The 576,716-nt window shown below is 35.5% G+C and overlaps 3 protein-coding genes and 1 pseudogene across 11 annotated transcripts; 3 read left to right on the plus strand and 1 right to left on the minus strand.

Moving 5' to 3' along the window:
* Positions 1-184,149: 184,149 nt before the first annotated feature.
* EMB1135 (RING/FYVE/PHD zinc finger superfamily protein) lies at positions 184,150-470,609 on the plus strand. 7 transcript variants are annotated; one of them, XM_089811314.1, is made up of 33 exons: positions 184,157-184,756; positions 186,019-186,084; positions 186,237-186,410; positions 186,508-186,638; positions 186,789-186,865; positions 198,992-199,173; positions 199,421-199,498; positions 199,693-199,825; positions 217,334-217,394; positions 217,462-217,543; positions 244,021-244,161; positions 244,279-244,422; positions 244,641-244,740; positions 244,926-245,063; positions 280,922-280,992; positions 281,119-281,279; positions 281,372-281,465; positions 325,203-325,297; positions 325,384-325,519; positions 325,657-325,763; positions 350,138-350,233; positions 350,471-350,558; positions 350,655-350,775; positions 373,801-373,900; positions 373,992-374,115; positions 374,221-374,298; positions 374,491-374,609; positions 391,418-391,477; positions 391,631-391,733; positions 435,766-435,894; positions 436,891-437,002; positions 459,109-459,261; positions 469,926-470,181. In XM_089811314.1, exons 1-33 carry the CDS (start codon positions 184,316-184,318, stop codon positions 469,937-469,939), a joined length of 3,909 nt encoding a protein of 1,302 aa, XP_089667440.1. In that variant the 5' UTR covers positions 184,157-184,315; the 3' UTR covers positions 469,940-470,181. The 7 variants fall into 7 exon arrangements, with proteins under 7 accessions (XP_089667443.1, XP_089667440.1, XP_089667442.1 ...); XM_089811316.1 differs by having other exon boundaries at positions 244,381-244,422; XM_089811317.1 differs by lacking the exons at positions 459,109-459,261; positions 469,926-470,181 and adding an exon at positions 456,282-456,715 and having other exon boundaries at positions 184,150-184,756.
* Positions 296,776-306,138, plus strand: LOC149530243 (uncharacterized; annotated as a pseudogene).
* Positions 299,789-302,139, plus strand: LOC149530244 (uncharacterized). 2 transcript variants are annotated; one of them, XM_089810991.1, is made up of 3 exons: positions 300,553-301,139; positions 301,283-301,680; positions 301,778-302,139. In XM_089810991.1, exons 1-3 carry the CDS (start codon positions 301,055-301,057, stop codon positions 302,015-302,017), a joined length of 723 nt encoding a protein of 240 aa, XP_089667117.1. In that variant the 5' UTR covers positions 300,553-301,054; the 3' UTR covers positions 302,018-302,139. The 2 variants fall into 2 exon arrangements, 1 of the variants encoding a protein (XP_089667117.1); XR_016359051.1 differs by lacking the exon at positions 301,778-302,139 and having other exon boundaries at positions 299,789-301,139; positions 301,283-301,415.
* Positions 452,841-455,350, minus strand: LOC149530245 (uncharacterized). Of its 2 annotated transcripts, none has more exons than XM_089810379.1 (3): positions 453,693-455,350; positions 453,423-453,575; positions 452,841-453,351 (listed from the first exon to the last, which is right to left on the minus strand). In XM_089810379.1, the coding sequence occupies exons 1-3, from the start codon at positions 453,754-453,756 to the stop codon at positions 453,104-453,106; spliced, it is 465 nt and encodes a 154-aa protein (XP_089666505.1). In that variant the 5' UTR covers positions 453,757-455,350; the 3' UTR covers positions 452,841-453,103. Both variants share the same exon structure in this region; 1 of them encodes a protein (XP_089666505.1).
* Positions 470,610-576,716: the final 106,107 nt, after the last annotated feature.

Here is a 576,716-nt window from a genome sequence, read left to right on the forward strand (position 1 = left end):
CATACTAAAGGTCTAGTTTCTTGCTTCTCATTCTGGGAGAAAAGGCAAAATGCATCTAGTTAGGAGGCAATAGGTCAAATTGTTGGATTACTCAGATAAATAATCTCATATTTATTCTAGGATGATCTCTTAGGTAATGACCATGTTGAAGTGTGTATTAGGATCAAAGGCTCACATTTCATGCATACATTTATGGTGCCCACCATGGGGCCAAGGAATCAAGTTTTTTGGCCTCATTTATTCTATTTTTTTGCATTTTTAATTACTCTGTCGCAGTCCTCCATACAATTTTTCAGATTCTTGCACGAGAAATCTCATTTTTGCATGAAGAATTGAAGATTTCACCCCTTTAATTGCACTTCCTCATGTGAAAAAGTGTATAAGTATGCGATTTCTCATGTGGTACACATCATTCTCTCACGCAGGCCTATGCATGATTTCGTGCAAAATTTTGCAATAGCACATGCAAAAGGCAGTTTTTAGAATTTAATTTTATCATTATGTCTTTGACTAGCAGTGTTCTCTAAAGAATTTTCTTTCTAATTTTTGGTTTTCAAATATCTTGATAGTAGTTTGCAAGATGCTTGTCGAAGACACCTTATCAAAACACTTGAAACATGTACTAACTGTGTGATTGTAGGACATTTGTCAAAGACATGCTTATCAAAGAAATCATTTCAAACCCACTTAAATATCATATCTTCTTTTACTACTTTTCACACATAGTATAAATAGGGCTTATGAACTTTGTAGGGTGCAAGACAGAGGAATATGGGAGTATGCTCTTTGCTACTTGGAAGTGATGCCTAAGAGAAAATCAGAAACCTAGATACCTTTGAAAGATAGCACCCAAGGGAGGCAAGAAAGTTAGTGGTTCTCCAGTATGAGTCTTTTCTATGAAGGGATGATGATTTCCTTTTAGGGGATCAAAATCTTAAGAAAGGACAAGTCTGGATCAATTAAGATAACTTGGTGATTAACATGTCTTTTGTGTTTGGGAAAGGTGATGAGGTAGAGAAGTATGCTCTTTCCCCTTGAGGGAAATCAAAAACTCAGATCATTAGATCCAAACCACCAGTCTGAGTCAACCATTAGAGGGCCTGTTGGAGCAATCCAACCTTTGAGAATGACCCAAGTGAGCACACTCCTTTCACTAGATATTCCAACTAACTATAATAAAGAAGCTTTGTTGAGCGAAAGACTCCAAAGCCATATTAATTTCCTCTTCTTCATTTTGATATCCCATATCAAGAAGAGGCTTTGTATACTACGCCAACCCCAGTCTTGTTAGTCAAGTGTGTGCACTTAAAAATTTTGGTGTGGGCTACTGGCCTCAATTTTGATTGCAAATCCACTGGGGTTAATATGAATAGAAGCCAAGTAAAAACCTATTAGTTAATTCCTACCTAGTTCACCTCCAAAAGGGGGAAAAATCTTTGTGCAAGGAGGGGGAAGAATCTCTCTTGTAGATACTCACCATAGGTATGTACCTAGGCATTGGAAGGTGGTATACATGCTTGACCCCTACCATACAGGTTTTCATTCAGCGTATATCTTATTGAGCCCTTGGAATACACCAAAACCACAAGCACCCTCTAGTGGGGTGACACAGCTGTGTGAGGTGAGTGCATGCACATAAGTTGTTAGACAAAGGTTTTTCCTTCTCTACCCTTTCTGGTTTTAGGGAAAAAAGAATTTTATTTTCTAGTCTTATACTTGTCCAAACCTATCAAACAAACTAAAAGTCGGGACTCCCTATCCCTTCAAGTTGCTTTGTCCTCGATTGGATTATTTGTGACTACTGCTTGCTTTATGTGCCTATTTAAAAATAGACTATATTTTTAAAAACCACAATGCTATCCAAAACTTGAAAACCATCTTGTTATCTATCTAAAATCTGTAAACACAATCAACAAGCTATTTTGAATTGTCTAAAACTTTCAAAATCTAGTCAAAGTTGTCAATCTATCCAAATTATTGTGCCCAATTCTACAAAATTTCATGCGAGAAAATCCCTTTTCAGCACTACCTTGTGTGGCTTTATCCAATTCTTTGCATGACTCCCTACAAATCTTCACATGAGATCTTGCAAAAATACTATTTTTCATGCAAAAACTCTATCCTTTTGTAAATTTGTCAACTCCTCGCACGGCTCTGTGCAAGTGCTCACACAATAAAATTGTCCAAAATTTATTGTTTTCAATCTTCACCTAGTTCTTTGTGCCTTTTTATGTGGTTCCCTAGGAATTTTTGCATAGAATCTTGTCCTCAAAACTGTCAAACTATCTTTCAGAGCCATTTGCTCTCCAAGTCTAATCTACACCTGTAACATTTTATCAATGATTTGTCTACAAATAGTGTCAAACAAAAACTTTTTGCTTAGCTGATAACTTGTGATCTACTTTGTTGAGTGAAAGAATCCAAAGCCATATTAATTTTCTCTTCTTCATTTTGATATCCCAAATCAAGAAGAGGCTCTATATATTGCACTAGTCGACACTAGCCTCAATCTTACTAGTCAAGTATGTGCACCTACAGATGCTGGTGTGGGCTATTAGCCTCAACTTTTCTTGTAAAGCCACCAAAGTTTAATATGAATGGAGGCCAACTAAAAACCTCTTAGTTAGTTGCTACCGAGTTTTCCTTGAAAGGGGGCATATAGTTCACCTCTGAAACGGGGCATAATCTTTGTGCAAGGAGGGGGAAGAATATCTCTTGTAGATACTCACCATAGGCATGTACCTAGGCATTGGAAGGCGGTATATGCACTTGACCCCTACCACAAGGGTGTTCATCTAGCGTATATTTCATTAAGCCCTTGGAATACACCAAAACCATGGGCACCCTCTAGTGGGGTGACACGACTGTGTGAGGTGAGTGCATGCACATAAGTTGTGAGATAAAGGTTTTTCCTTCTCTACCATTTTTGGTTTTAGGGATAGAGTATGTCTTTTTTGAGTCTTAAACTTGTCCAAACCTATCAAACAAATTGAAAGTCAAGAATGCCCCATCCCTTCAAGTTGCTTTGGCCTTGGTTGGATTGTTTGCGACTATTGCTTGCTTTCCATGTCTATCTAAAAAAAAACTATTTTTTTGAAAACCACAATGTTGTCCAAAACATGAAAACCATCTTGCTATCTATCTAAAATCTATAAACACAATCAACAATCTATCCAGAACTATTTGAAACTTGCAAAATTTCTTCAAAATCTAGTCAAAGTTGTGAATTTGTCTAGATTCTTGCACCCAATTCTACAAAGTTTTGTGCCAAAAAATACCTTATCAGCACTTCCTTGCATGGCTCTATCCAAGTTCTCATGTAACTCCCTATGAATCTCCACATGAGATCTTACAGAAACACTATTTTTTATGCAAAAACTTTGTCCTTTTGTAAATTATTCAACTCCTCATGCGGCTCTGTGCAAGTCCTCACACAATAAAACTATCCAAAATTTGCTATTCTAAATCTTTACCTAGTTCTTTGTGCCTTTTTGCATAGTTCCTTGGGAATCTTTGTGTAAAATATTCTCCTCAAAACTATCAAACTATCTGTCAAATCCATTTATGCTCCAAGTTTGATTTGTATATATAACATTTTACCAATTCTCTATCTATAAATAGTGTCAAATAACAACTTCTTGCTTAGCCAACAACTTGTGACCTACACACAAACTAGTCTCATTACTCAGTTATCTTGTCCTTGTCCTTTTGTGTTTGTCATACTTTGTGTCATGATAGTCATAATCTTTGGCTATTGTAGCCTTTACTCAGATGACTCATAACTAAGTATACAACACTCTTATCTTTCTTTTTGAGACTACATTCTAGTGTGGTCCTTGTCTAGATTTTTTCTTTTTGTCCTTGTCTATGACTGTGGAAACAAGAAGCAAAAATGTGTTTTTATCCCCTTAGACAAGGTAGAGCTAGGGGTCATAATCATGGTAGAGGTTTCTTTCTAGTTTATACATAGTTTTTGTCTAGTTCATCTAGTAAGGAGTCTTCATGATCTCCTTCACCTATCAAATCACCTCATGTTTAGAGAACATTTTCCATAAACTTACAACAAACTAGGAACCCCTTGTATCAAGAGGATCTCGAAGCTATCAAAGGTCGCACATCTCCAAACAACATATTTGAACTCTTATTCAGGGGACCTTTCCAACCAACATACACTTAAACTTATCACATTCCTATAATGGCTGATCAAGAACCAGAACATGGAGAACATAGTAGAGACAAGGATAAACATAGGAATGAAAGACATAAGGAACCTTTTACTGATGAGAATGAGGAAGAGGTAGAAATACTTCCTGAACACATTGAAAAATGTCATAAGGAAAAAAACTTCCAGAAATTCATGGAAATCTTGATTAACAAAGAGAAAGAGAAATACTTTCTCAAACTTTCTCAAGAGAGAATCAAGTTGCATCATCACTTTAATGTTGAAACTATCATTACACCTGAAGAGGAAATTAAAACATCTAAGTTGCAAAAACAACTGAAGATCATGCAAGAACAGTTAACCCAAATGATGCATGTTAAAGACAAACCTACAAAAACATACAACTTAGATGCTATTTGTCCATTTCCTTTCGACAAGAGTATAGACATGTCTCCTTTTCCAAAAAGAGTTGAGTTACCTAAGTATGATAAATACATTGGAACTTCTGATCCCCAAGATCATTTATGGGAATTTGGTGCCCTATCTATGGAGTTTATGCATAACTAGACATATCTTATGCATCTATTCCCAAGAAGTCTAGGTGGTTAGGCTATGGAGTGGTTTTCATGCTTGCCTATTGGTATCAAAAAATTTGATGAGATTGCTAATCTATTTGTCCAATAGTACTCCCACAACATACAACACCTAGTTAGCATACGAGACTTGTGTAACCTTAAACATAAAGTTGGGAAACCTTTCCTCACATTCCTTCAGATATGGAGACAAATTTACACCAAATATTCATGAAATATTATTGAAATGGAAAACCTTGATATCTTTACTGATAACCTTTTACTTGACTCTAGGTATAAAGTTCAACTTCAAGGTCCAAGCACCTTCGAAGACATGGTCACACAAGCTATCTAGATAGAGGAATTCATTGTCAAAAAGGGTAAACTAACCCTTCAAAAGGACACCAAACAAAGATCCACCTCTAATAAGGAAAAATCTAAGTATGTGAATAAAAACTGAGAGGTTGTGCATGATAAAGTTGTTGACAACATTACTCCTAAACCTGATAAGGCAGCTTTCAATCTTATGGACAATCTCAAAGCATCTAAGAATATTCAGAAACCTCCTTCTAAAAACAAGACCTTTGGAAACAAACCAAAGAACTCATATTGGGTCACATGCCCAAAATGATAATATACACCTCTTGGTGAATGTTTGGATGTGCTTTACAAGACCTTACTACAAAACAAGCTCATTTCTCCATTGGGTAACTCACGTCCTTACAATACATAACCACAACCACCATGGTAGAATGAAAATGCATTTTACGAATATCACCAAAACAAAGGTCACAAAACCAAAATTTACATCAACTTGCATCACAAAGTCTAAGACCTAATTGACGATGGTGACATTTTTGTGGATGGACATAACAAGAACATAGATCACAAGGCTTTCAAGGAGCCATTCCCGTCTTATGAAAAAGGAGAAAACTCAAAAGAAAAATCTCAAGATTAACTATACATACTCTAATGATAATGATGAGATATTCCACATGGTTGAGTCAGTCAATGTTGAGTATTGTGACATTATCACCATCAAGGGAAAACAAGACAAAACTAAAGCTAAGACACCATTTGTCTTAAGGGGCCCAACTTCTAATACATCAAACAATGAACCATCACAATCTTATGCCAACATTGTTATGCATTCTCATGTTAAGTTGGTACTCAAAGGCCCTCTCCTTTCTACTCCTAAGCTAGAACAACATAAATAAAACCTCTTATTGGTCCATCTGGCAAAGGAATAAAACTTACGACAACTTCTGCAACTACTAGCTACAGTATCCACGATCTTCGAACTGCTCAAAATCTCATCTGCTCACAAGTAGATTCTCAACAAAGCCCTCATTGAGGCAAACATACCTTAAGATCTTGATCTTGAGAGGTTCCAATCTATGGTAGGTCATCTGAATTCACCTTACTATATATCTTTCTTCGAGGAAGATAACAATTCACTAAGTCATCCACATAATCAACCCCTACACATTGAGGTTATGATACACTAGAAACATGTTTTTCATGTGCTCATTGATAATGGATCTAGTTTAAACATTGTCTCTTTTACTCTACTCAGATAATTAGACTATTCTAAAGATTCCATTGATGCTCATTGCAAGATAACTATCAAAAAATATTACAAAGTTGAGCGAAGATCTTTAGGTCTTGTAGTGTTGCCTCTTTGTGTTGATCCTATAGAAAAAATGTCACTTGTTAGGTCCTTGATATTCATAAAATTCTCATTTCATGGCTCTGAAGTCACCATACGTGAAAGTTCTAGCTATACCTATAACATGCTAAAATATGCAAAAAACTTTGTACCTACTAATAGGGAATCTACAGACCATCATGATAACAAGCTAAAGCAAATCGAGCAGTCACTCAAGCTAAAAGAAACTAGAATGGATGAATATCACATAGAGCTAGTTCTATCTTTGACATCTCTTCCTAAGTCCCCCCATCATTATGGGAGACCCTCTGAAGCAAAGAGACCTTTTGTATTTACACCTCAAACTAAGTACAATAGTATCTTTTTCAAAGACACTATCCCTCTTGAGGAGGAAAGTAAAAATAGAGCCATTGTAGCATGGATCTACAAAGAGAAAAATCCAGTTGACCTCACAAAACAGTCTCATGAAATTACTCCTAAAAAGTATGGTCCCAGTCTTAAACTCATGAAACACTTTGGCTAAAAGGGGACTGGTCCTATTGGGCACAAAAAAAATGGTCTGATTGATCCTATCAAAGTAATAGCTAGAACGGATCAAGATACATTCAGTCTAGGCTTCAAGAAGATTCCCTTCCATCTAGGGATTAACAAATTTATACCAGAACCTGAGAGTTCATCTGAACATGAGTCACAAGCTGATTCTAATGACCATGAAGATGATGTTGATGATGAGGATCCTTATCCTTATCCAATTCCTAAGGATCTAGCTAAATTCTTCGCAAAACTAGATGACTTTGTACTAGGTGTCAACATTATGGATGGTGCTAGTGATTCTTCTAATGATGCTGCTAATTCTCCTTGTATCCAACAAGAAAAAGGAGAATTTAGTCATGCTTTATGCATTGACTACCTTTTCAAAATCTAGATGATGAAGGATAATTCATCCCTATCACTATTAGGGAATTCTATAGTCTATCTCCATGGAGTACAAATACTCAAGAGTATGAAGTTGACTCTCTCAAATGCAACTACGGACAAAGACATAGATCAAATTTATGTCTTAAAAAATCATCTCAAAGTAGGTGAATTGTCTAGGGTTGGGTCAGATGAGTCCCATCCAACTAGTGTCCTCAAGTCTTTGATTAATGATGGTTGTGCTTAAAGACATTCGAACACACTTGTGGATGAAGCCACTTTAGGTCTCAAATTCCTTGCCCAAACATTTAATGATTATACCATGAATGCAATTGAACCCACCACATCTCTTTCACTCACCTATCCTAAGCTCATAGACTAGAATTCCAATGCATCTAATGAAGTTCCCACATTATATAATGATTATGCTCTTACCTACTACTTAAACATTGTCAAACATGTAGTGTCTTCCACCAGTGAAAAAAGCATCGACATGATTGAAGCCAACATCAAATATCTCAGTCATACAATCAAAAAAAAAAAAAGAATGTCTGATGGTGAAAACCACATTGTGGTAGTGTCAGAACCTAAAATAGTAAAAATAAAAGATGTATCCAAGGGTGAAAACCTCTCTGAGGCACCTACGAATGAGATATTTCATGCACTTCCTAGTCATTTTTAGGATAGATCATCAGTGTTGATAAAACCAACATAGCTTATAAACTTGGGAATAGAGGAGCATCCTCACATGATACATCTTGCATAGTCATTATCTCCAAAAGAAAAAGAGGAATCCATTGCTTTCTTCCAAGAGAAAAAGATAAAATTTACATGGACATACTCAAACATGCCAGGATTAGATCTCGATCTCATAATGCATCACTTGTCTATTATGTCAGGAGTTAAACTAGTCAAATAGAAACTTAGGAAAATACATCCTCATGTTGCATTACTTGTCAAAGTTGAATTGAAAAATCTTTAGAAAGTTAGTTTCATCCATATTGTTGACTACACTGAATGGATTTCCAACATTGTTCTGGTCTCCAAGCATGACAAATCTATCAGAGTCTATACGAATTTTTGAGATCTAAATTTAGCATGTCCGAAGGATGATTTTCCACTCCCTAAGATTGATATGATAGTAGACATGATAATAGGATATGAGATGTACTCACTCATGGATAGATTATGTTATTATAATCAGATCAAAATTGAACCAGAAGATTAGGAAAAGATTGCTTTTACTTGTGCATGGAGAACTTTCTATTAGAATGTGATGTTCTTTGGTCTTTAAAATGTTGGTGCCACATATTAGAGGGTAATCACTATAATTTTTCATGACATGATGCATAAAATAATGGAATACTATGTGGACGATACTCTAGCCAAGAAATGTGCATTTGGCATACCATCTAGAAAACTACTTGGCTACATTGTGTCTACAAAAAGAATCAAGGTTGATCCAGAGAAATTTCAAGAAATCATGGACATGCCTCCAACCCATAATATCAATCAAAAGAGGGGCTTACAATAAAGACTTCAATCCATTCGTAGATTCATCTCACAGCTGGTGGATAGGTCACACCATTTACCAAGACTCTACACAAAGGTGTGAAATATAACTAGAGCCAAGATTGCAATTAGAGTCTAATACAAATAAAGAAATACCTTGCTAATCCATTGATCTTGATGCCTCTTATCTATAGGAAGCCTTTTATATTGTACATCTCAACAATAGAGACATCTTTGGGTATCTTGCTAGCTCAAGAAGACAATTGTAACAAGGAAAGAGTTATTTACTATCTGAGTTGCACATTAATCTCCTATGAAATGAATTATAGTGTTATTGATAAGGCTTGCTTGGTAGTTTTCTTTTCTTCCCAAAATTTGAGACACTACATGCTCATACATACTATGCGACTGGTTGCTAAAATTGATCCATCGGAGCACTTACTCATTAAGGCAGCTTTAATAGGAAGGTTAGCTAAGTGAGCAAGTTTGACATTTAGTATGTTGAATAGAAGGCCATCAAAGGACAAGTGATTTCTAATCAATTAGTAGATGCAACAATGTAGAGTCTTCTTTCGTTAAACATTGACTTTCCTAATGAATCAATTCTAATATTGACTCACCAAACTTGGGTGATTTTCTTTGACAATTCCTTCACACAATAGGGATTCAATGTTGGGACATTGTTCATAACACCATAGAGGTATTTATTGCCTAAGACGTACAACATTTGGTTTCCTTGTACAAAAAATATTACAGAATATGAAGCTCTCATTAATGGCAAGAAGATTGTAGTTGAATGGAGAATGGATCAATTGAACATCTTTGGTGATTCCCAGCTCATAATCAACCAAGTCAATGATGTATATTAGAAAAAAGATGAGAAATCAAACCCTTATAAATGCATGGTGGATGACCTAAAGAAATACTTTGTTCATATCACTTTCCAACAAATTCCTTGAGTAGATAATAAAGTGGCTAATGCCATGGCTTCTCTTGCTTTCATGTTACAGGTGCCAGAGAATGATCTTCAACATGAGTTCTTGGTGGAAATGTTACTCAAGCCTACCTATGGTTCCCCTAAATCTTGGATGATCTATTCTATTGTAGGACATGATTCATGCTGCTACCACCATATATACTCCTATCTATGTGACCAAATTATTCTGCATGGTCTAACTGGGAATGAAAAATGTCACCTTATCTACAATGCCTCACAATATGTTATTATTGCTAATGACTTGTTTGGGAGAGGTCTTGAAGGATTACTACTTAGGTATCTAGAACTTGATGAGTCCAAACATGCATTAATCAATGTCTAGATAGCATTTGTAGATCTCACTCTAACGGCTTGACACTGGCTCGTAAACTTATTAGAGCTAGTTACTATTGACTAAATATGGAGCAAGAGGCAATCAAATATGCCAAGTCCTACAGACAATGTCAGCTCCATGGAAACCTAATTCACACTCTATCCAAGTAGCTAATTCAATCTATCATACTATGGCCATTCCAACAATGGGTCTTTGATCTTGTGGGTCAGATTCACCCATCCTCTTTAAATGGACACGAGTTCATCATTACAGCTATAGCTTACTTCACTAAGTGGGTAGAGGCAGTCCCTCTCTATATAGAAAATGGAAAAATTATATTTTTTTCATCATGAATTACATCATATGTAGGTATGATGTACCTTCCTCCATCATTACTGACAATGGAGGACACATTAAAAATAAGGATCTTAAGGAGTTATGCAAAAAGTTTAGAATCACACAACATTGGTCTTCTATTTATTACCCCTAGGGTAATGGTCAAGTAGAAGCATCCAACAAGGCAATCCTTAAGATCTTGCATCGCATAGTTAACAAATCTAGAAGGGACTAGCACCTTTAGATTAACCCAACTTTATGGGCTTACAAAACAAGTATTAGAACTCCAACGGGTACAATGACTTTTGCTTTGGTCTATGGAGTGGATGTTGTGCTTCCAATTGAGGTTGAGATTCCTACTTTTAGAATCTCCATGAAAGTCCTAATTACTAATGATGAGTACAGAATATTTCAGCTTCAAGAGCTTCAATTTTTAGATGAACGTTAGTAAATGGCGTGCGATCCTCTTCGAGCTTATTAGCAGTGTATGTCTAAAAGCTACAATAAGAAAGTTAAGCCACGTAACTTCCAACTAGGTGATCTTGTTCTAAGAGAAAACCCTAAAAATCAGCAACAATGAGTACAAAAAGGGAAGTTCAAACCCAATTGGCTTGGTCCATACATAGTCATTGTAGTGTTTGGATCTGGTGCTCAAGGAGCCTATCAACACTCTCCACATGAAGCAGTTCTATAGCTAATCTGATTCCAAAAGCTCTTTGTATATACTTAAATATCCTAAAAAAATCTAAAAATTGCAAAAAGTCATAAAAAAAAAATCATTACCTTGGTGAAAACCTAGCAATAGGCACCTTGGTAATACTAAAAAAAATCAAAAGCAAAAAATACAAAAATACAAAAAATGAAAAACAAAAAAAGTGTCATTGATGAAAACCTGGCAAACAAGCATCATGGTAGCAAAAAAAGAATCTCTACCAAGAAGGTGAAAACTTGGTAAATAGGCACCTCTCATTTCAAATGTTACATCTTGCAGCACATCTTCTGGCTTCCTGTACAATTTCTTTCCTACTTTAGTTTTCTATTTTTTCTCATGTATCCATGGATTGAAACTTGTCATAACCTTGGGGCAACACCCTACAGTGTCATAAGAATCTCTTGCATTAGTCACCAGTTGTTCCAAATACATCTGCCTACTATCACTTGTGTCACTTTAGAGATTCCTTCATGGAACATCTCTCACAATAGTCACTAGTTATTCTAACTGCATCTACCTAATGTCGCTAGCATCACTTTAGAGATTCCTCTCATGGAAGATCTCCCTCTCAATAGTCACCAATTGTTCTAACTATGTCTTCCTATTGTTTCTTATGTCACGTTAGAGATTCCTTCACAGAACATCTCTCATGAAAGTCATCAGTTGTTCTAACTGCATCTACCTACTATTGCTAGTGTTACTTTAGAGATTCCTCTCGTGAAAGATCTCCCTCTCGATAGTCACTATTTCTTCTAACTGCATCTACCTATTGTTTCTTATGTCACTTTGGAGATTCCTTCATGGAATATCTCTCATGATAGTCACCAGTTGTTCCAACTGCATCCACCTATTTTCACTAGTGCCACTTTAGAGATTTTTCTCATGGAAGATCTCCCTCTCCATAGTCACCAATTTTTTTAAATATATTTGCCTACTATCACTCATGTCATTTTAGAGATTCCTTCATGAAACATCTCTCACAATAGTCACCAGTTTTTCTAATTATGTCTGCCTACTATTGCTCATGTCACTTTTGAGATTACTTCATGGAACATCTCTCACATTAATCACCAGTTGTTCTAACTGTGTATGTCTATTGTCACTTAGTTCCTACTAAAGTTCTTCTTACTAAAGATTCCTCTTTAACTTCAATCACCAGTTGTCCTAATTATGTCTGTCTATTGTTGTCACCCTACTAAAGAGATTTCTTTCATACATGTTCTAAATATTCACACTTGACATCAATCCTATAACACAAAAATTGAACTCAAAATGATGAACTTGTTTGGATATGTTGAGCTTTCATTTGTTTATTTTTCTTTTTTCTTTATCATGTCTCTTTGAGTGACTCAATGATGTCACTTTTGACTAGAGAAGTGACGAGTAGGGGCATGATCATTTCTTTGTTTTCTACTTGATGATCTAGTTCCAATGATCTGAAATGTCTATATAAAAGGGGTGTCAACTATAAGAGCCTCTATCTCATATTGGATAGTCGTGTGTACCTTGACTCCTATTATATAGACTCTTCATTAAGGTTGGTTCTTTTTCCTTGCTTGTTTGTGTGAAATCTTTATGTATTGATACTCATCCTGCTAAGTGAATGTATGGGTCACTATGAGTATATCTAGCACAATTCTGTCTCAAGTTACAAATGCAAGGGTCATTGTAGATAGAATACTTACTAATTACTTAGCATATGAAGGATCTCTCATGTGTGGTGTGTCTACATGCAAGAAACATTCTGATCATCCTAGCATTTATGCTATGATGCTTATGTTCACTTGCTTCATTAAAGGGACAAATGTTTTGGTCATTTTAGCTTCTTGTGCCTCGAATGCTTACATTTAATCTTGACAAAACTAGAACATGTGTCATATTTATATTTATATGATTGCAATGTTAGTGGGAATTGTATGACATTTGGGATTTGGCTAAATGTTCAGTGATGATAATTATCAAAGCTTGGTAACCAAACCTAGGGTTGCATCTAGCCTAGGGTTACATCTAGCATAGGGTTGCATTGCATAAGCACATGGTTTGATCACTAATTTACTTGCATCCTTTGTGATGAGGGATTGTTGGCTTCTTCAAAGTATCATGCTTCTTCATGGCTACAAAAGCATTCAGTTCTTTGGTTCCTCCTCTCAATCTTCATGGAGTACCTATCATGATCAACAAAAATGAAACCTTGTATGAGATGTTAGTTCAATCACATTTTGCATTTCATCTAGAATTTCATCATTTATCTCATTTACACTACATTCATACATCATATCAAATTTTCATCCATACATCACATAAATTTCCATTCATAATCATAAGCATAAACATCTCATTTATGACAAACTAAAAAGATAGAAAGATGACACATACAAATGGTACTCGAATCAAAAAATCTTGACTCATTTTCGAGATCGAATTCAAAATTTGACACACTTAAACAACTCAAAATTGCATTTTAAAATATTGGTACCAACATGATCAAATGCTTGTGCAGTCCAATTTTTCTGATACTTTCTAATCTTGGAATCTTTTCAAATCATATTCTCTTCAAAAATTTCAAAATTCCTGGAAAAGGTCAACTCTATTCAAATTTGGTCAACTTTGGTCAAACTTGGTCTTTTGGACATCGAAATCACTTTGACTCAACTCCAAAATTTCTTCTGATCTCTTCTATATTCTTCTAAATCTTTGATTTCTTCAATATCTCTCCACATACTGCTCTATATCAATATTCTCGTGTGTCATCTTTTGATTTGACTCCCAAGGGGGTAAGATGATTACATCATTGAACCTTTCAAAATCTAACTTCAATTCAATTTGAATCTTATGTCATCATCACTCGAGGCATCTTATTCTCTTCTATATGGCATCTATGTCATCTATCTTATCTTTTGATTAACAGTTCAATCTTATAGCACTCCTTATCAAAGTTAGATCGACAGGTATCAGGATAGTTTAAACCTCGACTCCTGAGGATTAAGCCTCATTCTAGGGATGATTCTATGACTCATGATTGGATCTTGTTATCTTCTATGGACTAGTATTTAGGTTTTCTTTCTAGACTCTTGGGGATTGAGCTCCATTTTGGAGACAATTCCAAATTCTTGCTGAGGATTAAGCTTCATTCTAAGATAATCCTAACTTTTGTTGAGAATTAAGTCTCGTTCTAGGAACAATTCTAATTCTATGAATTGTGATTATTCTTGTCATATTTTAATGGATAGGTATCAGGATAGTTTAAACCTTGACTCCTAAGAATTCAGTCTCATTCTAGGAATAATTCTATGAAATTTGACAATCTTGGTGCTATCAATCTCGGTATCTAGGTGTTCTATCTAGATCCCCTAAGGTTAAGCTTCATTCTAGAGATAACTTTTAAAAGCTTATCAATCTCGATATCTAGGTGTTCCATCTAGATCCCCTAAGGTTAAGCTTCATTTTGGAGATAACCTTTAGAAGCTTGTCAATTGGTCTATGTATCATCAATTTCAGAACCAATCTCATTTCTTGATCTACGCATCATACTTTTGATTTCTTTGAATCGAACATGTTGCTCACACATCCATTCAAAGAGGGGCAAATGTAATACCCCAAAATTAGCACATTGCCATGCTAAACCAATTTTAGTCTATTTTAATCAATCCTAAGTCCTATTTTACTAGGTAATTCTGATTCTAATACTTGCTACTTGGCCTAAGTGTCAGATGTAGAAAACCCTAATTTGCATTAATCACACTCTTTATTTAATTCTAAGATTTAACTCAAATTAGCTACATGAAACCTATTTATTAAGTTCAATTTAATTATAAGTGTTCATACTTTAATTAAATTGAAATTACCTCTTTAGCTAATGTGCAAAGGAATTAAACATATTTAATTTAATAAGATAATTTCCTTATTTTAATTATTGGGTTTAATTATTCAATTAATTAAAAATATACATTTATGAGGTCATATCCTATTTTATTATATTAAATATTTTTTTCAAATCTTCTCTTCAGTTTAGGAATGGGAATTTTGAGTAATCTATCTCTCAAAATGAAATTGACCTAGTTAACTTGTTCTCACACTCAGGGGAAACTCAATTAACTCTTAATCACACTCAAGACCTGAGTTAGTTAACCTCACCTGCACAGGGAAGTTTCCATCCTAAATAAATTTCATCTTCAATCTTGACCGTTCATTCCAATTGATCTCGATCATTGATGGATTTCTAGAATGTTATTTAAGAGGCCTTCAATTCCTCATTAAAGAGGTTGAATTGAATTTGCATCAAATTAATGTTGGAATATTTACTCATTTTCATACATCCATAGCTTAATTTCTTGCATTACAATCTCATATTAGCATAAAATGAATTCATATAGTGTAATTTTATTTTCTTTGTTATTAGATTAAAATGCACTTCATATAGATTAATTGCATTCTCATATAGTTATATAAATCCTTCATACTAGAGGTTTGGTTGCTCACTTCTCATTCTGCAAGCAAAGGCAAAATTCATGTAGTTAGGAGGCAATAGGTCAAACTATTGGATTACTTGGATGAATAATCTCATATTTATTCCTAGATGATCTCTCAGTTAATAAATGTGTTGAAGTGTGTGTGAGGATCAGAGGCCCACATTTCATGCATACAATGTCTACTAAGCTTATAGTGTTAATGAAGTGAACAAATTTAGTGTTGATTGAGTCATGCAATGTCAACCAAGCATTGCATTATCTACCAAGTTCTTCAGTATTTTTTGAGTCATCCAATGCTAACTAAGTTTTTTCTGTGCTAAGTGATCAATGTGGACCGAGCACTAGTGTCAAATGAATACCAGAGTTTTCCAAGTTGACAATGTTTTCGAGTATCAGAATATCACCTAAGTGGTCTTCAGAACTCGAGTTCCAACAATGATCCAACTTTGTGAAGATTTTTTGAATTTGGTATTGTAGCCAACCCTAGAAGTTAATTAATTGGATTGTTATATATGTATTACATCTTGTCATATCCAATACATTGAAGAACATCAAGTAAGAAGCAGATGAGTGCTAATTAAGAAGGCTACAATGAAAGTATATAGACTGGAGAAAGCAATTGGAAATGAAAAGTTGGATCTGCAATTGGACATGGATCAATTCAAAAAAATGAAGGACCAACTCTCTCAATCCCTAAAAATAAGGAAAGGCCTTATAGCATAGATGAATGACAATCTCTACATTGAAGAAAGAATTGAAGATATTTGTGAAGAAAGAAGTTCCGATGAAGTTGATGCAGCAATCATAGATCTACTTGAAAAGAATCTTTCTCTTCATGACAAAGTCAAAAATTTGAAAAGAGAACAATAAATTCAATCATTCATAATGTGTGAAGTCATGGAACAAAAGGAAAAAGCCAAAGAAGAAATGGAAGAAAAGAACAATGAAATTAATCAACTATCTCTTTACCAAATAGATCTGATTGATCAAATCAATGATTCAAATCAAGAGCTTATCAACTTAAGGACTGAGAATGAAAGATTGTAGAATGACCTTAGCATAGAAAAATAAACCAATGAGAGGATAATTAAATCTCAAGAAATCATGAATCAATTAAATAATAAAAATAAATTTAGACACAAAGGTAAAGAAGGATTAGGATACATAGAAGAAGGTAAATCATCTTAGCAAGGAGCTCAAAAGAATAAAAGGCCTACATGTGGTCATTGTGGAAAGATACGACATACACCAAACAAGTTTTGGAGGAATGGTAAATCAAAGTTTAGTGGAAAGTGTTACAATTTCAAAAAACCAAGACATAGAGCAAGTGAATGCATAGAGAAACCTAAGTTTGAAGGAAGGTGTTTCAATTGCAATAAACAAGAGCAAAAATCTTCAGAATGCAAGAACAAGAAATGGAATCCAGTAGAAAAAATTGTCAAAGATATATTTGGTTTGGATTACAACACATGGTGCAATGTCACTATTCTAGTGAGTTTGGGCACGGTGGAGAAAATTGCATAGAACATCACACAAGGAAGAGAGACACTACAAAGAGATGTTTTGTATGTACAGAACTTGGACATCTTGCCAAGAATTTTATGAACCAAGGAAGAGTTGAAGATGAAAAGAAACAAAAGGTAGACAATATGAGAAGTCAAATGAGGTAGCAATGGGTAAATAAATCTCTTGAGAATGCAAGCTAGAGTAGTGAAAGTGTTGACACCCAAGTCAATGAGTTGGGTGACTCAACCATCTCAAACTGTTTCCCTATGGAGATTACTAGAACTATGACTCAAAAGGGGATATCTCACATCATTTCTAGTTAGCAAACATAATACCATATTTTCATTCTAGATGCACAAGGATCATCAAGTTAAGATGACAACTGATGTAATGTCTTGGACCTTATCGAGCAAAGTTAGGTCATAAGACCTTTCTGAGCAAGGTCAAGTCACAAGACTTTACCGATCATGGTTGGGTCACAAGACCTAACTATAGGACCAAAAAATGGTCTAATATCTAACATACTATGAGAAAATCACAAACTCAATAAACATACATTGATACCTCTAGTCTACCATGAAAGCCAAATAAACAAAAGGAAGAACACAAAGTTAAAACTCCCTCTTTCACTTGTAGCTCCCATGTCCTTATTTCTTCTCCACGTGATGTAGCTCCAATTTCCTATAGTGCACACAATTAGGAAGAAAAATCCTATGATAATGATAATTCTATGAGAATACTAGAAGATGTGATTTAAGTTTGAGAGAGCCAAAGATCAAAGACTTGAAGGACCTAGGGACCAGAAATGAGAGGAAGAATACTCAATTTATAATCATCACACAAGATGAGAGCATTGGACTTGTCATCTTGGATATGCAACTTGGCAAGAGATTCTTTTGAGAATCTATGATTCATATGGCACAAGATGCCAAATGTAGGATTGTATGATGCTTGCAAGTCAAACATGGCTAAAATTGGAAGAGGATCTATGATGCCTGATGTGACACCTCAAACCCACTTAAAGACAAGAATCTATGACAATGGAAGCCAAATATAGACATGTGTAAGGGAATAAGAATATATGGATTATGACATATCATAGCCAAGTGTAAATGGAGAATCCATGATGTGTCATTCCCATGTGTCATGATGATGTAATATTATGTGAAATATTTGAATTAAAAATCCATTATTCCACACAAATAGAAATTAGTAAAAAATGGAATTAATGGTGGAAAATATGACTTAAGAAATTAAGAATTTCCATGGTTTGTAAGTGATGAATCAATTATTAAATAAAATTAATTAATTGAGAATGTTATTTAAGAAGAATAATTAGTGAAATGATATAGGATTAAATTATGGGTTATTTAATCCTATAGAGAAATTTAGTAGACGATTGGCCAATTTGATTAAATAAGTGTGACAGTATCCTTTGATGAAATGTGATGATAATGCAAATAAACTAGGATGATGATAGGTCAACCAAAGCCATGGTCAGATTGATTGATTGATTAGAATTGATAACATGCAGAGGACAAATGACATGAATTAAGGGCATGTAACATTTAACTAACATTATAAAATGCTACAAGATCAAGATTGGTTGATAAGATTGATCATAATAACATTGACGAACAATGTCAATGTTATTAATTGGTTGATAATGCCATGGATTAACACTGAGAGACTCAAAAATTTCAAATAATGGATGATGTGAATGATAGTTTGACCTATCAGTGAGAGGCATGATAGTACTAAGGTCAGATTGATAGATTTCCAAGGCACTAAAAGCCACAACAATGCCTAGGATTGGATAGATGATGATTGATTTGGGATTTTTGACATGTTTTGGGTTGATTAAGACTGATTTTGGGTGATTTTGTGTAGATTTGGGGTGATTCTAGGTTGATTTGATATTTTGAGTTGATTTGGAATGGTTTCGAAATGATATGCAATTTATGTGAAAGAGGATATGAATGATGAAGAATGTTGTTGAGATATTATCAAGTTGACCAAAAGATTAGAGTTAGTGGAATGAAAAAATGGAATGAGTTAGTATGAAAATTTGATGAAAACATAGATGCAAACCATTTTTGAGCGTCTACATTTATCCCCTCTTTGATACAATGTCATTTAGAGCATTGTGTCAAAGAATGCTGACGAAAAGGTCATAAAAGTATGCCCTAGTAATGGTGATATATATGGGTGCCCCATTGATAAATTGACTAAGATAATCATATGATAGGTCAATTTTTTGACAATGAGAATACAAAGCCATAGAAACTAATAGATTGCAAATTGGAGCTAAAATGTGAAATTTATGAGGTCTAGAGTGTAGAACGGGGGTCGATCAAGGCCCTGAGAATACTTTCATGGGGTTACCACTGAAGATAATGTCAAAATAATTAAAATTATAGCTCAATTTTTTCTAAATAAAGATACAAATCTAACGCATCTGGTGAATTACAAATCAAAGTTGAAACACAAAAGTTATAGGCTCCAGAGTGCAACATAGGGGCTCTGGGAGTAGTTTTGGGCATCTTACTACCCCAAGTGCATCCAAAATGCACCCAAGTGTGCCCTAGGAACACTTAGTGATGCCAAGTGTGCTATGATAGTACCAAGTGTGCCCTAGGGATAATTGAGAAGCCTAACTATGCTCAGAAAGTGTAGACTATGCTCTAGAAGGCTTTGGGGACCAAAGTCAGCCTAAATGGACTCAGAATAACTTGAAATGTTGTGTGCATGCCCAAAATGGTGGAAATAAGTCATTACATGGGTGAAATTAGTCAAACATGGTTAGATTTGGTCAAAATTGGTCAAAAAAATGTTAGACTAAGGCTAGACTGAGTGGAAAGCCGTAGAAGGTTGATAGGTAGTGTAGGATGATGTAGAAATGTAGGAATAAAGATCAAGATGATTTGGCATATTAGAATACATGATCATGGTATTGGATGAAGAGATGAATGATAGAAGATTAAGGAGATGAGTTGAGGACCAATTAAAATGAGGTGAAGACTTTTTCTTTTAGAAAGTGCACTATATGTCAAATGGATCTTTATTTTGATATGGAAAATGGAATGCAATGCACCATGGCATAAAGGGCCAGAGCACAAATGCAAACCTTTTGTATAAAAAAGCATGATGCAGATAGAAAATGACCCTATCCTTCCTGAGGCATATGTACATGCCCCAGACTCTCAAAGGTACATTTTTTAACAAATAAAAAAATAAAAAGATGACCATGAACCATCCAGGCCACTCTCATAGATCTGTTTATATCATCGAGTGACATAGGAACATGATTGAAGGAAAAATAAAGCAAGAATAAGTCACTCACTAAAACGTGCGATCCAAAAACTATTCTTGTCCATTATTATTTTCCTTTTAGTGTTTTAGGTCTTTAGATAGTGTTTGACAAGTTGATCATGTGATAGTTTTGTTTGTGGATTCAGTTGATAGGTTCATAGTGACATGTTGTATTAATTGTTGTATCACATTGCTCAAATAGTGTGATTTTCATTGAAGTATAGTGCTTTGAGTTTTAGTCTATGAAAGTGCACGTGTTTATCCAAAAGGGGTGATTATGTACAAGGTTTATTACAAATTTTTGATGGGTTTTGTGATTTTTAGGGTTTTTGAGGATATTTGATGTTTTTGTGTTACTGGTTTCTTCAGGACATTTTACAATTTTTTAGGATTTACTTCAGGACATTTTACAATTTTTATGAATTTTTTTAGGACATTATATGTTTTTAGTGAATTTTTTTAGGATATTTTATGATTTTTAGTGAATTTATTTAGGAAATTTTACGATTTTTTAGTGAATTTGTTCAGGACATTTTATGATTTTTAGTGAATTTATTTAGGACATTTATGATTTTTATGAATTTTTCAAGATCATATTTGAACATTTAAGATTTTATCAGGATCATAAAAGCATATACAAGTGTTAGCTCCAATCCATTATGCAATAAGTCCAATGGATAAAAAGTGCTTAGGGATAAGGCCCCAATTCAAGTTCAAACTCATGCACCATGTAGGTAATATGTCCCCAGACAAGACACAAACTATGTACAAAGGCCAATTACAAAGTATGTATAGATGGGTGATGCTTAGGTAAGATATTAACTAGTTTTTAGGCCATGATCGAGGACCAAGAATGTCCTACAATATGAAGGATATGATTAGGGAATGACAAAAGGGGGAAAAATTAGATGTAATTCCAATAGTTGGAGGAGCAACAACTAATTAGACATGGTGCCTATTTTCTAGGTTTTTACCATGGTACTTTTCCAAGCGCCTGTTTACCAAGTTTTTAGTTATGGATAGAATTTTTCTCTTGACTCCAATTTTCATGCCAAGATGCCTGTTTGTTAGGTTTTTATCAAGGCATCCATTTTTTTCATGACTTTTCTCACTTTTTTCTTTTCTTTTTTTTTTATGACTTTTTGCTATTTTTTTGGGACTTTTAAACAGAATCAAGTGTAATACTTATGGAGATGCATGTTGTTGATAGACACAGGCAGTGGTTCACCCTCTAGAGTTGCAAGCTGATATACCCCAGACCCAAATGCTATAGTAACTACATAAGGTCCTTCCCAATTTGGTTCAAATTTGCCTGATTTTTCTCTATGTTGTTGAGTCATGTAATTCATCTTCAAGACTAGATCACCAATCTCAAAATGATAACCTCAAAATTTTTTATTATAGATTCATTTAAGTCAGTTTTGATAAGCGTGCATATGTGACAAGGTGGCTCACCTCCACTCATCAAGAATTTCAAGTTCATGGAGTCTAGATATTTTGTAGTTTTCATCATCAACATCTTGTCGGGACACTCTTAATGATAGAATTTCAACTTCAATGGGAAGTATGGCCTCAGTGCCATAGACAAGAGAGTGTGGTGTTGTGCTAGTGGGAGCATGCACACTTGTTTGGTAGGCCCAAAGAGATGGATTTATTTGTAAATGCCAATCTCGACCAAAATCATTGACAGTCTTTTGGAGAATCTTAACAATGGTCTTATTAGATGCTTCTGCTTGGTCATTTCCCTGTGGATGGTAAATACTAGAGTATCCATGGTATATGTTGTACTTTTTGCAAAGCTTATCCACATCTTTATTTTGAAAAGAACTTCCATGATTAGTAATAATAGCCAAGGGGAATCCGTACTGACATATGATGTAGTTTAGAATAAACCTTGAAATATGCTTTCCAGTGGTGAAAGTCAGAGGGATGGCTTCAACCCACTTGGTAAAATATTTTGTTTCTATGATGATGAACTTATGATAGTCAAAGGAAGGAGGAGAAATGGGTCTAATAAAATCAAATACCCATTGTGAAAATGGTCATGGAGATATGTCTAGCTATAATTATTGTGTTGGTGCATGGTGTATGCCTAAAATGTGAGCATACTTCTATGAATCATTATATTCAAGATTACTCAAGAATGAGGTCTCAAATGGCAACTCATAGCTCTCTAGTCATGGAGTGCAAGGGTTTTGCAATGGAGGCCCTCAGTTTGACCTAGTTCATGCCCATGCAAGTACACCATGAAATGAGAGATTCAAAGATCCAAAATGCATGCAAATGGAGATGAAAACTAATCTATATGATAACAATGCAAGAACAATGCAAAATCTAATCTATGAAAGCAAGATCTAATCTTATGAAAGCAAATATGACTCTAAACTAACATGCAAATGCAATGATAAAAGTCCATGATGAAAGCCATGGGTGCAAGAGAGAATGAGACAAGAAGATAAAAGCTCTCCACAAAAAGCTTTAGCATTCAAAAACTCCTTCTTCAAAAATTACTCTCCAAACCTGCAGCATAACAATAACATCATCCGTGTCTAAAATGAGGAGAGGGCTCTCCCTTATAAAGGAAATTATGGAGGTGAGAGGCTTCTCACAACCAATATGGGATAATAGAGTTTGATCCATGTGAGACGAAATTCCACCAATGAGAAAAGAGGAGTGGTTGAGAAGAAAGTGAAAAGATAAGTCCCACTTAGAAATATGTGCATTTAAGTGTAGAAATTAAATAAAAGAATTTATTTTATTTCCCTTTCATCAACAAGAGATATTTAAGTTGGATTTTTATTTAATTAAAAGGGAGCAAGTTCTTTTAATTAAATAGGAGATATTTAATTAAATTAAAAGAGGAGTTTTTCTCTTAATTAATTAAATGTGGATGAATTATTTAATTAAAAGAGAGGTTTCCTTTTAATTAAATGGGGACTTATTTTATTTAATTAAAAGAGGAGATTTTATTTTAATTAAATAAGACTTAGGATAAAATGATCAACTTTAGAAATAAAATAATCGAATTTGATCAAGGAAATTGATTTGAATTGATTTAATAAAATATTGCAAACCATTGATTCAAGAAATTTGATAAATTGATAAATTGAATAATGGGGGCCCATAGTATAGGTGACCATTTTAGGGTGTATACATTTGCCCCTCTTTGACTAATGTGTGATCAATTTGGGAACACATGTAGTCAAAGAAAGAAATTGAATCAAAAATTGAAGTTAATAATTATTGCCCCCTCATGATCGAAATAGAAATGAGATAGAGGAGAGACAACAAATTGATAAATTTGATCAAATCGAACAAAAGATAAGGTTCTTGATGTAAGATGAAAGATATAAGAATCATTGAACCAAGTTAGATCATCAAGAATGAAATATTATGCCCCAAAGGTGATTTTAGAAGAAAAGAAGTGGGGGATAAAGAAAATGGAAGATAGGAGTTTGAAAGATATGGAAAGAAAATAGAAAGAAGAAAAGAAAATCCCCCAAAATCAATCAACTATTTAAGATAGAAATTTTGATTGAGATCATCAAAGAAGATAAGGAAATGAAGATCAAAACATGACCACAGTTGATTAAAAGTCCACAATAAAGATGAAGGGAGAACCCTCTCAAACTCATAATGCAGCCTAAAAATGCAAACTAACATGAAGTCTAATAATGCAAGCTACATGAAAATGCAATGGTGTATTTGCAAAAGAGCAACTATAACATAGGATCTTGTGTTCATCATTCATTAGAGAATGTAAAGAACTTATTTTCATCATTGGGCCATTATTAACAGACATCCAAAAAAAAAAAAAATCACACAATCATCACTAGTCACAAGTGCAACTATGAAGATACCTTTCTCATTTAATTAAATAATTACAGTTAATTAATCAAGATAGGCATATTTATTAAAAGTGATTTAATTTAAGGATTGGTTTCGAAGTTGATGATATGAAGACCAATTGCTAAGCTTTTAAGGACTATCTCTAGAAAAGAGCTTAATCCCAAGGAATCCAGGCAGAGCACCTAGATACCTAAGATTGAAAGCATTTAGAAGATTATCTCCAGAACGAAGCTTAACCTTCAAGGATCCAGATAGAACACCTAGATACCTGAGATTGAAAGCATTTAGAAGATTATCTCCAGAACGGAGTTTAACCTTCAAGGATCCAGATAGAATAGCTAGATACCTGAGATTGAAAGCATTTAGAAGATTATCTCTAGAATGGAGCTTAACCTTCAAGGATCCTGATAGAACACCTAGATACCTGAGATTGAAAGCATTTAGAAGATTATCTCCAGAACAGAGCTTAACCTTCAAGGATCTAGATAGAACACCTAGATACCTGAGATTGAAAGCATTTAGAAGATTATCTCCAGAACGGAGCTTAACCTTCAAGGATCCAGATAGAACACCTAGATACCTAAGATTGAAAGCATTTAGAAGATTATCTCCAGAACGGAGCTTAACCTTCAAGGATCCAGATAGAACACTTAGATACTTGAGATTGAAAGCATTTAGAAGATTATCTCCAGAACGAAGCTTAACCTTCAAGGATCCAAATAGAACACCTAGATACCTGAGATTGAAAGCATTTAGAAGATTATCTCCAGAACGGAGATTAACCTTCAAGGATCCAGATAGAACACCTAGATACCTGAGATTGAAAGCATTTAGAAGATTATCTTCAGAACGGAACTTAACCTTCAAGGATCCAGATAGAACACCTAGATACCTGAGATTGCTAAAAGATAACAAAGTCTAATCATGAGTCGTAGGATCATCCTTAGAATGAGGCTTGATCCTCAGGAGTCAGGGTTTAGACTCTCCCAATACCTATCCATCGAACTCTGAGAGGAGCTATTATAAGGTTGATCAATTGATAAAAAAATAAGATAGATAGCAAAGATGCCAGATAGAAGGGAACAAGATGCCCCGAGTGATGAGATGCCCCAAGTAACGACGACATAAGATGGGAACGAGATGCCCCGAGCAATAAGTATTCAATGATGTAATCATCCTGCCCCCTCGAGAGCAAAATTGAAAGATGACACACCAAAAATATGATGCCAAGTAGTATATCAATTTTGAGATTCAACAGAATGTAGAAGAAATTAGAACAATCTAAAGAAAAGATGAGGAGATCAGAATGATCAGAAGAAATTGAAGAGATCAGAATGATCTGAAGAAATGTGGAAGTTGATCCGAAGTGATTTTGAGGTCCAAAAGTCCAAGTTTTATTTGAAAAGATTCCAAGAATCACAAAAATATCAAAAGCATTTGGATTGCCCAAAATTATAAAATGCATTTTTGAGCCACTTAAGTGTGTCAGATTTTGATTTTGATCTCGAAAAAAAATGGGTTCTAATTAGCCAAAGTAGCCAAAAGAGTGATTAATCGATCATTTGTGCAGTCGTGAAGAACATGATACTTTGAAGAGATCAACAATCCCTCATCAGAGAAGGTGAAAGTAGATTCATAATTGAATCGCATGCTTATACAAGTGAAGTATGCAATGCGAGACTATGTTAAATGCAACCCTAGGTCTGGTTACCAAGCCTCAATATTTAATCATCACCGGATATAGAACAAAGCTCGTAGGTCATACAATTCCCACTGACATTGCAATCATGGAAATATGAATATAACATACCTTATTGGTTTGTCAGGATTAAATGTAAGCATTCGAGGCACAAGAAGCCAAAATGACCAGAACATTTGTCCCTTTTAATGTAGCAAGTTAACATAAGCATCAAAGCATAAATGCTAGGATGACCAGAATGTTGCTTGCATGACAGGCATGCCAAACACACAGGAGATCTCTCTTATGCTAAGCATTCGGTATTCATTCTGTCTGCAACAACCCTTGCGTTCATAACCTAAGATAGAAGTGTGCTAGATATACTTGCAATGACTCGTACGTTCACTTAGCAGGACGAGTATTAGTACTTACTGTAGCATGAAGAGTTCACTCCAACAAACAAGGAGAAACACCAACATTATTGACGTATTCTTATAAAAGGAGTCAAGGTACACACGGCCATCCAATACAAGATGGAGGCTCTTATAGTGGACACCCCTTTTATAGGAGTAGATCAACTTATTGGAACTAAACCGCAAACAGCAAGCAAAGAAAAAGATCATGCCCCTAGTCATTACTTCTCTAGTCAAAGATGACATCATCAAGTTGCTCGAGGAGATATGATAAAGAAAAACAAAGAAAACAAAGAAAATGCTCAGCATATCCAAACAAGTATATCAGTTTTGAGTTCAATGTTTTGGGATTGATGTCAAGTGCTAATGTCCAGAATACATTCGAAAGAAATCTCTTTAGTAGGGTGACAATAGCAAGCAAACATAGCTAAAACAACTGGTGACTGTTGTGAAAGAGATTCTATGAGGAGAATCTCAAAAAGCATGACACTAGCAACAGTAGGCAGACACAGTTGAAACAACTGGTGACTATCACGAAAGAGATTCTATGAGGAGAACCTCAAAAAGAGTGACACTAAGGGGGGATGCCCCCGAGCTGGGACAAGACTCAATCCATGGATACATGAGCAGGAAAACTAGGAAAGCAAAAGCGTGAAAGTGATTGTACAGAATAGCTAGAAGATGTGCTGCAAGATGGAGCATTGGGAACAAGAGGCACCCGTTTACCAAGTTTTCACCTTCTTGGCAAGATTTTCTTTTTTTGGCTACCATGATGCCTATTTCCAGGTTTTCACCAATGGCACCTTTTTTTTTTTTTTTTCAATTTTTTTGTATTTTTCTCTTTTTTTTATTTTTTTGTTTTTTTTTTGAGATCTTTCAATTTTTTTGGTGTTACCAAGGTGCCTATTGCTAGGTTTTCACTAGGGTAACAATTTTTTTCCAAGACTTTTTTCCAATTTTTAGATTTTTTCAAAGATTACTAGCTCTCAAGAAGAATCACCTTGATTTTGTTCCAGTGTCTAGCAAAGTGTAGGACGAGATGTAGTAGCAAGTTGGTGGATAAGCAGAGATGGAAAGACAAGGAGTGTGAAGCGGTGAATGTTACCCTCAAGGAAAGTCTTCACAAGATTACCCAAGCTAGGGAAAAGGATATAAGCTCATAGTGTAATGAAGGGTATCGTGTAAGTAACCAAAGAAAATGACCATGTCAAGAGATTGCTAAGAACTAAGTTTTCTTCTTTCTTTCATTGATCAAGACCAAAGGGTTAACTGAATAGGATAACAAAGTTTGTTATGGAGGTTATGAGTGAATGACTTTGGAAATGAGGTCATCTGAAGGATAAGCAAGATCATGATAGGATGTCATGGATGGAAGAATTACGCATGATTCCTGTTTACCAAGTCATCATGGTACTTGTCCAAGGTGCCACAAGAAGTGGTTTTCACCATAGGACGGATTTATTTTTCTTTACTTTTGCTACCAAGGCACCTGTTTCCAAGTTTTCACCAAGGCACTTTTTCTTTTTTTTTCTCTTTTTCTTTTTTTTTTTTTCTTTTTTTGGATTTTTAGAGTTTTTTGAAAGAATTCAAGCCTTCTTCAATTTGAATAGTGCTCCTATAAGAAAGATAAGTTATGATAAGCCAAGACCATAGCAAGTTACTCTCAAAGATGTTGATAAGGTAATGGAGGGAGATAGGAAAATGAGAGGTAGATGGAGGATAGGGTTGTTGGTTTTGGAAGATTGAAACAAGCAAGGATGACAAGTAGGCATAAGATTTAGAGAATCTCATGAGGGTGGATGAGATATTAGGCAAGATCAACATTGACACACACCTTGAGGGGTAGTGGAATGATGGAGGAAATATGGATGAAATAGATTGAGGCTTAGATATATGAGGTAGAAAAGCCATTTTGGAGAGGGGTGGAGTAGAAGGTTTTGAAACCTTTTTAGGAAGATGTTGGGAAGAAGATGGAGTGGAAGCCTTTGGAAGCTTGAATGTCAACTTTGATTTGTTTTCGATATTCAAGTCCTTCAAAAGAGACTTGGGAATCCATATAGCTTTTGATTTTTCATTAGATGCTTTGGAATGCATTTCTTCAATAGCATATTTAAGAACCCATACTTTCTTTGGTTGAGCTCTTTGAATAGTGGACCTTTGCGGTCTCTTTTGCATATTTTCCTTCTTGACATTCACATGTTGATTAGGGGAGACATAGTGAACTTTTGAGGATGGATTCATGCACTTGTGTTTGAGTTGATCATCCAAATTGCTTCCAAAGGACTTAGGACTTGTGGATGAATGAGGAAAATATAACTAGTTTAGATGGAAAGGTGGATGTGGAGAGTTTGAGTATATGTATCTTTTTTGATCTTGGGGTAGGGTAGGAGGAACGTGGAATGAGCTAAGAGTGGAAGTAGGAGAGAGAGGAACATAAGGTCCCAATATGGATGGAAGACTTGAAGGATTTAGCTTAGATGGATAGGGACCAAGGATAGATTTAGAAGATGTGAATGAACCATGAGTATGGATATCAACATCTTTAGAGTGAGAAATATGACCAAAGTAATCAATAGATTTATGAGTAACTGTTATAGGAGCAGTACCTTTGACAGGAGTATTTAAAGCTTGAGCATAGTTTGGAAGTGAATGTAGCGAGGTAAAATAAGAGAGCAAGGGAACACTTTTCTCTTCAAAAGGAATTTTAGGTAACATAGGAAAAGTATGCTTCTCTTGGTCTTTTATAATCTCCTTAAGGATGGTGGAAGGAATATCTTGATCTTGCTTAGTAGAGGTGCATGACATGGGAGATGGAGAACTATGTGGCTCTTGAGATGGAGGCACAAGATCTTGGAAGACTTGAAAGGGGATGAAGGAATCTTGGTCTTGATCAACACTTGTTTCTTCATCATTTAAGTGGTCCTCTTGACATGAAACCAAATCCAAGGATGAGGGAGTATCTGCATCTGTATTCAAATATATTTCTAGAGTCTCCATAATATGATCTTGAAGGGACAATGGAGGAATAGTTGGATTGGGGATAATAGGAGGAGCAACACATGGAGGTTTTGGATCTTTTCTTTGTGTAGTATGGGAGAGGTTTGCAGCTAAGTCAAGATTAGCTTGAGTTTCCTTTAAAAGTAGTCCTTGAGGGTACACATAGTCAACTGGGGGAGTAGTAAGTTCTTTGTTTGGTGAGTATGTGTTGGAAAGATTGGAAACTTTAGAAGGTGGATGTATGTTGGAGGAATTAGAAGTTGTGTTTGAACCATTACTAGACATGGTTTCATGAGGTTGATCCTTCTTGAGAGTAGAATCTTTAGTAGTTGAGAGCTTAGATTTTTGAATTATACCATTGTCAAAGAGATCTTGGATCTTGTTTTTCAGCTCCTTACAATGGGAGGTTTTATGTAAATTATGTCTATGATAGGCACAATAGTTACTCATAAAGGAAACTCTCGCCAAAGTGAGCTTAGGTAAAGTAATGAGTTTTTCTTCAAGAAGTTCTTCCAAGATTAATTCATAAGATTTTCCCAAAGGTGTGAAATCACGCTTTGGTTTAGGTTCCCGAGGTTTTTTTTCAAAGATATTCCTAGATTTCTTGGGCATATGTGAAGTGTTCTCAGATGTCTTGGATTCAAGATCACAAGAATGTGATTTTTGATTGTCATAGGAGGAAGAGAAAATTTCTCTAAAGGAGAATTTGTTTGATGATGTGTTTTCCTCTTCTTTTAGTATTTGAAGTGGAGCACTCATTGATTGGATTTGTTGCTTCATGTTTGCAATAAGTAGCTTTTCTTCCTCACTCGGAATATTGGATTTAGCACATTTTTTGTTAGCCATTTTGATGTACTATGTTTCAAGTAGTGACAGCCAAATTTTAGAACATAAGTCAAGTTGCCACAGTCATAGATAATGACAAAAGAAAAAGCTTAGACTAGGACCACACTAGAACTTAGTCTCAATGGGACAAGATAAGAGTGTTGTATACTGAGGCATGAATAGTCTGATTTGAAGGCTAGAATAGCCAAAGATTATGACTATCATAACACAGAGTACAAGCAGCACTAAAGGACAAGAGCAAGATAATTGAGAAACAAGACTAGTTAAAGTATGGATCACAAGTCATTCGCTAAGAAGGATGCCACTGTTTGAGACTGTTTTCAGATAGAGAAGCAGTAAACTGAAGCAAGAAACAAACTTGGTATAGAGCACAAATAGCTCTAACAGACTAAGTTGATAGTTCAGACTCAAGATCTCACGTGAAGATCCTCTGAAAGGCACATGAGAAAGTACACAGGGCCATGCAAAGACTCTAGATAGCATAAAGATTTCACATGAGGATGTGATGTAGGCCATGCAAAGTAGTGCAAGGTTAACTTGGATAGCCTAAAGATCTCACATGGAGATGTGCAACTGTTTGCATGAGAACTTGGACAAAGCTGCATGAAGAAGTAGTAGGACAACAAGTATTCGTGCAAAAGTTTGTAAACTGTATGCAAAAATGGAAACCAAACTAACAACTAAACTAGATTTTGAAAAGACTTTGAATATTTTAGATAGTTTTGGATAGATTGTTGATTCGTTTTAGTAACCAGGCAGATAAACAGGCACGTAGAACAACAAGCAGGTGATATCAAGCACGTCTAAAAATAATGAGCAAGGGCAAAAGCAACCTTGCGCATGAACAATCAAGTGACTTAGTTTGTGCTAATCCCTAAGAGAGTTAATTGTGTATGTTTTCAAAGAGTTTTGCAATCATTGCACACATTCCTAGAAAATGAGAAAGTTTGGCCTCTCTAAAGTTTTTAGTAATGGTTTGACTCTACAACTTTTATGACTCACAGGGGTGACCTCCAATCCCGGCGCACCGAGGTTTTGACACAATCCAAGAACTTAATCTTCAAGAGCTGCTGGGGAGATCTAACAACCCACAATGAACCACACCCATGGATATTTCTTCCACAAGGACATTTATATAGTGGTTATCACTACCATGGCAGAAATGGCTATTACCGCTTGAGGTTCCATCAACGCAGTTTGCCCTGTAGAGGGATTGTCTGCTACAGTTAACCCTTTCTAAAGGTGACCAACTCACAATAGTGTACCACAAGGGGACTTAGCTTCCAGATCCAAGGTTTTGACACCTTTTCACTTTTAGCCCATTCAAAGCAGACAGATTAATCTGACATGCTAAACTAAGAGTATCTCTTAAAGATCTATGATATCAACTCCCAGTGATCTATCAACCTCTCCGAAGAAAGGATGCCTCAATCAACAAGTTGAAGATTCATCTATCTACAAGATGCTCAAAGTATCCTCCCCACCTATAAGGAATCTTTCATAGAGAGGAGTTTCACTAGGAACCCACTCTCTCAAGATCCACGAATAGTTTTCATGAGGCCTAATTACTATGTGTGTACAGATGTTAATTCCTGAAAGAAAATCTATCCAAAAGTAATCAAAGAGCACAAGGTGATACACTTAACGCTTTAACTGCTTTAACTAATGTGAGGTGAGTTCAAAGATGTGGAACATTTAACCCCTCATACAAGCCAAAATGAGTCCACAACTCAAAAACTAGTGAGTTGTAAAAAGCACAAAAGGGTTGCCTAGTGAAACATTTAACGCTTATGTCTTATAGACCCCTCCCCATTTAACATGGTGCTAAGCTTGCAACCACAGGGTGGAACAAGGGGTCGATGGATTAGTGAGTCCAATACCCCAAGATAGCTAATTAGATCTATCACAAGTAAATAAGCCTGCTAAATGGAAACTAATGGAGATCACAACTTAGTATCAAATTATGCATGTCTTGTAAAATGAGAACATGAAAGAAAATACACACACAAGCTTGACACAAGAGATGTTCATTTTAGCTCCAAATGAAGTGTTATCAGTCAAATAAAATTACCTAGTAATCCTCACAATGTGTCTTTTCTTTGTTGTACCTTTCATTTACACTTGATCGCTCGCTCGCAATGAACAAAGCAACAAACTCATGAATGCAATATATGTCAACTCATGAAAAATCAAGGTTAGATCTGAAAATATAATTTTTAAGAGTGATGATAATCAGAAAGTAACCCAAATGAAAGCCCACATTATCCATTGATTCATTGTAAAAATGAAATGCAAACTATTCATTCAATGCCTTTTTTTTTTCAATTGATTTTTGACTTAGTCATAAAGATAGGATCTACATGATATGATTTCGGATCCAAAACTCAAAATACAGAAAATTAACCCCTATCAAAAATTAGAGAGCTTTCCAAAAATGCAAAAATTTTGAAAAGATCTTTTAATTTGTGCCCTAGGGTGTTGTTTTGTCAAAATAGACCATTTTTTGAAAATTGAATTATTGACCCATAATATGACCTTTAAAATTGAAACACAAAGAACCAACTCTATTTAAAATTCCAAGAGCTTTCTGAAACTGTAAATTTTTCTGAAAAATGTGCTAGTTGACTCCTGAAAATGATTTTTTATAAAAAATGAAGAAAATATCATAAAATCTTTAAAACGTTTCAAAAAAGTTTGAAAATTGGACCAAAGCTTCTTGGATATAACTTCGCCTTGTACAAAAAATTTCAGATCAAAATATGTAACCATTTGAAAGATATGATCAAATCTTTTAAATCTAGGGTTTCTTTGAGTCTACAAACAAATCTACACAAAAACCAGCAAGCAAAGGTGGGTTGCCCCACGATAGGCGCCAAAAATGTATGCCTAAAATGTGAGCACACTTCTATGAATCATTATATTCAATATTACTCAAGAATGAGGTCTCAAATGGCAACTCATAGCTCTCTAGTCATGGAGTGCAAGGGTTTTGCAATGGAGGCCCTCAGTTTGACCTAGTTCATGCCCATGCAAGTACACCATGAAATGAGAGATTCAAAGATCCAAACTGCATGCAAATGGAGATGAAAACTAATCTATATGATAACAATGCAAGAACAATGCAAAATCTAATCTATGAAAGCAAGATCTAATCTTATGAAAGCAAATATGACTCTAAACTAACATGCAAATGCAATGATAAAAACCCATGATGAAAGCCATGGGTGCAAGAGAGAATGAGACAAGAAGATAGAAGTTCTCCACAAAAAGCTTTAGCATTCAAAAACTCCTTCTTCAAAAATTGCTCTCCAAAGCTGCAGCATAACAATAACATCATCCGTGTCTAAAATGAGGAGAGGGCTCTCCCTTATAAAGGAAATTATGGAGGTGAGAGGCTTCTCACAACCAATATTGGATAATAGAGTTTGATCCATGTGAGACGAAATTCCACTAATGAGAAAAGAGGAGTGGTTGAGAAGAAAGTGAAAAGATAAGTCCCACTTAGAAATATGTGCATTTAAGTGTAGAAATTAAATAAAAGAATTTATTTTATTTCCCTTTCATCAACAAGAGATATTTAAGTGGGATTTTTATTTAATTAAAAGGGATAAAGTTCTTTTAATTAAATAGGAGATATTTAATTAAATTAAAAGAGGGGTTTTTCTCTTAATTAATTAAATGCAGATGAATTATTTAATTAAAAGAGAGGTTTCCTTTTAATTAAATAGGGACTTATTTTATTTAATTAAAAGAGGAGATTTTCTTTTAATTAAATAAGACTTAGGATAAAATGATCAACCTTAGAAATAAAATAATCAAATTTGATCAAAGAAATTGATTTGAATTGATTTAATAAAATATTGCAAACCATTGATTCAAAAAATTTGATAAATTGATAAATTGAATAATGGGGGCCCATAGTCTAGGCGACCATTTTAGGGTGTATACACATGGATTAGATTGTTATGTATCTAGTACTTATGACATGCTTTGGAAAAGTCATGGGCATCTTGTTCTATTGTGGGTCAATAATATCCAACTCTAACAAGTTTCTTAGCTAGACTCAGACCATTGAAATTGGCTCCACATATACCTTCATGAACCTTGTGTAAGGCACTTTTAGCTTCTTGTGAGTCAAGGTATCTGAGAAGAGTTTGGTCAAAGGATCTCTTGTAAAGAGTGTTACTAATGATGACATATCTAGTGGCTTAGTGGATAAAGGCTTGGCATTTGTTTTTTGATAAGTTAGGGGGTAGTATTTGGGCATGTAGGTAATCATAAATGTCTTGATACCAGGGGGAATTGGGACCAACAAGTTCACACACAAACTCAAATTGAGAGAGTTCAAATGCTGGAATCAAATGTTTCTTCACAAGGAACTCACAATGCTCCACATTTTAAGGCATATCAATCATAGAAGTGATGATAGCCTTTGCATCAACTTGCTTGTTGTGTATCCTTGGTAGTTGACAAAAAAAGATAGTAACAAATTTAGATTTAAGAAACTCTATCATCTACTTCTAAGGCATTAACTTATCATCTTTGGTTTCATAGTCATCATTGACTTGGTAGATGACTAACTAGGAATCAACAAAAACCTGTAAATGTTGAATGCTCCATTGGATAGTTATCTTGAGTCCTATGATCATTACCTCATATTCTACTATGTTGTTAGTGTAGTTGGCTGCTATCTGATATGACTTGGGGATTATGTCTCCTTGGGGAGTGATAAACATAATTCTAGCTCCTTAACCATTTCTTGTGTATGATCCATCAAAGTAAAGCTTCCATTCATTAGCTATATCCATGTTAACTATGGCTTCATCCAGAAAGCCTATCAACATGGGATGATCATCCATCTTAGGTGTTTCTACTAACTGATATGCTATCACTTGCCCTTTGATTTCCTTTCTATCTACATATTCTATGTTGAATTCACTAAGGATCATGACCCATTTGGTTAAGCACCATGTGAGAGCAGCTTTGCTTGGGAGATACTTTAGTGGGTCAATCTTAGAGATGAGCGTTGTTTTCTGATGGAGCATGTGATGCCTTAGCTTTTGAGCTACAATTAAAATAGTAAGGCAAGCTCATTCAATGAGTGAATAATTCAATTTATATTCCACAAGTGTTTAGCTAATGTAGTAAATGGCTTGCTCTCTTCCTTGTTCATCATTTTGTGCTAAGAGAACTCCTAATGTTGTATCTCTAGTAGATATGTATAGAATGAATAGTTTTTCCTAGAATAGGAGCCATTAAAACTGGTGGATGTAGAAGATAGTCTTAGAGCTATTGGAAAGATTCTTCACACTAGTTGTTCCATTGAAAGGATACTCCCTTATGTAATAGGTATTGAAAGCAGTGACACTTATCTGCTAGTTGTGCAATGAATCTATGGATAGACTATAATCTCCCTTATAGATTTCTTAATGTTTTTAGATTTTTTGGAGGAGGCATTTCAAGTATTGCTTTTATTTTCTTAGGATCCACTTCAATGCCTCATTGAGAAATGATGTATCCTAGAAGCTTTCCAAAAACAATTCTAAATACACACTTTTTGGGATTTAGATGGAGCTTATAGCTTTCCATTATGTTGAATATTTGAACTAGGATGCCCAAATGATCATTTCTTATGGGGGATTTGCAAAGAAAATCATCGACATAATCTTCCATGAGGATGTGCATGAAATCATGAAAGATCATATTCATTGATCTTTGATATGTTGCCCCAACATTTTTAAGGCCAAAAGGAATGACATTCTAGTAGTATGTTCCCCAAGGGCATATAAAATCTATTTTGTGTTTATTTTTAGGAGCTATTTTTATTTGATTGTAGCCAGAAAAGCCATCCATCAGTGACAAAATCTCATATGCAGTTGTCATGTCTATAATGATGTCTATATTTGATAAAGGGAAATCATCTTTGGGACATGTCTTGTTAAGATCACAGAAGTCAGTGCATATCTGGATGTCCCCAAAGTGTTTTCTTACTAGTACTAGAATAGATATCCAATCTACATAATCAATGGGTCTTATGAAGCCAGCATCCAATAATTTCTTCAATTCAACTTTGATAAGGAGAGCAACTTGAGGATGCATCTTTCTCAACTTTTTCTTTACTAGTTTCACTCCTAGTTTTGATAGCAAGTGATGAAGGACTATCTCAAGATCTAGGCCAGGCATGTCTGCATAAGACCAGGTAAAGTTGATCTAGCTCTCTAGAAAGAATTTGATAAATTCATCTTTTTCATCTAGTGATAATGAGGCTACAAAATGTATGATCTTCGATTTGTTAGGTGTTCCTAGATTTATCTCTTCTATCATTTCCACAAGTAATGTTGATCTTTCCTTCAATGGGGGCATGTCCAATCTTCCATCTTTAGGTGCCTCAGAGAGGTTTTTACCCTTGGATACATCATTTATTTTTTCTTTTTCATGGTTTAATAGCACCTTTTAGTTTTCACCAAGAGACCTACTTTTTTCTTTTTTTGCTATTTTTCCAATTTTGTGACTGGAAGATGGAGTTGAATCCCAAAAATGTGCCATGATGTTTAGGTCAATGGAAAATCCTGACTTGTGATCTCGTTGTGGTAAGTAGTCACGAAGCTCAAAGAATTTTGTGATTGCATCATCATTTTCAAACTAGTCAAATGTTGGTGGTCCTTGTTGGTCCCAATCAATAAGTTTGGGGTAAACTAGGGAAATGCCATCATCAAAGTTGAATAAGCTTTCGTCAAAGGAATATATGGATATCTGGTTTAGTGGCATCATCGGGATCACATTTAGAAGTAGGAGGACTTGGATCCCATAATGTTTTGATCCAAGGTGTAGAGTTGGTTTGAGTGGTAGGTGGAGTATTATTTTTATCCTCCACAAGTAGGCTATTAGGGTTAGAAAAGATATGATCAAGTGCATGAGGACTATTAGGAGTATTAGTTTTAGCTAGGGTATCCTCAGATTCCTTTTCATCATTTGAAGCATTCACATTTTTAGACAAGGAGGACTTAGTATTAGGGAGACCCAAAACAAATGGTTTTAGTCCAAGTCCCAAGCTACGTGGTCATCTTGATGTAGTGATGGGCTGAATAATGCCTTACTTTTGAGGTCCAAGGCTACTACATCTATCATATCCTTTTTTCTTCATGATGGTAAATCTAGGTCCATACTTGTTGAAGGATATAGGTGTAGGTTCTTATTCTTCTTTAGCCTTTTCAATCCACATAGATGTGTTTACATAGACATGTTTCTCATATAGTCCACCCCCACTAGTGAAAGTCATAAAAGGTTTCTTTTGAAATGTAAACTTAGGCTTGTTCTATATGAGTTTTGGTTTACCATATGACTTGGTGGAGAGAGGAAGTTTCCCAATGTGAAAGGCATGTGACATGGAGTACTCACTGCAACCTTGGTCTTCCATTTTGAGCTTTCCTTTTGATGTAGGTGTGAGTGCTAAAGGATCAATATCCTTAGGGACTCAAGTAGATTTTCTACATAGTTTGTCAGGACTTGGTATGTAGTGGTTCCTTTAATATTGGCATAGAATTGGAATGGATCTGGATCACTAGGGATGGTGACCTCTACATTGTTATAGGAAAATTTTAAGCATTGGTGATATTTAGAGGGGGTCGCTTTCATAGCATGGATCCAAGGGTGTCCTAGTATCATGTTGCTATTCATTTCAATATCTAGGACCTAGAACAATGTATTCTTAGTAGCTAGACCAACTCTAATGGGTAATATGATGACACCCTTGGAGAAGTGTTCACCATCATCATAGGCTTTTATTGTGATTCTTTGAGAGGGATCCACATCATCCTTAGAATAACCCAAACCCTTGACAACCTTAAGAGTATAGATGTTCAGCCCTAATCCTCCATCTATTAAGACATGTCTAACCTTGGCATTATGGATAAAGAATTTGAGATGAAGGGGATCATTGTGGTTGGGTTTGTGCTTAGGAATATCCCAAGGGGAAAATATGATATGTTTTGATGCAGATAGGTTCCCAACCATGACCTTGAATTGGACAATATTGATGTTATCTGGGACTACTGACTCTTTAAGGTCTTGATCCAAGATCTTCTAATGTTAGGGGGAATGTACACAGTAGGTCCAAGATATATATGTGTGTAGAGGTCTTTCTGATCATGAAGTAGGAGCATTAGGTCTACTAGGGGTGCATTTCTAGTAGAGGTAGTAGGTCTAGATGGAGCTCCAAGTATAGTGATAGTGCAAGAAGGGTTTTTAGCCTTTAAGGTGAATCTAAATGTGAATATGTGGGAATCATACTCATTGAAATAGTTTATGGTGTATTCATATCCAGTGCATGTATAATTCACATTGTCTTGTGAGTTTTAGTTTGACCTGGAAGCCTTCTCTTTGTCATGATTACCCAACAGATTTTTTAAAAATAGAGTGATCAAATTTGGATGCTAGTAGTGATGGATTCACTGTGATCACACCATCATCAATAAGGTCTTGTATTGCATGTTTTATATAAAAAAAAGATGAGGTCTTATGTCCTTTAGTGTAATGGTAATCACAAAATTTGTTGTCATCCCACCAAGAAGCTTTTGTTAGTGGTTTCTTTTTTATTAGGGGTAACTACAAGAAGTTTTCATTAAGTAATTGTTGAAGTGTAGTCTCAAGAGGTATTCCCAAAGGTGTGAATTTTCTATCTTTGGTTCTAGGATGTCTTCAATGTCCATCCTACAGGGAAGTCTCAGTTTCTATTGTGGAGGTGGTGTTTGATTGGGAGTTTGTGAATTTGTAGGGTTTGCACCTTTCAAAGTTGGTTGAGGTTGTGATGTGCTAATTGTATATGCATCCACAATGCCATCATTAGTCACATTCTTTTTTTGGAGAAAAAAATTTTCTTGTCATTAAATGAGTTGGTGTTTGTGTTTTTGTTGTTCATTTTGAGGATTCCCTTATGGATAAGAGCATCTTCAATACTAGCCCCTTTTTCATTAGTTTGGAAATGGTACTTGGACTTTTTATCTTGAGTTTGTACATTAATTTGGGGACTAGGTTTTCAATTCATAGGTTAAGTTGTTGTTGTTTAGGAATGTTTAGTGACCATTGACTAACTAAGCTTCTCTAGCATAGTAAGAATGTGATAAATGGTTCTCCTGTCTTATGTTTAGTTAAGAAGAAATTAGAAAGTGTCACCTTATTTTTAATGTTTAAGGAAAAGTGGGAGATAAACTTACAAGTTATGACAAGATTTTATGGTACTAGGAAGTTTGGAGTACCATTCAAGTGTAGGCCCACCTAGAGAATGAGGGAATAGTCTCATGAGGTAGATGGGCTCAAAACTGAGTTCAATTTAAGAGGCACATAATTCTCTAATGTGATCAATGAGGTTTTCTTTTCCTTGGTATTTTTTGAATCTTGGAGCCTCAAAGTGTTTTGGGGATGGAGGCATATGAAAACTTTTATCAAATCGATTAGGATGTAAGTCTCTTTCCATATATAGAGCCTATTTCTTCTAAACTCCCAATGCCTCAACTTGTTTGGAAAGTTGTTTGAATTGTTGTAATAACTCTTCATTAAGGTTTTGCATGATAGTCTTCTTGTTAGGTCATTTGTGTCTATCAGTAGATCATTTGCTATGGCAAGCACTATGTCTACTCGGTTCTGACATTTGTATGTTTGAAGAGTTAGGTGATGTGTCACTAGGTGGTGGAGGTATGTTAGTACCCTAAAGAAAAAAGGGTCCTTATTGTGATACATGATGGGGTATTTGTTGTGGTACTTGTTACTGTAATGACTACAATTTTCATACCATGTGTGGTTATTGCATCACTTGTTGTGGTTGTTGTTGTGCCATTTGCTATGGTTGTTTTTGAGATGCCTCTATTGGTTGCATGTGAGACCATGTATGTGATTGTTGTTGTAGAGGTATCTATTGAGGTTGTTGTGGAACATGTTTTTGTTACAACAAGCATTATTGATAGGCAATTTGTTGCCCAAGGCATCTTTGGTATTCCAACTATTTTTTGACTTGCTCTTTTTGTTTAGCAAACATGGCTTGTTTTTGTTGTAATTTTTGTTGGTACATTATGTGTAAGTCAAGTGGGTTTACATTGGATTGTGTATTAGGGATGTTAGATGCTTGCACCACTTTAGGTAGTTGTTGTTGTGGTTGATGTTGTTGTTAATATGTTGAATGTGTGTTGATTGGATTTAAACTTGGTTGTCGATTGGAAGTGTTAAGTCCTTGTACCATTGTAGCTTGATGTTGTCGTGGGAGTTGGTTATGTCCTTGAGAATTAAATATCATGTTTGGGTTGTTTTTTGATACCTTTGTGTGTTAGATGTTTCTCCTTGGGACATCATATTGATTTTACAATGATATGTGTTCCTTTTGGGAATGGGAGAAATGTCAATAAGATTTTTCCTTTGTATGTTAATAGGGGTTTTTCCAATTGATGTTCCACATGGTGTACTCATGGGAGACTCCATAACATTTGACGTCATAACATTTGGTAAAGTTAGGAGCAAGGGTGCACTTTATTTATTTTCCTCCAAAGGAGGTATATTTGGCATCCCTATATTACAAGTCCCTTTAGGCATATTTTGTTGTTGCATTATGTGATTGAGATCAAGCCTTAATGTCCTTTTGGGATAATTAGGAAGATTCTTGTTTCCATTGATAGATGGAGGACTTTTATGGTTGATTCTTGATGAGATCTTAAAGGTGTCATCATTGTGTTTGAGAATTCCAAGGGTTTTTTACCCTTTTCTAAGTCTAAATTAATCATAGGTTGGATGTGTTCAAATGTGGGAACATCTTGATGTTTAGATTTAGGTCCCTCCAAGTTTGGGTTAAATTTGACAATTTCATGGGCTACCAAAAGTTTGATGTTTTTGTGAAAATTCTTGTCTTGGAAAGCCCTAGCCATTTCTTTTTCAATGATGTCATAATCAGTGTTAAAGTCATCACTTAGGTGTACAGTACCTTTTTGTGTGTTTGATTGGTTAGGGTTGAAGGTACTCATGTTGGGCTTGCTAAATTTGAAGGAGTGTGTTTGTTCATCCTCAAGTGTGGTTGGTATACTTCCACCTTTGGGTGGTATTGGTATGAATATAGGTTCAAAGCTAGAGCTCCATTGAATGATTCCATGTGTAGGAGAAGTATTTGATGGAAATCTCATGGTAGGTGTGTTGTTTAGGCTTTGTTGTGTCATCTCTTGATGGTTGTGACATCGCAGATACATGCTTAAGGGGTCGACAAGTAAGGGTTTTTATGCTTCAATTTGGTCTCTATCAAATTTTTGTAGGGTTTTCTTTCTCTTCTTTGGTATTGGATGAGGTTTTGGTTGTGTTTTTACTTCAAAAAACAAGGGTTGATAAAGTTCTTTAGGTCTCTAAGTTGATTGTGTCCTAGTAACTGCTAGCATGATACCTAAGGATACAAATACAATGTAGGAAAACCTAAAGGGACTCCCTACCTCCCAAGTGTGCACCTAAACCACCAACTATGCTTAGATAGTACCAAGTGCACCCTTGATGCACTTTGGGCCTTGAAGGTAAGATGTTGGTAAGTATAAGGTACATAGTTGGTAAACAAAGGTGTTAGGGTGACTAAAATGTAGAATGTGAATGATTTGAGTGATCTTGAGTATTTTTGGAACCTAGAATGAAATCCGTAATTACCAAGTGCACTCTGAAACTACCAATTGTGCACTAAAACTACCAACTCACACCTAAAGTGTGCAGTTGGTAAAATAGGGCATAATTTGATAATTAAGATGTGGGTATGCAAGATATGACCATTTTTTGGATTTTTTGGTGTTTAGGGATGTTATGCAACCTAAGAAAGTGCCAAATGAACTAGGGTTTTGATATGCAAAGAGTGAATTTCCTAGGGAGACTATGAAAATGCAAATGTAAGGTGAGGTTCTGGAATTTGACTAAAGGAGATACAAATGACTCTATGGTATGAAAAATGAAGATTAGGTTAGAATTTGGACTAGGTAATGATGTTGGAAGTTGATGTATGCAAGGTGGAATATGCAAGGGATGGTGCGCTAAGGTTGATAATTATTTTTGGGACATGCAAAATGAGGATAAGCGATCAAGGAGACAAGTTGTTTGATAGATAAGGTGATAGGGTTTGATAGTGGAAATGATGCTAAGGTTTTGAAAAATGCAAGATGAAGGGGATATACCACTAAGGTAAGTCAAAATGATGTTTAGGGAGACTTGTAATATGATAATGTTAATGGCAATGGTGTTTGCAAGGTTTTGAATTTAGGTGAAATCTTTGAAAGGTATTAACCTAAGAGTTTAACATTATGACAATAGATTTTGAATCTTGACCATAAAGAGAGAATAGTGAAAAGATCAAAATGATAAATTCAAATCCATCTTGACATAGATATAGTTTGAACAAAGAAAATGATAAAATAAAATGACAAAATAACCATGGTCAAGATCCATTATCCATTGACACAATAAAATACTCTAGGGTCCATACTTTTGTTTAGATTTTTTACTAAATTCAAAGGTTTCAGATTCAAAATGACATTTAAGAGGCTCAAAATGATGGTTATATTGATTAGATATGCAATATGAAAATTTCTTACGATGCAAAATGAATTTTTGTGTACAAGATGTTGTTTTGGGTGAGATGCAAAATGAGGACCTATAGTGGCATCTAAATGCAGTTTTAGGCTCCCAAAATGCAATTTGGAGGCCCAAAATGATCATGAAGGTACCCAAGTGAACTATAATAGTACCAAGTGAACTCCACTAGCACAAACTACACCTATAGTTCACTTGGGTCCAATTTGGGCACAGTTGGTAGTTTCATGGCATAGTTGGGAAATTGGGTTGAATGTTTGTTGATTCTAAGTTGGATGATGGCTAAGTTGTTATACCAGAGAGCTAGGATGCTAGGGGTGATGTTATGATTGGATAGGATATTTAGAATGAATATTATGACCTAAGGAATGAATCCCTAAGTGAAGACCATGATGGCTAGGACATGTATAATGTAGACTAGGACATGATGAGACAGGGGGGCCTATCCAGGTAACTAAAAACACTGTTGAAGCCTCAAAATGTTATCTGGAAGTCCAAAATGGGCTCTTAGACTACCAAGAACACTTATATATTACCAACTATTCCCATGGTGTAGTTGGGGCTAGTTTGGGTGTAGTTGGTAATTTCATAGCGTAGTTGGTAAACTAGGCTAAAACTAAAGTGATTTTAGGTGATGGGGTTTCTAGATTGATGTGACAGTGAGCTAAATAGAAAAGGATAGTTATAAGGCTAGAATGAAGGTTTAGAATGATTTTTAGGACACCAAAATGATAATTAAATTTTTCAATATGGAGGTTGGGTAATGCAAAAATGCAAATGGGAGATGCAAGATGCAGATTTTGAGGTTGAAATGTAATGACTAAGGAATGCAGACTAAACCCTAATGGATGCAATATGAAAGATGAGGGATGAAAAATGAGGACTAAAAGATGGAAGATAAATCCTATATGATGCAAATATGAGGCTCAAATTATGGTGAATACAAGTGGATGCTATGCAAAGATGAAATCTAAGTTATGCCAAGCAACTCTAGGATCATAAGTTGCCATGTTTTTCGAGTCTTGAATGTTTTGGACCAAAGTTTGCAAAGTTTTGACAAAGGTTGTAATGTTTTGACGATGTTTTAAGTTTTGACAAGTTTTGAATAGTATCCAAGGTGTAAATTTGAAAGTTGGATTTTATCTTGATCAATGTTTTACACACACACAAGACACAATAAGACAAGAACAGTTGTTGTTAAAGTGAAAAGACACACCACAACCTAGGCTTTAAGACTATATTCACTGAATTCCCACTTGAACCAAATTTTATCCATGCTTATCTAGAGTAGAAAACTTTGAATCTTGGCACCACAAGCTCCCCTTTACAATGCACTCACTTCTTGGGACTACCAAGATCCAATTCCCAAGAGGCATGACTTCTTAAGGGATTGTTGTCTCTACTAAGAATTGTGAGAATGTGGGATGTATTCATGGGCATGGGTGACCCCCTAAGCCAATGGATAGAAAGGTTTTTGGCCACTAAAATAAGGTTTTTAGTAAGGGCCTTTCATTCGGCAAGTGAATATTAAACTTCCTCAAAAGGTCTCCCAAGCCCAAGAACCAAGGTTTGATGCACCACAAGGGTACTGGAGGAGAGCTATCACGCAGCAATATTTCCAACATGACATTAACTGTATCAAGTTTTATATAGTGGCTGGAATGTTGACCTAGCTTTGGCTATTACCACTCTGAAGCCATCCCCTGGCATACCCAATATCAAGTATCTTGGTCCAAGGCAGGCTTCTCTATAAAAGTCACATGGATTTCTCTTACACCCAAGACCCATGAATGGTGAGGGAAGAGGATATGTCCATGTAACTCCTAGGGTTTTAAACACTACATACATACCAAGTAGAATAGAAAATTTACATTTTAAATCACCAAAAAAAGTTTTATTTAATATAGGAAATCCACACACATAGTTTAGACAAGCACATAGGGTCTTTCACAACGTCCTGCAAACAAGCATTCGTAGTTTGTAATGATTATGTCTTCATGCAATAATCATTACATGCTGCAAATAGGCCATTAGTAAAACAAAAATATCTAATATAGGCCCTAAAAGTAAACAAAAACCCTAGATGCAAATTTTGAGTGAAGTATGTGCTTTCTGTGAAGCAACTGCGCTTTGACAAAGCAGACTACACCCTAGAAGGCTAGAATGACCTAGGATGCCCCCAAGTGCACTCAAACAATTCTAACTACACCCATGGTGCACTTAGGGACCAAAAGGGTGTAGTTGGTATTTTTTAGGCGTAGTTGGGAGACCAAGTGCAGACTATGTGGAAATGGGCCCCAAACAATACCCAGAAACTAAAATTGAACTCTACCTTACCAAGTGCACCCAAATAGTGCAGATTGCACCCATGGTGTAGTTGGGGCCTAGAAGGGTGTATTTGGTTGTTTCTAAGTGTAGTTTTTCAGGTGTGAATAGTAGATGGGGGTTATGGTGGCTCCTAGGCCCCTAAAACTACTTCCTAGAGTTCCCAAGTGTGCCCTGATAGAGTAGAGTGCACCCTAGGATAGCAAGTTAATAGAATGCATAAAATGATAGCATATAACCATTTTATTAGATCCCCTAATTAATTTATAGGTGATAAGGAAGTGTAGATAGTTATTATACCCTTCCAATTGAGCTCCTTCCTTGCACCTACAAGCACAAAGAACAAGAAACCCAAGTTAGTTAAGCATGTTCATGTCGGGTTCACCAATTGTAGGACCAGAAAATGGGCTAATATCTAACATACTATGAGAAAATCACAAACTCAATAAACATACATTGATACCCTCTAGTCTACCATGAAAGCCAAATAAATAAAAGGAAGAACACAAAGTTAAAACTCTCTCTTTCACTTTTAGCTCCCATGTCCTTCTTTCTTCTCCATGTGATGTAGCTCCAATTGCCTATAGTGCACACAATTAGGAAGAAAAAGCCTATGACAATGGTAATTCTATGAGAATTCTAGAAGATGTGATTTAAGTTTGAGAGAGCCAAAGACCAAAGACTTCAAGGACCTAGGGACTAGAAATGAGAGGAAGAATACTCAATTTATAATCATCACAAAAGATGAGAGCATTGGGCTTGTCACCTTGGATATGTGACTTGGCAAGAGATTCCTTTGAGAATCCATGATGCATATGACACAAGATGCCAAATGTAGGATTGTATGACACTTGGAAGTCAAACATGGCTAAAAATGGAGGAGGATCTATGATGCATCATGTGACACCTCAAACCCACTTAAAGCTAAGAATATATGACAATGGAAGCCAAATATAGACATGCATAAGGGAATAAGAATATATGGATTATGACATATCATAGCCCAAGTGTAAATGGAGAATCCATGATGTGTCATGCCTATGTGTCATGACAATGTTAATATTATGTGAAATATTTAAATTAAAAATCCATTATTCCACACAAATAGAAATTAGTAAAAAATGGAATTAATGGTGGAAAATATGACTTAGGAAATTAAGAATTTCCATGGTTTGTGAGTGATGATCAATTAATTAATAAAATTAATTATTTGAGAAGGTTAGTTAAAAATAATAATTAGTGAAATGATATAGGATTAAATTATGGGTTATTTAATCCTGTAGAGAAAATTAGTAGATGATTGGCCAATTTGATTAAACAAGTGTGACAATATCCTTTGATGAAATGTGATGATAATGCAAATTAACTAGAATGATGATAGGTAAACCAAAGCCATGTTTAAATTAATTGATTTATTATAATTGATAAAATGCCAAGGACACATGACATGAATCAAGGACACATGTCATAACTAACATTGTAAAATGCTACAAGATTGAGATTGGTTGATAAGATTGATCATAATAATAGTGACAGACATTTTCAATGTTATTAAGTGGTTGATAATGCCATGATCCAACACTAAGAGACTCAAAAATTTCAAAGATCAGATGATATGAATGAAAATTTGACCTATCACTAAGAGCCATGATAGTACTAAGGTTAGATTGATAAGATTTGATAGATTGATAGATTTCCAAGGCACTGAAAGCCATAACAATGCCTAGAATTGGACCGATGATGATTGATTTGGGATGTTTGACTCTTTTTGGGTTGATTAATACTAATTCTAGGTAGACATGGGGTGATTCTAGGTTGACTTGATATGATTTCAAGTTGATTTGGAATGGTTTTGAAATGATCTACAATTGATGTGAAAGAGGATACAAATGATGAAGAATATTATTGAGATAAGATCAAGTTGACCAAAAGATCAGAGTTAGTGGAATGAGGAAATAGAATGAGTTAGTATGAAAATGTGATGAAATCGTAGATGCGAACCATTTTTTAGTGTCTACACTAACCAAGTTTGGATGCAGTATCGAGTTGAAGACTCTACCAAGTAGATGAAATTGCTGAGTTGGAAGCTGATTGAGTCGAAGGTATCTTCTAAGAAATGAAGACTTAGCTGAGTTGGATATCCTTTCACCAAGCCAACTATTGTATGATGAATTAATGGTGACTTGAAGACATAATTTCATTAAAAAGGAGAAATTAAAGGATTTGTTTTATACGAATTTCTAGAAAAAATAGTGAAGAAGTATTCCAGAGCCTCCAAGTGATTTAGAGTAATTTCATCAAATTTATTTATATCATTTAAAGTTTTACCAAGTAGTATGGAATATTCTAATAGCAAAGCAAAGAAAGGTTCAGAGATGTTGATTCAAGGAGTTGATTGCAAAGCCCCAGGATTCAAATTGAGTTTGGTGATTGTTGAAGAACTTGACCTAGTTGGAGTGCAATCTGAGATTCCTCCCAAGGTACTTTTGATTCACAAAATTTGATCATATTATCACTACTCTATTCAAGAGCTAGAAACCCTATAAATGAACTAGGCATACAATAATTTGTGTGTGGATAGAGCTTGAAACCTGAGCACAAGTATTTGGAGATGAAAGGTTTAAGGCATATCTTGCATATTCCAAGAGATTTCTAAGGGAAATGGATTACATTAATCCTTAGTCAAGTTCATGAGATGCATTTTTGGTTGGATCAACTTACTCAGATCACCAAGAAGCTAATTCATAGAATCACAAGGTTGCCAATATTGAACAAAGCAAAAACCACCAAAACCCTAGGTCAGGTCAAACTGATGAAGACTACTCTTTTCGAATGGGATGGCAGAGGCATAAAATTGAATAGTCTGATAGACATGGAGATTAAGTTCAACATCCATGGCATTGCCTACAAGATCTACAGTTCAAGTAGATTGAATAGCATTCTATGTGAAGTTGTTGATCTAGTGTACAAAGTTGTGAAGAACAACTTATCTTTCAACCTTGTTGAGCTACAGCTCAGTCATCTTAGCAAAAGCATGGAAATCATTCAGTCATCAAAGAAAAATCCATGTTTGGATGTCTTTTGACTTGTTTATTCTTTTATGGACAAAAAAATTTTCCCTTCCAAAGGCAATGTGGCATGGAAGAAGGATACACCAATTTTGTATCAAATCAATGAATTCATAGCAAAGATGGGTGATAATTTTGAAATAATTATGGAAGCCTACTTTGAGCCATTCAAAGAGAAAATGAAGAGTAGATACAGGATTCTAAAGAAGCTAGTGGAATACTATGAGAAAGATATCTATTTTCTGGTGGATTGTAACAAAGTGCACATCTAGGCAGTAAGGCCTAGAGTGGCACGGGTTAAGCCTCTTGGATATGAGGTTAACATATATGACACAATGGATATAATTTAAGCTCATGTGAATGAGCCAGTAGACCCCAAGGCACCATACTTTGGTACCTATGAGGAAGCCAAGGCTAGGATCTCATTAGAGATCAAGCTTGCTCAAGCTATAAAGAGAGGAAGAAAGCAAGTAGATAAAATCTTGAAGGAAACCAAGAATTCCATCTCTCCTCTTCTACTAATAGAGGGAAAAGGAGATGACATTAAGGAAGAGGAAGAGGTAAAGGAACCTCTAAAGGAAGAAGAATCTGAGGAGGAAGAACCACCCAAGAAGAAAGGGAAGGTTATCATAACCAAACCTACAAAGTCCTCTCCTGTTGTATTCACTTGAAGGTCTACAATGTCTAGGAAGAAGTTCAAATTGGGTAATGATTAAGATGAGGAAGAGGAAGTAGAATTCAAGAGTTCTACCCCTACTTTCCAAGATAAACTAAAAAGACTAAAGAATGGAGGAGGCATGGCAGATTTCAAATCCCTCAAGTATGAAACAAGAACCAAGGAGGAGCATTATCAAATTGAAGAAGCCTTAGTGGCTAAGATGGATAAGTGGAAGTATTCTCTAGAGGGAATAGACAAATAAATTTCTTGATGTCTTACTAAAGGTGATTGCACCACAATGGAACAACACATTAAAAATTGCAAAAGACATCAGAGAACAAACCCTAAGATAGCTTATGTCGAGTCTATCTAATAAGGAAGTGAAGGAATCATAGAAGAAGAATGAAAAAAATCTGACACCTAAGTTCATTTAATTCCTAATCCTATCAAAAGACATTGAATCTATTGTGAAGTCAAACATAACTACATGGAAGAACATATATGGGCTGCACAAGCCTAGTGAAGAAGTTGTGCAAATTGATGACAAGGATGATGAAGAAGAAGTAGAAAAGGATGATGAGGAGATAAATGATGATGAAATTGATGAAATTAACAATGTAGAAGAAGATAATGTAGAGGATGAAGAGGATCAGGAAGAATTATGAGGAGATCTTCCTAAAATTTAGAGTATTTAAGACTCGGATACTAAAAAGATAGCAATAGAGGTAATGGCCTCCCTCTCTCTCTTCAAGAAAAGCACTGGTGCCACCTAGCTTAGAGAAGGCCACTACCGAGTTAGTTGAGGTAAACACTACTTCACCAAGCACCAAACTAACCACTAGAGAAATACTATTGAGTGCAATGATGAGTGAAGTTTTCATCACTTCATCGATCGAGCAACAGACTCAAATCTTCTCAGCATTAGAATCATAGCCAACATCAATAAGTTTTCCTATTCTAATTGTTGTTGATATTTTTTCTACTATTTTTACATGTACTATTATTTCTAATGTGGAAAATGCAATGATAGTTGAGGTTAAGCCTCAACTAAGCATTGAATTTTTGAAGAGAGAAAAGGAAATTATTCCTTCTGTTATTCATAAGGAAAAGGTTAAAGAGGTCAAAGCCTCTACTAAAGAAATTGATCATAATACTAGATTGGGATCTTTCCAATATAACTCATGATCAAATGGATACCCTTGATGAATTGTGGAAGAAAAGAGAAAATAGAAAAAGCTTAGAGAGGAGAAGAAAATAAAGCATCAAGTGCTTGTAGATATCAAGAGCATATTTATTGATGCACTAAACATTGAGGTTGATGATAAACAACCAATTCTAGATCAACTTGTTGACATTGTTCACAAGTATAATGAGGGTAGAAAGGAAGTTTGAAAATAAAGTTTTGGAGAAAGTGGCTCTGAAGATAGCCATTGACCAAGTGGAATTATCTACTGTTCTCTCAAATTTTGTAAATTTTGTAAATAATGTTGTTTCTTTATTTGTGAAATTGAGTGATACATCTAACTTCACTAAGGAAATAAATGGAAAAACTATCTAAGATAGATGTTGATATGAAGGGTAGTGCACATCAATTTTCACTTGATCCTAGCTACAGTTCTACACATTTTGCAAAAATTAGATATCTGATAGATCTTCAGTCAGAATTGTTAAGGGAAGTAGCCAGGATAAGAGCTACACTAATAGAAATATAGGGTATGATACTTCCCAACATGGATGCAATGCAAAAACATATTGCATATGCAAAGACATTGATCCATGACAATAATTTCTCTATCAGATCACATGGTGGAATTATCAATAGAGGTTCGGATAGATTTACATAGTTCAAAAGCTTTGCGAGAGAATTGGGACAAGACAATGTCCATACTTTTGAAGGTACATAGAGATTTACTTTCACATTTTGGCATTACCTTGTACTTGATGGGGACACAACCCAACAACCAGAATAGACACAATAGAAAGGGGAAATTATATTATCTGAGAAAATAAGCTGGTACAAACAGTGCAGAGAAAATAAACTCAAAACATGCCCTGCGGGCTTACAATAGCATAAATCTGGAGAATATTTCTCCTTTTAGCACCTCCTCTCAAGCTCCAGTCCGAACTGCCTTTTACAATGCCAGCAATCTCCTTAAATAGACCCCGGAGGGTTAAGGACTAGGAGTACATTCTAGAAAGTGCTAGTAGGCATCCACCGACAAAATAGAAGGTTCCGGAAGCTGCGTTAGAAGTCGGTGCAATTCTAGAAGAATCCAGAAACGGTAGCCGAACTTCCGGGAGGCATAACTTTTGAACCGTAACTCCGATTGACGAACCATTTACATTTTCGGAAAGCTCTCGAAGCGCTCTATAGCCCTATGGACAAGCTTTGCTCGTCCCCCATTTTTTGGCCCTTTTCGAGGTCATTTAATGCCCCAAAACTGACTCTGAAGCATTCTTAGGGGGTCTCCAAAACCCGAAAAACTGCAATAACTTTCAAACCGTGGGGCCTTTTGACCTGATTCCTTTTCTGGAATGCTCTAAATCTCGATTACATTCATCTGGAAAAGTCACACCTTCTAGGTCACCAAAATGATGGTCAAATTGCATGCTCCTATTTTTTCGGGATTTTTAAATGCACTGATAGTTGAACTATGAGAGTTGGAACCTTTATTTGAGCCAAATGGGTATCCAAAAATGCAAAGACATAAAATAGAAACTAAGTCTAAGTACATTTTTTTGGGTGACACAGGATTGCCCTTATACCTCTGGATGCTCCTGCATCAGACACCCAGGGTAGATTGAAAAGTGACCCTGTCACTTTATGGATGGTAGAGGAAATCCCAAATGGGAAACCTCAGCTGCTGAAATCCAAGTTGAGTCTTCGATTGGTCGTCCTTTCCATTTGACCAAATATTCTTCATACTCTCTGTTTCTGGTACTCCTACCTACACGGTGATCTAGAATGTCTTCTATCTCCTCCTTCTTAGAAGCAGGAATTGGACACGGCTCTAAAACCAGCTCCTCATCTGCACCATCATCATGATACTCTGTCAAATCTGCAATGTTGAAAATGGGAGAAATGTGAATACCATCTGGCAGCTCCACCTCATATGCATTTCCTGAGTTATGTTTCTTCAAAATTTTGCAGGGGCCAAATTTCTTCATTTTCAGCTTGTTGTAGGTACCAACTGGAAATCTTTCTTTTCGTAAGTGCACCATGACAAGATCCCCTACTTGGAATTCCTTATGTCTTCTCTTTGCATCAGCCCTAGCTTTATACTCTTGATTCATCTTGATAATGTGTGCTTGAACCTCCTCATGTAGACGCTTGATGTGTTCAGCAAATTCCTCAGCTTCAGCACTTGTTCTCTCCCCTTGTTCTATCTTCCTCAATTCTGGTGCAGTCCTTGGGCTATTCCCATATACAATTTGAAATGGTGATTTTCCAGTACTCCTATTTACAGAGTTATTATAAGCAAACTCTGCCTGTGGTAGAATCAAATCCCATCCCTTGGGCTTATCTCCAACTAAACATCTCAGCAAATTGCCCAGACTTCTATTTACCACTTCTGTTTGGCCATCAGTCTGTGGGTGATGCATGGAACTAAATTTCAAGTCTGTTCTCAACTTTTTCCACAATGTCCTCCAGAAATACCCCACAAATTTGGTATCTCGGTCAGAAACTATACTCCTTGGAAGACCATGTAGTCTTACCACCTCTTTGAAAAATAAGTCTGCAATATGGACAGCATCATGAGTTTTATGGCATGGAATGAAATGTGCCATTTTGGAGAACCTATCAACCACCACGAATACTGAGTCATTACCCCTTTGTGTCCTTGGCAATCCAAGAACAAAATCCATACTTATGTCCTCCCATGGCCTTGATGGAACAGGCAATGGCTGATATAGGCCAGTATTTTGACTAAACCCCTTGGCAACTTGACAAACCTGGCAACTCTGTACAAACTTCTTCACATCCTGTGTAATTTGAGGCCAAAAATAATGTTCTCTAAGAATGGCAATGGTCTTATCCCGACCAAAATGTCCTGCCATCCCTCCACTGTGTTTCTCCTTAATCAGATTTTCCCTCATGGAACTCCTTGGAATGCACAATTGACTACCTTTGAACAACATGCCATCCTGAATCAAATAGTCTAACCACTTGGTTCTATCTACAGCAACAGGTTCTTTACAAGCTTTCCATGCTTCAGCAAAATCAGGATCCTCAGGGTACAAATTCTTGAGTTCATCAAACCCAACTACTTCAACCTGCATTGTTGTAAGCAACAGTTGTCTCCTACTTAATGCATCTGCAACCCTGTTGGATTTTCCACTTCTATGCTTTAACACAAATGTATAACTCTGCAAGAATTCTACCCACTTCATATGCCTCTGATTCAATTTACCTTGGCTATTTAGGTACTGTAATGCCTGATGATCAGTATACAAAACAAATTCCTTTGGCAATAAATAATGCCTCCATTTCTTTAAGGCCTGAACTATTGCATAGAACTCTTGATCATAAACAGAATACTTCTTCTTTGCATCATTCAATTTTTCACTAAAATATGCAATAGGCTTACCTTCTTGGCTTAATACAGCCCCAATAGCGCTACCACTAGCATCACAGTCCACCTGGAATACTTTTCTGAAATCTGGAAGTGCCAACACAGGTTGTTCAGTCACCTTCTTCTTCAGCAATTCAAAACTTCTCGCAGCTGCTGCAGTCCATTTGAACTCTTTTCTATCCCCTCTTATTGTATCAGTTAGGGGTGCACATATGCCACTGAAATTCTTAATAAACTTCCTGTAAAAACTAACCAGACCATGAAATGATCTTACCTCAGTAGCAGACCTTGGAGTAGGCCATTCCAAGATGGCTTTTACCTTCTCTGGATCCATTTTGAGACCTTCAGGTGATATAACAAATCCCAAATAGACTAACTCCCTTTTTGCAAAGACACACTTCTTTAGATTAATTAACAGTTTCTCTTCCCTTAGCCTTTCAAGGACACTACGAATATGCAGTAAATGTTCTCCCAAAGTCTTGCTGAAAATTAAAATATCATCCAAATAGACAATAACAAATTTTCCCAAGAACTTCTTAAGTACCTCATTCATGAGCCGCATGAAGGTGCTTGGGGCGTTCGTCAATCCAAAGGGCATGACTAACCACTCATAAAGACCCTCCTTGGTCTTGAAGGCTGTTTTCCACTCATCTCCTTCTCGAATCCGTATCTGATGATAGCCACTCTTCAGATCTATCTTTGTGAAATACTGAGCTCCACTCAAGCAGTCCATAAGATCATCCATCCTTGGTAAAGGAAACCGGTACTTGATGGTTATCCTATTTATAGCTCGAGAATCTGTACACATCCTCCACTCTCCATCCTTCTTTGGTGCAAGTACTGCAGGTACTGCACATGGACTCAGGCTCTCTCGAATCAAGCCCTTCCTCAACAGCTCCTGAACCTGTCTGTTTAGCTCCTCTGTTTCAGTAGGAGTCATCCTGTGAGCAGCCTTGTTAGGCAAACTAGCTCCTGGAATCAGATCTATCTGATGACTGATTTGCCTTACTGGTGGCAATCCATCTGGAACATTATCAGAGATAATATCTCCAAATTCTCCTAGTAAATCTGAAACTTCAAATGGTATTTCACTACTACCTTCTTTATCTTTCCTAGGAATCAAAGCATAGCACATACGCTGATGTTTCATGCCATCTAAAAACTTCCTTCCATCAACAAGACAAATCCTAGCACTGCTACATACCTTTTCACCTTCCTTTTTCATGGGCTTCAATTTGTGGCGAACTCCATCCTTTGTCAGAGAGTATGTGTTTGCATGTCCATCATGTATTGCATGTCTATCAAACTGCCATGGTCTACCCAACAATAGATGGCAAACATCCATCGAAATAACATCACAAAGAACTTCATCATGGTAACTCCCAATTTTGAATTTTACTAAACATTGTTCACTTACCAAGACCTTATGATCATCTTTTACCCAAGAAATCCGATAGGGCTGGGGATGTTTCTCCCTCTTAAGCTTCAGCTTAGAGACCATCTCTTCGGATACCAAGTTATCAGTGCTACCACCATCAATGATCACATCACAACATTTATCCTCACACTTGCATCTGGTACGGAACAAACTCCTCCGTTGTCCTGGTTCATTTTCACCACTTAGTAGGACTCTTTCGTTTACCAAGGTCTCTCCTCTTTCTGCATCCTCTGAATGTGATGATTGTGCATCCTCATCCACATGAGCAACCCTAGCTTGGCCCTCAGCTCTCCTATCTATCCTTCCTTGTCGTTGAGGTCATTCAAAGGCACGATGACCTTCTTCATTGCAATGGAAACAGGTACCACGAAAGCCTCCTCTTCCTTGCCCACGTCCTCTACCTCTTCCTCTTTGATTTCCAAAGTCTTGATCACGGGAGCGGTTGAAACCCTCATTCCTCTGGTTCCTGCTAGTACCCTCATCTTCATTTTTCTTTTGAGTTTCATTGCGGCCTCCAGATGATCTACCGCTTCCCCTTCCTCCTTGACCGCGCCCTCTTTGTCTTCCCTCAAACCTTTTACTCAGCTTTTCTTCAACTCGTAGGGCAAACTGGTATGCTTCTTCAACGCTGGTCATTCTTACCAGACTTAGTTCCTCCTGGATGCTAGGTCGTAACCCACTAATATAACGAGCAACCTTCTCCTTATTTGCTTCTGCATGCCCCGCTCTAATCAGGAGTCGGTAAAACTCCTCTGTATATTCTTGGACTGATCTTCCTGCTTGCTTTAACCCATGCATCTTTTTAAACAGATCAAGCTCGTAGTCCACAGGAATGAACTGCTTCTTCAATTTGTCCACCATGCGATCCCATCTTGTGATCTTCTCCTTTCCTCTTCTAAGTCTTTCCAGTTGAACCTCTTGCCACCAGATTTTGGCATGGCCTTTTAGTTTGGCCTTTGCAAACTTAACCCTATCTGGGTCCCTTATATCCTCATACTCAAAGTATTCGTCCAGTTCATTGATCCAATCGATCAACTCATCTGGTTTCAAATTTCCCGAAAATATACCCACTTCAATTGTAGGTCTTTTCCCAAACCTAGAAATGGCCCTAAAAAGCCTTTCCTCTACAGGATTCAGAACTTCCCCGTCAACTTCCATTACTTCCTCTTCATTGTCATCCTCACTATTGTCATCTGCGGCAATATTTGCTCCTCTACGAAGCTCCTCTTGCAATGCTTGTACTTGTCTCTGGAGGGCTCTAACCTCCTCAGGATCAACAGCTCTGGCCCTTCCACCACGCTCTCTTCGTGGAGGCATCTTCTAACTCGAACCCACAACCGCACAGTCCTGGTGCAAACTGCCTCACAGTCGGCGCTCTGTCTACACACTCAGGAAAACCGGCTCTGATACCACTTGATGGGGACACAACCCAACAACCAGAATAGACACAATAGAAAGGGGAAATTATATTATCTGAGAAAATAAGCTGGTACAAACAGTGCAGAGAAAATAAACTCAAAACATGCCCTGCGGGCTTACAATAGCATAAATCTGGAGAATATTTCTCCTTTTAGCACCTCCTCTCAAGCTCCAGTCCGAACTGCCTTTTACAATGCCAGCAATCTCCTTAAATAGACCCCGGAGGGTTAAGGACTAGGAGTACATTCTAGAAAGTGCTAGTAGGCATCCACCGACAAAATAGAAGGTTCCGGAAGCTGCGTTAGAAGTCGGTGCAATTCTAGAAGAATCCAGAAACGGTAGCCGAACTTCCGGGAGGCATAACTTTTGAACCGTAACTCCGATTGACGAACCGTTTACATTTTCGGAAAGCTCTCGAAGCGCTCTATAGCCCTATGGACAAGCTTTGCTCGTCCCCCATTTTTTGGCCCTTTTCGAGGTCATTTAATGCCCCAAAACTGACTCTGAAGCATTCTTAGGGGGTCTCCAAAACCCGAAAAACTGCAATAACTTTCAAACCGTGGGGCCTTTTGACCTGATTCCTTTTCTGGAATGCTCTAAATCTCGATTACATTCATCTGGCAAAGTCACACCTTCTAGGTCACCAAAATGATGGTCAAATTGCATGCTCCTATTTTTTCGGGATTTTTAAATGCACTGATAGTTGAACTATGAGAGTTGGAACCTTTATTTGAGCCAAATGGGTATCCAAAAATGCAAAGACATAAAATAGAAACTAAGTCTAAGTACATTTTTTTGGGTGACACAGGATTGCCCTTATACCTCTGGATGCTCCTGCATCAGTACTTATGCATTTTTGGCACTTGTGTCAAAAAGGGGGAGAATATAGTATTATCATACACAAGGGGGAATGTATATGGGAATGTATATATATAAGAAGGAAATATATGTACAATATGAAAGATGTATATACAAAGCATAAGATATGTTTACAAAAACAATTTAAAAAAATCAAAAAATAGAGTTAGAGGTTACCGAGCAATAGCAGACAAAAAAAAAAATTGAGTTGTAGACCAAGACATGTCGATAGGGGGAGTTTTGACTTGAATTTTGAGTATTTAGTACTTTGGTATGACAAGCGTTTTTGTCACTAATGCCAAAGGGGGAGATTGTTGACATTAAGGTCAAACCATTTGTCTATTATTGACTTAACACTTAGTCAATTGGTTACATTGCTACCAAGTTCTATAGTTTCTTCTGAGCTTATCATACTACTAGTAGTGCAAACCAAGTGTTTCAGTTGCTACCAAGCCAATCAATCTGATTGTAGTTCATGTTGAGCTTCATAATGTCTATTGAACATCTGAGACACAATATAGAGTTTTCCAAGGTTTACAACGTCTACTGAGCATCTAACACAAAGTATAATTGCTACTAAGCTTTTCATATGTCTACCAAGCTGACAGTGTTATCAAAGTAAATGAAGGTAGTGTTAAATACGCCATGTAGTGTCAACCAAACATTTCAGTTTCTATCGAGTTCTTCTTGCTACTCTGAGTGATCAATGTGGACCGAGCACTAGTGTTAAATGAATGCCATAGTTTGTCGAGTTGATAGTTTTTTCAAGTATCAGAACATCACCTAAGTGGTCTTCAAAACCTGAGTTCCAAAAGTGAGATGACTTTGTGAAGATTATTTGAATTTGGTATTATAGCTGACTCTAGAAGGTAATTAATTGGATTGTTATATATGTATTACATCTTGTCATATCCAATACATCAAAGAGCATTAAGAAATAATTAAATGAGTGTGAATTAAGAAGGCTACAAGAAGTATAAGGAAAAGTAGAGTCTTATCTATCACATTCAAGTGATCATTGTATTTCAAAGGAATCTCATTTAGCAAGCCAAGTTGAAGATCAAAGATCAACCACTCATTCATCCTAACAAGTGCATCAGCCAAATCCTTTAACAAGGGAGACTTAATAGTCTTTTCCAAATCTCCTAATAGAGTGCATACTTAATTATATATTGTAAATCCTTTCACAATGTGGACCTAATAGTCCTTATTGCTCCTAATAGGGCAGATCACTAGAAGTGATCTATTTTAAGCTTTAACAGGATAACTTTATACTATAGTAGTAAAGCTTGTGGGTATCATCCCAACCCCAGTTTTACTTTCTATTTGGAATATTTCTAGGTTACCAAATATTGTGTCAAGTGTTATGAATGTTTTATTGCTTTTAGTCTTTCATGCATGCAATTAGATTAGATAATATGGTGATTTTTTAATTAGTGAATTAAAGTATATTTTTTATCGGTTCCTGATTCCCCCCCCTCCTCAATCACCCATTCTATATTGCATTTCCAACATCTTTTGAGAGTACTAGAAGTTTTATTTGGGCATGATGTGAGAATAGAGACTCTAAGGGATTCTAAGGATAAAAAATGAGAGCAAGATGGCTCAATTTATGGCCAAAGTGCAAGAGGAGAGAATTGAATGAGAGGATGAACACTTGTCACTTGGAATGTGCAACTTGTCATGATATTCCTTAAAATATATATGAAAACCATGACACAATATGCCAAATGTAGGATTCTATGATGCATGAAAGTCAACATGGCTAAAAGTGGAGGAGAATCTATGGCGTGCATATGACACTTCAAAGCCACTTCTAGCCAAGAATCTATGATGATGAGGCTTATTATAGGAATGTGCAAGGAATAAAATATATAAAATATGATGTATTTTAGCCAAGTGTATGGACAATATCTATGACACGTCATGTCTATGTGTCAAGAATAGGTGGAATATTTAAATAAAAAAATCATATATCTACACAAATGGAAATTAGAAAAATGAAAATTAGAAGTGGAAGATAGGACTTAGGAAATTTGAGAATTCCCATAGTTTTCAAAGATGAATCAATTAATTAATAAAATATCAATTAATTGAGAATGTTTGGTTAGTAGGAATAATTAGTGATGCATGATGAAAATGATTGAATTGACATAGGATTAGATTATGGGTTATCTAATCCTATAGGATAAATTAGTAAATGATTGGCCTATTTGATTAAATAAATAATGATAATATCCTTTGATGAAATCCAATGATTATGTCGATCGACTACAATGATGATGGGTAGATCAAAGCCATTATAAAATTGAAAGACTAATTAGGATTTATGACATGCTAAGGACACATGACATTAATTAAGAATATGTGACATTTAATGGACCTTGTAAGTGCCATAGGATTGAAATTGATTGAAGGTTGATCGTAATAACATTGACCAACATTGTTAATGTTATTAAATTAGTTTGATAACACCACGATCTGACATTGAGGGACTCGACAATGTCAATGACCGATTGATAAGAATGAAAATTTGACCTAGAACTGAGGGACATGATAGTAATAGGGTCAAATTTTATGGGTTTGATAAGATTTGGTAGCTTTCCAAGGCACTGAGAGATGTGACAATGCCTAGGGTTTGACAGATGATTATTGATTTGAGATATCTGACATGTTTTAGGTTGATTAGGGCTAGTTTCAGATTATTTTGAGTTGATTTGGGATAATTTTGGGTTGCTTTGGGATTATTTTGGGTTGATTGGAAAAGATTTTGATGATGTTAAAATGGTTTTGGGTTGATTCCAAAAAGTTTGGATCAAATAGGAATTGATTTTGGAATAATCTGCAATTGATTTGAAAGGGGATATGAATGATAAAGGATATTGTCAAAATATAATCAAATGATAATCAAGTTGGCCAAAAGATCAAAATTAGTAAAATGAGAAAATGGGATGATTTAGTATGAAAAAGTGATAAAATAATATATGTGAACCATTTTTTAGCATCCACATTTTGCCTCTCTTTAATACAATGTGATTTAGAGCATTGTGTCAAAGAATAGTCGATGAGAAAGCCAAAACATCCTGCCCCAATAAGGATGATATATGCATTCCCCCTAAATAAATTAATGAAATAATGAAAATTATAGGTCAATTGTTTAAAAATGAAGATACTAATCCAATGCAACTGACAGATCAAAAATTGCATCTCAAATGCAAAATTTATGGGGTTTGGAGTACAAAATAGGGGTCAATTGGGGCCTCAGGAGTAGTTCTAGAGATCCAACTATCCAAAGTGTGTCAAAAAAACACCCAAGTGTGCATAAGGCACACTTGGTTATTGCAAGTGCAATATAAGATGACCAAGTGCACCCTATGCATACTTGGGAAGCCTAATTGCACCCCAAGATGCTCCAAGGCTCGAAATTAGTCTGACTAGACTCAAAATAGCCCAAAACCTTGTGTGCATGCCCAAAATTATAGAAAGAGGTAAAATCATGGGTAAAATTAGTCAAAATGGTCAAATGTGGTAAAATTTGGTCAAAATTAGGTCATATTTAGGGCAACCTAGTAGAAAGTTAACAAGGAGTGATGCAAAGGGTCAAAAAGAGTGCAAATGAACTTGGAATGACCCAAAATTTGGTATACATGCTCAAAAACCTAGAAAGAGTTCAAAAAAAAGGTAAAAATAGTCACAAATGGTCAAATTTTGTAAAACTTGGTCAAATATAGGTCAAAATTAGTCAAACCTAAGTCAAATCAAGGCCAGACTTGGTGGAAAGCCATAGAAGGTCGACAAATAGTGAATGATTATGCAGGAATGTAGGAATACAAGATGAAGATGATTTTGTTGTATCAGAGTACAAGATCATGGTGGTGGATAAAATTGATGTTACCAGATAGAGGAGACAAGATGAGGATTTGTTAGAATGAGGCAAGGAATTTTCCTTTCATAAAGTGCACTATATGTCTAAGGAGCTTTATTTGATATGGCCAATGGAGTGTAACATGTCATAGCATAAAGGGCTAGAGTGCAAATGAAAACCTTATGCATAAAAAAGAATGATGTAGATAGAAAATGACCTTATCCTTCCTAAGGTATATATACATTCCTAAGACTCTTAAAGCTACATTTAACAGACAGAAAACAAAAGATGACCATAAACCATCCCAACCACTCTCATAGATTAGTTTACATCATTGAGTGGCATAGGAACATGATCAAAGAAAAGTAAGGAAAAAATAAATCACTCACTAAACAATGTAAGCCAACAACTATTATTTTCCATTATTAATATCATTTAGTATTTTAGGGCTTTAGAGAGTGTTTAGCATATTGACAATGTGATAGATCATATTGTTGGTTTGGTTGATAGTGACAAGTTGGATTGATTGTTAGTTCATATTGCTCAGATAATGTGATTGTCGTTGAAGTTTCATGACTTGGGTTTTAGTTTGCAAAAGTGAAAGTGTTTAAACAAAAGGGGTGATTATCCACAATGATTATTTACAAGGTTTACTACAAGTTTGTGATGGGTTTTGTAATTTTTAGGGTTTGTGAGGATATTTGATGTTTTTGTTTTGCTTATTTCTTCAAGACATTTTATGATTTTTAGGGTATCTTTTAGGAAATTTTATGACATTTAGTAGTTTTTTCAATATAATTTATAATTTTTATGGGTTTGTTCAGGACTTTTTATGATTTTTATGAATTTGTTTAGGATATTTTATGATTTTTATGGAGTTTCATAGGAGATTTTATGATTTTTAGGTCTTTTTTCAAGATCGTATCTAAATTTGTTAGATTTTTTCACGATTGTATTTGAATATTTAGGATTTTTTAGGATCGTAAGGATTCACAAGTGTTATCTCCAATCTGATATTTGATAAGTCCAATAGATAAGATGTTCTTAGGGGCATGCTCCCTGTTCAATCTCAAACTTGTTCACTATGTACGTGATATGCCCCCAGACAAGACACAAACTATGTACTAAGGCCAAAGATAAAGTATGTATAGATCAGTGATGCTTAGATAAGATAACAATGGATATTAACTAGTTTGTGGGCCATGATCAAGGAATAGGCATGTCTTGCAATATGAATGATGTGATCAGGGAATGACGAAAGGGGAGAAAACTAGATGGAATCCTAATAGATGGAGGAGCACCAACTGATTACACATGGTGCTTATTTGCCAGGTTTTCACCATGGTACTTGCCCAAAGCACCTATTTACCAAATTTTCACTTTCAGGATGGAATTTTTCTCTTGACTCAAATTTTTGTGCCAAGATGCCTATTTTCCATGTTTTCAAGGCATCCATTTTTTTCATGACTTTTTCTATTTCTTTTTCCAGGATTTTTTGCCATTTGTTTGATATTTTTTCGGGACATTTAGAAAAAATCATGGATGTTGTTGATGAATGTTAGACATGACTATGTTGTTGATGTTGCTAGTAAATAACCTCTAAACCCATAAGTGACTATAACTACACAGGATTCATTCCCAGTTTGTAGCTAAAATCAAACCACTAGAATGGTCTCAAGACATACCATTATGTACCATATGTAAGACAGTGTCTACTTCTTGGGAATCAAGGAATTTGAGGATATTTGGGTCAATAGATCCTTCGTAGAATCTATCAAAGATGATGATGTACTCAAAGGTTTGTTGGATGGAGGTTTGATTTTAGGTGTTGGATAGTGTAATGGCCTAAAAAGGGTCACCTAGACTATTAGCCCCCTTCTCATCATTTTGGCTATATTAATTCATAATTCGCCTAGACCAAATTGCTAAAATCAATTAATTTGATTATAACCTATAGTTTTTCTATAATATCCTAATTCCACTATTTGATTAAAATAACATGTCCTCTTTTAATTAAATAAAAAACCCCTTTCTTCTAACCCACTCAATGTACACACATAAAGTCTTATTTCTAATTTGCAAATTAAAGGAAAAGACTATGTTGTCTCACATGCAAAGTCAACTCTTGGTTTATATGTTGACTTATGTGTACACATGGATCAATTCTATTTTCAAACTCCACCCTTTAGCATCCATCATTTTGACCTTGATCTCTACCATTCGTACAACTTTAAAAGAAAGATCTCTCTCCTTGTCAAAGGATCCACACTTTTTAGTATTGTTATGGTGCAGCTTTATCATTCAAATTCTTGAAGAGCTATTGCAGAGAACTTCTACTTCTCTCTCATTTTCTCATTCATTACTGTTGTCACTTAGGTTTGCACCCTTGTCCAAAGCCTATGCATGAGGACAACCTAGTGAAACATGGAAACAACCTCCAAGCTGTGGGACTTGAACTGTGAGGTTGAGTCTCCAGAGAAGGCCGGCTCCCTCTTAATTTTAGGATGCACCTAACTACTCTTGGAGAGGAAAAGGGAGAAGGAGAGCATGAAATAAAATCTACCTAATCTAATCTAAAGAGGTGATGCATCAAAATAGAGCATTCAGACCAAACTTTGCCCATATATGCGCCATTGAACCAGAATGAAACTAAGGATATACATATTCAAACTTGCTTTAATCTAATTATCATATACAAATCAAAAGACCAAGATGAATGACACAAGGAAAGAGATATTCACTTATATTACCATTCATAGGCCAAGGAGATACAGTCATGCAGATTACCGATTTCCACAAAACACCAATAAGAAGCAAAGTAGTTCTTGCACTTTCATACCAATGGCTGAAAGAGATAAGGCAGAAATCATATAGTTCAGAGGCACAGGGGAATTTTACACTAAAATTGTAGAGCAACAGTAGAGACCAATAGAGAATAATCTAACCTCAACAAAATCTACAAAATTTTCCTTTATATTTCAGGCATAACTAAGATGTCCTCTAACTGTAATTATTCTACAACCACTGCATTGAAGTTCTGCAGAGAACAATCATGGGGATCTGAAGAAAATTTGATCTTTTGGCGGATCCAGATGCAATGATTCAGAATAGGGCCTCGAGAAGATAGAAATGGCACCATAACTATTCTCTGACCAAGTAGATGGATTGGATTGGAGGTGGAGTGTTCCTCCCTCATTCAGCATTCATTCTGGGTTGGTTGGGATCGATCATAAATATCAAATCGCGCACAAAACCTGACCTCCTATCACTTTTGGTGTATGAATCAGCAGATTCAATGAGTCAACCTGCCTTTGGTACCAAGACTAGCCATGTGGACTAATGAGTTTATTTCCTTTTGCCACCTCGCGGGGTCCTCCTGAGTTGACCATGCCTTTCTCTAACTAACTGCAACATCTTCTTCAAACCCTGACCATGATGGCTACAACATAATCGTCAGCCCTTACCTATTAATGTTGGTCGGGCCTACAAAGACACATGTTATTTAGGTGCTATTTCGCTATGCATAATGTTCTCATAGCTTTCCATAGTGAGATAGCACATGGTGTTGATTTCTTTAGATCTGACAATCGTGAAGACTTGTTGTATACTGCACTATCTCCTTAAAACCTCTACGCCCACAAAACATTGTCAGCACACCTGGCACAACCTGGCATCCTCATTCTAGCGAGATCTGGCCCCACTGATCCATGTGGCACAAGGGGGCTATGGCACTATGCATATCATCCTCGTAGCTTTTCATAGCGTGATAGCACCTACCGTCGATCCAAATTGATCCAAGGGTGAGGAATTTTCGCGCGTTTGAAATGGCATGGGTCTAGGCTACTACTGACATCAGAAGATCTGCACAGCTGGAGATGAATCAAAATCCTCCCTCTAAGTATAGTCACTTTCCACTTTGCTCGAGGTCCCACCATTTCCATTTACCAGTCGGGTGCTATGTCACTAATGGTGAGAAGAAAAAATTTCTCGATAGTGCCATAGCGCTCTGCCTCCAGTGCCATCAGTTTCCACATCCACACGATAACCTCAACCTTGCAAAATGTAGACCCATCTGACAACTACCACTGAGGATGAGTCATACTATTTCTTTGGAGAAGGGTGGGCCCATGACATCATCCGTGCTATGAGTCACCTAGGCGCTATGTCACTATGGTTAAAATTCTTGCAGCTTTCCATAGCGAGATAGCACCCATCATTGATCTAGACTGATCTGATGGTGAGCAAGATGGATCTAATCTACCAGCATACTAACCAATAAGAATCGGCCACATGCCAAACTGTCTAACAAGTCCTCGCAGGGCCCACATTCTACACAGTCATACCTCAGCCAATGAAACAATTGACCACTGCCAACAAGGACCAAGTCACATCATGAGATTTGATGGGGCATACTTGGGACCCACCGTATTTCCAAACCTTGCCACAAGATCACTTTTCATCTGGGTGCTATGTCGCCAATGGTGAGAAGCAGGGATTTTTTGATAGCGCCCACTGTGGATGGAACAAACCTGGCACTAGAGAAACAACAAGGTAAAAGGGAGGACCCACCTACCACATGGCCAAAAGGCGCTATGTTGCCATAGAAAAATAGTGCGCAACTTCCATTGGCGAGATAGCGCCATCTGTAGATTTTTCAAGATCTGACGATGAGTAACTTGCGGGTCTGCAGAAACAAATCATAAGGTTTGATCATTTAATTTTTTGATATTCTTGGGAAGTTTAAATAATAATAAACTCGGGAGTGACCGTTGGGAAAGCAGTATTTAAAATTCAAATTTGGCAAAGTGCAAAAATAAGCAACATTTCTGGTGACTCACAAGGGATGCTAGCCTGCTATGCATAAGACCAGTGGCCTGTAGCATCTATTGGGTTACAGAGTCGTAAAAAAAACATGTAGATTTTGAACACTATGAAACCCTAACCCTACCTTTGAGAGGAAAACCTTGAAACCCTTGTCTCTACAACTGGAACCAGAGATGAAACCTTCGTGCTATCTCACGAAGACAAAACCTGTGCTCGTGCACTTCTTGGAAAGTAGGAAGCCAACAGAAAGAAAACTACTCTAATATGTACATGGAACCTCAAACCCTATCAGAAACATGGCTTAAGATAAATCCCATTGACTGGGATGGGCAGAATTTCACTACCAAGCCTGCTTAACTGGAAAGCATTGGCCTATTTACAGCTTTCAATCAAGTAGGGACCACTCCACAGTGTGTCAAATTTTGAGTGTCTTCCTGGTTTTACCCTATCTGCATCCCATTTCAGAACCAAATCTCCCTCCCTGAAGATCCTGACCCTAGCCTTCCTGTCAAAACTCTTTTTCACCTGTTGCTGGTGTATCTCTAAGGTCTGCATGGCCTGATTCCTTTTCTCTTCCAGCTCCATCAGTTCTACCACTCTCACGGTCATGGCATCATCTTCAATTAGTTCCAATTGATGAGCTAACTCCAAGGCTGGGAACTCTAATGAAATTGGAAGCCTTGCTTCTCGACCATATACTAGCACAAATGGTGAATTCCTTATTGATCTTTTAGGTGTTATCCTATCATCCCACAGTGCAGTCTTTAGCTTTTTATGCCAACACCTTTAGTTATCCTCTATTGTCCTTTTCATGATCCTGATCAGGTTCTTGTTGGAGGACTCAGCCAAACCATTACCTTGAGGATAGTAATTTGAGGATGTGCTCAAATAGATATTATGATCCACTGCCCATGCACAAATCTGAGCTCCAACAAAAGACTTTGCATTATTTGAAATAATGGTTGAAGGGGCACCAAACCTGGTCACAATTCCATCAAGGAATTTCACAACTGTAGATTCTATGGCATCCTTCAATGCAATTGCCTCTGTCCACCTAATGAAGTAATCTTTAGCAGCTAAAATCCACTTGTGACCAAAACTGGAAGAAGGATTGATAGGGCCTATGAAATCCAATCCCCATTGAGAAAAAGGTTGATCCACCTAGATAGGATGAAGGGGAAGAGCTACAAGCCTTTGTTTGCCAGAGAAAAAGGCACATTTTTCACACTTCCTTACATACCTATGACAGTCATGAAATAGAGATGGCCAGTAATAACTAGCCCTCATGATCTTCATTGCAGTTGTTCTAGCTGAGAAGTGGCCACCATCAGGACCATCATGAAGCTTCTTGATCATTCTTTTAGCCTGGTCTTTGTTAATGCATCTTAACAAGGCTCCATTAAAATCTTTTCTGAAAAGGATACCATCAACTATGATATAAGGAATTGACTATAATCTATACTGTCTCCTCTTAGCTTTATCTAATCCTTGAGGGTATCCATTCCCTAATAAGAAACTCTTCATGTCATCCATCCAATTTCTTGGGTCACCATTTCTCACCTCTTGTTGCTCTATCAGTATCATAGCAGCTTCCTCATTAGGTTCTTGAGATGATAACATCTGTTTACACAACCCCCTCCCTCCTACCAACTTGGTAATCTATATGTCAATATCATATTCCATCACTTTAGTAATCCAGCCAGCTCTTTTCTCACTAATATCTTTGCTCAAAAGGAAATCCTTCACACTAGCATGGGGTACTAACAAATGAATCTTATTATGAGACAGGAGGTGTCTAAATTTCTTTAAAGCTCTGATGACTGCAAGGGCTTGCTTCTCTACATAGTTGTATTTATCTTCATATTTCTTAAATCCTTCACTAAAGAAAGCTATAGGCTGCTCCTCATTCTTGTCATTTGCTTGAGTCAGGACAGTAGAAATACTTGACTCACACCTAAGGTATAAAGAATGAAATCCTTCTCAAAATTTGGATTCATGAGAGTAGGGGTTGAGGCTATGGCTATCTTGATCTCTTCAAAACTTTCCTTCTCTTCCTTGATCCATGCAAAGACCATACCTTTCTTGAGCATTGTTGTAAGAGGTTGCACCATAGTGGCAAGTTTAGGGATAAATCTTCTCACAAAATTTATCCTACCTAGGAAACTTTGCAGCCCTTTCTTGTGTTTAGGAAGAGGGAGAGCAAGTATTGCTTTTGTTCTCTCTGGATCAATGGTTAAACCATCTTTAGATACAATGTGCCCTAATAATTTTCCTTGGTTAGTAGAAAAGACACATTTTCTTGGGTTAAGGGAAACCCCAAACTCTCTGCATCTTAGGAATACCTATCTTAGATGATCAAAATGATCTTCTACATTCTCTGAATACACAGTGATATCATCAAGGTAAACTAAGACAAACTTGTCAATCAAATTCTTGAAGGCCATCTCCATTGCCTTCTAAAATGTAGCACCTAAATTTGTTAGCCCAAATGGCATCTTACAATAAGCGTAGGTACCCCATTTAGTGGTAAATGCAGTCTTGTACCTATCAGACTCTTTAACCAGCACATGATTGTAGCTAGAAAATCCATCAAGAAATGAAAATCTCTTTGAACCACTAATTTTGGAAAAAATCTACTCCATAGAAGGAAGAGGATGGTGATATCTAAGGGAAGCTTGATTAAGGTCCCTAAAGTCCACACACAATCTAATTTCTCCATTCTTATTCCTAATAGGGACAAGGTTTGCTACCCATGATGAGTGTTTGATGGGAAAATTTATATTAGCCTCAATCAACTTAGATAGCTCCTTTCTCATTGAGGGTTGAATTTTGGGATTCACTAGCCTTTGTTTTTGTCTTACTAGTTTTACATCATCAATCAAATCTATGGTATGCTAAAACAACCTTGGGTCAAAGCCCTTTAAGTCATCATATGTCCAAGCAAATATATCATTAAATTCTTGACATAGATGAATAAAAATTTCTTGTTCAATTTCATAACATACCTTACCCATGTTTAAGGACTTTCCATCAGCAACCATGACCGAAATGTAGTCACTTTCATTAGAAACTAGGTTCATGGCCCTGCCTCTTGCTTGATCATCAGGATTAAAAAAATTCTCTAGAGTAATGAGACCTTTAGGCAGCCTGTTAGAACTGAGATGAATAATCTGATCACCATATTGATCCTGCAACTTTGACTAATTTCTGCTTGAAAATTTTGCCTCATTCTATAAGAAGCTCACAATTTGTTCATTAGACTTAAACACTTGCCAATGGATGTTGTTATCAGGGATGGTAGGCCTTACTACCACTCTAATTTGTTGCTTCTTCTCCTCCTCAAGATTCTTTGACACATCGTAAGATGCACCTATTGCTGCAAGTCTATCAGCATGCCTATTTTCTTTTCTAGGGATGCTTTGAATATTAAATGCATTGAAACCTTCAAGCAAATCCCATACCCTATTTTTATAAGACTTGAGCAAACCATTCTTGGTGGTATTCTAATTTCTCACTTGATTAACCACCAACTCACTATCTCCATACACCCTTAAGGCTTGAATTCCTCTTTTTTTGGCAAGTAGGAGACCTTGAATCAAGGATTCATACTTGGCCACATTATTAGTGCAACTGAATTGGAGCCTAAAGGAGAAGTAGTACCTCACTTGTGCAGGAGAAATCAACATCACACCAGCCCCTGACCCAATCTTATTCCTTGATCCATCAAATTACATACTCCATATCCCACTCATATCTTCTTTAGCACCCACAAGATTGGGAACTAGAGCATCTTTTTCCAATATACAGTATGTACTGACACCTATTTCAAGGATTTCTGATGTAGAATCAAATTGATATGCATCAGTTCATTCATCTAAGAAAAAATCAGGTATCTTTGCTAGGGAAGTGGTGGGCTCATTCACTATGTCATTCTCATCCATTTCTAGAATATGGCAATTCATGTTGATGAGATTAGGGGTGTAGGGTTTAGTATGGTGGAGGGCTTGAGGCTCTACTCTAATTGAAGCATTGGCTCCATATCTTGTCTTGAAAGACATATATGACCAATCAAAAGATATGAAACCACCTATTTGGGCAATGAAGTCTCTTGACAGACAGATGGCAAAATATGGCTTGACCTCAGCAATAGAGATATCTTGGGTTACAGTACAACCAGAGCATGCATGTAAGGCCATCTCCACATTTCTAAGGATCCCTACAGTCTTGACAGTACTACCATCCAACTGTAATACATCCCTAAAAATGGGCTCATATTTCATTCCTAAAGCATCAGCAACACACCTAGGCATCACCGAACTGCTAGCCCCTAAATCAATCATGCAATTATGGACTAGTTTGCCCCCTATGATTAGAGAAACATAGAATGGAGGAGGTCTAACCTTTTTGCTTGTTTCTACCCCCCTTGATGGTTGTACTAGGCTTGTGGCACTTTCCATTCTAGGTGTCTGATCCTTTGGTTCAATTCTTTCCAATTCTTCCTACAACAACCTCTTTTGCATGGGTATAGTAGCAACAGCATCCCACATGGAGATATTCACATTTTTCTTCTTCATTTTCTCTACCACACTGAATGGCATAGCAAGTGCTTTGATAGAAACCTTGGGAGCTGCAATTGTATGAGGTTGAGATGGAGTAACCTGAGGATCACTTGCATCCTTTCTGCCATGATTTTGCCTTTGCTGCTGAAAGGTACTTGATTGATTATTTGTTGCTTGCTCACGAGATACTACATTTGAATTTGAGGCCTAATTGGGAGGAGGAGGGACAACATCCTCCATAGCTCCTTTTTTGCTTCTAGTGTTATGAGCAATGGAATCTTGGTTTACATTACAATGCTCCTCCATCTGATGATTCATAAAAGAGCAATCACCCTGTCTTTGCATATCTGAGGCATCTTTAACTTGGTCCTCCTTGTATGATTGTTTTCCTGCAGGTTCTTGGACTGTCAAAGCCATAAAAGATTCAGCCTTCTAACACATACAATAGGCATAGGAGTAGTTACAGGAGGGACAAAAATCTTGATCTTGAGCCATATTGTTTTGAGGGACTATGGCCCTACTTTGGTTTACATTTGAGGTTGAAGCATGGCCACCCTACCTACTCTGATCAAAATAATTGTTCCAATGATTAGGATTTGGAGGCCTACCACTGCTTGGAGTTTGATATTGCAATTGATGAGACTTACTACCTTGAGCTTGCTGTCTTTCTAAAGTCACCACCTTGTTGCTTACTTTTTGCATCATAGAGAAACTATCCTCCAGCCTCTTTCGTTGATCTTCTAACTTCTTCCCTTGATCTTGCAATCTTTTATCAAGGTTCTTTTCTCTTCTATCCATGTTTTGTATCAGAGATTGCATCATCTCCTTGATTTCATCTATCCCATTTGAAGATGTGGAAGCTTGAGGAACTGGGACAAGGGATTGTGATGTCAAAGTTGTGGGAAGGGGAGCCATTGCTGGTTGATGATTTGGAACATCAAGGAAGAAAGGCATAGGAGGCCTTGGAGCTAGCTTACCTCCTTGTATCAATATATTTTATGCCCTTATTGCTATGTCATAAGCATTAGGCAAGGTATCTCCTCCCATAGTTTGGATTATAGTTGCAATATCACTATTAAAAGCTCTAAGGTAATGCAAGAAGGCATTACCAGGGGTAGGCTTCACTAAAGTAGGTATTTTATCCCATGTCTTTTGAAATCTATAATTAAAATCAGTCATACATACATGGGGGGCTCTTTTTATAGTGGTCAACTATTCTAAAAGTGACAAATAGTCACTTTTATCCTCAAAATGTTTGCACAATCTTGCTCCTAATCCATCCCAATCTATTATAGAACCATGAGCTAAACCTCTATACCATTGTAGTGCTTTTCCTTTCAAGGATGAGGCTAGGAGTCTAACTGCAACATCATCCTATGTAATACTATGGATATTGCAGGCATTTGCAACCTCTTGAATGTGTTCTGAGGGGGAGATAGAAGTTTCACTAGTAAACTTTGGTATACTTTTGAGTGTAGCTACTAGTATGTCATGTCTTTGGGATAATAAGAGAGGGCTCCCACCATTAAAGGTAGCAAAAGTATGAGCTCTAGGCAATGCCATATAGACAAGTGATCTATTGATATGTATTGATGGCAGTCTAGGCTGAGATCTAATAGCAGGAGGAGTAGAGATAGATCTTGTAGGTATATTTGTTACTATTGCACTCCTAACTAGTGATAAAGATATTCTAGTCCTCCTTCTTCTAGGGTTTGAAAATGAAAGCTCTTGATACTGAAACTTACCTCTAGAAGATGCCTTTGTTTCAACTCTGGGCATGAATCGCTGCAACTTTGGTCTAGAACTAGATATGTATTTGAAGCTCAGAGTCGCCAAGTACTTTGAAGAATGAGCCTCTTGAAGGCTTAAACACTGAAGCCAGTACTATCTCCTTGGTATAGATCTTGAAATATTCTCTTTTGACACTAGTAGGCTTGAATTTTTCTAAGATGTAGTCCCACCAGGCATGCCAAAAACTATTGTAACTTAGGTTTGCACCCTTGTCCAAAGCCTATGCATGAGGACAACCTAGTGAAACATGGAAACAACCTCCAAGCTGTGGGACTTGAACTATGAGGTTTAGTCTCCAGAGAAGGCCGGTTCCCTCTTACTATCAAGATGCACCTAAATACTCTTGGAGAGGAAAAGGGAGAAGGATATCATGAAAGAAAATCTACCTAATCTAATCTAAAGAGGTGATGCACCAAAATAGAGTGTTCAGACCAAACTCTATCCATATATGTGTTATTGAACCAGAATGAAACTAAGGATATACACATTCAGACTTGCTTTAATCTAATTATCACATACAGATCAAAAGACCAAGATGAATGACACAAGGAAAGAGATATTCACTTATATTACCATTCATAGGCCAAGGAGATATAGTCATGCAGATTACCGATTTCCACAAAACACCAGTAAGAGGCAAAGTAGTTCTTGCACTTTCATACCAATGGCTGAAAGAGATAAGGAAAAAATCATACAATTCAAAGGCACAAGGGAATTTTACACTTAAATTGTAGAGCAACAGTAGAGAACAACAGAGAATGATCCGACCTCAACAAAATCTACAAAATTTGCCTTTATAGTTCAGGCGTAACTGAGATCTCCTCTAACTGTAATTATTCTACAACCACTGCATTGAAGTCCTGCAGAGAATAATCATGGGGATCTGAAGAAAATTTGATCTTTTGGTGGATCCAGACGTAATGATTCGAAATAGGGCCTCAAAAAGATAGAAACAGTGCCATAACTGTGCTCTGACCAAGTAGATGGATTGGATTGGAGGTGGAGTGTTCCTCCCTCATTCAGCATTCATTCTGGGTTGGTTGGGATCGATCATAAATATCAAATCGTGCATCAAACCTAACCTCCTATCACTTTTGGTGCATGAATCAGCAGATTCAGTGAGTCAACCTGTCTTTGGCACTAAGACGAGCCACGTGGACTAATGAGTTTATTTCTTTTTTCCACCTCGCAGGGTCCTCCTGAGTTGACCATGCCTTTCTCTAACTAACTGTTCCATCTTATTAAAACCCTATCTACGATGGCTACAACATAACCGATAGCCCTTAACTGTCAATGCTGGTCAGGCCCACAAAGACACATGTTACTTAGGTGCTATGTTGCTATGTGTAATGTTCTCGCATCTTTCCATAGCGAGATAGCACCTAGCATTGATTTATTTAGATCTGATGATCTTGAAGACTCACTGTATACTGCGCTATCTCCTTAAAACCTTTGCGCCCACAAAACACTATCAACACACATGGCACAACCTAGCATCCTCATTCTGGTGAGATCTAGCCCCACTGATCCACATGGCACAAGCGTGCTATGGCACTATACGTATCATCCTCACAACTTTTCATAGTGCGATAGCACCTACCATCGATCTAGATTGATCTAAGGGTGAGGAATCTTTGCGTGTTTGAAAGGGCGTGGGTTCAGGCTACTGCTGACATTAGAAGATCTACATAGCTGGCGACAAATCAAAATCCTCCCTCCAAGCATAGTCACTTTCCATGTTACCCAAGGTCCCGCCATGCCCATTTACCGGTCGAGCGCTATGTCCCTAACGACGAGAAGAACAAATTTCTCGATAGTGCCATAGCACCCTTCGGTGTCGTCACTTTCCATGTCCATGTGATAACCTCGGCCTCGTGAAATGCAAACCCATTTGAAAACTGCCACCGAGGACGAGCCATACTATTGCTTTGGAGAAGGGTGGGCCCATGACATCATCCATACCACATGTCGCCTAGGCACTATGTTGCTATGGTTCAAATTCTCATAGCTATCCATAGCGAGATTGCACCCATCATTGATCTAGATTGATCTGACGATGAGCAAGATGGGTCTGATCTACTAATGTACTAACCAATAAGAACCAGCCACGTGCCAAACTGTCTAACAAGTCCTCGCAGGGCCCACATTCTACACAGTCATACCTCAGCCAATGAAACAATTGACCACTACCAACGAGGACCAAGTCACATCATGATATCTGATGGGCATACTTGGGACCCACCGTATTTCCAAACCTTGCCGCAGGATCACTTTTCGCTTGGGCGCTATGTCGCTAACGGTGAGAAGTAGGGATTTTTTGATAGCTCCATAGCACCCATTGTGGATGGAACAAATTTGACATCAGAGAAACAACAAGGTAAAAGGGAGGACCCACCTGCCACACGACCGAAAGGTGCTATGTCACCATAGAAAAATGACGCGCAACTTCCATTGGTGAGATAGCACCATCCGTAGATTTTTTGAGACCTGATAATGAGGAACTTGCGGGTCCGCAGAAATAAATCATAAGGTTTGATCGTTTAATTTTTTGATATTCCTAGGATGTTTAAATAATAATAAATTAGGGAGTGACTGTTGGGCGGGCAGTATTTAAAATTCAAATTTGGCGAGGCATGAAAATAAGCAACAATTACATTATAGCTTAGAATCATATTGCATACTAGTTTAGTTTCTTTGAGATAGCTTAAATCACATAGTAATTAGTTTGGTTTGTAATACTCTCATTCTTGTTAACATAGCTGCATTTCGCATACTCATAATAGTTTAGTCTACATTTGCATTGCATTCTTGAGGCATTCTTTATGGACTTTTATATTCTTGCATCTTGTCTCTAAGATAACCTCTCATTGCATGGTTTACTAGCAAGAAGAGTATCTCTAAGGCTCATTTGGGATCCTTCTTATGCTTGAAACATACTCTCTTGCACTCTATGGATAGGGAGCTCTAAGTTAGCATCCAAGCATTTTAAACTCATGGAATCACTTGGATAGAAGGGTTTAGAGTGTGACACAAATATAGTGTACATTTTTACCACCCACTGTGGGGCAAAACATCCTAGTTTTGCTCTTTATCTCACTGCATTTCTTGCATTTTTAGCATTCTATTCACATTTCTTTTTTTAAAGTCATAACTTTTAGGTGATACTTTGACAATATTGTACGACATTTGTTTTTACTTTCATGTGATACTTTTCTGGTAAAAGTATCACATGATCTTAGTGAACTCTATTGCCTCAGTATAGTAAGTTTTGTTGACCAACTTAGACAGAAATATTGCACAATGAAATTATGTCACATGAATATGTTGTGAAGTATTGTATGATAGACATCCAGCAAAAATTATTACCTAGCTTGAATTTTCTTGCTGATTGAGTTATTTGGTCAGTTTCTTGGTTGTTACTTATTTTTTGTTAGATTTTACAAGTCTGTGATTGTTTGATAGTAAACTTTTTATAGATTTCATGTTATTTTTAGACTAACTTGTGGGGCTAATGGTTGTTTTTGTAGGTTGTTTCCTTGAGACACTTGCATAATTACCTTGAAAAGAATGCATGTCAAAGCTTCAAATGCACAAGGGATACAAACATTTGTTTGTATGGCTTCCCAAAGCATAAAAACCAAACAGGCTTGTATTTTTCCTTATTTCATGTGTGATAATACTACTACTAGTTTCAATTTGTAGGCACATTAAACTTGTGATTGGGGCTCTTTGATGATAGGAGAGTATGATTTTCATCCTTGTGGTGAATCAAAAATCTTGACTTTCCTTTTGATTTCAAAAGCAAGAGGATAATTGGATTTTCTTAGTGTGTTTGGGGAAAACAATCAAGATAGGAGAGTATGCTCTTCACCCTTGCGGTGAATCAAAAATCTTGAATCTTGAAAGTGGATCCAATCTATTTTAGTTAGCAACCCTTATAAGGCCTGCTCTTGGGCAACTAAGAGGAATGACCCATGTGGGGACAAGTGAACCCAACTATTCCAACCCACTATAAACTCAAGGCTATCAAGGACACAAAACCTTGGTAGATGTATTATTTGTCTTCGCTTAGTGTGATTACTTCTAGGATTGGGACCATGAGGGAAATGCTAAGCAAGAACACTTAAGGTTCTCTTGTGGCCACAAGGTTTGTTATCCACCACAAGGTTGGGTGTCCCATAGTTGGGTCTAAGAGGAATATTATGAACGGAAGCCCTTTCTAAACACTCTAAGTTAGTAACTACCCTATTTTTTTGCTCAACTTCTTGGTGCAAGGATCAATCCTAGTGGATTACTCAGATCACCCCAAGATTTTACACTCACCATCCATGTTCCCTTGGTTGTTCTTATGGCACTTTCATGAAAAAGCCACTATCTCTTGTTGGAAACCCCTTGGTGTGAGGCAAAGGATTACTTAGCATGGGCAAAGTTAATGAGTAATGAATTGTGACTCCTAGGTTGATTACTTGGCAAGTGTTCTCGAATGTGTTGACCTATTTAAATATTCTCACAAATCAAACATCTCAATAAACTTGGTAGGAAGGTTGTTCTAATATCACAAATGTGTATTAGCAAGGTTTTTTTGACCCTTGTTCAATTGTTTGAGACATGCTAAAAAACCCTACTATTTGCCAACCTTGTTGTTATTCGACACAAACTAAAATCTAAAACTGTCTGGTCGAAAAATATCTGACTATTAAACAAAAACACAAAAATTAGGAGTCAAAATTGTCCTTTTTACACAAAACTGGCACTTTATCAGACACTCTTTGGAGAAATATTGCACGACACTTTTTTTCAAAAATTGAGTCGATCTACTATTTTAAATTTTAGCACCCTATTATACTGAATTTTATCACCCCGCCTTAGGTGAACTATCACCCAAGAGAAAAGTGTTGTTTATTGAGATAATGGGTGTTGCACATATTGCATAATATTGTTATTTTATTATTTTATTTTATTATGTAATGTTGTACCTAGATGGTTGTGCAACATGTAAAGATTCCCATAGAATATTCTTGATGAGTTGTATTGTAACATTGTGATAATATTTGATGTAATTATTTAATATTGGGGAAAAGAATTAAATGCCCAATATTAAATGTGGGGTCAGTGGGTTAGGTAGCACATGGTTTTAGCACATGGTTTATGTAATACCACTTGGTGGTTTTGTGGGACTTGCTACTATATAAGCAGCCACAAGGGTAGTTGTTGTAGAGAGAGTGACAAGAAGAAGACAAAAGGCAAGAGTTGAGCGGGACAAGGCTTGACAGGTTAGCCAAGAGAGCATTTGTGAAAGTTGAAAGCATGGCATGGGATGTGTGGATTCATGCTTGTTCACATAGTTTTCTCGGTTGTGGCTATGGCCATGAAGGCTTCCATGGTTGTATGGCAATGGTATTTTTGTTGAATAATACATGGTGATGGATGCTTTTGGAGGCTGGGTTTTGTGGAAATGGTTATATTCTTTATTGCCAAGTTTCCTTACAAGTGGTATCAGAGCTATGGTTTTATTATTGTAACCCTAGATTGAATCCATGGAATGCATGAGAGGATAAAAGAAAGGACAAGATATATGAATGATTTATTGTAGATCTAAGGGTTTTGGGTTTTCTATTATGATGGGATGTTAAAATATTTGGGCATGTGAAATTGTTGGACAAAAAGATTTTTTGGATGTTTCATTTAAATGAGGGTTTTGGGGGGTAGCTTGCAGAAATGACCTCCTGGGTATAAACAGACCTCACCATTGGATTCGGGTCAACATTTTCATAAATTTTGATATATAATATGCCCTAGTCTGGCCATGTTTAGAGGAAATGAAAGAGTTTTTAGTTTCAGCCCATGATGGCCGTCAAATTTAATCCCGTCGAAAATTTTTGTCACTGAAAAAAATTAAAAATGAAAAATCGTACTAAAAATGGTAAAAAGACTATCTTAGTAAAACGGCCATAACTTTCTCTCAGAATATCAAATTTTAGAGTTCTTATAGGCGTTGGAAAGCTAATTTAGAGCACTACAACATGGTGTAGGTTTGGTTCTATGATTTTAAAATTTTGTTAGTTTTTAAGAGCCCTAAAGCTAGATATTCTTTATTTTGAGCACGGATTAGGACATAACTTGGACATACAGAGTCGAATTTTGGACTTCGAGTAGTCAACAGAAAGCTCTGAGAGAGCTCTGCACATTGGTTTAGATTTGGTGCAAGTTTGGCATGATTTATTTGTTGATATATTGATCTAAACAGTTTATAGGTATATTTTGACTATGATAACATTGTGAGTTTATGGCATTGGAGATTTAACATTTGATGTCATTGTATACTTAGTTCATTATTTAGATTGGTCTCATGATGATATGGTTATCAATGTTTGGATTTGGATATGCATGATGACTTGTTGGGTCTACAAGTTGTGCAATTTTGTAAGCGGTCTATACTTACAGGTTGCATTTATAGCTTGGTTATGGGTTGGCTTTGCCCATTGATCTTTCATTATTGATGTATATTCAGATTGCTGGCTTGGATTTGGGTTGTCTATGCCCTAAGTCACATGATTTTATCTTCATGTAGAAGGGATGAGATGTTGTTACCAGGTACAATCATGGCAGAGGATTGTGGTTGACTATACTGACAGGTTGGACATATTGAGAGCCAGATGCTCGGTTCATAGATGTGATCATGGTGTCATGGATTTTGGCATGACATGATTGGTTATACAGGTACATCCTTGATGTTCATTAACTTAGATTTCTGATTCAGTTATGGTGATATATCTTCTTGTTTGAGGATCATGGTTATTTAATTTCTTTTTAGGAGCTCATGATGTGCACTTTGAGTTCTTTGATGGTTTGATGCATTGGTTGATTCTCATGGTTAGAGGATGGATTTGTTCATCATGATGTCATGGATAGCTTTGATACACGATTTAGTGGGAGCTTGTGACAGTGATGGAGTGACAGTGCAGGATTAGTTCCTGGTTTGGTTTATATCTTCTTGGTTTGGAGAGGATGGATTTTATGATGCAATAGGTGACTTGGTACCATGGTTGAGTGGGAGTTGTTGGCATTGATATATTTATTGAGTGTTTGCAGATGTTGGAGGTTTGTCTTAGATCCTGTTGCTGCAGAAGCGTATTTGACATTTGCATGGTGCACTTGTTATCTTCATGGTGTGTGAAGATGGTTAGATCTTGAGGACTCGTGGAGTTCTTAGTTATCTTTATGGTGTATGGAGATGGTTCTTCCTGGTATGTGGAGATAGTTTTCTTCATGGTGTGTGGAGATGGTTGCATCTTGAGGACTCACAGGGTTCTTAGCAAAGGTGTGGTTTATGCTTTTATTTGGCATGTTATCCTTGGTATGAGGATGGTTTCATTATTATGTCATGGTATACTCTTGATACACATTTAGAGTTGTGACATGTTATGATATGTTCATGTGGAGCATGTTATCTCTTTAGTTGAGATGGTAAGATCATGTTGTCATGTTTATGTTCTTGAGGCCATGGTTGGAATTTTGACATTGATCTTGGTTTAGTTTCTTGGTATTGAGTACACTGATCATAAGTTGGATACTTCATGATATTGCTATGTTGCATTTGGAGTTGGCATGGATTGATTGGTTACAGGTGCTCATGGATACTTAGAGACGGTGGTGATGTTGATTTCTCTTGGATTAGAGAAGTATTTGTTGGGATGGTTGATGGTTTCAGCAGGAAGTCCAAGGGGTAGTCACCTGATATGGACCTGAGAGGGGATTGTTCTTAGATGAGTCTTGGTTGGAGACTTGAGTATCTTGATGAGCATTCTCATTCCCCACTCTTGGTCTACTCGGTGGTTTGCTACTTGAGAGGTATAGCCCATTGTTTCTCTCAATTGCATTATATTTATGCTGGTCTTTCATGGATATGGATCTTGAGCTATGGTACATGAGTTAGTTTTGGAGGGTTCATTTGAGAGATGGTTTACCATTGGTTATCTCCATGTGCATATGTTGTAATGCTGGTTGAGTTTGGGAGATGGTTTTATATTGGGCATATTCCTTGGATTAGGAAAATCTTTGGTTTAGGAATGGTTTTATTGAGTTTGATCTTCTTGTGAGAGGCTTACATCCATGATTAGCTATATGGTATGGTTTGGGTGTTGTTGAGGCTTCTTGTTGGGGTTTAATGGAGGATATCATACTTGCACAATTTACATCTAGAAGTGTGTGTAGAAGGACATGATACAGGTTATGATTTGCATGGTTTCTTTGGTCTTGGTTATCTTCTTGGATGTTCAATTTTGCCTAGATTGGATTTGAGAATGGTTAGAGATTTTGATCACTGGTTTGTGCTCATGTATGTCATGTGAGAGATGACGTGGTTATTTCTTTCTCTTTCCTCTGTTGGTTGTGGAGAACTTGGAGACTATTGGAGACTTGTTATGAGAGTTTTTCTTGTAGGATACTGGTTTATGTATTGTGGATGTCCTTGATACTACATGGATTCACTTCTTTGAGATGTGTTGAGTGGATTGGTTATAGATTTGACATTATCTTTTGCAGTGGGAGCTTCTTGGTATATATGTGGCAGGTATTGCTCTTAAGGCTTGTGATTGCAGGTTATAGATTGGATATGTCGGTGATATGAGATTCACTTGTTATACCTTTGAGGTATGGATAGTTGGATGGGTTTGGCACTTGATGTGGGTGTTATTTCAGCTATGGATATTTTGACAACTACGAATACATGAGATTACCTTTGGATCAGGTTATTTGTGCTTGGAATTTCAGTTGGTACAGGATTTTATGATCTTCTAATGTGACAGGTTGGGTGGTTTTCTCTTTGGATGGCTTCTATGTATGTTTAGTGGGAGTGGCATAATAGGAGGTGAGATCATTCATGTTTGAGATGCTAGATACTTTGATTTTTTCATGGGTACCAAGATGGAGCACTTGGTGTATTTTGATCCATGACGGTGGATGTGCTAGGAGGGATTGTTCCCTTGTTCATTTATGTGGCTCCGGATTGACCCTATGCAATGTCTACAACAAGTGGGAGATTGTTGAGATAATGGGTGTTGCACACATTGCATAATATTGTTATTTTATTATTTTATTTTATTATGTAATGTTGTACCTAGATGGACGTGCAACATGTAAAAATTCCCATGGAATATTCTTGATGAGTTGTATTGTAACGTTGTGATAATATTTGATGTAATTATTTAATATTGGGGAAAAGAATTAAATGCCCAATATTAAATGTGGGGTCAGTGGGTTAGGTAGCACATGGTTTATGTAATACCATTTGATGGTTTTATGGGACTTGCTACTATATAAGCAGCCACAAGGGTAGTTGTTGTAGAGAGAGTGACAAGGAGAAGACAAAAGGCAAGAGTCGAGCGGGACAAGGCTTGATAGGTTAGCCAAGGGAGCATTTGTGAAAGTTGAAAGCATGGCATGGGATGTGTGGATTCATGCTTGTTCACATAGTTTTCTGAGTTGTGGCTATGGCCATGAAGGCTTCCATGGTTGTATGGTAATGGTATTTTTGCTGAATAATACATGGTGATGGATGCTTTTGGAGGTTGGGTTTTTTCCCTCAATGAGGGTTTCCCAAGGTATATCTTGTGTCACAATTTTGTGGGTATGTTGTCTATTCTCTTGCATGTGGATTTTAATTCCGTGTTTATTTCAGATCTATTATGGGTTATGTGGAAACGGTTATATTATTTATTGCCAAGTTTCCTTACATTGTCTTGGTATTAAAAACTTTGTTATACAATATAATTTGTTGTCTCATTATCACCTAGATTCTAGAGAAATATTGCATGGTTCTGTGTCCTTCCAAAACTGAGTTTACAATATGTTTTAACTATTCTAGGGTCTTATCGCCTCATTCCTTCCAGTGTCTCGTCTCAAATCTGTATGTTAGTTGTTGTCCCAAGTTGAAAATATGAGTCTATTATGTTAGATGTAAGTCTGAAAACATCATTGATGATCACCTGTTAAAATTTTATTACCATTCTATGCTAGTTATTTGCTATTGAGCTTCTTGCTTGCTCACTTAGCACAAGTCACTAGTGTTGCAAATTCTTCAGGACTTTTGACAAGCCATCTATTCTACTTTGACAAGTTAATTCTTGATTGTAAGAGCTTCAAATCTAAAACATTTTTCTTGTCCTATTAAGAAAAGATGTATCCTTACATGTTGGTTAAAACTAGATTTTAAGTTGGTAATGGTAGTTATCCATCTTTCATTTTTGAACAATTAGAGTCACTGCCTAGGCACCCTCATGAACAACCTTTTATGGAAGATCCTAATTCTACTCAAACACAGACAACCAACATTTGGTACAATCCACTTTACATATTTGAGAACCCATTTCAAACACCCTTTGATACACCCACGGGTGAAAACATTTTGACCAACATGCATCCTAAACAAAACAAATGCCACTTAGAAGAGCATGCATGTGAAAGTTAAAGACTTATGGAAGCCATTTGCACTGGAGAAAGAGCTTATCAACAAGTTGAGCCTCACACTCATACACACATTGAGGAAACTACAAGAGATATTATCATAATCCATTTGCTCACATTCCCATTGGTGGCAATGATGGCAATCACACACCTCTAAGGACTCCTAGAGTCAATGTGGGAGCATTCCCATTATCACCTAGACAATCACAAATTACATCACGAAAGTGATGATGAGATTGCCAGTGAAGATTTCATAAGATTTTAACAAGATGAGATCACTCAAAAACTAATGCTAAAAGCTTTAGAGAAAAACGGGGACCAATACTTCTAGTATATGACAATGATAGGATAGAAACTCCCCCAAGTTTTTGATGTACAATGAATAATCAAAAAATGAGAGCCCACCGAGGCTGAAATCTTGAGAGAATAAATGCAAGAATTAAGGAAACAACTTGCATAATTACAAACTTCCAAAGAGCCACCTAAAACTTCATTTGTTGAATCAATATGTGCTCTTCCATTTGATAGGATTTTATACATGCCTCCATTTCCTAAGGATATAGAGGTTCCTAAGTATGACAAATACGATGGAAATGGTGATCTTCATGATCATATAGGCATTTCTATGCTGGTAGCATGTATTTCATGCATGAAGACTCTTATCTTATGTGTTTGTTTGCTAGGAGTCTAAGAGGGCAAGCTATGGAGTGGTTCAAAAAATTGACTCCCCCTCTCAAAACATTTGATGATCTTGCACAACATTTTATCCAAAAATAATCTTATAAAATTCAACATCCCATTACTATGTTGGACTTGTGCCAGATCAAACAAAAATAGGGAGAATTTTTTGCAACATATCTTCAGAGATGGAGATCTCTATACTCTAGTACCCTCAGCAAGTTCCTGAAGCTAAGAAAATTAACATTTTTGTCAACACACTTGTACCAGAGCTATACTTTGATTTAAGAAAATAGTTGTTCACATCCTTCAATTCAATGGTTGAGAGTGCATATCGCATTGAGGATGTTTCTATCAAGAAGGGTGATATTGTTGTGAACAAAGAGAAAAATGGCAATAAAAAATGGAAAAGACCAAAATAAACCTTGGAACAAGAACAAATATGTTGTCAATGCTCCTAAAACCAAGGAACATATTTTTAATCTTTCCAATGTCATCTATGCTACAAAAAAACAAGAAGGTTCAAAACAAAAAACATATGAAAAGAACACCAAGTTTACTAAAAAATTACATTTTTATACACTGACGGTTGAACCTTATGAAGTGGTCTTAAAGACCTTGATTGCAAACAAACTGGTGACATTGCCAAAAAATTCTCGCCCCTATGACCCACTCATTAGACATCCTTTTGTGGTGAGAGGATCATATTTTCAGTTATGATAGAAGCAAAGGTCATAACACTAAACATTGTTTTAAACTCAAAGATGTTATTCAAGATCTCATGGAGGCTGGTAAAGTTGTCACAAGTGGTCTTATTAAAAAATTTGACCATTAAGCTTTCAAGAAACCCTTCCCCAAATATGAGAAAGGAGAAACCTCCAAGGCTCATAAGAAAAATCATGACACCAAGATCAACTATACCTATGCTAACACAGATAACATTATCAACATGATTGAACATGTTGAGTATCTTTTCATAATGAATTATAAATCTAACAATCAACCCAACTATGATGCTAAGGATGAAAGATCCAAAGTTGTCCTCAAAATGCAAAATGCTTGCCAACACCATAAGGCCTAAGGTGGTACTTTGGGTGGCCAAATCTTCCTCTTTACAGATTGAACCACTTAATCTTGTCACTAGGGGGAAATCTAAAGTCATTCTAAAAGTTTCTCATGATCCTAAGAATGTGTCATCATCTAAACAAGCAACTACCTTATCAATCACCAATTATGACCTTATCAGCCAACTACAACATACCCTCTTTCAAATTTCTATCTTTGAGTTGTTAGAATTATCCCCTTTGCACAAGGACATCCTTGAAAAAGATTTATGTACTACTAATGTTCCCATGGATATTGACACAAAATGATTCCAAGCTATGGTGAACCATATCTCTTCACCTCACTACCTCACCTTTTTTGAAGAAGATGACAGAGCTCTCAATCATCCCTACAACCTTGCCCTCCATGTCAAAGTCCAAATCTTATGTACTCACATTTGTCGAGCCCTAATAGACATTGGTGCAGGGTTGAACATCATCTCATTTAATGCGATCCAACAGTTAGGCATGTCTAAATTTGCCATTGACCCTAGGTGTAAGATCACTACAAAAAGACTATAATGAGGTCAAAAGACCTTCCAAAGGTCTAATTGTACTTCCAATCATAATTTGTCCAGTTGAGAAAGACGTCATATTCAAAGTCTTAGACATACCAGTTGCATATAATTTATTGTTGGGACGACCATGGATTCATGACATGCAAGCGGTACCTTCCATGTATCATCAGTGTATCAAGTTCCCTTTCAATGGTACTAAGATAGTTGTCCCTGGTGACAACTCAATGTCTATCAATATGCTATCTACTACAAAAACACTAGTTCCACATAATCACTCTTCTCATCAGCTGACATAATCCTTTATAGAGTGTGAATAGAAATTGAAAATGATGAGCCTAGGAATGGGTGAGTACACTCTAGACTTTGTTGTTGCTTTACCTATTTCCCCTTGGTCTTATGGTAAACCTTCTACCAACAAGAAACCTTCAACTTCTGCAATGACTCTTTTTGGCACCTTTGTGCAATCCTTAGTTTCCCTAGAAGTGAAAAAAGAAGAACAAGTAATCAAAGATTGGATATATAGGGAAGAGGAAGATGAGGAGGAAATTATAGTCACTACTCCCATATCTCCTAAACACTATGGAAAAGGATACAAACTTCTCACAAACATGGGCTATCAAGGCCATGGGTCCTTAACTAGTAACAAAAAGTCAAACCTTTAAGCCATAGTTAGGGTCATGACACTTGAGATACTACTAGCCTAGGTTTTGGGCTAGAAGATGAAATACCAATATTTAATAGAAGAGAACCCATTTCTAGTGAATCAAAGGATGATGATCCTCCCTTTGTTGCTACCATTTTGCAATATGAGGATTCCATGCCTCTCACCTCTCTCTTTTGGGGAGAAGAAACACTAACTACCCACAATGATGTTGAAGCTTCCACTTCTCGATAGCAGAAACAAGCTAAATCTGACCATGAAGACATAAATAGAGGAAGAATTCAACAAAACATTGCTCACTTAATTTCTAGAGATTAGAGTACAAACTCTCATGAGTATGAATGGGAAAGCCTTTCAGATGCATCTTTTGAATTAGGAGTGGATTTCATTCATACCTATGCAACCCAACCAAATGTAGTTGAAGAGTCTCGTGTAGGGTTAGAAAAGTTTGGTTCACAAACTACTCTAGTAGACCACGTTGGTCCCTCTAGGTCTATTCCTAATCTAGACTCCTTTGCAACGTTCACTATAGGCTCAACTTTGCATGTCACTAGAGATTACTCCTTTCATATCAATAACCTTGAAGCTTCAACATCACTCTCCTTGAGTCACCTTGATCTCATAGATTAGTCAGTTCAACATCAAAAACAAGAAATACCATCTTTTCAAATGACTATGAGATTGCTTGCTACCTAAACATCATTAAACCTGTCACTTCTTCCACCAATGAACCCATGGTTAACATGATAGAATCAAATATTAAGTACCTCAATCATAAAATTAAAAGAAAAAATAAGGGGTCATATGGTGAAAACCACTTTGTGGCGGTATCTTAACCTAAAAAAAGTAAAAACAAAGATGTATACAATGTTAGAAACCTCCTTGAGGCACCTATGGATGAGGTACTTAGTAGTCTACCAAGCTATTTTCAAGATAGATTTTTGGTTCTTATCAAACCTATATAGCCTATCAACTTGGGGACAGAGGAATATCCTAAAGTTATCCATGTGACTCAATCATTGTCAACTAAAGAAAAAGAGAATTTTTCCAAATTCTTTCAAGACAAGAAGATCAATTTTGCATGGATGCACTCAGATATGCTAGGACTTGACACAAATCTTATCATGCATCATTGATCTATATCTCCTATTGTAAAACATGTTAAACAAAGACTAAGAAAGATGCATCCACATGTAGCCCTCTTGGTCAAAGAAAAGTTGGAATATCTCTTGAGTGCAAACTTTATTAGAGCTATTGATTATGCAAAGTGGATTTCCAACATTGTACCTGAGTCTAAACATAATAAATGCATTCGACTCTATATTGATTTCAAAGATCTAAACAAAACATGCCTCAAGGATGATTTTCCACTACCAAATATAGACATGATAGTGGATATGATGGCGGGTTATGAAATGTACTCCCTAATGGATGGCTTTTCTGAGTATAACCAAATTAAGATTGCTCCAGTTGATCAAGAAAAGATAGCCTTTAGATGTGTGTGAAGCACCTTCTGCTGGAATGTCTTGCCCTTTGGGCTCAAAAATGTTGGTGCTACATATCAAAGAGTAATGACCACCATCTTCCATGATATGATGCATACAAATATGGAAGATTATGTTGATGACAGACTAGAAAAATCTAAAAAATGAGACACACATCTTGATGACCTTAGTTTAATCTTGGACCATATGGAACAATTTCAAATTTGGCTAAATCCAAAAAAGGTGTGCCTTTGGTGTCACATTTTGAAAATTGCTAGGCTATATTATATCAACAAAAGGAATTAAAGTTGATCCTAAAAAGGTACAAGCAACATGGAAATTCCTTCTCTAAGAAATGTCAATCAACTCAGAAGTTTACAAAGATGTCTACAATCCATTAGAAGATTCATTTCTCAATTGGTTGATAAAGCTCAATTTTTTAGCAAAAATTTGCATAAAGGCTCTACTCATATCTGGAATGAAGATTTCCAACAAAGTTTAGATCAAATCAAAGGGTACTTAGCCAAATGTCCTATATTAATGACATCCATATTGAGAAAACCTTTGATTGTGTACATCTCAGCTACAACTTCCTCTCTAGGAGCATTATTGGCACAAAGTGATCAGGCTAGAAAAGAATGTGTCATATACCACATCAGTCACACTTTGGTGACTTATGAGATGAAGTATAGCAAAATTTAGAAAGATTTCTTGGTAGTGGTCTTTACTTCTCAAAAACTAAGACATTACATGTTGGCATTTATTGTTCACCTGATTGCTAAAATTGATCCCTTGAAAAACTTATTGAGCAAAGCTACGCTTACTGGTCATCTGGCTAAATGGATGATGATTCTTTCAAAATTTAACATTCAGTATGTCGAATGTAAAGCTATTAGGGGAAGGCCATAGCTGACCAATTGGCTAATTTTCCACTAGAGGATACAACACCTATGCAAATTGAGTTTCTAGATGCCTCAATTATGTACATCACTAAGAGAACTTGGAAAATGTTCTTTGACAGTTCTCATACATAGAATGGGGCTAGAGCATGTGTCTTTTTTATTTCCCCTCATGGTTATACAATCCCAAAATCCTACAAGCTCTTATTCCCTTGTACAAACAACATTCTAAAATATGAGGCATTAACAAATGGGATCAAAATGGCTCTTGAATGGCGAATTACTGAATTGCAAATCTATGGATATTCCATACTTATTATAATTTAGGTGAACAATGAATATCAAACAAAGGATGAAAATTTGATACCCTACAAGAACTTGATTGATGCTCTAAGGAACTATTTTACTTTTGTGACATTCCAACAAATTCCTAGAGAAAAAAACAAGGATGTTGATGCTATGGCCACTCTAGCATCTATCCTCTAGTTGCAAGAACATGAATCATGATTTGAGTTCCTAGTGAAAGAACTACGTCATCTTGCTTATGATTCCTCAGATAACCATGTGATCTGCACTATTTTAGGCCATGATTCCTCCCACTATGCTACTATCTTCTCTTACCTACATAATCAGGTTATTTATGAAACCATCAAACAGAACCAAACATGCCAAATCCTCTACAATGCTTCACATAACACTTTGGTCTCTAGTGACTTGTATAGGAAGAGTCTAGACAAAATGCTACTTGGGTGTTTAGATCTTAAAGAGTCCAAAAAGGCACTATCTGAAGTTCGCGATGGTATTTGTGAGGCACATTTCAATGGCCTTGCACTTGCTCAAAAATTGCTTAGGGCAAGTTATTACTGGCCAACCATGCAAGCTAACATTGTTTGCTATGCTAAGTCCTAGAGGAAATGTCAACTTTGTGGTAATTTTATTCATGTTCCTAGTCATGAGCTAATTCCTTCTATGACATATTAACCATTTCAACAATGGGCCTTTGACTTGGTAGGAAAATTTCATTCAAGTTCATCTAGTGGCCATAAGTTCATCATCAAAGCAACTAAGTATTTCACCAAATGGGTTGAGGATGTGCCACTCTCTACTACTACAGGAAAATATGTTTCCCTATTTATACTAAACCACATCATTTTTTGTTATGGTATTCCTTCCTCCATTGTTACTGATAATGGAGGACAATTCAAGAAAAGGATCTTAAGTAATTATGCAAGAAATTTAGAATCAAACAATCAATCCTCCACCTACTACCCTCAAGGGAATGATCAAGTAGAGGCCTCCAATAAAACATTTCTGAAAATCTTGCACAAACAGTTCACAAATCTGGGAAGGATTAGCACTTATAGATAAATCTGGTAGTTTGGGCCTACAAAACTACCATTTGTACTCCTACTAGGGCCACTCCTTTTTCTTTAGTCTATGGTTCTGAGGTTGTCCTCCCCTTAGAGGTAGAGATCCCCTCATTATGAGTATCCTTACATGGGTTGATAACTGATGAAGACTATAGGGCTATGCGAGTAAAGGAACTAGAAACTCTTGATGAACACTGCAAGGCTACTTTTGATCACATGAGGGCTTATCAGAAGCACATGTCTACTTAGTATAATGAGAAATTTCATCCTTGTGAATTTCAAGTGGGTGAAATTGTGCTTAGAGAAAACCTTAAAAATTAGCAAAACCAGGAATAGAAAGGGAAGTTTGAACCCAATTGGTTGCGCCTATACATTATCACAGTAGCATTTGGGTCTAGTGCTTATTATTTTTCTACTCTAGAAGGGGAACAACTGGTGGAACCTATCAATTTCCTACATCTGAAGAAGTTCTATGCTTAGAGGCTCACTGCTCAATTCTTTTGTATATACTTATTGATCCTAAAAAATCCTAAACAATTAGAAGTCCTGAAAACTTATCATCTTAGTGAAAATCTAGCAATAGGCATTTTGATGTATCACTAAAAAAATACAAAAATACAAAAAATTTGAAAAAAGTCCTAAAAAAATATGCCAAGTGGTGAAAGCCTGGAAACAGGTGCTACTCGAGACACTTGCACATTAAAATTGTTCTTTGCCCTCATTTAAGGGGCACAGCTGCTTAGCCTATTAAGGTCTCCTTATGCATTAGGGTTTCTTTGGAAAATCATAAAATATTGTTTCTCAACACTACCTCCTTTGACATCTACTTATAGTCTCTGATGTCATGATATTTCTCACTATCAGAATCAAGTCTTGAAGAATTGGACAAGTGACTTACACACACACACTTAAAACATTTAAATGGTTGAGCTATGATGAACTTTTTCTTATTTGTGTGTTTTCTATCATGATTTCTTTGCTAAGTCTTCCCTCACTAATAGTCTTTCAAGGATTTCATGGACTAGAAGACTAGGGGCAAGGGGAATGTTTACTTTTCTACTTGTGGGTATACCTTGTTAGTCTAAGGTGTTTAGAGCATTCATGCTTTTCCTACTTGACACTTTGACTTAAAATGTATCATCCTTGTATTTTTTCACAAGATTGCACTTGGGGGTTATCCTGGTGCTTATGCCTTTATACAGCTATACTCTTGTTGTATCAAACCTAGGGAATCTAATCTTAACTTACATGTGTTTGATGCTTAGATTAGATTTGAACATTCCTATTTGATATCGATCATATTTATATCATCATAGTTATATTAGTGATGGTTGTATGATCTCATGATTTCCCTAATAAATGCTCAATGATGAAATAAGAGTCTAAATGTTATGTGTTTCCTACTGGTAAACCACTTTCCATATTAGCTTGCATTATAGGTTCATTCTCTAGCTTAGTCTTTTATTTCTACTTATGGGGAGAGCTCTCTCTTCATCTTTTTTGTGGACATATTAGCTAAATACTTTCATAACTTCTTGATCATGTCTTTTCATCTTCTTGATCTTTCACTTTGCCTCTTTGCTATCCTATCATCACAAGGGATTAATATAAAAATCACATTTGATCTATCCAAGTGTTACATGTTTCAAAAACATAATTTTATATCATACATAATGAGAGCTAAACATCATAAATGAGAGAGATCCATGAACACATTAACATGAGCATATCAACATGAGCATAAAAGCATCACATACATGAGCAAGAAACTAAAACATCACATGAAAACTTCAAATGCTAAAATATCCATCAAAATGAGACAAGTACATAAAATCTATCGATCAAATCCAGTATCTCATATATATCAATGTGTCACAATACATATACAAATGTGAGATACAAAATTTTGATATCCATCTCAAAATATATGGAGTACAATCAAACAACTATCAAAACTATCAGCCTAGACCTAAGACTAACTCCCACCCTCTATAGCTAGTGATGGCCCTAGTGGAGGAGCCTGTCTCCTATCTAATGCCTATACTACACCCTCTGATCTACTAGCCCTCTCTAAGTACATAGGTGCTCATCGATCTGTAAGGACTATAGCAATGTATAACCCATTATAGTAGGCTACCCTAGCTATCTGCCACTTCATTTCTTAGCAGGCCTCTACTAAATCATCTCTAAGAGATTGCTCTTGTCTATTAGCCTCTATGTATACATCCACTAGTTGTTGGTTTTGCATAGCAATAGTCACTCAAGCTTCTTATAACTCTGCCTCTATAGCCCAGATCCTAGCATCATGGTCATCATCCCTCTTGGCTAGTTGATCTACCTATGCCTCCACCTGCTCTGCTCCCCTGTGTCTCAATGGACACTCTTCCTCCTCCTCCTCCTCATCTACCTTATCTACCTCCCCTGTGGCATGCACCTATGTCTATCTCCTCCCTAATTAGGAACCACTCTCAACCTCCATCCATCTCCCCCCTCTGCCTCCAACTCCACCATCATCTCCTCCATGTCCTATTGTTATGGGTAGAACATCTGGTTGTGTGAACTAAGGGAATGGATGCCTCTACATCTTGTACAAGTATTTTGGGTCTACCCCTACATCTACTACATCCAAATGATAATCCCAAGGTGTACATACCAAAGCTACTATCTCCCAAACTATTGTCTAATAATCTAGCATGGGCAGCCAACCTTGTGCCTCATCTATATGGAACCAAGCATAAGTCATCATCTCTACTAAGACCACCTATTTTTCTGCAAACTATTGCCATACTCAGCTAATCATGAATCGCTCAACTATCTTTGAATGTCTTCCCACCAGTGGTCTATTGTATAGCATATAGTCCAACTCCTAGGAGTTGGACTATCTATGGCACCCTTAGTATGGTCACTACACAAATGCTATTAGCTCATCTAGAATTTGTCGATAATACATAATATCTCTGCTATGGGTCTGTGGTACAAACCCTATATATCCAAAGATGTAGGGTCGACTATGCTCTCATAGTTGAACCCATGATCGAATGACAACAATGTGCACCCATGTCCATATTTGTGCTAGCACTGCTCCACATGTCGAAGAGTGACCCCCATGGTATACCACCTCATGCAGCTCATGATATATATCTATGAGTATGGTTGGTCCCCATGCCATCCTATGAAGCCATGCAATCAGATCTACCTCATTCTAGTGGGAAGCCCTTCTAGCTCTTGTCAGTCACCAAAGCCTGAGCAACTAGTGAACATAGAAAACATGGAAGTAGGTAGTCATCACCATACTCATCAATGAGTCACTCTGAAGTCAAATGGTTACCTAAAATGGTGACATCATGAAACATCTCCTACATCACTATTCTCCCCTTTGTTGGGGTTTGGTCATAATATACCTATGATATATAACCAAACCTTGCATCAGTATACCTTGCATCAAATGAGAACTTGAAAACATAAAAGAGAAATCAAACATAGAACTCATCGGATCACCATGGCACGGTACTCAAAGGATGTAGTACATGTCCTCTAAAGTGATGGTTTCCTATCTAGTAGGTAGATTAAAGGTGTTGTGCTCGCTATGCCATCACTCAGCTAGCGCAATCAACAACTCATGGTTCACCCATATGTGGGGCATCTGTGTGACCCACCTCAATCACATGCTCGATATGGCAGTGTTCTCACCATCAATAAGGTGACCTAAAACCCATAACCCCACAAATTTGGGGGATCTGATGTGTAGCGCTAGAAACACCATCTGTAAAACAATGAGATAGAGACATCAGTAACATTTCCAAATAGTGCTAAAAAAATGCAAAATTCAACAAAAAAACACAAAAAATAAGTTGTGCAACATTTATTGCTATATTTAGGTGACACAATATGCTAATCAAACATTGTATGACATTTTTTAATATACCTGGGTGATACATTTTTCTCAGGTGACAGTTTGCACTGGCTCACACAATATTTGGGTATGGCTCATATGATAAACTTTAAACAAGCAGTGTGATACAATTTTGAATGTGAAGTATTGTGCGATATTTTTTAAAGTACCCATGTGATACTTTTTAAAATATTGCATGATATTATATATTTAAACCCTAAAATATACAAAAAAAGGTCATAAATGCTCAAAAGAGTGGCAAAAAGTTGAAAACTTACCGGCACCTCGTAGTGGGCTAGTCGGTTGTGTAACCAACTATGCTCAAAATGGTGTCGATGGATTGGAATTTTCACCAAAGCCATGATTCTCTCTCAACCACTCACAAGCTCTCAAAAATCAAAAAAGACAAATGATTTGAAAATGACACTTGGACCCCCTTTTATAGCCTTCTGACCTTATTTTGGCTCATTTTTTTCAAACTCCTCAGAATTTTGCAAAAATTGCACCCCTAGCTAATTTTGATGTCCTAGATCCATTTTTGGGATTGAAATCAAAATATGAGTTCATTTTGATAGTCAAAATCACATTTTAAAATTCTACCTTCTTCTATGCAGTTAACTGACCTTTTAAGGTCTAATCTTTGAATCTTCATTGGAGCATCTTTTTTTCTCCATGTCTTCATCATTTCTACACTTCATACCTACTTCAATTCACATTTTTTATATCTATATCACCTTTCTACTTGATTTCACATAATTTTCATTTGTTATCCTTTGTGGTCAACTCCAGTCAAACTAGGGCATTCCATCATTCCTTAATGGTCACTCTTTGGTTCTCAATCATATATATGTCATCTTGGGCATTATTATATTTTGATTTTCTCATATCTCACTCATTTCTACATCCCCTTACCTCATTTCAATTTTGATCCTAAGGGGGCCAAAATATTTTATCATCACTTGCCACAACTATCTATTTCTTAGGAGCATGTGTTTGGTCTTTTCATTTGCTCTTGATCTATATGATTTTCTAAGTGTTAGAATTCTTCTTGAATTATAACATCATCTCTTTCCTAGTGGTCAATACTATTGCTATCAGGTTGTACATTCAAGATTTGCTATCTCTTTCTGCATTTTGTTCTTCAAAATCAGATATCTCTATCTATTGCTACCTACTTAGCTTTTATTTTCTTTGACATAATGTGTTCCTAGATAAATCACACATTAGTCAAAGAGGGGAAAATGTAATCACCTAAGAATGGTCACCTAGACTATTAGCCCCCTTCTCATCATTTTGGCTAAATTAATTCATCATTCGCCTAGACCAAATTGTTGAAATCAATTAATTTGATTATAACATATAGTTTGACTATACTATCCTAAGTCCACTATTTGATTAAAATAATATGTCCCCTTTTAATTAAATATCATACCACTTTCTTCTAACCCACTCAATGTGCACACATAAAGTCCTATTTCTAATTTGAAAATTAAAGGAAAAGACTATTTTGTCTCACATGCAAAGACAACTCTTTGTTTATTGGTTGACTTATGTGTAAACATGGATCAATCCTATTTTCAAACTCCACCCTTGAGCATCCATCATTTTGACCTTGATCTCTACCATTCGTATGACTTTAAAAAAAATATCTCTCCCCTTCTCAAAGGATCCACATCTTGAGTATTGTTATGTTGGAGGTTTATCATTCAAATTCTTGAAGAGCTATTGTGGAGAACTTTTACTTCTCATCTCATTCTCTCATTCATCACTTGCTAGCTTAGAATCATATTGCATAACAATTTAGTTTCTTTGCAATAGCTTAAATCACATAATAATTAGTTTGGTTTGTAATACTTTCATTCTTGTCAACATAGTTGCATTTTGCATACTCATAATAGTTTTGTCTACATTTGCATTACATTCTTGAGGCATTCTTTGTGGATATTTGCATTCTTGTATCTTGTCTCTAAAAAAACCTCTCATTGCATGGTTCACTAGCAAGAAGAGTATCTCTAAGGCTCAGTTGAGAGCCTTCTTATGCTTAAAACATACTCTCTTACACTTCATGGATAGGGAGCTCTAAGTCGGCATCCAAGCATTTTGAACTCATGGAATCACTTGGATAGAAGGGTTTAGAGTGTGACACAAATATAGTGTACAAATAGGTTAGGTAGTAGGATTTGGGTATGAGCAACTAGATATAAGGACAAATTGGGAAGATTGATACCAATGACTTCCCATATGAAGGTTGATTGAGAGAGCTCAAAAAGACTTCATGGCATGTTGAACATTGGAAAACCTCTATTCATGGCATTATCTTGTCCATTTTGTATCCTTAGGAGTTTCTTAGCTTTTGCATTTTCATGGTCTAATGGCGCCTTTTGATTTCACCAAGACACCCATGCTTGTCATTTTTTCTTTTTTTTCAACTTTACAACTAGAAGATGGAGTTGACTCCCCAAAACATGCCACTGTGTTTTCTTCAGGAGAAATTACTTCTTGATGATTGTCAATCATAATGCCTTCATAGAATTCAAAGTCTGATACAAGAGTGTCATCATTGTCGAATCGATAAAAAATTCGTAATCCATGTTGATCCCAATCCAATAGTTTAGGATAACTTGAGGGAATGTCATCATTATTTTTGAATGGGCTCTAGTCAAAGGTATATATATGGGTATTAGCGTCAGTGATATTATTGGGGACATGCTTAGAAGCTGGAGGAATTATTTTCCATAATGTATCGATCCAAGGTGTATGATTGGTTTGATCGATGGGTGGAGTTATAGTAAGATATTTATTCTCCATGGGTAGGCTATTAGGGTCAACAAAGATATGGTCAAGTTCATAAGGACTATCAATATTATTGGTTTCATGTTGGGTATCCTCAGATGCCTTTTCATCATTCAAAATATTTATAGTCTTACACGAGGGTACCTTAGTACTAGGAGGACCTATTTGTAATGGTTTGAATCCAAGCCCCAAACTAAGAGGCCATCCTTTTGTAGTGATAGGTTCAATCATTCCTTATTTTTGAGATCCAAGACCACTACATCCATCATAGCCTTGTTTCTAGATGATAGTAAACCTAGGTCCATACTTGTTAGGAGATATCAAAGTGAGTTCTTGATCTTCTTTTTATTTCTCAATATAGACAGATGTATTCTCATAGATATGTTCTTCATGTAGGTCACCTCCACTAATGAAATTGATAGAAGATCTCAAAATGTTGTGCTTGCCATAGTTTTGATTTATCATAAGATTGTAGAGAAAGTGGTGAGTCCTAATGTGGAATACTTGAGACGTAAAGTATTCTCCACACCACTTGTCTTCAATCTTTAGATTTTCCTTGGCCTTACTAAGGAGTGTATCAAGGTACACATATTAAGAGGAATATGTGGGTTGTGCTTCATTGTTTGTTGGGACTTGGTATGTAGTAGCATCTCTCAGATTAGCACAAAACTAGAAAGGATCAGGATCACCAGGGATAGTAACCTCCATATTTTCATAGGTAAACTTTAGACATTAATGGTATGTATAAGGCATCCATTTCATTGCATGAATCCAAGGATTTCCTAGTATCATGTTGCAATTTATTTTGATATTTAGGACCTAAAATAATGTATACTTAGTAGTTGGACCAACTCCTACAAGTAATATGATAACACTCTTGGAGAAGTGTTCACCATATGGGGTAGTATTGTAGAAACATGATTAGATCATTATCATGATGATATATTAAATTCATGACTGTGTTTGTCATTGATGTCAACATAGTAGTTTTATGTGGTATCTGACAGAAGAATAGTGAAAAGATCAAGTTGGTGTATATAAATAGTTGATTATTTTGACTAAGAAAGGTTAAAGGGAGATACTACTAAGTGTCTAGTATATGTAGCTAATCTCATAAGCATAAGATATTAAGTTTACAAGAAGTTATGCAAGTTTTGGTGAAGACTATTCTAAGATAGAGTTTACAGAGGCATGTTCTGGTAAACTCTTTATATCTCTTAATAGAGTTGTTATTCTATGAAGCCAAAGTTAAAGATGTGAAGAAGATATTCTAGAGATAACATAGCTAAGCTCACTCATCATAGTATTTCATGTACAAAAATTTATTCAAGTTTCAAGGTGGAAGACTAATATTATTGCTAAGTGTGATGTGTTCTTAATGAGGTCCTATAATAATTAATTGAGAAGGTGTAATAGCCGACTTAGGGAATTGTTGTATGGATTTGATATAAAGGAAGGAAATTTTTCTTTATTATGTATGGAGGTAAGTGAATGATTGTAAGTAGCACAAAGAGTGAAACGTGAAGATAAGCAAAGCAGAGCGAAGGTGAAGGAAACTTCATTGCCGAGGTTTTATTGTAATATACTCCTAATAGGGTCCATCCTAACATATGTACTAAATGTTTTAATATATTCCTAAGAGGGTCCATCCTCTAACAAGGAATATTTATATTAGTACATCATCTTGTGAGCATCATTCCCACCGAGGTTTTTCCACTAATCAAGGGTTTCCCTAGTTAACATATCTGGTATAATTGTGTATGTGTATCTTTGTATGGTTGTTGTTTACTTTGGTTGAATGATTAATATTATTTAAGGTGAACAAATTTTTTAATTACTAGATAACTAATTCACCCCCCCACCCTCTCAGTTATCTTGGTAGACTATTGTTTCTAATAATTGGTATCAGAGCATCAAGTCCTTGAAGATAAAGTTTAACAACTTTGGGAGATCCATGAGAAACATATTAGAAAAGGATAGCCTGAAGTTTGATGGAAAAAATTATGACAATTGAAAGGAAAAGATGAAGACACATTTGCTATGTATGGGTCTAGGATATTGGATTTTGACAAAATTAGAAAAGACAATCATTGCAAAAAAAGATTTGGAAACTTGTATCAAGGAAGAAAGGGAACTATTTATGTGCAACATGAGAGCTAGAGAAGCACTATTATCTACACTTCCTAAAATTGAGTACAACTAGGTAAAGTCACTTATTATTTCTTGTATGATTTGGAAAGCCTTGGAAAATAGTTTTTAAGGTGATGAACATTCTATGAAATTAAGTTTACAAAGCTAGATTTGTGCATTTCAAGATGCTAAAATGATGGAAGATGAATCTATAAAAACATATGTAGGGAGGATATTAGAAATTGCTATAGGTATTAGATCTCAAGAAGGAACCAAAGAAAATGATGACATGATATGGAAGATATTGAAGAGCTTAACACCGCCATTTAAGCCAGTAGTTCAAATGATATAGTCATTGATCTCTTGTACTAAATATTTCACAAAGGAAACATTACTTGGGAGACTTGAAGTAGTTGAGAATGAGCTAAGATAGTTCAGAGAATTGACCAGAATAGAAACAACTTTCAGTTCCCTAAATATTTGGCCTAGCTTATCAAGGAGCACAAGTGCTAAAGGAGACTTTGCTAGTAGTACAAATTTGATGAGGATAGAAAGATAGAAGAAGAAGTAGCCCTTTTGGTAAGAAGAGACAAGGATGGTAAGAAAATCTGTAAATGTTGGACTTGTAATGAATTTGGTCATCATGCATCTAAGTGTCCTAAAAGAGAGAAAAAGTATAGAGGAAATTTCAAACCTAGAAGAGATAAAGAGTGTTTGTATGCAAATGAAAAGAATGATTCTGATGAATAGGTAGTAAGTGTTAGTGATGATGAAATAGGATTTGTAGCTATTAAAAAAGAAAATCCAAAGAGAATGGCTTTAGTATCACAGGTTGAAAAGAAATCTGATTGGATAATTGACACTGGTTGTTCACATCATATTTGATAGTGGTTGTTCACATCATATGACTGGTGATACGAACAATTTTGTTAACTTCAAAAGTCATGATGGAGGCATTGTCAGAGTTGGAAATAATGTGGTGTGGCAAGTTAAAGGTATTGGATCTATAAATCTTGATGGTAAGACTAACATTGAGGATGTATATTTTGTTGATGGTTTGAAGAATAGTCTTTTGAGTGTTGGAAAACTAGTGGATAAAGGTTATCAGTTATAGTTCACAGAGAAGACATGTATGATCAGAGACAAAGATGGAAAGGTAACTGGAATAGGAACCAGATCTAGAGGTAATGTATTTTAGTTTAATCCTACTGAAATGACATGTTTGGTTGCAAAGGTAGATGATAGTTGGTTATGCATAAGAGATTTTTTCATATAAACTTTGACAGCATTGTGAAGACTAGTAGTATGTTTGCAGTCAGAGATTTGCCTAAAATTGTAAAGCCTACTAACACAATTTACAAGGAGTGTGTATTGTCAAAGCATAACAAAACTTTTTTTCCCAATAAGAAGTTTACTACTATAGCAAAATTGGATATTATACATACAGATCTTTGTGGTCCTACGAAGACTAAAGGATTCTATGGTGAAAGGTATTTTTGGATTTTAGTTGATGACTTTTCTAGAATGATGCAAGTTGTATTTCTTAAAGAAAAATCTGAGGCATTTGATAAGTTCAAGATATTCAAGAATAGAGTTGAGTTCAGTAAAAGAGGTACATAATTCCTAGATGTGGTCAATTGGGTTGCCTTTTCCTCGATACCTTTCAAATCTTGGTGCCTTGAAATGTTTTGGGAATGGGGGCATATACATATTTTTGTCAAAGGGATTAAGACAAAGATCCTTTTCTTTGTATAGGACTTGCTTCTTATATTCTCCCAATGCCTCAACTTGTTTGGCTAATTGTTTGAACTATTGTAGTAAATCCTCATTAGGGTATTGAGTGTTAAGCCTTTCTTCAAGTCATTTATGTCTACAAGTAGATCATTTTCTATAGCAAGAACTATGTCTACTCAGTTCTGATAATTCTATATCTGAACACTTAGGATATGTGTCACTGGGTGGTTGAGGTACATTGTCACCTTATAGACAAAAAGGCCCTTATTGTGGTACTTGTTGTGGTATAGATTATGATTTTTGTACCATGGGTTATTTTTGGCATTACTTGTTGTGTTTGTGGTTGTGCTATTTGTTGTGGTTATTGGTTAAATACCTTTCTTGGTTGAATATGAGGCCATGCATGTGACTGTTTTTGTGGAAGTATCTATTGATTTTGGGGCACATGTTGTAGTTATAATAATTATTGTTGATAGGAAATTTGTCACTCTAAGAATCTTTGGTATCCCAACTATTGTTTTAGTTACTCTTGGTGTCTACTTTTTGTTGTTGGAATTATTGTTGGTACATTGCATGTAAGTCAAGTGGATTTAGACTAGTTTGTGCATTAGGGATGTTAGTCCTTGTGCCACTTTAGGTTTTTGTTATTGTTGTGGATGTTGATGTTGATATGTTGTATACATGTTAGGTAGATTTTGAATTAGTTGTATATTAGCAATGTTTTGTCCTTGCCCCATTTGAGGTTGTTGTTGTCTTGGAATTTGATTATGTCCTTTAGAGGTGAACATCATGTTTGGGTCTTTAATTTGATATTTTTAGGTGTTTGATGTTTCACCTTGGGACATCATATTGATTTAGAAATGGAATACTTTCCTTTGGGAAATGGGTGAAATGTCAATAAGACTCTTCTTTTGTGTGCCAATAGGGGCTTTTGCAATATATTTTTCACATGGTTTACTCATAGGGGGCTCCATAACACTTGATGTCATAATAGTTGGTAGAGTTAAGAGCAAGGGTGCACTTTATTGATTTTCCTCCAAAGGAGGTATGTTTGGCATCCCTAGTGTGCAAGTCTCCTTAGGCACATCTTGTTGTTGCATTATTTGATTAAGGTCAATTCTTAATGTCCACTTGGGGTACTTTGGAAGAGTCTTGTTCCCATTGATTGATGGAGGTTCATGAAACAAGGGGTTGATATTAGTGTGTTTGAAAGTACTTTGGAGAATTTCAATGGTTGATTCTTGGTGAGACCTTATAGGTGGTATCTTTGTATTTGAAAACTCCAAAGGTTGTTTCCCCTTGTCCAAGTATAAATTAATCATGGGTTGTATGTTTTCAAACATTTGATTATCTTGATATTTAGACTTGGATCCTTCCAAATTTGGATTAAATTTGATGATTTCTTGGGCTACCAAGAGTTTAAAGTTCTTTCAGAAAGTCTTGTCTTGGCAAGCACTAGCCATTTCTTTGTTAGTGATGTCATAGTTTGTGTTGGAATCATCACTTAGGTGTAAAGTACTTTGTTGTATGTTTAAAGGATTGAAGGTACTTGTGCTATGTTTGTTGAATTCAAATGAGTGGATTCTTCATCCTCTGGTGTTGTAGGTAAACTTCTAGATTCAGGTGGTATAGGTACAAATATGGGTTCAAAATTAGGGCTCCATTGAACCATTCCATATGTAGGCGAAGTATTTTGAGGAAACTTCATGGTAGATGTGTTGTCGATAGTTGGTTGTGTCATTTCTTGATGGTTACAGTTTGATAGATACATGTTTAATGGGTCCACAAACAAAAGGTTGTGAGGATTTGATTTGATCTATGCCAAGTGTTTGTTGAGCTTTCTTTGTCTTCTTCTACCTTAGATGCACTTTCAGTTGTGTTTGTACTTCAAAAAACAAAGGTTGATATAAATCTTTTGGTTCGTGAACTGCTTGTGTCCTTGTAAGTGCTGGTATGATATCTAAGGATGTAGATGCCATGGGAAAATGTCAAAAGTGACTCTCTATCTCCCAAGTATGCACCTAAACTACCAACTATGCTCTGACAGTACCAATTGTGCTCCTGGTGCACTTGAGGCCCATAAGGTATGCAGTTGGTAAGAAAAGGTGTTTGGGTGATAAATATGCAAAATGTGGATGATCCAAGTGTTTTTAAGTGTTTTCTAGGGTTTAGGGATGTGGTGCAAGGTGTGGAAATATAGTTTAGGGATCTAGAAGCTAAGATGAACTTCCTAATTACCAAGTGCACTCTAAAACTACCAATTGTGCACCCAGAAGTGTGCAGTTGGTAAAATGGGGGTGTAGTTGATAAAATAGGGGGAAACATGACAATCTAGAATTGGGTATGCAAGATATGAGTATTTTGGGATTTTTAGGGGTTTTGGAGTGTTATGCAACCTAATGAAGTGCAAAATGAACTAGAGTTATGATATGCAAGATGGCCTAAGGGAATGATGCATACATGAAAATGTGAATGATGTCTTGGATTTTGACTAAGGGAGGGGTATGAGGATGATTCTAAGGTATGCAAAAATGTGGATTAAGGTTGGACTTTATATTTGGGAATGACGTTAGAGGTTGATGTATGCAAGTTGGATTATGAAAAGGGAGGTATGTTAAGGTTGATAATGAAATTTAGAACATGAAATATGGGGATATGAGATCAAGAATATTGGTGGTGGCTTTGACAAGCGATAATGACAAGTTGATAGATAGACAAGTTGATGGGGTTTGATTTTGGAAGAGAATCTAGGGTTTTGGACTATGCAAGATGAAGTAGTTATGCAACTAGGGTTAATCAAAATAATGTTTAGGGACACTAGGAATATGATAATGCTATGAGAAGGATGTATGTGAGGTTTTGAACATAGGATCAAATATTTAGAAAGTATTAGTCTAAGAGTTTAACCTTGTGAAGATGGACTTTGGATCTTGACCAAAAGGAGACAAAAATAGAAAAGATCAAGTTGATAAAAATGACAAGGTCAAATCCATCAATACATAGATAGAGTTAAACCAAGAAAATAATAAAAAAGATGACAAAAAAACTATGGTCAAGATCCACCATCCATCAACATTAGGAGATACTCTAAGACTCATACTTTGTTTTGATTTTTGACTAAGTTCAAAATGAGGTTTATGGAGGGTCAAAATGAGGATTATGTTGATTGGATATGCAATATGAAAGGATCCTAGAATGCTTAATGACATTTGGGGTGCAAAATGATATAAAAGGTTATGTTCATACTGAGGACCTATACAAGCTTCTAGAGACAATTCTAGAGTCTCATAATGAAATTTGGAGGTCCAAAATGGTCATTTTGCCCACCAAGTGCACTCTAACAGTACCAACTACACTTAGGGTGCAGTTGGGGCCTATTTAAGTGTTGTTGGTAGTTTCATAGTACAATTGGGAAAGTGGGTTGAAGGTTTGTTCAGGACTGCACCAGGTGATTTTCATGTTGCTATATCAAAGAACTAGTTGGTTAGGGATGATGTTATGATCATATTGGAGATGAAAAATGAGGGTTATGACTTAAGGAATGAAGCCTAAGATGTGCACAATGAAGGTTAGGACATGCAGAGTGAAGTTTAGGACATGATCAAGAGGGGGACCTATCCAAACACCTGATGGAAACTTTAGGGTCCCAAAATGATATTTGGAAGTCTAAATTGGTTGTTCTAGCAACCAAGTCTACCCAAACAGAGCCAACTATTCCCATGGTGTAGTTGGGACCAGTTAGAGCACAATTGGTAAAGTGGTCTAAAACTAAGGTGATTTTATTATTGGTAACTTCTAGAGTGTTGTTCCAGAGACCTAGTTGATAAAGGATAGTGCTATGATCAGAATGAGGATGAAAAATGAAGGTTGACACACATGGAATAAGGATTAAGATGTGCAAAATAAAGGTTTGGGTATACAAGAATGCAAGTTGGGAGATGCAAGATGCGGATTTAGGGTTGGAATGTAAAGCCTAGGAGATATATAATGAAGCGTAAGGAATGCAATATGAAAGGTGATTGATACAAAATTAGGACTAATAGAATGAAAAATGAGGCCTAGAGGATGCAAGCATGAAGCTCAAAGAATTACAACTATAATGGTATGTTATGCAATCCCTGAATCCAAGTCATGCCAAGCACTCCTAAGGTTACAAGTTGCCATGTTTTCAAAATCTCAAGTATTTGGAAAAAAATTTACAATGTGTTGAAAAGAGGTGTAATGTTTTGATAATGTTTTATAGTATCCAAGGTTTACATGTGTGTTGGTGTAAACTTGCAAATTTGGTTTTATCTTGATTAATGTTGTCCACACACACAAGATACAGTAACCAAAAATAGTTGTTGTTAAATTGAAAATATGCACCACAACCTAGGCTTTAAAATTGTATCCACTAAATTACCACTTGAAAAAAAATTTAGTCACACTTATCAAAGCAGAAAACCTAGGATCTTAGCACCATAGGCTCTCCCTTATAGTGCACTCACTTCTCGGGGCTAACAAGATCTAAATCCCAAGGGTCATCACTTCCCAAGGCATTATTGCCTCTACTAAGGACCATGAATATGTGGTATGTCTTCATCGGAATGGGTAACCCCTTGAGCTAGTGGATAGAGGGATTTTGGCTACTAAGACAAGGTGTTTAGTTCAGTCATTTCGTTCGGCAAGTGAATGATAAACTTCTGCAGAAGGTCTCCTAGCCCCAAGAACTAGAGTTTGAAGCACCACCAAGGTACTAGAGGGGAAATATCATGTAGAAATACCATTGACATGGAATTAACAATATTGAGTTTGTTACAGTAGTTGGAATGTTGATTTGTCTTTAGCCCATCATTGCTTCAAGGTCAACCCCTGGGACTCACCAAGTGGTGAGTCTTGGTTCCAAGGCAGGCCTCTCTAAAGAAATCACACATATTTCTCTTGCACCCAAGATCCACAAATGGCAAGGGGAGAGGATACATCCATGCAACTCCTAGGGTTCTAAATAATTCATAGACACCAAGTAGAAAAGAAAATTCATTTTAGTGCACCAAATAAAGTGTTATCTAATCTAAGAAAGCCACACACAAAGTTTAAACAAACACATGGATCTTTGATAACATCCTATAAATAAGAATTAGTAGTTTTCAATGAATATTTCTTCTCTCCACAATCACCACACACTACAAATAGATCATCAGTAACATGAAAACATCTACTCTAGGTCCTAGAATGTTATTAAAACCCTAGATGTAGCTTATGACTAAAATATGACCTTTTTGTGAACCAACTACGCTCTGACAGAGTAGACTGCACCCCAAAAGGCTAGAAAGACACATGAGACCCACAAGTGCACTAAGATAGTGCTAACTATGCCTCTGGTGTAGTTGGGGCTAGTTAGAGTTTAGTTGGTATCTTCATAGTGCAATTGGGAGACTAGGTGCAAACTATGGAGGAATGAAGCCAAAATAATATCTAGAACTTGGAAAACTGAAAGCTATCCTACCAAGTGCACTAAGATAGTGTAGAGTGCACCATTGGTGCACTTGGGGCCCATAATGGCACATTGGTGGTTTTTGAGTGTAGTTGGTCAAGTGTGAACAACAGATAGGGGTTATAGTGACTCCTAGGCTCCTAAAATAGCTTCTTAAAGCTCCCAAGTGTGCCCTAACAAAGAAGACTGAACACCTAAGACAACAAGCTACTAAAAGGCATAAATGAAATATTAAAGCATGTTACTAGGCCTCCTAATTAGACTGGGTGTGATAAGAAAGAGTAGACAAAGATTGCACTCCTTTGAATGAGCTCCTTTCTTCCACCTACAAGTGTAAAACAAAGATACCCATGTTATTATTCACATTGGGTTCACCAATTGTAGGACTAGAAAATGGGTTAGAACCTAGCATACTATAAGAAACCACAAAACTTACTAATCATACACTAAAAACCCTCCTAATCCACCATGAAATCCAATTGAAGCATAAAGGAAATAAAACAAATCAAACTCCCTCTTCAATTGTAGCTCACATGTCCTTTCTTCTCCATTTGATGTAACTCTAATTGCCTATAGTGCCTATTTAATTTAAAGCAAATGACTATGATATGAGGATGCTATTGACAATACTAGAAGTGTGTTTTGGGTGTGATCTGAGAATAGAGACTCTAAGGGACTTTAAGGATCGAAAATGATAGAAAGATGTCTCAATTTATAGCCAAAGTGCAAGAGTAGAGAATTGAATGAGAGGATGGACGCTTGGAATATACAACTTACCATGATATTCCTTAGAATATATATGACAACCATGACACAATATGCCAAATGTAGGGTTCTATGATGCATTAAAGTAAACATGGCTAAAAGTGGAGGAGAATCTATGACGTGCATGTGATACCTCAAAGCCACTTGTAACCAAGAATCTATGATGATGGAGGCTTATTATAGACATGTGTAAGGAATAAAATATATCAAATATAGCATATTTTAGCGAAGTGTAGGGATAATATCTATGATGCATCATGTCCATGTGTCAAGAATAGGTCAGATATTTGAATTAAAAATTCATATATCTACACAAATGGAAATTAGTAAATAGAAATTAGAAGTGGAAGATAAGACTTAGGAAATTTGAGAATTCCCAAAGTTTCCAAAGATGAATCAATTAATTATTAAAATATTAATTAATTGAGAATGTTTGGTTAGCAAGAATAATTAATGATGTGTGATGAAAATGATTGAACTAACATAGGATTAGATTATGGGTTATCTAATCCTATAGGATAAATTAGTAAATGATTGACCAATTTGATAAAATAAATAATGATAATATCCTTTGATGAAATGTGATGATTATGCAAATCAACTAGGATGATGATCGGTAGATTAAATCCATGATAAAATTTAATGACTGATTGGGATTTATAACATGCCAAGGACATATGACATGGATTAAAAACATGTGACATTTAAAAAACCTTGTAAGTGCTACAGGATTGAAATTGATTGATAAGGTTGATCATAATAACATCGGCCAACATTGTCAATGTTATTAAATTGGTTTGATAATATCACGATTTGACACCGAGGGACTCGACTATTAGACATATAAGAGGAGTAAGTAAGAGGGAGGGATGAATTAGTTACTACTAAAATAAATCCCAAATCCTTTAGATGTCAATACAAAAATGCAAACAAAAAACTGAATATTGTTGATGCTTAGTTAACACACATAAAATGTTGTAACTCGGTAATAATTGAATAAGCATGGTAAATGCTTAACATATAAACTTTAGATGTTATCTATGATTACCATTACTTTAATTTAGTTTCAAACACATAAAATGAAATAGCATGAATACATTTGACACCAAGATTTAATGTGGAAACCCAATTTGGGAAAAACCACCAATTGCAACTAGTTATTGTTTTCACTCTTCTAAAGTGAGCCCTATTAGAAGCCAACCCTATTAAAGGTTACAAAAAAAACTATTAGGTGTGACCCTATTAGAGGATTTAATCACCTTGTTAGGAGTGGCCTTGTTAGAGGTCTTAAGATAATTCAATAGAACTGCCACCTTGTTAGAGGATTTACAAATAGCTATTAAGCCAACTCAGTTAAGATATTTAGATCACTGCACAATGGTTAGAGAGTAACAATGAGATAACCCGATTTGAATGCAACTTAATTTCTAATTATAGATCTTTATTTTGGCTTGTACTTGATCCTTCCTAATCAAATATAACTTTTCTACTCCACAAGGATATTCTGCTTATCCTTCAAATTTGCTTCCTTTTCTCATCATTAGATCTTCAATAACATCTTCATACTTTCACATCTACTTACACTTTGAAATCACAACTTAACCTTATATCTTCCACTTTGTCAAGTTGACTCAAATACAACTTAGAATAATTAATATTCATCACCTTAGTCAATTGGAATCAATAGATAAATCAATTAAGCTTAATATGCCAAAATAAGAAAATCTTTCATTAGCCGACCCAGCTCAGTAGAAACTAACTCGGAAAATGATTTCCTTTGTTAAACAATAGAAGCTTGGTTAATACTGCAAACTTGCAAAAATCCTTTGGTAACCAAGTGAGCTTGGTTAGTACTAGTTCCATCCAACTTTTCTTTATTAACCGAGTGAACTTGGTTAACACTCACTTTTTGCATATTTTCCTTTGACGCTCGAGTGAACTCAATAGACATTGCCTTCTAAACTAGGAAATCATAGGAATGTTTGGTAGACACAGTAAACTATCTTTACTGCCCGAGTGAGCTCAACATATACTACTTGATAATGATATGACATTTGTGTAACATCAAAGATAATACACAATTAATCAATTGTATCCAACAATCTCCCTCTTTGGCATTGATGGCAACACAACATGTCATAGCACAATGAAATTTTGGATTCATTCTTGAGAACTCCCTCCATCAATATGAGCTCTTCCTTTCACTAGATTCTTCCTTTGTCTACAACAACAACTACCAAGTTCATTCATAGAACTTTCTCCCTCTTTCAACAGACTTTACCTTCTTTGAAAAACTTCTCCCTTTTTAGTTCCTTTCTTTATTCTAGTTCCTAAAATTTTAGAGATGTGACAGTAAACTTCTCCCTCTTTGACAACACATGCCAAAGACAATAATTCTATAAATACTAATTTACCTTAAGTATTGATTCATTCGCAATATTCCCTTGCCAATTCTACACCAACTGGTTGATCTTGAACAAGTTCTAGTTGAAGCATCAGTAAACTACATTTAGTGAGCTTGAGATAGGGGAATGACCCCTAGCTTACTTCTTAGATGCAGAAATGCATCCTTAGGTAATGGCTTGGTAAATATGTTTGCAATCTGTTCCTCTAAATTAACATATTCCAATCTGACTTCTTTATCTTGCACCAATTATCTTAAGAAGTGATATTTTATAGCAATGTGCTTTGTTTTGGTATGCATCACTGGATTCTTTTATATATTGATTGCACTGATGTTTTCATAGTATATGACTATAGGATCCTTCATTTCTATCTTCATTCCTTCCAACAATTGTTTGAACCAAACAATGTCAGAACAATTAATTGTTGCTGCAACATATTCTGCCTCTACTATGGATTGAGATGTACAATTTTGCTTCTTGCTTGTCCAAGATACTAGTCTTTTACCAAGAAAGAATGCTCCACCATAATACTTTTTCTGTCATCAATACTTCCTGCCCAATCAGCATCAGTAAATACTTTCAAGTCCAAATTGCCTCCAAGTTTATCCCATAAGCCATAGTCTTCAGTACCTTTTAGATATCTCATGATTCTCTTGATTTCCATCATGTGATTTTCTCTGGGATTTATTAAGAATCTTTCCACTATTCCAACTGCTAGAGCAATGTCAGGCCTTATATGTACTACATACTGCAATTTTCCAATGACTGATTTGTATGTCATCTGATCTACTTCTTTGGAATCATCATTTTTGGAGAGCTTATGTCCAGTAGACATGGGGGTTCCAATTGGTCCTGAATCTTCCATTCCAAAATTCTTCAGTATCTCTTTGACGTACTTAGATTGAGTGATGTAAATGCCATTTTTGTTCTATTGTATCTACAATCCAAAAAAGAATTTTATCTCACCAAACATGCACATCTCAAATTCTTTACTCATTTCTCCTAAATGTGCTTTGCACAAGTCTCATTTCCTATAAATAGAGTATCATCAACAAATATTTCTGCCAACACAATCTTCTTGTCTAGTCTTCCTTGATATATAGACTATTGTTATCATTTTTCCTTTGAAATCCAATCTGTACCAAGTAATTATGAAGTCTTTCATAACAAGCTCTGGGAGCTTTATTGAGACCATATAATGCTTTTTGTAACTTGCAAACGATTTCTCTTTTGCTAGTCCATCTACAAAACCTTCTAGTCATTCAATGTAGACTTCCTCATCAAGAATTCCATTCAAAAATGCAGATTTGACATCTAATTGATATACTTTAAATCCTCTATGTGTTGCATATGCTAGTAAAGTTCTAACACCTTCTAATCTTGCCACAGGAGAAAAAGTCTCACCATAATCAATACCTTCTTCTTGAGAATGTCCTTTGCACACCAATCTTGCTTTGTTTCTTGAAACTTTTCCATCTTCATTCAGCTTATTTCTAAATACCCATTTTGTACCAATTACATTTTTATCCTTGGGTCTAGGAACAAGAGTCCAAGTTTTGTTCTTTTCTATCTATTCTATCTCTTCATTAATTTCTTCAATCCAACTTTTATTATCTAGAGCATCCTTAACACTTCTAGGTTCAAATTCAGCAAGTAAACATGTACCTTTTAATTTGCTTCTTGTCATTGTTGCATCTGATTTGTCTCCAATGATCTAATTAGGTGCATGATATCAGCCTTTTGACATATCTTGCTAACATAGGCTTTTTGGGCTTTGAATGAGTTCCACCATCTTCATCTTGAATTTTAGTTTCAATCTTGAGTCCTTCAATCTGTGACTTAGGTCCATCAAGCTTAGTTTGAACTAGCTTGGTAGGCTTTGATTATGACTCAGGTCCTTTATATTGTAACTCGGGTTGCATTGTCTACAACTCGATAACTATTGGAGATTTTGGGGACTCGAGAGATGAAGCTTCCTTTCTTTCAGATAGATTTGGCAGGGTATTTGGTTCATAGTAAATAAATCTGTTGTAATCTTCTAGCTCCTTATTGCTTTCTTCTTCACTCTTTTCTACAAAATCATCAATTCTAACATGTGAACTTTCTACAATTTTATGAGTAGACAAATTCAAACATTTGTATGCTTTACTTTTGCAAGAGTATCCTAGAAATATGCCTTCATCACCTTTTACATCAAATTTTCTTTTCTAGATTCTTTCAAGATATAACATTTGTTGCCAAATAATTTCAAGTAACTTACATTAGGTTTGTATCCATACCATAGCTGATAAGGAGTTTTGTTCAAGTCTTTCTTCAACTGTACTCTTTTCAAGGTATGAACTGCAGTACTGATGGCTTCCTTCTAGTATTTGAGAGCAACATTCTTTTCAATCATCAGAGTTCTTACACAATCCATGATAGATTTGTTTCTTGTTTTAGCTATACCACTTTGTTGTGGAGTACCAAGAGCTTATACTTGTCTTCTGATTCCTCTTTCAATGTAAAAAGTATTAAATTCATTGGAGATGAATTCACCACCTCTATCTAATCTTAAGCATTTCAACCTCTTTCCAGTTTCCTTTTCTACTCTTGCCAGATACCGCTTGAATTTTTGAAAGGCTTTTGATTTTTCTTTTAGATACATTACAGTCTTCATTCTAGAATAGTCATCAACAAAAAGAATGAAAAACTTTTCTCCACTATAACTTTCTATTCCAATAGGTAAACATAAGTCTATATGAACAATTTTCAAGACTTCTTCTAACTAATAGTTTTTGTTTTTGAAGCTAGTCTTTCCCATCTTATAATTTGGCAATTCTTGCATAGATCCATGTCAGGTTTCTTCAAACTAGGAATACCTCTTACCCTTCTATATTTTCTTATCTTAACCAAATTATCAAATTTTACATGACATGGCCTTTTGTGCCATAACTAGCTTTCTTCTACTTGAGCAATAAAACATGAACAATCACTAAGATCAAGATAAAATAGATTGCCTTTGTTTGCTTGCCATATCCAACCAAATTTCTCTTTCCATCCAGTAGTTCAGCTTGTCCATTCATGAATTCTACCTTGAATCCAATATTATTCAACTATGCCACACTCAGTAGATTATGCTTTAGTCCTTCAATCCAATAATCATTGTCACATACAAGTTCTTTAGTAAATGAAATACATCCTTTTCCTTTTATGTTACAAGGTTCATTGTTTCCAAATCTCACACTACCTCCATCATGATATTCCATGTGCTCAAAAAAAAATTGTCTCCAGTCATAGGATGTGAACAGCCACTGTCAATAATCCATATTGTTTTTTCTAACATGAGAGATAAGTACCATCTTATCTCCTTTATCATCAGATTCATCTTTCATGACAATGTACACCATTTCATCTTCACTATTATCAAAATCTTTAGCTACAAAACAAGATTTATTACCTTTGTCCTTATAGTTCTTGTAGTTCTTGGAATCCTTCTTGGCTTTGTGCTTATTGCTTTTCTTTTCATCTTTAATTTCCTTATTTGGACACCTAGCAGCAATGTGACCAACTTCTTCATAGGAAAAGCAAATTAGAGGAAATTTACCTTTGTACTTTCCTCTGCCTTTGGAATACTTCCTTGCAAGTAGGGCTTCAACAACTTCAAGATCATTGTCTAAACTTTCTTCTGATGTTCCTTCTTCTTCACTTCCTGATTGACTAGATTTTGATTTCTTACCCTTTTCTTTGAGTGAGATTTTAGCTTTAAAAGCAAATTCAATAACTTTTGAACTAGGAACACAGTTATCAAAGTTATCTAACTCAAAAGTTGTCACTCTTCCAACTAGAGCATCCAAATATATTCTATTATTTGGATCACATCTCATTTCTTGAATAGCATATACTTTAATTGCATAAATAGGAAGAAGAGTTCAAAGTATCTTTCTTACAACTATTTTCTCTTCAATGTCTCCTCCAGATGCTTTGATTGCACTTACACTTGCTTTGATCCTTTCCACATATTTCGCAATGTTCTCATCTTCTCTCATTTTTATCTGATCAAAATGACCTCTAAGACTTTCAGCCTTAGCCCTTCTTACATTGTCATCTCCTTCATATATACCTTTTAGTTTGGTCCACATCTCATGAGTTGTCTTGTAGTCTTTGACTTCATCAAATTCAGCATAACTAAGAGTAGATGCAATATCAATCATCATGATGTTATGATTCTTCTTTTCAGCAATATCTTCAACAGATAATGTTCCAGTGGGAGTCTTGTATTCAGCATCAAGATACTTGCATCCTAACTCACTGATGGTAACCAAGTGTAATCTCATAAGTCCTTGCCATGCTACAAAATTGTCTCTATTTAGCTTGTGGATCTCTCTTCTATAAGACATCCTGATCTTTAGCTTAGGTCCTTGAAACCTTCTCCATAAGCACCAAATGCTCTAATACCAATTGTTGGAAATATAAGAGGAGTAACTAAGAGGGTAGGGGTGAATCAATTACTACTAAAATAAATCTAAGATCCTTTAGATGTCAGTACAAAAATGCAAATAGAAAACTAAATATTGTTGATGCTTGGTAAACACACAAAATGTTGTAACTCGATAATAACTGAATAAGCTTGGTAAATGCTTAACATATAAAATTTAGATGTTATCTGCGATTACCATTACTTTAACTTAGTTTCAAACACATAAAAAAAAATAGCATGAACACATTTGAGACCAAGATTTAACATGGAAACCCAATTTGGAAAAAACTACGAATTGCAACTAGTTATTGTTTTCACTCTTCTGAAGTGAGCCTTGTTAGGATCCAACCCTATTAAAAGTTACAAAACACACTGTTAGGTGTGACTCTATTAGAGGATTTAATCACCATGTTAGGAGTGGCCTTGTTAGAGGTCTTAAGACAATTCAATAGAACTGCCACCTTGTTAGAGGATTTACAAATAGTTGTTAAGCCAACTCTATTAAGAGATTTAGATCACTACTACAATGGTTAGAGAGTAACAATGAGATGATATTATTTGAATGTAGCTTAATTTCTAATTATAAATCTATGTTTTGGCTTGTACTTAATCTTTCTTGATTGAATATAGTTTTTCTGCTCCACAAGGATATTCTTCTTATCCTTCAAATTTGCTTCCTTCTCTCATCATTAAATCTTCAATAACATCTTCATACTTTCACATCCACTTACACTTTAAAATCACAACTTGACCTTATACTTATATCTTCCACTTTGTCAAGTAGGCTCAAATATAACTTAGAATAATTAATATTCATCACTTTAGTTGACTGGAATGAATAGGTAAATCAATTAAGCTTAATATGCCAAAATAAAAAAATCCTTTGTTAGCCAACCTAGCTCGATAGAAACTAACTCAAAAAATGATTTCCTTTGTTAACCAATAGAAGCTCAGTTAACACTACAAACTCACAAAAATCCTTTGGTAATCAAGTGAGTTTAGTTAGCACTAGTTCCATCCAACTTTCCTTTATTAACTGAGTGAGCTCGGTTAACACTCACTTTTTGCATACTTTCCTTTAACGCCCAAGTGAACTCGATAGACACTACCTTTTGAACTAGGAAACCACAAGAATGCTTGGTAAACACAGTAAACTATCTTCACTACCAGAGTGAGCTCAGCATATACTGACTGATAATGATATGACATTTGTATAACATCAAAGACAATACACAATTAATCAATTATATCCAACACTCGACAATGTCAATGATCGGTTGATAAGAATGACAATTTGACCTAGTGCTAAGGGACATGACAGTAATAAGGCTAGATTTGACGTGTTTGATAAGATTTGATAAGTTTCCAAGGCACTGAGAGACATGACAATGCCTAGGGTTTGACAGATGATGATTGATTTGAGATATTTGACACATTTTGGGTTGATTAGGGCTAGTTTTAGATGATTTTGGGTTAATTTCATATGATTCTTGATTGCTTTGGGATGATTCTAGGTTGATTAGAAAATATTATGCTGATGTTGAAATGGTTTTGGGTTGATTCTAAAAAGTTTGGATAAAATAGGAACTTATTCCAAAACGATCTGCAGTTGATTTGAAAGGGGATACGAATGATAAAGGATATTGTCAAAATATAATCAAATGATAATCAAGTTTGCCAAAAGATTAGAATTAGTGAAATGAGAAAATGGGATGAGTTAGTATGGAAAAGTGATTAAACAATAGACTCAAACCATTTTTTAGCATCTAAAGTGCCCTACTTCTTAAAAGAGCATCCAAACATATAAATACTGTGAGGCACCAATACAGAAGGGGTTTAAAGGATAACCCAAAGTAGGATCATCCTCTTATGATTCCACCAATGAAGTGGAATGAAATAATAGAAGATGCAAAAGAGAAAAGTCTACATGGTAAAGGAATTGAACCACAAAAGGGCAAAAGAAGGTATGTCTTGATAGTATTAAGTAGAATGTAATCATGCAATAATTAAAGATCTTTTTAAATATATAATCCAACATGTTTCAAACTTTTCATTGACTACAAGAAACATCAAAAGCTACAGAAGTGAGATTACAAAAGGTTGGCCAACACAAACTTGGCTCTGGTGGCTATGTGAATCTTCTCTCTCGACTTGTAAGTAGCAGCAATGAAATTTCATATAATTTTTTTTATATAATATTGCAAACAATTTATTTTAATCAAACCATACATGCAAAACTGACAATATTAAGAAAAAATATAAGGCACAAAATTCAATGTAGAGCCCACGGATGAACATTAAAAAATTGCCCTTGAAGGAAGGCTATAAATTCATGGTTGCACACCTACACCAAGAATCTAAAAGACATACCCAAGAATCTAGTGCACCAAATGAGACAAAGGTAAGTTGGTCAAATGAACAGTAAATCAAATTGAATAGTTGAAAAAAAAAATTGGTGTTAGTTTCCAACATAAATTGACTATTTTTGTTTTATATATCAAACAATGATAATAATGTGCATAACATTTCATTGCAGCCTCAAATCCTATCACAAAACCTATGTGTGATGAAGGCCATGATGTGCATCATAGTGGTGGAGGCATTAATTTTCTATTGGAAATTATTTATGCAATTATAAATAGACTTTAACATCTTCAATTGCAATTTGACATGTAACCTTTTTTGGAATATTTTAGAGCATGTTGAACATCATCGTAAATGAGTGGAGCATGTCGAGATGGTAGTGGATCAAAATGTCATTATACATGATGTGGAATTTTTAGGTAAGAAAAATGCATGTTATGTTCTACTAGTTAATGAAATACTTGTAACAGTAAAAAAAACAAAAAGAGTATGCCAATTCAACTCATTTACTTTTTATTGCAATAGAGCCCCCTTTAGTGTAGCAGCCTCGTGCTCCTCAAAATAGGAGGAGACATCATAATTTGACATTACATGTGCCACAAGAGGAGGAGAATGAGGAAGATATTGATGCTCTTTGTAGTCTTTTCCTAAAAAAGCTAAGAAAAATAAAAAGAAGAAATGATTTTTTAAAAATGTTCTTTGATAAAACCTTGTTTGATAAACTTTGTTGGATAATGAAATAATGTTGTTTTAAGTAATTATCTATGAATGTTGCATATTAGTATTGATTTTTATATCATGTTAATGAATATTGTTATGTGTTAATGAAGTCTTTATTAGTATTGTGTATTAATGATTTTTATATCATATTAATGAATGTTATGTGATTGTATTGATTGAATGTTATAGTTCATAAATGGATGAATGAATGATGTCTATGTAACTAGATGTTAATGGGGAATTTAGATTGATGTTAGGGGGAGGGGGATGAGGCCAGATGAGCTTCCACCTTCACATGCTTGGCCTTGTTAAGTAGAGAATATTAAAGTACTCTCGAAGCCAAATGAAGTTCAAACTAACATACCTTCATTAATTAATCAATTTCATTCATTGTAGGTCTAGATTGATGGGATGATACTCTATGGTATAGGTATGAACAATGAAGTGTTGAGTAAAATAAAAGAGACAAGAATCTAACTACTATGTGAAAATTCACATTGTAATTGTCACAACAAAATAGATAGGGTGGACTATATTTATTCGAATATGACTATATCCATTATCTTCAAGATGTATGTGCAACTCTTAATAGTTATGAAATATACTCAATCATGTATAACTGAGAACAACTAAATGCAACATTTACATTTAGAAATTTGAAGTGCTAGGTGCTTAGGACTTTCTTAGGCTTATGCTCAACCTGGTAGGGTTCTTTACTTAACCCTAACTTTCTTTTTCCAAATTTGGTTTGAACTCTCCTCTACATTCAAACCCCCAAACTCTTCATATCAACATTATGATTCCCTAGCCAAGTATCTAAAATCCAACCAGTAGATTTATCTTCTTCTAGGCCTTATAGGACCTCCCAAGACATGAATTTAGTTAAGCCAACCATATTTCCTTCCTTCAATGCCATAACTAAAAAGTTGCACAAAAATATTGTGAAGTGACTTTTAAAAGTTGTTGACCACATTGCATTTTTAGCATTTTTGTCTTCTAGACCCTTGAAACCTTTTTGAATGGAACCAAATAGGCTCAATAGAGGTGCTTAGTCATAATTTGGCCCCCTGGTAACCAATATGCCTTTTTTTGTCTCCCTAGAACCATTTGAGCAACTTCTTGACAACTTAGCAACTTTTGACATTTGGGACCCTTATCAACCAACATTACATTTCATGAGTTCCAAAAACTTGAACAAGATACTTCTATTTTTTGGTTGAGATTCTATGTTCTTGAGGTTTTGTATTACTAATGGTTGTGACTCTTCTCCACAGGTTGCACTTCTCTACATAGTTTTGTTTGTTGGCATTCTATATCTTCCACTAAGAATTTCCCAGGTACATCTAATAAAATATATTGGATAGTTTTAAGGTTTGAATTTAAAGTAAACATCATATAATGAGTTTAATTTTTCACTTTTTATGACATAGTTTATTGAAGTCAAGTAGAATGAATTTGGCTTTATTTGTCACAATGAGGTATGATTTATACTAATGATTCTCATTATAACCAAATGTAATGATATATTTTAGTTTTATAATTTTTTCAAGCTCATCAAATGAATTGATTTGAATTACTTAAAAAGGTTCTTTCTTGATCATCATTGGATTTTAGTTACATAAAAACTCATCAATTTGCATTTGCTTTATAAGAGTGGTTAATGTTAATTCTTGCCTACACATTTACAATTTAGGTGTTTATCGGAGATGGTGCAAAACTTGTTTGAGATGCATTTCAGCTTACAAAAGAGAAATCCCCTTGTGTCATCTTTATAGATGAGTTTGATGCAATTGGAACTTGACATTTTGACAGGAAGTGGTATTTTTAATTTCCATTCTTGTTGGTAAGATCACAATGGTAAATAGTATAAATAGTAAAATTTGCAAGCTCAAACTTGGTAAGCCCGTGAACATAAGAAACAAGGCACTACTATCCTTCCCATTGATGAGTTGCAAGCTTTTCTTCTGCCCCTCCGAACTATAATGACTTTGCAAGCTAATTTCCACAAAACAATGATATTCACCCATATGCGTACAAAAACCACAATAATTATCTATAAATCAACTAATCCCTTATAATATATGTGGCACATAATTTTGGCCTCAAAGACACCTAACCCCAATAAAAAAAATATGATGGATTATTCATCTATCTTTATCAATCCTTGTAACCAAGTGCACTCGTAGTATAAATCAGGTGACTTCTCTAGAGCAAGAAAAGCCCTCTTGTCATGATTCACTGAAGCTAAGCTTTGTTGAGATCACCAAGATCAATCTTAGGCTTAATCAACTGGGAAAGAATGTTCTTTTTTTCAGAATCAATCACTCTCTTTGGAATCAAGATATGAAGTTGTGAGAAAACCATCTTCATTTTTCATTGAAATGATATGTGAGTTGAATAAAATGTATAAACATTTTTGTGTGCATATCAAGTCTTTTTATTTCAGAAATTTGTTGTTTACAAGTGTAACATGGCCAAGAAGTCTTCAATTATCACTCATATGGTTGATAATATGACTGATAATCTAAGACCAACTCATGTTGAAGCAACTGATGTGGTAAATATTGTCCTTGATGGTATGTATGGGTGAGTGTTGGCTTTCAAATATTCCAATTCTATCTTTTGACTTTATTTGTTTGGGAATGTAGTGCCTCTCCCATTTGTCTTCTATAAGTCATTTTGATGGATGCAACCTTGTTGATCTGTTTGTGTGATGGATCATGATTGTGACCATGAGTGGTCTACACCGTTGTGGTGTTTGGATTTATGTTTCTGTATCAGTTGCTTTGATTATGCTTTTGACTGATATATGAGATTATGATTTCTAGTTCACTGAGGTTTGTGCCAGTGGCTACCAGGATCGATGTGGTATCATGAGGTTGTTTTGTGATTACCTTGAGAATTGTGCAAAGATTGCACTGTGTATTATTACCATGCTACACTGGACTAGGTTCCTATAGCAGTGGTTTGTCATGTTTATGACTGTGTTTTCTTAATTGTTTTAAGTGCCTTTTCTTATTGTGTTAACAATTATTATTAATTTTTTTAGTAATTAGAAATGGATTGTCCATGTTGGATTATTTGGTTATGTGCTATGGACATTTACCTTGTTATATTTTGATTGGAGAGATATTTGTTACTCATGTTATGATTACATTTGAGATGACCCAAGGATCAGATGTTATAGCTGGATTTTAGTATCATAGATGTTAGACTACTATGATGTTCAGTTAATCATATTGCATGACGATGCCATTTTGAGATGACAGTGTGTTTTATGGTGATATCTGGTTATCCGGTATTTGGACATATCACTGATTATGTTATGTGATGGATTTAATGCTATGGTTATTTACTTCATTCCTGTGTTGTTATGCTTTATGGGAACGTGAGTGATGTAACTACATTATTTTAATATAATTAAATAAATGGTTAAATTAGGTGATTTAATGAATTTATTGCTTCGGCTATGTTATTATATGCAATTGCACTTGATCGTGTTGTTTAGTGTGCAGAATTTATATCCCTGGCAGTGGCACATGGAGTTAATGATTCAGCCATTCATATTTTACCAATGTTGTCCTTGTATGGTCAACATATCCTTATTTTAATTATTTTATTAAACCTTTCGGTGATTATTAAATCCGAACTCATTTGCATTATGTGATTAGACCAGTAAGCGTTTCTGTGCATTTAGAGGTTCGCATTGTTGCAAAATTTGTTAAGGAGATTTCTGTGTTTTTGGGTTTTCAAGCTTTTTATTTGGTTTATTTTAATTTTTGGCAACTTTGTCATAGATGTATTTATATTTATAGGAATAGCCTATTTTCGTTTGGGTCGATTCAGGGTTTAACTAGGTTGGCTAGTTATAGCCATTCATATTTTACCAATGTCGTCCTTGTATGGTCGACGTATCCTTATTTTAATTATTTTATTAAACCTTTGGGTGATTATTAAATCCGAACTCATTTGCATTATGTGATTAGACCAGTAAGCGTGTCTGTGCATTTAGAGGTTCGCATTGTTGCAAAAGTTGTTAAGGAGATTTCTGTGTTTTTGGGTTTTCAAGCTTTTTATTTGGTTTATTTTAATTTTTGGCAACTTTTCCATAGATGTATTTATATTTATAGGAATAGCCTATTTTTGTTTGGGTCGATTCAGGGTTTAACTAGGTTGGCTAGTTATTTTCCCTAATCGATTATTCACTTGAAAAGTGAATAAATATCCAAAAAGGAATTTAATTCCTCACTTCTCACTTTTGAATTAGAAAGTTTGAGAGTAAAACTCAAAATCCTATTCATGAGGATTTACTATTTTTTTCATTGTGGGAGCTACGGGTGTGGGATCGTCGCAAGGTTGAGCTCATTGGATACAACTTCGGGAAACCTTGGATTGCCACGATTTTCAACTACTTCTGCGTGATATTTATTTTATGGTTCAAATTCCCATTTTGCCCTTTTGGCTGTGAGGTAGGGATTTCTTGTTTTATTGTTTTTGCTCCATTTTTTATTCTATTTTTTGTAGTCATTTTTTTGGAGGCTGAGAACTAGTGTTCCCCTCCGTTTCTGTATGCTAGTTCTACCCGATTGGGCAAGTACGAACATTTCCCTATTTTTTGAGACGAGGGTTTAGAGTTTTACATCATTATGCTGGCTATTTTTGCATATGGTGTCCAAACTCATTTATTTTTAGATTTTTGGGGTTTTTGTGCCCAAAGGCCAAATGGGTTTTAATTTTGAAGTTTTCCCAAATTTTGGAATTTTTACCTCGTTTTGCATGTCGCCCTATTTTCTCAAATTTTCTTGGCACAATGTGGGTCGTGGACCTTGATAATCTATTTGGATATCAGTCATACCACTATTGCAATTTTATTTTGCATTGGGGTGTGTGTTACATTTGTACTCCTAACACTGTGGTTAGTTGAGTGATTTTATACCTGGTTTTATGGTTGCTTTTGGATCTTTGTTATTATTTCGTGGACACTAAGATTCGTGTAGAATCTATGCTCCTAGATTGAGGCCGATTGAGTGAGTTTATGATGTTTGGTCTTGTTGCATCATTGGGATTTGTGTAGAATCCATACTCCTGGATCGAGGCCAGTTGAGTGATTTCATGATGTATGGTTTTATTGGCTTTGGGATTCGTGTTGAATCCATCCTTCCTGTGTTGCTTTCAATTGGGTGTTATCTTTTGCATTGTGTTCTCATCATTTCCTTGTGTTATAATCTTCATGATGGTGGTGCACCACACATGAGTATGTTCATGTACATTTGTCAGGTGACTTGCGAGGCCCGATCTTCCGTGGTTTTTCCAGAAGTTATGATCATTGGGGTTGGGTTGGGAGTATGCATGCCCACGGGCACTTGTCATAGGATGATCATGGGTAGGGTAGGGTAGCATATGGAGGGGGCTTCTATCTTGTAGCTCAGCGATCATGACGCCATGGGTATGGCTGAGAGGAGCTTTGATTAAGTGATAACTAAAGAAAACGTGTGAATGGTAATAAAACTTAAGATAATAAAATGCTATGCCAAGCCATTCTCTATTGAGGGGTTCTATAATCGCACGATCCGAGCTTGGGCTTGTCGATACCAAGTGACTCTCCATGATGTCAGCCCCTACTTAGTAGCCTATTGAGTTTCTGACCAGGACCTATACTCCTTGCATTGTCTTAGGTTCTTGGTTACAGCCATCATACTATCTGTCGTGAGTGTTAGCCTTGGATGTTGTTTTGTGTGTTTGTGGTTGGATCATTATCTCCATCAACACGGCGGGTGTGGACCTATGGGTTCTACGTGGTTGGGAGGCATAGCTACCTTCACCACTACTAGGGACCAGTGTACAGAGACAGTCTTGTCCTAGTGCAACCGTTGCTAGATGTTTTCACTTGGTACTCTAGGTTTCGAAGTATGCTTTCTTGTGCTTTATGCTTTCATTGGAATGCTTGGATATCATGTTTAGATGATGTTAGTTTATTTGGTGCATTCCCATATTATGATGTTTAGCATATGATTAGATGATGTGAATTGTTGTAGTAGCATATCTTTTTCTTATTGATGTTTAGAATGTGATAGGTGATGTTATCTACTGTAGGATTATCTTATGCTTTTCTACTAGCATGTTAGATTTCCTTATGCTTATATTGTTGCATGCTTTAGTAGTGATGTCCCTATTATGACAATACTGACAATTTGGTCGGTGGCTTGGGATGTTATGTGCGGGGGATGGCTAGGATCCATGATGGTCTTATGATGCTAATTGATGGTTGGGAGGAACCGCGTACTTAGTTTGGTTGTTTTGTCTAGTTGTTCTGGTATTTCTATACACTACGATGTTTATTTTAGTATGTTCATTAATGCTATGGTTTAGATGGATAAATGTTCCTCTTTCCTTCTTGCTAATGCACTCGAGTGTTCATTCCTTAATTTACATGGATTTGGTACTCCCCGGTGTGGAGGTTTCCATGTTTTTATGCTTTATGTTTGTGTTTTGTCGTCATGTTGCTTTGTTTTCTCGCATGGAAATGCATGTCCTCACTTGAGACCATGCAAGTCCTCACGTGAAGCGGTGCACTTTCTCGTGCGTAGTGGTGCAAGATCTTGTGCGAAACTTGAGACTAGTGTACTTTCTCGTGCGAGAAACAGGGGCTATCTAGGCTTGTCGGATGAAAGTTTGAAAGTTGGTTTTGGACACCCTTTTGGGTTTTACACCTTCCTAGTTCAAAATACATTTCCTAAGGGGTTTAAAATATATCATTTAAGTATAAGTTGACGTATATAAGAGATATTTTAATATATGTGAGAAATCTTTTGAGATAGGTTTCAGACCTCTCAAAGATAAGATAAAGATTCTAGGAAATTTCAGGGCTTCAGAAATCCAGACTTAGCCAATTTTCAAGGCTTCAAGATTTCAGACTTAGCCAAATTTCAAGATTCTACTTTTATCTTACTGCTTTGTGTTTTGTTGATGAGTGGTCATTCCTTCGAGTCATCATCATGTGCGTTGTTGTTGTTGGCTTTGTTTGTGTGTGTTAGTTTGGTAGTGACATTCGGAGATCCATTGGTTATTGGGATTGTGGTGAAGTCTTTCATTGTGATCTTCATAATCCCTGTATGATGTTGTCATGTGCATTCATACTTGTAAAAAAAAAATATCTTGGCTTGTATTGAATCCTTGTTCCAAGGATCTCCGGGCGGGGCATTACAGGGAATGTAGTTACATTGTTCACTTTTTTTGCAAGAAGTTTTTGACATTATTTTTTTAAGGTAATCAAATTCTTTTTATTTTTATTTTTGGTTAACTAGGAGGAGACCCTGATTGTCATAGGCACAAATGGAATCTCATTAGGAGCAGAAACCCTTTGAGGTTTGTACCTTGTTGAGACCATAACAATAGTGGGTAGTAGAATTTGCGCATTATTAAGTTATCATACTTATTAATTATTAGCTATTATGGATTCCTTTGGATGGAAATAACTTTATTGATTTTGTTGACAATGACTCAAAAACCAAGATGTTATCTAAGAGAGTGTGAAAGTGAAAAGTAACCCACAGCAGAAATTAGAATGAAAGAGAATAGCTTTATGGTTTATCATAATGAAAATTTGAATCTATGTTATTTTATGTTACAAATAAAATTCATTAAATGTCTACTAATGAACTGTAGACTTATTTAACTTTTTAAATGAATACAAGCATAGGAAGTTTACAACCAAGCTATTTATTTTCTAAAAATTTGTCAAATATATTGGTGAACCAATGACTCATTTAGAATCTATAGCATCATCAGAGTATGAATTTGTTCCATTATTATTGAATTTTGCATCATCAAGTTGTCCGTTAGAGTGCAATGAGTTTTGATTTTATGCAAATTATGGTGTGGTAGGCTATTTGTTCTCAATATTTTGTTTCTTATTATCTTCGAGAGCTTAATCACTAATCCAAGGATATGAATGCTAGAATATATGATTTGGAGGTATGTGCAGCAATCAAAGTGAAGGCATATGTTATTGTAGTTTTCACATCATCAAGATGGGCTGTAAGGTACCCATAGTTTTCTGCTTTTTGAACGATTGCTATAATTTTTTCTCAGAAATTGGACACAATTTCAATATTATATCTCCTTTGCTTTGTATTTCAAATAGAATTTTGACTTTCAATATTTTTTTTTTAAAGCTGATAGTGAAATATAGACCATCTATGCCTATTTTGGTTATTGTCATTCCACAGCTTATGACTAATTTGCTAAGGTGGTCTTTCACTAGGGCATTTTAGGTTAGTTCACCAGTGTCTTAACTTTTTCTTGCTTGTAGATGTTCTTGTACACTATAAATGTGCCACACTCTAAACCCTTCTATCCAAGTGATTCCATGAGATTGGAATGCTTGGATGTCAGCTTAGAGCTCCCTATCCATGGAATGCAAGAAGTGTGTTTTAAGCATGTAATGGGCTCTCAGCTAAGCCTTGGAAACACATTCCTTGCTATTAAACAATGCAATGGGAGGTTCTTTGAGACAAGAGAAAGAATGCAAGTGTCCACAATGAGTTCCTCAAATATGCAATGCAAATATGAGTTAAACTAACATGTATATGTAAAATGCAGCTATATTAAACAAGGATGAGTGTTACAAGATCCAAACTAGTTACTATGTGAGCTAGAATATTGTAAAATGAAATCTAAACTACATGAATATAAACTAGAATGTCATGGATGATAGTATGAGACAAGGAATTATAATTTCTCCAAAAAGCTCTCAAGAATTTGAATGATAAACCTGTAGCATAACAATACTCAAGAGTGTGGATCCTTTGAGAAGGGGAGAGCTCTTTCTTTTAAAGATATACAAATAGTAAATATCAAGATCAATGGATGAAGGATCAAGGGTGAAATTTGACTTTGGCATGATCCATGTACAAGAGGAAGTCAACCAATAAAAAAAGAGTTGACTTTGCATGTGAGACAAAAAGCCTTTTCTTTTAATTTTGACATAGGAATAATGCTTTATGTGTGCACATTGATTGGGTTAGAAGAATGGGGTATTTTATTTAATTAAAAGGGGGCATGTTCTTTTAATAAAATAATAAACTTAGGATACTATAGTCAAACTATAGGTTATAATCAAATTAATTAATTTTTAGCAATTTGGTCTAGGCAAATGATTAATTAATTTTGCCAAAATTTTGAGAAGAGGGCTAATAGTCTAGATGACCATTTTTAGTTGATTACATTTTCCCCTCTTTGACTTATGTGTGATCGATCTGGGAATACATGACATCAAAGAATACAAAATCCAAGTAGGCAGCAATAGATAGAGATATCTAATTCCGAAGAATGAAATGCAAAAAGAGATAGAAAATCTTGAATGTACAGCCTGATAGCGATAGTACTGAACACTAGGAAAGAGATGATGTCAAAACTCAAGAAGAATGCTAACACCAAACAAAAAAAATAGATTGGGAGAAAATGAAAAGATCAAGCATATGCTCTTGAGAAATAGATAGTTGTAGCAAGTGATGGTAGAGTATTGTTGCCCCCTTGGGATCAAAATTGAAATGAGATAAAGGGAATGTAGAAATGAGATATATATGAGAAAATTGAGATATAGAAAAGTTCAGGATGGAAAATAATCTTATTAGAACCAAAGATTGACCATAAGGAAATGGTATAATGTCCCAATTTGACCAGACTTGACCATGAAGGATAAAGTATGAAAATCAGGTCAAACCAAGTAGAAAGATAATGTATAGATGAAAATGTGAAGTGAAGTAGATATGAAGTGTAGAAATGATGAAGACATGGAGAAATGAAGATGCCCTGACAAAGATTCAAAGATTAGACCTCAAAAGGTCAACTAACTAGATAGAAGAAGGTAGAATTTTGAAATGCAATTTTGACTTATCAAGATGAACTTGGATTTTGATTTTGATCCCAAAAATTGATCCAAGATGTTGAAATTACCTAAGGGTGCAATTTTCGCAAAATTTTGAGGAGTTTGAAAAATGGGTCAAAATGAGGTTGAAAGGATATAAGGGGTCCAAGTCTCATTTTCAATTCATTTGTCTTTTGTGAATTTGAGAGATTTTAGAGTACTTTTGAGAGAGAAACATGGTGTTAACAGGCATTCCAACCCACCGACACCGTTTCAAGTGCAATCGACCACTCGACTTCAAGGCATTAGTTAGTCATCAACTTTTTCTAATTTTTTGATGCATTTATGACCTTTTTCGCATGTTTTAGGGGTTTGTACAAGAAATATTATGCTATATTTCAAAAAGTATCGCACGAGCACTTTAAGATATATCGTACAACATTTTGCATGGAAAAAAGTATCACCCCGTTTGTAAAAGTATGTCAAATTGGCCATACCCAAATGTCATCCGAGATGGTGCAAAATATCGGCCAAGCAAAATGTGTCACCCGAGTATTGTAAAAAGTGTTGTATGATACTTAGACAGAAAAAGTATCAGTTGTCTATGGAAAAAAGTATCGCACAACCTATTTTTTGAGATTTTAGTTTGGATTTTTGCATGTTTGGTCATTGATGTTTGCTTTGTTTTGCAAATGGTGTTTCTTATACTTCACATCAGGGCCCCAAAGTGGTGGGGTTGTATGGTTTAGGGAATCTTAATAATGACAAGAGAGCTTCCATAGTGAGTATGGGACTAAAGTGGGTTACACAGATGCCCCATATATGGGTGAACCATGGGTTGTCGACTGCGGTACCCAAGCAATAGCATAGCGAGTACAACACCTTTCACCTGCCTACTAGAGAGGTGACCATCTCACTTGAGGATGTATATCACATCCTTCGAGTACCATGTTATGATGATCTAGTGAGTTTATGTTGGATTTCTCTTTTGCATTTTAAGTTTCTAATATCCATGTGAGGCATACCAATGTGAGGTTGTTTACATGTCACAGGTTTATTATGATCAGACCCCAATGGAGGAGAGAGCAACTATGTAGGAGATGTTTCAAGATGTCACCATCCTAGACCAATATTTGAGCTGGGAGCGGCTCATAAATGAGTATGGGGATGAGTACCCATTACAGTGTTTGTTGTATTCATTCGTTGCTCAGGCTTTGGTTACCGACAGGACCCAGAAGGCCTTCTCACTAGGATGGGTTAGATTAGTAGAAAATTTGATTGCATGGCCCCAAAAGATGACATGGGGACCAGCTATCCTAGCCAATATGTATCATGAGCTATATGAGATTTTCTACCATGAGAGGAAGACATGGAAATGTGGATCAATGTTGGCTTAGATATGGGCTTGAGAGCACACTACTATGATTTGATTGCGAGTTTAGCCGCAAGGGTGCAGCTAGCCATTCATTTTTCATATATATAGGACTTGTACCCCAAAGTAATAGTGAGGATGTGACTTATTATTGGTGGCTTCTGGATGATCTTATGTCTTTTGTATCATGATCATATTGATAGTGCCATAAATGGTCCGACTCTTAGGAATTAGAGCACATGCACTATAGTTGACCACTAGTTGGGAGGTACATAGATATAGTTGAGCACTCTGTGATTAGCTAAGTGTGGTTCCAATTTGCTAAGCGATAGGTGGTCTTAGTGAAGACTACCACTTATGCTCAATTCCATGGGGATGAGGCATGAGGTTGGTTTTCTATGTTAGTTTATCATGTAGGTTTATGAGAGATAGAAACTCTAATGCATGAGCCCTTGGATTATCAATTAGAGGTAGAAGATGTGGGGGAAGACCCAACATATATATATATATATATGAGATACAAAGGCATCCATTTTTTAGGTTCACATGACCAAATGCCCCACTCATAGCAACAAGATAGGTGGGATACAGAGGAGACGATGATGGCAATAGAAGCAAAGGTGACAGATGGGTGGAGGTCGAGGGAAATTCCTAAGCAGGGAGGAGGTAGACGCAAGCCCAGGCTACAAGGGAGGAGGAGAATGAGGAGGAGGGTGAGGAGGAGGAGCATCCATTAAGACACAAGAGAGCTAAGTGAGTGGAGGTACAGAAAGAGCATCCCACTATAGGAGATGATGATTATGATGCCAGGATCTAGGCTAGTGGATACGCAAGATAAGGTAGATAGGTAAAAGTGAGCTCTTAGAGATGATTTAGTAGAGGCCCGATGAGAGGTGGAGTGATAGAAGGCCAGGGTAGCCTACTATCATAGGGTGTACATTTTTGTAGTTTCAATGGACCGACAGGTTCCTATGTAATTTGAGAGGGCTAATAGATCAAATCAGCCAACATTGAGGGTACTAGCAGCTCGTCCCCAGGCACAGCCTGCTCATGAGGGGGGAAGCTAGTCTTAGGTATAGGTTGATGCTTCATGACATTTTTTTATTGTATGACATGTATTCTCAAATATATATCCAAATTTTGGATCTCACATTGTATATGTATTTATGACACATTTTGATATATATGAGATACTAGATTTCAGCGATAGTCTTGTGTACTTGTCTCATTTTGTGGATGTTTTAGCATTTTATGTTTCCATGTGATGGTTTAGTTTCTTTCTCCTATATGTGTTATTTTATGCTCATGTTGATATGCTCATGAATCTCTCTCTTGCATAGTTTTTAGCTTATGTTTGTATAATATAGACTCATGTTTTAAAAATGTAACACTTGGATAGATCAGATGTGATTTTAAGATTAACCCCTTGTGATGATAGGATAGCAAAGAGGCAAAGTGATAGATCAAGAAACTAAAAAGACATGATCAAGAAGAAAGAAAAGGAGATATGAAAGCAGTTAGCCAACATGTCCAAGAAAAGATGAAGAGAGAGCTCTCCCCATATGCAGAAAATGCTCTTGACTAAGCTAGAAAATGAGCCTATGATGCAAATTAATATGCAAATTGGTTTACTAGAAAGGAACACAAAACATTTAGACTCTAATTTCATCATTGAACATTTATTAGGGACATCATAAAGACCATACAACCATCACTAGCATAATCATGAGGTTATGAATATGATAATAGGAACGTGGAAATCCAATCTAAGCATCAAAGACATGTAAGTCAAGATGGCTACACAATTAGATTCCCTTAGTTTAATATAGGAAGATTACACCTGTTATCAAGGCATAAGTACCAAGATAACCCCTAAGTGTGGGCTTGCAAAAATAGTCAAGGATGATACATTGTAGGTCCAAAGTCTCAAGTAGGACAAGCATGAATGTTCTAAACACTATATAGTCTTAACAAAGTATACCCACAAGCAGAAAGAAAGTAAAATACGCCCCATGCCCCTAGTCTGTTAGTCCATGACATCCTCAAAAGACTATTAGGGAGGGAACACATAGTAAAGAAATCATCATGAAAAACACACAAAGAAACATAAATTTTATCATAGCTCAGTAGGTTAAATGTTTAAGTGTGTGTGTGTGTAAGTCGCTTGGCTATTTCTTCAATACTTGATTTTTATAGTGAGAGATATCACAACATCTGAGACTGTAGGTAGACTATCTAAAAAGTGTTGAGAAACACTTGATGTCAAGTTGGGGGTAGTGTTGAGAAACACTATTTTTGTGAGTTACCAAAGAAACCATAATGCACAAGGAGTCCCCAATAGACTAAGCAACAATGCCCCCAAGACAAGGACAAGGGACAATTCCAAGCTAGGAAATGTGTTGTAGAGTGAGTGATTAAGACTGATAGAAATAGGTGTGAGGGTCTCAAGTAGCACCTATTTCCATATTTTCACCACTTGGTAGATTTTTCAGGATTTTTTTCAAAAAAAAATTGTATTTTTTTGTATTTTTTATTTTTTTGGTGATACATCAAAGCGCCTATTGCTAGGTTTTATTAAGATGATCATTTTTTTACGACATTTTCTACTTTTTAGGATTTTTCCAGAATCAATAGATATGTACAAATAGTTTAGTTGTGAGCCTTTAAGCATAGAACTTTTTCAGATGTAAAACATTGATAGGCTCCACAAGTTGCTCCTCTTCCTGAGCAGAAAGTTCATAAGCACCAAAACCAAATGTTGTTGTGATAATGTAAGGGCCCAACTAGTTAGGCTCAAATTTCTCTTTCTGCTCTTTGTTCTACTAATTTTTGGGATTTTCTCTAAGCACAAGCTCACCACTTGGAACTCACGGGGATGAACTTTCTTGTTGTATGTAGTAGTAGACATGCACTTTTCATAAGCCCTCATATGGTCGAAAGTAGCCTTGCGGTATTCATCAAGGGTTTCTAGCTCTTGTACTTCCATAACCCTATGATCTTCATTAGTTATCAACCCATGTAAGGAGACTTGCAATGAGGGAATCTCAACTTCTAAGGGGAGGACAACCTCAGAGCCATAGATTAAAGAAAAGGTTGTAGCCCCTGTAGGAATATGTATGGTGGTTCTGTAGGCCCATAGTGCTAGATTGATTTGTAAGATCCAGTCTTTCCCTAATTTGTGGGTTGTTCTATACAAGATCTTGAGAAATGTCTTGTTAGAAGCCTCAACTTGTCCATTCCCTTAGGTTTAGTAGATTGAGGACCAATGTTATTTGATTTTGAATATCTTACACAGTTGTTTTAGGTCCTTATTTTTGAATTATCCTCCATTATCAGTAACAATGGAGGAAGGGATGTTGTAGCGACAAATGATGTGGTTGAGTATAAACCTGGCAACATGTTTTCCTATAGTAGCAGATAATGGTACAATCTCAACCCATTTGTGAAATATTCAATCGCTGTGATAATGAACTTGTGGCCACTAGATGAACTTGGATGAATTTTCCCTACCAAGTCAAAGGCCCATTGTTGAAATGATCAGTATGTAACAGAAGGTATAAGTTCACATCCAAGAGCATGAATTAAATTACCATGGAGCTGACATTTTTTACAAGATTTAGCATAGGCAACAACGTCATCTTGCATATTTGGCCAATAATATCCCACCCTAAGCAATTTCCAAGAAAGTGCAAGGCCATTGGAGTGTGCCCCTCAAATCTTGTCATAGACTTTGGCTAGTGCCTTTTTAGGCTCTTCTATCTCTAAATACCTAACAACATTCTATCTAGACCCTTCCTATACAAGTCACCAAAGACCAAAGTGTAATGTGAAGCATTGCGAACGAGTTGGAATTTTTGGTTGGGCGAGAGATTATCAGGAATAATTTGATCACGTAGGTAGGAGAAAATGGTAGCATAGTGAGATGATTTATGACCCACAATGGTGTAGATCACATGGTTATTAGAGGAATAATAGGTAGGATGACATAATTCTTCCACTAGGAACTCAAATCATGATTCATGTTCTTGTAATTGGGGGATAGATGCTAGGGTGGTCATAGCATCTGTAGCCTTGTTTTATGCTCTAGGAATTTGTTGGAATGACATGAATGTGAAATAGTTACTTAGAGCATCAATCATCTTCTCCCATGGTAGGCACCAAAAATGTGCACTATAAATGTGTCACACTATAATGCCCCACTTGAAGATCCTTGGAAACAAGGATGAAAAAGAAGCAAGATTTTTTTTTATAGTGTAAGTGCACATGATAACAACCTACACTGATCATAAAGATCACAATGGAAGACTAACAACCAACCATCACCAACGGATCTTCGAACACCACTACTAACTAAAACATAAATAAGAAGACAAGCAAGATCAACCAAGCTGACAGGCCAAAGCTAACTCCTAAAAATTAGCTAAGTCTGAAATCTGAAGCTCTGAAATTTCCTAGAATCTTTATCTTAGCCCATAGAGGTTTGAAACCCATCTCAAATGAATTGTCACATATATTAAAATATATCTTAAGTATTCAGCTTATACTTAAACAATATATTTTAAACCCCAAAGGACAACAACTGAAAGATGCAAAACTAGATAAGAATAGAAACAACTTCGATCCAAAATGCGACACCATAGGGTTGAAGAACACCAAAGAGGGTATCCAAATCAACTCTCAAAAAGTTTGGACTAGACCGAAAAGTGCCTGCTACTCACCTGTGCAGGTTTTTACAAAAACTACGCGATACTTTAATACAACACAGAAAAGTATCGCGTAACATTTCTAAAGGAGGGTGACATTTATAGGGACTAGACGATACTTCTCTCGAAGGTGTGTGACACTTTAAGGGTGTCGTACAAAATTTCTCAAAAGGAGGTGCAATACTTTCTAGTATCGTGAGACATTTCTCCAAGAGGCATGCGATAAAATCAGAGGACACACGATATAATTTCAATGGGCGTGCGACACATTTTTGTGTCACACCATGCTGATAAAAGGTCGCCCAAGAAACTAAATAAAAACACATACGGACAAACAAAAGATCAAAACAAAGTTCAGAACCTCCACACCAGGGAGTACTGAATCCACATTTTGAGGCAAGAACCCTCGAATTAAATAAGGAAATACAGAAAGAAAAACATTTAACCATCTAATAGATAAGAGTAAAGGTGCAGAAGGAACATCGCAATGAACTAAAGCAACATCACAATGTACAGAATAACCAAGTAAGTACGTGGTTCCTCCCAACTGTCAATGGCATCATAAGACCATCATGGGCCCTAGCCATCCCCCATGCATAACATCCCAAGCCACCGATCCAATCGTCAGTATTGTCATAATTAGGGACGTCACTACTAAACATGATAATAACCAAAAGCATAAGGAAATCTAACATGCTAGTAGTACAACAGAAGATAAACCTGCAAGTAGATAACATCACCTATCACATGCTAATCATCATAATAAGGAATGCATCAAAACTAAGATCATCTGGACATGATAAAAACATCCCAATGAAAGCATAAATCACAAGAAGCATACTTTGTAAACCGAAGTACCAAGTGAACACATCTAGCAACGGTCACACTAGGATATAAGGTCATCTCTGTACACTAGTCCCTAGCAGTGGTGAAGGTAGCTATGCCTCCCGACCATGTGGTACCCATAGGTCCACCACACCCACTGTGCTAATGGAGATAATGATCCAACCATAAACACATGCAACACAACATCCATGGCTAACACACACGCCAAGCAGTATGATGACTGAATCGAAGACAAAGACAATGCATAAACTATAGGTCCTAGTTAGACATCTCAATAGGCTACTATATAGGGACTGACATCATGGAGAGTCGCTTGGCATCAAAAAGCCCAAGCTTGGATCTGTGCAGACTCAACTCCCTCAACAGAAGGCTCATACACTGTGTAGACTCAACTTTCTCAACAGAAGGCTCATACACTAAAGTATTATTTTTGTTATCTTTAAAGTTATTATCACCCAATGTTTTATTTAGTTATCAATTATATAAAGCTTCCCTTGCCAACCTCTGGTGCCATGATTGTCGAGCTACGAGATAGAAGCCCCCTCATATGCTACCCTACCCTACCCATGCTCATCCAACAATGAGTGCTCGTAGGCATGCAAATTCCCAACCCATCCCAAATGATCACAACTTCAAGAAGTACCACGAAAGATTGGGCCCCGCAGGTCACCCGACAGATGTACTCATGTGTGGCGCACCACCATCACGAAGATCATACCAAAAGGACTGGATGAGAACACAAACAAAAAAGTCAATCAACCGAAACCAAAATTGGGATGATGGATGCTACACACATCCCAATGCAACAAAAAGTGCAAAAGTGGTCTGACAAATATCCAAATAGATCATCCAAGTCCACAATCCACATTGTGTCGAGAAAACTCAACAAAACAGGGCAGCATGCAAAATAAGGCAAAACCTCCAAATTTTGGAAAAATTCTAAAATTAAAACCCATTTGGCCTTTGGGTGCAAAAACCTCAAAAATCCAAAAATAATTGAAATCAGACACTGTATGCAAAAATGGCCAGCATAACGACTCAAAAAACCCAAACCCCCCATTTCAAATATATGGAAAACATTCATACCCGACCAACCAAGCAGAACCAACAAACAAAAATAGAGGGGAACACTAGTTCTCAACCTCCTAACATACTACTACAAGAAATGGAAGCTAAAATAGAGGAAAAACAATAAAACAAGAAAGACCTACCTAATAGAAAAAGGGACCAAAACAGTAACTCACCCAATAAAATAAACCACCTGCTAAATCTATTGAAAACGACAACAAAGTATAAACTCCCTGAGCCGAATTCAACGAGACCAACCTCGCGCAGATCCCATGCTCACAGCTTCCAAAATGAACTAAACAAGAATCCTTCAAAAGAGGATTTACAAATTTGCTCTCAAAAGTCTATTTCTTAAAAAAATGAGAAGTACATAATGAATTCACTTTTTCAATACTTATTCACTTTTCGAGTGAATAGTCGATTCTGGAAATTAGCCAGCTGGAGTAGCTAAACTCTGAATCAATCCAAATGAAAAAAGGTTATTATCCGTAATGAAAATTCACCTAAGGCGAAGATGCCAAAAATTAAATATGAAAAGATTTAAAACCTGAAAACCCAAGATCACTGAAAATCACTAAACACTTTCATGACAAATGCGAACTTCTAAATGCACACACATGCTCACTGGTCTAATCACATAATGCAAATGAGTTCAGATTTACTAATCACCAAAAGGTTTAGATTTAAACAACTAAATAAGGATACATCGACCATACAGGGACGACATTGGCAAAATATGAACAGCTGAGTCACTAACTCCATGTGCCACTGCCAGGGATATAATTCCTACACACTAAAATACACGATCAAGTGCAATTGCATATAATACCATAGTCGAAGCAACATGTATTAAAATACCTATTTAATCTATTTACATCACTCACATTCATAGAAAGCGTAAAGATACAAGAATGAAGTAAATAACTGTAGCATAAAATTCATCTCATAACATAATCAACAAATATGTTCAAATAAACCATATAACCAGATATTGTCATAGATCTACTATCATCTCAAAATAGCATCAACATGCAAATATGATAAATTGAATAGCATAGCAATAATGCATCTATGGTATTGAATCAAAGTATAACATTCGACCCTTGGGTCACCATAAGGTACAAAATAAGAGTATCAAGTATCTCTCGAATCAAAATAAACAACAAGGTATAGAATGCAAACATGAGAGGCACTACACACACTCTAAACCCTTCTATCCAAGTGATTCCATGAGGTTGGAATGCTTGGATGTCAGCTTAGAGCTCCCTATCCATGAAGTTCAAGAAGTGTGTTTTAAGAATGTAATGGGCTTTTAGTTGAGCCTTAGAGACACATTCCTTGCTATTAAACCATGCAATTGGAGGTTCTTTGAGACAAGAGAAAGAATTAAAGTGTCTACAATGAGTTCCTCAAATATGCAATGCAAATATGGATTAAACTAACATGAATATGCAAAATGCAGCTATATTAAACAAGGATGAGAGTGTTACAAGATCCAAACTAGTTACTATGTGGGCTAGATTTTTGAAAAATGAAAGATAAACTACATGAATCTAAAATAAAATTCCATGGATGATAGAATGAGACAAGGAATTAGGAGTTCTCCACAAAGGTCTCAAGAATTCAAACAATAAACCTGCAGAATAACAATACTTAAGAGTGTGGATCCTTTGAGAAGGGGAGAGCTCTTTCTTTCAAAGATGTATGGATGGTGGAGATCAAGATCAATGGATGAAGGATCAAGGGTGCAAGTTGACTTTGGCATGCTCCATGTGCAAGAGGAAGTCAACCAATAAGAAAAGAGTTGACTTTGCATGTGAGACAAAAAGCATTTTCTTTTAGTTTTGAAATAGGAATAATGCTTTATGTGTGCACATTGAGTGGGTTAGAAGAATGGGATCTTTTATTTAATTAAAAGGGGACATGTTCTTTTAATCAAATAATGAACTTAGGATAGTATAGTCAAACTATAGGTTATAGTCAAATTAATTGATTTTTAGCAATTTGGTTTAGGCAAATGATTAATTAATTTTGCCAAAATGATGAGAAGGGGGATAATAGTCTAGATGACCATTTTTAGGTGATTACAATTCTTATCACTACAATAAAATTAAATCAACATTGAGCGTTAATGATATGATTATGTTTGGTTTTACTGTCTTTGTCTTTGTGAGACTTCAAGAGGTACTAGGAGAGTACTTTCTAATCTTAAGAGATTTCGTAGATGTTTTAAGCTTTTCTAGTAGTTTCCCATATGCTAAAGTGTTTCTCTACATGGAAAATTCTTTGAATTTTTTTGTGGGATAGGGAAATGCACATCTAAGTGATAAACAAGAAGAAAATACTTTTTTTTAAAGACAACAGTATTAATTAAAGTGAAAGGATGTAGGCTCTACAAATATGACACACTAGACAAAAGAAGACTTCATGGGAAAATGTAAAGTTGCTTTTAGCCTAAGAAAATGTTAACATGCTAAGACAAAATTGTGGTATACTATCCATTTATATCTACTTCCTTAAATTAATTTGCTTATGATAAATTAAAATGCATATTCATTGTATACATAGAAAATGGCAAGTTATACATCATCTAAAATTTTCCCTTCTTACTTTGATTGAGATCCATTAAGAGTTCACTTGACCACTATTATTTCAAGAGGGTTTAGACTATTATTCTTCAATGTTCAATCCATCACATGGAGTTGATTCCTTTATGCATTCCAAGAAGATTTTTCTGGCTAGCTCTCTTGAATTTTTTTGGATCACTTATACATATTCTCAGTCTTAGAAACCTAGGATTCATTTTTTAGTCATGAAATATGTCCATATTTGGGACCTTTTTTTAAGGGAATTATCTCTTTTTGTCTCACTCAATCATTGGGCATCAACAGTGTTGGTATTAGGAGGCCATATTTGATCCTCAAATTGTCAATATCCACATTGATTTTCTTCCACCATTCACATTCTTCTTTGATGCCCCCTTTTTCCTTACTTTCAAACATTTGATCATTTAAGCTTATGAGAGGACATGCACTACCCACACATTCCAGTGACACAAATCTCTTCTGTGGAGCCTCTCATCCTCATGTTAATTTTATATGTTGCACATTTCATGCAGACTATGGATGATCCCATCTCTTATGAGCATCTTCTTTGGGTTATCAATTGTTCTACTATTTCAAGTTGAGATGGATCACTATATTCTATTTACTAAGTGGATTTGTCATCTTGTTTCCTTCCAGTAGATTGATACAAAATAACATTATAATATTTTATCTAATGTTTCCTAGACTTTTATGAGTTTTATGGGAGGAATTGTTTTGTTCAAACACTATGGTATTTCACTTTGCACTTTCCATCCCTGTTCAAAGGTGTCTGGTATGTTTTTTCCAAGAAGTCATCACTTTTAAGTGATATTACACAGGACATCTAAAACTACCTAGCTAATCACTCCCATCTTGAAGGTTGTAACTAATATTGAATTTTGAAGGCATTAAGCACCCTTGACATGGCATTGATTGACACAAATGGGGAGAGGTCAGTAAGAATACTTGCGCAACTAATAGGGCATCCTAACTTGCTCATTGTAATACTAGGCTTTGTGGATTTATGTCCTTGACATTGAGTGTCTTCTAACCTACCTTGCCTAGTAGTTCAAGACTTTTAACATTTTTTTGTGACTTCAAAGGCTAATTGGTTTTTGGTGATGTGAGACATTCTAAGTGAAGTATTTTGCATCTCCCCTTCCTCCTAAAATTGTTTAGCCTATCTCCCTTAGTTGTAGATATTCCCCATAATAAGGTAGTATATGTTTTCCCATTCAACATAGTAGATGTCATTGTTGTTTATTCTCGTTATCACCTTTCCTTGATGTTTGAGTGTGGCATTTCTTGTCTTGAGATTTTGCTTTCATTTTTATCAAATTGATGTTTCATTGTGGGATCCATTCTCTTCTAGATAATAAGATTTTATTGAATTGATTTTTAAATTGCAATTAGCGATCATTGTTTAGTAATTCTCCTCTTGATTTTTCAAACTACTTTAGTGATTAGTGTTTAGTTACTTTTTAAGTTTTCAAAATAAGAGGTCCTCTTAACCCTGTATCTTTTGTATTGTCCTACTTAGATCATTTCTAGATATAGATGTGGTTTTATTTCATTCTTCTCAAGTTTTTAGGAATATAATACACTTTTTTAGGGTATAACACACAAATATTTCTTTTAACGTTTTAGGTAAATTTCATGAAGATAATTTTTGTAGCATGATATGATAAAATTTGAATTTCAAATATAAAATATTGTAGAGAGGCAAATTTTTGTTCACATTTATATTTTGACATTTTGTATGATTTGATTTCATTTGTTTGAATATTTTTAACTTATAGCTATGATTATTGAAACTCACTAATTGTTTTTCTCTTATTTTTAGTTATCAGTATACATACATGAAAATATGGTAGTCTTTGTTATATTATAATTGTGTTTTCTGGAGTGGTATTTATGAAACTTTTATCTATTTTGGAAACTCTCCCCATTTCCTTAGTATAATGAGACTTAATTTGGAGGTTAATTAGTAGGTGTTTCATGTAGACTAGTTGAATGGGCATTTGAGGTTTAATGTGGTTGACACAATTTATCGATAGTGTCAATGACATGATGGGTGGCTATTATTGTGTACTTTGTTTATATTCTTGTACCACTGAGCCTATCACTGTGTACTTTTTTTATGTTGGAGAAGTTGAATCTAAGGCTTTATCAAATGGGACAAAGTCAGAAAAATAATCAAAAAATAAAACTAATTGAAAAAGCAAGACAACATGCTCTTTTGAAAGTTATAAACATTAGTTATTACACATAAACCAAAGAGAACTTTGTACAATGATGTGTGACCATGTTCAATTAGAGAGAACATTAAGATCTAAAATTATTTTTGAATTATGGCAATTACATCCACTTAGAACCACACCTTGACTTTCTCCACATGCTTGATGGTTCCAAAAGCATCATTTTTCAATACTATACCTTGAACCACAGTGCAATCATGCAATCCTCCCCCCAGTAATTTAACAACTCACACATTATCCACATTGAAGTTCACTAGATTCTTGGGGCAAACTTGAATACAAGACTGAAAAAAAGATCTCATTAGAATGATGTCATTATCACCATAAACAACAATTAGAAATGCTAAAATAGATCTCATACATCTACAACAAGGGAACACAGAATGCTTTCTAGTCCAAATTGTTTACTGGAAATAGGAGCTTTCATCTTGAGGGTCACTTGCTCTTTATTCTTAACATCCATCTTCTTTGAATCTGGTTCTACCAATTCATCTAAAAGCTCAATTTCCTAAAAGAACAAGGAAAATTATTACCAACAAACAATACTAGAAACAAACTAAATAGGTATTATTAATTTTTGACAAAAAGAAAATCCAAAGAAGAAATATATCTTGGGATTTTATCTGTTATCTAATTGCATGCAAGAAAAATATCTACCTTTCTTATGGCTTTTGTGTAGCCACTTATTATCTCATTGGGATGCAATTTCATTCTAATGAGATCTTCAGCTCCTTGAAGAATCTCTCTTGCAAATGATACTGTCAAATTGGCACCATCTCCAATCTCTTCCTATTGAGTTGTAGTTGCCAACACTAGTAGCTTTGTTCTAGGATGTTGTACCTCAAATTCTTTAACTATGGTAGCTACATCATTTGTCACAAAAATCTTTTCTAGGTGATTAATAACCATTTTATTCATACCTGAAAATATTTTTAAAAAATTTTTGTAACCAAAACTAGCTATATAATCAATTCCTTATGTGCACCCTCCTAATAATTTCAACTTTAGAAGTGTAGTTTGTCACCTTTACCATATTCAGTAGTACAAGCATCTAGGACCAAAAATAATAGTTCTAGCCTCCCAGGCTTTACTTTGAATCTTCCACAAATATCACCTTTCATGGTATCTCACAATTTTGGCCTTAAAAGATAATTTACATCATCCTATATGATCATTACTAGAATTTGATCTAAGTTCAAATTGTCTATCTTGCAGGCTACTCTTGCATATTCATTTTTTATTGACCTTGATGACTTGTCTGGCATTGATATGTCACTTAGTATAAGTCTAGTTCAACTTTTATAAGTTTTTTTTAAGATAAACTAGTAAATACAAAATGCCTACTTATTTTTTGGGCATCGACACGAGGTAATGATTGATTTTCATTTTTTCCATGTAAGCTTTAAATAATAGTAGTGCTTGATATAAATTTTCATATGTTCTTAATTAAGTTGTGTATTGGCAGGACCATGAGAATGATGATGTGGGGAGGAGGCAGAAGATGTCGATGATAAGATGGAAGACATTGAAACATACTCTATGTACACTTCCCCATGGAAAAATATTGGGCATAATGGCCATTCCATTAGAGGTTATGGTCCAAGCGTAGGCATTGTTGGAGGTTTAGTCCAAGTATTGCACATTCTGGCCCAATTGGAGGTTATGGTTCAAGTGTTGGTCATTCTGGCACTATTGGAGGTTATGGTCCAAGTGTTGGTCACTCAACCCCAACTGGAAGATATGGTCTGGACATTCTACTGTCGGTTATGGTTCTCACTATAGTAGCTATCGATATTAGATGGAGAAGCAAGTATGTTGACTATTTATGCTTCTATTTATAGGGAATCCAACATTGACAAGGTTTTGGATGTTGAATGCATTTGAAATGGCTTAGGTGCTTATTTAGACTAATTTTCATATTACCCAAGCTAATGTCAATGCAACAAGACTACTGAAATTCTTGAAATTTTGCAATATCTTTAGGAATCATATAATATATCCACAAGTAGGATGTACTCTTATATGGTATGATTCCTCTGCTTTCTTAGGTTTCATTACAAAGTAAAATATTATTTGGATGTTTACAATAATGAAGATTTTTTAATGTTTACATGTTTTTAACATTTAACTCCATTATTGGTTCAAATTTTGTACCATGTCATCTTTGTTTTGTATTTAATTTTTATATTTTCCTATTTCTCCAATTCATGTTCTTGTAAGTAAATTGATTACCCCCTTTCAAAGTGGTGATAAAGTGGGTAGTTGCTTTTTAAATTTGCATTCTTGGTAGTCTTGGTGTCTTCATTATTCCAAATTTGTAGTATGTCATATTTGAGATTGAGGAAAGTACAATAGCTTGTACAAATTTAATAGTAGATGTCCAATGTCTAACCTGTGGTGTCTATGTTGTCTTCCTAAACTAGTTTAAATTTGTCTAATTATGAACATTTCAAATCATTTTCACTAAACTTGTTTTTTTTAATAGAAATTGTAAACTCAGTAGAAGCATTAACTTCAGAGTTTCAGCTTATGGATTGCATTTTGTCTACAAGTGAATATAAATAATAGATTGAATTCTTATAGTAGTGAGGAATATTTTTAATGAAATTCTATTTGAATTCTTTACACTGTGAAAGTTATATTGGGTTTTATTCAGTGTGAGCTTGGTGGTAAGTTGTCTAGAATACAATGGTGATGTGTGATCTAAAACTTATAATGTTGAAAATGAATCGATTGGAAATTATACTACACTCAAAATAACTTTTCCTAGAAGCCATCCATAATTAGATGAATACATGGGCTAGCTTAATCCTAGAGCCTTAATCATTAATCATTTAGTGGAGGCCTTGTGTTGCTAGGAGCTTCAATCATTTTATGAATATGATATTAAGTGTGTTGGGTACTCTCTGTTTTGTGTTTGGATTCAATCATTTTTGTCATCGGAGGTGTTAGTTTCTTAAAGTAGCAAGGAATATTGTTTAATAAAATTCTATTTTTGGTTTTTGCACTGTGAAAGCCTTATTGGGTTTTAATTAGTGTGAGCTTGTTGGAAAGTTATTTAGAAAAAAAATGTTGACTTGTCGTCTAAAACATATGATGTAAAAATGAATCAATTAGAACTTTTGCTAACACTGAAAACTATGTTTCTTGGAAGTTATCTGTAGTTATATGAATGTATTGGCCTGGCTTGATCTTGGTGCTTTAATCATTTAGTGGAGGCCTTGTGTCATAGGAGCTTCAATCATTTTATGAATATGATATCAAGCATGGTGGGTACCCTTTATTTTGTGTGTGGATTCAATCATATTTGTTTTGGTTTACCTTTCACATATTCTACTCTTTCAATGTCCAATATTAATTCTAAATATGTATCAACAATATTCATAGAAAGTGTAGATAAAATTGTATATATTTTTTTGTATTAATGTTTCGGTTCAAACTATGTTATCTTCTTGATGATGAATCACAGGGTGATGTGAAATGTTAATATACACATGGCACAAACTACTAAGTTCTTGGAACAAGGACCTAAAGGAAAACTAGTTCCCTATTCATCCACTAACCTACCATAAGCTTAAAGATGCATGACTCATAGATGTCAGCTATCAAGGGTTTATCTATCATAACTTGTTCTCCATGTATGAGAATATATAGGATCTAATATATGTTTACTAATTTAATGGCCAACTCCCAACATCTCCCAATTAGGAGATGGAACGACATCATACTAGAATCTCATCTCTTTATAAGTGCCATAAAAATAGGTCTATGGAATCTCATCTCAAGGTGGTGGTAGTCCCACCAAAGATCTGAAGATAAATATCCAAACTAATCATTGACCAAGCTAATGTCGGTGATTACTTTGGATATTTATCTTCGGATAATTTTTTTTAAAACAAAGCATGTTGGTTGAAAGTTCAACCAATGCATCGATTAGGATGTTGTCATGGGTTTGGCCTCCTGGTCGATTGAGGGTTATCATTGGTCAAAATTTTGACCAAACTTGGTCAAATTTTTGACCAACACATTGACCAAGATCTCGTCACTGGTTTGGCATCCTAGTCGATGCTTTGGTTGAAAGTTCGACCAAGTTTGCTTGAAATTTTGACCAATGTTCTCATTAACAAAAGAGACCATTTTTTACCAAATTGTGCATCAGAATTCAATGCTCACAAGACTTGGTCAAATTTTTTACAAGGAAAATAGTGAAAAAAATAGTTTATTAAAAATTTGACCAACATGAGTGAAAAATTTGATCAATTTTCATTAAAAATGAGTCAAGATTTACTAGTGAGATGTATCCAAAGACACAAGAAGATAAAGAAAATATGTCCAAGGTATCTTATTCTTCAATAGTAGGTATTTAGTGTATGCCATGTTATGCACTAGACCACATATTGTACATGTTGTGGGAGTCATTATTAGCTATATGAGTCATCTTGGAATTGAGCATTGGAATTCAGTCAAATGGACGCTCATAAACTTGAGAGGTATGTCTAATAAATATTTACATTTAGGGGGATCTACTACTTATTTACAAAGCTGTGTTGACTCAAATTTGGCTGAGGATTTAGATACCAAGTGGAGTAGTAAAGGATGTGTATTTACTATTTGTGGGACAACGATGAGTTGGATTTCTTGAATACATAAGTCAAATTATTTATCCATTACAGAGGAAGAGTATGTTAGTGCTATAGAGGCAACCAAGGAGATGATATAACTACAATATTTTATGGAAGGGTTGGAACACTCATGAACAATAAATTATCTATATATAAATAGCCAGAGTGTCATTCATCCTGCAAGGAAATTTTCTTTACGCTAAAAAACAAAGCGCATACAGTTTCGGCACTATTTCATTCGATCATTCTTTGGATGATAAACATTTAAAGATGGAAAATATACATATAGATTATGATATAATAGATATATTTGCAAAGATGGTGTTGACGGAGAAGTCGAATTCTTCTTCATCTCTTATTGGTATTTTAAACTGAACATAATAAAAGAATAGTATAGTCCACAGTGTGTCAATCTAGTGAGAGGTTTAGGGGTAGTGGTGTGGCTACAATATAAATCTGCAAGTGGGAGGTGGTTTGGTGTAGATCTTGATCAGCTCCAAAGTGGGAAATTTTTTATTGTGGTGATTAATCAGGAAAGTATTGTACACTTTTCATAAGGCATGGAGTTAACTCTTCAAGCATTTTTTAAGTTGATTCATCAACTATTTCCCAAGTTTGACTCATCAAGTATGTCTAGGGTTAACTTTTTAAGCTAACATAATTCATGTAATATTGGCTTAAAGGGTTAGGGTTTATAAAGAGGACAAATATCTTCTTGCAGTGGTATTAAGTTGTAAGGGAGATTGCAGAGTGTAACAAGTTAAAGTTATAGGATAATAGTACCAGACTTTGTTTGATGGATGTAGCCTAAAATCGGGTGAACCACATTAAATCTCTGTGTCTTTTATTTCATTTATGTGCTCTTTATTCATTTGTATTATTGGTTATATTTGTATGTAACTATTTTTCTATTTGGATAATCCTAACATAGTGGTGAAAAATGATTAAGAACCATAACAAGAAGAAATGATATGCCATGTTTTAGAGAATTAGAGATATTAAGATGATGATAAAGATGAATCTATAAAATACGTAGTGTACTCCATGCACATGTGTTGTTGTCTAGGTTCTAAAAAATAACAAGACTTTGGGAGAGTTTATCATAGTAATGTATTTTAACCCTATGAAAACAAGATGAAAGGAGTGGTGTATGATAAAATTGTTAAAACTATGGAAATATCCAAAGTATATTGGTGCATTCTTATTTATTAGATTTAATATCTTTAAGTTATTGATGAATAGTCATGATAATTATGACTAATTAAGTAGAGTCGATTGGAGATCTTAGTCTTCTTTTTGTCCACATACTACTTTCATTTTTATTTAAAATCTATGATTCATAGTGGAAGTTTATAATTTTCAAACTTAAATTAAATTATGTTTGTCTCTATTACTGTTATATTCTAATATAAATGTGTAAGTTGGAAATAATTGATGAAGAGAAAGCTTATAGTTTGTAATGTACAATCAATTTATCTTGTGCAATGTTTTCTTCTTTAGTTGCTTGACTCATAAGAACCTAGGTGCACTTAATAAAATGGTTATGACAAATACCTCTTGATAGATTTTTATCACAAAGTGGAATTGGTTTAATTTTAGAAGTAAGTATTCATTATTGTTTCAATTTTCCACTCATATGCTTAGCTTTGAAGTTTTTCATGATTCAATTTGAATAACAAATTTTAAGGTGCATGTCAAGTACTGAGATAATAGAAATTTAAAACATATAAAATATTGAAAGTGAATAGAAAGAATAATCAAAATAGAGGCATGAAATGTGGGGGTACTAGTTAATGGGTTAAACAAGATATTCTTGTCAATCCTAGACAAGAAAAGAACAAGTGTTGCCAATGTCTCATTGGGAAATATTGAGATAGTATTGAGATAATTTTTAATGTAGAAAAAGGTGAACAATATTTTGATTGGTTTGAAGTAAATGTGAGGTTGAAAATGTTCATCTTATATATATCATGGAAAAGAGCTAACAATAGTATGAACCGAGATCATATTTTCCAACCACAAAATTATTGATCATATGTATGTTTATCTAGTCTCTAATGATTAATGTGCATGAACTAGAAGATGTTGAAGATACATAAACAAGTTCACTACTTTCTCAATGTGCACCACTTGGTTAAATTTATAGCTAACCAGTATATCTTGTAGAAAAGTTATTAAAAAGGCATGATATGATCACTCAAGGAGTAGAAGATGATCTTTACAATATAGTTGAAGATGTGAATTGGAAGGAAGCTAGTTATGTTTGAAGTTGATAATATTTTTGTGAAGGCATTTGCATAATAGTGTTCAACTAATTAGATATGCATCTTTAAGAGTATTTTCCACAATGATGATGAAGATTCATGACAAAAAGTGGAAGTTATGGTGTAGATATATAGAGAAATGAGGTTATTCAAGATATGGCAATCTACACTATCAAGGACAATGAATACAATGACTATAATATGTATATATTATAACAAGTAAATTGCATTGAGTTGTGATATTGTAAAAACCACATTCAAAGTATGAAACAAACAATCAAGGAGGATAAGTTCAAAAGAAGTGATTTTTAAAAAGGAAACTTCATCTTAAGAATTAGATTTACATATATATATATATATGAATATCTAGTCAAAAATGATCAAGGTTCTTTAATGAAAAGAAAACAAACAAAGAGAATTCATGTAAAATCAAGGAATGCTCTTATTAAAGAAGTAACAAAAAATAGAGAATATATCATTAATTCATTTCTTGATGTATGATAATAATGAGTCAAGATATATTTCTAAAAGTTAGCAATTAATCACAAGAGAATACTAATCATTTAATTCTTGGAGAATCTAAATACACATCTTATTGTTCATGGATATGATTAGAGCATAAATTGATAATTATAAATTTAGAATAAGAAGTGGTATGAAGGAAACATGTGCATAAGGGAATAATAGGTTATATTAGTTACAAATGTCTACAGATAGTACTTTTGAAGTTGTTTTATTGAATATTTGTTGAGCATGTGCAATGTGTAGACATATAGTATATTATATGGAAGAGATTTGATAGGAAACATGTTATAGTGGGATAAGTAGTTGGTTTCTTTATCTCTTTGCAATGCATTATCAAAAGGTGAGAAAAAAGAGACTTTGGACTTTAATGCCAAAGGTGGGGCTTGTTAGATTTGGCATGTTTTTCATTGATTTCAAAAAGGTGTTTAACTTTATGGATGTTGAAGTCTATTATGAATGTTGTAGGAATACTATGATATTCGTGGTTATCAAGCTAAGTTGATATGTTTCTTGGTGTCAACTAGATCAAACATTACCAAAGGTGGAGTTTACCATTATGGTCATGAGATTTTGTGATAAAGGTGATATATTGAAAAAGAATAATTAAAATGAACTAACATGATTATATTTCTAGTGATGTTAATAGAGAGCTTGTGGTGGAGATAAGAAAACACAGTTTGTGATAGGAATAAAAAATTCTAGGGAGCTTGTAGAGGTCTGTAGTGAAGTTCAATTCTTGTTAGTTGGGTGAAAAGAAGTAGACAATAGGTGACAACACTAATAATGTCAAGAGTATAATAGTCAGCATAATATCACTATTTCACATATTCTTTATATCTTTATATAAGTCATCTAGGAAAACAACATATTAATGATGGATCTTGCAAGTTATTTCATTAAAGTTTTAAAATTCATTACCATCTCGTAAAACTACTAAGTTATTATAAAACTAAGTTAGTAGAGCTATGACCTGGGATGGGTCCTACAAATATTTTAGTCATTTCACAAGCAAGAATAATCCTTGAAAAAGTCAATGAGAAAATTGGCGATGGTGGTGGGACCAAGTTGAAGGGTGGAAGTATTAAAGGTTAAGATAATGCTCACTGGTTAGAATATTTCCACATGGAATGAACAAGATGGTTCAAAATAAAAGGTAAAGTTGTATCACAAAGTACTTTTGTCATATCACAAAGTTGAAAGAATCCTCAAAAAGGAGAAGGTGTGAATTTACGATGGCATCATTGATTCATTAGAAAGAATTGTCAGAAAAGTTAAAATGTGATTCAACAATGGTAGGCTCAAGTTTGAGAATAAAAAGCTAAGTTAATAATAATTGGTCTGAATGTTTTTCATGGGTTAATATGAAGATTTTCTAATAAAATAAAGTACTATTTTACATTTTTCAAGAAAGTTGAGCCTTGGTTGTGCTTTGACTACAAAATAGAGAATTAAGAGTAAACTAAGTTTGAGGGCAACAAGAAAGTAAATAAAGTGGCTATGGGACAAATAATAGTAGATTACAAAGAAAAATTAGTTTGGTTTTAATCATAATAGATAGATAAAACCATCTACCACATGGGATGAATAAGAATAAGAAGAAGACATAATGTATAGAAAAGACAATTGGGTAATTATCATTTCATTTTTGAATAATAAAACTTCTCTAATTGCTTGATAAATAAGCTAAACCATTATCATGGAAGTTAAAAAGATGATTGATTGATCAAAAGAAAGGGTGTATCAATGTGGACATGGATGCTACAAAAAAAATATGATGAGGATTATTGTCGTAATTTTTTCTGAGGATGCAAATCATTGTCACTGAGATTGCAAACTTATAAATAGTAAATTAACATAATAAATGTGATGCAAGAGCATCCTAGGTGTAAGGGTAATCTTGTGTCACCTAAAATATTTTTGTTTTGTTTTTTCAATAGGGGTTATTTCAGTGCATAGTTACTATTTTTGGAAACTTGTTATTTTAAGTTGGTCATTCGAGCTCAGAATGTTATGATTTCTTACATGGAGGTTCATTTTAGATATATTAGCCTACCAGTAGAATTTCATTGCAATATCAAGTGTATTGGTGGAGTTATTGAGAATTTTTGGTACAAAAATTTTTAACTCATTTTTGAAGGCCTTAGAGGCTCTAAAAAGGGGTCCAAACCTACATGTCGAGAGTTTGGGCAAGACAAGTACTACAGATCAAGAGGTTTCATTTCCCAAAAGAGGTAATCATAGTCAATCATAGCAATAATTGATGAGTTATGGTCTCTGAAAATTGTGCTACTTGAATTTGTAAACAAAAAGTTTGTTTGGGGCAACTCTAATGCAATAAAATATGAATAATAATAATAATTTAGGGTTAGTCAACCTCAAGTTCTTGGATCAAAATTCTAGAACCTTCTTGGGTCATGGAAAAATTATTTATATAAAGATGTCCCATAGGGTTGTCTAGGGCAGTTCTGGGTCGGTGGTTGTGGCTCTAGCATATAGAATATTGTAAAGAAAAATGCCCATGTGGCTTTGCATGATGTATTTCTAAAATTTGTAACTTCATATTTTTGGAGATAATAAGAAGCCAACTATATGTTCTCACAACTTCTTATTATTTCTCTATTTCTATTGTGTGTTTGTGTTGTTAAGAGGAGTACCCATCACCAAGTAGTATCAGAGAAGGAGTTCCTAAGTGTGTAGATAGATCATCGACTATGAGGCAAGCTCTGAGTGATTAACATGAAAATGCCTCAACAAAGAGAACATGCCAGAAGAGTTGGAGGTGTGACAATTGAGGGTTTTAGAGCACTCTAGAGATAAGTGTAAGCATTGCAAGAGGAGATCTGTAGAGGAATGAATATTGTGGTAAGAGATAAAAAGAGAGGATGAATTTGAAGAAGAAGGACATGTTGAAAAAAAGGGAGTAGAAAAAGCTAAGGATCTTGATGAAGATAGGCTTTTCAGGGTCATTCACAAGATTGGAAAAAGATCCAAGATTGAAGTCCCCACATTTTTTGGAAAATCTTAACATAGAGAATTGATTGAATGGATTATGAAGATATTGAAAATCTTGATAAGGTCAAGCTTGTGATGGCTAGACTCAAGGGTGATGATTTTTTTGGTGGCGAGAGATTCAATTGGAGTGAAATAGGAGAAGAAATGAGAAAATTACAAGATAGGATCAGATGGTGGATAAATTAAAGCGGCAATTCAATCTCATCGATTATGATCTTGATCTACTGAAGAAAGTGCAAGGGTTGAAAAAAGTAGGAAGATCTATTTAGGATTATAGAGAAGAGTTATATTGAGCCCTCATTAGAATATGTCATGCAGAAGCAAAAAAGGAGAAAGTTGTTTGTTACCTTAATGGGTTGAGACCGAGTATCTAAGAGGAGTTAAGTTTAGTTAGAATGACTAATATTGAAGAGGCATACTATTTTTCCTTAAGAGTAAAAGAAAAGTTGAACAAGAAGTTTGAGAGTAGGCAAAGTGGATGAGGGCGTAGTGGAAGATCAAGTGGATGGTCTTATGGGGGTCATAATGAAGAATAGAAAAAGAAGCATGAGGCCAACGGTAGTCAAAATTATAGGGGAAATAATTTCAATTGTTTTCATGATCATAATAATAGGGATCAAAGAGGAAGAGGAAGATGACAAGGAAGAAGAGGCTTTTGAGGAACATGTTTTCACTGTAGAGAAGAAGGTTCTAGAGTTTATTAATATCCTCAATACCAAGGAAGGACGAATAGGAGGGATGAAGGTTAGGAAAAAGTTGCACATGTAGATGAAGATGTCAAGTCATCACATTCTGAAGATTATGGATGAGAAGTCCTAGTTAGTAGAAGAGTCTTGATGAGTGATGAGAATGAACCTAAATAAAAAAGGAGCATGTTTTGTACTAGACACAAGTGTGAGGATAATAATTGTTGTGATGTGACTATTGATACTAGGAACATTGACAATTTTGTGTCAAAGGATATAGTAACAAAGTTAACACCTAGGAGAGAGATGTACCCACATCCATACTAGATTTCCTAGGTGCAAGATGATCACAAGGTCTTAGTCAATGAACATTCCCTAGTAAATTTTAATATTATGAGCTACTATGTAACATTATGTCCATGTATGTATGTCATATGTTACTAGGAAATTCATGGCCATTTGACTGGAATTTTTTATATGAAGGTCATGTGAATACCTACTCCCTAATAAAGGATAGAGTGAGACATAATCTAAACTCATTAAAGGACATGGAAGAAAAGGTATGTAGTAATCCCAAAATATGTTTAGTTGATGGAAAAAAATTCATGGAAGGTATGAGGCATGAGCATATGTGTTTTACTTTAATTCCAAAAACTTGTAAAGAAGAAGTAGAATCTTTGTTGAAAATAATTGATCAATTATATAGTCTTTGATGTTACACAAAATGCCATATCTTTACCAATCTATGTCTATTGAGATCACTTGGGTGATGAAGAAAATTTCCTGTGTCTGCCAAGTATTCTAGTGTTTACAAGTTCAGAAGACTATGTCTACTGAGTTCACTCAGGCACCTAAGAGAAGTTCACAGAAGTTTAGTGTTAACCAAACTCACTCAGTTAATAAAGGAAAGTTGGCATGGAACTAATGTTAATCGAGCTCACTTAGTTACCAAAGGAATTTTACATTATTGTAGTGTTAACTGAGTTCACTTGGTTAACATAAGAAAATCATTTCAAAAGTTAGTGTCTACCGAGTTAGGTTAGCTAATAAAGGATTTTCTTGTTTTGGCATATTGAGTTTAATGGATTAGTTTGTTGATTCTAGCCGACTGAAGAGATGAAGAATTATTGTTATAAGTTGTATTCAAGTTGAATTGATAATGTATATGATATAAGTATAAGGTCAAGTTGAGGATTGAATGTGTGAGAATGTGTGGAAGATAAGAAGATGCTTAGAGGAAGTGAATTGGAATGATAAGAAGAATATCCTTGTTGGGCTAAAAAGATTAATTTGATTAGGAAGGATTAAGTATTTGAGCTAGGATTGAGATTTGAAATCAACAATATAGTCACATCAACAATCAGGTCATTTCATCATTACTCTCTAACCATTGTAGCAATGAATCAAATCTCTTAATAGAGTTAGCCTAACAACTATTTGTAAATCCTTGAACAAGGTGGCATTTCTAGATTGAAGTGTCTAAATACCTATAACAAGGCCACTCCTAATAGGGTGATTAAATCTTATAACAACTTTTTTTGCAACCTTTGATAGGGTTGGCTCCTACTAGGGCTCATTTCAAAAGAGTGAAAAACGGTAACTAGTTGCAATTGGTGGTCTTTTCCAAATTGAGTTTCCACATTAAATCTTGTTGTCACTTGTGTTTATGTTATTTCTTTTATGTGTATGCAACTAAGTTAATTAAGGTTATTCACACTTAACATATTAAGATCTACATGTTTAGTATTTACCAAGTTACAGTTGATATTTTAGTACTTTCTGAGTGACAGTAAATTGATAGTGTTAACCTAGTGCCTCTATGCTAACCGAGTTTCAGCAATAATTTGAAGATGAAGTTTCAGCAGTATTTGTGTTTGATTTGTATTAACATCCAAGGGATCTAGGATTTATTTTTGTAGTAACTGATTCACCTCTCCTCTCTCAATTACTCCTCTTATAGTTCATAGAATTGGTATCAGAGCTTGTGGTGCTTGCAAAGAAGGTTTCAAGGACCTAAGCTAAAGATCAAGATGTCTTACAGAAGAGAGATTCCCAAGTTGAATAAAGATAACTTCGAGGCATGATAGGAACTTATGAAGCTACATCTAGCAACAATATTTGGATACCCATTATAAAGCTCCTATTGGAACTTTGACTATGGAGGAGATTGTTGAAAAGAAGAATATAACATTATGATGATTGGCATTGCATCTACTCTTAACTATGTTGAATTTGATGAAATCAAAGTTGTGCTACTGCTCATGAGATGTGGACCAAGCTAAAAGATATCTATGGAGGTGATGATAATGTAAGAAGAGCCAAGGCATAAAGTTTAAGAGGTCAGTTTGATCAGATGAAGATGAGAGAAGATGAAAACATTGCAAATATGTTGAGAGAATCAAAGCTAGTGTAAGTGCAATCAAAGCCTCTAGAGAAAACATTTATGATGTCATAGTGGTTAGCAAGGTACTCAAAACCCTTCTTCCTATCTATGTAATTAGAGTATCAACAATTTAAGAGATGAGATGTGATCCCAATAATAAGATAAATTTGGATGCTCTAGTGGGAAGGTTGACAACATTTGAGCTAGGTAACTATGATAATTATGTTCTTATTCTAGCAATATTGATTCTACATTTGAAGTTAATCTTTCACTCAAAAAGCAAGGTGAAAAATCAAAAGGAAAACAATTTGAAAATAAAGAAGAAGATAGTTATGGCAGTGATCTTGAGGCCATTGAATCCCTACTTGCAAGAAGATATCCCAAAGGCAAAGGAAAGTACAAAGGTAAAATTCCTCTAATCTATTTTTCTTGTGAAGAAGTTGGTCACATTGCTGCAAGGTTTCCGAACAAAGAAGGCAAAGAAGAAAAGAAAAGAAACAAGTACAAAGGCAAGAAGGACTTCAAAAACTACAAAAGACTACAAGGATAAAGGTAAGAAGTCTTGTTTCATAGCTAAAGATTTTGATAGTTGTGATGATGATGAAATGGTTTATATTGTTGTAAAAGATGGATCTAATGATGAAGATGATAAGGTGGCACTTATTTCTCATGTTAACAAAAATGATACATGGGTTATTGATAGTGTTTGTTGTCATCACATGACTAGTAATAAAACAAAGTTTGAACATATGAAACACGATGATGGTGGAAGTGTAAGATTTGGAAAAAATGAACCATGTTGGTAGGTATGAAGGTAGAAATCAAGGATCCAATGGTTATCTTCTATGATAAAATAAGTGTAATTAATATATCAAAGAATCCTGTAATGCATACCAAGACCAATCACATTGTAATAAAATATCATTTTATGAGAGAATTAGCGTAAGACAAAGAGGTGAGATTGGAATATGTGAATACTAAAAAAAAAATTGTAGACATATTCACCAAGCCATTACCCAAGGATGCATTTTTTTATCTAAGAGGAAAGCTAGGGGTTATTCCCCTATTTGAAGCTCATTAAACAACATTTAGTGATGCATCAACTAAGTATTCTTGAAGATTAGTCAAATTGATGCAATAATGAAAGGGAAAATTACATATGAATATGTACATCAGGTACATTAAAATTCATTGAATATTGGCTTTGGCATAAGATGTCAAAGAGGGAGAATTTTATTGTCATATCACCGAAATTTTGTAAAGGGAGAGTTTTCCATATCAAAGAAAAATTTTATAAATGTTTGAAGATGTCAAAGAGGAAGAGCTTGATGAAGACTAAACTTGGGGAGTTCGTCGACAAAGGGAGAAACTAAAATCAGAGGGAGAGATTGATGTAAGAGGGAGTTCACATTGATAGAGCAAGTTATCATGGATGAGAATCATAATGAAACTTAGGATATTATCCTTACTTTTATTCTTCTCTAAAATTTCATTATATTATGACATGTTGTGTTGTCATCAATGCCAAAGAGGGAGATTGTTGAAAATAATTGATCAATTGTTTATTGTCTTTGATGTTACACTAAATGTCATATCTTTACCAGTTAGTGTTTGTCGAGCTCACTTAGTTGATGAAGATAGTTTCTTGTGTCTGCCAAACATTCTAGTGTTTACCAAGTTTAAAAGGTTGTGTCTACCGAGTTCACTCGGGCACCTAAGAGAAGTTTGTAGAAGTTTAGTGTTAACCGAGCTTACTTGGTTAACAAAGGAAAGTTAGCATGGAACCAGTATTAACCAAGCTCACTCGGTTACCAAAGGAAGTTTATGATGTTGTAGTGTTAACTGAGTTCACTTGGTTAACAGAGGAAAATCATTTCAAAAATTAGTGTCTACCGAGTTGGGTTGGCTAACAAAGGATTTTATTGTTTTGGCATATTGAGTTTAATAGATTTCTTTGTTGCTTCTATTTGACTACAAAGATGAAGAATTATTGTTATAAGTTGTATTCAAGCCAACTTGACAATGTATATGAAATAAGTATAAGGTCAAGTTGAGGATTGAATGTGTGAGAATGTGTGGACGATAAGAAGATGCTTACAGGAAGCAAATTGGAAGGATAAGCAAAATATCCTTGTTGGGCTACAAAGATTAATTTGATCAAGAAGGATCAACTATTTGAGCCAAAATTGAGATCTAAAATCAGCAATATAGTTGCATCAACAATCAAGTCATTTCATTGTTACTCTCTAACCATTGTAGCAATGAATCAAATCTCTTAGCAGAGTTAGCCTAACAACTATTTGTAAATCCTATAACAAGGTGGCATTTCTAGATTGAAGTGTCTAAAGACCTCTAACAAGGCCACTCCTAATAGGGTGATTAAATCCTCTAATAGGATCACACCTAACAGTGTGTTTTGTAACCTTTAACAAGGTTGGCTCCTAATAGGGCTCACTTCACAAGAGTGAAAAACAGTAACTAGTTGTAATTGGTGGTTTTTTCCAAATTGGTTTCCACGTTAAATCTTAGCGTCACTTGTGTTCATGCTATTTATTTTATGTGTATGCAACTAAGTTAATTAAGGTTAATCACACTTAACATCTTAAGATCTGTATGTTCAATATTTACCAAGTTACAATTGATATTTCAGTACTTGTCAAGTGACAGTAAATTGCTAGTGTTAACTGAGTGCCTCTGTGCTAATCGAGCTTTAGCAGTAATTTAGTTTCAATAGTATTTGTGTTTGATTTGTATTGACATCCAAGGGATCTAGGATTTATTTTTCTAGCAACTGATTCACCCCTCCCCTCTCAGTTACTCCTCTTATATTTCCAACAATACCTACTAAAGTTACAGATTTTTTAAGTAAATTTTAGGATATTATATCTGATAATGTGCCTAATGTATTTTCACTAGTAAGGAAGATTAGTCATTAGATGGACTTGATTCTAGGAGCTAGTTTGTCAAATAAGGCAGTACAAATAATGAAACCAACAAAAAGTGAAGAGTTGAACAAGCGAGTACATAAATTGTTGTAAAAGGGATTTATTTGAGAAAGTTTGAGTGTGTGTCTTGTAACAAAAATATTAGCATTAAACAAGAATGGAGAATGGAGGTTGTGAATAGGTTCTTGACCCATTAACAAAATTATTATCAAGTATAGATTTTCCTTGCCAAAGATAGATATTATTATAGATTGTTTGAGTAGATCTGTGCATTTCACAAAGATAGATATGAAGAGTGGATATTAGTAGATTTGGATTAGAGAAGAAGTGAATAAAAGACTACCTTTACAATAAAGGGGGGGTTGTATGAGTGGTTAGTCATGCCTTTTGCGCTAACCAATGCACCAATAATATTCTCCTAGCTCATAGATGAGGTACTGAAAGAATTTATAGATAAGTTTGACATTGTTTACCTAAATGATATTTTGATCTTTAGTAAGACATCGAAGGAGAATATAATACATATTTGTAGGGTGTTTGAGAATTTAAGGGAAGAGAAATTCTCGATTAATTTGAAGAAGTGTAGTTTTGTGAAGGAGTTAGTATATCTAGGATTTATAGTTTCAACACAAGGTCTTAAAATAGGCCTAAAGAAGGTGAAGGCTATCATCAAATGGCATACTCCAAGAAGTGTAAGTGAGGTAAGATATTTTCAATTTTTGGCTAGCTTTTACAAAAAAAAAATATCAAAAATTTTAGCGGTATTTTGCAACCCTTGACTAAAACAATGGGAGCATATAGGAAAGAGTTTAAGTGGACTACAAGAGCAAAATAAAGTTTTGAATTATTGACAAAAAAAAAGTTATAGAGTAACCTATCTTGGCACTTATAGGCTTCAATAAGGTGTTTCAAGTACACTTTGATGCGAGTGGGAATTCAATAGGAGTTTTTTTGAGCCAAGAAGGTAGACATGTTGCTTACTTCAATGAGAAGTTAAATGATGTCAAAAAATATAATATGTTTATGATCAAAAATCTTATGCTATAGTTCAAGAACTAAACAAGTGGATAAATTGTCTTCTTCCTAAGGATATTTTTTATATACTATCATCAAGGCTTGTAATATTTGAATAGTCAAGGAAAGTTAAATCAAAGACATCTAAAATGGGTTTTTTTTTTTTAGAGATACGCATTGGAATGGGAAGTTTAACAAGGTTGCAGATGCTCTTAGCGAGAGATATATTTTTTCGACAGAGATGCAGATTGAGTTAATCAAGCTCAAGGAACTCAAGGGTTTGTATCCAAAGGATCTTGATTTTGGTGAAGCTTGGAAAGCTAGTGTAGAACTTGTTACTCTAGAAAGAACCAAGTGGTTAGATTTCATCATTCAGGATGACATGTTATTTAGAGGAAATCAATTGTGGATTCCAAGGAGTTCTATGAGGGAGAACTATATCAAGGAGAAGAGTAGTGCAGGGTATAATTTAGTGGCAAATTTTTTTATTTTGATGAATTTTAGGAGTTCATGGTGTTGATTTTGGCGATTTGTGAGTCACTACATGGTGGCCCAATTGCCTAGCTTTATGGGGGTTAATAGGTCCTTACTCCATCCAATTGCCAAGCATAAATTTCACTTTGACTTTTTCTCTAGCAATATTCACCTTTCACCCAACCGACTTGGTTATGGTAACTGTTGCCATGTTTTCCATCTCTTAATGTGTTAGATTTGCATGCATATGGGGAAATTCGCCAAAAGTTTTTCATTTTACATTGGAGGAGTTGACTCATTTCACCCTATGGAAATTGGAATTGATTGGTATAAGTTCCAACTGGCAATTAAAATTTGCCAATGAAAGATTGAATAAACATAGCTATTTCATATTTATTCATCTTTGTGTATCTCTGATTGGCATCGATTCTAGATTTCAGGCACGACACATCATAGAGAGAGACTTAGAGATAACTTTCAACTTCCTTTCATAAAAGCTATTCCAAATCCTTGCTATCAAGGGTAAGACTGCAAATTGGATGATATTTCTACTTCTAGCTATTCAAAAAAATTGAATTCACCTCCTAAATGTTGCAAATTTTTTGAAATAGAATTGTTGCATATTTAAGGATATAACGGATGCCCTAGTGTGATTGGTGTAACACTATAATGGTTTTAATTTCCTAGATCTGTAGATATTGTTATTTTGATCAATTTTGATTATATTTGAGTTGTTCATTTCAGATTAAGATTCTGCAAGTATTCTAATTCAAATTTTATATTGTATGATAATTGAGTATTCTGTAATATGCATTTCTACATTATCATTTATCTCTGCCTATTTTTTTACATTCTAAAATATTGCATATGCCTTGCCCGTCGATCTAGAACCATTTTTTGAGGGATCTTTTTCTCTTTGTGTGGAAGTATAACTATCAAAAGATTGTTTGATTTTCCCAAAATGATCAATTAAAAATCTTGGAGACCCCTCACAAAACTTATGTATGAACCCAAAAACTTAGAATAAATGTCTAACTTTAATTTGTAACTACAGAGAATGTTCTTGTAAAGTCAAATCATAAATAATATGGAGAATATCATTATATGTGTTATTTCATCCAAGAACACTTCTCTTTTATGGTGTGTAAATTAGAGAGCAAGATGTGATGTGCCTTCGTAGTCTTAGGCCAATCTCCTTAACCAACTACTTAGCCAAGAGCAATTTTGTCAAACAATTGTAGACATGCACTTGGAAATATTTATCTTCTGCTTATAATGGTTATCTAAGATAATGTTTGCATGGTTCTAATATTCATGCCCTCATTCAAGTCCCAAGCATGTAATTAAACTTTGTTTGTGTACATGGTCAGCTGATGTTGTGATAAACTGAGTACTCTTGTTGTTCTGGGGATCCTATTTTGATGTTGTTATTGAACGGAGTAGTTCTAGAAAAGCTCTGCTAAATTTTTAATTCCATGCCTCGTATTTATGAATTCCATGTGCCATGTGTGATCATTGCTATCTCTGTGGATATTTATCACTTCCTTATACCCATAGCTGCCATGTATTTATCTTTCTTTCTTATCCATGTCCTTGTATAATAAAAACAAAAGGAAGGGTCTTGTATATGCAGTGCAATAGAAGTGGCTTACATATAGCCACATTAGTGTCCAACATCAGTAACAAGAGCTAGGCCAATTAGTAGTTGTAACACCCCGCTCAAAAACCCAAAAGAAATCAACCTAATATGTTACAAAGTTTACTGAACTATTTTTTTAAAAGTTTAAACAACATTAAAGTAACAATAATGCAGAAGCAATATGTACGTACACATCAAGAACATATAATCAATTACAAGTACAGTTTCAATTCCTTAAGGGTTCCTTCACATTGAGTCACATTTAATAAAGTTTTATTAATAAGTTTAAGTCTCAATTACAATGTCCATAATCATAAAATGAATAAACACATACATAATCATATAACCAAATGCATAAGTAAAACTAACAATATGAAAGTGCATCTAATGAATAACATCCACTACACATGTCATAAGATATGTGAAAATAGATACAAGTACATCAATATATAATACAATATCCCGTAGGATCTCAAAACATATGATACATAGATACATCAAATGAATAGAAGTCTTCAAGTTAAGAGGAAGAATGATAATGATACCACTGTATCAAAGAGCAACCAACATCTGTCAATCTAAGGGGCACCTAAGAATACACTGCCTCCTAACCACGTGGTCACCTAATCAGACTCTCACTCCCACCGTGTAGGAGAGATAATGTATGATCCACACATAAATAATCAAATCATAAAATAGTTCTAGGCAAGGAATCCTAATAGCCAAAACTACCTCAAGGGTAACACAAACTACTCAAGAAGAAGAGATAATCAAAATCAAAAGGACACTCATTCCAATACTAACATCTCGTACCAAGTCAACATACAAATACCAATACCAAAAATATACAACCACCTCAAAATCAATGTCAAGTGTCACAAGCATAATGACCAACAGATAACAACTGTCATCAATAAAAGTAAACCACCAATCACTAACTCCAACAATAAAAACACCACTAATGAATAACTGTTCATTCATTAATAAAAGTCAACTTTCAACAATAAATGACATCCAATCAATAAGTAACAACTCACAATAAATGCACCATCAAAAGTAATATCCAACAAGTACACCACTAGAGGCAAAAAAAAATTTTTTTTAATCATGAAGGAAACTCAGGCTACATACTACGGAGTGTCATCACATGAGCCAACTCTAAAGTTATCCTGATAGTCTCTCAAGACCTCCGCTCCCTAGTGACTCTATGCAGAACCAGAATATCCTCTCATGAAGACGAGGAAATTAGTCATACCCCTCAAGGTGTTATCTCCATCTCATCCTTAGTCTATACAAGCACTCAAGGCATCAACGAGAAAAAATCTCTAACTTATCTTTTTTATGTATCTCAAGGAAAAGGGCTAGGTAAGATATTTTAATTACTATGTTATCACTTTTTACACAACTTACAATGAGTTATTCTAGCAGCCACTTTAGGCCCCAACCCCCATTGCAAGCCACACCCATAGACATGCATCTAGACTACCTTCCTAAAAATCAAAAAAACCACAATAGTATCCCATACCACAAAAGTAATATTGATCAAATTCGGTTCCTTAACAGGCAACCCAAAAATAATATTGGTTCTCAAAACCCAAGTTCTCATAAATTCTCAATAACATAAAGCTCACAAAACATAACTCTCAATTCAAATCATAAAGTTCATCATGACATCTAGTCAAATAAACATAAAAGAAATCTAAAAGACGCCTCTAGTTCACATCCTTGCTTGGCCAACTAAACAACCCACAAAGAAAAACTATCAAGAAAATAAATATCACAAAACTATAAATAAAATATTAGAAAACACATAGTTTTCAGCCACATAATTTAATTCCACCAATTTTTCTTATTTAGTATGGGTCATAAGGATGTGTTTAGAAATAAAGTAAGAATATACACGATAATATAAATTGTTATGCTAATATATTTATTTAAAATAATAAGTATTTAAATATCCAATCTTTTGTGCATATAAAATATCATGCAATATAATCATGTTATTAATTTAAATAACCTTAAATCATAAATGATTTAATTAGTAACATAAATGTATATTATTAGATTAAATACTAATATCAATTTTATTTCTAAAATATTAGTATGACTTTTATTTAAGTCTAATATTAATATTTACTTTTCCTTTAATTCATACTGCAATTAGAGATAAAATTATAAATTTAATTTAATTATTTATAATTTCTCTCATTAAGTCAAATAGTTATTAATTAAATGAGTAGAAAGTGATCTCTACCACAATTTCTCTTAAAATATAATAAAATTCTAAATATTTATTTATTAACTTCCCTTTTACATTAATAATTATAAAATCATTTATATGCAACTAAGAGTTTAATTAGACTTAAATAATCACTAATACTAACATTCACTTCATAACTAAATAAATAATATCTATTTAATTTTAAAAATTAATAAATAAATCTAAAAATTAAATTATATAAAATAAAAATACACATTCAATTAGTATTTTCACATGTTTTTGATCTCTCAAATCATGCAACCATACTATACTTAATTTTTTTTATTTTTAACATATTTTTTTTCACATGCATGTAACCATACTATACTTAGCTTCTATTTTTAACATATTTGTTTTCACATGCATGTAACCATACCATACTTATCTTTCTATTTTTAGCATATTTGTTTTCACATGCATGTAACCTTATTATACTTAGCTTTCTATTTTTAGCATATTTGTTTCACATGCACGTAACCATATTATACTTAGCTTTCTATTTTTAGCATATTTGTTTTCACATGTATGTATACGTTTAGTTACAATGTGCTTTCTTCTCAATTAATCTTTTACTTTCCAAATAAATATTGTAATTAAATTAATTTAGATCTAAGAAAAATACTCATCTATATTTAAAAAATTTATAATAATCACATAGTTCTAATTTTAAATTTAAAGTTGAAACCTTAATTGTTCAATTTATTGTTTTCTTTCAATTTTCAATAATCAAAATTTTTGTTATATTTAAAAAGGGGTTTATAAGAATACAATCACAATAATTTTCTATAGTTTTTCTATAATTTTCCTTAGTCAAATTTTCTTGATTAATAAGTTTTCCTTTTTCAAAATCTACAACATAATTCTTTATTCAATAATCAATACAATAAATTAATAAGCAATATGCAAACACCTAGGAAGACACGAAGTAGACAAATCTTTCAATAAAATTTTGCAATGGGTTCTTAAACCTTACTTCAAAACCACAACTAAAATTCGAGACAATCTGTGAATGCATACAAATCCAAACCCTCTGAAACTTTCAACAATTATTTTCATCGAATTTTGAATTTTGCTCCCTAAAACCTATGTAATTGCAAAATGAGCTCTAGATCTTTGATAAATAGTCTACCCTTAATTGGGTCTCTAATTGTGCAATCACGAGAGGAAACTCACTGATCAATTACTGGTTATTACTTTATTACCTTTTACCTTTTCATGCACAACTCTTTTAGATATTTAATTACAAAATATCTTAATTTAAATAATTAGCTTTCTCTCTTTAATTAATTTTTGAAACATTTTTAATAATATATTTATTAATTTAATTAATAACATTATTTAGAATTTATTATTAAAATAAAACTCCTAAATAATTATCATTAAATTAAATAAATATAACTATGCCACAATTAGAACTATAACTTTATCTTTAAATTTCATTCTTTTATATTTTATTTTCTTCTACTTTATTAATTAGTACAAGCACTAATTAAAGCATAATTTATTATTTAAATTAATAATAATAATCAAAGCTTGTTGTTTAAATGCAACTCTAATTTAATTATTATTAAATAAACAGTTATAAAGTAAAAAAGTTTTGATAGGTAATCGGCCTAAGCCTAGATTATTTATCATTTATTATTATTATTGTTAGATTAATTACTATTATGTGTTAATCTGGATTATATTTGAACCCAAGACCTCCTTGATGAGAGGCTCACAATTTACCAATATGTTGTAAGCTTTTGCCTTATAATAAAGCAATATTAAATCTTTATTATTTTAATTTTTTAATTTTTTAATTTTCTTTTTGTCTAACTTCTTAAATTAAATCTTTTAAACTAAATTACATGTTTAAATTATTTACAATTAATTAGGTATCATCATATTCTAATTTCTCTTTAACCGAATTTCTAAATTAAGATTTCTAAATTTAGATTAAGACTTTTAAATTAAAGCACACATTTAATTAGTTTTTTAATTAATTAAATATTCTCGTACATTAATATTTTCTTTTTAACCAAACAATATTTAATTACATGACTAACTCAAATATTATAATTAAATCATTTACCAAATAAATCACATAGCAAAATCCACATAAAAGCAACATTACCAAAACTAACCAAATCTCAAAATCAAACAACATAGACAAAGATAAACTCATGGGTTTAAAAAGGGTGAAAAGTCAGTTACGAGTCCTCCTTGCAAGACAAGTGTTTAGGCTATGGCTGGGATTGGACATAAACATTATCTCCCTATTCTTATGATTGAGTTATTGTGATAGGGCATGCTCATCTTGGCAATTCAGGGAAGTCGATGCCCAGTACCTACATTCTGCATAAAAGATGAGCATGTACATGTATATAAATATATCTAAACTAAACAAGCAATGGCAAGGAGTGATACATCATGTAGATCCCAAAGAGCAAGTGACTACGACTCCCTCCCTTAACCACATCAAACATGACAAACAAAAAGATAAAATAGACACACACACCATACACATGCAAGTATGGGGTAAGTACCATAACAATTATAAGTCGGACATGAAATGCTCAGATAAAATAATGCATCATTAAAAATCTGAAGTAATCATCATTAAAGCATCATCTGACATTGCTATGAAAGAAATCACATTTATTAACTATGAATCATTAAAGCATCATTGATGAGGATTAACAAAAAAAAGGCGAAAAAAGTGAAAAAAGTGAACTACAGAGTGAGAAGCAGACAATCAAAACATATGAATAATTCTTCAAAGGAAAAATCTTCTTTCTATCAAAGAATGGTTAAATCCAGACATTTTGGGCTTGCAAACTCATGCCCAGAGTCTTGTCTAGCCAACAACGGCAGAGAGACTAGATCCAAATGTAAGCAAGTACTGGCAGCCTCGGTAGTTAATGGTCAAGAATGTTCATCCGTAGCGATAAAGACTTGGAACCCCTTTACCTATTTAGACTATACGAAGGAAGCAAAGGAAATTTCGGATCAAGATTTTGATACTAAATGGGAAACCACTGTTAATAACAAATTTTATCTCCTGAATAGTGGCCCTACTTTGATTCATTCTACCAGTAGTTTAGATAGACAAATTTATCTTTTTTCAACCTAACCAAATACGCTAAATTCAACCTTAACCCTTTCTTCATAAACTAGTCAAAAAATTTCGTTAACTCCCCCATAGATTCATCAAACCCTACTTAGGGACCCCCATCCTTTAAACTAATGGAGTTATATGGTCCTCCCCACCAAAGATTGCAAAGTCATCTGCCAACGAATTCCATCCTTCTGCTGCCTCGGTGCCTTCCTTTAGATCATGGTGAGAAGGTCATCATTGTTAGCAACCAAGATAGCGAGGATTTCTGGCAGGAGTGCCAAGAAGTCAGATTATTTGCCTTTTGGAATGGTCCCAAAGCTGAGTTGCATAACTTAATTAGTTGGCTAGAGGATTTCTATGGGTATCAGGTAGGTATATCTCACTATTCTGATTGACTTATTTTTATTCGTTGTTGTGAAGAGGCTGTGAAAAAAAAAATTCTAGATAATTCTATATTTTTTTTAAGGGTTATGTGGTAAAATTCTTTAATTGGATGCCTAACTGTAATGAAGACTATTTAGAATTTTTTATCTCAACTTGGTTCTCGATAAACCCTATCCCCCAAGAGCTAAATCAAATAGGTATCATCAAAAAGATTGGAAGATCAGTAGGAGAATTGATGGGTTTAGATGCATCTTTTGAGTGTTGCAACAACACAAAATTCTTAATCAACTGCAGAGTAAACAATAGGACTCTCAAACCTATGAAACTTATTGCCAATAAATCTCTGTATAATCTAGAATTTTAGAGATATGAAGGTAAAGTTATAGAAATTATTAGGCTTGATGATGAATGGCACAATTTTTTTAGAATTCAACAAGCTACCTCGGATCTCAATGACTCACTCCCTATGATTAGAATAAGGCATAAGAGATTAATGTAGGAAGAATGGGCAGATGGGGAAGACATACCATCTAATATTAGAGAATCGATAGGAAAGGAAAATGAGGTTTTAAGAGAGAATAGTAATTGTCAGATGTTCCAGACCAATGGAAATCAAAAGGAAGGAGGTATGAGGATCCAAGAAAACAAGGAAAATTTCCAAGTTAACACAAATAAGAGCAAAGTCAAGATACATTCTTCAAGTAGAATGGAGGAAATAGAGTCCACCAAGTGTTTGGACAATCCCTCCAAATCAGACTAGCAGCCTATCATACGGAGTGAAGTTGTCATTAGTAAAAAACACAGAAAGGAAGAAAAGAAATTAAAAAAGAAAAGAAAATGATCTCTAAAATCCATAAATGGACAAGAGTATTTTGAATCAGAAGATATATTGGTGGGTGGTAAGAACTCAAAACACTCGCTCAAAGATAGTGATGTAAAGGAACTTCCACCCATGCTTGGAGAAGATATAGTATAAAATAAAAGTGAGCATACTAATGACATTCTAAAGGTTCAAAAGCAGTAGACCAAGAAACTGACTCTGGAGGTCCCCCACCCTAAAAAGAAGTCTCTGAAGCATCTGACCAAGTTTTGGCAGACTCCAACCTTGAAGAGGGAGTCAACTATAGACTAGCATAAGACAAATATTTTAGGAAAATATAAGCCAACAGACATCCCGATGCTAGAGTTCCAGAATTGTTTGAATAAAGATTTGGAGGAGAAGGAAAATATTGAAGTAGCTCCCCTAAAAGAGGAAGACAAGGAGGATCTGGAAAAGCTTTCAAAGGAATTGATCAGGGTATTCGATATGGAAAATTTGGACAAGTGCATTAACTCAGAAAAAGAAGATCTACTATAGTAGGTTTTAGCATTGGGAGGAGACAATTATACTTTTGAAGATTTGAGAAGGGACCTTCTGACTTTTGAAGTTGAAAATCAAATACTTAAGAACTCTAATGATGGGGAAGTTAAAAGGAGGTGTGAGGATGAGGGTAGATTGCCTTTGGATAACTAGAGTTCAACATAACAAATTCTACATGAATTGGTCAATGAAGAAGAGGAGATTCTAGAAAATACTCAATCAAAGATAGTCAAGGGTGCACATGAGAATCTGGATCAGTTGGGCATAATGATGGACCAAGAAGGGGTCATCTCCCCAATTGTGGTAAAACAAAGCCCAAAAGAGGAAGAAAATCTCATAGAGAACTTAGAGAAGCGGATGCTCAGGCACAAGAATAGAAAAAGATCGGTGAGCTTTTTAACATAGAGAAGGGGAAGATCCTTCCCAAAGAGACATGAAGATAACCACATGGAACACTAGGGGCTTAAACACCCCTAGGAAAAAAAGACTATTAAAACAAAACCTTAACTTATTTGAATCTGAAATAATTTTATTATAGGAAACAAAATTAAACAAGAAAGAAGGTATTAAACTAGATAAGCAGCTGGGTAATTGGAAAACTACCATGCAAGAATCTGTAGGTGCCTCTGGGGGCTTAGGGTTTATTTGGAACCAAAGGAAAGTTACCTTAGAGGTATTAAGTATGAATAAAAACTGGATTTGTGGTTCAAATATGAGTCAGAAATCCAACATCAAATTTATTCTAGTTAACATTTATGGTCCTACTAACAATAATGAGAAAAGAATAGTATGAGAAGAAATCAGTTTTTTCCTGAATAGTCATTAGAATAATCTAATTTTGTTAGGAGGATATTTTAACGCCATCCTAAAACAAAATGAAAAAATAGGGGGCTCACAACAAATTCCCCAATCCTCAAAAGATTTCAAAAAATGGTGCGACCTCCACAATTTGATTGACATCCCATTTAAGAATGGGAATTATACTTGGAACAATAGGCGAAAGGACTTCACATACATTGCAGAAAAATTAGATAGATTTTTTATTAGAGGAGACCTAGATGTTAATAACCTAAATATTCAATCTATGATTCTTCCTATTGCTCGCTCCGATCATTTCCCAGTTAGAATTGAATTTTCTAAACCTCATAAATTGGCTAGGAGTTCTTTTAAATGTGAAAAATGTGGTTTTTAGATCCTAGCTTCTTAAATAATGTTAAGACATGGTGGTCACAAGGTAATTTTGAAGGTTCTAAGATGTTTATCTTCATTTCTAAGATGAAGATGCTCAAAGAGAAGATTCTCAAATGGAACAAAGAACACTTTAACAACATCTTCAAAGAAAAACTGGATATTGAAGATAAGTTAGAGAAATTAAACACAGAAATCATTAAGAAAGGTATGAATAATGAAAATTATCTTTTAGAAAGAGAATTTCTTGCAAAACAAGAGGATATTTTGTCCAAAGAAGAAATATTCTAGAGACAAAAGTCACAAGAAATGTGGCTAGATGAGGGAGACTGGAACACCAAATTCTTCCATAATTCTACCCTCTATAATATAGCCAATAGTAAAATCACAAGTATAAAAAACAATAGGGATATAGCCACAAATAATCCAAATGAAATCTCAAAAAAATTTATGGACCATTTTCAGAATATATTAAACAATTTTGAAGGGTCAAACAGAGTAGCTCAATCTGATCTATTGAAAGTAATCCCTAAACTAGTTTCAACAGAGGAAAACAAAATATTAAACAATCCTATAATGTTAGAAGAAGTTAGAATGGTCATTTTCAATATGAATCCTGATAAATCACCAGGCCCAAATGGATTTTAGGCCTTTTTTATCAAAAATGTTGGGATATCATTGGGACAGACCTTTGGAAGTCAATCAAAGCCTCTAGAAAGGATGGGTCTCTGCTATCTGAAATTAACTATACCTTCCTTACTCTGATTCCAAAAAAGTTAGAACTCGAGTGTCCAAGAGATTTTAGACCCATTGCGCTATGCAATACAATTTATAAAATTTCTTAACAATTTTAGCCAACAAGTTAAAATTAATCCTTCCAAAGATTATCTCTAAGGAACAAATAGGTTTTGTCCCAAGTAGATCAATTCTAGATGGTATCCTTATCATCCAAGAAACAATTCACTCGACCCAAAAAAACAAAGAGGCTTGTATGTTCATGAAGCTTGACATCCAAAAAGCTAATGATATGGTGGAGTGGCAGTTCCTTTGCAAAACATTAGAAGCTTTTGGCTTCTCCCACTAGTGGATTAATCTTATCTTCAAATGCATATGAACTACCAAAATTTTGGTACTCATTAATGGGTCCCCGGAAGGTTTCTTTGAAACTTCGAGGGGCATAAGGCAAGGAGATCTTTTATCTTTGTTTCTTTATATAATTATGGCAAAAGCCTTTGGGAGAGCACTTACTGAGGCTCATAATAAAAAGGTAATCAAAGGGATCACTGTCACTAGTAATATTCCCAACATAACTCACCAACAATATGCTAACAATGCAATTCTACCAGGTGAAAGCTCTATGAGAGAGACAAACAAAGAAAAGTTCTTTCCCTTGCAAGTATCTTGATATTGAACTTGAGAAGGAAGCAAGATTAGGAAAATTTTGGAATAATATAATGGAGAAGTTAGATGCCAGGATCAGATGCTAAAAAAACAAATGGCTTATGAAAGTCGGGAAAAGTATAAAGATTAGCTCAGTAAAGTGGTGGCCAATATCCCTAGGAGACCAACTCTTGTAATTAGGGATAGAGTTGTGTTCAATATGGCTTGGCCCAAAATGGACGCATGTTTCCATTTCCTCCTTTGTTGGAGAAAGATCATAGCGAATGTTGACCAAGGTTGGCTCGTGAATTATCTTGACCTATTTAAGGCTTTCATCCATCCAAGAGTGGAATTTGGCAACTTGGATAGGTTGGATTTTTGCACTCCCAACTTAGAAAAGACCAGCAGAGATAGGTCCTCTTTTGAATTTCCTCCATACTTTCAAGTAGAAAACTTGAATGATGTAGTGGAAGTAATCACGGTATACTGGAAAAAATGAGGTGTATCAAGGAGTTTTTGACTCATGCATTATGTTTTGTTCAAGTTCGATGGTTCAGTCAGGAAGCTTCGTCATCTTCTGGTTTTTGGATCTGGGTATAAGGCATACGTTGGTCACATTACTCTTTGTATTTAAATTCTTATTTTGTTGGTTACTTAGTTAGATGAGCCCCTATTTATTCTAGAATTTTGGTTAGTAGTAAAATGTTAGTAGATTGTTTAAAGTTGGGTATCCAATAATGGGAAGGTAATGCCCTCAGCTATATTTATGACAATGTTTTTGGTATTTATTTGTACTTAGTATATCTATAGATTAATAAAAGTATATGTTTTAATCTCAGAGGGTTTATCTCTTTTTGTGATGCTTATTGGGTTTCCATTCAATTATGCAAATAGTATAGCATTACTCATTAAGAATTGGTATGTAATTTGAATGGATATCAGATGTTTAGTCTCCTAAACTCAATCTCATATTAACATTAGCCACTCTTCTCCCCATGTTGGATTTAATCAACAAAATTGTTAAGAAAACCCAAGACAAAACTATGTATATTCATGAGTATAGCAATTTAAGTAAAATGACATACATGGCTCTGGATTCTTTGTATTCAGATCTCACAGGTCATAGCCCAATTTTTCAAGGCAAGAGATAATTACATATTTGAATCATGCTGAGAATTTTTTATGATTCAATGTTAAAAATGAGCTATGTGTGTTTGTGAAAGGATTTCAAATACCAATGCACCAATCTAAGACAAGCAAGAGAGGCAGAGTGTTGGATACAATTGTTCAATTGTGTGTTGTCTTTGATGTCACACAAATGTCATATTACTCTTTAGACAGAGTCTACCGAGCTCAGATGGTCAACAAGGCAAAAGACAGAGTCTACTGAGTTTAGTTGGTCAGCAAGGTAAAGGACAAAGTCTACCGAGCTTAGAAGGTTAGTAAAGAAGGTTTACAGTGTCTACCGAGTAGATAGTTGTTACCAAGCTTTCAAGGTTAAAGAAACTTAGTTGTTACCGAGTTCACTCGGTCATAGTTGTTACCGAGCTTTCAAGGTTAAACAAAGAAACTTAGTTATTACCGAGTTCACTCGGTCATCAAAGGGAAATATGGTAGAAACAGCTCTTACCAAGCTCACTCAGTCATCAAAGGAAATGTGGCAGAAATAGTTCTTATCGAGCTCTCACGGACAGTGAAGGAATTTAGTTCTTACTAAGTAAACTCGGTAGCCAAAGGATTTTGCAGATGTTGCAATGTTAACTGAGTCAAGATGGTTAACTCAAGAAATTTCTAGAAGCAGTATTTACCGAGCAAGGTCGGCCAGTGAAGGATTTCATTATTTTGTGAAATAACATTTATTTGTTTAAAGTAATATTTGTAGCCAACTGATGTATGGATTATTGGTGAATGTAACATGAGAATGAGCCAACTTGATAATTTGAATGGTATAAATAAGAGGTCAAGTTGTGAATTCTAAGTGTGGAAGTAGAATTGATGTGATATGAGGACTGATTATTGTGGAAGCGAATTTGAAGGATGATCAGAGATCATTGAGGAGAAACAAAGCCATATTTGATCAAAGATGATCTAATGATGCAGAACAGAGATCTGTAATTAGCAAATTCAGTTGCATCTTGTTCAGGTCAATTCATTGTTGCTTTCTAACCATTGTAGCAATGATTTCAAATCTCTTAACAAAGTTGGTTTAACAACCATTTTGTAAATCCTCTAACAAGGTGATAGTTTAGTTGAACTGTTCTAAAGACCTCTAGCAAGGCCACTCCTAACAGGGTGATCAAAATCCTCTAACAAGGTCACACCTAACAGTGTGTATTGTAACCTTTAATAGGGTTGGCTCCTAACAGGGCTCACTTCAGAAGAGTGAAAAATTGGTAGCTAGTTACTTGGTGGTTTTTCCCATATTGGGTTTCCATGTTAAATCTGGTATCTCTTGCATTCATTTTATTTTCAATTGCATGCATGAATGCTTGATGATAAGTAACAGTTTAATTTACCAAGTTATAACATTTTTGTTATGTTTATCGAGTATCAGCAATAACTGGATCTTTAAGACATCTAAGGGATCTGAGGATTAATTTTTATGAGTACTTGATTCACACCCCCCCCCCCCCTCTCAGTTACTCTCTCTTTAATCCCAATACAGAGTACTGCCAATTAGAAAGGATGATTTCGACAAGATTGTTAAATCTGTTAGTGAAAATGCGAAGTCTATTTCCTACCAACTTTCAAGTGAGATTCATGAAAGGTTCCCTTGAGAAGAAATTATTGAAACCATGAGTTGCGTGTTTCCTCAATTTTGGAAACACTCCAGAGATAATCCAAGTGATGCAAAGTTGTTTCATAATAAACTTGATGAATCAATATAACACAATTTTCAAAGCATACATATTGCAATGGGCAACCAATACAAGGAATTTTAGATTCAAATAATCTTAAAAAATAATGTAAACATTTTGCATTGTGTATGAAACACCAGATAGAAAACTTTGAGAATCCAAGGATTTGGAAAAGGATAAGTCAGAGTAAAATATTGTGTACTTCAATATTAGAATATTTCAAACTTGTTGATATATGTCAAACAATGACATTAGGGCCGATGGAAGATGAGGGAGTTTTCAGTGCGTTGGGGTTTTTGAAATCAAAGGTCAGAAATAAACTAGACAAAAATTTGGAAACTTGCTTGAAGTTGTTTGTAACTGAATACAATGGTAGAGATTTTCCTTATGATAGGTCATTGGCCTTTTGGAATTCCATGCATGAAAGACAAGGCCTTTGCAACACTTCAAAAGATGGTGGTGCTATTGTTGATTCTTATATCAATGATGGATTTAGGTCTCAGAGTCAAAATGAAGACGAATATTTTTTGCATTTTGAATACCCAACTCAGAATGAAGAGCAACCTATTAGCACTAGTTAGTTTTAGGATCTAGCGTCCATATGGGATATATAAGCATCGCATTTGAGACTGAGTCAATGAAGTGATTTAGCATTCAGTTCTAAGGTATTTATAGCTATACTCTACTTCTTCCATATTCAATCATATTATAATTACAATTTACAAAAATAAAGTTCAAATTTTTTGTTGCTCGATTGTTGACATAATGTTGTTTTTGTTGGGACTGTAACTTAATAGCTTTTTTTTTATTGGCTAAATTAGTCTCTTTGATAAATTGTTATCATCATCATTTGAAGCAGATCATGAGGTACATAGCCTTTTAAGAGGAATTGCAAGTTTATGGATGCTTGTCATCACTACTATTGTTGATGAACATAAGGTATTAGCAACTTTTGTTGTTGTTGAGGAACATGAAATTATTAAACATGGTCTTAACTGCAAATGCACATCTGTGATATGTTTATGGAAATAGAAAAAAATATTATTAATTGTATTGTCCTTATTATGAAAAACTTAATTGGTTTTACCTTATATCTTTGGAAACTAAATAACAATTGGTACATCTTATTACTTTCTATGATCCACTATGCACACTGAGTTCATATGCTACTAAAGACAAATATTCTTTGCACACTATTTAGATTTTTTCTCTATTCAATTTTGTTTCTTTCTTTGTCACCATTTCTGTTGTGACCATATGTAAAATCCAAAATTATTAATATATATTTTTTATTAATATTTTGTCTATCCCAGTTAAATTTGGACATAGCGAGCCCACTTGGTATGATTAGTAGTGTTTTATTTGGTATTGTGTGTATTCAATAATTATTCTATGCTTGTATTTATTTTGTGGGTATCTGAACATGCAAACAAACTTATTCAATCAGAATATTTATAATATTATGTGAAGTTTATAATATTTTTAATTAAGCTTTTTCTCTACTATGGGCACAGCACTCCATGCCTTTGATAGCCTCTACAAATTTTTATGAAGGTTGTGGGGGTGATGAAAACTCTAGGATTCTCTACTCCTTGCATTGAAACAATGACATATATTAATAATAGAAGGAGGTTGTTGATATTCTTCAACCTGGTGACAGGGTTTGCAAGAAATCCTTTCATATTCTTGTGACACATCATCTCCCCCAACATCTCAATCATGGCCTACCTTGTTACAATGGGGATTATCTTTAGTGAAGTGAGGAATTGCGATCTCACTTAATGGCTTCTTTATAGAACGCATAAAAGGTTAAGAATTTGGTGGATGTTGTATGATGTGGGCATAGGGTTTGTAGAGATTCTGTGCCATCACCTTGTCAATGGCTTCCCAAGCAAGGCATATGCCAAAGGGGATTTGTATCTAACCAATATTTTTTTGTCAATTTCCACCATAGGACTGCCACCCCCATGCACAATAGATGGTACAGAGTAGCCATTCACAAAGGTAATGTTGAAAATTTGAGTGATTTACATCCTTGGAATTTTTTTTTTGGAATGAGTCTTTGGATGAAGAAATTTTCCTTTTTCCCAATGCAAGAGGGCTTTTTATTATTGAGTTTGAATCTCTTGTTGACAAAGAATGGGAGTTGGAAACTAGTCCTTGGGTGTTCAAGGCGACTTTGTCTGTATGAAACCTTGGTATTCTTTATTTGATCCACAAACATATATTTTCCTCTACCTTTTCCTTGGTGTGTCTTCATAATGGCATCACAAAAATTGTACCTTTCTCAGCTGTTGAATTTGTATTGCCCACCAAATGGCTTCTCAGATACGAAGAGGAGAAAATGCAAGACCTTGAAGAAAAGATAAATTGTGTCCTAAAGGAACCCCAAGAAGGCATGAGCATTGAGGTAGCAATGGACCTCCCCAATGCCTACACTAGTTCTGCTTGAAACAAATAATGCATTTAACTTATAAATTCAGAGAGTCCAGTATATACAGCCTACAAGGATAAAAGATCAATCATAAATCATCTAAATAGTATCTAACCATCAATGAATCAAAACAAATTCAATCGTGACGATGACAATGGTGTTCAACATCATTCATGTGACAAGTTATATAGAACCTTAATAGAAAAAAACAACTTGAAAAGGTACTCAAACTTGAGTACATTAGGAGTAAATAACTTCTTCATTCCCCCCAATTTTTCAAAGAGCTTCAGATTCTAAAAGTATTGCAAGAATTTGCAAACCATTTTCCATGCCCACATTGATCATTTTTAAGGTGTGAGTTTCATCTGACCTTACAAAAAAAATTATGTTCCAACTTTGAAGAAACATTTCTCAACCTAGTGAGTATGTTGGGAATAATTTAATAAAAATATCGAGTTTGCACAATGCATTAGATTCAGATGTATTTCTATCAACATTCCAAAATTTTGTAAATCATTTCCCCAATTTAATGTAATCAAAATGTAGGGTAGAAATGATAAAATATTCACAGTTTTGATAGGAAAGATAACCTCCATGCCTCCTTGAAGGAAGGATTCTAAGATCAATAATGCATCTCCCATGCATAAGAAAGCAAAATATTTCTCTGTACATCTGATGTTTGAAAGAGCAAGATAGACTAGGACAAAATTATTTCATCCTCCATAAAAAGTAGTTACACATTGCAACTATCAATATTCTAGTATAGTTTATGTTAGCATTGAACCTATTTAATCTAAAGCCTTATATTTACAAAGGCATCGTTATGCTGAAATACATTTCCTTCTACTCAATAGTTGTATTATTTCTCAAATGAAGATTTAAATTTTTGAACACATTGTTTCTTGTACTCCCTTGAATACAAGTTGTCAGCAGACATACCACAGAAAGTTCCAGATTATTTGCACCAAAGTGAGGCAAAATTTCTTCTATCAATTCAAATTTCTAAAATTATGCAGACAATTTATTCAAACTCGTTTCCAAAAAATATACCCAAATATTTAACCTTATATGCACAAAGTAACCCTTTGCACTGAATCATAACTTATATTTGTTTTGTTTTAGCATTATCAATATCTTCTTTAATTCATCCATTTCTGATGATTTTTCCAAACAAGATTAAAGACCTATTTCTATTGAAAATCATAAATATGACCAGGATGAAAGAAAAAACATTACAATCTCTTTTATTAAACATGATGCTGAGTATCACAATACATTTTTAGAAAAGGAAAGAAGGGCTTACTATGGTGATGAATCTTATCGAGGGAGTGCATAGAAATGTGGATCTAGGATGAGATTAATAACTATCCAACCAAAATCAAGCAAAGATCACTTATAGATGATTGAATGACATTTGGAATGACTAGCAACAATCTTACTATATTGCTTCTTTGAATGTTTTGAGAATGAAACATGTCGAGTTTGGATGACATGTTATGTACCTAAGAAAGTGATATAATAAAGTATACAATGGATGGATATGTTGAAATGTGGCTCAAATCTCTTAAGCCAATCACACTGAGTAAACAACTTTATTAGAAAATTAGGACTAAATTTTTTCCATCCATTATTTAGTAGGATTCTTGCATGGTTTAGTTGTTTACCACTCCATCATGTTATTAGGTCTATAAAAAGAACATGAATATCATTGTTCATTGTAAGGATATGTGAAATATATAATATGAAAAACCAAGGTAAGATCCATAGTGCATATTGAGTACTATGCTACTGAAGACAAATATTCTTATTTATGAACATGTTTTGATAGAATAATCACAATTTTTTTGTTCCAATAGTGTAATGTGCAAATTTGGTGTTGTAGGTAGAAGACAAAGGAATGTATCCTATTGATGCATATGCATATGTGAGGTCAAAAAGACTGAGGGTTTTGTTAGCACATTGTCAGTGACAGGTATGCTGATATCTAGGAATGACTATTTTGAACAATTCAAAATTAACTGATTGACCAGAGCATATGGCATATGTATCTACAAGCAGTTTAGGAGTATTACCTCCAATTTCCTACGTCATTTGATGATAATTATGAAGATTGAACTATGTTTGTTACTAATTCTGATTTGGATGGATACAAAAGTAGTGAGGAAATTTATATTGTGCAAAAGAGTTTATAAAAATTACAAAAGCTTAAAACATAATGACTTGCAGAGATTGCAAAAAGATTTTGTGCAATGGCAGGTGCTTACAGTACCTTCAATGCATTATGGTTTATAAAAGAGTTTTAAGCAAAGAAGGGTAATACAAATATGATAATATCTAGTTCGCAGGGTACTTTCAAAATTGTTGTAGTTTGTTTTTTACTAATTGCAGAACAAGTGATAGTGTGCATGTAGATGAACCTGCATGCCACAGTTGAGTGGTCAACATTGTAAGGATTTACATGTAATCAAAGGTGGGTAATATTTTTTTAAAGATCTTCCTTTATTCAAATCAAGTGTTTAAATTGGTTGTACATCTTTTCTAACACAATACAAGTTGGATATTGTAATATTTTATGTTCTTGTATGGTACGTGGATGCACATATTAAGGTCTGTTCCAAAGATGGGTGTGTTGGTAAGAAAAATCCAGGTCTTCTATGTGTCGGGCACCTTGATGTATCTTTGTATGGTCCTTACAAGAAAATCTTGGAACCTTTTGAGGAAAATGGTCATATAAGTGTTCTAGCTTTTTTGTGGTCAGTGCTAGTACAAAAAATCTAATAACCTCTTGCAAAGAACAATAATGAATTTGTTTTGAACGAAACAATTAAATTCATTGACTCTATAAATAATGCCACCTCTCAATGAAGAAATTGACATGGCAAACCCTTGTTTCCATGTAGCTGCTTAAATCATCTTTCTTAGTGGCCACTTATAATGACATTTTTTTTGGTTTCATAACAACATTTAATATTAGTTTTCCCCTTCACAAACTTGTAGACTTATTAGTTTCTTTATTGCCCCTTGGTCTTAACATGCAATCTTAAATAGTTAATTACGACAAAACCAATGTAGTGCCAAAAACAATTTGTTGATCTATATAAACAAGAAATAATAATTATAAATGGATATTTCATTTACAATGTGAATCTCTTAATATAATTTAAATTCAAATAAGACTTGCAACAATTCTATTACTTTTTTACACATCCAAAATTTGTCAATCAAAATCTCAAATATTTTGGTGAACAAAGCCTCGATGTACCAAGCGTCATGAAATGAGTTATACCTTTTGATAGGACAAAGTGAAGTCTAATGTGGACTCTATGCCATTTGGTGTTCTTGAATCTTGATGCTAAAATAAATGCTATGTTCCTAAAGTACCAAATCCTCTTATTAAAGATTAACTTATGCCTTATGAGAGCAATGCTAAGGTGAGAAATATAATTACCAATAGTTTGGGTGATAAATAATATCTAAAAGTTATGGGTTGAAAATATATGTTTGATTAATTTAAAAATCTTGGTAATATTTCAGAATGAATTGTATAATATGAAGCATAATTTTGAAACTCTAATAAATCAATGATGTCAAAATATGAGAACAATGAAGGTAAAACTATATATGAATTTCATTAAAATGAAGTGGTAAAATTTGTCAATTAACTAAACAATTTATTAAGCAAGTATACAGCAAGTCAGTCTTTGAATGTCTAGGACACTATGTTGCTAAATGTCCCTTTTGGGAAGATTGGGGTAAATTCCATATCATAACATCACACCTTTCTTTTCAATAGTTCACTAGTTATCTTACTTGTGTATTCATTTTGTATTACGTACATCTAAATATTTTAATAAAAAAGTTATTGCATCAATCTTATTTCTAGCCATGTTAGTTTCTAGCCCTTTTAGAGATGGGAGATACATTTTCTAATTTACTTATTTTGTAATAATTTATTTTATTGTAATACTATTATAAAATTTAACCATATAATTGTAATGTATATATTTTATATCTAGCAGTAGCACAATGAATTAATTCACCCACAAAATTTATGTTTAATTTTGAAAATATTATTATTTACTAATGTATATATCTTTTGTCTAATACAATGAAATGATTTGCCCAAAAAATCAATATTTTACTATAATAATAATTATTTTTTAAATTTTATCGATAAACGGTCAAAGCCTAGATTAATTATTGTTATTTATTGTAATTAATTATTTTTATATCTTGAGCGATTTAAAACCCAAGATCTCCCACATGAGAGGCTTACAAGTTACAGTTGTGTTGTAGGCTCTTGCCTATATTTTACTATGATAATTATTTTTTGTTTGCCAATGTATATATTTTTGTGGTTTTATAATAACACAATTTAGCTAGATTTTACACATTGTTCGAGAGACCATGAATGATTCACCAATGGAAATTATTGTTTTTTCTTTGTAAATTGAAAATTTTCACCAATTTTTTTTTGTTAGGTGTTTTACACCTTTCACCAAGTTTTTACACCTTTTCTGATGTCGGGGGGGTTCTTAAAGTATACCTTGGAGTAGTGGAGGATTGGCTCGACATTTTGGTCATGATGAAACAATTGCTCAAGCTAGTGATAATTATTATTGGCTCCAATAGCAACAAGATGTCAAGAAGCTTGTAAAAAGTTGTAGAGTATATTAGATGGAAAAAGGAGCAAAGCATAATACAAGGATATATCATCTATTACCTATCCTAGAGAAGTCATGGGAGGATATCAATATGGGCTTTGTTCTTGGCTTACTAAGGATTTAGTGAGGAGATAATTCAATTTTTGAGGTAGTTGATAGGTTTTCTAAGATGACATATTTCATTCCATGTTGTACAAAGTGAAATGTGAAGCACTCAAAATAAGGCTCAATTACTTCACATTTTGTTGGATTGATTCACCTTAGACCTCAAAGGGAAGTTAAGGAGATTGATCCTTTCAATTCCAAATCTCAATTAATTAGATCTAAGAAGATTAGTTCCAACCAAGTGATAAAGGAGTACTAATACAAACAAATACCTAATAATTATAGAATTAAAGAAAGAATGCAAGATCGTTAAAACCCTAATGTGGCAAGAGATATGAAGTGCAATTAAGACTATAGATAAAGAAAGAACATGTCGAAATAAAGAAAGTAATTAAGTGACTTACCTTGAGAATTCATTATTAATAAAAAATGGGTAGATTTATTGAATCCTACCTAACCCTAAAATGGATGATTGTGGTGAAACAACAAAAGATCTTAAATCTCTATTTATAGAGAGAACTGGTCAGAAGAAAAGGTTGTCATCTGCGAGAACCTAAGGAAGATAAGGAGTCTAGGGTATTGCTTCATTTAGTGGTCGAACAAAAGAGACTGCTTTTAGCAGGCAAAGCAAGAAGGCTTAAGATTATGAATGCTTGACGGGTGAACAAGCTATTAGAGCTGAAGTGTGTGAAAGCCAAGCAGAATGGAGGACTGAAACAAACATCTATGATTTGCAAGTGAGTTGTATTTTGTTATCAGATCAAGCCTTATTGTTACTATCTAATCATTGTATTAGTCTAAAGTAAATCCTTTAGATTAAGGTTGACCTAATAGTCATTTATAAGTCCTTTAATCAGGTGACATTCCAAGTGAATGATCTAAAGTCCTCTAACAAGGCTCACTCCTAACAGGGTGATTGAAAGCCTTTAACTAGGTCACATTTAACAGTGTGTATTGTAACCTTTAATAGGATTGGCCTTTCATAGGGCATCACTTCAGAAGAGTGAAAATTAGTAGCATGTTACTAGTAGTTTTTCTCAAATTGGGTTTCCAAGTAAAATCCATGTGTCAAATGTGTTATTGAATATGTTATGTTTCATGTTTACATTTTTGCAAAGTTATTTTGACCTAGGACAATAACCTACAAAGTTTATGCATTGAATGATCTAATGGATGCATGCATGAAAATGTTTTATGGATATGGGTTCACTAAACTATGAAAAGTTTTATTTGTACATCTGGACCTTCGATAACTTATTCAACCCCCCCGCGCCCCCCCCGCCTAGTTATTCTAAAGAATTCCAACAAGTTCTTCATTCTGCAAATGAATCTAGGAATGCTTCCTGACACTTTTCACAATAGTAAATACATTCTTGACACAATCATGCACAACCCTGCAATCATACTGCCAAGGTCTACCAAGCAAAAAATGACAATTGTTGATGTCCACAATATCACACAACGCTTGATCCTTATACTGCCCAATCTAGAAATCAACAAGGCACTGCTCCCTTACTTCCAAAGCATGCTCACCTTGCAACCACTAATCCTATAAGGACAAGGATATCTCATTCTTCTCAAGATAAAATTTTGAACTGTCTCCTTAGCAACAAGGTTGTCAATACTACCACCATCCACAATCACATTGCAGACTTTACCACCAGACTTACAACAAGTCCTAAACAAACTAGTCCTTTGACAAGATTCCATTGTCCTCTGACCAATCAATACTCATCGAGCTAGTAAATTCTCTCCTTGCTCAGGTTCATTGGTAGGGTTTTCATCCTCATTCACAACAATAGCTCTTCTATCACCAGCCTTAGGACATTCACAAGATCCATGTCCTACTTCATCACATTCGTAGCAAGTGCCCTTAAACTCAACTCTACATGTCCTTCTCTTTTGATCAATAGGTTTTGGTTTATCTTCAACACTCAGTTTAGATTTTGCCGAGATATCCTACTTCTCCTTCACTCTTCAATTACCTTGACTTTTACTCCTCAACTTATCTTTTGCCTTCAAGGCATACTAATAAGCATCCTCAACTGAATCAATCTTCAACGAGCTAGCCTCATCTTGGATATTGAACCTCAAATCATTAATGTACCGAGCTACCTTCTCCTTTGGCAATTCTCCATGCCTAGACTGAATAGTCAACTTGTAGAACTCCTCGATATAATCTTTCATAGACATATCTTTCTGCTTCAGATTCAGCAACCTCTTGAACAATTCAAGTTCATAATCAACAAGAATGAACTTAGCCTTCAACTTGGTTACCATCAACCTCCATCTAGTGAGCTTCATTTCACCTTCCTCCTCTCTATCTCTTTGTAGTTCTTTCCACCAAAAAGCAACACGTCCTTTCAACTTAGTTTGTGCCAACCTTACTTTGAGTGGATCCTTAATATCCTCAAGCTCAAAGTAGTCTTCCAATCTACCAATTTAACCAATCAGGTCTTTCAGATTCAAAGTACCTGAGGAATTAGAAACCTCCATCTTATGCTTCAACTTCAATTGAGATCCAAGCCTAGCAAATTTACCAGCCCTATTTCCCATAGGTCTCTTCACACGATCATTTCTATCCTCACCACTTGATCTAGTAGCTTCAAAGTCTTCAACAACTTCCTCGTAACCATCTTCAATACCCACATGCCCAAGTACACCACCCATAACACTTATGATCTTAGCTATCATATCACTCTTCATTAGTGCCATCTCAAATCTAATTTTTTCTATAATCTTCTCTAAGATCCTTTCTTCCACATCATCACTAAGATCATCAGTCACCCTAGGGTCCAATCTTCTTGGAGGCATCTTCCAAGATCCTTTGCAAACCCAAAGCAATAAATCCACAAATCTAGAAGATTAATCTGTTCCACAAGATCAACCTTCTCTTCCTACCTTCACCCAAGTCTTGGTGCAAAATACTCCAACTTCAGCGCTCGATCTATACACTTAGGAACATCTGTGCTCTGATACCACCTGATGTAGCGAGAATATGAGGGTACCCCTACTAGAGGTAATTTGGATCCCTGCAAATAACCACACAATGGAAACACAACAACAATGCAAGATCTGATACCAATTCTCAACACTTTATTTATAAAATAATAGTTTACATGCAATATGCCCAACTATAAGGCCTTTTGGGTTAGGGCCAAATACAATAGCAATTACAAAATAGTTTTGCAAGATCCAATCCTAACACGAGCTAGTCTAGATCCACACTTTGGTAGAAACCTCCAAGGAAGATCTCAACTTGTGCTCACAAGCTCACCAAGCAATCTCCTTATTTCCCAAGCCTCAGCTACTAGCCCTTCTCAAAATTTTCTCTTCTGCCAAATCCTCTTCTCTAAGTTGGATGATCTAATCACTAAAGACTCCACAAGATCCCTTACTTATACCCAACTAAGCCACAAGTTGGCCTAGCCCACTATAAATTAAAATAAACCCTTATATTAAATGTCCATGCAAGCCACAAGTCAACAACAACACAAATTGAATACCTATACACAAATTAAATGCACAAGGTCGACCCACAGACAACTTGGTTAACACAAAACCAAGACTAGACTAAGCATTAGAGAAACTACGTCGAGTATCAACACCTCCACAAGCATAACTAAGCCCTTCATCGACCGAGCAGAGTATGTATCAAGTCCTCTAGAAGCAACCGAGCCCCAACATTGATCAAGCCAACTTGGGCACCACTACTATCAAGTTCCTAGTGTAAATCGAGCCATAGTATATGTCAAGTGTGCCAAGCATCGCCAAATGCCTTCATTAACTGAGCTACTTGGTTAATACAACAACCTTGAACAACTTAGTATCAACTGAGCCATACCTCTTCCTTTGACCGAGTCTTCCAACTCCAAGGTCAAACCACACCAACATGCAAGATTGCTAGCCAACCAAGGATGCTCTTGCATTAGCTAGACCCTATTTTGACGTCCAATACTTCCATGCATCATAGACCCTTTTGTTACACATTTAACTATTAAATATTTTAATATTTATCCTTTATTAACTTAATTCACATATGGGCCCTTAATTTGCCCCTTTTAATTATTTTTCCCATTTATCATTTCTTGCATATATAGGGCCTATCTTATTATGAGTGGCCTTTAGTATTTATCCCAAAGTCAAATCTTCATCTTATGGGCATTTTGAGTATCCTTATACCCTCATTAACCCTTGATTTAATTTTAAGTTGTAAATGGTTGGAACAAGTTGTCTAACAAGGCACACATTGAGAAAGGATCCCTTATGCCTTAGGAGGTGCTTTGTTCCACTAAAAGTGACCCAAATTTAAATTGGAGAAAGATCTTTTTTTTTTCAAAACCTTGCCAACTTCCTTCGAGTTTTGAGCCTCAAGATGACATGGAGAGGTATAAAAGAAAATCCTACCTTCCTCATTTAAAAAGAATCAAGAAGATCCAAGAACACTTGGAGCAAGGGACTCAATATCAAAGTACTCAAGCAAGACCAATTCAAGGAGCATTCAAGACAATATTCATATTGATATTAATTCAAACATCAAGAGAGTAAATCCTAGATCCAAGAATAAGATAAGACATCCATGACCTCCCTATTCAAGATCCAAGATCAAGACACCATTTACAACTCTTGGAAGCATCCACAAAAATTATTCAACACTTGTGTGAAGATATAATATTGCATGAAACCTCTTCTATCAACAAAACACTTTCCTTTCTATGCAATTTCAATTTGTAGGTTAATTTCTAGAAACATGTTTTTGATTAAGGAATGCCCTTTGATATGTGTAGGTGTCATGTGGTGCAATCGTGGAAAGAGATACAAATGAATCTAACATAAAGTCATAGGTGGGAGAAGCCTCATTAAAATTTGTCAAGTCTCAAGTTTTTCCTAGGGCCTCAAGCAAGTCTGATAATCTCGTACCCTCCAGGCTACCCTGTTCCTACTATTCCACACTGCAATATCATATGTAGTTGCTATTTTGGATTTCCATATTTGGTATGAGAAAAGGGTTTACAATCTCTGATATGTCTGCACACACATTATTTCCATTCTTTCCCTACATTCTTGCATTTCTATTTTTCAGAGTCAATTTGAACCTTCTTGGCAAAGGAATTCTTGCATCCTCATAGAGCTTTAACCTCCTCAAACATAGTGGATTAACTTTCCTTCCAATGTTGAGAGTGTTTTGATGTGAGCTTCCTTTGTTTGAGCTTCTATCATAGCAAAAGGCTCTCACATCCCATTTTCTTCCATCACATATTCAAAATCTTGAATTCATTAAAGTTTTTTTAAAAGTTTACAAATCAAATTGACATATTTATTTGAATTCCATGCGAGGGCTTCACCTTTGATCAAAGCATTAATGATGATTAAAAAATCAACTTTTAAGTGCAACCTTGCAATTGACCTTTTTTTTGCCATAAAAATATTTTGCAACGTTGCCTCCACCTCGACTTCATTGTTCATCACCTCCCGAAGTCTTTACCTGAACAATTTCTTGCCACAAAATCATCACTAAACGAATCTAGATTACCCTTCGAGTCCTCTTCAACATTTATGCATTTATTTTAACCCATCCCTCTTCTAGTTTAACCCATTCTTCCAAATTGTGCTATGATAAGACTAGATTAGTCTAATAAGGCCAATTAACATGTCTAGATGAATATTTGTAAATAACATTTCTTATGAATGTGCACATAATTAAAATATAATAATATTAAAATGAATAAGAATATGCAATGTTCAATTTTTTTTTAAATTTAAAAGTTTGTTTTGTAAGACAATAAATAAATTTCAGCCACAAAATCCTCTCAAAGACAATAGAATAAATAAATAATTGCATAAAAACAAAGCATATATAAATATTATAATTTATATAAAATATATACGATAAAAATAATAATTAAGTAGGCAGATTACACTATTTACTTAATAATAAAAATAATAATAAGCTCATTAAGATAGGTCTGCTACCCAAACGAGTAATTAATAGAATGGAGTCCTGAATTAAATGCTACCATTGTCCGCGGGCATTTTAATATTTGCAATGCAATGTAGGACAACGGCTTTTTGAAGTTTCCACTCCTCGCGGAAGCTAATTTCCACGATCGAGCGCAAGGCAAGAGTTGGGCGGAAGCGTTTTTACAGTTGAATTGGATTTTGAGAGGTAGTTGCAGTTTCTATGGTGCAGCCAGGGGATTGCCTGGTGAGGTGTGCGCGTTGCAAGACGACGCTGACGGTGGGGGGAGGAGTGGAGACGTTTCAGTGCCCGAGTTGTGAGCTGCAGCAGATGCTTCCATTGCCTCCTCATCAACAATTGGAGCAACAACAACAGCAGGGGCAACAACAACAACAAGGGTTACACCCCCTTCCTCTTCCTTTTCCACTTCCACTCCCTCTTCCTCTCCCCCTCTCCCTCCCCTTGCCCCCTCCCCCTCCCCCTCCTCTTCCTCAGGGGATCGATCCCTCCAAGCGTCAGCTTCGCTGTGCGAGTTGCAAGTCAGTTCTCAATGTACCGCACGCTCTCAGTAGATTCGTATGCCCTCAGTGCGGAACAGCTCTCGAAGTTCCCCCACTTGCTGCATCATTCCACTTGTCTTCTCATCTACAGGAAATTAACGAGGTCACTCGATCTTTCTTTCACTCTCTTATCACTTTCAAAATTAATTTTACAATGTGGATACTTGAACTTCCGGTGCATGATAAAAAGTCCACCCTGGTTAGATGGTTAGCACGATACATTTTATCTCCAACTTCTTGACTTCGTCTATAGTAAGTTATGCAATAAATATACAAGGGGAATTTACCATTTCTTATAGGGCTGTTGAATAAAGGCAACACACTAAGCTGAACTACTATGCCATCTTTGGAGCTTTAAAACACACACGCACACACCTTCGGTGACGACATGGAGCGCTCCAACTCTGCACGGGGTAAGCTTGGATAGCATTTTCACGAGCTCTATTATGGAGCTACACTCCCAAGATTTTTAACACAGGCCATGCTCAGAAACACCCGATGTAGGCTGTTAGTTCTCCAGTTTTCAGTTCCATTATTTATAACTGTGTTTGAACAGTAATCCACGGGTACGTGGGGTTTGGTTGATGTTCTCGTTCTTCTGGGTGCTTTTTACAGGGGATATTCCTTTTACAGTGCTGGATGACCTACATCATCATAGATGTGAAATTAGCAGATGGTCTACTCTGAAGAAATTTGAGAGGAAAGCGGGAGGAAAATATTTGTATCTTTGTAGTAAAGACATGAATTCATCATAGAGATAAACAGTTTAAAAATATTTTGCAGGTGGACAGACCGAACCAGCTCTTTAAGAGGACAAGGCTTCACAAAATAAACGAATATCTTGATCGAGGTTCATAATAAAAGAATACCAAAAAGAGAATATAAAAATATGATATGACTTTTAGTCCCTTAGACTGCTCTGTGGATGCAATTAAAATTTCTACATTCCTTCCAGTACATAGAAACAGAAATAAAATTTCGTACGAGGATTGAAAGGAAAAAATCAACACGTATATCAGCTGTTTTAGTTTGGTTAAGTTATTTTAATAACTGCCTTCCCGCCTTGCCCAAACTGAAGGGAATTTATTGCTGACCCCTGTCCCAAAAACTCGGAAAAAGATTGGTTTGTAGTTTTTTTTTTGAAGTAGACTGGTCACCGTTGCTTCTCTTTCTTACATGATTATTACACGCTAAGAAATTCAGTAAAACCTTATAATAACCCACCACTTGTTTAATCGGATTTCAAGATTATATAAATTTATATGGATTATGCTGTCTTGCCTTTTGCATTTTACATGCGTATTATGATGTAGCCAAGTACTAATCATCTGATCATTAACATTGAAAGTGTTCTTATTATATTAGGTGGCTGTAGATGTAGAGGCAGAAGAAGATGAAGGTGGGATTATTGGAGAAACCTTTACAGACTACGTAAGCACTTAAACTTATTTTTGTTTCTTTTTGTTTATTTGCGATTCAAATTAAAGTGGAATACAAAAAACTAGCTACCTAAATTACATACGGTTTCTGTTGATTACTTTACATGTTCGACGTTGCTTTGTTTACTATACGTTTGTTCTCAGCGCCCTTCAAAACTTTCAATCGGACCACCTCATCCTGATCCAGTTGTAGAGACGTCATCCCTATCTGCTGTGCAACCTCCAGAGCCCATTTATGATTTAAAAATGGCAGAGGAAATGGAGAAATCAGGAGCATTATCGTCCCTTCAATTAGAGACAGTCATCTATGCATGCCAGGTTATAGATATTCGAAGTTGCATCTTGTGTAACCTTTATTAAAACTAAATAGTTTATGAATTTTTGTTCTTTTCTTTTGACATTGAAAGCATGGCAGAGGCATCTTCAACACCTTGAAGATAGGTCAAGGGCAGGATTTTTTATTGGCGATGGAGCTGGTGTAGGAAAGGGGCGTACAGTTGCAGGATTGATATGGGAGAATTGGAAGCATGGAAGACGTAAATCATTGTGAGTAAGCTGGATGAATGTTTTGATAGTTAAGTCTTGGAATGATTATAATGCATTTGTGACATGACATCAAAATGATTTACTGTGTCTTGGACTTTGACTAGAATTTTAGAGGTACTTCTATATCAACTAATTATCTTTCCATTGCAGATGGATCTCTGTTTCATCTGATTTGAAGTTTGACGCACAAAGAGATTTAGAAGATGTGGGTGCCACATGCGTTGAAGGTATAAAAGCATTGCTGTAGATTGTTATTTTTCTTTTAAAAATCTTTATTTTTTCTTCTTGTTAAGAAAAACAAAATTTTTTTGTGGGCTTTCTAGAGGGAGCTATAACAGGCTAGCCATTAGGGAACATAAAACCAACAAGTTAATTACCCAGCTCAAAGGACAGTTATCACATCTAGGCCAAAATCAGTTGAAAAAACAAACAAAATAGGCATGATTATCAGTGTCCATGTAAATAAACGAGGAGGCATAAGAAAATTCTATATCATGATTGTGACCTGGAATTCAATAACATTATCATTGAATTCTTTCATTAATGTCTTTAAGTTCAATTTATTTTCTAGCATTTTATGTTAGAAGCTCTATGATTAGACCCTTGCCAATTTGTGGACAATATAGCTTGAGCAGATCATACCAGAACTCAGCATGATGCTGTCCACATTGCCATGGTCACTATCCACTGTTGAATTATATGTTCTTGCAATCAATGTCATTTAGGTGTGAAGAGAATGTCTTACCTATTTAAAGAGCAAATCAGTGTCCTTAAGTTCTGCACCAGTTAATTATAATATATGTAACTGTTGTGCTTGATTATAAGCTAGTTGACCATCAGGAGGTAATTAGACAGGCATTAATAGTTGATGAACAACATACATGTAGCACAAATTGAAGCTTAGTTTGAAAAAATATTATCACTGGGGCTCTCTTTTTATTGTCTAGTGTTATTTTGTATTCTTCATTGTGGAAGAGGTCAAGGTTGAAGTTAGAGAGTCCAACTGATAGTTGAGAATGCAATATCCATAGACAATGGTTATAGGCATTTGTGGAGATGATAGACATATTTGATATCCATAAATTGGATCTTGTTAACATGACCAAGGGGTCATAATTGCCATGTCCAGCTGGAATGTTGTTTGCATACTTGAAAGGCCTGGACTTCATATGGTTTGACAGTTTCAGAAGCTAGTAAGTCAGATCTCAGGTTGGACGCATCCTTGGGATGACCTAGATCATCACAATGAGGTCACAAAACAAGGGAATAGATTATGATAACAAGCACAGTCTGATTGTTGAGGAAAATACTGGAATGTAATGGTTGTTTCGTTTCTGCCCCTATGGCATTAAAATTGCCAAATCAACAGGTAGTGGTTTTGTTACAACCATGCGAATGCATAACTGATGTGGGTGACTTATGGTTTTATTCTATTAGGCTGAAAAAGAAGTTGAAAGGCTTTTGGCTTTTCATTTCACATTCTTGAATGAAATGATCTGATCCTGATGAAATGGTAATAGGAACAACTAAATATAATATAAGGGAATGCTGGTAAAGAATAACTCTGCTAATTATAACATTTTCACAAAATGCAAGTACTTGAATTATCTACTATTGGGTTTATTGGAACAATTACTTAGTGAGTTCACACATTCATACTACAGGTCTATACGTTAAGCATTGACTATATGACAAGTTACAAACATAAACAAAATGGAACTTGGATGATAATGTGCAGCTGCCAGTATGTCTCTGGCTGGGTCTGCCCTTTTAATGAGTATGACTTTTGAAACACTCACACAATGCCACTGTTATCAATGCGTTACTGTTGGAACTGACCTTGATAGTGACTGTGCTTGGCGGTGACCCCTTAACCTCTTCGATAATCAATTCTGTGCACCTGATAATGGTAACTTACGGCCTGCAATCGGTCACCATGACCCCGTACTAGCTCATGCTACCTTCACGTTTGGTCCTGTAACCTGGGCGTGGCTGTTGAATGGATTGCGAGAGCCTCCACTAGGAATAACGTCACCTATGTTGCAGATTTGCTAACACATCTCCATTGCTTCCTGCCGCAACTCTCCCAGTTTCTTGCCGCAACTCCCACTGTCTTCCTTCAAGAACTGACCCGGCTAATTTTGTAAGCACATAGCCTAACTCTTTTGCTGCCACACGGATTCTAAGCTCTTTGAATACAGTGGAGTCCCTATCACCTGTTTCACCAGCTAATATATCAAAAGGAATTCGTACATACCTTACAAATGCATATTGGCTTCCTGCTCAACATGGATCTGTTGGAACCATATACTAATCTGCATTCTCCATTCTTGTAATGCCCCCACTTTAGCAATTGACCAAGTGTGTGTGCGTTAGCCTAGTTCTACATGGTCCCGAGGGCTAACGAAGGGTTTAAAGGGAACTTAGAGTGTTTTGGCCTAGTCATCTCTAGTTTGGGCAAAAACGGAGTTGATTTACTTAGTCTGAGGCATACTATTTTTAGTAAGCCAGCAGGACACAGGGGAGACTAGTTTTGGTGATTGAATTTGATACTACTCGGCGAGAGCTTTCCGACAAGCTATCACTCATGCTATTTGGAGTCCGATAGCTAGTATATTTTAATGCTTGAAGTATTATTAAAGTAACATTTAACTTAGTTATAAAATATTAAAGTGTTACTTTAATATTAAATTTTATGGGAATGTGTGCAAATAAAAAAGGGGCGCCTAAGGGAGACATGAATGATTATTTTAATATGTTTTATATTGCACATCTTTTATCCCACATTGCTCATGTGAGTTGAATCGACTCTTGGAGAAAGAATAAAAGGGAGCGTTAGTGGCTTCATTCGGCAGGTTGAAAATGAGAAGAAAATTGATGTGTGAGTTGCAGATATGATCTTGGCATTAGAGGACGTCTATCCCCTCTTGTGAAATTCTAGACGTCATTCCCTTAGGGTTTGGCCTTTGGAATTCATTGCTATCAGCTTCATTAACAGACAGATTGGGCGCATTTCCAGCTACAGGCAGATTGGGTGTTTGCTCATATCATTCTTGCTTCTTGTCCGATGCTTATGCCATTATGAAGGGATGATTTTATGAGGGTCATGGACTAATTGAAGGGAGATTTTACTGTAGCAGTTGCAGCAACAAGATGGGAAGTCATTACTGGAATATTATGTTATAATGCTGGAGTAATTAGTGAGTTGAAACATCTGCTATGTATTTGGTTTTGTTAGTTTGAAAATTAATATAATTTCAGCAGTAGTTCAATCGTCACTTTGCATATTATTATAAATTCCTTCTTGTTCATATTATGCAGTTTCAAATCTATGCAAAGACATAAAAACAAACAAACATTTTATTTCCGAAGCCATAAAGGGGTTTAAACATTTAACGGAGAAATTAAGAGTTGGATGCAAATTATTTGACTAAATTCCTATCAGCAGTTGGTTCAATCTTTGGGCATTTCTAGGGTGTCCATTACAATTCTTGAACTTGATACAATCTCCAACGAGAGACTAGGGCTACGTCTAATTTCTCAAATTCTCTTAAGGGATTTCATCCTTAAGAAAGCACAGTCACATTTAAACAACTTGTTTGTATTTTGATCAATATCATATTTTCATGGTTACAATTGCAAAGAGCTCATTGCTTTTATAACCTCGATATGAGGGGAAGTACAAACAACTAGGCAATGTGGGATAAAAGCCATTTTCGTCTTCTAGTCACTTAATTTACTTTTGTTATAAAATGACGTTAAGTCAGAAAGTAAAATCCACTTTATAAAATAAAGTGACTTAACTATAGAAAAGTTCCTCCACTTAAATATTTCCCCAACAAAACCAAATAAACTCCTGTGACTGGCTAGCATCCTCATGGTCAATGTCTTTAGCGTATGTGGATGGGGAGATAGAGCAACAAGGCGCCAGTAAGGACTAGTGCGGAGAAGGGGACATTACAGTTCTCCCTTCTCGGGATTGCTTGCCCTCAAGCAATCTCAGTGTCGGATGCTGCAAAATTGTTTCACCCTCCCAAGTGGCGTCTTCGTATGGCAAATCTTTCCAGTGAGCTAAATACTCTCAGATGGATCTGTTACACAACTTCCTCTCCCTGATCTCAATCACCTCGGCTGGAACCAAAACCATTTTCCCTTCTTAATCAAGTGGGGGTAATCCAACGGAAGGCACTACATGCTGACCAATCGCTTTCTTGAGGCAAGGCACATGAAAAACATTATTGATTCTACTATCATCCGGCAAGTGCACCTCATAAGCAACCTCTCCAACCCTCGTAGTAATGTAATAGGGACCATAAAATCTAGGCTGAAAGTTCTCAGTTCCACTCTTCTTCAAGGAACTCTACTTGTAAGCTTGGAGACAAAGGTAAACCATGTCGCCCAACACAAAACTTTGCTCTATCTGGTGGCGATCAACATATATCTTCTACTGATTCTGAGCCTGTACGATATTCTCCCTAATTGAACAGATCCAATATATGCAGATCGAACAAATCCAATATATGCATGAAATCCCTAATTGAACAGGCCTATATAATTGCCTATTGCCTTCATTGTGATCGACATCTCCTTGGGGCACTTTTGTTAAAGACTAATTGCATAAACTTGGTTAGTTTAATTACTAACTAATGATCATCCACAAGAGACTTAAAGGATACTGCCTTCAAGAAGAACTTGCAGACTTCAATAGACTTAAAGGAGATTGCCTTCAAGAAGAATATAGGCAACTCAAGAAAGGAGGGAAATTAAAAACTGAAGATGACGAACTGCATGACCTCAACACAAATTCCTATAAAGGTAAGAAGAAGCAATTCAAGAAGAATAAGGGTAATCAAAGAAATGACAAATCTAAGAGAGATTTATCCAAAATAAAATGCTTCAAATGTGAAAAATTTGAGCACTTTAAATCTAATTGCCTAAAGAATACAAAGCAACAAGTAAATTGTACAAACGTTATGAAGAAAGGGGAAAACTATGATCCTGAGAAACGTGTATTGTATTCAGCGCTATCAAATGAAGTATCAAGCAAAGCATGGGTAATTGATAGTGGATCATCTCGACACATTACAAGATATAAAGAAGTACTAGACTCAATTTCAGAAGAAGTTAATGATGGAGTTACTATAGGTGATAAGTCCACTCATTCTGTCAAAGGAATTGGGAACTGCACCTTGAAACTGAAGTTGGGTATTTCTCTTTATCTCAAAAGAGTACTCTATTTACCAGGAATCAAGAGGAGTCTAATCTTTTTTACAACACTTGAAGATGATGGACATAAGGTTGCATTCATCAACGGTAAGTAATGACCTGGTCTAAGAACTCTTCATTTAAGAAATCAAAACTGATTGGTCAAAGAAAGGGATACTTGTATGAATTCAGTATAGAACCTACTCAAGCCTTAATTCATGAAGCTGTTGATATAAATGAAATGTGGCATAGAAGGTTAGGACATCTAAACTTCAAAGCCTTATCGACTATGGAAAAGATTGCTACAAGTTTACCTAAGTTGAATAAAGATCATTCGAGCATATACAAAAGATGTGCTCTAGGTAAGAATGCCAAAAATCCATTTCAAGATAGCACTAGAAAAACTAACAATGTTTTAGAATTAGTCAACTCAGATTTATGTGGACATATGTTTGTTCCTTCTCTTGGAGGAGTTTGGTACTATATACTTTTTATAGATGATTTCTCTAGGAAAACATGGATTTACTTCTTAAAATGTAAAGAATTAGAAGAAATCCTTAAGAGATTTAAAGAACTCAAATCCTTAACTAAAAACCTATCAGGACACAAAATTAAAATTCTTGGGTTTGATAATGGAGGGGAATATACTTCAGATTTGTAGGAATTAAGAGGTAGTATACTGTTCCTTATAACCCTTAGCAAATTGGGGTGGCAGAAAGGAAGAATAGAACAATTATAAAAGCAGCAAGAGCTATGATATTTGATCAAAATTTAGAATATTATCTTTGGGTAGAAGCCTCATGTATAGCTGTCTATATTCAAAACAAAAGTCCTCGCTCCCACCTTAGAGATAAGACTCATGAAGAAGTCTTTTCTAAGGTTAAACCAAATATAAGTCATCTTAGGATATTTGGGTGCCTAGTATACATACATGTTCCAAAAGAAAAGAGAACTAAGTTAGAATCCTCCGGGAGGAAAGGTATTTTTGTCAGGTATAGTGAAACATCTAAAGCATATAGAGTTTACATACCTGGTCAGAAAAACATTGAACTTAGTAGAGATGTAATATTAGAAGAAGATTTAGCTTTCAAAAGAGTCCTAAGTTTTGAAGATCCTACACATATACCTAGTTCTGAAGAAAATCATGAACTTGAGTTTCAGTGGGAGAACATTGAAGAAATTGAAGATGAAATTTAAAATCTTAATCTTGAGGAAACTCTAAATCCTAAGAAAAGACCACTTTGGGCCTCTAAAACTATAGAAGGAGCACATGACTTTTTTGCACCAGAAGGAACTTTCAGAGAAAGCAAAAGACCCAAAAGATTCTCTAGCTATGCTGAAAACATGAGTGATTTATCTAAATCAGAACCAACCAATGTTTTAGATGCTATTAAACATACAACTTGGAAGGATGCTATGACAGAAGAATACCAATCCATTATTAAAAATGATGTTTGGGAAATTGTTCCAAGGCTTGAAGGAAAATCTGTTGTTTCTTCAAAATAGATATTTAAAATCAAGCATGCTGCTACTGGTAGCATTGAAAAATATAAAAACCAGATTCGTAGCTAGAGGATTCTCTCAAAAGGAGGGAATTGATTATGAAGAAACCTTTGCTTCAATTGCCATGCACACTTGTGTAAGAGCAGTCCTAGCTATTACAGTATCGAAGGGATGGAAAGTGCATCGGATGAATGTGAGAACATTTCTGAATGGAAAGATTACAAAAGAGGTATATTTGGAACAACCTGAAGGATTTGAAACTCATAATCCAAAAATCTTTGTTTGTAGACTCAAGAAAGAAAGGGAAAGGGCAGGCCCCAAATTAATGATCCATAGCTCCCCCCTACGGGGAATCCCCACCCTGCAGGCCTTTAGAATAGTAGGGCCCCGACGGGAGGAGTCAAGTCTACAGCGAAACACATCACCTGCCGAAGGAGCAGCAGCTTAACTTGCTAGCCCTCCATGGGCTTAAACAGGCTCCTAGGGCATGGTATGAAAGAATCGATACATATCTCACCAGTTTAGGATTCTCAAAGAATGAAGCTGATCCAAATCTCTATTATAAAAGGAATAAAGATGATATGATAATTTTGATACTATACGTTGTTGATTTACTAATAACAGGTGACGATCATCTTATAGATCAATGCAAGAAAGATCTAATCAAAGAATTTGATATGAAAGATTTAGTACTTCTTCATTACTTCCTAGGACTGGAAGTATGACAAAACTCTGACAGCACATACTTAATTCAAGGAAAGTATACATTAGAGATCTTGAAGAGATTTGGAATGTGGAACTGCAGACCTATGTCTTCTTTAATGGAGACTAATCTACACTAACTTAAGGAAGCAACAATAGAATCACCCTCCATAAATTCTACTCTTTATAGACAGATGATTGGGTCTCTTATGTACTTGGTAAACACAAAACCTAATATTTGCTATGCTGTTAATGTTTTAAGTCAGTTTATGTGTGACCCAAAGGAGATTCACCTGGTTGCAGTCAAACACATTATGAGATACTTACAAGGCACTCTTGACCTTGGGCTCAAGTGTGAGAAAGTTGACTTGGACTTACATGGATTCGCAGACTCAGATTGGGCTGGAAGTGTTACTGATAGGAAAAATCACTTGAGGATGTTGTTTCATTTTAGGCTCATTAATGATATCATGGATATGCAAAAAGCAAGCATCAATAGCATAGTTCCATAGAAGCTGAATTCATTGCAATTGCAATGGCTTCTCGGGAAGTAGTTTGGCTTAGAAAGTTACTTGTGAGATTATTTGGTCAACCCATGAATCCCACTATTATTCACTGTGATAATTAGAGTTCCATCAAGCTTTTTGTGAATTCAATTTTTCATGACAGATCCAACTTCCAAGCATATTGAAATTCTTTACCATTATGTAAGAGATATGGTAGACAGGAAAATTGTCAAGTTAGAATACATTTGCATTGCATATCAGACAACACATATTCTTACCAAATCTCTCTCTTGAGTGAGAAGATAGATCAGTTTAGAAAAAGACTTGGTAAGGTTGAATTATAATACATTTGTATTCTTTAATTATTAATGAAATAATTTTGTGTTAAAATTATTATTGTCAGGCTATTGACTATCATGGGCTTCACCATTTGTATTCATTATCTAAGAGGTGACGATCTCTGAGATAATGAACACTTGTATAAAAGACATTATGAGAGATGACGATCTTTGAGATAATGTACTGAACAATAGAGAACTACTGTTAGATTTGGATGAGTTCAAAATCACATTGTGATGTAGACATTTCTATGCCTATGAGTCACAACTTAGATAAAGGAAGAATTTAATCTTCTCCGGATTTTATCTTGTGTACTGGTAGATCTTAACTCAGAATCATATTGTGATATAGGCTTGCCAGTACCTATGAGTCACAACTAGGATAAAGGAAGAATTTAATCACTCTCCCAATTTTATTCTGTATATTGCATTCCATGTAATACTGTTATCACAAGTATAAGTGATAAGTCATATCATAGGTATAGTAATATGACATAGCATCATGTGTTCAATGGTATATAGCATTCCATGTAATACTGTTATCACAAGTATAAGTGATAAGTCATATCACAGGTATAGTAGTATGACATAGCATCATGTGTTCAATGATATCACATGCTTAAAAGATACAGATAGATATAGAGTATCAATCTATGCTTATTCATCTTAATTGATGGTGCTAGATATGTTATCTCTTAGTATGATTATCAAGTTAAGAGGGAGTGTTAATTTTATATGAGGTAACTCTGATATCATACTGATCTGAATTTGCAGATCGAATAGATTCAATATCTGCATGAAATCCTTGATTGAACAAGCCTATATAATTGTCTATTGTCTTCATTGTGATCGGCATCTCCTTCGGGCACTTCTGTTAAAGTCTAATTGCATAAACTTGGTTAGGTTAATTACTAACTAATGATCATCCACAAGAGACGCCGAATTCATGAAAACAATTGATTTAGGGCTGACCTAGAGAGGGACATGTCCTTTCTAAAGACATGCCCCTTGGTTGTTATACATATATGGGGTATTAATGTGGATAAAGGACACACATCAAATACAAGTCTTCTCCTTCAGCATTTACTGCCTTATATGATATATAACAAAGATAAATATTTTATTTGCAGAACTATACGTCATAGCAGGAACACTTAATATACAGTCTGGTATATTTAAAGACCATCTTCAGCAAGAGTAAAGGCATTATATCAGTATTGGTGATCAGAATTTGCAGAAAACTTACAGTAGGACATTAGGTAAAATACTTTTATTGGGATGTGAATCTCCAACCAGCACCCCATCTGCAACACGATGAAGAACATAGAAATTGGCAATGGCTATTGGTGAAGTGTAATTGCTCCCATCAACCCTGCCGGACGTGTGGCTGTGCTTATATACATATTGATCTTGCCATCCTCACAAAAATGGCTTGTCGATTGTCATCCCCAAAATATGTCCCTTGCTCTACCGCCATCTTGAGAACATGTCCCTTGCCGTCTCCTCATTGTTGAAACGTGCCCACATCTAGCCATTATAAGTCAATTGTTCTCTCAGATAAGATTACAATTGTGGACTTGAGAGAAGAGCCTTATATCTTGTCAAAATGCTGACATTGTTCTCTTTCTTAAATGTAATGCATCCTTTCTAAAATTTGGGCTTCCTTACCTAAAATGTTTATAAAATCTGATATGTACATCTCTAACAAAAAAATTGAGGTTCATTTTGCTCATAATAATATTATAAGCTTCATATTTGATATTATTATAAACTTCATATTTGACAATATTATAAACATCATATTTCACAAAATTTTCCTCCCTGATGCTGAATTTTGTAAGGTGCTTAAAAATGATCTCAATTTTATACAAGCCAAGATATTGCGATAAAAAAATATAAAATCTAATTTCTAATGCATGACTGAAATTATGTTATGTGATTGAGATGCAATATGGTATACTTTGGACATAGCCATATAAATTTCATTTTTGAAAGTGTATATGTTGCCTATGGATCACATAATAAGAAAACAATGTATGTGGGGCAAGGCATTATACTGTATGTTTTGATCTGTTGCTGTGGGTGATATAGATTTGTAGAATATCTTACTTTCTTAATTTATTGAACTTTAAAGCTAAGTTGCCGATTCGGGTTCGGGGACGGGTTCGGGTTCGGGGTTCGGTTCGTGGATTCGGGCAATTTTTTATTTCCCCATTTGGGTTCGTGGGTGGGTTCGTGAGTATATATATATATATATATATATATATATATATATATATATATATAAACACATTCACACAAGAGAAACATGCATAGTTGCAAAACAAGGTCATTTCACAGTATGAACAATTGTTGCTTGATTATTGATCAATGCCAAATGCCAAAGGGTATCGGGTCCCTTCAAAACCTGTTTTTACCTGAATCTAAAAGCATTAAATACTCGCTGATTAATCTATCTTCATGATTGTAAAGAAAATTATACATTGAATTACTAAATTGCAAAACATAGACTAGTTCATCAAATAATACATTGAATTACTAAATTGCAAAAGAAAGACTAGTTTATCAAGTAATAAAGATTGAAACATGATGATAGATGACAAGTTTTTAGTAATTTATCACTAATCATAGTATCAAATGCCCTTCAAGGGTCAAATGGATCATCACAAAACGAGGGATCAATGGCTTCATCCCCAACTGCAACTATATCTAGATCTTCATCATTGGAACCCAAACTGGTTCCACTAGTCCCATATGCTGCTATATCATCGTCCTCCTCCTTGACATAAGGGATTAGATGAGTGAAATGTTTTTTATTAAGTTCCTTTAAGAGTTGCATAAGAAAACAATTAAAAAAAATACACTCTTTAATGTTGTTTTAGCCTTGGGTTCACTGTGGGTTCATCCGGGTTCGCTTCAGCAAGGACCCAGACGAATCCACAGTCAAAACTAAGGACCCTGCCCGGACCCGAACCGAACCCAGGGACGAATCCGGACCCGTACGGACCCGAACCCGAATCCGGGCAGCAAGGGACGAATCCGGCAACTATGCTTTAAAGATAGTAGATCTCCACAATCTATGATTTGTTGCTGTTATATTTTTTAATTACTGATTCAGATGCAGATCTGGATGCGGATGCGGGAAGTGGGTGCGTGGATGCACAAATTGTTTTTGGCTGGGATGTGGAAGCGTACACACATACACACAGTATATGCATATAAATGAACAAAATATTCAAAATTAAAACATATCATAGTATGATACTTGAAACTTCACCAATACATATTCAAATATTCAGGAAGATTATAAATATAATGTTATATTAATTAAACAATAATTCGATAAAAATAATAAATATTATTGTTTAATTAACTAAGTTGAATGGGTACTATTAATATTTTTAAATAAAATATGTGCACTGCTAATTTTAATGTTATTTTCCTTAAATGTGAAGCAATCTCTATAAATAATTTAAATAAACGTGGAACAAAAAACATAAGACACATTGAACGGACAGGAACATGTGAGATAAAATAGCCGGTTATAGACGTGTTCCACTTTTTAAACAGAACAATATTAGTAAGAAATCCAAAACCCTGGACGGTGAAACAGATTTGCCAGCTAGAATGCAATGAATAACTTTTCACTTAATGGTCGATACAGCTGAATGTGGGATATGAACCATTTTTAATCCTCAAAATATTCTTAAAAATTCCACGGAAGTGCTTGGGAAGCCTTGTGTTGCATCTGGAAGGCATCCATAGGGCTTCTGGACTAGCATCCAGCTCTGCCCACATCCGCTTCCTTTTCTGGGCCAATACTGGGCGCGCCTCGGTAACTCAAGAAATATAACAGCAACTTATTGAACTTTATCATCATCAGATATATTTTATTATATTTTAATCTTTTGGTATGTGGAGCTTTCCAAATTGCTTTGTTGGAATTAGCAGGAAACTACTTCCATAGCCAGGATTGTGCATTTTGAATGTTTTTGTGTTGTAAGTGGCTATTTGTTCAATTTTATATTTTGAATCTTGTTTTAATTTCCTTGCTATACATGAAAAATATCAATTACTAACACTGTTTTCTTTCAAACAGTCCATGCTTTGAACAAATTGACATATGCAAAGCTTGATTCAAAGACTGTTGGCATCAAGGAAGGAGTCATATTTTTAACATATAGTAGCCTCATTGCATCTTCAGAGAGAGGGCGTTCTCGGTTACAGCAACTGGTGCAGTGGTGTGGGTCAGAATTTGATGGGCTTCTGGTGTTTGATGAGGTTATATGCTCTACAATTAAGATCAAATTTATTATTTTGTCATTGCTAATGGCAATTCTTGTAGGGGTTTGGCATGGTTTCCATATTCTTAAACTTTCTTGGAAGTATGTTATTCTGCAACACGGTTTTTTACTTCACTTTCCTTGAAAAATCTGTTTTTGCAAAGACTGTTGTCAATAGAGTCATGGCTATAAGATTGATTTTATTGTGTAAAATACTTATATGTTGTAGCATACCTCATCTGCAGTGTCACAAGGCTAAGAATTTGGTTCCTGAGACAGGAGGTCAAGCTACTCGGACTGGTGAGGCTGTTCTTGAAATACAGGTACTGTACTTAAGCCAATATGCTGCATTATGCCTTGTATTTTAGTTTTGAATGGAAGTATATTAAGCCACCTTTTGGAAAATGAATGGCAAGGAACTACTAATATTGAAGACTGTTTGGATACACATGGATATACATTTCTGTGTATTGTCTAGGCTATTAAAAACTTTTTTGTTTATGAACTATTCTGGCAGTTACGTTTGCCAGAAGCACGGGTGGTTTATTGCTCAGCTACAGGAGCTTCGGAGCCACGTAATATGGGGTACATGGTGCGTCTTGGACTTTGGGGAGAAGGAACAAGTTTTCCTGAATTCCAGCATTTCTTAGGTTTGTGTATACTTTTTAGTCATATTCATGTGTTATTATATTTTCAATTGCAGTTTTCCTTTCTTGGAGCTATTACCTGTTTAAATATTTTTTTTCTATATTTACATTTAAATTGTTCTTACAGTAGGATAAGGAAATGGCTATGGTTTGTTATTACTATAAATGCCAAGGACCACAAAAAAAATGCTGGAAATAAGAGAATCAGGTAAATGAATCTCAGAAGGTAGAAAAACTGTACTGAAAGCCAGAAAGACATATGTATGATCTGGAAACCGTAAATAACAACCTGAATAAAATAAGATTCCTGAGCAGAGAACAAGGTAGAAATGAAACATATTAAAATTTTATGATCTGGAAACCATTAACAGTAATCAAAATAAGACAAGATCCCCGAGTAGAGAACAAGCTGCAACATATTAAGATATTACTATTTGTATTGTAGGCAATCTGAATAGTCAGATTTGTTATGGATTGCTTCCAGCATCACACAGTATATTTGTCTACACTATACGGACTACTAAGGTAATCATTAAAAGGTAAGATATCTCTTATTTGTTGGAGAAGACATGTTATATATCTTGATTAATAATATTTTAATACCGTTGTTATTTAGATTTAGTGCATTAAAAGATGTGTACACCATTTTAGGAATAGACAAGGGTTGTTGCATTGGGAAATACATTTAATATTGGGGGTCATAATTGAACAAGAAAGACCACCTTGGATGCTTTGACATGGAATGTGGAATGATTGACATGAATTGGGGCTCCATAATTGAACAAGGAAGACCACTAGGGAAGATGAAGGGTAACACATTAAGCACATCATTTGTTTAGCATATTGTTTGGTGGATTGCTGGTTTTATGTAATACCAATTGGTGGTTTTGTATAAGTTTGCTTTATATAAAAGTTTACATAGTAGTGGTTTGAATATGTAATGATCCCAATTTCGTGAAAGCCAATTTCAGAGGATTAGCCTATTCCTTGACCCTCGTAGGCTAATGGAGTTGTTTAGAGGACCCAATTGGCAGAGCCGAAGGCCTGATTCCAACTCCAGTGTTCAAGGATGTTTAGAATCGGCCTTCGTTCGTGTCAGATTGACACACTCACTATTTATAGTAGGTTACTATTAGTAGTAAGTTACTATTTCAGGAATCAAGGTTACTATTGTGTGCAGGGCACCTAAATAATAGGTAGTGGCAATGGAGTTGTGGGGACATGGATAGAGCTTCTAGTTTGAGACTTACTATTTATAGTAAGTCAATTTATGGTCAGTGTTATAACTAGAAGGGGCTGTAATGTCCCTTTTTATAGGCCATTAATTTATGATGCATCATTAGCCTTGCCTTTTCCTTTGTAGGGATCAAAGTGAGAATTGACCTAGGTAATTCCGGTTTCATGCCAATCATAGTTGTTTTTGCAGGGTTTCCAAATAATTACTATTTATAGTAAGTCAGTAGAGCTCAATATTCTTGGCATTTCAGTTTTGGATTGGGAGCGTCTCGTCAAGACCTTCCCAACAAGCTATTACACTATATAACCCGAGTCCATTTAACAAGTAGTTTTAATGCTTGAAGATTCAATGATTTATTAATAAAGTGACTATTAAACTTAAGTTCATATTATTATGTCACTTTATTATTACAAGAGCACTTTATTTATTTAAGTGGGAAAAGGGATATTTTAAAAGTGACTAAAGAAACAAAGGAGGGACTGTGAAGAGTCACTAGGTGCTGCTTAAAGAAGAAAGAGAACTCATTTGCATTATGCTTGGTTGATGTTTTGATTTTTTCTTGGAGGATTTGGAAGGTTGCCTTTCAGCCGGTTTGAGGATAGAAACCCTTGAGCTTGGAGACAGTGTATGGAAACCCATTGTCGGTTGTAGACATTGTGCAGGTATTTCACATTGTGTTTCAGGTTTATATTTCTCATATCCAATCTCGCTGTAATTTCTGTAACTACTTTTGGATTTTCTCATTGTTTTGAAGATTTAGGAGCTATATACATTTTTGAGGCTATATTTTCATTTGGGTATTTTCAGGTATTTTGCTGGTTGATTTGAACTATATTACGTGAAATTATTTGTTTAAATCTGAGTTACCATATTCGCTAGTCAACCGTGGAATTTGAAGGTCAATTCGGTTGACATTCAAATTCAGTGCAAATTCTGTCTCAAATCTTTTTTTGTCTGAGTAATTCATTGCCAAGTTGCAATACGGGACCTTGTTTGAATGTCAATCAAATTTGACCAACCTTTCAACTTTCCAAGCGAGTTGGAATCAAATTTTGCTTTATTGGGCCATTTTGTGACGCTGCTTTTCTCTTCATTACAGTTTTTTTAATATTGGTTTTTGTCTTTCATGAAACACAAAACTTGCATTCTAATTTCTCAAAGATAAATGACAATTGCGTTTTCAATGACACATGACATTTGCATTCAAGTCATGATCCACGGCATTCTGAACGATAAAAAGTGTAGGCATCGAAGGAAAAATGTGAGTATCAGTTTAATACACATTGTTTAATATAAAACTTTGTTCTTGCTAACCTGACAATTTCATTTCCAATCAATTTTGATGTTCTCTTTGTTGTAAATAATTGTTCAATCGTATATTGTCTTTGATGTTACACAAAATGTCAAGTCATTGCTAGTCAGTGTCTACCAAGCTCACTTGGGCAATAAAGATAGTTTCCAGTGTCTGTCGAGCATTCCAGAGTAAACCAAGTTCAGAGACACTATGTGCTGAGCTTCACTCGGGCAGCAAAGGAAGTTTGTAGGAAGACAGTGTCTACCGAGTTCACTCGGGCACCAAAGGAAAGTTGGCACGGAACCAGTGTTAACCAAGCTCTCTCGGTTATGGAAGGAAGTTTGAAGAAAGTCTTTTCTGAGTTAGTGGTGACCGAGCTGAGTTGACTAACGGAGAATTTTCTTGAATCAGCATATTCAGTTTGATGAATTTATTTGTTAAGTCTAGCTGACTTAAGGAATGAATATTGAATATTTGAAGGTGTATTCAAGCCGACTTGACAAGGCAAAAGATATAAGTATAAGGTCAAGTTGTGGATTTGAAAGCATAAAGCATGGGATTGAAAAGATAAATCAAGGAAGCGAATTGGAAGAATAGCAGAGTATACTGAGTTTACCAAGCTGCATTGAACATTCTGATCAGGAGAATCGAGTATTCAAGCCAGAACAGAGATCTGAAATCAGCAATACAATTACATCAACAATTAGGTCGTATCATTGTTACTCTCTAACAATTGTAGCAGTGTATCAAATCTCTTAACAGAGTTAGCTTAATAGCTATTTGCCAAATCCTCTAACAAGGTGGCATTTCTAATTGAAGTGTCTAAAGACCTCTAACAAGGCCACTCCTAACAGGGTGATTAAATCCTTTAACAGGGTCACACCTAACAGTGTGTTTCGTAACTTTTAATAGGGTTGGTTCCTAATAGGGCTCACTTCAGAAGAGTGAAAAACAATAACTAGTTGCAATTGGTGGTTTTTCCTAAATTGGGTTTCCACATTAAATCCTGGTGTCATGTGTTCATGCTATTTGCTTTATGTTTCTGCAACTAAGTAAATTAAGGTTAATCACATTAAGAACTAATATTTCAGAACTTACTAAGTTACAACAATTCTTAGCGCTTACCGAGTGATCAGCGCTAACCGAGTTACAACTGTATTTTTAGTTTCAGCAGAGTTTTGTTTTGTTTTGTATCGACATCTAAGGGATCTGAGAATTTTTTTTTGTGGTAACTGATTCACCCCTCCCCTCTCAATTACTCCTCTTATATTTCCAACAATTGGTATCAAAGTGTTGGTGCTCGCAGAGAAGGTTTCAAGGACCTAAGCTAAAGATCAGGATGTCTTACAGAAGGGACATTCCTAAGCTGAATAAAGATAACTTCAATGCATGACAGGAACTTATGAAGTTGCATTTGGCAACAATTGGAGATTCAGGTCTAAAGCATCTGAACACTAAGTATGTGGCACCTATTGGAACTATGAATGTTGAAGAAATTACAGAGAAGAGTCTTAACATCATGATGATTTATATTTCTTCAACTCTCAACTATGCTGTCTTTGATGAGGCCAAAGATTGTGGTACAACTTATGAGATGTGGATCAAGCTGAAAGCCATCTATGGAGGTGATGATAATGTAAGGAGAGCAAAAGCAGAAAGTCTAAGAGGACAATTTGATCAAATTAGGATGAGAGAAGATGAGAAATTGCAAAATACAATGATAGAATCAAAGCCAGCGTGTGTTCATGTAATGTTCCCGTTATAAAATAAATAATAAATTAAACTTTTGTAACGGGCCGAATGATTTAATATATCTTGGACCCATTTTTACTTTTGTTTCTGTAGTTTGTGTCGCCGTTGGCTATCTTTGTACACCCTCAGAAAATTTCCCGATAGGTATTTAAGCACGGCTTGTAGGTTGTAGTTGGTATGCTTTTGGATTAATTTCTTTGTATTGCGAATTCCTATTGGAGTTCGGGATTGTTCACCATTTCGGAAGTGAAAGATCTTCCCTATTTGGCTTGTGCAGTTTCAGTGGGATTTAGCCCTCACCCTATTCTGTCGTTGCATGTAATACTTTGCTTGAATTTGGCAAATCAAAGCATTATCTTTTGGCTGGCAATTATTATTCGCATTCAAATCTCTATTATTGTGTGTTTTTCATCAGGATCTATTGTCTTTGTGTATGAACAAGGGTGTATTCTGTTTTGGTCCCTGATACCTATCCGTGTGGCTTCTTGTCATTTTCCGTACTGCTCATACCTTGACCGTACGACCCTCATCCCTCCGCCATCCATATCATTTAACTCTGCATTGTATAGCTTATGCCCTTTTTGCCACTGTATGACCTTTTTCCTCACCCCTTACCTTCTTTACTCCCTCCCCTTTCACCCACCGTACGGTCACCTTGGTCTATCCCACCGTACGACCATCCCTTCCACCGTATGACCCTCTCTTGACACTGTACGACCAAGTATTCCTCCCGTACGGTCACTTCTCCATCAAGTGGCATAGACTAGACTGCTGTACGACATTCTTGGCATCTGTACGACCTCTTTTGCATCACGTACGACCTCCTATGGCCGTTTGTACGGACTTTCCTAAGCAGATTTGTATCCATATCGTTCATCAACTGTACTCTTCCGCACAAGTAAATCATTTCATCCATTCATCTGATCATAAAAAAGGACTGGAACATTACAGTGGTATTAGAGCGCTTCGATTCTGCCAGCTTGTGGACAGTGAATGAGAGTTTATAGTTCGGAAGAGAAGGACACATTCTGTTGATTGAATGGCTGCCAAGTCGGAACCGACTGCTACTGAATTTGTGGCACTACTGAGGGAACTTGCCAGGAATCAAGCACAAATCACTGATACGCAGCGACTCATGGAAGAAACTCTCAAGAAGTTGGTGGACAATAAAATATCCAGAGACCAGGGCAGACTCGGTGTCGGGTAAATCAAACCCTCAGCCAACACACTCTTGACCTTCCATGCCAACTTTTCCACCACGAACGAAGGCACAACATGGAGGGAGACAACCAACCTTCGAAGAGATGCAGGAACAACTGAGAGAAGACTGGAAGAATGCAAATCTTGAAGAAGATATATCCTACAAAGATTACGCAGATCTGAGAATGAGATATTCAGGAGGCGGAAACAGAGGATACTTTAACAATGATCTTAGAAGAAAGTTGAGTACGGTAAATCTATCTCCATTTGATGGATCCGGTTCCATATCTGCACAAGCGTGGGTAATGAAAGCCGACACCTACTTCCAGCTGAATCCTATGCCAGAAGGAGCAATCAAATTTGCCGCGCTACACTTGGAGGGAGTTGCGCATGAATGGTGGCACCATGACACCATCACATTAGAGCATGATCAAATAAATACTTATGCGGAATTCGATTGATAGAATGATTTGATGGTAAAGATTCGGAGCTCAATTTCAAAAATTTGGCATAACTGAGACAAACTGAATCGGTCGATCAGTTCATTCTAGAATTTTAGAAACTCTCTGTTTTGATCACAGGCATTTCCAAAAGAAGATGGGTAGTGCTCTTCATGGACAGACTGACAGAATCTTTGAAAGGTTGGGTAAAAGGGTTCAATCTTGCCACCTTGTCGGAAGTAATCAATAAAGCACGGAGTATGGCATCATCATCGGCATCATCCTCTCGAAGATACTCACATTCTAAATCGTTGACATTTTCGAGGGACAAACCTCCGCCCAAGAAGCCGACGTTGGATGAAGCTACCAGACAGGGACTTCGAAGGAAGAAATTGTGTTTCAATTGCAAGGGACCTTGAGAGCCTGGCCACTGATGCCTCAGAAAGGGGAAGATCCATTACATTGAGGTCGTGTCCAATGATGAGGACAAACAAGAAGAAATGCCGGCCAAAGATAACCAACCCCACAATGACACCAACATCAGTTTAAACCGTATGGAGAGATTGCTGCTTAGGTACAACGTGAAGGAACCATTGCCTTGGCTAGTAGCCCGAGGTGCACAGTTTTTTGTGTATAGGGTACCTTTCAAGGACAAAGGGTTAGGGTGATGTTGGATAGTGGAGCTATTCTAAATTTCATAAACTCATCTTTGGTAAAATGAAGAAGTCTACCTATGGAAGCACACATAGGCTTTCAGGTCAAGGTTGCCGGAGGGACTTTCCTGCCCTGCACACACCTTGTTCCTTAGTTGAGTATCACAATGGCGAATCACACGGTGACTGAGGACTTCTTCATAGTAGACCTGGCTGACATGGAAGTTATTCTTGGCATATAGGGGATGGATACCCTTGATGAATACACTCAGAGTTTCAAATGGATGGACTTGACTTTTGTTGTTGACGGAAAGAAGGTTGTCCTTTGAGGAATGGCAAATGAAGGTCTGAAGGAATTGTCTGCACATCGGATGGAGGCAATTTTTCTGCATGATGACATTGCGTGGGCTGTGCATTGTTTTATCTCGGTGAAACCTATAAAGGGGTGTCGAACACCTCCACAGGATGATGAACTTCAGGATGTTTTAAGTAGACATGATAAAGTTTTCATGGATATTCCTCTTGGCATACCACCTCATCGGGGGTTTGAACACACTATCGAGTTGGAATCAGGAGCAAAGCCAGTCATAACCACACTGTACCGCCACCCCAAGAAATTCAATGATGAGATCGAAAGGATGATTCAGGAATTGCAAGAGAAAGGATGGATCCGTCCCAGTTCTAACCCTTTCGCATCATTTGTGGTATTAGTCAAAAAGGAGGATGGGATGATGCACATGTGTGTGGACTATTGCGCGTTGAACAAAAAAATAATAAAGAATAGATATCCCATTCCAAGGATAGATGAGCTGTTGGATGAATTGCATGGTGTGGTCTATTTTTCAAAAATAAATCTCCGTTCCGGATACCATCAGATCCGCATGAGAGAAGATGTGGAGAAGACAGCTTTCCGTTGTCACTACGGACATTATGAGTTTTTGGTCATGCCGTTCGGATTGACCAATGCACCTGCTACATTTCAATCATGCATGAACCACATCTTCAACAAGCAATTGCGTAAGTATTTATTGGTATTCTTTGATGATCTTCTTATTTATAGTAGGACATGGGAGGAGCACCTGAAGCATCTAAATGAAGTTCTAAGTATCATGGAGGAACAATCCTTGTTTGCCAAGTAGTCCAAATATGAATTTGGTATGACAAAAATATTGTACTTGAGGCGTGTTGTCAGTAAATACAGAGTTCAAGTGCATCAGGAGAAGATTCAGGCTATCCTTGACTAGCCTCTCCCAAAATCACTCACAGATTTGCGAGGATTTTTCGGACTGTGCAGTTACTACAGGAGGTTCGTTAAAGGATTCTCTTACCTCAGTGCACCCTTAACGGATCTAACAAAGAAGGGGTCTTTCCAGTGGAATGAGAAGGTACAACTCACCTTTGATAAGTTGAAGGAGGCCATGAGCACTTGTCCCGTACTTGCACTACCTGATTTCACTCGACCGTTAATTTTGGAGTGCGACGTGTCCGGGGAAGGCATTTGAGTGGTACTGATGCAGGATAAACACCCCATCGCTTATGAGAGCAGGAAGCTTACGCCAATAGAATGCCTATATTCTATCTACGACAAAGAAATGTTGGCCATCGTTCATGCATTAACCAAGTTTCGACATTCTCTGGTGGGTGCCAAGTTTGTCGTCTGTACGGATCACAACAGTCTGAGATATTTTCTAGAGCAACGAGACTTGAATGAATGGCAACAAAAATGGGTAAGCAAGGTTCAAGCTTTTGATTTTGACATTGAAATGTGAAAGGGAAAAACAATGTAGTTGCTGATGCCTTGTCCCAGAGCCCCACCATCTGCTCACTAGACCAGATTTCCGTTGACTGGAAGGCACATCTGTTAGTGGAATATTCCAAAAATGCATTTGCCTGTGAAATAATGGATGGCCACACCCACGATGATCGGTACAGAGTGGTGGATGACATCATCTACTATAAAATCGGATATATTTGGTGCCATAATCCAAACTAAAGCAGAAAATCTTGAAGGAAGTACACGACTCACCCCTAGCTGGACACCCGGGTTTTCTCAAAATTTACAGAAGTCTTTGGGAGAGGTTTTCATGGAAAGGACTTAAAGGGGACGTGTTGTAGTATGTAAGAGAGTGTATGGTCTGTCAGCATAACAAGTTCGAACATTCTTTACTTGCCGGGCTGCTACAACCTTTGCCAATTCCCGAACATAAGTGGGAAAGTATATCGATGGATTTCATAACAAGGCTTCCCAAGGTGAACGGAAAGGATTTTATTTTCGTGGTGGTTGATAGATTGACAAAGTATGCACATTTCTTTGCCATCCCCTCTGACCTTCAAGCTGCACAAGTTGCCGATCTGTTCTTTAGAGAAGTCTTTCATCTGCACGGGTTACCCCGAAAGATTGTCAGTGATCAGGATGGACGATTCATCACTATCTTCTAGACATAACTGTTTCAGATGGCAGGGACAGAACTATCACCAAGCACAAGTTGCCACTCGCAGACAGACGGACAAACAGAGATTGTGAACAAATGGCTCGAAGGCTACCTTCGGAACTACGTTTCGGCACAACAGTGAGTGTGGGTAAAATGGATCCATCTGGGAGAATATTGCTACAATGCCACGTACCACATGTCCATTGGAATGACACCCTTCAAAGCTCTGTACAGGTACGAACCCCTTTCCTTCATCGACACAGTGCTAGGTGACAGTCGCGCACCAAGGGCGAGGGACTGGCTTCAAGAGGGACAAGACATTCTGAGATGCTTGAAGGAAAATCTACAGAGGGCACAAAATCAATAGAAGATGTATGCTGACAGACACAAAATAGAGAGAAGTTTCGAAGTGGGGGATTTGGTCTATCTCCGGCTAGAGCCATATCGACAATCCTTACTGAAGGAAAAGGGAAAGGAGAAACTGAAACCTTGATTCTATGGCCCCTATAGTGTAACTTGCTGCATTGGTGAAGTTGCCTATGAGTTGGAACTTCCAGAGGGTAGCTGTATTCATAATGTCTTCCATGTCTCTTATTTGAAGAAAGTCATAGGGCAAAATGTCACAGATGCTACTGACCTTCCTCCACTCAATGAAGAAGGAAAGCTCATTTTGGAACATACTGAGATCCTCGAAATACGTGAGAGGGCCCTACGAAATTGCACTATGAAGGAATACTCGGTACGCTGGCGACACCTATCGTTGGATGACGCGACGTGGGAGGGCGAGCACATTCTCCAACACCCGATGTTGCATTTGCTTGAGAACAAGCAAAATTTGGGACGGGAGGACTGTAATGTTCCCGTTATAAAATAAATAATAAATCAAACTTTTGTAATGGGCCGATTAATTTAATATCTTTTGGACCCATTTTTACTTTTGTTTCCGTAGTTTGTGTCACCATCGGCTATCTTTGTACACCCTCGAAAAGTTTCCTGACAGGTATTTGAGCACGGCTTGTAGGTTGTAGTTAGTATGCTTTTGGATTAATTTCTCTGTACTGCGAATTCGTGTTGGAGTTTGGGATTGTTTGTCATTTCGAAAGTGAAAGATCTTCCCTATTTGGCTCGTGCGGTTTCGGTGGGATTCAGCCCTCACCCTATTCCATTGTTACATGTAATACTTCGCTCAAATCTGGCAAATCATAGTATTATCTTCTGGCAATTATTATTCGCATTCAAATCTCTATTATTGTGTGTTTTTCATCAGGATCTATTGTGTTTGTGTATGAACAAGGGTGTATTCCGTTTTGGTCCCCGATACCTATCTGTGTGGCTTCCTGTCATTTTTCGTACTGCTCATACCTTGACCGTATGACCCTCATCCCTCCGCCATCCATATCATTTAACTTTGCATTGTACGGCTTATGCCCTTTTTGCCATTGTATGGCCTTTCTCCTCACCCCTTACCTTCTTTACTCCCTCCCCTATCACCCACCGTACGGTTTGCTGTACAACCACCTTGGTCTGTCCCACCGTACGACCATCCCTTCCACCGTACGACTCTCTCTTGACACTGTACTACCAAGTATTCCTCCCATACTATCACTTCTCCATCGGGTGGCATAGCCTAGACTACTGTACGGCCTTCCTGGCATCTGTACGACCTCTTTCGCATCCGGTACAGCCTCCTGTGGCCGTCCGTACGGACTTTCCTAAGTAGATTTGTATCCATAGCATTCATCATCCGTACTCTTCCATACAAGTAAACCATTTCATCCATTCAACCTCTTTTGCATCCGGTACAGCCTCCTGTGGCCGTCCGTACGGACTTTCCTAAGTAGATTTGTATCCATATCATTCATCATCCGTACTCTTCCATACAAGTAAACCATTTCATCCATTCATTTGATCATAAAAGAGAACTAGAACATTACAGTTCAATCAAAGCCTCAAGAGGAAAGATAGAAGATGAGACAGTGGCAAGCAAGTTTCTCAGAACACTTCTTCCTTTATATGCAATTAGAGTTTCAGCAATTCAAGAGATGAGATGCAATCCCAAGAATGATATAACATTGGATGCAGTAGTGGGAAGGTTGGCAACATTTGAGTTAGATAACTATGACAATTATGTTCCTAATACTAGCAACCTTGAATCTGCATTTCAAGCCAAGCTATCACTTAAAAAGAAAGCTGCAAAATCTAAAAGGCAATTTGATAGTGAGAATGAAGATGGTTCTGATGAAGATCTTGAAGTGATTGAAGCATTACTTGCAAGAAGATTTCCCAAGGGCAAAGGAAAGTACAAGGGTAAAATTCCTTTGATTTGTTTTTCTTTGGTCACATTGCTGCAAGTTGTCCAAACAGAGAAAGCAAAGAAGAAAAGAAACATGACAAACACAAAGGCAAGAAGGATTTCAAAAGCTACAAGGACTACAAGGATAAAGGTAAGAAATCTTGTTACATTGCTAAAGATTTTGATAGTAGTGAAGAAGATGAAATGGTGTATATTGCTATCAAGGATGAATGGGATGATGAGAATGATAAAATGACACTTATCTCACATGTTTGTAAGAATGATACATGGATCATTGATTGTGCAAACTTGATACAAGGGACTGATCCTCCAATTGCTTAAGGTGGAAAGTTCATTTCGCGGCTTCTCCAAGTTAAGTGATAAAACAAAGAAGAAAAGCCTTATGCAGAAAACGAAGCGGTAAAGTATTCAAGGCATACAAGAAGTAGTCCTCACGATGCGCTCCCGAATCAAAGGAAATAAAAGGTAAGGGCAAGCTTATGGAAAAACAAGATAATGCCTCCTTCCTTGCACTTAAAGAATTATAGTGCAAGCCCTTGTGCTGGATTTCAAAGTTAAAAGAGTGTCTTTTAGTAAGCTTAAGCTAAAAGGATTTGGAAAGGAAATGATCTCACTACTACAGGAGATTAAAGTAAGCTTTATGTTAGTCAGATTTATGGGCTATCATATGGGTAGAAGTAAAATAATTTAAAGAGCCGTTAATCTGCCTGATTTGTTGCAAATCTGACCGTTATAACTATTGGTTAGGAGTTACTTCGTTTGTGTGGTGCCAACATTCGAATTTCCGAATCTGTATGACCGAATTTCTGCCAAACGGAGTTCCTCATTTTGTAACGGCCATTTTATTTAAGTGATTGCCTTCTTTGTGTGAAATTATAAGAGAATGGTAGTCAAAACTACTGGGTATGATTGTTTGGTTGGATTAGAGAGCGAGTTAAAGAACCTTTTTGATACTTCTTCCAAGTTTTTTGACCTAGGTGATCTGCATAGAAGACTAAACACCCAACCCATCCATCTAATCACACAGAAATTGAAAGAAAGTGGATTGGTTGAAGTTGGCGGTTTCCCCATGGCTGCAAGCACTAGAGTTGGTGAAGGAATGCATTAATAGATATAATCCAGAGATAAAGCAAATTTTGTTGCCCGACCAATCTATTATGCTTTTTGTGAACAAGGAGTTGATGCAGTCTGCCTTCGGAATTCCAGTAAAGGAGGAGTATTGTGACACTGATTTTTCATTATCTGCATCAAAGTTTAATGAGAAGAAGACTCTGAGGAGAAAAGATATGCAGAAAACATGGTTTTAGACTCCTCGAGGGAAATAGAGCAAAATGCTGAGGACTCCCTTTGGAACCAATCTAAAGAAGGAAATCGTGGATATCTTGGCTCTATTGCTGAGATTAAAAGGTAAGAAAGAGATCCTGGATTTCATTGAGCACCACTCTTACTTGGTTCAGGCCATCTGTGCTGCAGGACTACAGATTGACTGGGCTCAAATCATATGTGAAGAGCTTGCCTCTTGGTTAAATTCGGCGAAGGTGTTTAAGTAGTTCTTTATGTCATCATATTTAATATATGCCTTAGCCACACATCATCTATGGCTTGGTCTTCCCTATATTGAAGACTCTGATGAGAACACCAAGGTATGTGAATTCTATCCTCACCTACAATTGCAGAAGAGCTTTGAAGAATACATAAGGGTTAATGATGCCTTCACAATGAGGCTATGTCGGGAATTGCAAGGGTGCCCTAAATGGAGGTTCACTAGAAGCTATATCAGCAGTTAGCCAATTCGGATGCTGCTTCATTCAATTTCCATCTTTCTCCTACCCGAGGATTGGTGCATTGGATGGCTTCTCAAAGAGACTCCCCAGATATCTCAAAGATAAGGTAGTTCTTGTTGAGTTATGTAGACAAATATTGGAAGTGAACACCTTATGTTCTAATGTGAAAAAAGATAGTCGGGATTCCATATCCAATTGTGGTAGGACCTTATTCTTGTGCCTCAAGGTTTGATGCTTGGAATTTGGTCAAAGCCTTTGAGAATAGAATTAAGTTGATCGATTAAGAAGTTATAAGACCCTAGTATGATCCTGTTAGGTTTGTCAAAGATCATTTGAAGCTTGGTTATGTTTATAGGCATGTTTTGAATATTGAAGATTATTGGGCCGGATGTCATAATGAGTACCAAACCAGAGAGAGGTACTGTTCTAGCTTGTCTCTTGATGAGATAAAGTTATATAATGACATTGTTGATGTTAGTGATCTCACAGATGATGGCTCTTATATGAGGCCCTCAACTTACGAGCAAATCAAGGACACTCCTATAGTGTCAATCCCACTTGATGGTCTTGTTATTGATACAATGGAGGTACTCATGGGTGGTATCATCAAGAGGACAAAAAAATGGGTAGAGTGGACTAGAATGAGAAGAAAGAGAACTGGAGCCGCAAATTCTGCTAGTGGAGTAGCACCCGGAACAACCCAATCATTAGTTGCTACTTCCACTACTGTTGCTACATCAACATTAGTTGGACCAGCACAATCTGTTGGTGGAGGGGGAGACCAACCTCTTAAGAAGAATGTACAAGTCCCTCCAACTTGTAGAGGAGGATCTATGCCAGATACTGGAAAAATTGGAGATAAAGAGCCAGAGAAAGACAAAGAAAAGGAGAAGGAGAAATCTGTAGTCAAGGACACCTCCCCTATGCTAGTCATCAACCTTGATGGTGACAATAACCCTTTGGATTGTCAAGAGCAGGAAGCATCTCAGCAAGATGATACTCTAGCCCTCTTTGTTACTAAAGCAATTGCCTTTCCATTTGCTAGCCAAAGCAAGGTGGCACTTGCAGTTGCAACGAAGCTCTTTGATCCTACAACCCTGCAATCAACACTCAATGTCGTCTCAACCGAGTCTTGGTTGGAAGAGACTATCGATAGAAAGAAGAGGAGGTGTGAGGAAAGTGCTGCATTTAAAGACCTCATTGTATAGGCAACTCAATCTCAGCCAGTATCAAAGAAGGTGAACAAGCAGAAGACCCAAGCAGCATTGGCAACAAATTCTTCTACTGGTCACATGCTAGTGGAGAATGTAGAACCTTAGAAGGAAGGAAAATCTCTTGAGTTAACTCCTAATGATTTTTAGATCTGAACGGTTGACATGGTCATTCTAGTGCATGATTCTATGGTCAACATTTGGAAATCAACAAATGTAAAGATTGAAGACAAATTGGAGGAGTTAAGGTTAGAGAAATAGGTACTAAAAGCCTCAAATAGAGAATTAATGGATTACATTAGAGCTGCACTTGGAAACACCTCTACATGCGCATTTGACCCAAGTGCAGAGGAGAACAAGAATTTATTGCTCAAGCTACAGCAAGAGAAGCAGTTTGGTCAAGTTGGCCGTGCCTGGACAGATGGATTAAAGGCTCAAGGTCCCCCTCTCATTGAGAACCTTGGAAATTTGTTGCTAGACACAAATAGATTGAGAGAAGCAGTGTCAAATCACCAGACCTCAATGAAGAATGAATCCGAAAGCCTAACAGAGCAATTAGCCCTGTTAAAAGAGCTGATTGACATGAAGACAAATGTTGCTGTGACCCATGGAATACTTAAGTCAGGCTAAGAACTATTGCTTCATTGGAAGCAGTCGTTGGAATTCAAAATTGAGAGTTCAGTGAAGTTTGAGCATGAACTAAAATGTGTCTATGATTTAGTGAAGAAAGCAATGGATAAGATATTTGAATACTTAAAGGTTTTGCACACTGAATCATATGTCACCAACAATGGCCAGTTGGTAGATATTGAAGGAATGAAGACAAGTTGCTGGCATTCATTGAAGATGCTACTGACCTGACAAACTTCCAAGTGGCAAAGATTTCGAAACTCACAGCAGTGGATTCTGTTTTGAAGCGTGCAACAGAGATGCTCCAATCGAGGATCTCCAGTGTTGAAGAACTGACAGAATTGCATGACTATTGGGTGATTGAAGTTGACAATATCCTCATTTGAAGTGTCTTGGAGCTGAAGAATTTAACTGATGCAATGAAGGCCTACAGAGCTAAATCCGTAACTCCAAAGAAAAATTGATGCTTTGTCAAAAGTATTACATTCTCCCTACAAGATGTGACAAGTGTCACCCTCTCTCTCTCTCTCTTTTTGATATTGTAGCCATATATGGCATTCTCCTCATAGGCTGAGGCTTTGTAACGGATGATTGACCAATCAATCCTATTTTAAAATACATCTGTTCAAAGATGCTCTGTGTGGTAATCATGAAATGTAACTGGCCAGTTGTAAAGGGACTATAAATATGACTTTTTGAGAAGTGAATAAGATCAGCAAATTATTATGTGGGCGAACCCTTGTAGCTGGGACTACTGTGTGAGACTCTGCGTCTACATTTTGATTTTGTCGTTCATGTTAGTTTTGTCTTAGCTCCAGCATAGTCTTTGGAATGAAATGTGTTGTTAATGAAAGCTGTGGGATTGAAATAAACTGGGTTTTGTTGCTTTCCTTTCAGTGGTTATATGACATATCATCATTCACAGTATTTTCTCATTTCCCCTATTCTATGCAAGCTAATTTCATGTGCATTTTCATTGCTGTATGAGAAGTTTGGGATTTGGTTAATGTAAAGTGCTGAGTGGGAAGCAAATGGTTATTGTGAAATCTCAATACCTTGGGCAATTTGGGTATTGTTTAATTAATCACATTTTCTCTTCTTATGCAGTATGCATCAGTTGGTAGTCTTGCATTTTTGATAGATAGAATAGACTGCATCTTAGGTGTTAGAAGAGCTTAAAAATGTCTCATGCATTCATAGCTGTGGAGGTTGTGAGTCATCATCTTAAATCTGCCTGGATTGCTTGAAGTGTTGCACAATCTGGTTATACCTCTTCTGCTCTTTGGTTAAGAGCACACCTCTAAACTTGCTGATCTACTAAAAACAATATTCATTGCAAATCTTTTCACGTAAGGGAGCTGTACTTTCAATTCAGGGGTCCTTGATAGAACACCTGCTGAGTCATTTGATTACTAATTAGATGGAAAATATTTCTATATAGAGATTTATAAAAGTTGTAGGGGTTGGGTTATGCCTAAAAATTGAAAGATGCAAACAAAATTTTTGATTCTTAAATTGAGATAGGTACGTGGATTCTTTCATAATTGGAATATTATTTACTTTATTTTTGCAGTTAACATGAAAATTTGCCATATACTTGGTTAATTTCTTACAAACAACTACGGTGAATGCAAAGGCAACCCTTTATGCACTTGGTATTAGTTGAGAGTAGCAGTTGAATCTAATTGAGTTTTGCATACAGATGGAGTTGAAGAGGGAGGACAATCCTGTAAATGTATTGGAGGTTTCCTACTGTCTAGGTTATCTTGTATATATGCATCTTCAAATTGTTGACATTGAAGCCAAGTTAGGTGGTGAATATCAAATGCCTGTTCTGAACCCAAACATGTAGCGAATAGCTTCATTATTCTTAGAGAAAGGACAAATACAGTCTTGTTCTCATAGCGAATTAGCCACTCATGCTGTGATAGATTTCTGTAGAACTTCCAAGGAGATTTGTTTCCCCTTTAAATAGTATATCAAGGAATTTTGAAAGTATAACTGAAAATCAACAGAACATTAGTTTTCAGGATTAGCATATTTGGCCTCAATGAAAGCACTTGTCTTTAGAACGCAATCATTTTCCACTCATATGTAATTCCATTTATTCTAGTTTAAATCTTGGAATTCCAATTATATTTGTTATATGCTTGGATAAATGCATCAGAAGAATATTTTAGGGATGACATATATATGCACTGGGGCCTGAATACCATCCAAAAGAGAAGTTTTAGCTCTTTAAGTTCGAATTACATACATGTTTATAACCTAAAACAGGAGTTGAACATAGGTGAGAGTCTTGCACAAGAATTTGCACGTTGGGGTGTGCTTTTAAGGAGAGAGAAATCAAACTAAATCTTTTAGTTTTCAAGTTCTAGTGCATTTTTTAAAGGTGGTTAGTATGACTGAAATGATGAACATTGAGAACCTTGGCTTAGGTATAGGTATTTGTATTACCATCATGTTTTTTTAGTTTATATTAGAATATATTCACACTAGGTATTGAACTGATATGAGAAAATTATCATATCCGTCATTTTTGATCATGTGCATTGGATATGTAGGGGCACTTGAGAAAAGAGGAGTTGGAGCTCTTGAGCTTGTTGCAATGGATATGAAGGCTAGGTAAGAAATGTTAACAGATTTACAGTTCTGACTTCCATGATCAAATGTAACATTGGTACTCTTATAGGGGCATGTATGTTTGTCGGACATTAAGCTTTCGAGGGGCAGAGTTTGAGGTGGTGGAAATACCTTTGAATGCTAGCATGATGGTAAGTCACAATTGACACAATTACATGATGTTGGCTTTGAAAAAATGTTGTGTGAAATTTTAGTGCTATAAGTAGGATTTTGAAATCATTGATTTTCTAGATATTGGAATGTAATGCTTGTGCATTTAAGAATTGTTTTGAGATTTTTTTTGTATATTATTTTATTAGTAATGTCTGGACAATAACTAATAGACTGACCGAGTGTATAGTTGTGAACACATTTTGCTTAACACATTGCCTTGCACGAGTAGCATTTGTGTCAAAGTATGTGCCTTCTTACATTTTTCTTGGTATGTATGCCATTCCTATAAAACTTCAAAGTATGCCTATTTACCAAATGACATAATTGAAAAAAGTATTATGTACCAATCATTTTCTGATATTTGTACGTGCTGGCACATCAAGCATACCTAAATAATCATTATGCCAAGAGGTGTAATCTACTGCCATAACTAAGTGAGGAAGTAATGGAGTGTATTCTTTATGATTTTAGGTCCTAAAATGTAGGTAAAGGCAATGCCCCTGTTTTAGACTTTTTGAAATTCCCAAGGATCTCCAACACTCTTGCAGGGTGACATATTAACTCCCAAGGAACTCCAATGATTTTGCAGAATGACATATTAAATTTCTAGATATTGGAATGTTATGCTTGTGCATTTAAGAATTTTTTTTTGTATATTAACTTAATAGTAAGAATATGTGGACAATAACTATTAGACTGACAGAGTGTATGGTTGTGAGTAAAATTCGCTTAACACATTGCCTTACATGAGTAGTATTTGTGTCAAAGTGTGTTGCTTCTTATCTTTGGTTGGTACATATGCCATTTGCAAAACTTCAAAGCATGCCTATATACCAAATGATATAATTGAAAAAAGGATTATGTACCAATCAACGTGTGGTATTTGTATGTGTTGGTACATCAAACATACCTAAATAATCATTATGTGAAGAGGTGTAATCTACTGCCATAACTAAGTGAGGAAGTAATGGATTGTATTTTTTATGATGTTAGGTCCTAAAATGTGGGCAAATGTAATGTCCCTCTTTTGGCCTTTTTGAAATTCCCAAGGAACTCCAATGCTCTTGTATAGTGATATCCTTGTTGGTTTGGAGTTTTGACTATGGCATTGTATTCATGGGTTTGTTGTTGCCTTCCAAGAGTAGTTTTTGCTTGTTGAGTGTTTTCCCATAACTGGAAGTAATTAAGATATTAAATAATTAATAGTTTAATTCTCAAAAAGTGAAACTAGGACAAGTTGTATTAGTTATTTATAAAAGTGATATTTAAAGTGGACTATAAAGTTCAACAGGTAATATTACACTAATTGGTAAAATATTAGTTATATTAACAAATGACCGAAGAGATCATTATAAAGAATTTTACGAATGTACAAAATAAAGAAGTTTCGAATAAGAAACTAAAGAAGATCGTAGAAATGATCTTATCTATCTAAATTATGTTATATACAAAAGATGACCGTTTAAGTAATGAAATAATAATATTCTAATACCCTCCCTCAGTGGTTAATCTGTGGACGAGACCAAGCCACCCCCAAAATTGAAAAAGTTATCTGGACCAAGAGGCTTGGTGAGAACGTTTGCAATCTTATCTACTATTGGAACATATTGTAAGTGGATTGTCCCGTCTTTAAACAATAGCCAAATGTAATGACAATGAAAGTCCACTTGTTTGGTTCTTTCATGGAAGACTGTGTTGGCATAATAGATGTTGTGATGATTGGTGATGTTAGTAGTGTCATGGTACAAATTTGATTGCATGATGATCAGTTATTGTGTTGTCATTGATGTCAACTATTGACCTAGTGTTCCTAGTATGTTTCTTAGCATAAGCATGATGAGCAAAGTGTTGCAATGAGTTTTAGTGGTTGTGATTATTAAGAGAGCATTGGGAATGTCTATGAATGTCCATGTTATGACCACTACTATTGAAGTGAAGAAAAGGATGGCCGAGTGAATTGACAATGCAACTGCTAGAACAATTAGTGACATAGAGGTGGGTGATTTGATTTGTTTGTTAAATCTATAAGAAGTGAAGTAGAGCGATCTCAAGGCGATAATACAGTTACGACCACAACTCGTTAGTATGATCGGTGAAGCTGTGACATAATGGAAAGGTGATCGGTAAAGCAATTACATGGTTGGCGAACAAGTTAAAGAGAAATGAGTTCTTGAGTAATAGTCAGTAAATTGATGATTAGTGACCAGTATTAAGGTTGCGATGAATCTAGACAAGTCAGTCACAATTGGGTGATGTGGATGCAAAATTGGAGGTGATGATCTGGCATCACATTGTTCGATGACAAGGTATGGAGAAGATTCTAGAGGAAACAAGTGTTGGTGCGATCATGCAATTGTGGTTTGTGGTTTAAGATTTGTCTTATGATGGTTAGATTTGAGTGGGATATTTGAAATACGCATTGATTTCAGATTCTAGGGCTTGAATAAGGTGGTGGACTTGAAAGTCCAATATATGGTGGTAAAAGTTGAACAATCTGCCGTTGTTGTTGATCATGGTCGAGCAAGTGCGGTGAAGAAGTGCAAGTGCGATCCAGCCAGGAAGAAGTTAATTGTGTTGTGCAGTGTGTTTGAGCTTTAGTGGATTTGATCAAGCAAAGAAAGCGCTATTACAAAGATCAGGAAATGCTGTTACAAAGATCATTCTTTCCAGTTGTTCCCTAATAGTTACAACAGTGAAAATCCCTTAACTAGGTGGATCCTAACATGTCCTTTGTTGTAAATACTTTAAAAGGGTGGCAGTTTAATTAGTGTTTAAACTTAAAGTCCTTTAACTAGGCTACTCCTAACAAGGCTGGGGTAAAGCTCGTAATAGGGCTATAGGTAAATACCCTAACAGGGTGGCACCTAACAGTGTCTTTGTAACTCCTATTAGGGTTAAGCTCCTCATATGATGTACTTCAGAAGAGTTCAAAATTTGTGGGTACTAATCCCCACCACTTTTTTTACCCAAGTTGAGGTTTCGCGATATCAAAATCTTAGTATCAATCTTGTGGATGGCTTCATGTGTTGAATGCTTTTATGTGATGTTATTAAGTTGCTCTTGAGATTTTCACTGTTCTTGGCAAGTTTGAGAATTCCTTGATTACCAAAGAGCAAGGGAATTGGGCTTACAAGAGATAAATGCATATTCACAAGCATCCAACGAGGTTAAAACTGCCTTACAAGATGCCCTAACAACTCCTCGATACTCTGCATCTGTAGAGGAGAGTGAAATTGCATGCGACTTCTTACTCATCCAAGTGATTGCCCAATTTGAATTTGTGAACCGACTTAGTTTGGAATCATGACTCCTAGTGTAAAGAAATTCATAATCAAAGGTACCCTTTACATAACGTAGCACAGGCTACACTGCTACTCAATGATCAACCTTGGGGGCTATCATGAAGTGTGAAATGTAGCTCACCACAAAACTGAGATTAGGTCTAGTGGCAGTGAGATAGATGAGACTGCTAATATGAGAAGAAGCAGGTTTGTTTGACAACTTCAGTCCTTTCTCCATAGGTGTGGAAGTAGGCTTATAATCTTGCATATGAGACCTATCAAGCAAGTTCTTGGCATACCTAGATTGAGAAATAAAGATGCTATCATCAGTTTGCTAAACCTGAACACCTAAACAAGAATGGAGAAGCCCTAAATTTGTCATACCAAAATCGTTGCACAGGTTCTTTTTGATTTTTGCAATCGAATGTGTTGAACTGCCAATAATGATCAAGTCATCCACATAGACAACAAGAAAGAGAATATCATCACCAGACCTTTTGCTATACAAATTATTGTCAGAAGGGCAACACTGGAAACCATGAGCAATTGAGTACTATCAGTCTTTTTGTACCACATTCGAGGGGCTTGTATGAGTCCATAAAGTGCTTTCTTGAGTTGACATACTTGGTGATCATAAAGTGCTCTCTTGAGTTGACATACTTGGTGATCTTTGCCACTAACCTGGAAACCAAGAGTTTGCATCATGTAGACTTCTTCGTGCAACTCACCATTGAGGAAGACATTCTTAACATCCATCTGATCTAAACTGAGGTGCAATGGCGAGAACAATACAGATTATACTCATCTTGGTAGTAGGAGAAAAGTCTCCTCATAATCAAAACCCTCCTACTCTGTGAACCCTCAAGCAACTAATTTAGCCCTGTATTTATCTAAGACACCATTTGCATGATACTTGACCTGGTACACCCATTCGCAGCGAACAAACTTCTTCCTTGGAGGAAGATCAAAGAGAACCTAGGTGCTATTCTTCATGAGACTTTGGTGTTTTGCATCCTTAGTCTATTGCCACTTTAGAATCCCTTTCGCCTCTTTGGATGTTTGAGGCTCATAAGCACAATGAAGGTTTGTCATGAGAGAAAAGTTAACTATATTTGGTTGCTTGCCCTTATTTCTAGAAGATCTACCCTCAATGAGGTTATTAGGACAAAGATCACTGATGGTCTTAATGCCACCATTTATGCCGGTGTAGATGTGCCAATATTAGATGGAGTAATAAATGAAGTTGGAGGAGGAAGAGGATTAGGAACAAGTGAAAGATTAACATCATCAAATTGAGATTCTGCATCATCCCTCCCATTTGGTGGCCCTAGCAAAAGATGGACACCCAAGTCAGAGCCCTTGAAAGGTTGATCCTTAAAATTCTGCTCAAAAGAGGAAGGCTGAAATGGTTCTCGTTCTTCATCAAAGACAACATTGTGACTAATGACAAGAGGATCAATGTCTACATCAATCAGCTGGTAGGCTTTATGGTTGTAACTATATCCTGTAAACAAGAGCTTTTGACTCATGGAATCCAACTTGGAGTGCTGAGCATCTAGAATTGATAGATAGGATAAAGAGCTAAAAATTTCAACTGGTTGATTCTAGGTTTGCAATCAATCCAAGCTTCCGGAGGAGTCTTCTCCTTAACTGCATTTGTGGTTTCAACACTCTACAATACCATTTTGTTGAGGGTTGTATGGTGTGGCTAATTAACATTATATGCCATGTGTACCATAGAAAGTGGAGAAAGTAGTAGAACATAACTACCCCCCATTACTAGAGCTAAAAGATAAAATAGAACAACTTGACTCTTTCTACCAAGGCCTTAAATTTCTGAAATATAGTAAACACATTTGCTTTCTTTCTATGAAACTTCAGAGATTGTTCTAGTGAAATCATCAAGAAAAGGTATGAAATACCTACACCCAGTAACAATGAGTTTTCATTGGATCACATACATCAACATGGACCAATTGTAGTACCTACCTTAGAGGCTCGCCATGAGTCACCATCTTTGAATGGCATCTTGTGCTACTCTCCAACTTGACAAGCTCCACAAACTTGCTGATTCTAAGTTTGATTTTCAGGTAGGCCAAGTACTAAATCATCCTGAACAAGTTGAGCAAGACAATGAATGTTCAGGTGACCATATTATTGATACTAGAGACTATTGATAGAGGATGATTTCTTTGTAAAGGCATGCTCCACAAGTTTGTATAGACCATGATCCTCAATGCTAACATCTTTAGTAGTGTGTGTTTCAGAATCAACAATTGAGCACTTATGTGTACTGGATATCACATCAAGTTTAGGAGGATTCCACATGATCTGACTTACTGAGAGTAGGTTTACTTCCTTGCCAGGAACATCGTATACATTGAGGATAATAGGATTCCTTCTACCAGATTGTATCTAAACATTGCCCTTGTTGACAATAGTATACTTTTCACCTCCAAATATAATTGAATCAATAAAGGAAGAAAAATTTGTAAACCTATCATGTTTGTGAGTGAAATGTCGAGAAGCACCAAATTTATATACCAGGCAGAAGATTTTACATGGTTTACAACTCTTTTAGCTATGAGGGCGTAAAAGGTAGACTCTTTTTGCTCTATGTGCTCAGCAATATAGGCTTTAGGCTAAGACCCTCCTTGCTTTTGCTATTTAGAAGCCAACCTATTGCAGCAATCCTTGTGTAACTGGCCATATATGTGACAATACTTACACTTCACCTTCTTCTTTCAACCATCCTATGATTGATTAAAGCCCTTATGTTAAGATGATTGAGATTGCTAAGATTTGCCTTTATCCTTGTGAAAGTATGTGGCCAAAACAACTTTCTTTGAGGAGGTTGCAGTGGTAATAAATTGTTGTTTCGAGTGATCTTGTTGCAGATGTTTCGTGAGAAACTTTGAAAATTTCAGATCAATATTAGTGGAATTAATGTTGAGTCGCTTTTAAGTGTTCATAAGATTTAGGTTGACTCTTTAAGGTGATTGTTGGGTGGATATTTTGTCACCAACAGTTCATGCAAATTCAGTCGCAAAATAGGTAGACTAGCCACAACATGTAAGACAGAGTCTCTCCTACCTTTAAGGGAAGACTCCCCCTTCTCATCGTCCCTTGGATTAACTTAAGGTAAGCAAGAAGTAAAGAGATGCGTTATATGGTGTTACTAATATTCTTTCCTCCTTTAAGGAAAAAATCCACTTACTCGTGGAGCAAGTAATGGGCAAGTTGGATCTCTTATACTACACTTCTATCTAAAAGTGGAAATAGTGGTACCGATATCAAACACCAATTCATAGGTTGATTGAGAGTGTACCGGCTTAGATCTACATCTAGTTTTATCTATTCTATATGAAAAATCTCTACCATTGAGGCACACAAACTTCTAGAAGTAGAGAATTTCTATAACTATCTTTGTGAATTTGAGACACTAATATAAGCTACAGTCACAAGTTCTAGTCTATATATTACCACAATTGCTCCTAGTCACAACTTCGGCTCCAATTGTTTCTTATATTCACTATGCTATATTTAAACATACAATAATAACACGAATGAAAACAATAGAGACAAATCACAGTCATAGCTTAGAATCCAAATGCTTCTTTCTATTCACTTTTCTTTCAAATTTGTACTACACAATCACAGCTGTCCTTGCTCAAGTTTCGCAGAGCTCTCTTGCATATAATAAAAGATGATTTTTACAATGAGGGTGGTGGGGGGTGCACTCATTTGTATAGGAAAAATGTGTGAAATAAAGAAGGAGAAAAAGTTGGGAGAAACTAAACCACCTTGACTCAGTCAAACTAGGAAAGAAGATTTATTTGATTACATGCGTTGAAGGTTTGTGTAATTGGATTACATTCAGTTGGATTATACGTAATATATCTTTTGCAACTACAAAATTGAAAATGCTTTTGAAGAAAAAGTTGAAACTGCTGAATCAATCTTGTAGATTATCAGCAAAGGCTTTGTACTTGATGATGCAATCGTGGATGGTAGCCAAATCGAGAGTTCCTGTATTACACATCATTGCATTCTCTTTGATGAATTACCTGTTGTCATTTGAAAACTTGATGTAATCAAGCTTTTCCCCATTTTACATTTGTGAATTCTTGTTTCTTAGATTCACACTTTCTGGAGTTTCTGACACTTGAAAATCTTCTTAATGATGTCCCGATGTAAACTCGGAACAACATTCTCATCAACATCTTCAATTGATTTCTCTCTCTCTACTTTTTTAAAAAGTGCTTTGGCACATTTCCACAAGAACTCAAATTTTATGGCCGCCATTGGGAAAGTGGAGACCAAATGAATTATTGCTTTCTGTTGATTCGAAGCATATCTTCTTGACGGAATGTCTGTGTTCTTTGAAGAAATTCTGGCATATCTTGACTTGAAGAGTTCACCGCAACATGCGAATTCCAAAGAGGGAAAACATATTCAGTGAGATTGGATCCATGAAAGCTTTAGGGTTCAAGTCTGAATCACGGATCTATGAAGGATAGGCATTCGAAGTATGGATTAGATACTTATTGAATACTTTTGAAATCTGGAAATGAATGGGACAACTTGTATTTTGGGCAAAAATGACCAAAATCGGGTTTAGGATGATGGATTACATGTAGGTAAACTGAGGCCTTTATTTTGGATGGCCAAGAATGCAAGTTGGAAAGCATATGAATGCATGTAAAATGAGAATTTTGGTATTTAAAAATGTGAGTTTTTACCAAAATCGGGTTTATGAGATGCAATTACATGTGGTATAAATTCATCACTTTTACTTGAAGTAAATATGTAATCAGGTTTGTAGAATGCGATCGCATATATAGGAATATGGAGTTTGGATTTATTTGGAAATGGATTGAACAAGGAAGATGAAAGCATGGAAATGCACTTGCATTCTTGGGGGAAAATTGTACTCCCAAAACAAACCAAAAAAAGCAACAAAATATATACAAAAACTAAAAAAAAAAAAAAAAAAAACCTCTTGCTTTGACTCAAACTTTGACAAACTTCAAAGCTTCACTTTGCATGCAATTTCGTACTTTGCATGCAATTTCATTTTTGAAGTGGAAGAGCTTTTGCATTTGCAACAAAACGAAGGTTTCAAACTTATTTAATAACTTGATGCAACAAATTAGGGCTGCTTTTGAACAAATGGATAATAAAGAGCCAAAGAATGGAACAAATTAGAAAAACAAGCAAGAAATGCAAGCAAAGTCGAATCCTCACACTTGGAGAGCAATGAGGAAAATTTGGAAGAAGAAGTTTGAAAGAACTTGTTCTCTCCAAAATTGGGTTCTCCAAGTGTGATTGCATGCAATGACAAAGAGCCTTTGAAAGATTGTACCCTTAGCTTCAAATCAGGCTTAGAAGATGTAAATGCATATGCAAGCTCTTGCAAATGTAGTTGCAAATGCAATCCTAAGCGTAGATTGCACTTCTTGGAAGGATTTCAATGTTTGAAAAAGTCTCCCTTTGGCAAATCGTGGTGTCTAGCTTGCATTGCATATAAATGTATTTGATGCAAATGTTTTAAGAATAGCTTTCCTTCCAACGTTTTATGCAAAATTGGGTTTAGAATGTGTAATGTCCCTTTTCCCTTCGTATTTAATAAGATAGATTTTGTGTACAAAATCATATAATCTTTCCATTTTATTTTCCATATTATGATCCCCTTACCAAAATTTGCATTCAATATATATATATATATATATATTAATTCTAAGAGTCACACCTTTTCACAATATAATAATTATATTATATTAATAATAATATAATTATATTAATAAGCTTAGTTTATACTAATATAAAATATATTATATTAATATTTACATTATACATATATTAATTTAATAATATATCAATTATATTATTAGATTATAATACTTTATTAATAAAGCATGCTGCTACATTAAAATATATCTTAATCATAATTATATTAGACTATTATTATTATAATATGATATATATGATATTATTATATGATTATATTATAATATTACTTTATAAAATATTATTATTTTAATATCATTATTAATATTACTTTGTATATAATATTCATTTATTATGTGCTAAAATGGGGATATCACAGTCCTCCCCCCTCGAATTTGCTTGTCCTCAAGCAATTGATTTGATCCTTATTAATTCATTGTCTGGATTCATTCTCTTTCCTGCATATGTGTTAGGCACTTGCAAAGTAGACATGTTAGTATATAACAACATGTACAAGAACATATGAATGAAGACACAAAGTAGACACATTAATGCATGAAGACGCGATGCAAACACAAGGTAGACACGAATGCATGAAGACACGAAGAAGACATGAAGCAAACACATTGATGCATGGAGACACAATGTAGACACATAGTATACATGTTAGAATCTAGCTTACAAATTGAAATAAGGAAAAGGGTAAGGAAATGTTTCACCACTTTAATCGTGAATGCCGTGCTCCTTTCCCCTGTCTTGAAATAAAAGTTAGATTGAAAATGCATATTTTCTATAGCTAGTACTACAATAGGGTGTATAATTCCATAGTGGATGGTAGATTTACTGCGGCTTTGAGTTTGGACACACTCAGCTTGGGGCTCCCTCAAACCTTAGTCCATATTGGGATTCATTTTGCCCCAACGCGATTGATTTACTCCTCCCCCTGTGCACACTCCCTACCCACTAGGGACATGTTTAGTTTAATTATGGATGGAAGGTTTACTGCTGCTCGAGTCTGGACACGCTCAACTTGGGACTCCCTCGGATCTTAAAATCCATATTGGGATTCTTTTGCCCCAAAGTGACCGATTTACTCCTCCCCCTGTGCACACTCCCTATCCAGTTGACCAATAGCATCATCCTTAAATTTACAAAATAACTTTAAATGTGCTACCAAATAGTATTATATACTCGTATATATAAGATTCAAATATCTTATTTAGATCGTTGGAAATCATATTCATCTCATTATTAGACTATGATTTTACTCTTTATTCTGTACATTCATACATTACAATTTACAAGACCTTACCTTATTATAAATATGAAACTTAGTAATGAGTAAGAAAAACATTCCTTCTTTCGTAATGCTATAATCAATATGGAATCTATTTTAATTATTAACTAATAATATGACTTTCATTCTAAATATTTAAATAATAAATCATACCTCATATAAATCATACCATCTTTATGCGTGGTTTTGCTAGACATTATCTTCTCTACTTTTACATTTGCATCCAGGCACCCTAGTTTATGACTCCGAGCTTTGCTGATATCTTGTGAGCAACTGCTAACCTTTCGTATGCCAATGATCATGCAAATATTGTTCCTTCCCTTTAAAAACCGCTACAAATTTATTCTCCATCTCCATCAATTATTAGCCCATACATCACCCATATGAGATTAGAAGAAGTGTCAAGTATTTACTCCTTTTCTCTGGTTAGAAACCTAAGGGCGAACAGGCGGTAAACTTCTCATGTTACTAATCAGACACGAGTAAAGGGGCGAGGAAATAATTGGAACATTGAGACCTCGTAAGGCCATGAGTGACCAAGGATTCTCTTCTTCCACATAAATTCTGTTGCATGATGATTCGAAAAGTTAATGTGGGAACATTCCCGTTTATTTTTTTTCCTCCAACTATAATCTACAGGAACAATACTCAACTTCAGAATTGCTGTTTGATTTCTGGTTTGTCTCTACCAAACATAGACCTGTCAAGCACTGCTCTTCATTTGCCGATTCTTGAAATAGTTCCACAACTGATGCTAAACAACAAGGATAATCTCAGGCCTTATCTTGGGCTTTGTTAGGGGATGCATTATTATATGTTTGAGTTTGCCTTGCCATTTTAATTCCAAAATGTTAGTGTAAGGAATTCTATCCTCCACCACGGACAACCCGGACAACCTAGAAGTCCATGCCTTGCGCTCCTCCGGCGGCATCACATCCACCTCTTTCTTCTTTGTCACTTTTCTTTTTTACCTCTGCAGTTGCAGATGTAGTTGCCGCCATTGTCAATGTCCAGAGCATGAGGAAGTCAAATCCGGATATAAAAAGGAATATCCTATATAACCCCATGTGCACGCTTCCTATATAACCCCACGACCCTTTTAGCTTCAAATAACCGGCGCCGAATATCTGGTGAAGGGAATACCAGCAGCGAGGAAGTAAGATCCCGGGCTGTTGGGTTTTCTGGTGAGGCGTCTAGCTGGCCCTCCATAAAGCCGAAGGTGGCCACTCCTATTGTGAGGAAGAATATGGTGTAGACAGGTTTTGCCAGTGTTTCTTTAGCATAATTTGAATTTGCTGAGCATGGTGCAGCAATCATGGTCCACCCAACGCTTGCTTTCTTTTCATTCATTCTCAACAATTTCCTTTTGCTTCCCTACTGTGCTTCCCTCTCACATGACAGGTTAATTTTGAAAAAATAAAGGAAGGCAGATTGGAGACCCAGTAGTAAGGCTTTGAGCGTAAGAAGCAATGTGTTTTTCACAATTCCACAAGATGGTAGGATCACTGCTCTGATACCATTTGTAATGTCCCTTTTCCCTTCGTATTTAATAAGATAGATTTTGTGTATAGAATCATATAATCTTTTCATTTTATTTTCCATGTTATGATCCACTTACCAAAATTTGCATTCAATATATATAGATATATTTTAATTCTAAGAGTCACACCTTTTCACAATATAATAATTATATTTTATTAATAATAATATAATTATATTAATTATATATTTATATTAATAAGCTTAGTTTATATTAATATAAAATATATTATATTAATATTTACATTATACATATATTAATTTAATAATATATCAATTATATTATTAGATTATAATACTTTATTAATATAGCATGTTGCTACATTAAAATATATCTTAATCATAATTATATTAGATTAATTATTATTATAATACGATATATATGATATTATTATATGATTATAATATAATATTACTTTATAAAATATTATTATTTTAATATCATTATTAATATTACTTTATATATAATATTTATTTATTATGTGCTAAAATGGGGATACCACAGAATGCCCTATTGCATGTGCATTTTGCCTTAGGATGCCCAAAATTGGGTTTATAATTCCCAAATATGTTTTGAACAGGCAAGAAAAATGCATGTAACCAAAATTGGGTTCTCAAATGGCAAATGTATGTAACATTTTGATGCAAACACATCACTTCAAGGTAAATCGGGTTTGTGAAAGGCTTTTGCATGTTTAGAATGATGCATAAGTCAAAGCGTTTTTCCTCAAGGAGCACAATTGGGTTCTTGAGAGGCTTTTACATGTCATGTGTTTGGACTTTAAAGTAAATAAAACATTAAATTAAATCTCAACTTTAAATTAGACTATAAAGTGCATAAAGTCACTTAGTGAATAGTCAAAACGCAACTCAACATTATATTATAACATATATTACACAATAATGACTTAAGTGATAAATCTAAAGCGATAAAGTAATTTGAAAACATAACATAAAGTCATTTTAAGTTATATTTTTCAAAAAGTGTAACTCAACATTTGAATACAAGGCCAATATTTTAAATATGCAATTGAACTTGGATAACCCACTTTTTAGGCAGTTAAAACTTTGATATCTTTTGACTGATAACTCCGATTAATCGCCAAGAGATATCGAATCGTAGGGAAAATCGAAAGCAAGAGATTGAAGGAAACAAAAAGACTCAAACAATTTAAACAAACACTAAAAAATGCAAAATGGACTCTAAATGGATGTTTGACTTGTGAATGGCTTTCGGTTATTTTGGAAAATTGGTTCTTCTAACCTTTAACCAATATGTACTTACATATTTACGATAATCCGCCCTCTTTTCATTTCACAACTCTAAAGACATATCTTTGGACACTACATTTTGAGGAACTTTAAAGATTTGTTCAATAACCTTTGGATCAAGACTAATGATGACTTTTCCATCTGCATTCTTTATTGTCTTGTTCCTTGGACTGAAATTTTGTGCACAACTCAAAAAGACTTTTGGTTCCAAGGCAGCCATAGGGAAAGTAGATACCAAATGAATATTACTCTTCTTGATGCGCTTCATTTCATGAGTTGAAGGAGATTCAACCCTTTGTAAGAAATCTGCCATGTCAACGTGCTCGATCTTTGTATCAGAAACATTATCAAGAGGCGACAAAACTTGAGATGTAGTCATATGAGCTAATTCTTTGTCGAATTGGTACTTCATCTTTCTTTTGGATTTTGTGGATGAGGGTATTTCTTGTGCTACAACATGAAAATCCCAAAATGTGAACACATCATCAGAGGGTATCGATTCCATAAAAACGTTGATTTTTGATCAACAACAAAGGTTTGTAGTATGGATTAAATATGTCAAAGATCTAGTGTAATGATCTTGAAAGGAGATGACATGCACATGCAAGGTTGAAATGCAACTTGGGAAGATGGAAATATGCATAGTTACATCGCCCTGCGAGTCGAGGGGATGGCGAGATGGGGGGACAAGTTTTCAAGACAGGGGGACAGAGGGGCCTTGATTTGGGGATGGCGGGGGGATGACGATGGGGGACGGGGGGGTGGCGAGGGGAGCAAGGGTGTATATACTATACATATTGTACTTAAAATGCTAGTTATGAAAAGATGTACTACAATTATACAATATAAGATACAAAGATGTAAATAAAAAAGCTTAAATTGTAAACATTGAACATTGCATTGAAGTTTTCAACTGGAACATCATGATTCATGATCAAATGACAAACAAACAATGAACATTGAACATTGAACATCAGCAATTAATAAATATTAGTCTATATATCAGTATTTAAATCAATAATATGAGTATCTAGATTCTACCATCTAATAGTAATCAATGATCATATGGGTCATGACTCATGAGTCATGACATAAAGATGATTACAATAAGTATCATGTGCCATGAATCATGATATTAAAATAAGTGTGTAATGCAAACAAAAACTACAAGTCTCCAAGAGTCCAAATCAAAATGCCAAATCAATGATCAGTGATCATCCCTTGGAGGCTAGAAGTTGAAACTCATCGTCACTGGAACTATCAGTCTCTCCAAGATCAAGCACCGAAAAGGGAACACCAACTAACCCTGTGGTTGCATCTAAAGCATCCTCCTCATCAGTTTGCGATGGCTCCTCAAGCTCTACATCCCATCGTGATGCTGGGCTCTCCTTGTACACACTGTGTACACCACTAGCTTCTTTGGTCTTTGAGAGGTAAGTCTAATCCTCTTAAGAGAGTGGATGAAGCTATATGTAGACCAATTCCTCTTAGAAGCTGAGGAACTAGAAACCTGAGATGAAAAATAATTGGCCAATGTGAGACTTGGGAATTAGAAGTTGAACAATGATCATTGAACAATGAACAATGAAAACTTAAATAAGTTCAAGTTGAGGAACTAAGTACCTGGGACAACAAACAAATAGCTAGTGTGGTGGTTGTAGATTTCACTCCATAAGCTGACCACCACAAAATGGGATCCTCTTATGTCATAGTCTTGATATCCGCCTTTGCCGCTTGATTGTAACTATTAAGAGTAGCAAATTTGGTCTACTCAATGTGAACCTTAATGGCTGTCTCAAGGTCATACATCCTATCTATGCACTTGAAGAACCAACCCTTCACCTGAAAAAATTAAAAAGTAAAAATAATTAGCAAATAGAAGAATCAAGATGCTAGTAATGTAAATGATTTTAATTTATAAAATGATAAGAATCTAAGTCTTAAGACAAAGTCTTAAAGTGTTATATAATATAAATCACCTCATCATCGTGAAGTGGTGTAACTCTACTAGGCCTAATCATGTACCACCTCGGATTCAATCATATGCAACCATGGGTAAAGGTGTGTTAAGTTTGTTCCATATACATTAATTAATAGGCTGAATGTGATCATTGTAGAAGGCTAATGTGGGGTCCTTCTCTCGCACAATTGCCCTCATCTACCCAAGCATAGAATCAATGCACTCGTACGCCTCTTCAAGTGTAGGTGCATCCCCATCTCCATACCCGATCACCTCGAAGATTGGCCTAATGATAGAGACAATGTATTTTGCATCGCTCCAAAATACATCGCTCTTAACTGTTTCCTTCACCCTCATCCCCTGCTCTGACTTGGAACCATCCCACCTGTTCCATTCATTCATCATAACCATTAGTTGTAGTGGCTCTTGCAACTCAAGCATTCTCTCCAAGAGAATGAAATAGGATGCATACTGTGTCTCAACTGTCTTCAGGAACTCCTTCCTAGCAAAGCTCCTAAATAGTGCATGTGAGGTGTGGTGGTTGCAGATATACATCTGCACATCTCTAGCATCAATTACCACTCCCTTTATCCATCTAATCTTCCCCATGTCCTTTAGAGCATTGTTCATAGCATGCACACAACAAGGAGTCCACCAAATATGGCGATATGTGGCCTCAATAAGCCTCCCTGCAGCTCTGCACACATGATCTGCATCTGTCACTACTTGGACCACATTTTGTGGCCCAATCTCCTCAATGGCTTCCTGAAGAATCTGAAACTGCAAATCAACATATTTTCAATGCCTTGAATAATCAATCGCCCTAAGAAAGAATGGGCCCTCTGTACATGTGACTATGACATTGATGAGTGGACGGTGTCTAATGTCCGTCTACCCATCCACGATAATGCTGCACCCTGATTACTCCCAAACAGCCCTCATTGCTTCCATGGACTCACTAATCGTGGAATACTCTGATGGAGCCCAAATTCTAGTTTCCATTTTTGATCTTGAAGATTAATGTCTACTTAGCATACCTGGGCTTAATCATGGAGCAATATATATATCCATCAATGATGAACTGGAAGCACTATATAGGATCATTTTTCAGTGATACAGAAGGAATTTTTTGGAGTCACGGAGTTTGCAAGGATGGTAAAATATGAAGCCTATTCATTTATCCGGTGTACTTGGTAGCTGTGTTCCAGATTCAGCAGATGGTGTTAGTATACAAATGAGTATAATATGGATGGAAATATGTAGGACCGGATTATTATATCGCCAATATTGTTTTTGCAATGATAAACTATCCAAATGATGTGCATTGAATGCATAGAAGAAATCTGGGATTTAAAGGCATTGCATACTACTGAGTTTCCATCTTAACCGAACACAATATTAACTAGTGTGAGCAAGGAAAATAATTGACGCTGAGAGAAATCCTATTGGAACCAAACCAAAATGCCAAATGAAAGAAGATGCCACCAGTCACTGTGTGTTTTATAATGAATATATGGAGAGAAAGTCTACTTGGAGAAGGTTCAAACTACAAAAGCCAGGTCACCAGGTCAGAATACAATAATCCTCACCAGACTGTAGAAGGAGTTATGTGTCAGGATCAGGGTATATTTAATAAGCAGCGATTGGACATTACCCATGAAAGGAGAATGTTTGATTGAAAATATGATTGCATCAAGCTCCGCACCCACTTCCTATATTCCATAAGAGAGTTTTGGTGCATCATTCACAATTACTCTGATAACTATTGGAGCCATGTCACCCATATACTCGCATTCAGAAGTTCACCGAACTATTCTTCATTCGATGGAAGCTACAACGATTCAGAGCATTTGCACCATCACAAGTTACACAACAGCTAGTTGTTTGAAAGAAGTAATGGTCACGAGTCTTCAGAAGTTCGATTTATGTGAAGAAGAATTATTGGGAGTTTGGCATAGGCGGAAGAATAGAGACTATACCAATTATGACATGCCTGTGATGGAGTCTAAAATTGATAGCATTGTTTACAAAGCACATATTGGAGAAACATTGTGTATGTTTTAAACCGATAACTGTCAAAAAAATTGTCGGCAAATGAACATGAGGACAATATATTTGAAACCTTGAGAGATGTTTGAGCATAAAATTTGTATTGTTGTTGTCATTCATCTCATATCTAACAATAATGTGTTCCTCTGTAGGTCTAAAGATGCTTGTAGAAGAAAAATCTATGTAGAAGCAGAATTTGGAATTCATTGCAAAAACCAGGTATGAAGTGAAGTATCGATGTTTGTAGATGGAAAATGCCAAAGCCCCGATAACAAAGGTTAAAGACTCTTGCGTGAAAACAAGGAATTGCAACAATATCAAAGAAATCGATTTGCCCATTTAGAGGAGCGCTATGTTATCAATCGCAGATGGAAGGACTCCATGCGATCTTGGAGTATGCGAACATGATATGATTATGTTTTGAGTAACGTTTGTGCATTCGCAAAACTAAAAGGGAAGCTTGCGTGAATTTAGAATGTGGAAGTCTGAGGCCTATTTATATGTCAGAATGAATTCTTAAAATAAAACTGATCCTAATCATCGTTGAAGATAAGGAGGCATCCAAATATCGATCATTTTAGTGAAATTATGTAAATATTTTTATATTAGTTATGAGTTATGAAGAGGTGCGTTGTTTGAAAAAATAACCAATACCCCTTGTGGTTCTATAAATATGAGAGGATTAAACAAAGACATATACATATTCATATATACTTTCCAAAAATTGCATACTATATGTGCCCATTTGATGTATTATATTCTTTCATTGGCAAATGAATGAATTTTTAAACTAAGCCCGTGAATTCCAAATTATTGAATAAATATATTTATATGCGATTCTGGAGTCAAATTGCATTGGATGGATCATTTGTAAGGAGTGTCTCTAGTGCAATTTTATTTCCGGCATGATCAGTAAGAAATATTTATTTTATTTGCATGAAGCTTTAGAATTAAAATATTATATAGTTTCGTCCTTTATAATTATTATCTTAATTTTATAAATAATTTATATGATAGATAAGTGGATAGGATCAATTATAGCATTTTAAAATTGAACATCATAGATATTGAGAAATATTTAATTGTTTTCGAATCCATGTTTAGTTTGTCTCCGAACCACAAGAGTTAAAGCACATTCTAGACTATTTTTAAATTGTGTTCATATATTTGATTTGTCGCATCTTGATTACTAAATTGTTTATAATTGATGTGCGTAGAATTTTGTAAAGTTGTATGTTTTAAACTTATAATATTGACTCTATTGGCCTTCGGCATTGGTCTTTGTATTCTTCATAATTTGCAATCCTTCTGCTGACAATTGTTTCATTTCTTTCTTTTGAGGTATTAATATATTCTTTTGTTGCACTAATCCATGCTTATTTTTATTTTGAAAACATTCATGTATTCATTTATTATTCTTAATTCACAATCTGTAAGTTTGAATTTTTCTATAATCCTTGCCGTTTGGGAAACTTTTAGTATATTCACATTCTAATCAATTTGCTATAAGTGTTTTGGACCTAAGTGTTTAGTTTAGGATCAGGTGCGCCCACCCTCGCCTGGCAGAGCTAGAAGCGCAGGGAATTTGGATTGCATCGATCAATCCCGTCAAGTTGGTAATAACCGGTTGGATATCCTAGTATCGAGTTGGCAAGACTCGTAGGATTCCAATCTATGGTTTTGGGAACCAACATACTCATCATCCAAGATTTTAGTCCTCAATTTGTGCTCACTTGGTGACACATATGATGGTAATCCTGCCTTTGCTACATTTTGAAATGCCTCCTTAAAATAAAGAGACTAAGCAATATGAAGTGTAATGCTATTGGCAAATAACATTCTCCCAATGAATGCATCTAACTTCTCTCTCATCTGGGCTGCAAACAAATTTGCTATAGGGTTGTTGTCCCTAGACTGTGCCTTGTGTTTCCCCTTGCTCGTCTGGGTTGCTGCTACACACATAGAGCTATAAGTAGAGGAAGGTGTGGAGGCTGCCCCTAGCAATATAGTAGATGAAGCTCTATGTTGTGGTCTAGAAGAAGACATGCATCGGTGTTGTTGCCCCTCTATTTGTTGCTTATGCACCTCCTGTATAGTATGAATCTGCTTCCTACCAGCCAAGGTACTAGGCATTGAAAGACCCAAGTCCTCTAAAACTCCCCAAAGCTTGTTGTATTCAATTCTAAACTTAAAGTTTTTGGATTCAATCAAAAACTTACACGGTAAGACACATTTACTTGTCCAAAAGAGGAAGTGTACATTCACTCTAGTGATGCTACCATACCATTCATCACCACAAATATTGCATCTCCACTTTCTTGTGCACCTGTTCTTGATCCACTTGTTATTCTAGTGGCAAATTGTTTTAAAGGAGATTTTGGATCAAACTTACCCCTAGCCCACTCTGCCAAAGATGGGGAGGGGCAATCAATAGATGGAGTACCATATAGTATAAAATCAGTACCCATGGAAGTGGAACTAGTTTAGGTCCCTTGCCAGCCCGAATGTCACTCTCATGCTCACCCCTCTCAATTGTGTCATCATCATCCTCATTCCCAACCTCAGGCTCAGGTTCATATTCTAATTCACTGCCACTATCTGAGTGAAATTCCATCTCATCATCACTATGAGTATCAATGTGGGAGCTCATTTTGACACTGCATTTCACAAATAATTTTTTTTTTAATAAAGTTAAATAAACAAACTTTCAGCCTATGCCCTACTTTAAATTTTCTAAAATTGAAAACTAAATAACAAGGATTTGCAAAATGAAACAGGGAAACATAAAGAATCTTAATCTATTAATTAATATTTATAAATGATTCAATGAATGAATGATAATCATAACTATAACAAAATGAAACAACACACACTTAGAGCTAAAAACATTGAGCAATAATTTATAAACATGCATTTGAAAATCAGAAAAACAAGTTAAAAACCCTACCTTTTGCTTGAAAAACTTATTTAACAAAATGGTAAACTCTATTCTTCTTCTTCTTGCTCCTAGGCTCTCCTTTTTCACTTGCAAACACTTTCTTCACTCTTGCACAAACCCTTATCTCTGTTACCAATTTAGCCTACCTCCTAAATTGCTATGTTATGCTTATCTATATACTGTGATAGGTGTTTTAAGTTGCTGAGCATACATATTAGAGAATGGTTTAGATGCAAAAAGTAAAGTACAGAAATCAATAATCAAGAAAAATTGATCATTTTTTTAATTCAAGATACATACGAGTACCAAAATAGTAACACTGTTTTATTCAGAACTGTTTTGATAAGGTACAAAGTGTTCAACTTTTAAATAGTACTTGATACAATGCATTTAGATACCACATAAGCAGTCATGGCTCCTAATTCAATATCTGAATAAACACATTGCATAAACAAAAAAGTACTGAAACGATAAGGGGAAAAGCCTCCATTGCCTGAATGGAAGGATCATTGATCTGAATGTTGAAGAAGGTTTGAGCCTACATCTCCATTTGGGTATAGACTTGCAAAAATGTAAAAGAGGAGGGTCAGTTCATACAAACTGAGCAATGGAAACCACTCCAATTATCTCTACACTACTTAGTGTTCCTACAATGTAATTATTCAAATAACTGCATTAAAAGATGTAAAGGCAAGAGAAATATCTGAAAGCAAAACAGGTTTTATGCTAATAAGTTGGTTTCATGTGCAGATATAGGTATGAAGTTTGAGGTTGTTGAAGGATCTTGCATAAGTTACATGCATGACGCCTTTTAATTGAGATTTGTAGAGGCCAAGACTGAAGGACTAAGGAGATTGTCGAAAGGACACACATAAACTACAAGCGTGAAACCTTTTGGTCAAATCATATAGAGGCGAAGGCTAAAGACATGGGGAGATTGTTGAGGTGGCATATGTAAATTACAAGTATGAGACCTTCTAGTTGAACCATAGTAGAAGATTGAAGACACGAGGAGATTGTCAAGGGGACATACATATGTTACAGGTATGAAACCTTTCAGTTGAATCATGGAGGAATTGGAAGTCTATAAGTGCACAATCAGGGATAAAGTTTTCAAGCATGTACAGCAGGAAGTTAAAGATGTATCAAATCTTAGAATCTATGGCAAAGATCGAGATATATAATGAAACTAAGTAAAGCTACAGCAAGCAACAATAAGACTTTTTGTTCTTTAATTAGTTGGAAAGAAATCATTTTTTACAGTTTGAACTCTCATATGCTGGATAATAAACTAGGACAGTGATTAATGCAGTAAGGCATGAATGTTTTCTCATTACTGCCACAAATATTTCAGATATACAGATTAATTGCCATTCATTTATTAATGATTAAATTTGAAACAGCGTTGAAGACTGCAATAAGTGTATGTATAGAAAATAAGTATTATGTTACATAGTTTGGGACAGATTTCATGGATAAGGTAATTGTTATCTATGGAAAAATTCCTACTTTCATAGTCAAGGTATACGACTCATTTAAACAATGTTGGGAATGAGCCTTCAATCAATTGGAATATGGAGAAACAAGAAAAATGGAAAAAATCATCTTCAAAACAAAATATTTGAAGTAATGATGGCACTGTTTATTTTCTTAAACAAAGAAGGAAGAACTATGTTTTCTCATGTTTTCACTTATCATAATGCATGGAACAGCCCAGCAAAACTTCCAAGCACTCACAACAACGAAGGGAAAGAAGGAAATTGTTTTGTATCATGAAAAGAATAACAGTTCAATCACTTATAGAAAAGGATAACAAATACGGATCCAAAGGATAATATCCAGAAACATGGCGTTCAAAAAGATAACCCAACAAGTGAAATGAGGCACAAAAAGAACAACCTTCACAGCATGAAGAACAATATTCATGGCTTCATAAATCATGAAGCTTATAGTAGACTATGCCATGAACATATGACAGTAAAGGAACGACATATGTAACAGCAGCTTACAACATAGAACAAGCAATAGTCCAAGTGCAACTTACAGCATAAAGAATGAAGAACTCACGGCTGTAACTAGGCATCCAAGACACATCAACCTAGAACTCTCCAAGAAGCTCACGCATCAATGACAACTAGCAGATAAAGAAAACCCACGAGGAAACCTAGCACTCATGGCTAGCAGTGAAGATCAGCCACAACAAAAAATGTCTACCATTCACGGCATTAGCCACGGCATGGAAAAATAAGCGCACGACTTAAATAACTCAAATACACCAGCAGATATGGCGTTCACAGAATGAAGAAACCCAATGAAGCTCACAACAAGCAGCATGAAAGCCACGCCATAAAGAACAAGGCAATAGACCCAACAAATACGGCTCCAAAGGAGAATAGCCAACAACTCACGGCTTTTGGAGCACTCTCAAATACCAGTAACCCTTTAAATAGCAGAGAGAACTCACGAAATGGAGAATGAGAGCCACAAGAAAATGAAACATGGCGTCCAATATAGTAGAGCAAGAAGAAATTGCAAACACCAGAATTTCCTCATAGTGGCTAGGGTTTCAACTCTATTCTTTTCTCTCATCTTTCCAATTCGAAAATGATGGAAATGATTATATTTTCCCTTTTTGATAGTCCCTTACAACAATTTGAATTCTCCTTTTGGGTCCATATGTAAAAGGAGTGTATTAATACTATAAAACATTTTATAAATTTTTATACATATTAAATGAAGAGTTCTATTTTAATTATTTAATATATATAAAAATTTATACAATGCTTTATTATACTTGTCTTTTACCATATTTATAAACATTAATATGTTTAATATGTAGTAAATAATAATATTTACTATTTGATATTTATTAAACACATTAATATTGATAAATATAATAAAAGAGTAATACTTGCATAAAACTTAAAAACTTAATATATCAAATGGCTACAATTATAAAGCCTTTAATTATTATAAAAAGGGTGAAAGAAGAAATTGAAGCAATACAAATGATAAGATAACTATGAAGCTGGGAGTCTATTTTAAGATTTGAAGTGATTTTTAGTTAAGTTTTTCAGTAAAGGAAAAGAGTTCTATTTTTAGCAGAGATAGACTCTTTGAGTTAACTAGACATTACATAAAATTCATTCTCGATTAAGGGCAGTTTGAGTTTTCCATGCAGTGATGGAGCACTTTAGTGCTATTTTTGGCAAAATATGGGGCAATTAAGGCCAGTTTTGTATGTAGTTCATTATGGGAGCTTGTCTTATGCATATTTTGCATATTTTTGATAAGTTTCACATGCTATATTTTTGGGTTGATTTTAAAATCCGAGTTAGGGTTTTATGCATGATTTTGAGGAGTTAGAGGCAGTTTTCCTATTAGCTATCAATTGGATAGGTGGTTGAGCGCAATTCTCAGGGGTTTCTTCACAGTTTGGATCAGTTTTGACTCATTTTTTCTATGCATATTTCTGATATCCAAATTAGGGTTTTGAGCTCTATTTATTGTACATTCACCTCATTATGAGGTATCTTCTTTCAGGCTGACTTTTTGCACATTGCAAATTTTGAGTTGATTGTAAGAGCATTTTGTAGCAGAGATTTTTCAGCATTGGTTATACAGATTCAACGGTTCCTTCTCATTGATTCTTGTGCAATATTGTGGATTCTTTACTTTTATGTTGTGTTCGTCCTTCATTAAAGTTATATTCCTTATTGCATGTTAGAATCTCGATATGTATGAATGCATGTCTTTGTTTGTGTCCTTATTCTTTTTGCAGAAAATTGGTAAAGCCTAGGTTTTACTTTCAAAGCAGAAGATTCCAAGTCCTTGCATAGAATCACTTTTGTAGTTGCATGTTTGTCTGAGTATTGTGATTCATTCGTATTATGGGTAACTTGTGCTGATTTGATTAAAGTTGCATAGGAATCATTGGTGTATAACCTCGTTCAGGTTTAGTATCTATTATTGTCATTCACTTCTCATCCCTTTTCTCGCGTACAATTTAGGTTTTAGGTGATCATTATTTAGGAACTGGTCTAGCTTCTCGAGATTCATCTCTCGTTTTAGGACAACTTACCACCTAAGAGAGGTTCAATGTTACAATAGGATAGCTAGATTCTGCATCTTGCTATAGGCACAATCCTGGTTGACAACAATCTCAGCGCTTCACTCTTCTTCTTGTTATTGCAAACAATGAGAAATGGAAATGTGAATAAAAATGAAGAATATAAGGCTTTTGAACAAAGGAGGAGAAACGAATGGGCCCCACAACTCAATATAATAAAACTAGAAACATTAAACCATTAAAAAAATGCCTTAAACTTTTTAATTTTTCATGTGCTTCTTTTGCTTGTTGTGAGACGTCTAGGCGAGTAGTTATTGGGGTCCGAAGCTAGTCCAAACTTATGAATAGGAAAAATCATGTGCCACGATCAGGTCTCAGGAAACCCAGTGCAAACCACTTTATTGAAGAATGTAGGAAGATATAAACTAAGAACAAAAGCACCAAGTTTGAAAAGTTATGTCTGAAAACCATCCTCATCCGTAGCTCTACTACATTTCATAGATCTAATGGCCTCAAGGATACTGGAGGAAGTGAACAGATGACAATAAGGAGATGGAATGGAGTGAAGGGAAGGCTGACCCGGGAACAAAAATTAAATTTAGAAAACCACGTGTTATGCATATGTAAAACAAACTTAGAACTGCCATAAATATTAAACTTTGATATCAGTCTAGTTTCATAGCAATTTGTCAAAACATGAATGTTATGATAGATATATTGAATTCATTGTTCATTAATTCAACTAGTAAAGTAATACATTAGTAAGCAGCATCATATGCGTCATCAGGAAGATCGAGATCAAGATCAACATCATCTTTGACATTAGATGATGTAGGTAGATTAGATGATTTGAGGCTTTGAGGTACTATGTGAATCTTTTGCCTTGTAAATATAGTATTGGTCATCCATCTTAACAAGTCGATGCCTATAAAAAAAGGGGCAAATGGTTTAGGACTACCAATATTAAGGATTGTGGGATTTTTACGCCAGTTGCAGCTATAAGAAAGGGATGTTGGCTTGTATAAATTGTAAATTGATACTTGGAGGCATTTGTAATGTCCCCTTTTTCTGCGACATTATAACTTTGTGTTGTCGGCTCACTTCGCCTAGGTTTCGGGGGCGAAAAGGTTCTTTACGGGGTTCAGTTTGAGGTTTGGCTCAGAGATTTCCAGTTTCAAACCCATTAGAGCAGTTTTGGCAAGTTGTTCGGATACTTACTATTTTTAGTAAGTAAACAGAGCTCAGTATTCTTGATATCCCAGTGTCGGTTTGGAAGCGTCTTGCTGAGAGCTTTCCAACGAGCTATTTCACATGCTTATTAGAGTTCGTTTGATCAGTTATTTTAATACTTGATGATTATATGGTTTACTGACTAAGTGACTATTAAAGTTTTTAACTTGTCACTTTATTTTTAAAATAGGTACTATGTTCACTTAAGTGACTAAAGGACAACAAATGTGCTTTATCCCACATTGCTTAAAAGAGCATGCATCACATTGAGAAAAGTGATAAAGGTACAACAAGCTCCACATGGGAAGTTATGAAGATTATAATATTTAAAATTTATATTGATCTGGGAGCTGGAAACAGTTACTAGTTATCTCTTCGAGGACACAAACCCTTGAAGAAGCTTTTGAAGGTTGGACGCAAACCTAGCCTTCTTACAGGTTTTATTTATATTTGCCAATCTGCCTGTTTTTGCTGTTTGTTAGATTGGATCGTTTGGATAGTTGTATGTTATTGTATTGCTGTTATATAATACAATAATGTATTTGACGGTTATTTTTGATTGTGCTTCTGAATATTGGAGGAAATTCAAACAAGCGTTTCTGAGTGTTCTTGTATGCATATCGGCTGGTTATAAAGTCGATTTAAATTCTGGAATTTATTTCAAATACTGGTTTACTGTTCAGTTTTAAATTTGTAAGTTTTATATCAAGGGCTTTTGGTAAAAATCTGGGAAAGGGTTGTTACAGCATTATGTGGGAAGGAAATTTCTGGGATAGAAAATTTTAATATATATTTCTATTTTGTATCATAGATCTGCACAACAGATATTAAATTATCTCTTTTAGGTGCTTTTGTGACATGGTGGTCATAAATATTTATGTTAGACACTGAATTCCTGTTTCTGTTTCTTCATTATCTCTTTCCATTTCTTATGTGTTTAATACTTATATTTGTTAACCATTTCAGGTTCTTATAGATGCTCTAAATTTCTGCAGTTACAGAAAAATATTTCAAAGAAGACTGTATGTACTATATATCACTTTTTGTGTTAGTTTTTGCTTTATAAACTGAACATTTAGTGAAAATGCAGAAAATGTATACCGAGGCTACTCAATTTTGGATAGAGCTACGTCTTGATTTAATGACAGCAATAGCCAGCTTAACTGAAGATCGACATAATCCAAGGCCTAATGCAAATCAATTGTGGAGGCTGTACTGGGCAAGCCATCAGGTACTGAATATTCATCATGATCTAGTTTAGCTGGTTGATTGCACATGTCATATAGATATTGCATTCATCTACTCAGATAATTCAAATTAACAAGTGCTGTTTACATGAATTTGCTAGCGGTTCTTTCGGCATATGTGCATGTCTGCAAAAGTACCTGCTGTTGTTTCATTAGCAAAACAAGCGTTAATGGATGACAAATGCATTGTGATCGGCTTACAGAGTACGGGAGAAGCTAGGACAGAGGAGGCTGTGATGAAATATGTATGTTGAAGCACGAGATCTGTATTTTAAATCTATGCAGGGTAGTTTGTTTATTATGTAACAAATTTATTGTACTACACTTTTAACTGCAAGTTTTAAAAAATTACAAAGAACCAGTGATAGTTACCTGAGGTTTCTATCAATTTGTTTCAGCTAGGATGTTAATCAATTGGTTAAAAAGTAAATTACGTAATTATTGGTGAACTTATTTCGGTTAGGGAGCTGAGCTTGATGATTTTGTTTCCGGACCTCGAGAATTGCTACTAAAATTAGTTGAAGACAGCTATCCTCTCCCTGAAAAGCCAATTCACATACCAGGTGAACCAATGCATTGTCATAGAAGGATATTTTCTGTCATTGGTTAACTGAAATTTTCATTTTACATCTTTGCAGCTGTAAGACACACAGCGAGTGTTTGTCTTAGTGCCTATTCCAATTTTCATTCATTTGGTAAAACTCTATTTATCCTACTATGCCAATCTACTACTTCTTTTTGTCAGCAGAAAATGATGGTACTAGTGAATATGGTAGAAAGCGATATTTGGCACATACAGATGATTTCTATTCCAAAGGAAGAACAAGCAAAATCGCAAGGTGTAACAAGGCTGCAAATGATACTGAAACTGATGCAGAGTCTGAAAGTGAGTTAATCATCTTTTGATATTGATACTGATAATACAAAAATGAAAGATCTGTAAATAAATGGATGAACTTCACAATACAGTACTATTTTACGTTGATATGCTTTTGTATAAGGCAGGATTTTTCATATGTGAGTGGCCATTCAACTATGCATGATTATTAAACTAAGATAATAGTTATTTATCAAGTTCTTATCCCCAGCGACCTTAGAAGTTCTGACACTCATCCCGTGATGATTTATAATTGTGGATATCAATCGATTTATCTACACATGATCAGCAACCTTGATATTGAAAATTTGAAAATGCTTCCTTCACATATATTTCTTGTCTGTGATCAGGGTTGAGCTTCAAATCTGATCTGGAACTGTAAAACTCCAATTCTGATTTCAGTGAATGTACTGGGCATATTACCTATTGAACAATGATACTATAACCATATGAATGAAATTTCCATTTCCCCTTATAAATAACCATGTCTCATAGTAACAGGCATATTCTTGTTTGCATTCTACAACTGTGGCAACAATTGCTGCAATGTAAAATTAATTAGTGACAGTTAACTAAGCATGAATGATCAATTGTTTTTTGGTCTTATAAATGTATTGTTAAATTACTATGTATTTTTGACTAATAAGAAAGTATCCATCAATTGTGCATGAAGCAAGAGGAAGTCCAGTTATATTATGTATAAGTCTGCCATTACAGAATCCCCTTTCTGTAGGTTTATTATGGAATTTATTTTACAACATTGCAATATCAATCTATTGAATTTATGGACAACAGCCAACTTATATCTCAAATATTAACTTTTTTAATTATCTAATGATATACTGTATTGTAAATGGGCAGGGAGTGGTCGCTTAGTGGTTTCTTTGAAGCTGGCAACTGCTCGGAGGATTTTTTATTTTCTCTTGATATATATTATGAAAGCCTGAACGTGGATAATTCCATAATAACACTATCTCTTGAATAATGCAAGGTTTTGTCTGATTCAAGGATCAACTGAAGCTTAAAATTGGGCCAACTTTTTGGGATAATCATATGCTAAGTCACAGGATATGCTGAATTTCATCCGAATTTTATGATCTTTAATATAATATGATTTTATTTAAAAATAATAGAGTTATTTAGTTTAATTATTTACCAATGTCAAACTATTGACAGTTTTGTGGATATATTACTTACATATAAAAATTAATAATTTTATGTAAGGCACATTTAATGTCAATTTTTTTCAAATTTGCACCCTTGTCGAATTTCATACGAATTTTATGATTGATGAACTTGAATTCGAATTCGAACATTGTGACTAAGATCATATGTACGTAGCCTTACCTCAAAAGTTTGTTTATTAATGTCTATTGCCAGAGTGGTTTTCTAGCTAATTATCTAATTAAAACAACACTAATATTCCCTTCTTGTTGTCTCATTCCTACTGTAACAGTTACGCATATGCTAGTTTCAAAGTGTTCATGTGTTCTTTCTGTGTTCATGTAATATAACTATTCCTTAGGCTGGTATCTTTTGCAGAGTTTAGCTTACTATCAGTGTTGCTGCAGGCTGATACAGTGGATAGAGAGACTATATAGGGATCCTACAGGCCTTTAGGAGGTTTGAGTGGTGTTTCAGGAGCTCAGAGTCATTCTCCAATTTTTTAGGAGACTTGCTGTTTGCCTGCTATGTAGAGCTTGTGGAGCCTTGCAGGGGGCTTGGTGAATTTTCAGATGATTAGAGACAGTATTCTATTTTTCAGGAAACTGGGAGATGGCCTGCTATGCTGTATAAGCCATTTCAGAAGATCAGAGATAGTTTTCAATTTTTTTTTGATTTTTAAGGAGACTGACAATTGGCCTTCTATATTTAGACATCACCCGGGGCTAAGTGCAACATCAGCTTTCAGTTGGAGAGGTTAGGTGATGGTTTAAGAATTAAAAATCAAAATGTTAAAATTATTTAATAGTTGAATTTAATATTTTAATTTAATAAATTAAAGTTACTTTGTTAAGCAATTCCAGAATAATTTAAGTTACTCTTTAATGATTTGTAAAGTAATTTTATTATTATTTTAATAAAGTGAATTATGTCATGAAATAGTGCAATAAAGTGGAAATCCGTTTATGAAGACAAAGTTATTTAAAAAAAAATAAAAATAAAAAAAAATTGGGCCATGAGAAGGTTCGATAGCCTGGGGAAGAACCAAAAGTAACATTTTATTAAATCATGAGAACCCTAAAAGTGATATCAGGTGGGTGGAAGAATAAAATAACTTTTTGGGCTTTCATTTTGGTATCTTTTTGAGATCATTATTATGGAGAATTCATCTCAGGGCTAGGTATGGTGGGAAATAATTGTGAAGATAATATCCTTCATAGATCTAAATGTCTGCAGTTGTGGAAGATCACCAAAGGACATAGTATATAGCTGGCTCCAATTAGAAGCTGCATATGAGCTTTGAATTACGAATATCTGTGAATTTAATTTAAGAATTCACATTGTGCTTTAATAATCAGTTTGATAGAGTTGAGTGCAGATTGAAAGTAATTGTGGTTTGCATATTCAAGGTGATTGGGAGCAAATCTGGACACTTTTGACACCATACAGAAGTTTCATGCATCTACAGCCAGCCGCAGCACTCCAAGAGGTCGTGTGGGTATTAGGGCTACTTCATCAAGGGCAGAAATCAGTCTTTTACCACCTGCTTACTGTTCCCTATATTATGAATTTGTTGATTAGATACATCATAACCTGATAGTCCGTATAGAAAGTAAATGGTGTCAAAAATTACAAAAAAAAAGCAAAATTGCAAAGTTGCAAATGAAACAAAAAAATGCATATAAATTAAAAGTAAATTACTAAATTCTAAATACTAAATGTTAATTTGTACTAAATTTAACCGCACATTTTCTTCACAAGGGGTCCAAAAACTTGGCTCATAAAAATGCAATTTACTACATTTATCGCTGCAGTGGTTGTAGCATAGGATGAGGAAGTTTAGTCCTCGTCAACAAACACACGCCTCTTTATCATGTATGGGTGAACCAAACTGCTCTTTATCATAAATGGGTGGACCAATATTAAACATTGGCCATTTATCAATATCACAATCACTGGAGCTAGCAACTTGTTTTCACTTAGAGCTATTGATTGTTCAAGGGGATGGAAGCAGGCATGAAATATCCTTAAGATTTTGGTCAATAGCAAGTAAAAATCAGATTAAATCCAAAAGGTACAATTTATTCATGAGGTTTCCATAGACTAATCAAAACTTTATTTCATACATTGTAGAGCACTAAAATAATCAAACTAGTAAATGATTATCAGTCGGAGACTCCAACTAATGTTTTAATTTCAAATGATGGATACAAACTGTACCCATTTTATTGCATGATGCCCAGACCTACAAATTTGAAAACTTTTGATATAAATCAGACCCAAAACAACTTCTGCGGTATGATCTGCTCTTGTAGCTGACGTTTGATCTGATGTGTTGTAATGGCAGCCTTAATACTTGCTGCAGGAGATTTCCGCTCTAGTCCTAAATTGTGAATCCCAGATGATAAGCTATGCTGCATTTTGAATAGAACCAAAATATTACTGCAGACCCATACATCCAGACAGCTACTTACAGGGTTTCTGTCCTGTAATTCTCTGGTAATCACAAAGAGTACCATAAGCAATGAAGAGATAAAAATCACAAATAAAACATAAGAGTACAATCAATCTCTTCCAAAAGAAGCGAACTACATAAATCCCGACTTTTAGATGACTTGACATTAGTATTAAGTTTACCATTTATTAGAAATCCCTCCAAGATTAAGTCACCAAGAAAATTCATTTATATATTAAAGTGGCTCCATGTCTATGATTAAAAAATAGGAACTTAAGGAGTAGCCCCATAATGAATAACGGAAATAATATTTGTTGGGACTAGCTTTTTAGTTTCTTATTTAATTAATAATTTTATACCCTTATTAATCCCTTGGCTTAGTGGGGACATCACAACTCTAACCAGCCGAGACCGCTTGCTCCAAACAATCATTCAAATCAGATTTGATTAGGATCAAAATCACCATTTAATTCCTGGGTCCCAAGAGAATCTTGGTGCATCTTCTTCAAATCTCCATTGCTCTATACTGATGGAAACATGATAAGAGTCCAGGCTATGTAGCACACTGCCTTAATCCCAATGTAGAAGTGCCTCAAACCAAACCACACACCACAAAAAACTGTAAGTACTCTTGTGGGCAAAGAATTGAGTCAACAAAAGTGCAAAACAACTATTATAAGTCAGAACAATTTTTATATATGACCCCACAATAGTCTTCCTATACACAAATGAATCTAGATCAGCAGTGTGATCAAGCATATTGACTATTCTGAGGTCTGGTTTAAGGGACGGATCCACTAAAATTGTAAAATGATGATGTAATTCTTTGGCTATTGAGGAATTCTCTGAGTGTGTACATTTATCAAGTCCCATTGCCAAGCATGATGTACCATCAAGTGAGTATATTTTATCACTGCCAATGCCATGTCTCAAGACTGCCATGTCAAGAGTTTAAGAAGATATGTTGCTGCTGTCATTAATTGAATATTCTGATTCATCCCCTTCCACCTTGTTGATGTTTTCAGAATCAAGGTAAGTGTACACACACTTGGCTGCAATAACTTGTGGGTTAACACTTTTGGTAGCTCTCAACACAATTCATTTACCTTCATGAGTAAACTAAAGCTCCATGTTGTTGAAGTCTTGGATGTATCTTCCAAGCGACTTCAACCATGGTATTCCCACAACTATTTTGGTACCCCCAATATCAACAAATAGAACTTGTCATTAAATTTATTGTCATCTAATTGTATGCCCAACCTTGGCATTCTTCTTGTGCAACTGATTTTGGATCCATTTGCCAACATGATGCTAAATCCAGAGAAGTTCCTTACTTGTAGTACTTGACGACCAAGTCCTTAACAATAAAGTTGTGTAGTACCGCTGTCCACCATGCACATAACTCCTTGTCTTTGGCAACCCCTTTTATTACAAAAAGATGATTTCTAGAACCATTGGATAGGGACACAGGGATACCTTGCACCTTGTGATCATTCCCACTGTCCTCATTGCTGTCCGCATCAGAAATCACCTCAATAAGACATGCCTCACCCTTACGAAGATACCTATGACCTGATTCCGAAGGTCCTTTGCAATGAAAACAAAGATTTCTTATCCTTCTCATTTCTTGACTCTTTTCCTAACTTAGGAGATGTGACCTTGGGTTGACTAGGAGCCTTCACATATGAGTCATTGTCTGATTTCTGTTTTTTGAAGTTGTTCTTGTGTGGTTGCAAAAAAGGTGCGACTTCTAAGTCCCTACGTAACTCAATAGCATCATTTAAAGAAGCAGGCCTGTGAGCCTTAACCAAACCTTTTAATTTGTCATTTAAACCTTCAACAAAGAGCATTGGAACTGTTTTCTAAGGCATGTCAGGGATCATTACACAAGTTTTCTGGAATTCATTAATGTAAGACTCTAGATGTCCTACTTGCATAAGCTTAAGCTTTGCCAGTTCCCTGTGATAGACCTCTATTTCTTTCCTATCAAAGTGAGTAACCAGCCTTTTGACAAACTCTTCCTAAGAATGAACCATGGCATGAGCTTGGGAGATAAGTGCGTGGTGCGACTAATTGTACGCTGCTCCCTCCAAGTGCATGGTGGCAAACTGAATTGGTTTTTCTTCTTCCATTGGCTTGAGTCCTAAGAATTTCCCTAACTTATGAACCCACAACCTTGCTGTTATCTTTTCGGTTCCATTAAAGGATGGTATATAAATTGTATTCAAAGCATCTTGGTACTCCGTTGGCTGGAAGCCCTATCCAGCTTGTTGTATAGGCATCCGGTCTTGCCATTCCAGATAAATTCTTGCTTTGTTGCTACGCTGGTTCATGAATTGATTTTAATTCATCAATAACCCTACATTAGCTGGGGGTTGCACGTATTCATCTCAAGCCACCATAATATCTTCTATGATGTGCACCTCTTCTACCTTAACCTTAGGAATGGGTTCTCTTTCAACGAAATGAGGTAAAATTGTGGGATGCAAGGGTCCATAAGACCTTGTATTTGTTGTTCTCAAAATATTATTGGCTTCCTTGTCTTGGTTCTTATGCCCAAGTTCACTTCTGCTGTGTCGAGTATTGAACCTTCTTGATGTCAAATGTCCAACACTCACATTTGTGTCATTGTTGTGGTCTTGCGTGTTGGTCAAGTTTTTGCATAGGTGTGTTCCTTTGTCTTTATTTGCGATTTGGTTTTTTGCACTAGGGTTTTATGTGCTTTATGTTTGAAAATTCAATGAAATGTCGTGCCCCAATCTTGTTTCAATCCTTCGTTACCTTTTTCTTCATTGAAGGGTCAAGTCGTCGTCAAAATGGGCCATTATTTTATTTTTCCTGGGAAAACATCTTATTCATTGATAGGTCCTTTTATTTTCCTAGGTTTGTCTTATATCCCTAGGTCATTAACCTTTTGTGTTGATTAAGCTTGAGGTTTATTGTCTCTTTTGTTAATCGGCTTTGTGTCGATTTTTTGCTAAGTTACCATGGTTAGTCCCTAGACCCCCAGACCTATAGAAGTTTGAATTGGTTCGAAGTTTGGGTCCAGTTCGCAGTCCGGTTTGGGCAGGGTTCCAATTTTTGCCTGTTGGTTCGATCTGGTTCGAACCAAGTTCAAACTCGGGTGAACCAAGCCAAAAAAAATTAAACCAAGTTCGAAGCCAGTTCGAACCACGTGCTTTCCTGGCCCTGGGGACAGCAATAAAGTGCTTTTTTCGCAAAATTTATTAAGTTTTTGGCATACACAACCCTGAAAGGTTGTTATGACATGCTTTTGGTGGCATCTCCTTGTCATTTTTTGAAGAGTTTTGATGCCAATAGCATTGTTGCTGCTGCTGATCCCATTGGCCTTAGCTCTATTGCTGAGTGAATTAATGCTAGAGAAGAAGAAAATGAAGTAGAAGAAGATGAATATAAAGAAGAAGATAAAGATTGAAGAACTTAGAATCTTAATAGATTTTTATTCCACTAGTTGAACAATGAACATGAAACAATGATACTTGAACTTGATGCTGCGATTTATTTTAATGTTTGAATCTTTGATGTTGAACTATATGATGGTATGAACACTATGACTATATGATGGTAAGATCACTATGATTACAAGTCTATGATGTTTTTGTTATTTAAATGTGTTTATGCTTATATGCTACATTCTAATTTTAACTCTTGCTTCATAAATATGTATATACACACATTTTTTATAATTTTAATATGTTTTTGTACTAACGAACCCAAAACCCTTCCAAAATTTTGATGAACTTTCTAACTAGTTCTCGAACTCGGAACTTGGAACCGAACCCGAACCAGTAATTTAGACTTTTTGTGTTCTCGCAATGAAGTTAGCATGCATCCTTAGTCGACTGTGGGAACACAAACATTCACCATCTGTCTTCATTGGTGAGTCCAAAGTCTAAGTTATTTTATCTTATTTAACTATATTGGTTATATGTCATTCTACTAAGTGCCCCATCTTTAAGCACATGTTACAAGTGGACGACGATTATGCAATTTTTTAGAGAAGCTGCATATTCCTTATTGTCTTTCGACGTTGTTGATGAGTTAAAGACAAATAAAGCTCGACAGTACCTGTGATCTTGCACTTAAAGATGATCGAAAGTTATTCATGGTGGGATGACGTGATGCAACCTTGTGTCTAGAGCCAGAAGACAATGAGAGGTGTGGCCATCTTTGTGTGTAGCTCGGTGAAAAGTGTATGCACCCTGATTGGCCATTCAGATTAACCAAGTGTTGATGTGTCTGATGCCAGTTGTTGTGCATGGTATGTTTTATGTTGTGTGTAGTTAGATTGTGCTGCGTGTTTTAGATGAATGAAAATTCGTTAAGGTGTTAGAAAAGGTGCATGTCTCTTGTTTACCTTGAGCGTTTATGATGGATTAAGGGTAGATCATGATCTTCGGTTCCTGTGATCCCATGCTCAAAGATGCACGATAGATATTCATCGTGGGGTTACACATCTTGCTACATGTCTAGGACCGTGGGATGTATATTGAGCAAGACCGACCTAGTGTATGCCTATCAAAATTTTTGATTGGTTGAAGAGAATGACTTGGTGTCAGTGTGTCTCAAGCTAGATGTTATAGAAGGTAAACAGTGAGAAACTAATGATTCATTTTTAAGCACTATGGTATATCAATGAAGATGTTTTAAATGAAGAATAAAGTTGCACGAACATTTGTCTTCCTTCAATCATGCTCTCTGACAATATTCCTAATAAGATTGACGACTCCCGTGATCCCGTGAACAGAAGTGCTCGATGGATATTCATCATGGGATCACGGGATGTTGACATGTGTCCCTGGCCACGGGAAAACAATGTGTTGTTTGCTAGAATGCTTTAGTGGAGTTTCTAGCTGAGGTGGTGCTTTCTCATTGGATGTAATGTGAACCTTGGTTACATGTAATTAGTCAAATAAAGGAGGGCTTTTTGTTGTCGTCCAATGAAGCATTGGTTGATTGAGATTGATGGTCAGATTTTAAAGTTGTAAAATTCTTTATTTCGAGTGTTTCTCGCTCGTAGGAAATAAATCGTGGAAATGATTGTAGTTAAGAGTGTTAAAAGGGCATTGAATAAATGTTTTCTTTTATTCTGGTAATCCTAAGAATTTGTCAAGGTGCTCTGTCGCTAGTGTGTGAATTGAAGAAACTTTTTGCAAACAAAATTGACTTGGGGAGTGCATGATAAAGTTGTAAGTTATCTGCATCTTCTTATGCTCATTATGGTGTTTTCTATCGTGTTGCTGCTAATTCTTGTGCAAAACTTTCTTTCTGGTTAGGGTGAAGTAATTTTGAGCAATTGGGAGGGTTTTGTAGTTAATTTGAAAACTTGTAGTGGGAGAACCTTGGTTCCTTAACTTCTAATCGAAGCCCTATTTTTCTTAAAAAAAAGACTACCAACTAGAAAGCATTTAGGGAAAATTAGCTATTTGGAGAGGAACATTTTTGATGATTTTTTGGATTTATTAAAACCCTCTACTAATGATAAAACCATAGGTTCTAAATTAATTGAGGGTAAACAAATTATTGAAGGGTTATGGGACAAGTTGGGGAATGTGGAATATGCTAGACTCCCAAGTATCAGGACTGGAGTTAAGGCAATGGTATGGCCAGTCAAATTTGAGTAACTCTGAGTCCAATGCATGACAATTAGATTTTGGAAAGCTTGTGGTCCCTAATTTAGATGTGGACTTGTTATTTGCCCTTGTTCACAAATGTGACACAGTGTCTAGCGTTATTATAAATACCATTGGTGAGGTTTTGCTTACTATAAGTGCATAGGAAATTAGAAAGTTGTTTGACACTATTGTATTGTCCCTTGCTTTAGATGAAATAGATCTGAATGGTTTTCTGGCACAATCTAAGATTAGAAATATAGTGAGGGATAGTCTGCTCATTACATGGTGTCTAGGGTTATTAAAGATACCATTGGGGAGGTTTTGCTTACTATAAGTGCATAGGAAATTAGAAAGGTGTTTGACACTATTGAATTGTCCCCTGCTTTAGATGAAATAGATTTGAATGGTTTTCTGGCACAATATACTAAGATAAAAAATATAGTGAGGGATAGTCTGCTCATTTGTCCAAGGTAGTATCAGTAGAATTTTTTGTAGGGGGTCTTACTTGGTAACCTTTCCCTTTGGATGCTTTTGCCAAACATTTATAGGATACATACAACTCTTTGGGCCAGGTGTTTGGAAGACATATAGGGCATTATGCCACCTTAATGCATTGACAGAGTCATACAAATTCAACACCCTAGTTTTGCGACTATCATGATTACCCCAGTTATACAACATAAAAGATTCATGTAGGCCTTCTGAGTCTAAAGAAGGATAATGCAATGTTCTATTGTTATTCTTTTTTGATGCATATGTTATTGCTTAGAAATGCTAATTACTTTGGTAATTATATGGGATTGACTAGAGAATCTAAAGGGAGCGCATGCCTACGCAAACTTGGTCCATAGTGCCATCCAAGGATAGGAGTGGGTCTAGTTATATCCTTTTTGATGATCACTTTGCTTCTAGGCTTAGGGCTAAATTGTTTTTGAACCCATAGAGGATTCCTATTGAGTTGTTAGACTTTTTAAGCCTAAAGGAAAGAAGAACTGATCTAAATATTGAGCACTATTAGGGGGATATTATCTGATATCCAATCAGTATAGTTATCAATGTTTATGGCTTCTTTGGTTTTCCTTTTGTCCTGCCTTATCATGTTACATTGAGAGTTGGTTTTGTAGAAATAATGAGGCAAATTGGTAAGATTCAGGAGAGTGAGATGACATGTAGGAATAGGGGCACTTACAAAGGGAGGCTGGTCAAATTTTATCAAGATCCTAGAGACCTATAGTATGGGGGTTAGTGAGTCTAGGTACAGTGATCCCGAGGGCTTATGCAATGTATTCAAAAAGAAGATAAGACTTCAATAGGATTTTCGCAATAATGTCCATTACCCGGAGGATTCCATAAGGAATGTTTACAATGAAGATTAACAAAAAGAAAATAAGTGGAAATGGCTTGCATTTAAAGTGGAGTGCGATGAAATAGAGAAATCTGACCCAACTTATGACCCTCTAGTTCTTGACCCCATTTGCAGTCAAGATTTCCAATCTATTCATAATTTTAATGATACTTATGCTCCTTTGAGACAGAAGATGGGAAAAATAAAATCATTTAGTTTAGCATCTTCCAAGGCCTTGGAGCAATTTGTGGAGGGACTAGAAGAAGAAAGACCTCCATCTCCCAAGGTTATGGTAGCAGATTCAGATGAGGAGGAAAGGAGAAGAAAGAAGGGAAAACAAATTATGGCTATCAGAAGGTCAGTCTTTCCTCTTCTTAGGCCATACAAAGGAATTAGTGTTCTGGAGCCACAAGACCCTCCAAGGAGGGAGCCATCTCAACCATCAGCCCGGCCACTGATATTCCTTCCAATTGAATTATAGGAGTAAGAGCTCGAGGTTTAGTCAAGATAGGATAAGGAAAAAGTGAAATTGATTAATCAGTCCCAATTATGCAAGTGTCAAGTGACATTGACACTAATGAGGAAGACATCATAGTGATCTCTAAGGAAGCTTTACAAGTTGGTGTTCCTTCTCTTCCCATTGCACTCCTTCCCAATTTCACATCTTTGGAAATATAGGGCAAGGTCCCTAGGGACCTTATGTAATGTTCCCAATTTTAAAAGTAATAATTAAATTAAATTCGTTAACTGGTCCCAGAATTTAAATAATACAATAAAAGGACCTTTAATTAGTTTCTTTAATTAATTAATATGGGGTCCAAGTTAATATTTGTATGTGTGGTTCCAATTGATTTAGTATATCTTGGACCCATTTTTTTTATAGTTTCCAGTGATAAGTGTTGCCATTGGCTATCTTTGTACACCCATGGAAAGGTTTCTCCGACGGGTATTTCAGCATGGCATGTAGGTAGTTGTTAGGTATGTGATTTGGATTATATTTCTTTGTATTGCGAATTCCTGTTGGGATTTTTTGTTGTTCGCCATTTCGGAAGTGAAAGATCTTCTTTACTTGGCTTTCCGGTTTCGGTGGGATTCAACCCTCACCCTATTTCGTCGCCTGTAATACTTTTCTCAGATCTGGCAAATTGAAGCACCATCTTGTGGAAAATATTATTTGAAGATTATATATGTTCTATCTCCATTCGTGTTTTGGCTTTATTTGATGAATTTGGGTCTTTAAGTTCTAGTTGTATTACTAGTCATTTTCCTACAATTCGTACACCATCCACTTCACAACTTGATCTTCACTTCATACCCTCCACTCTACACCGTACGACCATACATCGTATCATAGTTCAACTTCTCGTTCTCTGCCACTTCTCGGCAAGGCCAAAATTTTTTTTCTTGGCAAATATCGAAGAGAAGTCGGCAACTTCTCGAGAAAATATCAAGAATTTAAAAAATGACTTTTATTTAATTTAAAATGCATTTGTTCACAAAATTCACTAATTAGATGCATGTATTGATTTAGTAAATGAGTAAACAAACCAAACAAGATGATCTAGATATATATAAATGCAATAAGTAACAAAATCGCATCCTCATTTGGAATGCCGATGTAGTCACAGACTCTGAACTATGAAACAAGCTACAAATAGTAAATACCAAATTGTCTTTGTCAAAATATAAGCAAATACAAATGTCAAGTTGAATATGAAACTATTCTGACTCTACATCTTCCTCTTCCCCATCCCAGTAGTTCAAGTAAAAACTATGGGAGAGGGAGGGGGTCATTTGCTTGGAAAGAGCTTCGAATCCGTTTCGAATCTGCTCCTAATCGGTTGGAAATCGCTACAAATCAATGCCAAACACTTGGTGCTGCTCCAAAACCCTTCTCCTCCACCCAGGATGCCAAACGCAACAAATGAAACAATGAAATGTTGTTTTTTGTAACCGCAGGTTTATACTAGACGCCGCCCGCGAGAAACATCCAAGTTATCGTGAGAAATTGGTGATATATTGCCGACTTCTCGCCAACTTCTCGCGGCGATAAGTTGAAAATCTCTTTGCCTGAAACTTCTCATGAGAAGTTTACTTATTGGCGATAAAACGATGATATTTTAATCTATGCATTGTATGACCATACACTCTACCGTACGACCATCAAGGTAATATTGTACGGACCTAAGGCACTGGCCACCCGAAGCACAGGAGAACTTCCTGAAGAATTGGCCACCCGAAGCACTAAGGGAGAACTACCTGAAGCACTGGCCACCCTAAGCATTGAGGGAGAACTACATGAAGCACTGGCCACCCGAAGCACCGAGGGAGAACTACCTGAAGCATTGGCCACCCAAAGCACTAAGGGAGAACTACCTAAAGCATTGGCCACCCGAAGCACTGAGGGAGAACTACCTAAAGCACTGACCTGTGGCATTGGCCACCGAAAGCACTGAGTGAGAACTACTTGAAGCACTGGCCACTCGAAACACTAAGGGAGAACTACCTGAGCATTGACTTAAAGCATTGGTCACCCGAAGCACTGAGGGAGAACTACTTGAAGCACTGACTTGAAGCACTGGCCACCTGAAGCACTAAGGGAGAACTACTTGAAGCACAAACTTGAAGGACTGGCCACTTGAAGCATTGAGAGAGAACTACTTGAAGCACTGGCCCCCCGAAGCACTGAGGGAGAACTACTTGAAGCACTGGCAACTCGAAGCACTGAGGGAGAACTTTTTGAAGCACTGACCACCTGAAGCACTCAAGGATACTATCTGGAGCACACAATCAGAGTACCTGAAGCACACAACAAGATTACCTGAAGCATACTACGGGACTTCATAAGGCAACTCTAGAACGAAACATTACACCTTAGAACGGAGGCATGTACGTAATTTTAAATGATGAGTGCTTCATCAAGTCTCTTTCCTTTGAGAATTTATGTGGCACAAGAACATTGAGGATTATGAAAGGAGATTGGGGGAGAGGAAGGCTCAAAAAGCCTAATTTATCAGGATAAGAATTTTTTTATGAGGTGCAAGTGGGAATGCATAATGAGTTCCAAGCCATCACACCATATTGAGGAAGAAAGATTGTTCAAGAGGTCAGTGTTTTAATTTTGCCAGAATGGGACATTGCAGATGTAGTAGCATTTGGTTCTGTAAGAAAAAATATGAGGCTGCATGGCACAAAGGATGAAGAGATGGATATAGCACTAAAAGGCGCATACTATAGTGGGTTTTATGCCAACTTAGTGATCTAGTCCCTCACACTAGCAAATAGAAGAATGGACATATCTGATGTTAATCCTGGATTGAGAGGGAGTGTAATTTTACAAAGGGTTGTAGATGCTGGAGGTGTATAGATAGCTGCACATAATGTTGAATCTATTAAGTTTGCCCTTGAAGTAGCAAAGAAAGAGGTGAAGAAAATGGAAGAACTTGCATTGAGAAATCAACATGTTTTTAGGGAGTACAACAATAAATCCAAATTATGTACTTGATTGGAAACACAAGTTGCTTTGTTGCAACAAAGGATAAATGATTTGGAAGGAGCTTTGCCACTTGGTACTACAGTGTCATCTACATCGGTAGGGCGTCAAAACAATTAACAACTAGGCTAGTATTGACTGACAAGGTGAAGAGACAAAATATTCTATTGATGCTTCTAGAGCTCAACTATATCATAAAATTGATGAATTGGAAAGGTTTGTTATCAGAGACAGAAAATTTTGAGAAGAGGAACAAGGGGATGGTATAGTCTATTTTGTACCATTTGAATGAGAAGGTGAATAAAAAGTTAGTAGGTATTTGTGTAACATCCAGTTTTGCCGGGTCTTAATTAACAACTAACATACTTGAAGAAATACAGTTATTACTTCATTTTCATAGGAAGCCAGCTAAATCAGTTTCGTTCATATGAAAGAGATTGACGGTTAAAATTAGTTAAACAAAATTTCTTAACTATGAACTTAAAACACCATCAAAGAAATTCACTGTAGAAATTGAAAACCACATACCATGGAATTTGAGGTTGAAATCAAAACTAGGGATGCTTTTGCAATGACCCAAATTAATCCACAAATACCACTTAACTATATCATATAACGACTTCCATCCAATATTGCTAAATCAAAATCAAATGACGTTTATCATTAAATGCCACCATATAAAAATTAGGGTATCACATACCACTGTAACCATTAGGGCATCGATTACCATTGGATCTTTTAGGGCTTCAATTACCACTGAATCATTTAAGGCGTCAAATACCACTGTATCGATTAGGGCTTTAGATACCACTATTTCAATTAGCGCTTCAGATACCACTGTATCATTTATTTCCTTCCAATTGCTTAACTGTGGCAATAGCTCAAGATTAGAAGATATGCTCATATTTATTATTCATATAAATGAAAGATTGACATAACAATTCATCAGATAAATCTATCTCTCACAACTAAATATAAAATAACTGTAACGATGATATAACTCAATTAATCTTACCTTCATCTTGCATATACATCATAAAAGTAAAATACTTGTTTCCAACAAACAATTGAATGTAGAGCTTATCTTTGTTTGTTGAACGCCCGACAACTTGGGGAGAGGTGAAACATTGTTAGGGGCTTAACCATGCAACCTCGGACCTTAACTTATTCCCCACACAATCTCTAACGAGAAAGACCCTCCCTACTCGGAATATACAGGGACCATCTTGTCATCAACTGAGTAACCTGGTATCTAACCGCACCCCTCGACTTGATAGCAGGAGATTACAATAAACAGAATCATGCATGAGCTATTAAATAATTCATATTAAAATGATAAACATTGTATGTCATATCTGATTCTGTTTTCTTGTTATTGCAGATTCCTTTCTCTCACCTCTCCACCCTTTTCCTTGGCTATACAGCCAGGTGAGTCTCAGGTGTTTGGAATCCTAGAGCTGACAACTTTGTCAATTATTCAGGAAGATTGCATACCTCCAGCATTTCACAATCTGTGATTACATGATTATGTTCTTTAAAGATTCCAGAATTGATTGTTTAATTCTAATATCCATTGGCATAATGATTATGGATCCATACTACGTTTTGCCTGGCTTTCACTTGCCATGCACAAGGCTAAATTAAAGGAGTTCAATTTGTAAATTCAAACAAGATATCAAACTAGATATCATTATGATGAATGCTGAACCTTGCTGCAAACTACGCTATGCATAAATTCACTGATTAGTATGCTTATCACAACTGTGACCTGAAGATTATGTTCTTGAGACTATATGGAAAATATCATTGGATAGTATACTTCATTTCAAATTTTATTGTACTTGGAGAAACACCTTCATAAGGGTTATATCTACATTTTTTTGAAAGCTAAAGGAAGAGGACTAATTCCAAGGAACAAGAAGTATGCAGCAAACTCATATTGTTGCTCTGAGATAAATCTGGAAAAGAAAGAATCTTGTGAATCTATTTGGCTATTATAAAATGATATAGATATGGCATCACATGACCTGATGAAGTGCGGAGTTGTCTGAGACTTATAATTTGATCTGAAATCATTTTCCCTTCAGCTGATTGTAGGTGTCACCTTCAGCACATATACTTCTGATTAAAATTGGCAATGAGAATAGAGTTTGGTGTTATAGAGGCAAGGAGGTTTTAAAGCAACAACAACACAAACGAATCCGGAAAAAGTAAAAAGGAGGTCTCTGACTCCTCTCACTGCTTTCATTTAAGAAGTCTAGCCGTGACTAATAAAAAGAAGTTGGGTGGTTAAAAATGATTACCCTTTACTCCTATTACAATTCCATATAATATAATAAGGTGGCAAAGATAGTAAGAATCATGGCCGAGCGGGAAAAGAATGAGTCCGATGAGCCGTGACTTCTCAGCTTCCATCGGTTTCAAAGAAAGAATCCATTCGAATTCCAATAATTAATTCGATTTATCATGCCAAATGTTAATCAGTTAAAGGAAAAGAATATTAAAAGAAAATAATAGAGTTGGAAGATATTAATTCGAATATTATAATAATTCAAATGTTATTATATCTTGAATATTATTATTTATACAAGCACATGTAAATATATTAATGAGGTGACAACACTTGATTAAATTATTATAATATAATGGTTGGTTTTTTTATTTATATGCACGTATATAAATATATCTATTATAATAATAAGGTAAAAGATCATATTAAATCCTTAGAGGTATGTTTTATAAATCAATTATTTTAATTAAATTATTTACTTAAATAGCTCACGCGGGTCCCACAGATGTATCTTGTTTCAAGTCGCTAGGTCCTCAACCCCTCTGCCTAGTGATGGTGATGCTCCTGTGCCTAATTCTTTTCTGACAATGCTTCCACCCCTCTGACGTGTTTCTTGCAAGGAAATTCTCCACAATTAAACAAGTTATAAATAATCATAACGGCTATAAGCCCAATGAATTCTTGATACATAATTATAACGACTAACCATCTTATCATTTCATAGGATTATAACCAATTTAATTGTCAATTGACTTCATGTGAACTTCAACGGCTATATTTTAAATCAGGTAAAAAATTGGGATGTAACAATTTGCACCTACTACACATTACTTTCAGAGGTTATCCACAATTTTGACAAGGACAAGGATGTAACAAGGCCTTTTTATGACAGGTGGATCCAAAGGGTTAAGAAAATGAAATTGATTAATTTGGGATCAAAGCATCATGAGAAGAGGCCTCTGAAAATCCAACCCACCTTCCAATTTGTGAAAACCTTATCGAATTTTCAGATGTTGCCTGGTCATATTGAAGGCAGGATTAAAGATTTGCAAAGAAGTTTTAATGATATGAAAGACATCCTTCTGCCTACAGTTTTGGATAGTAATGATAAGGTTAACTCATTGGAGGTATGGAAAGGTGAAGCAAAAGCAAGTTTGAATGCTGCAGTTGAATAGATTTGTGGTGACATGGATAAAGGGTTGTTGGAAGAAAGCATTGATAAAATAATTGCCACCGGATTATTCTTTGACAGTTTTGTAAAGAAAGTGAATCAGTGTGCCATAAAGTAGACCCCATAGAGAACACAATCCAATGAAGTAATGAATTTTGATTGGCCAACAGAGGAATAATATAATGACTTGGTACAAATGCATGATGAGTAATAAAATACTTCAAAATAACAGTTTTGCCAGTATTGCATCATTTTGGAAAGTGTATCACTATCCCTTGCAACTCATGCAGCCACATCACCAAGTCTACATCAAATGGAACATGATCATGCAAGTACAAGGAATCTTCTACCGAGTAGGTGTAACTTCCACCTATGTCATTGTTTTGTTTTTGAGAACTCTTGTAGGATTGTGACATGTATCCATCTTGTGGTTCGTAGATTGTTGCTAACCTTGTTCCTATAAAACGGTAATCAAGACCAAAGATGAGGGTCCAAATTTCGATAAATCAAGTTCTTTTTCTTGAAGTTTGTCAGTCTTGTGTAATGGTTAATGTATATTGATGAAATATTAAATGCACCAGAATAGAGAAGTTCTGAAGATGCCAGTGTCTGTCTTGTAGCATTTGTGACTCCTTTGCCAGACATATTTTGTACCACCGATAGCTTTATATTAATGGAAAATTGCAGAAAGACTTTTTGATTCTATTTCTCTCCTGTCGCATATTTTATGTGTTTTGAAGTGAGCGGAACAACTTTTCAACTATTGTCAGTGCATTGTTGTGATGTATTTACCTATTTCAATGCTTTAATTCAAAGAATTAATCAACATGCATGAACTCAGCATACAAATGCATAAAATACTGTTGTAGGATCTGATAAGTAGGACAGAATATGAAGTTAAATGGTTTACTTTGTTGCAGAGCAAGAAAGTATTAAGTCTCAAAAAAAGCTAATTGTTGAAACTGAGGTAGAATATGGGGAATTTGAATGGCTCTGTCACCCTATGGATAAGGTACTGGTCTAGTTAGGTATTTATGCTATCAGTCTTGTCAACTTTTGCATAAAATCTTCTAAAATAACCAGAATATCCATTATTTTAAGTTTTATTGTTGAGGGAATTGATGAACAGGTCTCATAATCCACTTCTGGTTCGTGTTGAATAGATGGTTAGCTACAATCTAACATTTCTCAGTATGTGTAGAGAGTTTAGTGAGACATCTGCTATGATGACCTTTGAGATACTAATAAATTGCAGAAAATTGAAGTGAGGTGGTAGATACACCCACCTTGGTGTCGCAGAACCAAAAGTGAAGAATAATTTAAAATGAGTGCCTTGTATAAAGTTAGTAGGTGGGTAACTTGGTAGTATTTTACATGTGTAAACCTTGTTAAATCGGGAACCAACAATGCAATCCTGGAATTGTTACAATATTTGTTCCATCTGTAGCTGCAGCTGCCACTGAGCAAAAACTGTCAGAAAGTCAGTCAGTCAATTATTCAGTTCTCTCTGTGAGTTTACATCTTTTCTTTCACCCATCTCAGCTTCAGCTGGGTTAATTACAGCTCACTGCAGGGCCGACCTACTTCTCGTATTATATCTATGTGGTTCAAACCCTCTAGAATGCGTAGAACCTAAGTTACCAGATTTCCTCCTGCACCTAGGAAGTCCTAGTTCAATTCTCTCAAAAGTCTGGTCCTTGTCAGATTCTGTCAAAAGTCTGCCACAGAGACTGAGTTTTGTTGGAAATTCTCTCAAAGGAACCCTGGCAGAATTCAGACGACTTTTGAGTGACTTTGGATTCCAACAAAGGACCCCAGACAGAATTTCAAAGAATTTGGTCAAGAAATTTAATGCCAAATTAGACTCAAGCACATGGTTAGATTCAAATTACTAATTGTATTTGATTTGAATTAAATGTTACTTGAGAAGAGTCGGGATGTATAAAAGTGTCACACATCTATTATGGAATGTATGTAATACACCATAATTTGTGCATATAGGCTAACATGTATAGAAAACTATGGATTGAACAAAATCTAAAGAGATCTTTACTGTGGTTAAATCTGGATCCAAAGCCTGCTTTCTTGGCTTCATACAGTCTGATTCAAAGCTTGTCTCTTTGAATCATCAAAAATGACAATTAATGTGTGAAGCTTACAATATGGCACAATCACAACATTGGCCTTAAACGGGCCTATAGCATTACTTTTCGTGCTTCTAATTTGCCACAGCAGAATGATGATGATCTGCTTGATGGTTTTTGATGATATTTGACCATGATGGCTGATTATTGATGTTGACATTATTGTTTTTGAACAGAAACATTGATATGGTGGTGTATTTTGCTATGTTGATTTAAATTAGCATGGTGGTGTACAAACTTATTTGCTGCTGCATGTTTGCACTCTCTCTTTCTCTCTCTCGTACAGACAAACCCAAAATGAATCCGATCCCAACCCCAAAATAATTGGAACAAATTTCGAACCCAAATCTCAAACCTAAATCTGAACCGGCAACTTAGCGTATAAGCACTGTATATGAAGCACATTGGATTAGGAGCGAAAAGAAATCATAATCTATGACATGCAATGGATATAACTGACCTGCAAGTGAAAAGTCTGACATCCAATTGAGTCAAGCTGACATACAGCTGAAATTTTTGTACATGCAATTGAATAGCTTGACATGCACTTGAAACTCTCACAGGTTAGAGGGTCGCTGTGCTCTGATACCACTTAAATATCCTTAGCTAAGATTTTTGTCTATAGCAGGTAGAAGTCACAATAAAACCCAAAGAAACAATTTATTCATGAGGTTTACATAGATTTATCAAAACAATTTATTCATGAGGTTTACATAGATTTATCTCAAATTCATTTCATACAAGAAGAGCACAAAAATAATCAAACTAGTAAATGATTCTCAATCGGAGACTCCAACTAATGTTTTAATTTCAAATGATGGATTCAAAGTGTACCCATTTTATTGCATGATGCTTCGACTTATAATTTTCAAAACTTCTAATATAAATCAGACCGAAAACAACTTCTTTGGTATGATGATGATCTGCTCCTGTAGCTGATGTTTGATCTAAATGTGTAGTGATGACACCCTTAATACTTGCCGCAGGAGATTTTCTTACAAGTTGCAAATCATGAATCCCAGATGATAACTATGCTACCTTCTAAAAATTACCAACAGATTAATTCAGACTACGAGCGATGTCCAGAACACTGCTTACAGGGATTCCGTCATGTAACTCTCTAGTAAGCATAGAGAATACCATAAGCGCTGAAGAAATAAAAAATACAAATAAAACATAATAGCGTAATGAATCTCTTCTAAGTGCCCTCAGTCCCCATTATAAAGAATCTCCTTACAAAAGCAACAAACTCCTCCATAAATCTTGACTTTTAGGTGATTGAGTTAAAGCATTTAGTTTACTTTTTGTTAGATATCCCTCCAAGAACAGGTCACCAGAAAAATTCTTTTATAGGTTAAAGTGGCCCCATGTCTATGACTGAAAAATAGGAACTTAGGGAGTGGCCCCTAAATAAATAATTAAAATAATATTGCTGAGACTTAAGCTTTTGGGCCTATTGTTTAATTAATCATTTTATACCCTTATTAATTCCTTGGCTCCATATTGGGGACATTGCATGCCTTTCCACCTCACAATTGCTTTCCCCAACCAATCACCAAAATCAAATTAGGATCAAGTGGACCATTTAATTTCTGGATCCCAAGGAAATCTTTGTGCATCTTCTTCAAATCTCCATTGCACTGGACTGATGTAAAGCTTGATAAGACCCAAGACTATAGGATTTGGTCTTAAGGTATTTTAAGCATTTCTAGATTTGGGCTATCCAATTTTTTGCCAGGAGAAACAGACCTTATTAATGCCGATTTTTACCCCATGCTCAAAAGATTTGGACAGTTTGAGGAGATACTCTTGAACTGGTCAGCGTGGTTGTTCATTTCTATTAAGAGTAGAAATGCTCAATAAATGGAAATATTGAACCAAAAATATATCACAGGACAAAATTCTGTCCATACAAGTGCAGAAAATTCGATCCACTGAGATAAGAAGGGGAGGTTATTGACAATATGGAACTTAAGATGGTACCTGTTGAAGATTGTAGCTGTGATAGAGATCTTGATATCTTGATCTCTGATTTTGTTATTGAGAAAATTCCTATATATTGTGTCAACAGCTGAAGAAGATATTTATGATAATATTTGAGATAATATTATATGTAGAGATGTGTCATGCGAAGAGGCATGCATATGGAAATGTAAAAAAAAATATTTTTGGAAATTGAAGAGACATTCATTTGTGTAATGAAGAGTCGCTCTATTCTTTATATATGTAATCAAGTGAAAAGCATTGTATTTAATTTTTTTCTTTTTGATTGGTAAAAAACCAAAGCCCTATATATTATATTTATTAAAATTAAAAACAATACAAAAGTTCAGGTTCTCCGTTTAAACAAGCATTGGTAGGAAAGAACGGAGAAGAAAACCTCCAGTCTTGCCTAGGACTAAGTCTTATATTATTACATATGATAAAGGGGCATACCCTAGTTTACAAAATTATAAGATGGGTATACCCTTTTCCATTTTCAATTTTATTTTAGCAAGAAACTCCTTTATCAAATTGTAAGCTCTCTTCCATTTCCTTCCAATCTTTTTCTTTCAAATTTTTTGAAATTTCCTTTGCGATGATTTGAGGCGTATATTAAATGGCGAATCCTTCCCGTTCTCTGCAGCTTTAAATAGTTCCCTTCTCACCAGTATTGTTAGTACATTAGTGCAACATAAACAATAAACTATCGACCTTGTTTTGGAATAAATTACTTTGAGCTCAATTTGAATTAAATCATTCTTCCTATTGTCTGCCTGTGCATATAGTCAATTACATATAGCGTTTCGCCATACTCAAAATATCTATAGGACAAAACAACAAAATCAGAAGTAAAAAGGATCTAGTTCAAAATTCCTTTACAAGCATTTAGTATTTTTTTCTATCTGTAACTCTATACATGCTAAAAAGTATCAGATTTGTACTATATGCCAAATACTAAAGTCTTAAGAGAATGCACAAAGAACTATCTATAGAAGAAATTAAGATTACATTACAGAAACAAGGAAAAAGTGTTTCATACAGCTTCACGGAAATCCTAGGAAGATCTAATGCAAACGCTGGAAGACCATCACTAAGCCTTCTGCCTCATCCTCTATCATATCTATCTCACCCCGTGGCAAAATAGTGGAATTCTGTTTCTTGCTCAACTTGTTTAAAGTTTGGAAGAACAAATTCCAGATTTGGCAGGTCGAAAAGATCAATTTCAAACATTTTTATTATCAATAAAAGATAGATTTTTTTGGTGTTGGGTTTTTCCCTTCAAGTGGAAGGGTTTTCCCAGGATAAATGTTTTGAGTCTCTTGTACTTATTCTCCTTTATTTATGTTGTTTGTCATTTTTCTAGGCAAAACAGTAACATAGTTTCAGAGCCAAGTTTTGATAACAATAAAGAAGTGTCTCGAAGTCCATCTAAGAATGTCGCTTGTAACTTTGTAAATGGAGATTTTTTAAATTTTTTTGTGGCTACTAATAAGATAAAACCATGTATTCAAAAGATTACCACTTGCTGGTTGTGGCAGTCCCATGTGAAACTTTCTTTGTATATTTCTACAACTCTCTGTATACTTTCATTGCTATGGGTGATTGTGTCCTAGTTTGTATATGGGATTTCAAGGTTTTGTTACCGTGTCATGTCCCTTAATTATGATATTATGGGTCAAAAAGTGAATGCAATAAAATACTTATAATAATTATTTTAATAAATATATAATAGATTGTATATAATAATTATTATTACATACTAAGTTGTTGTAGTAAATAATAATATATAAATTGTATAAGTTCATTATAAATTATAAATATAATATAATATTGAAGAATAAATAATAACATATTATTGAGATGATAAATAATCTAATAAGTATTAAATAAGGATATAATACCAATAATATATACTTATATAAATTGATATATAACACAATATTTAATATTTATAAAGGGATAATATATTAATAAATATATATATTAATGAGACTAACTAATAATCAATATAATTATTATTAAATTATGAAGAGTCATGACTGATGAGAAATATTCTATATAAGTATTAGGAGGAAAGTCATTTAGGAAGATAGAGAAATATATATATATATAGTAAGGAGTTTGAGGAAGAAATTTTAACGTTTCACATAGGAACATTACAAGAGGTATCAAAGAATTGAACCTGCCATCCTCTTGGATCTGTTGGGTATAGTTGAGGTTTGATTAGAACGGAGTTGTAGATGCAGATGGAGTGCTAGATATTTACAGCTTCCCCTTGAGTTGTCATTAGTCACTCCAAGGCTCATCCAATATAAGCATTGAAGATATGGCTACATTAATACTTATTTTTGAGAAACAAATGTTCGTTTGATATTAACTCAGGATATTTGTAGAACCATGATGTATTGCTGAAGCTTAAACACCACTGCATTATGTTGCAGATTTCGTCTTCAAATAGATCCCTGATAATCCATTCTATGAATAGGTTGGGGAAGCAATTGTCAACAGTAGAGTAATATTTATATCATGGGCAATAGTATAATAAAGGCAAGACCCAGTTGTTTGCAAGTGAATGCGATGATTATTACACTTAGATTGTCAACCTAAATGTTTCCACTTAACTTGGTGTAATAATTATGAACTTTAGCGAAAACCATAGTTGCATGACGATATTAAATCAAGATGTGCATTGTGAATCGAATATGATTGCTAGGTCACATCCGACAGGAATTATCAGAGAGGGAACATTACAAAGTGACCCATAATCCAAAGGTGGTCCATACCTAATCGTAGGAGAATCGAAGCACAGATACATGCCCATAACGACAGACGGCGAAGTCTATACTGGAAGAGTAGGGCACATTTAAAGAAGTCAATATAGGTTTCTTCAAAATTTAGAGGAAAAAAGACATGGATTTTGCGTTTGAGGAGGCAACGATGATAAAGACATTTGTGAGTCATTCCTTCCTTCACTGTCATAACAAGACAATGATCACAAAATCAATACATTATTATTTTTGTAGATAAGCATCCTGCCATTCTTTGAGGTTTTCTACAGAGCACCAAACTGGGAGCGTGAATACCAGTAGCAAGGAAAAACTCAGTTGTTGGTTGATAATCCCATCACACAAGATAATAGAACTATTGAAGTTGGTGATATGTGGTGACCTATTGGATGAAAGCTGAGACAATATTTTGGTGGCAATGTTGTAATTAAGATCTGATTATCAAAGCTTTCACTTTTATCATGTTCAATACAATGAAGAAGATTTTTAAATTACTTATGTTGACATGGAATATTGCATGGATTGTCATGACCCAATGGAAGAAGATGTAATCTTACACTAGGGATATATCCATTGCATTTAAACAATGATAAAGAATAAAAGTTCACTACCGGCGTATAACGTGAAGGAAAGGAGGTATTACATCCATCCCAACCAAATGCATATTGTTGAGCAATTTTATTAAGCGGAGGTACCATTTCTTTGAAGGACCGCTCAGTTACAAATTACACAGGGAGATATGAGAGTGGCAAATACTATATTAAATATTTCCTATTAAACTTGGACGCCAATTGTTGAGGAGATATATGTAGAAGAGGAAGCATTTTTACATGCTAATCAGCGAAACCAAGGAATATAGTTAGCACAGTTCAGCAAATAAAATTGGGGGTCATTGCATAAATTTGCGGCAAGATGTATATTTTTAATAGAACCATCGAAACACTAGCACGTTCCACATCAAAATGGAAAAGACTTATTATCATTCCATCCTCGATAGTGAAGGTCAAAAGCAATATAAACTAATAAAAAAAAAAAAAATTATAGATGGGATAGTCAGTGATAAGTCGCTTATGTACATGAGTTTGAAATAAATAGATATGACGTGGAGTATAGCCACTGGTTGTTAGAGATATGAGGAAGAAATATATTGAGGTTCATGTCACCATTGACTAAAGAAAAAGATAAAGTAAGGTTTAACATGAAAGCCATAATAAGAACGGAATAAAATATCCATCAACATTGAGACTTTATTAAAAGTCAATGTGGAAGAAGATACATTGCTTATATTATAATTAAGATGTCTAGATCATTTTGATTTCGGAAGAATAGAAATATACAATCACATTAATGTTTGATGAAATGCAAATATTGGTATAGTCAACCTTCAAAAATAGATTGGATTAATGTCACAAGATATCTTCCAGCAATTAGGATTAACCAAACTTGGAAATGAATCTGTCATCACATATAGTGGTTTATAAACATTGCTAGAACTAATATAAGCATTGAAGATGACAATAATACTGGCACCATATGTATTCCCTTGCATATTTCTCATTGACGTTGACATGGCAGAGTTAACATTTATGAAACATGGAGATCACGTTGAAAGAAAAACGAGTTATAAACTTGTTAAAACTGATGCACCCACGTGGGAAGGGCATTGAAAGACAAAAGACTTGGAACTATGATAAAATGGAAATCGGTATGAATGGTTATAAAGAAAGAGTAATTACAACACATGGAGAATAAAGTTATCGTATTAAATTTGGAACACAATTCCAAAATAGGTACAACATTACATGGCACATAGTTTAATTTACCAAGGAAACCATACATGGACATTGACGTGGAGTCGTGATTGATCTTCTAGAGGTATGTTTGTATTGTTTCTTATTCATTAGTGAAATTTTAATATAATTATAATATGTTAAAAAAATTAAAGTAAGATAAAGTTAATAAATATTTTATTCATGATGATAAATGTATGCATGGAATATATCTAATGATTAATACAATTTTTTCAAAAAAGAGATTACCATATCAATGATTATATGAGTAATAATGTTTTGTGTAACATATTTAAACTAATGTTGTGTCTAAATTGAAAGATAAAAGGATAAGTAAATTGGGTAAAAATCCCTTTTGGGTCTCAAAAGGAGACATTATTCAAAATATTTGTGCTTAAATTTCTGATGGATAGGGAGTGTGCACAAGGGGAGGAGTAAATCGGTCGCGTTGGGGCAATATAATCCCAATATGGATAAAGATCTGAGGGAGTCCCAAGTTGAGCATGTCCAAACTTGAGAAGTAGTAAATTTACCATCCACTTCAAAATTAAGCATGTACCTAGTGGTTAGGGAGTTTGTACGGGGGGGGGGGGGGGGGGGTAAATTGGTCGCTTTGGGATGAGAGAATCCCAACATGGATAAAGATTTGAGGGAGTCCCAAGCTGAGCGTGTCCAACCTTGAGAAGAAGTAAATCTACCATCCACATAAAAATTAAACATATTCCTATTGGGTAGGGAGTGTGCATAGAGGGAGGAGTAAATCGGCCGTGTTGCGGCAAGAGAATCCCAATATGGATTAAAATCTAAGGGAGCCCCAAGCTGAGCGTGTCCAAACTCGAGTAACAGAAAATCTACCATCCACTATGGAATTATACACCCTATTATAGTTCTAGCTATAGAAAAGTTGTTAAAAATATGCATATGCAAGAACTTTTGATATCAAGATGGGGGAAAGGAGCACGACATTCACAATCAAAGTGGTAAAACATTTCCTTAACTTTTCTTATTTCAAATTCTAAGTAGGATTCTAACATGTATACTGTGTCTACATCGTGTCTTCATGCATTAATATGTTTGCTTTGTGTCTTCTTGCATCCATGTGTCTACCTCGTGTTTGCGTTGTGTCTGCATGCATTAATGTGTTTACTTTGTGTCTTCATTCATAGACTATCATATACTAACATGTTTAATTTGTAAGTATTTTAACTGATATGCGGGGAAAAGAATGAATTTGAGCTATGAACCAGGTTAGATGCTTGAGGACAAGCAAATTTGAGAGGGGTGGACTTGTCATGTCCCCTAATTATGACAATATGGGTCAAAAAGTAAATGCAATAAAATACTTGTAATAATTATTTTAATAAATATACAATAGATTGTATATAATAATTATTATTACATACTAAGTTGTTGAAGTAAATAATAATATATAAATTGTATAAGTTCATTATAAATTATAAATATAATATAATATTGAAGAATAAATAATAACATATTATTGAGATGATAAATAATCTAATAAGTAATAAATAAGGATATAATACCAATAATATATACTTATATAAATTGATATATAACACAATATTTAATATTTATAAAGGGATAAAATATTAATAAGTATATATATATATATATTAATGAGACTAATTTATAATCAATATAAATTATTAAATTATGAAGAGTTGTGATTGATGAGAAATAATCTATATAAGTATTAGGAGGAAAGTGATATATATATATATATATATAGAGAGAGAGAGAGAGAGAGAGAGAGAGAGAGAGAGAGAGAGAGAGAGAGAGAGAGAGGAGTTTGAGGAAGAAATTTTAATGTTTCACATAGGAACATTACATACCACCATTTGTCTATGATAGTCACCACAAATATGCTGAGAATGGATGGAAATTGGAGGCGTCTCTATGGAGATTTTGTATACATATTCGACTCCATAGTCATTCAGTCACCATTCTTGGGAAATGTGTTGTGCCATGACTGCAGTTCGTTCTTAGACTCTTTGTGATCATCACTTTAGCTGTTGATCTGTGTAACCAGAGCACCCACAACTTTCTGTGAGAAGTTGTGCAAGAGTTGTAGATGGGCAAGAGAGAATATTTTCAAGGGTTCTATTTTGATCCTTTCATAATGTGGATTGACCAAAAGCGCATATGGTCAAAGTTGTTTTATCACCTTTAGAGTTGTAGTGCTTCCTATTATCTTATGTGTTGAACACTCATTTGTAATGTCAAACTTTTTCTCGTTTGCATGCACCAAGGTTTGTAATGCCCCTCCTTGGGAATCTTGCGTGTATATTTAGAAAGCAATGTTGCTAGGAAAACATTAGGAAAAAATAATTTTGAAAACAACTTTCCCTTGGTTACTCTGTGTCTACTTAGTCTGTAACTTATCAATTGTATCGTCTTTATACAGTTGAGCATTGGTAGTTCTTGCTTCCATTTTGTCACAAGGATTCAATAAAAGAGGTCGCAAAACGAGCATATAAGTTTGTATTGGCCTGTAGTACGAGTAAAACTGTATGCTAGTTGTCTGATGAGGACAAATATCACTTTATTGCTTTGGTTAAGTATTGCTTGATACTCAAGGAGGGAATCGATTCTCTCAGGCCTCACTTCAAGCCCACAGGAGATAGAATAAGTTGTTGCTAGTCATTATATTCATGAAGCAACTATATAGTGCAAGATTTTTATCTCCTTGAATCGATGTATAGTCTATCCCAAGTGCCATTTATTTCTTGGATAACTTAATAGATAACTAGGTGCTTTGGACACCTTGTTCGAAGATGCTAAGAGAGATTCGTAAGTAATGGTGATGCCAGGGTAAAACCCAATAAATAACTGAATTAAGTACAACTGGGTTCTCCTTTATCTGCACCTAAGAAGTCTTGCCCCCTTGAAGGTGTTGTATCAGCAGAATTGAGGCATCTTTTTCCAGCCAATATGGTTTGGATAACAAGTACTATTGACTCGTATGCTAGAGGGGGGAGGGAAATCATCTCTTAGGCAAAAAACATTCCTCTAAGTTGGAGTAATTTATCCCATAGTTTAAAAACTCGGTATCGGCAATATCTCGGCTGACCCAAAAATTTTGAAAAACTCGAAATCGGCAAAAACTCGGCAATAAATCAGCACTTTTATCGAACATTTGAAAATATAAAATTTCTTAAAATATTCTTAAAAATGCATGTATAATAATTTGAGATATCCACCATATATCATTCAAAGTTTCAAGTTTAACAATAATTCATATACCAAAAAACAAGTACAACATTTGAATATAAATAAGTTCGATACATAGAAGTCAAACTCTATGAAACTACTACTTCTGAATACATATTAAGTTGAAGTTTCAGTATCAATGAAAATTGAAAGTAGCAATTGTATATTGTGTCTACGAGTAGAACTCAAAAGAGATCGTTGTTGCTGGGTGGGTGGTGTTGAAGTAGTTGCTGTGGCAACATCCTCAACAGGTGCCCTAATAGGTGCCTCACGCTTGATAGAAGCCTTTGATGGACGACCAAGCTGATGTTCCTCCTGACATGCTGCCACATCTGCATCCCACTCATCTGGTTCTCTCTCAAACTTAGCTAGCTGCTGATCTGTCAAAAAAGGTTCACCAACATCCGCATCCTCACCATCAGGAGGAGCAATCCAATTGGCTGAATATGGATCAATGTCATCCAAGTCTAGTGCTTCATATGAAGCTTGACCTTTCACCTTCTTCTCGTGCAAGAGAAGGTTGTACTTCACAAAAACCAAGTCATTCAGATACTTTTGAGTCAACCTATTATGTTTCTTTGTGTGTATGTTTTGAAAAGTATTCCAATTTCTCTCACAGCTAGAAGCACTACAAGGCTGCAATAAAAATTGGATGGCAAGCTGTTGAAGATTAGGCCTTGTGGCACCATAATCTTCCCACTACAGATCTGCAAGGATAAAAAATTAAAAAAACAATTTATGATGTGGTAAACCGTAAAACTTCCAATAAACTTCACAAGCGAAGTAAATGGTATGATAAAACTAAACACATGTTCTTTTTTACCTGACTGCAAGGTGTATCTCCTACATTTGCAATCAGGAGAAGAAAAGAATGGGCCCGCTTCCCTCTTGTAGCTCTGCAGCTCATCAAGTATGAGGTCTCAGAGGTCTGTATCAGCAACCAATCTTCGAATACATGTGTCCAAGCCAATTTGAACCTCTGCATCTGCTTTACAAGTGTTGGAGAAATAGTACTTGGGGTTCAAGAAGTAGGCAACTACATGAATGTGTTGGAGTTGTTGGTTCCACCTACGATCAATGATGTTCAATATGGGTCTATATTTGGTCTCATTTGACCTATACAAGTGCTGAATGGCCTCTTTTGCAAACCCCCATGGGATTTTTATCCTCGTCCACAATTCGTAGAACCTTCACCAACGGTTTTGACACCTGGACATAATAAAACATACAAACATAAGCCAAGGAAAATATTTCAAAATTAAATACTAAATCATCAATGAATACTTGAAAACTTAAGCTAACATCAAACACAATCCTCACAATCATCTCTGCTTTAGGTTTCCTGGCATAAGGACTCTCTAACCATTTCTTATAAGAAACATGCGCCTAAGGTCTAACAATGTCTCAGATATGCTTTGCAAGTTTAGAAAATTAGTAGCAAATCGTGTGACCCTTGCTCGTACAAGATCCTTGCCATTAGTGTGCTCTCTCATAAGACTCAAGACCCATGTATGATTGTAGATGTACTTAGCAATATTCCTTCCATCTTCAATCACCTTCTCCACCCAGCTCAATTTCCCTAGATCCTCAAGAAGCAAGTCAAGACAATGGTCAACGCAAGGGCTCCAAAATAATGTGGGATGTCTCTCCATTAGAAGTCTATCGGCAGCCACATACGTAGCCGCATTATCAGTCACAATCTGGATGACATTAGCTACTCCCACATCTATTACCATCTCATCCAACATGTTACACAAATTTTCTTAATTTTTTACTTGATCAGAGCCATCAATTGATTTTAGAAATATCAACTACCCCTTCGAAGCAACTATAAAGTTGATGAGCATCTTGTTCTTGCCATATTTCCACCCATTAGATATAATAGTGCAACCTTTATGTTTCCAAACTTTTCTTTGCTTTTCCACAAGCTGATGAATATTTCTTACCACGTCATTTAACAATGACTCACTCACCTCAAAGGGAGTTGGGACCTTGAACCCCTTACCAGAAAAAGAAATGGAAGTTACCCTTGATCCCAATATAGACTACATAAAACATTGAAGGGAATATCATTGCGGATCCAAAATCTTGTAATTGCCACCTTTGTCTTCTCATGTATCTCTTTGTTTCATGCAGTGCCTAGCAAGTCGGGTTGAGCACCAGGAGTGTTACGTGGAACCCAAAAGTCTGTTAAAGACCCACTTGTACTTCCCGATCCTCGTATTCGAGGCCCAGCAGAAGAACCTTCTCCACCTGTTTCTGATCCTGTAGAAGTAAAAGTCCCCATTGGGGCTGCCATGGCATCGAATATCCTTTTTTTTTTTTTGCCTTACTTTGTGCATATTTTAGTAAGCTTGTCAAAGCCTCTCTTGTAACTTCTTTTGAACATACTTCACATGGTGTAATATCATTGCATGGAATCTTCGCAAGATGGTATTTCAATTGGCTTATCCCTGAAGTCATATGCTTATGTTAATGGACACATTTGATGTGTCCATTGATTACCCCTGGGATCCCATGTTTCCATAAATGCTCCTTAACTCTACCACCACTAGTCATCCTGTTTCTATAGGTATATCACTGACACAAGTCTGCACTTGTAAGTATAATAATGAACAAATTAAATAAGTTTGATATCAAACATAATTTGTAACAATTTTAAAACAATATGAATATATAGAATTTAATGATTAAATAAAGTTTTGAAATAGTATATTGATATTCATTAATTTAATGACATTTGTTGTATTAAATAAATACAATATAGAAAGTTTTCATTTCATGAACTTCATAAAATATTGTACACTATTATTATTTTTAGTATTTAGTATTTATTGTTATTATTGTAAATTTAAATAAAATAATAATAAATACAATATTGCAATTAATTATCAGAAAATAATATACTATTTACTATTTACTATTTACTCATGATATCAAATAAATGATCATCTAATTAATAAAATTATAAATCAATAAACATGTATTTTGAAAAGAATAATTGCTAACCTAGATTGTTCAAACTTCAAATGCAAACGATGTCCAATTTGGAATCTAGATTGTTCACACTTGAATGCACAATAGTGAGTAGTGAGCACAACTGAAGTTATCAGGAACAAATAACAGTTTATGAGACTATGCCTATGGAATCGTTTAGAACTTTAGATAAGATTATTAATGTCCAACAAAAGGCCACAAAAGGTCTATGGGATTGAGAGTTTACAACTAGGAAGCTGACAATAGCAAGAGCACCAAACGGTGTTAGAGAAAAGCAAAACAACAAGAAACAAGGAAGAAGAAAAGAGAGGCCAAGGCAAAGACTAGGAGTCCGTCCTTAGCAAAAAGAAATCAGTCACAAAAGGATAAGACTGTGAGTAGATAGGAGCCCTGGATTGTCGTTGTGAACTCGTGGAAGAGTGTTGTTGACTAGATATGGAATGGCCAGTAGAACTGGTAAAACTAGATGGCCTTTTCACACCCCGTAAAGGAGATAAGGGTGTGAAAAAGGCAGTGATAAGCTGATAAAGGTATATGCCGGTGAGGAAGTAGTGATTGTAAAGTACTAGCACGGAGCAAAGTGGCCTCCTAAAGACAAAGCAAGACATCGCTGGTCACAATAACAGAAGAAGGCTGAGAGAGAGAAACAATTCCAGAACAAACAACAAAATCTCCCTCTGATCTCATAAAAGATAGGGCATCGGAAGATAAAGTGAGTCTTCGTCTCGATCTCATCAAGAGTACACAACTCACAAATACGTTCACCTCTATTAATATGATGATCGGTCTGAGCACAAAGGTGAGATCCAACTCTGAATGACCCCAGAGAGATACATAGGGCATGACACCACTGTCGAGAAAGATAACTAGGACGAACAATAATCCCATCACTGATCTCCAGAAATTGCTCCGCATAGAAAATCATCCTTGGACGTAAACCACCATGAGGGTTAGTCCAGGTAGTGGTAATATACGGTTTGTAAATATCAAGTCTGACATGCTCATTCAACTCCTGCCGAGAGGGGAGGAGATGAGTAGGGGCATTCAATGAGAACTAATAAGGAGGAAGACGATCAATATCAATCCCAATCGAGCTCAATAGAGAATATGCCTGAGCATATTAGCAACGAGCTCGAGAGCTAGTATCAAAACTCACAGTAGCAAGAATATATCAATATGCTAGATTGGAGTATCTATCACATTCACCAACCAAATTTGCAAAACCACGTAGGTGATGAAGGAACCAAATCAGATCAAATATGGCCACAAGACTGAAAGGATGAGCACCAAACTCAACAAAAATATTACTATGAGGAGTGAACCTGTGATGTCTAATGATGTGCCATAGAAGCAAAGTTTGAACCCACTTGATCGAGGCCCACTCAGAACCAAGGAGAGAAGGCCCCCAAACCACGAAACCATCAAGGACGGTTGGCCAAACAAGGGAGTCCAAGAGGGATAACTTGGACGAGGTGTCTTGGAAATGGCGTCTGAAACACAGTTTCTCAAGCATAGCAAGAGAACCCATACCCTTACTAACTCTGGACTGTATTGTTGGTCTCATACTGAAGCGGGGCCCATAAAACTTCACTCCTAGATACATATAAGAAGAAGCATTCTTAATCTCCTGTCCCTGAAAAAAGAAGTGAAGATGAGAAGCCTTTAAGCAATTAAAGACCATAACTCGAGTCTTACCCAGGTTAACTACAAGTTGTTTCTGAATAGAAAAAGAAGCCAAACCATCCAAAAGCCTCTATAAACTCTCTGGAGAAGAGGCAAGAACAATCACATCATTTGCAAAAAGAAGAATGTAAGCAACAGATGTGAAGTAATCAGTGTTACACCAGTGTGGAGGTGTGAGGGGACGTCAGGACGAATTTTGGGTGCGGGATAAAAAAGGGCCTCAATTTGGGGACAGTGGGGGTATGGTGGGGGTATGCCGACAGGGTGTTGGGGGGGGGGGGGGGGGGCATAGTATACATATATGACTAAAAATGCTAATTATGAAATGATACTTCAATATAACATACCAAATATAGTTGAATATAGAAAATTGAAATGCTATAAACGAACCATTAGTTCAAACTTGAAACTTAAACTTTATAACCATTACCAATGAGCATTGAACTTAGTAAAATTACTATACATAATAATAAACTTTTAAACATAATAATGATGATAAATGAAAAATACCATACATAGTATGGTGTACCATGTAAGTCAACCATTGACTATCAAATTATCAAATAAAAAAGATGAAAGATTCAAAATTCATTGTTCAAATATGAATAAAAAAAGTTATCATGCTTAAAAAAACAATAAAAAATAAAAGCTAAAAAGTTTTGTTTTTTACTTTTCATGCAACATGCTGGCCACACCCCTTGCGCACCCTAGGCACACCCTGCATGTACTCGAGCGCGCACCCCCGCTCCCGGGACACACCTGCTTCCTCGCGTCCCACTCGGGTGCTCCGATCAGTGACCCAGTGCGTGGGGTATTTGACCCGGTTGCACGCACCTGGGTAACATTGGAAATAATCTATGTTTTGCTCCAATACCATTGTCATCAATCATCACCGTCGCAAACAGGATACTGGTCATACCAGTCCATGACCAATATCTGAACGTGGAAATCACCAAGTATGCGGCAAGAAGATGGAGCTATGAAATCCCTCAGTCCGGTAATGTTAAAATCGCAAGACAAGATGAAAATGTTAAAAACAAACCTAAATACTTACGCAATGATGTGACTTTGTCATCCATTCATACCTAAATTTCTTTTTGTCATTTTGCGTTGACTTTGGCATCCGCGATTTTAACCACCAATTTTATTGGTAACTCGCGATTTTTATTTCAGTTTAATGCCACAATTTTTTGCTAATATCGTTCACGATTTAATTGGCGTTTATATCTTTTTTCTGGGCATCTTGTGATATCTTGCGGTTTTTTCAATATACTGCAGATATTTTGAACTATGATTTATCCAATTTATAATTTTCCTGTTTGCTGATTAACAACTTCTGCAAAATGCATGTGGCACAGATTATGTAATTGGAATTTTTTTTATGTAGTCACAGATTTAGTATGGTTTCTAACTTCCTATAGCATTTCCACTGCCCAGTGATGAATCTGCCCTCGATGCATTTGTTTGGATATGTAGCTTTTCCTCTGTTTCTTTTGCATGTGATGTATGTATTTTGAAGTACTGTGTATGGCTGAACTATGATTCTGCATTTTGGCACATCTTAGTTAAATATTAGATAATATATTTTTGCTTATAGAAAATGGGATCAGTGCCTTTCTCTGCACTTCTTCTAATTGAATCTTATCTTCTGCATTTATTTTAATTATGACACAGACTATATCTCTCTTCTTTTGTGCAGCTGAGTCTGTATATGATTCTGAAGATTCTGATGAGGAGTACAAGTTTTGTTATATCTGCGACGGTGAAGATGTGGGATAAAGCATTTATATATTATTCCGTGTTTGTCTTGTTTTGATATGCACAGTCAAAATGTGATTTTAGTAGTTCCGATACTAGGTTTACTGATGAGTTAAATTATTTTCTCTTGAGAAACAGAGTCCACAAAAGCTTCTTTGTTGTTCCTTTTGTGGCAACTTAGTGCATCCTGCTTGTGTAAGTACTTCAGAAATAGAGTCACAAGAAGGAAATTGGTCATGTCCTGAATGCAAGAAACGGGTTGAGCAGACTTGCGCATACAATGCAGGATTATGGAAGAGGTGAAATATATTTAATAATGGTGTAAGTCACATTTATTTGTGATTTTATTTATTATGGAGAAACTAAGCATGCTGTGTTGCCATTCCTGCAGGTACGAGACCGCAAAACAGAGACAAAATGAAATTTTTGAAGCAATTCGTAAACTAGACCTTCCTATAAATCCATTGGATGACATTATTAACCAGGTGAAACTTTCTTTTTTTTATAACTGAATCACAGATTTTGTGATGTGAGGTAATTTGTCAATTTTACGATATAGAATAAAGCAAAAGTAGTCATGTACATGTTCTCATTTAATTTCAGACAATGGATCATTTGCAGATATTTGCTTTGATATTCCTTAGTTTACTCATAAACTTGTTAAAAAAAGCCATGCTTTTAACTTACTATCAATTGCAATTTACAAATTTTTTAGTATTATACGTCATTAAATAAGCAAGTCCAGTTTTTAAGGTCTTGAAGCTTATATGTAAGTTCCAGAAATTCAGATTTAGTATGATAGTGAATATTGCCATTTGAACTCATAGCAGTGAATGTTAAACGAAAAGATAAATGTTTTTTTGTATTGATTTGGATTAAATCTGGAACTGAAAATGGATAAGAATTCGAAAAAGAAAAAAAAAAAAAACAATTAATAATTTTTTATATTTAAACCCAAATTAATTTTGTGGAGAGGACACCATGAATTTTTGAAATGCAGATTTTTTCCCAGCAATTTTGAGGTTGCTTATTACAATGCACACTTCATAGCGCATCACTGCATAGTTTGGCTTTGTTGTTTGATGTAAAAATCAATTACAAATCATAAAATAGCTTCAAACTATAATAAATCATACTCGTGAAATATTCACTTTTTGTAGTTATGTGTGTTGTGATTCTTTTTACGTAGAAGGCATGGAAAAATACATCAGAGACAGTAATTTTATTTCATTACTGAAGTGTTTGTTTATACCCTGAATAAATAGGACGAATTTAAATAAACACAAAGTCTAACATTGATGTACGTAACTGGGTTTGATTTGATCTGAAACAATGTGCATTTTAAACCCAGATCTTAAAATGGTACTTTTATGGTTTCATTGGAAATATTTTCACATTAATTAATGTGACAAGTTTTATCTCCACAACTGGTTGGTAATTTTATTTCTCCAATCTGCTTTCAACAATTCTTAAGAGGTTGTAAATCTCTGTATTTGTTAAAACCATAAAATCAATTCTCATTAAGATCTGAATGTGCAGATCACACAGACCTTATCTTGGTATATTACCTTATGATGGCCTTTATATACATTGCTCCTTGAATAGGCATGATCGGTGATTTCATAGATGGGTACCATCCTTATAACCCGCAACAAAATAGGGTAGCAAAAAAGAAGAATAGGACAATTATAGAAGCTGTAAGAGCTATGTATTTGATCAAAATCTAGAATATTATCTTTGGGCAAAAGCCTCTTGTACTGCTGTCTATATTCAATATAGAAGTCCTCACTCCCACCTTAGAGATAAAACTATCGAAGAAGTCTTTACTAAGGTTAAACCCAATATAAGTCATCTTAGGATTTTTGGGTGCCCAGTATATATACATGTTCCAAAAGAAAAGAGAACTAAGTTATAACCCTCTGGGAGAAAAGGTCATTTTGTAGGGTATAGGGAAACATCTAAAGCGTATAGGATTTTCATACTTGGTTAGAAAAATATTGTACTTAGTACTGATGTAATTTTGAAGAAGACTTAGCATTCAAAAGAGCCCTAAGTTTTGAAGAACCCTCTCCATTACCTAGTTCTGAAAGAAATACTGAATCTGAGTCTTAGAGGGAGAACATTGAAGAAATTGAAGATGAAATTTACAATCTCAATCTTGAAGAAACTCTAAATTCTAAGAAAAAACCACTTTGGGCTATTAATACAGTAGAGGAAGCAGAAGACTTCGCGGCACCATCTAGAACAGTGAGAGAACTCAAAGGACCCAAAATATTTTCTAGTTATACAACAAACATAAATGATTTGTCTGAATTAGAACCAACCAATGTTTTAGATGCTATTAAACGTACAGCTTGGAAGGGTGCTATGACGAAAGAATACCAATCCATTATGAAGAATGATGTTTGGGAAATTGTTCCTAGACCTGAAGGAAAATCTGTTGTCTCTTCCAAGTGGATATTTAAAATAAAGCATGTTGCTGATAGTAGCATTGAAAAATATAAAACCAGATTTGTAGTCAGGGGATTCTCTTAGAAAGAAGGGATTGATTATGAAGAAACCTTTGCTCCTGTTGCCAAATACATCTTTGTATGAGTAGTCCTAGCTATTGCAACATTGAAGGGATGGAAATTACATTTGATGGATGTAAAAACAATATTCTTGAATGGAAAGATTACAAAAGATGTATATTTGGAGCAACTTGAAGGATTTGAAAGTCATCATCCTAATTGTTTGCAGGCTCATCATCCTAATTGTTTGCAGGCTCAAGAAAGCACTCTATGGGCTTAAACAGGCTCGAAGGGCTTGGTATGAAAGAATTGATAAACATCTCACCGTTTTAGGATTCTCTGAAAAAGAAGCCGATCCAAATCTATATTATAAAAGGGATAAAGATGATATGGTAATTTTGATACTGTATGTTGATCATTTACTAATAACAGGTGATGATCATCTCATAGATCAATGCAAGAAAGATTTAATCAGAGAATTCGAGATGAAAGATTTGGGACTCCTTCATTACTTCCTAGGACTAGAAGTACAACAAAATTCTGACAGTATTATACTTAATCAAGGGAAGTATACATTAGATATCTTGAAGAGATTTGGAATGTGGAATTGCAAGTCTATGTCTTCTCCAATGGAGACTAATCTACATAAACTTAAAGAAGCAGCAACAAAATCACCTTCCACAGATTTTACTCTCTAGAGACAGATGATTGGGTCCCTTATGTACTTGGTAAATGCAAGACTTCATATTTGCTATGCTGTTAACGCCTTAAGTCAATTTATGTGTGAGCCAAAGGAGATTGACCGAGTTTTAGTCAAACACATTATGAGATAGTTAGAAGGCACTCTTAACCTTGGGTTCAAATATGAGAAAGTTGACTTGGATTTACATGGATTCATAGACGCAGATTGGGATGAAAGTGTTTAAGATAGAAAAAGTACTTCAGGATATTGTATCAGTTTAGGATCAGCAATGATATCATGGATATGTAGAAAACAGTCTTCAATAGCACAAACTTCTATAGAAGCCGAATACATTGCAGCAGGGATGGCCTCTCAGGAACCAGTTTGGCTTAGAAAGTTACTTGTGGGATTATTTTGTCAAGCGATGAATCTTACGATTATTAATTGTGATAATCAGAGTTCCATCAAGCTTTCTATGAATCCAGTTTTCCATGATAGGTCCAAGCATATCGAAATTTCTTAGCATTACGTAGGAGATATGGTAGACAAGAATACTGTAAAATTAGAATACATTTGCACTGCAGATCAGACAACAGATATTCTCACCAAACCTCTTTCTCTCTCGAGTGAAGATAGATCACTTCAAGAAAAGACTTGGTATGGTTGAATTGTAGTTCATTTGTATTCTTTAAATTATTAATAAAATAATTTTATTGTCAGGCTATTGACTGTTATGGGCTACACCATTTGTATTTATTATTTAAGAGGTGACGATCTTTGAGATACTGAACATTTGTATGAATGATATTATGAGAGATGACGATCTCTTAGATAATGTACTAAATAGTAGAGAACTACTGTTAGATCTAGATGAGTTCAAGATCATTTGCGACATAGACATTTCTATGCCTATGAGTCACAACTTGGATAAAGGAAGAATTTATTCTTCAGACTTTATCTTGTGCTCTGGTAGATCTTAACTCAGAATCATGTTGTGATATAGGATTGCTAGTACCTATGATTCACAACTTGGATAAAAGAAGAATTTAATCATTGTTTGGTTTTTAATTATATGTATTGCATTCCGTGTAATACGGTTATCACTAGTATCAGTGATAAGTCATATCACAAGTATAGTAATATGACATAGTATCATGTGTTCAATGATACCACAAGATAAATAAGATTTGGATACATATAGATTATCATTCTATGCTTATTCATCGAAATTGATGATGCTAGATATGTTATCTCTTAGTATGATTATCATGTTAAGAGGGAGTGTTAAAACCATAACTTCGATTCTTGTACAGATCTGAATATGTAGATCGCATAGACCTTATCTTGGTATATTACCTTATGATGGCCTTTAAATACATTGCTCCTTGAATAAGCATGATCAGCTATTTCATAGATGGGTGTGTGTTAGCATTTACCTTAACTATTTTAAGTTATTCTTTTTTGCTAAACATTATCTCCCTTGATGTCAATCCTGAGAATGCATTGTTTGGGCTGACCTAGATAGGGTCATGTCCCTTCAAGGGACATGCCCTTTGGTTAAGGTATGTATACAAGGTGTGATTGTAGTTAAAGGACACACAAGAAATATGTCTCATCCTTTAAGCAATTCTGCCTATACGAATTTATTGCAGAGATAAAACAAATTTCATAACAACATTTATGTAATGTCCCCACTTTAGCAGTTGTCCGGTTGTGTGATAGTTAGCCTTTTATTTTATTTTTATATATCCCACATTGCTTGTGAAAAGTGGTTGACCCTATGAAGTAGGAATAAAAAGAGAGCTTGTGGAAATTTATTGCAGAGATAAAACAAATTTCAGAACATCATTTATGTAATGTCGCCACTTTAGCAGTTGTTTGGTTGTGTGACCGTTAGCTTTTTATTTTATTTTATTTATTCCAGATTGCTTGTGAAAAGTGGTCAACCCTACGAAGTAGGGATAAAAGGAGAGCTTGTGGCTATTGTTAGGCAGGTTGAATATGAAAAGAAATTGGATGCCTGAGTCACGGATTTGTTCTTGGCATTAGAGGACGTCTATCCTCTCTTGTGACATTCTAGACATCATTCCCTTGGGTTTTGGCCTTTGGAATTCAGTGCTATTAGCTTCATTAACAGGCTGCTTGGGCGCATTTTCAGCCATAGGCAGATTGGGTGTTTGCTCATACCATTCTCATTCCTTGTCTGATACTTATGCCATTGTGGAGGAATGCTTTTATGAGGGTCTTGGACTGATTGAAAGCAGTTTTTACTGTACCAGCACTGTAGTGCGGCACTATTCATATGACTGTAGCAGCAACTTGGGAAATCATGACTTGAATAACATGTTGTAATGCTGGAGTAATTAGTGAGTTGGAAAGTTTGCTATGTATTTGATTTTATTAGCTTGAAAACGAATATTATTTCAATAGTAGTTCAATCTTCAATTTTGCATAAGTTCCTTTTTGTTCATGTTATGTGGTTTCAAATCTATGCAAAGGCATTAAAATCACTATCAACAGTTGGTTTAGTTTTTTGGGTATTTTTAGGGTGTCTATTACAGTGGTATCAGAGTGGTTTTTTGCCATCCTATGGGTTAGGAAATTTATATTATTGTCAGATTTGCTATTACATTTGGAGTGATCAGCACTCTAGTAATTTCTAGCCATGGACATACATAGGAGGACTAACAGTTCTAGAAGTCAGTGGAGTAATGACGCAGTTAGCGTTAAGATGAATGCTTTGCGGGAGAGTACGGAGAAACAATAGAGATTGACAAAGAGCTTGTCAGATCCAGAGACAATTGAAAGGGCAACAAGGTATATGGTTTCTGCCTTTAGAAGGTCGACATCGAAGTTGCGGGGAAGGAAGCCTGAATTTTCCCTGACAGGAGTCCCTGATGCAAATGTACCTATATTTAGTACGACACTTGCTAGTTCTATCTGCAGTGTTGATGATGGACTTATTTCACAGGGACATGCGGTTGTGTCAGTGGCAGCAGAGGATAACGACACCGAGCTTTAGCAGGTTGAGGCTCCTAGAGCTCTTGCTACAGTTAGTGCAGAGATAGTTAATGTAGTTGTTACCACTAATACTTTCGGCTCTCTCGAGGATAAGATTATTATTGGAGACTTGTATGTGAGATCTGATGATGTTGCTATAGTGCAGGAGGTAGTTGCTTGCTTAGGTGGGATCGAGACATGTATAGAACCACCTAGCTATGATGTTGGTGATGTGGGTGTTTCAACGGAGTCAAAAGATGTGGGTTTATGCTCTAGTATTATTGATTCGCAATTTGGCATTGAGTGATGTGTGCGGAGTTAGGAGTCCACATATGAGGCTTTGTCAGTGGATGGCAATGCAGCAATAGTGGGATTAGGAGAATGCGAGGATACTGTCATAGCAGTAGCCACTTCTATGTCAGTTGAACCATCCAACAAGGAGTTTAGCAGTATGCATGCAGTTGTTGATGTGTGTTCTAATGATGGCGCACATGTTGATGATTATGAGTTTTCATCAACTACAAATTTGGTTCAGTTTTTTGTTGTGGCAGTTAGTGTTGTTCCTATGTCCATATATTTTGATGTGGCTACACCTATTGTTGATACAATTGGCATGAGTGCATATGGTTCGCTTGTAGCTACATCTTTCTCAATGCATGTTGGTGATGATCAGGATTCCAATCCAATATATATTATGTGGGTGGATACTTGGTAGAAGAGGTTTCATAGATCTTCTATGGAGTTGCCTTCTGGTGACATTATGACTTGAACATCATCAACACAAGTTTTGGGTGTTAGGTTGCAGGTCATGCTGGTTTGCAGTTGGTTTAATGTCCACAAGGATGTCACATACTACTTCATTTGGGATCTGAGTGGAGGTTGGAGTTCATTGTGTTGCTAGATTGTTTGAGAACAAGCAATTTCAAGGGGGGCAGACTGTAATGTCCCCATTTTAGCAGTTGTCCAATTGTGTGACTGTTAGCCTTTTCTTTTACTTATCCCACATTGCTTGTAAAAAGTGGTCGACCCTATGAAGTAGGAATAAAATGAGAGCTTGTGGCTATTGTTAGGCAGGTTGAATATGAGAAGAAATTGGATGCGTGAGTTACAGATCTATTTTTGGCATTAGAGGACGTCTATCCTCTCTTGTGACATTCTAGACATCATTTCCTTGGGGTTTGGCCTTTGGAATTCATTGCTATTAGCTTCATTAACGGGCAGCTTGGACGCATTTCCAGCTATAGGCGGATTGGGTGCTTGGTCATACCATTCTCATTCCTTGTCTGATACTTATGCCTTTGTGGAGGAATGTTTTTATGAGGGTCTTGGATTGATTGAAGGCAGGTTTTACTGTACCAGCACTGTAGCGCGACACTATTCATATTACTGTAGTAGCAAGTTGGGAAATCATGATTGGAATAACATGTTATAATGCTGGAGTAATTAGTGAATTGGAAAGTTTGCTATGTATTTGATTTTGTTAGCTTAAACTAATATTATCTCAATAGCAGTTCAATCTTTAGTTTTGCATAAATTCCTTCTTGTTCATGTTATGTGGTTCCAAATCTATGCAAAGACATTAAAATCACTATCAGCAGTTGGTTCAGTTTTTTGGGCATTTCTAGGGTGCCTATTAGAATTTAATAATCTGATAACACCTCCTACATTCAGAAGATAAAGAAGATCATCTACAGCAGGGATAGACAGTATTATCTAAGTCTGATTTAATAACAGAATTTGCAGAAACTTTACAGTATTTAGAACTGTTGAGAGGGTGGCCAGCGAATGAGAGAAAGATAGTTGTCTCCTGCATTTTAGGCTCTGCAAGATCTAGGGGGATAGACTTATGAACACATTAGATTCTTGCAAACTACACCCTGACTGGTTTTCTTTTTAATAAATTAGTGGGCTGGGAGAAATTCGTTTGACTGATTGGTACCAGGATCTATTTGTGCTAAAAGTGCTCCAATAAGAAGCTGTTCACCGGGTATGAGACTCAAAGCGTAGTTTGCAACTGTTTCATATGATGGCAAAATTTAGTGAATGAAAAGTCCGGTCTAACTTTCTTGGACAATCCACTATAATTGATGAGCATGGATTTGTTACTAGTGTGCTCCAAAATGAACACGCACTACAAAACCATGAGAAGGAAATCCCAATGGCGGGTTCCAATTTACAGAAAAGTGCACATAGCGAAAGATTTAGCCTGATTATCTTCTAGATTTGAAAAGGGGCCTGCAAATCTGAAGCTTTAATGCCATGTTGTCCAAGATCAGCTACAAAACGAAAATATTCCTTCGAGAAGAGAGAAAGAAGAGGAAAATTATACCTAATTATGGACGCAAGGGATTAGATTGAATCAGATAGTACATCACAAAATATATATATGATGCGTTGGCTATAAAGACAAGTTGAAAGGTTGTACTATGACAAAATTGTAAAATATATCTGAATCCTATATAATTAGGCAATCAACATGATGAATATTAAACAACCTAGGACTTGGGATATAAATGACAAAAGATAACAGAAGATCTAATTGACAACTAAGATTTCTTAAAAGGTTTTTAGAACCTAAGTAAACTAAACATGTGAATAGGACACACCATTGAACTTATAAATAATAAGGGAAAATCAGTGTTACAATACTCAGACTTGCCTCAAACTTGGCAAGCTGGTTTTTGATTTAAACTCACAAGTTGAATTTTTGATTCAAACACAGACTTAGCACAACTTTGACAAATTGACAAACTCAAAAACTCAAAGATACTTAATGATTCAAAACTCGTTTCACGTATCCTTTAATAAATGAACTTATAAGACACAATAGTGCCATCAGATAGAAGCTAGTTTGCTCAAATACATAAGTAAACATGATCATGCAGCAATTATATTTGAGTGTGTCTGAAGTTGTTAGATCCACTATAAACTGGATTACATCTGTTTCAAAGCTCTGATTTTTATTCGTTTAGGTCTGCTCCACAAAGCTATTAAATAATTGCTTGCCTTTGCACACTCTCCACAGTGTCTTCTAATATCTTGTCAAAGGGGGTGACTTGATTGAAATGATATATCACTTTGCAAGCAGGAAACGCTAAATTTATATGCAGCTTTTCATAAGAATCTTGGGTGCCCAACTACAACGGGTTGACCCCTTATTTAAACTATTAATATAAGTCAACCTTTGGCTTTGCCAAATGTAGCTAGGCTTCCGTTCACTATACTCAATCCAATGTCTTCATGGAAGAGGTTCCATTGACATGCAAAACATCATATCCACCTGTTCACTGCCTTAACAATCTGAAACCAAGAGATGAGTCACCTAGGGTATCAATCTTTGCTAGCCAAAACTTGATGAAACGTTCTGCATCTTGTGAATGTGATAAAACACATCAAATTACACCTTTCTACCAATTCGTAGAATTTCTATTGGTGTAGACAAAACATGTGGAATTGTAAAGTTCTCGATTGTGCTCATTATTTGACAGTTTTCCTCAAAATCACTATAGCTTTCACAAAGCTTCATAGAAATGCATGAGAGATGATGCAAGGAAAAGCTTATTCATTAAACTATCTTCCTAAAACTGTTACATGTTTAAAATACATCACTTGCGAACCTTCATGACTCTGTGACAGTCACAGATCAGTGAAAACTGTGTGACAGTTTGAGGCTTTGATGAATATTCTTTGTCAATTCTCCTCCAAACCTGTCCACCACCCCTAACTTCGACTAACATTGACTTTATAAACCATTTGGAACTCCCTCAACAGCTAGGACTACCCCCAAGACTGAACTCTTTCCTTTTTGCATCATTTTTGCAATGTTGCAATGTTGCAGCTTTTTGCAATTTTTACATTTTATGGCAAAACATTACGAAACTTGATCATATCATTCTTGGACACCCTAAACATGCCAAAATGATCTAAGTGAGACCAATTATGTTCATTGCAACCCCTTTTAGATATTTTTCACCCTTTGAGCCGTTTTGACTCTATCAAGACTTTATATGTCTATTTGGACAAAATGTTCTCTTAAAGCCTTAGAAAATGATTTGTTTTGATTCAAATGGTCCTTGGGACCTTGCAAAACATTGATGAAACATTACGAATAAGAAAAAATGCAATTTGACCAACTGAGACACTTAAGAGGCTAGGTGCTCCTGCAGCATTAAGATACTTTAAAAGAGGTGACATTACAATGCAGATAATCCAGTAATGAGTGGTCACAAATGGTTTTCCGTATGCCATGTACAGATATAGAGATATTCATACTAGAGATTGCAGACTATAATAATTGTTTTCCATATGCCATGTACACGTATAGAGATTCATACCAGAGATTGCAGATTATAAAAATGAACTGTTATAGGTCCGACCTTACTATTTTCATTTTCTTTTTCCCTCTATTTCGATGATGATAGAATGATTTCCTTTAATTTGATGATTTGATATGTTATTGGATGATGATTGATTGAATGTGGAATTTATAGATTTAGGAGTGCTGGTCTCATTTATTAATGAGTGATGATAGATAAATGGTCGTTGAATACTTAGAATGATTTCTCCTTTATACATTATTGGTGGAAGGCTCACCAGCTTTGAATGTGAGGAAGATGTCTCTTGACCATGTCTGCTACTTGCAACTGTCACTCGCTTCCACAATTACACCCTTCGAAAGGGTCACAACCTTTCATCATTGCTGCTCCTTTGGAAGTTACTTCCTTCTTCTCTTGCCCTTCTCCCTCCATTAATCCGTCCTTAGTTCTTACGCTTCCCTTTATGCAGATTAGAACTGCCCAATCTCTCATAGCAAAACTTGCTATGATTACCTTCGTTATGATTGACTGCTTATTCTACACCTTCAACAAATCTCTCTCTCTCTCTCTCTCTCTCTCTCTCTCTCTCGTATTGATATCTTCATGATGGGAGAGACAGCCTTTTATTATTACAACCTTTCATTCCTACAGCCTTTCAAGAGAGTCATTTATGCCATCTGAAAGAATCACAACCTTCACAACCCTTTGAAAGTGTCACAACCCTTCATCAGTACACCCTTTCACCTTTTGAACGAGTCACTTTCTCATTCTTCCTTCTCCATCATTTCTTTCTTGGTTCACACTTGCAAATTATGTCTTCCTTTTATACTTTCTTTTAATTCTGCATAGATTTCCCTTCTCAATTCGCATCAACATATTTTTCTATATCTGCATGTATTCTCCATAGAAATCTGCTATAAATTCTTCTTTCAGTTTTGCCTCTAGCCTTTGTTTGATGATATTCCCTTTCTATCTTCAACGTTGCAGATTTACAAATGTAAGTCTGATATAAACTTCTGCTACCCCTCAAATGTACTCTACAAGTTCTTAACGCATCTTCTCAAGAGTGGTGTCTCTTCCATTTTTTAATCTTAATGTCTGCTTTTATTTTATAATTCAGTTATATGTCTGGATTAACCATTTCCAACCTGATTATTTCATATTTCATTTTCCAAGTTTCCTTGTGCCATCCATGTCTCTTTTCAAATGAAATCTTCTCCCTTTTAGAACTTATGTTAAGGGAGTCTCAGCTCTTCACTAGATACCTCATGGCTTATTAAACTTAACTAACTTGTAATAATAATTTTTTGTATTTTAATTTTTCTTAATTATTATCTTTTTAAAAAAATGGGGGTAAAAATTTATTTAATCGAATAAAAGAATACAAAGAAGCGAAGAACAACAATACACCCAACCCAAAGGCTAGATAGCAAACTAGAATACTCACAAGACAGTTGACTCCAATCCTTGACATCCCACATTTCCATGTGTTCAAAAACCTATTTAGCCAAACACTTCGCTACCTTGTGGCATAAAGTATGAAGGGGGTTGACTCTCTTGAAAGGCTGTAGGAATGAAAGAAACGTTGTAATAATGAAAAAGGTTGTAATAACGAAAGGTTGTCTGTCTCATCATGAAGATATCAATAAGTGAGAGAGACATTTGTTGAAGGCATGGAATAAGCAGTCAATTATAAGGAAGGTAATCATAGTAAGTTTTGCTATGAGAGCTGGGACAGTTCTAATCTGCATATAGGGAAGCATAAGAACTAAGGAAGGATTAATGGTGGAATAAGAAGGGCAAGAGAAGAAGGAATTAACTTCCAAAGGAGCAGCAATGATGAATGGTTGTGACCCTTTCGAAAGGTGTAATTGTGGAAGCGAGTGACAGTTGCAAGGAGCAGACATGGTCAAGAGACGTCTTCTTCACATTGAAAGGTGGTGAGCCTTCCACCAATAATATAAAAAGGAGAAATCATTCTAAGTATTCAAGGATCATTTATCTATCATCACCCATCAATACATGAGACCAACACTCCTGAATCTATAAATTCCACATTCAGTCAATCATCATTCACTAACATATCAAATCATCAAATTAAAGGAAATCATTCTATCATCATTGAAATGGAGGAAAAAAGGAACAAACAATAGTAAGGACAGACCTATAACAGTTTATTATTATAATCTGCAATCTCTCATTTGAATATCTTTGTATGTGTACATGGCATAGAGAAAACAATTGTTATAATCTGCAATCTCTGGTATGAATATCTCTATATTTGTACATGGAAGAAGGTGACACAGTCTAGAGATCCTTCCAACGTTGAAATCTGTCTGACAACACCCACTAATTCACAATTCTAATCGTCTGCTTCCTGTCTGTTGAGCATGCCACCAACTACTTGTCAATTAGATTCATAGATGATCATCTGCCAACCCAAACTACAACACATCCAAAGCATAAAGGATAGCCAAGGATTTCATAAAATTATAAGTGTGATAGCCTTTATAAGTAGAAAAGAAAAATTAAACCACTTTGAAGGAGTCTCTGTACCAACTCCTCCAATCCCAACATGCCCAGGATTACCTCTAGAAGAACCATTAATGTTAATCTTTAAAACCTCAATAGGGGAGGTTCCTAACTACCATCTTGAAGAATCTAATTCCTTTCATGATGAAACACACGAGATGAGGAGCATGGGACCCACAATACTTCAATCCTATCCTCTGAATAATATGCAAGTCCCTAGGATCTAGACTGCTAGATATATCACCACTTGGCTAAGATGGTTTCTTGCAACTTGCTGATCATTGAAATCCATTATTGGTGGCTCATCATTCTCTTATCCTGAAAAATAATTTTGTTCTTTTCGAGCCATATTTGCCATAAAATAAATGTTGGGCCAATGTTCCATGCAGTATGCAAGAAAGAGGATTGAGCAGGGGGCTAGCCCAATCTATCCCATAACTACAATAAGGTAGAAATATGAAAGTAAAGCTTATTCCAAATAGTTTTCTACCTTATTCCTTGCCCAACGAATATGACTGAAGGTATCATAGTCTAGAGATCTTTTCAACTTGGTAATTTACTTGACCACACCCACCAATTACCAATTCTTATCCTCTATTTCCCTTCTAGTCAGCATGTCAACAACTACTTGTTAATCAGATTCATAGATGACCATCCACAAACCCAAAGTATAACACATCCAGAGCATAAAGGATGGCCAAGGCTTCCATAAAATTATAGTGTGATAGTGTTTATGTAATATTCCCTTTTGGAACATTAGAAATATTGAAGTCTTATTTTATGCAATATTAAATTGACTCTGAGACATAGGCTCAAAATATTAAAAAGGTCGATTTAATGTTATCTAAAGGACAAAAGGGCAAAGGAGGAACAAGACGAAATGCCTTAGGGAAGTTGATGAGCAACAAGGGAATAAGACGAAAATCAAAGAGGAGCCGAAAAGACTTGGTTTGCATAGTAAAAGCGGAAAGAGACTCATTGTAGGGTATGCGTAATTTTATTGTTCAGTTTAGTTTCCTCTCTGGTGAGAGCCTCAGAAAGCTTCAGCTTTCAGCTAGTTGGAGGACGTAGTCCCTTGTGCTAGTAGACAGTGGATGCAAATCCATTGTCCCGGGAAACATCATTTCAGGTGTTTCAGTAGCGCTTACAAGTTCTTATTCTAGTTTCCAATCTGACTATTAATTCTGTATTTAGGATTGGATTTGTAGTGTTGGTTATTATATTGCTGATGTATAATACAATAACGTGTTTAGTGAGTTATAAGAGTTGCTGGTTTTACCTTATTGGTTTGTAATTTCAAGTTATATGGTCGACATCTTGGATGTTATTGTGAAATAACGGGTTATATTCATGTGGGAAATCTTCTGGTCTTATTATGGCATTGTATTCCATTTTTGCTTATACTTGAATTTGAATGCTGTATCTGAGATAAGTTGATAAAATTTCTATTGGAATTTCTACTAGTTAACAGTTGTGCTGGAAACTATCTGCCAAGTTCAATTTCTGATTATATTGTTGTAAGGGAATACAATTAATAGCCAGTTTAGGATATTGTAGTGGTATCAAAGCCAATTTTCCTACCAGCCTCTGAAGTTATATCAGAACTGTGTTTTCTGCTTGCTTGTATGGTTATGGAAATTGATACTAAATCCTTATCAAAATTTATCAGCAGACAAGTTTGTAAGAAGAGCAATTAAGTACCTACTAAACAGTTAGTCTTTGCTTGGGAAATTATATTCAAAAATTGTTCTTAGGACATTAAAGGTGGCACCTAGTTGTAGGAAACAAAACGTAAAGTATTTACAGGAACAAGGAGTTGAGAGATAGAAGTTGGATGCTAAGTTTGAGTTTCTTGATGTGATAAGAGAAGAACGCCTATGACGAGTTTTAGGTCCTCCTGGAAACACTTCCAGTTATCCTAGGAAAGAGCATTGATGGGGATTACTACAAAAATATTTTGAGGCCTATATCCTGCCCTTTGATGCTTGTTTACAAGAGCACACTCCATTGTTAGACAACTGTGAAGCCAAAAAAGCATATTTGTGTAGATAGGAAGGTTGATGCTTCTTGGACGAAGATAGAAAATAGCGTTGCAAAAGATGTCGGTGGGTCAGCATTCTCATTGACAGAAGTTGTTTCAAACTAGGTCTGAACAGTCCAGAACAACAGGAACAAGTATATTGGTAGTGGGAGGCAAAGCGTTCGTTACTAGTTGCATCGGTTTCCTTTTGTGTTTGTAGAGGTGGCGGGTCCATTTTGAAAAGTAACGACACTATTGCCAAGAGGACAAGTATTTTCATTGGGAAAATACCAGGTGAAGTTATTGGAGCTATTTCCAAAATCGTTAAATTTGAAATACGATTGTATGACAAGGCATGAATTGCGGGTTTGAACAAAAGGAGAAACGATTCTTTGCATGAATACAAGTAGCGGTAGTTACATTACAGTTTGCATCAACGTGGAGTTGGGTTACCCAAGTCGAGATTGAGAGTTTTTGATAGACGACAGTGAACTACGTCAACAACAAATGCGTAGGCAGATGATACGGTTGTAGCAGTCTATACGTGTAAGGGCAAATAGCTGGTGGCAGTAAAAAACGTGGCATACTCTTAGGACTATGGTTATTCCTTATAACGATTGGATGACTGTAAACATGGCAAGAGCATAATATGTGGAATGGTGCAACCTGTCATACATGCATGGAAGGGATTCAAAGATTTCAACATAGGTGTAGACGTTATCAAAGTTTTTACAAATGTCCTTATTTGTGGGAAATATTTTGTTCCATGTTCATCATAGTGTGCTTGAGCGGGTGTTTCAGAGGTTTGGCCAAAGCAAGTTACAACTCAAGGATGGGTATGGCTTTGTTGTTTATGATGCTGTTAGAGACGCTAAGAAAGCTCTTAGGGCATTGGAAGAAAAGATCATACGTGGGGAACATCTTTCTATCACATGGTCAAGAAAACAAAGACCTTTACGAGGGGTTTCTGGGAAAGAATTTCCAAGAAGCGGCCATATTAGTAGGATCTACAGGAAAGATAAAATATGAAGGGCAAATGCTTTGAAGAATGGGAAGAAAATACAAAGGACTCACAGAATTATACAGGTGAGGAAGCTATAAATAACAATAGTTTTGTATGTAAAGAAGGAAGAGATGACGGAGTGGAAAATGATATTTTTCGGGGAAAAAGGAATCACTAGAATTTGGCAGAAACAGTGTTGGATGAAAGATGTGTGGTGGAGCCCATTCCTTTGGAAAATGACCATTGGGGAGAGCCACTTAGTGGTGCATCAAATGAACATGACGCAGTTGAAGAGGCAATTGACTTGAAGGATTATGATCCTCATTCTAATAATAGAAATAAAGGAGACGTACGTGAAAGCAGAGTAACGAGAATCGCGCTGAAATCGCGTGAATCGCCGATTCAGTGATCAGATTCATGCACGCTGATTTTTTTGGTGTCGGAAATCGTGATATTTCATTGGGTGAATCGCCTGAATCGCATGTATCGGCGATTCACTCAAAAAATCGCCTGAATCGCCATTAGAAATCACCAAAAATCGGCTGGTAGCAGCAAGCATGTTTAGTTGGAAATAATAAAAAAATCACTTATGTTTTTTGCTTTCTTTTTTACCTTTCCTCTTTGTTATAACCCTAAAGGGCCTTCTAATTGTTAAGCATGACTAGAAGAGAGGAGAAGAGAAAAGAAGAACCATAGGTTATTTAAAATAAAAATAAAAAAAAATGACGACAAATAAAAAATGTTTAGAATGCATAACGGATGATGCCCAAGGGAAGGGAAAGACATAATCAGGTAGTAAAACATCAGCGGTTCCCAGAAAGAGTGTGGGATTAGAAGAAAATCACAAAAACACTGTGTTCCATGTAGTTTTGTGTGGGTTTCAGAGCCGCTGGGGGCGTTGTCCCCTAGGCCCCCAGTCGCTGCGGTTATCAATCGTGGGAAGTCTGACTAGTTGATGAGACCTGAAGCTGTTGCAGGCATGGAGTGTCTGTGGTGGAGAGAACAACAGAGCAAGCCTTTTGAGAGGGGTGATATGCTTTGAAGCACTTGGAGTAGGTGTTGGATGTGAAGCTGTCTTATAAAAGATCTTTACCCCATGTGGTAAACACAAACTTCCATGTTTATATATGTTAAGTTTCAACTTCTATTTGATGATGTTATAGTGTGTTTAAGTTATATTCAATAAAGGGTGCATGAAATAAGTCTTAAATTGTTAAAATCTCTACATTTAAAGGGTTTTTTCAAATTTGCCGATTCATCGCCGATTCACCGGCGATTCACCCCCGATTCACAATTCGATTCGGCCGTGCCGATTCCGATACGATTCCGATTCTTGTTACTTTGCGTGAAAGTGAGAAACGTCAGAAACTTAAATCTACTGATTCTTCTAGTGCAAACAGTTCTCCATAAAGAGAAACTAACTGGTCAAGACGGGATTTTTCTAGAGACAATATGTTGTAGAGGAAGAACCTTGGTAGCAATTGGATTATGGGCCATGTGGGGAGAAGGTTTCATCACAAATTTGAGAGATTTTCAGGAATCGGGCAGAAACATTCAAGGCATTTGTCTGATTATAAAAAAGATGATTGGACGATCAAAAAGATTGGGAAGTGGGATAATAAACTTAAGACAGATTCTATTTCACAGCCAACGAGAGTAAGAGACAAGTCTCAATCCTCGTCAAGTATTTCCAAATCATACACTTCAAAGTTGGACTCTCATTTGGCTAGTTCACCTCATTCTTGTTCTCATTCGTCTCGCTCAGATTCGAGGTCCTTGAGATCACGTTCAATGTCTTCTAATACATGGTCTCAATCAATCTCTGATTGCTCTATGTTTGGAAAGCCCATAGTTAAATTCAATTCACCTTCTAAATCTCTGAGATCTTTGTTAGTATCGCTATCTCCAAGGGTATTTGAGAATCATCCGTTCCAACTCAGGCGGGTCATGTTTTGTTTGGATCAAATGATGCTACCGATGCTATACATTCCTTGAAAAATGCTTTGCCTTCTGATTTTCGTAGTGCTTTGTCTGAGAAAACATGAGAAGAATACTACCGATGCAAATTTGGAAGGAGATCATCTGGAAATAGCAGTGAAAATAGACAATGATTTGCGTGTTAGAATAGTTCAGGATGAAGAAAACGAACAGCAAGGTAGGAATACTAAAGAGATGGGGATTTTAACTCCTTCCAAGAGTGGGGGAAAAGGAGAGACGACATCTCTTTACAAAGATAAATCTCATTCAAAAGAGACAAATGATAAACATAATTATCATATCTTAGAAGGCGACATAATGAAAAATGAGAAGTCACAGAGTTCTGTACCAGAGATCATAGATGGAAGACTCGCCGGTTACTCGGCGAGTTTTTAAAACTCGCCGAGTATTTTGGGACGGCGAGTAAATCGCCCAAAAACTCGCCTGCCAAAAAACTCGGCGTGAGTCCAAAAACTCGCCGAGTAATCGGCGAGTTTTAGTCAAAAACTCGGCGAGTTATGTAAAAAAACTCGCGGTTCAGGGAACCCGCGGCCAGACGCCTAAATAGGTCAAAATGCATTGTTTTTTGCATTGTTTCTTTCATTTGTGTGGAGCAAAGAAGGTTTTAGCTGATTGCAAGTGATTAAAGGTAGATTGGAGTGGATTTTGGAGGATTCTAACCAAATTTAGAAGAGAAATTTCTTTCCAGGTATGTTCATCTTATCATTGTTTGAATTTTTTTTATAGTTTTAAGCAAAGCTTTTATTGTTTTTGTTGTTGTTTGTAAATCATTTCAAATCATTTGAAAGTTGAAACCCTAGTGGCTAGTTGTTCTAAACTTCTAGCTTCTAAGTTCTAAGTTCTAACTTTGTTTATTCGTTTTTCTATAAATTTAATTATTTATGTGTAGGGCAGCGGACAAACATTAAGAAAACATGACAAACCCGCAAGAAGAGTGGCCACAAACACCATGCCCATCTGGATATATAGGCACTCGGCCTAAAAATGCAAGAGATAAGGCATGGCGGTATGCCTATGAAGCTCCAAGTCCAAATGATATTGGGAAGGTGATATGCATTCCCTGTGAGAGAATTATTTCTGGAGGCATAAACCGCCTCAAATACCACCTTGCAGGCATAAAGAAACATGACTCAAATCCTTGTCTCAAGGTAACTGATGAAGAAAAAAGATTCATCCATGCCCTATTTGCAGCTACTGAAGAGAAAAAATTGAATAGGGAGAGGGCAAAATTATCTATGAGGGCAGCCATAGCTGAATCTGAAGGAGCTCCTTTTGATATGCAAGAGGAAGAAGAAGCACTTGAGAACATACCAGGATCTCTTCGTGGCCCACGGATCCGCAAACAAAATTTCTCTTTTACCGGTTCCACTTCTTCTACATCTCCTACTTCTTCATCATCACCATCCGGATCCCCATCAGGGATAGGTGGTTATTTTGTGCCCAGGAACACACCTGGAGCACAACCATCATTAGAGGGCACTGCATGGTTTAAGGAGGTGCATGAACAAACTGATATTGCAGCAGCTGATTTTTGGTTTTTCAACAATATCTCAATGAATGCCGCTGATAGTCCCTATTGGGTCAATATGGTGAATGCAATGACAATATCAGGCAAAGGGTACAAGCCGCCTAATCGGAAGGATATGAGTGGAAGGGTAGTATTTTACTATTTAGTAATTGTAAATAATTGAGATTCACTTTAGTTCATTGTTATATTTTAAATCTTAATTGTTATAACTTATTTCCTAATTTTTTACTAACACTTACACTTTATTTAATATTACACTTAAATTTTGTAGGTTGCTTGACAAAGCGGTTGGTAGGGCAAGATTGTTGATAGAAGACCAAAAGAAAGAGTGGAAGAAGTATGGCTGCACCATTTTATCTGATGGGTGGATAGATGGAAGAAGTAGAACCATTATTAACTTCTTGATTGCTTGCAAAGATGATGTGGTGTTTTGGAAATCTGTCGATGCCTCCAACAAAGTGAAAAATGCAGCCACATTGGCTTTAATGTTGGAGAATGTTGTCATGGAGGTGGGAATAGAGAATGTGGTGCAAATAATCACAGATAATGCAGCAGCATATGTGGCAGCAGGTAGATTTAATTTTTTATATTTGAATCAATATGAATCATGAATGTAATGCTATGGTATTATTCAATTTTAGATTTGATGTAATTTGTAAATACTAAATATGGAAAGTTTGTTACTGATTATTGATTTTTTGCTAATCTTTTAGGTAGAATCCTCCAAGAGAGGCATCCCACACTTTTTTGGTCACCTTGTGCAGCACATGTCCTTGACCTTCTTTTGGAGGACATAGGAAAACTTGATTGGGTGAGTCCAGTTGTGGAAGATGCTAGGCGAGTCACGAAATATATCTATAATCACCCATGGGTTCTCAGTTTGATGAGAAAAGCCACTAAAGGCAAAGATTTGATGAGACCTGCTATGACAAGGTTTGCAACGGTCTTCTTGACGTTGCAAAGTATTCTTGACCACATATTGGCTTTGAAGCAAATGTTTGCGTGTGCTGATTGGGTTGCTTCACCTTACTCAAAGAACCCCGAAGGAGAAGCTGTGGCACGAATAGTCGTTGATGATAGCTTTTTTGCAAAGGCTAAGGAGATTGTGGAGGTAACTTCATTATATTTTTAGTTTATTCAAGTTTCATTTTCAATTCATAACTTACTATGTTATTAACTAATTTGTATTTTTCAAATTTCAAATGTAGATGTCTCTGCCCCTGGTTCTAGTCTTGCGCACATGTGATGGGCAGCAATCCCCAATGGGAGGTCTTTATGAGGCCATGGATAGGGCGAAAGAGGCTGTTAGAAGTTACTATCACGGGGACAGTCTCAGATTTGACCCCATTTGGGAAATAATTGATAGGAGGTGGAACAATATGCTCCACCAACCTATTCATGTAGCAGGCTACTTCCTCAATCCCAAATTCAGGTACTATGATAATTGATTGTCCTTGAAGTTGGGATTTTAATAAGTCTTTATTTTACTTTACTTTTTAAGGTTGTGTAGTAAGACTTGATATCATTTTCTATTTGTTTTAGGGCTGATGATTCCTACTCAGATCCTAATGGAGAGGTCATGGAAGGTGTCTCTAAATGCATTGAGAGAATGATATCAAGTGAAGAGGAGAGAGACCTTATTGTGATCGAACAACAAATCTATGTGGAATCAAGGGGTCCTTTGTTCTCTTCTATGGTAGCAAAGAGAGCAAGATCTACTCAAGCACCAGGTAAAGCGTCAAACTTTAAAACTTTTGCTAATTGATAAGTTGTGCTTTTGATTTTGTTTTTTATTGCTTTATAACTTTTTAAATTTTGTTTTGCAGATGCTTGGTGGGCAAGTTGGGGTGGCAATACCCCCAATTTAAGGAAATTTGCTCTCAGAGTCCTATCCCAACCTTGTAGCTCATCCCATTGTGAGCGCAATTGGAGCTTATTTGAGTCCATCCATACAAAGAAAAACAGAATGACTAAAAAACGGCTTAATGACCTTGTTTATGTGCACTATAATCTTAAGTTGCGCATAAAAAAGTCACAGCTCTTAGAACTACCTGGTCCGCTTGATCTAGATGAGATAGATCCTTATTCTGATTGGACAGCACAGGAGCCAAGTCCATTTTTTACACCAGATGAGATCGCTGATTTGGAGAGGCAGGCCATGGAGGGGGAGGTTGACACTGATTTTCAGTTCACTATGGATGACATTGAGGATGAGGACGAGGATGATGATGATTCAGGCGAGGATCAGACATTACCATTAGGTGGAGATGCATCCTCTTCTAGGACGCCGAGCCAGTCAGTAGGGACGTCGAGCGAGGGGGCACAGCCACAAAGTTCACAGTCACGCAGCTCACGCCCTATCCCAGTGCGGGGCACTTCTTCTAGGACTAGACCCCCTCACTTTCCTGCTAGTGCAAGTGGAAAGAGGAAGATGTGATTGGCATTGTCACATTTGTATTGATGTATTTAGACTTTTAGTATTTACTTCTAGTTTGACAGATTGAAGCTATTTAGTAATTTACTATTTTGCTTCCTACCATGAGCATTCTGCATGAGAATGCAATTTTGTACGCATTATGCATTTATATATATCTAAACTTTGTTTCTTTCTTTTGTATTGTCTTTAATTAACTTATTAGATGCATCTTCTCATTAAATTTTGCAAAATAAATGTATTTTTAATTAAATTTCAGCGGTTTTTTAGGTTCCCGAGTTTTTTTTTTTAAATCGCCGAGTTTTTCCCGATTAAACTTTTGGGGGGCTTGGCGAGTTTTTGCATTTGGCGAGTTTTCCAACTATGCTAGAGATTGTAGAGCTTACTGCAGACACAACTACACAGCTAGTTTTGGACCACTCAAGGACAGTTAATGAAAAGGGGACCAAGGACCTGATGCATAGTCAAGTGAATGTCAAAGATGTTGCAAATATCTCATTAGAAGAAGCAAAATTGATTATTAATTATTCCAAAAAACTACCCATTGAAGAAACTGAACATGGATCAACAGTAGATAATCATATTCTGGATGCACCACTACAAAGATGCATACAAAGTATGATTGCAAAGATACTCGATATGTATGCTGAATACAAAAAACTCCTTCCGAAGATTTAAAAAGAATTAGCCCTCAGTGATTTCATGGATTTCCATCCAAAGTTCCAAAATAAGACCAATTTGGCAAAAAAGAAGTATTTTGAATTCGCTCAGGATCTCGTTGCAAAAGTCCAGGACAAAAATGTGTATGAGGAATTTCCAACAGTTCAAAATCTTGAAATTGACGGTCTTGAAAAAGAAGAACTATCAACCACCATTGATTGATAGCCTCCTCATGATTCCGTAAGTGATGTTATGCAGGGTGTAAGTTTCTATGTTGGTGAATGGGAGATTAGCCTTGACGAGTAGGTCGATATAGAAGGTTGCACATGAGGTAATAGCAAATTGAAAATTCTAGGTGATGAACCATATATTTTCTACATCCATGACAGAAATTTAGAGGAACGACCTAAGATGACATTGCAAGACAATGAATAGTTTCAGTAGGTAGGTAATGAAATACATGCCGTACAGAATCAACTGAAGTAAAGACAAGGTTGTGGCATCCTTGGTGCAATATGATAGTACCCACGAGTTGGTGAGGAGCTCTATAGGAAGGTCCCAAGAAAAGGGGAAGGTGACTGGCATGTGGCCAATTTACAGAAGGTCAAAACAACCCTCGAGACTATGAAATCAGATTACTTACTTTTGTTGTCCAATAGGGATTATATTCTTAAGGTTGCTGAGATTTATGCAACACATTCAAATAGGGAAAAGGATGAGATTGAGGATCTCAACAAGATGCTTAAGTATGTTTAGGAGGCATTGAGTGAAACTCAATTATCTCTACAAGGAGTAGAAAATCAAATCAAGCTCATGGAACACTCTCGAGAACCTGAGAAAAGAATGAGGTAGGAATTCTTCTAGGAAGTCATTGACGAACTTGAGAGCATTCAGCAGGTGTATGACTTGGATAGCTGCCCCAAACGGTTAAGTAGCAAAACTTCAGAACACTTTTAGTTTGTTGACAACCCCTTGTTTGAAGTTGCTGCTGATTGGACGTCCAACAATCCTCTTTGTGTTAAATGAGGGATCATCTCTTCTTTGCCATGAAGAGGAAGAGCTTGATTTCAGACTTTGGGATCCTGGCTCAGATCTTAGCACCGAATCCGGGTCTCAGCATGGGAATGATAAATCAACTTCTGTTGCTTATCATTTGATCAGCCCCAACATATTTTCCAATTTCACCCCATTCAGGAGTTGGGTGAATTTCCTGCATCAACCTCTGAACAGTCCTCGGTGGAGTATTTACGTAAGGTTTATGGTAAGATTCTCAGCATCTTTCATATTCATAGCACCTAGGCACTTGGGAATTTCCCAATTTTATGCCAACGGTATGAATTTTGATGTCCATGGGATGGTGGTTTCAGCTTTTGAGCAGCTCATTTCTTACATCACCCATTTAGTTCATGTCTTCATATTCTACTAGATTATACATGGACCTTGGATATATTTCTATCTCATCATAGCAGCAAGGCGGCATAACAGAGTTTGGAATCCAGGTGTTGGCAGATTGTATCTATGGTTGGATGAGGATTTTATTGTGGTCCTATTCAGTTTGAGGTTGAATATGGTGATGATCAGTGTTGAATAGTTTACCGCAAAGAGTTATATGGGATCCAGGGATCCAGTTGAGATATAGATGGCAGAGAGACATCTGGCTTCGCAGTGTGGCTGAAATTGTTTTTAGTTTGGATTATAGGGCTGCCTATAGACTCGGACGGGATCTTGATACTAATTGCTTGAGGGTAAACAATTTGAAGGAGGGGAGATTTGTAATGTTCCCTTTTAGAACATTAGAAATATTGAAGTCTTATTTTATGCAATATTAAATTGACTCTGAGACATAGGCTCAAAATATTAAAAAGGTCGATTTAATGTTATCTAAAGGACAAAGGGGCAAGAAGGAACAAGACGAAATGCCTTAGGGATGTTGATGAGTTACAAGGGAATAAGACAAAAACCAGAGAGGAGTCGAAAAGTCCTGGTTTGCGTATTAAAAGGGGAAAGAGGCTCATTGTAGGGTATGCTTAATTTTATTATTCAGTTTAGTTTCCTCTCTTGTGAGAGACTCAGAAAGCTTCAGCTTTCAGCTAGTTGGAGGACATAGCCCCTCGTGCTAGCAGACAGTGGACGCAAACCCATTGTCCCGAGAAACATCATTTCAGGTGTTTCAGCAGCGTTTACAGGTTCTTATTCTAGTATTCCTATCTGATTGTTAATTCTGTATTTAGGATTGGATTTGTAGTGTTGGTTATTGTATTGCTGATGTATAATACAATAACGTATTTTGTGAGTTATAAGAGTTGCTGGTTTTACCTTATTGGTTTGTAATTTCAAGTTATATGTTCGACATCTTGTATGTTATTGTGAAATAACAGGTTATATTCATGTGGGAAATCTTCTGGTCTTATTATGGCATTGTATTCCATTTTTTGCTTATACCTGAATTTGAATGCTATATCTGAGATAAGTTGATAAAATTTCTATTGGAATTTCTATTGGTTAACGGTTGTGCTGGAAACTATCTGCCAAGTTTAATTTTTGATTATATTGCTAAAAGGGAAATCAGTTAATATCCAGTTTAGGATATTACCGTTTATAAATAGAAAAGAAAAAATAAACTACTTTGAAGGAGTCTCTGCCAACTCCTCTAATCCCAACATGCCCAGGATTACCTCTAGAAGAACCATCAGTGTTAATCTTCAAAACCTCAATAGGGGAGGTTCCTAACTACCATGTTGAAGAATCTAATTCCTTCCATGACGATAGACAGGAGATGAGGAGCATGGGGTCCATAATCCTTCAAACCTATCCTTTGAATAATATGCAAGTCCCTAGGATCCAGACCACTAGATATATCACTACTTGGCTAAGATGGTTTCCTGCAACTTGCTGATGATTGAAATCCATTATTGGTGGCTTGTCATTCTCTTATCCTAAAAAATTCTTTTGTTTCTTTCGAGCCATATTTGTGGTAAAATAAATGTTGGGCGAATGTTCCATGTAGTTTGTAGGAAAGAGGATTGAGTAGGGGAGTAGCCCAATCTATCCCAAAACTACAATAAGGTAGAAATATGAAAGTAAAGCTTATTCCAAATAGTTTTCTACCTTTTTCCTTGCCCAAGGAATATGATAGAAGGTATCATAGTCTAGAGATCTTTTCAACTTGGTAATTTGCTTGACCACACCCACCAATTGCCAATTCTTATCCTATATTTCCCTTCTATTCAGCATGTCAAGAACTACTTGTTAATTAGATTCATAGATGACCATGCACAAACCCGAAGTATAACACATCTAGAGCATAAAGGATGGCCAAGGCTTGCATAAAATTATTAGTGTGATAGTGTTTATAAATAGAAAAGAAAAATTAAACCGCTTTGAAGGAGTCTCTACCAACTCCTCCAATCCCAACATGCCCAGGATTACCTCTAGAAGAAACATTAGTGTTAATTTTGAAAACCTAAATAAGGGAGGTTCCCAATTGCTATCTCAAAGAATCTTATTACTTCCATGAGGAACCATACAAGATGAGGAGAATGCAACCTACAATCCTATAGGGAAGTCCCTAGGATCCACACTGCTAAATATATCACACTTGGTTAACATGATTTCTTGCCACCTACTAGTGATTCAAAGCCATAATTGGTGGCTCATCATTGTCTTACCTTGAAAAATAATTTGTTCTTTTTCGGCCATATTTGCCATAAAATAAATGTGGGGCCTGTTGGTTCTCAAAATCGCCAGTTAGAAACCTACGAGCCTTGCTTGCTTGATGCTGGGTATCTAACTGATTTTGGCCAATGTAACAGGATTAAATCCAATCCTCTGCGCTTTTGGTTCCGTTGGACCAAGGCCTGTTTACCTAAATCCTGGATAGCAAAACTTAATTCCAAGACAATTTATAGCGGATTATAACACTCAAATAAACTCCTCAATTGGCAAGCATCAAGGAAACGTTCTGAATTATTTATCTTCAATCTTCAATTACTTTATTTAAGATATTATGTGTTGCTGAAACGAAAAAAATAAACAAATTACTAAATGAAATCAGATTGCCAAAGGAAAGAAATAGAGAAATGCCAGCATTGGGTTCAAAATTTATGAGCAATTTTTATGATCAGTGCTGAATTCTAATTGGGCGATAGAGTCAAGCATACATTTCTTACATACAACGTTACAGTATTGTTGGTATAATATTTGTTAATAACTTAGTTAATTTGATGCCACAAACTGTCACACTTTAGCATATTTAGATCAGTCTATTATGATTTAACCATCACACGGGCATAATAGATACAAATAATGAGAAAAAGATGATATTCTACTCTGTATGTATTGATCAAATGTGAATAGCAGTAAACAATCCAATGCACTTATCAAATTAATAAAATAGAAACAGATAAATAACTCAACTATAAAGGACGAGCTATGTATGATTCAACTCTTAGACAAATAAAATTTCTTCCTGATTTATTGTTGGACAAATCGTGATGAAGACACTCAATCTCTTGATGCTCTATCCAACACAATCATATCCATACAATTCCTAGAAATAATAATTAAAAAATTTAAATCTCCTTTGCTTTGTTCAGATCTCCAACTTTTCTTTCAGACAAAAAGATTTCAACAGTATTGATAGAAAGCTTTACAAATTTTAAAAATGAAGTAGTCTCCATTGTCCTTGTTTGAACTTTACATCTTATATATATAGACAGTGAAAGGTCATATTTTGAAAGGTTATGTCTTTTTATGAAGAGTTGTGTTTTAATGTCACACCCTTTCAAAATGAATGACCAACTGCTAGTCTTTATAAAATATTTAAAATATAAACGTTTCTTATCTAGCGGTTTAATTAGTGAATTATATCTTTTATTAATCAGGCCGCTGTAACCGCCGTGCCAAATAATCTTTTGCCTTTTTCCTTATGTGCGTACTAGACTTTAGTATTTGCCGGTGACATTTTATCCCTCGCGGGTAGCCTTCCGTTCTTTCTTCTATGCGTTAGTTCATGCCACAGAGTCACCGTGCTCTAGTTTTCATTTCACAAAGATGGCGGCTGTCGTTGAGTTCTCATAAACAGGATGTTCTCCACTTGGTTTCAAAGAAGCCTTATGCGCACGTGATGACTTCCCACATCTGAGCGCAACCTGCCAAACATACACAAAGCACTGCAAGTCAATATAGACAATCCACGGAAGACACCTACCAAAAGATCCTGCTGACGTTTCTTATTTCCTCCTCCCGCTCTCGTAACACACAGACCTTTTTCATTTGAATAGATTCGAATACGATGCATCTTACTAACAAGCTCTTGGTCAATATCAGTAGGCACAATACTGATGGGACTTGAAGCGAAGTTTCTTTCTTAAGGGTCTTGTATGTGGTCTTCGTATCCATTAATAACGTTAGAATTATTTTAAGGATCCTTCACGGCTTCCATGTAAAGGTGTGAACACACATCACCATTACAGCGACCCAAGGCTAAGCCCAAGTAATGATCTGTAATGGTTGAAAGAATCGACCAATGCAATAGCATTTGGACGCACTTAAGAGAAAATACGTCTGAGTAGACTACTTGCAAGGCTTGCCTGCTTTCGGGTCCAGTATCCAGTGGCTAGAAAGTCTCTTGCTTGTTCACAAATCAATGACAGTCCACATATATTACAAAGCATATGTAACTGTTGCTTAACATTTAAACCAGGAATGGTAGTCTTCAGTTTGTCCACAAATTTAGAAAGGACCGTAAGTTGACAACGTGTTTCTGTAACATGAACTAAGTTAATAGAAAGTTCTTCAAACCATCATCTTGATTGGGAAACATCTGAATGTTCCTTGAGAGAGTAACTGGAAATCGTGTCGCTCGTGCTTCTTGAGGGAATCTAATGAAGCATCTGCTTTTCTCACACATTCATGAACATCTTAGCTAAAACTTTCTGTCTGATGAAGTAGTTCTCAGGTTCCAGCTCTTGATTGATTTTGAATATGCTTTGTAATTCACAAAACCTGTTATGCAGATCTTGAAGCTCCTCCCTTCTATCATTCGCTTTTTCTCTTTGCTTTGAACTTTAAATTCTGAAGATTGAAGCTCTAAGATCAAATTTTCCAGTTCAGGTCTTGCCTCTTCTTGAGAATCAAGTACTATTTTCTTTCCATTGAGAGACTCCTGCAAGACAAGCTCTGCCTTTTAAAGCAGCAGATTCTGTACTTATTTTTGACTGTCCCTTCCAAATTCAGGAATCTACCAAAATCCAATTCTCCTTCCAGTTTCTGAATATTTTCCCTCTGTCCCTTTACTGCCTCCATAAATTCTTTTAGACCATTAACAAGTTTTATTCTTTCTTCTTCATCTTTCAACAAGGATGCAGCCTTAACAAAACGAATAGGAGTATGTTCTGTAGATGATCTTAAATCCGAGCATAAAACATCTTGTTTGTCTAACTGGACCACCATTTTCTCAGCATCAACTCTCTGTTGTTCAGTAGTATATTCATTATCTCCTTTCTGAATTAATGGAAAGATAGATAAAACCAATTTCTCAAATGACAACAAATCTGATATGCCTTTCATATATGCAGACCTTTTAACATGGCGAGAATGAATTATTATTTTGACTAGTATTTTTTCGTGTTTAAATAGACTGCCATCATCATATTTGCATGCAAACTTCACATCTGCAAAGTATTTGAATAGGAATCTGTAAACAAGCCCTTGGTTGCAGCGAATAATCCTTGTTATGATCTGAAGATAGACAATTGATCTCCAACATGCTTCACGAATGGAAGTTCTAACTCCTGTGAAATTCTAGGCTCCAGATTTCATATTACTCACTTCTTTAAGATTAAAAATGGAAGCTAGAATTTTGGTTCCATTAGGGCCAATGTTCTACGCAACATGCAGAAAAGAGGTTTGAGTAGGGGGGTAGCCAACCGAATCCCAAAATTCTAACATGGTAGAAACATGAAAATAAGGCTCATTTGAAAGCACCCATAGACGTTGCCAGAGTTCTCTTAAATATGGGCATAAGAAGAAGATATCAGAGGATGTCTCCTCACCACTCATACAAAGAACACACATAAAAGGACCCTTAAATTCATGCATGCATGAATTGTTACAAGGGAGACATTGGTTATAGGGCGACCAACCACATAAAAATTAATTCATTTAGGCAAAGACAAGTTACTCTAGACCTGTTTCCACCAAGGCACCCCAAAGTCCCCAAAGATTTGCCTAACTCGTGATATCTAAAGCCAAAAAGAATTTACCTTTTGGATTGGAGCCACAAACAATCTTATCCCTTTCTTTTGAAGAACCACAAGCCTTGCCTGTAAGGACTCACAAGTTCCCAATGTTCCTTCTTATAGCCCCTAGAAGGTCAATCATATGGTCCTTTCCAACTAAAAACACCCGCTTGCCCCAAATGTTGCAAGGCTTTATATTCTTCCATGTTAAGCTAACTAGCCTCAAGAAAATTCTAATTCAGAGGTTGGAGATGTGGATGCTCAGAAAGAAGAGGTGGGAATCCATCCCATGAATCCATCCATAATAAGGCATCAGAAGCTATATTGAAAATCCAAAATAATCTTTGTTAGATTAATTTGGCCCCTCTTTTGAGAGTGCTTGAAATCATAGATCCTTCATCTTCCAGATTGTAATGGGGGACATCGCTATGCTTAACCTCACCTAAATATGTTTCAGTGATAATCCAAGGCTAATCTTGATCTTGATGACAACACCACATCCAATATAGCTTAGCAAGCAAGACTTGACAAATTAGTCGAGTCTTTCTAAGGCCAAGGTCTCCTTCTCGCTTTGTTCTGCAATCTGAATCCCACTTAACAAGGCTCTATTTCTTTGAAAGCAAATTGCATGCCCATAACAATGGTCTAGGCATGGAGTGAAATTTTACAATGAAGCTAGAAGTTTCCTGGACAAAGCACTAGTATGTAGGGAGACCCTGAATTATAGACTCTAAGAGGACCACTCTTCCAACTGAAGATAGCCACTTATAAGTCCAATTAGATTTATTTTTTGCAAAATCTATCTAGAACATGTTGCCAAAACCTGCTAGGTAATGAGCCAACTATAATGGAAATACCAAGCTATATAAAAGATGGGGCTCAAATCTAGAAGTGCAAAATCCTAGCAATTCTAATTTGAATAGGCTGAGCGTTAAAATTAAAGATGGAGGACTTATCTTTATTAATTCTTTTCCCAAAAGCTTCAATATAAAAGTCCAAGGACCTTGTGAATTTATCTGCCTCGCTAACTTTAGCAAGGTCCATCAAAGCAAGGTCATAAAAAAATTGTAAGTGAGATTGGGAGGGCATTGTATCTCCCGAACTTCAGCCTTGAACCAGTGCTTGCATCCTAGCCTTGATAAATCTGCCCAAGCCTTGAACCATTAGAATAAAGAGATAAGTGAGGGAGGATCTTCCTGCTGATGATGCCAAGAAGCCCCAAAAAGTTCAAAAGGATCACTGTTAATGAGAAGATTAAATGAAACGGTAGCACAACTCATAACCCATTCTATCAATTCACTTCCGAACCCAAATGCTTTCAAAATCTTCGACAATATAGATCATTTGGACCAATCATAAGCCTTAGCCATATCAAGCTTGATAAACATTGTTTTTTCTTGGAAAGAGCCATAGAATGAATGCTTCTGTAGTAACCACAAGTCCATCCAAAATCTACCTACCAGCCACAAAGCCCTCTTGTTCCTCGTAAATTAAAGATCTAAGCAAAGGCTTGAGTCTTTCAACAATCATTTTGGTAATGATTTTTAAAACAACAATGTAGAGAACTATCGGTCTAAAGAGGTTTAAAGAATCAATCCTTCACATTTTGGGATAAGTGCTCTTTTTTCCTTAATTGAGCTGTGGAAAAAAGAAGTATTCTTATCTCCTTCCTGTAGCCAGTTGATATGGGATCTTTGCTTCCAAATAATTTCTTCCCGAAGCTCCTATTCTTCAAAAGTCTCAACCACTTCAGCCTCCAGCTGAAAGCACTCCTTAGTGAGCCTCAGTTCTTTGATCCTATGAAATTTTTTTCGCCATAAAGACATTACGAAAACTATGCCAGTTCCACTTCATTAGTTTGTATTTCATAAATTGAAGCCTCTTGGTGAAAGAGAACATTGCCATCCCAAAAGTTGGTTTGCCCCTATCAACCAATCAGCCATATGCTTTTGAAGAGAAGAATTACAAAGCCACATAAGCTAGATTTTGAAAGAGGGGTTTAGAAAGAGAAAGCTGAATGTTTAATTGGCCAATGGTCTGATCCTTTCCAATGAAGAATTTTAAAGCTGGTGCTCAAATTATCTTCCAACCAAAGGAGACACAAGATATCTATCAGGCCTTTCAAAGATGGCATGCTCCCTTGACCAATTATTCCAAGATACCATTGGAATGTCTAATGTCTATCGGATTCAAAAAATGTATATTATCTCGCAGGATACCAAAAGAATGATCCAACCTACAAACACCACCTTGTTTCTCACATAAACTAGCAATAGCATTGAAATCTCTCCCCAAAATCCAGGGAAGGTAGGGGGCTATGAGCCTAACCAATTTTATATGCTGCTAGAGATTGGCCTTTCCTATAAAATCTGTTGGGGCATAAGCACAAAAGTAAAGGATGACTTCTCCATATTCCAAATTGGTAGTAACCATAGACATGGAATGACTTGTAGACACCTACCACGGAGGAACAACTTTGCAAGGATCCCAAAAACATGCCAGTCTACGAGCACTACCTCGAGCTCCGATTCATTGATACTGACCTCTGCCCCAATTCCGAAAAGCCAAATTCAGCGTACCTACAATAGACAACTTAGTCTTATGGATGAAAACAACATCAAGAGAGTGAAAGCGAATCAAATCTTGAATAGTGAATGGAATCTTGCATAGTGAATCAAATCTTGAACAACCTTTGGTTTAGTGATGCTATTCAACCCCCTTACATTCCATGAGAGTACAATCATTTCTCAGATGATGAGAAGTGAGAATCAATAGCCTTAACTGCCCTAGAGTCAGTCAGATTCTCACTTGTCATTTTCACTTTTTCTTGATCTTTCTTTCTACCTAGTTTAAGAGGCCTGTCAGGAATACTTTTCTTGAGTATTTTTTGTTTCACCCATTTTGCTAATCGAGAACCGTTACTTTTCCCAGCATCTTGACATGCTTTTTAGCACCAAGCAAAGAGCTATCTAAACCCAAGCCATCCTTACTCATATTACTATCCTCTTGTTTCGAATCACCTGACAATAACACATTGACATTAGTATCCATATGTGAATAGGTACCTGCAACCTAAGAATCAAAAGGTGGAATAGATTCTTGCTCCCCAACAATTTGTTCTATAGTCATGGGATTTGACTTGTAGTAAGTCTAGTAGGAGCATCATCAAATTGATGCAATTATTTTAGAGCCTCAAAACTTTTAAAAATCTCTTCAACCAGCCCATTCTTCAGTGTTCTTTTCTGCCCTCTCCGCTTACCATGAGCCATAATTGGAACAGACCCCTCATCTTCCACTACAAGATCTTTCCCTTTATTTTACTTAGGAGGGAGACAGACTGGTCTGCTGTTAGATGGACTTGAAGAACTCATCTTGGTGCACACTCTTTGCAAATGACCATATTCATGGAAGATCCGATGGCGAAATGATAAAGTTTCATAGTCTGTGTATCTTAGTAGAGTACCCCAGACGTATCTCCATAGGAATCTGGTAATGGTATATTTAAATTTATTTCAATACAAAGATGAGCATAAGTGATTACCTTTTTATCCATTGTGTGCAATGAAGAGCCAACAAGTTTTCCAAGCAAGAGCAACTGAGTGGAAGATGTAATGCCTCCAAAATTTGAAAGAAGAGCATTAGAGCCTTACCCAGATTGGATCTTAGGAGTAAGCTTCTCTCTAGGGTTAAAACCCACATGTATAATATCTCAATCGAATATTCTCCCCAATTTTTACCACAATAATTCTCAGAATATAAACAACTGAATTATGCAATGTAGACCAACAACATCAACCAATAAATAACCAGCAACACAATAACACGAACAATGCCTAATCCAATCTTAAACACGGTGCAAACAGTCAGATAGGAGGGAAACCATAAAATGCAGCTGTGATCTCAGACGTGAATCCACCGCAGAAGATGAATCGGGGCTTACATCCACTCCACCCAAGAAGAATCTAAGGGTTTGCGTCCTCGGATCCTGAATAGAAGCTGAAGCTTCCTTAATTTCTCCAAGAGAAATTTCAAATCAAATCAATATCCGTGCATGCCCAAATGAGCTCCACATCCTTCTTTTAAAGACCCAACATGTGACTCTTGAGCTTAATTCTCTCCTTTCATCTTTTTTCTTCTTTGACACATTTTAACTCCCTCGATAATATTAAATTGAATCCTTTTATAAATTTCCTTTAACTCTCATAAGCCAAATTTAATATTTTATGAATTTAATTTGAATCCTCAATGCCCTAAAAAGGGGACATTACAAGTCCTCCCTCCTCGAGATGGCTTGGCCTTAATCAATTATTTGTCAAAAGTCTAATACAACGGTCTCATAGCAATCTCAAAAAAGTTGCTCGACCAAGCTGCTGCACCATTCTAATACAAATAACATGTCTCAAATTGTGACGTTGCTTATCAAATTTCCACCACAATGCACCAATCATACTAATATCACAATCTTGGATAACTCCAATGTGCATAATCTATCAAATCAATATGCGCGGTGTTGCTATTGTATGTGAGAAAATCCTCAATTCAACTGAGACAACAACCCGTTGATGAACTGAAACGTCCGACTCCTCAGCACCAGTTTCCTCCTCTCATTCGGCGACATTTCCCTAGGAAATATTCTTGTTGAAAGATATTCCTTGATACTCTCATACTAGGATGGTAGTACAACAATCTGGAATAGTTGTGCGTTAGGAAAATCGTCGTTGACTCCTTACGCTAGTTCTCTTGGTTTGATCCTTGATAAATGGTCTGCACTCACATGGCTTTTTCCAGGCCGTACCACAATTTTGAATGTAATCTCCTGTAACAGTAATAGCCATCTGCTTATCCTTCCCTGGATGATGGGCTTGTTCATGAGATATAACAATGCTTGATGGTCAACATAAAATACGAACGTCGCTAGTAGATAATGTCTAAATTTTTGTACGACGTATACCATTCCAAGTGCCTCTCTCTGTTGTACTGTAATTCTTCTCCGCTTTAGATAGTAGTCTACTTGCAAAGTACACCGAATGATCCAATCCATGGTCACTTGTTTGTGCCAACGTTGCTCCAATTGCATAGTTTGACGCGTCAACATGGACATGAAACTCCTTATCCGAGTTGGGATAAGCCAGGATAGGCGCTGTAGCTACTCTTGTTTTCAGTCCTTTGTAGGCTTCATTCTACTTTGTATCCCATTTGTAAGGTTCTCCCTTGCAGGTTAGTTTGTCAAGCAGGTAGGATATTTTCGCAAAGCCCTTGATGAACCTTCGGTAATGTCCAATATACTTGAGGAGCGATTTTACCTCTATTACATCTGTTGACGGTGACATTTCCAAGATTACACGAACATTGTTAGGATCCATCTTTAATCCTGCTTTGCATACTATGTGCCCTAATAGCTTCCCTTGCGGTACCATGAATATGCACTTTTTTCGGATTCAGTGCTAGTCTCGCTCATCTACATCTTTCGATGCATTTTCTAAGTGCAGTTATATGGTTGTCCTCCACACTAAAAATTGACCAATCATCCAAAAATGCAATGAAATTCCTGGCTGACATCTTATCAAATATGTGCAAGATATTGTTTCCAGCATTACTTGCTCTCTGCTAGCAACAAACTATTGTGAATCCTAATGTGAATCCACCATAGAAGATGAATCGGGGCTTATGTCCAATCCACCCAAGAAGAATCTGAGGGTTTGCAGCATTACAAGAGCCCAACCGTAACCTTAACTGCCCCCTGTCAATATTGTTTCCAACATTACCTATTCTCTGCTAGCAACAAACTATTGTGCCGTTATTCATATCCACTGGGAATATTAATAGTCAATCTTAATACTCTGATTTAGGACATGGTATAACTCCAAGCAATTCTACTGATGAAGATGGTTACTTAATCATTCTCTATGCTAGTTCACGATTTTCGCTCAATAAAACAAAGTGGCAGTCTTCCTTTACCAACATTACAAGAGCCCAAGCATAACCTTAAGTGCCAGTTGTTGAGATTGTTTCCAGCATGCCCATGTGTAATGTTTTCTTTTAACATTACAAGAGCCCAAGCATAACCTTAACTACCATCTGTCGAGATTGTTTCCAGCATTACATGTTCTCTGCTAGCAACAAACTATTGTGCCATTATTCATATCTGCTGGGAATATTAATAAACAATCTTAATTCTCTGTTTTAGGATATGGTATAACTCCTAGCAATTCTACTAATGAAGATGGTTGGTTAATCATTCTCTATGCTACAAAAGCTACGAGTTGGTCGACTCCCTTTGTCTCAGCTAAAATATTACAACTTGTATTGTTCATGATAAATATATTATTCTTAGTGTTTACTGCATAGGGTAAGAAGTTTAACACATGTATAACACGATTCAATTCAGAATAGATACTTTATTCATGTATGCACTCGTAGATTACAATCCGATTACAATGACTACAATGATCTATCGATGATTCCAAAGTCCATCTTGGACGTGTACATATACCTTTTTGAAGGGGTGACTAAAGCGTTATGTGCCCATTCGGATACTACTCTACCCATCGGCTACACTATACATTTACCGACAACATCATCCCCCCCCCAAAAGAAAGGTCGTCTCCAGACGACAATATAACAAAATTCATTGCAAAATTCCATTAACAAATTACACCAATGCATAAATAATAGATAAAGGGATGCGTCCCAGGTGCAGTGGCCGTCCGCGTTCGCAACTCGTTCACCTCTGCCCTTAGCATGTTAGAAACCCATCATTTCTTCAAAAACAAAACTCCAAATTGTTCACGTAACAGTTTAGCTGCTAGAAGAAGTAACGACACCACCCCCCAAAGAACCTTTACGGTACTAGTTGCTATAAACTTCACTCAGGGACGACAATCTGCAACTCTTGATATGGTAACATCTTGCACATAGCTATTGATAATTATTGGGACGAACCAATGTAACATTTGGAAAGCATGCCCAAAATAATCAATTCAATGGTTCCCATATTTCTTCTTTACTTCCCTTTGAATCGCCCGACTGTCTCAAATAGTATGCATGACAATTCAGACTTCACCTCAAGTCCGAACATGACAGGAAAAATATAAGCTAGGTGGACGGCTGGTCCAATGATAGTAGCTACAAATTAAACTCACTTTATCCTTTTCACACCCAGTCACATTCAAATTGCTGCTAATGACCAAAATATTGTTTGGGCTTCTTGTAGAAAAATGAGACAACAATTTTTGAAGATGAGTAGTTAAACGAAAAAACGGAATGCAAGGCCTAATAGAATAGCATGAGACGACTTCCATGACAAAACTATATAGTTTCAAATGTTTGGAAGCAAATATTTAATCACATACACGACAAATGATTTCACCGTGATACTAATATGCTCGTGACCAATGGAAGGATTTGATTAAAATGAATTCCTTCACTCTGTGGTGTAAACGGCAATATATTCCCAAAAACTTCTTACAGTGAAGGATTTTAATTTACCACTGTAGCTATTAGTGCCGGAATATAGAAATTTTCATAGTTAATACCAATAAGTTCCGTAAGGAAAATATGATACCACCAATACGTTTTCCCAACATTCCATAGAGAATAAATATTTGCTGGGCTTACATGAAATATTTTCCCATTTTGATGTTGCCTAATAATAGTGTCCCAAGTTTTATGAAGTGGGCTTCGCTGAGATTTACTTGGCCAAAAACCTTAGAAGAATGATTCACTCTTTAAAACGAAATATCCTTAGCACCTATTTAAGCCTACCAAAATAAAAATATGTTGAATTATTCCCAACAAAGCAGTACCAATAGTAATGCTCTTCTTGAAAGATTTTGCCAGGATATAACCTTTTCAAACAAGATAAAATGTTTCAGTATTGTAAAATAGTTTGATTTCTGATCTTCAAATAACCTTACATGTTGGCAGGATAGACTACTCTGATACCACTATAATTTCCCAGTCGGATATTCTCCCCAATGTTTACTGCAATAATTTTTAGATTATAGACATATATTATGCGATGAAGACCAGCAACATTAACCAGTAAATAACTACCAAATACTCATTAAAATACTCCAGAAATTGTAATTGCAATATAAACCAGCAATAGAATAACATGAATAATGCCTAATCCAATGTTAAACACAGTGCAAACAGTCATATTGGAGGGAAACCATAAAATACACCTGTGGTCTCAGATGTGAATCCACTACAGAAGATGAATCGGGGCTTATGTCCAATCCACCCAAGAAGAATCTGAGGTTTTGCGTCCTCGGATCTTGAATAGAAGCTGAAGCTTCCTTAATTTCTCCAAGAGAAATTTCAAATCAAATCAATATCCATGCATGTCCAAATGAGCTCCACATCCTTCTTTTAAAGATCCAACATGTGACCCTTGAGCTTCCTTCCTCTCCTTTTGTCTTTTTCCTTCTTTGACACCTTTTAACTACGTCTATAATATTAAATTGAATCCTTTATAAATTTGCTTTAACTTTCATAAGCCAATTTTAATATTTTATGAATTTAACTTTGGATCCTTTAATGCACCAAAAAGGGTACATTACAACATGCCGCGGTTTGATGAACAAACCAACTTGGTTGTAGAAGTGCGCGCCACATTCAAAAGGCTTATTTCTGTCTGAAATGGAAGAAAATATAACTGTTTGTAGTCAGCATCACCCCCATTTCACCTGGGTTCCATTTATGTCAAGCCCATGATTCCAGTTTGGGCAGTGAAACGCAGATGCCTATGAATTTGCATATCAAAGCATGGCTAGATAAGTAACTGACATCTTCTTCTATAGTCCCTAGCTGAATTACCTTTACCAACCTTTTGCACTTCGAGCCAAACAACCATTAATCTTGGGAGGCCAAACTGCTTCATTATTGGAAGAATTTTCACCAGCATCTCTGTTATTCCTTTTAGCCTCAAAGTTAGCATGCAGATTGAAAGAGGAGGAGCCTCCTAACAAGGAATCTTTGAAAGACAAATCCATCTCCAAAGATTCAGCCAAGGCCCACAAGAGAAAAACATGCAATCCGAACCCCAACCACAAGATACCCATCACGCAGGAAAATGATGCCCCACAAAAACCAGGATCAATCTTCGCAAAAGGCAGCACCCAGAAGGTCTATGGAGGTGCAGCCCCACACCAAAGTAAAAAATGCTCCTCACAACACCAAAAGACGACACATCACACTCCTAAACACAAAACCCAACCAAAAATCATGGTAACACCCCCACAGAAGACACCCCATGCCTAGAAAACAAAATAAGATGCAGCTAGGGCCAAACCCAAGACTGCATACGTGCAGGGAACAATGACACCATGTTGCAGAGCCATTGTCATCGTCTTTTAATTTTATTAATTATTAATTATCATTAGATCCTATTTTTGAATGGGGACATTACAGCTTTTGTCCTGGGGCTGTAACTGAGGAAATCTGTAAGCTTGCTACAGAGTTTCCAGAAAATAAAATGTTATGACTGAACTTTATTTCTTGTAAAGCCATTTTTATAAGCACTTTTTGGGATAATAGTTTATCATTATTTGTATCCTCTTACTTTTCCCACCAAAAAATGAGCTTTTGCTCCTTTTAATTAATTAGTATAAGCTTTCTTTTAATTTTTCACTTTTTTGAGAATTTAACATTTCAGTATCTAATGGTTTTACACATGTCCAAGCAAAATTACGAAAACTATCAAAGTGAAGTATAGATGATTTCCACCCATGCCAAAACATTCTCAAGGTCTCAGGTATATTGATTTTTATGAAAATTAGTGCTTTCCAGAAATAGAGATATTCTTAAAAATTGTTGAGTCAACAATTTCTAAGCACATGAATTAGAGCTCCTAGAGTGTTAAAACTATATCCGTGACGTACCATTGGACTCATCTTGATTATTTGAGGGCACTGCCATTGCCAGAACTTCTTATCGACAAAGCTGGTGTTCTCCAAGAATTTTGGAAAGGACATTTCATAGTGGCACCATTGATGGTTGAAGGGTTTTAATTCTGTTTCTAAACGCTCATCCAGAATCACGCATGTTCCTTTTGCATCTAGTTGAGAGTTGTTGACTGTTAGGGCTTCTATGAATATTCTAGGAGGAGATTGAATTTTTGTTGTCTGGTGAACTAGATAGTTAGATGGTTATGGATACGGACATGACGGTGTCGCTTCATTAGCACCATGTTGGACGTTATAAATATGCCAATTACAAGCAAAGTATTATTCATTCATCAAATGCTTCCGCACAACGTAATAATATTCAATACTAACATGATGCCAATTACATAAGTGTATGCCATATTTATAACATTCGACATGGTGCCAATGAAGCGACACCGCTATGCTTGTACCTGTAACCTTTTAATTACCTAGTTTGCCGAACAACATCACCCCCCCCCCCCCAAAAAAAAGAAAAGAAAAGTCATCTCCTGATGACTCAAAACTGACAAAATTAGGAGACAACATACAAATATAGGAACAAACATAGACTAGCGTGGAGATTGCATCCTAGAAGTGTTTAGCAGTTGACGCTACTCGTAAACTTGATCGGTGCCTATACATAAGTCCTTCTATGTCCGTGTATTGACCTCTAGAGCCTCCTTCTGTAGAAGTGCTGCCTCCATAGCCTAAGTCTGAACCGCTTGCCATCCGTTTGCAACCTTTTCCTTGCCTTGCAAGAGCGCTGCTCGCTCTGCCGCCCATGCTACCTGCCAACTAGCCAATTCAGCAGCTAGCTTCTCTCGAGCCTTTAGCTCAATTGCCTTGGACCTCGCATCTGCAACCCTCTCTGCTTCTCTATTTGCCTTTGCACGCCGATGAGCATAGTAGACATCTTTATACACCCCTACTATCTTATGTGCCAGCTTTTTCATAATAGTGTTGCACGGTCCCAACTCGGGTTCTGTAGTCCAATCAGCCAGCATCTCTTACGTTTCTATCATCTCTTACGTTTCTATGGCTGGCCATCCTCTAGCCTCAAAGCAAGAGCGAAAATGCTCCGGACAACCCCTTTGGATATAGGCTCGGATTAATTGCAACTCCCTTCTATGGGTCAAAGCACGCTGTCCAGTAATTCAACCTCTCTCCAACACAACCTCCATGGCTCTAATGTAAGCCATGGTCCTCTCCTCATCTGACCCATAGTCTAGTCCCTCTTCAGCCTCAACCTCGGCATCTTGGTCGTCCTGTGGGTCAGTATCCATCTCCATTCCCTCTATGGCAGCAATTGCCACCTTCGGTGCCGCCTTCTCCGTATTGGGCACATCCTTGGACTGTGGAATCCTCCCCCCCTGGGGGTCCTGGAATGGTCAATATTCCAGTCAAACCTTGCCCTTGCTTCGGGGACTGGATAGAGGGGCCAACATCTACACGGGTGAGTCGGAATCGCTGTCTTAAGAAGACAGTGGCTCGGTCCATCACTTCAACGTCCTCGTCCTCTGGCTGTGCTAGCTGGGCCACACTCACGGGTTCGGCTAATAGGGATGAAGCTATAGTGATGACCGCCTCTCTGCTAATCATGTCTGCTCGAACTTTAGCCTCAAGCTTTGATGCCTGATGCATCTCCACGAACCCTGTCGTTGAAACTGTGACTACTAGATCTGAGGCGACTAAATCCACTTGGACGTCCATGACCGGAGTTTCCTTAGGGTTGGCTAGCTGGGATGGCTCCTTGACAACCTCCATCTGAGCCGATAAATCTGTGCTCTCTACTATGGCCGCGGGTGGAGTTATAAAAACGAGCGTATGCCTCTGGCCGAATGGAGGAATAAACGGCATGGGGGTGGTGGTTATCAAGTGTGCCAAAGTCGGCAACTCTGGAGGAGTGAAAAGTGTCTTAGTTGGGGATCCTGCAACTACCTCATCGTTCCCAACCTTTTCTGACATACTCTCTTCGTTTGAATCGGTCCCACTACCTTCCAAGGTATCCTCCCATCTGCTATTAGTATCACCGTAGGCATCTAAGCCCTACATTACCCTCTTTTGGCCGACCATTGTGCCACCCGTGTCCAAATGCCTCTAGTAGAGTACCGGGGGTTCTCCTGGCACCAATCTTCCTCTTGGTGGGACTTCAAACTCATCTGCTAGAATTTGATGGAGTGCTGCTTCAAGAAATAACCCGATAGTATGGTGCGACATATAGAATGTGCGATGTTGCAGTGTCATGAATTCCTCCATTTAATCAGCAAGGACAGTTGTCCAGTCAAATACCATACCATTAATAATGTCATTCATGAAGGTAATTTTTGGCAAGGCGATATTTGAAGCCCTACTCGCCTCGGTTAACCTACTCTTTATCACGTCCATGATACACCGCCAATGGCTTTCCCGAATGAAGTCCTGCTGCAGTCCTCGACTCTTAGTACCCTTTATGACAGACTCATTCCTCTGGCGTGAGGTTGTGTCCCGCCAACTTCACCCAGTACGCCTCGTGTTCTTGTGGAAGTTTGTGGTTCGTAGTTACAACTTTGCGGCCTCGTTGCTAGGAATGCCAAGAACCCTTCTGAAGTTGCGGGCTTTGAACGCGACCATGAGACGATGCTTCTTGTATGCGAATGTACTTGTTTTGCTGTGTCTGATGTATGTTTCAATCATAGCTTTTAATATCTTCTCAAATAGCCGTATGGAAAATACCAGAAGCTGAATCACCCAATGTACTTGCGCACGAATCAGAGTTTGTTTGATGAGGTCTGTGTCAACCATTTCCTGCCACCATCTGCTGCATTCACTTCCATTCAACCCTTCAAACTGTACTGTGAGATGAGAAATGTCGGCCTTCTGTGTGGAAGCCTGCACTTTAGGATGCACCTTTTGCTTCTTGCTGCTCGATGCTCCTAGTCTTGCAACCCGGATTCCTAAAGCCAATACTCTCGCATTTTTGGGTAAACATCCATCTTGGCACTGTTCTCCTTCAACTGACCCTTCCACTGTCTCCTTTTTCTTGTAGATTGCATACTCCAATTGATTAATGGTCTCATGTTTTGTCTTTAGTGCAACAAAAAATGGTTAGGTCTTTAGCCACATCTTGCTTCAGCCTCTTTGATACATCTGTCTTTTCCAGCTTCCACGACACCTTTTTACCTCCAGCTCCTGCGGCACTTGCGTTGTAATCAATACCTGAGGAGTGCTTCCTTCTTCCCCTTACCCTTGACAATGTCCTCTTTCCGCCAGATGGCAATGCTTTTTAAAATTTCTTACTCCTTTCCCGTGGCTAGTCTTTATCAATGGAGTTTTGTTTCTTCTCCTCTCCGCAGGATGTGCCTGTTCTTCCCTTCTTCCCCATGGGATGTGCCCATTCTCCTTCTTTCCCACATAGAATGCTCCCCTTCTTTTCTCCACGGATGCTTCCTTTTTGTTTTGTTCTTATTTCAAACTTGTGCGAGACGCGCCTTTTATTTTTTCCCTCTATGCGGGACGCCTATGTCCGTGGCCCCAACGTGTCCGCGGCCACAATGTGTCCATGGGACCCTTGTGTCCGTGGTTGTGATGTGCCACAGGGCACTTTCCACATTTTTTCCTTTTTTTTTTATAATTTATTTTCTTAACTTAACAAGTAAAGTATTATTCATTCATCAAATGCTTCTGTAGAATGTAATAATATTCAATACCAACATGATGCCAATGACATAAGTGTATGCCATATTTATAACATCCGACACGGTGCCAGTGAAGCCACACCATCATGCCCGTACCCATAACCGTCTAACCACTCAGTTCGCCGGACAACAATCTTCAAATGTGAATGTATAGAAGCATGAGAAAATGAGATTTTGTGGGGGATTGAAGCACTATTGCTGGAGGAGAGTGAAGGTTGAGATGGATGAGATATGTATGAAAGTGGAAGGGGCACGGAATTATGCACTGCTAAAAACAGTGCCTTCATCTGCAGAAGAGGTTTGACGTTTTTTTTCTCTACTAGTTTTAATGGAAATCATCATAATTTTTCATTGCAAAAAGTAGGAAGGCTGGGAAGCAATGATAAATTGAGAGTTTTTATTGATTTCTACTCTTATAATTTAAACATTAAAGTTACAACAGTTTGTTCCAAATTGCATGCTGCATATGCTATTTTGGATTTGAAATGAGAGATGCTAAATTTGTTGTCGGTGAGATTAATTTTTGGTGCTGAAGACCATTAGTCAGTAATCATTTATGTAATAATAATGTTTCAATTTCTATGATGTGGTAACCATAGGTACACAAAGCTATTAATTACAAATCTTTATTGACATGGAAGCTTCTAAGTGTTGCAATCCTGATGATAAGTTGTTATACATTTTTCTATGTGTAGCTTGGTGGTCGTGATGCTGTTGCAGAGATTACTGGCAGACGGGGAAGTGTAGTTCGAACTCCGAATGGAAAAGTTTCTTATCAATCCCGAAACACGTAAGATTAATTCCCATTTTATCTCTCTCGTTATAATTTAAATGAAAGTAATTATTTAAGATATGGCAGCAACTTTAACATTTCAGGAAGGATGTCGCTATGGAAATGGTGAACATGAATGAAAAGCAACTTTTCATGGATGGAAAAAAGCTGGTTGCAGTTATTTCTGAGGCAGGATCTGCTGGAGTATCTTTGCAAGCAGACAGACGGGCAAATAATCAGGTGTTTGGTTCTCACATTTAAACCATCACTACTGATACTGTATTTTTGTAGAAAGACAAGCACTATAACTTGGAGATAAAAAATTTGTTGAGGTGATGGAAAAACTAAATGTCACTTTGAATTCATGACCGTGTCAGAAGCGGAGAGTGCACATAACATTTGAATTGCCATGGAGTGCCGATCGTGCAATTCAACAACTTGGGCGTACACATAGATCCAACCAGGCTTCTGCTCCAGAATATAGGTAGTACTTAGTTGCTTCATCTCCTGTCATTAATTTAGGCCAGATAAATCCCCCTGGCCCTTTTAAGACATTGGACATGGGATATGAGGGAAAAAATATTGTTCTCTCAAGCTTGATGATGTAGGTCAGGTGAAATATGAAATATAAACTACTAGCTGATAATTAGTAATTGAAGTGGAAATTGTGTCAAATTTTCAATCAAATGATGATAAGATACAATGCTTTGATCCTTGGTTACCATTTTTGGCTTGGCCATTTCAAGCTAGTAGATAACCTCATCATCCTGTGTTTGTATACTACACGCAATTGAAAAGTGTAATATGCAGTGGTGGTTGCAATTCCTTTATTCTTTTTGTTGTACTTGTATCTGGTCTTTTCTTAGTTTGTTTGGTAAGTAATGAGAGATATTACTTGCTATCAGAACCTAATGATCTGTCCTCTTTAGCATGTGACATTCTGACTTGCTTTCTCATATCTGTTTTTTTTTTATCAGTTCATTGCCAACCTAGAATTTTTTGCTCCTCTGATTGCAACAGATTAATGTATCCTCTCACAGAAGTGTCTAGCTGTTGATACTTTATCTATTGTCAGATATAGCGAGGGTTTGGTCTCTGTCCAGTGGAGGGTTAATGCTTAATGTGTTAAAAAGTGTAATATGCATTGGTGGTTGCAATTCCTTTATTCTTTTTGTTGTACTTGTATCTGGTCTTTTCTTAGTTTGTTTGGTAAGTAATGAGAGATATTACTTGCTATCAGAACCTAATGATCTGTCCTCTTTAGCACGTGACATTCTGACTTGCTTTCTCATATCTGTTTTTTTTTATCAGTTCATTGCCAACCTAAAATTTTTTGCTCCTCTGATTGCAACAGATTAATGTATCCTCTCACAGAAGTGTCTAGCTGTTGATACTTTATCTATTGTCAGATATAGCGAGTGTTTGGTCTCTGTCCAGTGGAGGGTTAATGCTTAATGTGTTAAAAATAATTATCCAGTTTTAGCTGTTGGAACCTTGTCTATCACTGGATGTAGTAAGGGTTTGGACTCCATCCAGCTGAGGGTTCTTAATGCTAAATGTGTAAAAAATAATTTTCCAATTTTGAAAAGACTTGATGCTCACAGTATTTTCTGTGTTCCAATACATATTATATTATGTTAAATTTTCTTCTCATAGTGTTCAGGCCATTACTTCAACGTCTAAATATATTTTCATTTAGATTTCTGTATGTTCTATTCTTCTGCTCTTGCTGCTAATGGTCACTGAGCAAACTTGCAATGTTTTCTTCGCTTTTTCTGCTGTGCATTTTTTCTCATATGATTATGGACAGCAATCCTTTCTCTACATATGATTTGATCTGTCGTGAGATGGAGGATATAATTAATACAGATAACTTTGGAAAAAAAGAACCAGCTAGTTCAAGATTGTTTGCCTAATTTTTAGGATGAGTTTATAGACTCAAGATACACACAAATAAGAATGTTGAAATGGTTTTGGAGACAGTTTTTGGAGGGATTGTGAAATGTGACATCTGATTTCATGGTAACATGAGTGAATGTAATAAATTGTGAATTCATCCCCAGGCTTGGCAACACCAAACATTCATGATAATGTGGCTCCCTTCTGAAGCTCCGAGTACATGCGTCAACATCCTAACCTCCTCCTTCAAGGTTGCCTTTGATGGATTTGTCAGATTCTCTCTAAATTTGATATTAACCTTCAATTAGAAGGAATGCGTTTAGCAAACAACTTAGTCTCATGACTACAAGCATCAAGTTCTTTCTTCCTTGAATACAATTTGTCTTTAAAGCATTTCAAAGAGAGATTACAAATAGTTCATAAAACTATTCCGAAGGAAAAAAATACCGATACTAGAAGCATATGTGATTCTCTAATTCAACATAATTTGATGACTAAATAACTAAATATAGAATTTATGAACATGTTTCAATCAAGAATTGCTTATCTCTTTATTTGATAGATCTTAGGTCTGAATTGTCTGTAGTGACTCTAATGATGGGCAAGTCAGCCTACTCTGTTGCTGCTTACCATTTAGGATTTTCCTTCTACCAGATCTGTGAGACCCCGTAGAGATCACACTTGACAACGCCTCCCTACTTCTACCAGGCCTTAGAGGTGGCATTCGAGAGCGCCTTCTCATTTTAGAGGACACCTTTCCATTCTACACTACTTCTCGCCTATGAGGAGTACTGAGCTCTTTCTTTCTCTCTTTCTTGTTCTTTCCGTGGACACCGTTTGGTGCTCATCTCTTGCTAGCGTTTGCCTTTTGTACTATTCCCAGCCCCATAGACACTCGTTGGTCTCTTGTTGGACATTAATAAATTTATCTTACCTTATCTTATCTACAACAACTCTTCAGTTTGGACAAGAAATTCTAAGATCGGATGTCTTAGAGCTGGATTTGTTGCAATGGGTCTTCTCACCTTTAGACACATGATTTTTCATATAATAATAACAATATTATTTGTAGAAGTAGTTCCTTGTACCCAAATATACTTGTTTGATTCCATAGTAATATAAGTGTAATGCAATAAATTGTGGATTTATCCCTAGGATTGGTTACATCAGAGTCTTCTTAGCTGAGCAAAGTACCCATACGACTAGTAATTCTCAAATAAAACAAAAAGCTCACACAACTCTTGGTTCGTCTTGCACGCATGATAATGGTAGTCGAGAGATCAATTATGAACTCGACACTCATACCAGTTTCAACTGTCACATATGCTAATTGTATAGGTGATCAACTAGTAACTTTGGTTATAGCTACACTCCATTTTGCTGACTTGGAATTATGAATACCTGAGTTCTATTACGAATTACGTTGAAGATTACCTCTGCTGGAAGAGTCGATTCATCGGTAACGCTTCAAAAAATCTGAAGTTCAGTTTGTCTATTTCTTAGAAGATCTCCACAAAGATCACAAACATATATGGTCTAATTCTTTTCAAATCTCATCTATTAAGGGAAATCACGATAATATTGATTCATTAGAATATTTCGGCAACACTCAACTAGTTGTCATTAGGCAACACTCCATCCAATCACTAGGAAGAATCTCTTTCTCTCCAGATGCCTAAACATCTCTCTTTTACCCTTTTCCTTTGTCGAAGTCCATGTGTATTTGCCCAACAATGGTCCTTTATAACTAAGATATTTGATAATTGGAGGCTATTATCAAGGTTAGGGCATCATTCTCAAATGATTTCTGAACTAGTTCCACATGGACGCCATCAATAAGGATTTTCTTGCACCAGCCATGTCGTGGTAGCTTGACATATTGTGTTCTTCGTCCTTAAGTAGCAATGTTTGGATCTTACTAACCTTTATCATCAAGCCAAATTGAATGTACAAATATCGACTGTGATCTTCTTCAAATTTCTTATCATACTTGCCAGCCTTAGGATTGTTTGTCGGAATTCTCAAGTGGTCGAATCAAAGCAGATTGAGATAGAAGTAGATAGGTCTCCATTTTGAACTTCTACCAATGATCAGCCACAACTCTACCTTTCTTCATGCCCACATTGTTTTGAATGCTTTTGATCCGATTTGAATTTTTGTCAGTTTTAGTGCTTCATGATAAGTAGTCCTTTATTATGAAGCTTCTTCCATTCTTCCACTATCTTTAGTGATGCTAAAATAGTTACTCCAGAACCAATGTGTATTCAACTATACTGCAAAGTTTGAATATACTTTTCTGATGTTTTTTTCACACTCCAGAGTCACTGAATTGACATACTTAACTACCATTTGAAGTGGGGTTAGATATAAAGGCGTTGAAGAAATGATACAATTGCAACTATCTCTTCGTTTCTTAACTAGGCTGACCTCATAATAATATAATGAAAATCCACTAATTTTCTTTAATGAACATAAGATTGAATTCACCACTACAAGTCAAAAGTGTATTTTAATGTTGGTTTAGCTATATTGTGTAACTTTTCTTTATTGTGTTGTATTGTACAAACCATTGTAATTTCATTTCATCAAACTATTAGCGGCTCCTAAGAATGCCCATTGATCAAGATCTAGACGAAACTTCCAATCGACATGTAAATTTAATAGAATAGCAACCATTTGGCTGGTATGAAAAGATCTAAATCAGATAGGTTATCATAATTGTCCAACGACTTCATGTCCTTAACATGATAGAGTTACAAATATAGACTATAATGTTGTGATCATTGTCTTGTGTAGGTGATAATACAATCATCATTTTAATATGCTTGATGAATATAGTGCAAGTATTGTTTCTCAGTTTGAAGGCAACCTTAGACTTTCATCATCCATACTTTTGATGGTAAATATAGATCAACACACAAGGAAGGTACTACAAATGGGAACTTTGTATACCAACTGCCAAGCTTGTGGGGTTGGATTCAATGATTCTTCTTAGAGATTACAAATATCACAAATGCTTCAATGTTTATATTCTAGTCATTATGGAATCCCAAATCAAATACTCTCCAATTTGGACTCGATAACATAAGGTGGTAGATATTAAAATCCGTAATTCTTGTAAATAGTTAATTCAATTATTTTGAACTATAGCCCTAATAATGATACATTATTTGCATCAAAGTCTTTTCGCTGAATATTTGACATAAATCATGATTCCTATCTTGTTGTATCATACTGCCTGCATTATATATCCTTCCTAATAGTCTCCTCATTTTTTGATTGGTGCCACTCAACATCAAAAGATCCTTAAGATCAAACCTGGCTCTGATACCATGTTAAAGTTTGATTAGATTTAGAAGTTATAGTAAGGCTGATATTTTTTATTTTTGACTTCTAAGATTGACCGCTAAAGGTACTACCCTGTTTGCCACTAAGATTTCCTTCCCCGTGAAGAAAATTAAACAGTCTTCCTTACCTCTAAGGTTGTGAATGTTTAACTGTTAAAAAAAAGTTGGATCTACAATATGTGTAAGCACTCCAAATGTAAATTTCTAACCTCTAATTGGTAGCTCCAGTGGAATAAAAGATCTCCCCACAAAAAGGTCTCATAACTTTATGGTAGTATCATGGGAGCCAGTCACCACTTGTGGATCCGTTCCTTGTGTGAAAATTGAACACATGGTATGTTTTTATGACCACTAAGTGCATATATCTAAGCCATAGTGCATATGTCACATACTCTGTAGACGAATCACAATCTCCCCATACAGAGAATATTCAATGTTGGATGAGGTGCGAGACAATAAACACCACTTAGGTGCCCTTGATAAGAACGGATAACCTTGTTATGCTCAAGGTCCCAACATTTGACTTGCTTATCATCTCCAACAGAAAACATGTAAGGATGTCGAGTACTTATGGTCAAACCTCTTATCTGTTCAATATGTCTAGTTAATGTGATCTTGAGCTTTGTTGTGGCTATTTCCCCAAATCTTTATTGTTCGATCAGCCGAACCTATACTGAAATTTAACACACTTGTCTAGTGGAACATTTACATTATACAAAGTGTCACAATGCATACCCGATCAATATAAATAGCACTCTGTCACCGCAACCAACAGACCACCAAGTAGTATTTCCAGCCTTGATTTTTCATGGGAAATATCAAACTCCAGTTCACATAAGGTGTCACTACGACTCAAGATGCATTAGTCCTGTACGACTCTCGTTATTCATTTTGCTATCAATAACCTCAACGGGCATTTCTAATGACTATTTTATTCTTTTTCAAATACCAAGGAATTGCTGCATCTTGCTCAAGCAATGTCATTAGTTATATCTTTGCAAGTTTTAACACTTCCCTGTAGAATGCTCCATAAATTCCACCCGTAGCATGCCAAAGTCAATGAGACTACGCATCATGTTTGTATCTCCTGCTACGTGCAATGTTACCTCTCCTAAAATAGACAAGTGTCCAAACTTCTTGACAGACAATACTTTTGGTCTTCCAATGCTTGGAAAGCTTAGAAGAATTTTTTTTTAGTTGGTATTGGCTCCATGTAAAGCTTCCTCTAGGCTAGTGCGTGAATGGGAAATGGAATTCCAGTGTTTGACTAATTAATGGGCTCCAAACTTTGATATTCCTTCATAGTAATGGTTCTAGAGTGCTAAACCTTCTCAAAAATCCAATGTTATTTGGCGGAAACATTAAGCACAATTGAAATCATTCCATGTGGCACAAAATAAAGGCGTTGCAATATATGGATTTTGCCTACAATGTTCCTCTGTCACCGATTCTTCCTATTGTGGAACTCCAGAGGCTTTACCAACTCCTGCAGCTCATCATGTGTGTTCTAAACAGTAACGGCTCACCCGAAACAAATCTTCTAGAATGTAACGACACTCCCAATTATGCATGGAAAAATGGCCTCGAAGAGTCACTCCTAGTATGTAATGACTTGGCAATTCATATGGAATTCTCCAGTAATCTTCGTAACTCTAAAAATTATAATTTAGTCTTAAAAATTGTATATTGTCTCCTTCAGTCATGTGACAATCTAGCACTCTGGAGTTACAATTATCAAACAAATTTGTATTTCTTTCTTAGAAGTTGAAACGACCTTTCCGAGGCCCATTTTAGCATTTGTCGGACTTCATGATAATGACCCTTCCTATTCTGGCAAAAATCCTTTGATGATGATTCTTGCGGTCTTTGAAAATTCCTCCTAACATCTAGACTTCCTTCACTGTATAAAAAATTCCTTGCACTAAACACACTTGTAAAAGATTCAACTACTAGCCATGATGTTTGTAGTGATAATTCTCAGAACTTATTCCAGAACTGTCATTATGTTGCAAATTCTAACGTCTGATTTACTCATGTCACCAACTTTTATCCCAATTCCTCCTGCTAGGTAAATACCATTTCTATGTTCTCGTATCGACACCAGAGTTGTAGAACATCAACTCTAGTTCTAGAGTCTTCTCGATTGGTACTCAAAATTCTGTCAAGACTCCATCACCGTTCGAAGGCGAATACTTGAATTATTCAGCACCCTAGATGTCTTTTAAATTGCGTCACGACCAAAATTGATCATGTATATTTCACATTGATTTAGGTTCGATGGATGACTCTCATCTAGAGCCTCTTGAAAAAGAAACAATATTCTTCATCGAATGCAAACTATTGCCATTATATAGCATGTACTTTCTTGTTCATGAATTTGGACCTTCAAGAAAAATATATGTGGAATGAAGGCAAAGTTCATGGCAAAAACAAAATATTTATATTACCAATCTTCAATATTTTTTCTTTATTTATCAACTGAAATGGCTCGTAGATATGTACTCTCGATTACACGACAATTAAACTCAACCACTAGTAATTGAATCCTTTGCCAAATGTTTGTCTACCAACCTTATTCTGCGGCTATATCTGCTTTCACACGATGATATCCTCTTTTATGATTGATTATTGCCAATGCAAAGGGGAGATGCTGTCTCAATGTCGAAAGTGTTCCTATGACAACAACGAACTTGAACAAGGGTGAGAATTGGTCTCACCACAAAATCTTAGATAATCTCAATTCGAATACACTGTCGTCGCATGGCTCATAACGTATTATAATATTGAAGCCTTTGCCAGTAATAGCAATCGCTGAATAAACTCAATCTGCCTTGTTATTGGAGTAAAATATCATTTAAGTAAATTGTTATTGGTCTCCAAAACATTAAAATCTCCAACACACTCTGTCTTGCAAAATGATTCCTTTACTTAGAGAGATAAGATACTATCCTGAAACGTCCGAGTATATATGTAGAGATATATAAATTCCACAAAATCTTTAATTTTCGTAGATAATTATAATCTTACTATAATAATCTTCTTCGTGAATTCAAAAATAATTGTTTCAATGTTAACCCTTCAGGTTGGCAGGGTATAACTGCTCTGATACCACTATAGTATGCCCAACATATATTTACCCATTTCTTTTTCAAAATAATATTCAGAAAATAAGCGTATGAAGTTGCATTATAAACCAATAATATAAGACCATAGATTCTCATAAAATTCCTTGAAATATGCTACTGCATTATACATCAGCAATACAATAACCAACATTCAAGATCCAATCTTGAACACAAATTTATAGTCAAATTGGAATACTAAGAAAAGCACATGTAAGCACATGCGAGACACAGTGACGTCTCCACAGATAATGGGTTTGTGTTCATTGTCTCTTGGCACGAGGGTTTTTGTCCTCCTGCTAGATGAAAGCTGAAGCTTTCCGAATAACTCTGACTAGAGAGAAACTGAAATTTGAATCATAAACCAAGGATACCCCAAATCAGTGAGTCTCTCTCCTTTTAATTGACAAAGCTATGGCTCTTCGACTCCCTTCGTGTCTTTTAATCTTATTTTTCCTTGTCATTTTAAGCCCACTTTATAATACTAAATTGACCTTTTATAATTTTAATCCACGCTTTCATAGTCAATTTTAATAGTATATGAATATTGTCTTTAAATTTTCTAATGTTCCAAAAATTGGACATTACAATGTAGAAGATGCAACAAAGGATATTTGATGGATTGAAGGAGATCTTGAAAATAACTCCTGCAATTGCTTGAATACTTGAATCCTTGATCTTTAATAAAGGGATGCTTGAAGAGTGCTTGAATACTTGAAAGCTTAAAAACTTGAATGCTCAAGTGCTTGAGTGCTTCTGCATATATGATCTTGGATGCCAAATGGAGGAAATGGAAGGCCTTATATAGAGCTCAGAATTAACTAATTCCTGTAGGCCAACCTGCCTAGGAATTAACACCCCAACGGTATTGAGACATGGAACCCAAACATAGGATCCAAAATAGGGCCCACTCAAGGCTGCAGTACGACCCTGATTAGCCTATCAGGGGCTTACTAGGGCCCAAAACATCCAGGCCCCTTCGGGATCCTAAAATAGGTCCCGAATCCTAGAAATAAGGCACAGAGTCCAAGATATAGCCATTTCGTTGTGGAGAGAAGATTCCAAGTGGTTAAATGAAGGGAAGGAGACCTAGGAGGATAGATCCTACCTCAAGCTTAATGCTATGAAAATTAGAGCTTTTAAAGAGGATTTATTAGGTTTTACCCCAATTCCACCTAGGAGGAAGAGCATAAAAGGGAAGAAAGAAGGAAAGGTGCAAGGAGATTGATGATCAAACATTAAATAGGTCCTAAGTCTTCGTTGAATTGGAGTGCTTCCAATTTAAGACGATACATTTAGTCCCACTTTAGGTAGACTATGGACTCTATTCAAACTCTTGGTAAGGTAGAGCAGAAAGGATGAGATACTCTCATTATGATCAAGGAGACAAAGGATTCGTTGAGCCCACAAAGTATTGAGGCTTTGCTAACTCCTAAATCATAGTATGAGATAGATCACTGATTGAAAGAAGTAGAGAGAAGAGGAAAGTGATTTTCTTGCCCAATAGAGCACCCACCCTATTGTGAATCACTGGAAGAGCTCCTGCAAAAGATGGCATTGAATAGTCTTACGGGGTGGTAACCTACTTTTCAATCCATCAGAGGGCTTATCCATGGATCCATGTTCTTCGTATCACTATGGAAAGGTCCAACAAGATTGTGTTAACCATAGACGAGATTTATGCATTACCCATAGACGAGATTTAGCATATGTGTATGTAAACGAACGAGAGACCTGATGTCAAGGATGCTTACTTCCTATATTGAAGGTATGCATGAAGAATCCGTTCTTTAGGATTGTGTATAATCCATAAAGGGTTCCACAAGATGTGTGCAAAGAGAAGTGATGAAGTATCAATGCATAGATTTGAGGATAACTTATTAAGTATACTAAGTATCTAGGGCTAAAGTACCCCAAGCTATACTTAGAATCCATGCTCACTACACCACGTTTCAATTGCAAAACTGAGAAAAGCATATGCTCCCACGTTAAAGTCATTGCTAACACTTTAAGAAGAGCATTGAGTTTAACTGAGTACACGTACATCCATTGAGAGACATTTCCATATGGGATGGCTCCAGGAGAAGATAAATCAAGTGAAATGAACATACAAAAAGCATAAAGGGATCTACTAACTTTGGGGACAACATGATCATATGATAACATGTAAATATAATATCAAGTATGAAATATCATCATCCTCGAAAGGAAGTAGAACTACAACATAATGGAAGAAAGATATGTAAGAGTTATGAAGATGAGTCTTTTTGGACTACCACCATGAAGACCGAAAAGAATTGGTGCTACAATGTTGTAATTCCAAGAAGACAACATGTGGATAGAAGTACGAATAATAACACATGTACAGCTTTACATATAACAACAGATAGAAGAGGTAAGATAGAAATAGAAGAATGATACAATGTTTTTATTCCTTTTTAGCATTTTGACGACAAACCAACAAGGGTTGTTTAAAGAAATTTAAACAAACATTAAGCAAATTCAATACAGGGGAAGTACATCAGAAGACAAACACACCAAAAGCTACTATGCTAGAGCACTCACTTCAAGCATGTTGCCCTCCTCCCCTATCTCAGTCAGTAGTAATAAGAGAAGGTGGATAACTTGCAAGAGTAGTTATATCCAACACAATAGAAACAATAGCTAAATTCAAAGACCTTTTAGAGAGTCACTATTCTTAGAGCTAGATGTGAGCTTAAGTTACATAGAAAGCATGTTAGGTAAATCAACATCAAGACCAATAATATTATGCTCATCATCATCTAAAGTATCTTCTTCATCAAGATTAATAGAAATAGAATCCAAATTAGGAATATCATATCTATATATCTCATTAGTATAATTAACATTCTCTACAGATAGGGGCTGATGAGAAGGATTTATACAAGCTTGAGCACGAGCCGGGCAGTTCTTTTGACGTTTACGAGCATGCCAATTACGTTTAGTTTTATTAGAAATTTGTTGAGAAGATGATGAAGGATCAACAACCATAGGTTCCTCACCTTTTGATGGCACAAGAGGATGAACAACGAGAGGTTGAGAACTAGAAGGAGGAACTGCACTAGGAGGAGCTGCACAAGAATGGGGAACCACACTAGAAGAAGGAACCACGGTAGAAGGATTGATAGATGCAAGAGGTGGTTGACATTAGAAATAGAAGAATCCAAAGAAATATCTGAAGGTGTACGTAAAAGACCATGAGAGATGTCCCTTGGCATACTCAACTCAGCAACCTCTGACAACTATGAGCTTGGTAAGATTGAAAAATATAATCTGGACGAGTAGGAGGTATAGTAGGAATAGAAGGCAAAAAGTAATCAAGAGTACCACAAAGTTGAGGTCTAGAAGGATGTAATGTTCCCCATCTTTCATACCCTCAACGGAGTTCTTAGCTTTTCATTCTCCGAAGGTTAAGTGGAGAAATAAGGAGAAATAAATTAAATTAAAGTCAATAAATAAATAAATCTAAATATTTAATTAATTTAATTTTCTAGAAGCACAACTAATTATTGTATTGGAAAGGGGGAAGCTTCTAGAGAGTGCATTTTCTAGAAGCACAACTAGTTATTGTTTTGGAAAAGGGGAAGCTTCTAGAGAGTGGAATTAAATAATATTTTATTTCCTTCTAGAAGGGTGAAGGAAAAGAATAAATAGAGGCGAAAGTTTCATTGTTAGGCATTCAATTATTGTCAATTGCATTTGATATAAACTTGGAAGAAGAAACTAAGGGTTTCTGATTTTAGTTAGCCATTGGAGAGCATCAATTCTTTAGTGTTGCAACCATTTGAGGTGGTGAAATATCCATTGAATTTGGCATTCATGAGAGCTTCATTTTGGAGTTCTATTTGTGCTTAAATTGGAGAATACATTTATTGCTGGCTGCTACAGTACGCGTGAACAATGCTGCACTACAGTACTTATACATAATTCCGATTGCAACTTTCATCTCCATTTGTGGGTATCACTATTATCAGGTTCCTCTTGCAACTATTAGTAGTTAGCACTGTAATCTTAGGCATATAATTTTGTTGTTGTAAGTAATAACTCAGAATCAGATTTGGCATTGCTGTAGTAATTATTGTAAGCCCATTTGTCTTGGCAAATTTATAGCAACATTGTACATAAGAATGAATTCAATAAATGGGATATATGTTGCATACCATTTGTTTGACGAAATGTCCATCTAATAGCATATATGATCAGCATAATAGTTGTATGCCAATTGTTTGTGAAAATGTCAGTTGGCTGTAGGTATGCATTCCATATCTAGTTTCCATGTATATGCATTGAAAATACTAAAGAGAACTGCACTTGCATGTTAGTTCATCGTAAGAGTAATTGTAATATCATTTGCAAACATACTGAATTTCTTAGCATCATTCAAACTATATCAAACAATCTGAAACACAACAAAATTAGAAAAGAGAAAAGTAGCATACAAGTGTTTGACAATATTCCTTGAGCTAAATAAAATCAGTCAGTTTGGGTAAGGGATATTACATTGGTATTAGAGCTTGCTTGCAAAGTGTTTGACAAATTGTCAAACAATTGGATTTGAGAAGGATTTAGTGTTTCGCGAAGTTATAACCGGTTGGGGTTATTACAGTGGTATCAAAGCTTGCTTGCAAAATGTTTGATGAAATGTTAAACAACTGAACTAGAGAAGAATTTGGTGTTTGACAAAGTTATAACCGGTTGGGGTTACTACAGTGATAAAGACTATGATTGATCATCTTAATCTCACCATCATAAGGAAATTTAATACACTGATGAATAGGGGAAGCAATGACTTGGATGGAAGTCAACCAAGGTAAACCAAGCTTCACTTGGAATTGATTGAAAGTAGGAATGATGACAAAGGTACTATTCACCACTTTACCATAGAGCTCAATAGGGAAAGAAATGGATCTTTGAGGAGGATACAAGAAACCATTACAAGTCTGAATCCAAGTATCAGTTGAATCATATAAATCATGATGTCTTTGCTTAGCATGTAAAACTTCCTCAGCAATAACATTAACCATAGAAGTAGGATAAAAAAAGACATCCGTAAGAAGGATATTTTGCAATCCAAGTAGCAATATAAAGAGGACCATCCCAGCCTTGAAAATATCACCATCAATAAACAAAATATCAAGTGCTCTAGTATGCTTACCATTAGGTTTAGGTTTAGGTTGATCATTTGATGTAGAGGGAATATAATTCTTAGGTGGAGGTTGGGGTTGAACTACATGTTCCACAACATTTACTGGATTGTCATTCTCTCGTTGTAAGGTATCATAAGCAACGGTCACCTCAAGAGGAGAAGAAGGATGTTGAATAATAGTATTAGTTGTGTGTTGAGATAAATGATTGCTATAGATTTGAAAATTTTGATTAGAACCTGTCACAGATTTATTTCTAGTATCACGAGTATCAACAAATAAGGCATTAGAATCAATCAAATCCTTAATCTTATGCTTCAAAGAATAACACACCTCAGTATCATGGCCAGGTTGATGATGATATTGACAAAAGGCTTTAGTATTAAAGTGCAGACATCATGTAGAAGTAGTTTAACATGAAGAAGTATAATCATATTAGCACTAACCAACCTACCCATAATAGAATGTAAAGACTCATAAAGAGGATTAAACTTACAATTAATCTGAAAAATAGAGGAAGAAGTATCAATGCCTCGAGATGCGGCAACTACTTGTTTATCCATTGTATTCATGCATTAGTTAATATTGACATAATTTTTAGGTTTATGGAATTTTTTATGATTAGGTGCAGCATCACTCTTATCAATAGGTACAAGAGCCATTGGAGTGATGCTTTGAAACTAACTTAGTTGTAATTGATAATGATGAAGCGGTGCAAAAGGTTGTGAAAAGGAAGTAAACTTAGTAAGCAAAATCTTATTTCTGTTTTCTTTTTATATATTTGCAAGAAACATATGCTGAATATCAATATTAGGCGTAGGATAAAAATTTGAGCATGTGAATGCTTAAATTGACCAATAAAATCAGTGACATTCTCCTTAGGACCTTGTTTACAATGCATCAAATAAGTCAAAGAGACAGAAGGACCAATATTATTCTGAAATTGTTGTAGAAAGGCATTAGCAAGTTTATGGAAGGAATCAATAGAATAAGGTGGCAAAGAGCAATACCATTGCAAAGCTTTGCGAGGGAAGGTACAAGAAATCAACTTAGCTAAAGTCCTATGATGATGAGCATAGTCACTACATGGAACTTGGAAATTCTTAAGATGTGTCATAGAATCACCGGTACCATTATAAGTGTCAAGGCAAGTCACATCAACTTGTTGGGGAGTAGTGGTACAGATAATGTCAAAACACAAAGGACTACTCATAGCACATGTAGCAACATTAAACTTAGATTGAGTAAAGGAAGCAAGTTGTTGTTACAAAGAAGACACAACCTGAGCAAGACTAAGGATAGTGGAATCATTAGAGGAAATAGGTAGCATAGACACATTCGATACACTAGGAAGGGTGTATGAATTAGTTGGAATAGAAGGAACTATTAAGATAATATCTTTAATATCTTTATTAAGATATTATCTCCTTAGTTAAATACTTTCTATAATGGTCAACTACTTCTCTATAGTCCGTCTTTCAATCTAGATAAGAATGTTTCATATCTTGTCTCTTTTGTCTTTAGTCCAGATAGGAATGTTTCCTATCCTGTCTTCAGTTTTGTTTCTAATTTCGTCTTTAGTCTATGTTGTTTCTAAAAAGAAACGACGTCCTTGTAATTCTTTATAAGGAACACATTTGTTCCTTTGTTAATATAAATCAATCATCTAGAAATCCGTTAATCTGCCAATTCTTGAATCTTGTAACATGGTATCAGAGCCATTATAAGGAATTTTTTGAAAAATTTATTATTTCTTTCGAAATTATCTGCTAAATTTTTTGAAATTATTTCTAAGGATTTCTCTATAGCCCGTCTAGGGTTTCTACTTCTTTGAGAAATTTATTTGTGCACATCTGAGTTTCGGCTACGGTTTATGGATCTGCAAATCACGTCCATACAAAATGAAAGTCGTTTATATCCTTGGTCGTTTTTATCTGCTCACGAATGGTAAAAATCGTGCCTTCTCTCTAAAAAAAATTGTGACCCTAATCTTGCATTTTGATGCCTTAATCTGCAAATCACGTCTGATATTATTTTGCTTGCGTCTGATATTTGGCCTGGAGTTTTTGTTTGGTCTGTAAGTCGTGTCCACAATAGCTAGGGGCATAGTTTGCAAACTCTCCGAGTACTCTCAATTTTTTTGCTGGCCGAGTACTCTCAAGTTTAACTCTCATGTATTTATAGATGTAAAAATATGTGGGTAAAAGGTCTCGATGCAGAGAAAACATTAGATTAGATGCATTTTTCACATGATGATAATGCTATAAAACTACGCATTTTCTCTGTTGAGATGTCAATTTCTAATTTAATACATTTTGTAATTGAATTCTGCAAAAAAATATGTTTCTTTAAGATATTTTAACTATCGATACTTCTTGATTTGTCGATTTTTTTTCGAGTTTTTGTCGAGTATATGGCTAGTTTCTGCCAAGTTGAAAATTTTGGGCTGGCTGAGTACTCTTCGAGTCCGAGTCTGCAAACTATGGCTAGGGGCTCCTTTTTTCTTGCAAATCACGACATTCAATCTAGTATTCGACTCACATTTTTGCTTTGCAACTTGCGATTTGGTGTTCGTTTTTCATGGCATTTCGAAAGCCTTGAATGTCGCGTTTTTCCTACCAAAAACGTACCCTTCACCTAGTCTTGACATCTCTGTAGTTGCAAGACCTCTGGTTCGACTTTGAAACCAAAATCGACCATTTTCTCTGCTTATTCTACCTCTTTGGCCGTCGACTGTTATTTTGCTCGAAACACTAGTTTTTGACCTCAAATTTTTTTTTTAAAGATTCTTGGTGGGTTTTTCAAGATCTCATCTAGGTCTTCGTCAGATTTTCTGGGTACCTTGTTTTTCGTGCCTCGATTTTTGGGCCGACGGATTTACATTGTGATTGTAGATTCCTTTTGGGTTTTCCGTCTACTCTTCTGGGCACTTGTCATTTTTTTTGAGTCAGCCTCAACATTGCCTCGAACTTCATGTAAATGGCATCTTTGACTAATCTGATGTTGGAGGGCAGTCTACGATTCAATGGCCACAATTATAATCACTAGAAGCAGCGCATGTTAACCATCTTTGAATATCGTCGTTTGGATGAGCTTGTTCTAGGCACAAAGACTCGTTCGACCTCCGACCAAGCAGAATAGGACAAGTTTGATGATCGCAATCGAGAGGCTGTTATGCTTCTTAAGCTCTATTATTGATGATCAGCTATCGCAGATTCGTTCTGGCAAGTCAGCTGCAGAAATTTGGAAATATCTGAAGGAGCTGCATGAAACATCTGACAAAAGTTGGGCATTCTTTCTGAAGAATCAACTGTTCTCCATTATGATGGATGAATGTATGTCTTTGCAAGAGCATCTGACAAAGATTAAGGACTTCCGCGATCAGCTCAAAGCTATTGGTCGGAAAATGGAGGAAGAGGATATGGTAGTCATCACTTTGAAAAGTCTACCATCGTCTTACGAGCACTTCAGAGAAACACTCAACATTACGTCAACTAATGTTGATCTAAAGTTTCCAGAATTATGCACCAAACTTCTGTAGCAGGATCATTGGAAACAACAGTTTGGTAGTAGTGCTTCTACAACCTCTTGAGAGCAGGCATTTGCTGCAAAATCTTTTCAACAGAACATCGGCAACCATCAATCTTCTCAGCCTTTCCAGCATCAACCCTCTGCTCAATCCCTAGATGGCTCTACGAAGCAAAATGTATAGTGTAATTACTGTCACAAGTTTGGCCATATGAAGTTCGAGTGCCGGAAACGTTTGGCTGCCCAAGCAAGACAAAATGCTTCCCAGCCAACAACACAAGTTGTTGAGCTTCCTGATCAAGGCGAAGTTGCATTTTTCGCCTTCTGAATTTGTTTATGTTTTCTTCAGTGGGTTTGTTGATTTCCTCCTTAAAAATCATTTCATGTTGTCTACAATATGTAAGTTTGCATGAGATTTTGGGTTTTACCGTTTTTTCCACAAAAAACGAAGTTTTGTAATTGCAATCTCATTTTGAGTCATAGCACTCTTCTGGCAAAGCTTCTTGGTTTCAGCATTTTGTAGATCCAGGGAGGGTCTCAGTTATCCCAGAATGTTCCGACATCCGTACATTGACCATTAAGGGAGGGTATTAAGATAATATCTTTAATATCTTTATTAAGATATTATCTCCTTTGTTAAATACTTTCTATAATGGTCAACTACTTGTCTATAGTCCGTCTTTCGGTCTAGATAAGAATGTTTCATATCTTGTCTCTTTTGCCTTTAGTCTAAATAGGAATGTTTCCTATCCTGTCTTCAATTTTCTTTCTAATTTCGTCTTTAGTCTACGTTGTTTCTTTTAGAAACACCGTCCTTGTAATTCTTTATAGGGAACACATTTGTTCCTTTGTTAATATAAATCAATCATTCGGAAATCCGTTAATCTGCCAATTCTTGAATCTTGTAATATGAACTACAGGTAGAACACTAGGAACCACAGTAGGAGGATAAGGATAAGTGAAAGGAACACTATTATATGAAGGTTGTGAAGTGGGCCATGAAATAGGCAGAACACTCACAGGAAAAGAAGGATTAGGAAGACTACTAAGAGGAGTAGACGATTGAACAAAAGTAGTCCCAATAGGAGCAACATAAGTAGATATGCTAGAGATAAGTGTAGAAATAGGCAAAGCATGTTGAAGAGTAGAAAGTGGTGGAGCCATTCCTAGTGTAGATGCAGCTTGAGTCAAAGGCTTAACATGAGTATGGACAAGGTAGGACCACTCAAAAGATTAACACCATGTTCATCGTTACAAATCACTTTCTTAAGAGCATCAAAAGAAGCAATAGTATTAATATTGTGATTTTCTCGAAGAAGCCAATCATGCATTTTATCAATCTCATTAGCAATATTATCAACTTGTTTAGGAGGAACCCTTAAAGCATCATCCTCATCATGAGATGAATGGGAAGAGTCATGCTCCATAAGAGGATTAGGATCATGAGAAACCATAGGGTCACTAGGGTTCCTGAGGTGAGGAGAAGAGAAATCTTGATCAAAAAGAGCAACGAGTCTACGAATTCCCCTAACAAGAATACTATAAGTAGGACTAAAAGTAGTAAAGCTCATACACTAAACAAGGGAAGAAGACAGAAAATAAATCTAACCTTTTGATATGAACTAAAACACAATGTAACGAAAGAAGATATAAAGCATACAAAGATACAATGAAATGCAAAGATCTAACTTTTAGTATGGGGATGCAAAGGAGAATTTAATACCACAAAAGAAAGTGTTGACATAGACGGGTTCACCAATTAGTGTAGTGTTCGAAATGTGAATAAAAGATATGAAACCTAAGTTCATCACATAACCACACACATTACATAATAGGGAGAGGGAAGTCAAGGAGATAGGTCCTTTCAACGCCAATTCTAAAGAACCAGATCTAGAAAGATTAGTGCTAACCAACCAAGAAAGGAGCACTAATCCAAATTATGTCTCGAGAACAATAGAGGAAACGATACCTAAATCCTTCAAAACCCTAGATGATATTATAAGCTAGGGCTAGATACAAGACAATATGCTAAAAGGACAAAGAACGTAGACAACACACCTTTTAAAATTGATTTTATGCTTGTACTGATTAAAATAGGTGAAATTCAATAGGTCAAAGTTTGAAACTACACAATGGACAAAACCCAGAAATTGTTCAACACTCTGTCAGGCCTAAACTGAATTATGAGGGGGGACCTGGTCATCGTTGATGCATTAGGTGTGACCCAGTCAATCGTGATAGAATGAGTGCGATGTTGATTCTAATTTCGCAATACTGAAGAAAGCCGATGGGGGGTTTTCCTTAATCAAACCCCTGGTTAAGAATTAACCTTGAATTGAAATAATTGAAATAACATGAATATAAAGTAAATTTACAAATTCATCTTACAATAGTAGGATCTATTGAATTGAATGCACAATTGATTTGGATCAAGAAAATGAAGATGAGTGGATGTAGATGATGTAACAATAGATCTTGTATGGATTAAAGGAGATCTTTAAGATAGCTCTTGTAATTTTACTTGAATGCTTGAATCCTTGATCTTCAATAGAGGGATGCTTGAAGAGTGTTTGAAGACCTGAAGGACTGAAAACTTGAATTCTTCAGTGCTTGAGTGTTAAAGTGCTTGTGCATGTACGAACTTGGATGCCAAATGGAGGAAATGGAAGTGCTTATATAGAGCTCGGATTTGACTAACTATTGTAGGCCGTCTTGCCTTGGAATAATCCCTCGAATGTATCCAGACACAAGACTCGAACACAGGGGATCCCTTTTGGATCCCAAAATAGGTCCTGGATCCCTGAAATTAGGCACAAAGTCCGAGATATAGATGTTTCGGTGCAAAGAGCAGATTCCAAGCGGTTAAATGAAGGGAAGGGAGGACTTAAAGAGGGTAGATAATACCTAAAGCTTAACGCCATGAAAGTAGGAGCTTTTAAAGAGGATATATTAGGTGTTACCCCAATTCCACCTAGAAGGAAGGACAAAAAAGGGAAGAAAGAAGGAAAGGCAGAAGGAGATTGATGATCTCACATGGTATGAAAGATCCCTGATAGATGCCCTTGCTGATCTGCTGTAGTTTTTAAATTAATAAACTATATTTTCCTGTGATTTCTTTGATAGTCTTTGAGAATAGACAGAAGTTGCAGAAGGTTTTGTTCTTGTTTTGGGTTTTTTGATAGTTTTCACAATAGTAATGAATAATGAACAATAAACATGAGAGGAGACTGAAAATAAATAAGAATATAGAGCCAAATCAGAATTGCTATAAATCGTACCATGCGGATTTCTGATTTATAAAGCCAAATAATAAATCCAATGCAGTTCCAAGGAGCTTACATCCAACAATGATGCCAAACTGCTGCAAATGGCAGTCGTAAGACTGCAAGGAATCACGTCCCAGCTGAAAGACTCAATCTGTAACGCTGAAACCATAAATCTGCAACCTGAATCTACAATAAAGAATGGTGTACTCTATCCCTGATAGCAACGCACACTGTCTAAAGAATCCAATGCCAATAACTGCCGAGGGCTACGTCCCAGCCAATCCAGAACCTGGGATTTGCGTCCCGGATGAAGAATTGCTCTCTCAGAGCCAATTCACAAAAACAAGTTTTTCAATATGCAAAAGATGATCTTAGAATGAAGCTTCCATCTCCTTATAACCCCCTCTCAATTGCAAATTGAACCCTAAGTGTCTCCAAGTGGCATTGTGTAGTGAAAATGTTATAATTTCTTATTTTAAAGTGGTCATGTTACTAGAAAATGACCTTTTTCCTCATAGATAGAATTCCATTCACTGAAATGCCCTGAGACCAAAGAGAAAGATTTAGAGAATTTTGAGACCTTTCCAACTAGCTATCACACCATAGGATGCGCATCCAGATGAGGCCAAAAAACCCCTTATTACTCCAAAATGGCTAAAACTTAACCTTATTTAATTTATTTAATCACCAACTTAGAAAATATTTAAATATATTAAAATATTTCCCAAATGGTCCCAAAAGGCCCAAAATGACCAATCAAACATGAATCTGATCTTGTCACCTGTCTGTGACTGATGCCGAACAAGATGGGTCAACTGGCAGTCCATCCCTAAAAATAGGAATGCCTCCTAAAAAATAGGAGATGCACTCTAAGTCTCCAAAACGTTCGCCAAGGTCTCCAAATGCCTCTTAGACCACTCCTAGTCAATCCCTACAAATTAGGAATCCCTCCTAAATTGTAGGAAACTGTTGTCTACTACTCCAAAGTACTTGGGAATCTCATGCATGACTCTCAAAGTCCTTGGGTTGGTTCCCTCTATGCTCTGCTCGCCTATGGGAACCAGATAATAGACCAACCTTGCTAGAAATGTTGTCACTAAGGAGGGGCAAAAATTGGGGACATGACATGGTATTAGAAATAGGTTTATGACAACTCATGAGGGAATATTGATCCGCTTTAGACTTATTTGCATTGATTGTCTGGTTATATATTTTTTTGATTTTGTTTGCAATTGATAGAAAGATGTTTCTCCTTTCTATTTCTACCGTTTCTCATATACTTTGTCTTGTTTTTGTATCTTATTTTTGTTTTCTTTTTTTGTGGGCTGGATTGGAAATGTGTTCGTATCTTTATTCTTCATATCATACCTTTGTTGCTGGCTCTTTGTCATTTTACCTTTCCTATGTTGCTTCTTGTTTTTGACGATGATTACATAAAATCGTCCTCATTTACCTTGGCGATGTATTTTTGGTCTTGTCGATGTATTTTAGCATTATGCCATTTTTAGGTCTTTGTATTTGGTTTCACTTCTTCGTGTTTCCATTGTCAGGGTCATCTCACTACGATATCTTATTAAGACTTTGACGTTTCTTTCATATGTCGTTTTTAATCTTTTCTTTATGTGTCATCTGTTTCATTCTAGATTTTAGCCATTTTGTTTTCTATTTGTTTTACATCAGGGGTTTGTCTCTTTGTATGAACGGCTAGTGTTATCATAAACTTTAGATGTATATTTGCTTGTTCAGCCATTAAAGTGGCACTTTGGCCTAAGTATGTTGTGTCCTCCTTTGTTGTTGTTTTTCTTGCCGTGTCGTCCCTCTTATCTCTCATTAGTGACACCACTTATATTGTGTCAAGTTTTTTCTGGTGAAGCGATTGTGATTCGAGCTTCAGTTTATGCAAACTCAAGGGATCTTCTTGTCATTGCATGATGTATTGTATGGATATCTTCACATCTTTCATATGGACCAATGTCCTAAACATCTATGGTAGCGTGTCTCATGATTTTGTTTCTATATTCGCATATTATTTCATGCGTGTGTTTCTAGGGAGAGAAGATTCTAAAATGGGAGCAGGTAGTGAAGGAGAAAGTTAGATAGGCGGTCATGGTGAATTTTTAGGAACTATCTCAGTTGCTCGATATTTTTCTACAATCTGGGAAGCTTTTTGTGTGGAATATGCAAAATGGGCTGCTGGTTGAATGCAAGAGGAGAGTGTTGTGAACTATTTCAGAGTTGTTATTTGTGAGAACATCAATCTCTACATGGAAAAGATTAAAGTAGGGGAGTTTCCTATAAATCTGTAATATAGGATTGAAGTGTACATGGAGTCATTTCTTTTGAATATTATAGAGTTGACAATATCTCTATAAATCCGTTATCAAGGATTGAGGCGCTAGTCATACTCGATGCCTCATTCATTGCTTCACCTAGTTCAGTTCATTAATGCCGTCTATACCTATATGGTGATGATAGTTCATGCTTTATGTGGTCATTGAGTGTTGATCTTCATAAGAAGTTCAAGAGTAATATTTGGCTACATGGAAATTTGATGGGTTTTTGTAATGGTGGATCCTTGATCTCTTGCGAGAGGTGAAAAGTATCGAGGTGGAAAATATCGAGAATGTCTAAGCTTGATCTACCAGATACAACTATTAGCATCAAGGCGTCACCTGCACTAGTCAAGAAGGCCAATGTTGTGCAACTATCTCTACATCTCTTTAGACATTGAGTATATGAGCATAGTTCTATTGATTATTAAGAGTTAACAACTGATTAAGCTTAAGAACATTTTTGAGATTTGATGCATTTAAAGAGATAAGTGTCTATGATTACATCTCAGAATATGGATCATGAATCTTGAGAATGGTGTATGATTTTAACATTGATTATAGTTGATTTTATGATTTGTTAAAATCTCTTTTGGTTGCAAGGTAGAACAAGATGCAATGAGATGAGGATGTTGCTTATTGAGAGGGAGATCTTCAACTTTAGAGGGAGGTTACATTAACTATCTTATTGTGGTGATGTTCTTGTTGATTACGAGTTCTTATTCATGTGAAATTAATAAGGTTGTAATGACAACTATATTAGCTCTTTCACTTATGAGGTAAATCATGGTGAACATCATGTAGAGAGAGATTATAATGTCATCACATTGAGAGATTCTGGGATGGGTGTTAGATCTCATATTGAGGGATTCCATGACAACATCATGTTGAGAGATTTTGTGATGTAAGCTAGTTGTGATCCTTGCAAGCCTGTCATGTGATTCCATGATAACATCATGTTGAGAGAGTTCACGACTCAAGTCGACTGTGATCATTGCAAGCCTATCAGGTCGAGCGATTCAGTGATTTTTGAGAGAGTCCATTGATGATAAATTTAGCAAATTTCATTTTTGCTAAGAGGGAAAGCCCTTGGACCACCCTCTGTGAGTAGGTATGGTGGAAGTCATAAATTATGTACTTATGGTGAATTATGTTATGCTGAGATAACATGTTTTATTATATGAGAATCTGTGTGATGAGAATTTTTCATTAACATCTTTGGTTGCAGCTATATCTAATTGCTATGCTAAAGATCTCTCCCCTGTTAAGATGGAGTGTTGGAGATGGTAATTGTGATAGAGATCTTTATCTTTGATTCTATGAAATAGAATTATGACTGTTATGAGCATCTTTTGTTGGAAAAAACATTTGTAATAATATTTGAAATAATATTATACAAAGTAGCATGTGTCATGGGTATGGAAATATGAAGAGTTATATGTTTGGAAATTAAAGAGACCTCCAGTTGTGTGATGAAGATTCTCTCTATTCATTATATATATTGTATGAAGCGAAAAGTATTGTAAACTGGAACATTTCTTTATCAATAGAGTGATATTTGTGTTGTGTGGCTGGGTTTTTGGCTTTAAGTGGAAGGATTTTCCTAGGAGAGCTTCTTGTGTCTTTTGTATTTGTTATGCTCACCGTTATTGCTGTTTATTTAATATTTTCTAAGCTTCCATTAACATCCCCGTGGTACACAGGTAATTTCTAATGATCATCTAGCTTGTCGAGTTGTGAAGATTATATCATTAGCATACTATGATTTCCATACACCAAATGTTATCAGCACATTGTTATGGTTGTTAACTTATTGAATGTATGCCTATAGATGGGTATTTAAACATAGTGTACGTTTTTCTTGACAAAGAGGCCTATGTGAATCCTTTTTCTTTCTTTGGGTTCTCTTTTGATTTTTTTCGTAGACTTGGATAGACACTATTTGCTTGGAACAATCTAGCTGGTTTGAACTAATTGATTTCATCTTTGGTTTTTGATTCGTTTGTATGTAAATTTGGTTAGATTTCTCATCTTCTTCTTAAAATCAAGAGATCTAGGATTGTAGTCTAAAAATGAATTTTCAAGGTAGAATATATATTCGTCTTGATAATCTTAGAGCATTGTGTTCTTATATTGTCCTTCAAAATTTTTGGACCTGAAAATTTATAGAATGCCAGTTAATTTTCCAAAAACATTCACAGATTAGTTTTTACAAATTTGGGAGGAGAGCGTCGGTTTGCTTTCATTGTTGCTAAAAGGTTGGAAACTCTTGGGGCATTGACACAAGGTGATCGTAGGTATGTTTTAGGCTGATTTTTTGAACTTATTTTGATTGTTGTCAATTTTATATAGCTACTGTATTTATGACACACTTAGTTATGGAGAGTAATTTATCATTACTTTATTATTTGAGCATTAAATATTGTCTATTGAAGCAGTCATTCTTTGATTGATACTTTTTATTGGTTGGGCCTGTTATGCCTTGATGTGTTAAACATATTATTGATTTGACCCTTACAAGATTTTATTTGCAGGGCAGGACCATCTTTGAGTGCTTATAATTATGACAGTGCTTATGGAAAGAAAGCTCTCGGTATGGTATACAGGGCTATCATGGAACAGGTAAAACAGCTGAATTTTATCTCCTATGCAATCATGATTTTATATATGCTCCGATAAGATAAAATAGTTTCCTTCTTTTTATAAAATAATTTGCAGGGTGGTGCGCCAGTTTTACCTCCACAGTGTTTATCTGAAGATCCGGAAAGAGTCAATGAATTTCATAGGAAGGCAAGAGCAGCATTGATCTCAGTGGGAATCATCAGGGATGCATTACCAGGTAAGATGAACATGTGGTCACTTACAGCTAACATAACACACTGCATTATTTGCATTTGTAGCAGAATTTTATTTATTTGTATCTTTTAGAAACCAGGCATTTAGTAGGCTCTGGAAAACATAGACACACCTTAAGGATAGGGTATGTTTAATTGTGACAAGTCATTCTAGAGATGAAGCCAAGATGCAGGGAACATCACCTTATGTATCTCAACATCTTGTACGGTGTTTTGTGCATGGAACAAAAACTAAACAGATATTGCTGTTTTTAATAAGTAAAGTAGTAAGATGAAAATTTGATTGTAGGTTTTGGTATAGAAGATTTCCTAAAATATTGTTTCTCAATAGAGTACAAAAGAGGAGATATTTATGTCCCACCATGTTTTCAATTAGGACAAAAGGAATATGTTTGTGGTGAATATTTTTTCAGGGCCATTCTAGAGGACAATAGGGGATGACAAAAGGTATGATAATTAAGAAAAGGGAAATTTCATTTTTCATTCAATGATATTGAGAAGGCATTTGTGTAAGTTTTCTGCAAATTCTGGACAACCAAAACAATTATGATATAATACCTATAACCTTGCTGAAGATGGTCTTTAAATATCCCAGACTGTACATCAAGTGTTCTTTTAAATTTTTTTTAAAGAGTGGTAAACGCTTTGACCTGGAGCTATGAACTAGTGAGGCCAGAAACGGGGGACCTCATCCCCATTAGATTTGAACCTTGATGGCAAAGATAACAACTCAACAACTTAACCATCACAATATGCCACTATTGGCCTATCAAGTGTTATTGCCACTATATAATGTATAGTTCTGCAATAAATATATATTTGTTCTATAATTCGTATGAGGCAGTAAATGCTAAAGGAGCATACTTATGTTTGAATGTGTGTCCTTTATGCACATTTACACCCTACATAAATACAACAACCAAGGGGCCTGTCCTTAGACATGACATGCCCCTCTCTAGGTCAGCGTTAATTGCATTCATGAAATCGGCGTCTAATGAGGATGACATTTAGTTAGTAATTAAACTAACCAAGTTTATCATATTTGTCTTTAACAAGATTGCCCCAAGGAGACGTTGATCACAACAAAGGAAATCACAACTATAAATGCCTGTTCACTTAAGGGATTTCATGCATAGACGATCTGCAGATTCAGATCAGTATGATGTCAGAGTTACAAAATCAACACTCCCTCTTAACTTGATAATCATATTGAGAGATTACATATCTAGCACCATCAATTAAGATGAATAAGCATAGATTGATACTCTATATCTATCTGAATCTTCTAAGCATGTGGTATCATTGAACACATGGTATTATGTCATATTACTATACCTGTGATATAACTTATCACCTATACTTGTGATAACAGTATTGCATGGAATGCAATATACATGATAAAATATAGAGAGTGATTAAATTCTTCCTTTATCCAAGTTGTGACTCATAGTTACTGACAGACCTATATCACAATATGATCTTGAGTTAAGATCTACCAATACATAGGATAAAATTCGGAGAATGATTAAATTCTTCCCTTATCCAATTTGTGATTCATAGGCATAGAAATGTCTACATCACAATGTGATCTTGAATTCATCCAGATCTACAGTAGTTCTCTACTGTTCAGTACATTATTTTAGAGATCGTCATCTCTTATAATGTCTTTTATACAAGTGTTCATTATCTTAAAGATCGTCACTTCTTAGATAATGAATACAAACAGTGAAGCCCATAACAGTCAATAGCCTGACAATAATAATTTTAACACAAAATTATTTCATTAATAATTAAAGAATACAAATGTATTATAATTCAACTATACCAAGTCCTTTTCTGAAGTGATCTATCTTCACTTGAGAGAGAGGTTTGGTAAGAATATTTGCTGTCTGATCTGCAGTGCAAATGTATTCTAACTTGACAGTTTTCTTGTCTAGAATATCTCTTACATAATGGTAAGAAATTTGAATATGCTTGGATGTGTCATGAAAAACTGGATTCACAGAAAGCTTGGTGTAACTCTATTTATCACAATGAATAATAGTGGGATTTATGGGTTCACCAAATAATCCCACAAGTAGCTTTCTAGTCAAACTGCTTCCCGAGAGGCCATTGCTGCTGCAATGTATTCAACTTCTGTGGAACTTTTTGCTACTGATGCTTGCTTTCTGCATATCCATGGTATCATTGCTGAGCCTAAACTGAAACAACATCTTGAAGAGCTTTTCCTATCAATAACACTTCCAACCCAATTTGAGTCTGTGAACCTATGTAAGTCCAAGTCAACTTTCTTATACTTGACCCTATTGGGTGGATAATTTGCAAACGACAGTTTTGGGAAAAAATCCAGTCGCAAAATAGGATGACCAGCCACAACGTGTGAGAGTCTCTCCTACCTTAAATGGAAGGCTTTGCCTTCTCACTGTTCCTTGGATCAACTCAAGGTTAGCAAGAAGTCGAGAGATTTTATAAAATGGGCATTACCAGTATCCTTTCTTCTTATCTTTCAAGAAAGAATCCACTTACTTGTCGAGTGAGTAATGGGCAGGGTGAATCTCTAACTACACTTCTATCCAGAGCTAGAAACAGTGATACCAATAAATCTTCACTTACTCAAAGGCTAGATGAAAATGTACCGGTTTGGCTCTAAGTCCGGTTGTTCTTCTATATGGAGAAGCCTTACAATCAGGGCACAAAGGCTTCTAAAAGTAAGAGTAACTTAACTATTTTGTGAATTAAGAACGAAAATATAAGCTACAGACAAAGCTTCTAGCTATACACTTCCACAATTGCTCCTGGTCAAAGCTTTGGCTCCAATTGCTTCTTAAATCTTTTCTATTCAATTCATGAGATAGAATTACCAAGAACACAAGATCATATGAATCAAAGATAACTTAGATGAATTTTAGACGATGCTTGTAACTCATGCTAGTATCAATCGCACTTAATCAAAGCTAAGCCTCAAACGCTCCTTTGTATTCACTTTCTCTCAAAATAGTGCTTACACAAACAAAGTTCTGCTGGCACAATTTCTCTAGAGCTCTCTTGCATAAAGATAATGATGATTTTACAATGAGGGGGCTTTCCTTTATATATGTATAGGAGTTGAGAAAAAGATGGAGGAAAAATTGGGAGCAACTCAACCAAGTTTGACCTAGTCTATCTACAGAAGAAAATAAAGGGTTACATGCAACTACACGTGCAACTCGCTGCATTACATATAATTATACTTTTTCATGTAATGCATCCTTTACAACTACTAACATGAAATAAAAACAAAAACAACAATCTTAAAGATTTTTTCTCAGCGCCTTGGATTTGACAATGATGTCACGTACTGTGTGAAGATCAACAATTTCCATGGTCTTTGATATGACTTCTACTCTCATTGCATTTGCATATGTTGTTTGTACAACTTCGGAATTTGCTGCCATAGCATCTAACTAGTGTTTTGTCAAGGATTTATACTAAACAAACTTGTTCATTGTGTGCGAACCAAAGTCTTCGGAGTCTACATTAGCATTGATCTTGATTGTATATTCCATGTTTACTCTTTCGACTGCAATGAGATTACTAGATTCATCAATAACATGGCATCCCATCTTTTCCAAATCACGAGTAACACTTGCTTCAACTGCCTGACAATCTCGAAATGCCGCCTGGAACTTTGTGATGAGCTTCCTCAATGTTTCCTCTGTGTAACCAATGAGTCCTTGATATCTAAAGAACATTTCACATGACGGAAGAACGTCACATGAGACCAAGGCATCCAAATCAAATCTTACCGTTTCATTCCAATCATCGAGGTTTTCCTTCAAGTTATCCGCTTCTTGAGTCAAAGAAGACATTAAATTTCGCTCCATTTCATTCATCTCTTTGACATGCCTAAGGACTGCAAATGTCCCCGTAATGGCTCGAACTCCTTCAGAAATGATTCGATGATGGATCACGTAGTGTGATACGAAACGTTGATGAATCTCCACACAATCTAATCCATAAACTGATTTACATAACTATGATGGATTGTGGAAATCTGATCGCATTAATGATTTTCTATATCCAAGACTTCACGGCTTCAATCAACTTTCTCTCCTTAGATGTTGGAGACATAACAACAACACTGAGAAGATTGTTTCTGAATGACCTCATTCGGACGAGAGACTTTCTGTTTCAGTTACTTTTTCTTTTCCCATAGCTCATGATTGCTTTTTGATACATTAGCCAATGCATGTTTAGCATCTTGCAAAGAACTTAAATGTGATTGCTTTCCGATTTCAACTTCAGTAAACTTGTAATTAGAACAAGTAAGTTCCTCAACAGGTTTGTCCACTAGGGGCTCAACAACTTAAACAAATTTGGTTTTATCTAAATCAACCAAAATCCTTGAAACAATCTTGTCTTTCAAAGATTTGGATTTGGTCTTCTTAACGGGGACATTGTCCGGAGGAACAACCACTTTTCTCCTCTTCATTGTTATTTTCCTCAACCATGTAGGCAGGGTGAAACCTTCATTAGTAGAAGCAGATACAATGGAGACCATTGGCATTGATCATGATTTTATTTCCGTTGTAATAGAAAAAAATCAATTTGCACAGCTGAAGGCATAAGAAGATGCTGAGAAGACTCTGTGATGAAAAGCTCAAACCTTGTCAAAGATGTATCAAGTTGGGAAACTTGAACACTTGTAAGACTTGGAAAATTGTCAAACACATTTACTAAATGCTCATATTGTTCATTTGTAGGGATGTGAAGAGCAACAGAGGAAATAGGAAGAGCCATGGTATTAACTTCTGAGACTGAAATGGAAGGAGTAAAAATAGTGGAGAATGAATCCACATCGTCATCTACTTCATGCAGAAAAGGCTTATGTATAGATGGTGTACAAGGTTGTATAGGCTTTGGAGGAGATATGATCATGATTTCCCCTTCTTCATTTGAATCTTCTTTATCAGATTCTGTTTCCAATTATTCTTCTATTTCTTCCTTTGATTCTTGAATTGGTTCAGTGATTTGAGATGATTTAGTTCCTTTTCCGCCCTTCAGGTTGAATTTGAGGGAACCCTTAGCATCAGAAGATGAAGCACCATCTTTCCCCGTGATTTGTAGTTGTGACTTCCTGCTAGGAGGACCAATACTTCCACAATCCAAGCCCATCTTAGTGTTTACTCTTTTAAGGCCTTTATTTTTCAACCATTTATTAGTGTTTACCAAGATGGATTGAAATCTATCCATGATAGACGTACCTTCCTTTTGTTGCCATTGGATAGGAAAAGGGGACTTCTTATCAAAGTTGGCTTGATGAAACTCTAGATCAAGGATGTTGCCATCATCTTCAACTTGGAAATTTGAACGCGTCTCCAACATGTGAAGATCAATTATCTGCTACAGGTTTAATTTGCAGTAGTCCATCTTCATGATGTGAAGCTTTGTCGTCATATCAATCCAGATGTCCTCGATGCAATGAACATGAGTGTAAGCTCTATTCATTTGAGAATTCATCTCTTAGTAATCAAAGTCGAATCTTGCCTTGAACTTCTTCAAGGTGATCAACTATAACTTTGCTTCCATGTTCTTTGCTTTAGTTAGAGAAATGATCGAATAGTTACCAATAGCTTAAGGTTTAGTTGAGGTAATGCCGAAACTAGGCCTATGCATTGCGTGCTAATCACTCTGCACGTACATGAGCTATCTAGCTAGCTCGATCAAAATGATCTGATTTGTAGCATACCTAGGTAAAGTATATGGCTCGCTTTTGAAATATCCAACTCTCAAGTATGTGAAAGTGGGAAAGTGAATGAAAATACAGCTGTATTTGTTCACCTTCTCCCATGCTGCATCAAATACTCTTTGGACAGATTACTGTTTATTGAACAAACATTGGAAACGCCCAAAGAAAGCATTTTGGACTCTTCTATAACGAAATTTACTATTTGCCAAAGTGATTTGGTCATAGTAATCCCAAATAGGAACTTGAAGAAGATCTCCCTTGGTAGATGGACTAGAGAAAGATCCCATGGCAGCAACAATGTAAACAAGATAAGAATTCATGTAGAAGGGCACTAATGTTCCCACGTTGCCTATTTGCTGGCAAAGTGCAGTGTTGATGAGTTCTCCCCAAAAGATGTGTCCTTTATTCTCCATGATTTGAAATATGAACTTATACATCCATGCTTCGAAATAAGTAGAATCTTTAAGGCCACAAATTTTATTGAGAAAGATGATGAGATTCTTATATTCTTGTTTAAAGTTAGACTTATGAACAATCTTTGGCCATCTAGAGAAGTTGCTTCTTTTATTGTCTAACCAATAAAGATTGACATACTTTTGATAATCACCCTTTTGCCCATTCCAACATGCGAAAGATGATTCTTTGGTCAAATCTGCACATTCTGCTTTATGTGGAACCTTGAAGATTTGTTCAATGACATCAGGATCAAGGCTAATGATAACCTTGCCGTCAACTTCTTTGATAGTCTTCGTCTTTGGAGTAAACCGTTGTGCACATCCGAGAATGAAATTAGGTTGGCCGCCATAGGAAATGTAGACGCCAGGTGAATGTTACTTCTCTTGATACACTTCATTTCATGACTAGCTGGAGCTTCAACTCTTTGTAAAAAATCAGCCACATCCACATGACCAATCCTTGTGTCCATTGTGTTATCCAGAATAGATATGACTGATGAAGGTCCTACATGAGCCAACTCTTTATCATATTGATATTTCATTTTGCCTTTGGATATTGATGGTGAGGACATTTCTTTTGCTTGTATTGCAACAGAAAAATCCCTAAACATAAATACATCATCAGATGGAATCGCGATACAAGTTGATTTGTGATCAACAAAGATTTGGAAACAAAATGGAGACTTGGTAGATCCAACGAAATGATCTCAAAGGAATCATATGCATATGCAATGGATGAAATTGAAAGGAACGGAAAGTGGAATGAAGTGTTATAAAAGTGAAAATATGGAAGATGGAATGAAACAGATTGAAATGAGAATGTATCAAGGTGGAACGCATGGGAATGTGTGCAACTGAAGATTACTGATTTCAAAAGTGACTTAGGGTTTTCAAGGCATTATTGCATGAAAAATGAGTACATGTAAGTGCAACATGTAACGGGAGATGAAAAAAGAGATGAGATGCAAATGTGGGTGGAGGATGCACTTCACATGTAAGTGTGAATGGAAATAAGCGAAAATATGTATTTGCTCATGGAGGTGCAAATGCATATGGAGGGATAGAAATGAAAAATGGAAGAGGGATAATGAGTTTTATAGTTACTTTTGGTGAAAAGAGGAAGTCAAAGTACATCGGAGATGAAAATGACATCTTTTTGACTTTTCAAAAAGTGACTTTAATAAAAATTGGACCTTTTGGATGTGATTACACGTAAGGCATTTTGTGTAATCATGTTGTGCGAATGGATGCGAAAAGTGAGATGAGTGAAAATGGAAACGGAAAATGAGATTATATGCATGTGCGCATGGTGAATGAGATGGAAAACATGTAATCGCATTTGTCGGATGATAGGTGAGGTGTTGCGACACAGAAACAAAATGTGGAACATGATGTGCATGAAGTGAAGCAACAAGAAGTTCTTGGGAAAGAACTTGTGACTTCTCCATAGTTGAGAAAACCGACAAGCAAACACAAACCAAAAAAACACAAAGAAAAACTTTTCTTTGGAAAGTGACTCAAACATGCCAAGATGCATAACACTTTAGCACTCAAATTTAAAATTGGAACTTGGGAAAGAACAAAAAAATTTAAAATGAACAAATTCTTCATTTTTAAAGGAAAAATGCACTTTCCATGGCATAGATTTCAACGAATGGAAATCATCAAGCAATTATGTGCATAAAATCAGCAAGATAAGTACAAATTAAATAGCAAGAAAGAAGAAGTCTAGTTATGTGAAGATTAAGTGCCAAAAATGAAGGAGAAAGATGCTCCAATGTTGAAAAATTCTCCAAAAATGTTTGAATCTTTCAAACTTTTACAAATTTGAATAGGAAAGGGCAGCAAACAAGGAATAGTTGTTAAAAGATGCCAAAACGTGCCCTAAAATTGCTCCAATATCCAACGTATTGAAATACATGTGCTTGGGACGTTTTTAGCAAAAAACATTTTTCACCATGGTGCATGAGCAAATTGATTTGGTGTTTAAATGTCAAATCATGCACCAACATGCAATGCAAACACCAAATAAAGCCAAATTGATTTGGATTGGAGCAAAAACATGGATAAAAAATGGAGTTATTTGCTGATTTCTTAAAAAAGTGCCCTAGATTAGAGCTTCCAAAAACGTTTTTGAGCTTGTTAGATCCATATTGAATGCAAAAAAACTCATTGCCCATAAAAAATGCCTCAAATGGAAAAGATTTTATGTAAATCCATCAAGAAAATCTGTATTTATGATCAAAATCGGGTTCTTGGAGGGCAAAGACATGCGTTTCTTCAAAATCAGACTTTTTGGGGGCCAATACGCATTAAAACATGTCTCAAGCTAAAATTGGACCTTTTGAGGTCAATAGCATATTTTAAAATGTGTAAACAAGGCAAAACAGACCTTTTTGGGTCAATAACATATTTTAAAATATGCAAGCAATCAAAAACAAACTTTTTGAGGTGAATTGCACATTTTAAGTTACATGTTACATTTTGGATGCATAGACAAAAAATTCGCTTTTGATACAACACCATAAAAAAAGTCCACTTTTGATAACCTTTTGATATAATGACATCAAAAAGGTCCACCAAGTTGAACTTTATATGCAGTGACATAAAATGTCTACTTTTCATGGATTTTACATGTAATTGCATATAAAATGTCCACTTTTGATGGATTTTACATGTAATTGCATATAAATTGTCCACTTTTGATAACTTAAAGTCATTTAATTCACTTGAATTTATAAAAATGTTACTAAATGGGTCATAAACAATATTTATATATCATATTAAAAAATATAACATGTAAACATCATTTAAAAAGTAACATTTAAATAAGCATTTGATTTAAAAATAAAAAATTTAAACTAGAACTCTCTAGTTATATAGTTACTTTAAGTGAAAAATTAAAAAGTAACTTAACTTAAAATTATAACATAAAGTGCACTATAGTCACTTTAAGTTAAAAATATAAAGTTAAAAGTAACTTAAAAACATAACAAAAGGTGAATTTAAGTTATATTTATCAAAAAGTGAAAGTCATATTAAAAATATAACATCATATTTTTAAATTTGTGCTATTGCACCAAAAAGGTCCACTTTGAGGCACTTAAACGGTCATATCTCTTGACTAACAACTTTGATTAAACTCTAGGTTAGACTGAATTGAAGGGAAAAGCGAAAGACATGACACAAGCAAAACCATAGTACTAAAAACCAACAAAAGCAAACTCAAAAGCAAAAAAGGGATGATCAAGGCTTCAAAGTTCAAGCAAAAGCTCGGTAGAAAAAAAAAACGAAAAAGACTTGACGAATGCCTTTAGTAAAAAGATTTGATATACGAATTGAAATGGATTGATCGGTCAATATTAAGCAATTGAGTACCAAATTGAAGCTTAGAGAAACACAAAACTACCTTGAAATTTTTTTCGAGCTGTTATTAACATTTTCTGGTGATAAAATGCAGGGCAACAAAGCCCAAGGTTAGGAGTGCCTTGTAAGTATCTCATAATGCGTACGACTATAACCTTTGTAAGTATTTCATACAAATTGGAGTTATTCCATCACCCTTAAACACTTCTTGGTTAATTCATGTTTACAAATACTGAATACAAACTGTACAGGTTCTGTGCAGCTATTGCTTATCTGTTTCAAGCACCTTTCATAAAACACCAAGTCCATATTTTTTCTCTATAGTGGATGCAAATAAGTGTGTTACCAATTTCATATTTTCTCTTCAATTCTGAGTATATATTGCTGATGCTCTTTATTGATTTATATTCCAGTCTGTAAAACATCAACTAATTCATTAAGCCATTCAAGAGATTCACGATGGCTGTATCCATTATTTGGTGGGAAAGTGTAGTCCATATATGCCTTGCTGTACATTTCCCTTCTACAACTTTATTCATCTGAAATATTTATTATTGACTTGAAGGTGAGAGATTGGCTTTGGTGTTCAGATGTATCTCAGACCCTTTGATGGCTTTTACGATTCATTTAAAATACATTTATCACTGTCTATACTTACAAATTTTCCCTAGTCTCAATATCCATAAGATGTCTTAATCTCATGGCATTAATTCTTGCAGATTTACATATCACTAGTGGCATAGATTTACTTCACAATCAGACATATGTTTGACTTCATATTGTCTAAAAAGAATGACCTTACTCTTTGATTTTCCTTTCCTCTTTGCTATCAATTAAGCTGATGCATCTTATAATGCTATACTTTTTAGTAATGTGACCAGCTGATCAGTTAAGCATATGCACCATGATTGGGATTCTCTGCATTGACAATATCGTGGCACATGAATCTCATTGCTCAGCATAACTGAACTATTTCTTAATCTGTTGCTTTTCTATATGGTCTCATCCTACTGAGGTGTGTACTCTGCTATATATACTTTCATAACCTCTCAATAAAAATATACCAATCAAGTACAGCTAAGTATATATTTTCAGATTCTTCATATGAGAATACTTCATCACCTTTTCCATCATGAATGCTCAACATTGTTTAACAAATGGAGATAAAAATTTGGTCTCCATCAGAACCTGCCTCTGATCCCATAATAAGTGGGGCACCGGAAGATGAAACAGATCTAAGGTACACAAAGTACACAGACAACAAACCCAATCGTCCCTGTTCAAATGATGATTTGTCAGGCACTAGAGTATTCAGAGGAAAACCTCAAATATTTCAATATTTCATATAATATTAATATAGATGGGGCCCCAATAAATATTATGACTTTGATATTAAAGTTCACCTAGCCACAAGTATTTGCAGATTTCTAAATGCCTGTTGAATATAGTATAAGCCAACAATATTGACCTTCTGAAAATAATGCAATCCATTTATAATATTCTTTCATGTTCAAATTGAAAATCTCTATTTTATCGTGAAAAGAATATTCTTTATTTTCAGATAGACACAAAATACCCTAGGCTTGCAAATATCCTTAGAACATTAGGCCGACTTCACCGACTTAATTATATTTGGAGAAATTTATTTGATAAACTTTAAAGTGACATTTTATAATATTTTACTATTTCAGCAAATTATTTAGTTGAATTAATTAATATTAAGTTATCATTGAAATATTTTATTTACTTTTGATAACTTAATAAGAATCAATTATATCTAATGTCACCTTCAAAAAATGGAGAAATTACAGCAGGTGCAGAGTGTATAGATGTAGGACCTAGGATCTGGTCTCCAAATCAGCATGTGACGACAATTTGGTAGTGACTGTGATGAGTACCCCTGGATGTATATTTTTGCAAGGTTCTGATTTTCTGTGTTTTTTTTTCTAGTATAATATTGGTGCTGTGGTATGTTGAGATGCCCGAACATCATGACAATTTTATGGGATGGGGGGACAAAGTGCCTCAATTTCGCGCCGGCGGTCATGGAGGTAATGTATACTATACATATAGAAATTGAAAATCTAGTTATTGTAGCGAGTAATTTTGCAATAAAAGTAAGTAGTTGTTAAAAGAAGTCGTCCCAAGGGTCACGTCGGTTGGTATTAGTAACCAATTTGTGTGCTATAGGTAGTACACACATGGAATAGTATGGTATGATAATTCTGGACATTCATTGGTATGGGTATGTAACTCTTTGGTGCAATCAATAAAAGATATATTTTATCAACTTAATTTTTCTCAAGTACTTAGATAGATACGATAGTAGTATTGTGGATTATATAGATATCATATGTTCTGGTAATATATCTACCATATTGGCATAAACATTTTTGGCATTGTTGCCTAAGTAGAATCTAAGGTACGACAGGCGAAAGGAAGATGGGTGTATAATGGGCCGTCTCTTTGACCAGCAAACAGGAATAATGGATAGTGACATTGAGGAAGAGGAATTGACCAGAGAGGATCAATTGACATGGGACCTTGTGCAGGCGTGGGATGTATCGGTCGAGGAGTACGTTTGACGGAAGGCAGACTAGAGGGCTCTCCCCAACAGTATGGTACGTGCCGAACTCATGGTGAACGAGGTTGTGTATGATCTTTTGGGAAGTCTTGCAAAATTGCTCGCGTGGAGATTGGTAGCAGTGGAGCAGCAAAGAGAGGCAAACCCAAGAGAGTAGAGGAGACATGAGACTTTACAAAGGTTCTACCAAAGGACTCACAGAGAGGAGGAGCCCTGAGATACTAGTAATCGCAGAAGTACCCCTCGGTGGAGGAACCAGAGGACACAAGGAACCACAAAGGAAACCACAACCTCCACATTTAATGCCCCTCCTCCCCAACAAGGATAGATGACACAGGAAGGATGCCCCATTAAATATCACTAAGGAAGACGTAAGGAAGGCATTGCTGGTACACCAACAAAAAATGAGGAGGCGTATACTACACGACCTTACCCAACAAGTGTGAGGACCAGATTGTGCCTTCATTGCTGCTACCTTGGCAGTTGACTCCTCCTGAGTCCTCTCTGCTGCTCCTGGTCTACCTGGCTCCTCCAAAGGGCATAATAAGCATCCCTGTGTATCCTGACTATCTCCTGCATCAGAGTCTCTATGTGGCTTTCTCCAACCGGCTCTCTAGTAGTGGCCCAATCCTAGCGCATCTCCGTAGTCTACACTCTCTTATCCGCGCTCCTCAAAACAGACTGAAAAGGTCGCTGGACATGCTACCCTCATGAAGGATATGATGCACTCCAGCTCCTTTACTACTGAGTCCAAGGCAAGTGTTTGTGTAGAGGCCACCACTTGGCGAGCTTGAGTCGCTACATCAGCAAGTAATGTCTCCATAACCTCTTCCATCACTGTCTTTGGCCCCACAATAGGCTGCTGCACCATGGCCGTCTCCATTGCTTCTGCCATCCGCTCAACAGTGCTATGTGGTATCCCAGCAGTCTGTGTTAGGTGACCCTCCTCTAGCTGAGTTTGCATGCCTACAATATCTCCTTCTAGGGCTAGTAGCGTAGGTGTGAGAATGCCTGTTGCTCGTGGTGCTGGGATACGATTAAACCTCATACGCAAGTACGTGTTCAACCTCTGAGCTCTACTCTCTTTGTCCAACTCGTCAAGCATGTTGTATCTACCATGACCATTGCGTCTGAGCCCACTACATCCAAATGAACACTGGGCGTCCTCATACCCTCGCCTACCGGTATCTCCATTACTCCCTCTTGAGTGTCCATCTCCTCATCCTATATAAGTATCTCAACCCCTGCCTCTAGTACAGTTGGCAAAACTTCTCGAATAGGCTCCATCGTTACCTCCGGAACAACTCTCGCCGTCAATGACAGATGTGACTCTGTCCCACCTACGGCTACAGCTTTGGGAATGTGCAGTGTCTATAGCTGGCTGAATCATAACGGTAGCCAGAGTCATCACCACTTGCTATCTGAATTGACCAAACCTTGGAATGTTGTGTGTACCCACTGGAACCAAGTGTACCATCATCGAGAGTGTAGGCCGTAGAAATCTTAATGGTGTCGCTGTAATCACTTCCACCTCCTCGTGCTCTTCTTCGTCCTCTCCTTTCGTCTCACTCTCGTCAGAAGAAGTCTCCTAGCGACCACTATTAGTATCTCCTCCATTTGGTCTCGGTTGTTTCTGTTCGACTGTGGTCTTGATGCCAAGTGTGTCGAGGTGCCTCCACTGCATAATAGGGGGTTCCCCTGGCGTGAGTGGTCCAGGCTTGGCCTCTAGCCTATCGTGCGGAATCCTCCGTGTTGTCACCTCCAAGAATAGCCTAATATGTAGAGCGTCTTATGCTGCAGTGTCATAAATTCATACATTTCTGCCAACAGTACAACCCAATCATACACTCTTGCATGTAGGATCTCGTTCATCATCGCCACCTACAGGGATGAAATGTTTGAAGCGCGGTTGGATCTTGTGAGGCTACTTTTTACTAAGTTCATAAGGCAACACCAGTGCCCTTCCTAAACATTGGACTTCTTTAGTCCTCTACCCTTCGACGTGTCCTTGAGGGCTTCTTTCTCCGTTTGTGTCTAATCCCCGCATACGAAGTGTACTAGTTGTGCCTTCACCTCTCAACTCAATTTTTTCGGTTTGTTATTGATTTTCTTTCCACATTGTGCATGACCAGGTATTCCAAATACTCATGTGAAATCTGCTGGTCTAAATGATATTACAAGGTCGTGTCAAAGATGGGCGAACGAACTAGTTTGATAGACCCTATCGTATGTCTCTATCATTGTGTGCAAGAACCCTTTGTAGTCTCGAATACAAAATATAGGCATCTATATTGCCCATTCAAAATGTGCCTTCCAAATGCTGGTTTTCATTGAATGATTATCAGGTGTCTCTTTCTACCATTTCCTGCATTCTACTCCTTTCAAACCCTCAAACGAGACATTTTTAGCTGTGAGATTATCAGTTACAGTTGGCTGTGTTGTTTGCTTGCCTTTCATTTTACTTGCTCCTGTGGTTGTGCTCCTACAACACACACTCTTTACTGCAAGTTTTTCATGTTTGTGTTCATGGTTACAGTCGTTGGTGTATTTTCCTCCAACTTCTTTTTCCAAGCCTTCTTTCTGCTTGACTACATAATTGTCACTTCCGTTTTCTTTTTGTGCAATGAAACAAAAATGGTTGAAACGATCGTAACTGAAATCCCTTGCGTGAGTCCAGTTGTACAACACCTCACAATCCTGCTATTCCTCGAATCGGTATGATTTTTCAATCAAAATACTTTGATCATGGATGCCGAGCCGTATGGTTTAAACCTATTTATAACTTGGTTCCATCTGTCTGTCTGTATGGTATTGCCTACTGTCTTTCTCAAACTGTACAACAATCTCCTCTTTATGAACTTCTCTATCCCTACCATACGATGCACAACAATTTCCCTTGCGTATTATGCTAGCCGTACGGTTTTAGGTGGTGGTTTAAAATTCTGTCCGTGTCGTACAGTGCATGACAATCTCCCCGTGCTGTCCATTCACTATTTTGACCTTACGGTTGCTTTATCTCTTGGGATTGAACTCGCTATTACCGTACGATATTGGGCTCTTCTTCTTTTCATTCGTGCATACATATGCTGTATAGATAGCTATAATATAACCGTACTTCCTTTAAACCAATGGTCGTACTGTATCCTGGTTGCCTATATTGTGGCCGTATGGTGGGTAGTGTAACAAGAATTCTGTATGGTGTACGGTGATAGCCTCTCCTGTTTATGTTCTCCTAATACCACTATATGGTATCCTCCTAAAAACACTAGTCCTACTTAAGAAGGTCATATGGTACCCTCTCATGTGTTGTTGGTCCTTCCTTCTATTCGTACAGCCGTATGATTCTCTCTCTTTCCCATAGAAGATTGTACATTATAACTTTTGCGCACATATATCTTGCCTTAGCCGGCCATATGGTAGTCTATTCTGTTGTGTTTCCTTCTTTACCTTACAGTCGTATTCTTATAGTCGTACAGTGTGCTAGCCTTCTCAATTTGATGGCTGTACGATGTTATCTGATCTGGTCACTACTACATCCGTCAATGGTGGCATTTCCAAGATTACCCAGGACTTTGTTAGGATATGTCTTTAATCCTGCTTTGCATACTATGTGCCCTTATAGTTTCCCTTGCAGTACCATGAATCTGCACTTCTTCAGATTCAGTGCCAGTCTCGCCCATCTGCATCTTTCCATGCACTCTCTGAGTATGGTTATATGCTTGTCGTCCACACTAAAAATTGACCAATCATCCAAAAATGCCTTGAAATTCCTGATTGACATCTTATCAAATATGTGCAAGATAATTCTCTAAAATGTTGCCAGAGCATTACACAGTTCGAATGACATCCTATTCTAGGCATATACACCATCCTCAACTATGAATGTTGTTTTAAGCCTATCTTCTTCCACAATGGATGTTTGGTTGTATCTAGAGAATACAGCCATAAATGAATAGATTTTGTGTGGTCGTAACTTCTTCCTAAATACTATCGGTGAATGGTATCGGGAACGGATCTTGATCGTTATTGCATTCAAGCATCGAAAGTCCACAGCATATTCTTATCTAAGTGGTGTCCTTCTTCAGAGATATCACAGTCGGTGATACCCACTCACTTGTCTGCACTCTGAAAATAATGCCTACTTCAAGCGTTCAGTTGATCTCATCGGTAGGCTGTGCAACATAGTTTTTGTTCATTCGGTATTGCCGCTTCTGTATGGGTATTGCTCCTTGTATCAGTGGTATACGTCCACGCGAATACGCCCTTATATTCCATGAATATATTTAACGCTGCCACTTTCATGACTGGATTCCAGTCATAAACCACAAATATATTTTTCGGATTGGCCTCATCCCCTAAGCTTATCGTTTTTACTATAGGCTCTTTGTACTTGATAAGTTTGTCTTCATTAAACGTATGTGCAGGCGTTTCATCTATCTATGCTTCTTCTTCCTCTACTTTGCTATAGTCCTTCGAAACTTCATTCTCTTCTTTCCCATCCTCGATCCCTGACATGCTACAGCTCGGATAGAGCTCGTAGTCCTCCATCTGCCAATGGAGTAGGCCGTTCACCGAGTCTAGGTCGTCATTGTTAGACCCTCCTTCCAATCTCAATATTCCCTCTTTGTTAGGTTCCATTCTTTTCTTCCCCTTGTCGTCAACTCCGCCTTTGCCTTTGGAATTCGACAACGTTGCCTCCTCTCCTACCATCTGTGTGTAGGTCAATAAAAAATCTCCGACCTCTGCCTTCCATGGATAGAGTATTTTGTTTCCAATCATGTTTCACCTTCGCCTATACCATCGATCCCCGTTCGACGATATCATCGTACCCTTTTCTTTTTAATGGAATGTCCATGAAATCTAATAAGAATGGCTGTCCTGATGATTATAGATTGCGCCATCAGGGTCCCTAAAGGCTTTGATCTCGTGTTGATCGACAGTGAGTAGTTGAAATGTAGGTGGCCAGAATGTAGCTTGCCCCAACTTCTTCCATACATCTTCTGGTAGTACATTTACTCCTGACCCTCCATCTACGATTGTGTCCGTGAGTATGGTTCCAAGGATACCCATCTCTACTACTGCAGGATGTCGTCTCGTAGGGAGTGCCAATAGCGTTGGTTCTGTCTCAGTTGTTTTGCTGCCATCTTTTCCTGTCTCTTCTGTTGCTTTCACGAGTGGTGTCATGTTCAGTATCATAGTTCGTAGCTGAGGCATTGAAGAAGGTCATTCAGTTTCATAGGAACTTCCATTTGCATTACTTGCCATATAATATTTTGTTCTGCCAGGTTCCTCTTTGAGGTGTCTATAGTGTCTTTCGTTTGTGATTTCCTTGCTTCCATTTGTTTTTCTAATTCCACTCGTGCTTTTTGTAGCCTTTTCTTTTCCTCTTCTGCATCTTGATATGTTGCCTTCTTTGCTTGCTCACGAGTGATGGCTAATGTCTCCTCCTCACATGTTTCAATACTTAACAAGTTCACCCCTTGCTTAGGGCATTTTGAATCCTCGTGGTCTCCCAAACCACACCATTTGCACAACAATTGTGGTGTTTCCTTCATGGTACAGTCTCTAGTGAAGTGTCCCCAAAGGTTACACGCACGACATTGTATCATCGGTCATCCACTCGAGTTGTACTATACCAGACTTCGGCCTCCATTATTGTTACCGCCTTGTCCACGTCGATTATTGTTATGGTACCCTCTTGAGGTTGTGTCATTTTTCGTGTTCATTCCTACTCCTGCGGTGGACACTTCGTGCGTCAGTAACACTTGCTGACATCACTTCATTTTCATATTGAACGGACATTCCTTGGTGGAATGTCTTGCAATTTGGTAGATGTCGCAAAATTGTTTCTTCGGGCAGGAGCCCTTTGTGTGGCCCTCCTCCTTATGGTCCATACACCATAGTTTCGCCTTCACTGCTGTCCAAGAACCCGATTTTGCTCTTTGTGAGAGATTTACTCAATGATTTTGTATGAGATTTTCTCCAATAGGGTCATTTTTTCTTGGCAATGGATTTTCTAACATAAAAAATGGATTCATCCTTCTAAAAGACGTTTTTCTAAGCTCTATTTTAGGGCACGTTTTTGGAAAAAATTTCAAAAACCATATTTTTGGCCCAAAGAGGAATCAATTTGGATTTTCAAGTGTTTTACATTACATTGTGACTCATGTTTTGGTGTTTTAAAGTCGAAACATTTTTATTTCATGCCTTTTATGAATCACGTTTTTGCTTAAAATGCTTAGAAAATTGGGGTTTTAATCCACTTTTATACATTTTGAAGCCATTTTTTGCATTTTGATCCATGAAAATGTATTTGGGGAAGTCATTTTTGCATTCACAAGTAAAAAATGACTCAAAAACATGCATTTTTTTTCCACGTTTTTGCAGATGGTCTAACTTAGGCATAGACCAACTCTGCACCCGATGCAAATCCTAAACAAGTGAATAAAAAACCAAGCTGTAAACACTCATCACAGTGTAAACTCTATCATCAATATGATTATCTCTATTGTTGTCCTCATGCTATTGTGATGACTCCTGCTCAATCACATCAGTGTAGACCCACATGCCACGTTCGTTGCCCCCTTTGGCCTCAATGTGCAAGTATGACCTTTAGAGAAAGGCCCCTTGCACCAATAGAAGAGCTGTTGCCTCCTCAAATCCTCTCTAGAAGTATCATCAGATTTTCCCACTGACTTGCCCTTGTCCTCTACAATTGGTGGGTACTCTTCATCATCCAGCAGAGGAGTAGAGGATTTCCAAGCAACCTTGTTTCGAGAAGATGACTTCAAGTCTTGAGCCTTCCTTATCGCCACCTGTAAAGAAGATGGGTCCAATGACTTCACCCATCCATAAAGTGGCTCAAAGAATCCTTCCATAAATAACATAACACATTTGTGCTCCGAAATATCATAAACCATGAGTTCCCTTTGGAATTCATTGATGTAACTCTCTAACCCACCAGACTGCTTCAGCTGAACCAACTCACAAAAGTACACGTCTAGATCCTTCCTATCAAATCTCTCGATCAGATGATCCACGAACTCTTGATTGGAAGTGAACTAACCCATGATACTACCAATCATGGGTAGCTCCATCTAGATGCAGCGCTCCAAATCTGATAGCATCCACCTATAACATATGACAGAGAGGCAGATATGTGTCAAGCTTATGGATGCAAGCTCGAGTTGTAACTCTGCTGGTGCTGTAACTTAGTCTGTCAACGCCTTTGTCTCTTAGGTGTCAGCTTCGCTCTAGAATGCCCCCATTTCTGAGTCAAGAACCGTACAAAATTCAAATAATCTTTAATAACCTGAGGCGAAGCATCCCACTCTGCGAAGTGTGCTACCACATTGTTTGCAAAAAGAGCGGCCTTAGACTCAACACTAGCCACGTCCACCTCGGGTCTCAAAAATGTGGGCATATGCGGCCTATCATGAGTGCTAGTGTGTATGTCAACTCTGTTAGCTAACCCACCATGATCCTCAACTTGAACCCAATTTGCATCTCTATATCGAATACCATATCGTGTTCTATCCTCGACTGGAGATCTATAAGAACCAACAAAAACATCTTGAGCTCTCTCCCTACTCCATCCTTGAGGAAGTGCTATCTGGTGCAGAGTGTTAGATAGTTGCTGCAGTACTCCTGTCATCTTCTCTTGTCCAATAGCCAGGTTCCTGGATTTTTGCATAGCCTTTCTGTCAATATTGGCATTTCTAACTCCTGACTTGCATTTCTAACTCCTGACTTGCATAGCCTTTCTGTCAATACTTGCATTTCTAACCCAAATTACCAACAAAACCAAACTGTGTATTTTTCTAAGTGAAGTGGTATGACCTCTTCAAGTATAGTGCATGTCCGACACAAAGCTTCTATCATTACCCATGTCACTGATAGAAGATAATAAGTCAAATACTTCCTACAACTCTAACAAAGCACTGATTGAATAATTCTGAGCCCAATTCCTGTAGGCTGGCAGGAAACTGCTCTAATACTACTATAATAACCTAGCAAGTTATAGCTCAAGACTACTCCACTTTCTCACTCAACAGTCATTAATATTTAGTCAAACATTTTTCCGACATACTTCTAATCTCGGAAAATGCCAACTTCCCAAATACAAATTGAACTTTGGATTTTTAAAATGACAGCTTATTAAATGAAATTCATTTTAGAGATGAATAGATACATTGAATGAAATGTCCTCACACTATATTTTGGTTGGTAAACTAAAGAGGATAATAAGGTTGCTCAATTTTCCCAATTTACCTTAATCAAGTGTGAACTATAATCAAACCAACTCAATTTTATTGAATTCATACATAGGAGAAACAATATCAAATTATTATGAACCTAGAAAGATTAACGTTGCTAGAGCCAGATATTGTCTCAAGGAGTTGTCGTGCCAACTAGAGAATGATGAACACCCAAACAATGTGAATCATCGATGCCCCACAATGGTCGCTACAGTCCCCAAATGCAATCACCGAAAATGTAAGTAATGAGAATTGGAATTGGATCAGAATTGGCAAGGCCAGATTGATTTGTGAATCGGTCATGAATTGGAATCGAATTGGCTATGAATTGACAAATTTATAGAACCCTTGAAATTTAGAGATTTTAACAATTTAGAACTTGTTTCATGCACCCTTTATTGAATATAACTTAAACACACTATTGTCGTCGGTAGATATTGCATAGCCGATGGGTTTATGTCTTCGGTAAATATTGTGTAGATGACGGGTAGATTAGCACTGTCATGTAGCCAACGGATCTCTTCGGGAAGGTTCGGCGGGAAGTATATATACACCCTCTGGGATCATTGTAATCATCATCATAAGCATAATGTAATGTCTTGGCATCTGCGAATAATAAAAGTACTGCTGTTCTTGTCTATGATCTGCGTACTGTTACCTGTTGTCTGTTGTTGTTTATTGTCTATATGCATTGATCTATTTACCCATATGGTAAACAACTATAACATTATCAAATAGAATCTAACATAAATAAACAAAGAACATAAATGGTAAATCGACCACATATGTAAAATATAATTTTAGCTTAATTAAATAGAAATCATAGGATCATAATGAGTCACGACATAGATATATAGAATTATAGATGTTACCAAATCATAAATGTATGTAAAATGAAGATCCATGAAATACATGTTTATCTGTAAACAAAATGAAAGAACAAGTCTATCTCTCACTTTTCCTCTCTTTTTGTCATACTCAACAAATAGAAGGCCTTTTAAAGTTATAAGAAAGAGAAATGTGAAAAAAAATCATTCAAAAAGTTGTATTTATTTTATGTTTTTAAGTTGCCCTATTGGGCTGCCCAAATTTTCCAGCCAATTTATGGCGATTCATGCTGATTGATGGCAATTCATGCCAAGAAATCGTCAATTCGATTCACCGATTGACAAAAAATTGCCTAGCTTGAATCAAACTACCAAAATATCCTGAACTTTAAATGCAGGCCTCTCTTCCTTGAATGTAGGCCCCAAAAACTCCAACGGTGACCCCCAAACTCAACCGCAGGTGCTTATACAGAAAACACAGCCTGTCTGGGTGTGATTGCAGGTCACAAAGGGAATCACAGGTGTCAAATAACATTAACAGATAGCTGCCCAGCCAAGGGAAATTCTCTCCAACCAAATGCAGGTCTGTAGACTTCAATTGCTAGTTGATTCTGTTTTTTTTCAATCCAAATCTGTAATGCCAGATTCTATATGCGAAATGGAGGTAGCATATGAATTAGAAAATTCACTGCAAATACTTCAGCAGTGGTTGGACTCTCTTGAAGAATTCAATTTCTTAGCCACGGTCAGAACAATAGAGGAAGAACAAAATACTATACTTCAGCAGTAATTTGCAATGATTCTTTCAGCCAATACCAGAAAAGCCAAACCAATAAAAGTACATAAAATATTCAATAGGATGATTTTTCCGATGAAATGAGCTCCTATTTATAGTCCTTTGTTGGCCAAAGTTTCCCAGAGAACTCCACTTTAGAAATTGTGGAAGAATACCAAAAGAACTTAACAATTGAAACATTCCAAGACACTCCTTTAGAATTATCTTTTAATGTCATTATTATAATAACATAAATATTATTATAATAATGTTACTTTAATAATTAATTAATAAATAAGAGCTCATGCAATTATTAAACCTCATCCACTACAGGTGACAACGAACACAGCCGGAACCACCCATTGCTCCGCCAAAAATAGCAACCGCTAAGAATAGATTTACTAAAAATAGTAAGTCCACAACTTGTACCTCCAAATCGCCCTGTCAACTTACAAGGGTTGCTATGATGAGCTAACTCCATCATCTGCACAGACTCGCCAAAAATGGGGACATTACATTCTCGAAAATTTCAATGCTAGGTCTTGCAAACTATGATCAACAAAATTGGGAGAAAGCTTCAAACTTCAAACTAGATCTTTGATTCATCTTCCATAGTCTGTGACTTTGTTCACATCTTAATCACACACTTGGGACCACGCCGAAAATTTCTTCTCATACCATACCATAATAAAAAGGAGGAGTGGAGCAGGAACTAATGCCATCTTGTAAAGAAGAATGGGGATGGAAAAATAAGAGGAGTTTCTTGGACAGGTTTCTTTGAAACTGATGCAAATTTTGATCAATAAGAAGACCCTAATTATGACACTATTATAGATAAGTTCTTATCACCCTGACTTAGTCATTACAAGAGTATTTGCGATTTTTTTATAGGAAGTGATGTCAACAGATTAAAAAGAGTTAATGGTTTAAAAAAAGGTTAGATTGCCCTTCATCCAAGTTGCTGTTTGTGTTTGGAATTAATTCTTATTTTTAATGTTTCCCATGTTTCAAAACAGATACAGAGAAACCGTCGGGTCGAATACTTGAAACAGATATGCATGATATTGGGCGTTTTTTAAACCGTATTTTGGGTATACTCCCTGATATGCAAAATAGGTATACTGGGAACTTTGCTTTGTAGATGCTAAAGACTTCAGAATCTTATATTGCTTGCAATTCTAAGAATTGTATATTTTACTGTCTGCAGGCTTTTTGAGTATTTTAGTAGTATTTTAGATATTCTGGTGCATGATGCTCGTAAAGAAGGTGATTTTGATTCTGGAATTGTTGACATCAAAGCTAACCTCATAAAGCTACAGGGCTCCGCAAAGGTCAGTATTATCTATTTTGAAGTTTGCAAATTTTGTCATAATATTGTGGAAGGTGTGATGCTATCAGTTTGTTCTATTATTCTAATTCATTATGTATGTGATCAGACAGTACATGTGGACAAAATGTCTGGTGCATCAACTATGCTGTTTACGTTACAAATTGATCGTGGAATTACATGGGAGGTATACATCTGGAGTTGACATCATGAATTTCTCAGAATGGATCAGCCATAGAAGAGTTTGTTTTCAAATTTATCATTCTACTACCTTGTAAAGTGTGCATGAGCATTTGTCTATAATTTTATTTGTTTATTTCCTTGTAACATATGAGATTTGATTCCTTGATGATTAAACAATTAAATTTCTTCCTTGCAGTCTGTAAAAGAGTTGTTGGATCAGAACTTGAAGAATTCTGTAAACCAGGCCGATGTTGGATTTTATGAATCGAGACGGGAATGGCTTGGTCGAAGGCATTGTTTGCTAGCCACCGAATGGTATGATTCTGTATGATGTGATATGCTACTTATTTGTTAAGATGACACTGTATTGAAGCAAGATGGGTAGGAAGTGTGTCAGAAAAAGCAAGGAAAAAAAATCACAGCACCGTCAACATTGTCATTCTCCCTGTGTAGTTGTTTTTGACATGTTGGTGCTTTGCATCGTAGTTCTCCACTTTATTTGTTTATACAAAACTCTCTTATATAGTGGAGTGTAGATCCATCTCATGTGATAATTGAACTTGGTTCACAAAAAATTGTGTTTTACTCTTCTAACTCCAATGAAAGTGACTCTTCTGTCTGACCTCTATGATCACCTTGAAATTTGGCAATAGGGCGAGTATAATGGACACCTAATTACTCTAGCATTATAACATGATATTCTAGTAATGACTTCCCATCTTGCTGCTATAGTAATATGAATAGTGCTGTGCTACAGTAAAAAAACTGCCTTCAATCAGTCCAAGACCCTCATAAAATCATCCCTCCACAATGGCATAAGTATTGGACAAGAAGTGGGAATGATATGAGCAAACACCCAATCCGCCTGTAGCTGGAAATGCGCCCAATCTGCCTGTTAATGAAGCTGATAGCAATGAATTCCAAAGACCAAATCCCAAGGGAATGACTTCTAGAATGTTACAAGACAAGAGAGATGTCCTCTAATGCCAAGAATGTTTACCGCATAGATTAATTAAGTAATGCACACAGATAATGAACATGAACAGCAGCAACAGTACTCCTTTATTTGCATATGCCAACCGATTACATATAGAGCAAAAGATAGATGAGATGAGATGATTTACAATGATCCTAGACGGGGTATTAATATTTCCCCCCGAACCTTTCTGAAAGGGTCCGTCGGCTACATAATAATCCTAATCTACCCGTTGGCTACAAAATTCTTACCGACGACAACACCCTGTCAGCTACACAATATTTACACACGACATCATCCCCTACAAAAGAAAAAGTCATCACTGGACGACAATTACAAAATATTTGAGACAAATTAACAAACAAAATACATTAACTGGCTAACTACAATAAGATAGATCTGTTTTTGTCACATCACTTTCACATTCGTCCTGTGCCTACACCAAACTGGTCCCAAACCACATTGCATCTGTAGCCTCTGCTAACACAATACTAGTTACTTCGCTGACCTTGATAGCCACCTGTGCTGCTTTCTCTACTTCCAACTCGTGGGTACCTTGAGCCAAGTGTCGCTGAACTGCCTTCAACTGGATGAGCAACTCCTCCCGAGCTCTCCATGCATCCATCAAGATAGCCTCACGTCCAACACCTACTCCAAGTGCCTCTGGTACACAAATGCTCCATGTCTGTACCAGCTCCAGGTCTCATCAACTGGTCACACTTCCCACGATTGATAACCGCAACAACTGGGGGTCTAAGGGGCATCGCCCCTAGCGGATTGGAGGGGCAGTGCCCCCGCTGGGTCCTGGGGCAGCACCCCTCGCCGCCAAGACCAAATTAGCACTTTCAAAGCCACATAAAACACCATTTTTGTGATTTTCTTATGATCCAATACTCTCTCTGGCAACGGTTGATGTTTTCCCTTCCTTTTGGCATCAAGCATTACTCATTTCGAACTGTTTCAATCTGTCGTCGTTTTTTATTTTTATTTTTATTATTTTGCTTGTCCGCTGCATAGAACCATCCGTTGGAGAAACAAGGGTATCCGCGGGAGAACACAATGCGGGGAATGAGCTAGGCCGCAAAGGAACCATTAATTTCAGGTTGTGTTGTGGAACGAGTGGTTGGTGTAGACTTGAGAGACTTTTCTGGTGGAGCTGCAATGGCTTCAACAAGTGTTGCTATACTATAACAATTCAAGCATCCGCTAGTTTAAAAGGCAACCTGCGATGAAGAAGTTAACTCCATGGAAGGAATTCCGCCTCGGGTCTCATCCGTGAGAAGGCATAAAGTATCTACGGAAGGATGAAGAAATCGTCCGCGGGAGAGGATACACATCTGCGGGAGGAGGAAAGAGACACGTCCGCAAGACATCCTGCTCGCAGAACAGTCATCCGCGTGGTCCCTTCTCAAACTTCTTGTTTTCTTTTTTTTTTCCCTCAAAATACAACATTCTTTCTTTTTTTTTTCTTTTTTTCTTTTATTTTTTTTTTAAACAAAAAAACAAAAAATACAACTCAACTTTGAACAAAAATATACAACTCAACCTTTCCTCCAAACTTCGCCATCCTGCGACGATGAGGGAGTTCGGACTTTGTCATTCTGTGACGACGACAGAGTCTTCCTGGCATGGTACATCTTCAGCTTCGCCCCGTTCACTGCCTGCGGCACTCCGCGTCCGTCCAAAGTCCACAATTTTATTGCTCCATTGTTGCCTACCTCTTGGATCTAGTATGGCCCAACCCACCTGAGCTTAAATTTTCCTAGTTTATTTTGTCTGCCATACTTCAACACCAACTGCCCTGGCTGAAACCTGTTCAGTTCTAGGTGCTTATCATGCCACACTTTGCATTTGTTCTGTGTCACCTCCGTGGCCCATTATTCCTGCAGTCGTTGCTCATCCAAATTATTTCCTTGCTGTCGACACCCTTCAACTAATTTTATGGTGCAGTGTATTCTTTTTTTTCTGTGTGGTCCGTTCATCATGTATCGGATGGTGGGATCTTTCCTGTGTACTGTATGCTCTTCCCCTCATCTTTAGCCGTAACCGCCTTTCCTTCTTCTGCTTCTCTGTATTCCTTCAGACATTCATTTTCCATTTTTTCCTCACCTTTGTCGACCCTTAACATATTACAACTCGGAAAGAGTTCGTAGTCTTCTATCTGCCAGTGGTAAAAACCGTTGACAGAATCCAAATCGTCGTCCGTTGATCCTCCTTCCAATCGCAGGATTCCCTCCTGATTTGGTTCCATACGCTGCCTCCCTTCATCTTCTTCTTCAGAATTTGAGGACAAAGCTTCTTGCCTCACCATCTGGGTGTGCAAATTAATGACAAATTTCCGCCCTTTGCTTTCAAGTGATAAAGTGTTTTTCTTCCAGTCATGTTTAACTCTTGCTTGAATAAGCCATCCGTGGCCCAGAATGGTGTCCTATCCTTTTCTCTTTAGTGGAATCACAACAAAGTCAAGCAAGAACGGTTGTGTGCCAATTGTCACTGGTTGTGCCATCAGGACGCTGAGAGGTTTAATGTCGTGTTGGTCCGCTGTTAGCAACTGGAATGTAGGTGGCCACAACGTTTGCTGTCCCAACCTCTTCCAGTTATCCTCGAGTAAGACATTCACGTCGGACCCTCTGTCGACAATTGTGTCCGTCAGCACACTTCCGAGAATCCCCATCTCAACGGCCACCGGATGCTGTCCAGATGTAAGGGCTAACAACATTGGGTCTTCTCCACTGGCAGCAATTTCCTTCCCTCTTCCTAGTTCTCCTGGTAACTTGGCAGTTGGCGCGATATTTGTGAGTGTTGACCAGAGCTGAGGCATTGTGAGCAATAGTTCGCCTATTTTGACGGGTACCTCAGTTTGTAATATTTGGCATACGATGTTCTGTTCCGTGCAGTTCCTTGGTGACGTGCCCGCGATGTCCTTCAACTGAGCTGTCTCCGCCTATGTTGCTTTCTCATTTTCCTTTCGTACTTCCTCCAGCCTCTTCTTTTCTTCCGTTGGGTCGGTGTATAGTTTTGCTTGTTTTCGTGTGATCGCCAACACCTCCTCTTTGTCCATTCCGACGGTGATTAGATTCACTCTAGACTTCTGGCACTTGGCATTTTCATGATCGTCAGGTCCGTACCATCTCCATAGTAATTTTGGTGTGTTTGCCGTTGTACAATCCCAGGCAAAGTGGCCTCACAAATTACATGCTCGGCATTGCACGATTGGTCGTCCGTTCGCATCGTACTGAATTTGACTTCGACTGCCATTGTTATTGTTATTGTTTTGCCCTATGTTATTATTTCTGTACCCACACGAAGTGGCACCATCAATGTTTGTGTTTCCGTTCCCTCCTGACGTAGAAGTTCTTGTGTAAGAAGCACCTGTTGAGGTTCTCTAGTTTTTAGATTGAAAGGGCATTCTTTTATGGAATGTCCCATGATTTGGCATATCTCGCAAAACTAGTTCTTTGGATAGGATCCCTTTGTGTGACCTTCCGCCTTACATTCCGTGCACCATAGTTCGCTTCCCTTTGTTTCCTTTTGCATGTTTTTAAATTCTTTCATCATATGGATCATGTCCTTCTGTAGGGCGCGAACCTTCTTTCTACTGTTTTCATCATCACTGCTATCCTCTCCTGAGGACACGTCGTCATTTAAGTCGGAAGAACTATTCTTCTTTTTTTTTTCCGTCCTCTGCTCGCTTTCCAAGTTCATTGCTCTGTTGTATGCTTCTTTGTATGACGACGGCGGCATAATTTTCATTTTCTTCCGCAACTTCGGGCATAGGCCTTCCACGAACCATCTTTTCTAAAGTCCGTCTGTTGGCTTATTTTCCATTTTACTTATCAAGTCTTTTAATTTCTTGGCGTAGACGCGGACAGTTTCGTTCTTCCCCTGCTTAGTATTGAATATCTTTGCTGCAATTTCGTTATCATCGCGTAACAGTTGAAATTCTGCGATAAACTCCTTTTTAATGTTGTCCCAACTGTTTAGCTTTTGTGGATTTGTATTAGTAAACCAATCAATTGCAACACCTCGTAGGATTGCCGGAAATTGCCTCACCCATTCGTTTGCATCCGTTATGCCATTTGCCCTCTAGATCGTTTCACATGTTTTACAGTGTCAGATGGGATCAGCCGTACCATCACCATCAAACTTCGACAGCTTTTCTTTTGGTCCCGCCATCACTACTGGATTTTGTGCATGGGCGTTGTTCGGTCCTGCAACACTGACAGTGTTCACCCCCCACCGTGGCTTTGCACTCCCACTAGATGACATATTTAAATGATGAGTATTTTGAGAGTTATTATATTTTTAGTGGCCAAATTATTATTAAATAATTAAATGGCTTATTATAAAGTTATAATTTAACTTTATAATTTCACTTAAGTTGAAGGTTGAGTTATCAATGGAAAGCGCCATTTATCAATTAGTTAAGCCAAATCAAGTGAGAGAATCTAATGGAAGCTTCTAATTAATGTTGTGTGGTGAAACTTCCCGAGTGAAGTTACATTTTGGTAAGAAAAGGGAATTTGGAGGTTATAAATACAACCCCATTTGTTGAGGAAAACATGCTTGAATATTTATTTGCTTTTGTTGCCTTTGTGGCTTTTCTGAATTCTGATTGTATGTGCCCTTGCTGAAGTATAACAGTTATTCTAAGAATTACTCTTGCAAATTGTTCTGAAGTATACAATTTGTCATTCTCCTACTGTTCAACTATGTCTAAGGAGAATTTGCTGTTGTGATTTATCTTTTGATTATCTCGTGAGGGTATTTGAGTTGTGGGTTTCCATCCATTGCTGATGTATAATGGATTGGATTTGAGATTGTGACATCTCCTTACTGTGTTCATCTATGGCTGGGAGAAGCATTTGTTACCTAGAATTTTGGGATCAATTCTGAAAAATTTAGGAGCAATGTTTATATATTACTGACCTATGTATGCTGGTTAGAGCTTGCTATGTATTCTTCAAGGCTGCCATATTCTTCTATAACAGCAACTGGTATTATTTTTCATGCCTGCGATCACTTTTGATGGGTCAGCAAAAACCAATTAGGCCCCGCATTTATCTTCAAACATGCTGCAATTGTATTGGGAGAACTTGCATTGACTTTGTGACTTGCGTTGCAAGTTGGGAGCCCGTGTTGTGCTGAAGTGGGGCTGCGTTTAACACCTAGAGGTTTGCAATTTGATTTTGGAACTCCACTATCCTATGTGAGGCTCATGTAGCAGACACTAGAGGCCGCAATTTGGTTCAGAATTCAATTGGATGCTCTATAATAGGTTCAATGTTTTCAATTGATATAAATAATTGAATCAACAGTTTATTACTGTGCAAAGACACTGAATGAGGAAATTGTTCTTTGTTCATTACTAAATTAGTATCATAATTCAGCCAGTAGAACTTTTGCAAATGAGTTGGAACTAAACTAACAAGATTATTACTTGGGAATTTGTAGTTTGTGGATTAGTTAAGCCCATAGCAATTTAAATCATATGCTAGTATTGGAGAATGCTTGCCAAGTGTTTGACAAAATACTAGATTGTTGATTAATGAAAGAAATTGATGTTTTGTTTAAGCTATAACCAGACGGGGTTATTACAGAAAGCACTTGAACCAATTATAAATTCTTGGAAAACATTGGGTGTAACAATTGTGTTTGAAGGTTGGAAAGATACAAGAAACATGCCGTTAATTAATGTGATTGTTGTGTCCCCCAAAGGGACAATGTTTCTTAAGGTAATTGATTGTCAAGGGGAGGTGAAGGATTCACAATTCATCTCTAATATTCTCATTGAGGCCATAGATATAGTGGGTAGTGAGAATGTGGTCCAGGTTGTTACAGACAATGCAAAAATTGCAGGGAGTTGGTGCTTTGGTTGAGGGTCTGTATGACCATATTTTTGGACACTATGCACTATACACTCCCTCAACTTGATTATGCAACAAATTGCACTAAAATAGATTAGGTGAAGCAAATATACGAGGTAGAGTTTATTTACTGTGAATTCAGGGGCTTATGAAATCTTCTTTTATAATCAATTGCAGATATATATATATATATATATATATATATATATATACACACACACACACACACATATATAAATAACGTTTTTCTGATCTCAATGTTGGCTTTGTATTCGAGTTTTCAATCAAATAGTGTTGATCTGAAGCATAAATTAAATAATACTGATCTTTATTATATGTAACAGGTGAATGCAGATATATCAGACCGAAGGTAATAACATGTGTTGCATTGATGTTTTTCCATTCATCTTCTCTTTCAATATTATAATTGGGAGGAGTCATGTCTAATTGTATAAACATGACTCTTAACCAATCATGTCTTTAACCAATACAATATTAACATATTCAGTTGCTCTAATCAGCAATATCAAGAGATGCAATACTGATCATAATCGGTGATCCCAATTTACATCTGATTGCCGATGGTGATGGTAGTCTGCACATCAACATGATCAGAGGTTATGGATATTTAGACATCATGTAATCTGAGATATGAATGGATTATCAGTAGAACATTATTATTGATCGAAACTTGATCGAATCAATATGATAGTCGATTAGAGTAATGTATGTTTGCATATATATAATGTTGATCTACATGTATATATATGCATTCATATATTAGTCCATTAAACACATCTTGTGTCATAGTCTAATAATATATATTTGATTGATGCTACAATTTCAACAATCCCTGTTATCGAGGTAGGATGCGATTGTTTCACAACATGATCTAGGTTTTATCAATCTTAAAAAATGTTCATCAACCCATATCTCCGACACATTCCGGGACAATAGCTGGGTATAATCTATTAGATGTCCATCTTGATCTTAATGTAACCTAGCATGATCTCCAGCTCGATCTGGGACTAAGGTAATCAATTATAATTCATTTCATAGTCATGAATACTAGCAAAGAGCAAGATAATAGGTCTTATCATGACAATGGATCAAGAACTCAAAACAAAACAAACAGTATCACGACTTCCGGCTCATTCTGGGACCATAACAGTGGTCAATCATAATACTTTTTGTTATCATACCATCTGGCATATCCCAGGACAGCAATTTAATGAAGTCTATGATAACATGTCAACCTATTGTTGAGACAATCACCTCACAATAGAGACCTAACATCTTATAAAATGAAAGATCGTCACCTTTCATAAACACGTGTACTTAGATTTACTAAGCAAATCTCAATTCCTTTCACAGGGTAAGTGGAGTTGTCACCTATTGTCACTTCTTCAATTAAATATTCGTCAAGAGACTCAAATTTATCACTAAATCTAGTTATATGTTTGGAAGCTCCATTGTCAACTATCCAAGTATTTTTATTTGAGTTTATCTTACTAGATAGGGCAAGGTTGAATAATGAGTATTTTTCATTCTTCTCTTCTACTTCCTTGACTTTGGCCATGGTGACATGATTTTTCTTCCTTTCTGGACAATACATGTGAGTATGTCCAAATTTGTCACATTTATAACATTGAACTTTTGACAGGTCTATGAGATTGATATGAGTAATGGCTATATAGATATATTCATTGATATATTGATCTAGGTGGCTTTAGTATGCAAGACTAGATAAGTTTATCCTGATGACATTAATGTCTTTATCAAGTAGATATCTGGATTGCTATATCTGAATGGCTTATTATGAATGCAATAATCTGATTTTTAGTATAGTTGTATTCTAAGTTTTGTTATGTTGTGTCTCTTGTTATTGGTATATTCACCACCTTGATGTACAAAGTATGCTCTTTGACATTCTAATAATAGGATCCCCTAAGGAAATGGTTGATAGTTCCTTATCCAAATTGAGATGAGATAAGATAAGATAAGATAAGATAATAATATTAATGTCCAACAAAAAACCACAAGGGTTTATGAGATTGAGCATACAAGCAAAAGAGCTGGCCAAGGTATGAGCACCAAATGGTGACCGAGAAGAAACGAAATAAAACACAAGACTAGAAAACCTAAGGTAAGGACTAAGGATCCTTCCTTGGTACAAAGAAATCAGTCACAGAAGGATATCTGGAGGGAGTGATGCTAGATGGCCTTTTCGCACCCCGTGGTGGGGACAAAGGGGAGAAAAAGGCGGTGATGAGCTGGTCTGAGGTGTGACTGATTGCAGGGTATGCTCACGAAGCTGGGTGGCCTCCTGAAGATAAAGTGCAATACACCGCTGGTCTACATAGCTGAAGAATGCTGAAAGAGAGAAACAATCTCTGAATAAACTATAAAATTTCCCTCTGATCTCATAGTAGACAGGGCAATGAAATATGAAGTGGGTCTTAGTCTCAACCTCAGCTAGAGTACAGTCTACAAATCTGATCTTCTCTATCCATATGGTTATCAGTGCGGACCCGAAGATGATGAGAGCCAACTCTGAAGAAGCCCAAAGAGAATCGTAGGGCGTGACACTAGTGCCGATAAAGATATGCAGGACGCACATTAATACCATTCTGAATCTCAAGAAAATGCTCTGCATAAAAGGCCATCTTAGGATGTAATCCACCATGAGGATTAATCCAAGTAGTCATAATGTAGTGTCTATAGATATCTTGTCTGACATACTCATTCAACTCCTGACGTGGGGGGAGGAGGTGAGCTCCGCATCCAGCGAGAACTAGTATGGTGGAAGACTATCAATGTCAATCCCTATCAAACCTAACAGAGAGGTGGCCTTAGCATACCAACAATGAGATCTAGTGCAAGTGTCATATCTCTTATTCTGAACAGAAGAACAATATGCCAAATGAGGATATCTATGTCGGTCAACATCAGAATCCATAAATCCACGAAGTCGATGGAGAAACCGGGTCAAGTAAAAAATGGCCGCAAGTTTGAATGGATGAGTTCTAAACTTGGCTAAGACAATGCTGTGGGGGGTGGGTCTGTGACACTTAATGATGCGCTGTAAAAGCAATGTATGAACATGCTCAATAGAGGCCCAATCAAAAGCAAGAAGAGAAGGTACCCAAACCACCGAGCCATAAAGAATGGTCGATCTAACCAAGGAGTCGAGACGGACAACTTGGACGAGATGTTTTGAAAATGATGTTTGAAACACTGTCTTTCGAGCATGGGTAGAGAACCCATGCCCTTACTAATTATGGACTGGATAGCTGGTCTCAAACTGAAGTGGGTTCCCAAAAACTTTACCCCAAGATACATGTAAGAAGAAGTGATTTCAATCTCTTGCCTCTAAAAAAGGAAATGAAGATGAGAGGTCTTTAAGTAGTTAAAGATCATAACACGAGTCTTAGCAAGATTGACAACGAGTTGACGCTGATCACAAATAGAAGCTAGACCATCAAGATGTCTCTATAAACTGTCAGGAGAAGAGGCCACAAGAACATCATTTGCAAAAAGGAGAATGGAGATCAAAACTTGATGCAAATAGCACCCGTCACCAGGATGCGAGGAGTTCACAAGGAAATCCTCGAGCTCGTCAATATACAATAAAAAAAGAGTAGGGCAACCCTACTTCACCCCAATGGTGCTCTGAATTGGAACAAAAAAGCCCTCAAGAGTCCCGAGCCTACCAGTCACCTTCTTGTACAGTCTCATAATAACAGTCAACAACATATCTAAGATCCCAATCTCTCCAAGTCTCTAAAATAAGGCCATCTGAGGAACAAAATCAAAAGCCTTACGAAAATCCACAAAACAGTAGTAGACTTTCTCAAAGTGATGCCTAGCCTCCTCAATAATAGCCCTAATTGTGAAGATGTGATCCATAGTTTGATAGTCAACACGAAAACCAGCCTGCCCTTTAGCCCTACAACCTCTCCTATCAAGCTTTCTAGATAACATGGTGTTCAGAGCAATGGTATAAAGTTTGGCAAAAGTATTCTAGATCATGGTAGTCCTGTAGTTACCTGGGTCCAAAGCAGGTCCAAACTTATGAATAGGATAAATCACATGTTGCAACCAAGTCTCCGGAAACCTAGTCCAGACACTATTAAAGAGTGTAGGAAGGTAGGATCCAAGGACTAGAGCACCAAGTTTGAAAAGTTCTACTTGGAAACCGTCCTCATCCGTAGCTCTAGTGCATCTCATGGATCTAATGGCCTCAAAGATATTGGAGGGGGTGAACAGATGGCAGTAGGAGGTGGAATGGAATGAAGGGGTGGCTGACTCGGTATGTCATAAAGTGTAATGGTGTGGGAGGTTGAAGCGTGGAGGGGGGACACCGAGGGAAAGGGTACGGCAGAAGATCTGCGGATTTTGGATAAGTGTGGAGCAAAGGGATTTGCATTGAGAAGAAGCAAAAAAACCCTTCTTGTGGCAAAGAAAACAGAGACAAGATAAACGCAGGTGGGCGAAGACAAGGTAGTGAATCTCAAAAGCAGAGTGTATAGAGCGATGGAAACCTTTACAATCGACATCAAACCATTTATTCATAGGGCAAGTATTTTGACGCTTAGACTTGAGAGGGATGGGAGCGGTGAGGAATAGAAAGGAGAGCGAAATCCCACATGGCAGAAGCAAGTAAATCAAACATGGTAGAGGCTGCATGCGAATCACTAAAACTAGTTGGTGTTAGGAGTCTCTTAAGATGGTAGGAAAAAAGTCACCATCAACCTTGGAATAACAGAAGCAAGTAGGGGTATAGGCAGTGTCTGGCTGGATGGGGCAGGGTTGAAAAGAAGACGATAGACAAGATGAAAATCGGATGACAATGCTAAGAAGAGCATGGTCAGCAAAGGGGACACGAGAAATGGTGAAACAGTGAATAGAGGGAATGAAGGAAGAAGAGGTGATGACATAGTCCACAACACTCTCACCACCACAGTGTGGCCGGATCTATCTCAGAAGTGCAGATCAAATCAGAGCCACAGTCATGTATTGGAGGCTGGAAATTCTTGGTTCATGCATTGAAGTCCCCAAGAATAATGATATCACCCAAGGCAGCAAACTGTGAGATGCTTTCCTGAAGGTCACCAAAAGGATCCCCATCCTCATTATCATTCATGGCATATGGAGAAGAGGTTAGTGGAAAATAGTATACAGCAAGAAAGATGTCCCTCTGTAGGTGATTTTGACGCCAATATAGACCCACATGAATTTGGCAAAGGCATCAGAGTGAACTATTGATGTAAACTTGAAAATATCATCTCTAATCAAACAAGCAACACCTCCGGATCCACAGACCCCACCAGAAGTACGAACCTCTTCTCTGCAAACTGACAACCAGTGGTACCCAGGGTATCTTGGAAGAGGGCACATGGGACTCTTGTGAGTCTTAGTGATGGCCAAAATATCGGCAGACCCCACCGCATCGTGAAAGAGACCAGGCAATGACCATAAAGAGCCATTGCCATTCCAATAGTTGACAAGAAGAGAATTCCTCTTGTCAGACTATTGCCGAAATTGTCATGCGGTTTTGGAGGTCGTCCTTGCTACCCACCTAGTAGGAGAATCACAAACAACTGCTCTAAGAGTTGTAATAACAACCTACTTTCTATCTTACCTAGCCTTTGCCACAATTCCCTTTGTATGTTTCAGCTTTGTAACTTGTGCTTTCGTGAGAACTTAATCAAGATAAATTTTAGAGGGGGGAGAGAACATTTTTCTCTTTGCTCTAAGGACATGAAGCTTGTCAGAAAAAGGGAAAAACGTGATGAAAAGAGTATCTGTCGTACCAAACCAACACTTATCTAAAGTGATATTGGATATACTGAGCTGGTTAGAGAGGAGAGAATGTCTAGCAACAATTGGGTCAGCAGTGGGTGAGAGACCTCGAGCACACAAGTTGAGCTCACGTGTGCGACGTATGTGCTCATCATCAATCTTTCCCTGTACAATCTTATTTAAGCTCAATCAGGGTGTAGTAGTATCTATGTTGGTACAGAGAGAGGCCCATGATTTCACCTTCTATTTGGTTTCAACAATCAGAGAAGAGTGTATTGTAGCCATTTTAGTTTGTTGTTCCATGATTTTTCTAGCCCATCTAGTTGTTCAATAACAAATTCTACATTGGATTTTAAGCTTGATGTTTCAGAGATATAGGTATTTGAAAATCAGTTGATATTCAAGGTGTTCAGTTCTGTAGACATTTTGATCTCTGCAATTTCAATTGTGAGTGCAACAACCTGTTCTCTAAGCAAATTATTATCATTCTCCAGCTTCAATACACGATCACATAACCTCTAGTAGGTCAGATGTTGATGCTGTGGATGACAACTATCCCCTGTGGTCATTGCAGCAATCAATTGATCCAGAAAACGTAAAAGACCAATCACCACCAGATACCTGTATGCCCTAGACACATCCATACATACTAGTAATATAGAGATAGCCAATGTGAGGCAATAATGTCAATATGATGAAAAATTGAGGAACCCACAAGCAATAGGAGATGTAAAAACTCGACAAAGCACAACAAGGTGAACGAACGTTGGAAGGTGATGAAAATTTGAGAAAACCCATGAAAATCATAGGTAGAGACCGTTGGCAATAAGAGAAACCAGATCCTAGCAGAGAGAGAAAGCACAATAGGAATGCTATCAACGTCTAGCTAAAATCGAAAGCAGATGCTAGTAACTTGACGCACACAGAAACACTAGGAACCCGAGATAGGAAGAGCAGTCTCAACACTTTGCCTATGAAGCCCGAGCTCTAGTCGCGAGGGAGAAGACAAGAACGACATAGAACAAAACAAAAGAAAGATAGAAAAGGTTGAATGAAGGGGCATAGAGGGCACACAAACGCAAAAGGTAAAGAGTAGAGAAGGAGCCATGCATATAGGGCAACACAGGACAGTCGATGGCAGGAAGTAAGTTTAGTGTCTTGGGAGTCAACCTTTGTCGCGGGAGCCTTCATCGCGGGAGAAGAGAACATAAGAAGCAAAGTATTAATAATTCTTTGCTGGCGTTATAGCTTCGGTACCTTGATTGCAGATGCTACTCCCTTATCCTGTATGGTGTATTTGTTAATTGTATCCTATATCAAGGCTAATTGTATATTAGAATCTAATCTGTTGTTAACTACCGAGTCTTATTAATGTCTAATTCAAAGATGGTTGTGTGTGAATGACAAATTGGATGCTATTCTCTATTGGATGTTGAGTATATTTTTGATTTTCCTTTCCCTTGTATTTATTCTCTCTGTTCCATATCCGCTCAGAAGTTGGATTTTATTTGTACTTTATATCTTTCAATATGGAAGGAGTTGCCTTCACTTGACGTCTGAAGAGACATCCTTGTGCCTGTTTGCAAATTGGTTAATCACTGATTTATTGTTATGTCTGAGTAAAGAAGCTTAGATGATTTTCTATACTTGATAAGTTGATATCATCACATATCCAAGTAGAATTTTTTCTTTTGGTGGCGATTAATGTGTATATTTTTTGGGAATCTGATCTTCTACATTAGCTGCTTGGAACACTTAGGCAGTTGATTCTATACTTCAACATCAATAGTCAATATTATTGGTGGAATCCTTAGTAAGGTAGTCAAGACCTGTGAGGAGCTTGATTTGCTAGAAGCTCAACTATTGATAATTGCAGCGATAATCTGTTACTAGAAGTCGTAAAATTGATATGAGAAATCTCCATCATTCACATTACTCTACTTATCAAAGCAATAACCTTGCAATTTCCCTTGTGTGGTGGCACCAAGTTTGCATATAGGTTGATTTGCATTTATTAGCTTTATATTCATATTCATTATTATACTAAGTTAGTGATTCTCTCTAGAAATGCTTGGATGTTGGTGGTGATGCATTCTGATGCGCAGTGCTCCATGGATGCTCTGTGGAGGTGCCCAAGAAGCACTTCCTGTGGATGCAAAGGGTTTTGTTTTTGGTTTTATAAAATTGGGGTTAGTTTGGATTGAGCTTTGAGGCAAGGATTGGAGCAATTGTTGCTGTTGCTTTGAATTTCAATATTGAGATATTGATTTTGCATAATTCTTTTCGTCTAATTCTATGGTTTCCCTTTCGATTTCATTTTGTTTACAGATAGTGTAGGTTTTGATTCTCAGATAAAATTTGGAAGAATAGTTGAATCTGATACTTTTAATTTGTATTTTGCATTAATATTATGTTTTCAGCAACATGTCTAGGGTTTTATAGTTGCCTTTGTAAGAATTATTTTTGACTGCTGTAAGCTTGGACTTAATTTTGAAATTAAGTTCTGAAAAGAAAACATAAATTGTTGCTTTTACTTTAATTTTTTTAATTTTGCTTTGTATTTTTCAGTCATATGCGTTTTGCATTGGTTTCATTTTTGGTTCTATATGAAACTTATTGGGAATGGTGTAAGTCTGTACTTGATTTTGCAATAAAGGTTTGACAAACAGGTGAATTTGTGGTACTACTTCACATCTTGGATATGATTTTCTATTTAACGTTGGTTTGTCTGACTCATGTTTTTTTGAGTAGGGTTAAAGTACTGTTATTGCATTTCTTACCATATATATATACAGTTAGAATATATAGTCCACCAATATAATTGAGAGGGGGGGGTGAATCAGTTATCCAACTATTGTCACAATTATCAACCTTCGTAAAACGTAACCATGTGAACAATATAATCAGAAACCATAACAAGATACTCATACACAATAACACCAAATATGTTAACTAGGGAAACCCTTGATGAAAGGGAAAACCCCGGTGAGGATGATACTCACAAGATGATGTACTAATATAAATATTCCTTGGTAGAGGATGGACCTTGTTAGGAGTCTATAACAACATTCAGTACATATTAGTCCCTGCTAGGTGACTTTGAATCTTTGTTACGAGATTCCGACACTATTAGGAATTGTGGAAGGCAGATGAACCCACTGTCCAAACAACTTCAGGGGCAAGACTAATGAACCCACTGTCGAAATGATCTCTGTAATATTCCTTGCAAAATAATAGAATTGTACTGTGCTGCTCCTTCCTCTTTCTCTATCCTTTCAACCAGACCTCTGCTCCTTCTGATCTTGTTACCAGATCACAAACCTCGCATCCAATAATCCTTTGGATTGCTTACTCGCATTCACCAAACTCTCTTCTTCTTTTCGCACTTCCTTGAACACTTCACACTTAATCACTTCGCAATAATAATTTACAACAAAGGAAAATACTTTCCTTTATACCCTATCTTCAAATAATTACATGAGTCGGGCTTGAGGCTTTCCCAATTATATATATATATATATATATAGAGAGAGAGAGAGAGAGAGAGAGAGAGAGAGAGAGAGAGAGGGGTTTCCAAAATCCAAAAAAAAAAACCACGCATCTGCATTGGCACCAACAACTTTGATTTTATCTCTTGGTCTCTATTATCTGAGATCTATAACATGATTGACTTCACAAAATTATGACAGTTGTCATATAGCTATATTATTATTATTTATACTGAATTATTATATTATTTATTTATTTTATAAATCATCACTATTATTTATTTATTTATTTAATTCTATATTTAAATTTATCATCTGTTAATTTTTTATTTATTTCTTCATTATATTATTATATTCCATCATTAATAATGTTATGTTATATTATGTTTTATTATTATTATTATATTAACATATAGATTGTTTTATAGCTTATTATTTTTTATTTGTTCATTAAATCAAATCCTATTCTGGAAAGGGGACATCACAGTGTGCTATACGTTATTCACTTGGCTTAAATGAGATATGGTACAGGTTTGCATGTTGTTTTCTCAAAAGTAAGTTCTTGACACTTTCTGTTTGACTAAGAGGAGAAAGAATTACATGGGTAGCGATGCATATTTTAGATCTAGTGTTTAAAATACATTTTTGCCATCATTATCAAAGGTACATATCGAAAAGATAAAACCTGTGTCTCTGCTACTCTGGCTTAAAGTTGGGGCACTCTTTCTATCTTTCCTAGTTTTATGGACATGATAAAAAACTCTTTCAATTCTAGATGAGATACTAATTGTCTTGTTTATTCAAATAATCTTTTGGAAAAAGCACTGATGAAAATCTTTGAAGTGCTATTTTAAAGTATGCTATACTCTTCTGTGATAGTTAAACAATAATAAAAAGTCAAGATTGGCATGTGAAGAAATCTTTTGAAGGACACGTTTGACATTTTTTTGTTTGTTTGATCTGACCTGGTAAATATTGTTTTGGCAGTCTGGGTTCATCTCCGAAAACATATAAGATTTTTCGACCTGCAAGTGGGGAGGCTTTAAGGTTTGCTGACGTATTAAAAGAGTTTTAGCTCATCAACATATTCAACAATCACATTCCTGAAATTATTTTTACAGTAACACCATTTTTCGGTATAAGCTTACTATATCCATCGATTGTGTTTTGCACACTTATAATAATTTATGTTGCTTCCAGAGAAATGACTCTTCTTGAACTTCGGGCCAAGTATAAAAAGCTAAATTCAATGGAAAAGGCGAGCACACGCTGGAAGGAGGAGTTTGAAATATCTGCTGAACAGGTCTTCCTGCCCCTTTTGAATCCCATACAAATAATAATTGATTAATGCTGCAAATGTATTCTTTCTGATTCATTAAGTAATATTTGTTTATTCAGGTAACTCTTCTATTTCGCACATGTTTGTCTGTACTGTTTTTGGAGATTAGTTGGGGTTTTTTACCCTTGGACATTCATCAAAAGTAGTTGTTTCTGGACAATGTAACATAAATTAACTACTTCAGCTTTGCAGACCTTGAAAACAGCTTGTCTCTATGGCTGCCAACCATTTTTTTCATCAAATTGGAAGCTAACCAAATAGCAGCAACAATACAAAAAACAGAATTGCAAAATCTTGTTATGCCTACTAAAACAAGGCAAAACATTAACAAATAGCTCATAGAGAATATAGTGGTGGGCTTGAGTGGTTAACATGGTTGATGATGAAATGATGATATGAGCCTAGGTCCATGCATTTGCCAAAAGTTACTCCTCTAAGTCAAGTTGTTGTCATGTCTTCTATAAGTTGCTCAATAGCCGAGATGTATGGACTTGTCTTTTCATAAATGTTGTAATCCATGTTTCCAATTGGACCAAAGCTTATGAAAAGGTGGCTTTGTAAGTCTGCAAGCAAGAGAGATTAAAGAAGAGTATCATATCGTATTTATCCTATTATATGATTTCCATGAATCAAGATGGTCATAGTTTGAAGACTCACCAAGTACTCTGCGAACTCCCAAATCCTCAAGTTGGCTGAGGTGATTCAACTGAGATTCTTGAGCCAATTCTAGCTGAGTGTGGTGAAGTACAGCTGAGTCCTGCTCCAAGAATGCTGAGTCTCGGGCTCTGACTGTCGATTCCTTAACTAAGATTCTTCTAGTGCCAGAACATAACGGACGTAGCGATTAATATTTCAAATTTTGAGAGTATTAGTGTCAAATGACAGGTATTATGTGTGAATGATGACAAATTGATAGTCAAATTATATTTTTATGGTCTTTAAATGAATTGATGTATTTTCATTTTTGTATATTTATGAGGTTTTTCTTTTTGTCAAGTCTGTGCTCGGCTATGAGTGTTGGTTCCTGTTACTTAATTTTAACACATGTTAAAATTCAGTCCTGAAAATTTTATTTTCTGAAAGCACTTTTCATTTGATATTTGAAAGAATATAAATGTCCTTGTATCATTCAATTCTCGAATATACAATTGATATTTTATAAAAGAATGAAATGCCGAAAGTAAAATATCTCACACAAGCCGTGAGTTTAACTACTGTTTTTATAAATATTGACAATAAAAGAAAGATATGACATATGAGAGAAGAGTCAGGGGTAACTAGTCATTGCCTTTTGAGCCTTTGACTAGTTAAGTGTTCTTTGTTGCTGCTCCTGGTCCGGTCCTCGATCTGGTAGCTCCCGGTTCTTGTTTTCCTGCATAAGAAAGAGCGGAGTTAGATCTTAAAGATCTAAGCAATAACTGATTATCTACAACCACGCACCCGCACATGTCATATTTCTCTTATTCTAAATACATACAAAAACAGTAAGTGTATTCTAAGAGCTTTAATGAAAAAAGCAGAAAACCGAAAGTATAATGTTAAAGGGACATATTATATCTGATATGAAACCTTTAGTTATAATCAATAGCAAGCATATTGATATTGTAAGGAATAAGTGCAAATCATAGAAGGATAGTTTATGAGTGTCACGAGCCTGTGCTCGAACATCATGGAATACAGTTTCAAACTTCATAAAAAAACCAGAGTACCAATAGTCAGGAAGTAGTTATTTCAGCATGCAAAGACAGTGAATGATTCAGATGAACTTCCGCATCTAAAGTTAGATAAGTAGATTATAAAAGAATCTAGAATGACAGTTCTTGTCTTTAGTTGCTGCAATAGTATACAAAGAGGGTAGCAATGGCAATGAAATCTTGTTTTAAGTAGTTACATGCTGAACAAGCTCAGAATTTGCTTGAAGATATTATTCGAGATCCTCTAATATCAATGATTATTGCTGCAAAGATCAAAGTAATGGTAAAAAACCATTGACTGTCAAACAATGACTCAACAGTAAAAGATAAAAAATGTGGACAAAACAGCAGCATGAATCAAAAGACAAAAACAATGTTATAATGCAAGGATAGTTGTTTTATAGACAAAAAATAGGCACTAAGAGCAGATGCAAAGTCATTGTCTTAAAACAAAGCAAGAAATGCATGTATCAAAGCAAGAGTGTTTAACATACAGAGCTGAAACACACTATAAGTGATAGCTATATCATTCAGTTCGGTTTCCTGATATAAACAAATATGTTAACAAGTTCCAAATATGCATCCTTTATCAAAATTTTCTGAGCTCATATAAATTAGCAAAAGAGTATTTGATACATAACACTCTGATAGTAGAAGCAGAAGTCATTGTACTACAACAACCGCAAAGAAAAAAAAAAGCTTAGGCTACTGGAGTTATGATGAAGACTTTTAGGATGTTGGACAGGGACATTCAGTGACTTGCAGCTCTTTACCATCCAAGCAAGAGCTGAAAATATGAAATTCTTTCCATGGTGCAGTCTTTTGAACAAAAGACAAATGCTGGGTTATCATTAGAGAAGCTACATTCATTTTCTTTTGGGAGAATTCATTGTGTGTCCTTGATAACAGCTCTTGCTGGACAAGCTTCAGCTGAACCGGAATGATGTAGCTGTTGCTTATCATTTTGATGAGTTATCCAAGGATGGAAAAGCTAGATAATCTTATTTTCCAATGTGACACATAAGAGGATCAAAGCCGACCTTAAAATCTGAATATTGTGAAAGGCAAGAGCTAGCATAGTATACTTGCTTAAGAGCACATAATTCAATCAACAAACCTTTTTTTTTTGAAAAGTGGTAATCAACATTTTTGAAACCTCTGCCAGGTAGAAAATAACATAATGAGCAGCTACAGGATTGTAAAGAGAAACACAGAACAAAAAACACTGAATTTCTTTCATGGACTGGCGGCAAAAAAAAGAAGTGAAAACCTGCCCAGAAAAAATCGTACTTCCAGCTTAGCACAAAATGGCAACCCAAGCAGCAGAAGAAGAAAATACAATGCCCCGAAATTCTTATTACTTCCACAACAATGGTGTGTACATTCAAAAAATTGTGCTTCAAGCAGAATAGAAACCCATAATGGCAACTCAAAACAAGTTGTTTCTTCATTCAAGAAAAATGTGCCTTTCAAATCAGAGCAAAATGTTACCTTCCATGGCGGCTTCCAATCACGTTTCCAGTAAAAGCAACAATCCAAAAAACGTGCTTCCATTCATGGCCGAGTTAAGCAAAACAAGTCACAGTGGCGGCATATAAACAAAACCCTCAACAATGGCGACTACAGAAGGTGGCTTCCAACTACAATGTGATGAAAGCAGTAGAAAAATAACATGCTTCCAGTCATGGTGGAGCAATAGGAAAATGTAGACAAATGGCGGCCACAAATGAAGCAGAAAAAATGCCTTCAAACCCTATTCGACTGTCTTCCCAAGCTTTCCAAAGCTGATGCAACTGCAAAAGTGAGTTTAGGGTTGCAATGTGAAGTCATATTGCCCCAAATTCGAACTCATAAAACTTTGAAGTCCGGGATATTAAGGATGGGATGATTTTAATTTGCCAAGTTCAAATTGAAAATGAGCGATCGGGTTTTTAAAGTAAACATTTGTCAAGTTCAAGTTAAAATGAGCCATCGGGTTTTTAAGTAAACATTCATGGTATTGTTATTAAACCATGTTAATAATTTTTATTTTTTATTTTTGAATAAGTCTTTTTGTAGAAAACAAATATTAATGGTATTTTATAAACTATTTAATATTTGGTTATCTTATGCCAAGTGGAGGTGTTAGACTTATTCACTAATATAATTAACATGTGTTTAAAATACTAAGTCTTAGAGGTTTTTATTTTTCAAAGACTTAGTACTATCATTTAATGTCATGAAGAAAATATCTAAGGCTTTTGAGTCATTTCAGGATTGTGGGTCGAATTTTGACCTTGTCTTGGCAGTTTGAGGCCATTTATTGACATTTTGAGTCTTTTGAGGACAATTAAGGGTGAGTCATAGGTTCTGTTTTGACTTAGTAAAGTTATGAGGCAGTGAGTCATCTTTTTTGATAAGATTTGACTCCTTTTTGGTAGCCTTGTTTCCTGATTTTGACCCCAAGGGGTTTGTATTTAGTATTCTGAAACTGTCAAACCAAGGGATGGATGGATGCAGTTCTAAAAGCAGAGAAGACTATTGTGACATTCCATTGTCCTTTGTATGCTCATTTTTTCTGAGTCGTATCCCTGAAGTTGATGTTCTTTGACCTTTGAAGGCATAATACAGTTAGCTGGATCTACTTTGGGACTCATTTTTTGTGTGCAAGGCTGGTGATTGATGTTTATTTTCTGTGTTTTCTCAAGAACCTTTAAATTTATGTCTCATTTTCGCACCTATCTGTGTTGATAAAATTGTTATGCATAGGTCATAAGTTGTGCAGTTTAATGAAATAATATTGATTATGGTTTATATCTTTTGATATTATTCATTAAAGCCTTCTTCTGAAACACTTTTTATGTAGAGATTTTCATCAAAGTTGTATCTCATAGTTGATTGAATTTCACATCATTGTGTTATTAAAACGTCAAATCCTTCATCATTGTTTTGGTGCATCACCTTTTCAATTTAAATAATCCTCTTTTTCATACTTCGTACCCCTTTTCCTCAAAAGTTCATAGTATAGGTGGAGCATCACATAGCATCAAACAGGAACCGGCCTAGAATCCGGAGGTTCAGTCACCTGCATAGTTTACCCACAAACTCGTGATTGTTCCCATGTTCACCAAAATTTCTAAGTATTTAGGTGCTTAGTTTTAGGGCGCAAATTCCGGTGCTAACAGTTTCCAAAACTGTAGATTGGAAATCCAAGAGCCCGCCACTTCTCCAATAGGATTCTACAATCAGTTCTGGCCAACGAACGAGAATCACCTTGATCCCCTTGCATTTCAGGCTCCACTACACCTAGGCGGGTAGACCTTCTCTTCGAGCCTGATTACTTTTTTCAGAGCTTTTCTAAAGCGAATTTAAGCTTTGTAGTTCTTCGACTGGCAAGGTCCTTGAACTCGATTTAAAATGAAATTGGATACTGAGTGTTTGAATTGAATGAATTGTATAAGGTTTTAATAATGGATCTAATGCTTGTAGAAGGAATATATAGGTTTTCTGACTTCAATAATAGAAAGACCAGTGCCTCTGCTCATCCGGGCAATAGAGTTAACTTCAGTGAATTTTCGTGTACAACTTTATAAAGTTCTTATGCACTTATACTGCGAACAATTAAATAATCAAGATGTGATAGATCAAATATTTATGCAATCTTAAAGCAGTCTAAATTGAACTTTAACTCCTCTGGTAGGGAGACAAAGTAGACACAAATACGAAAACAATTTGATATTTCACAATATTTGTGATGATCAAATTTAAAATGCTAAATGACCATGTCCACTTATCCGACATTTAAATTGTATATAGAATTCCAAAAAATAATTACAAAGGACGATTCATCCCTAGTTTAAATTTTTATGCCATTTAAAAATAAACAAAAGACTTTATTTTATTATTAAAATAAAATAAATGAGTTTATATTACAAAGTCATATTATAGCCCTTATTCCTCTGTACAAGTAGATATAAAATACTCCTCCTTCAGAATATGTTTTTCTGAATATTGAATTTACGAATAGCATACCCCTTATTTATATTTTAGATATAAGGGAGATGTGACCTTTCAAATGAAACGTTATTTCTAAGTCATTTCCTGTTACTAATAAATTATGTATCTTATTACAATTTTATTTTAATGACCTCATTATCACACCTTTTAATCTTTTACTATCATGAGCACCTTAATATAGCTATCAGGCCTTTAATATTCAATGTTTCATGAGTTCACCGCAAATAGGAACCTATTCCATTTGATATTTTCTCATTGCTGAATCCGTCAAATATAACTGAGGCGTCTGTAACATACTGGTTTTTCATTTTCAATGTCCATGTTTGTGTGAGCAATGGCACCTAGGGACCTATATGACACCCATGTCGATCATTACTGGTGTTGCCTGTTGAAGAACGAATGAATCGATATTCTCCATGGTCTTGTTGCTGATGCAGTAGAATTAAATTGCATATATTCCACGCAATGGCTTTATCATTCTCTTCCAAGTTTTGTGATATTGCTAACAATTCTAAATCTTCTACGATGTACTGCTTTTATTCCACGCAATGGCTTTATCATTCTCTTCCAAGTTTTGTGATATTGCTAACAATTCTAAATCTTCTACGATGTACTCTTAATCATTTCAAACCCATAAGTTGAATGTTCAATTCATAGACAGTTTGCTTTTGGAAACATATGTTTGACAAACAGTATTCATCTTCTCCCCGCATGAACATTCATATATTTTGATGGCATATGGTCTTCTCTGAACATTATTGTTCTCCCTGGACGATTTCTCTTATTTTTCTCTCCATATTGTTCAAGCAAATCAAAGAAATTGTCTTCAAAATTGTGCACATGATTTCTAACTGCCACTCTTGCTGCTTCATATCTACTCCTTTCATACTGAAGAGACAACTGGTGCCAGAAGTAATTCGGATCTGCACTTGCAAAATTTTAAATAAAATAGAAATCTGGAAGTGATAGGCACTGTAATATGTTTTAACTTAACTCTTTACCACCTTGAATCTGGAAAGGCTATGGATCCTTAATATTATTCAAATCGCAGCCTTTGATTCCAGTCACCTATAAATGCTGATTTGGATGCCTTGCTGTATATTGGCTTATTGTGTTAGCCTTTGTCCCAATTTTTCATTCTGTGATATCCCAGTGAGATCCTTAATTGATTCATAGTCAGAAAATATCATTGCTTAATTTTGTTTTCATTGATTCAGCTTCCCCTTTTCAATTAGAAACTGTCAACTTTGAGGTTGTGTATATATATATATGTCTTAGTCTGTTTGTAGATACTATCTAAAAGTATAATGGAATTGTGTTCAGTTTGTTCAAGTATGGCTTGGGTTGGAATTGTATAAAACTTCATATGAAGAAGATGGCCTTTTTTAGAGTTGGTTTTACATTAGACAAATGGTGTATGAAAGTAGAACCCATGGATATAAGAGGAAAGCATATTATAACTAATCAGATATAAAAATTCAAAAAGTGAAGTGATAGTGATCCGGGTGAAAGAGGGTAACAAATGGAGGCTCTGATGTTGCCGAAATTTAGAGTTCCATCAATGAGTCTGAGTCAAAATCGTGTGCTGGCAAGTCAAGTCTGACTCCAAGTTTGGAAACTCTGGATGTGACTGCCTCATTAGCATTTGCCAAATCTGTTTATATCATCTATTCCTTTCAGAACAAAGAAATATTACTTTAGATATGATTGCCTCGTTGGAATTTGTTTAATGTCATCTATTCCTTTTGGATACAAAGAGATATTTTATTAAAATATCTTATTGTGGATAATTTGAGAACCAAACGAGCTATCAGATATCTATTTCATAATGGCTTTTGTGTAAAATTAAAATTAGTATGATGATTGTTGGGGGTACTAGTGGAGATGGATAATGTGTGCTATTCTTTAGGAATTTATTATGTTTGAGTCTTGCTGACACTACGTACAAAAAAGGCTTTTGCCTGATATAGGCTAATAGATTAATGATTAATTGAGATAAGGTCTAAATAAAAATACTATGTACTTATATTATGGTAATTTTTTTGGCTTTAGATCTGAGACCTATGACAGAATGTGGTGGATCGACATGCTTAGCAAACCAAATGTGTTATAATGGGAGTGTAAAATGTAAATAATATGGTTTAAGACAACAATATGTATATTAGAGCACAAATGGTTACGAAAAAAAGAATGATATAACAAGTTAGACACTTCAGTACAAAGTGTTATCATGCATGAGATCTGTGCATGATTGGAGAGGTTAGCTATGTTGAATCAATAAGCTATTATGCTCTTGTATGCTTCTTAGCTAGCTACCTGTATAATTAATTTTTTAACTCCTTAGCTTGTGCTACAAAAGAGTCATAGTATACAAAATTATACATGAAAATAGTGGAGATATTGGGTAGTTACAAAACAGCTATCAACTTCGATGAATGTTTTCTTCATTGATGAGATTTTTTATGTTACTACCATAGGACAATGGCACCGAAATTGTTTGCAGAAAGAGCATATTAGACAAGATCTATACAATGTGTGTAACAATATTAGAGAGGAGCTAGACTATTGCTTAATCACCAAAAGTTCAAGGTTGATAACAAAGATATTGACAATGGACTTATGTAATCATGATGTGTGTCCCAAATCCTCATGGATTGGTTGCCCTTCCTTCTGATACAATCAACTTTATTTAATGCATGGAATTGCTAAATAAAACTTGGAGATTGTTGTTACTGTTTCTAGATTCGATTGCATGTGTACACAGACAATTGAATCCAAAGTCAGTTACAATAACTCTATGGGTTGTGGAAAACTGATAATCTTAAAACATGAACAGTTTTGAGAAACTAGAATGTTGCGGAGTTTCCCTCGGGAAGCATTATGATTCACTTTATTGATTTGGAAAGGTTTTTTTTTGACATTTTCATTTGATTCTAGCATCACCAATTTGATTAGTCTCTATTGGTGGCACAATGAGAGGATTAAATTTGATAGGGTGGAGAGTTTTAGAATAGGGAGGGTCCAATAGAGGTGAGTAATAAAGGTCCAAAATTTTGCTTCAAAAATATTTTGTCTACACAAGTAGGCAAGAAAACTGCACTTGAATTTTGTTATCTCCTACTTCCTTCCATATGGGGAAGGAACAATATTTATGTGGATGAAGCTTGTAGTAATGTTTAGTAAGTTAAATTGTCTACAAATTTTTAGTTTTTTGACGAATGCTTTATAGTGTGTGGTTTTTGTCTTGGCATTTGCATTTGGGAGATGGTTTGTAGTTGCTATATATGTTGAGTGTACACAATGAATAAGGAAACATTGACAACTTCCTCTAGAGCTAAAGGAGTAGCTGCTAAGTATGCTGATATGGTTGTGATATTGTTTCTAGAATTTAACTTTATATTTTTTGAGTGAAACTCATTGGCCCGTGTTTCATGCGTAGTTGTTCACAAGAACCTATATCGCATTAGAAGGAATGGAACACTTAACACTCATTGCATTTAGGTATAGTAACGTGACTCGCCGTGAGTCACTTGGGTCGGTGAGTCAGGCCACCTCTGTCGGTTCAAAATTACTTGCGACCTCAACCCTCCAAGCAATCAAATATCTTATATTTCTATAAGGTATTTCTATTAGTATACCCTGGCTCTCCGAGTCACGATTGAGCCTGAGCCGAGTCACGAGTTGATTTGCCCTTGCCGAGTCAAAGTCGGGTCCGAGTCTTGTTAGTTTGCATTTAGGTGATGCTCATGAGGTGAAGTGTTGGGCCTTCTCGGGAGGTCATGCATCCCATTTTGCTCCAATGCAAAAGTGCTTAACCATGGAGCTTCCTCCCATTTTGCTCCTATTCATTCTAATGAGTTCAAGGTTTTTGTGAACCAGTACTCATGAAACATGGGTCATTGAGTTTGACTTTAAAACTACACAATTGAGAATTCTAAAAGCAATAACACAATTTGACTTGCTGTGGTAAATATCTCTTACTTATTGATCGTAGTATGGGTTAAGCTAATTGATTGACGACAATGGTGGGAAACTCAAGTAGACTTGTATCAAGGGAGAGTAAGATTTTCAAATTATTTGTAAGCACAAATGAGTTTTTCGAGAGTTGAAATGATCTTCTTACAAGGCTTGCAAGTTGTTCTCATATAGAATCTTTCAATTAGTAATGTACCAAAAGGGAAATAGATGAATGCTGCAAGCTTATTGACAAATGTACTAGGGCTGGAAGTTTCTTATAGCAACTTACTAAAGCTTTGCGAGCTACATTTCCCCAATAGTAGTTGCCACACCAAGTGTTCAAATTATTGTAGAAATCACTTGTAGAAGGATTGATAGACTTTACTCAAGAGTTGTGTTTACATTTGGTTATCAATAATATTACATGTAGTAGCTAAATTGGTCAACCATAGGAATTAATTGATTTGCTAAATTTTCCTCTTTAAAAAGTGCTTTGCCTTTTTGAAAACAAATGTAGACATGCAATGAATGCAACATGTAAACTTGTTCAATTTGTAAAGGTCATGTAATATAAATGGGGGGAAACCCCAATTCGACGTCTATAGGTAGTTTCATGTATGAGATGGTGTAGGCAAGGGGGCATTGAGATTCATGCAACCTTTTGTCCGATATGCATTATTGTGACTTGTTTGGCTACAACCTAATGGTCAGCTTATCCATTGATTTTAATTTGTTGAGTATCAATCATTTGTCTTGTGATTATAGACCGCATATTTTGATGGAAGAAGTTAGTCAAGATAGGGCAGGATTGGGTGGGTGCATAAATGCACTATTCTAGATATTTTAAAAATTTTTAAACAATTTTTCTTCTTTTATAAAATTTAATATTTACTTTTTATAATTTTAATAATAGGTTTTAAATATTATTTTATTTAAATTAAACTTTTATTAAAAATAATATTTTTATATTTAAACTTTATTTTAATTTTTTTAAAACTTCTTTGAACTCTTTTCTCTTGATGATTAATCATTTAGAGTGATTTAGAACGTTCATGAGTGAAAAAATTCATACACTATCTAATCATGAAGATAGTCAAAACACATTAATAAATAAGTTTACTGCTAATAAGAAACAATACAAACCGAGATCCTTGCCTTTGGAAAGGCAAATCACATTACATAGTGGTCTCTTTGAACATGGTCGATGCTGTAAAAGACAGTACTTCGGTAATTGGGCATGAGGAACATGGTACTCTTACTTTCTATCAAGAGTTATCAAGTATCACCCTTTTTGAGTGTGAAGAGTACATGTCAAACAACAAGTTACATGTTTGGTTGGTAATAAAGCAATGCATAATTTCATTGATGAGGGTCTAGTGGTGAACATGTTAAGAACTTCCTAAGATTCAAGGTTGTGGTGGTTGATGGATTCAAAATGAGTTGCACTAACAAGGTTTCATAGTCGAGCTGGTATGATGAGTACACAATTATTGATGACTTCTATGTGATTAGGAATGGAGAGACAAATATTGTTCTCTGAGTATAGTGGTTGTGTTTAAATTCTAGAATATGAAGTTTAAGTTCACTCTAGATCAGGGCAAGATAGTATTGATGGCATTACAATATGGTTCCTCCAAGATGGTAACAATAGAGAGGATGGAGATGCTCATCATAAGTGATTAGGTTGACATTAAGGTATGTAATTCCGCTAAGGCATACTTTTATGATGGAGATTGTTTTAAATTTCATCATCCTTGTGTGATATTTGCACTTTATAGATTTTTTAGAATGGAGATTATTGGAAGAATAAAATATAAGATATTGTTGGGCAGTAAAGCTATAAATTTTTATTATTTTGGTGAATAATTATATTGAATCAAAAGGTTTTTACGATTGTAAGCATTAGAAGTGCATTATAATATAGAGAGCAATTAAAAAATCAAAATAATATTGCCAAGCTCTCAATATTTTATATTAATGCTATCTAATATTATGGTAATGATTTAATTAAGGAAACTATGGAAAGGCAACATTGGTACTTCTCAGTATTTCATATCCTTTTAGAGTGTCCAACTCTATACGACTTTTCTATGTGGGAAATTATAATATGATGTAGGAGCATCTTGGGTTCAAAGTAATCTTGCATCAACCAAAAAGAAATATGGTTTCAATTTCTTTTTTGTTTGCTAGTTTGTACAGCCTTAGAGATCTTTTGAGAAATTCAATATATTTTTGAGTTAGCATCTACAATGATTGGATTATATTTAGGATGTAGTTGTAATCATGTTCTTATGATCACAACTCATTTGGTTATATGGTTGTCGAATTATGTTGGATTCTTCTCAGGTAGCATGTTCTTGCTAGTTCTTAGACTTGTTTGTGAAATTTGGATATGTGATGGAAATCTACGACCAGCGATTATCAGTGACACATATCTCTATGTTGTTGGATCATATGAGGACCCAATTCGCAGACCACAAGTTCTCAAATAGTTCATGTAATGAATTCTCTATGATTTTGGACCGGACCTGTTTGTTGTAATATGTTTCCCATTCTTCGAAAATGTAATTGATATTAAGGCCAACCTGTGTGTCACAAAGTGTATGTATGCAAGGAAATGTCCATTTCTTGAGATTTTGATTGGCCTCTGGGTTGATGTACCTTTTTCCTTCACATTTTGGTGAACCGAACTTAAATCATACGTTTGATAAGCTACTAATTATCTGGATGAGGTGAACTTCTATGAGCTTCATTGATCGGAGCACTTCGTGAAGTATTGTACTAAGGTATGTGAGATATTGCATTCTTCCTGACCAATACAATCTTGTTAGGCTAGGTCCTATGTTTGCCAAGAATATGGATTGTAATGATAAGGGTAGATCTATTAAAACCCCTTTTAGGTTCTAACTTTGATATATGCCGAATTGCTTTAAGTTTTAGATATTTGAGTTTATTTTCAGATTGTTTTTGCTTGCTTGGAATGGTCTCAAATGAATTTTAAATGCTTGCAAAATATTACCAAGAAGTCTAGGCAAAGAACTGAGTTACAATGTAATCCTTTTTGACCTTTTAAAATTTTATTTTTTATTTTTTATATATATATATATTTGACATGAGTATTAATATGTTGATTATTAGTAGTTAAGATATGAACATTACAACAAATATTTGGTGTACTTATTTCTTCATATCTAATTCAATAATTTACAGTGATAAATATGATGCATATGATAAGTAGGAGATAATTTCCACAACAAGTCAAATTGTGATATTGCTATCAGGATTCAATTGTGTGATTTTTGAGTCAAACTCATTGACCCACATTTCATGAGTAGTGATTCAACATGAATCCATGGATCTAGGTGATGCTCACAGGGGTGAAGCACCGAGACTTCCCAGGAGGTCACCCATCCTAGTACTACTCCAGCCTGAGCGCGCTTAACTACGGAGTTTCCTCCATGGTTAATGGGGTTGCAAGCTTTGGGTTTAACCATGGAGGAAACTCCGTAGTTAAGCACGCTTAGGTTGGAGTAGTACTGGGATGGGTGACCTCCCAGGAAGTCTCGGTGCTTCACCCCTGTGAGCATCACTTAGATCCAATGAGTGCTAAGTGTTCCATTTATCCTCATGAGAGATGGATTCATGTTGAATCACTACTCATGAAATGTGGGTCAAGGAGTTTGACTCAAAAATCACACAGTTGAATCCTGATAGCAATATCGCAATGATGCATATGAATTTAGTTGAAATCTGATAAAGGAAACCTATAGCTGCTCGCAGGAATTAATAGAGAATCAAAGATGAATCATTTCCTTCTAGAAAAACTTACAAACCCACACCAAGGCTGCCAAATGCCAAATGGGGGTACTCAACACTCAAACCATGCCCTATTCTTCAATGCTGACCCAGAAATATAAAAATTACAGGCCCAAAATGGTTATCACTGCCTGTAGGTGAGTGGCAGCTCCCAAACATCAAATGCAGACCTCAATGAAGGCTGCGATCTGTGCAAAAATTGCCCTCTATACTTTGCTAATTATCTCTGTGATAAAACGCTGATCATTCCCTTCAATTTGAACACCATACGAAGCTCAATTATGGTCTCTGAATAAGACTATAACAAACACAATTCGCTGGATACTTTCACTGGTTCAAAGTGCTTGAAAATCTGTATGAATTCTCAATTCTTTAGACCGTTGAAATCCAAATACCCTTGGCTCTCAAACAACAACACAATTTTCCAAAGTCAAATGCACAAGAATCCCTTAGATTTCTCTCCCAGGCTCTTATAATATTTCATCATGAATCTTCATTAGCAAGGCTTTTTTATGATTTTGATATTTGCTTTTATAATAATGAGCTGACTTCATAATATATTATTAATAAAACACACTTTGAATCAATTAGTATTAATTACTCATTACCCTTAACATGGCCCCCACTTTATTATAAAGTCAATTTATGCTTTTACAATATAACTTAAATAATTAAATATCATTAAAGGCCATTAAAATATCAATATCTCATTAAATAATCATTATTTTGACAAGCCGTCTGAACTATGGAGTCAATCACTGCAACCTCTTTTTGTATGACTGTCTTACTAAAAATATAAAGGGACCATTTTTATCAACACCAAACTTGCTATTAATAGAAAAGTAAATGAAATTGATCCCAAACAAATTCCAATCTGAGCCTAACAAAGACCAAACTGGAACATACTAAATTCAAGAGAAGACATGAACATCCATTACCCAAGCCTATGTGTCAAAAGGCCATTTATCAATTGTAATTAGTTTACGAGGGTCACAATAATAGGCTAATCCCTCAAACTTTGAAGCTCATGAATATGGGGAGATAACAAGATTCCATTTTTTCACAGGTTTAATTTTGGGACTTAATATGTCTTCAAAGGTAGGGTCCCAACATGTCACACAAGCTAGTTCTCCACTTGACTCCCCTCTTGCACTAAATCATGAATCAACTCTTACTATTGAATTTGATAAAATTTAATCCTCCAAGGGAAATCTGAGGAATTTTGGGACATTCCATAAGAAAAAGGGTGTCCTTGCATTTGGAGACATTGTTGGTAACATGAGAGAATTATTGATCTTAGATAAGGAGGGTCTTGAAGTCCTCTTGATGTTAGGACAGATAGTGGATCACAATATACCCATCCCTCCTCTCGACTTATAGTGGGACCAGGCCAACCTTATTGGAGAACAAGTCGGTGTTGTAATATCTAGGGTATTAGTGTGTATGGTGGAATCCACATCTTGGATTGCCCCCTGAATAGTGGTGTTGTCCCCAGTATCACCATAAACAAGAGTCCCTTGGGATATAATTCGAATCCCTGGAGTGACGACAGAAGAGTCAATAGTGGATCATAAGCTCCCCCTGGGGGTGGAGGCAACTCAACCCCCGTCTTAATAACCTGGTCTTAAACACCATATTGTAGAATATGGGGCAGTTACAACATCTTGATAACTTGTTGACCATGAATAATCATAGTTTTTCAACTCTGTATTATCATCGCACCCCATTGACCATTCAAATGTTGATTGCACCACTGCTACGGAGAGTTGAATCTTTGAAATGTGAAAGGTATAGTGGTGATTCGAACCCACATCTCTACAACCATTTCTTCTCGACTTAATGGAGTGACTATCATAATCTAGACTATGTCTTGCTTAAACTTCTCTCCCATTCCCTTAAAGGAACTACTATGGATTGGTAAAACTCTCTACCAGATTATTCTATCAGCACTTTTGATGATGTGATGGATGCCTTCCTCACTTGGTTCTATTGGTTCCCAAAACCGCAGATTGGAATCCTACGAGCCTTGCCTGCTCAATGCTGGGATATCGAACCGGTTAAGGCCAACTTGACAGGATTGATCCATGCGATCCAAATCCCCTACGCTTCTGGCTTTGCAAAACCAAGGCGGGTGTACCTGATCTTGGATGAAACATTTAGATCTAATACGCTTATAACAGATTGATTAGAACACAAATGTATTGAAAGCTTCCAAAATGGCAAGAATTATCGAAAATTTCAAACTTGCGATTTATGAATTCAAAATAAAAGTAAATGATTGTATGAATGTGATAATGTTTTAAATAACAAATGAATGCAACAAACGAATATATTAATTCCTTAATGGAAAGAAATGAAACAGTTGCCAGCATATGGATTATGAATCAAGAGTAAAAGCCCTTTGCTCAATTCAATGGGCAATCAGAATCAATATTATAAGTTGAAACATACAACTTTATAAAGTTCAATGTATTTAAACTATAAATAATTTTAACAATTTAGACGCGACGGATCAATTATATGAATGCAATTCTAAACTAGTCTAGGATGCACTTTAACTCCTGTGGAGACAAACTAGACATAAATAGGGAAACAATAAAATATTTCACAATATTTATGTTTATCAAATTTAGAATGCAATAATGACCCAGTCCACTTATCTGAATTTTAAAATATTTTTAGAAAATAAATAAAAATATTTATAAAGGACAACTTAATAATAATTTAAAACTCTAAAATTTAAAATAATTAATTATGCCAGAAATAACATCACAATAAATACATTCTTTATAGATGATCCATCTATTGCGAATGTATCCGGATCGCACAAAATCCACCCAATAATTCAAACCCACGGGCTTTGTTCAAGAATTCATTCCTCACCAATGGAAGAATAAAATATATCATAGAGCATGTATATGTAAAATTTTTAAATATGAATTGTGTATTGTATCCTTTGTTATTTTACATCTCCTATTTACAAACGTGTAAATAGTTACACGGTTGCCACTCAACCATCATACCTCTTCATGACTAAAACTAATTACTTTGTTTCATATAATATCATTGTGTAGTTGGTGGTGATTTGATTCCTTTTATACATATGATTCAACACTAATCGAAAGCTGTTTTGGAAACCCATTTAAAATCAAAGATTTCATCTCTGCATACTTATGCCCGATATCCATTCACATCACAAGATAAATCATTTCCTCCATCGCTGAGTTTCTTCAAATTTTGAGTTCAGGATCTTCAATTTTTCTGGAGCTTAACTCCATATTTTTACCTCCCGTGAGCGTTCCTGCAACAAGCAAAAAGATCGATGAGTATTATCCAATTGCATCAAATAAATTATTTGAATTCCTGCGCACATATATTATCATTCTTTCATGCTTCCATGGTGATTTCCATATACTTTGTTATTTTGATGATTTTTATGTTCCAAGGCACCTGATTGAAAGGATCATTACTTGACTGATAAGCAATTTCATCTAAAACCTGTCTGGACTGATAATTATGCGGATGTATTGTATTTGATATTGGATTATGACGCCTTCAATAATGATATCCTTCAGCATGGTTTGAGAAAGATGTCTTCTTATATGCCTGTGTGTGAATCCACTCAAACTCCTCATTTGGTGTCACATACGAATATTACACTTATCGCATCACATACTCGGGTGTGACCTCTTCATAGCCTCCAAACATCTGCAATCTTTATAACAATTGAACACTACCTGATTCTATTGTGAATATCCATGCAAGTTACTAATGATTATAATCCAAATATATTCATGTCCCTTCTGATCTGGAGCCTCACGGAAATGATAAGGATAGATAGATAATTTCTGAATGCACCCTCTTATCAGGGCTCAGCTATATAATGATTTTCCACAAATATTATACTGTTGCTTTAATAAATCTTTTCCCATGGATGAAAATATTGTGGTCCTGTTGAATACATGCATTTATCAATGGAGATGCTGAATGTTAAGATAATAATCTTTCTATTTGACTCTGCTGTATACATTCATGCAGATTTGGAATCGTGGGTGAGTCTCATACTGGCTTTTCTCCTTCTTGTTGAGGCCTAGCTTCTATCACCGTCACCATACAAGTGTGAACTGTTGGTTTATGTAGATTACATATTCATCAGCGTCCTTATCCCTCACCAAGTCATGCAGTGCTTTATTCATTCATGACTGCATATATACTATTGCTGGGAGTATAGTAGCACTATACTGTAGATGACTTGGCAATGTGAATCCCTAGAGGTTATATAGATCATCTCGGTTTATCATGAATCATTGTGTATGCCATGAGAGAACGGACTGTCATTTTGACTTGAATACTTTGTTCAGCATAGGTTTTCAAACCTGCTTATCTGCCTTAATCTACTCTCCAGCCTTTTAGTTTCCTCATGAAGCTATGCTTGTCTTAAATACAATTAGGAATTGGCATCATCAATGACAGGTGGCAGCATCTGAACAGACTAAAATTTCCTTTATTCCGAAACTGTTCATCATCCATTCTGGTGTAACCCACATGTCAGGTTTCTCAGAAATAGCTTCAGCACATATTTACTTCCAGAGATTGCTGATGAAATCCCAATAGGTGGATGACAGATCTGAACTGCTTTTCTATCTTCCGTGCCACTACATTCTGCTCTTTAATACGAGATGATTATAAAACACACAGTGACTGATGGCATCTTCTCTCATTTGGCATTTTGGCTTGGTTCCAATAGGATTTTTCTCAGTATCAACTATTTGCCATGGTCATACTTGTTAATATTGTGTTCGGTTAAGATGGAAACTCAGCAGTATACAATGGTTTTAAATCACAGATTTCTTCTATATTTTCTGATGTATATGATTTGGATAGTTTATCAATGCGAAAATGATAATGGCCAATGGTCATATAATAATCGGGTTTTACACATTCCATCCATAATATACTCATCTGTATACTAGCACCATATGCTGTATCTGGGACACAATTACCGAGTAAATCTGATAAACGAACAGACTTCATATTTTACCATCCTTGCAGACTTCGTGACTTCAGAATATATTACAGAAACAGTGTTCCCAATTCATCATTGATGGACACGTATATTGCTCCATGGTTAAGCCCAAGCATGTTAATTAGACATTCACTGCAAGGATATATGAAATCAGTAATATTTTGCCATTAAACTATCTCTGTCAAGTGAGCCCTGCATATAAAATATCTGAATCCCCTCTTTGTCCAGATTCATATTTGTTCATTCTTCAAGATAAAAATGGAGACTATAATTTTGGGCTCCATCAGGTTCCAGGCCAACTTAGGATGCAAGGTCACATTGCTGATGTTGTTGATTGCAAGCAAAAGCCAAATGAGAAGATAACTGATTTTATATCGAGGTATCATTCCATTTCAACAAAAGTACCTGGAGCCATATTTTATGCCGATCTCTAAAGAATGTTCATTTGTAATTTGCTACTGACAATAAGGTAAAAATTGTTATTAAACAAGTACCAAAATTAAGCCTGGTTTTGTAATGTATTGACGGTATTATAAGCATACAATGGCTCAACTTGGGAAATCTTAATCAAATGCCAATGGAAGTGAACTACTTTGCAATGGTTCCACAAAGAGGTTAGGTAGTTACTAAAACATTTGACTCATACACAAGTGTTCTCCAAAGGTTGTTAAATGACAACCTCATTATCCTTCAAGGGATATAACCCCTTTTTGATTGTTGCCACTATCCTCAATGGTATGATGGGTCAAATTTCATTTTAGTATTTGTAGTATTCCAGTCTAGGTATTTGCCCCAAATTCTCAAAGAAATCTTAGAAATTGTAAACAATTAATCTCATGCAATGTATTTCGGACTTAACTAGAAAAACCCCATAAAATATTGAGATAAAATAAAGCCTTAGAAAGGAATATTGCATTTAATCTCCAGCAAAACAATAACGAACTCCAATCTTAATACAAAAATAACAGTCAGATTGGAAAACTAGTAAAGAAAGTTGAGCACAAGTGAGATGTGTGATATCTACAACAAACAATGGGATTCCATCCACTGCTTTCGAGCACAAGGGTTTCAGCCCTCAAATTGGTGAAAGCTAAAGCTTTCTAGAACTCTCCAAGAGAGAAAATAAATGGAATAACATCTGCAAATGAGCTCTCTTTCTTCTTTTAAGTCAACCCATTAAGTTTTCGCCTTCCCTTCTCTCTTTTTTTATTTCGTTTAAAAAATATCCTCTTCCCCTTTAAGAAAATAAAGTGCTCATATAATAATAAAGTGGCATTTAACTAAATGAACGTATGTTTAAAAGTCACTTTATTAATAAACCATTTAAATCTTTATGCATTAAAATTATATTGTTAGATGGACTTGGATAATCATGAGTAACAGCTTGTTGGTAAGGTCTTAGAGAGACAATCCCAATTCAACATTGAAATGCCACGAATATTGAGTCGGGCGACTTACTATAAATAGCATTTGGAAACCTCACTAAAACAACCTTGATAGGCTGAAAAGTGGAACTGCCTAGTCGAAAACTTAAATTAGTCCTTGAGAAATCTTGGTTAGCCCACAGGAACAAGGGAAAATGAGCTAATGAAACATCAAAATTTATTGGCCTACAAATGGGGACATTGCAATCCTCACTTCCCAAAGATTGCTTGCTCTCAAGCAATCTGCATCTGTCTGCTGAAACCAAACTCATGGACCCCATATTGTCTACAAGACTAATGTTTTGCCCATTTGTGTGCTATACTAGTATAAACATCTCCAACCTTAGAGTTGTGAAGCAAGTCAACATGAACCAGACCACCAATTAATTGAATGCCAGGATTTGAAATTATCTGACGTGCATACTTAGTCAAGACAACCCGCCTTGTTCTACTATCATAAGACAAAATTATCTCTATCCCACTCAATATCTGTGTGATATCTCGGATATCAACAACTCCTACAATACCCATGCCAAAATGAAGATGATAATACTTGCCAAATTGACACAATTACCATGGCATCATGCTAGAAATGGTGGAGTAAGGCACAATAGGTGTCATAGGAGTGAACATCTTAGAAGAGAGCAACTCAAGAAGCCAACTTGTCTTACCTCTCGCAACTGCTGAAGGACATACATCATACCAACTATCTAATTCCCATGCACAAGAGTAATCCGTCAAAATCAAAACAAGTTCGAGAACATCATCAAACCTTTGCCACCAAACTTTGACCTCATCTTCATCATGCCAAGAGTGGTGAAGCCGATCAGTGGAACCCATCCAAACTACAATACGAACTCTATCAATACTCAGGTCTGAAAGCAAATTGCTCTCACATCTATCTGCTATTGAGGAGATAACAATCACTGAAGGTATCTGCAACGCCACAACTATATCCAACCTTTGCTAGACTTCCATGGACGTGCTGACTCTACAAGTAATTCTGCCTGCAGCAACTGACACCATAATTACCCTGTAACCCTGTATTTACAAGATTCCTTTGTGATATAAAAGTAGTGATGCAAGTAAGGTTGCACTAGGACTAGGTAAAGTCCAAAGTAGTTTAGGTAAGTTCCCAAAGACAAACTACTTCCCAACATGGGTCAGGCCACAAGGCAAGGTGATAGTCACTTTCCAATCCACCTAATCACTTTCTAACCCCTTATTCCTACTCCACATCCACAAACCACCTAACTCCAATTTGACTTCTTACCTACCTTCAACCTTTATAATTACCTTCCAAGGATCTTTTCACAACTACCACGACAAGGCATCCAAGGAGCATTATAAAGACTTTAGACAACTTTTCCAACATGTTTACAACTATTCCCAAAGTTACGAGTCTATATTCCAATACCCTCAACCAAAAGTTGCTCATAGACCTAAAACAAACCTGCTAGAATTAGGCCTCCATTCTCAATTTTTTGGAAATCACTTCAATTTTCTCCAAACCACCTTCCCAAGTAATCTAATATCTGGATTTCCATTTGGAAGCTCTATAAGATTCCAAGGTTTCAAGTTCTCAACTAGAGTCTAAGGTACATAGCCCCAAATTGCTCGATAAATGAGGGTTTTAAGTCTATCCAACTAGGGTCTCCACAATTTCAATGATTTAAGGGCAACCCAGTCAAACTAATAGTGCCAACACTTCAAGGACAACCTAGATTCATGTCTTTCACCCTTCAACATCATTCTATACCTCATTAACTCTCTGCTGCTATGAGTTGTTACATTCTCCTAGCTAGCATGCACGTGCCTAGCCTCAAACTATTTGCATTTTGCTAAGGTTTGGTGAGTAGCAAGAAAATTGGCAATGGTATCCACATACATGCCCATCCCTCTGTTTGCAAAGAATCAATAGGAACAACCCATTAGTCTTCAAACCCTAGGTACAGGCTAGAACAGGGCCAATGAATAAATAAATTGTTTAAGCAAATGCAATCAATGTACACCAATAAATGTAATTACATGTATCTTGTCCTCAGTGCATTTGCGGAAATGGTTATTCAAAGCAAATTATAAATAGAAAAGGAATTGTAACTTATTGATTAACGTAGTCAAGGAAATTAACATCTAAATTCTGGCCAATCTTCATTAACCTTGCAAAGTGTCTTTCAACATCCTTAAATCCTTGTGGAAGATGACTTCCCAACTTCTCAGATGCATCTACACAACCAGAAGCCAAAAAATGCGAAAGTTGCGAAGTTGCATTTTTGCAACATTGTAACTTTATAGACAACTTTCATGCAAACTAACAAATGACCCTTATTATGTAATATCCCTTTCCGGATATTTTACCAAAATCCCATGATATAAAAGTGCAGATTTAAACCCGAACAAAAAACCAATATTTAATATAAATTCCAAAACATTAATCCATTTATAACCAGCAGATATGCATACGACAAAACCCAAAAAAGTGTTTTTATTTCCTCCAATATTCAAAAGTGCATATTTAAACCAGCAATTAACACAAATAGTTGCCAAATAACGTTACTGCAATATACAACAGCAATACAATAACATGCGACAATCTAGAAAATCTGTTTGTATCCAATCTTACAAACAGAAATAACAGTCAGATTGGCAATATAGATAAAACTTGTAAGAAGGCTTGCATCCAACCTCCAAAAGCTTCTTCAAGGGTTTGCATCCTCGAAGAGATAACTAGTAACTGTTTTCAGCTCCCAGATTAATATTTGTTTTAAATATTATAATCTTTTCCCATGTGGAGCTTGTTTTATTTTTATCACTTTTCCCAATGTGATGCACGTTCTTTTAAGCAATGTGGAATAAAGCATCTTTTTTGTCCTTTAGTCACTTAAGTGAACATAGTACCTTTTTAAAAATAAAGTGACAAGTTAAATGAACTTAATAGTCACTTAGTCAATAAACCATATAATCATTAGGCTTTAAAATAATTGTTTAAACGAACTCGGATAAGCATGTGCAATAGCTCATTGGAAAGCTCTCAACGAGACGCTTCCAAACCAACACTGGGATATCAAGAATACTGAGCTCTGTTTACTTACTAAAAATAGTAAGTATCCAAACAACCTGCCAAAGCTACTCTGATGGGTCTGAAACTAGAATTGTCTAGGTCAAACCTCGAACTGAACCCTGTAAAGAACCTTTTCGCCCCCGAAACCTAGGCGAAGTGAGCCCGAACACAGAATTATAATGTCCCAGAAAAAGAGGACATTACAAAGCCTCCCTTCTCAAAGATTGCTTGCCCTCAAGCAATCCGCTCATACCTACAGAAACCAAATACCAAGATCCCATACTCGCCTTGAGAATGAGATTCTACTCCGCAGCCGATGTAACTCGGCATGCATCTTCCCAATTCTAGAATGGTGAAACAGTATAATAGGAAGCGATATGCCAAATAACTGAATGCAAGGATCCCAAGGCTCACCATTAAGGGACACCAACTGCCATGTGCTGCTGCCTTGTGTACCAATATCCCTAGTCAGAATGAATGTCTCACTCCATGAGTGACCTTGTGAGTCTCTACTATCAAGTGATAATGGGAGCTCAACAATATACCAATATCCACCCCAAGATGATAACGACCAAACTCTCCTCCTAGCTCCTCGATAAAAGACAATGCATAGGGATGCTCCCCTTGGATCCCAAGTGAGAAATCGTGTGCTGTTTGAGATACCACTGACCAGCTCCTATAATATCTGTACCATTGTACCACTCTTTTAATAACTGTACCGATGACAATGCCAAATCCGGCCAATTTGACTCCACCACTATATCACCCTAGTAAAAACGAAGTAATCCTAATCTCTGGAACTCTGATGTGTCCGAAGGCTAAAACACATAGATCATAATCCTATGACTATGTAACAACAAAACATAATCCACCAGATGTAAAATACTATTAACACCTAGATTCCCGATCACCCAATCAACATGATCCTGGATAAAGGAAGGAGTGGTTGGTGAATCACCAACATCATGAATGCTCACACTGTCTTCAATATGCTGCTGGATAAGAGCTTAAGACATCTCATGTGGAATGTAGGGTAATGTATGCTCTCCCCACTCATTTGTAAATAACTCATTGATCCTTGAAGGCCAAATAGAATCAGCGAAAATACCACTAACATACACAGGTAAATCATTGATAGTTGGAATATACTAACAAGTAAAATCACCAATCAACAAATAGGCTGTGGCCATCTCATAAGAGATGGGTGATAAATGTCTGGGTAAGCTGAAAAATCCCTTAGAGTATTGCTAAGGATAAATCTTAACTTCCCACTCCACCATAAGTATCCTCGCTTATGTCAAAGTCTTCATAAAAGGAGAGCTCACCATTAATTGAAATCTCTGAATTAACCTCACTTGTTGTATCACTAACTGTGTGCTCATGTGAAAATGTACAACTGCTGTCATAAAAACTAGAATTTCCAAGCTCATCAACTTGCTGATCCATAGAATTTTTCTCATCATAGAAAGTCTTGGACCTGGAACACGTGATTGAATTACATTGTTTGCCTTCACATCTACCCACTTTATGAATTTCTTCAATGATTTGCGTGATTTGTTGTGCCCTTGAACCCCGGTTACCTTTTTCATGAGTGGCTGCCCCACTCGTTTGATTTTCAGCTTTGTGGATGGAGTAATGCGTTAAGCTCAATTGAAGACATAGCTAATCTACCTCACTCTCCTTGTCCTTTCTAAATTTTATGGCTAGATCTCTATCCATTAATAATTGGAAGTAATCATATTTTATCATTTTCGAAGTTTCAAAAATAGTATGTAAGAGAGGACTTGTGACACCACATACACTACTATGTCTCTCTTCTATCACAATCTTCCACATGAGATTCTCAACCAATTTGGAAGAATCATCCATCCTTGTCAACGCCTGGACAAACTTGTACTCTTTGACCAAAAGCATATCCAATAAGTCAAGGAGCGATAATGGTTTTTGACCATCTCTTTCGAACACAAGTGGGCTGCTCTCCATAGAATTTTCTGATTTTTCATCACCTAGGGGAACAACCTTTTCAAATATGTCCTCTAACTCAACACGTGCAAGATCATCTATCTTGCCAACGTTGCGGTCCATTTGCTCCTCAAAATGTGACATAATTTCTAGCCTAGTGTCACCATAAAATTTATCCAAGTTAATTTCCATGTCACCAAATAAGATGCTGGTGTTTTCCATGTCTAAACAAGATGGGGAGTTGCCAATGTTGGTGGTTTGGTCAACTCTTCTACTTGGGCCACCAATATGCTTATCAGGAGGGCTAGTGTAAACAACTCTATAAGTTACTTCTGTCTCCCAATTACCCATTAGTATACTGGTGCCATCATTAGTATTTTGCATATTATCATGCAAAGGTTGCTCTTCTTTTTTAGTACTATTATCAAGTTGATTGATATCTTCCTTATGTAGATTTCTGTAACAATCCTCTGCAAGGAGATCTCGAGCCAAATCATAGCATTTGTTTCTTATCGTATCCGTCTTGTTTTGCAGCTCTAGCTGAAGGTCTACATAATCAATGAAAGGAAGTTCTTTTTGAAGCTTTGATGGGAATTTGTTATAATCATTATACAGTCGACTTCCTTACTTCAGTTTTAACATCGAGTTGGAAGTCTTAGGCTAGTTGGTGCTGCCATTTGACAATATTCTTCCTGACTTTTTCCATAGCTGATAATGGAATAATAAAATAAAATTATTTTCTCTTGCAGTATCCTCCAAAATGGTTTTCAAATATTCTTGTTGTGTTACATGCTACCATTGTGTCGTTTGGCTTCCTACTTTCGTGCCTGCCTCAAAATAATTCACCTGTTTATTGCCACTTAGACTCCCCTCAGCCTTCCTGTGTCTAATGGTTGCCACTAACTTCTCAGACCCACCTCTATTACTGGTATTTCCTATTCTGATTTTTGTCACCGAACTTGCTCCTTATCCTACCCGTGCTTCTGTTAAAATATAGTTTGAATTCGCATTATCCTGACCATCATTCAGCACTCCTGTGGAAGGTTTTGTAAGGTAGCGCTTGGGGTTGAAATTTTCAGAGTATGTTAATGCAGTATTACAAGCATGATATGTATGTATTTTATCCTTTGTCAGTCACACCATCAGCTGTAATAAACTTGACTTGAAACTTTAGGATTGATTAGTAGTTTGACACCGCTGTGTGAGATGATTTCCTCATGCAAACAACAAAGATAATTTGACAAACAATTTGTAGGCCTTCTAAACACTGATACTGAATTTTATTTCAGATTAAAATTGGTTTCTCTCCACATACAAAACCTTATTCTTGGTGAGTTTCGTATGCTACATTTGTTGGAGAATAGATTGACCTATTACTAGGATGCTATTTGGAGGTTGACACTGGTAAAGTGTGGCCCTTAACTAGATAGGCGTCTGTTGGAAGCTCACGTGGACACCCAACTATATATTGCAGCTACTGCAGTGCGAACTCAGTCACACCCTACCGCCTACTGCCGAACACCCTCCTTGCACATTGAGCCCTGTGACCTCTTCCTTATTGCCGTGTTCACTTGTGATTCAAATCCTTCTATTGCGTGTAATCGACCTGCTGTGCTTCATGTGGTTTCTTCTTCTCGATGACCCTTGCACTGTTTTTGCTCGCCTTGCCTGTGTCGTGACTAAGCAGATAGCCCACGATGGATATTGTTTAGTAATGAATTGGGCCTAGTCGCGTCTTTCCTCCTAAACACCCTCTGTGTATTGTAGATCCCACGATCTCCTGAAATAGGCCCGATGTCGTGTGTTTCTTCCTGCTCTTGCCATGGGTGTTTCCAGCCTATATAGTGCTCGTGCTTGGAGAATGGGCTCCCAATGTGTGTCTTGCCGAGTGTTAGGGGAGGACAGTCACCTTGGCTATCTCCTATTCGTCCTCATTACACCCATGCTCCCTATTTTCAATCACCATCTCGACTCCATGTGTGTATTATTGGGATTCTGTCGTAAGCTTGCTATCTTGTCTATCACCCACGTTTGGAGTATGGGGTCTCGTTGTTCTCTCCTTGTCACGAGTTCTAGGTTGTCGACAACTCACATCTACTGCCAAGCAAAACGACCCTTCATTGCCAGTAACAACTCCAACCAACGACAAGTTTCCCTATGCACAAGACTGAACTCGATATCCTCCTCCCTATATGGCAATGTGTATTATTTCCCGATATATCTCAGGGCGATGCCATATCATTCCCAGACAATAAAAACACTGGTTCCCTCCTTTTAAAATTACTAGTGAAATTTTTCAAAAAAATTATCTGTGAATAGCCAGTAGACAGAGGTCTAGATCATCATAGACATTAATCAAAATTTTTGAACAAAGCATGAGCCTGAAACAGTACAGTTAACCAATGCCAATGCTCGCTATTATACAATCTAGGGCCTAATTGTTCGTAGCCTTCTCTAAAGTGCAAGGAAACATATACAAACCTCACTGCCACTCTAATAAAACCGTGTGCTAGAATATTAATCGAGCAAAGACCGTATAGCTGCAATAGCATCGCCCTTATGCTCTCTGGGTTTCATGTCTACTACCTTCTTGGCCAAGTCGAGTTCATTTGCAATTATGTCCACATCAGCTGCATTAATCTTAACTCTTGCCAATTTTTTCTCTTTGAGTAAATTTCCACAGGTGGCATGGTTTTTGGCTCTGATACCACTGTATCTCTTTCCGGATATTTTACCGACAACCCGTGATATAAAAGTGCAAATTTAAACCCGAACAGAAAACCAATATTTAATATAAATTCTAGAACATTAATCGATTTATAACCAACAGATATGCATACGACAAAACCCAAAAAAGTGTGTTTATTTCCTCCAATATTGAGAAGTACATACTTAAACCAACAATTAACACAAATAGTTGCCAAATAACATTACTGTATTATATAACATCAATACAATAACACGCGATAATCCAGAAAATCTAATCTTACAAATAGAAATAACAGTTAGATTGGCAATATAGATAAAACCTATAAGAAGGCTAGGTTTGCGTCCAACCTCCAAAAGCTTCTTCAAGGGTTTGTGTCCTTGAAGAGATAACCAGTAACTGTTTCTAGCTCTCGGATTAATATTTTTTTAAAATATTATAATCTTCATAACTTCCCATGTGGAGCTTGTTGTACCTTTATCACTTTTCCTAATGTGATGCACGCTCTTTTAAGCAATGTAGGATAAAGCACCTTTTTTGTCGTTTAGTCACTTAAGTGAACATAGTACCTTTTTAAGAATAAAGTGACAAGTTAAATGAACTTAATAGTCAATTAGTCAGTAAACCATATAATCTCAAGCATTAAAATAATTGATCAAATGAACTCAGATAAGCACGTGCAATAGCTTGTTGGAAAGCTCTTGGCGAGACGCTTCCAAACCAACACTGGGATATCAAGAATACTGAGCTTTGTTTACTTACTAAAAATAGTAAGTATCTGAACAACTTGCCAAAACTACTCTAATGGGTTTAAAATTGGAAATGTCTAGGCCAAACTTCGAACTGAACCCCAGAAAGAACCTTTTCGCCCTCGAAACCTAGGCAAAGTGAGTTGGAACTCAGAATTATAATGTCTCAAAAAAAGGGGACATTACATATTAACACATCCAATTGCCTTGCAAACATATCGATATCAACTTTATTGACTCACAAGCCCAAAGTTCAGCTTTGATTGCTCATTGACCAATGTTGACTCCAATTGACCAATGAGCACACAATGCACAATTGATGCAAAAACATGCCAAATGATTACAACTTATCACGAAATGACCTACATATTCATAAAACACCTAAATACAACCACCTAGTGGCCAAAATGCCAAAATTAGAGAGAGAAATGGTAGGATCATATATGATGCACTTGCATCAAGTAGCCAACCCTCTTAGAACCATATCAGAATGATGGAAAATTGATTGTTATCTTCGCAAGCAATCTCCCATAATCACTTGAGTAAGATACTTGTAGCCTCTAGTTCCATCTTTTGAAGATAGCAAACTTCCATCCCACAATGGTTGATACAATCTTTGAGCCAGTCATACTTGTGCCTAATCAAATTCCTCCACATGTGGATCAAAAGGAAAATTATGAGCACTTCTCAATGTATATTCACGATTAAGAATTCCAACCTTAGCGAATGGCTCATCGCAAAGAACAATTTATGCACGGAATGTAGATGAATCATGCTCATCCTAATCAAATATTCAACTCCAAATCATATATCTCTAGATCGAAGTTTTACGTATAACTCTTGAACTCTTAATTTATTAAAATAACCACCCATTTCTATCTTGTTATTCAAGGAATATTACCAACGATTTGCTATGCCCCGCAATACCCAATATAAGAGAAAACAAACACTCCACTTATAGTTGTAATTAGTCTCCTCACCAATCAATCCCAAATTAAAATGCTACTAACCTCTATTTGTTACGTCCGCATTCCCAAACTATTACATTGGGGTCTTATCACAATGTTCTCCTTGTCATCTTCAACACTATTTAGGATCTTCTTTAGTATTGCTCTTGTCACAATTACAATTATTGTAGTAGGTTGTGCCAAAGTATAGGCAAACATGCTTTAGCCCTTAATACTTTTCAAAAACTAAAAAAAAAATTCAATCCCTAAACTCTACAATGAACAAGGGCCATTTATCAGGACCCACCGGAGTATATTATTCTTTTTTATATCCCTTGAGTAATATCACTCTACACTAACCATTTTTTTCCTCGCATTTTATATTCATGAATGACAAGTACTCGCGGCCATCCATTAATTTCCTGCAAGTTTGGCTATGATGTGATATAGACAATATTCAAGGTGGCCCAATAAATTACTTGCCTCACACACAATAACTATAGGAATGCTAATAACAAATGTCCCCATATCAATCTTTGTCATTTGTAGATTTCAACAGACGCTCTTCTTCCAGAGACATCCGACCCCATCTTTCGACTCATTAAATGGTCGACAATTTGGTTTTTATATTTTCCTTTTTTTGCATTCGTAACAGTAGTGAAATGATTAATTTCCTTACATGGAAAATGCCAGGGGCATTTGAAATGAAATGAAATGATAGATTTTGATGACGTCCACGAGACTAAACTAGCCTATGGGACCCACACTATCACCCCCTAAGGTAGGAGAGAAACTAATCTAGCTGTAGACTTTTGTTTAACTTGTCTCTACGTCACTGAAGTTTGATAATCAGAACCACTGTTCTCTTCCCTTGATTCTCCTCAAATAAGTAGTTCAAGTCCCTGTTCTGTAATATCTCTGTATAACTAGATCTAATGTCATTGTATGCCAGGCAATCTTTGACAAAGTGATGCTCCGTCTCTACCGTCCCCATATTATAGAATAAACAAGTGTAATGTCCCCTTTCGATCTTATATTAGAATCAAGGGAACAACAACTTGAATGCTTTACATTTTCCATATTTGATACCCCTATAATAAGAACTTTAAGAATAAGACATATGGACTGTATCAATGTATAGATTATTTGTTCATAACAATACCACTACTATCTTTGACTAGATATGTGTAGTAAGGCTCCTGCATATACTGATACAATATAGCCTTTAATTGATAATCACTTACTATAATTGCACTATAAATTCTGGTATAGGCCCTCAATATATCCAGTGGAGAAATGTGACACAATGGCTTATAGCCACATGTATATTTATGACCATTCCTCTGAAATGTTTATTATGGTATTAGTATGACATACATATCTGCAAAATCCACCTATGCCAATAATGGCCCACCTTTGATATGGTTTGATAAGTAAACACACAAAAGTTATTCCCTAATCTAAATCCTCTTTCCCAAAGTTTACCATCCACCAATAGTGTGAGTTCTACCAGTTATTATCACTTTGAGTACGATATATGTCTATCGTGATTTTCCTTGTCTTCTTTTATGTGCTCCTGATCCCTTTTTTTCCCATATATATTTAGCAATCCACGAGAATATTAGGTTCTTTGTCGCTGACTTCTATTCATGCCCCTTGCCGATATGAGTATGAATGATTTGTAATGTTTACTAATATATATATAGATATATATATATATATATGTTGCCTAATTTACTTCTATTTTTTGTTTTATATTGTATAGTGGCTTCTTTATGCAACTATTTCTCAACATTCATAATTCTCTTGTTTTGTTATATGCCGAGTCTAAACTGATTTTTATTACTGAATAGATTGCTCTTGGGTCAAAAATATCGATCCTCTAATCTTTATTCCTTTACTGTTTAGAATGTCATATCTAATTGAGGTCAAGTCACACATATGGTTTTGGACTCTCGTCAATAGAAGAACTGTTTTACTTAAGTTTGAAATAGTATGGTCTCATTCTCATATGTTGATTGGCTACCTAGTAATAGATGTATCCATTTCTTGTAGGAACAGATATTATTTATAATCACCATTAGTTGTAAATGTTATTCTTTGTGTAATATATTTAGTCCCATTTAGATGCCTATTGTTAGTTGTATCTTCCCTTTTTCATTGCTCATTGCTTGGAAGAAATTATTCATTTGTGATTTCCATTCGTTAAGTCTTCTTTCCAAGTTACGTCCACCGCAACTTAAAGTTAGTTGTCATTTCTATTATGCAATAATAATTCCTTTCTTCAACGATGGGTGATGATGACTTTTCTATTCATTGTTTTCGGAATGGGCCTACTCAATTGATTGAGTGTTAGTGAACAGATTGTCCTTTCAACTAATCTAACGAATTTGCTCTATACCCAAGATGAGAAAAACACAAAATACTCGCAACAGTTGAGAAAATCTCATGTTATTTGACTTTCTCTTTGAATTTTAAAAGTACAGCTCCCTTATTAGATTTGCAATGAATTCAAATTATCTTTTGCACTTTTACCCGAAAGCGCATAAGGATCTCTCAACTACTCCTAGGTAGTGAGGTAAAAGAATTGACTCAAAATCTCAAAGTAACATCCACTGAATTTATATATACATAGAAATTCTACTTATTAAGAATGAATAACATCACAAATTGATATCAATCATCCGAACACCATAACTAAATGAACCTATAGAAAGAACAACAACCAATATCACGAATTGTTAAACCAAAGTCCACAAAGTAACAAAGGTTTGAACACTTTGAACACCAAGTTTCAAAGTAGAATCCGAGATGATTTATATATGCATATTAAACTTTTCCATGCACACAGTCATTTTAAAGAAAAACATCCATATACTATCCTTTGATTGCCGCTTAAAAAGTACTTATTTTATCAGAGTTTTTCTACTATTTTACCTTCTAACTATCTATTGCTAACCTTAAACCAATTCAATGCGCCAACATTTATAGTTTTTCCATACAAATCCGAAAAGCCTCCATCAAAACCCAGCCATTTCCGTTAAAACAAGAAATAGTTACAAAACAAGAAAGTAGTTACTTAAAAAAAAGGGCGCCAAAAAGTGATTGAAGGCAATGGTTTAGTTCAAGCGTCATCGCCAGTTTTCCCCTCCTCGCCAACGGTCTGTCGTACCAACTTCCAGCTTCGAAAAGTATTCATAAACTCCTGCATTGTGTAGGAGTGTGGATTCTTCAGGCTCAGCAATCGGGCTCTACACACATCTTTTTGCCATTTGAATTCCTTTATCTTTAAACTTTGATGCAGCATCAGGTTCTTGTTGAGAAACAACATCGATTCAATACTTGCCAACGTAGTGAAATTGTTGGCACTTGGCGATTCACCATCCCTGATTTGTTCCATGGCTTCATTGAAACTCTTTGTTAGTGTCTCGACATCCATGTTCTTGTTGTCAAAATGTAGGTTCCCTGTAGGATTAACTACCTTCATATCCTTAAGGAATTCCTCGTGCATTTCAGTAATTTTATTTTCTATGCCCTACACCTCTTTAATTGTCTCCTTGTAAACTGACTCCTTCCAGCTCATGTTGTTCTTCATAATGAACAATATGCAAGGATCCACGTTTTTCATTGGGTTCCCATTCAGGAACTTGAGGACTCCGAACCTCCCAACTTCAACCACTTGAAAAATAACTGCTTGACATCAGCCTAGTTTTGTTTCCCAAACTGGAACTAAAGTTTGGATCTCTCCCAGCAATGACTCTCCCTCAGCATAAACATTAACAAATTCTGAAATAAATTTATTACCTTCTTTCATGATAGTGTCCACCCAGTCCTTCATGACACTAGCTAACAGCCTACCCTTTTGCATCTGCTTCATTAATTGTTGACTTCCTACAAAATTAGGATCAAAGGGTTGTGGGACTTGAACAATTGGCAATGCACCAAGGTTCATCAGAGAATCGATATATGTAGCCATTGTTGTTACCATGCATTTTAGCTCCTTTTTCTCTTTTCTTTCTCAGATTGTGTCAACATATGATCAACAGAGAATTTAAAGAAGCGATTACTAGTGCTCCTATTAATGGTCCCCAGTTCAACAGAAGTAACTTTGAAACCTTCATCATCAATATCCCTAGACTCCTTCTTCTGCTTGTAGGTAGCTATTTCAGCAGTGATTTTTCCTGTTACAGGGTCCTTGGTGAGGTGAGCATTTGTCTTCAACTTCTTTACCTTCGAACCCCTAGCCACATATTTAGTGAGGATGTCTTTCACCGGTGTGGACACTGGTTGCAAATTCCTTTTCTTGCTGATTGTGATTACTAGTGCTCCTATTAATGGTCCCCAGTTCAACAGAAGTAACTTTGAAACCTTCATCATCAATATCCCTGGACTCCTTCTGCTTGTAGGTAGCTATTTCAGCAGTGATTTTTCCTGTTACAGGGTCCTTGGTGAGGTGAGCATTTGTCTTCAACTTCTTTACCTTCGAACCCCTAGCCGCATATTTAGTGAGGATTTCTTTCACCGGTGCGGACACTGGTTGCAAATTCCTTTTCTTGCTGATTGTGTTAGATAGCCAGGAAGGAATAGCAGGGCTCATGGACATCGCCTGGGCATCTCTAGTAGGAGTTAGGAATCTGGGCTGATCTACCTTAGGAGCCTCAATGAACTGAATGTCGCCATCTACACCATCTAAAGAATTGAGGCCGTCAATCGAATCTTACCCTTGAGTCGACATTCTCTCCTTCTGAAGTTTATGTTGCTTCTGAATTTTAGACTTAGACTGAGATCTAGTCCTTGGAGTCGTAGTTTGCAAATGAAGGGGCATCTTCTTCTGTTTATCCTGAGCCAATATACCACCTACAACAGGAGAAAGTTGGACGTTAGATGGGGATGGTTCAGAAAAAGAAACCACCCTTGAAGAGGGTTCATTGATAATTCCTTTGCTCTTTTTCTTTAACCAGTCATCTGTGAATGTAAGAATAAATCTAGCCCTTAGATTGATATCCTCCTCCTCATCTTTCTTCCAGTGAACTGTCAGAGACTTCAATTCACTCGGTTCTTCCCAGCCAGGTTCAATTATATCCGAGCCATCCTCAACCACTCCCTCTGTTTTGAACTTTAACCTGAAGGAATCAATTTGCTGCAAAGTCAGCCTTGAATGATCTTTCCTCAAAACTTCTCCTTCATCCCTACAATCTTTCCATAGATCTTCCAACAGTGGAGTTGTCGGCTGGTGAACTTCAAGACCGAGAATTTGGACTGCATACCCTTTACTATCGAAACCCCTTCTGCTATGGTAAGAGCCAAAATTGAACCCAAGCAAATTACTCCCAATGATAGAAGCATTGGTCATGCTACTACAAACCAACGGACCCAGCTTGATAGGAAAAGCTATTTCCCAATCCTCTTGCAGTAAATTATCCTTTATAACAAAGAAAAGTTGCCTACATATTTCGGCCAAAACAAAACAGTCCAAAGCATATTGTGGAAACTTTGTAGGTTCTTCTTCAAATCCACCTATCCTCAAGTATGTGAACCTGGGAAACTATATGAAGTGGCTTCCATATTGTTGAACTAACCTTTGGGCTTCAAGAGATAACCTAGGCATTGGTATATTCTTCAAAGACACAAAAACATTCTCCATTAACAGATCATGAACTTTGCTAAAATCTTCCAAGACTCTATCCTTCTATAGTAGAGGGCAATATTGAAAAACTGTCATTTCTTCACTCCATGATCCATGAGGGAGAGGGGTAAAATCACAAGTACAGACAATGCAATAAGTTAAATAGGAAGCCATATAAAAATCCTCTTGGAATTCAATAGCATGTTTGAGTTGAGACCTCAGTGAACTGGCGATAATCTCTGCCCAATCCATCCATTGTTCACCTTTCAAGATGATTTCTATGTACTTATACACCCATTCTTCAAAAAGAAGCACATCGGTTGAACCTTTTACCCTATGCAACAACACCACCAAGTCATGAATATGGGGCTTTAGGTGGTCTTTAGTGATGACCTTGGGTAGCCTGGAACCTCCGCCATACATGGTCTCAATCCATTTCCTAGCCATGGTATTGTGAAATTGGTTTGGGGTTTCTTGATATTCGGGCTGGGCTTGAACAAGGGAAAATACAGCAAAGGTATTCGCTGGCAAACGCAGTACGGAGGCAATAGTGTCTCTTGAAATTGAGAGTATCGTGTTGCCATTTTTACTTACAATACTCTTGCTTTTAACATCATAGTGATCAATACAAACTTGAACAAGTTCAGGGCTCACAAAGGCTGGGGGAAAAGCAGCAGCCTCAACTAACCCACTGGTGAGGACTTCCATACACCAATTCACCTCATTAGCATATTCAAGAAAATTTGCTTGTAAATTCTCCAACTTCACCCTTTGCAAATTCATATCACAAATGACTGGCTTTCTACATTCTAAACTTGAGACATTACCGAAGAAATGCAATACAAACCTCATTCTTAATCAAACAACAAGGCTTTGAACAAATAATGCTGGAAAATACAGAGATTTGCAGAACAAAACAAGAATTGCTAAGTTGTCACCTGTATTTTGCTGAAAAATCAACGATTTTCTTTGTCTCCCTTAACAACTTCTTCACACTTTTAGTTCTTCGCATGACAAATAGAAAAAGACAGCCGAGCAAGTTTTAAAGGGAAAGTACTTACGTGCGGAAGTACAGGCTCATTATAAGGCATTAATGACACATCACTCTGTTAACGTTCGCATGTTCGAAAGCCTTGTTGTACAAACTTTCCATTTAATGATTTCCTTTTCGGATGTATTGTTAATGATTAGTTTTAATGCGACATCTAATCCCTTTTCCGGCTGAAGATTTCCCACTTTCCCCATAATGATGACTTTTCGCATTGGAAATAGAAATGTCCTCTTATTCATTGTTCTTTGACATGACCATCAATTGCCTTGCGGGATGGCGGCGCGTCGTACACCAGGATTTAATATTGCCAAAACACCTCAGTCGTTGAACAACTTTGAACTACTTCGAATTGAGGTTCGAAGTGGTTCAAAGTGATTCAAAAGAAAACTCTGACAAGTTGATGCATATCACCTGTTAGAAAAACCGTTAGTACAAAACCTTTGGTTGAACTGCTTTGAACTACTTTGAACCGAGGTTCAAACTGGTTCGAGGGAAGGGATATCGACCGGGGGCAAAAGGAACTTCAAATAATCACTTCGGGAGATGATGAATACGCGAAGCGACAAGGGAAAGACTTCAACAAATGGATGGGTAAAAATTAAAGGAAAGACCTTTGAAAAATGGTGACTCAAAACATGACTAACATTGAGTTATTCCTCCTTGTCGGTCTGAAGATGGAGTTCAAATGGTATGGCGCTGAGTCTTTTCCTAAGTTTGCATGTTGAGATGTATTGCTGATATCGAGTTTGAATCTCCCAGTCAGATGTCCACTTTTTCTTAGAGTTTTATATTCATTACTATGATTTTATTATTTATTATTTATTGACCTAATCATTTTTATCAATGATATATATTATATAATATTATATCATATTGTATTATATTATTTATATCTTTATATTTATTTGCATTGATGTTTTAGAATATTATTATTCAGTTATAATATAATGATAGTATATTATTTATCTATTTAATATTTTAGTATTTTTATTTTATTTTTTAATATTTTTATTTATTCATTTAATAGAATTATATCATTTATTTATTTTCAAATCCAATTTTTAGAGGAACATTACAACAAGTTCTGTCTGCCCACTCTTCTTTTGGAACTTGCCATCTACCAGTTTCACATCGCAGCTGGTGTGAACTAGTTCTGAGTTGTGCTATCAGCATTTTCTCTCCAATTAATAGCTGTTCTTATATAGGCCTTTTCATCATGACTAGAAGTGGGGTTAAATTCTTTAGTACAGTAAGGATTTTTCCACCCCATGTGTCTTGTCCATATGATATTGAGAAATTTTTCTAGGAAAAACTTCTTTATTTCTTTAATACTATATGGGCAAGTATGGATGTTGATATCCCATTTTCGCATCCACTTGTCATTTTGCTTCATCCATGTGGCTTTTCGCCTGACAAGTTTTTCATCTACGACTAGCTTGGGCTAGCAATGTATTTCTAGACCTTGAGTTTTCTTTAAATAGCTTGGCATCTAGACCAATGCAACGGCTTCTGACGGAAAGGAACCCACCTCAGCCAATAAGATCTCATTGGGCGTGGTGGTCTTCACTTTGAGATTGCATGTAATGAAGTGTTTTTGAATTCTTTCTACCTGTCGCCATTTCTATTCAGACATACTGCTGCTCCAAACTTCACACCCGTATAGAATAACCAGAGTGACCAGCAGACCAATTTTTTTTTCATGGTTGTCCAATCCCATAATTCTATGTTCCTACACCTGTTTTGTAGAGAATATAACGTCTTCTAGCTCTCTTGAATCCTTTTTAATCTGCATGTATCCCAATTGAGTTTGTTATGAAAATCTATAGCCAAGCATTTGTACACCTTCACAATCTCAAGAGGGTTACCCTCGAATAGGAACTCGTTTTGTATACTCCTATTCTTTTTCAGCGAGAAGATCATAACTTTGGTTTTGCTAGTGTTCACTTGCATTCCCAACTCATGGCAAAAACTTTCTAGTGCTTTCAAGTGTTCTTTCAAACCTTTAGCCGTTCCAGCAAGTATGATGAGATTGTCTGCATATAAAAACAATCTTATCACAAAGAGAGCCAGCTGTACCCCCTCGCCATTCGTCTTGTTTATCCATTCTTCTAACTTGTCAATATAGAGGCCGAATAAGGTTGGAGATAGCGGACACCCTTGTTTAACCCCGATGTTGTTGCCAAAATCTTCTGATAGCCCATCCGTCGTTTTGATTTTAGCTTTGACCAGCTCATACAATCTGTGAACAGCAGACCTAAGTTCTTTGGCAACTTCCAACTCTTCCATTCTATCCCAAAGTTTGTTACGTGACACTGTGTCAAATGCCGTGTAGAAGGATATGAACAATTTATTTTTCCTTTCCAACACAAGGTACACGTGTAACACTAAAGATTGACAATAGGTAATAGAGAATATTTTCTCTACACTGAGAAATGATTCATACTGAATCCAACCACCAAACTCAATAAGTTTCGGTTCCACTTTTCACGATAGACCATAATGTTGTTTGAAAGGTCGATGTTTACCTTTTAATCTTCATGATAACAATAATCTTTTTGTGTGGTCTTAGTAACCATGGGATAGTCACAGATCAATAAGTAATCACTGTCAATATCTAAGTCACAAGGTTCGAATTCGAATTCGAGTTCAACAACTATACAATTCGAATGAAGTTCGGGAAAGAGTAAAAACTCGGGGAAAAATTCGAATTAAATTCACCGTATACAATTTTAATTGTTTTCTAGATGTATATAATATATCTTATCAATTATCAAAATAGTAAAAATTGCTAAATAGATCTCACAACTTCATAAGCTTGATGAGACATTTGTTAAGTACAAAACATAAGAAACATGTTAAATCACAATAGCAAAGATATTATTTTGTTGCGAAGGTACAATCAAAAGTCAAGACTTCATAGCTTCAAGAAAGCTTGAAGTCATCAAGAGCACTTTGCTCAGATGGTGTAGCATCATCATCAGTGTCACTACCCTATTCTTCCTCAAAAAAGTCAAACTCATTTGCATCTAGTACTGCTGTGTTTTCTAAAGTCTGTTGTTGTGAAGATGACTCATTTGTTGATTTGTTCATAAGCAATTTTAAATTGCTGCGAACATAGACAAGATCTCCCAACTTTCCAAACAACAACTTGTTCCTCTTTTTGGAATGGATGTGGTCAAAGCAACTCCAATTTCTCTCACAAGCTGATGAACTTGCTCCTTGACTCAAAATTCGAATGGCAAATCACTAAAGTTCAGGGGTTTCTGCCCCATAGCTCATCCACCATCTATAACCAGGTACCTCATCTTGTGTCATATCATATTTGGCTGCTCCTATTCCAAACATCCCTTCCGCTTTTCTGTATTTCCAACATTGTTTTCTAATTAGAGATGCAATTGCTGGATCTGGTTCAAATCTACTAATTTCTTCATAAAACCCTACCATAATTTCAGCATCACCTTGTCTATCAATGTGAAATAGTTTAGGCTCCAAATAGCAAGCTGCTGCATGTAAAGGAGTGTGCATCATTTTCCATCTTGAATCAAGAGTCTCCCATATCTCTATGTATTCTGCTTCCACATTATTTAGTGCTCTTTGAATTGCTTCCTTGCAAAGGTCCATGCTTTCATAAAGCATTCCAAGGCAAGGAGTGTCACCATCAACCATGCGGAGAACATCGACAATTGGACCACATATATTTAAAACCTTTGCTCCACTTTCCCAAAAGCTACTATTTAAAACAATTTGCTCTATGATCTTCCCCTTAACCACTTTTTGAGAGAGTTGAATTTTCCCACTCATTGGAACAATTTACAGATCTTAAAGCTGCTTTCTCTTCAACCACTCTTCTCAAAGTGATATAAAATGAAGCAAATCTTGTATCGCAAGGCCTCAACAACTCTCTAGATGCATGTTGCTTGTAAAGGCTCAATGTGAGATGATGATTTCGTATGAAATTCACAACTTCTCTTCCTCTATGAATTACTTCATGCATCCAAGGGAATTTTGCCAAATCATGCAGCAACAAATCCAAACAATGAGCTGCACATGGACTCCAATAAATTTCTGAGTACTTCTCTACAATCAGCTTGCCAGCTCCCACACAATTTGCTGCACTATCAGTAACCACTTGAACCACATTTGCAACCCCTACTTCAAGAATTGCTTCTTCTAATATCTGAAAAATATATTCAGAAGCGTTTTTATGATTCATAGTATCAATAACCTTTAAGAATACAACACCTTCAGGACAAGCCACTAAAACATTAGTCAATGGTCTTTGACAGATATCTAACCATCCATCACTCAATATAGTGCACCCTGTTGCCTTCCAAGAGGCTTTGACCACAGCTAATTTATCAGTCACTCTATCTTTTGACCTCTCTAAGAGAATTGTTCTCAAAGCCTCAGAAGAAGGAGGTATGTACCCTTTGCCAAACTCTCCAGCCTTTTGAAATACAACACGATAAAGTGGATTTCTAGCGACATTGAATGGAATCGCACTAGTATAGAATAAATCAGCTAGTAAATCATTAACTACTTGTTTCTCACATGGTTTCGAAAAGCTATTTAGAGTTCCGCTCTCTTTTGTTGGCTTTACAACCTGAGGTAGACATGAAGATGAAGGTATAGTGGATGTGAATCTAGGGACATCTTCAATTCTTTGTTTCTTTTGTGCATTCTTTATCTTTTGAGCAATAGAAGATGAATGCTCTTTCTCTAAAATTGCTCTAAGCTCTTAGATCACTCTTGGACATGCAGTAACACCTCTACCTTTACCTGCCGTAATACCAAGCAAGTGATCCATGACCCTTGTTAAACTTCCAGTAATAACTTTTGGACACAAGTTACATTGAGCTTTATTAGGACCATTTTTAGTCACATGTTTCCACGCCTCCGAAGTTGATTTTTTGGGAGCCATATTACAATCTGTAGAATTAAAAACAAAATAATATATTACTATTTCAAACTTTAAAACAAAATAATTCAGTAAATAATTTAAAAATGTTAATTTAAAATTAAACATGTTAAAGGTCAACTTTTTACACTAATAATTCTATTATTTAAAAATTGAAATATAAATTTATAATTTATCAAACATAATATAATATATCTGTTTATTTATTAAATTATTATAAAAATTGTAACGTACAAAGCAAAATAAAGTAAACATATTAATATATATCTAATGAACTCTAAACTCTAATATTTTAAAAGTTTTCCGAACTATGTTTATTAAAATTAATAAATAACTATTTTAAATCAATTTTAAAAAATAAATCAAATATTAAATTAACTATTACAAATTAGATTACAAAGAATTATTAAAAAAATAAATTGATTACATAAACTATATAAATTGAAATAATTTTTTTATACAAATTATATCATATAAAAAACTATATACAGATTATATATAAAAACTATATTAAAAAACAAAACAAAATATAAAATTAATACATATTGTAAAGTTAAAACTCACATATTAGAAAATACAAACTAGGAAAAGTTTTTACATATTACAAAAATGAATGGCAAAAAATAAATCACGTCAAAAGTTTATTATATTGCAAAATGAATCGCAAACTTTATAATATGTAATTAGTAATATAAAGTTGAATATTAAAGTTTAAACTATACAGATGGAAAAAATAATCACATGCAGACACAGGTGTCGCATGTAGACACAGGCGTTGCCGAGCAGAGAATTCAGTTCACCCTGAATTCAGCCCACCCTTCTTAGCTGTAGCTGCCAATGCAGGACGATTCCGATGCCTTATTCTACATTTATAAGGCATTCACAGCCCCCGCGCGGGCAGAACCCCACTCGCATGAAGTCACACATCGACCGACCTCTGCACATGACAAAGAACACAGGCGTTGCACTCAACAAAGGGCCGAGAGAGGGTGTTTTGGTTTCTTTGCCGCTCAGGAAAATTCATTCAGAGGGTGTTTTGTTTGAGGGTTCGAACTGCGTTTTATAGTTTTTTTTGCATGCCAAAGCCCTACAAACTCTACAAACGGCAATTTCTAAATGCATTCGACTCTGATTAGAAAGTCCATTTGGGGCAGCCGAATCAATAGCGGATTTTAACGATTTTTTTGGGCAAGTTTCATGTTCGGCAATATCCGAATATCAAGCTTGATATTCGCCGAACCTTGTGACTTTGGTCAATATTATCCTGCTAGTGACTCTAAAGTCATCACTCAGCTAGTTATGGCTGACAACTGACATTGTTGATACTGGGGATGGTGATAGTTCCACTTCTCACAAATAGGTAACTTCGCCATGAAGTCTCATGATTTCTTAAAGATGATGCACAATACCATGCTCTGCAAATACGATTAGATGAACATCCAAATTGTGTGTGCTCACCCAAAAAATGATTTCCAGAATATGAAATGACTTCCACCTGTTCAATGCTTTTGCACTCATTCACAACATACGTGACATTTTAAAAAGACTAATGGAAAAGCTCTGATCAACAAAAGGATACATTCATATGGATTCTTCTATCAGACAATGTTTGGCTATGGTATAAATTGCAATATATTCCCAACTTTGTACAAGAAGGGATTTTAATTTTACAACTTTTGCTATCACCACTAGGAATATAAAATACTTTCACACTTAATATGAAGTAGTGGTGACATTATTTCTTCCTTAAAAGTTAAAGACTGGCAGACTCCAATGCAGAGAAAACATAATAAATCAGGTGTGCACTAATTTTCTCAGCTTAAATATTCCTTAATTTATGCCCAGACTATATTTCATTTTTCCCTTACCAAAATATTAAAATGTATCAATTTGATAATCAGATAATAATCTTTTGTGGCAAAACGAAATATTGAGAATTAAAAAAAATTGTGTGACACTGAAGATAAATCAAATACCAGATTAAAAGGTGCGTGCATGAAGCTAAATTGCTCAAATTTGTACTATAAATATGGCTTTTTGGAGAATGGAGGGCATCTTGAATTATATATTTTCTTGCTCATATCATTTGGCTGAGGGTTTGAGGAATTTCTGAGATTTTCTTTGACAATTGTGCTGAGGTAAACATTTTTCAAAATCTCCTGCTGTACTTACTGTGGTTAAGGAGACTGTTGTTTTGGAGGAAATTGGCTGCAATAGTATCTCAAAATTTAGCAATTAAGGTGAGATCGATTGGGAATATTGTTGGCTGCAGTTTGTGATATTGGATGCAACATGTGGCATTGGGATCAGCTGGACACCGAACGGCATCCACAATTGGACTGGACATTGGCTGCGGCTAGTAAGGCACTGCAAATACCATCCTGTGATTAACATGTGCAACCTATAGACTTAGATTGACATCAGACATGAATCCTTCCTGCCTGCCGTTAACAGCTGGAGCTGAATTAGCTGTCTTCAGCATTGGACGTTGAGCTTAGGGATTGTGTTGAAGTTGGATGATAGCAAACGCTGTATGTAGAAGCCGCATCTACTATATGCTAGACGTCCCTCTCCACTGGCAACACCCATGGCTATGTTACAGCTATCAGGTTTCATTATTTAAACACTGGACATTCTGATTATAATATTTGTCAAAAAATATTGTCTACCCTTTATCAATAATTTTCAAAGAAATTCTGGAGTTGTTGCATAGTTATAGTGTTTTCCTTTGCATCTTTTATATTTTCGAAAAAATCCAAAAAACAAAAAGAATATTTTTTTAAAAAATACCAAAAAACATTGTTCATTGGCAAACTTAGTTCTTCCGAGGCATACATAGGGTTTTTACATGTTCCATATATATCACCTACTATTTGATTTGTTAGATAGTAGCATTGAATCAAGGGGTTTAGCTATTTGTGTTGGGTTGTAGATTCAATCAAACCAGTTTGTATGATATGTTATGGAATAGAAGTTGCATAGGCATGATAAATATTTTATTCTTCTAATGATGGATTAAGTTTGTTACAATTTAGATTATTGACTAGTATTTTTATATGCAGTGTATGCATGGACCTAAGTGTAAAGTTGGTGCTAGCTGCACTGTTGGCAAGAGAGTCCAAGAGTTCAATATATTAGGTGGACTTATTCTTCCAGTTTGGGGCATGGTGGAAAAGTTCCTTTCAAAACAGGTAGCATATGAATATTAGCATATTTTTATTAACTATCTTGGTCATTGTGGAATTGTGCCTTTTCTAGACAAAGCATCCTTGTCATAATTAAAATTGCCTTTTCTGCACGATTTTTCAGTTGATCCAAATGAATTTCAACACACAAACTCCTATCAATTTTGTCCTGTTAAAATATTAAGTGCATCTTGCATTTTTATGTAGTTGAATGATCATTTGGACTTGAAATGTATGATATTATTATGTAACTGAATTTGAAAACCCATCCTCTGACATATATGGTGGTAAATATCTGATCTTGGGCTTTTAAATTTGTTGTACATGGAGGTGACAAACCTACACCTGTGGTGGCTAGCAACTTTAAACATCGAATAGGTGTTTGAATTTTGCTCATCACTTCAATCATTAGGGTGTTGTTGTCTTACTAATTGTGCTTGAGTAATAAATTTGGTAGAAATTTAAATCGCTCAAGTTGTTATTTAGCTGTTTTGTGGAGATTTTTTTGACTGAATGATGGATATCTTAAATTTACACTGTTTAACTTCTGCAATTGATGCTAACACTTGATATGCAGGATTCTCTTTGACAATCTATATAACATTTTACCAATCCAACAAACCGGAATGCACTTGAGATTTTGAGGACAAACTAATAAAGTATACAGAATATGACTCAGACTTTTAAAAAAATTAATAAAGCTTTCAGATTATGAGAAATAGTAACCTCGTTAACTGTAAGCTGAAATACCACATAACTAGTTTTATTTTGAAGATTCATTACAAGGAAAATGATTTAATTATTTGGAACTGAGAAGTTTAATCTTTTGAGTCAACTTGTAGATTGTTGACTTATTTTCATGCATTAAAAATATGTGATTGATATCATTTCTGCCACATGAATGAATTTAGTTTTTTGTTGAAATCTCTCTTTTTTCCATTTATATTTTATACTTATAGAAAGAGAGACAAATATAGGACTTAATTTTCTTATTTGATTAAGGTGCGGACAAGTCATAGGCGAATGCGTGTCGTGCGATTAGAGACGACATCTGAGAACATGAGAATAGTTGGCCTTCATATTCCAAATCCTGCTGTGAATTCCATCTTACAAGGTAAGTTATTTGACAATGGTTTTGTTATCTCTCTCTCCTTTGGTTTCTAACATGCACACCCTTGCCCCACACATGCACACTTACACTTCCACACTTACTACTTAATTTTTGTGTGGCACTTCTATAGTGACTCATGTAAATTCTCTGCTAATATGTGCCCATTCCACAAGTAAAAAGGGACATTGGTTTATTCCTATGTATTGTACACATGCACACTCACACCCCCACATGTAATACTTTCTTTTTGTGTGGCACTTCTATAGTGACTTGTGTAAATTCTCTGCTAATATGTGCCCATTCCAAGAGTACAAAGTGACATTGGTTTATTCCTATGTATTGTAGCTTGTAGATTTCTCTTGTGATCGTGATAAAGATGAATGTTTATTTTGTTGTGTTAAAATGTGTCAATTAGTCAACTCGCTCTTGAGTACTTGCAAGTTATTTGTTGAATAGATTAAATACACATTACCCCCCCCTTCTCAAGTTTTAGGCAAGTTTCACTAAATCTTGACAAAGACTCCCATGATTTGTTTTTGTATTATTTGAGTCACGAAGGTAAACTCAAAATTGGGTTTGCTTAGTTTTGTCAGAAGATGAGACTTGAAATTATAGATGATCCGTGTCACATGTCAAACCCTTACCAAATTAAAATTAATAATTTTCATCTTGCTCTTTATGTAAATCATGAATTCTGTCATTTGATTTATTTTAACCTTGAGTAGTTAAAATGTGTCCCACTAGTTGCATCATGTGTGTGAACCTCCTCAGCTTTTAACAAAGTTTGTGCAAGCCTTGCAACAAAAGAATCTAGATTATCACATTCGAGGATCACACTCTGATTTCTTATCACCCTTTTTGTATTCAAAACTTGCTTAAATACTAGAAGTACAAGTTGTAAGGCAGCTAGGTGAACTTGTGAGAGGCTTATCACAGCTTAAAAGAAAATCCACAAGTTGTATCAGTGCACCCTACTTTTTGAAATAAAATTGCAGTATAGAAATGCAAATGTTAATTCATCACAGTTATTGATCACAAAACTCTAGGAGTGGGTGGGGTGAGCATACATTTGAACCACATGCTGTCTATGATGTATGCAAGAAGTAAGGTGGTAAGCCGACCTAATTATTAAGGTGGCTGAGTTGGCCTATTCAACACCACTTCAATGCATTGCCTGAATGCACAGCAAGCTATTGACAGAATGTCTAAGCTTGACTGAGGCCAAAATGGTTGATAATGCTAGGTTGTTCAATTCCCAAGTAGACTATATAATAATGCTATATATTATTGATGGTAAATCGACCAATCCTACATCTAAAATGCATGCAAACGATAATGCTTTGGCAAAGTAGTTAGGCAATACATTACAATATAACATAATAGGAGATATTGCTGATGTAAATCTGATTTAAATGTTCCGATCACAAAAAAGTGCTTGCTACAATATCGAAAATGGGGCCTGTTGGGTGGATATTTTGCAATCCACACTTTTGGGTAAAAATCCAGTCGCAAAATAGGATGACCAGCCACAGCGTGTGACATAGAGTTTCTCCTACCTTAAAGGGAAGGCTCCCCTTTCTCACTATTCCTTAGATCAACTCAAGGTAAGCAAGAAGTCAAGAGATTTTATAAAATGGGTGTTACCAATATCCTTTCTTCTTATCTTTGAAGAAAGAATCCACTTACTCGTGGAATGAGTAATGGGTAGGGTGAATCTCTAACTACACTTTTATCAAGAGCTGGAAACAGTGATACCGATAAACCTTCACTAACTCAAAGGTTAGCTGAAAATATACCGGTTTGGCCCTGAGTCTGATCGTACTTCTATATGGAAAAACTTTATAATTAGGGCACAAAGACTCCTAAAAGTAAAAATAACTTAACTATTTTACGAGTTAAGAAAGAAGTATAAGCTACACACAAAGCTTCTAGCTATATATTTCCACAACCGCTCTCAGTCAAAGCTTTGGCTCCGATTGCTTCTTAAATCACTATGCTCTATTATTGAACACACAATAATAACATGAATCAAAGACAATAGGCACAAATTACAGTCAAAGCTTCTAATTTTCTCTATCACAATTGTTTTAATCAAAGCTTTGAATCCAATTGCTTCTTTTATTCACTTTTCTCCCAAATTCGTACTACAGAATCAAAGTTATGCTTGCACAAATGTGGTAGAACTTTCTTGCATACAACAAAAGATGATTTTTACAATGAGGGGGCAGTCCTTTATATAGGCACATGAGTTGAGAAAAAGGTGGAGGAAAAAGTGGGAGCCACTCAACCAACTTTGACCTAGTCTAACCAAAAGAGAAAATATAGGGTTACATGCAACTGCACGTGCAACTCGCATTACATGTTTTCATGTACATGCAACTCGCATTACATGTAATTACACATCTTCATGTAATACATCCTTCTCAATTACAAACATGAAAGAAGAAGAAAGAAGATGGACGAGAATTGAAACAATTCTAGGGATTGTTCTGAAAGGCCTTGTACTTGACGATGCAATCCTAGATGATCACAGGATTGGAAGTTCTTGTATTTTGTACCATTGCATTCACCTTGACAACTATGGTGTTGCATCTTTTGATAACCTCTGACTTTGATGAATTGTCCATTGTCATGTGGAAACTTGATGTGATCAAGTTTTTCTCGCTCAAGTTGTCATGAATTCTCCTTTGTAGATTGACACATTTTGGATTCTTTGACAGTTTGAAAACCTTCTTGATGATGTCCAGATGTAAATTCGGAACAACTTTCCATCAGCACCTTTAACTCTTTTTCTTTTCTTTGTAGTGAAGTGCTTGGTGAATGGGAATGTGTGCAAATGGAGATTGTTGATTTTCAAACATGACTTAGGATCTTCAAAACATTATTGCATGAAAAATGATTACATGTAAAGTGCAACATGTAACAGGAGATGAAAGGTGAGATGAGTGAAAATGGAAGCAGAAAATGGGATTACATGCATGTGCGGATGGTGAATGAGATGGAAAACATGTAATCGCATTTTTCGGATGAGATGCGAAGTGTTGTGGAATGGAAATATGGAAATAGAATGTGACGATGCTCTCACATGAAATGGAAAGTGGAGTGAAGTGAAAACATGCTCAAGTTCTTGGAAAAAAACTTGCAGTTTCTTCCAAAATGGAGAAAAAAGCGAAATGCAAACAAGCAAGACACAAAAACAAGCACAAAACAAACACATGCCTTTGGCAAAAGACTCAAACATGTCAACAAGCAAGCTACTTCAACATACAAATTTGAATTTTGGAATTTGGGGAAATTCCAAAAGTGTGAAAATGAGAGTTTTCATCATTTTAAAAGGCAAAATGCACTTTTCATGGCAATTATATGGACAAGTGTGTAATAACAAGCCATAATATGCACGGAAATAGCAAGATAAGCACGAATTGATGAACAAGTTTGAAAATGTCCACTTACTCCCCCTCAAATCTGAATTTTTATACAACTTTTTGACTTTCTCCGTACTTGCATTTAACAAAAGTTAATGAGCAATGAAGGTTCAAATTTGACATGAAAGTGCCAAATACATGGTCTCCAAAGACAATATCATGCATTTAAAACTCAAAAACAATCCCTCTTGATCAAAGTTATGGGCTGGAAATGCATTTTTTTGAGTTTTTTGAACAAAAACATGACTTTTTAATGCAAAATTCTGGGCCGTTTTTGCAAAAACGTGGCCAAAAAATGCATGTTTTTGAGTCATTTTTGACTTGTGAATGCAAAAACGATTTCCCCAAATGCATATACATGGATCAAAATGCAAAAACATGACTCCAAAATGCAAAAAAGTGGATAAAAATCCCAAATTTTTGAGCATTTTGAGCAAAAACGTGATTCATAAAAGGCATGAAATGAATTCGTTTTTGGCTTATAAGTGCAAAAACGTGAGTCAAGATGTATTGCAAATGATTGAAGAAGTCAAAATGCCTCTTTTCTTTGCAAAAATGTGATTTAAATCACTCTAAATGGATTTATATGAAAATTTTTCCAAAAAAGTGCCCTTGGAAGGAGTTTGAAAATACGTTTTTTAGCAAGATAAATCCATTTTTTATGTTAGAAAATCCACTGCCAAGCAAAAACGACCCTATTGGAGAAGATCTCATGCAAATCCATCAAGAAAATCTCCCTTAATGATCAAAATCAGGTTCTTGGGAGGCAAAGACATGTATTTCTTCAAAATCAGACTTTTTGAAGGGCAGTGCATATATTTAAACATGTTTCAAGTTAAAATCAGACCTTTTTGTGTCAATAGCATGTTTTAAAATGTGCAAACAAGACAAATCAGGCCTTTTTGGGTCAATGACATATTTTAAAATGTGCAAGCAATCAAAATCAGACCTTTTGGAAGGGAATGCACATTTTAAGTTACATCTCACATTTTGGATGCAAAGACATAAAAACTTGCCTTTTGATGCAATGACATCAAAAAGGTCCACTTGTGATAACCTTTTGATGTAATGACATCAAAAAGGTCCACCAAGTTGAACTTTATATGCAGTGACATGTAAAATGTCCACTTTTGATAACTTAAAGTCATTTAATACACTTAAATACATAAAACTGTTGCTAAATGGGTCATAAACAATATTTATATATCATATTTAAATATATAACATATAAACATCATATAAAAAGTAACATTTAAATGAGCATTTGATTTAAAAAAAAAAAATAAAACTAAAACTATATAGTTATATAGTCACTTTAAGTTAAAGTAACTTAAAAACATAACAAAAAGTGAATTTAAGTTATATATATATCAAAAAGTGAAAGTCAAATTAAAAATATAACATCATATTTTTAATTCGTGTTGTTGCACCAAAAAGGTCCACTTTTGAGGCACTAAAATGGGCATATTTATTGACTAACAACTCCAATTGTGCTCTAGGTTAGACCGAATTGAAGGGAAAAGCGAAAAGCATGACATGAGCAAGACCAAAGGACTAACGACTAATAGACAGAAACTCAAAAGCCAAGAAAAGAATGATGAAGGCTCCAAAATTCAAGCAAAGGCTCAAAAGAAAGCAAAATGAAAAAGACTTGATGAAGGCCTTCAGTAAAATGATTTGATATACGAGATGAAATGGATCGATCGATCAACATTAAGCAATTGAATATCAAATTCAAGTTTAGAGAAACATGAAACTAGCTTGGAAAAGTTTCATGCTGTTACCAACATTTTGTGGTGACAAAATGCAAGACAACAGGGCCTAATTATTCATATAATCTTTTACTCAACCAAAAATTCCTCACATCATGTTGAATGTATCTGAGAATGATTTGTAATCCTGTTTAAACTGCTGTTATGACTACAAAACACAACTAAAGCACACTAAAATCTTATTCAAATCATATAGGAATTTGAAACCAAACTACCTAGGAGTACCAAATTCAAGCAAATCAAACTACTATTATAAACACACTCGAAACATGAAATATCCAAAAACTGTCACAAATCTGATTTGGGTATTAGAATCTTGACATGTTTTGCTCCATTTCATTGCAAACTAAAACATGCAAGGAAGGTGGTACTTAAAACAAGATATGTGTCCACGAATTTTCTTTTCACATTTTATGCATATCACACTACTATACTCGTTTCCTTCAAAGCAATATTTCCATGCCTCATCTCTACACCCTCTAGGGCGCGTGCCTACAAATCCAGATGGACATGCAACTATGGAGCCATTTCCAGATGGTGCAGCTAAGCCAGTTGTACAAGAAGCCATATTTGCCAATTAATGTAAAATCAACCTACACATACAAAACAAAAATTGAAGACACAAATTCAAACGTTTAATAAACATATTTAGCAACAAACTAAATTAGATTATAAGTTTTAACACAAGCTGAAACTTCAAAGAAAAATAACCAAAAATGTGTTAGGTTACAAAATTATTGAGAAAACTATGAATTGTTTTTGGATAAATTGCAAAATATGGTGTTAGATCTTACACATTACACTCTAAAACATGTTAGAGAAAGTTGCAAATGGTATTCAAGAGATTCAATCAACTTACATGCAACTAAGGCAACACAAACCGATTTTTAACTCAAAAGAAAAAGAATTTAGAATAGTAGTGAATCCGGATTTGCTTGAAAAGAGCTTCAAATCCACTTGAAATTGTTGTACAAGGCTTTCAATCACTATTTCTCTCCTCCACAACCCTTCTCTCTTCCAAGTACTGTAGAATGCAAAAAAAATGAACTGACTGTCGCTATTGGGCGTACCTATTTTGACCTCCCGCACACACAAGAAGAAATCAAGTTATTGCAAGTTGTTTTCTTGCTGATATCATGCCAACTTCTCTGTGAGTAATTTCAGACTTCTCGGCTAAGATTTTTGGTGCGAACAGCCTGTATTTTCTCGCCACTTGCAAGTTCTCGCGAGAAACTAGTTTAGATCACTTAACAATGTGATTTTGAACTATGATTTAATTTATTTGGACAACTTAAAATAATTAATCTAATTAGTTTATTTTGCCACATTTGGGGACATTACAAAACATCCTCTAAAAACACCTAAATTTATTGTAATAGAACAATAAAACTACTAAAGAAAATTAGACTTGTACACTTCTGAAATGAAATTAGGAATATAGGAACATTCCCAAAATTCCACATATTCAACTTGAGTCCCAAAACCCCAAATTCATATGTCGTGGCATGGTTAACCCAGCCTAGGCACCACTCAAGAAAGCAACAACTTCTAAGTGGAGTACTTTGTCTCCTTTTTTATGCCTGTTTATGTGGGTTTTATTTCACTGCAACATTTAGAGCTAAATACTTAGTATTCGAGGATGAAACACCAAATCTCCAACTCTCTCTTGAATAAGGATGCTCATATGCTAAACAATGTAAAGGAATTGTGTGATCAAATTAGACAACCTCAAGGTTCCTTCTTATTGTGGACTTTCACTTAGTAGTAATAATGGGATATAGTTGGTGTTCAAAGGGACTTACATTGTTCAATCAATAGATATCAACCCCTTCAACCACTTCGAACAACAAACTACAAAGGGATAGGATTTAGGAAGCTATTCTACATCTACAATGCAAGAAATTGTGAATGTTTTTGTGGGACTCTGCTAGACTTAGTCTAGCCATCGACATCAAGCAAGTTAGTACGATAGCCTAAGGTAGATGTAAGATGTTCATATTATCACCATTCCGTTAAGACCATCCATCGATGCATATCAATGTGCCAATAATCGAAGTTAAGCTTATGAATTTATGTCCTTTGAGCATGCAAGGCCTACTTACAGTTACAATCAACAAGCAATTAGTTGTTTGGTCTAAGCAGGTTCACCAAAGATGCTTCAAAAATCATTTTTATGCAACTAAACGCTACTTCTAAACAACATGAAATGAAATCTACTTAAAGTGAGGAAATGTAGAAATTGTGCACGACTATAAAGTAGCATAAGTAATGCACCATGAAGACCAACGGTGAATTAGCAATTCCTTTGATAGCATTATGACAACAATTCCTCGAAGTCTCTCCCTTAGCCAATATAAACTAATTCTAATCGCATCTCTAATGAGTTACAAATGAGAAAGCCTTCGCCTTTTATAGTTGTTCAATTACAATGAAGGGCCAATATTGATTTGAAATCAAGGACCAAGATTAATCCAACACAACCCTAATCAAGGTTTCATAACCTCCACAGACATTTATTAAATGCCCAACCAATTATAAAAGAGCACCACCTTGTGGGCCCATAAGAAAATTACAATGCTTTATGGGGCAATGAGAAGAGAGTTTACGTATAAACTTGTAGAAGAAGGCACCAATCAGTAGGTCAATGATAAAATGCTACATAGGCTTACAACAAATCTTCTTTTAGAAGATAATTGTATGACTTTTCCCTTTTTGACAAATTAAATGAATCTAAACATGGTATGATGAAGCCCCTCCATTAGGACATTGACACATTCTTATTGGTTAAAGAAATGGGTGTCACCTCAGCATGCCTATCTTGTAGGCTTGATAAATATTGCTTGATGATGAGGAAATAACTCTAGATACTCAACATTATCAAGCCTTGGATCGATTTGGATTCCTAACTTGTGTTCTCTCCATAAACTTCTACTCTTGGAAATCTTATCATTGCTTTGGCTTGTTCCTGAATTCTGACTTCTTGATGTATAGACTGTGATCTTGCACTTGATTTGCATTTTCTTGGTCTTGCAAGCCTCTATATTTGGGCTGCATCATGATGTTTCACTTGCAAGTAGGAGTTGTAATGATCTCTAATGGGATTTACCCTTGACTCGCCTCAGGTTCCCAACTTTGGATTTTAAATATATCTTTTGAAATATCATGGGTAACTTGTGAAAATGTTTAAGACTTAAATTTTACGATTGCAAGTATACAAGACCCCTTTCGTAACACAGGTTCTCTAAATGACTAGCATAAAAAAATCATTTTTCCTTAATCACTTGCTAGTTTGAACTCTCAATGTTTTATCTGTGATGAAAATTTTCCTCCTTATTTCTATTTTCTCCATTTGATGAATCCACTTCTATTTTGATATTAAACCCCCCTTTCTCCTCCATGCTATACAATTTTTATAATCTGTTGGGGCATGAACATTGATGAATTTATTTATCACAACATATAAAGGGTAGAGTGCGTCTCTTCACCATAAACCCTGTTTCTTTACCATCACACCATTTCAAACTACTGCTATAAAAATACATCAATACTATTTATATAATGTTTATACTTGCCCTTACAATAGATATATACTAGCCATTTCCATGGATCATATCTGCTCAGTGTATGCATAAATCACTAATACTGCTACACTTTAGTCTTACATGTCCAGATATTACCCATCATTGTCTCTCTTAGAAATATTGATTATTTAAGTCCCATGCAGCCTTCTGAATACTCTCAGTGCTGACTCGGTGATTCCTACACGAGTGACTTTTTCTTCTTCCATGTATTGACTTGATATTCATCTTTCTTGTTTCATTGTGGCTACGTTATGAACATATTCTCAATCATTGTATTATTACCTGAATCCCCTTAAGAGTGCTCTAGCGTGTTTGCAGATATATCATTCATATGAAGCATTTTTGAAGTGTATGATAGTGTTCCTACTGATTCAAACCCTTCTTTTTATTGATTCATTACTAGTGATTGTTGTCTATTTGTTTGATGCCCCATATAGCCTTGGCACCAAATCTAAAGCAATAACATGAACTTCATACTTGCTTAAGTCAACTTTGACGAGTTCATACCTTTTTACAGATAATAATGATTTTGTCTATTTTGTAATCCACACACACAGATTGCACCTATGTTCCTTCCTGGACAATTTCCTCTCCAACTATGTTTGCTATTTGTAATGTTTCCTTTGTCTGACTCTGTCTAAGTAGGATATTGAGGTATCTATAAATATTTCTAACATTCTTGATTCCATGGATAGTATTTTGTCTAGCTCTACTATTCCATCAATGTTTATCCATGGATTGCAAAAGATTAACTTTCTTTGTTATATCCCCTCCGATTCGGTGTAAATTTATTTTTTTGTCTGCATATGGTATATTAAACCTCATTGTTCTATCCTCCCAAATTTTTGGGTTTTGCATCGTTGTTCGAGTCTCCTATGAATTCTTAATCATGAATATATTCCCCAATTTTTTTACCATATCAAATGTTGTGCGTATTCTATATTCCTGATGCCCAATCTATCTATCTTATTTCACTTTCATATATTCCTCAATATGTGTTCAATTGATGAGACACGACTCTATGCTTAACCATTGGAAATATTAATTGTTAATCTCTTGAGTATAATTTCATACTTAAATTTTGCTATATTTAACATATGAATTATATATTGTTAAATCATATTATTATAATATTAATAATAATAATTTATTGATTACTATTAATATATTTATATTGAATTATTTTAGTAGTATCATTTGTCTATTTTTATATTATGTAATAGTAATATAATATTCAAGACTTACATTATATTATTGTTTTCCTTATATAATATTATCTTGTTATTATCTCAATAACAAGGAATCATTTAAGCTTTATTATATTATTTATTAAATCTCGTTGTAGGAAAGTAGGGGACATGATAGTCCACCCTTCCTCGGATTACTTGTTGTCAAGCGATTCAAACCTTACAATGCTAATGTTGGCGTAAAATGTTTGCTGAAGTTGATGAAAAATCAACCCCACAACTCTCAAGAATCCCTTGTCACAAAAAGAGGAGCAAAAATTACAGAGGTTGGAATTCCCAGATCCACAAATGAGACATTCTTGAAGAGCAAAAAGAGAAATTCCTATTAATCAAAAGTGAATAAATTAAATTATAAAGAGAGATCACCCTTATAAAGGAGATCAGAACCTTAAAAGGTAAAACTTAGGTTGCATGATAATAAGTAATAAAATAATTACTTATTATATGCCTAATGTTTAGCTTGAGTAAAAAGAAGATAATAAGATGTATCTTATTACTCTAACATCCCTTCTAAGATAAACTTAGGGAGTAGCTAAAAACTTAGAAACTACTATTGAAAGTAGAATTGGGTCCTGGCAACAAGGCCTTATGAGGTACTCAAGTGCTACCATATCTCTAAAAAGAGGAGAAATAGAGAAAACCACATGGGGAATTCCCTATTCCAAAAAGAGATGGAAAAAATGCTGAAAGAACTATTGAAGGATTGAATAAGCCTCCAAACTAGAGAATGTCCTAGAAGATAGGAACAAAAGAGATGATTATGTAGAACACCGCTTAAGCATAAGAAGCTGCAAAGCTCTAAGCTCTATCGAAAAGTAATTGCTGGTCTGAAGAACCTCCATTGAAATAGATTCCTGGCCAGGGAGAGAAGACTATAATCTGCATGAGTGCTCTCAGAAGACACTACTCAAATCAGGAGGCAAACAAGGCAAACAATTGAACTCAAAGATACATATGACATAAAACATCGAAGCCTGAAGAGCTGATCAATCGAACATGGAAGGCTAGAACCAAAGTAGGAATGAATAGAAGTGTATATATGGTAAATGCTCTATCTCATTGAAATGCATAGGTACTACATCTGTCTAGTACATAGGAACAAATACTAAATACATAGCTCACTCTATCGAACCAAGGAAGCATAAAAAACAATAGAAAAAACCCCTAATGCGGACAAGGGTGAGGTGACAGGCAATTGGAAAAGTGGGCTAATAGAACTCCATGTTAAGGAATCATGATTAAGATGCACAAAAGAATACATGTGTGTATTGAGGTGATCAATTTCAGACACGTCATAAGGCTAATGTCATAAAATGGAACTCACTAGACAAAGGAAGATGACAAACAAAGACAAAACATCAACCCCCAATGACACTTTAATCAGAGTAGCACATGTACAATAAGGCACAAGATATAGCGAATCCCAAGAATACAGTAATCTGTATGAGTGTCCTCAGATGCCACTACTCAAATCATAAGACAAAACAATTGAAATGAAAATACAAATGCAATATGGCACTTTATCTCAATGCGTTTGCAAGAATGCATACAAATGATGTCTATACCAAAAAAGACATAAGGCTGATGCAATAGATAGTACAACCTATGACGAATCATTTAAAGCAACTAAATTGATCCCCGGACCTAAAACAACTAAGATATCAATCAAAATGTGAAAATGCAAAAAGTCGAATAGAATGTGCCTAGAGCAGAATCTGGAAAAACAATTAGTGTCACTAGAAAGAGCACTGAAATACCTTCCAAACGATATAAAGAATTCCCAAATCGGAGATTGGATGCTCAAGATATGTCTCCTAAAGTGAAAAATAGAATCCCTGACTTTGAATGCATAAACATGCAACTAAAAAGAGTCCAAATGACCTGCACCACCATGACGGGCTTGGAAAGAGCTTTCTAAAGATATAAGATTTGTCAAAAAATACCTCTGTATGCAAAAGATATGGCCAAAAAACCACTAACAAATTTAAAAGAACTTTTTCACTTTATATTTGCATGATTTTTCAAACTTTTGCATGGGCCTTTTTAAATTTGTGAGTTAAAAGACTTTTCAAGGCTTCAAAAGTTTTTTTTTGTGATTTATTTTTTAAATAAAAAATTAAATTGTCGCCTCGGGATGTGTGTCCGATCTGGGGGCAAGATTTTTGCCTTACTAGTCAAAAATGTTCAAATTCGACAAAGTTTATATGGAAATACGGGTTTTTGAGCGCTACAAATCCAACGGTGAGGTCTGTTTGGGCTCAAGGTGCACTAAAAAGAATGACCCCCAGATCCAATACAAAGAACCTTTGAAAAACAAGATCTGAAAACTATAGTCAAATCTCCCATGAAGAGAACAAGGGCATGAAAGTCTAAAGTTCTGATACCATTTTGAAGTTGATGAAAGATCAACCCCACAGATCCCAAGAATCACCCACATTCAAACACTTGTCACAGAAAGAGAGCAAAAGCTATGGAAGTTGGAATCCCCAGATCTACAAATGAGACATTCTTGATGAGCAAAAAGAAAAATTGTTATTAATCAAAAGTGAATGAGTTAAATTTCAAAGAGTGATCATCCTTATAAAGGAGATTAGAACCCTATTTTAATATGTTATCAATATGATGATAATATATTATGTGATAAATTATGTTTATGATATTTATTTATTATTATTTTTATTGAATATTATTTATAAAATTTAAACTTAAATAGAAGACATTACAGAAATTCAATATGGATGCCTCAAACTTGATTTTTGACTTAAAACTTAATGCACCATCTTGTTTGTTTCGTGCCTTCTCTTGATGCTGCTTTGCACCTTCAGTTGGGCTCAAACCCGATATAGGCATTTCATTGAAATTTTGCAGGCTTTTTGGTGAAGAGTGGAAATCAGATGAAGACTGGGTAAAGTACTCTGATCCTATTTGAAATCGCAATGGGGCTAGGCTAAAGATATAGGTGTTTTCGGAAATTTCAGTGGCACTGGACAAACTATATCACACTTTTCAAAATTCCGTGCCACCTTCAACTCCAGCCATGCCTAATCTGCCATATAACATCTTCTTTAGTGCATTGCATTTTATCTTAAATCACATGGGTTGGTATTTTGGGGAAATCAAAGTCTTTAACAGTGATATTTAACAAATTCAAAACAAGACATCTTGTAGTTTCTGAAATTTGATTTTTCATAGATAAGGAGGTTTCGAATCTAGAATACATAATCACAATTATCACCTTACCTTCAATCTGAGGTCTGAAAAATGCATACATATTGTTTTCATCCTCTTATATATACTATGAAAAAAGCCACTTAACCTTGCTGTTAATCATCAGGTTCAGAGTCTAAATAATACAGGTCTAACTTTGGTTGGATCGGATATATATGTTCTTTAAGTCACCCCAGTTTGTGTGCGTTTCAGATTTGTTTCCAAGCAAACGCCCTCAAGGCTCAGTCCTTAATGAAAATCGGTGCTGCTGTAGGAGAAATTTGCTCTTCTCTGAATGCCTGATCTGCTATTGGATAATTGGTTTGAGCTGGAGTAGGTGTTGAAATGGTGTCACCCCCCAATTGTAAGTGGCTGAACCCCAAAGGTAGCATCTCTTAGGCCAAACTGGGCTTTTCCATTAAACTTATGCCTCCTTATTGGTTTGAACTCCTTTTAAGACTTTAATGCGTTGGTTGGAACCGTTCATTACATTTTGGGCCACCCCACTGTTAAAACTCAAGGCTATTGGGTCAGATTTGAGGCTTCTCATTTAAATTTATGAAACATTACATTGAATTCATGAAGCCCTGTATTATTTCACGCAGCCTTAAATTGAATTCAGGCCCATGCTTGTTTTAAAATGAGGCCATACGCTGAGCATTAGGCATCAGCATTAAGATAAGCTTCTGGGAGTCCATTTATGAACTGAAGTGTGACTCCCAGGCATCATTACCCCTTCCTGACATAACCACCTCAACCAAGACTCGGAGATTTGTGTGCTAGAAGCAGCTATAGATGGTCCAAAATTTACTGGATACGTGTTATTTACTAACACCTGGGTTTTTCTTGTTAGAAAAAGGTGGTTTCTTTGTTGAGTAGCCCAGTGTGTCTATGGGTAAAGGGTTTGATAGGTTTTAGCTTTTCTTGATGCATTGTCAGAACAATTAGGGAACAGTTAAAAGATATGCATATAAGAAAAAAATTAAATATGTTCAAAGCCAAAGAGGTCCCTGCTTATATTTGTGTCTGGTTAAAGGGTTTGATAGGTTTTAGCTTTTCTTGATGCATTGTCAGAACCAAAGTAACAAGAATCGGAATCGGATCGGAATTGCCAAGGCCGAATCGAATCGTGAATCAGCAATGAATCGGCGATGAATCGGCAAAATTGAAAAAACCTTTTAAATTTAAAGATTTTAACAATTTAAAACTTATTTCATGCACCCTTTATTGAATATAACTTAAACACACTATAACATCATCAAATAGAAGTTAAAACTTAACATACATAAACATGGAACATAAAATCCGTCACATATGTAACTATGTTATCTAAAATGTAAATTGTAGGCTAGCTGAATTAAATAGAAATTAAATGATCATAATGATTTAAATAATAGAATGTATGTAAGATGATCCATAAGACATCAAATCATAAATGTATGTAAGAATCTAAGATGAAGATCCATGAAAGTTTGAAACATATGTCTATCAATGATTCAGTATCAATATCTGTAAACAAAATATAAAAACAAGGCTCCAGCTCAAGCCTCAGACTCATAGTCATCATCATCATCCTCAACATCATCCTGAGGCTCGGCTGTAGCCTCAACCTCAGCCTCTGAGTATCCAGTTTGCCTAGTAGCAAGGTGTCTAATGTAGGTCCTAGAGGACTGCCGAGCCATATCTCTCGCATGTAAGATGGGCTCATGAACGTCGCTAGGGCCTGTGCCTGTGTGTGCACGTGTGCGTCTACCAATACCTGAAGAACGTGCTTTAGCTGCCTCAGCCTCTATATCCACCTGGTCAACCCACACACGGTCTTCCTCAGTGAAGACTGAATCCACAACCTCTGTGAGCCACTCTGATTCTGGATCAATCTCCTCCAGAATGATCGAAGAGGAGTCAGTGTCCAAAATCTATCTGATCCTAAGACGGAGGTTGTAATGAACAAAGACAATATCATTCAACTTCTGCATTGTCAACCTATTTCTCCTCTTCGAATTAATGTGCTCGAACATGGACCAATTGCGCTCACATCCAGAAGCGCTGCTTGGTTGACTAAGAATACGAATGGCAATTTTTTGAAGTTTTCGGGTTGTGGCCCCAAACATTTGCCACCATCTATCTGCAGTAAGGGAAAAATTGAAAATAGAAACAATTAGTCTCATTTACAAATTACAAGTTAACTCTAAAATTACATAATCAACTTTAAGTTTAGAATCTAGATTCATGAACATTGAATATATTATTTAATTTTTACCTGGCTGTAGTGTTGTCTAAGCATTTATGGCCATCTTGCCAGAGAAAAGTGGCCCCTCTTTATTGTTGAACTGGTCTAGCTCAACAATCGCAGCAGTGCTATCTTCATCGCTACTCAACCTTTGAATCACTGTGTATAAGCCAGTGAGAATCTCCGCTGCTGCATGGATGGGTCGATGTAGCTGATTTTGCCATCTCTTATTGATGATGTCCCAAATAGGGCCATACCTTTCTTGCACTCCTGCATATTGGGCTCTGATGGCCTCCTTGGACCTATCCATGCCCTCATAAATGTAGCCCATAGAGGGCTTCTCCCCATCAACAGTTCTTAGCAAAGCTACAAGGGGCTCAGTGACCTACATATAAAGTAAAACAAAAAACTTGAGTCAAAACTTAAATATAAAATAATATAACTTAAAGTAAAAGTAAAATACTAAATGTTAAATTGCAATAAATTTACCTGCAAGATTTCTCTAGCGGGTTTCCAAAAACCATCCTCATCAAATATGCAATCCGCCACATCTATCCCTGCAGTGGTCATAGCATAGGAAGAGGAAATCCACTCCCGCCCAACAAACATGCTCCTCAATTCATCCCTTGATGTCAACAAGGACTACAAGGTGATGAAATTCGAGGCAAACCTAGTGATACCTGGGCGAGCTAACTCCTTGCCTTCTGTGTACTTTCTGATTGTGCTAAGGACAAATGAATGATTATAAATGAATTTGCATATGTTTTTTGCCCTTTCCACACATGACTTGACAAACTCAAGTTTGCTAATTTCCTCCAACATGAGGTCAATGCAATGTGCCGCACAAGGGGACCAAAATATGGTGGGGTGCCTCTCCATCAAAAGTTTACCTACAACAATTTTAAGTCAATTAGAAATTCAAATAAATTTATTTTCAAAACTTGAAAAGTTAAAAGTTTACCTGCAGCAACATAACTTGCTGCATTATCCGTCACCACCTGGATCACATTTTGTTCTCCCACCTCTGCTATGACTTCCTCAATAGCCTCACATAAGTATGTGGCATTTTTTACATGTGCGGAAGCATCGATGGATTTGATGAACATGGTATATCCTACAAGTAACAAAATAACGAATTAGAATATTAAAATTAAATGGATCATCAACAAATTAGCATTCAACAAATCAAAATTTACAATTATGTATGTAAGAAAGTAGAATGATCAATTACCTCCACAGGATACAAGAAAATTGAGGAGTGTTCTATTCCTCCTATCTGTCCAACCATCAGTCATGATGGTGCAACCCTTTGCAATCCACTCCTTTCAGTTCTCCTCGAGCTCAGCCCTCATGTCCTCTACCATCTCATCCAAGAGGTATCCCCGCTCAACTCAGCCTCAGTTGGGGCTTTAAACCCCGGACCACAAATAGCAACCGCATCTATCATGTTCTGCCAATAAGGAGCCCTGTCACAAATAAAAATTTAGATGTCAAAGACTCAAATTATAAAACAAGTAGATATAATTAAAGTTTTACTTTTACTTTTAATTTTAACTTTAAAGAAAACAACGAAAAAAGAATCAATTACCTGGCTGCAATAAATGAAATGTTGCAAAAGTACCAAAATTTGCATATCTCCTTTCTAGCAGCATCATGAATCTCCTTGTTCAAACCCATGCTGTCAAGCGTGGGTTGGGAACCAGGAGTAGTGCGGGGCACAAAGTAACTATCCATTCTGTTTTTCCACACTCTAGGCTGCAATAGGTTGGTGTGGGACTCTGTCTCAGTATGTGACCGACTAGCACTAGCACGAGCAGAAGAACTAGGATAAAAAGGAGGCCTAGAAGAACCCTCTCCAACACAACCTACAGATGCAGAAGCAAATGCAGATGTGGATGCAGCTGTGGATGCGGATGCGGGAACATGGGAGCCAATACCCCTTAACCCTTCACGTTGCATTTTCCTATTGGCTTTATCTTTTTCAAGTTTTTCTAATGCCATTAAGCAAGTGCATTTTACCTTAGGAGTTTGGTGAGTGCAAATTGTAACATCGTGTCCAGGTATAGCAGCAATGTGGTATTTCAATCTATAAATATCCCCAGAAGTTATTTTTTCTTTACAAAAAATACATTTTGTTTGATATTTGGTTCTTCCAGGAAACTCTTTGTTATATTTCCAACATTCACCTTTTCTACCCATTGCGAATTTGCGAAAAATGAAAGCATAGGCTGCTGCAATAAAAATTTATATGTAAAATATCAAAGTTTGAAGCTAATAAAAGCTACAAAACAACAAACCCTCGTTTGCAAATTAGTAAAAATAAAGAACATTCAAGATCTAAACTAAAAATCTTGAAAACTACAAAAATTTAACAAAAAATGCATAATACACTAACATGCAAAAAAAAAAAAGAGCACTTACCTCTTGCAAATGAGTTGAAAAGTGTTGAGATTGGCTCCTTAATGCTCCCAATGCAATTGATGGCCTCCCCAAATGGATTGTTGATCTCTTTTGTGCTCTTTCTTCTTGCCGATTAGAAACCTATGGCTTTTATTTTCTCTTCTCTCTCACTTTTCCTCTCTTCTACTCATGTTAAACAAATAGAAAGCTCTTTAGGGTTATAACAAAGAGAATAGGTCAAAAAGAAAGTTAAAAAAAAAAGCAATTTTTTTAAATTTTGCAAGTCTATACTTTACTGGCCGTGAGCGATTCATGCCGATTTTATCAGGCGATTCATGCGATTTTTTGGATGAATCGCCCAAATTGGCGATTCAGGCGATTCCCCTGGTGAAATCAACGATGGCGATTTCCCACTCCAAAAAATTGCCATCGCTGAATCGCCGATTCAGGCGATTTTTGAGCGATTCTGGTTACTTTGGTCAGAACAATTAGGGAACAGTTAAAAGATATGCATATAAGAAAAAAATTAAATATGTTCAAAGCCAAAGAGGTCCCTGCTTATATTTGTTAGGTCCCACAAAGTCCTTCACAAAGCTATCTTGATATGCTGGTGCTGGACCCCCGCATTGCTCCAATCTCATTTCTAACTTTCTCCTTCTCTTGTATTTAAACCTGCTTCCCGTGCAATGCATTATTGCTGAAGCCTTGGCCTTGAAAATCTTAGAAATCCATGTTTTTGCTGTCGAAAACCCTAAAAAAAAGTTGTGTCAAACTCTCTTTTTGTGCGTTGAAAAATTGCCTCCCTTTTGAAACAAATCTCCTTGGGCTTAACTAGTAGCATTTTCGTCATGGGTAGAACCATAGTACAGTTTTTTTTTGAAAACTCAACGACTCACAATTTTTTACATTTAATTTTTAAAAATGTTTGGATATTATGCTTATAATCACGAGTTTTTAACGCATAGTTGGGACTTTGTGTAAGTCTGCTTGTAATGCCGGTGAGCTGTACCGTTAGAGCGTTGAATTCTTCCCAGCAAAGCGCCTTTATTGATAAGAAAGTTAGTGATGCACATTTATCGAAAATTGTTTGTCCTTATGAATGTCCTCCCGTAAAAATATTGTTGTAGATGCCAAGATTCAAATGTTGTCTTTATTTATGATGGTCTGCATTCCAATGAAAATATTGTGAAAGGTATGACTGATTATAAAGTAGAATAGTTTAATATGATAATGCTATATATGTTCTAGAAATGATTTTCTATAACTCTATACCTTTATGCCTTTCGGGGGGAAAAAAACATAATGGGAGTTTGAAATTAGTTATAATAGAAGGTGTGGATAAAAATAGAACTAGTACTTTTCTCAAGCACTTATATAAGAACAACTTTCACATCCTGAAATATATGTTTCAATTGTGTAGGTATTGACTGGAGTCAGGATCCAGATGTTTGAATTGAGGTATCGAGTCAGGGTAGATTTTGAAATATATTATTTTATTCCCGGATTGGAGTAAAAGATCACACAAATGAAAATCCTCGAAGTTTGATCCTTGGGATCACATTGAAGTCGAAAGGAGTCTCAACTATTGGACGGTAACGGAACCTGTCGTTTGCTCTGTTTCACAGCTTATTTTTGTTGTGAAATTCGAATTAATCTTGTAATCAGGTTCCCTTAAAATTGGCTACATAAAATGAAGCTCCTATTGGTAACTTGACATGTTGATTTGGCGTTTGATCCCGACGTGAAATGCATTACCATGTATCAGGTAGCAGTAATATCTTACGCTACAATTTTTGATGGATTGTTATCTAAACAGCTCTTTTAACTGTTTTATTTCATTATTATCTTCGAATCTTTAGCTGTGACTACTGAATCTGTTTTTAATTTTTTCTTTGCCCTCCCACTTTTATTGATCTAATTTTTCAATAAGAATCCACGCATTGTAAGGTTAAGTTGACATGACGTATTGATAATGGACACATTCTCTCATTTGGAAAAAAAATTGTTTAGAGAGTTTTCTATTTTCTTCTGCTAATAATTTTATTCTGTATGATTCTTGAGTAACTAGAATACAGTAAATGTGATCACGTTTTGGACAATCTTGGAATTATCTTCCATACTTTCCAAATGATAAATTGGATTTGGGTTCGAAGTTTATCAATTTTTGCCAAGTTTTGGAGAATCTTATGTTGGAATTACCTTCTGTACTTTCCAAATGATAAATTGGATTTGGGTTTGAAGGCCGTCAATTTTGCCTTTTTAGTTATAATTTGTTTTGAACTGATTTAAGACTTTACAAACAATTCAAGCTTTGGAAAGTTAAGTTTAAATATAGAATTATTTATAATGGACAAATGTGTCTTCTTTTGAAAATTTGTGAAACTTAATTCATATGATCTTTTATGTTAGTTAGGCTTATATTCATCTAGGCTTCTCTCTTTTACTAGAAGTTTCCTATGTTCCATGAAGTTTTAGGGATGGCTTAGGGGTGAAGAATGTGTCTTCGGACCAATATTTAGGAGATAGTAGGGGATCCCCATTGTGTGTGTGTGAGTGTGAGTGTGTGTGTGTGTGTGTGTGTGTGTGTGTGTGTGTGTGTGTGTGAGAGAGAGAGAGAGAGAGAGAGAGAGAGAGAGAGAGAGAGAGAGAGAGATTTCACATGTGAATTGATAACAAAATTCAAATGCGTTCATTGTCAATATATGGCATACATATAGCAAAAATGTCCAGAGGCTCCAAGTTTCAACCATAAAATGCATAGAATATTAAAATGTAAATACTATAACTAAATTGTTAAATAATAAACATAGAAGTTTGCAATAATATATAATTATTTCTTATCAATGAATAGTATATCTAAAAGTCCAAATCTAGTAGATTTGATGCACTGACCTCTTCTCTCAGTTGTTCACTCTTCAACCAAATGCTCCTCTTGTTGCTCTTCTTCTTTGTCAATATGAAAATGACTTGATTTTCTTCTTTTCAGTTATTTTACTCTTTAGACTAGATCTTGGTATTGTTAAATGTGGTTTAGTTGTCCTCGTGAGCCAACCAACAACCTTATCAAAATTTTAAATGCCTTGTTTGTTAAAGAATGATAATCCATAAATGGCTTGGACAATAAGGGATGATTAGAAGTATGTAGGACGGGTAGGAGACTTCTAGTTGTACCTCTATATCATGTCCCTCGAAGATGCATTTTGTGGTTAGTACTCATTTTGCCCATTTTGAGATGCCATTGGGGAAAAAATTTCCCCATATTCTAGCACCATACTCAAAATAATGCTATTTTCATCGAGATTGTTCTCTATTCCATTGTTGTAAGACTTGGTTAACATCATAAATTCATGATAATGTCAATTTGTTTACACTTAGAGATTGTGACAATGTGAGCTATTTATGCTTTTAATTTGAAAAATTCAAACTGTACTATCTGAATCTTTAATCATCATGATAAGAGTTTTTTGTATACCTAAAAATATCAAAAATGTTTAATCAATTATTTCTTTAGGTATTATCATTTTCAAGAACTTCAACAAAGGTTCTATTCTCTTATTTTAGGGCTACGAGTTCATGTTTATTGTTTGTTGATATGTTTATGATCCTTTATTACTGTAATTGCCTATTAATGTACAAATGTTTCAATATAATACATAAATACTTCTAAACTTTATTAGGAAAACGAAAGAGTTATCAAATCTATAAAAATAATAGAACCATTTATCTTTAGCTTTCTTAACTCTATGATTGTCTTGTGGATTTTTCATCACTATTTTATTATATTCTTACTGTAGCATTTGATATGATATATTTGATTTTTGAATTCTTCTTTCCAATTAATGAATTCATCAAAGTATTATAATGACATCTTCTGAATTTTTTATTATTTGCCTTCAAGCACTAATAGAATTTCATCTAACACTAATGAAGGGTTTTCTTGGCAAAGAACATAGTAAACACTATAGAAAATATTTGCTTCTTATTACTCCAGTGAAATAGACTTTAACAATATTTGAAAACTTCAAGAGTATTGGCCAAATTGGCTTTTCAAATATGCAAGGTTGGAGCTATAAGACTTCTTTTATAGCACTAGTGCTCTTTAAAACTAACTTATGACAATGAAGGTACATAGTCTCATGTCCCTCACGTTGATTCCTCGATTGTGTGGCAATGGGCCTTTTGATGACTACTTGTGATAGTGCTAAATTATCTATTTTGGTAGTATCAGTTGTGATGTTTGTCTGCAGGGAGGAAATGTGATGATGCCTCTGAGATGGGGAACCTTCTCGTTGGAGGCAATCATTCTCAGGATGATTGTGGGCCAATGATGGGTTTGCTGGTTTCACGTGATAAGACAACATATGTGGAAGAGGGTTGGATAACTATTAAGGGAAAGAAAGGTTCGACATCTATTCCCTCTTTTTACATGATTCTTTAGTCCCACGAGGGAAGTGCTAAAGGTAAATCTTGATTGTGGGTGCTTGGGTTGGAGTTTTCTCTAGTTTTTGGCTATGTGGTTGTCATTACTAGCAGTTTTTGTTTCAAGTTGTGGGAGCTTGTTTGTAAAACCAATGTTTTGGTTTTGGGAGCTTATTTCTCCCATGGTTGCTTGTTGATTTCTAGATCCCGTTTCTAGATTTGTTATGATTGCAAAGTATTTTAGGTTCCTTCAAAACTTGCTTTTGCCTTAATCAAAAGCACATGGCAATCAAGAAATGCAATTGACCACCCATGGAATTCCCTAAAGCTTTTGTAATAAGGAGGGCATGTAAGGTGGCTTTTAAAATTTGCTAATGAACATCTAGAAAGGTGTATGTTCCACTATAGTTTATTACAATCCTTCACGTTCTAAAAATGGATGCCAAGATGGGTATTTTGTGATTGTAAATGATAAAATTATGGGTGCACTCATGAAAATAATACTTGCATTTGGACACTTGAAAATATCTCTATATGCCCCCTTGAGCACTTAAGGTTTTTTATTCACATTACCTTTAATGGGTAATTAAAATAATAATATTTTTGGTTTATACAAGATTGTTCCCCACTCGTGGATGCTCTTACGTCAGATACCCTAACTAAGAAGACATGTATCACGAGGGAGGCTCGTGAACATTTCAAAGCAGTATGGTAATTTTGAATCAACCATTATTTTCTTGATGGCATGAACATTCTTCTTTACCTTAACATGCAAATGTATTTTTCAGCCCTTTATCACCCAAATGTGCCCACATATGTTAACAATATCCACTTTCTCTTAGCCAACATGAATGTCACACATTACCTTTTTTGGTGTGGCAACTTTTTCATTACAAATACTAGTGTCACATCTTCTCCACCCCTGGAAAGAAAATGCAAATTGTTCTCCACCTTTAAAATATCCTAAGATTCATTTTTTTTTAGTTTGTGTAACATTTTCTTTTTCATCTCATCTACCAATAAGTCATCTTCTTTGTCGATCTCTTTACTATGTTGGATCATCAAGGAATATGACTTCCAAACATCCATTTGCTTCATCACTTCTATGTGCGATTTGGTTTTCCAAGGGATTCATTGCTTCAATGTCCATCCTTGTTCTATCATTCTCCATCAAAATAGTTTTTGGGAACCAAGTTTTCCCTCACCTTTTTAAGGTTGGAAATTTTGTTGTTGTTGCTCTTAGTGTAATCCATACTGTGATGACTTGCATTAGTAGTTTCATGCCATCAAGACAAATTGTTGCATTACAACATATGTTTTCTTCTTCAAGTTTCAAGGGTTTTAACTTCTCTAAAATATTGATTTTTTTCATGAACTTGTGACAAATCTTCATAGTATTGAAGCAACAACATGTGTTGCTTGAACCTACAACATGAATTTTTTTATTCCAAAACATATCAAAGAAAAATATCTTAATCTTCATTGTAATTTATTGTGGAGACCTTGTAACTAGTAATTGCTTCATCAAATTATAGTTATTTTTTGTTATTGTGTCAATAGATGTAGCCTATAATGGTAGCGCGAGGGAAAATCATATGATATTATGAACATGAAAGAAAAACTATTTCGCATTATCATCTTTAAAACACATATTGGCAATCAAAATATTAAAATGATAAAAAAAAAAAGTAACATGTCAATAAAGAAGAGTTACAATATTGATCAAATTAAAAATACAAAACAAGAGAATTTACCAAAATTTATATAATAAAAATATTAGACATAATTGTTAAAATGGTTTTGAAGTAATATAAAATAAAATAAGATAGAACAACATAGATAAACTTGAGTAGTTATAGCTGGCAAGGAGGTGGAGAAAATCATCAAGGAACTATTGTAGGTGTTGGTCATGGTCGTTAGTGTGTTGATAGCTAGTCCAGGTGGTTTTGTTGGTTCTATTTTTTATTTTTTAGCTTTCTGTTCAAAACTATAGGTTCGAGGTTCTTGTAAAACTTGGGTGTGTTTGGTTTAAACTTGTTGTTTCAGGTCCTTGTAAAACCTAGTTTTTTGTGTTTTTTGCTTTACTCTAGGTTTCAGGTTCTTGTAAAACCTAGATTGTTCTTAATGTTGATCTTTTGCTTGTGTTAAAGGGTTTTGAGTCCCCTCAAAACTTGTTTTTACCTTAATCTAAAACTCGAGTAGTTGTAGATTGGTTAAAACTATAGTAGTTATAACCTATTTGTAAACCAAGAACAAACACAACCTAAATTATCTCAATCACTACTTTAACGTAACACACTACTTTATTGTGTGATTGGGTAGATATTTAAGAAAACCCTCTTTCAACTTAGAAAAATTATCCAAGAAATGTCATCATCAAAATCTTTGGACCTGATATAAGTGATATGCGAGGGTTTATCTATAAAATTAGCAGAAATAGAGAAATATTGGCTAGCTATACTAATTGCAAATAGAACACCTTAAGATGAAAAAGTGTCAAATTATGTGGATGGAATTGTATTGTTGGAAATATGAGGCTAAACAATAGAATCCTAAGTTGGGTGTAACTCAACACTAGCAGTGTGAGTAGTACGTGTGTGACTTGCTAGATTTTTGCCAAATGTAGGATAGAACACATCTTTAGAAGTGTTAGAAATCAAATGACCATTGACGACATTTTTCCACCATGAACTTACTCAAATTATTGAGTGAACAAACAATTTGAAGATAGGTGGTTGATGACATAACATCATCTATAACTAAAGGGGAGATCCTTATAGTCAAATAGTTAAGTTAAATTTTTATCATCTTGCATCAAACTAATGTTTATTAAGAAGAGCACTTGAAATGATTCTATCCACCATGAGAAAAGAAAATGCAAAGTTTCCCATGTAAAGATAATTGAATTGACATTTATGAAGCAACTAATTCCTCTTCCAATGGCCTTATGATAGGAGTCTTCTTAGAATTAGATAAGAAGATTTGATTTCTTGATCCAACTATTTTGACATTGAAGAGTTTGGGAAGGTGCTCTTTTAACATCCAAATCTTATTATCAAGAACCAAATCCTTGTTCTTAGTAGGGAAAAGATTATGCAATGAATAAACCCTTGTCAAAAATATGTAGTTCACTCTTGTCATCAATCAGTTTAATTGAAGATTGTAAACCTTAGTTTTATAAGCTAGGAAGAAAGAGTTGAAAAACATTAAACATGTAAATGAAAACCAATAAAGGTAAGAGTCTTATTTTTTATAATGTACACAAGAGTCTTATTTTTTTTTATAATGGACACTATAATGTACATATAGTGTCATTGTAAGGAGAATTAACATGATTGTGACAATTACACAACCTATAACATGTGAAATTTGTTGTCTACAACTATGATTTCTTTTACAATTTAATATTGATTTGTAACTCAATCAATCAAGCATCTATCTAATTTAAAAGTAATTATTTTGGAAATATTTTGTTAGTATTTAGCCTAGAGATATAGATAAACAACAATATGAATTGTAGAAAAAATGGCACAAAAGGACACGACAACTTATCCTAGAAAAACCCTTCCACTTGAAGGGAAAGACTCAACTACACTAGAAAAATGTATTTTTATTGATAAAATGATCTACTACAATGCTTTCCACCAAATATAATATATATTGAGAAGAGAGAGACCCTTCATCTCACAACTAAAGGTCTCTTCAATTTCTCAAACAAGTATTTTCATATTTCCAAATGCATGCCTCTTCACATGATGCATGACACATGTCTCTTCGTATAATATGATTCCAAGTATTATCATAAATATAATCTCTAGGAAAACTAACGATGTTTTCTCTATTTTTACATATAACAAAATCAAAGATAAAGATCTCTATCGCAACTACAATCTACAACACTCCCTCTTAGCAATAGAGAGATCTTTAATAAAGAAGACACCCAGTTGCAATCAATGATGTTAAAAATTCTCATTGCATAAAACATGTTAGCTCTACATAACATAATTTACCATATTTACTTCATAAGTGCATAAAATTAAAGTCATGGAGTCACACACATGACTTCCACCATGCTTACTCATAGAGGGTGGAATGAGAGCTTTCACCTCAAACTTCTCCCAAAGAAGAATGTATTTCCACCATACCTACTCATAGAGGATGGAACAAGGACTTTCACCTTAGTCTTCTCCAAGAGAAGAATGCATTTCCACTATGCTGACACACAGAAGGTGGTCCACCATACCTACTCCCAAAGGGTGGAATGAGGGATTTCACCTCAGAGTTCTATTAGAGAAGTATGGTAACATGTATAAGAATGATTCCTTCTTAGCAAGGATAACTTTGATCAACACAATAAGACAGTTGATTCTAATTTGACCAAATAAGTTTATGAAGAATTCAGACATCTCCCTATATCACATACCCTCTTGAAGTTTAATATGCTTTTTTTCAACATAATTTAGTCTCATGAGTGCAAGCAAATGTTCCTATTCTGATCATCTCATTAATTCTTGATGCATCCTACAACCAAGAGAGATCAATTATAAAGTTAACCTATAATGAAAAGAACCAATACTGCAAACGTAAACTATTCCCAAATATTTTTAAAAAAATACTTGTCTATTTGAAGTCTAATCTCAGGTGCCCATAACAATTGATCTCATTAATAAATGTAGACCAACATTCATAAAGAGAACAATTTCTTTCAATTTGAATTTCTATTTTTCCACCACTATAGTTTAAGATGCACACATACTCCACAATTTAGATCATTTGGGCATAGTCATTATAGAATCATTTGTCATATTCTCATTTCCCTTAGGCCTCGTTTGGTTGCTAGAAGATGAGGGGTGGAATAGGGATATGAGGGCCAAAATTAGGTTTTGGAGCTAAAAATGAGGGTTTGGTTCATTAAACCAATAACCTGATTTTTACTTTCATCTTCCATTTTTTGACCAAAATTGGAAGAATGCATCTTCCAACAAAATAGGTGGAATTTCAAATTATAACTTGAATTTGGGTTTTTATGAACACATTTTAATAAAACCATCAGGTCCGCCAAAAATGTGGTTAAATTTTTAGAAGATGAGAAAGGCATTTGGGAATAGGGTTTTTCGAGCAACATTGTTCTTTGCATTGCTCTCTGGTGATGGTTGAATAGGGTTTCTCAGCATCAACGATGACTGTGCATTTGGAATAGGGTTTCTCTACATCGACAACGGTTGTGCATTTGGTAATAGGGTTCTTTTGCATCTATGTTTCTCTTTTCTTTGGAGGGCAGCCACTTTGGACAATGGCGACGACTTTAAACAACGACTTTGGACTTGTGTTCGTGCGCTCAACTCTCTTTTCCCACCAATCTTTGCATTTTGGGTTTTTTGTTGTGTGTTTTGGCAAAATATTATGACATTCTGCTCTGCTTGGACAAAATATTCTCTTTCGACTTCCCATTATTATCTAAAAGTTTGAAAAAAGATAGCATTATAGAATTTAAATATACCTTCACATGCTTGATAACAGTCATAAATTAATAGACAAGTGCTAAAAAGGGGAGAGTTTGGGATTTTGAAAGAAATACAATGAATTGGCGGATTTCATACACCTACTTGGGTGTTATTAATTAACTATTCGTACCTTAAGTTCCCTGTTTTACTTGATATAATCCAAAAACCTCTTTTATTCAATCTAAGGCTAACAATGCATCTAATTTCACAGAAATATAGATTCAATTGAAATTTTCTTTACATTCAAGACATAGATCAATTCAAAATGATATTCCCTATAGGGCTTCAAACTTGATCATAATATAAAATTACAAACCCTATACTAGTATGCCATATATATGTATTTAAATATGCGCTCACCTAATAATGGAAACTTGGTGGCCCAACTGTGCATAGTTTGTGAAAAATGGTAACTACCAAATCTAAATCTTTACAAAACATACCCACAAACAGTAGGCCTGCTATCAAATTAAAATCTTAAAGTTGATGGATCCCCATAAATCATATTCACAAAATTTCTTAAAAACTAAGATCCATTTTACATTTTAAAATAGTCATTTATAAGTTATAACCATTTGAATGTCATCTGAGATCAATCCCTGAAGCCTAGGTACACTAAAACTTGTTGATACAAATACATCAATGCAAACAACTTGCAAAAGAATGAGTTGATCTTGTAATTGATAGTGTATAATTTTTCCACATTTTTGGCCATTGATGGATCCTATGGATAGTATAGAGGTTCAAGGGCGAATAGTTAGGAAGACCTCATACACTCGTATTCTCACAATTCTTTTCTCTTTCATTGTCATAGACAACGTATTGGTAGCTCGAGAAGGCAGTGAAATGGGTAAACGAATAAGAAAAGGAAATTCTTTTGTAGAGACATTATTCATTCCAATGAGGTGGATTGTCATGATCAGATTTGGTTGAGTAGGGTAGCCTTCTTTCGTTTAGCTCATATTCTCAGGCTAAAAGAAAGCTTGAGAGATACGATCCACTTGAAGTTAGAGGAACAACTAGTGATGCTCCTCAACACCCTTGGGCACAATCTGAGGAATTGCGAGATTGCCCATAACTTTGGGCACTTAGGAGAGACAGTTAGTCGGTAATTCCACAAAGTGTTGATGGTTGTCTTAGCCTTCATAGGGATTACTTCATACTACTTGGTCCAGGCACTCCTCCCGAAATTAGTGGGAAGGACCATTTTGACCCATTCTTCAAGGTAAATAGTGTAGTGTTACAAGTTTATCGTCTAGATTGTTATCCTTATATTATTATTGCTTGAGCATACATTTGATCAGTGCATCATATCCCGTAGGATTGCATTGGAGCTATTGATGGAACCCATATTCCAGTCATTGTCGATGTCAACATACAAGGTAAATATCGTGATAGAAAAGGGAACCTGTTGCAAAATGTTATGGGTGTCTACAACTTTGATTGTAAGTTTCAGTACTGCCTTGCTAGTTGGGAAGGCTCCACTGCGGATAGTCATGTTCTAGCTTCAACTCTGTCTAGAGTAGATCCACTTGTAGTTTCCCCTGGTAAGCCAAATCACATTTTAATATACTCAAGGGTATGCTAAATGTTTCAAGTATTGACAATATACTTTCTTTATGTAGAAAAATATTTTGTAGTCAATGTTGGATATCCAAATGCACTTGGATTTCTTGCTTCTTACCATTGTACATACTACCGGTTGAAAGAGTGGTCAAGAGAAAATCCAATGAACTCTACACATGAGTTGTTCAACCATCGACACTCCTTTCTTAGAAATGTAGTAGAACTTATGTTTGGTATTCTAAACTAGCATTTTTCCAATCTTGAGATTGTAACGTCTTATGGTAGCATGACACAATCCTATATTGTTTCAGCATGTTGTATACTTCACAATTTCATTACAATAGAGGATGGCCTTCCATCGGAAGTGGCTATCGAAGAGGAAGATGACTGTGATGGGATAGAGGTACTAGTGCTTGAGACACATGGGTTGTCTCATGAGGATAGAAATGAGTGGGCACAATTTCGAGAAGACATAGCAAGCAGGATGTGAGAAGATTACAAGTCCCAAGAATAATTGAACTTTTATGAGATAGTGTGTTCTATTTGATTAAAGTGATGTATGAATATACATTGATGGATGATTTCCTTTTTCTAATGTTAGTCCTTGTTACATTCCAAATAAATTTAAAGAGCATTAACTTTCAATTTCAATAATATTATTAGTTTAAATTGTAATATGTTTATGCCTATTGAATATGTTAGCCTCATTGCATTGGGATGTATTAAAAATTGAAATTTAAAGTTTATCATCTTCAATCTTAAATGAAATACAACAAGGAGTGCCAAATGATGAAGATTATAAGCCCACTATTAACAAGAGAACAATGAATTTGCTAAAAATCCAATTTTTCTGATGTTAGTCCTTGTTGCATTCCATTTAAATTTAAAGAGCATTAATTTTCAATTTCAGTAATATGATTAGTTTAAATTGTAATATGTTTAAAGCAATGACAACAATATATACTTTGTGAACAAAAATTGCTAGTGTGAGCCAGATGGATTCTCTCATTAGTTTGAGCGAGATGGATGGACCCCTCAATGCGAGCCAAGTGTCTTCTTCTTCTTCAAGGAAGATAATATGGACAAAATAGATGGAACACAAGTTTATAGACTTGCTCCTTGAACAAGTTCATCTCGGATGAAAAGGTGAAGGTGGTTTCAAAAAAGAAGTTTGGACCGCCATAGATAGGGCATTCAATGCAATGGTGAACTTGAATCTGTAATAGGATAATTTTAAGAATAAGCTAAAAACATAGAAATTAGGATATGGAGTAATAAAGGACTTGAGAAATACAACTGGGTTTGCTTGGAATGAAGCGACTCAAACTGTGGATGTTGAGGATTCTGTGTGGGATGACCTTTTGAAGGTTGGATGATCTTTGTACTCTTTTGATTGAAGAAATATTGCCAAGTTTTATTTTAATAATGAAAGACTAACAACCTAATCCATTTAGTTATGCTTACATGTAGAGGAGAGAATTCAAAAATGCAAAAAATGTATAAGAGGCCACCCTTCCAATATTTCAATGAGTTGGCTATAATTGTCGGCAATGACATTGCTGAAGGGTACACAACCACAATGCCCCTTTATGTTGAAGAAGGGCACTCTACGAATCATGCATTCCACCCTGTCGATGAAGACAATACCAGTTGTAGTACACCTCTTGACAATCAACTGAATTTTAATGAAGAGTTATCTCATTCTGATCACTTGAGTGCAAGTGGTAGAGGGACTCCTCTACCATCATCATCAAGGAGGGGAAAGAGGAAGAAGACAACTTTAGCTGCATCATTGGATGTGATATGTGAAACTATGAAGGAACTCAAAGATGACTGCAATAAGCCTCGGATTGTAAAAATGGATAAGTCTGAAGAGGATAATGTTTTGAGTGCCATGTATACCACTCTCAAACCCATCCCTGAACTAAGTCAAGGTGTTTTCCTGAAAGAACATGACACCTTCATGCTTCAATGTGAAAGAGCCAAAGGGTTCTTGATGATGGATGAGGTGGAGAGAGTGGAGTGGATTGCAATGACATTTGGTGCAATTTATTTATTTCAGCTAGTGACTACTACTTTCAGAGTTTCTTGATTTACGTTGACAGTTACTTTGATCTTATCCATTGACTGTTACTTCATTTACTTTTTATTTCTATACATAGTTTATCTCATATATTGATTGTTACATAGTTTAGTTGTTCATTTCATTAACATGATTGGCATTAATCAATGCATAGTTTAATTGTTCATTTCATTGGCATTGACGTGATTGGCATATGAAGTAATTCCAGTTTATGAGTTGGCTATGTTTAATGGTATTGCATTGATCTCTCACAACAATAAATTGGAACTAATTACTGAACACATATTGAATATTTTGCTAAGAAGACTGGCAACAAATTGTTACATAGTTTAGTTTTTCATTTCATTGACATTGGCATGACTAGCATTTGAAGTAATTCCAGTTTTTGAGTTGGCTCTGTTTAATGGTATTGCATGGATCTCTACATACTTGATCTATCCATAGTTTAGTTGTTCATTTCATTGGCATGATTGGCATTGATCAATGCATAGTTTAGTTGTTCATTTCATTGGCATTGGCATAATTGACATCTAAAGTAATTCTAGTTTATGAGTTTTCTTTTTTTAATGGTATTGCATTGATCTCTCACAGCACTAAACTAGAACTCATTCCTGAGCACATGTTGACTATTTTTCTAAGAAGACTAGCAACAAAAATGTTACATAGTTTAGTTGTTCATTTCATTGGCATTGGCATGATTGGAATTTGAAGTAATTCTAGTTTATGAGCTTCCTCTATTTAATGGTATTGCATAGATTTGTACATTCTTGATCTATACATAGTTTATGACCTCATAAACTATTGATATAGTTGTACATTTCATTGCTATTGGTACAGATAATTAGAGCTTTAACTATGATATATATAGGTAAGTAGAGGTAATGGCATGAAAGCATTGATCTAAACATAGTTTATGACATCATAAACTATTATGTGTAGATGAACTATGTATAGATTAGAACCAAGATTGCCATGGATCTATACATAGTTTATGACCTCATAAATGTTTGGTATAGTTGTTCATTTTATTGTTATTTATAGCTATAGTTGAACTATATTGACGTGGAATACACCAAGGAGTAGAAAATGATGAATGCTCAATTGTAGAACTTGGGAGCATATGCTGATAGAAATGTGTTTTGGTAGATGATTGTACAATTAATGATTTTGTCTCATGTTATATGTATATTCTTAATTTACTTGGATATTTTTTATTTCTTGTCTTTTCTTCCCTATTTGGTTTCCTATGTACGTGCTTCCTGACAGGATTGTCAACGGTATTGACAAAGTGTCTTTCTTTTGTGTTTTTTTGATTGATCATGATTTGCTAATATTGTGGGACTACAAATGCTGATAAAAAAGAGAGTTATCTGATGATTTTTTACTGTTCATATTTGTAAACAGTCAATATTTATGATGCTACTCCTTAGTGTATTCCATTAAAAAATAATCAAGTTTTACTTTTTAAAGCATGTTTAGTTTGTATATGCAGGATTGACCATCTAACGATACAGATGATAATGGGAAGATTGAACAGTATATGAGAGGGTTTCTTGCCAAATGTGGGGCATAAGGGTGTAGAGTGTGGATTTCCCTGTGTTTTTATTTTTAATGGTGTGTCTTCACACCACCATTCAGATCGCGGATATTCTTCTTTCCCATCAGTTCATGGATATTGTTTGTGTAGAGTGTGGATTTCCCTGTGTTTTCATATTTAATAGTGTGTTTTCACACCATCATTCAGATCATGGATATTGTTCTTTCCCATCAGTTCATGGATATTATTTTTCCATCTTCTATCTAGTCCATAAATAATTCTATTTTCATTGGATCAGAAGGCTCCCACTCATCTCATTAGTAGTAGCTAGCTTGATTTGCAATCCAAGCAATAGAGGCAAGTGGGGACCCCCCCTAGAATTTTATGGGCGAATATAGGGCACCAATCTATAGTATTGAATCTTGGAATAAAGCTAAGAGAGTGAAATAAACATTTGCTAAAGTACCTACACCCATAAAATTATAGGGTGAAAAATGCCCTAGTAAGCAATAGAATAGAGGGCTTCCACCCCGAATTCTCATGCTACATATGTTACTTTGAATTATTTGTACCAATAGCAATGAAATGTACAACTATATCAATTATGTTAGATAAATGAATAGTTTACGAGGTCATAAACTAGAGAGTTTATAGGAAAAATGGTTATTGATGATTGAAAACTAAAGAGTTTTTATCTCTTTTTCTCATCTATGTTTTATTAACATAATATTATGATAGCTTTTTAAAAATAAATAAATCTCGCCATTCTTATCTTTCATTGAATTTATAAAGATTTATTTATTTTTATTGTAGGTTACAAAGAAGTGAAGGCAATTTTTTTTTTTTTTTCTCTTAGCTTATAAGGAATGCACAAAATTCTAAGAAAGCCAAAAACAAAAGCATAAGATCTTGTAACAAAATTATCGAGTGCAGATTTAAATCAACTTATGCAAATGATAACAAAAATAATTTGTATGAAAAATCTCTCTGCTAACAATTTGCTTATTAAATGAATATGTTATATGGATTCAACCAATTTATGTCATTTTAATCAAGTTCAAAATGATTAAGGTTCAATTTTAATGAATAGAGTCATTTGATGTTTTTTATGATAAAGATTCTAAATTAAAATGGATGTTTAAAAAATTAAGTCAACTCTTTTGGTTGGAGGGAAATCATGTTTCTACTGTAGATTATTTTAACACGGCTTTTATCTATCTTATTTTATTAACAAATTGGAACTATGTTTTACAAGGTTCTTTGCATTCTTTAATATATTTGTAAGAAGTTATGTGATGTCAATAACAAATTCAGTATAATGTTAGATGAATATTCTTCTTTTAAATGGGAACTATGAACTTGTCTATCTCTTATTCTTTACAAATAATTTCAAATTTTTGTGTTATATATCTTAAAAAATAAATAAGATTCTTTCAAATTTGTGTATGATTGAAGATGTTAAATGTTTATTTTTTTAAAATAATAATAATTATTAAATAAATGTATATCAAGGTTTTCTCTATATACAACATGTGAAAACATATTAGCATAACAAATACCTCAAATCACAATACTTATATGAAGACAAATTGACATATTTTTGGCCATATACAATTGTGTAGTTTTGGGAATTCTTGGGTGCATGAAAATATTGTGCAATTTTGTGCATCGAAGGAGCTACATTGAATGAGTCAAATAATGAATGAATATCTTTCTACTCATTCGACAATCACAGGTCAAAAATTGTGGTGCGTTTTTGTGCCTGCGAAGAATCACAAGACTGTTTGAAGCGAAAGGACTCCTTGTTGTGATGTTGCGATGTTGTGGAGTTTGTGTGTTGAAGGAGATACATCAAATGATCCTATTGAATGAATATTTTTCTACTCATTCGGCATTCGTAGGTCAAAAACTGTGGTGCATTTTCATGTGTGCACAGAATCACAAGACTATTTGAAGTGAAAGGACTCCTTGCGATCTCGCGATGTTGTGCAGTTTTGTGCATCGAATGAGATAAATTGAATGAGTCAAATATTGAACACATCTTTCTACTCATTTGACATTCATTCTAACACCTAGCAATTATCGGCAAGTGAAAATAAAATATAGTCATATTGGCGATGAGCAATAAAGATATTATATCACTATATGTCTCAGCGATAAGTATTTTTAGTGATTGAAAAGGGGAGGATTTTGTTGTGGCAATCAGTGATAGAAAATACATGATCACCATAACTTATGGTGATGAGAGTATGATCTCTCAAAAAGTCTCTATGTAATATAGCGATGGGTCAAAAGGATAGTGTGTATCATTTGGAGTAAACATGACATAGTGATAAGCAATGAAGACGTTTATCGCTGTGTGTTATGACGGTAAAGTAGTATAGGTCACTATATATTATAGCGATGGGTTAAAAGGATCGCACATCACATTTGGAGTAAACATAGCATAGCAATAAGTGACGAAGACATCTATATCACTATGTGTTATGACAATAAAGCAGTATAGGTTGCTATATATTATAGCGATAGGTCAAAAGGACTGCACATCATGTTTGGTGTCAAGATGAGCGATAAGCAATGAAGAGATGTATATTGCTATGTGTTTTGACAACAAAGCAATATAGCTATAACAAGGATCACTATAGATTATAGCGATAAGACAATTTTGATCGCGGATCTCTTTAACAAGAAAATGGATATGGTGATGAGCATTAGGGTTATCATTGTTTCTATAGTGATAAAAGTGAAAAATGTAATAGATCGCTATTACAAATAATGAGATAAAGCGATCACTGGTGTGTACATGTTTTTCGCCAGGAATTACATTGATCATTTATTTGAATATATTTTTCGTGGAGCAAGTGAGTAATGAAGAAAAATGACTACTGATAGTGATCTTGCGATGTTGTGCAGTTTTGTGTGTCGAAGGAGCTACATCAAATGAGTCAAATATCAAATGAATATCTTTCTGCTCATTTGATATTCACAGGTCAAAAACTGTAGTGCATTTTAATTATAAAATAATTTTTAAAATAAGAAAATAATAATAAGATAAAATAATAGTAATTGAATTTTTTTAATAATAATATAATTATAAAGAAAGGATTGCCTCTTAAAACTAAATTATGCAATCCATGTGTGATGAATTTCTATCAATCAAATCGTATAGGATGAAGTTGGTATTTGTTCATAATACTTGTGTTTCATAATAAAATAAAATTAAACAAATCTACATCAAATTCCAATTCCAATTAACAAATGAACAATCAAATGCAAGAAAAGGATATTTCCAGGCATATTCCGTTCTAATTCCAATTTCTAAATTGGCAACCAAACGTAAAATATGAATTTGTATATTAATCTTCTGTGTCAACCAAACGATCCAACTATCTTCCCAAAATGAAAAACCAGATTTTCGAAAATCTGATTGTGAGATAATAAGATTTTGAGCCAAATTCATCTTCCAACCAAACAGAACCTTATGTCAAAGGCTCATTGCATAGAGCCTTACGTCAAAGGCTCATCGCCTGTAGCAGTTTATTGTTAATAGCACCCTCTCAATAGCCTTCTCGATCTCAGACCTATATTTGTATGCGTTGATGACCCCCTCATCAAATTCCTTCCCTACCTTCTTCCCCTTTCCCTTCTTCAAATAATCCTCCACCATCTTTTCCAAATGTCATTCTTTCGCCTCAACCTTCCATTCCTCCTACTTCTTTTAAGCATTCACATGTCTCAACTACATCCCACTCATGTCTCTGTAGGTATAGAAATGCATGGTCCTCTTCTGCTCGACTGACCCCTCATTTCTCTCTCTGCGTAAGCCTCAAAAGCACATTAATCGGCTGATATAATTCATCATTGGCCACAACCCAAAGGACATCTTCAACAATTTGTTGGGTGCCTGAAATGAGCAATTGCAAATGATACAGGACTTCTACCTACTTGAAGACCTTCCTCTTTAGATTAAAACTCTCAAATTTGGCGTTTTGTCTTTCTGTCCAAACCCTTGACAGAGATCTGATACATGACTGTAACAGTGACAATAACACCTTTGTTTGTTGCTTGTTGCAGTCCTAGAATTTCTATAAAAAAATTGCTTCGCCAAATATTTGCTTGCACAGTACTTTTGAAGAACAATCTCTCGTTAACCAGACTAACCCAGTGAGATGTCATGGGACAGTGAATAACATCAAATACTTTTGTTAGCCTTTTCTGTACAAAAAAGTTTAAAGAAGAAAAGTGAAGCCTTCCTATCACTCAATGTCATAAAATATATAGGGTAAATGTTCAGAGACAACAATCACAGTAACTCTCGATAGCAAGAATTAAATATAATTACACATAAATTCATCGTAGAGAAACCCAGACATTTTCTATGGCATAAGCAAATGAATTGACACCATAAAACAGTAGAGATGTATTAAGGAGAAAATTAGGTGAAGATAGAAAATAAAAAATGACCTTATTTGGTTGCTACTTCTACAAACTAAAGCTCATATTTGCTGCTACAAACTTCAACACCGGGAGATTGAGCTTCGACGAACGTTAATTGTTGCATTCAATTTGGCTCTAATACTATGTCAACGTTGGTTCAGAAATATAGGTAAACAACAATATGAAAAGTAGAATGTATGGTGCAAAAAGACATTGAATTCTAAGAGAACCTTTTCACTTGAAAAGACAAATCCAGTTACACCAGAAAAATAGTCATTTATTGATAAAATATTCGAGTTTAATTCTTTCCACTAAATATAATACATATCAAGAACTAAGAGACCCTTCATCTCACAACTGAAGGTCTCTTCAATTTCTCAAACAAGTCTTGTCATATTTCCAAATGCATGCATCTTTGCATGACACATGTCTCTTCATATAATATAATTTCAAATATTATCATAAATATACTCTTCAATTATTGACACCATATTTTCTCTATTTCAACATAAAGAAAAAGTAGAGACAAAGATGTCTATCACAGCTACAAGCTTCAACATCCTCTAGCTACCATGGTGGTGGTAACTCAATGTCATTATATACATACACTTGAAAGTGTTAACCTTCCATAATTAACATTGTCCCTAGACCCAGATCTAAGCTTTGAGGGTTCATTTGTAATTACTTTGGCTACGTTACCTTTTATTTCTCCTTATAACCATGCCCATTAATTGATTTTTCTAACTTAGCTGCCATGGATGTTAGTTTCAAAGAAAACATACTAATCATTAGTGTACAAACATACACATACATATACACATGCACACACACATATGCAAGGATCATATCATAGATCACATACACATTAATTTTCTTAAGCTTATATCACATATACATGAGAAAAGAACACTAACATCACAAGCACATAAGATGACTAGCTTAATTATAAATCACATGCATAGTGAGAAGCTTCAACATCAATCACAAAGACAATGGTGATTGACTCATACAATCATCACCACAAAAATGATAATCAGTTCTTTGAAGCATCACAAAGACAATAGTGATTAGCTTATATAAGCATCACAGAGTCAATCTCGTCTAGCTCATTCATGCATTAAAAATACATGCTGATTGGACCATACATGCATAATAAATACAATGGTATTGGTTGATGCAAGCATCACAAAGACTGATAGTGTCTAGCTCATTCAAGCATCATAAGGACAATAGTGATTATGACTCATACAGATGTCATGATAGTGATTGACTCATTCAAGGATCACGAGGAGGCTACTACTAGCTCAAGAATAATTTCTATCTCTTATTCAGAGGGAATACTAGGTTGAAAAGAAATGTTTATGCATTGTACAACACCATGGGTCCCATTTTTTCCCCTAATCTTCCCTAATAAAATTCACAAGGAGGATTCAGTGCTCCCTAACTACATCAAAGGTCTATTATCAACATAATTTGATCAAGTATACCATATGTGACTATCAGAAAGAGAATATAATGCATCTCATACTATACTATGCACCTATTCTCAACCTCGCATATTTTTGCAAGTAGTGATCCATTCTAGCTTGGTGGATTCTCGCTTCAATCTCCTATAGGTCATTATCAACAAGTTTTATCCACTTAGGAAGACATATATCACTAGTACATTTCCCCTTGTTTTCAACCACATTTTTCGACTAAAGGCCATATTGGCCTATGATTTATTTTATTTTATTCTTATGCCTGATTTGGTTGAAATGTCAACCAAATTAGGATTTCTCAACTTGGTCAAAATTTTGACCAAATTAGGTTCATAATAAAAAAGAAGAAGAAAATCATGATTTCATCATTTGCATTTGGCGTTGTTGGGCGATGATCTGTATGGGAGCCATTTCAGGTTAGTGTCGATGGCTTAGCTAACTGTTTTGACTCAATTAATCTTGTATTGTGTAGATTTGACACTAGACATGTCTACCATTCAATATAGTTCTCAGTAGGTTATTTTGAATTTCTAGTGAAACCATTATATTTGCAGCATTGACTGATGTCTACCATTTTTTAGTGATATCCCTTGTTAGGATGTTAGATTTGTGAGAAGTTTTATACTAGTATTCGAGATCGGGACATGACATGTGAGAAATTTGTTGGTATTATCAGAGTGGCTAAGTAACTAGTTGTAGGAGTAGGTGACCAAGGGTACCAATTCCTATTCAAATAGGGATTGAGAAAATCCATTGTCAGATTCGCCTATAGAAACAATGGGCCATATCCAGTAGTTTTATTACAAGTGGTTGAAGCTATTGATTTAGTTGATTAAGAACAAGATCCAACACTAGTTTCATAAAGGTTGTTAGGAATTTCATAAAAGTGGATTTCATCTCGTACAATTGTTTTTATACCTTCTATGCTCAAATTTGATCAAATTTGATCTATCTAAAAGTTGACCTTAGGAGATATTTTTGAAGGAAATAGTGTTCTTTAGATATGATCGGTCTACAATGAGGGCTATGTTTTTTTTAGGATTTTATTTTTTCTACATAGAAGTTAGCTCTAGCTTTCCCTTGTGCATCTTTGAATGCATTTTTCTCAACTTATTTCAAATATGTTCATGAAACTATCATTATTTACTTTACTGATAAATGAAAATTATACTGATTCAAATGCTTCTCCTCCATCGTCTTTGCTTCCTAAACCAAAAATTAAATTTCTTCTCTTCTCCCTTTAGACTTTGGTGATCCTATTCCTAATAATCCCCACAAGCTTAGTTGGTTGTTCATATTTCTCATCCATCATCTTAATCACCACTACACCTCCTTTCTCTTTGACTCATGGATCATTGGTATTCTCTAAGTTCTTCCACTCTACCTATCAATATACTTGATTATTTTTATGCCTATCCATAAACAATTGTAGTACATATAAAGAAGAGTTTTTCAAAAAATTATTCTTGAAGATATTGATGCTAGGTAAATAAATCCCCAGGATCACATTCTAAATTGAATGTTTTATAAATTACTTTAGCTCTATTCAATTCTCTTGTTGAATGCCTTGTTTTATTGTTTTAGATTTAGTTATATATTATTTGTAGAGTAATTTGAAGAATTATATGACTAGATTTATGATTTAAATATGTTACTCATATATGTTAGGATTCCATTCTAAATGGGTCATTGAGCCAAAAAGAAATGATTTTATAAAAGATTTCATATAATCCTCAATGTGTCCAATAATCATATGTAGGCATGACGTGTATGGTAAGGGTAGATGACAAACATGCATGAAAAGTCTAAAAAGAAGAAATCTCAACTAAATTCAGTAATTCATCCCTCATTATATATGTATATTTTCTAATAATATAAATGGATGATAAAATAAACAAAGTTAATCAAAAATTTGCAAAACTTTTCTAACATGATCTATATACTTACTATTTCACTTGTGGACCTCTCATGTCAAGCATTTTTTGCAATATTTCAACACCAACATTCTTTCTTCTAAGCTAACAATTCTTGAGGTGCATTTTCTTGTAAAACATTAATTTTCTTGAACAATTCACTAAGAGGCATAAATGTTGTCACAAATATAGTGACTCTGAATTCAATGTAGATACATGTTACTCTACCAACTGAAGCTTTTTATGTAAAAGTGTAAAAACTTGAGGTTGACCAAACCTAGAGCAAACATAATCAGACTTTGAGAAGATGCCTTTGAAACATAAAAACTTGCACCAACAAAAATGAACAAAGATATACGATCACCATAAGCACAATTCCAAATCCTTAGCACCAAAAATCAATAAGAAAGAAATGTGGAGCATGTATTTCTCATAGGAAACTCTATCAAAAACTATCACACACTAGTGAATACTCTTCTAAATTGAGATCCAAAGCACCAAATCCTAATATCTCTAAATGCTACTTAACAACACACACAAACTATATCAATAGATTTGCAATATAGGAGAAATGTGGAAAATATCTCACAGCACCATCACATGGAAAACTTAAGACTATTCACAACAACTAGTCACCAATGATAATAAATACGTGTTGACATCAATCATAACATCAAAAACTCATCCAACTTCTTCTGCTCAAACTCATGACACAATACCTCTCCTAAATTAAGCCTATTTCTTGGCATCTGATGATTTTGGGAGATTGACCACATACCCCTTCTAAATTACACTTAGATATGGCATGCCACAGAAGCCTACATAGTTGAATCTAGAAACACACCTTCTGATATGGCATGCTTTCAAGGTGAGCATCCTATTTAGCTTTCAGAAAGTTAGAATTCTACTCTACTTTCTAGATGCATTATTGACAATATTGTTTCCACGTACTCTAAATTTATGATATATTCTAGTTGTCAATGTAGATACAAGTGCAAGCTAATAAAGTTACACTTCAAGTGACTCACCTATAGGAGCTTCTTGGCTATTGGAGTAATGCACCTTGTGCAATTACTAGAGTTTCTTCAATATCTTCCAACAAGGATTAATCCCCATTACACAGACATCAACATGAAAGAAGTCAAGATACTCATGGACTTGATGATTCTCATACTTCTTGTATCAAGATTATGGTCATAATGTTCATGGTTGGTCCCAATCATCCATTAGCATTAATCTTCTCAATTCATCTTCTTAATGACCAGAGAATAGCAAAATCATTCATCTCACCATAGCTAGTTCTCTTACAAAGGTTGCTAGTGAACCTCCTAAAAATTGTAAATTACTGAAGATAACTAAAGTTGATCTTGCTAGGTGGGATCCTATTGCCAATGATTAGAATAACCAAAATGTGTGGAAACAAGATGATAGTGACTTTCCTTCTACTATTGGTGCTTTAACTCTTGCTACTTATCAGATGTATTTCTCTTTGGATATGATCATTAAGGTTCTCTCTTGCTATATTAAAGTCTATCTTTACTCACCCTTTTAGGTGATATATTTGTTTGAAAAGTATTTTTAATATTAATGGTTGTTTCATCAGAAAAAATAAGTGCATATACAAGAAAAGGTCAACTAGAAACAACTACAGAATGAAAGTATGTAGAAGATCTGAAAAACAATATAGCAGACAATGTTAGACCATGTTTGAATTTAATGGGAATTAGTATGCTATTTCCAATATTATGTTAGAAGTAGAGAGATGCTATTTCCAATACTTGGAATTATATCGTATTCATAGTGATGCTAGAAGTAGAGAGATGAATGAGAAATATGGGAGAGCATTATCTTCTAAGAATTTATGGATACACACAAGAAATTATGTAAATATTATAATTTGTATAGTTATCTTATTGCTTATTTATCATTTCAACAATGAAAGGACTATGGCATACTATGCTTATTTTGTAGGCTTGTGCTTATGTTTGAGGCTTCAAATATTGTTTCTCTTTTCCATTATTATTACATTCTTTAAATAACTTAGCTAAGGTTTCAATTCAAGTTCTTTTCTTAATCAAAAGAAGCACCTGTTACTTGGAGCATGAGATACTCTATTCAGTCTTACTTATTCTTCTTTCCAATAAGGTTGGCTTAGAGTGTCATGTCTTGTTTTTTTTCTCACCATGTCTTATCATTTTATACCAATTCTTGTTTAGGATCCACATTTTAGAGTGAGAAGTATCCTTTGTGCTATGAAACAAGCCCTTGCACTCTCCAATCAAAGTAGTGTTGATTGATAGCTTGGATTCTTTTTTGATACATAGCATACATGGACATCATACCTCCTGCTTCACTGCCTTGAATGTTCACTTTGAGGTTGTTGAACAATTATGGAAAAAGAGAGATTGGGATCAAATACAACTACTTTAAGAGCAAGCCAAAAATCCAATCTCACTAATAGACAATAATCTCTAAGGCTCATATTCTTGATAGAAATTTACAAAGAACCATTGAGTGCTCTCTCTCTCTCTCTCTCTCTCACACACACACACACACACACACACACACACACACACACACACACACACACACACACATTTTGTTCAACATATTTATAGGATTTTATGGATCATGTTGTATAGGGAATAACTCTCCAAATATGAGTTGTTTTGACAACTCTTACTACACCCCAAACTATAATTACTTCCAATTATAGGATTTTCTAGATTTTATTTTACGGGGAACAACTCTCCAAATATGAGTTCTTTTAACAACTCTTATTATAATCCAAACTATAATTACTTCCAAACTTCGCTTAATTATTTTCTATTCTATAAAAAAAATAAAAATCTATTCTATATAATTTTCTTACATCAATTCATAAGTTAATATTGATATTGATGTAATATTAATCAAATTTGAAACAAAAATCACTACACTACATAGTCTCTTCCTTTATTGATTAGAAATTAGGCTAGGGATTTCTAGAATTGGCTCCATTTCTTGCATAAAAATGATCTATAGGTTTTCTGACCTCCTACAGACCAAGAATGAACTATTCCATCTAGAAAATCTGACCCACAATCTTCCCTTGCCGATTACTTGCTCAAACAACACATTCTAAGGCTAAATACATAGTCATATTTAGCCTATGATATCAAGTTTGAAGTGGCTAATGGGATTTTCCTATCCTAAGCCTTTGAAGTCTCAAAATGCATCCTACCTACTTGCATTTCACCAAAGGGAATCAATTTCCAACAGTGAAATTGCAAGTTATGGCCATTTCTTGGCTTCAAACCCTTGAAATGAGGGTTTCAAACCCGTAGTCGAAACTTTTTTTATAACTACCTTGAAACTCAATAAAATTCAACCAAGTCAATTGCAAATGAATGGTAACATAGGAATCCAACCTCACATCTACATCTATACCAATCCACACAAAAAAAAAATTGCTCTAGAAAATAGGTATTTTGCTTCATAAAATGTTGATTCTTTCATACAACTTGATGATCAGTTATGAAATGGACACAATGAGTCTTAAATACCTTTATCAAATTAGTTCAAACCAACTTTTTATGGTTATGAACATTGGGAGGCTAAAAAGACATTTTTGACAACTTTTCCAAACTTGCATTTTTGCATATTTGCAATTTCTTGTCAAATATAACAACTTTTTGTATTTTTATCCTAACATCAAAACACTCAAAAATTAAAAATTAGGTGTTTTAGTGATGAAGTTCAGAAACTAGGGAAAAATATATATTTAAGAATTTACATCTTCAAGAAGAATTAAGAATGAAGTGACACAAAGGAGAATATTAACAAAGAGCATTATAAGAAGACAACTTTTCATTGATTATAATATGGGTGAATTTGAGCGAGGTGACTAAAATTTTCTTTCAAAACCATGTGTGTAGATATAAACATTAAGTACATGTCCAATATTTTTGTAGATATACACATTAATTATACCAAATTTTTCTTTCAAAACAATATGTGTAGATATAAACATTAAGTACAACATGTCCAATATTTTTGCAGATATATTTTCTTGTGAAGAAAGACTACGCCTAGCAATATGAACCCAAAACAAAATAACAAGACAATTGCTAGATTGTGGTCTCAATTCTAAAGAAAATTTGATAAATGTAATTGTCTTTGTAAAAAGTGTAAAGGCTTAAAGAATTGAAGAATTCTATTCACAACAACCCAAAGTAATTGTAGGCAACATGGTCACATTGAAGCGGGCCATAATTTTAATTGATTGGTGAATGTGGATTTCCAACTAGAGGAACATGAACATGTGCATATTCAAGCTAAGGATAACACTCCCATGGAAGAAGATGATAATGTGCTAGGGGACATGATTGAAGAAGATGGTATTGGTGCAATTAATGAAGATGATCATGATGATAGTACTAGCACATATGATAATGATAATGAAGACGGTCTTGATATAGCTATACTTGAGAAGACATACGAGCCCCTATACTAAGGCTCCCAAACAACTCTTCTCTCTACTATAGTGGTTTTGGTGAACTTGAAGGTTATGAATGGCTTAACCAATGTAGCAATGTCACTTATGCTAAGGTATGCCATTTTTGTCATCTTCAATGTTAGCATACCATTGCTATTCATTATATTAACAATTCATATTTGTTTTTGTAGGTTGATAGTTGAATCTTTATTACAACCATCAAACATTCTACCTTATTCTTATTGAGAATTATATACTATTATGAATCAAATTTGAATGAAGTGTCAAACAATACATGCATGTCTTAATGATCAAATTCTATATCATAAACAACATAAATTTGCAATAGAATATCTTGATTATCATATTAGTAGATATTGGTTAAATCAAATGACAAAAAAATGCCTCACAAAGTTTTTCGGTACATTCCCATAGTTCCACGTCTTGAATAATTATTTAGGTGCACTAGCTTGGCACAATTTATAGATTACCATGCACACAATAGAAGTCAAATTGACATTATGTGAATACTTGTAGATAGTTCTATATTTAAAGACATAAAAAACATGGCCACACTTTAAAGAACAAGCTCGTAACCTCAAGCTTTCATTAGCAACAAATGGCGTCAATCCATTTGGAGATATGAGATTTGTTTACTCAGGGTGGCCTATTTTTTTATTAACAATAACATTCCTCCTTGGATGTCCATAAAGAGGGAGCACATAATGTTGTCAATGATTGTACCAAATATTTTTTATTTAATAGTTATCTAAATTAATTTGTAAACAGTGCATCAAAATGGTCATAATAATTATGTAATATTTATTTTCATTCAATTACTAGGTAAGTACCAATTTAAAGATATGAACATATATATTGAGCCCCATATTTAAGAGTTGTTGAAATTATGGAATGGGGTCACTATGTATGACATCTCTAGACTAATATTACAAAGAGAATTTCAATTCCATGCAATGCTCGTATGGACAATAAATGATGCCCATGGGCTAACTCATTTTTGTGGTATGTTATATTGTCAAGGTCACATAATTTTGATTTGTTATAGTGCTTACACATTATTGTTGTATGTTTAAATTGTGAATGGTAATTGTACACGATCTTTTAGGTCTTCAGAAAAAGAAAAAAAATTCATATCCAGTTTGTGGTCCGAAAATGAAATCTCATCATTCAAGAAGTTTAAGAAAGTAGGTGTTCAATTAGTTTAGACACTTTCTCCACAATAATCATAATTATCGATTATTAAAAAATATCTTTTTAATGAAGAAGAAGAGACAACATCTTACCATGAAGAATGACACCTCATCTATGGAAGTTGGAATACGATCGATTAAATCATCGAAAAAATGCCCAGTTTGTGGTTTTAAGTTTAAAATTTATATTTTGATATTGTCTTTTATTTAGTAATGATATAATTGATGCTCATGAAGGTCATTAAGCCGTCAATGAACAACTTCCTAGAGGAATAAAAAGTTATCCTACTCAATTTAATTGGTCACGGTACTACAAGGATCTCCCAATTGTGCATTTGTTTTACGCTATGCATATTGGAAAGAATGTAATAGAGGCACTATGAAAAATATTAGATGGATGATGTTATAGAGAAAAAATTACCAAAATTTATAAGGACATTTATGAATCCAATCATGCATTGAAAAATTTCATTGAATCAAACAACAATGGAGACCGTATAAATACGAGTGCCCTTTTTTGGTTATTAACGAAGCAACAAAGTGATGTATTAAAAGAAGTCATAAAAATAATATAATTCCATAGGATTTGCTATAAATATAAGTAGTCTTATATCAAAGAAAGGTGATTTTGGATCAGGGTTGAAAACATATGATTGACATACCTCCATCAAGGTAAGTCATATTTTCTATTTACAATATATTTGTAAAATTGCATATACTACCTATTGTATTATTTAATAATATAATAGAAGATCATTTTTAATTGATTGCAGTACTTCCTACCTCTATCCCTCCCACACCAATTTGACAACAATATTAAATAAGTTATATATGATTTTGAAAAATACATGAGGTTAGAAGTGTTATTTCTTAGAATTGTTGTACATATATTATATTCATGACTTACTTTACTTTTTATGTAATTTATTGTATATTTTTATCTAAAATCTCATTTATATGTTCTTGTGTGTTGAATTTTTTAAAAGTGGTTATCATCTAAAGAAATATATAAAATAGATATAAACTATTGGAAGAGAAAAATTTCACAACTTACTTGTGAAATGCAAAAGTGTCTACCTTCAATATTTTTTAATGCTTAAGAACACTACCTCATACATCAAGTTGAGGAGATTGAATTGTGTAGACTTATATATAAACTAGCTCAATGTGGATGGTTGAGAGGCACTTGAAAATTATGAAGGGCTTGGTTCGACAATGAGCACATTTTGAGGGTTCTATGGTAGAGGGATATATGGTATACTAGACCATGGTGTACATTAATGAATATCTTTCTAAGTTTTCATCAAAGATTCATGTAGATTGCATTTTGGGATCTAAACTCTATTAACATATTCGAAGATGAGTACTTGATGGGGAAAGGTAGATTAAGAAAAGTGAGAGGTAATGATAAGATGTTATTGTAGTTAATTAATTCTTATCCATCATCAATATAAGTTGTTTCTAATTGGTCTAGTTGTTTTCCTTATAGTTGGTTGTCCGTGAGATGGACTACATTTGTATATTGCACATAATCTTGATTAGATCATGGTATAGATTCAACAGTCTCAAGAAAATGGTCGCTCATTAACATGGGATGGTGTTGCATCGTTGGTTATAGAACCTCATTGTAATGGAGATCCTGATATTAAGCCAATGGTACTTAATCTAGCATATGGCTTAATAGATAGAAATGTATGTATAAGATTACTAATCATGATCTATAAATTTAATATTAACTTTTAGATCAATGCAAATAATCTTGACATGTTTGAATAAATGTAGATCAAACACCACAAAGCTATGTACTACCATGACCATAAATTTTGCATAAAAAAGTTAGATGAAATGAAGAAAACTTGTGATTCTAGGATAAGTGCAATCTTCAAGGTCACCAATATTTCACCTAGAAATGACAAACATCCTCAACAATCTTAAAATTGATACTATGACATTTTGGATGATGTACTTGAGTGTGATTTTAATTCATTCAGATTAGTTCTATTTTTCGTCAAATGGTACAAGCTACAACTAAATCAAAATGGTCCTAATAGGACTGTTATTGAACATGATAGTGGATTTACAATGATTAATATAAGGTCATTTGAGTCAATTGGATATGAGCCCTATGTTCATCCAAGACAATGTGTGCAAGTGGTTTACTTTAACATTTCATTAAAATCGGGTTGGTCATTTGTTGTTAGATATGATCCAAGAGGAAGGTCAATAAGTATAATTTGATGGAAGAAGAAGATACTAAAGAATTAGAAGATGAAATAAATGATGATCACAAATGAATATTACACCATGACGATGATGAAGAAGAAGATGATGATTCTGGTGATGTTGACAATGATGGTGATGATGATGATGATCATGATAATGGTGATGAAGATGGTGATGATCAAAGTGATGATGGTCATGATAATTGTGATGAAAAAGATGATGACAAAAATAAAGATGGTGGTGGTGATGATGATGATCAAAGTGACAAGTACGTTGATGGTGACATAGATAAATATGATGATCAATGACAAGATCAATGAAATTTATGTCAACATATGATCAATTTCAAGTATGATGGGGTGATTTATTTATAGAAGTTTGTTTGACTTGTATGTTTTTATAATTAAGTTATTATGTGTTGAACTCTATTGACACATGGAGTATATACAATGATATTGCATAACTACCACACATAAACTAGAGGTAAGGAATTAAAAAATATACAATCATTTCAATGAAAGTCATACGCAAGAATCTAGTACACCAAATGAGACATAGGTAAATTGGTCAAATAAAAAGTAAATAAAATTGAATAGTTGAGATTTTTTTTTTGGTGTTAGTTTCCAACATAAATTGACTGCATAATAATGTGCATAATATTTCATTATAGCCTTCAAATCCTATCACAGAACCTATGCGTGATGAAGGCCATAAGGTGCATCATAGTGGTGGAGGTATTAATTTGCTATTGGAAATTAATTACACAATTATGAATAGAATTTAACATCTTCAATTGTAATTTGACATGTAACCTTTTTAAAAATATTTTAGAGCATGTTGAACATAATGTTGAATGAGTGGAGCATGATCAAAGTATTCAGCATGTTGAGGTGGCAATGGATCAAAATTTTGTTGTACATGATGTGGCATTGTTAGGTAAGAAAATGCATTTTATTTTCTACTAGTTAATGAAATACTTGTAATGATAAAAAAGAAAAAAGAGTATGCCAATTTAACCCATTTACTTGTTATTGCAACAGAGGCCCCTATAGTGCAGTAGCCTCATGCTCCTCAAAACAGGAGGAGGCATCATAATTTGACATTACATGTGCCACAAGAGGAGGAGAATGAGAAATATATTGATGCTCCTATCAACCTTTACATTTAGAAAGCAAAGAAAAAAATGATTTTAAAAAAATGCTCTTTGATAAACCTTGTTTGATAAACTTTGTTGGCTAATGAATGTAGTGCCTGCCCCTAGCTCGCATTTTGTTATCATTGCTGAACTCTTTTAGAGCTAGTTTTATGTTGATGGTTAACAGCATTGTTTGAGACGTTCAGATATTATGTTATGGATTCAGTTAATATGAGATGAGATTTCTTAAACTTTACATTTCATGTATATATTACGATTTCAGTTATGGATGAGATTAGATTAGATAGTTTATTATCATATATGTTTTCTTATACTTACCCTATACTCGCATGTGTATGGTGTGCGTGTTTGTTCTTATGTATGGCATGTCTAATGTGGTTAAGGAAGGGAGTCGTAGTCACCTGCTAGTTGGGATCTACATGATGCACCACTTCCTGCCATTGCCTATTTAGTTTAGTATATATTGTGCTTGTACATGCATGGTTTTTATGCAGGATGCAGGTACCGGGTATCGACTTCCCTGAATTGCCAGAATGAGCATACCCTATCACATTATCTCAATGATAAGAGAGGGGAGATAATTCTCAAGTCCAAATCTCAACTTTTTAAGCCATTTGTTCTAATTGGAAATTAGGACAAGTATCTAAGTTGAGTACCCTTCGAATATGTCGGATGACATAATTTGTGATATTAACCCTTGGTTTGATTTTGTATGTATTTTTGCTATGATGGATTTCCATATTTTATCCTTGTGAGTTTTTGATGTATTTTCTATTAATTAAGCCTAATTAAAAGATTTAATTAATGGTTTAATTAAATGGAAATTAATATGGTATTTTAATAATTATTTTATTTAATTAATTGGAAAATTAATTAAATAAAATAATTAAATTTGAAGATAAAAGTTATAATATTAAATTTGGAATGTGACAATATTTATTTTAATAATAATATATTTAGTGTTCATTTTCAAATAAATGACTAAATAATATTATTATTAAGCTAATAAATATTTTAGCAAATTAAGTTTTAGAAAATGAAATTTAAAAGTGAGAAATATATTAAAATTATTAAAAGATTTTAAATCTCATGTGATTAAAATATAAATATATTAAGATTGAAAAGTGGAATTATTAGAGTTAGTGTATGAGATTTAATAAATAAATAAATTAATTAAATTAGAAAAAGTAAATTAAATATTATATTAATATTTGCTCACATAGGAGTTGGCAAATTCTTGAGAGTTGTCATGTAGACAACACAGGGGTTTGCACTCTAAGAATGCATAAGTTGTCTACACTTAGGAGTTAGCATTTTATTTGAGCACATGGTGTCTACAACCTTAAGACTCATCTAGAAAGTTGGAGAAGACCCATGCTTGGTTGTCATGCTTATCTTCTAGTTGTTTCTAGAGACACTCTAGATGCATCTTAGAGGCCTTTAAATAGAGGCTCTCCTAGTGTGTTTGGACAAGCTTAATGGAAGCTACAAGATACAAGCTATAAGCTTCAAGCTAAAAATGGAAGCTTCAAGCTTACATGCTCTTATTCTTCTTCATGCTCATATGCTCCTTCATGCTCATATGTTTCTACATGTTTATATGTTTTCTACATGCTTCTATGCTTCTTCTAGCACTTCTAGTCACTTGAAAGATTCGGTTGGCTTGGACCTTGGAGGAATTGCGAATGATGAAGGAAGGAATTTTCTATGGACTTCTGAGGCAAGGCAAATTAGCATCAGTGTCCAGGTGCACTCGTGATATTTGCATATTTCTTTTGCACTCTTTCTCTTCCTGTCTTCATCGTGTTTGTTATATGTGTCTGAACACTTTCTGTGATTGAATCTGCAATTTGAATTAGAATCTAGATATTTTATTTGGTTGAAAAGAAAACATTAGAAAACCCTAGATCCAATTGAGGAGGAAATTAGATCTAAATCGGGTTTGGGCACGAATTAGAATTTGAGAAATGATAATTTATAATTAAACTTGTTGGATGAATTAATGGATATGTTTAGAAAACAATTATTTTAAGAGGAATTCTTAATTTATAGATTTAGAAAATCTTGAATTAACTATGTAAATGTTCTTTTATCAAGTTATGCAAATCTGCATACATATATGTATATAATATATATATGTATACACACACACACACACACACACACACACACACACACACACACACAGAGTTATAATAATCCACATATTTTTATACACATACATATATATATATATATATATATATATATATATAAATATATATATATATATATATAAATATATATATATATATATATATATATATATGTATATATATATATATTTATATATGTGTGTGTGTGTATATATATATATATACACACACACACACACACACACATATATAAATATATATATATATATATATATATTTATATCGCAGTGGAAATTATATTAAACATCCGAGCCGCACATTGATAAATGTTTATTGAAAAAATGTTTTAAATAAAATTAACTTTTAATCAACGTTGGGGAGGGCGAAGCCTGTACCCCCCCTCTGTTTTCATGGTGCCAGTAGGTATGGTGGTCGCAGGGTAACCACAACGGACGCGCGACCACACAGCGGTATACATATATTGGTTTAGCGACTTTTTAAATCGCATAAACTTCAATGTGCCCCCTCCTTATTTTAATATATGATATGTATTGAATTTGATTTAATATGCTATGGTTATTATTAATATTGGCATATGCATTGGTTGAAATCAAATTTTGTAATTCGATTTTTATTAATAATTTTTTATATAACTTGATTATTATATATATTCAGGTTAACTAAATTATAATGTTTAGTATTCAGATTTAATAAATTTATGTAATTAGAATGAGTTCAAATAAAGATTATTGGGATTATTTTAAGGTTCTTGAAATTGAAAATTGACTCATTGGAGATGATAGATGATTTAATAATATTAATACTAATTTGGCAATTATTGTTAAAAGAAGAGATATTAGAATCTTAATTAACTTAATTAAATTTAGTTTAATTAAGGTTAATTATTAGAATATATTATTATTCAAAGTTTTGAATTATGCAATTATTATTTTAATAATATAGGGTTCATTAGAATTGCACATTGGCTTAATGAGAATCAATGAATTAGTGGAGATCGAATTTAGTGGAAAGAACTCATAATGTGTTGAGAAAATTATTAAGTTATAAATATGAAGATTTAGGTTATTCAAATGCTTACCTTAGTTGATTTTAGAAAAGAGTCTCCTCGTTTGACAATACTCATTGAGCTAATAATATAGCTAACTTTTAATATGAAATAATTTAGAGATGGTAATTTTGTATTACGAAGATGATTTTAAATTAAGTGACTCAAATTATAATGATATTGGACAATGGGTCATTACTATATTATAGCATCGTTATAACATTGTTATGTTAATGTTAATACGTTCGAATTATTAGGTATCTTATTGTTATACCTTAATCGTACTAAGAGTTAGTTAAATATTAACTAATGAAGTTTATGTAAAGATTCTCTAGATCGATTAATAATAGTTTTGATGAGTTTACTATTTATTAATGTTTGTTGGGACTAACAAACTATTAATAAATAATGGTTTAAATAATATCAATAAAATCAATTAGAGTTAATCTAGAAGAGATTATTTAACGATTAAATTTTTGTAAAAGATAATAATTTTTGGATTTGGAGTATAATTGATTTTTAATCAATTGATATTCATTGAATAATATTACGCGATAGCATTTTAACTTGAAATGATTATCATTAATATGAATTGTTAAGAAAATATTAGTATGACAAATGTGGTCATTATGGATAAGATTTCCAAAATAACTTATTATTATTAGTTTTATTGAAATATTAATATTTGTGTATTGGATTGAAGTTGACTTTGACGTACAAACTATTGTTAGTCAACTAATACTCATTGGGTTGATGGTTTGGTTGTGAAATTATTAATTAAATCAATTAACTAGAGCTAATTGGATTTAATTAATAATTAAGTTATGTAATAAAGATTTAATTGATATAATTTCTTTAATGAGATTGTAGAAATATTGATATCAAGTTGATAGGTCTTATTCTTATGAGTTGAATAACGACTTTAGATATTTTAATGGTGAAGACTTAGTAATATATAATTGAGAACTATTAGAATGATAAAAAGGTCATGGATTGTGCACCTATGAGAATTGATTGATTAAATTGATCATTTTAATTAAGTTATGATCTCTTAATCGAAGATTTTTAATTGGTCCTCTTATAATATAACGAATAATGATCCTAGAAAAGTTGAAAGGATAATCAATTAGAATATGGACCATGGTTAAATATAAAGAACAATTTAATTAAAGGTCAATGATGATCAGTGTAGTGAATATTTATCCTTAAGTTATTCTTAGAATTTAATTCTTAATAATGGAAGGATAATGCTATCGGGGAACAAATGGGTTGACTTGTAGGTCAATGATGAAACTTAGACATTTGAAGTATACTTGAAAATGGAAACTAAAACCCCTACACTTGAAAATGGGAAATGAAACTCTACACATTATTCAACTATGAGATTATAGCAAAACCAAAACATGTGTTTGCATCGTGTATTCTATATGCTTCTTATTTTGAGTTTTGGGTTGACTAGTGTGGACCAGTCCTAGGTTGTTACCAGAGGCTCGGGGATTTATGAGATATGATGACATGTTGATCTTATTTGGTCTCGATCTTTCTAAACCCAACCATGGTTATGTGATGGAATGCTCTATGAGATGTTTGTATTTACTGATTGTTATTATCATCAGTCTCCGTGTGTGAAGCTGAGATGTATGTGTATGATACACTTGACTTAACCATTTTTGAGCCATCGATCAGTTATCCTCGGATTGCTTTCTAGTTGCCATGATGGGACTGCAATGTTGATTTATTTCTTGACGATGTCATGTTGTGACATGTTTGATTCAACCATTTTGGAGTATTTGATCAGTATTATTTTGAGATATTCTTGATTGCTTGATAAGAACCAATGGATATTGTGATTCATATTAGAGATTATATTTATGAGGTTTTATTTGTGGAGCTTTTATGTGTTCTTGGATGGGAGAACCATCTTATTATCAGGTTGCCTATTAAGGAACCAAGTTTGATCTTTATGAGTGTTGTGGTATGGGACACAACTGTGGATTTATGTGCCTAGGAGAGGTTTTCTAGGTACATGACTATGGGAGTGGCTTGCATAGGGGTCCGGGGCCCAAAGTGGTCAGTACCAAGGTAACCTAATGCAAGTTATGTAATAAGTGATAATCTAGTAATTAAAATTTATGGGGGGAAAACACACTAAAATGATAAGTAAGAGATATTTAAACCACCCATGCCTTGAGTGCTTGTATAGACTAAGGATGGGAGAAGTGCCTTGTCTTCTTGAGAGGGCTTCTTGGTTTCCACATGTGCCATGTTGAGCGTCCGAGGTTCAGAGTAACCAGTCTAGGGTAACTCAACGCTTGAGGGTCCGGGGTCTAATGAGAGACCAGTCCAGGGTAACTCAAGCAGCCATGTGATGACACTCCCTAGTATGTAGCCTGAGTCTCCTCTATAGATTTTGTGTACCTTTGGTGGTGTACTTGTTGTTGTGCCTCTGGGATTAGATGTCGGTTTTGTGATTGGAACCTTTGAGTTAGTATACTTTTAGGATTCCTGGACTTATGGAGATTTGTGCTATGTGATTTTGATAGCCTGTTTGGGACTTGAGATTATCCCTCAACATGGTGGGAGTGGACCACTTAGGTTCCACGCGGTCGGGTGGTAGTGTATTTTTCACTCTTATCATTTCAGATCCGCCCGAGACACCGTGGCTAGAGCATTCTTGATTGGTATTTATCTTCATTATGTTCTTAGATCATTATGATAGATGATATACCTTATGATGGATGTATTTACTGGTATGTTTCTTATATTGATGATTTTCATATGTTAGATGATGTTATCTTATGCTTGACCTTGCATGTTAGATTACTTTTTGCATATGATGTAGGATGTTTTAGGAGTGACATTCCTACTATGTTAATAGCCGATGATCTCTTCGGTGCTTTGGAATGTTACGCACGGAGGGATGGCTAGGATCCACGATGGTCTAATGATGCTATTAACGGTTGGGAGGAACCGTGCACTTAGTTATTTATGTTTGTGGTATATGGTTATCTTTTATGATGAATGATTATATCTTTTGAGATGATGTATCATGTATAACATGTGGTTTCATTTACTTTAATTGCATCATGGATTAATATTGGATGTTGATGTACTTTATTTACATAGATGTTTATTCTTTTAAGCTTTTCATACCTTGTGTCATATACAGTGGATGATTGAGCTAAACTAAAATGTAGTTACAAAAAGGACACTTGAATATGGTTTAAGAATGTTGGATGTATCATTGTTATTTCATAAGGATGTGGTGTTAGATGAATAGTTAATTTAGATGTGATTCAACGTTAAGGGATTTTTAAAGAATGTAATCTGTTATGTTATGTTTACTTTCAGTTAGATGTTACTATTGCTTCCGCAAATGTTATGAATGGTTTTACTTTCATGTTTAAAAAAAAAAATGTTTGGCAAACTTTAAGTTAATTCTTTTGGGTCCCTTGGCGGGGCATTACAATGAAAGAATGTTGTTTTAAGTAATTATCTATGAATGTTGCGTATTAATATTAATTTTTATGTCATGTTAATGAATATTGTTATATGTTAATGAAGTCTTGATTAGTATTGTGTATTAATGAATTTTATATCATAGTAATGAATGTTATGTGATTGTATTGATTGAATGTTATAGTTCATAAATGGATAATAGAATGAATGAAGTATGTAATTAGATGTTAATGGGGAATTTAGATTGATGTTAGGGGGAGGGGGGTGAGACCAGATGAGCTTCCATCTTCACATGGTTGGCCTTGTTAAGCAGAGAATATTAAAGTATTCAAGAAACCAAGTGAAGCTCAAACTAACATACCTTCATTAATTAATTGATTTTATTCATTGTAGGTCTAGAATGATGGGATGCTACTCAATGGTATAGGTACGAATCTCTATAGAAGGATTAGGTACTTGATCTTCCAACTTCAACAACTTTACCACTTGCCTCATTTTGGGTCTTGCAATTGGATCTGGATGGGAGCACCACAAATCTATCCCTCCCAATTGTTCCATTTCAGCCTTCTCAAACTCCACATTTAATTTTATATTTGCAACATCCAAAAATTTCTCTTGACCATAGGTCTACTGCTCTCTTTCCAAATGCTTAAGTGGATTAGAATTCTATCTATAACTTCCTAGATTTCCTTCTTTAAGATAATCTAAGTAGTTTCCAAAAGAAAACTAGAACTCAAAATGAAACCTATTCTAGTGATCCCATATTTACTTCTTGCAAATTTTGAAATGGAACTTTGCTAAATCTGCAAATCAACCAATGAATTCTACAATATAACATACCCAAATTTAATCATTTTATTCCTGCTATAGCAAGATTGACTTATTTTAATAGTAAATTGCAGGCATGTTTTTATCTTTTGATCTCTCAAAGCATCTCCCTTTTCTTCCTTGGTCCTCTTCTTCATGGGGTAAAATTTGAGCATGACAGAGGATTGATTCATCATGCCATCCATTAAGGAATTATCTTGATTCATCTCTAAACTTCAATTCCATTCTTCAATTTTATTATTATCTTCCTTGTTGTTCTATGTCAATTATGAGATCATTGATTATCTCCTTCCCTTTCCTCATGACTTTGAGAGCCAAAACATTTTATACATTTTCTTAGAATTTTTGGATGTTAGCTTTTGCATGTGAGCTTTGGTTTTCTTTCATGTGGATGCTCTATCACAACATCACATGGAAGTTTGTTGGTTATAATACATACCCAAACAAGCTTGCAGAGAGGTAGAAATAAATGTTGTTAATTTACACATTTTTATTATTATCATAAAAAGTAGAGGTCTTATATGTTTATTTCTCTATGCGTGAAGGTCTTATATGTTTATTCCTCTTTGAAACACTACAAAAACTTGGGTGTTGTTTCATGGTTTTATCTTGTAGATTTAGTGGAGAATGTCCAAAGGGTTTAGCTTAGTTGGTTGAAGCAATGAGTTCTCATTATGGGAACCCTAGTTCAAATCCCAAGAGGGACATCTTTTTAGAATTCTAAGTTGTGGCTCTTGGTCTTCTATTGGTTGTATTCGTCTCATTTTTAAGAAGTGGATATTAAGTTGTGACTCTTGGTCTTCCAATTGTTGTTTCTAGTGTGATTGCTCGAAAGAAGCTTGAATAATTTGTAATTTTTGCTCTAAAGGAGCACCCGATATGTAAATGATCTCAATGTATAGATAGAGCGGAGAATCTATTTCTAAGCTTCCTGTTGTGGGTGTTATCATCACTACAACAAATCCATTCAAGGAGCACACATTGATAACTGCGAATACAGTTCTTTCTATTCTTGCACTTAATTATCTAATAGAATTTTTTTTTGATATATCTTAGATGATGGTGAATCTCCCATCACTTTATATTCTCTTGTAAAAACTTTGAGCTTTTCCAAAAAATGAGTACCATTTTGTAGAAAGTTCAAAATAAAGAGTAGGGCACCCTTTATGTATTTCTCCAAAGAAAATGAGTCATATGATCTTGATTTTGTCTGAGAATGGAAAGATATGAAGGTGATGATGATGTGATTAAAATACATAAATTAATGGTGCCTATGTTATTAAATCATCATGCCTACTTAACATTGTTAAATGATATTTTGTAGGATGAGTATGAAGGTTTCAAGAAAAGGATAAGTAGAACATTGGAAGAAAAACAAGTTCCACTTGATGTTACTTCTCATAACAGTGTTGATGGTTTTGTGTATAGAATCTTGGATGTTAGAAACCATACAAGTATAGTATAGGTAATAGGGAGGGTATAAAGTTAAAATGATTGTTTATTTTTTTTGCAGTATAAACTTTAATCAAGATAGTAAGAGCTTCTCTAGAGGATGAATATGTCACACTATTAATTCTTTATATGTATAGGTTATTCATGAAAACAAAATGGTTCATGACAAGAAAGTTGATGCTCTACCCCGCCTGATATATATTGGTAGAGAGAAACTCCCCAAGGCTAGCCTTCATTATAAGGTTGGCACCATGAATGTCATGGTTAGTAGATTTTTATTATTTATCTTTCTAGAACTTATTAGTTTCTGGTATAAATTGTGACTGAATTTTTTTTGAATAATTGTATGCAAATTTTAATAGTAATGTCAACTATGAAGAATAACATGAAATATATAATATTTTACTGTCAACTATGATAGGTTTTGATGGTATTGGAAATATATATTGTTTCTTAACATGATTTTCACTAATCTAATGTGGTGTTGGGTTTTTAGGCAAGAGTCTCATCGTTGATGACAAATGCTGCTTTCACACTAAATCTGGACAATGATATGCATGTCAATGATTATAGAGCTATACAACATGCTATGTGTTTTTTCCTTGAATGTAAATCAGAGAAAGAATGCGGTTTTGTTCAATTGCCTCAAGTGTTCCATGGAAGTCTCAAGGATGATCCCTTTGGAAACTAGTTGAAAATACTCATAGAAGTAAAAAATAATTTACTATCTTTTCTAAACTGATTATTCAAGAGCTCTGTAACATTTTTGGTTGAGTTATTACATGATTATAGGTGTAACAATGGAGATGTTGGGTGTATGCAGACTATTGGGAAGGGATCAAATGCACTCCAAGGCCCTCTTTATGGAGGAACTAGTTGATATTATAGAAAAAAAGGCTTGTATGGGTTGCCACCTAAGATTGATCAATACCATAGGAAAGGAAGTGAAACGAAAAGATAGGGTAATAGCAAATATTTGACATTAAATTGGCTTAAAGATTGAAGTTCAATATATGGCATGTTGTTTTACCAAATTCAAATATTTCACATGAAATAATGATATATATTACTAAATGTCTTTTATTATCTTAATGTTCATAATAGTATTATATATTAATAGTAAATGTTTAATTTTTTTATAATTAGATATAATCTTGATAACTTTGCTATTTTTTTTGTTATTGCTTGTTTGTTGTGTACTGACAACATTGTAAAATTGTGGGAGTCCTTTGGAAAACTCCTCAGACCTAATTAAAAAATTTTAAATTATAATTTCAATCCTATTTAAAGAAAGCTTTCTAGAAGTTACTTTTATTTTTACACACCACTTTGTTTTCAAGTTCATGACAAATATAGTGTCTAGTAGATGTTTGAGGCAATTATGATAAGGACTCCTAGTCTGACTCTTTGCAAAATAGTATCCTAGTCTAGTTTCATCAACTATGCAATCATCATCAGGAATTGCATCTCTAATAACCTAGATAACCTAGAATACAATTTTGGGTTGTCTTCCTTGTAGTTTCAATAGTTTTTGTCCCTATGAGTCACACAGACAATACCACATTCTGTATCATCCCGCTTTGATTCCCCTACAATAAATGCATCAAGTCTGTATAGTGGAATAACTGCATGCAACTTTGTTACCACATCTTTGTCAGACTAAAATAGAGTCCATTGAATTTTTTCCATTTAAAAAGGCTTCATTCCATCACCTCCATCTTGCACTTCAAGTTTGATGAGCAGGTGCCACTTACAATCTCTCCCCATCACAAGAGACTATAATTACGGGAAGTATAAAGTATGGAAAGCCACATAAAAACACACTTAGACATATATAACTTCATGATCATTGCCTTCCTACCAAGATTGGCTACAACCAAGTCTATTGATTTTTGTTGCAACATTTGTTTAGCTGTTTTCATGGTAACAATCATTTTATAAGAGTTCTTTGAAACTCATATGTTAATCTATTATATGCATCTTGTGTCAACCCTCAAAAGGTTTTGTCATCATAGGAATTGCCTTATACTTTTCTCATATATCACTATAGCTATAGAAAGAAAGCTTCATGAATAGATATACACTATAGAGATGATGTCATGGTCATAAGAAAACTTGGGTGTTATATCACTATGATATGTAGTGATCTCTTCTATCACTATGTGGAGAAATCGTAAAATTGACATAGCGATGAGCGATAAGGAAGATATTTTTCTATAACACCTAGAGATTATCGATAAGCAAAAATGAAATATAGTCATCTTGGTGATGAGAGATAAAAAATTATATCTCTATATGTCTCAGTGCTAAGTGTTTTCAATGATCAAGAAGGGGAGGATTGTGTTGTGACGATCAATGATAGAAAATACTTAATTGTGCATCATGTTTGGAGTAAACATGACATAGAAATAAGTGATGAAGATACATGTATCACTGTGTTATGATGAAAAAGTAGTATAGGGTGCTATATATGACAGCAATAGGTCAAAAGGATCACAAGTTGCATTTGGTGTAACCATGGCATAGCGATAAGCGATGAAGAGACGTATATTGCTATATGTTATGATGATAATGTAGTATGGCTATAAGAAGGATCACTATAGATTATAGCGATGAGGTAATTTTATCAATGAGGAAAGTATATCTCTATGACATATAGTGATCCCTTTTTATCGCTATGCAAAGAAACTACAAAAACAATATAGCAATGAGTGATAAAGGAGGCTTATTGCTATAACATATAGTGATCATCGACAAACAGCATACAACTATAATCATTACAGTGATGAGAAATAGAGATGTTGTATCACTATAAATCATGGAGATGAGTTTTTTGGTGATCAAAAAGGAGAAGATATTGGTATAAGTCATGGCAATGAGTATTTTTCATTGATAAAAAAGGAGGAGATATCTCTATAACATATAGTGATCATCGACAATTTGGTCAAAATTTTGACCAAAGAAAAAATTGGTCGAAGTTTTGATGACAAAATAGTTTGTCAAAAATTTGACCAACATGAGTTAAAATGTAATAGTGTATTTATGTATTATTGTCCACTTGTTTTTTAGGAAAATGGTCTCTTGACCTTGCATTGATCTGAAACTTGTTCCAATGCTACAAGCTTCCTAAATACGCATGTTATTTAATTTTTTTTGTAAAATCATGTAGACATTTTCTAGAAATTATTTTTAAAAAAATATTTTAAATTTCCTAAGGAATATTTTAATGGAAAATATTTTCCAATTGGAAAATGTTTCATGCTAGACACCTCAATTTTTGTAAAAGAAACTATACACTAGGGTGGCCATGTCGCTCACATTTTATAAATATTGGGTCCAATGAACAAGGCAATCGCGTAATGTTTTATGTAAATAATTCTTTCTGTCACAATTTCACCAACAGGGTCCAATTTTTTGATGTGATAAATTAAAAAATGACCCTACAATTTCCAAGGCTAGTCTTAATCAATGCCCATAACTTTCGAGTAGTCTTCTAAAAACCTATTTGGAGGAGAACCCAAATTTTCCTAGCAATTTATGGATGCATGTCTCAAATCGATGCGATTTTTTTATCAAGCCTACTATCATAACCAATTATTGGACAATTCATAATCACCTCAAAAAATTACACAATACATGTCATTATTAAGTAGGAATTGCCAAATAGTTTTAGACCATATAAAATACTCATCGAATTTTCCAAATATAGATTGGTTAAATACAATCAAATGTTAGTTTTATTTTACATAGTTTGGTTAGTTTTTATGTCTCAATTCGAGTCAATAGAGAAGTTCCAGAGCACTAACAACCATTGTTGTTGAGTGCTTTGGTGACTTCTGGTGATGTAAAGGCAAGTGGTCATTTTTTTGAAGTTCTCATATTATTCAAAACTAGTCTCTATTAGTCCCTAATTTTAAGTTCATTATTATTGAGTGGGGATCCTTTAGTGGTCACCTAGGAGACATGATTCATGATATCTAAATTCTAGATCATAGGCCATAGGGCCAATGAATCATATATTCTACTATTACTTCTTTAACAAGTTGATATTTTTTGTAGTATCTATTTCATTGTAGATGTCAAACAAAAAGAAGGGTAGAGCCCCTCTATGGGGAAGGCCAATAGAGGCCAACAAAATGCATAAATTTATCATCAGACTTTGGTGGTAGAAATTAAGAAGGTACATCTTCATAAGTACATTTCCAAATACAAGACTCACAACCTACTTGATAAATTGACGAAGGCAATCAACTTGATATCTTAAATCACAATGAACTTGAAGAAAATTTTTTGGTAGATACCCAGGGGAGTTAGAATGATATAATCGACTTGGGTGAGAACATAGTTGGAAAACAAAGGGGGAATGTCAACATGTTAGAAAGGCCCAAGAATTTTATTTTCAAATATCTTCTTGGAAAAGCAATGCAAGTAGAACAACTAGGCAAAGGTGTTATAGTTAAGTGTTATATTTTATATATGAGAAGATGACATTCTATCATAGACTACCCATCAATGATTTCTTTATTACATTTTTTGAAAGTTCCTAACTATCCTTAAAAAACACTAGTCAGTAAATAATGGATGGGAATGGGAAAGTTGTCTTGTTGATCTTGAAAGATAAGATGTAATGGAAAAGTAAAAGAGTCAAACTTTGTTACCTTGTCATTAGACAAAGTAACTAGATAATACTTTTTGGGTATGTATGCATGTTTCTACTATACACAAACATGTTTGATGACTTAATTTACTATCTATTTCTAAAATGATGGACAATGCAGAAATAAAAAAATTAGTTCAACTACTAAAGATTTCTTTAATAAAATATAGAGGTATAGATGACATGACAATTGCTGACAAGTTGGTTTGTGTTGGAGCAAATGGAGCTTTAGTAATACAATGTCACATGAATGGTCTTTGCACAAAAATGCAAAGTTGTTTGTACCCAATGTAGCTAGAATTCATTGCATTGACCCACATAATGAATCTATCTTTTTTCTATTATGAGAAATCATGCTCTAGTAAAATATTGAAGCTTTAATCAAATTGGTCTACCAACACTTTTGTCAAAGTACCAATTAATTAATAAATTTTTTACACTTTGTCGAAGTTATAACTGATGTGAACAAGCTTCTTAAGGATAATGATACTAGATGGATCTCTTTGGATGGGCCACCACATCAAGTGTTTTAGAATATTCATCATTTTTTGGACTAATGAAAACAAGTCATGATGAAATAGAACATCCATAATTTCTTGACCTTCTTGAAAGGTTAGTAGCTCTTCTATCTGTGCTAGAGGAAACAAGTGATATTATAAAAAAGGCTTAGGAAAGATCTCTATATATTACATAATATGTTTTTTTAATTAAAAAATTCGAATAAGGTCACTCAATTTTAGGATATTTTCTTGGTTAATTATTTATTCATTTTCAGAAAGATTCTAAATGAGATCAAATCTTCTACAAGGATAGACTTGGAGTAAAAATAAAAAAGTTTATCATTTTGGCATATTTTCTTAGATTTATTTTTTAATATAAGAGTTGTGCATAAAGGATGTTTAGAAAATAATTTGTAAATACATTGAATTCAGATGCTTTATAATATGTTTCCTTTTACACAAAAACTCTATAAATAAAATGTGTTGCTAAAGACAATTGAGAGAGAGAGAGAGAGAGAGAGAGAGAGAGAGAGAGAGAGAGAGAGAGAGAGAGAGAGGTATTTCAAGTATGTTGCTTTGTTATAGGAATTATTCTGGCTATCATACCTTATTACTCTTAGAGAGCATTGTCTCTTGAAGTTATATTGTAACTATTTTTTTCCTTTGGTAACATAGTTGGTTTTGGCTTTGGAGTGGTGGGTTTTTTCTTGAAAGAGTTTCCCACGTATATTTGGTGTTGTGACTTTATTTGTTTAAATCTAATTTTTGTAAGTGTTTATGTAGTTTTTAATAGCTTAAGGGTTTGTAAAAAAAATTAGCATCATCTCTCCTGTTAGATTTAGCATTTGGAAGTGTTATTCTGCACTTTGGCTTCCTTATAATTGGTATCAGAGCCTGAACAAAATTTTTATTGTTATTGGATAGAAGGGATTTTGTGCTAATCTAGTTTCAATGAGAATTTCATAGAAGAATTTTCTATAATATTATTATAAGTTAGATATGGAAAGCACATTCAATGGAGTTGAGATTGATAAATCTATTGGTAGAAATTTTGAGTTGTGGAAAATCAAAATAGAGGATATTCTTGTAGATAGAGATCTATGGGCTATGGCATCTTCAATAAAACTACAAGTGACATTGCAAGATTATTGGGATAATATGGATTGATAAGACAAGAGTTTGAAGAGTCTATTTGGTTGATTCAATGCATCTAACTGTCCATGAAGAGAATACCACAACTATTTTTTGGAAGAATCTTGATGATATAAGTTATTCCTAAGAAAGAAATTGTATTCTTTGAGGATGGAGGAAGGTGGTTTTTTTATCACTTGAATGCATTCAATATGCTTGTTACTTATTTGAATTATGTTCGTAATAAGATTTATGATCAAGATAAATGCATGCTTATGTTATGCTATTTTCTAGATTCATGGGATCACCCTTTTATGGTCATTGGAAGCACAATCACCACTTTCAAATTGGAGGATGTGGTTAGTTTGATGTTATATGAAGAGATACAAAGAAAATATTTTGAGATGGATAAGGAGGCCTTAGTTGGTTGTGGTAGACAAATGGAGAAAAGAAAGAAGAGAAAACCGAAGGGTAAATCCAACTCTCCTAGGAGATCTAAATATCCTAGTAAAAAGTCCAAGGAAAATTTTTGAAACTATGAAAAACTTGGTCAACTTCAAAAAGAGTGCAAGGAGGAGAAGGAAAAAAGGTAAAAAAGGTTTCCCTAATTTTGACTTTGAAAAATCCTCTCAAGCTAATGTAGATGCTTTTATCACAACCTTAGAGCCACATGGATCAAAAGATGTGTGGTTGATAGATTCAGGTTCTTCCCACATGATGTCTCACAAAGATTGGTTTCGAAAGTATGAAGATTTTGATAGTGGGAAGGGGTATCTCAACAATAATTATCATCTAAATATTGTTGGATATGGTAGAGTCAATATAATATTCCTTGATAGTAGAGTGAAGGGGATTGATGGTGTTCTATATATCCCTAGTTTGGCACAAAACCTACTTTCAGCTAGCAAGCTTAGTGATTTGGGTGTGCAAGTTGTTTTTTCAATGACACATGCAAGATGATAAGTTTCTATATGGTTCCTACTAAGTATAATAGTATTGGCACCTTGTATAAGTTGGATCCATACACAGTTTAGTGTATTAGTGTTTTTGTGAAGTCCAAGAAAAGGGCTTTGGATTCTTAATCTTTGTCATTAGATCAAGAAAAGAAGAATATTTTGATGAAGGGTGATCCCCTTAATTACCATAAACCATAATAGAAACAAGAAACAATAGCAATTGTGAGAACAAAATATGGACTTCTTATTTGTGCTACAAATGCAGAAGTACAAAATTCACAAGTACAATATGCTAACCCACATGGGTGCCTTCATTACAGTAATATGCAAGACAAGTTGCGAACTATCACCTAGAGTTGTCCTAAACAATGTTTGGGCCTTTCTTAAATAGGCAATTTTATATTGCTTGGGAAGGTTCTAGATGCTCAAACTTAATACCTAGGGCTAACAGACCCTAACAATACATATAGAGTCAGCTAAATACACTTTTGACAAATTATTTTAGAAATTTTGGCAACCCAACTTTGGAAGGCCATAACTCTCGAACTATTGCTCCGATTGGCTATTATAACCACTTTTCAAAAACGTTAGCTCTTGATATACAGGCTCAAAACAATGCAAGCACCCTTCGATCAAGTTTTCAGACCTCATCTAGGCACTCCAAGGCCTCCAACAGTGAGCTTGAATATTTTTTTGCAATTTTTTCCACTGAAAATCTGCAATAACTTTTCTGATACTTAAGTTGGAGCAATGAGATTTTTATGGTAAGTTTATAACTCTAAAATGAATCTTCCTATATTAAACAAGAACATTCTGAGCTCATATGACAAACTTACTAAAATAGCAAGTTCCCATAAATAGTAACCACTCTGTCTACTAGTCCTTATTAAAATAGAAAATATTGAAAAGAAAATATTTTTGGGTGAAGCAAGATTTCTCTTACACCTAAGATGCTCTTGCATCATGTCAACCTCCTCCTTTTCTAGCCATAATGAATCCTCAACTGGCCTCCCTTTCCATTTGACTAGATATTCCTCATGAGTTTTATTCTTGGTACTTTTTCCAACATAACTATCTAGCATCTCCTCAATCTCCTTTGTAGCCGAACTAGCTGCTGGAATACTCCATTGTGCTTCTACAAATTCATCTCCATCACCTCCTTCATAATACTCTATCAATATAAAATGTTAAATACAGGTGAAATATTAAATTCAACAAACAACTCAACTTCATAAGCATTTCTAGAATCATGCCATTTCACTATCTTGCACGATCCAAACTTCTTCATCTTCAACTTATTATAGGTACCTATTGGAAAACACTCCTTTCTCAAATGAACCATGACTTCACCTCCAATCTAAAATTCCTTATACCTCCTTTTCACATCTTCCTTAGCCTTATACTGTGTCTTCATCTTTATGATGTGCTTCCTCACCTCCTCATGGATGTTCTTCAAATGTTCAACAAAATCTTTTGCTTCAGCACTACTTATCTCTACTTTATCCAACTACGTCAATTCATAAGCATTTTTGGGACTACTCCCATATACAATCTAGAATGGTGATTTACCAGTACTCCTATTTATAGAATTATTATATGCAAATTTTACTTGTGGTAAAATCATATCCCATCATTTTGGCTTGTCTCCAACCAAACATCTCAGCAAGTTTCCCAAACTATGATTCATAGCTTCTGTCTGTCCATCAATCTATAGATGATGTGATGAACTGATCTTCAAATCTATCTTCAACTTCTTCCATAATGTATGCTAGAAATACCCAAAAAAATTGGTATATCGATCTAAAACTATACTCTTTGGCAAACCATGTAGTCTCACCACTTCTCTAAAAAACAACTCTGTCACATGAACAACAACACTAGTCTTCTTACAAGGAATAAAATGTGCCATCTTTGAAAACTTATCAACCACCACAAAAATAGAATCATGCTTGTGTTATGTCCTTGGTAATCCAAGAACAAAATCCATGTTGACATCCTACCACAACTTCTCTGGTATAGATAATGGTTGATACAACCCTATATTTTGCTTTACTCCTTTTTCCATGTGAGATACTTTGCAACTTTGTAAAAACTTCTTCACTTCTTGCTACAATTGTGGCCAGTATTAATTCTTAGGAACTAAAGCAATGGTTTTATCTCTACCAAACTGTTCAACCAATCCTTCACTATGCTTCTCCTTAATGAGATTCTCTCTAATTGAACTTCTAAGAATGCACAACATATTATCCTGGATCATAAAATCCAACCATTTTGTCCTATCAAGTGTAACAAGTTCTGTACAAGCCTTCTACACTTCACCAAAATTAGGATTATCTAGATACAAAGTACTGAGTTCCTTAAACCCAACCACCTCTATCTACATTTCTGTCAGCAAAATTTTTCTTCTACTAAGAGCATCTGAAACTTGTTAGACTTCCCACTCTTGTTTTTAAAAAAAAATGTATAACTTTGCAAAACCTCAACCCACATCAAATGCCTTTTGTTCAATTTTTCTTGACTATTCAAATATTGCAAAGCTTGATGATCAGACAAAACAAACTCCTTAGGAAGAAGATAGTGTCTCCACTTCTTCAATGCTTGAACTATAGCATAAGATTCCTAATCATAAAAAAAATATTTTCTTTTTGCATCATTCAATTTTTCTCTAAAATAAGCAACAGGTCTACCTTCTTGGCTCAAAACACCTCATATTGCAGTACCACTAGCATCACAGTCTGCTTGAAACACCTTGTTAAAATCAACAAGTGCTAAAATAGACTGCTCGATAACTTTCTATTTCAATAGATTAAAACTCTTATTGTCTCCTACAGTTTACTTAAATTATTTCCTATTCCCCCTCGTTGTTTCAGTCAAGGGTCCACAAATACTACTAGAACCTCTTATGAACTTTCTATAAAAACTAGCTAGCCCATTAAAAGATCTTACCTCTATCATACTCCTTGGAGTAGGCCATTAAAGGATAGCCTTCACTTTCTCTAGGTCCATTTTCAAACCTTTTGCTAAGACTACAAATCCTAGGTAAACCAACTCCTTTACAAAATCACATTTCTTCAGGTTTATTAGCAATTTTTCTTCTCTCAACTTATCAAACACCTTGTGAATATGAATCAAATGCTTCTCCAATGTCTTATAAAAGATCAATATATCATCTGGTAAACAATGACAAACTTACCCAAAAACTCCTTTAGTACCTTGTTCATGAAGCTCATGAAAGTGCTCGGTGCATTGGTTAGCCCAAAATACATGACTAACCACTCATACAGCCCTTGTTTGGTCTTGAAAGAAGTCTTCCACTCATCACCTTCTCTGATACGAATCTGATGGTACCCACTCTTCAAATCTATCTTTGTGAAATACTTAGCTCCACTCAAATAGTTCATAATATCATCCATTCTTGGCAATTGAAATTTGTACTTGATCATGATCTTGTTGATAACATGAAAATCTATGTACATCCTCCATTCTCCATTCTCATTTGGTGCTAATATGGTTAGTACAACACATGGACTCAGACTCTCTCAAATCAACCCCTTCTGCAACAACTCATGAACTTGTCTATTCAACTCTTTACTTTCTGCTATTGTCATTCTATGTGTGGCCTTGTTTGGCAAACTAGCTCCTAGAACCAAATCCATCTCATGACTAATCTTCCTCATTGGGACAATCCATTAGGTACATTATCTGATACAATATCAGAAAGCTCTCCCAACATATCTACAACTTTTGCAAGTACCTCCTCTACTTCTTTACTATCTTTTGGAATTTATAGCAAAACACATATGCTCACACTTTATACCTTTCAAAAACTCTTTCCCATCAAAAAAATATATTCTGACAGCACTACATATATTTTCTTCTTTCTCCTTCAATGACTTCAACTTATGTTTCACTCCATCCTTGGTCAGAGTATAGGTATTTACTCGCCCATCATATACAACATTCTTGTCAAACTACCACAACCTACCTAACAACATATGACATATGTCTATAGGTATGATATCACATAGTACCTCATCTTGGTAGCTTCTAATCTTGAACTTCACTGAGCACTGCTCATATGATGACCTTGTGGTCATCTTGCACCCAAGAGATATGTTATGGATGTGGATGTTTCTACCTCTTTAGCTTCAACTTGGTGACCATCATTTTTGACACTAGATTGTTAGTACTTCCACCATCAATGACCATATCACAACACTTATCTTCACATTTGCACCTTGTGTGAAACAAGCTCCTTCTTTGATTAGGTTCATTTTCACCACTTAGTAGGACTCTTATGTTAACTAGGACTTCTCCTCTTTTAGCATCTTTAGAATGTGATGATCTTGCATCTTCATCAACATGTGCAACTTTAGCCTAGCCTTTTGTTTTTTGATCTGTCCTTCCTTGGTGCTAGGTACATTCAAATGCTCTATGCCCTTCTTCTCTATTGTGAAAACATTTCTCACAAAAGCCTCCTCTTCTAGATCCTTTTCCTCTACCTCTTCCTCTTTGATCTCTATTTTTCTAATCATGGAAATGATTGGAATTTTTTCCCTTCTAGTTCTGACTACTACTTCCAACCTCATCTTTGTTCTTTTGATCATCATTACATCCTCCATAAGATCATCTGCCAGATCTTCCACCGCAACTTTTTATGCTATTCTTGTTGTCAAATTTCTTACTCAATTTCACCTCAACTTTTAGGGAAAACTAGTATGCCTCTTCAATATTATTCATTCAAACTAGACTCATCTCATCTTGAATTCTTGGCCTTAACCCATTAAGATAATGAGCAACTTTTTCCTTGGTAGCTTTTGCATGGTTGGTTCTGATGAGAACTTGGTAGAACTCTTTGATATACTCTTAAATAGATTTTCTTACTTGCTTCAACCCTTGCATCTTCTTCAATAGATCAAGCTCATTATCCATAAGAATGAATTGTCACTTCAGTTTAGTTATCATTCAATCCCATCTGGTGATTTTTCCTTTTCCTTTCTATTTCACTCCAACTGAACCTCCTACCACCAGATCTTCACATGTCACTTTAGTTTTGCCTTCACAAACTTGACCTTATTAAGATCCTCAATATCTTCATACTCAAAGTACTCCTCTAGTTCATTGATCCAATTGATCAGCTCATCTAGGTTAAGATTTTCCAAAAATGTGGGAACCTCAAACTTAGGTCTTTTTCCAATTTTGGAGATGGCCCTAAAAAGCCCCTCTTCTTCTGGGTTTAGAACTACCTCTGCTTTGACATTTTCTTCTACTTTGTCCTCATCCTTGCTTTCATCTCTTACGGGAAGATTCATTCCTCTATGCATTTTTTCTTCCAATGCTTGCATTTGCTTTGGAGGGCTTGAAACCCTTAGGTGTAACACCTACAAATCTTCCACCATGCTCTCTTCATGGAGGCATTTTCATGCTTTTTCTGAAACCTTAGTGCAATTATCTCACAATTGGTGCTCTGTATAGCCACTTAGCCCAAACCATGGTCATGGTGTGAACTACATCACAGTTGGTGATCTTTCTACACACTCAAGAGCTCTATCTCTAATAGTACTTGATGAAGGGTGATCCCCTTAATACCATAAACCATAATGGAAACAAGAAACAACAACAATTATGAGAACAAAATATGGACTTTTTATTTGTGCCACAAATGCGTAATTAACAAAATTCACAAGTACAATATGCTAACCCACATGGGGGCCTTCATTATAGTAATATGCAAGACAAGCTATGAACTATTACCCAGAGCTATTCTTGACAATGTTTGGGCCTTTCTTAAATAGGCAATTTCATATCGCTTGAGAAGGTTTTAGATGCTCAAACTTAATACTTAGGGCCGACAAACCCTAACAATACATATTGTAATCACCTAAAAATGGTCATCTAGACTATTAGCCCCCTTTTCAACATTTTGGCTAAATTAATTTAATCATTTACCTAGACCAAATTGCTAATAATCAATTTATTTAATTATAACCTATAGTTTGACTATGCTATCCTAAGTTCATTATTTGATTAAAAGAACATGTCCCCTTTTAATTAAATAAAACACCCCATTCTTCTAACCCACTTAAAGTGCACACATAAAGTCCTTTTTCTATTTTACAATTAAAAGAAAAGGCTTTGTGACTTTTGTCTTATATGACAAGTCAACTTATATTCTATTGGTTGACTTGTGTGTGCACATGGATCACTCCTCTTTTTGAATTTCACCGTTGATCATCCACCATCTTCATCTTGATCTCTACCGTCCATACATCTTTAAAAGGGAGAGAGCTTTCACCCTCAATCCATCCCTCATTTGAATATTGTTATGCTGCAGGTTTTCTAACAGATTTCTTTGGAGCTTTGTGGAGAACTTCTATTTCTTGTCTACATTCTCTCATCCATGGCATCATGGCATTCTAGCTTAGCTTAGCTTTCATTTTTACATGTAGCTTAATCTCACATAGCTTAATAATGGTATTGTAACACTCTCATACATGCTTTAACATAGCTACACTTTGCATCTCATTCTAGCTTAATCTTCATTTGCATTGCATTCTTGAGGAACTCCTTGGGACATTTGCATTCTTGCATCTTGTCTTTGGAACCTCCCATTGCATGGTTTATTAGCAAGAAGAGTATCTCTAAGGCTCATCTGAGAGCCCTTGAACTTGAAATACACTCTCTTGCACTCCGTGGATAGGGAGCTCTAAGCCGACATCCAAGCATTCCAAACTCATGGAATCATTTGGATAGAAGGGTTTAGAGTAGGACACTTTCTAGTGTACACATATAGAGTCAGGTAAGTACATTTTTGACAAATTATTTTAGAAAATTTGGCAGCCCAACTTCAAAAGGCCACAACTCTCAAACTGTAGCTCAAATTGGCTATTATAACCACTTTTCAAAAATGTCAGCTCCTGATCTACAGGCTTGGAATGGTGCAAGCACCCTTTCATCAAGTTTTCAAACCTTATCCAGGCACTCTAAGGCCTCCAACGGTGAGCTTGAAATTTGTTTGCAAAAGTTTTCACCTAAAATCTATAATAACTTCTCTATGTAATACCCCACCAAGGGATCCAAAATAATTAACCTAAAATTTCTCTAAATTTGATAGCATTTTTTTTTTGAAACATGAAATTTAACCATTCACAACATACACATAGTAATAGAAGCAATAACAACATTCCACTGAAAGTATACATAAACATACATAACATGTTATATTCCTTAAGGATCCCTTAACTTTTAAATTAACTAATATTAATTCCATCTAATATCACATCCACATGAAATAATAATGAAAAGTCTAACGTTCTTAAAACAATATACTTTTGTTCCAAATGTCCCTTAGTAAATTACATTTCAAAATGCTCAATCATCCACTGTACATGTCACTGGGTATGAAAGACACAAAATAATATATATATGTGAAATAAAATACATCATCCTATCCTAAATCCATGATGCAAGTGCAGTAAGTAAATGAAACCACATTTCATACATGATCCATCATCATAGAAGATATAAACATACATCATAACAGATAACCAAAATCACGACATATAATTATCTAAGTGCACGGTTCCTCCCAACCGTAAATAGCATCATTAGACCATCATGGGTCCTAGCCATCCCTTCGTGCATAACATCCCAAGTCACCAAAGAGATCATCAGTATTAACATAGTAGGAATGTCACTCCTAAAACATACTACATCATATGTAGAAAGAAATCTAACATGCTACAACATATGCATCAGAAATCTAGTCATGCAAATAAAGCATAGAATAAGTAAATAACATCATCTATCATATGCTAATCATCAATATAAGGAAACATGTCCACTATCATAATCCAAGAATAGAATGAAGATAGATGTCAACAAGAATGCATCAGCCACAGTGTCTCAAAAAAATCTCAAATGGTAAGAGTAAAAAAAAGCACTACCACCTGACCGCGTGGAACCTAAATGGTCCACTCCCACTACGCTGAGGAGATAATTCTCAAGTCCCAAATAGGCTATCAAATCACATAGCACAAATACTCTCTAAGTCCAAGAATCTTAAAAGTAAACTAACTCAAAGGTTCCAACACAAATCGACATCTAATCCCAGAGGCACAACAAAGACATGTAGGAAACCTACTATGTAAGTGGAAAAGTGTCATCGCACAGATCACGCTAGAGTTACCCTGGTAGTCTCTCAAGAGACCTTGGCCCCCTAGTGATCCCTATGCAGCCACTAATATCCTCTCATACTGACGAGGTATACTACGGAATGTAAGGTTGCAACCAAGCATTCTCTCTACTCCCATCCTAGTCTATACTAGCACTTGAGGCATGGGTGAGAACAAACAATTATCTTGTTAGGTTCATTTAAGTCAGTATTAAGTGTAATGTTTTCACTTATTAAATAACTTACAATGAGTTACCCTGGCAGCCACTTAGGGCCCCAATCCCCATTGCAAGCCACTTTCTGACACTACAAGTAGTTAACCTACCCTAAGCTCATGGAATCATAAATCAAAAAATCACCACAATCCTATACAAGCGATTGGAAAACTACCAAAAGATAATCTACAATAAGAGCATCACATCTCCATGAGCAACTGAAAAACATCCATTGATAATCATAACCACAACAGTTCTCTATTGGCAACTGAAAGTATCAATGATAATCACAATATCCATTGGTTCTCAACAAGCAACCAAAAAGGCATATCAAGAAAATAATACTAATCGAAGACTCCAAAATGGCCGAGTCATACATATTACATCATGATATCATCAAGATCAGATGAACACTTTAGTCCCAACAAGGTGACTGGAAAGTAGTCCAAATATAATTGATCGATAACTCATAAATGGTTACATATATCACAGCTTACACAAGGAGACTGGAAGCAACATCAATCAGTAAACCACATACACCATAGAGCATGCCATATCATAACCATGGTTGGGTTTAAAAGAATCAAAATCAAAAGACATCATCATGAAATCACAAATCATAACCCTCGAGCTTCTGGTAGATGTCCTTTAACTGGTCAACAAACTAGTCAACCCAAAAACCCCAAAACAAATAGCATAGAGAAAACACAAAATGCAAGCACATGTTTGAGTTTGCTAAAATCACATAGTTAAATTAAGTGTGGGGTTTTAGTTTTGAATATTAAGTGAAGGAACATTGTTCATCTTCCTTATAACTAACCCCTGTATTAGTTTTAATAAGTTAAAGATTTCCCCCACCCCTAACTCATTTAAATCAATTTTCCTAGAGTACCCAAAGGATAAATATGTATTTGGACAATAACCCCCATTGAGTTCCATTTTAACATGAGCGACTACAATTTATCCTCATAATAATATATCCTTCACAATTGGACTCAAATATTTTTAAATGATTAATTATTAAAAGAAGAAATCTATTAATAAAATTTTAATTATAATAAATATAATAATTAATATTTAAAAATTATTAATATTTAATAATGTTAAAACTTAATAATTACAAATTCGAAATATCACTAAACACATATACATTAATATATAAATAAATAAAAAACAAAATACAAATCGAATACTATCGTGCAGTACCCTGCTGCCGCAGGGCTACGGCGATAGCGGATACATAGTACCCTTATCGTTGTAGTACCTGCTACGACAGGTACCTATGAACGCAGGTACGTGGGGCATGGGTTTGTCCCTCCCACTTTGTTTAAATTTTTTTTTTTTGTTATGACATTTTCAATAAACGTTTTCAAATCAATTAATTTTTATAAATAATTTCATTTACAACAAACTTAAATCATTTTTCCATTATATCGGTTTTAAACGCAACATTTTCTAGTAAACACACGCACACACACATACACACATATATATGCAAATTTTTAATAAACACTATAGTGTTCTTAAATACAGATTTGTAAACATATATATATATATATATATATATATAATTTTTAACCAAAAAGGGCTTTTCCAATTTTTTGTAAAATAAGAATTCTCCTGTAGTGATCATTCTTTAGATTTGCCTATTTAATCCTTCTAATAGGTTTGTCCATAAGCACTTAAACCCTGGTCTCATAAATTCCTTAGATCTACACATGTGGGGGTTTTCTCATTCAGAAATTTAAATACCCATGACAATAATGCATATAATTGAAATATGGAATCCTTAGAAAGCATTCAGAAAACACAAAGAAGATAGGAAGTGGAAAAAGTGAAACAACATATGCAAAATCACAAGTGTCTACCTGGACACTGATGCTAATTCACTTCTCCTTAGAATCAGAACAAGCTCCTTCCTTCTCCAACACTCGCGGATCCGCCCAAAAATGCTCCCTGAGCTTCTAGGAGTGCCTGAATATAAAGAACTCTCAAGAAGCACTTAGAATGTCTCTAGAAACAACTAGAAGATGAGATAAGCGTTGACAACTATGCACGAGTCTTTTCCAACCTTCTAGATGAGTCACAAGGTTGTAGACACCATGTGCTTAATTTGTGTGCTAACTCCTATGTTGTAGACATACATGCATTCAAGAGGTGCACTTACTCCTAGGTAGACTTATAAATTCTATTTTAATTCTTTTATTATTATTATTATTAATTTATTACTTTATTATTTATTATTATTATTAATTTTAATTTCTTTTATTTAATTCTTTTACTCAATTAATTTCTAATTAATTAAAATCAAAATATCAAAATATCATAATATTATATTAATTTTCACCAAAATAATTAAATCTTTTAATTTAAGACTTTAATTAATAGAAAATTCACCATAGAGTTCCAAAATAAAATATGAAAACCCATCATAGAACAATCCATAAAAAAATTAGTCTACGAGGTTAAAATCACGAATTATGTCATCCGATGCATTCAGTAGGTAAAAAATTTTAGATACTTGTCCTACCTTTCTAAGACAAATGGTTTAAGGGTTTAAGATTTGGACTTGAGAGTTTATCTCCCCTCTCTTACCATTGAGATAGTGCGATAGGGTACGCTCATCCTAGCAATTCAGGGAAGTCGATACCCGATACCTGCATAAAATCTATGCATGTACATATATATATATATATATATATATATATATATATATATATATATATATATATGCTAAGCTAAACAGGCAATGGCAAGAAGTGGTGCATCGTGTAGATCCCGACTAGCAAGTGACTACGACTCCCTTCCTTAACCACATTAGAAATGCCATACATAAAGAGAACAAACATGCACACCATACACATGTAGTATGGGGTAAGTATCCATAAGATAACACATATAATAATCCATTTAGCTAAACATCATCAATAACTAAGAATAATGTAATAACCACCATGCATGCATGAAATGCAGAGTCTAAGTAATCCCATCACATATCAACTGAATCTGTAACACAATATCTGATAGTCTCAAAAAAATTCTACTAACCATCAACATAAAACTAGCCTAACAGAGTTCGACAATGATAGAAACAATGTATTTAGAAAAATGTAAATGAGGGTAGGCACTACACTCTGATACTTAAGCTAGAGCAATGAGATTTTTATGGTAATCTTATAACTCTAAAATGAACCTTCCTATAGAAAGTGAGAACATTCTGAGCTCATACAAAAAACTTACTAAAAATGGCAAGTTCCCATAAATAGTAACTACCCTATCTACTAGTCCTTAGTAAAATAGAAAAAACTAAAAATAAAATATTTTTGGGTGATGCAAGATTGCTCTTACACTCAGGATGCTCCTGCATCATATTGTTGTTTCTACTTCTAATGGTTTTTCTTTATGGGTACCCAAGGGTGAAAATGCTTTAGAGATGAAGCTCCCAATTGCAAAGACAATCCTATGGCACTAATGACTTGGTCATGTTGGTGATAAGGGTTTTAGAGCCCTAAAAAATAAGAGCCTTGTTGAAGGCCTTGATGTTTGTAATATGGAGTTCAACTTCTATGAGTATTTTGTTTATGGTAAATAACATCGTGTTTCCTTTTCATCTAGGTCTCATAAGTCTTATAGGGTTTTGGACTATTTTCATGCAGATGTGTTTTTTCTAGTTAGTGTTCCTTTGATACCTATATTTATGTACTTTTCCTCATTTATACATGATTATAGTACAAAATTTGTGTATTTCCTTAGAAGTAAATCTGAAGTTTTTTATTCATTTTGAGAAATTCAAATTCTTGGTTGAAAATAAGATTTGTAGACAAATTAAGTGTTGTGTTTGAGGATTAACAAGGACATTGAGTTTTGTTCAATGGAATTTGACAATTTTTGTAAAGATCGTGGATTTGAGAGACACAAGAAAACTCCATATACCCCACATCAAAATGGAGTTGTAGAGAGGTTAAGCAAAACATTGATGGAGAGGGCTAGGAGTATGTTGGGTGGTGTTGGACTTGAACAATAGTTGCGGGATAAAGTTGTAGCCACTTTATGTTATTTAATTAATAGATATTCTACTTTAGCACTTTTTGAGAAGACACCCATTGAGGCATGGTCTAGCAAGAAGACCTCATTAAGACATCCTAGAGTCTTTGGCTGTGAGACATATGCTCATGTGTCAAGGGAGAAAAGTTCAAAATTGGAGATCAAAGAAGTTAAGTGGATCTTTATTGGCTATGGTCTCAATATGAAAGGTTAGAATATTTGGGATCTAGTTTCAAAGAAGGTACTCTAGAGTAGAAGTGTGATATGTTTTAGCTGAAATCTTCCATAGTTGATTTGAATCCAGAGAAGGAAGAGAAATAGAAAATGAAAGTGGTACACATTCCTTGTATCCCTAAGGAAGAAGAACTGCAAGATCCTAATGGACTTGATAATGAGAAGAGATTAGGTAGCTCTGAGAGTTTTGAAGAAGAGAAAGAACATCACCTCAAACTTTGAGGAGGTCTAATCACATTAAGAAACAACCTAATAGATATTTTTATTCACTTGACAAGTTTGAATATTCCTTGTTTGATTCTAGTTGTATATTGTCTTTGATTGATAACATTGATGAGCCTATGAATCTTAGAGAGGCTATTGGCATGCATATTCCTGGATGAAAGTTGTAAATGAAGAGATCAAAACATTGAAGATGAATGCTACATAGAATCTAATACCTTTCCCTAAGTGGCATATACCTATTGGATGTAAATAGGTGTTCAAGAAGAAATTGGGTCCAGATATAAGTTTTGAGAAGCATAACGGATGGTTTTTTGTGAAGGGGTATTCATAGGTGGAGAAAATTTATTATGGTGAGATATTCTCTCTTGTACAAAAGCTAACATCCATTTAATTCTTGTTATGACTCGTAGAAACTTATGATTTTGAAGTTGAGCAAATAGATGTAAAGACAACGTTCCTACATGATGATTTGGAGGAGAAATTTTATATCATAGCTAGAGCATCATTGAGAAAGGTAAAGAAAACCTTATTTGTAAGTTGAAGAAATCTCTATATGGTTTGAAGTGGTCTCCTAGAATGTGGTATCAAAATTTTGACAGCTATGTGTTGTCCTTGGGATGTGTGAGATTTAAATCTAACCATTTCATATATTATAAATATGAAAATGGCCACATTTGTATCAGCCATCTATGTGGATGATAAGTAATTTATTAGGAATGGTTAAAGAATGATTTCTGGTTTAAATTTTTAATTAGAAACACAATTTGAAAGGAAAGATCTAGTGCAACTAGATATATTCTTTGGATTGAGACCATTAGAGATAGATCTATTAGAAAGCTTTAGATGACAAGAAGAAGCATGTTAACTCTATGTTGGATAAATTCAACATAAAATCTTGCAAACTAGTTAGTTGTTCCAATGTTATGGGGAATGAATATTTTTAAGGAGGGTTGTACAAAATATTCTAATGAGCTGATGAAGGACTGCTCTGCTACCACTGACAAAAGGTAAGCTCTGATACCACTTGATGGGGACACAACCCAAGCACAGAATGGACACAACAGGAAAGGAAAAATTGTATTAACTATGTAAATATGCTATTACATTTAGTACAGAGAAAATAGACTTCAAAACATGCCCTAAGGGCTTACAACAGTATAAGTCTGGAGATAATTTCTCCTTTTAGTACCTCCTCTCAAACTCCACTCCAAACTACCTTTTACAATGCCAAAAATGTTCTTAAATAGACCCCAGAGGGTTAAGGATTAGGAATACATTCTAGAAAGTTCTAGTAGGCATCCACCGACCAAATAGAAGGCTCTAGAAGTTGCATTAGAAGTTGGCACAAAATTAGAAGAATCCAAAAATGGTAATCGAACTTTCAGGAGGCATAACTTTTGAACCGTAGCTCCGATTGACAAACCGTTTACATTTTTGAAAAGCTCTCGAAGCGCTCTATAGCCCTATGGACCAACTTGTCTCGTCCCCCATTTTTTGGCCTTGTTTGAGGTCATTTAATGCCCCTAACCTAACTTTGAAGCATTCTTAGGAGGTCTCCAAAAACTAAAAAATTGAGATAACTTTCAAACCGTGGGGCCTTTTGACCTGATTTTTTTTTTGGAATGCTCTAAATTACAATTACAATCATCCAACCAATTTACACCCTATAAATCACAAAAATTATGGCTTAATTACATACTCCTATTTTTTTAGCATTTACACGTATCCCAAGGTGGTTAAAAACTCTAACCCAGAACACTAATAGTGGAACTGTGAGAGTTGGAACCTTTATTTGACCCAAATGGATATCCAAAAATGAAAACACATGAAATAAAAACTAAGTCTAAGTACATTTTTTTCAGTGACATAGGATTGCCCTTATACCTCTGGATGCTCTTGCATCAGACACCCAAGGTAGATTGAAAAGTGACCCTGTCACTTTATGAATGGTAGGGGAAATCCCAAATGGGAAACCTCAGCTGCTAATATCCAAGTTGAGTCCTCTATCGGCCGTCCCTTCCACTTGACCAAATACTCTTCATACTGCCTATTTTTGGTACTCCTGCCCACACGATGATCTAGAATGTCTTCTATCTCCTCCTTTTTAGAAGTAGGAATTGGACATGGCTCTAACATCAGCTCCTCATCTACATCATCATCATGATACTCTCTGTTAAGTCTATAATGTTAAAAATAGGAGAAACGTGAATACCATCTGGCAACTCCACCTCATATGCATTTCCTGAGTCATGTTTCTTCAGAATTTTGCAGGGGCCAAATTTCTTCATTTTCAGATTTTTGTAAGTACTAGATGGAAATCTTTCTTTTCTTAAGTGTACCATGACTAGATCCCCTACTTGGAATTCTTTATGTCTTCTCCTTTGATCAACCCTAGCTTTATACTCTTGATTCATCTTGGTAATGTGTGCCTGAATCTTCTCATGTAGACGCTTGATATGTTCAACAAATTCTTCAGCTTTAGCACTTGTCCTCTCCCCTTTGCTCTATCTTCCTCAATTTTGGTGCAGTCCTTGGGCTACTTCCATATACAATTTGGAATGGTGATCTACTAGTACTCCTATTTACAGAGTTATTGTAAGAAAATTCCGCTTGTGGTAGAATCAAATCCCATCCCTTGGGCTTACCCCCAACTAAACATCTCAACAAATTGCCCAAACTTCTGTTTACCACTTCTGTTTGGCCGTTAGTCTGCGGGTGATGTGTGGAACTGAATTTCAAGTCTGTTCTCAACTTTTTCCACAATGTTCTCTAGAAATACCCCACAAATTTAGTGTCTCTGTCAGAAACTATACTCCTTGGGAGACCATCTAGTCTTACCACCTCTTTGAAAAACAAGTTTTCAATATGGATAGCATCATGAGTTTTGTGGCATGGAATGAAATGTGCCATTTTGGAGAACCTATCTACCACCACAAATACTGAGTCATTACTCCTTTGTGTCCTTGGAAATCCAAGAACAAAATCCATACTTATGTCCTCCCATGGCTTTGATGGAATAGGTAATGGCTGATATAGTCCAGTATTGTGACTAAATCCCTTGGCAACTTGACAAATTTGACAACCATGTACAAACTTCATCACATCTTGTGAAATCTGAGGCCAAAAATAATGTTTTCTAAGAATGACAATGGTCTTATCTTGACCAAAATGTCCTGCCATCCCTCCACTATGTTTCTCCTTAATCAAATTTTCCCTCATGGAACTTCTTGGAATGCATAATTGACTGCCCTTGAATAACATACCATCCTAAATTAGATAGTCTAACCACTTAGTTCTATCTATAGCAACAGGCTCTTTACAAGCTTTCCACACTTCAGTAAAATCAGGATCCTCAGGGTATAAATTTTTGAGTTCATCAAACCCAACTACTTCAACCTGCATTACTATAAGCAACAACTGTCTCCTACTTAATGCATCTGCAACCTTTTTAGATTTTTCACTTCTATGCTTCAACAAAAATGTATAGCTCTGCAAGAACTCTACCCACTTCATATGCCTCTGATTCAATTTACCTTGGCTATTTAGGTACTGTAATGTCTGATGATCAGTATACAAAACAAATTCCTTTGGCAATAAATAATGCCTCCATTTCTTTAAAGCCTGAACTATTGCATAGAACTCTTGATCATAAACAAAATACTTCTTTTTCGCATCATTCAATTTTTCACTGAAATATGCAATAGGCTTACCTTCTTGACTCAATACAGCTCCAATAGCACTGCCACTAGCATCACAATCCACCTGGAACACCTTTTTAAAATTTGGAAGTGCCAACACAGGTTGTTCTGTCACCTTCTTCTTCAGCAATTCAAAACTTCTTGCAGCTGTCGCAGTCCATTTGAACTCTTTTCTATCCCCTCTTATTGTGTCAGTCAGGGGTGCACATATGCCACTGAAATTCTTAATAAGTTTCTTGTAAAAACTAACCAGACCATGAAATGATCTTACCTCAATAGTAGACCTTGGAGTGGGCCATTCCAAGATGGCTTTTACCTTCTCTAGATCCATTTTGAGACCTTCAGGTGATATAACAAACCTCAGGTAGACTAACTCCCTTTTTGCAAAGATACACTTTTTCAGATTAATTAACAGTTTTTCTTCCCTTAACCTTTCAAGGACACTACAAATATGCAATAAATGTTCTTCCAAAGTCTTTCTGAAAATTAAAATATCATCCAAATAGACAATAACAAATTTTCCCAAGAACTTCTTAAGTATCTCATTCATAAGCTGCATGAAGGTGCTTGGGGCATTCGTCAATCCAAAGAGCATGACTAACCACTCATAAAGACCCTCCTTGGTCTTGAAGACTGTTTTCCACTCATCTCCTTCTCATATCCGTATTTGATGATAGCCACTCTTGAGATCTATCTTTGTGAAGTACTGAGCTCCACTCAAGTAGTCCATAAGATCATCCATTCTTGGCAAAGGAGACCGATACTTGATGGTTATTCTATTTATAGCTTAAGAGTCTGTACACATCCTCCACTCTCCATCCTTCTTTGGTGCTAGTACTATAGGTACTACACATGGACTTAGGCTCTCCCGAATCAAGCCCTTTCTCAATAGCTCCTGCACCTATCTGTTTAGCTCCTCAGTTTCAGTAGGAGTCATCCTGTGAGCAGCCTTGTTAGGCAAACTAGCTCTTGAGATTAAATCTATCTGATGACCAATTTTCCTTACTGGTGGAAATCCTTTTGGAACATTATCAGAGATTATATCTCCAAACTCACCTAGTAAATTTGAAACTTCAAGTGGTATTTCACTACTACCTTCTTTATCTTTCCTAGGAATCAAAGCATAGCACATACATTAATGTTTCATGCCATCTAAAAACTTTCTTCCATCAACAAGACAAATCCTAGCACTGCTACATACCTTTTCACCTTCCTTTTTCACGGGCTTTAGTTTGTGGCAAACTCCATCCTTTGTTAGAGAGTATGTGTTTGCATGACCACCATGTACTGTATGCCTATCAAACTACCATGGTCTTCCCAACAATAGATGGCAAACATCCATTGTAATAACATTACAAAGAACTTCATCATGGTAACTCCCAATTTTGAATTTCACTAAACATTGCTCACTTACTAGGACCTTATGATCATCTTTCACCCAAGCAATCTGATAGGGTTGGGGATGTTTCTCCCTCTTGAGCTTCAGCTTAGAGACCATCTCCTCTAATACCAAGTTATCAGTGCTACCACCATCAATGATCACATCACAACATTTATCCTCACACTTGCACCTGGTATGGAATAAACTCCTCCTTTGTCTGTGTTAAATCTCACCACTTAGTAGGACCCTTTCATTTACCAAAGTCTCTCCTCTTTCTGCATCTTCTGAATGTGATGATTGTGCATACTCATCCACATGAGCAACCCTAGCTTGACCCTTAGCTCTCCTATCTGTCCTTCCTTGTTATTGAGGTCATTCAAAGGCACAATGACCTTCTTCATTGCAATGGAAATAGGTACCATAGAAGCCTCCTCTTCCTTGTCCATGTCCTCTACCTCTTCCTCTTTGATTTCCAAAGTCTTGATCTCAGGAGCAGTTGAAATCTTCGTTCCTCTAGTTCCTGCTAGTACCCACATCTTCATTTTTCTTTTGGGTTTCATTTCGGCCTCTAGATGACCTACCACTACCCCTTCCTCCTTGACCATGCCCTCTTTGTCTCCCTTCAAACCTCTTGTTTAGCTTCTCTTCAACTCATAGGGAAAACTGGTATGCCTCTTCAATGCTGGTCATTCTTACCAGACTTAATTTCTCCTGGATGCTAGGTCGCAACCCACTGATATAACGAGCAACCTTCTCCTTATTTGCTTTTGCATGCCTTGCTCTAATCAGAAGTCGATAAAACTCCTCTGTATATTCTTAGACAACCACCTTCCCACCCGAGTTCAAAGCTGAAGCACTCTCCAACTCCATCCAGAAATATTTCCTTCCTCCCACCTATGTTACTGGCCCTACTATCTATAGGCAACTGGCTCAAATGGATCAACCAAATCCACCTCTTTTCTATCTGGAGGGGGGGAGGGAGTTACGTATCCCTATCTGTCTCCCTACTCACTAATTTTTCTGCTTTCTTTAACCCATGCATCTTCTTAAAAAAATCAATCTCATAATCAATAGGAATGAACTGCTTTTTCAATTTGTCCACCATACGATCCCACCTTGTGATCTTCTCCTTTCCTCTTCTATTTCTTTCCAATTGAACCTCTTGCCACCAGATTTTGGCATGTCCTTTCAATTTGGCCTTTGCAAACTTAACCCTATATGGGTCCCTGATATCCTCATACTCAAAGTATTCTTCCAGTTCATTGATCCAATCGATCAACTCATCTGGCTTTAAATTTCTTGAAAACACACCCACATGAATTGTAGGTATTTTTTCAAACTTAGTAATGGCCCTAAAAAGCCTTTCCTTTGCCTGATTCATAACTTCCCTATCAAATTCCCCTTTTGGTCCAATTTCTTCTTCTTCATTGTCATCCTCACTTTCGTCGCCTGTGGCAACATTTGTTCCTCTACAGAGCTCCTCTGCAATGCTTGTACCTACCTTTGGAGGGCTCTAACCTCCTCAGGATTAATAGCTCTGGCCCTTCCACCACACTCTCTTCATGGAGGCATCTTCTTAACTCAAACCCACAACCACACAGTCCTGGTGCAAACTACCTCAAAATCGACGCTCTATCTACACACTCAGGAAAACCAGCTTTGATACCACTAATGAAGGACTGCTCTGCTACCACTAAAAAAAGATAAGCTCTAATACCACTTGATGGGGACATAACCTAAGCACATAATGGACACAATAAGAAAGGGAAAATTGTATTAACTGTGTAGATATGCTATTACATTCAGTATAGAGAAAATAGACTTCAAAACATGCCCTAAGGGCTTACAACAATATAAGTCTGGAGATAATTTCTCCTTTTAGTACCTGCTCTCAAACTCCACTCCGAACTGCCTTTTACAATGCTAGAAATGTTATTAAATAGACCTCGGAGGGTTAAAGATTAGGAATACATTCTAGAAAGTGCTAGTAGGCATCCACTAACCAAATAGAAGGCTCTAGAAGTCGCATTAGAAGTTGGCATAAAATTAGAAACATCCAGAAACAATAACCGAACTTCCAAGAGGCATAACTTTTGAACCGTAGCTCTGATTGACGAACCATTTACATTTCTGGAAAGATCTCGAAGTGCTCTATAGCCCTATGGACCATCTTACTCATCCCCCATTTTTTGGCCCTATTCAAGGTCATTTAATGCCCCTAACTTGACTTTGAAGCATTCTTAGGAGGTCTCCAAAAATTGAAAAATTGCGATAACTTTCAAACCGTGGGGCCTTTTGACCTGATTCTTTTTTTGGACTGCTCTAAATTACAATTACAATCATTCGACCAATTTACACCCTCTAAATCACCAAAATTATGGCTTAATTACATACTCCTATTTTTTTGGCATTTACACGTATCCCAAGGTGGTTAAAAACTCTAAGCTAGAACACTAATAGTGGAATTGTGAGAGTTGGAACCTTTATTTGACCCAAATGGGTATCCAAAAATGAAAACACATGAAACAAAAACTAAGTCTAAGTACATTTTTTTTGGGTGACACAAGATTGCCCTTATACCTTTGGATGCTCCTGCATCAGATGGAGGGAATGTCTAGATTACCCTATGGAATTGTTGTTGGAAACCTTATGTATTCTATGGTTTTTACTAGGCTAGAAATTTCCCAAGCATTGGAATCCCTATTCAATAAATGGCTAATCTTGTATGGGTGCATTGAGATGCAATATAGAGAGTGGTGCTTAGGTATATGTAGGGTATATTTGAGTATTCCTTATATTTTCATGGTAATCCTACTAGATCTTGACATTTATTTTGTATCATGGATATGTGGATTCAAATAGGGTATGTGAAATTTTATAGAGGAAGATCCACCATGGATGATTAAGAGGCGAGCTATAACTTCCTTGTCCACTATGGAGGAAAAGTATATGCCAGTTGTTCATGCTTCTAAAGAGTCCATTTGGATTAAGAGATTGTGTTTTGATACTAGTTCTAGTGTAAGATTGATTACTATCTTTTGTGACACTAGAGTGCTATTTGTTTAGAAAATAATGTTGTGTTCCATTCCAAATCAAAACATATTGATGTATACTATCCTTTTTTTTCTGATATGGTGGAAGATGGAAAGGTAAAATTATAAAAGGTTGCTACTTTAGAGAATGTTATAGATGCATTGACAAAGCCAGAGAGCACTAAGAAGTTTAGATGTTATGTTGGTTCTATGGGCCTTAGGGCCTAATTTGTGACACAATGACTTATGTAAGGTCTTGGCCAAGTGGGATATTGCTGGGATAAGTTTAATAAATCTTAGGATATGTTATTAGTTAGTTAGTTATGCATTTTTGTAAAGATACTAAATGAGATCAAATATTCTACAATGATAGACTTGGAGAAAAAAATTGAAAGATTTTCTTTTTGGCATATTCCACTACAACATTTGGGGTCAAATTACGATGGTGGTGTAAGTTGTGGTGATTTTCATTTTTTTTTTTGCAATTGTCTCCAAGGTCATTGTAATACTAATATTGGAGTCGAAATTGCAATGCTCACATGAGTATAAACAAAAAGAAAAAGAAAACATGACATAAATCATTCCCCATTTGTTTTACTTGTGGAGAGCTATGTGCAAAAGAGGGTGGAGAGCTTCAAACAAGGGTAGAGAGCTCTAAAAGTTGTCATGCCCTTGTGATCTCTATGCCCTTTCTCTATGGTTTTTTTTTTTTATCTTGCGCCCTTGCTCTATGATTATTTTGCTATGTTGTGCCCTTTCTCTGCAATTTATTCAAGGGCTATGTAAATGTTCTTTTCTTTTCCTTCTAAATAGGTATCTCTTTATGTTTCCTTCTAAACATATATATCTCAAAGATATTTTTTGTGTTGCCTATTACATCTTAGTACAATAGAAAAATTGATCCAGCTACATACATATTCTAGAATCCAAATAATAAAACAATAAAATTCACTCAACACTTGCTAAGTGACTTACCTCAAGATCCTACACAAAATTAATGCACACTAGGAAATATGGGTAGAGTTCACATGAAATTTTACAAAAACATATCATAGTAGATATTTTTAGAAAGAAACTAGCCATAGCCTAGTTAAATGGGTCTAGTTGTTGATTAGCTAGGTTGATTACAAATTCCTGTAGAATTGTCATTAGATTAGGTACAAAAAAATGAACTATCAATTGTTCCCAGCTAGTAGGATCAAATACAATTTTTAAAGGCGATAAAATTGCATATGTAGATGCATCACTTGCATACCAGGCATGCAGTGCATTCCCCAATTTATAATGAATGGTTGGATATAAAGGTTCCATATGCTAGCCCATCAATGGAAGTCAAGGATGTAACCATGCATGTATTCGTACACTCTCCCTATGAGGATCCCAAGTATCTATTGTTGTTGTTAATTTGGGCATCACTATATGATCTAGAATGTTATGAAGCTAAATCCAGTAGTAACTTATCCCATGTCTCCAAAAAATGTAGCATAGGTTCAGGGTCCCTTGGCTCCCAGGAATTTGTAGCAGTTATTCTCATTGTTGGAAGAATAGCTTCAGTAAATAGTTGAGTGTAAGGAGTTGAAGAAGCAAGTTCTGCTTCTATGTAAATACCATAATCATGAGGCTCATTCCCTTGTAGAAGCCTCTGCCACAATGAAATTATCTCTAAACCATGCAAAGGATGTTGAAGTGGCTCGCAACCTTCAAACACTCTTATAAGAAATTAATACTTGGGATCATCGTAGGGAGATTATGCCAATACTTGAAACACTCTTATAAGAAAATGAAGATGCAATACATGAAAAATTTCACAACTTGTAGCCCTCCCAATATTTGGACTATAATTCTCAAAGACACTTGCAAGTGATTCCAATTTCATAATACCTACCACAACACTTTCCTGGATTCTATGTAGTGGCTCCCATAATATAATCTATGTTGTTTAGTTGTTTGTATCATTCAGTCTCTTTCTAAAGTCACTCCTTCTCCTCTCTGGTGCCTTAAATTTTGATTATCAAACTTCTCAATTTAAATCACGAATTAGCTTCATGGGTTTGAATGAGTTTTCCAGAAGAAAGAAAGTTCGAAAGATGTGAAAATTGACTCCTATCTTATTATAATGGTGGGATGCAAACTATAGAAAGCCAAATTTATGGGTAGATTAGACACATAACATGATCCCCTTAGTTGACTATAGTTCACAGTCATATGATCAACACTTTTTCGGCCTACTATTCTAAGGGATGAGATGGGATCTAGAATGGTAGGGTGAAAACCTAGAAAAATGGGTTCTCTGCATGCACAATCATTTGAGCCTCTACCATTTCTAAAATCAACTTCACATTGTGTTGTAACTCTAGCATAGGTGTTTGATCATCGATAGCTTTCATTTTAGAATTCAAGTCTTCAAGATTGGTCAACACCCTTAGTTGTGGACCTCTCATGCCAAGCACGTTCTATATTGTTTTAATGCCATGTTCTTGCTTTTGAGCTAATAGTTCTTTAGGTGCATTTTCTTGTATAACATTAATTTTGTTGAATAATTGTAAACTCTTAGAAAATGCATTGTTGTTTTCATGTATGTATGTATATATATGTATGTATGTATATATGTATGTGTATATGTATGTATGTATGTATATTTATGTATGTATGTATATACATATATACATATGTATATGTATATGTGTGTGTGTGTGTGTGTGTGTGTGTGTGTGTGTGTCTACACATACATACACACATATCAATGTGTCTATGTATGTGTGTATTTATATATACAAAGAGATATGTGGATTGTGGATTATAAACAAACAAAAAAAAAATGACATTAATCATTCCCCACTTGTTTTTATTGACTGTGGAGAGCTGTATGCAAAAGAGGGTAGAGAGCTCCAAACGAGGGTGGAGAGCTCTAAACATTGGTGGAGATTAGTGGAGATCTATGATTTTGTTGCCATCCCTTGTGGTTGATGGATTTCATTGTTGTGTCATGCCCTTTCTCTACGATTTTCTTCAAGGGGAGAAGAGATACTTATGTAAATGTTCTTTTTTTACTTCTGAACATGTATCTCTTGTTGATATATAATAGCTTTGGTTAGATTAAAGGATAACTAATTATGATGATTGTATGTATATATGCATATATATCAATTCACCATGTGAACTTCTTGAAGCAAGGAGCTCCCCTTAATACCATAACTCATAACAGAAACATAGAAACAATAGAAAATGTGAGAACAAAATATGGACTTCTTATTTGCACCAAAAATGTAGAACTACAAAATTCATAAGTACAATATGCTAACCCAAATGGGCACCTTCAGTACAATAATTTGCAAGATAAGTTGTGAACTTATCACCTAGATCTGTCCTAAACAATGTTTGGGCCTTTATTAAATAGACAATTTTATGCCACTTGGGAAGGTTCTAGATGCTCAAACTTAATGCCCAAGGCCGACAAACCATAACAATACACATAGAGTTGGCCAAATACATCTTTGACAAATCATTTTAGAAATTTCCAGCTCTTAATCTATAGGCTCAAAACCACAATAACACCCTTTCATCAAGTTTTTGAAGCTCATCTAGGAACTCTAAGGCCTCTAATGGTGAGCCTAAAGATTTTTCTACAAATTTTCCACTAAAAATGTGCAATAACTTCTCTGAAACTAATACTTGAGCAATGAGATTTTTATGGTAGGCTTACAACTCTAAAATGAACCTTCCTATAGAAAATGAGAACATTCCAAGGTCATATGAAAAACTTACTAAAAATAGTTAGTTCCCATAAATAGTAACCACCCCATCTACTAGTCCTTATTAAAATGGAAAAGACTGAAAAATAATTTTTTTTTTGGGTGATGCAAGATTGCCCTTACACCTAGGATACTCCTGCATCAGACACCTAGGGTAATTTGAGAAGTGACCTTGTCACGTCTCAAGTGATCAAAGGAAAACCAAGATGGTTGACTACCTCCTTTGCTAGCCATGAAGAATCCTCAACTAGTCTCTGTTTCCATTTGACCAAATATTGCTCATAAGTCTTGTCTTTGTTAGTTTTTCTAACACAACTGTCTAGTATCTCCTCAATCTCCTTTATAGCCAAACTAGCTGCTAGAATGCTCCACTATGCTTTTGCAACTTCATCTCCATCACCTCCTTCATAATACTCTATCAAATTTAAAATATTAAATATTGATGAAATATTCAATTCAACAAGCAACTCCACCTCATACGCATTGCCAAAATTATGCCTCTTCACTATCTTGCATGATCCAAACTTCTTCATCTTCAACTTATTGTATGTACCCACTGAAAAATGCTCCTTTCTCAAATGAACCATGACTTCATCTCCAATTTGAAATTCCTTATATCTCTTTTTCACATCTACTTTAGCATTATACTATGTATTCATCTTTATGATGTGTTTCTTCACCTCCTAATGGATGGTCTTCAAATGTTCAGCAAAATATTTTGCTTCAATACTAGTTGTCTCTCCTTTATCCTATTGTCTCAGTTCAAAAGCATTTTTGGGACTACTCCCATATACAATCTGGAATGGTGATTTACCAATACTCCTATTGATGAAATTGTTATATGAAAATTCCACCTATGATAAAATCATATCTGATCCTTTTGGTTTATCTCCAACCAAGCATCTCAACAAATTTCCAAACTGTGATTTACAACTTCTGTCTATACATCAGTCTGTGGATGATGCGATGAACTAAACCTCAAATCTGTCTTTAACTTCTTCCACAATGTACACTAGAAATACTCAACAAATTTAGTATCTTGATCTAAAAATATACTCTTTGGTAGACCATGTAATCTTACCACTTCCCTGAAAAAAAACTCTACTACCTGAACAACATCACTAGTCTTCTTGCAAGGAATATAATGTGCCATCTTTGAAAACATGTCAAACACCATAATTATAGAATCATGTCTACACTTTGTGCTTTTTAATCTAAGAACAAAATCCATGTTGATATCTTCCCATGCTTCTCTAGTAAAGGTAATGGCTCATACAATCATGTATTCTACTTCACTCCTTTCACCATCTGACATACTCTGCAACTTTGTACAAACTTCATGACATCTTGCTACAACTGTGGCTAGTAGTAATTTTCAGCAACTAAAGCTATGGTCTTATCTCTACCAAAATGTCTAGCCAATCCTCCATTGCCTCTCCTTGATGAGATTCTCTCTCATTGAACTTCTAGGAATGCACAACTGGCTTCCTTTGAACAACATATTATCTTGGATCATGAAATCCAACCACTTTGTCCTATCAAGTGTAATAGGTTCTGTACAAGCCTTCCATGCTTCACCAAAATTAGGATCATCTGGATACAATGTACTAAGTTCCTTGAACCCAACCACCTCTATCTACATTTCTATTAGCAAAAATTGTCTTCTACTAAGAGCATCTACAACTTTGGTAGACTTCCCACTCCTGTGTTTCAAAAAAAATGTACAACTTTTCAAAAACTCAAACCACTTTAAATTCCCTTGGTTCAATTTTCCTTGACTATTCAAATATTGTAAAGCTTGATTATTAGTATAAGAAAAAATTCCTTAGGAAGAATATAGTGTATCCACTTCTTCAATGCTTGAACATAAAATTCCCGATCATAAAAAAAATATTTTCTTTTTGTATCATTCAACTTCTCACTAAAATAAGCAATAAGTCTACCTTCCTGGCTCAAAATAGCTCCTATTGTAGTACCACTAGCAACATAGTCTACTTGAAACACCTTGTTAAAATCAGGAAGTGTAAAATAGGTTGCTCAGTAACTTTTTGTTTCAACAGATTAAAAATCTTATCTGCTCCTATAGTCCACTTAAACTCTTTCCTATCCCCTCTCATTGTTTCAGTCAAGGGTCCACAAATACTGCTAAAACTTCTTATTAACTGTCTATAAAATGTAGCTAGTCTATGAAAAGATCTTACCTCTGTCACACTCCTTGGAGTAGGCCATTCAAGGATAGCCTTCACTTTCTCTAGGTCCATTTTTAGACCTCTTCCTAAGACTACAGACCCTAGGTATGCCAACTCTTTCTTTACAAATCTGCACTTCTTTAGGTTTATTAGCAACTTTTCTTCCCTCAACTTATCAAACCCCTTGTGAATATGAATTATCTACTCCTCTAATGTCTTACTAAAGATCAATATATCATCTATGTAAACAATGACAAACTTAGCTAGAAACTCCTTCAAAACCTCATTTATAAGCCTCATGAAAGTGCTTGGTGTATTGGTTATCCCAAAAGGCATGACTAACCACTTGTATAGTCCTTTCCTTCTCTTGAAAGTAATCTTCCATTCGTCACCTTCTCTGATATGAATCTGATGGTACCCACTCTTCAGATCTATCTTTGTGAAATACTTAGCTCCACTTAAATAGTCCATAATATCATCCATCCTTGGTAATGAAAATCTATAATTTATTGTGATCTTGTTGATAGCATAGAATCTATGCACATCCTCCATTCTCCATTCTTCTATGGTGCTAATACTGTTGGTACAACACTGCATGGACTCAAACTCTCTTAAATCAACACCTTCTGCAACAACTCATGAACTTGCCCATTTAACTCTTCACTTTTTGTTTGTGTCATTCTATGTACTACCTTTTTTGGAAAACTAGCTCCTAGAACCAAATCCATATGGTGACTGATCTTCTTCATTGGGGGCAATCCATTAGGTACATTATTTGATACAATATCAAAAAAATCTTCCAACAAATCTACAACTTCTGTAGGTACCTCCTCTACTTCCTCTTTACTATCTTTAGGAATAATAGCAAAACACATATGCTCATGTTTCATACCTTTAAGAAACTCTTTTCCATCAACAAAACATATTCTGGCAGCACTACATACTTTTTCTTCTTTATCCTTCAATGAATTCAACTTATGTTTCACTCCATCTTTAGAGTGTAGGTATTTGCTCACCCAACATGTACAACATGCCTATGAAACTGCCATGGCCTACCCAACCATATATGACATATGTCCTTAGGTATGATATCACATAGTAGCTCATCCTGGTAGCTTCCAATCTTGAACTTTACTGAGCATTGCTCATTGACCATGACCTTGTGGTTGTCTTGCACCCAAGAAATACAATATGGATGCGGGTGTTTCTGCCTCTTCAACTTCAACTTAGTGACCATCATTTCTAACACTAGATTATCAATACTTCCACCATTAATGATCACATCACAACACTTATCTTCACATCTACACCTCATGTGAAACAAGCTCCTTATTTTCTTAAGTTCATTCTCACCACTCAGCAGAACTCTTCAGTTAATTAGGACTTCTCCTTTCTTAGCATCTTTAGAATGTAAGGATCTGGCATCTTCATTAACATATACAAGTCTTTCTTGACCTTTTGTTCTTCAATCTATCCTTCCTTGGAACTGGGTACATTTAAATGCTCCATGCCCTTCTTCTCCATAGTGAAAACATTTTCCACATAAGCCTCCTCTTCCATATCCTTTTACTCTATCTCTTCATCTCTGATCTCTATTGTTCTAATCATGGAAATGATTGAAATTGTTTTTCCTTTGGTTCTGACTACTACTTCCAGGCTCATCCTTTTTCTTTTGATCATTACAACCACTATAAGATCACTCACCAAATCTTTCACCATGACCTCTTTTATTGTTCTTATTGTCAAACTTCTTGCTCAATTTCTCCTCAACTCTTAGGGCAAACTGGTAGGCCTCCTCAATATTGCTCATTTGAACTAGACTTAGCTCATCCTAAATGCTAGGCCTTAACCCATTAAGATAACATGTGACTTTCTCCTTATCAACTTCTGCATGGTCGGTTCTAATGAGAACTTGGTAGAACTCTTCGATATACTCTTGAACTAATTTTTATGCTTGCTTCAACCCTTGCATCTTCTTCAACAGATCAAGCTTGTAATCCATGGGAATGAATTGTTTCTTTAGTTTATCTTTCGTCCAATCCCATTTGGTGATTTTTTCCTTTCCCTTTCTATTTCATTCCAACTAAACCTCCTACCACTAGATCTTCGCATGTCCCTTTAGTTTTTCCTTCACAAACTTGACCCTATCAGGATCATCAATATCTTCATACTCAGAGCATTTCTCTAGTTCATTGATCTAATTAATCAGCTCCTCTAGGTTAAGATTTCCCAAAAATGTGAGAACCTCAAACTCAAGTCTTTTTCTAATCTTGAAGATGGCCCTCAAAAGCCTCTCTTCCTCTAGATTTAGAACTACCTCTACTGTAGTATTTTCTTCTACTTCATCCTCATCCTCACTTTCATTTCTTATGGGAAGATTCATTCCTCTACATATTTTTTCTTCCAATGCTTGCATTTCTCTTTGGAGGGCTTGAAAACCCTCAAGTGTAACACCTACAACTCTTCCACCACGCTCTCTTTGTGGAGGCATTTTCACGCTTCTGCTAAAACCCTAGTGCAAACTACTTCACAATTGGTGATCTGTCTACATGCTCAGCTCAAACCACAATCCTAGTGTAAACTACCTCATAGTCAATGATCTATCCACACACTCAAAGACCTAGCTTTGATACCACTTGATTTAGGGAGCTCCCCTTAATACCATAACTCATAATATAAACATAGAAATAATAGAAAATGCAAAAAAAAAAAAGGGCTTCTTATTTGCACCACAAATGCGGAATTAGAGAATTTATAAGTACAATATGCTAACCCACATGGATGCCTTTAGTACAATAATTTGCAAGACAAGCTATGAACTATCACCCAAAGCTATCCTAGACAATGTTTGGGCCTTTCTTAAATAGGTAGTTTTATGCCACTTGGGAAGGTTCCACATGCTCAAACTTAATACCTAGGGCCAACAAAACCTAACAATACACATAGAGTCAGCCAAATACATCTTTGACAAATTATTTTAGAAATTTTGGTAGCTCAACTTCCAAAGGCCATAACTCACGAATTGTTGCTCTGATTGGCTATTATAACCACTTTTTAAAAATGCTAACTCTTGATCTATAGGCTTGAAATTATGCTAGTGCCCTTCTGTCAAGTTTTCAGACCTCATCCAGGCACTCTAAGGCCTCTAATGGTGAGCCTAAATATTTTTCTACAATTTTTTCCACTAAAAATCTACAATAACTTCTCTGATACTAATGCTTGAGAAATGAGATTTTTATGATAGGCTTTAAACTCTAAAATGAACCTTCTTATAGAAAATGAGAACATTCCGAACTCATATGACAAACTTACTAAAAATAGTAAGTTTTCATAAATAGTAACCACCCTATATACTAGTCCTTATTAAAATGGAAAAGACTAATTTTTATTTTTTTAATTTTTTTTTGGGTGATGCAAGATTGCCCTTACACCCAGGATGCTCTTGCATCACTACTTTACATGCATACATACACAATTGCATAGTACTTGTGCTAAATTATATTATTTATTTATGTCTTGAATTCATAGAATTAATTATTCTTGCATTCAATCAAAACTATTCATACCAAACTAAGTATGCTGAAATATGTACTTATAGATTATATTATCTCTTGGTGTTGAGTAAAGATCTCATGCATAATATCATCCAAGTAATGATCAGATGCATTAAAATTAAGTCATAATAGGATCAAATAGATGATCCATTTATGTTTATATAGATCAATGACTTAATGTAAATCATGTTTGGTTAAGAATTAACTAAACTCATTAGTACAAGGTTAATAATTATTTATATCAACAGTCATGTCATGAGTGGTGGTGCAGAGCACCAAGGCACTATTGTGGATTTTGGTTTAACATTTTGGATTCTCACCTAATTAGGCTAGGATAAATAATTCTTGGATGAAAAAATCATGGTTGTAATGAAAAGACACCTTCATGTATGCCTAGGTCACTTCGGGAAAGTTATAAGCCAAAGTTGCTAGTTGGGCAAAATTGAGTCTTTTTGAGATTTTGGTTAAGATAGCCTAGGATTAGGTATTTTTAGTTTTTTTGAATAACTTGGAACCTTTTCCAAGTCTTAGAATTAAAAAATTATGAAAATTGAAAAAGTTGCACTTTTTGTGCAAAATTGCTAATTTACAAAATTGTAAAAGTTGCTAAAAAATGTAACTTAGTTGAAAAGGAGTTGTAACTATTCAAAAAATAGTGGATTTTGGTTTGGATGTATGTAGGAAGGATATGTACCTCATTTTTGAGGTCACAAAGGGTAGATTTTATGGATTGGGAGAAGTTGCAATTAAGAGATTATTATGTTTTGAAGCAATTTTACTAGTTTCTTATACTTTGCCTATGTTGTACAGATCATCAGACATGATCAAATGATTTTTTTTAAGAAGAATTTTGTCTAACCTTTCCATTTCTTTTGGTTTCATCATTTTTTGTGGATTTTTGTTCAAGTTGTTCCATTATTTGTACAGGAGGGTTTGTAGGACAACAACTTTGTGCAAGCTTCAAAGATGGCCCCATAGTTGTGACTCACATGGTTGGTTTTTAATGTCCTCTTGGGGAATGAAAGTTAGATGGTCCTCTCATTTATTCCATGGTTTCAATACTGGGCAATGTGCTTTTCTATTTTTCCTAATCAACCCTAGGTCAAGTGCCTACGAGGATTTGACCTTCTGAGCATGTTGTTTGGAGTATAATAGGAGAAGGAGACTTTTTGGAGGGTTGAGTGTTTGGAATAAAGTTGGAGGAAGGTGAATAGATATTCCTAAGTGTTGGGTGTTTTTCCATGACCCCACTTTCCCATAGTTGCTTTCTAAACCAATCTTAATTAGGCCAATTACGATTGTGTTGCTTAGTGAAGGAAAGGGAATGTTGGAGTGGAACTAAGTCCTGGTGCTTTGGGATTGGATATAACTCTGACAAGGGTATCTAGAACCTTGATTTTTTTAAAGGTTTGTTTGAGACTTTTGGAAGTTAGACACCAAAAACCTCCTAAAGACCTAATAAGGCTACTAGGTGAATTTGGGTTTAATATATTGTGAAAGTGTGGAGATCAAACTAGTGATGTATTTTGTGTTATGTAGATGCCCCATGTCTATTTCATGCCTTGGAACCATTGGAGAAAACCATATTTTTGTTTTCCTCATGTTGGTCTAGTTGTGGGGATTAGGTCTTGAAGCCATAATTTTGATAAATTTGATCCTTAGACAATGGGTGCTTGAAGAAGTTGGTAGTCTTGTTTTCTTCAACATTTGGAGGATTTGTATTGGTTATGACCTTGTGAGAAGGTTGAGTATTTGGTAACTTATTGATTTGGTGTTAGAGTGTGAAATCCCATTAACAACTTTCTAGTTGTGCACTCTTGATCAAGTGGACATGAGACATGTCCTCTTGTGACATGATTTTTGGCTTTGTGTCTTTTGAAAAAATACCTATACCCAACTAAACAATCAAGGGAGGTATCAAAATCAATAAATCCATTTCCCTTTGGTGTTTAGTAACTTCAAATATAAAGAGTAGAGATTACTAATAATTATGTTCTAAAAATAGAAAAGGCATTCATAGTCAAATTTGTAAGAAATCTAATCACCTTCAACATCTCTTTATATTCCCCTTAGTAGGTGAATAGAGAAGCTTCTCTTTATGTATATATACATAGATACACACACATAAAACAATACAACTCACTAAACTCGTGCTAAGTGAATTACCTCAAAATCTTGCACACAAATAATGTAGACTAGGAAAAATGGGCAAAGTTCACAAGAAATTTTACAAAACTATATCATACCAGATATTTTTAGAAAGAAATAAGCCATAACCTAGTTAAATGGGTCTAGTTGCTAATTAGTTGGTGGATCAAATATAATTTTACAAGGTGATAAAATTTCATATGCAGATGTATACATGTATATGTATATGTATGTATGCATATATGCATGTATGTATATATGTATGTATGTATATATGTGTGTGTGTGTGTGTGCGCACACACATATAGGTATGTGTATGTGTATGTATGAATATATTTATGTATGTATGTATGTATATATATAAAGGGATCTTGTGGATTGTGGAGATCAGTGGAGATCTAGGATTTCATTGTTGTGTCCTTGTGATTGCTACATTTCATATTCATGCCCTTGTGATCTCTGCATCTCATTGTTGTGCCCTTGTGATATTTGTATATGTATGTATGTATATAATACATATATATATGTATGTATATAATACATATATATATGTATGTATATATATATGTATGTGTATATACACACACACATATGTATGTGTTTATGTATGTATGTATGCATGTATGCATGTATACACATACATATACATAAAGAGAATCTCCTCTAAACACTTCTGGGGGAAATACAAAGAGATACATGTTTAGAAGGAAAAGAAAAGAGTATTTACATAAGTACCTCTTCTGCTCTTGAAGAAAATTGTAGAGCAAGGACATAGAGATCACAAGGGCATGACATGGAAACAAAATCATAAAGTAGGGGCATGGAGATCACGAGGGTATGACAATGAAAACCATAGATTAAAAGGGCAGGGAAATGAAATGTAGTGATCACAATGGCATGACAACAAAATCCTAAATCTCCACTAATCTCCACCAAGGGCATGCCAATGAAATTCAAAGATCATAAGGGCATGGTAATGAAATGTAGTGATCACAAAGAAATGATAATGAAATCTTCACCAACATTCAAAGCTCTCCACCCTCATTTGGACCTCTCCGCCCTCTTTTGTGCGTAGCTCTCCACAATTGGTCAAAACAAATGGGGAATGATCTATGTCATGTTTTCTTTTTCTTTTTGTTTATACTCATACAAACATCACGATTGTGATACAAATGTCATTATTGCGATGGTGTCAACGTCAATTGCAAAAAAAAATGAAAATCCACAAATTTCCATCATGATTTGATCCCAAATATTTTTTTTAGGAAAAAGTGGACAAGCCACTAAATATATCTATTAATATTTGTTAAAAAACCATGATTCTAAGAAAGAACCTGCAAGAAAACTTGGAATCAATGGTAAATACAAAAAATTATGACCAAGAAAATTTACAAATAGTATCCTCTATGAAGATACTGTAGTATCATATTTACATTGTAGACCAAACATAAACCTCATAGTGTCCATTTTCAAAAAAAATTAAAGTTCTTGAAACCTTGATTACCCTTCCTTCATCTCTACAATTTCTAGCTTAGTGACCACTACTGGAGAACACCTGGCTTACCTGTATAGTGCAACCCCCAAATACTAGTTGAATGTATTATCCTTGGGAATAGATACATCCCAACCAGAAGAAGCACTCGAGGTAGAGACATTTGCATTAGAGGTATTGATAAGCAAATTTGCACCCTGCCACCCAATGTCTTGCCAAGCCTGCACAATATCACACTGAACTGGAGGTGACATTCCAATGAGCCACATGAGAGTTGAGGAAGCTAGAAGTTTTTTGAGAGAACTAGAAAGTCTAGCAAAGGATACCCTATTCTCCAAATTATTTCTTCAATATGATAACCAAGGGTGCGAGTAGAAACTTGCAATGCAAATTTCATATGATCAGCCTAAAGATCATAGTGCTTCATTGCCATCTTAAACTTGTTGTCCTCCCAAAATTTTTGTTGGATGAATTTCAACACAAGAAATTCAAGGTGTGTAGATTGTAGAAGATCCATGGAATTTGATAGAAAGACAGAAACCAAATTCAATAGATATAAAAAGTGATCAGCAATAGGAAGAAGAATTTCTTACCCTAAAACATGCCTAATTGCACGTCATATTAAATTAGAATTGATTATAAAAATATTCTCAAGGGAAGCATCATCCATACACAACAACAATACATTCTCATCTAAATGAGGCTGAATCCATCTGCTATAGTTTTTGGGTAAAACCATCCAATGGAATTTATTGCAAGAAGCACACTTTAACACATACATCTATAGGTTATGTCATCTCAAAGAAAAGTGATATTCATCAACTAAGGACAACATATTTAACTAGGAAGCATTTATTTTGAGATTGCGAGAAGATATGGTAACTTGGATGAATTTAGTGCAACCACAAGATGATACAAATTAAAAGAAATCATCTAGAAACTTAGTTTAACTCATGCAAAACCATGTGAACTAGACACCACAAATCATACAAACATCACCACATGTTCCAATAATAAATTCAAACTCATACGAACCTACATCAGACAAAGAGATTGATGGTGACATATAAAAATTTGTACTATGTTATGATATCCTTTGCACAACCTATAATGACCTCATAGACCTTGTTGGAAATATAAGATAGGCTAAGTTACTAAGAGGGGAGGGGTGAATCACTAACCAATAAAACTTAATCTTAGTTCACCAATTAATCCTTCCTTTGTATTCTAATCTAATATCATGCATGACAAACTAAAAGCATTAAGACATTCATAACACTTTGACACACAATATGGTGACTCAAAAACCTTTGAAATAGAAAATAAAAATGGGGTAGGGATGATACCCACAAGCTTTAGTATTGCAGTATAAAGTTGACCTACTAAGGCTTACAATGGTCACTTCTGATGATCTTCCCTATTAGGAGCAATAAGGACTGCTAGGTCCACCTTGCAAAAGGATTTACAATCATACAATGAAGTATGCACTTAGTAAAGAGATTTACAAAAGATTGTTAGGTCTACCTTGTGAAAGGATTTAAATGTTCCACTTGTTAGAATGAACCAGTGGTTGATCTCTAATTTGCAACTTGATTTGCTTAATGAGATTCCCTTTGAGTGTAATGATCATCTTTCTATGATAGATAAATCTTTGTTTATCCTTATACTGCTTGTAGCCTTTTACTTTGCACTTTTGCTTCTTACTACTTGTTACATTATTCTATATCTCTTTTGGATGTGATACAATACATTACATATATACCAATCCAATTTATAATTCATCAAAGCCAACTGCAACACAAGTTTTACCAAAATACACAAAGTTGGCCCAACTGCAGGTACTTAGGTTCTAAAGACAAACTCGGTGAGGTTCTAACACTCAAAAACCATTGTCAATGCTCAGCATTGTCATGCACTTAGTAGATGTAGAAGCTCAACTCATACTAATAACTTCAAGTAGTCTAAAATTAGTCTGCACTAGTGACTTGGTGAACACTGTGAAACTCAACATATAAACATAATCACTTGGTTGACACTACATAGCTTGGTCAACACTATTACTTTGAGCTTGGTATAAACCGAATCACTTGGTTGACACTATATAGCTTAGTCAACACTAGATTCACATTGTTGATGTTGTGAACTCCGTAAGCACTGGAGAACTCAGTTTGCACTAAGAAACTTGGTAAACACTATGAAGCTTGGTTTACACTGACAATCACCAGTACTGCTTAGTGTGAATTGAATATTGTTCCTAGAAATTGATAACAACTATAGAACCTAAATTACTTGGTTAACACTGTTAACTATACAATAAGCTCAGTAGCTACTAACTATCTGAATAAGTGTGTGTGTCACTAGTAAACAAAATTGACTATAATGTCAATAATCTCCCCCTTTGGCATTAGTGACAAAAGCACTTATGAATCAAAACTAAATTCTCAAAGAGTTCAAAACAATCTTTAGTCTCCATCTTGTTTCTTCAACTCAGTAACATACTTTGTTTTTGAAATTGTTCAAAATTTCTTTTCTAAGAGATGTCTATCTGAATATCTATACATGTATATGTATAATATTATGATGCTCCCCCATATAGATATATTCAATATACTTTACACATTATATACATCTTCTCATCTTCTCCCTTTTTATTGTATCATCACATAATTTCCTCCTTTACATATTCTCCCCTTGTATATCACTTCTTCTCCACTTTTACAATATTCTTTAAATGTTATATACATCTTCTCCCCCTTTTTGATATAAATGCCAAAGGTGTATGCTACATTGTAATGCCAAAATGTAACAAGAAGTTAGAATGTACCTTTAGAATTAGTGACATTGTCTTGTCCCAATTTTCTTGCAACACCTTGCTTCCATGCAATGCAATCTAAACTTTTGTTGATAATTCCATCATATGATTAGCAATGGAGAATTTGTTATAATAGATGATAGTTTTAGCATATGCAATGCATTTCTTCAGTGCATCCATGTTCAAAAGAATCATGCCTTGTATATCTACAAGTGTGACCCTTATCCTAGCTTCTTCTCTTAGCAATTCTGCTTGCATATCAATCATAAATCTAATCTTTGTGTAATGAAAAAAACTATAGCTCGAGTCAAGTGACAATTGTTGTGCACTTTCCTTCAAATTTTCATCTATTGTGGAGAGTTTATCTTTGATTTCTTGAGTAAATATGGATGTTGGTAGAGGTCTCTGGTGAGCTAAGAATAGTACAAGTATACTTGATGTATTACAATCTTCTGTGTTACTAGCTCCAATAATTTATTTTCAAGTTTCTTCTCTACTCTTTACAAAAATTTCTCTTGTCCATTCAAATCTTAATTGAATTTCTAGACCACTTCTGCTAATTGAGCCAAAATTGGTTGAGAAGTATCAACCTCAGGCTAAGTGCATCTGCAAGAATGTTCTTTGCATCTTCTAACACTTGATGCTCTCTATTTCTTTCTTCTCTAAGCCTCTGTTGCTTATCTTTCTTCTATAATAGCTCACCTACTATATGCATTTGATTAGGATTTAGAGTAGATATATCCCAATTCGAAATAACTATATCCTCATCAAGATCAATGTCTTCTTTATTATCTTTTCCTTTGCTAGAAACTTTTGTACTCAGTTGAGGTTTTCTTTCAATTGTCTTTGTAGTTATTATTTGCATGTTTGGAATAGTAACAATAGTGGAAAAGGAAGGACTAGAAACAAAAGTAGATATTGCACTGATTGAATAAATACCTTGTTGCTAAGTAACCACAACTGATGAAAGAGGAAGTATTGACTACTTGGTAGATGAAGTGCTGGTCACTTTAGTTAATGAAGTACTAAGCTAAACATGTGCAAATATTGGTTGAGTGCTTGGATTTGTAGTGTTTGTCACAACCAACTCAGCAATAACTTTTTTTGAGCTTGATGGCTTTAATGCTTTGGTCAGAGAGTGAGGAAGTGAGGCTACAATTGCTTCTACAATCTTTTAGGGCCTATTTCCTCAATGTTCTAAATCTCAGGGAGCTTATCCTTAGTGGCTTCCTATTCTTGTTCCTCATCATCTATATTATCATCATTAGTTTCTTCTTCATCCTCATTGTCCCTTTCCTTTTCATTTTCACCATCATCATCCCTATCACTAAAATTAACAAAAAAATCACTCTTCTTATGAAGATTATAGATATTTTTCCATGTATTTGTGGCATTCCTCACCACATGTTCAATGTCTTTAACCAATATCAAGAAGGTGTTAAATTTCAAAGTAAGTTTTACTTCATTATTCTTGATGGACTCTTTTACTTCTTTTTCATTAAGACTTGGCATGAGTTTCCTCAGAGTTTGCTCATATATGTCTATTGTAGTTTGTTTGACATGTTCCCATCTTGGCTTGATTTCCTCCATCAGTTCATTGGGAATCTGTTGTACAAGTTGGTTTGGTGAATATTTCTATTTACCTAGTTTAGACATAACCATGTCTTCAACTTGCTACCTTTCCTTTGCATTTTTGGTTTCATACCTCAATGATTTGAAGTTTTCCATGCTAGCTCTTGCATCAATTTCTTTCAGTTTCTCTTGAAATGTGGTTGGAAGCCATTTTAAAATTACATCCTCTACTTCTTCACCCAATTTTAGTTTCTTTCTAGATGTTCTTCTTGTAAATGTTGTAGTAGATGACTTGGTAGGTTTGGTTATAATAACCTTACCTTTCTTCTTGATTGGCTCTTCTTCTTCATATTTTGCTTCATTTGCCTCATTTTTTACATCATATTCTTCTATATCATCTCCTTTACCTTCTAGCAACAGGAGAGTAGAACTAGTTTGTCTCAATTTAGCTATCATTTTCTTTCCTTTTTTGACAGCCTAAGGAAGCTTTATCTCTAGTTTAATTCTTTCTTTAGCTTCATCATATGTACCAAAATAAGCAGCCTTTGGATCCACAAGTTCAATTAACAATTGCTAAATAATATCTTTGGTGTCATCAATATTAACTTCATAACCTAGTGGGTTGACCCATACCACTCTAGGTTTGACTACTTGTATATACACTTTGTCACAATCTACCATAAAAAAAATATCATCTTTGTAATCTTCAACAAGTTTCCTTGGGATTCTAAATATGTTATTCATCTTATCCTTGAATACATCAAAATAGTTATCCATTATACTGACATAATTTTTACCCATCTGTACTATATACTCATTGATTTGATAAAGAATAGGTACATTTTTTCTCCATACAACTGTACCTTTTGAGGGGAATTTTTTTGCAAAAAGAAGAATAAATAGGTTAAAAATGAACTAAACTTATAAGGGTTATTCTTCAAAGTTCTTATGCTTTCCATATTTTTTTTGAATTGGTTCAACATCAACTCAGAAAGGTCAAAGGACATTTTGTTCTTCACCACCTTGAAAGCGAGATCCACTACTTCACATGATACATTGTCTAGTTGAATGGAGCTATATATCTTGTGTGAAATTATATGAATTCCAATATTTAGCTCCATATCAGTAACACAACTTATCTTCATACCTCTTCCATCCCATTTGACAAGGGTTTTCTTCTCTAGTTCTACTCGACTTAGGGTTTTGGTGGTTTTTGCCTTCACCAACATTGGGAGCCCTATGATATGATGAATCATTTTCTTCATTATAGGAATAGGTTTCTCCAACCATAACTACCCATTGTGCACATAGCTAAGGATAAACCTTATCCACTTAATCTAAAAATATCAGGGCATGTGAGGAATGTGGGTTAAACCCTTGGTTTCTAGGTGTTGATGCTAAGGTTTTAACACACCATTAGTACACAAATTGTCCAAAGTTTCATCCATTTCTAGGGTTCCTATATCTTGAATTGTACAACCAAAATGTGAGTAGATATCATTAACCAAAAGTACCTTAGGTGGAATTTGAGATTGAGCTCCGATTGGATCAAGAGTTTCTACAATAGCTAGACTCAACTTAAAATTTGGTGCCTTCCATTCAATGCCTCAAACCAACATCTCAGAACCTTTCTTGGCTTTGCTACTAGAGGATGCCATCACTCAGTAGGGTTTATGAAAACATAAAAAAGTTCAACAATAAATCATACAAATTTATTGAATACATATAAATTGCTCTTCACATATAGCTCTTAAAAATTCACGGTGACAAATGAATTCAATTTTTTTCTTTTTAATAGATTCAACTTTCCAATTGCCATAAATGCATGGAATGTTCACTTGGTTGATGAAAACTATCTTCCACTCAGCTTGAATTAATTTCTTAGCAAAGTCATCCATAACTCAGTGTCCACACAACAACTTAGTTACTCTCGACCTTGCTTGGCAAGGTCTTGAAACCCAACCTAGCTTGGTAAGGACCAAAATTTCCTTAAAACACTCGGTGATCCCTTTTCATTTTGAATGTTGATATTGATCTTTCCTTTTAGCTAACTAGAATTGATATAGGATAACTACTTCAAAATATTAGTTCCAGTTATCCTTGTGGGAGATCAAGTAGAAGTATTTGAGTTACCCAATTCTTGAGCGACATGTGCTTCATTGCTCAAACTTGCATTCTCAAAAGATTTTAGAATCCACTACTGTCTCATCTACTTTCTAATGTTATCACCCTTGGCTTTCTTTTCATCTTTAATTCTTCTAGTGTTCATGCAGCTCTTGGCAAGATGACTAAGTTTTGTACAAATAAAACATCTTCTAGTGGTGTTTCTCATTCTCATGTGATGTTTTACACAATTTATTCCAATGTCTCCAAATTCTCCATAGTAATGACATCTACACCATGTGTTGTAGTCCCAATCAAATATAGATTTTATAGTCTATTATTCTGAATTCAATATCTTGATTTTTCATTTAGAAGATCTGTACCCATGCTTCTTGCATTTATAACATTTTCTTTCAAATTTAAGATTCTCTTTGCATTCATTAGCTCTATGACCATGCTCATTGCAATCGTAGCATTGTCCATTAAATTTAGCTTTACTATTACTCCAACATTTGTTTGATGTATGACCTAGCTTACCACAGTGATTACAAGTAGGTCTTTGATTCTTTTGAGCTCCTTGCTTGGATGATTCACCTTCTTGTATATATCTAATTCTTTCTTTTCCTTTCTATCTATATTGGCTTTTCTCATTCAATTGAATCATGTTTGCTTGAGATTTCATCATCCTCTCATTGGTTTGTTTTTCAATGTTTAGATCATTCTTTAATCTTAGATTCATGACTTCTTCATTTGCATTAGTAAGTTGATCAATGAAGTCTATTTTTTGAAGGGATAGATGCTAAATTTTATTATTCTTACCTTCTAACTCTTTTTTTTTTTTTCCTCTTCCATAACTTCACACAATCTTACTGGCTGAATTTCTTGTTCTTTTTTCATCTTTCTTACTTCTTCTTGAAGTGTACCATTCTTTTCTAATAGTTCTCTAATTTCTTCATTAGCTTCATCTAAATTAATTTCTTCAATATAGAGTTTAACATTTGTCTATATTGCAAGATCTCGCCTTCTTTTCAAGGATTGAGAGCGTTGCTCCTTTGCTTTCTTAAGTTTCCCAATAGCCAATTCCAAATCTAACTTTTCATTGTCAATAGCCTTATCAAGTTTGAATACCTCCATAGCCTATGATCTTTGCTCAAGCTATTAAACTTGTTCTCTAAGAACCACAAAGCTCTGATACTAATTGCTGAAAATATAAGAAAGGCTAAGTTATTGAGAGGGAGGCGAGATGTTGAATCAGTAATCAATAAAACTTAATCTCAGTTCACCAATTAATCCTTCCTTTGTATTCTGATCTAATACCATGCATGACAAGTTGAAAGCATTAAAACATTCATAACACTTTGACACACAATATGGTGAGCTAGAAACCTTCCAAATAGAAAGTAAAACTAGGGTGGGGATTATACCCACAAGCTTTAGTATTGTAGTATAAAGTTGGCTTATTAAGGCATTCAATGATCACTTTTGATGATCTACCCTAATAGGAGCAATAAGGACTGCTAGGTCCACCTTGCATAAGGATCTACAAACATATAATGAAGTATGCATTCGGTAAAGAGATTTACAAAAGACTATTAGGTCTACCTTGTGAAAGGATTTAACTATTCCACCTATTAGGATGGGCCAGTGGTTGATCTCTAATTTGCAACTTGATTTTCTAAATGAGATTCCCTTTGAGTGTAATGATCACTTTGTTGTGATAGATAAATCTTTGTTGCTCCTTATACTGCTTATATCCTTTTACTTTGCACTTCTTCTTCTTACTACTTGTTACATTCTTCTATATCTCTTTTGGATGTGATATAATACATTACATATATACCAATCCAATTTACAATTCATCAAAGTTGGCTACAACACAAGTTTTAGCAAAATACACAAAGTCAACCCAACTATAGGTACTCAGGTTTAGAAGAAAAACTTGGTGAGGTTCTAACACTTGGTAACCATTGTCAATGCTTAGTATCATCATGCACTAGATAGACATAGAAGCTCGACTCATACTAATCACTTCAAGTAGTCTGAACTCAGTTTGCACTGATGACTCGGTGAACACTACGAAACTCAGCATATAAATTGAATCATTTGGTTGACACTGCATAGCTTGGTCAACACTATTACTACAAGTTTGGTATAAAATGAATCACTTGGTTGATACTATATAGCTCAATCAATGCTAGATTCACATTGCTGATGTTGCAAACTTGGTAAGCACTGGAGAACGCAATTTACACTGAGAAACTTAGTAAGCACTATGAAGCTTGGTTTACATTGATAATCACCAACCTAGTAGATACTGCTCAATGTGAACTGAATATTGTTCTTGGAACTTGGTGGAAATTGTAGAACCCACTAGAGCCTAAATTACTTGGTTAACACTGTTAACTATACAATAAGCTCAGTAGCTAATAACTATCTGAATAAGTGTGTCTATGTCACTAATAAAAAAACTTGACTGTAATGTCAACCTGACCACCTCATCATACTAATGGTTAGCTATCAATTCATATGAAATCAAATTATTAAGTAATTCATTCTGTGCGATGAAAGGTTCTAGATGAAAATTTGATATTATTGTACCTGTTGTGGTGTCCACAACACACGCCCCATTCCTCACTAGGAATGGGGACCCCCTATTTTTTCTGACTCCCGAACTCACAATTCGAGAGTCAAGAGAATAATTTTTGTTTGAAAGTTGAGTCAAAAAATCACAAAAAAAAATCAAAAAATCACAAAAAAAAACAAAAAAAACAAAAAAACAAAAAAATTTAAAAAATTTGGTGCTAAAAAAAAATTAAAAAAATTTTGCGCCACACGCACGCCTCTCATGGAGAGCACATCATGTGCATCTCAATGAAGTGCATGCCTCTCATGGAGACACTGCATTGCGCGCCCTCCTGGAGGCACTGCACGCGTGCCTCTTCTGGAGGTGACGCATGCACCAGCGCCACGCGTGCCCCTCGCGGAGGTGCGCGTATGTGCCCTCTGTGCAGGTGCCGTGCGTGCCCCTCGCAGAGGTGCCCGCATGCATGCGTCTCTCATGGAGGTGTGCGTGCACCTCTTGCAGAGGTCCACGTATGCCTCTCATGGAGGTGCGCACACGTGCGTCTCCCAGAGGCTCTGCGTGTGCCTCCATCCTAGTGTACATGTTGCACGCCTCCATCCTAGTGTGCATGTCCAAATAACTGAGAGGGGTTTTAGTGTGCATTACGTGCGCCTCTAGCAGAGGTGTGCACACATGCATCTCGCAGAGGCTCTGTGCTTGCCTCCATCCTGGTGTGCATGTCGCACGCCTCCATCCTAGTGTGCATGTCCAAATAAATGAGAGGGGTTTTAGTGTGCATGTCTAGATAAATGAGAGGGGGTTTAAAATATATCATTTAAGTATAAGAAGTGATGTATATTTAATTTCTTATACTTAAGATATATTTTAATATATGCGATGAATCTTTTGAGATAGGTTTCAGACCTCCCCGAGATAAAGTAAAGATTTTAGGAAATTTCAGGGCTTCAAAAATCCAAACTTAGCCAAATTTCAGGGCTTCAAGATTTCAGACTTAGCCAAATTTCAGGGCTTTAAAATTTAAGACTTAGTTAGATTTCAGGATTCACCTTCAGTTTTGTTCGAGTAGCTAGTGTCTTTACTATGCATTGTTAACTCTACGGACTAATGTTTGCTTCTTTTGTAGGTAAAAATGGCATCCTCAACTTGTTGAGATCATAACTTTTAACTCGGGCCTTAAAATTCAGAACTGCTTACACCATTGGAAAAAAAAACTGAAGATCTAATTTTAGTCACTAAAATAGTGAGCCTTTGGTTGTCAAATTTTAGGGATTGACGAAAGTTCTGACTTGAAATTTTGAGCAAAAGACTTCCAAAAAGGTCATTTAAAAATGCCTTGAAAATTTGTGAAAAAATATGAAAAAGTTGCAAATATTTGATCGTCTTGGATAATTTGGATCACTTAGTTTCTTGCCAGGAAGGATTGGATAGGTGGAGAGAAGACAAAGGTCAAAGATACAGAGGTTGGACACATAAAGAAAATCAGGTTCCTCATTTTATGTAGCTATTGGGGACAAGATTCAATGCAGGTGCCTTGTGATTTTCGATTGAAGAAGAAGAGGGAGTGCAAGTTTATGAAATTAATTGGCTATAAAGAGGGTGTAAATCATCAAAAAGGGGCATGAAGCATATACAAAAAGTGATCTAAAACCTCATTTGAGCAAAACCTAGAAACTATTTTCAAAATTGAGAACTTTGATTTTTTGGCGAATTGAGCTCTGCACCTCCACAGGTCTGCAGCTCTGCAACTACGCATCTCCGCAACTCCATAGCTTTGCAGGTACATAGGTCTAAAACTTCGCAGATCTATAGGTTTGCAGCTCTGCAATTCAGAGGTGCGTCAATAGTTGACTGCTAGTTCCAAAAATAACACTTTCCATGCATTGGAAATGCATTTTGATGGAAAGTTAACTTCGACACACATCAAGTGAAGGGTTAGCTTCTATTTTTGGTGTCTCCATGCACTTCTACTTTGATTGATGGCTTCCTCCTACTTTCTCTCTCATGCTTTCATTGTTTTCAACATGTAAAGGGCTCATGCATCCAATTAATGAATAAAATATGGATGGAGTCCCTCTAAGCACCAGTTAGATTGTCAATTTGTACATATTTAGTTTGTTTAAATGTTTTAAAAGCATTTTATTGCATGAAGATATCTCTCACTCTCAACACAAATTGAGGAGATGATTTCTTATAAATACCCCATTGTAAAATGTAAAAGGGGCCGTCGTTATTATGCAATAAAATTATGCTTTTGGTGCTAGCATTCAGAGTGTAGTTATTCTTGCCTGAATGTGTCATTGTTTTGTAGATTTTATTCATGAGATTGTGATTGAGCCAAAGGTCTATTGTGTTATTTTTGGTTGTGTGATCTTTTAGTTTTGGTGTTTGCTATAGATGTATGAATTTCGTTGACATAACAAGCTTGAGAAGAAATCACCTGATTGTGTCTAGATAGCTTTTTGTCTTGCATGAGCGCACTTTTCGTGGCCTTACAATTTGATGAAGAGTGAAACATCATTCGATTTGTTAAAGATTCTCATCGATGATTGCATCAGTGGATTCTAGGAAGCGCTGCTCCTATTTTCATTGGTTTCCTATAGATTTCTTCAAAGGTTTAACTTGCAGCGTGTTGTGTTCTGTAGCTTATGTTCGTTTAGGAATTTTAATTTCAAGTTATTTGATTTCATGTTATTTTATTTCAATTTTTTTATTTGCTTTGCTAACCCCCCTGTTAGAATAGGACCTCATAGTAGTTGCATTGTTAGAGTTGCATTCATTGAAAAATAGAAAATACAAAAAATATTGTTCTTTTGGTGTGATATTTTGAGACAACAAACAGATTTTACTTGATTCCAAGGTAAAAGAGTTTTTGGAACTAGTAAAGGCCTCCTCGTGAACATTCATATTTATCTTCTACTGAGCGGATTTCGGTACGTCACAAGACAAACACTGGACCTTGGAGTGGATCCTTAAAAAGATTTTCTTTTCAAGAGAGGAATTACACTACGGATTTCTACCATTGACCTCATGCAAAATGAACGCCCAACAGAAGTGGCACTAGAAGGAGGGCCCAAAACAAAGAACCTACTCTTGGAAACAAGAAAGATTTGATAAAGTTTCAAAATTTTTGCACTCTTGCAATAATCTAAACTTCGCACAAGTTCAATTTTTTTTTGAGTTTTTCAAAAATTCAGGTGAGCAGGTCTGTAGATTTGTAGGTCCGCAGGTCTACAGATCTGTAGGTTTGCAGATCCACAGCTTCACAGATCTACACGTCTGCAAAATTTTGTGGTGCACTATTTTGAGAAAGTGTGTTTCTCCAGATGTGCACTTTTCTAGAATAAACGCAAGTTCCTACAACTCAGTCACTTTCATAAGCATCACAATGATAAAATAATACTAAGAACTCAACCCATTCACATTACACATTTCATCATCATCATTCGCTTTACATTCCACTTCACACATTTTTGTCATTATGCACCATGTCTTTCTGCAATGCCCAAAGTTCACCTTTGAACCTAACTGGACCATTACATGACTTGCCCAAAAATCCTGAAAAGTTTTGCCCATGGTTCATCTATGGAGAATCACGAATAGTAGAAGATCATATCAAAATTTTCAAAAAGATTTGTAATCAAAACCAGATTCAACATATGTATGTGGTATGCCACCTTTTTCCTTACACTTTGGGGGAAATGACATTCAATTGGTACCTCAATCTGCCACCAGCATCAATAATGGATTGGAACTCCTTTGAGAGCAAGTTTCTGGAACAATTCAAGATATATGTTGATCCAACTCTTCTATATCATCAATTCATCTCAATTAAGAGGGATCCCCATGAGACTATTTCATAGTTTAATCATCACTTCTACATGATGTATCAAAGGATGGAGTTTCCATACACTATATCGCAAGAGGCTGCTATCCAGGTCTATTTTGGGACAATGGATTCATTAACTTCCATTTTTCTAAGAAGGCTCCCACCCAAAGACATTGATACCATTGAAAAGGTCTTCAAAGAGGCTGTTACATTCACAAGTCAGGTTATTGCTGCTCCAATCTCGACAATTACATATTTGGAATATGGGTCTCAAAAGACCGCTTTCTTTGAGCAAAAGGCAGTTGCATCCGTTGAAGTAGAAAATAATGTGGCTAGAGAGCTTAAGGCCATGAAGGAGATGATGTCTCTTTTATCCAATGAACTCATCAAAATAAAGTTGAATTCTTTAAGAGACCAAGGCAATCATCCAAGATAACTTTCTACCCAAAACAATTATTCTCAAAATTAGAGTGGAAATTTTAACCTTTACAGGAACATCAACAATAAGAATAATTGTATTACAGGGATGAGTCGAAGTAAAAATGGGTATGGGCACAATGATGTTTCGGATCAGCCTCCCCAAATCATGAAGAAACAACCTTTGCAGTTTAGTGCAATGATGTTTGAATCACGTGATAAGTCCATAGGAGGAAAATTTAATGAAGATGATCAAGAAGAGTTTGCATTCCCATTCAATGAAGAAATTCTTCCAAGTGTTGATGTCACAATAAGTGTGGATATGCCAAGAAGTTTTGAGGACACAGGAAATTTTGAAGTTCCAAAACTCCATGAAGTTGTAAAAGGTGATGGAAATGCAAAAGATCCTGAGGTTGGTGAGATTTTTGAATCAGAAAGTCATCAAGAAGGAGATACCAATTCTTCCTATTGTGATTTTGATTCCCCATTTGATAAAGATAAGATACCTCCCTCAAAACAAGATTTGTCATTAGAAGAGATGGACAGAGTGTTCAATTTGGTCTCAAGCTTGATTGAGGAAATGTCTATTTAAGGGTATTCTACACATATATCAAACCATGCAATAACTGAGTCATGTAGAATCCATCCATTTGAGTTCCATTCAAAAGAAACTTGTCTGGATTTCTTGTTAGCTTGGGAGATTGCAATGGAGGGAAAGTATGATTTTGAACAAGCTTCTTTGGGATACGAGGCAGAAAACATCTTGGTCAATGATAGTAATGAATCTTGTAATTCAAAAGGGAGGCTGGGAATTGAGTTCCCTAGTCTAAGGGAGCCTAGAGCGGAACCTAAAGTGTCTCCATGTGTGCGTGAAGTGGTGTACCATGATATAAGACCACCAGAAGGAGAAATTATGTCTACCCCTATGGTGGGGGACTTGCTGGATCAGGTGATATCTTTCCATTTTCCCTCTCAATTTGATGACTTTCAATTTGAATATGATGCTAAAAGTAAGAGAACTTGTTTGTGGAGTAATCATGGCCATAAAGAGTTACCACAACTTCTAATTTTGTGTGATTTGTGCCCCGAATTTGAACCAAGATTGTCTATACTTTATTTTTTTGAGTACAAAGACAAGTCAGCATTTTTGAGAACTATATGGGGTAGTTCATTACTATTGCACATAATGAGAAATCTACTGACAACCACCCCACATTCTTATTGTTCAAGTTTTTTTGTAGATAAGTTTGTGTTTTTTCTTTGTTTTTGTTTTTCTTAGTCTTTTTAGTCTTTCTAGTTAGGTGTTGCGTGTTTGCTTTCAATCGTGTGTTCATTTTAAAAAAAAAGTTATGTCAGTCCTAAGGGGTAAGGTGTAATTGGGATTTTTCTCAAGACTTTACTAACCACTCTTTAGTCTTGATTTCAGGAGGAGGTATTTCTTTGTCAAAATATTTGGACAATTGTGTGTTTTATACCAACCGAGCAATTGACATTTCTTGTGGAAATAGAGGACTTTCAGTCTGGAAATTAGAAGTCTAGACCAACAAGTTCTCAACACTTTACAAATTTAAAGATTTGATTGTGTTAGGTGTTGTTCAATTTCAAGTCAAAGATGAGGAGAAACGATCCAAACTCTGACTAGTTCAAACAGGAGGGGTCTACTCAAAAGGTTACTAAGATCATTGTTTGGTGTGAGAGATTCCTAAAATGTTCTAAAAGAGGAACGCAAGGGATGTTCATAAGAGATCGAATCCAAGAAACAACACTAATGTTCTAACTACATAGTCTAAGCATAGTTAGGATACCGAATTCAAAGAAAAAAATAAAAAAAAGGAGAGAAGAAAGAAAGGAAGAAAAGATAGTGTTAAGTCCGAAGGATTCTACAGATTTGAAATGGCTTAAGATGCATTGCAAAACAAAGTGTCTTGTATTCAAAAGTATTGTTTCATCAAAAGTAACATGTTGAATGACACAGAGCAATTATGCAAAAGGCTAGAAATTAAAAGAATGTGACATCCTGCCAAGAGCCCTCAAACTAATTCTCTCATCTAGTCAAGCAATTGATTGATAAAGAGTCTTCGTGGAGATTTTGAATGAATGAGCTGGGAGGAGTGGAAAATTGTTTTGAATCGTCAAAAAAATCTAATTAACTGCAGCTTGACACATCAAAAGGAATGAATACCCAATGCACACACTAAGCTAGAAGGTTTCAAACTGAGAAGTCATCCAAAAGACGCTTGGGATGTTTGAAGTTTGGTTGGTGTTTAACACACATCGAAAGAATGTTTTCTGATGAAGAAATACCTTGCTCATTTCTTCCTTTTTCTGAGGCTATTTGTTGTGGTGTCCACAACACATGCCCCATTCCTCACTAGGAATGGGGACCCCCTATTTTTTTTTACTCCCGAACTCACAATTTGAGAGTCAGGAGAATAATTTTTGTTTGAAAGTTGAGTCCAAAAATCACAAAAAAAATCAAAAAATTGACAAACACAAAAAAAAAAAAACTGGTGCTAAAAAAAAAAACAAGAAATTAAAAATTAAAAAATTTTGTGCCACGCACATGCCTCTCATGGAGAGCACATCGCACACATCTCCATGAAGTGTGAACCTCTCATGGAGACACCACATGGTGTGGCCTCCTAGACGCATTGCGTATGTGCCTCTCATGGAGGCACCACATGCACCGGCATCGCACAGGCCCCTCGCGGAGGCACCCGTGCGCATGCCCTCGCGAAGGTACGTGCGCACGCCTCTCGCAGAGGGGCACGTGCATCCTTCATGGAGGTGCCGCACATACCTCTCGTAGAGGTGCATGCGCATGTGTCTTGCAGAGGCTCCGCACGCACCTTGATCTTGGTGTGCATGTCGTGCGCCTCCATCCTAGTGTGCATGTCCAAATAAATGAGAGGGGTTTTAGTGTGAACTGCATGCACCTCTTGCAGAGGTGCATGCACGCATGTCCTCTGTGGAGGCACCACACGTGCATCCTCCGTGGAGGCATCGCACATGCCTCTCACGAAGGTGTGTGCGTGCATGTCTTGCAGAGGCTTCGTGCATGCCTCCATCCTGGTGTGCATGTCACGCGCCTCCATCCTAGTGTGCATGTCCAAATAAATGAGAGGGGTTTTAGTGTGCATGTCCAGATAATTGAGAGGGGGTTTAAAATATATCGTTTAAGTATCAGTTGACGTATATTTAATTTCTTATACTTAAGATATATTTTAATATATGTGATGAATCTTTTAATATATACGTGCATCTCGCAGAGGCTCCGCGTGTGCCTCCATCCCGGTGTGCATGTCGCATGCCTCCATCCTAGTGTGCATGTCCAAATAAATGAGAGGGGTTTTAGTGTGCATGTCCAGATAAATGAGAGGTGGTTTAAAATATATTGTTTAAGTATAAGTTGACGTATATTTAATTTCTTATACTTAAAGATATATTTTAATATATGCAACGAATCTTTTGAGATAGGTTTCAAACCTCCCCGAGATAAGGTAAAGATTCTAGGAAATTTCAAGGCTTTAAAAATCCAAACTTAGCCAAATTTCAGGGCTTCAGAAATCTAGACTTAGCCAAATTTCAGGGCTTCAGGATTTCAGACTTAGCCAAATTTTAAGGCTTTAAAATTTCAGACTCAGCTAGATTTCAGGATTCACCTCCAGTTTTGTTTGAGTAGCTAGTGTCTTTACTATGCATTGTTAACTCTACGGACTAATGTTTGCTTCTTTTGTAGGTAAAAATGGCATCCTCAACTTGTCGAGATCATAACTTTTAACTCAGGCCTCAAAATTCAGAACCGCTTACACCGTTGGAAAGAAGAACTGAAGATCTAATTTTAGTCCCTAAAATAGTGAGCTTTTAATTGCCCAATTTTAGGGACTGATGAAGGTTCCAACTTGAAATTTTGAGCAAAAGACCTCCAAAAAGGTCATTTAAATATGCTTAGAAAATTTGTGAAAAAATATGAAAAAGTTGCAAACATTTGATCGTCTTGGATAATCTAGATCACTTGGTTTCTCGCCGAGAAGGATTGGATAGGTGGAGAGAAGACACAGGTCAAAGATACAGAGGTTGGACACGTAAAGCAAATCAGGTTCCTCATCTTATGCAACTATTGGGAACAAGATTCAATGTAGGTGCCTTAAGATTTTTGATTGAAGAGGAAGAGAGAGTGCAATTTTATGAAAGTAATTGGCTATAAAAAGGGTGTAAATCATCAGAAAGGGGCATGGAGTGTATACAAAAAGTGATCTAAAACCTCATTTGAGCAAAACCCATAAACCATTTTCAAAATTGAGAACTTTGATTTTTTGGCGAATTGAGCTCTACACCTCTGCAGGTTTGTAGCTCTGTAGGTCCATAGCTCCACATCTACATAGGTCTACAGCTCCCTAGCTATGTAGGTCCGCAGCTCCATAGATCCACAGGTCTGTAGCTCCACAATTTAGAGGTGCATCGACAGTTGACTGCCAGTTCCAAAAATAACACTTTCCATGCATTGGAAATGCATTTTGATGGCAAGTTAACTCTGACACACATCAAGTGAAGGGCCAGCTTCTATTTTTGGTGTCTCCATGCACTTCTACTTCAACTGATGGCTTCCTTCTACTTTCTCTCTCATGCTTTCATTGTTTTTGACATGTAAAGGGCTCATGCATCCAATTAATGAATAAACTATGGATGGAGTCCCTCTAAGCACCAGTTAGATTGTCAGTTTGTATTAATTTAATTTTTTTAAATATTTTAAAAGTATTTTATTGCATGAAGATATCTCTCACTCTCAACACAAATTGAGGAGACGATTTCTTATAAATACCCCATTGTAAAATGTAAAAGGGGCCGCCAATATTATGCAATAAAATTATGCTTTTGGTGCTAGCATTTGGAGTGTAGTTATTCTTTCCTGAATGTGTCATTTTTTTGTGGATTTTATTCATGAGATTGTGATTGAGCCAAAGGTTTATTGCATTGTTTCTGTTTGTGCAATCTTTTAGTTCTGGTGTTTGCTACAGATGTATGAATTTCGTTGACGTAACGAGCTTGAGAAGAAATCACCCAATTGTGTCTACATAGATTTTTGTCTCGCATGAGTGCACTTTTCATGGCCTTGTGATTTGATGAAGAGTGAAACATCATTCAATTTGTTGAAGATTCTCACCGACGATTGCATCAGTGGATTCTAGGAAGTGCTGCTCCTGTTTTCATTGGTTTCCTACCAATTTTTTCAAAGGTTTAACTCATAGTGTGTTGTGTTCTGTAGCTTATATCCATTTAGGAATTTCAATTTCAAGTTATTTGATTTCATATTATTTGCTTTGCTAACCCCCTTGTTAGAATAGGACATCATAGTAGTTGCATTGTTAGAATTGCATTCATTGAAAAATAGAAAATACAAAAAATATTGTTCTTTTGGTGTGATATTTTGAGACAACAAATAGATTTTACTTAATTCCAAGGTAAATGAGTTTTTGGAACCAGTAAAGGCCTCCTTGTGAACATTCATAACTATGTTTTTCATTGATGACAACATAGTAATAAGTTTGTAAAAGACTGACAGAGTAGTAGACTGTGATTTTTGTATTGAGGACATTATATTACTCATTTTTTTATGTGTAGTTATGAGCACATACTAAAATATGTATTTGTTACTTGGGAAAGTGCGTAGAACCTAAATCAACAATGTATGGAAGATATTGTTGATATACAAAGAACCACATAAAAATTGAGCATTAGGAAAGCAGTTCCTATTAAGTGATTGATACAACTCATTGCATTTGAAATGAAGGGTTGTGCAGTTAATTAGAGGTAGTATATTGATCATTGATGATATCAAGGAATGCACATGTATGAAAGTTGCACATGTTAGTTTGTGTCTAACTATGAGTCGACAATATTAATTAAATGTGTATTTCATTTGATTAACATATAATAATATAGTGTGAAGCTGACTCAAGGATTTATGATTGAGCATGTTATAAAGGAAATATGTTTTTTGTGTTTTAGAGACGTGAATAAGGAGAATACTTATGAATTACTAAGCAACAAAATAGAGTGATTTACTAATGCATGCAAGTGACCTTAAGGGTTACTATTACTGATCATAGAGTTCCATATCTAATTGCATGATCTAAAGGTGAAGGAGTTTGACATACTAGATAGAGGAAGAAGTAAAATCCTATTACACATCTTTTATTCTGAAAGGAATAGTACTGAGGTCAATTGGATAGTGTGTTTAGAAGCTATTTGGATAGTAGGTTCAGCTACCTTGTACAACTCCTAACAGGGTTGGAATCTTCTAACAAGGATTCAAAGTCTCCTAACAGGGACTCTTGTACTAAGTGTTGTAATAGACTCCTAACAGGGTCAATCCTCTAAAAAGGAATATTCATATTGGTGCATCATTTTGGCGGCATCATTCACACTAGGGTTTTCCCTCTAATCAAGAGTTTCCCTAGTCAACATATTTGGTGTAATTATGTATGAGCATCTCTTTATGGTTATTGTTTACATTGGTTGTTTGATCAAAGATTGTTTAAAAGGAATAATTGTTTTAATTATCACATAACTAATTCACACCCCCCCCCTTCTCATTTATATTGGTGGACTATTATTTCTAACACTAAAAACTTCCATTCTCATAGAATCATAATGTCCCATGGGGTAAAAACTAGATTATTTCTTCCTCTGTTGATGCTTGCATTAGCCACCTCACTAATTGACCTTTCAATACCACTTAGAACCCTATCAATTGAAAGAAATTATTTTCAAAACATTCACTTGTTTCTTTCCCACCAGATGGCCCAAATCACTAATGTTGGGGTACATTTCCATATACTAGAGAAGAGGGAATTAGGAAAGAGGATTGGCGAAGCTTGAAAAATATCCCAGATCTTATTTTGAAGAGGAGTACTATAATTTAATTTTCTAATGACAAACATCCAACATTGATGTGCAAAATAACACCTTGCAAGTAGGTTGTCAACCATTTCATTTAATTCATCACATAACACACATTTAAAGATAGGAGCAATGTGGAACCTCTCCAATCTATCACTTGTCAAAATCTCATGTTGGATTGCAAGCCATGCAAAGCATCTAGCTTTTGGTAAAAAAACATGGTTCCAACAAAAAATAATATGTGTGGTATGAAAGTTTATCTAAACCAATACATTAAAGGAGCTTATACCCTTCTTTTATTGAGTAATTTCCATCCTTTGTTGGAGCTCAAATGAGGTTATGTTCTCTGTTAGATAAATAGACTTGTTTATTTTTCAATATATCATGAAGGATATCCCTATCCTGTTGAGGAAAAGGAAGGTGATCCAGATACTTCTAGTAGACTTTCCTTGAATGAATACAAACTGCTAGAATAAAGTGACTAAGTTGTGTTCTCCAAAGATTTTCTAACACTGAAATAACACCATGTGTGTTCTATATAGAAATTAAAGGAGGTTTTCCATTCTAGAAATATCTCCAAAACTTGATCTTATCACCACTGTTAACTTTGCATGTAACATACTTGAGGACAATATCTCTTGATGCCAACAAGAAGTCCCAAATTGCCAATCCCTTTGGTGGATCCAAAATTGAGAATATTCTTGAAGGCTCATTATTATCAAGGTATTTTTGCTGCAAAATTTGACACCAAGTGCTATGGAGTTTGCTACACATTTTCCAAACTAGTTTACCCTTGAAGGATTCATTCCTTTTCACTAAATCATGAACACCCACACCTCCTACTACTAGGACATGAGCCATGTCTTGAATTGAATGAGAGGAATTTTCTTCCCATCATTTAAATTTCTTATCCATAGGAAATCTTTGTTCAACTTTTGTATTTGTATTAAAATTTAAGGAGGTGCTTTAAGGACAACAATATAGTAATTTGGGATGGCTGAAAGCACTGATTTAATGAGAAGGATGCATCCTGAAAAAGAGATCCATCTAGCATTCCATACCATAATTATGCTCTTAATACGATCAATGCCTAAAGTCCAATGGTTTGTTTTGTTAGAGCCCATGAAAAAGGGTATTCCAAGATATATAGTAGGGAGAAAGTCCACTAAAAATCCTAGATTTTACACAATTCTATCTAAAATAACTTTATTTGTGTTGAATAGATAAATTTTCTATTTTTGTGCATTGATAATCTGCCCTAAAATAGTCAAGCAAAGCTATAAAGTATATTTGATTTGCTTGGCCTCTTTTACTTGTGATAAACCAAATAGCATTATGTCATCAACAAATAATGAATGTGTGATGGAGATAGATGTGCGAATAATTTTTGCCCCTTTCCACTTACCAAGGATATTATTAAGCTTGATAGTTTTGCTAAATGATTTTGCCATGATAATGAATAGAATAGGAGATAAAGGATCTCCTTGTCTCACCCCTTGTGTAGATGGGAAGAAGCCCACAACTTGACCATTAATAATTACTGAAAACCAGGCTCCTAAAATGCAAGCTTTGATCCATTTACACAAACTTTTTAAAAAACCCAATGTTTGTAAAACTTGGAGGAGTAAAGACCAACAAACTCTATCATAAGCCTTCATCATGTCCAATTTAATCACAAAGTTAGAAGATTGATTTGTATTAATGGAATGAAGGACTTCATGTGCTACCAATTCTCCCTCCAGAGTTTCTCTCCCTAGAAAAAAGCCACCTTGTTCAAAAGAAATAATATTAAGAATGAGATGCTATAGCCTCAAGCAAATAGCTTTTGTGATAATCTTGTATGCCAAGCTGCATAATGATATTGGACAAAAATCTGCAAATGTCTTTGGATCCTTGATTTTTGGTATTAATATAATATTAGTAGTGTTGAAGTATTTGAGCATGGATCAACATTTCCTAGATTCCTTGACTATAGCTAAAAGATCCCAGCCAATATTATTCCAACAACTTTGATAAAAGAGATCAGTGAATCCATCTAGCCCAGGAGCTTTATTTGGAGGAAATGAAAAGACAACCTTTCTAATTTCTTGAATAGAGAAAGGAGCCATAAGCATGTCATTATCTCTAGAGGACACCAGTGGAGGGCTTACATCAAGGATCTCATTAACTTTGGATTTAGAGGGTGATGGGTATACCATAGGAGCAAGTAGATTCTTGAAGAATTTTACACCTTCCTCAAAAATTTGATGAGCTGAATTGATAGTAAGACCTGATTTTGTTTCCTTAATCTCAAAAATTGTTTTAGTTTCTCTTTTTTGTTTTGCAGATGCATGAAAATACTTTGTGTTGTTATCACCTTCATGTAGCCATAACTCTCTTGATTTTTTTCTCCAATACTCCTCCTCTCTACTACACAACTCTTCCCATTCTTGTTGTAGTGTTTTCTATAAAACATATGTTTCATTATCCATGCCTTGTTGAATAATCCTGACGTGCACTTCTTCCAACTACTTTGAAACTACCTCTTTTAAAAAAAAAAATTCTTAAAAACTTGTTGATTCCACTTTTTAATAAGGTCCTTAACATATTTCAATTTCATGGCAAATTGATGCATCTTGATTCCTATAAAAAAAGGTTCATTAATCCATCATTTCTTAATCAATTGAAGAAAGTGAGGATGGAAAAGCCACATTCTTTCAAACTTGAAAGATGATCTGCCTAAAGATTATCACTAGTGGCTATATGAGACAATGTAAGTGAAATTGGAAAATGATCAGAACTAGGTAAAGATAGAATCTTTGGTTGTATCTAAAAACTTTGAAGTTTCCACTCTTGTAAAATTAGGAATTTGTCTAGTCTGACAACAATTTGTGAAAACCCAACTCTTTTGTTAGACCAAGTAAATGTTCCTAAAATCAGCCTGAGCATTGAAAAGGTTTCTATTTTTAACAAAATTGGATAAATCTTGCATTGTTTTGATTGGTGGAATGATACCCCATGTTTTTTCCTTATTATCAAGTATCACATTGAAGTCACCACCAACAATGACATTTTGGTGTTCTTGTGTTTAAATTAGATATGTAAGAGTGTCCCAAAGCTCAAGTTTCTCAAAGGTTGAATTGGGACCATAGACATTTATCATAATAAATGTAGTGTCAAAATTGAACATACACAACATCTGCCAATTAGAATGTGCTTGAATAAGTTGACCCTGAATTGTTCATGGGTTCCAAATAACAACCAATCCACTAGAAGCTCCAATTGCTAAAGATTGAACCAAGGCCCAATTTGACCATTTTGCCATTGTTTTGTTAAAGGTCTCATGAGAAAGTTTAGTTTCCTAAATCATAACAATATTTGCTTTCATAGAATCAATAACTTGTTTGATCCTACATCTCTTATCAGAGGCATTTATTCCTCTAACATTCCAAGATGTAATTTTCATTGCTAACAATGAGAACTAGATGTTCTCCTTGTCACTCTTTTTTTAACAACAAATCTATCATCCATAGTAGATTGAATGCCTACTACAATTTCCAACTTTGTCTTGGAACCTTTAGGTTGACCTCTAGGCTTGGGAGTCTTTTGAGGGATTTGAGACTATGACGGTGATTGATCAATTGAGAGAATTTTGTGGTGATCATATAACTAATCTAAAGCAAAAAAGTCTTCACCTTCTTGAGGCTAAGAAGATTTATCATCAAATTTATGCCCCTAAGTAATTGATCAACCAAAATTTAATTCCTATGTTAACAATTGGGCATGCTAAAAAATGTATTTGTCCATACACAATGAAGCCTCATCCAAATCATCCTCATTTATAATGTCAAGTTTTGATTAATGCTCTAACCATCTATTGGGATAAAGATGTTCAATTTTTTGAGTAGAGACTAGTAATGGAAAGCTATAGATTTCTTTATTCAGTTGATCATTACTTAACACATTATAATCCTGACCCAAATCCTTCAAGGAAATTTTTTTATGCCACATTTGATATTCTGCAAGTAATTCCTCGAACCTCTTTGAGGAACTATATTCACCCACACCTACCCCTTCCTCTTCTACAATATCATAGATAATTTTTGATTCTATTTTTGATATAATCTAATTCCCCAAACAATGCAATTTAGAATCTCTCGACTTACAATTTATCATATTCATCTTTGGAACATCATTAATGGGAAAAGGTGATTATGGGTAAATGAGTTGAGGATCATTAGCTAGTGAAAGAACAAAAGATGACTTTGACCTCATTAAGGAACTAATCATGAAGAAAATTTCAAAATTTCCATGAGGGAAACACATAAAAACTAAATCTTTATATTTGTTTACCATCTTGGTTCTTCCTAGATAGATATCTAATACTTTAGGGATGCTACTAGTGTGCTCATTTGTGTTTTAAGAGAACATGCTAATGGGTCTAAGGTGTGATCTAGACATATCTTTTTTATCTCTTGCTACAAATCTTGACACTAAACATTGAAATGTCCTAGTTTATGCTGAAATTTATGCGCAATATCTTCATCCTATACCTTAATCTGCTAAACCCAAGACCTCCATTGATAATTAATGATAATTTTCCCTCGAATTTCTTTGTCCATGTCTAGCAGTAAGCAGACTTTGACTTCCAAATGCAAAGAATCATATGGAATAAGATCATGCTTGAGGAAAATCCCTAATTTATTAGCAAGAATTTCAATGATATCTGGATTTTGGTATTCCAATGGAAGAAAAGGAAACAAAATCCAAAATGGGAAGAAATCAACATTTGATAATAAAGGATTAAATTTTGGAGCCCAAATCATTGTAAAAAGTCGTGAACCTTGATAGAACCATCCTTTGAATTTATGAATTGCATCTCTATGTTCTTTTGAGACAAATGTGGCAATGAAATGTTTTGTTTCATTATCTATGAAAAAAAATTCTTTCAGTCCTTCCCAATGTAACAACACCCAATCCTTAATATTAGCAAAAGGCAAGGTAGAACTGTTAAAATTACCTATTAGAGCTGAAAGGTGAAGAAGGCCAATAGGCTATTGAATCAGATAAGTAGGAAGTGTTATAGATATGCATTTATTTTGATAATTCTCTACTGGTTCTAATCCATGGACCTGCTTTCATTGCCAAATCTAAGTGATTTTTTTGGTTTTAAAGGGGCTCTGACAGTTTGATACAACATTGCCCTAAAATCATCATTAATATTTTCAACCTATTGATGAAGCTTAGAATCCCTATCAGAAACCCTTATAGTCTTCTCCTTGTTTGGAACACGTGGTGGAGGAAGTAGAACTGGGGACCCCAATGGAGTGCCCTTGAAAATATAAAAAATGAGTTATTTTTGGTTCAATCAATGTAGGCATTGGAAAAAAATTTGGATTCTTTTTCCCATGAAGATGTTTGCCATTGGAACCCCTCCTCTACTTCTAATGAAAAGAAAATTTTGAATTTTGCATTTCCCACCCATTACCTTTTTCAAAATTTGGTTCATTATGCACAATTTCCCTAGCCTATTGGTGCATAAATCCTATGCCTCTAGATTTAGAAAATCCCCCAACTTCAAAAAATTTTCCCTTGGCACAATGGTGTATTGGCTATGTGACATGTATTGGAAGGCCTATATTGAGGTTTACTCAAAATATGAAATCTGGGGTTTACAAGGAAGGGTTTAGCAAGATGGGCCACTACCTTGCCCTGAAAATTTGATTTGGCATTCTCATCAAAATCCTAGTGTGAGTGTCCCTTCTGCAAAATCTTTCCACAAAAGGACATCATTCAAAAAATGAGTCATTATGTTTTTGTGCTACTGGCTACACAAATATTTGACCCCAAATGTTGTAGTGAACTTAATTGTTTTTAAGACTTTCAGTTTGAATATAGAAAAACCTATGGTTGAGGTTCCCACTATTGAAAGACAATTATATGATCTTGTAATTAAGAGAAGAGGAAGAAGAAAGGAAATTTATATTTAGATGAAGGCTCACAACAAGTATGATTCATTTGACCTTGGTAGTTGTAGTAGCAAGAGAAGAGATGATATTTTTGATGATATAGTTGGTTGTAGTAGTAAGTAACTACTATTTCTTTTAATTTGGGCATCACTATATGATCCAGAATGTTATGAAGTACTGAAGCTGGTAGTGACTTCTCCCATGTCTCTAGAAAATGTAGCATAGGTTTAGGGTCCGTTGGCTCCCAAGAATTTGTAGCATATATTCTCAATGTTGGAAGAATAACTTTAGTGAAGAGTTGAGACTAAGGAGATGAAGAGGTAAGTTCTACTTCTATTTAAATGCCATAATCATAAGGCCCATTCCCTTGTAGAAGCCTCTGCCACAATGACATTACCTCTAAGCCATGCAAAGGATGCAAATGTATGTATGTATATAGACTAGAAAAAATGGGAAGAGTTAATGTCATTGTTAATGGGCATTATATTTCCTCTACATACATACATTATATATATATATAATCCATTAAATTTGCATTATTTATGTGTAGGATTTTGTGGTAAGTCACTTAACAAGTGTTGAGTGAGATTTATTATTTTATTATTTGGATTCTAGAATATGTATGCATCTAGATCAATTTTCTATTGTGCTAAGATGTAATAAGAACCTTACAAAGATCTCTCTTTATACATGCATACATACATACATACATGTATAAATATGTATGTATGTATATGTATGTATCTATATACAAAGAGATCTTATGGATTGTAGAGATCAATGGAGATCTAGGATTTCATTATTGTGCCCTTGTGATCATTGTATTTTGTTGTCGTGCCCTTGTGATCTTTGCATCTTGTTGTCATGCCCTTGTAATCTCTGTATATGTATGTATGTATATACATATATATGTATATGTATGTGTATATATGCACACACACACACACACACACACACACACACACACACACACACACACATATGTGGGTGTCCATGTATATATGTATGCATATGAATAGAGAGATCTTGACAAAAAAAAAAAAAAAACTCAGTCAACACATATCATGGCCATATATGCTATGGAAACACCTATTAGTAAGTAGATTCTAGAATATGTGTGTTGTTGGATCAACTGATTTTGATCCTACTAGCTAGGAAGAATTGATTGTTCATTTTATTGTACCTAATTTGATGATAGTTCTATAGGAATTTGTAATCAACCCAACTAATCAACAACTAGACCCATTTAACTGGGTTATGGCTTGTCTCTTTCTAAAAATATCTGCTATGATATGTTTTTATAAAATTTCTTGCGAACTCTGCCCATTTTTCGTAGCCTGCATTATTTGTGTATGGGATTTTGAGGTAAGTCACTTAGCATGTTAAAAAAGATCTCTTTGTATATATGTATGTATGTATATGTATATAAATATAAATCTATGTATGTATGCATATATCTGTATATGTATGTATGTATATATATATATATATACATATATATATATATACATATATACATATATATACATATATATATATATGTATACATATATATATATATGTATATATATATATATATATATGTATATATGTATATATATATATATATGTATATATATATATATATATATATACATATATATGCCCTTGTGATCTATGCATCTCATTGTCATGCCCTTATGATCTTTCTATATGGATGTATGCATGTATGTATATATAAAACATGTGTGTGTGTACATACATACACACACATATGCATGTCTATGTATGTATTCATATAATTAGAGAGATCTTTGCACAATAGAAAAACAATGAAAATAACTCAACATGTAGCATGGCCATTGATGTGATGGAAATGCCAATTGCTAAGTAGATTCCTCTTTTTCTGACTCATTTTTCATAATTTATTTTACTTGAACTATTATTTCTTAGGGGGCATTTTGTAATATTGGATTCATTTTATGCAGGACACAATGAGGACATTCTTGGATGTACTAGTGTTAGATGTATGAGAATCACTAAAGAATTGTGATGAATTTCTCATGAACAATGAAGATGGACTTCCCCTGAGAGTAGTAGAAGGCAATGAGGACATTCTAGGTTCTTTAAATATTGATCCTTTCTTAAAGATTTTAGATGTTAATAGGGAATTTAGATGTTGGGGGGGGGGGGGGGGAAATGAGCTTCCACCTTCACATGGTTAGCTCTGATTAGTAGATAATATTAAACTATTCTTGAAACCAAGTGGAGCTCAACATTAACATATGATTGCATGGCAACTAACTGTGTGAAACTCTTGGTTTCAAGAAATTCAGAAGGATGACATAGTTCAATATGAAATCTCAATTCATATGCATATGACATCAAGTGGAGCTGAAAAAACTCAACATGTTTGCATTTTTATTAGAGATTTGCATAAACCTATTAAATAAGTGTAAACATGGTGGGTTTTTCCAGCTCCACCTATTGTCCATGCATATAGAATGAAATTGTGTGTGCATTCTCAATTCAGAGTGATATTCAAAAGTTTATCAAATTAATGGCATGATGTTAACAAGGAATTTATTGATGGAATAAATTCATTTTAGATGCTAATGGGGAATTTAGTTGTTGTGGGGTGGGGGGTGGGAAGGTGAGTGGGGCCAAATGAGCTTCCACCTTCACATGGTTGGCCCTGATTAGTAGAGAATATTAAACTATTCTTGAAACCAAGTGAAGCTCAACATTATCCTATGATTGCATGACAACTAATAGTGTGCATCTCTTGGTTTCAAGCAATACAAAAGGATGCCATAGTTCAATATGCAATCTCAATTCATATGTACATGAGATCAGGTGGAGCTAGAAAAGCCCAATAGGTTTGCATTTTTTTAGAGGTTTGCATAGACCAAGTAAATAAATGTACATGTGGTGGGTTTTTTCATCTCTGCCTATTGTCCATGCATATAGAACATAGCTGCACTTGCATTCTCGATTCAAAATGACATTCACAAGTTTATCAAATCAATGGTATGATATGAATGGAAATTTATTAATAGAATGAATGAATTTTTTTAATGAATGACTAATTTTTAGATGTTAATGGGGAATTTAGATGTTAGGGGCAATGTGGCCAAATGAGCTTCCACCTTCACATGGTTGGTCCTGATTAGTATATATTATTAAACTATTCTCAAAACCAAGTGAAGCTCAACATTAACCTATGATTGCATGACAACTAATCATATTAATCTATTGTTATTCCTTGGACTCGGATTGCTTCCTTAATTGTCAAAGTAAACATAAGAAATATTTTAGAGCTTATTATAATTGGAGAAGTTGGGTGCCCTGTCCATGATTATTAAAGCCATAAAAAGAAGGCACCGACTTCACCTATTGAGAAGGAATATCTTGATACCAAATGTAAAACCATGACATGAATAATAAATCCATACAAGAAGGCATTGACTTCACCTTGATAACTTTCTTTGGAGACCAAAGGTGGTATGTAAGCTATCCATTTGCAATGTCCCTCCCCATGGTCCCTCAAGTGATCCCACATTCTTATTTGACCATCTTCATCCTCCTCAACAAGACATCTTTGTGCACTTCTTCTTTCTCCAATAAAGAAACATGTTGCATCCAAGAACATCTCCTTCTCTTCCTTCCATCAAGCATCATAGATGACTTTAAGCCTCTTTGTGATGTACTTGTGGGGAATTTGGGAATACTTATTCAATGTTTGTCACTAATTTTTATTTAATAATTCAACATTTTGTCACAATTGTGATGGCTTGTCTCGATAGATAGTCATCACTTAGACACTCGCAATTGTGATGGATAGTTCTAACTGATAGTCATCACTCCCACAACACCATTGTCATACAACCATCACAATTGGGACAAAAGACTAAAAGCCTAAGCTATTGTATTTGCGACAGTTGACTGTTGCAATTGCAATGACATGGAGATGAACTCTTTCTCTTTCCTTCTTCCAAGTTACGACATCTTTATCCATTTCAATTGTGATGGATGCCCTTGCCATCATAATTTATGACAGCAAAAGTTTGACATCTATCCGATAAGAGCCAATTTGTGGTACTTTTGCTTGGGTAATGGGTGGCCATCACAATTCAGGCCCAAATGTAGTAGTGTTCTCTTGGATTTATTTTTTATCAAATATTTTTAAATAGAGTAAGTTTCTAAAATAAGTTTTTAATACATTGAATTTTGATGCTTTATAAATTGGTTCATTTTGCATGAAAACTCTATAAATACAATGCATTGCTAAAGAGAATTGAGAGAGAGACAAAAGTATTTGAAGAGCACTGCTATGTTTCCAAAAAAATTCTAGATATCATATATGATTACTCTTAGAGAGCATTGGTTCTTGGAATTATATTTTAATTGGTTTTTATTTGTTAATACAATTGGGTCTAGCTTTGGAGTCTTCAATTTTTTCCTGAACGAGTTTTACCATGTAATTTTTGTGTTGTGAGGTTTTTTTTTTAAATCTAATTTTTGTATGTATTTATCTAGATTTTAATAGCTTAAGGGTTCATAAAAAAACACAACATCATCTCTCCTATTAGATTTAACATTGAGATGTGATATTTTACACTTGACTTCCTTTCAAAAATGACATGCATGATCCTTGATAATCTTTATCAATCCCAACCAAATTATGAAACAAGTTTTTTTCCAAGTGGTAGATAGTCATAGATTTGAATAATCCTAATAACTTTTAATAATTTTGTAAAAATAGGGAGTTATGTGTTAGTGTATGTGAAATTACGATGCCAATGCACTACTTTGTTAGCGTTGAGCTTGAGGAACTAGGAAAGCACCCAAAGAAGTGACTATCAAGAGTAATAAGGGATGAGTTTATGAAGATAATTGAGTCTATAAGTAATTATGTGAAGAAAAATTCCTATAAGCTTTCCTTGCAGATTAGATTCAGATTCCCTCTTGAGAAATTACTTGAACCCATGTATCATTGTGTTTCCTCAATATTGAAGTCTCAACAATCTGGTTGATTTTTGAGATAATCTACTGAATTTGATAAAGAAATTTTGTAAATATAAAATATTAAAGGAAGTAACTATAAATAAAATTTAAAATGAAACTCTTCTTAGAGAGAAATTGATCTAGTTTGCACCTACTAGAACAATATAAAATTATCAAGAGACCCCATGAAGAGGGATCAGTAAATAGGCCTAGGAAAAATCCAACTCAGAGAAAAGTGTTGTGTGATTCAATATCAAAATTTTTAAAGCTTAATAATTTATGGCTTAATGTGATATTAGATTTAGTGGAGTATGAGAGAATATTTAGGGTTTTGGGGTTTCTAAAGTCAAAGATAAGAAACAAACTAGACAATAGTTTTGAAAATTGTTTGAGGCTCTATACATCTAGGTATGATATCCACTCTTTTCCTTATGATAGGGAACTAAAAAATTGGTGGTATAGATGGGAAAGAAGAGGTTTGGGAAATAATTCAAACCAAAGTGTTAGTGGGACAACTGATCTTAGTAGCATTGATATGCAGTTCAATAGAGATATGCAGACTCAGAGTGAAGAAAACACATACAAGAATGAAGGAAGCTCTAAATTTGTTGAGGAGGAATGACACTTTTAAGAAATTTAGCACTAGTAGTTCCTAGGTATTTATTAATTATTTAATTATATCTCATCATTCATAGTACCAAAACATATTATTTTGCTTGAAGTCGGTTGATATCATGATGATATTTGATGTCTTTGTCAACATTTTTTAGGCAATTAACATTTATTTTAAATTTTCTATATTCAAATAGAAAATAGAAAAATAAAGGAGCATAATATGCTTATTGGTATATTGATGTTTTTTTAAAAATATTTTCATTAATCCTTTCAAAATATATAAATTTATCTAATAAAATTCATAGAGATTTTCATTAATTTATTTAGACATATGATACAATCCATCAATACATAGTTTTATGTGATTCTTTATGTAAAAGTCCACAAAATTTTAGAGCACTTAAAAAGTGACCATGAATTGCCTTTTACAAGAACAAGAGAGAAACAACTACTTTAGGTCAATTTACAAGATGTGAAGAGTCAAGACTCAACATCAAAATTAGTATCACAACCTCAGTGTAATTTTAGAATCGTAAATGTATCTAGAAGCATCATAGGCCAGATTAGAAAATTAGCAATTTCTACATTTCTCCAATTCAAACAAGAGAGTTAAAAATAAATATAAGCCATTAGAAATTAAATGCAAAAAGTAACATTTTAGTAAAATACCTTGAAATAAATTTTACATGTTATGATTAATGGGATATGTGTGCCAATTTTTGTAGGGTGCTCCTCTCTACATTTCCACTTTTGTTTCGGAGTATGGTGAGCCATCTACAACTTTGTCATTAATCCATATTTAGGATATTGACTTAAAACTACTACCATCCAATATTACATTCAAAGTTGTCAATGTCTTATTTGATTCATAATGCTTGATAAATTATGTCCTTAATAAACCCGTTGCCCAACCCACATCAGTCAAAATTGGCTACCGTCAGATGGGCATAAACTTTTTTTGTTGTAAGTTACAATGGAAAGGGTTACCATCACAATTGAGATGGCCACAAGTGTTGTAAATTGGGCTAATATTCTAGAAAATTATTTATTTTCATCGTAAAAATTGTGATAGAAATCTATCGACAACACTATCACAATAGTGATGTCTATGCAATAGAAATACTATTGGCCCCACAACAAGCTATTAGAACCATCTATCATAATTAGGATAGGCATGTGGTAGGAATGTGGTGAGATTGATGACTAGTGGTCACAATTGTGATGGCGTGTTGTATTGATGAAAAAATTGACAAAAAATGTTGAATAGCTATGATGCAATCATAGGTTGATATTGAGCTTCACTTGGTTTTAGGAATAGTTTAATATTCTCTACTAATCAGGGCCAACCACATGAAGATGGAAGCTCATTTGCCCCCCCAACATCTAAATTCCTCATTAACATCTAAAATCTTTTAAAAAGATCATTGTTTAACGTTCAAAAAAAGGTTCCAGACCTGCAAAAGTGACATCATTTTCCCATCTTTTGGTGCATGTCATTATTTCATCACATCCAAAATAAGATGTTTCCACTCTAAATTGAGAATTCACACGCAACTGTGTTCAAATGCATGGACAACATGTGGAGTTGATAAAACACAACACAATTACATTTATTTAATAGGTCTATTAAGTTTTTAAAATTATAGGTCATTGTCATAAACAATGATCGTGATGGTCTATAACTTAAAATACCTAATTAAAGACCTCTAACAAAAATGAAAACCTATTGTATTTTTTAGCTCCACCTAATGTCATATGTATATGAATTGACATTGCATATTGAACTATGGCATCCTTCTACATTGCCTAAAACCAATAAATTCATACAATTAGTTGTCATACAATCATAGGTTATTGTTGAACTTCACTTGGTTTTGAGAATAGTTTAATATTCTCTACTAATTAGGGCCAACCACGTTAAGGTGGAAGCTCATTCCCCCCCCCTCCTTCAACCATCTAAATTTCCCATTAACATCTAAAATATTTCCAAAAGGATCAATCTTTAAAGTAACTGGAATGTCCTCATTGCCTCTCTTGCTACTCTTAGGGGAAGTCCATCTTCATTGCTCATGAGAAATTCATCACACAAGTACATCTAGGAATGTTCTCATTGCCTCCTACATAAAATGAATCCAACATTAGAAAATGCCCCTTAAGAAATAATAGTTCAAGTGAAATAAACACATGAAAAATGAGAGAGAAAAAGAGGAATCTACTTACCAATAGGCATTGTCATCACATCTGTGGCCATGCTACCTATTGAGTTTCTTATTATTATTTAGTTGTGCCAAGATCTCTCTGTTTATATACATACATACACATACATATACACATATATACATATACATATGTATATATACATACATACATATACAGAGATCACAAGAGCATATACATACATTCATACATACATACATACATACATGTATGTATATACAGAGAGATGTTTTTTAAGGTGCCAAGTGACTTAACTCAAGATCCTCCACACAAATAATGTAGACTAGGAAAAATGGGTAGAGTTTGAAAGAAATTTTACAAAAACATATCATAGCAGATATTTTTAGAAAGAAACAAGCCATAACCCAGTTAAATGGGTCTAGTTACTGATTATTTGGGTTGATATATACGTATATTTAACTAGGTTATGGATTCTACAAGGGAATGAGCCTCATGATTATGGTATTTACACAGAAGAAGAACTTGCTTCTTCAACTCCTTACACTCAACTCTGCACTGAAGTTATTCTTCCAATAGTGAGAATAGCTGCTAAAAATTCCTGGGAGCTAAGGGACCTTGAACATATGTTACATTTTTTGGAGACATGGGAGAAGTCACTTCTAGATTTAGTACTTCATTACATTTTGGATCATTTAGTAATGCCCAAATTAATAGTAGCAATAGATACTTGGGATGCAAAAATCACAAGGGTATGACAACAAATTCCTATAGAATTGTCATCATATTAGGTACAATAAAATGAGTGAGATGCAGAGATTAGAAGGGTATGATAATGACATGTAGAGATCACAAGGGCATGGCAACGTAATGCAGTGATTACAAGGGTATGACAATAAAATCCTAGATCTCCACATGATACATACATACATACATACATACATACATATGCATGTATGTATGTATGTACGTATGTATGTATATAGAGAGATCTTGTTTAAGGTTCTTATTACATCTTAGAACAAAAAAAAAATGATCTAGCTACATACATATTCTAGAATCCAAATAATACAACAATAAAACTCACTCAACTCATGCTAAGTGACTTAGCTCAAGATCCTGAACAAAAATAATGTTGATTGTTCCTTTTATTGTACCTAATCTAATGTTAATTCCATAAGAATTTGTAATCAACCTAGGTAATCAACAAATAGATCCATTTAATTGGGTTATGGCTTCTGTAAGGGAATGAGCCTTGTCATTATGGAATTTGAGTACACCAAAGTAGAACTTGCTTCTTCAACTCTTAACTAAAGTTATTCTTCTAGTAGTGAGAATAGCTGCTACAAACTCCTAGGATCCAAGGGAACTTGAACCTATGTTACATTTTTTGGATAATGGGAGAAGTTACTACCGGATTCAGTACTTCATTACATTCTGGATCATATAGTGATGCCCAAATTAACAACGATAGTAGATACTTGGGATCCTCGTAGGGAGAACATGTCAATAAATGCATGGTTACATCCTTGGCTTCCATTGTTGGGCCAACATATAGAGCCTTTATATCCAACCATTCATTATAAATTGGGGAATGCACTTCATGCTTGGCATTCATGTGATGCATTTGCATACGCAATTTTATCACCTTGGAAAACTTTATTTGATCCTACTAGCTGGGAAAAACAAATTATTTGTTTTATTGTACCTAATTTTATGATAGTTCTATAGGAATTTGTGATCAATCCATCTAATCAACAACTAGACCAAATTAACAACAACAATAGATACTTGGGATCCTTGTAGGGAGAGCATTCCAATACATGCATGGTTACATCCTTGGCTTCCATTTTTGGGCCAATGCATGGAGCCTTTATATCCAACCATTCATTATAAATTGGAGGATGGGCTTCATGCCTGACATTCAATTGATGCATCTGCATATACAATTTTATCACCTTGGAAAATTGTATTTGATCTTGCTAGCTGGGAACAACTGATTGTTCATTTTATTGTACCTAATATGATGATAGTTCTATAGGAATTTGTAATCAAGAAAGCTAATCAGCAACTAGACCAAATTAACAACAACAATAGATACTTGGGATCCTCTTAGGGAGAGTGTACCAATACATGCATGGTTACATCCTTGACTTTCATTGTTGGGCCAGAGTATGGAGCCTTTATATCCAACCATTCATTATAAATTGGGGAATGCACTTCATGCTTGGCATTCAAGTGATGCATCTGCATATGCAATTTTATCATCTTAGAAAATTGTATTTGATCCTGCTAGCTGGGAACAATAGATTGTTTTTTTTATTGTACCTAATCTGATGGCAGTTCTACAAGAATTTGTAATCAACCCATCTAATTAGAAACTAGACCAATTTAACTAGGTTATAGCTTTGGAATGTGATGTTCCCATTTATGATATGGTTGCAATGTTGGAGGTGACATTTTTTATTTGTGCAAGATATGGAGGAAGAATAACGGTGTTAGCAAACATTAAAATTTAATAATGTGAAGTCACCTTGAGGAACTTGTGTATGGTCTTGGAAAACACATCATCAAAAATATTTATTATGACATTTTTTTCTTCTACATGTTTTTGCATGGAGCCTTGACACACCTAGTGCTCACAAATGTCTACTTGAGAATGTATGTGAACCTGCAATGCACTGCTATGTGGTGAAATATGCAAAAAATCATATATCCTTCATTACACAAGGTCTTTCAGTTGGTGTGCTCATTCTTTACGTTAAGAACCCAATTTTTCATTTCAAATCATGATTTATCTATTTTGGGCTTAAGAACTAGTACAACAACCTAGAAAGAGTTCCTAAGAAGAGATGGATCTCACATTCATTCATTAATAAAATATAAAATATAGTCATTATCACATGAAGTAAAAAAAACTCATGAGCATCCATAAAATAATCTCATAATGCCCAAAGCTAAAATCTAACATTAGTTCATCATTTAACATTCATTAACAATATTCAAGTGATGCATATGCAATTTTATCACCTTGGAAAATTGTATTTGATCTTGCTAGTTGGGAACAACTGATTATTTGTTTTATTGTACCTAATATGATGACACTTCTATAGGAATTTGTAATCAACCCAAATAATAAAAAACTAGACCAATTTAACTATGTTATGGCTTGTTTCTTTCTAAAAATATCTACTATGATATGTTTTTCTAAAATTTCTTGCCCATTTTTGATGTAGTGCAAGGTAGGGGAGTCCCCAAAGGAGATGCTAGCCCCCAACTATATAACTATGTGGTGGAAATACAACAACAAGAAGCAACAATACAAGATCTAATACCAAATCATAATAATATATTCATAAAATATAACTAATTACATGTAATGTGCCAGGTTGTAAGGCCTTCCCAGTTACAACCAGATACAAAGTAAGTAATAGTTCTACAAGATCCCTCAAGATCCAAAAACAAACCCTAGCTAGTCTAGATCCACACTCTAGTAGAAACCTCCAAGGAAGATCTCAACTTGAGCTCGCAAGCCCACCAAGCATTCTCCTTATTTTTCAAGCCACAACTACTAGCCCTTCTCAAAATTCACTCTCCCAAGCTCCTCCTTTTCTCCACCATGGATGATTAATGCCTAAAGACTCCCCCCAAACCCCTACTTATACCAATCTAAGCCATAAGTCAGCCTAGAACAAAAATTAAATATAATTACATAAATTAAATGTCACATGTTGGCCTCCTACAATAATTAAATTCCCAAAATTGATGTCTTAGTAAAATTGTGGTATCTCCTAGCTCCAAATGAATTAGAACTCAACCTTCAAATTATAGGTAAAAATCTAGGACCTCTTCAATCTCTAAAATTTTCATCCTTTAACACATTTTGAAAAATTATTTAGACAACCTAAAATAGATACCAAATTCCTAGACCATGCCGAGCAACCAAAGACAATGTCGAGCTCCATAGACCATGCTGAGTTCCAAAGACCATGCTGAGCAACCAAAGACCATGCTGAGCTTACAAAGCATGCCAAGCTCCATAGACCATGCCAAGTTCCCTAGACCATGTTGAGTTCCATAGACCATGCCAAGCTCCCAAGACCATGTCAAGCTCCATAGACCATGCTGAGCTCCCTAGACCATGCCAAGCTCTATAGACCATGCCAAGCTCCCTAGACCATGCCGAACTCCATAGACCATGCTGAGCTCCCAAGGCCATGCTGAGCTCCCAAACCATGCTGAGCTCCATAGACCATGTCAAGCTCCCAAGACCATGCCGAGCTCCCAATGTATGTCGAGCACCAGTATTCACCAAGCTCCATAACCTTTAACCAAAATCCCTCTCAAACATGCAAGATTGCAAAAAAACCCAAGATGCTCCTGCATCAGACACCCCAAGTTCGAAAAGATGTTCTAGTAACTGGAAGAATATCTTCTAGAATTCAACACATAAATCCAAAACTGGTTCTTCACATACTTATCCTCTGAGTCTTCAACTTGTACATTCTTTCCCTTATTTTTCTTCTTCACATCCACCACAGGTGTTCCATAGGTCTAATTTTCATACTGATCTCCAACTTTCTCAGAATTTGCCAACTTAGCTCAACCACCAATACTTAGGTTTCTCCTACCAAGCTCTTCATTCTGTAAAGGAATTAGGCTAAACTTCCTACCACCTTTCTCAATTGTAAACACATTCCTAACACAATCATGCATAGCCCTGCAATCATACTGCCAAGGTCTACCAAGCAACACATGACAACTGTTCATATCCACAATATCACACAACACTTGATCCTTATACTGTCCAATCTAGAAATCAACAAGGCATGCTCACCTTGTAACCAACCAATCCTATAAGGATAAGGATGTCTCATTCTCTTCAAACCAAATTTTTGAACCATCTCTTCAGCAACAAGGTTATCAGTACTATCACCATTCACAATCACTTTGTAGACTTTACCACTAGACTTATAATGAGTTTTGAAAAAACTAGTCCTCTCACAAGAATCCAATCTCCTCTCACCAACCAATACTCGTTGGGCCAAAAAACTCTCTCCTTGCTCAAGCTGACTCTCTTGGACTTCAACCTCATTCACAATAGTAGCTGTCCTAACAATTGGACATTTAAATGATCTATGCCCCTCTTGACCACACTTAAAATAATTACCTCTGAACCCACCTCCACCTATCCTTCTCCTTGGTTCTATAGGTTTTGGTTCACCTTCTTCTTTTGGTTTAGCTTGTGTTGAACTATCCTGCTTCTCCTTTCGTCAAGAACTACCTTGATTCTTCCATTTCTCCTCTACTCTCAAAGCATATTGATAAGCATCCTTAACTGAAGAAATATTCAACATACCAACCTCATCTTGAATATTGAATCTCAAACCATTAATATATCATGCTACCTTCTCTTTTGACAATTCTCAATGCCATGATCGAATAGTCAACTTGTAGAATTCTTTTGTATAATCTTTCACAATCATATCCTTCTGCTTCAAATTTTGCAACCTCTTAAATAGTTCAAGTTGATAATTAGAAAGAATGAACTTATCCTTCAACTTAGTCACCATCAATTTCTATCTA

This window comes from Cupressus sempervirens, chromosome 11, assembly GCF_028749045.1.
Source record: "Cupressus sempervirens isolate cs-2001-9-10 chromosome 11, ASM2874904v1, whole genome shotgun sequence".
NCBI lineage: Eukaryota > Viridiplantae > Streptophyta > Pinopsida > Cupressales > Cupressaceae > Cupressus > Cupressus sempervirens.

What these genes read in the sequence shown, in the direction of transcription:
- EMB1135 (XM_089811314.1), top strand. Translation starts at nt 184,316, where the DNA reads ATGGTGCAGCCAGGGGATTGCCTGGTGAGGTGTGCGCGTTGCAAGACG. An exon ending in AGGCTGTTCTTGAAATACAG is followed by an intron (nt 199,499 to 199,692) that starts GTACTGTACTTA and finishes CTATTCTGGCAG; the next exon opens with TTACGTTTGCCAGAAGCACG. An exon ending in AGGAGGCTGTGATGAAATAT is followed by an intron (nt 244,423 to 244,640) that starts GTATGTTGAAGC and finishes TATTTCGGTTAG; the next exon opens with GGAGCTGAGCTTGATGATTT.
- LOC149530244 (XM_089810991.1), top strand. Translation starts at nt 301,055, where the DNA reads ATGTTGGAGAATGTTGTCATGGAGGTGGGAATAGAGAATGTGGTGCAA. An exon ending in AGCAGCATATGTGGCAGCAG is followed by an intron (nt 301,140 to 301,282) that starts GTAGATTTAATT and finishes CTAATCTTTTAG; the next exon opens with GTAGAATCCTCCAAGAGAGG. An exon ending in AGGCTAAGGAGATTGTGGAG is followed by an intron (nt 301,681 to 301,777) that starts GTAACTTCATTA and finishes TTTCAAATGTAG; the next exon opens with ATGTCTCTGCCCCTGGTTCT.
- LOC149530245 (XM_089810379.1), bottom strand. Translation starts at nt 453,756, where the DNA reads ATGACTGATGGTTGGACAGATAGGAGGAATAGAACACTCCTCAATTTT. An exon ending in TTTTCTTGTATCCTGTGGAG is followed by an intron (nt 453,576 to 453,692) that starts GTAATTGATCAT and finishes TGTTACTTGTAG; the next exon opens with GATATACCATGTTCATCAAA. An exon ending in AGCAAGTTATGTTGCTGCAG is followed by an intron (nt 453,352 to 453,422) that starts GTAAACTTTTAA and finishes AAATTGTTGTAG; the next exon opens with GTAAACTTTTGATGGAGAGG.